Source organism: Poecilia mexicana, unplaced genomic scaffold (assembly GCF_051168715.1).
Source record: "Poecilia mexicana isolate PSO_F unplaced genomic scaffold, ASM5116871v1 scaffold_4, whole genome shotgun sequence".
NCBI lineage: Eukaryota > Metazoa > Chordata > Actinopteri > Cyprinodontiformes > Poeciliidae > Poecilia > Poecilia mexicana.
Window position 1 is genome coordinate 17,610,276 of NW_028263373.1, and position 432,165 is coordinate 18,042,440.

At 38.0% G+C, this 432,165-nt stretch overlaps 11 protein-coding genes across 18 annotated transcripts; 5 read left to right on the forward strand and 6 right to left on the reverse strand.

Annotated features, from left to right (window-relative positions):
* Window positions 1–96,330: 96,330 nt before the first annotated feature.
* nr5a2 (nuclear receptor subfamily 5, group A, member 2) lies at window positions 96,331–188,848 on the forward strand. 2 transcript variants are annotated; one of them, XR_015762683.1, is made up of 8 exons: window positions 96,331–97,173; window positions 100,030–100,148; window positions 103,551–103,692; window positions 111,003–111,715; window positions 139,935–140,054; window positions 144,110–144,257; window positions 186,879–187,805; window positions 187,887–188,848. XR_015762683.1 is itself a non-coding variant. In XM_014994662.2 (7 exons), exons 1-7 carry the CDS (start codon window positions 97,092–97,094, stop codon window positions 187,124–187,126), a joined length of 1,572 nt encoding a protein of 523 aa, XP_014850148.2. In that variant the 5' UTR covers window positions 96,331–97,091; the 3' UTR covers window positions 187,127–188,848. The 2 variants fall into 2 exon arrangements, 1 of the variants encoding a protein (XP_014850148.2); XM_014994662.2 differs by having other exon boundaries at window positions 186,879–188,848.
* A 3,341-nt stretch (window positions 188,849–192,189) lies between these two features.
* On the reverse strand, window positions 192,190–271,363 carry LOC106922345 (adhesion G protein-coupled receptor D2). The gene is made up of 25 exons (XM_014994660.2): window positions 271,255–271,363; window positions 271,135–271,171; window positions 270,854–270,878; window positions 268,612–268,836; window positions 267,857–268,471; window positions 266,182–266,379; window positions 265,610–265,674; window positions 264,992–265,282; window positions 264,762–264,873; window positions 264,495–264,641; window positions 264,097–264,199; window positions 263,703–263,814; window positions 263,168–263,223; window positions 262,612–262,738; window positions 262,108–262,211; window positions 260,182–260,284; window positions 258,994–259,147; window positions 258,585–258,718; window positions 258,138–258,253; window positions 256,712–256,832; window positions 232,883–232,924; window positions 227,057–227,110; window positions 224,147–224,291; window positions 207,050–207,123; window positions 192,190–192,871 (listed from the first exon to the last, which is right to left on the reverse strand). Exons 2-25 carry the CDS (start codon window positions 271,168–271,170, stop codon window positions 192,764–192,766), a joined length of 3,267 nt encoding a protein of 1,088 aa, XP_014850146.2. The 5' UTR covers window position 271,171; window positions 271,255–271,363; the 3' UTR covers window positions 192,190–192,763.
* Window positions 271,364–272,550: 1,187 nt separating this feature from the next.
* On the reverse strand, window positions 272,551–293,432 carry kif14 (kinesin family member 14). The gene is made up of 29 exons (XM_014967375.2): window positions 292,213–293,432; window positions 290,725–290,979; window positions 290,547–290,634; window positions 290,283–290,381; window positions 290,034–290,086; window positions 289,910–289,940; window positions 289,608–289,715; window positions 289,401–289,517; window positions 288,742–288,860; window positions 288,065–288,237; window positions 287,148–287,295; window positions 286,613–286,676; window positions 286,323–286,507; window positions 286,069–286,171; window positions 285,745–285,902; window positions 285,514–285,661; window positions 284,355–284,501; window positions 283,694–283,826; window positions 283,183–283,276; window positions 282,818–282,956; window positions 282,180–282,286; window positions 281,167–281,264; window positions 280,260–280,493; window positions 279,945–280,132; window positions 279,302–279,454; window positions 276,207–276,329; window positions 275,992–276,066; window positions 274,712–274,862; window positions 272,551–273,873 (listed from the first exon to the last, which is right to left on the reverse strand). The coding sequence occupies exons 1-29, from the start codon at window positions 293,208–293,210 to the stop codon at window positions 273,497–273,499; spliced, it is 4,866 nt and encodes a 1,621-aa protein (XP_014822861.2). The 5' UTR covers window positions 293,211–293,432; the 3' UTR covers window positions 272,551–273,496.
* A 659-nt stretch (window positions 293,433–294,091) lies between these two features.
* On the reverse strand, window positions 294,092–299,227 carry ddx59 (DEAD (Asp-Glu-Ala-Asp) box polypeptide 59). Its single transcript, XM_014967374.2, has 8 exons — window positions 299,152–299,227; window positions 298,071–298,894; window positions 297,817–297,999; window positions 297,628–297,717; window positions 296,899–297,150; window positions 295,309–295,461; window positions 294,942–295,070; window positions 294,092–294,762 (listed from the first exon to the last, which is right to left on the reverse strand). The coding sequence occupies exons 2-8, from the start codon at window positions 298,872–298,874 to the stop codon at window positions 294,502–294,504; spliced, it is 1,872 nt and encodes a 623-aa protein (XP_014822860.2). The 5' UTR covers window positions 298,875–298,894; window positions 299,152–299,227; the 3' UTR covers window positions 294,092–294,501.
* Window positions 299,228–301,082: 1,855 nt separating this feature from the next.
* camsap2a (calmodulin regulated spectrin-associated protein family, member 2a) lies at window positions 301,083–344,725 on the forward strand. The gene is made up of 18 exons (XM_014967363.2): window positions 301,083–301,747; window positions 304,914–305,173; window positions 319,461–319,622; window positions 321,323–321,403; window positions 326,556–326,588; window positions 327,711–327,852; window positions 328,251–328,390; window positions 333,826–333,922; window positions 334,087–334,183; window positions 334,273–334,304; window positions 334,402–334,471; window positions 334,600–336,757; window positions 337,515–337,651; window positions 338,064–338,278; window positions 338,665–338,761; window positions 341,220–341,335; window positions 341,581–341,699; window positions 342,482–344,725. The coding sequence occupies exons 1-18, from the start codon at window positions 301,609–301,611 to the stop codon at window positions 342,785–342,787; spliced, it is 4,401 nt and encodes a 1,466-aa protein (XP_014822849.2). The 5' UTR covers window positions 301,083–301,608; the 3' UTR covers window positions 342,788–344,725.
* Window positions 344,726–345,289: 564 nt separating this feature from the next.
* LOC106903496 (WD repeat-containing protein 47-like) lies at window positions 345,290–356,130 on the forward strand. The gene is made up of 17 exons (XM_014967368.2): window positions 345,290–345,611; window positions 346,928–346,985; window positions 347,152–347,340; window positions 347,589–347,672; window positions 347,826–347,910; window positions 348,157–348,465; window positions 348,647–349,086; window positions 349,673–349,769; window positions 351,241–351,413; window positions 351,501–351,752; window positions 352,198–352,273; window positions 352,390–352,547; window positions 353,145–353,314; window positions 353,458–353,628; window positions 353,762–353,893; window positions 354,428–354,646; window positions 354,727–356,130. Exons 3-17 carry the CDS (start codon window positions 347,183–347,185, stop codon window positions 354,867–354,869), a joined length of 2,667 nt encoding a protein of 888 aa, XP_014822854.2. The 5' UTR covers window positions 345,290–345,611; window positions 346,928–346,985; window positions 347,152–347,182; the 3' UTR covers window positions 354,870–356,130.
* Window positions 356,131–357,840: 1,710 nt separating this feature from the next.
* On the forward strand, window positions 357,841–359,314 carry lim2.2 (lens intrinsic membrane protein 2.2). Its single transcript, XM_014967372.2, has 4 exons — window positions 357,841–358,020; window positions 358,215–358,355; window positions 358,618–358,752; window positions 359,145–359,314. The coding sequence occupies exons 1-4, from the start codon at window positions 357,843–357,845 to the stop codon at window positions 359,213–359,215; spliced, it is 525 nt and encodes a 174-aa protein (XP_014822858.1). The 5' UTR covers window positions 357,841–357,842; the 3' UTR covers window positions 359,216–359,314.
* Window positions 359,315–360,635: 1,321 nt separating this feature from the next.
* On the reverse strand, window positions 360,636–375,271 carry LOC106903497 (GRAM domain-containing protein 2B). Of its 5 annotated transcripts, none has more exons than XM_088005034.1 (13): window positions 375,052–375,271; window positions 366,750–366,917; window positions 365,707–365,770; window positions 365,542–365,614; window positions 365,350–365,453; window positions 365,162–365,260; window positions 364,883–364,954; window positions 364,457–364,525; window positions 364,265–364,352; window positions 363,973–364,056; window positions 363,763–363,862; window positions 363,243–363,350; window positions 360,636–362,743 (listed from the first exon to the last, which is right to left on the reverse strand). In XM_088005034.1, the coding sequence occupies exons 1-13, from the start codon at window positions 375,141–375,143 to the stop codon at window positions 362,725–362,727; spliced, it is 1,140 nt and encodes a 379-aa protein (XP_087861160.1). In that variant the 5' UTR covers window positions 375,144–375,271; the 3' UTR covers window positions 360,636–362,724. The 5 variants fall into 5 exon arrangements, with proteins under 5 accessions (XP_087861160.1, XP_014822856.1, XP_014822855.1 ...); XM_014967370.2 differs by having other exon boundaries at window positions 363,973–364,053; window positions 366,750–366,920; XM_014967369.2 differs by having other exon boundaries at window positions 366,750–366,920.
* A 6,356-nt stretch (window positions 375,272–381,627) lies between these two features.
* Window positions 381,628–393,565, forward strand: gipc3 (GIPC PDZ domain containing family, member 3). 2 transcript variants are annotated; one of them, XM_088005283.1, is made up of 6 exons: window positions 381,628–381,922; window positions 385,934–386,119; window positions 386,344–386,524; window positions 390,631–390,740; window positions 391,281–391,362; window positions 392,435–393,565. In XM_088005283.1, exons 1-6 carry the CDS (start codon window positions 381,635–381,637, stop codon window positions 392,584–392,586), a joined length of 999 nt encoding a protein of 332 aa, XP_087861409.1. In that variant the 5' UTR covers window positions 381,628–381,634; the 3' UTR covers window positions 392,587–393,565. The 2 variants fall into 2 exon arrangements, with proteins under 2 accessions (XP_087861409.1, XP_087861411.1); XM_088005285.1 differs by having other exon boundaries at window positions 391,284–391,362.
* Window positions 393,566–394,982: 1,417 nt separating this feature from the next.
* On the reverse strand, window positions 394,983–406,441 carry tbxa2r (thromboxane A2 receptor). Of its 2 annotated transcripts, none has more exons than XM_088005036.1 (3): window positions 406,163–406,434; window positions 397,813–398,665; window positions 394,983–396,193 (listed from the first exon to the last, which is right to left on the reverse strand). In XM_088005036.1, the coding sequence occupies exons 2-3, from the start codon at window positions 398,602–398,604 to the stop codon at window positions 395,849–395,851; spliced, it is 1,137 nt and encodes a 378-aa protein (XP_087861162.1). In that variant the 5' UTR covers window positions 398,605–398,665; window positions 406,163–406,434; the 3' UTR covers window positions 394,983–395,848. The 2 variants fall into 2 exon arrangements, with proteins under 2 accessions (XP_087861162.1, XP_087861163.1); XM_088005037.1 differs by lacking the exon at window positions 394,983–396,193 and adding an exon at window positions 396,213–397,369 and having other exon boundaries at window positions 406,163–406,441.
* A 3,963-nt stretch (window positions 406,442–410,404) lies between these two features.
* LOC148159965 (thromboxane A2 receptor-like) lies at window positions 410,405–420,671 on the reverse strand. The gene is made up of 3 exons (XM_088005039.1): window positions 420,496–420,671; window positions 412,926–413,784; window positions 410,405–411,615 (listed from the first exon to the last, which is right to left on the reverse strand). The coding sequence occupies exons 2-3, from the start codon at window positions 413,715–413,717 to the stop codon at window positions 411,271–411,273; spliced, it is 1,137 nt and encodes a 378-aa protein (XP_087861165.1). The 5' UTR covers window positions 413,718–413,784; window positions 420,496–420,671; the 3' UTR covers window positions 410,405–411,270.
* Window positions 420,672–432,165: the final 11,494 nt, after the last annotated feature.

Here is a 432,165-nt window from a genome sequence, read left to right on the forward strand (position 1 = left end):
GGGAGAAGGATTTGGATAAAGAAGGTTGAGGGGATAGTGCACATGCAGGAAGCCCATCCTTTCCCTCCACCACGTGTCCTGCTGAAGCAGATGGTGCCGTGTGGCTCCGCCATGCCACTGTGGTCGCCTTGTGAGCGCTGCTGCCATAAGGAGGCGGGTTAGTGGGAGATTTGGGGTGACAGTGTTTGGCAGGGGCTACAAAGTGAAGATGTAGGGAGGGGAGAAAGCGCTTGGTGCCTTGGGCTGACACCAAGGTAAGCTGCTGTTATGTTTCTGTCTCTCTGATTTAGTGCCCAAGTGGTGGAAGAAAAGAGAAAGCCAAGGGTAGCTTTAGGTTTGGGGTTTAAGCATGTCAGGGCACATCATGGTACATTTTAGTTTGTTATGTAAATGCCTTCACTAGTCCTGCCATCCACAGAGCAAAGTCATTTTGTTACATTTTAAAGAAAGCAAAACAAACAGGGCATGGAAATAATACAGTTTGAATGACAGTACACATAAAGTGCAAAAACAAACACGTGAAAAAGTAAAGAAAACAAAACACTTTCTGCTTCTTAATCTGTATGTAAATTTTTTTTAAATCTTGTTTTATATTTTATAACCTTTATGCTACAACATTCTGCATATTTTTGCCATTCTTGATCACGATATGCAAAAAAACAAGTAAAATCAGTCCCCACACATTGAAAAAAATGCAGTAGTTATATCACTATATTTTGAGATTATAGTTTCCATACCATCCTCCTCAATGTGTGTGGTGGAAATGTGAACTTGTGCCTGCATCCAGCCATGTTTGTTAGTTCTTGTTCTTTTTTTTTTTTGTTTTGAATTAATTTTTTAAAATTATTATTATTAAATTATAGCTCAGAGTGTATAAATGTAGGACCTAAGGTGAGAAAAAATTATCTTGTATTCATATTTTGTTTCAATTAATGAAGATCAACACACTCAGCATATCTCACTTGACTATCATTTTGGATAAAAGGTCATATGTCATATTTGTGTATATTTACAATTAAAATGTAATAGATTTTTTTCACCAGAGCATGAATATACTTAAATTAAGTGTTTTTATAGAGGAACACTTAAATTAGGGTACTGCAAAAAACTATTTTAAAGATTTTTAAACATCTTTTAAAAAGTGCTGGAAAATTGCATATTTTCTTCTACTTCTCTTGTTGCTGTAGCAGAAGCATCCTGCTTTGGATTTTCCCTTTCTTTCCTTTTATTGTGAGGCATTGCTACATTTAGTGCACCTTAGCAAAAAAAACAAAACAAAAAAACAAAAAAAAAAACATGCATTTCTACTGAAGATCGTTATAGTCAAGGACAGTGGTTTTAAAAGCTTACTCTTTAAATGCTATGTAAAAAAGACAGCTATCTATCTGCCATACACATTCCAACAAATAATCTTTTGGAGATCTACGGGCAAATTAACAAGAATGGCTATACTTCTAAAAATAGATTTTAAAGATTATTTCAAGATTACTGGAACACCTTTTTACAGACAAAGAAACCCAAAGGGATCAATTATTTTCATACTGAATGATGTCAGTCTGGTTACATGTAGCAGAAATAATTGTTATTAAGAGTACAAAACTGTAAACAAAATGCAACAGAAGGCTATATTGTTAAATGGCTACTTGGTTGTTTCACTGCAGGCACCGCACAAAAGACAGAAGAATGAAAAAACAAAAAAAAAAAGCTTTTTAGGACACAATTGGTTACGCTGTGTCAGAAGAGCAGGTTTGTGTAAGTCTTGAAGTATGTCTTGAATCCTAATGCACCACTATGACCCCAAACACTCAGCTGGAAATAGCTCAAAGCATGGCTGAAAATAAATGAAATACCCTGTCATGAGCTTCAAAGTAGTGATCCTAACATCCAGGAATGGTGGGTGTTTTACTTTCAGGTTGACTACGAATACTGTGTAAAAGCCTGATCACAGTGAGATGGAGTGGAAGAGTTTGAGGAGGGGCACATCGAGGTGTTCTGGATTGGTCGGGAGATGAGAGGTGGTTGAAGAAGGTCATCTGCCTGAATACTCCTGCACACATCCCGACATGCTCTGTCTGCGTCTGTCACATGCAAATAGTTATGTGCACATTAGCCTTCTGCTTGGATGAAGTCCATCTGCAGCCTATGCCTTGACCACAAATGCTATAACAGCGTAATCACTAGAAAAACATGAAACACACAACTGCTTCCTTTAATCCACTGCACTCCACATGCGCACACACGCAAACAGACGTCCCACAATGCTCATTACACTGTATGCACCGATGCACTCTAACACACAGTAATACACAGACACATCAGCCTTCGCAGTCCATAGCATGGAAGAATGAAGCCAGTGTGTGTGAGGCTGCTATACCAGACAAGGGCAGGGCACAGCATTTTTCAGGGGCATCTGTGTGTGTGTGTGTATGCAAGAGTGTGTGAAAGAGTGTGTGTCGGGGGCGCAGCAGGCTTTGGAAATGTGGGTTGGTTTTGGGAGGGGCCTTAGCCAATACATTTGAAATGCATTTAAGTAAATAGATAGAGACACAAATAGAATCAGAGACGTTCTGGGAGTCGCAACGTGACAAACTGGGAGATTTGTGGGTGCATTTGAAGTACAAAGCCTTTGAAGGATGTGAAAGTTGATCTTTACAGGCTAGTTCGGGAACAAATGATTAAAATCACGGACGTTTCTGAGCTAAATTTAGAAGCTTCTCTAAAAACAGAACACAAAGGATCTGAAGAAAAAAAAAATAGAAATGCAGCATACAAAATCAGAAATCTGTCACTGTCTGCACTCCCCTCTATTTTTTACTAAACTAGTAAGTACAAGCAGTTATACTAGTTACATGAAAAAATGCAAAGAATATATTAAGATAGGAGATGTGGGCTCAAATAACTAATTAATTTTAGAAAACCAAACTACTGTCACATGGAAAGTATGAGTGATTCTATATTCTATGATGTGGTAAATAGTACCTGAGTGTATAATGAACTTTGGTACTTTCAGTCACATTTTGAAGCAGCTCTTTAATCGGTCAAAGATCTATTGCAACACTTTAAGTGACATAATGTGTGGTATATGTTAATATTTTGCTCAAGTACACTTCAGCACAACACTCTGCTGTACTTCTCTCAGAAGTGAGACAAGCTGTTTCAGAAACACCGTCTTCTCAACAAGCTTACCTTAATCCTACTGCCCACAGCCTCATTCGGCTATATTTTTCCCCTTATTACCAAGTATAGAGTCATGTTTTGCTCATTTTTGTTTTCATTGAACATATTGATAGTTTTATATAACATAAAAATGGATGAACATTTGCTACATTTTTTTTTTCTTTTTATAATAAAAGGTAACTTAAAGTTCTGAACAATCAGAGGAAAAGTGTACTACTGTTGGTGGATGAAACATCTGAGGTTATACCTTACAGTAAAAAAAAGAAAAGCAATCATTTCTGCAAAACTCCCGCCCCCGTATACCTACAAATAGTCTTACTGAACTTGCTTAGAGAAGGGTTATAATACCGTGGAAAACTTCAAAGTCCAAAACACCCATATAGTTGGTTCCAGTTCAAGAAATAAAACCACCAAAACTACAGGTGTTCTCCACTCAGCATGCAGAGTTGTGCAACACGTGTAAGACATTTGAGTATCTCTTTCACTTCGGCTGACATCGTCACATTTATGCCTACTTTTCTTAACTACTGTGATATTTTGAATGAAAGCAAGTGCATTAAGTTAGTCTTCGTGTCTTGTGAAATTAATCACAAGGGAATAAGAAAGGGATACCAGTTGAAGTCACATAACATTTCCATGCACCACAATGAGAATAAAAAAAACTTTATGTATTGGTTGTCATTTTCATAACATTTAGACACAGAGTGTTTTGAAAGTATTGATCCTAAAATGTGAACATTTGTTGTCAATTCATAAAAATATATAATTACATCATGCTGAGTTTTATATTGGGGTATAAAAACATGTTTTTTTTTATTATTATTATTATTTTACATAAGTGCTGTAGATGGATTCAATTTATAGCTTACATGAGTGTTTTGTGAATTACGTTTTTTTTTTTTTTTTGCAAGACGCAATGTCAGATGAATTGAAGCAGCGGCTTCCAGTCAACAACTTCTCTGTCATTAGGCCACATTGTTTCGCTCATTGCCCTTTTATTCCTTTCACTCATCATTTTCTTTTCAGAGCAGCAGATGTGAATGAGTCTGCGTATGTGCGAGCAAGTTTTGCGGTTCCATATGTGAATGCGTGTGCACAAGTGTGTGTTTCCGAAAGAGTGTGAGGGAAGTTAGCCAATGAGTCTTTTCTTTTGAAACCCAGAGGGCCTGTGACCGACTCCAGTCCCCAACATGGTCGCCGTAAATCAGAGGGAGAAAGAGCTAAGTTAATTGCACAGGCGTTTATGAAGGAGAGAGCCTTGATTTACTCCAAAAGCTTTACATCTCCCCTGCGGATGTGGAGTGATGAAAGGAGTGGAGTCAGAGAGAAGGGGAAGGGGGAGCATGGGAGAGGGGACAGGGATAGAAGATTTGGGGTGTGAACAAAGTTCACTCACAGCACATTAGATTAGATGATTGGTAAATCAGATTATGAGAAGATATGCATCTCTTGCCTTGGGAATTATTACTGAAAAGTTAGGATGAAGGGACTCTCTCTTTATAGAGGCAAAACTTAAAATTTCAGAAACTTTCCTTTCTCATGCTTTCAAGGACTCCTTAAAACTAGACTGAAAGTTTTACTTAGCTATAAGGAAATGTGGTGGAATACACTGGCATAGTTCTGTACTCTATTGTTTATCCATATACATATTTCCCTTCCTTGTATTTATTTTATGGATCACATACATTTAGCCACGTTTCATATTGAATGTATTTTCAATTGAATCTTTAACAATTGTGGTATTTTTAGTTTAGGTGATCAGGACTCTCTGAAGGAGGAGAAGGTACATTTGTTTGGGGCCCACTAAATAAATATGAAAATGTAGTGTGTGGCATTTAAAGGCTCTTCAATATGTGTACTTTCTTTGTCTAATGGAAATCACAAAGTTTAATGCATAACTGTGCATTGTATGAATATTCACCCTTTAATACCCCAGAATGTAACTAATTTGTAAATGAACACAAAACGTTGAACTGGGAGGTAGTTCATGCAGATGCGTTGATCTGCTGCCGCTAGTCTAGTGGAGCTGTGTAGGGAAGGAATGGGAGCTCTGTGAGGCGGAAGCTCAGCTGAAACTGCAGCTACAAGGAGGAACTTTGAGGATATATGCACCACTTTGTGGGAGCAAGCATTTAGGCAGCTCCGAATGGCTGCCACAGGAGATTCAAGCTTTCCTCAATAACAGAATCAGAGCAACACGCTAGGTATTTTCTTTTGATGAGAGAAAAACATAACATTATATAAAGCTATAAAAAAAAAGTTGTTCTGCATAATACACCCCCCGTAACATTCCTTGCAAGGAACTGTAAAAAGTGTTAAATGCAAAGATTGTGATGTAATTCATAGCTCCACAAAAAACCTGTATTTGTGGTGTATGCAGGTTAGTAAAGGGACCGTTTGGCTACTAAACGGTTCATAATATTTTGTCATCTACAGCCTCATATTTTAGCTTAACTTGGCAAATAAGAAGGTGATTTATGATAATAAATCCTTTTGCATTTAATGTTTTTTGACAGCCTTATACCTGCCTAATTCTGTGTATTTGTTCTGTTATGAAAGCAGGCATTCTTTAACTTTTGTGTAATAATTTTATCAAACTTTGGATTTTTATTGAGCTCAAAAACAAGAGAACAAAACACTGCAAACAAATCTACCTAAAACAACCATAATAACAAGAATAATTTATTATCATATATATTATCTTGTCCTAGTTCATGTGTACAGTGTCAAACAACAAATTCTAATTATACAATATCTTTAAACTGAAACGTAAAAGAGCGGGTTGCCGCATTGACATATATGAAAGTATAAATGCTCTCATTCGATTGGAGTCGGCTCTGCATTGGCTCTTGGAGACAGAAAACACCACTTGCTTCAGGGTGCATCATTTCTTGTGCAGTGTGGTCTTCCTGAATGTTATGTCATTTATAACTAAAATGTATACTGAAACAAAAAAAGAATGCTTGCTTCTTCTTTTTTACTGAAATACCAATAATCAAGAAACAAAAATATGCCATTGCCTCAGACACCTGCTTCGAATACAAATAAATCAGAAATCATGTAAAGGGGGTAGACGTATCATCAGATGTTATTTTTAGTGTCTAAACGTTGGGAGTGAATGCATGTCTACATAGCTGAGTCTTCCACCCGCCCTTTCATACGTTCATAAAGCCTTTGTGTGTATATTCAGTTACACACATTACACACCCGTCGTTGCTAATTAGTAGTGATAAACTTTGGATAAGGACATGTTGCGATCCTGCCCTCAACAAAAAAAGCCACAGTGAAGAGGTTTGATGGGTTCCCATGCTCACGGAACATCTGTCTTTTCCACAATAAGACAGATTTTATGCAGCACTCAACTCCACTTCTCCCCTTTCCTCCAAATTTAGCAACGCAAGCTAGTGTCTAGCTCTCTAGCTTCTTTCCTGTGTGATGATGCTATCAGGGTTTCAGATGCTTTTTCAGCAGCTGCATGCTGCATGCAGTTCTTGCGCGCGCGCACACACACACAGCAAAGGAGGAGGTGGAAGCGGTAAAAAACCGTTGAGGCCGTGGTTTTGAGGGTAGGTCTATGTGGTTGATGATGGGAAACATTCGTTACAGTAGTATAGAAGACCTGAAGCCATGACACAGGCTTCAGGTCTTCTATTTTATATCTCAAAATGCATTAGAGTTACAATGACAGATGAAGGAGGATGAGTAAAAATGTAAAAAAGGCAAAGCTGCAAGTTCACCACATATTTCATTTTGTGGTTTTGGATCAGAAACAAAGCACCATATTCTTTTCCTTCAAATTTAATCATCTAAGTAATTCAAATAATTGAAAACACAATGGTGTGATAAATGGAAGTTGTCTAAAATCATCATTTGACTTTGTTCAGGTTGACAAACGACCGTTATGAGCAAAGCAAAGTGCTGATAAATGGAATTGGAAAGTGCACAAAGGATAAAGAAAAAAAAGAGGAAGGTTAAATTGGTAAATAATTTTAATTTAAAGGAGCATTATTATTTACTGGAGTTTTAATACTTTTTTTTTTTTTTTCTCAGAGGTTTACTGTTGAGACCTCCGGCTTGCTGATCATCAGAGGGAATCGGGCAGGTGGGTGCTGACAAAAACAGAAAACAGGGAAGTAATGGCTGAAGCGTTACCTTCAGGAGGCCAATAGTTACTGTCAAGACAGCGTATTTCAGTTGTTGGCAGGTCACTAGAGGATTTATCTGTGAGATCATAAAGGAAATGTGTCAAAGAAGGGATCAACAGCCAACTTGAGGTAGACACAAAATTTCTATAGCACAGTGGGACAATAATAATTCTTTCAAAAAATACTAGGAGAACGGGGAAACTGAAAGGGTTAATACAGCAACAAAATATGTACAGTCTATTAACAGGTGTGGAGACAGCAGCAGTGGAGTTTGGCTGCATTCTGGACAAGAACCAGCAGGTTAAGCATGATGAAGTATCAATAGGAGTAAGAAATAAGGCAGACAGAAACAACAAAAATCTAAATAATAATTACTTATTTGACCAATAAATAATAGCCAATTAAACCACCCCTCTTACTTCTTTAATATAGCTGTGGATGTACGATGCCAGGGTACATAAAAGACAAAACAAAGAGAGGTACACAGTTTAACGTCTGCCAGTTTGAATGCAGATATTTGACCTATTTTGCTGTAACGTCTTTCTTTCGTTTCTTTGTCCTCCCATGTACAATAACTATTTTCATAGCCTAATCATCCCTGTAGTACAGCATTGCAATTCGTCTTTTAGACAATATTTGAATCTAGCATTTCACTCACAGAGTGCTTTCCATCTTATAACATTTGCATGTTTCCAGTTGTGTTTTGAATAAATTTGGCTTTCTACTTACCATAATCGGATGATTTCCTGAAGGGTACTACTACCTTTAATAAACTGAAATGCAGTATAAAGTTGTTTTCAAAGTTCTTGTCCTTGATTTATTTTGGACATATAAGTCACCCTAAGGGCTTGACATGCCTTTCTGTGTCCATATACATGAGCTTCTTGGTCCTTGAAATTAAAAAAAGTGATCCTTTTTTGTTTACACAATTTGTAGCTAAAATAACAACCTCTGAGATCTACACTTTCCACTACACTACTTTAGGGTCACTACACATTAACAGCCTCTAAGGGGTTTTCCTTCTTCCTTCTGCTGCTCATGGTCTGACCCTTCATTTTGGTGCCACCCTTTGACTGGGAGTCTCAGCATCACTCCTGCCAAGAACAAACACAGTCACAAAAATCTAGGCAGGACATGGATCTCTGCCCTAATGGGAGGTACGTTTCATCATTACACTACACATGACAAAACTTATATTGCTTCGGCTTTGTGGTCAGGCACTCTTGGAGATTCAAATTAGCCCTGACTGATTTGGGGCAAAATGCTTGGATAAGAACCACAGGAGGTGATCATACAAACTTTAGTACACAAAAAAGCAAACAGATCAACAATAGACATACCACTTTCTAAAACATTATTGCTTATGTATAAACAAGATGCAGAGGCAATGCCCTCCAATATCACACTCGTATGTGGTGATTGAACAGGTTCACAAATAAAAAAAATAAATATATTTGTTTTCATTTCATGTAATGGATGTGTCCTTTAAACTTATTAAAATGAAAAGAAAAAAAAATGTTTTTGACACCATGCATTTGGAAGACCAGAATTTGTGATTCTAAAGAAGACACATTGTTGCATATACTATTATCTTGATGTGGACAAGTGTGAACTAGTTTGAATCAAGTATGCTGCTTAGCTAAAAGAAAAGGCATGGTTTTACAATGTTTGGTTTGCACAATCTTTTTCCCCAAACAATGCTTCTTGGCAAGAATAAAAATCTAGAACATGTTTTATGCTGAGCTCTGACCTCAATAGAGGAATCTGCAGTCATTCCACTGCTACTAAGAGCTAAGTGTTTTCAGGTGCTACAATCCCTTTAGTTTTACTCCAGAGGGGATTTAAAAGACATGAATATGGATATGACGATGAACTCGATGATGACGGTAGTTTGGTCTCTCTTCAGATAAGCGCTAATCGCATTTGAAGACTGTAACTATGAAGCTAGGTATAAATTTGGCCAGCAGCATTATCTGCATGGGGGATGCGGTATGAGTGAAGGTGCTTTTTGCATATATGTGTGTAAGTGTGCATGTTGAGGTGAATGAATTATTTACCCTGAAAGAGAGCATATCTTCATGGCAGTGGGTGGGGTGGAGGACGTTATCGGGGAACAGATAATCCCAAACTAGGGATTGATCTTTTGACTTCTTCCTCATCATTTCTTTCCTGCTACCCCCTCCTCCTTCTTTTCATCCTCCTCCTTGCGCTCATCTTCCAATCATCTGTCTTTTTCTTCTTTTTCAGTCTTTTTTTTCAACTGCTACTGCTCTGTGCAAACGGAGTAGCTGAATGAGGGGTTATAATTAGCCCAGATAGTCTTATTCATATTCAAATTATATATCTAATCTCACCAAGGATTTCTAACAAGGAATAAGGATTGGATTGCTCATTTCCATCAGAAGATTTGATAGGTCACATTCCCAAGAACAGAGTAAACCAAATCTCTTTCAGTATGTTAAATTCAGCAATGTCTCCTGACAACCCGGACCATTTGCATAAACACCACGCTATGCACGGTACCCAAACTTTTCAGTTTCATGCAAGCAAAATAACAGACAGACTTGTAATCTGGACTATCATTATATTTTTAAAATAATATTTACTTGACTTTTTGAAATCATCTAAAGACCAAAGCAAAGAATGCAATGTTGGTCTTGGTAAACTTAGCATAGTGTGTGTGTGTGTGTGTGTGTGCGTGTGCGTGCGTGTATTCAAGTCTTTTTGGATATGTCTCAAAATAGCTTTGCACATCACAGATTGACATATTTGCAAATGTTTCTTGGAGCTGTTTAGCAAAACAGCTCAAGCTCAGTTAGACTGGACGGGGAGCATATGCAAAAAGCAATTCTACAGTGTCGCCAAAACTCCTCAATTGGATCTAAGTCTGTAAGGTCAAGGGGTGATTCTAACACATAGAGGCATGAATCTAAAACATCTCACTGGAAGCCTGGCTGTTATGTAGTGCATTGTTTTACTGGAAGGTGAATTTATGTCTCTGTCTCTTTAGATGGTTATAACAGTTTGCCTTCCAATGTTGTTCTTCATTCACCTCCATCCACCTTGCCATCGAGCTAGACACACTGACCCTGCCGAAGAAGAATCTCTCCAAAGCATGCCATCAGTCTGTCAGGATTGAACAATACCAATACTTTTGAAGGGAAAAGTATTGGTAATGGGACATTTGAAGGGAAATGTCCCATTTTAAAGAAGAAAAAAAATTAACCATTGTTTCTCTTAAATTAAAGGAATGTCCATCAGGTAGGAATAACATTTAAAGTATGATTAAGACTAGATAATGGGCTCTAGCCCGTTATCAAAACAGCTCAAATACAAATAAATTAATATTTGTTTCGAATGCTTTTAATCAAAACTGGTTAAACTTCTACTGATGCCATATACAAAAAACTACCGATGTTTATTTAAACAATTAATCAGTTATACTAATACACTTTTTTTTTTTTTTCAGAAAAGGCCTGACTCTTCTCTAAGGCAGGAGCTGTGTCACAAGAAAGCAGTGAAGCTTGCTTGACGTGTATATATAAAAAGAGAAAAAGAAGAAAAAAAAAGCCCTTCTACCCTCACCTCAGGGCGCGTGGTGCATCCGTGCCCTATATGCTCATCCAAGCAGAAGCTGATGTAGCCTCTCCCTCTCTGGCTCATAGTTTGTCGTTTATCTCACCTAAATGATGTGCTGCTGCAAAAAAAATCTGTTTTGAGACCGAGAAGAACAGATTATGCATGTAAGTATTTGTCTTTTTACATGTGAAATTGACATTCACTGCAAGAAAACGGCTTTAACTGTGTTTTGAGGTGCACACTTTCCCACACATTACATTTCACATTTCGTGTAATTTAGTACGATTTTATGAGACTAACTCAATTAAGGGCTGTGAATGAAATCTATATGTATTCAGTGATTTTAGCTCTTTCTTGGAGAGCTATGGTCTGCCAGTTGCTTTTGCCATTTTTAGATTTAAAACTATCTTTTGAAATTGTTTTGAATTTTTTTTAAATATATGTGGGGATTTCTGCTTCAAGTACACTATACAGTGCATACTGTAAATACACTACATACAAAATAAAGATTCTGACTTGAGGGGCGGGGTTTAGCTTTCAGAGGGGTGTTAGTTACCCTTCAATTAATGGCTGATCAGATCATTGTTTTCACACACAAAAAAAAGGAAATACCAACCAGTAACACAACTTGATTGTTAGACTTGAGTGACAAACACTAATCAGAAAGGTAGTAATAATTGACCTGTAAAATACAAACATTTTTGGGTCAGGACTATGTGTGCAAAGAAAAAGAAAACAGAACAAATGATTAACATCAACTCTCCCCTCCCCTTGCATTCAGACAGTGGTATGATCCACTTTAGTGGTTTTGGTATTTATAGAAATCTGATACAACTAGCATTTTGTCCTTGATGTGGTACTCCATCTGAAGCTCTGACGTAGCTGGTAACGTTTAGCCACTTGTCTGACGTATGGCAGCAGGAACAGCTGTCACACAGACCATTACATTTTTTTGTACAACAATACATCTAACAAGGTAACCTTTTCCACTGCGTACACTAGAAAGCTAGAGATGCTCTAGTTGATTGACCAGAAGCTGAAATTGGCCAGTTTCTTTTTTTCTTACATTAGATTCAGATCAAGCATCCACTGGTCAGAGACTCAAAACTCCTAAATGATAACCTATTTATTAAATCCATTAAAACCAAGAACCTCCAACATTTTCAGTCAACAAGTCAACATGGTGAACTATTTGCCTATGTGTTCTTTCAGAATTGTGTGTGTGTGTGTCACAAACAAGCTAAGGAGTATAACTTAATTTCAATTTATACCGCCATCTTCAGCTTAGAGCCTCCACTAGCCTAGTTTACAGGTGCTGGTCATAAAATTAGAATATTGTGATAAAGTTCATTATTTTCCATAATGTCATGATAAAAATTAAATTGTCATATATTTTAGATTCATTGCACACCAACTGAAATATTTCAGGTCTTTTATTGTTTTAATTTTGATGATTTTGGCAAACAGCTCATGAAAACCCAAAATCCCTGTCTCAAAAAATTAGAATATTATGAAAAGGTTCTCTGAACGAGCAATAAAAATAATCATCTGAATCAACAAAGTAACTCTAAACACCTGAAAAAGATTCCTGAGGCCTTTAAAAACTCCCAGCCTGGTTCGTTACTCAAAACCGCAATCATGGGTCAGACTGCTGACCTGACTGCTGTCCAGAAGGCCATCACTGACATCCTCAAGCAAGAGGGTGAGAAACGGAAAGAAATTTCTGAACGAATCGGCTGTTTGCAGAGTGTTATATCAAGGCACCTCAGTGGGAAGTCAGTAGGAAGGAAAAAGTGTGGCAGAAAACGCTACACAACGAGAAGAGGTGACCGGACCCTGAGGAAGATTGTGGAGAAGGGCCAATTCCAGACCTAATTAAATTTTCATCTCCATAAAACTTTTCAGCAGATGGAAGCATGAAGTGCTCCAAAATCTTCTGATAGCTGCTGCATTGATCCTGCCCTTGATAAAACACAGTGGACCAACACCAGCAGCTGACATGGCACCCAGACCATCACTGACTGTGGGTACTTGACACTGGACTTCTGGCATTTTGGCATTTCCTTCTCCCCAGTCTTCCTCCAGAGTCTGGCACTTTGATTTCCGAATGACATGCAAAGTTTGCTTTCATCCGAAAAAAGTACTTTGGACCACTGAACAACAGTGGTCCAAAGTGCTGCTTCTCTGTAGCCCAGGTCAGGCGCTTCTGCCGCTGTTTCTGGTTCAAAAGTGGCTTGACCTTTGACCTGGGGAATGCGGCACCTGTAGCCCATTTCCTGCACACGCCTGTGCACAGTGGCTCTGGATGTTTCTACTCCAGACTCAGTCCACTGCTTCCCCCAAGGTCTGGAATCGGCCCTTCTCCACAATCTTCCTCAGGGTCCGGTCACCTCTTCTCGTTGTGTAGCGTTTTCTGCCACACTTTTTCCTTCCTACTGACTTCCCACTGAGGTGCCTTGATATAACACTCTGCAAACAGCCGATTCGTTCAGAAATTTCTTTCTGTTTCTCACCCTCTTGCTTGAGGATGTCAGTGATGGCCTTCTGGACAGCAGTCAGGTCAGCAGTCTGACCCATGATTGCGGTTTTGAGTAATGAACCAGGCTGGGAGTTTTTAAAGGCCTCAGGAATTTTTTTCAGGTGTTTAGAGTTACTTTGTTGATTCAGATGATTATTTTTATTGCTCGTTCAGAGAACCTTTTCATAATATTCTAATTTTTTGAGACAGGGATTTTGGGTTTTCAAGAGCTGTTTGCCAAAATCATCAAAATTAAAACAACAAAAGACCTGAAATATTTCAGTTGGTGTGCAATGAATCTAAAATATATGACAATTTAATTTTTATCATGACATTATGGAAAATAATGAACTTTATCACAATATTCTAATTTTATGACCAGCACCTGTACAAGTATCACAAATGACCTACTAGTATTTCTTGGCTTTATAAGAAAGCCAAGAAATACTTGGCTTTCTTGGAATTGTCCATTTGATTCCCTGATTGGAATCAAATGGACAATGTGATCATGGGCTTGAATACATTGATCAAACTATAGACTTGCAGGCATAGTTTTGTATTTATTTGTTTGAATTAAGGTCCTTCTGTTTCAAAAGCAACAATAAAATGTCCTAACTGACAGAAGCCACTCTGTACCGTCTCTGATGCCAGTTTAAATCTGCCTAGTGATTGACAGCAATGACATTTCATGGTTGGAAGACATTTTCTTTTCAAATGCTCTGTCTCAAGCTTGACCTGTCATTGTGTCCTTACCCTATAAAGTGTTTGAGCATGGTTCTTGATCTTTCATGTGGGATCTTGATGTTAGACATTTGTTACTTATTCCAATTTTCTCAGTGTCCATCTCTGGAAATAGGTGGGTGTGACAGCTGTGCACATTGTTTACAGTGTCCTCAGAGCAAGACTCTGCACATTCCATTGGCCAATATGTTCATATTAGTCTACTGACTAGAATTGAAAAGCAGTACAAATATGCTGTCTATACTATACACTCGATAAAGAGTGTAGAGACAGTGAAACTAGGAAGCTAATAGCTGAAGAGAGGCAAATTACTAACTAAGTATAACTTTCTTTGTAGAACGTAGATGGGGTTTTTTTTTTCACCTGCCATAACTTAGTGTCCATCTGAACTATGTGGGCTCCAGACAGTTTGATTTGATACACATTATTTTTCTAAATAAAGTAGGATTTCTACACCATATGAAAACATTTGTGACAATAATTCATGTTAGGATACATAAATAATATGATTCATTATTAGGACGACCTACCTGAAACAGATATAGAATGTTCTTGATTCCGTTAGTTGATTTCTTTTACATTTGTTTGTGCTGTTTTTTTTTTTTTTGGTGCATGCAATATGAGTAATTGATGCTGACATTTTCATGTGCCCTCATTACTTTATGGATGATCAATCCAGACAATTCATGCTTTCGGAAACATAACTGCAAGACCCGGACGGAAGTCAAGGGTAGGATCCTTAATCAGTGAGAGTAGGCTACAAAAGACAAATTATATACACATCTATCTTAGTATAAAATTACCTTATGATGGAGCAAGATTCTCTATGGAGTTGATCATGATTAATTGCAATCAAAGTGTGCATCAATTTTGAATAGTTTTATTCCAACCAGTATGAAATACTTGTAGTTTAAAACAAAAACAAATTGTTTTCAAGTGGTGATTTAATATTTTCAGAGAAAAAAAAAAGAAATCCAACTCAATCTGGTCTGATGTGAAGAAGTAATCGCCTCCTGGTAACATGATAGTCTGGGGCTACTTTACTGTTTTTGAATTTCAATGACTTGCTAGACCAATAATTCTGCTCTCCATCAGAAAATTTTAAGTGACTCGTCTGGCTGTCAGTTTTTGACCTTAAAATCAAGAGCGTCTGTTTTTGCAGCAGGACAATGGTCCAACGTATGGGAGGATAGAAAATGGTTTATGTGTTCAAGTTAAAGTCTGGACTTAAATCTGATTAGGATGCCGTTTAATAGCCCTTCACGCTTGCTAACTAAAATAATTACACAAAGAAGAGTGGGCCAAAATTGCTTGACATAGGTGAAAAGCTTCAATGCCAATTGTCAAGGTCAAGGGTAGTCAGGTTTAAGGAACAATCAATTTCTTACATTTTTTTTTCTTTTTACATAGGGTCAGATTGTTTTGGTCTTCATAAATACTTTTTGTTGGTCTTAAAAATATCTTATTAAAACAGCATTTTTTTTTTTTTTGGCCAAGTTTTCTTTGTGCGATTTAACATGTTTATATGAAACATTTAGGCATATAAAAAGGCAAAAATAACTGAAATTTAGTGTCACTGTAGATAGATTGTTTTTGTACAATTTCTCAAATGCTGGGCTTTATTCAGTCAGCCATAATTCATATTTGAGGCTTCCTGATTAAATAAGTTTGGATTCACTTGGCTTGTCAGATCTCCTGAACATGAATCACAGGATAATTGGACACTGCCAATTATTTTGATGCACCGTATGTTATGAGGAAGAGGCTGATTGCTCTCCTGTCCCTCCTGTGAAAAAGCATAAATCAATACCCACACTCCTCTGGTCATTAATGTGTTCTTGAATGGCAACAAAAGTCCAAAACCTACAGAGAAAATTTTGTATATGAATCACCGGAAGGACATTTTAGAGTTCACTTTGATTTTTTATTAGAAAGGAATACTTTTTACAGAGCACAAAACTGCAGTTGTTGTCAACATCGAGTGCAACAGAAACAAGCAAAAAAAAAAAAAAATATATATATATATATATATATTGTATATGATATTTTACAAATGCATTGCAGATACTTCACCAGCAAGGGTGACAAATTACAGATTATTTACTTATGCATGATGGTGTCAAACCATCAGTCAGTATTAGAGGTTAAATCTCAAACACCAAAACTAAAGAAGCAGCTTTATCACCATAGACTCTGTTTGGTAAATATCTAACCAAAACATTTGAATTCAAATGTTCATAAATGTTGTGTGTCTTCAGTGATGTGTCTTTTGTTGAATATTGCCAGTTAAGAATATTAACTCAAATTGAATTATGGCTCTTTTTAAAATTTAGTTCACAAATAGATTGAAAGACATTCTTTGCCGCATACATGTTTAATTATGTGTGCTTGAACACAAACATATACAATATGTAAAAACATTTTTTTTTTACAAAAGTGCTGTTCAGTGAATTTTAGTTGAGCTGGATGTTTTATCTCTTTTTTTTTCTTTCCTTTTTATCGCACATCTGAGCTGTGTCTGGGTCCTGCAGTAGAATTAATGGAGTGTGTCTTTTTCAGGCTTTGGGAGGCGACTCCCCGCTGGTAATGCAGTGAGAGAGGAGTAGGGGAGAAACCAGACGAGCAAAGACAGCCGCCACCTCACACTGGGTGATGACTGAACTAACTCCATCTTGCACACTAATAATACGGCATCAGTGGCTCTTGGTGCTGAGCTTGCAGACCAGGGGCATCACTAACTCTATTTTGTGCTCAGAATCATACATTGCTTATCAAAAGTACAAAAGTGTCATATTTCTTCAATCTTTGCCGAGCTTTACTCAGTCTGCACTCCAGATATTTTCCATAAAAACTTTTCTTCTAGGAGCAGTTTGACAGAGACAGAGTTCTGTTTGAGGTATTGGTTTGTTGGTTTGATGTGTCTGCTATTCGTATGGACCACAAAGAAAGTGCATGTGATCTTTTCCTTCCAAACAGCCTTGTGAATACAATTCTAAAATAAACTATAAAAACTATCACACCATACCACATATACTGACTTGACAAATGTTATCCACTTTGCCTTGTATTACACTGCTATAGATTCTGTATGAGGTATTTTAAGTTATTAAAATCTCAGTGAGATGTCTGAAAAGCAAATCAAAGAAGCAAAACAAACAACAACAACAAAAAAAAAACATGTAAGAAACTAGAAACCATGTTTTCTAATGGTGCATGTCCAGCTTCAGTCAGGAGAGCAATAAAATTGCAGACAACAGAAAGACTGAAACCTATTACAGCAATGTTGCTAAGCTTTATTCTTTTGACATTTTAATCTCCGGTCTGTCACTAAATGTTCTACATTTGGAAAGTCTCAGTTCTTTAGGAACTATAAATGTAGACAGATGTTTAGAGTTAGCAATGCTAACCACGCTAATTGCCATCACAAGAAGTTGTGGCACAGCTTAAAATGTTAATTTCCTGGGCAACCCATCTTTGTTTAGAAACGAAACACACGCACACATGCAAAACGTTGCCTCTGCTCCCAAAATACACAATTAATTAGTGCCTAGGAAAAATGATTTGCTGTTGTTTTATGTTCCAGTGTTACAGTTATTCAAGAAAAATCATCTTTGGCTAAAATAACTTTTGGCAGGTCAAAGCTTTTCAGAAAATAAATCTTCCACAAAACTATGAGTGGTGCACATTAATTTTTCACAACACAATACAAATATCATAGGGTACTCTTTAATTTGTGATGCATAAGTTGTTTGCTTGGTTGAAACTATGTCAGATGACTAGATTAAGATAACTGTCATAATCATTTTTGTTTCATTTTTCTTGACTACAACTGGATCAGTATCGATTCTCTAAACACCATGACTGAGGATAGTCAATAGTGAGAACTAGAAAGATGTCTTAGCAGCAGGAGAGGCCGTGTTACAACTTTATTGAAACATCAAATGAAATTCTTAACATTCTGAGGTCGGCTTTGGCCACAGAAAATGTATGGAATATTTTTATAGGCCTGCTTTACATTTAAGCTGAGTGTGTGTGTGTGAGTGCCCAGTTTTTCCATACGTTTAATTAAGGTCACAGCAGTCCCTCTTCAAAGATTTCCCATAGAGTCAACAGTTTTAAGTGTTAGGAGTGAGTAGATGAAAAAAGTTGCCAACACATAAACTCTCAATCAAAGCAGCCAGATAAGTTTGAACTTGATCCCTCAGAGGGGCTCATTGAATGTATTAGAAAGAAGTGCATTCCATGAAAACTCTCAATCTCAATTCCTAACTAGTTTACTCAGCATCCACCTAAAAGGGACAAAAAAAAAAAAAAAAAAAAACTGAGAACAAGAGCCATTTACCAGGAAACCTAAAAGTTAATGAGGATTTTCCCCTTTTTCAAGCTTGTGTCTGAAGTGCAGCGGCTGGAAGTCACCATCTTCCAAAGGAAAGGAGTCAAGGGATCCTTTTGCCTGTGAGTCCTTACTAAAATTGCACATGGGAAAGAAAATGTTGCTTGAACGTGTAAAGGCTCTTTCTTGCTTCATGCTGTTGTTGCCTATTTGTGGGCAGGCGTGCATGGCATTGACTCGGGCAGACAGTGCTAATTAAGGCTGGCTTCTCAAGCTAGAAGGGCAGAAATATTTAATACAAATGTGTTCATACTTAAAACTACCCCTTCCCTATTTCCTCTTGCGCACACAGGGAGCCACACAAAACAACTTCTGTGACACACACGGTTTGAGGCCATACATGGGTGAGCACAGGATGAAAGCGTTAGACAGCCTCTGTAATGAATTGAACAACTGGGACACTACTCATTAAAGATACATTTGTGTACACAGAGATTGGGCAGTTCATTATTCCCGAACCCGCAAATTCCACTGCAAGTCACTGGAATCACAGAGCTGTTATAATGTGCCCAGAAAATCTGTTTAGTATTTAATCTGGATGTTTTAAATGGATCCCGCTGTTGTCGTGCTCTTTCGTGGCTGTGCCACATAGGGATAAAACAAATCTACAATGTGTTATTTAAGCTGTGAGGGTGAAGGCGTATCATAATTAATTTGTGTCGAAAGTGGAAAAAGAATACAACTCAGTGTCTTCAATATTATCACAACAGAGAGGACAGGAATAATTAGTACGTAACAGTACATTTTTGTTTGCTCTTTTCAGCATTGCATTACGAATGTAAGCTCCAGTTATCTTCTAATGAAGAAAAGAAATTCTGGCAGGAAGTTTCAATAAATATGTTAGTAGCAAATCAAGCAAATCAGTCGTACTTAACAAATCCTTTATAACCCAATCTGCCCATTGCTACGTTCCAGCTGCTAAAATCCAATCTACCTCCGGGCGAAAATTGCACAGTAGCTTGGCTGCCTCAGGATTCAGTTGATTAACACTTCCTGAAGTTTAGGGCCATGGTTAACCAGCTCCTTTGTGCTCCCAATTACTTGTCACTTTTGTCATCAGTGCGCCTCACTTCCCCTTCACTGGGAAAGGAATGGCAAAGACAACAGAAAGCTCCTGGTCCTTCTCAAAGCCACAATTACAATCATGTTAACCCACTATTGTTTCCTACTCTCTTCTATTGAGGTTCTCCAAGAGTAGTAAACTCAAGATCTCTTTGTAGTAAGCCTTTCAACGCGTTTAGAGCCCATTTGCTCTTTTCTGCTAGGGTGTTGCCTTTAACCATGACGGTCTTGGCATCCTTCTGTGATGAACCAGCCTCATTCCATGTGGTTTTGAATGTCATCGTTTTGCTTTGAACATGACTTCATTTTTAATTCAACTGTTCAAACTGGATGCTAACTTCACACAAGTCAAAAAGTTTACCCAAAACACTCATTTTGTTTCATTTTTTGGCAGTTCACAAAAAAGGTGATAACGAATCTGAAAGTTTTCTTCATATGTGCACATTGGCATACTGAAAATATTTAACTACAGAACTAATAGCTCCTAACCCTGGAAGTGAAAAAGCTTCCTCAGATAAATTCTTTGTTTAGATAAAATCCATATATTTTAAAATTATATATAAAAAAAATGAAAATCAAAAATAGAGCAAGAAAATGAGAGTTTAGAATAATAATTTTAAATTGTTACATATTTGAACAAAAGATTTTGTTTGAGGAATCCAACAGAGGAAATGATGTCACTGTAGGGGTAGTTTACACTGTGTACTTATTTATAGATATACAAGTAATAATCCATTGCTCTATTGCACAAAGATCTCAAATTCCAAAAACATTCTTTCAGAGCAACTACATGTCAATTACTGATTAGTTACAACCTATGGCTTTGGGCAGATCCTCACTAAATAATAGTAAAGTATGAAACACTACTGACCAGACCATTGTAATTCAGAGAACTCTCAAAAGACTGGCACTCTTCTAGTCCAGATTTATGTTTATCTTGCTTCACTGTGGACAGTCATAATGTTGCTTCACCATTTTCTAATTTATGATAGGCTGATGTATATCATACATTTTTATGTACCTGTGTAATATGTAAATATTTGATAAATACCTTAGTATGAATCAATGCACATAGTCTGTATGTCATTTTAAACTGTGTGTATTTGAGATCTTTCCAACGCTGAGACTTTTTAGTCTTAATTAATCGCAGTCTGACATTGGGCCAGGTACCAAAGGACTTGCAGCATGCGGCTGTTCATCGTCTGATGAAGAAACCTGAGCTCCACTCAGATATCTTATATATTTTATGTCAGTCTCAAAATGGCCTTTTCTTAGTAAAATACTGGAAATGAGTGTTAACTACAAACTAAATGACTCCTAGGAAAAACATGAATCCTGAAACTTTTTCATTTGTGTTTTAAAGCAACTCAACAACACAGAATCAGCTCTGTTAACCGTTTTTAACAAAAAAATAAAAATAAATAAATAAAAAATTGCAACCAATTGTGAAAATTATGTAGTTCTAGTAGTTTTAGATCCCTAGATTGAAACAATTGATAATGGCATGCTGATTTCATGCTTGGTGCAATTGGTGGGATTCAGAGGCTCAGGTCATCAGTGTATGAAATGCAACCGCTCCTAAAGAAGTTTAAGGATCGGCAGCAGTACCTAATCCTGTGCTGACCTACTGGAGCCACAAGGCTATGTTATTGAACCTTTTCTTTTTTTTCCCTGTACCATTATCCACTGAAAACTATTTTTCAGAGATATGAGACTTCTTTGCATTTGCATATTTTGAAATCTTAAATGGAAGATTTGGCTTTTAACATAATGTGACATTGACTGTACAGATTAGTTGTATTTTATTGTGCTGGGTCTGTGTTTTTAAGATTTTGAATTCCATCTCTGTCTTTTTTTTAAGTGCTATTTAAATAGACACGTTATGGTACTGGAGAAATTAATGCAGTTAAATTAATCCAACCGTTTGTTGAAGTTGTGTGATGCCTATGGAAGATGATTAGGGCCACTGAAAAAAAAAAAAAAAGAATTCTGATTTTTGACAGAAGATTAGCGTCAGAATTCTGAGATTAAAGTCAGAATTCTGTGAAAAAAGCAGGCAGAGATTTAAAAGCATTGAAGTTTGACGACGAGGTCTCTGCTTTGGTTGTAACCGGCATTGTTACTCTGATGCTCACAGGTGTCGGGAATCTCGTTTCTACCTGTATTAGAGGACAAGACTGAACGGCTCAGACATGTGCACTTAAACCGTACTTACTGTATCTTTTTGTAAAAAACAGTTGAGAAGTTGATTATGGTTTCTTTATGTTTCACACTTTCAAAGTTTTTAGTCTTTGTGGCTTTAAAACAGGATTTTTTTTCTGTAGCGTGTAAAACGTTTAACATATAAAACTAATACCAAGCATTTTTTTTTTTTATTAGAAATGCATGCGATGAATTGCAAGAAATTAGGAAGACTTCTTTGGTGGTGTTGAGTTTTAATGATATTATTTGTCTGCGTGGTTTTGGTTGGGCTGCAAAAGACATCCTCATGCTCCTTGCTCACACCTCTCTTTGTCTTGGACTAATTCCATCTTGTCCCCAAGAATAGGACTCCCACTCACCATGTTTACAAAGGACCCTCAAGCGTGACCCATCATTATGTACAGACCCTCCTCTTACAACTGAAAAGGCCCCTTAGGGCATCAAGCATCAAGTGCAGAAAAAAAATTTCACACAAACTGCATTTGCATTTGATTTGATTATCCTTCATGGTTGATTCATGGCCCCTAGGAGCTTCTGGTAGGGGACTTTTACACACCATCTCTCTGACATACTTATTTCTGTCTCATGAAAGAAAAAAAAAAGAAAACTAATTTCTTTAGTCTCTTAAATTAGATTTGCTTTTCATCAGTGAGTGCTTTTTGAAACTGTCTCTGCAGTTCTGTGTAAGACAAAGAAATCAGTAAACTATGAATTCTGAGTTAGCTACCTTATGAATATAACATACGTTACCATCTAGAATAATGAAACCCTTTAAGTATAGTTTAGTCACAAAAACACAAAAAATAAGGATTTACATGCTTAGTTTCAAGATTAAGAATCGCAGAGAAATTTAAATACACATTTTCATGTCTAAATACACAATAAGAAGCTAAACTTTTGTGAGTAAGCTGAAACTACAACTTAGTGGAAACATATTAATTCTCACGTAAGGCCTTTGATACTCATTATATAAAGAAAAACAAAGGAAGAACCTACTATAGTGACTCAAAGCTCAACAAAAGGCTTAGCAGGTCACCGTTTTTCTAAGCACAGAGCCAGAGTTTGATTAGCCATGGTAGTTTTATCTTAGACCTACATGCTTCATGCCATACGCAGATGCCATCTGTCAGGAATGAAACAATTTTCTCATTTCTTAGCGTGTAACGTTTTGGATGTGGCAATATCCATGGATCATATCATGGAAATGCATATTATTGCAAAAAAGTGTGGAGGAGGAAAATGTGAATATAACTGACATACAAATTAATTTTTCTTTCTTTCTTAATAAAAACACAAAACAAAAGTTATAAAATTGCATTTTTGTCCACAAATTCCAGTTAACATTAGCAAATAACCTTTTACAACACGTGATATATGAGTTTATGTTTTTTTTAACATTTTTAATGTTACAAACTTTATTCAAATTTTATACTAAAAATTAACCAATTGCCAGTTAACTGGCACAGTGGGTAGAGTAGTCATCTTACACCTCGGCAAAGCGCCTAGCCCCAAGTTGCCTACCAATGTGCAGCTTGAGAGGTCAGTATCACTGGAAAGGCACAATATAATTTCAGTCCATTTACAGGTGCTTAAAGTTGCAGCTTTATTAACCCCTTTCAGTTTTTTTTTTTTTTCATATTTAACTGAGGCCCCAGTCAGATGGTCATGTAGGGTAGTTTCTCACGAAAACTATCCTACATGCTTCTTTGTCCAAAAATAAATTCATATAATATTCAAATTTCCTAATATAATTCCTAATGTAATTGTCAAACCTAGTTTTATAGCACACAAAGTTTAATAACTTTTTTTTTCTTTAAATAAAATTTGTCTACACACAGTGATGTATAACAATAAGTATAACATTACGCTTCTTGCTGAATACTTGTTGCAGATACGCTTTATGCCAGACAGCAGAGATGTGGTTGTATGTTTCTCTACGCTGCTCTGCTTTCCCGCTCTCGCTTGCTGTGTGCATGGGAGTCTGCGTTCATGTGTGTGCGCACGCATTTGTGTGTGCATGCGTGTTTCTGTGCATGAGCACATGTCTGCAGGGCAGCTGTGTCCTCAATATGTGGGGACCTGACCCAGCTGTCACTAAGCATACAGTGCAAGGTCTCTCTGAAAGCAAGGAAATGAAATGTACGTTCTTCTCTCGGCAGGAACTGGCAAAGAAATGTCAGTAGTTTTATAAACAAATGAGTTGCATGTGAACGTATATCACTTTTAATATCTCACAAGAAAATTTTACATTTCATTTCATGCACAAGATTGGAAAAAAAGAACTCCGGGTTTAAAAAAAAAAAAAAAAAAAGCATTACTGAAACACCGTTTGCAACCAAACAGGAATGTTAAGAGGAACCATTTTGCATCGATACAAGGAGGTGGCTTGTATCCAGTGCATCAGCATAATAACGATAAAAGGATGCTGCGCAAGGGATTGAATCTAAATTATTTGTTTTATCTTGCATTAAGGAAAGTCCAACTTATTCAATATTGAGATACTTTAAGCTTTGAATTGAAAAAAAATTAATACACTCAATTATTTCATTGAGTGATTTTTGTCTTCTTGGAAATGTACACTCTTTAAAAAGAAAGAATACAAAAATCAAAAAAGCGGCAGGATATAGGTAAGGTTGGTTTCTCAAACAACACCACCAACACAGCAAGTAAAAGATGAAGGTAAAATGCAGAAAAATGAGCTCAACTAACTTGAAACTGTAATATACTATGTATATTGAGGTTTCCTGGGTAAAGTTCTGTGAATTTTCTACTGGTTATTTTTCCCTCACATGTTTTAGGAAGATCCTCATGAGCTAATTGTGTCATTTTAAAGGTGAATGCTAACATCTAGAGATGTACACTATTTCCGCATGCTGTTCTATTTTAGCTGACTTTAAAACAGTTTAAACTAACAATGTTCACATCAGTGTCACATAATGCTTTGTTAAATTTCACAACAGACCAGTTCTATGTACATTGCTGTTCTGTGTAGTTGAACTACATTTAGCTTTCTTTGCGGCTACGTTGGCTGCACCTGCCTATTGTATTAATCATATCAACTTAAGCTGGAAAAAAAAAAAAAAAAAAAAAAAAAAATCTGAGAAAAACTCTACAGTTTGGCTCACATGGAGTCGGGCTTGCTGTTCTTAATGTTTTTTTATATCTACTTCATATTCCAGAACTCTGAATACAAATGTGTCCTTTATAAAATTTCTGCTGTTGTCTACATTGCACATACAGCTTTAGGGTTAAAAATAATATGGACGAGCACTTTAAAGCAAATGCGATTTGAAAGGCTGGCAAAGGCGAGGGGACGCAGCTGTCGGCAAAGCATATCTTTTTTAAGGGCTGCCCCTAATGATTGGAGACAGTTGGCAATTATGTAAGTATTCAGTTTTAGGCCACTGGGCTGTACTCTGTGTCGTTGGCCTTCAGATCCTGGCACACATGCAAAATGGAAAGGTGAGGGCGATCAAAGGTGTGGGTGGGTGAGCAACACTGAGTAAAAAAAAATGGGGGAGCTTTTAGAAAAAAAAAAGGCTACGAGGGAATTGCTAAGTACGTGGTAATACAGCGGGATGAAGATAAAGAACTGGACAGAAAGACAGTGGGATTGAGAAATATAAAGAAGAATGGGGAGAAAGGTGATCATAAATAAAAACACACAGATGTAGACTAGTGCAAACAATGTCAGTGCTGCGAACACAAAGTTGCAACAATATTCTTTTTGTAATTCACATATGAATTACAGTTAAAAATAAATTTGATTCTCTTTTCCTACATCTTTTCTGCTGATTTTTCACATGAAATACTTAAACATTCGTGCACATGTATTCAGCCCTTTATTTATGTATTTATCATTTTATTAGTAGCAGTAGAACACTAAACCCTCCACATGCAGTGTGTCACCATCCCTATGGTGACAGCAAACTGCTGTCTATTGTTTCTTCTTCTTCAGTTAAGCTCTACGTTTTGTTGATCTACCACATAGAATCTTGTAAAATGCATCGACATTGTTGACATTGTTGCAACGTTACAAAATGTTTAAAAGCCAGTGTGATTCATTTTGCAAGGCACTCTTGGGGAAAAAAAAAAGAAAAAAGAAAAACACTAATTTGCTTTTAAAAATCCACACAGTAGGTGTGCTACAACCTTTATTCACACATGCTACAGCAGTAAACAAACTACTCAGCCACAAAACATTCTGAATCACCTCACTGGGTGATATTTAGTACGTTATTAGTAATGTGTCAGCGATTACACGGCCTTTGTTTTTTCCTCAGAGAGGGTGCGCTTGGCCCCAACACCTGTTTCTCATTCAAACCTGGAAGGTTAGCAGCTGTCTGGGAAGATGACTGAGGTATGCACACAAACACATGCTAGGACACACACACACACACACACACACTGACGAGCACACATATTGCATTGCTTATCTAGTCAATGAGAATTCTCTGACTGTTCACACACCGGCCATCCCAGTCTTATTTTATTTCCAATGATTCGTCTCGAGTGTCAGAGCAAATGCAAGGGGATGATTTGGAAGTGGAGCTTTTCTCACACAGTTGCACACAGTATCGTTGCAATCACTGCTGGTAACAAAGCATCCAATTGCTTTTTCATTTTCTCCATTATTGATTGTGATGACTGAGTTACAAACTCTTGCTGCTCCTCTTACTTGATAATGTGTGCCTTTTTGCATGGATGTGTGTCTGCATGTGTCGCTATGTGAGAAACAGAGCATAAACAAGAGACTGTGCTTCTATTTGCGTGCATCACTTGGAAGGTGTGCGTTTTCCCTGCTGTCTGCATACTCTGTGCAGTCCTCAGTACAGGATCTACTGATAGCCTTTGCTTTATTAGCAGACTTATCTGTGCTGCTCAGAGTGGAGCCCCACAGAGCCCCCTCATCTGTTGTCAAATATTTATAAATGTCATAGAGCCAAGGCCTCCAAATGGTTGTTGTTGGTTGGTTTATTGAAAGTTTTGAAGGTGAACATAGCAATACCCAAAAATCTAAGTAGTATATTTCATTTCCTTTTTGTTTTCATTAAGAAAACAATAACCACACATTCACTCCGACTCCAGAAAAAAAAAAAAAACTCAACCGTCAACAAATCTCACCATGTTCCTTATGCTGTTTGGTGCTTTAGTTTCTAACATTTTTCTCTTAAAGTTCTTCAGATTATAATTGGCCTGGTCTGTAGCAGATACTTTGCTGTTATTCTAATATATCAACTCAGCAGCTACAGAGAAGATCTAAAAGGGCAAAAAAAAAAGAAAAAAAAAATCAGTTATTTAATATATTCTCTCCCTTTTGAGGGCTGAAATAAAGAAAATGTGTAAAAAAAATAAAATGCTTCAGTTCTTCATGGTTTTATACAATCTTTTTTGTTCAGCCCACTAAATTAATTAAACTTGAAAGTCTGCACTTAAACTGGAACCGATTTGTTTAATTTAAAGTTAACTATATGCAGAACAAAATGAGAAAATCTCTATCCAACATTGTATGGACCTTGTACACAAAGAAATAAAAACAGTGAAGCTTAGGAGTAGCCAAGCATATCACTAATTAAAGCTAATATTTCATGCATATTCATTCATTCATTCAAGAGCAGTATGTTTAAGTTTGAAAAATGCACTGAAGATTGGTTTAAAATTGTCTTTTGAAGAACCCTGCAATAAACGCATCAATGAAAATCTCTTTTCATCATTATATTGTGCACTGGGTGCAGCGATGCTACTTCTCATGGTTTTTCTATTCCTATTAATGAAAGCAACTGAACTTTTTTGTTAATGACAGCATTAGCAGAGAGAGGCTGGTGACTGGCTTTCACTTGCACGCTTTGTTTATCTGTTTAAAACACTGTCCCAGTGAGGAAGCTGCAACAATGGAGATGTGTTGATTCCATCAGACACTACTTGTCACGTTCCATTTGTTTTAGCAGAAAGATTATCTTAATGGGTTAAGTCTTTGTCAAGAGAGAAAGAAATGACAGAAGAATGGGCATCAAGGCCATATTTGTATTTTTCTTTTGAAACGTGTTGGGAAATTAATTTTACACGGAGCTAAAGCTACTATGCATACACTGTACATTTAAAGATGAACATGTTCATACAAAGTCACAGTATGAGCATAAAACATGATGTTTGTAATAAATATAAAGCATAATGTTCGTAAATCTTACAGGCCCGTACAGTGGGAGCTTCTAACCATCGTGGACAAACAAAGCCAGAGAGCGCCAATCAGAATGACAGCTGCTTTAATGCCTCCAGACCTCATTTAAATACTTCACTTCCTCCGTCCTCAGTACTCGATGACATGTTGGTGAGTTTGTCTCATGTTTCATCGCCTGTAAATTCCAAACGGATTACCCGCCCCCCCCACCTCCCCATCCCCTTTTTTTTCTCCGACATCTTAGTAAGAAGCAGCATCGATTTCCAAAAAATTTAATAAATTATAACTTGCAGGGCGGCTTGTCAAGCTGCGATTGCTAATCTATGAGGGAGGATTTGAATAAGTCCTCGGTGGCTCTGCGCTTGCTCTCCTTTCCTCAATCTGTTCCTCATCCCTTGCTCGGCAGTCGACTCAGGAGGAGGGCCCCCTTTTTGGAGAGCCTGTAGCACTAAGTGAGATTAGTTTCGACATCATAAATAACTCAAAGCAGGTCGCTAAAGGGAGCGGGGTGTCTGCACTATGTTAGTGAAGGCAGACGTATCCGAGTGTGATTTACCATTTCAATCCTCGTTCTTAGTCACATCTTTGTTTGGCGCGAGCCAAGAGGGGGCCATTCACAATGACATGCTGCTTTGTCTCAAGTGTTATAATCTGTGTTATTAAAGGGAGACTGATGGAGTTTACTGAAAGGATACCATAACCTCCCAGCTCATCCAGCTGCCCAGACAGGAGTTTGTTTTACGTATCGCAGTAAAATACACCTGTCTTCAATTTTAAAATTACTGCCATGCATTTGAGTGCAGCTCTGCCTTTGAACTGACTAGTTCAAAGGATAGTCTGTCACTTTTGTAAAATCTAATCTTATGTTTTCCACGTTATTTTTTTTTTTTTTACACACCGATCTATATCCAATGACTCCACAGGAAACAAATTTTTAACAATGCACCTACTATATAAAAGATTTTTGCTATCCAACTGGTAGGCCCTCTAAACTGAAGTGCTCTTGAACACATCATGTGCTGCTCAAAGAGCCTTTGGCAAGTGACAGTAATGCTGACACTTTGAAAAGTTCTGAAAGGCCATAACACATATCACTGTCATGCCCTGTACCTCTGCTGCCCCTTCCGCTTAGCAGTGTGCTACGCTCCTTTTCTTCCATGGGTGCCTGCCAGTGTGCAGGTAGTGCAAGTTATCAGCACTTCTTCTAAAACTCTTCACCAAATGGCATTCTATGTGACGAAATTATTTCCCCAAATCCAAATAGTAAGTCTTTAAGAAGCAGGTTAAAAAAAAAAAAAAACACACATCTCAAGCCAGTAATGTAGTGATGGAACAAAGTGATTTTTGTAGAAAATAGATATGTAAAGGATTATAGTTCAGAAGCAATCCACAGTGAGGCGAGGGGAGCTGTGAAAACATGGAGTTCCAGAACAGAACAAACATAAAATGAAATGAAAACATGGATGTTGCTACAAAAGCAGCTCAATCTTTTCTGACGTAGTGGTACATCATGTCTTTTATATCCTTCGTACTTCATTATAGAAAATGCATGTGCTTCACAAGCATCCCACAAACTTCAATGTTTTGAAAAGACACCACACTGATTTAAATGTCCATTGTTTTTTTATGCTTAGATCCATGTAGAAGATGTTTTGAGATATTCCAGTAAGACGGCAACTGAAGCAGTTTTCTTTTCTTACTTTAACCAGAGTCCACTATCAAATCAAATCAACACAGATAAGATTGCAAAGTGGATGCAGTTGAAGTTAGTTTTGCTAATTCTACAGAGTTGGAAAACAACAACAACATATAAACAGACATATTGTTATCAGTCCTAAGTCCTGAGTAAGTTTCATAAACTTTAGTGGGTAAAGCTGTGGTTCTGCTCTATTTTCTCAGTAGAGCAACTAACCAAATATAGTAGCTGTTTAAAAGACATTTAGGTAAATTCAAGTATAGTTACTACAAAAAATAATACTGGTATAATTGATATATGGTGACATGTCAGCTTTTAGTCCCTTTAAATTTCTTATAGCAAAAACAAATGGACTGTAGTACAACTGACAAAAGCACATGACAAGATTAGTTTTCACATGCTGAACATATGCATGGATGTATAGTACAAAGTGTCCATGGTCCCATGGGTCTGTGCAAAGTGTACATTTATTTATACTGCATAAGAGTGCACCCTCTGTGCAGATTCTTTTGTAAACCCCCAGCCCTCTCCAAAACACACAAACAGAGCTCACCTCGAAAGTAAGTCTACAACCCTTGCAGACGCTGTCATATTCATTACAACGTCAGATTTCAGAATACATGAATACATGATCCTCCGCAGAGAAAGCTCAGCAAACAGAACTCAAAAAAATGGCTTATGACCAAAGTAATCTAAACAGGATTGACCTTAACTCAAACAAACCCCCACGGTTTCTCGGTGCGGCTGAATTTGTGTGCATTGGTCTCTATTTATTCAGGGTGTCAGGGCCTGTTCCGCCTTGTTTACTGTTAAGAGGATGAAAATGAACAGCGAAATAGTGCTCCATTTATAAGCCTGTTTATACATGCTAATACCAGAGGCTGTTCTGCAGCCACAGAAGCGCTTCTGGATGTGACTCAATCGACAAAAAGATGCTCCTTTGCACATTCAAAATCTTCATAACCAAAGTATTAGGGACTATTTAAAAATGGAAAATAAACATTATTTGTGGCTGTGACTGACAAAGTCTCTCCAGGAGACAGTAGAGTGAGATTTTAAATTATACATCTTGTCAAAACACGACCAAGTAATTGTGCTTCCCTTGCTGCTTAAAATGTGTGTTCATAACAATCAGCCAGTGTTAAAAGTAGAAATCACCATTTGCTGTTTCCCGTGATGAAAAATATTTTAAAACCTGATTAAAATTGTCCCCCGACTGTCACTGAAGAAATGAACAAATTGTATAAAAAGGTCTGGATGTCAGATTAGATTTGAATTTATTTTCATTAATCCAACTGTGTCCCGATGACACAAGCTCTTGGCACGAGAAATATGCAGTTAATCATTTGTTAACATCATTACTTGGCTCCTCTTGGTCAAATTTCCCTCACCTTTGTTATTTAGCTGATTCAAACTGTTCCAGTGAGAATTGGCATTAAAATAAGTAAAGACACATATGTCATTTGAACATTTTCTTCAAATATAGCCTGAGTAATTACAAAAAAAAAAAACTGTTTAAGAAATAGATTAATTTAAAATGGGAAAAACTATTAAATAAACCTGGCCTTATGCATAAAAAGCAATTGCTTTCTAAATCTGATAACTGCTTGTGCATTGTGGAGAATTATCCTTCTCCATGCTAAGTTCTTGATGTATGATGTTGACAAAGAGTCAGTGAGTTGAATTCATGAATCAATTTATTAATACCAAAATACAGCCGGTCCATAGTTCATGCTATCCTTAAGGGCTAGCAGAACAAAATGGCATCAAAGAAAAGTTTTCCATTCTCCTTGTTAGCCTCCATCTAATGAGGGCGTTCCGTAGTGTGTCATGTCTTTTAATCTTAGCTTCGAGGGTATTTCCTAACATGTCATTTCCTTTAGCTTTATCTTTGCAACTAGCTAAAAGAGATAGAAGCAAAACACAGAATTATTTATTCTCAACAGCATAAAAAAAAAATTAAATTAAATTGGTAATCGTAGAATGGTTTTTAAGACTCAGCCGGTCAGAGTACATGCTGACACTGAGCCTGGTTCTGAAGGGAGGATTTTCTTATTAAAATGGGCCGTGCGTTTTAACGGTGGAAGCATACATTTTCTCAGATCAAAAGTGAAGTACCTCTTACCCGTGTTATATAACAGATATTATATTTCAGGTAGTTGTGTGCACTCTCATTCACTTTGAATGCTCTCCTGGATCAGTGCTTCTGTGTTTCTTTTATGACTCCTTCCAATCCTCTTAACGTATGGCTACTTTTCGTGGACTGAAGTTCTGCTGGATGTCTCTCTCTGCTAAAATGGAATAATTACTCTCCAGCGTCACCACATGCTAGCTCAGAACGAGGGCTGTCTGCGACGTCATTGGCTTCATACTACTCGCTGAGTATTGTTAAACAGAAAATCACAGATAAATTGAATGTGACTGCATTGTGAATTGGAACTGCATAACTGACTCTTCATCTAGTTGTATTATACTGGATAAAATAAATTAGATTCAGTTGAATTGAGTTTGGTTCTTTGAATTAGACCAGCCTGTCCTGTAAAACTGTAGATAACAGTAGTTGTGTTTTAGGGCTATATGTTTGTTGATATTCTGTTTACTCAGAAAGAATAGGCAAACATCCCATCAGAGTACATGAGAAACTTTTGAAAGGACATGTAAAACGTGTGATCCGTTTAGTTTAAAAATAATTTCACTAAACACTTAAAACTAATACTAACATCTAAATTTAAAGTGGATTGAAAGAAATCCTCTAAAATGTACCTAAACAGAAAAAAATAGTAAAATTTAATGCCAGACAATGAGAATAGTATTGTTAATTTGAAAGCTTGACTTAACCTTTGACTAGAGCCCCTACAAACAAAATATGTTTTAAACAAAATAAACAAAATATGGTTTTATATTGTGTTCCCACTCAAATACATTTGAAGCAAATAAATAAGCTTATATGGCTCTCGCAGTTACATGCACTGAATAAAATGAGTCCACATGTGCATAAAAAACCTAAGACTGTGGTGACATTAAGATATCTTCTTGGCAACTCAACCAATGCCTCAGTCTGACTTTGTTGACATGGGCAGGGCTAATGTGTTAGGTGGGCGCTTTGGGCATGCAAAGTTTGAAAAAGAAAATTTCACGGTCTCCTTCACTACTTTCTCTTCAAGGTTATTCAACACCTCTTGACAGGAGAAACAAAAATGTCAGAGGAATGACAAAGCTGCTATTCCTGTATCTGGACCAAAATGCCTGTAAGAGATGTCCACAGTGAGGTGACAAAGCATGACAGAGATTGCTATAAAAATAAAAAAATAAAAAAAACTATTGAGACACGTTTGCTATACGTAAGGGAAATTCTCACAGTAATCATAACATGAATGATTTGCCAATATAGTTAATTTAACTGTTTTGCAAATAATGACAAGTTATTAGTTTGTGAGATATTGATTCATTAAGGTTTAGCAGTTGTACAAAAACTTTGTTTTCTTTACACAGCATTTATGTTGCTGAAAATAAAAGTCATATTCCAAATACTAAAGAATTTTTGTTGCTAAAGTTTTAAAGTCTATAATTTTCACTGGAGATGGTCTGTGGAGCTCGGATTAATCATTTTTCTTGGGAGGCTGTCTTCCTCTAAAACATGAAGAATGTTGGTCAGATTAGCAGAAATTACAATGCTGATAATTTACTCACATTGTTTGTATTTTATGTGATAAAACTGTTATCACATAAGGTACATAAACAGTTTTACTGTTGCCAGTTTTATTCTCTGGCAACAGTGTTTTACAGTCAGCTCATCTTTTTGACCTTTTCAGGTTCTTAAATGGAGCTACTCATACACAAAATTTACTTGTAGTAATATTTGCTTTATTTCTAAGCAGCATGCTGCTTCAAACAAAACAAACTCAGAGTAAATATGGAAGGACAGAAAAGGCCAAGGTGAGAGAATTTGCAGATCTTGTAGGTTTAATTCTTTTTTGTTGCCAATCTCGGTTTGCTGCCATCTTGCATTTGCCTACATAAGCTGTACGACTGTCGCTTTGTTAAAAATGGAGAGATAGAAAGCTGAGGGAGGCCTGAAGTAGCAGCAGTGCAGTCAAACAGATTTATTACTTGTGCAGTCACCCAGGGTATTTCACAGCTGTGTTTACCTTGGACCCTGCCGTGAGTATTAGGTGGCAGGGACAAGGTCTGTATGTGTGATAACCCATTCACAAATATGCTGCCTCTGTGTGCTCACTCCCCCTATCTGACATTTTAATACTTCCTTTAAGACCGTTAACAAATCCGTGCCAGAATTTTCTTTCAGATCATACTTCACTGATCTGAAGTCAAAACTATTTTTAAAAGTAGCTGTAATTCCTACATAGCTTCCCTGTCAGAACCTTGCATCAAAAATTTGATCCACTGCCTACTGTGATTTTCCCTGAATGGAAAGATGGACAAGATAAGAGTTTCCACAGTCCTGAAGTTATAGTACGAAGAAGCTTTGCCCTCTTTATTTTGGCTCATGACATTTAGGAAACAAGGAGCAACCATAATGTGCTAAAACAATGTTGGCTTGAGGCCTTAGGCTGGCTTTACAATTAGAAATGAAACTAAATATTACACAGCTTTATTTTCTTTAATCTAATTAGCTATTCTTGATAAAAAGTAAATAAAAGAAGAGTGTTTCTTCGCACATCCCGACCTGGAAGTCGCTTAACGCAACCACAATCAGTCACTGTCAAATGCCACGTAGGTAGCATTCATCAATGTTGTCATGGGGTCTGCTGAAAAATGTACTCCAAAAACTCTTCCTATTATCCATTTAGTTCTTTCTCTGTCTACTTCTTGACTCATTTGTCTAATTGTTCATTTGGTTTTGCGGCCTTCTCTTTGTTGAACGACAAGATACAAAATTAATTTTACAGCATTTTGATGCTGACCTACTTTCCTTATGCTATGGAACAAACCGGTACTCATTAGTTGACTACTGAAAAACAAACCAAAAAAACAAGGTCACTGTCTCACTTAATAAAAGCCACACCATTACAATTCAGTTTGACACTCAAGATCATCTGTAGTGTAAGCAAATAGAATGAAACAGGACACATTTGATGATAAATGTATAGAGAGGGCTGGAGAATAAGAAATGATCAATTTACACATTTTGTTTCTTACATCTATGTTATATCAAATCTCTTATAATATCATCACTTTATGAAATTATGAATCAGATCCCATCGCAGGCCAACATTAAATATAAAATGAGGCTTAATACACACCCAGTGCCAGACTGAGTGACACAAAATGTACACAGTGAAACCTGCTTCATGAATTTGGGATTTGACTCAATTCTGCTGCGTAAAACATATTCATCTGGTTCAGCTCTGGAGGCACCGGGCTGCTCGGCTCAAGGCCAGGATGGGGTGGGACGAACAGACATATGTGGCGGGATGTTGCTCATTACATTACGGTTCACATGTCTCATTCACGCGTGGCTGCTTGTTAACTATGTAACTTATGTGTCAGTTCACATGCTAAGCACTGAGAGCAAATATGGATCCACTCTTACATCCTAATGAGGTCATGTCAGATGAAAGCTGCGGCTGATAAAAAAAGAAAAAAAAAAAAGTGGTCACGGTGAATGTAATTTGTTAACCGCACTTGTTCATCTGAACGTCTCCGTGAAGAACATGCAAGCATGTCATGGTGGAGTTGTCGGATGTGGATGGTGACTATTTGCAGGGTTCATATCTAATAATGTCTCAGGAATTTGATTCAGATTGATGCATTGCTTTCTACATTAAGTCATTCTGCAGTAGGGAACAGTGCTTCATACATTTCCCCAGTAGGCCATTGGTGAAATGGGCATGCATGCATGCATTCTCACATATGGGATCCCCTCAAACAGAAACACATTCACTGTAACTTGGGTGTTCTGGCACTCAAACGCAAACATCCAAATAGAGCTGCTGCCAATCAGATGGGAGGTGATGCATTGTTGTCATGCTGCATTTGTTTCTTATAATGTCTTCCAGCAGCATATAAATTATTTGTACAATTTGTTTGGCCCAGATTTTGTTTTAAATAAACATACTGAACTACCCAGAGTGCTCCAGTGAAGTACTACATTAACTGAAAAACGAAACATCCAATAACATGATTGAAAATTTAAAAATGTCAAGAAAACAAATAAAAAAATATATGTAATGGGTAAAGTAATAGTGCTTTTTCAACATGTTATTTGTTGTTTTTATTGACGCTTATGATCTCTCTATTTTTGCCTCTTTCTTCTGCCTGGCCTGGAGAGACATGACTCAACAAAGGACAAATTAATGTACAATTATTGCTCCTCACCATCAAATACATACAACCTCAGGCATTTATACGTGCATCATCTCTACCCATCTATCATCCCAAAGAAAATTCCCCATCAGCATCATGCTCTCCGGATCAAATCAAAAACAGCAAAAGCAGGTCGGCACTCCAGCAGCCTGTCAGCTCAGCTCAAGTCTTTATCTTTCTCTTGCGTCTCTTCACATTGAAGACAAATGGAAGAGGGCCCTGCCCGTGGCATTGGGAAGAAGGAAATGTCCATTCTAATATCCTGTCTCAAGCACACCCTCTCTCCATCAGAATCACGTCTATCAGTCCATCTTGCTGGATGTGGTGCATGTGCGCGTGGGGAGGTGGGCACAGTGCTATCTGATGTTCTCCTCCCTCGTCTCTTTTTACATTTTGTGGCAAGGACATTCAGCAATTACTTAGGAGACACACATTCTCTGGTGCTGATCTACAAAGATTCCCAGTAAGGAGTGCTAAATTTTGTAAGCAGGAAAAAAAAAAAAAAAAAAAAAAAAAAATGTGCATGTGCATTTAAGTGGCCGGGTCGCATTTGATTGGAGGTGCAAAAGTCCTGCAGAACGCTGTCTTATGATGAAAATTTTCCATCTCAGTCTTCTTATCTCAGCAACTTAAAGCTTTTAAAACAGAACTTAAGGCCTCTAGTGATCTAAAAAGGAATTTTGTTCAGGCTCTATTACTTTGACAACTCTGACTCGAAGTTTATATCAGATGTTTTTGGTCATCTTAAGGTTTTAGTGCTCTGCCTGAATTTTAAACCAATATTTGCTTTTGCTGGAGCAAAAAAAAAGAAAAAAAACAACAAAAAAACATCCTGTTGGCATACAGTTATAACCGCTAAAGCAAAACTGACTCAGAGGGGCCTGTAAGAAAACACAACTCCTCCCATTTGTAGAGCCATTTTTACCAAAACCCAAACAAAATATGCACAGGCTGCACATCATTATATTTTAACATCATTCACTTAAACACAAAAGTATTTTATTTGAAGCACTGCTGCTCATCCCTCTTGGGAATACATTTAGCCATTAATTTAAAGATGCCCAGCTGTGCACTGCTTGGAAGACAAGAAGACGTGTTAGAAGAGGAATTCCAGAAACAAAGCTTAGGAAGTACGGACAGGAAGTGTAGGGAAAAGAGAGACATTTGCCGGCACCTCATTTATGGCACTTCTCTACTTTGTCCTGCATGACCTTCTCCCAAAGTACAGCCTCTGAGGTTGTGTTGAGTGTAAAAATACTTGCTGCTAAAATCCACACTTTGCTGAATTATTTTGACAGACTTTTTTATTTATTTGCTGTTCTTCTCACACTTCCACTTTTACTTCACCCTTCATTGCCTTCTGTACAGACACAGTGCCAGATCTGTGCCCAAAGGTGTGTACCAACCACCTAGAATGTTTACCTTTTTACACTTTGTGATTTGTAGCTCCCATCATGCAAAAAGTAAGCTTCAGGGAGCTTAAAGTTCTTTCTCTGGGATGTTTTGTTTCACAAAGATTTAAGCAGAGGGCACAGCCTGAATGTGTCCAGACAATGTGTAAATGACATCAGTTTAAGTTTTAACTACATGGAACACAAACCGGCAAAGCTAAGAAAATTGAGAAACACAAGGTTTTGAATCCAACTTTCATTACAGTGGAAAGCACTATTGAAAATGTATTTCTAATGACAATTAACATTTTTTCTTTTTAATCATGCATTGTGACAACTTCATAATAAAATTATTGTTTTCAGTGACAAAGCTGTTATGAACTCTTTAATGTAACTATTGTTTCCATTAACTGTTATTAGTTAGATGTAAGTTTCCCCTCTATAGAGGGCATCCCTAACTCAGTGATTCTGTGTTTAGTTTTGGGAAGAGCAGAGCTATTTTTGTAAAAGAAAAAAAAAAAAACATTCTATGGTCTTTGTTTTCCTTTCCTACAGAAATTATTCTTGCCTCAAGGCTCATGTGTTCAGATACGCTTCTTGCAGAAAAACCTTGACAAAGCTATTGCTGCTTTCTCAGATAAACTTTTTTTTATTTTTATTTTTTTGGGGGGGAAGGAGCGGGGGATTATCACCTGGTAAATACTTGTTTGAGATGCTGACGTCATTAACTTTGTGTCAATCTCTACCTCTAAATGTATGTTATATATGCTCAGTGCTTCTGTGCTTAGCTTTGTTTTTTTTTTATGAATAAAGTAAATGATGGAGTTACTGATGCCATTGAATTCCTTTGTTTATATTTTCAATAAATTATAGCGTCATTATGCAATAACTAGTTGTCTCTTTCATGAAAAAGTTATTAAAACAGCTACTGCTTCAATTAACTATATATAGTCTCTGTATATCTTTTAAACAAAGTACTCCATGTTCAGTGTTTCTGTGTCCAGGTTTATTTATCAAATGAAATGACTGATGTCACTATTGCTGCCACTACCTATGTATTAAAACTCAGCAAGGATTATTTCCCCATAAGGCACATGTGCTTCTTTTTTCGACTATTTTTCTTTCCTGGACTTAGACAGTTTTGTGCTATTGCAGCAATTAAGTACTCTTTATTTTTGATTACCGTAGAAAATGTCTACTTCTTATCTGTTTAAATCTTCAACTTCTGCTTCAGATCTTTTAAATTCCAATGGACTTTCCTGGCCCTTTGCAGAGTTTTGCTTCTAATGACATTGTGTTTATTTTGCTTTTGTTTGCCACACAATCTACTGAAGTAGCTCTTTTGTGTTTTTCCTCTTTCATTTCTATCTCATCAATCCCCAAATGGCCGACCGAACTGATCCTTCTTGTCCTGGAGATTATTTCTTTTTAAAGTTGAGGTGTCATTCTCCAATTTCACCTCATGCTTGCTCAAGAGATGGATTCCTGCAAAGTCAACAACTTGATGTGATCAGCTCAGTTTTATTTGATATATATATTTTTTATCATTGGCATTAAAAGGATAAACTATTTTTCTGTATTGTATTTTGATTGAACTGGTTTGATATAATTGCAGTTAAACCTAATTATATCTTTATATCACACTGGAATGAACTAGACTGATTAAAACTGATTATAGAATGGCCTGGATATGAACTGTGTGGTTGTCTTTGACCTGTGATCTGGTGACAAATAAATCAGAGGTTTTCTTTTAAATTAGTTGTGTAAACATAATTATATGTGTTTTGACTGTAATTGGTCTGTCTTTACTGTAAGTGTATTATATCTTACAGTACAGTGTGAGACGATCTGTCTGTGCGCTCAGTAAAGTAAATGTGCTGTATCCGACCTTCTGAACCTCCCGATGTTCGCCTCTGAGGGTGCCATTATTTCTTTTTGAGGCCTGAGAATTGGGAAGGTGGCGGGTGTGCAACGGTTCTGCATGGGACCCAAGTACAATAAAAACAAAACAAAAAGAGAGCCTCAATCACCAGCATGGGGTGCTAAGTGCAGCTGCCCTGCTAATGAGATTTTAAAATGGGCCTTGATGCCCCCTTAAATGGCCCCTACATGGAGAATTATATGCTTCATGTGTCAATTTATGCAAAGGGGGAGCGGCATGCTGCACATGTATCCATGCATCTGTGCGTTTGTGTGCATCTGTGTTTTTACACAATAGCCTGAAGTGAGGACAACTTTCAGAACATTGCGTTCCCCTCAGACGGCAGCTTTGGATCTCCATTATAAACAGAAAAACATGGAAAACTTAACAAAAAAATTGAAGAGAGAAGAATTGTGAAATTACTTAACACAATGCTGCATAAAGTCTTTTGAAAAATATTTTATAATGGGACTCAGAATCATTTATAAAGTACAATAAGTGCCTCTTCAGGATAATAAAGATGATCGATTGATGTATCATATATTTAGACTACAGTGCATTTTTTCATAAAAATCCAGGGTACATATATTTAAATATATATAGCATTTTATTCTGCTAATAGCCTACTAAAGAAAATCTGCTTGGACAGATTTAGTGCAGGTAATTACCTGCACTAATTACCTATTAGTGCAGGTAATATTTTAGTGCAGGAAAAATATTACCTGCACTAAAACTGTATGTAGCAAACAAAACATTATTGAAATTAGTAAAAAAAAAAACTAAAGCTTTTTATGAGATAGATATGGAGGACACATATTAGGATGCAAATTCTTAGAGTGAATTTGTAAATGAAGAAAAATAAATAAAAAAAAAGATCAATTTGCTCTCATTCTGAGGCCCTATGAAAGAGCACAATCATTTTTTATTTGGACACTAGAATGTTTTTTTTTTTTTTTTAGTTGGTTGGGTAAATGATTTGCGCTTGTTTACACATGTTTGTCCCTAAAGTTAGTGTATGAACCTCTTTATATCAGAGAGTGAATCAGACAAGAAATCACTGTCACTGGCCACTAAAATGGGACTCTGTCAAATGTGTGTGTGTGTGCGCAAGTCTGTATGTGTGTGTGTCTTTAACAAGTCTGTGAGAAGCCATCTTTTGTATGAGCAATGTATGCTCTTTGTGGAGGAATATTGAAAAACATTAGCATGATAAAGAATGGATCGCGCTGTCTTGGTGATCATGTGACACGTTACTGAAAAAGCGCACAGATAGAAAATGACAGCAAGCTCATTCACGCAACACAGAAACCAATGGGTGTGCCAGCGAGGGTTTTGGGAAGGAACCATTCATGGCATTTTAGTGCACAAGCAGCTTCAGTTCACAGCAAAAGAAAACAAAAGCAAAACAAAACAAACAAAAAAAAAAAAACACTTGTCATCTGTCGGAAAAAGGTGTTATAGATATACAATCTATTGTGTTGTGCTCTTCTGTTTGATCCCTTCTGTTTTTACAATATTTTAAATGTTTTGAAGTGCAATTTCAATGTGTACAGTGCGTACTCGTCCGTATAAGCGTGTCTGTGTGTGCGTAAAAAGGACGAGAACACAGGCATCTGTGGGCCTCCCTAATTAAAGAGTGTGGCTGGGCCAAGCTCTTGTTTTTAAGATCCCATTTCAAAGCTGGAGTCATAGAGGGCTTATTTTTGGGCTGGGGACGTGTTGGTTTATATCCGCAAACCTTACTTACCAGATGAGTGACAAAACCAAAGCCTTCGAAGACTCAACGAGAGTGAAACATAAGCAGGAGTATTGTTGTTAAAAGGTGGGACATAGACAAAGGACATAACTGTGTCTGCTGCAGTCTGACTTTTTAGCACTCGTGTACTTAAGTAATTATTAAATGCTGGGGAAAAAAAAGGATATAAATCAAAACACTTCACAGTTTGTCTAGCAGAAAAATATTACCTTATTGTCTGCATGGATTCTGGCATGAGGCATACTTTAGAATCAGGTCAACTCAGATGCAATTTAAAATGATTTAACGTGGCCTTGTAGGTTGCCGTTTTAGTAATGCACATTTCATTATGTCGATGCCTCTGCCATTCTGCAATCATCGGACTAGTGTGTGTGCAATGTCTATTTAAATTGTTTACCTTTTCTAAAGAACATGATCAATTCTACCATGTCTGTTTTGGTTTCAAAGTAAAAACATTGTTTTTACTTGACATTAGCAGCGCAAATGGTTGACAGCATCAACTCTATGTCTGGAATAGTTCCATCTTACTTTTTATTCTGACACATCTTTTGATAAAATAATTAACACTTTTTTTATGATGACACAGCTAAATTATCACAATTACAGAAAGCATGCTGATTATTGTCAGTTTCTCACAGAATACCCAAATCCCATTTCTAACATAACAAAGAGGGTACAAAGAGTAGATATGTTGCACGTTGGAACCAAGCTGACTGTAAAATTAATGTTTCAATTTTGAGGGGGAATTTTTTTTTTTTTTTTTTTTTTTTTTACAAATTTTGAATTTAACAAAGAAAAGAAAGATTTAAATTGAATGATTAATTGCATTTACAGGAGTAGAAACCCTTCAGAGACGAGGTTAAGCAAAAGAACGAAACGTGGCTTAAGCCCATGCTGTTTGGATGTTTTCTTTCTCCTGCTGAATGTCAATAAAAAGTAAGATACCGCCCTCTAGTGACAAGTAAAGCCATAGCAGTCCAATAAGAAATGATTCTAGTATTTGGTCACATTAATCAATCCCATCTTAAAACACTACATTATAATAACATTTGACAGTAACATTAAGGCATACCGGATGTAAAGACAAATCATACATTTAGGTTTTGTTGTAACTAAGTTTCATCAAATGAACATATAGACCAAGCCCTTCTTTGGAAGCAATAAAATGTACAGGGTGGACAGTCATGATGTGAGACCCTGTAGTAGATCTTTTACAGTCAGGTGTCACTATGGAAATGCTGATTTGTTAAATATGAAGTGTTATAAGCAAGTCTGTGATGCAACCCTGGATACTTTAGTTCTACTTTCAAAAAAAAAAAAATCCAATCAACAAACATCAAGAAAGTGTTCTCCTTTCATCATAGGGGAAATGTCATGGCAACTGAGGACATTCATGCACCATGGTACAGATCAGCAGGCAACTTGGGGTTTAGTACCTTGCCTAGGGTTACTTCAAGATGTGTCCAGGGAGAAAGTTGGACTTTTCCATGAAAACTGCTCATGTTGAGCCACAGGAGTCCCAGTAGTTGATGGACACCCCAGAAACTGGTACTCTTCAATATGAGCTTTTTAATTTCACCCAGACAAACTTGTTAAGATTACATGAACTAAATGCTGCTGCTTCTGCTAGATCAGACAGGGGTCTTTTTACTGTCCTTTTCTCTATCACCTAGAGAAATTATTATACATCAAAGTGTCATTATACTGTACCCAAAATCTCTCCATATGAGGCACACCATCAGTCCTACCCAATACATTGTCAAAGGTATTGGGTCAGCCCTCCAAATTATTCAACGTAGGCATTCCAAATCCTTGCATGCGTCTTGAAGTTCTTGTAATCTTCAGATTAGCTCAAGGACAGTACATAGAGAACTTCATGGAACAGAATTCTAACAGCTGGAGAAACAACTGTGGAATGGAAAGCAAAATGCAGCAGTGTAAGGCATGCTGGATCTGGGCTCTAGAGCAGCAACAAATCTAAAAACAAATCTAGGAAACAAATCATGCTACCTTATCTGGACTTGTCTTTGGCAATTATCAGGAGAACAACACCAGACTGATTCCATTGTGCTGAGGGCAGAGCTTGGTATCTAGGGGATTATGGATGCTGGGCAATATTTTTGTTTTTCAGGTATTACATTCAGCCCATTCTTTGATATAATTGCTCTTTTTTTTTAATGGAATATTACATATTAATTGCAAATAACCATAACTGATCATCACTTGTAGATACTTTACAAAAAATCTAATTACTAATTTACTTTGAACAACAAGCTGAACAAAAACACAACTTTTGGGTTAGAAAAAACAACTTTCAATATATTCAGCCTTTATTTGGTTTGCGCTGTGCATCAAATGTAAAATGTTACACAGCTACATTCTTTGAATAACCCCAACCAGATAGGCCTCACAGTAGCTGTTATATCATCTCCCGTACCTAACCTCCCATACAACAGCTACTGTCAGCCTGCTATTGTCTTTGATAGGTGGGGTGGGGGAGAGATTGATGAGAGCCAGGATGCTCCACACCACACCACTTCACCTTCCCTCTCCTTCAGCCTGACACAATCTGAATTACAGTAAATGATAGTCCTGCTTGGCCACAAAGTGATTTGACCCGCCTCCGACTCTTTTCTTTCACCCCACTCTACCACTCTGTCACCCCCGCCCTCCATCTCCGTTAATAGGTCCCCGTTGGGTGACCATGCTCCCGTGGGACCCTCTGGGACAGACTATTTGGAGAAAAGAGGGATGGTGGAGAGGGGACTCAGACGGAGACCAGTAAGAGGGGATGAGTTATCAGCCCTGACACCATTTTCAGCAAACATACGGCTGCTGGCCACTCTGTGGAACCACAAATTTTATGGTCAGCAGGCAATGATTCAGCATGTACAGTATCGGTCCTACTTTGTACATTTCAGAGGAAAAAAAAAAACTTAAATATTCAACGTGGCATAGCTGTACATGACAAAAAAAAGTTATGAAAAAGACAAAAATATAGGTAAAAAAGCAATAGCACAATCAAACACTTGACCATAATAAAGAAAAAAAAAATGAATATATGTTTCTCATATTCTGCAACTTACCCTATAACATTTTTTTAGTGCAGCAATAACGCATTTAATCATGCTGCAGATACATGTTTTAGGATTTGATTAAAGGGCTGAGGACATGAATGTGAAGTGGACGACACGCCAGTGAGTGGATGACCTCCCAGTGACCTGCAGCTCTGGGTTAGCTGCCTGTGTTGTGCGCTTCCTTGATTGAATAACACTTTTTATAACAGCTCAAGGTTCATTGTGCCCCAGGGTGATGCAGAACTATATTTCTCTGTTTCTTTGCCTGTGTATGCAGCTGTGTTCTCTGAATGTGCTCGTGGCAAAAAAGAAAAAAATATATGTACCGTTTTATTTAAATTAAGTTTAAATTGGCATTTATTTCAGATATATATATATATTTCAATTTTTATTTTTATTTTTTTCATTTTTACTATGCTTCACTATATATCATGACTCTGGAAATTAGTTTTCTGCAAACCATATGTGGGTAACATTGGCACCAAACAACACAAAATACATAAATTACAGGTCTTCCCTTATTTATAAAAAAAAAAAATTGAATTTGACACTTTCAAACCTAAAATGTTCATTCAGGTATTGATATTCCTCCCCTGCTTAATTTTGCAAATAAATTAATATTGTCACTGTTTTTATGATTCCCATTTCAAGTATGGAAGTATGAAAAAACAAAATAATATCACTGGTGGTCTTGGTATTATTCTGTTGTACAGGTTCAATTCAATTATTCTACTAAAACCTGTTCACCTGCCCTAATCCAAATAGAAAATCCCAAGAAAGAGAAATAAACTCTCTCAATCCTTAGCTAAACAACTAATGTTTATATATCTCATTATATGAACTCAGCCTGTGTGGTGTTTTAATTTTTAAAGAAGATGGACCCAAACTGGGGTGAAATGCATATAAAGAGAGAAACAATCTCTGAGAGCGAGTGTTTTTCTGGATTTAGTCATTTAGGAAGCAACAGATGTAAAATAACAGTTGTAACTGCAGTCTGAAATGAGGCTTCATAGATGTAGAAAGACTCAGCTGTCTGTACAAAAGAGGATATTTGAGATGGAATCTCTTTTGATGGCTGTGGGATTTGGGGAAATGTGAATGCTTTGAAATGTGAAGCAGAGATAAGTTCACTCCAGAAAAGGTCATAAAGCATGAGGAGGAACATTTTACTACTCTTTTTTTTGTGGGGTTGTTTCATTTTTTTTTTCCTTTTTTGCAGAGGATTAATTTCACATGAAATATCATCATGTCTTTTCAGTCTGCTGATATAAACCCATGTAAATGATCAAAGGTCGCTACAGTTTAATCTAGATGAAATAGTTTCTTTCCTTTTACATTCTAAATATGAATAATTTAGTCTTATAAAATACATTTAGCGGAAATGTCTTACATAGTTTGTATAATTATTTAGGTATCTTGTAATATTTTGAAGTATTATTAAAACAGGAAACAAGCATAAAATATTTTTGCCATAACATTTAAACATTTTTCCATCTAAATAACCTGGAGGATGGAGTGTTGGAGACTGGAGTATATCCGAAACAGATCCTCAGTCCACCATGGGGGCTTCAAATGAACATATTGCCATTTGTTTCCCAAGTTTTGGTCACCTTTTTCACCTTAAATTAAAAGTATACAGGCGAAAAAGAAAAAGCTACATTCACAAACAGGACGTGGCCCTATGTAGTCAGACTGTCATTAGATGGCAGTATTGTTTTAGTAAAGACCACACAGGTTTGGTGAGCGATCTGGAATAAACTTCAAGCTGCAAAAAGCTCATTAAAATGAGACAGTGATTTAAACTAAAATAACCAACATAGGTACGCCACCTATCTCCAGTCAGTATAGATATTTTGATGCAAACTGGCTTTTTTACAACATATTTTAATTTATTTGAATTTTGCAGCCATTAGCTGAAATTAAAAAAATATTCCTTTTTAACATCTCAGTTTTAATTATGTATTTAATACATGTTCACTCTAAATAAAAGTAGGATGCATAGGATGCAAAAAACGTCTGCGTCCTTTATTTAACACTGAAACTTAAAAACTCAAAAACTGTGATTTGTGCAACGTTGAACTATTTGCTCGGACATAGTTATGCACATATTTACAGAGCGACCAAACACGCTCAGATTCCCAGATAAATCTTGAACGTGGTAGCCGAGTTGTGCTGCCAGTTCCCAGATGTGTGGAACAGGTGTTTTAGTGGACTGCTTACCGATGACAGGGGTGACACAGGGCCTGGAACCGGTTCATAATGTCCCCACAGACTGGAAAACCAGGGAGTGGGCCTGGAGTCGTATATCTTGGGTTTCACACAGGATCCCCTGCTGTGTGGGTTTTTTTAGTGCTTCAATGAGCTATATACCTGCATTCATGTTGTCTGTGCCTGTCTCTGTCCCCCATGCATACCGCATGTGATGTTTAGACATTTAACTCTGTTCTTTTATTTTTATTCTTTTATTAAATTACGTCTTATAGTATCCGTTTTCTATTCACCATTTGTTGACTTAGAAGCCTTAGGAAAAAGCATGTGAAACGGCTTTAAAAAAAACAAAAAAACAACAACAAACAAAAAAAAAAACATATAAGTCATAAGAAATTAAGCAATAAGTACAGGAAGCAAATAGCTGATGGCTCTAACAAGCCACTTGTTAACTGAATGAGCTCCACTCAGCAGATCAAGTTATTCTTAATGGACAATTACACGTAATTAAATGTTCATTTTTCCGTCATGCTGCACGCTTTCTCAATCGATTTTTCACGCTTTGCTAAGGTTAGCTGCATCGTTGGACTCGTTTCTCTCTGGAATCAATCATATCAAACAGAAATTATCCTCAAGGCCAGAATGAATCTTACATGACTGAGCATCAACATTCAGAGGACCTGCCGTCACTCTGGGTCTTAGAATGTGCAGAAGCAGGCAGCATCAACAATAATGGTGAGTTTCATCAAGTGACAATTCAGTTGTCGGATTGAATGCATGCAGATTATTCTTATAGCTGCAGCGTATCAAATAATATATATTTTTATGCCACTGTTTTAATCATTTTAACTCTATTAGTGTTAAAATGCTTAGTGTTTTTTAAGTTCAGTTCAGCTGTTTCTGTGACACAAATGAAGTGCTCATGGTGAGAATACTGTGCAGTGTTTTAGGTTTCTGATGATGGCTAATACTTGACAAGAGTCCTGTGAAAGTATGCAGTCAAATATTCAGGGCATTTGGAGAGAAGATCATACTAATTTCATAAGAAGTAGGAAGTTTTGCCTAGGTTTAAAAGTGTGAAGCAAAGAAAACGTAAGGTCATGAGAGATTTTGAGAGAAACGTTACAAAATTGGTAATGCCAGTTTTTCTCCACGTGTGAATGCCAAATGCACATGGATCTGCTTTCACTGTATTTGTGTGCTTATGGATTTCCTCTTTAAACATGTTTTCCCACTAAATCTCAGCTTGTGTGGAGCTAGTGCTGTGGGTACTTCCAACATGCAGATGCTTGTGAATTTAGTGTTTGTTGCAAAATAGCTTAGAAATGGCGCTTTCATTTTTGAACTGTTTAAACTTTCTCCACAAAACATATAATGTTACCAGCAGCAAGGACATTCTGAGTAAAATGTCTAGATGCGAACATGAAGCAGCTTGAAAAACAATAAACATTGAAGAAGTAGATGTAATTTTTTACAGAGATTATCCCACCATATGCCAGATCAGATTACTATTGAAAACATGATCATGCAATAAATTAAACTGTGTCCGTCATGTTAAGTATTTAAATTTGGATGTTTGAGTGTTTTCATATAAAGACTCTCCAGACACACGCACACACTTTTTTTTTTGTTATTAAATTAACGTAATTTAAAGTAGCCTCCTGTGTGATCCGCTGAAGAGTTGCTTAATCTGACATGTTTTTCTGTACTGGAAACTCTTACATTAAAATAAAGAAATTCAATTTTTTACAATCAAATCTAAAGTTTCAGCATCTTTCTGATGAATATTAAAGTAAAAAATTAAAAATATATCATGATGTCAAAATATGTCGAAATTAAAAATGAAAATATCCTATTATGTATGCAGGTTTTCTCTTGTCTTTAAAACCTTAAGCTTATTTATTTGAACTTTGTAAATAGTCTTTCAGCAACATGAAAACAAACTGAAGCACACTGGCAAGAGTCCCATGGTGTGTGGGATAGGATTGTGTGTTATGAATTGCTTTATGTACTGTAATTAAAACATAAATGGTGCACAAGCAAAAAGCAAAAAACTATTTTGATTGTTGACTGTGAAAATTAACTCAGAAATTGAAAAAGTTGCAGACTCATCAGTTCCCTATGTTCTTTCTAACCTCTTTAGCCGCCACTGAACTCAGTTACATTCATCTTAAATGTATCTTGTTTTAAAAAAAAATCCTGTTTTGTTTTTTGTTGTTGTTGTTTTGCCATTTAAATATAAGTTCATCTCATACACTCATCTCAATAAACATTTGTGCATCTACTCAAATGTGCCTGATCTCTCTTTCCTACAGGCTGTTTAATGAGATATAGGATATGCATGTTACACATCCAAGTTGAAAGAATCAGTCACTGGTGGCAACAGTGCTGATCCATCAAGGATAGCACCTTTTACCCTGAAAATTCTGCCAACTCAGGAGGGCAATTAACACCTCGGCAGCCTGGGTCAGAAATGAGCTGAAGATTTCTCCCTGGTGAACGGTGCGGTTGGCCGCAGAGCCGCAGCGCTCTTTGCTGATGCATTGGCCTAAGTATTTTGTGTGTGTGTGTGTGTGTGTGTGTGTGTGTTTATATTTGTGCTAATGTCTAAGCGTGTTTTAGAGAGAGGGAGAAAAGAGATGGGTTTTTTTTGTGACGTGTGAGAAAAGTAAAGCCGGTATATGTCTCTTGTCCTGTGTGTATGTGTTAGCATGTGTGCACTGCTGACAGGAAGCAGGAGGTGTTCAGGTAAGGTGCTCTTTAGGGTAATTGCGCACAACCTCAAGAGATTTAACACTTGGGCATTCTGGGTATTTTTGTTTGTTTTAGCCATTTCCTTTTTTTCTGTAGTTGTTCACATTAATGAAATATCAAATGTACCTCAGAGGCCTGTGTTAGGTTTAAAAGAGCATTCATCTGCATATTAGGATTGATGCTAGAGGGAAATGTGATCACGTCTCTGGACTCCAGACACACGTTTCTGATATTAATATGCGCTCGATAGGCTCTGAGATGAGTTTTCATGAATATTCATCAAGCTTAATATGGACGTCTGCAACTGATATCACCGTCGATTAGAATAAAACTTTCCTAATGTTCTTAATTGGCTAAAGTCCCATGACTGCATCGGGTTTTCATTTTATAAACATTTGACGTGTCCAATTCAAATCTCACAGCCCAGCCTCAGAATACTAAATCTCCTGACCTTTGATCAAGGTAATTAACCTGATCCACAAATTAACAAATGAAGTGTAAGAGGGTAGGTTCATGTTCACATGCAGAGCCATGATACCAGCTTTATGGATCACACACAGTTTCATTCTCAGAGGCCAAGACACATTGGAAAGACCCCCAAACTGTATTATTACATTTTTATAAATACCTAAATGTATTTTTTTTAAAATACTGCTCAAAGTTAACCTAGGAAACCCATGCCTTTATAAAACAAATCTAAAAAGAGGGATTTATTTTATTTATTTTTTTACACACTCACTTAAAGGTTTAAAACGAACACCTGCTTTGATCGCTTCACTGCAGCTGCAGCACTCTCTTCTCTATTTTGGCCCTCAGAAAAACTAAAAGAGAGGTGGGGCCAGCAAGGGACTGCAGGGGAACGCCATCCGTCATGACTCCCTCCACAGACCAAAGCAAGCCGAGCCTCTCCGGACGAATGGGAAACCTGAGCCGCAGTAAGACAAACACATGCTGCTTCCAAAATAACAATGAGCTCCTGTGACAACGACCACAGCTCTCTGGACAGAGTTCAGGCATGCTGACTCTGAAGTGTGCCGTGATGAGACCGCTTTGCTGAAAATCTGCTGTCCAACAAGTCCAACAGCAGAGGGTTGGACGTAAACTTCAGACAATTACAAGCAAGTGTGTTGGCATGTTTGTGATGTGGGTAACAAATGACACATTTATCAGAGTCTTGTGGCCAATTTCTCTTCTCCAGTTTTTGTAAACCTCAACTCTGACCTGTTGATGATTGTAGCTACTAATGCCGATTTATCTTCGACTGCTGTAATTGTCACGCCAAATGCTTATTTCTGGTCTCCCTGACAGACGTCAATAATTGTTTATTTTAGAAGTAGAGAGAAAATCATACGAAGAGAAGGTTACAGTTTTACTGCCTTATGAAAAAGACAAGATGATATGTTTAAAACGGCTTTTTAAACTTTACAGTAGCGATTAGTGTGCATCACTATCTGTAAGCTATGTATCCATACTGCACCTTATCAATGACAATATCAGAATCCTGCTAAAATGTGCAAAGACCATCATGTTCCCTTAAGTACTGAGAATGAGAAACTGACAGAAGTAAAATAAAAGCAAAAACATATAAATGGCCCAATAAATGATTCAATACACTACAAATGTACCAATTAAAGGAAAACTTGTTTTCCCACTTAATTGTCTGTCAGGTTTACTTTTTTTATATGCAACAAGTTACATATTTAAACATATAATACATATTGCATTATTTTAAAATGATTTTTTCATGTTTTTAGTTTAAATATAGATGCATTATCGTGTTTTTATCCCACAAGTCTTTTTGATATCCATGTGTTTGACATCCTTGGAAAGATTTCAAAAACTGTAAATAACTCAAAATGCTCTAGAGTAGACTTGTTCATGGATTTGCTGCGGCCAGTCATATGTTTTTGATGAATGTGAATAAATTTGTTGCATTACATTTTTTTTTGTCTCTATATGTTCTTTTTACATTTCAGACATGAGGAACGCTCACAATAGTGTGGAACAAATTATTATTGAGAAGCTTACAACCGGGGTTGAACTGAATCTGGTTTAAGTTCTAACAGTAGTTGGGCAGCTCGCAGCGGACAACTCAACCAACACTTTCTCAGACAACAACCACTTCCTGCTAGCAAGGGTCCCAACATTCACTGTGGTACTAAAACACATCCTAACTTTTGATGACATCATCACTTTAAGGAGCAATAACAGTGCAACAGAAATAGTCAAACAACTAATAATTACAACATGTCTAATATAAAATAAGACTAACAGGCAGGCAGCAGGAGGTATTCAGGTAAGGCGCAAAGACACACATTTCAAATGGTGTGCGTCTTTAAATACATAAAAATTAACCAAACCAAAGATATGCTACAACTCAGCAGTTGAAAGTGTAGAAATCCTACTAACCTCAGCAAGCTGGGAAGTAACTGTGTTCTAATGAAATATATTTTTCATTTGCTGGGAATTTCTAGTGATAATCTCTGTGCAGTAATACTTTCTGACTTGGCCTGTAGAGCAGCCTCTCTGCGTCAGAAACGCCACAGGAGCAATGCAGCCGCCGTCTGTGCATTTGTGAAGTCACTGTGGATACAGTGTGTCAGCTAAATGTGTACATAATTTGGAAGAGGAAGTGTTCTGTCAGCTCAGAGCAGGTATCTGTCAGCAGGCTGTATCCTTTAGGGCTGCAGGAGGAGGAAGCAGCCTTGACCAGGCCCTTCTCTGCCCCGCGCCACTGTACAGCTGCCGTGAAGGAACGAGCAGTAAATCCATATATGCAGAACAATTCTACACAAACACAAGGATGGATTACACACAGATGTGTCTGCACCTGCACTTGGAAAAAAAAAACTATCTAGCTAAATATGGAGTCACTCATTGAGTTGTTAAATCATTTATTAAAATGTGTGAGACTTTTTTTTTGTTTATCGCTTGTGAAACAGTAGTAGCACAAACTACTCTGGTACTCTGTCCAACTATTAAAATGCTGCAGTATTCAACTTACACATGAACATATTCTGCTTTTTGCTAATTGCAGTATCAATGCTGTACGGTACAACTGCATTGAAGCTAATCAGTAGAATCCAGTAAAAATGGATATAAAAAGACTTAAAGCAACACCTTTATTTCTTTTGCAAAAAAATAAAAAAATAATAATTTTGAATGTGTTTGGAAGCTGAATATCTGAGTATTTTTGATGAAAAATGTGCTTAAGTTTCTAGATAATTACTACCAACCTCCATTTCCACTTTCCAAATTACAAGCGCCTTTGACTTAAGTGCTCACAACTGCCTGAGTCCCTCTCTGTCTGCTCACATTCATCTGTTTGTTGCTCCTCTAATTCTCTGTGTTTTCTTTATTAGATCCACCCAGTTTAAGCCCCTTCTACTCTTAGAACTGCTTGAAATTTTCCTGTCAAATATTCAACAAGGTGTTTGAAACTTTGCTGTGATATATTGCTTCTTATTGACATATTTGCATCACACAGTTGCTGCAGATTTGTCAGCTGCACATCTATGGTGTGACTGTCCTATTCCACTGCATCCGAAGTGTGCTCTATTTAATTGAGATGTGGTGACTGCGTAGACCGTATGAAGTACAGTAAACTCTTCGTCACGTTCAAGAAAATAAAGCTTGAAAGGATTTGAGCTTTGTGGCATGGTCATTATTCTGCTGGAAACAGCCATCAGTGGACATACTCTGCTCATAAAAAGAACATGAGTGAACTGCAGTGTTACTATTGGGCTGTGGTGTTTACAGCTGCTCAGTTAGTACTGAGGAGCTCAAATCATTCCAAGAAAATATTTCCCACACCACCACAGCTGTAGATGCAAGGCAAGGTGGAACCATGCTTTTGTGTTGCTTATGTCAAAGACTGACCCCAACTATTGGAAACAAGACGGCATCTTTCCAATCTGTTATTATCCAGTTTTGGTGAACCTGCGTGAACTGAAGCAGTTTCATGTTACTGGCTGCCAGAAGTGGCACTCTGTCTCTTCTTCTGCTGCTGTACCCCATCAGCTTCAGGGCTTCACATATTATGTGTTTAGTAATGGTATGTACTAACACTTATTCAACTCAGATCAGATTTCCCTTCATTTTTATAAGCACTCTGCAGAAATTTCAACATTGTGTTTCATTTAAAAAAAAGAAAATCAGAAAGTCAGATTATTTCTATTTGTTATTTAATTAACAATGAGAACTGCCAGATCTCGTTACCTTCAGTTGTTATACAAATGCTGTATGTATCAAACATAACTGGAAAGAAATTTGACTTTGCAATTTGACACCTTGAAATTGGCCGCTGTCTCTTTAAGAAGCTCCTACTCTGACACTCCGCCTTCAGCACGTCGTCACATGCTTCTCCACTAGGCCGTTTACAGCCTTTCTTAGGAGTGTTGGACTAAAAAGTAGTTTGTATGATAAGCTCAGCAAACATGCAGTTCCACTTGGTCTTTGCTCATTTCTGCTGCCGCTAGTCTGGTGCAGCTGTATGGAGAAGGAGTGGGAAACCTCTGAGGTGGATACTTGGCTGAAGGTTGCCGCTCTAAGGACACGCTTCGTGAAAATAAGTGGTGCTTTACAGGAATAATCCTTTAGACACCGCCAACAGGCTCCCATAGCTGATTCAAAGATTTCTCAAATATCCATGAAAGAATAAAAGCAACAACCCAGGCATGTTTTTGATGAGGGAATAACATAACATATATAAAAGATAAAAAAAGATGATTTTATATAATACATCCCTTAAATAGTTTAGATCTCTTCACTTTAACTTCATTTCAAATTTATTATGATTAAAATCATGCATAACAAACCTCTGCATAAATTCTGCTTTTAAATACAACCAAATATTGCTTGCTTCTTTTACTCTGTAAAACATAAATAAATAAATTATATGTTGAAGAAGGACATTAGAAATGCAGTTCTAGATTTCTAAAACACACAGAATAAATCAAACAAGTAGATCTCTTCTTTTTTTTTTACTATTCCAACTGAAAAAGGTTTAGGTGAGCAAAGCAGATTATTTAAAATCAACCTGCAACTTTCAGCCAACTGAGTAATATTAATTAATAACATGTCCAATACAATTATTGAGAGAAAAAATAATTGGGCAACAAGCAGAAGGCAAAGAGTTTGTTATATCAATCTTCTAGTGTGAGGAAAAGAAATACAAAATAAGTCATAGTTTGATGCTTGCTCATAATAATAGATTTATATTATAATAGAAATATATGTTACAGCAAGTCATTCAGGTCTTAAAGCAACCATAGTCCATAACAATAGAAAATTACTTTGGGCGTGCTATTTGTACTCCTATTTCGAGAACTGCCACCCTGCAGAAGTTGATTTGTTGTAATGTTATTCCATGCAAGTAAACTGAAACATTTCTGAATCATTTTGTTTCACGGAGCATAAACTCCGTAAGAGAGAAGTTTGATGAATTTAAAAGGAAAATCTGGTTAGTACGTTTCAATTATAGAAGCAGTGGTATAATTCTGAAAAATCCAAAAGATGTTATACTTTATTAGCAAAATTAATATGCAGACAATTAAGTATCAGATGGCTAAATGTTTTAAACTAGGGTTTGTAACAAATCAGACTTATGACATCCACCGGGGGTATTTTAGTTGTTTTCTTATTAATAAATGAGTGGTATTTTAAAATGATGTTTCTAGAATTAACTATTCATAATCAAACAGCAGAAGAGGCTTTTCTTTTATGCTAGTGATCATTGCCATCTTCAGAACAGGCATGTTTAGCGTAGACAGTCTCTCTCATGGCTGGAAGCCAGTTATGCCTCAATTGTTGTTATAATGAACTAATGAAATCAGCTTTATTGGAAAATACTGAGAGGTTGAGATCAATATTAGTGGAGTAGACAGAATGGGGTGGTGTGAGATCCCTGCAAAGCAGGAAAACCACAAACTTGAATTTATTTGGATGTCAATAAGTTCCCTGTAAAACCCATCTAGCTCACCATTCCCCATCCCCCACTCCTGATCTTCACCTGCATTGCTTTGTACCAGTAATTAAAGTACTTGAGTAAGACAAATCCAGTTGCCTGATATGGATATTGACTCCTTCCCGCTCTGAATGTAGTGGTAATGGCAAAATGGCAAATCTACGTTTTAGATTTTATCTTAAAATTGTCTATTGTTATTTTGGATGAATCCAAGGAGTTATGTATATTTTCCTTGGGGAAAAAGAGGGTGGCTGTTTGTCAAAAAAATGACACTGGAAAACATGATATGTTGCCTACAACTAATAAGTCAAAGTGTAAAAGTAAAACTTTCAGGATTTTGCCAAAATAACAGAGTCTGAAGATTCCTATGCTTTATGCAGCAGGAACAAAGTTTAAAAGACAGAGGTCAGTGTTAAGTAGGAATTCAAAAAGGTATTGATTTCAGAGCTCACCAAATCACAGGACATAAGAAAATGAGTGCTAACATGCTTACTTGACATTACTGTAAACAATGCTTTCAACTACAGCAGATGTAAGACACTAGTATTAGAGGTAACTGATAAGTCCAGTAGACAGAAAGCAAAACATTTATGAAGCAAGATTGCACACCTTTTCACTCTGGTTTTGATAAACTTGAAAATCATTTATTTTAATAGAAAACTGAAATATTAACTCAAAACATATTTTTAATTTACCATTTCCAAAAGTTATAACTGAATGTAAAAATTAAGGTGCATTGATAGAAAGGCAATTGTACAAAGAAGTCTTATCAGGGGCTTTTTCTTTTAAACTGAAACAGCTAAGCCTAAAATTATTCGTAACTTTCTTAATGTGAAGAAGGAAGTTGTTTTCATATCTTATTCAGAGGTTTGTATGTGGGAACCTCCAATGGTTCTTGGTGCAGCGCCACCACAGGCAAGGGGGACAGGTTTTATTTTTAAAAATTGGTCCATTTGATGCAGTGAAATGTCAAAGCAAATCATACCAGGTAAAATTTTTGCTGGTGTGGTTGCAAATTTTGCAGCTTTGGACGCCAATTAAATTAAGTCTACGAGACTTTCAGATGTGAACAACTCCCCTTAGATTTAAAATTATTTTCATCAAGGACATGAGACGCCACTTGCCAACGCTATATTCTGAACTTCCACCTCAGAATTTCTGTCAAAGTCAAGTTGGGACTTTGGCTAGTCAATTTCACAACAATAATATTATTTCCAGTTGGAAACAATATGGTAAAAATATTAAAAGATTAAAGTAAAGCTTTAAATCTAGCACAAGGTTTACACGAAAGCTCCTTGGCGGATAATTATATACGTTACCATGGGCGTAGGAAGCGGGGGGGACGCGGGGGACATGTCCCCCCCAATATTGGAGAGAGCCACATTCGTCCCCCCCAATAATTTCACTGCAGTTGCGAAGAATTTTAAAATCTTCCACTCGCGTGCTTTTATTTTGAAGGCGGATAACAGCGCATTCAGCAGAGCGCTTCCTGCCCCTCCCCCCTCTGAACGGCTCAGAGTAAAGGCAGCAGCAGACGGAGTCAGAAACTCCGTTTGAAGGAGGTAAACGATCTGTCAGGAATGTTGCCATGAATATCGCTCGTTTATTGTCAGTTTACTTTCATATATAGAACTAAATCTTTTTGGTTTAGCTGTTTAAATTCTGGAATAGTCACATGTCCAAAATTTTACCACTAACTTTAACAGTTAGCTAGTCTAGTCACAATGATTTAGACTGAAACAGCAGCAAACTGAGCAACACCTGATCATACTCGACCACTTAACATGTGTTTATATATTATATTATATTATATTATATTATATTATATATTTAGGAGAACAGCAGTGCTAGAATAATGTTGAAGAAAGGGGAAGAAGCTCTGGTGAGGTCTTCATTTAGTTTATTGAAATATGTATTAACTGTTTTTAATTTTTAAATAAACTATTTTATTATGAGAGGAGCAGGTCAGGGAAGACATAAGAGAGCCAGTTGGCGTTTCAGGGTGTGAAGATATAAAAATTATATTAATTATAATAGAACCAGAAAGGAGAACAGGAGGAGACTGATGTCAGGTTGATTTCTTTCAACGTTTCAATATTTTTTCATTATTTCCACACCATAAGGTTAATGGTTAGAAGACAATAAGAAAAGTGCTTGAGGAGAGGTTTAAAAATAAATTAGTGAAAATTTTTGCTACACAGTTAATAGAGTTGAGATGTATAATAATGTATACATCTGAAAATTAAGTTAAATTCTCATTCTGTATGATAAACACATACTTTTTATATTTAGTTCACATTCTGACACTGTACATCACTGTAGTGTCTGTTGTAAATCCATGAATCCATGCAGGAACATCAGGCTGCAGAGAGTCAAAGGGAGGCAGAGACAGAAACACATATCTGTAGATATTTTAGTTAAATGTTTGCGGCTGAAAATGACAGGAGAAAAAAAAAACATTTAGTCTTTTTGCCTCAGTGTTTTTCATGGATCTTTGGTAAGTTACTGAATGCAGTGCTGGAAAGTGAGACTGAGTTAACAGTGAGGAGCTCAGGTGTCTGTTAGACGTGAAAAGTATAAGTTTTGTTTATTTTGTAGATCAAACTGTTGCACTGATGTAGAGAGATGTTCAAGAACAAAACTTGTTTTTTTAGATTTTATTTTTGTTGGTCAAACTGCTGTATTGGGTTTAAAACTGTTGTGTCTTATTTTATGAGCTGTTTTCTACTTTGGTTTTAGAAATAAGTAGAACCTGTTCAATTGCCAGTCAATTTATATCAATGCATTTTGACCAATAAGATACATCAGAATCTGGTCAGCTCTGTGCTACCAGAGTATTTAGCTTGCTAGTTGTGAGGCAAATGCTAAAGTGAGTGTTCATCCTGGAATGACAGTCATTATACTGCATAACTTTAATCTGATTATTGGATTGTAAATAGCAACGTGTTAGAATACTTGTTACTGAAACAAGGGTCAGATTAGAGTAACGCGTTACTGATGTGTTGATGGCATAATTGTTTGACATTTCTGCTCAAGCTATTTACTGATCTGTCAGGTTTCCGATATGCGTCCCCCCCAATGACAGACTCGTTCCTACACCCTTGTACGTTACTAATCGTTTTATTAGAATTTCATACCCCCACACAAGTGCAGACTGCTTCCCTTTCCTTTCCCCATAAGAGAGTCCCTTTTTAATGAGAAGTGGAGTTGACTGCCAAGTTCTAAATGGTCCCACAAACAGAAAGAAAGAGTGTGTATGTTGCATTGTTTTTCTGATGTCACAGTTGTACTCATTTTGTGCCAAGAAACCGACTGACACCTCAGCCCCTGGAAGGAGGGAAAATGTGCTGATGCTAACAGAAGTCTTCTGTTCCACAAATTGGCATTGCTACTTGCAGCATTAAATGGCGAGAAGTTATTGGTTCATAAATACTACCCATTAACAAGATGGCCCATGGCTTCTCTGATGTGAACGTTTCTGTGCGACTTGTCCCTTTTCCTGGTAAACAGTGCTGTACCTGACGCCGTTTCCCTGACATGGGGATAGAGGCACGGGATGCTCAGGATGAGACGTAACCGCTTTCAGCACTTCCTCACATCACCCCCTCGCTCTGAAGCGCGGCTGTTGCGTGTTTTATTGCCAGGCCAGGGTGAGCATGAAAACAAACAGGGGCCCAACTCCGTCGCTTTGATCTCCCATTTCCTGGCCCATTATTTATGTCTGTTTCTCACGAAGCTTTTTTTGCTCTCTGCAGTTGATTACTATGCGTTTCCTCACACTTGGTCAGCCCAAGATGCTGACAATGTCATGCTTTTTTTTTTTTTTTTCTTTCATGAAACTTTAAAGGACTTGGATAGTTATTGTCCTTATTGACCCCCTTTATTTTGGTTAGATCAGAATAAAAAAAATAAAAAAAAGCCAGAGGAGGCCAATAGTATGGGCCAGAAAGGCTAAAGTATTATTTTTTATTTAGAATCAGTAAAAATTTAGCGATGGATTATTTTTATTTTACATGTTGAATGCGCACAGCTCAGAAAAGAAAATAAAGAGACATAGGTAATCAATGGGCATCTAGAGGGGAAAGGAGAAAAACAATGACAAAGGAGAAAGCTGTAATTAACCCCAAGTTCATCTGAGATCTGACCAATAGGCTGGCCAGCACATCACTCACCTTGACCTGTGAGATTTACCAGCTCAGCAGATAGATCACAATGCACAACTCTCAGAGAAAAACCATTCTCTATTTTGACCAAGATTTTATTAGAGACTTTTCCACCGAGGGTCACTGAAAGGCTACAGTTTTGTCCAAAACCAATTTTGATGTATGATCCAGGAGTTTTTCTATGTAGTGCTGAGTGATTTGAACTGTTGTCTATAAATGCACAACACAGCATATACATTGGTGACTTCAGCATGTCCACCCTAAACTGGAAGCTGTTTATGTTACTTATTTTTTACCTTTGAGTGGCCGACTTCATTATTCCGATTTAAGGGATCCCGCACTTCCGGTATCTGTGCCCTCTGTCCTCTGATTAAACATTACAATTCTTTAATCTGTTGTCATCATGTCAAAACATGCTTTTTAAGCACAACATGAGCGTTAAGGTGCTTAAGCGATATTTACACCTGTGTGGCAGTGCAGAGCTGAACACTGATGTATGGTAGAATGATAACAGCAAACGGCATAATTGTATTAATAAACATGGTTATTTTAGTTGAAAGGTTACATAGACATTCATGTATTTATAATAAATTAAAAACCTATTTACTGTGCAATTGGAAAAATAAGCTATTGTCCCCCCGCCCCTCATTCTTGTGGACACTGGCACTATGTATGAACTCCAATTTTCGGAGTTATCTGTCATGTTTGCAAATTAGAGGAGAATAGAAAGAGAATGCTGCTTCTCCAAGGTTTTGTGAGATAATACTCACAAAAACCTTGACATTAAAGAATCATATAAAAAAAATATCAACAAATAAACAAAACGTTAGACTCCTTTACCTATAAAATAGTAATGATGGTCCTAAAAATTTATTTAGGTTTCATATTCGTGATTTCTTTTTTTTTTCTTGTTTCCCCAACAGTGTGCCACAGAGCTTTTCTTACCAGTGTTGCAAGTCTGAAAAGTCAAATAGAATGCACGCTGAATTTTTGCAATGGTTTGTCCTTTAATGATCAGCACCATAAGAGTGACCAATCAGCCAGTAATCTGTCATCATGTCTTTCCTAGTATCCGCTAGACAGATTCCAATATCAGAAGCACTCCAATGCACGGACAGACAGACTTGAGTCTTCACACAGACTCCCCCTTAACTATTCACAAGTGAAATAATTGGAGCTTGTTTGAAGAGCATTTAAGGAAACAAAACTGGTAGGGAAGTTCACCAGGGAGGGGCAATACATTAAAGGAATTTGGAAGAGAGAGTGACTAAGAGCTGGGCAGTAGAAAGAGCAGGACTGGGAAGTGAGTCTGGCCATTGCATGTTTGAGAGAAGCAGTTGGGACCCTGATGACAGAGTGGTCTTTGGGAATTTAAGAGCAAGAGCCCAGAAGTGGGTGTTTCCCCCCGCAGAGTACCAGGCCAGGAAGGAAGGCTTTGGCTTTCAAAGCATCCACAGCTTTATTTATATTACATATTTTCATCGCCAGGACTTTTTCAAAGGAAGGAGAGAGCTGTTTTCCAATTTCCAATACTCGTTGGCCCCTGTCTATTATTTTCCTGCTCTGACCCCGACAATGTCTTTGTTTCCGGAGCAACATTCACAGTGGGCCTTCGTGTAGGGACTGTGTTTACCATTGAAAGATGCAAACAGATTGTTTTTCTTACATGCAGAGAGAGTAATGGGATATTACATGATTGTTTTTGCCTCACCTGTTTTCCAGTGGGGTCCACCACCAGAGAGGAACAGCAAAAAAACAATACTTAGGAGGCCTTGGAACAACTGGATGATGAAAGTTACACTCTGCAGACTACACAGACCCCAGGTCTGTATAAATACTTTGGGATTTACTGTTTTTTTGTTTTTTTTTTTCAAGGAAGAATTAAAAGTTAAATTAAAACCTGAATGGAAAGTTTTAACTTTGAGTTCAGTTCATGATTTTACTCCACTGGAAAAAAAAAAAAAAAAAAAAAAAAAAAAAGAAAAACTGTAGCTATGTGAAAAACATTTCAAACAATACACATCAACTCCCTTCTGATGGTTATCCCACACAAGCCCACTTGTGGCATCGTTTTCTATTCACTAAAGTCAGCCTCTGATAAATTAGTTATCCATCAAAGGACTCCCATATCTTTGGAGTTGAGCCGATCGTTACTGGGGGTAAACACTGTCACTGGTGTCACTGGGAACTGTCAACCTCCTTTTGCTTTGTCTCTTCCTGGAAATGAATTACCCCCTACCACCAAATAAGTCTTGGGGAAAAATGTTGGGTTTTTACCTCCACCTGCTGGGGAAGGATGCTGACAGAATTTTGATCAAGACTTACAAGCAGAATAATGTAGCTTTTATAGTATTCCTCTCAAAACAATTTTATAAATTGTCTTCAGAGAGATTTTGCATTCTGCTCGAGTGACAGAAAAGTACATCAAAAAGTGTACATATCCCTGATATACAAATAGAGAAAGATTTCTTCAACAGTGAAGGGGAAACTAGTCAAAGTTGATAGAAAGATGGATTAAGCTAAATATGTCAGCTTCTAGAAAACCTGGTAGAGGCTGAAAAGATTTGAGACTGGGGCAGATATTTGTTATATAGCAAGACAAAACTCCCAAACAAACACCAAGAGTTAGAATGGAATGGTATAGATCAAAGCACGTTCTTGTGATAGAAAATCCTACTCAGTCAAGGCCTTACTCCAATTAAGAATTTGTGCCAAGCTTTGAAAATTGCTTTATATAGGTACTCTCCTTCTAGTGTAGTTGAGATTGACCTATTTTTCTAGAAGAATATGTAAAATTGTAGTCTTTAGATTTATAATCGACAAACGTGTTACAGCTTTAATTGCAGAAAAGGGTGGTTCTGCATTAACTTAATTGGGGCCGACTACAAATGCATGGCACACTTCTCAGATTGCTTTGTGTAAATAATTTTTTAGAACAACGTATCATTTTCCTTCAGGTCTACAATTATGACCAACCTAATGTTGGTATGTCGCACAAAATCTTAACATAAAGCATTAAAGTGTGTCACCAATTATAAAACAAATGTACATTGAAATTTGCTCTTCAAAAATTAACACATATTTTTCATCACAGTTATTTATTTTTTTTTCTGGTCAAAGTAATCTTACGAGCTAAACAGCAGATGATAATACTACAGTAGAGTACTTACCAATATAATATTGTTCATGTACTTTTCCAGAGTGGATGGGGATGCTTCCCTCGCGGCACAGTGCTTAATTAATTAAGAAACGGGGGTGCCAGTTGCCTCTTGGACTCTGGGGTAATCATACAGGGAAAATTACAGCACACTGAACTGTGAGCTGGGACAGAGGAGCCATCAACATTTGTCATTGCTGATTAATTTCTCCGTGTAGATCTCGACACTGCTGTGCATGTGTAACCTGTCACACTGCACCCTGGTGTCTATTCATCACTCTTTGGAAGGTGTGGGCCTCTGGATGCAAGCCGATGTGGTGCACAAATTCATTTTACAATGTGTTGTGTTTCTATATTAGCATACAGCAGAAGTCACAGGTGATCACTTGCCAGGCTCGTTACACATGTGTGAGGATTTAGATAATGTAATTTGTCAACACCTGTAATTTATATTAGAACTATCACTGTGTCCTCCTTGCTTTTCCAATTTGTGGAGACTTTAATTTGCATGGGGGGGGGGGGAAGGAGGAGGGATGGAAACTTCACTTCTAAAAAAGATATCCTGATAAGGACAAGTGGTGTTCCAAATGACAAATGGCTGATAACGTCTTGGGACTGCATGGACAGGGAAGGCTGTAGGGAAGTGTATTGATTTGCCTTATTACCCAAAGCATCAGTCTTGGGAATGAGAGATGGAGGAGAGGAGGGTGGGAAATTAGCCAGGCTCCACCTGCGTTGACGGACTGATTGCTCAGGAGGCCCTGAGGAGAACAAATGGCCCCTGCCTGTCTACACAAGCGCATACATGAACAGAAACTCACACACTTATCCGTCAAGATTACTGTATATAATTTTGTCACTAGTATTTATTTTACAAATTGATTCATTAATAGTAAAGCCCGCTATATTGAATAAAGAACTGAAAACATGTTTTTATTTGTGTTATATTATTTTTAATTTTCTGTTGAGCCACATAAACAATAATCAAATTTCAACTTCAAGTTTGATAATACTGCAAAATGGAAAGGCTTTATCAACATTACTTAAGGTGTTTGCTTGTTCAGTAAAAGCCAAAACTCGTCAATCTGTGGTGTGAGACACTTTTTCTTTGTATATTTATTCACTAAAATCCATGTTGATAGACATTCCTTCCTCTACTCAAGGTAATGCTGAAATATGACCAAGTAAGATAAAATGATATGCGCTTTTTTTTTTCTTCTGTAATGTATGTTATATAATTTTATTGAAGAACCTGCAGCTTCATGTCTAGACGTGCTACAAAAATAGTAGCATTACCGTAATTACTTGCTATTTATCATGTTACTAAAGAGGCTGCACATTCTATGTTTTTTAGCACACTCTCTAAAGTTGGCATTAATGCATCACGCTCAATCATTATACACAATTCTCTTCAATTTTTAATCAACAATAAACTGCCCTATGTAAATTATTCAGTGTATATTGTTTAATTTATTTTCCCTCTATGCCCTATAATGCCTTTTTACCACACCACCCCTATCATTTCTCTGTTAATCACATTTCACTGTAATGATCTACTTTCCTAAACATATTGATGAAACTGCTGCAATTACTTAGCTCAATATTTTGCACATTAGTCGGCCTTAGAAGTGTTTCACACGCCCATTTATCTGAGTGGGGTTTTTAAACAGCATAAAATTGGCCTCAAAGTGCATTCATATTTTATTCTATTGAGATATTGCCTGGCTGCCGGTAATTCATAAGCCTAAGTAGGAGTAATAGCTCCAGCTTGAACTTTCCTGACAGGAAAACCATTTCCAATGGAACTGTTTCATCCTCCTCTGCTGAAACTAATTTGTCCAATTACCAATTTCCTTGTCAAGGAGCTATGAAATATGGAGGCTGGGTTCTTGTGGACAAGAAAAATGATGAGGACCTTCTAATTTTTTTGTTTCTTTCTGCAGTACTTTTTTACCTTTTTTCACAAATTCTGAATCATCACTTCTTGTTGTGGCCGGTCCGTTGAAATTACTCCTGTGAAATGCTGAGTTCTGTAATGGCCTCGGTCTTATTCGGGTCACTATAGTGTGACCACCTTGGTACAACAAGAATGAGGTCACCTTTTTTTGCTGTTTCACAAAATTTTCTCTAAGGTCAGGACAGGGGGATGTGGTGCTGTCTGGCCTCTCCCTCTTTCCATTACAGCCTTTTTCCATTTTGTTTTCTACTTGGCGGGTTTATTCTTTCAGCTGTTGACTGTAGAATAAAAACCTTAAGGGGGGAGAAATGTTAACGTTTTAATTTTATTGCTGAAACATGACCACTAATGGCCAGTGAATACTGATTGCCATACTCAAACACCTCCTTGAAACCCCCCACATGCATGGGTAAAAATCGTTATGTTTTTATCTGTTTTCTGACTAAACCATACGTGGTTAAGAAAAGCTTCTGCCTCATTAAAGCACTCTGCTTAGCTGGAGTTGGAAGACTATGATGTTAGTGGGATCAATCAATAGCCATCTTCCCCTTGCCTTACTGTAAATGTGCTGAAGTATTTATGAATTAATTGACTTCCTTCATCAAAATAAGAGGAATCTACCTCCATCTCCAGAGCTGTGGTATGGAGGTCACAGGCATTCTTGGTAATAAAAAGAGTCGTGTTTTCAGTGCAGTGGAGTTAGTGATTAATGCGGCTTGAATGATGACGAAGTGACAACTAAAATAGCTCTAACTCATTTTATGTTAGTTTACTCTCAGACCTTTATTATTTTTTTTATATTTAGATAGTATATCAATTGATTTGACTACACTGATATATCATCATCAACATGGAGACAAGTTCTATTTTTAATGTAACATTAATGAAACAAGATTAATTGGATTCTTGATGCCACAGTTTGGTTCATTTAAGTAGGTATTAAATTTAAAAAGCCTGCATCACCGAACTGCAGGTTAGAAAAAGGAAAATATAAACGCTCTAAGCAATAGGTTGCACTCTGTTGGGATCCCTGTAAGATCTGGTCAGTGGCTTCATCTTCATCCAGGGAAAATCAGAGGAACTTGCTGATGTTAACGTGTATGCATGGCTTTTTGAATCTAAACAAATGACCAACAAAGTGCTTAACTTTTGAAGTGACAGTAAAAATACCAAAACATCATCATGGCTTAATCTGTGATCATATGAAAATAATTAACGCTGGATTTCCATAGGGTCACTTCAACAATAAAGTGATTGTTTTTCCCTATGGCTGTTCTTATTGATTTTTATTTTAACTTGCTAATTTTCAAATATGTGATATTTGTTTTTTATAGTTGTGCTTACCCTCCTTAGTTTTCAGTCATACAGTGCAGGCAAAAAGGTTACCAGAGCATGAATAAAAAGTTTTACAAGGTACAACGGTCTGTTAATATAATTTATCATCTGACACTATAAAAAGGTATTAATTTTAGAATCACACGAACTCTGGCTAAGTTGAACAATCCCAGAATCAAACAAATTGGCCATTACCAGAACTTTGTAGAGCTGAATGGCATGCTGGTGAAGGAATTCAGTCCTTTAATTCAGAAGTGTTGGAGAAGAAATGCATCTAATTATTGCAGGATTATAGCTCTTGAGATCAGGATTTAGTCCTCCCTAGACAGTAATGTATCATACTTCTTTAATATTATTTATTCAAATTAACATCTACAGAAATGTTATTAGTAGCCAGTGTTGACTCAGACTGGTGATTCTTAGGAGTGCATAATAATTCTCACCAATCAAGCCATCTCTGTATTGCATTTGAAAATCAGTCAGTCAATGGAAACATAAGAACTGATTATTGTTCTTACAAAATCTGATGTCTGCACAGACTTTAAAAAGCTTAACCATAACTTTTTTTAAAAGAATTTACATCTAGAAACAACACAAACATTTGATTCAATATCAGTCAAACTAATCTAAATTCCATTATAGCAAAGAAAATAAGAGAATTAGCTATTCAGGAAGTCATCCTTCTAATGTGTCTTGCTCTGAAGAAACAAGGACCAAAGTTTTCTGGCTCCTGGCTGGATTTTACTAATGCTTCCCAGATTACAGACCACCACTGTTTGAGGAAGAATTACATTTTGGGGCATGGACCAAGGCAGCCTATACTTGAAGTAGTGTAAATCATGTGATGTCACAAGATTCACTCTAAACGATATTTGCCTCCCTCCACTTGGCGTCATACGCTACCCAACACTTGGGTGGTATTGAAGAGAGAGGGAGTGAACACACTTCGTTGGTGGAAGGGAAACATGTTGAACAAGCTACTTCCCCTGCCATGGTCTAGCAACCACGGGTGGAGAACAGTGTAACCAACCACCCCGAGAAAACATTGTGGTTTGACCACCACTTATGATGCTGGATGGGATATGAAAAGATGCTGGTGGGAATTATTCTCAAAGGTCTGACTGCAAGCGAATACTCTCGATAACTGCCCTTTTTGCATTTTCAGACCATGCATGAAAAGTTGTTCCTCTTTCAGAAAAACTGTATCCTTAGCACTGAACTTAAGGTTCTTTTTCACTTTGAAAAAAGGGTTTCCCCACTTTCCTACTGTGATGCAAGTGCCGTTTCTAGACATTAGACCACACGTGAAGCCCTCTCACCTCTGGCAAGAGAAGCAATTTATTTTTAGAGGAAAAAGCTCCACCAGTTGGACTTTTTTGGTAGAGATTTATGGTCCCCTCTCTCAACGCAAATAAAAAGAAACATCTGAATGAACTAAGAATATCAGCCACCTACGTAGAAAATGATTTCACCTAATAAAACACAATGTTAAACCGGTTGCCTTTTTCAGCTTATCTGTAAACTTTGATTTAGAAAAGTAGCAGATGTCCACTTCTTTAAACTGTGTTATCTCAGATGGACAAATTCAGAAACCCTTTACGAGTGTTATGGCTAAGAGGAAATTGCAAGGCAGATCCTGGCAGAGTGGCTCTCTTTGTGTGTGCTTTGTTAGTGTGGGGAAGCGTAAGGGTTTCCCTCATGTGTGAGTGGGTGGGTGAGTGTATTAGAATCTTTTTGTCGTTTGTGGAAAAATCCTACCAAACTACAATGTAGCTTTGCATTTTTTTTTCATGTTATAAAGCAATTGTTAAAGTGCATGAGTCTGTTTGTGTGCATGAGTTGACAACCCTATCTGCATCCTCTTTGGGTTCTGTCTCATTTCCGCCAGGACAGTTCTAAAATAACTACCCCCTCCTCCCTCTTTCCTCCACACACACACACACACACACACACCCGCACGCAAACACACGCACACACACACACACACACACACACACACACACTGCTTCCTTCAAACACTGGAGCATATATTCATCAAGATGAACTTGGGTTTTCTGTCTTCTCCTGAGATAAGGACCAGTACTGGACAAACTAAATGCACATATGCATTTACATATATTACACATGCACACCTCTGGCACATGCAAACCCATAACTGAACAGATATACAACCAGCCCATTATTCCAACTTATCCTTTAGTCCTGCTCTCAAAAGTTTCCTATTTACTGGCTGGTGGTATTGTTTAAGCAGGACAGGAGTATTTGCCAAGTACTGAGTCATCCATGTGCTTTGATTTCAAAAAAAGGAACTCGCATAAACAACACCCCGTCAACAAGTAAAACATGTTTTCTGTTCTAGGAACTCATAGAAACAAGGAAGAATGGGGAAATTAGTGTGAAAATTATGCTTTTATCATGGCCACCAGGTCACAAGTTTTCACAAAAATCAGTGCTTTTAATTTAAATTAATTGGATACGCTGTTAAAAGTTGTAAAATTTACCTTCTTGATGCAGATGTTTGCAGTGAGGAGATATAAAAGGTAATATTCAGCCTGAAAATAACTTGTAGTTTAAGCTCAAACAGCAAGCAGACAGCGTAATAAACTTGTAAAAAGTTTCATGTTTTCTCCCCTCTGGGTTCGGGTGGGTTGTGTTAATGACCGAGCAGACTGATATGGTACTAGTTCACCTAAAGCTTATCTTGTGTAGCATAATCCTTCATAAAATGTAACTCATATTATTTCTTAATAATTCCATTAAGAAATGTGATCTAACACACCTGTGAAACTAGTAATTGACACTAAATAAAAATCCATCCATTGTCTATTTCCATTTCTCCTTGTAGGGTCAAAGCTAGGATGATTCTGAAACAAACTTCCAGAAAACTGCAAAACAGTTCAAAAACCGAGTTCCTCTAAATCTATACCCAAAGCCCACATGTTTAGAGATGCTTTCAAATCATAATGAATTAAACATTGACCAACATTTTGATGTGCAACAATGGCACTTGACAAAATGTAACTCTTACTGTGTGGTGTCTTTTATGACTTTGTATTTTTGCATTTGTTTTGTTTTGGGGGGGTTTATGATGTAAAGCACTTTGACCTGCCTTGTTGCTGAAATGTGCTATACAAATAAACTTGACTGATTGATTTATGATTTTTGTCTCCACCAGTGATTGGGGAAAGGGACATCCTGGACAGGCCACAAGTGTATGAAAGGGCAACATAAAGACACAAAGCACAAACAACATAAGATGTATGCACGATGAGAGGAAATCAAAGTACCCAGAGAGAATAAAGGCATCCTCAGGTGGAACAACTCCAACTCCAGTCTCATGCCAGGACCTTCTTGGTTTAAGGAAACGGAGCTAATAACAAAACCACTGTGCAGCCCTGACACTAAGCATGTAACAGACTACATGTGATGCACAAAATGCATGTTAAATTTGTGAAAGCAGTCAAAATATGGTATATTCATTCATTCAAAAATACTTAAATATGGCATTCTGTGCTTAAATGCTGAACTTCTTTACTGGTGTACTTGTATAACAAATTGGTGGATACTGGTAGTCTGAAACACATCTGTTTCTTGTATGATGACAAAAAGGTTTATTTTCTAAAATTTAAAACACCATCAATGAATGTTGTGTGTGTGTGAGTCTATGTCTGCATGTGTGAGTCTATGTCTGCATGTGTATCATTTTTGACATTCATCCATGTTCATATGTTTGCCTTTTCGGGTTGATTATGTTTGAAAGGCTGCAATACAAACATAATCTCCCACTGTCCCTGGGTGATTAACAAATATGAATTCCAGAGTAATTTGCTGCAATTTGCACACAGTAAAATTACAGGATGCTGATTCTGCTGATTTATAATCTTTTTACACAATTTATAAGTCTGACATGCGTGTCCATATCCTCTCAACTCATGTGGAGTCACACCAAATAAAGCATATGTTTATCAGATGGTGTTTTAGAATGGATCTTTTAGCAGATTCAGTAGAGAACAGCATCCATTTTATTTCTCAGTCGACACTTTCTCCTGTGAATGTTTTAGATATTGCATGCCATCTATATGAAAAACCAATAAAATACAACTGATAATGTTAGGCATGTAAGATATTCGCTTATTCGCTAGGCACACTTTTTGTGTCAGGAAGCAAGCACTACAATTGATTTCAAACATCATCAAATTCCTGTCATTTACTTATCATTTAATATACAGGCTATTTTTCCCAAAGGATCTGATAGTTTCTGGTAGTACTATTTTAATATGTAAAACATCTGTTTGCAAGTTGTATGCTTTCTTTAATTGGACATCCTCACACCAACTATTTGTGGTTAATTTATTTAATTTATTTCTCAAAAAGAATCAACTAGAATTGTATTTGTTGGCAGAATCGGTCTGTACACGAAAATAGAGCATGCATGGGATATAAAACTGCATGTGACATAAAACTGTAAAATAAGTAAAATTTCAAGATATCCATTACCCATTAATCTGCTAATGTGTTTTTTTTTAACATTACACATTGTATAGCATAATCCTTTAAAGTCAGAAATTCAGTAAAAATTAATCAAGGTTTGTTAACTTTTGTTGCATAATGGAAAAAAGAAATTTGCCCATGTTCATCTGAATTTTTATTTTTTTTAAATGGCCCTTTGTCCAAAAAATATCAGAATAATCTGTGCAACAAATTTGCAATGGTTTGTGTCAGATTTCAACTAACCACTAAACACCCGCAGCACATACACCTTGAATGAGAATAGTTGAACCCACGTTATGTTGGACCTCTGAGATTGAACCTGGCTCACTTTACCCCAGGAAGGGAGTCTTTTCCTGGGGCAGCACTTAGCCCTTACCGCGGTTCTTCCCCAGCCTCCCCCACTCACACTATCCCTGGCTGAGCGCAACCGGCAGGGCTCCCAGTTCCAGATCTACAAACCTCCACAGATATTTCCTGAGGAAAACATATCACCTCAGGCTAGACCCGTCGGCTCACTATGCTGAGACAGCAGCAGCCCCAGCCCACAATCCACCGCAGGCCTCAACCTCACTTACACTCCCTTCACTTTTTCTCCTCGCTCCCCCACTTTTTCAGTTGCTCTATTTTTCGATTCCCTTTCAGTCTCTGTTTAGTCATCTTTATTTTCTATTCTGTACTCTTTCAGAAAACAGAAAAAAATGTATGTGAAATTTGACTGAATACAACTACAAATCAATAATGCTGATAAAATCCAAATGGAAAGTATTATTGCTGCTTCGATAATGTGGCAATTGTCAGTTAAAACAAAAGTGTGTTGCTGCAGGGTAAGACGCATACAAATAAGCAAAAGTCTTTGCAATAAAAAATATAAATATTTTAGCGTACAACATGTCATGTTGCCATCAAGACGTATTCATTGAATTTTATGTTTTATATTTTGTAGTTTTTATTGATTTATCTGTCAAATTTTGTAATCACTTAGAGTAGTGGTATCTGCTGCTAGATAAGCAAAAACAAAAGCCAAGCATACAGATTTTGGTACAAATTTGACAACTACACGACATAGTCTACAGATTTCAGATGATTACTACACCTAGATGACATGGTTTAATTTTTATGATATGCAAAAGGTATGGCAGCATTTAAAAATCCAACCTTGTTGACGCACAGACTAGTTTCAAATATTTCTGGGGAAAGGGGTGTTGAAGTAAAAAGAAAAAGAAAATATGGCCTTGTAATTCATTTTGTTTAAATCTTTGTTTCTCAAACATGCTTTAAAACAAAGTGTCTCTTTTTGTGAGGCATCTCATCCTCAAGCATAAATTAACATCCGTCAACATCGTTGCAGTCTGCAGGGAAAAGGAAGGAGTCGATGTGTTTTATGAGTAGCAGCATGGTGGGAACCCTATGTTGGGACAGTAAAACTGAGAGGACCTGTTAAACTTATTGATAGCATCACCTCAGGAAATCCCCTGAACCTCATGTGTTTTCATCTGTCCTGCCTCTCTGTGTCTGTTCCCACGTTTCGTCTTTACGCTGCTGCTTACAGTTTTCTCCGTTTGTTTTTTCTCGACCGCTCAAAGTCACAAGCAGTGACGAGTGTTACACTGTTGCTGCAGCGCCGTTGGTCTCAGAGTAACAAATCAAAGGCAAGCGCTTTTTTCCCTTCTCTGCTTGTACGTGAACATATTAGTTTTGTTACATACTGAGGAACATACAGTGTTAAAGATCTCTATCCCAAAAAAAAAAAAAAAAACACTCAAAAATTGAAATATCACCTTTGAGGGTGACTTCAACTGCTTGTCATCCAGAAGAGTAGCTAAAAGCTATCTAGCCAGTAAACTGGCCATTATTGTTCAGGTCAAGAGAAATGACATGCAAAAATGCTCCTCTTATAGGTAAAATTTAGGCTTGGCTATAAATTGCTAGAATGTCTATTAAGTCAAGGTCATAAGCTGGTCTGGGTCAATTTTCCCCTTAGCAACCCTATTTTTTCTCCACAAAATAATGATATTTAAGTATTTTTCATAATCTAGGAAATAAATAATCATAAACAACTATTAGAACTTATGTAGTTTTTTTTTTATTGTAATTACTTATACCGGCAGTCATTCTCTAACAGAGTTGCCTCCCAGTGATATGCAAACAGACGCACACATGCCAATACTCACACCAACAGAATCCCATAGACTGTTTTCAGACTTAGTCTACCTGTAAACTATTTCATTGATCTTGTTAATCTGCTTTTTACTGACGGCAACATGAAAAAAAATTATATATATATATATATATATATATATATATATATATATATATATATATATATATATATATATATATATATATATAAGTGTAGATCTTCACATCTACATTTTATTTTGTGCTTCAAAACTGAAGCACAATTTCACCTATTTTGCTTTTTATTCCTTCTGATCCAAATGAGTTTGCCTCTGTTTGACCCAAGTGTACTTTCTGCTTCACCTTCTCAATCAGGCCAGAGGAAGTCAAGGCAAAAATGTCTATAACACCTCTGAGTCTATCTCAGCCCTTGTCAGGACAATCCCACTTAGCATGAAGGATGGCTCTATCTGTCTGGTGTCTCATATTGTCCTGACCACATGCCCCCACTGGTCTATTGCTATCTGCCCATCGACCACTGTGATTTGTCGGCATCCAATCCCAGGAAAGATAATTGAGTTAATTGTAGGTGATGAATGAAAATGTTTTATAGAGCATCAATCATAAGTTGGTGACAGTTTGGAGAATTAGGTTGAAAGTTTGTGGGTCTCACGGTGGGATTTCGTGTTTTGGATTTAATAGATCATAGCTGAAAAAACCTTAAGCTATTCTATTGCACCTTTGTGGATATGGTAACATTTAGCTTGGAAGTGTGAAAAGAAATGTGCAGTTCAGGACAAAACTCACTCCACGAAGACCCAGTTTGGGACAATTTTGGTTCAGTTATATTTGTGGAAATCAAACAAAGTGTGCTTATTTCCTCATTTCACAGTAAAGTGTGAAACTAAGTTGTAGTAAAAGGTCTCTCTACAAGACAAGCTAAAATCAATAACTATAAAAAGCTGTTCCAACTTAAAGCAATTGAACAAAGCCAACATGTTTTAATTTGGTGCATCTTTCCTTCACAACTCGCACCTTTTTTTGGAGTGAGATACATTACCAAGACATGTCTTTACTGATCCATGGGAAGTTTGACCTTATTTGTGCCCGTTGGTTTTTGCAACATTCTAATGTGTTTTCTTGAAAGTTGAATGAGGGACATGCAGAGCTGCACACTCTTGCTCAATAACCTTCCATATTTGTTAGTGGAAAGAAAATGTTGCATTATTTCATTTTTTTCTATAGATGGTTTCTTTCATCCTCCCATCAACTTTGACCAATGTCCCTGCAGAAGAAAGTAATTGCCAAAGCATAATGATGCCCCTGAAGGGATGCAGATGTGTGTGTGTGTGTGTGGGGGGGGGGGGGGGGGTTAGAAGTTATAATAAACCTTTAAAAATCCCCACATAAACCAATCACTTACATTACTACTGTCATTACAACAATAGGGTCTATAACAAATATGTAATTAATTGTTTCTTTATGTTCAGCATCTTTGAATATCTGTCTCTGCTGGAATTTCTTTAGATATCTTTTATTTTATTTTCCATGGTTAAATTCTTTCATCACTATATTGTATTAGCTATAAAGTGTAGATCAGCAGTAAAATCTTTTAAAACAGACTTTAAACACTGAAAACACATACAATCACATACCACATGCACACAAATCCTGTAACAGGAAGGACCCAAAGAGATCTCATGTGATGGATAGGTTCCCATTGCTGCCTCACAGGTTACAGATGGCATGTTGAAGTATGTCTGAGAATTTGGAAAGATAGTGTGAAGACAATGAAAGACATTCATGTAGTGTCCAAATACACACAGCCAAACTCGTGTTGTGGGGGGAAAAAAAGACAATTTTGGCAAGGGATTTTTTTTTTTTTTTTTTGCTCCAGACAGACTTGGCAGCTTTACTTCAGGTTGTAAAAACTGAAACCTTGGAAGAAGAAATGAGTTTTTAAAAAACCCAGACTTTAATTTCAGTGAAATTTACTGTTACACTACGTCTGGAGTTCCAGCAAAAAGGAAATTTATTGATGCTGATTACCTGCATCGAGGGATAATGAAGCTAAACCAGACTGTGATCCACTTTAAATTCTGCACTTTTATGCTGGTTTTAATCTGTCCCATTGTTTGTCTTTTTCTCAGCCTTAAGAGAGCAGACTTTTAATTCCAACTCTCCTTTTCCTTGTCTACAATGTTTATCTTCCTACATTCCTATTTTTGACTGAGGGTAGGATTGGGGGAGAACAAATGAGTTCAGTCCACAGAGATGAATTGATGTGGAATCAAGACAGGAAGAGTTTATAGTTAATTTCAAAGGTAAATTTAGTGCATTTCATTGGGACCATTTGAATTAGCATAATTTAGTGATACATAATTTTAGCCCATTTGAGTGATACATGGTTTTTTATTCACAGTATTTGTTTACCACTAAATCCCATTATAAGTCATCCAATTGGTAAATTATTAATGAATAAAAGTCTAAATGTTGCATTTGATCCCTATGCAGGTGTGTTTGTGCGTGTGTGTGTGTGTGTGCGTGTGTGGCATTGCATTTAATACATTGTAAAGATTGTTTTCCTAATACAAACTACACTCTGGGGACTGACTGCTCTTTATACGGCCCAAAGCCCAAGTCCCATAAAAAGAAGTGCTGTTTAAGATTTTAGGGTTAGACATGTGCTGGTAATGGTTAGGATTAGGACAAAGGCCCCATCATACTTCATCCAAAGCCAAACAACTGACGTAAAAGTCACTAGATTGCGAACTGTTCGTATTCGCACACAACTTTCATACAACGACACAGACCACCTGTGAAAACCCTTCCAGCTTCAGCATACGTCATGCCATTACCTGCCGAGGTTCCCCAAGAAGGAGCCATGAAAGACTGGCACCCCAATCAACCCGCAACATGCCTTTTTTCCAGCCTATTCATAATTATGCACCACTCTCTGTTGCTCTTTCTTGTAAAAATTCTAGTAACATATGTCAAAGTTTGTGTTTGGAAGGATAAAGGTAAAAAGGTCCAAGACATACAAACACTTGCAATGTACCGTATAAGAATAAAGTCTAAAGAGGATGTAGAGAAGGAACTAAATAATCTAGAAGGATAAGAAAGTCATTTGTGAAAGAAGGAAAAAGCAGAGCACATTTAAGATAAAAAGTAAGAAGACATAAAGAAAAAGTTATAATTGAAGAATCAGGTAAAACAAAGTGTGGCAGGAAACGGGAAGACTAACATGTTGAATTTAGGAAATAATAAGGGTAAAACAGAAAAAGTTTATAGGGTGTACACGAAGAGGATCCAATTTCCACATTCTTCCTATTGCCACACCTAAATCCTTAATTGTGTGGCCACAGAGAAAGTATTGCAGAGACCACAGCATTGCTGCTAGCTGGTGTTTAGCTGCCGACAACCTTTCTGTTTAAATTGGTCAGGAACCCAGTCTGCATGCGACTGGGGTTTTGGAGTGTGTGAGAGAGGGAGAAAAGAAATGAAAAATAATATGAGGAAAGAAGGAGAAACAAATGAGAGAAAATCCTTTTCGGAATTCCAGCTTGGCAAGGGCAACTAAAAAAATAAATACAGCCATTTCTGCACATCAAACCACCACCACACTATCAGCATGTCAAATGTTTTATGGACAAGGAATGGCGCCTACCATTTTCCTGATCAAATCACAGAGAAAAGAAAGTTTAAACTTGAATCTACATTGTCAGTTGTATTTAAAAAGCCATAAAAAGCTAGATAATTCTGTGTTTGCAGAGGTAGTGAGTGTTCTCACATGGAGAATCTACCTCACCGTTATCCAAAATGCTAAAAGAAAAACAACCAAGAATAACCCCAGCGCCTTTCACACAACAAAGCTGCTCTAAGTAGGACTAATGTGTCTCCTAAGGGCTGCGGCCTGGCTTTTCTGTGTATTTGTGTTTCGGGAGTACACACAGCACCGGTGGAGGATGAGAAGCTTGAAACGTATGTAGAAGGTTAGGCTCTAGTTGTCTGTGAAATAGAAAACTCAGCGAGAACATCATTTTCCTACAGTATGACAGGCCTCAGCCCCACCACTGCCTCTCCACCCCTCTGCTCCCCACACCCCAACCACTCCATCTGACATGCTGTTTCTGATCAATAAACCTCTATTTTCTCCCCCACACAAGGTTTTCTATTCAATACAGCTGCCAGTGGCTTTAAAAACATAGAAGCATGATCCATTTATTATTGGCTGTTACTATGATCTATCTGCTCGCCCCGATCTCTCCCCACCACCCAACCTTTCTTTATGCTGGTGCCTACTGGGGAGAGCGGGGGTCTCTTTATTTCCTGCTCATGCTGCTTATTGACAAGCCATCACTAAGGCCCATCATTCACTGCACACTGTACATGAATGTGAAGACATATGGCATGTTGTTTGGAACTGTATGCGATATAGATGGTTCGGTTGAGGTTTATGCAGACACAGGCTTCTGCATGATGCTATACTACTTAGTGCTGAAGAAGGAAAGAGCAAATTACACGAGCAACAGAAAATAGCAACTTTGAAACAAGTTTAATCTTTTCTGTCATTTCAGGATGATGACCAACTGCAACACAAAAAAAGAGTTGGCCCAAGTTTCCATACTGGAAATGTGGAGCTGTCAAGTCTGACTATTCCTAAAGACGTTGTGCACCAAAACCTGCATAACACACATATCAAGTTATCGTTAACTTTTGGAATTACAACACAAACTCAAATTCTGTAATGGTGTTTCAACTTCATTTAAACAACTAAATACATTTACATCAAACACAATAAGTTGAAAAATGTAAATATACATCCATATGTATTTATTACTATTTTAATGTACATTTTCAAGAGAAACAATTTTGTGAACATGAGCATTGCTAAGCTTTTTTCTTTTTATTTTATTTTTTAAAAAAGGTTTACACAAAAATTAGTTACAGGATGTAGTAGTGAAGGTCAGACATGTATTATTTTTTTTCCTAAACCCCTTCTGGTTTTATGAGAGTTGTTAAATGAGAAAGTTAGCCTGTAGCCAACTTTTGAAAGCTATAGGCTGTAAGTGTAACTTAAAATATATATTGCATCACATTAGCAATATGGCAACTAGCTGAAACACTCTCTGTGCAGAAGCTCATCCATGAGGCTTTCACAATGGATAGTCTGCAAATGGATAGAGACTTTTGTTTTCAACTACAACAGTTTATTTGGTTCACACCAGAGTTCAGATGAACTTCCTGCACAAATTAAGCAAACAGTCATGCTTAGAGGGTAATGCAATCAGCAAAATAAAATGAAAAAGTGAAGCAAAGAGAGGAAGTAATGTCTCCTACACGTAAGATTTACGAACATATATGTGAACTGAAAACCTTTTAATTCAGCTCTGTCATGAAACTTCAGCTGTATAATCTTTCCCTCTGGAATATAGTTTTTCTACTCCTGTACTGGCCTGCAACCTCTTGTGACTACACCCGTGACTACACCCCTGAAGTGGAGCTATTGCATATACATAGCATTGTATATAGCATTGTCCAGGTGGTTTGGTCTGCCTTTAGAAGAGCAAAAGGTGAACAAAGATCTGGTTTGATTCCAAGGAATCCAGGTATGTCTTCATACTATCCTGGTATGAAGACACCCTTATAGAGACTGTTGAACAATGCAAAAAAACATTTACAGTATATTTACCATATATTTTAATACTTTTAGTTTGGCTTAGAATAAAACAGACCCATAATGACACTTGTACATACAGTCCAGCTAATCCTGAACTGACGCATGGTTTTCTCCTTCGGGAAAATGCTAACAGTTTCTATCTTCCTCAGGCCCAATTAAGCCCAACCGCTCTAACTGGAGGTCTTCCTTAATGTTGTCCTCCGCTTGCCAACTTTTATGAGTTCCACACAAATGTTCACCATCAAGAACATGGGGCCAGAGACACTGTCTAACCACAACCTATAAATAGTGCAAGCAGTTTCTCTTTCTCTGAGCTAGTGCCAGTCTGAAATGGACACATTTTTTTCCAAGCAATGAAGTACTATTAAAAACTGATACTGAGGGAGAAAAGGTAAAACATGGCTTTTTTTTTCTTTTTTCCAAGGTTAATTAAAACATAAAATGGAAAAACTGAGATATTTATAAAAAGAAGAAAAAAAAAATAAATGTTTGTAATTCTGGCAATTTGATGAAACCATTTGGAAAGGGAGTAAGAAACAGGGGGGAAAAAAGCCTATGACACAAGCACTTAAACATTACCTTTAAACTTGCTTACCACAGGATGTTTTAGCTGGTCAGCGGAAAAAGACTAAAGCAGCCATTTTTTTCCCAATATGATGAATGGACTGGGCTTGACGGGTCACTTCTTTCTCTTCTTTTATATTTTCCCTGTTTTCTTCCTTCCTTCCGTCCTTTCCTCTTCCACTTCCTTGTTCCTCCACACCCTTCCACTGCAAGCAAAAAACGGATTCTACCAGGTGACACATGTATCAGTGTCAGGATGACGTAAAACCTGTGCAAACCTACAGGAACATCTAAAGACCTATTGTCAGGAAGATAAGTAGTGTCATTTATGTCCACTAGGGTTTCATAAAAAGGGGGCTCTTAAATATCTTCACATCAGTGGACTTTTTCCCGGTTCTCTCAAAAGTTCTCTAACTTTCACATCCATCTGCAAAGCCAGAGTTTCCTAATTCTTTAAAACGTTGGCTGATTTCTTTTTTAGACTTTTGACTGAATGTGTATATGAACCACATGTGGTTGATTTCCCTGTTGAGCTTTTAGGGTTGTAAGCTGAGAGTCATTTTTGCTCTGGCTGACATTTCTTCTGCACAAAATTAAGGAGTTGGTTTGAGGTTTGCAGGGACAAGTTCGCAGGTGTAACAAACCAGGCCCCACTCCTTACCCAAGCAGCCACAAAACCGCCTCATAGGGGCACCATAATTCATTTAGTTCCAGGCCTCACCCAGTGATGCTTAAGGTCTGTGGGTGGTCCACAATACAGCATGACAAATATCAACAGTAGCAGTTTCTACTCTCCGGAAAAGACATTAAATATACCTCTATAACTTACTTATTCTTGTCTGTTCAACACAGAGTGATTTAGGCAAATACAATATACAATGTATCAAATAGTGGCATACCATATATTCCTGTGTGCTGGGAAAAAAAATCTCCTAATTGTCTTGCTATTATGACAAGTTGGTCAAGATATCTAACCAAACTATCTCCAACAGGGACAAGCTCTTTTCTCACTGCCCAAGCACATCAATGACTAAATGTTGTAATGGATAATTTTATCAACTGTCATAACATAAAACCCAGAATATCTCTGACAAGCTGACTGACAGGCTCTCCAGCAAAAAAAAACAAAAAACAAAAACAAGAAGGACAGAAACAACCCAAAAGAGAGGAAAAAATGTAGTTCTAGCCTAATCTTCTCCCTCTCCAAACTTGTTAGAAAATGCTCTTGCCAGTCTTAATTACTACATATTTCAGGTCAGTTATGGATGAAATTACAGCTCTAGTTTCTGTGAAGAATTTGACAATGTTTAGCTCACATTCTTACTGAGAAAATTGTGTTCATTAAAGGCTGTTTTTTTTTTTCTTTCCAGCATTTTCAGTCAAGAGCAATGAAGTGACCTTTTAAAGAGGTACTTGAATGCATCACAGCAACTGCTGTCATGTAAGTGAACATAAAATAGTGCATACTTAATACTCGTTCTGCTTTCTAAAGCATCATTAAATAAAATGAATCTTCAATATTCTTTACAAATAAATATATTATAAAGAGTGAGATGTTCATTTTGTAACAACTGTGCCATAAATCAGGTGATGGATGGAAAAGTGCTGCATTAGCAGTTCAAAGTTTGGAATGTTGTTTCAGAACCTAACCTTGCTGAAATACAGTCATAACAGAAGAAGAGTGTCTTTTAACAACTTTATCCCTGACGTGTCTGGTGTGACTTTGTGTCAGCACTTAGTTTGATTTTGATTATACGTAGGTATCTGATTAAAGTGTGCCAAATTCAAATGCAGGCCACATTGACCAGATTTCTCTTTTCTTGAGAAAGGAAAAAAAAATAATAAATTCTTGCCATGCCCACCTATAATATGGCACATTATTATGGCATCCAACTTGATACATAATTTGGAAAAACCTCATCTTAAAAATCTATAAGATATAACAGATGGATATACAATTTAAACTAGAAGTTTACATACAGCCAATAAGACGACACATACACAATTTTCACAATGTCTACAGTTAAATCAGACCAGACTTCTCTTGATTTATTCAAGTTAAAATAACCAGAATTATTTATATTTGCTAAATGCTACAATAATGAGAGAAATAATATGTTGGATCCCAAATTCTGAATTTTTACATACCTTTCCTAAGTATTGGGTAGCAATGCCATTGAACTATATGAACAAATGTTTTTGACATTCCTTCACAACCTGCTCTGGAATTTTGGTTTGTTTTCTCCAGACAGAACTGGTGAAATTGTGCTTAGCATTATTGTCCATTTGGAAAACCAACTGTGCCTGATTGCAGGCACAGATTTACCTCTCTGGTTGACGTCTTTAAATGCTGGTTCAGTATTTCCACATAATGTCCTTTCCTCATGATGCCATATTTTGCATCATGAGACTAACCATGACATTAATGAACCAATCTCTGACATATTATTTTATTATTGTTGGTAATTTTAACAGAGCAAGAGAACTTTGGTCCAATAGCTTCAGACACAGTGAGGAAAAATTATGTACACCGAGTTTCAACTGTACATCATAATGATAAAATAATAAGACAATAGACAATGGTATTATTATTGTATTATAAAAGAATAACGCTTTTTTTTTTTTTTTTCAAAAGAAAAATTCTGGCTCCAGTAGCCTTTTAATGTGGTCAGACAGGAATGTGGGTTCTGAAAGAGGGGCAAGACATGCTGCAAAGGTCAACAGGTCAGAACTCCAACCCAGAATGGCCGCATCAACAACTAAGGTCTCCGTATGTGGCTCACACTTTACCCATGTGACATATTACGTTTGATATTTCGTCTATTCTTCTTTAAAGAAAACATTCTTAACATATGTTATTTTGGTAATATCAGTAGATGTAAACCAAGGCTGAAAATATAGTACTTCAGTGTTTGTCTGTTGCCTACAAATCACTAAATCCTCCCCGCTCTAGGCACTCAAAAGGTGCATTTCTGATGAAATTCTGATGATTTAAGATGGAATTCATGGATGCATCCTGTTTGCAAGTTGGACAACTCTGTGCGTAAGCCCCAGGCTGAGAACAGGCATAGCTTAACCTTCGTTAGATAACTGCAGACGAGTTGTGATGCAGAAAGTTCTTGTCTGTCTGTGTAGTCATTGTAAAGCAGGCACACACTCTATGGTAATATATTCACTGTAAAATATGAATATAAGCTCAAATATTATTTTAAATTAACCATTACTGTACAACGCAAAGCTTCTTAGATGTCACTATGTGATTATTTAAGTACAACATAAGCGAAAGTGGAAAAAATCTGAATGTTTGAGTAAACCAAAAGATCACTACATCTTTGCAAAATATGTAACCCCCCTAGAACTCCTCTTTGAGTCACCGATGATTATAAACACCTCTGCATACGCAATCAAATGCGAAGTGATCTGTTTGACAACTAAATCATTGCCAACATTTTTTATTCAGAAAATCTACAGCAGAATGGCTAAATAAAGATGCTAAGGCCACACTTTAGAAAAGTTCTGAATTAAAAAGTACTCATTAATATCTATGCATTTTGGAAGAGGATGTGACCAAAGTTTGGGCTACCATGGCTCCCATTTGGAAGAGTAGCCAACAAGAATTTGTGGTCTTTACCAGGTTCAAAGGTTATTTAAATTGTATCTCAAATCCACACACCACAGATTCTACTAAATTGAGAGCAGAAACTAAAATCCCTAAATTCCCGTATAGGTACACAATACATTAAACCCGTTATATATTATGGAGTGAGAATTTACAAGGCGAGTAATTTCTTTTTACCACGACTAAAGAAAATCATGCAGCATTTAATATAATCTCTTATTACACCTGGTCACCTCTCACCTCTCAGTTCTCTCGTGTGTTCTCTTTGTAAAAGTTTGGAGACTAAAGGAAGAGAACAAAAGAACATAAATTTCCAGGAGCAAATTCCTTTAGTCAAAGACAGGAACTGGCTACAGATAATGTTTCCTCGTGTCTCCATGACCAACCATTATGCCACAGTTAATGGTTAGGATCTCAGTATTTACTCTCCATTAAGCCTCTACACACAGTAAGAGACGCACACATACATGCACACACATATATAGTGAAAGAGAGAGAGAGAGAGAGAGGATACCATAGTGAACAAGTGACCTGCGCATCACCACTTCTTTTGGTGTGTCACTTAAAGGTTAGCAAACACACACACAGCGAAGCACGCCACCAAAGATCATATACCAGAGAGGTAAGCAAACTTACTCGCACAGTAGACTGGAGAAAGACTTCATCATGGAGGTAGAATACCCACCCCCATCACCTGTTTTAAATCCATAAAACAGCTCTCACAGTCTATTCACCTGCCTTATTTTATAGATCTCTGAGCTGCAATTAGACTTTATTAGCCATTTGCAGAAACAAGCAGCACTATAGCAGCCCTAATTGAATAGTGAGCCATTGATTAGAGGTGTTAGCCTTTCAAACTGGAGTGCTTAGTGTAATTAGGTTTACATAGTCAAAACAAATACATTAAATAAATGAGCAGTCTTTATCTTTATATTGCCTTGCTTTGCTGAATAATAAAATCTATTTTAAGAATGTTTCTTTCAACACGTGTCATAAAGAGTCTCTCCAAGAATCTCTCATATTTATTTCCTAATATTCAGTCGGATAAATAGAATATAAATACCAGTTCTCACTGACTTATTAACTTCAGGCTGTCTGTAGAGTACAAATGTGAGAAATGTGAATGGGGTTATTCCATTTCAGTAGAAGCAGAGTTTATTTCATTGATAGCCAATTAGCTGTTCTGTGTCATTAACAGTGTTTAATGGTATGGCAGGTTTGCTAAAAGGGATACTGGCTGGAAAAAGGGAAAGGGGAATAGTCCATTGGGCACAGCTGTTGTGTGTGTATCGGTGTGTATATTTGGTAATGGCCAAGGGTCAGTCAGAGGGGATACAATGTGTTTGTCACAAGTGACCGCTTCACGACCAGACACCAGTCGACCAGACACTGGCATTTGTAACAGGTATTTCTGTGTTAAAGGTAGACAGAGTAAGAGCCCTCCGTCCTCCTTAGCACCCTTTTTCTTTTCACTGTCGAGACTGTTACAGCCAACCGCACACTGACCCTGCGGTCATTCTAGTGTGTTTGTCTGTCTGAGAAAAAGGAGCTGGGAACTCAGGATCCCACACAATAACCAGATTCAGTCAGATAAACAGCAGAATAAGCAGAGGGGAGATTTTATAGAGTCAGGTGTGAGTATTTGTATGTGTAACGGTATGTCTGTCATGAATGACCACACACTCACCTGGTGGCTACAACTGGCCTTGTGATAGGAATCGTTTTTCTTTGTCCAGATTGCAATGTCTATGCAGCAAAGCAGTTCAATTATATTGATTATGATAAACTTAGAAACACTTAGGTCTAAAACTCTTAAATTTAATCCTGCTACACAAGTTACTTGAGTTTTCCCAAAATGATCATCAAAATGTTAGGAATAGAAATTCCATATAAGGTATAAAGTTGCAGTTGTACCAGCCGTCCAGACCCCTCAGGTCTTCTGGTTCTGGTCTGCTCTGCATCCCCAGAACCAGAACCAAACGAGGAGAAGCAGCATTCAGCTTCTATGCACCACAAATTTGGAACAAACTTCCAGAAAACTGTAAAACAGCTGAAACACTGAGTGCCTTTAAATTCTCAACTTAAAACCCACCTGTTTGCTTATGGCAACTAAAGTTGAAAGGTTTTTTTTTGTTGTTTTCTTTTTTTATTAAGCTAGAAAGTCAGGTTTGCTTGAGGTGATGTGCACCATATGGCAACATTCAATGCCAGCAGTGATGTTGTATTAACTTATCAGAATATGTCTTTCCACAGAAAACGTATTGTGAAGCACTGAATGTAAATGTGTGCATTCTCTGTGTGCATACTACAGAAATGAGTGGATATGCTCTCTCTATCATTACATTTTATTCCAACTACGCATGACTGCCCTTAGGAAATCTTGTTCAATCTTTGACAATTGTGATTTTTCATGTTTTACCCTTGGTTTACTATAAGCAGCTCCAATGTGTAATATCTACATGCTGATGGTATTGTTGGTTCAAACATGGGTCACATTTGGTCATCTTTCATGGGAATAAACTTACAGGAAAGAACTTCGTTGACATTTGAATATGAGGATTTTTCAAAAAAAAAAAAAAAATTGGAAGAGTTCATTTGCTGTTCAATTTTATGTGAAGACAGCTGGCAGTTTTTAAAGTAATCTCTCTATAATTTGTAGCTCACATTATCTCAGCTGACATGTTTAAACCATCAGCAGGAAAGCTGTCACAGTACCAGCAAGCTGAATAGTGTGAACTTTCCGATTCCGGGTATTTGTTTTATCAATAAATAAATCAGTGACAGCTTTAATGCTCATCACCCTGAGCATCTACAGATGTGCTCCGATCTCCTCCATTGAGACTCTGCCAAGCATCCACTCAATAGCAAAGACAGAGACTTTGAGAAGCATAACTGGAACAGATCCTCTATTACAAGAACAATGGCAGGGGTAATATTCCCTCCACAGATGTTTCTGGCACTTTTACTCCCCTGTGGGACCCTCCACCTCAGAGCTTCACTAAATGACGCCGAAGCTATCTGTTGTAAACAAAACAATTGAGATAAAAAAAAAAGCATGCCTATTATTTATGACAAATATTCATATACTTGCATGAACATGAACATATAGACTATGTAACAAAGAGAAAAACAACACTGAAACCTTCCGATATTTTATTTAATCCGAAACCAATGTGGTTTGTTTATTATTTTACAAATTAAATGTCAGAGTACTATTTAGCACTATTGTTGCTCCTGCTGGCTCTTGAAAATAGAAACCTATAGGAAGCAATGAACAATGACTGTTACATGACCCGCTAATAGATCTAGCAGTTGTTCTGGGCTTTTTTTTTTTTTTTTTCTTGCATGAATGTGTGTTTGGGTGTGTGAGAGATGGTAAGGTGTTTGCACAGCATGGGAGGAAAACAATAAAGTGACAAAAATGGCAACAAAAAAAAAAAGATGGCTGTGTAGATACTGCTGCAGTATTTCGCAATCACATTGTTGGATAGTTGGAGCACAATCATGCAGATCAAGGAAAACATTTCGTCTTTGAAGTGTCCCACTTGGTCCCAGGATGCATTCCTTTTACAGATGGACATAACTGGAAATGGGCCTTAGTGTCTGGAGTTTGTTTTGTGAAAAAAAATAAAATAATCATGCCAGTTTTTGAATCCAATATCTCAGGTATTGACCTGTTCTTTAAAAAAAAACCCTTTCATCCAACAGTAGTTAAGGCCCACATTAAAGGCGAAAGCAGAAATAAGCCAGGGGTCAGAGAGGCAGCAGTCTGTGAAGAAGTGCTTGGAACAGACTCAAGATTCTGGCAGATTAATTATTATCTTGTGTGTGTGCGCGTGTGTGTTTCTGTCTGCGGATGGAGATTTGGTCAGGCTGTGTGACTCATAGCTACCGCAGCATATTCTTGGATATTCTCGGGGGGAATGATGTTTATACTAAAGTGAACTGTATGTGTAGGTGTGCACCCCTCGCCATTCTCCAAACTCACTCGCATTGTCCTTTTCTAAAGTCGTCCACCTGAATGTCTTCTTTTTCTTCTGTTCTTGTCTGCTGTTACGCTCCACTTCCTCAGATGTAACGAAGATGAAAGAGAAGAAATACATGTTCCCTGAAAAATGTAAACTTGTCAAACAAATCACATTTCTTGGACACCTGTGTTGCCTAATTCTACTTTGTTTTTAAAGGTATATAGCTTTTCTCGAAATAAGTGCCAAGTAAAATTAGGAACTAATTTAATTTCACATCTTACCTGTGAAGCCTTAGGTTTATATTGTGTGCATTCACGTGAAGACACAGTTTAAATTTTGCTATATAGAGGAAGTGGGTGTGGAAATTTTGCTGGGGCAAACTTCAAACTACGGACTGTACCTTTTTCTAGACAAAATACTCAAGTAATTTTTGCTTCAATATTAATATTTTTTCTGTCATTACAACCATCTTAATGTGCAGTTTATTTTATTTTGGTACATTCATTTAATTAACCAGAATAGAATAGGTAATCAGATCTGTTTTCTTCTGAATTAATGATCAGATGCCCCTCTAACTTCAATTGATAACAATTGTTGTTGGGTCCCAGTTTGTTGAGACATTTTTTACAACCATTTCTTATTGCTGATGTATTGCTCTGGTCTACAGAGGCAGTCAAGTGTGACCTAAGATTTGGTTTAAATTTGGACCATTATTCCTGATGTTCAAGCCCTCCTTACTCCGGTTTACATTAGCATCTCAGACACATGAAAATTGCTACAAGCAGATGAACAGTGATACAACCGTACATCTTTGACCCAAGCAGACCCAAAAGCACAATAATTAAGTACAAAAGCCATTTTCTACGGAAGCGCATTGCTATCACGCAGGAAAAAAAAAATTTCGAGCGCTATCACGTTATAACGTGATACGTATCTCGTTAAAACGTGATACGTATGTCGTTAAAACGTGATACGTATGTCGTTAAAACGTGATACGTATCTCGTTAAAACGTGATACGTATGTCGTTAAAACGTGATAGTTATCTCGTTAAAACGTGATACGTATGTCGTTAAAACGTGATACGTATCTCGTTAAAACGTGATACGTATGTCGTTAAAACGTGATACGTATGTCGTTAAAACGTGATAGTTATCTCGTTAAAACGTGATACGTATGTCGTTAAAACGTGATAGTTATCTCGTTAAAACGTGATACGTATGTCGTTAAAACGTGATACGTATCTCGTTAAAACGTGATACGTATGTCGTTAAAACGTGATACGTATGTCGTTAAAACGTGATAGTTATCTCGTTAAAACGTGATACGTATGTCGTTAAAACGTGATAGTTATCTCGTTAAAACGTGATACGTATGTCGTTAAAACGTGATAGTTATCTCGTTAAAACGTGATATTTATCTTGTTAAAACATGATAATTTTAGGTCCAGGAAGTGGCGGTATTATGCTAGGCTAGTACAGTGGCTAACATGAATTGGTCAGGTTTCCTTTCATGTTTGGTCTACAACATGTAGAGATACGGATGCTGCTTTGCACTGTGGTTAAAGCCATTAATAGCATGCGTACTCTGAGCAGGATCCTAAACAGAACGGGACTGCACCGAAGGAAACGTCAGTCCGGTCCTCTAGCTGTAGCGGCGTTCCTGACTGGATCGAAGCTCAAGTTGGCTTCCGATTGTAGCTTCTGATTTGGGAAATGGCTAAAGGGAGATTATAACGGAGGCTCAGACGTATTTGCTGAACAGTTTCTGTTCAGATTTGTTTTAACAGTACACCAGCTGAACAACGGCAACGGCTGTTCGTAACCAAGCAACCGAAATCAACAGAAGGCTCAATAGTGGCAAAAGACAAAACTAGATCCTGTTAAGCATTCTTCAAAATAAAAGACTTCCTCTCTCCAAAATAAATCATACAGAAAGCTTTGAATTTAATTATTTTTCACGTCACCTTTTGGAATTGTGTACAATCAAGTTAAATTCGGTGAATAATAATAATCATGTAAATTATACTTAACATATGACTTGACATATGACTGTAAATAAGTAACTAATCATGGAAATTATATTTAACATATAAATGTTAAGAAATAATTTGTTCTGCTTTAAAAACTAACATACATCGACACTTCAAATCTGGAGTAGATTATTCTAATCTACGCTAATGGCAGAATATTTCAAACCTAGTTTGTGATTTGTGAAATCTTTATCTGAATTGAAACCTCAGCAATGAGAGATTTAAAAATATGTTTGCATCTGGAATGCATTAGAAATAAACTCCTATCACATTTACAATATTTGTTATTATTTTAACCTTCTGTTTTCTTTCACTTTTTTGTCCTAGAGCACCTGCCTTTTTGTGTGGCTTACAAGGATCCATCAGCTGGGATAATAATGCCAACAACTTTTCAGATTCCGATTTATAGTGATGCAACGTAGCATCAGAGATGAATAATCTATTCCAGATCAGAAGTGTCTAAGTATGTTAGCTTTAAAAGTTTAATAGTTAAAGATGCTACTCATCTCCTTAATTGGTCACATCAATATTATAAAAATTACAATATTGCCAAAATTCTTATATGTTTTCCAATCAGTTTCAATTTCCTCACTCCCCTTCTTCTTTAAGGAGCTAAATATAACTTTTTCCAACTTCACTTAAATGGTAAACGCCCGAGAATGAAACTGTCTCTCTTATATCTGCCATATGACAGAGGGTGTTAACAATTATCAAACCTATTATGTTATTTCAACCCAGATCAGGGCAGCAATGTTTTACTTTACTTCCAGACAGCCCCCAGCATGGGTTACTATTGTGTCCCACTGGATCTCTATGGCTATAGACTTGTACATGTACTCATCAGGCAGGAAAAGGTCAATTAAGCAAACAAAATACCCATTTCTGAAAAATACAATGATGATCTGGCAAAAAACACTTGATTATTTGGGAGAAATGCAACAACTATCCGATGTAATGTTCATCCATGTAGAGCAGGATTTAAACTGCTAAGAATATAACTAAAGTGTCTGATCTTTTTTCAGGGAAGGTATTTATGTAACTTGAAGAAATTAAAAACAAACATGATAGTCCTACAAAATATTTCTATAACTATCTTCAAGTTCAGAGTTTTATTTTATCAAAGCAACACAATAATCTTTATCTACCCTCTTTGTCTCCATTAGAAAACATTATTTTAAGTCACCTATATGGTAAAGGAGAGATGTCTCTTCTTTGCTCCTTGTTTGTCGACAAATATTAAAAATTGTTGACCAATATTTGACAAATATTATTATTTTATTTTTTTTTATTTTATTTATTTTATTTTATCAGGTAAACCACGTTGAGATACACATCTTATCTTATTTTCAAGAGGGACCTGGGTAGAAGTCTGCAACACACAGCAACCTGGTTACAAAATAAAATTAATTAATGCATATGCAGAAGTGTAAAACAGTAGAAAAGAATTTAAAAACAGTGACACCTTTTAAGAGAATCTCGTCTGTTTTTAAGAATTGCTCGAAATAAGTCCAGTGAAACCAGCTTTGACATCTTTATTTCAGACTGAAGCTGATTCCAGGCTGTAGGAGCCATCACACTAAAAGCTTGCTTCCCTTTTTCAGTTCAGAAAAGTGAAACATGTAAAAGAAAAATATTGTTAAAACGTAAAGAATGGGAATTAACAGACCTATGTAAAAGAAAGTTTAAGGATGCTGGAGCCAAGCCGAGTAGAGATTTATGAATCACGATCATTAGGTGATTGTTTCTCAGGACGTTTAAAGGAGGCCATTCAGCTTTTGCTGATTTATGATTTATTTTGGAGAGAGGAAGTCTTTTATTTTGAAGAATGCTTAACAGGATCTAGTTTTGTCTTTTGCCACTATCGAGCCTTCTGTTGATTTCGGTTGCTTGGTTACGAACAGCCGTTGCCGTTGTTCAGCAAGTGTACTGTTAAAACAAATCTGAACAGAAACTGTTCAGCAAATACGTCTGAGCCTCCGTTATAATCTCCCTTTAGCCATTTCCCAAATCAGAAGCTACAATCGGAAGCCAACTTGAGCTTCGATCCAGTCAGGAACGCCGCTACAGCTAGAGGACCGGACTGACGTTTCCTTCGGTGCAGTCCCGTTCTGTTTAGGATCCTGCTCAGAGTACGCATGCTATTAATGGCTTTAACCACAGTGCAAAGCAGCATCCGTATCTCTACATGTTGTAGACCAAACATGAAAGGAAACCTGACCAATTCATGTTAGCCACTGTACTAGCCTAGCATAATACCGCCACTTCCTGGACCTAAAATTATCATGTTTTAACAAGATAAATATCACGTTTTAACGAGATAACTATCACGTTTTAACGACATACGTATCACGTTTTAACGAGATAACTATCACGTTTTAACGACATACGTATCACGTTTTAACGAGATAACTATCACGTTTTAACGACATACGTATCACGTTTTAACGAGATACGTATCACGTTTTAACGAGATACGTATCACGTTTTAACGAGATACGTATCACGTTTTAACGACATACGTATCACGTTTTAACGACATACTATCACGTTTTAACGACATACATATCACGTTTTAACGAGATAACTATCACGTTTTAACGACATACGTATCACGTTTTAACGAGATACGTATCACGTTTTAACGACATACGTATCACGTTTTAACGACATACGTATCACGTTTTAACGACATACTATCACGTTTTAACGAGATACGTATCACGTTATAACGTGATAGCGCTCGAAATTTTTTTTTTCCTGCGTGATAGCAATGCGCTTCCGTAATTTTCCCCCACAAATGCAACCTTTTTTAATATTTGTCAGATTAGAGGAGAAGCACCTATCTCAACATGTAAAAATGAAAAAAAAAAAGTGACAATATTGGTAATGTCCAGATGTTTCACAAACACTGCATCTTCTCAATGTAGACTTTCCAGTTTACAACAGTTCCAACCATTTAAAAAAAATGCTCAGATGTAACGTAACGTGAAGCACCATTTAGGCCTCATTTAGCATAGCATTAGCTTATGACAAATAATATTCATGCAGAACAACAATGCAAAACACACAACACATCATTAAATACTTACCTCGCCATCATCTCCATATGTGTGACAAACAGCAGGAAGAAAACCTTCCTTCAGTCCGAGTCTTTTTGGTAAATCCTGTCATGTACTGTTGGTAGTTTTCAAAGGACTCCTTCCTAAACCGATCTGTGCAAACTACAACTTTTCTTGGCAATATCACAGACACATCAAAAGCAAAAGTAAAATGAAGCCACGACATTCTGTACTCCGTGACTGTAAGAAAATGCATGAACCCTTTCTCTATACTGCAGCCGACACAAATAATTTTCCTTTTTCAGCAGCCATTGCAGCTACAGCTTGGCGTCTTCAATGAAGTGGGTGGAGCTCCACTTGGGTTGTCAGGTGAGGGGCAGGACCTGACTTTGGGTTGCTAGGTAGCAAATTGTGACACAATAATATAGAGATATTTGAAACAGACTGTTTTGATCATTTATTTATTTCCAATAAACAGCTTCTTTTTTTTTCTTGCTCTTTGACTGCCCAAATGGAAGTACGGAAGGACCTTTAAAAATGAAATGTAAATATAATGCAAGATAGCGTGAGATAATAGTAAATGTTTTTTTATTATTATTATTATTATTATTATTATTATTTAACTGAATGGAATCAAATGGACCCCTCCCGACCCCACTGAGGGACAAGGGTGACGGAAAATGGATGGATGGATGGATGGAATCAAATGGGATGAAATAATTTCTTGATTTCTTGATTCTTGTACTGTAGCTGTATGTCTGTTAAATCCAAACTCATGTTAATAAAATGAAAGACTATATTCTCCCCGCTCCACAATTATGCAGAACTTTAATTAGTTTATCAAAAAAAATACAATAATTTTTTTGTACTTTTAATGTGACAAAATGTGAAAGTTTAAAACGCATAATAATGTAACTAAAATAATCAATATAATATCCATCCCTCCAACATACTAATTTGATCGAGGTAGAAAACAGTGATATCAGATTGACATCTGATGAAAGAATTTGAAGGAGAGAGTAAATCTCTAGGATTGAGGGTATTCTAGGGCAACATCCTAATGTTTTTGACAGAAAGAGGGCAGAAATAAATAGTATGAAAGAACAAGATCTGCATGAAGCTGAATGTTCTGCTAACATCTCCTACTGAAGGAAATTATTCAGCTTGGCTGGAGTTATGTGCAAGGAATGAACATTGGGAAGAAAAGCCCACAGGAAGGAGGGAAGAGAAAGTCGGCAAGGCATTAAAGACCTCTGTCTCAAACACTATGAATGAAAGCTATCCATCCATTTTCTGTACACCGTTGTCCCTCAGTGGGGTCGGGAGGGTTGCTGGTGCCTATCCCCAGCTAACGTTCTGAGTGAGACACAGGTTACACCCTGGACAGGTCGCCAGTCTGTTGCAGGGCAACACAAAGACACAACCATGTACACACACACACACCTAGGGAGAATTTAGACAGACCAATTAACATGACAGTCATGTTTTTGGACTGTGGGAGGAAGCCAGAGAACCCACACATGCACAGGGAGAACATGCAAACTCCATGCAGAAAGACCCAGGCCAGGAATCAAACCCAGAACCTTCTTGCTGCAAGGCAACAGCTCTACTAACTGCACCACTGTGTAGCCAAATGAAAACTACAATAAGTATAATTTTATTTTAAATATATTTGTATTAACTTTTAGTTTTGGATCGTGAAGTTATATAAAAGTCACAATGTGTCTCTTCCCTGAAATGTCATAGCTTTCTTATAACATGATTTGTGTGTGGTAAAAAATGCAAATGTGCAATCAAACCCTAATCAATCCAACTCCACACAGTGCAATTCCAAGTTTCCATTTGAAACCATCCATGAAGAGGTTACCTACCAATAAGTGTATTAATGTGTGCCCTGCAAATCTGACTTCTCTATGGCTGTCTTTCAGTAATAACATTTTTTGTTTTGCCAATTTTAGACCCATTTTTTTAAAGCACATGACTGATAGTTGCCCTGTCCCAGATTGAGACAGTGAGAACTATGTCACATTTGTCAACAGTGTTCTCTTTGTGACCAACTTGGGCTTTTAGATTTCAGTCATGTGATATTGAGATAACCAAACCTCTCAGACAGTATCAGCAGCCCTCAGATCATCAGTGGTAAACATCCAACTCTGACACAAAAAGTTACGCATACACCCTTACAAACAGACGCTCAACTGCACACTCCTTTCGCTTGACAAAGGAGTCTGTCTTTGTTTGATCTCTGTGAGGTTTATCTGCTGAACCCAAATGTCAACACTGGTTGTTGACAGACTCCATTTCCTCCAATAATCCATTGACTGTCTACATCCAAGACCCGGAGAGCAGCAGGTAATAGCAGTTTGACCTGAGGGCACAGAAGAAAGTTAAAAGAACTGGAAATATCCTAACCTTTATCGAAGGTTGGATTGAAACATGGATTGTTCCTGTAGAGGAACAATCAGAAAAAAAATTAAGTAAAAAAAGCATTAGCCCCCATTCAGATTGATTTTGTTTCTTAAATGTTTCAAAATATCGAACTAATTTTATTATCAGGTAAAGACAGTCTGAGTAAATAAAAGTATTTTTTCAAGTGATGATCTCTTTTGTCGAGGGGGAAAAAACTATCTTACCCTGCCTGGCCACAAGGTAAAAATCAATTTATCTCTAAACCCAATAACTGGTTGTGCCACCCTTGGCAGCAGCAACAGCCATTAGGACAGTTCCATAACTGGCAATGAGTCTTTTAAAACTGCTGTTAAGACAATATGGCCCCTATCTCTGCAGAATTGTTTAATTGAGCCTAATTGTAGGATTCTCCATGATGAAAACTTCTATTGTTCTGCAATTAGATTTAAGTCCATATTAACCAGACCACTTCAAAGTAAAATTGTACCACCTTAATTTTTTATTCCCTATTACTATAAAACTGTTAAGGTACAAAATAAAATTGGTCCAAAGGACAACTGGTTACAGATTCTGTGTGCCAGTGCATTTCACCATGATTTTGCATTATCTATTACGGGTGCAGGAACCAGTTCTACAAGAGCACTGGTCCCAGCTGGGGCAATAGAGGACAACTTCAATTGACTATCCAAGGAATTTTAGCTATATTCAGCTTTAACATCTTTTTTTTATGAGGTGCAATTTGATTTGAATCTAAAAATCCTGATTATAATCTAAAATTTAGAACTAGTCATGGTGCCAAGTGTCGTAGACTTCTAGCACACACATAAAAGAATCTATTTCAATGAGATAAACATTCTTTTTTATCTCATTGCAGGTGAGCAGGTTACTTTTTATAGCTAGTAATGTTGTGATTGTCAGTAAGACTGTTTGTCTTTGAGCCAATCAGATAAATCTGGACTTCACAATCAAACATGACTCCTGATTAGTCCAAAGTTTCATTCTTGCTCCAGGCAAAACAGTTTGTCATTTTCTTTCTGACGTTTACAACCTCAATCTGCAAACTATAAAACGTCTTTATCTATACAAAGTCAAATGCACATTGATTGCCATATCTTAATGAATATTTTAAGTCTCGATATTCATGATTCTCATATGTCTCTATGTTGCTTACCTTTTGCCACATCTCTCTTTTTCTCCATACAAGTTAATCATTCTTCTAAAGCTAGCTTGCCATAGAAGTTCTTATCAGTCTCTGTGTCATTTTATAACTTGACCTGCACCCCTAGCTCAGCTACCCCCAGCCCACAAAACTGATGACAGCTCCCCCATTAGCAGTTATCAGAGATTCTCTGACTCTACCCACAAATGTTTACAAATAACCTACATTTGTCCAGAGATTTTGGTGTCATAAATAATTACAAATAATCATGAATAATGACCACAGTAAGGTTGACCTACTGAAGAAAAGTGAATTAAATTATTTCATCTTAAATGAGGACACAAATCTTTGGGGAGGACTATTTAAATCTCTTTTGGCTTTCGAAAGCCAAAAGAGATCCAGGATTCCAGGTAGTGAGGTGAGGCTATTTTAGGAAAAGAAAAACATGAAAAGCAAGTAACATCTGGAACATTTGGATTCTACAAAGAGACTGATTTGTGTTTCAGCCCGGCATAAAATTGAGAAAGAACTTCTTTTCTTTAGAAAAAGAAAGACATTGTAAGTTGTATGCATAAAGGAAACTCCAACAAGGGCCCACAGTCTTTTTATATTCAGCCCTGAGACTTTGCACAAATAACAGGTTAAAGTTATTCGTGCAACAGGTTGCTTTGTACTTAAAAATCCTGTGATTTTGCAGTTTTGTATACTCTATACCTATATGTCGCCTTTCATCAGATTTCCATTTATTTCTAAAATAAGCTGGCTATTATGGTGTAAAATCCTTTTGATGTTCCAGTCATTTTTTTTTTTTCTACTCTCAAGTGCAAATCTGGATGAGCGCACAAGTTCCACTCGTGTTTGCGGAGCTGGCCTTATTTTGCGGGCGGGCCTCTCATTTCTGCCAGGTGACTCTATTTGGACGTACCCCTTTAACAGGAAAGCTGAAATACCCAAAGTGGGATCTCTGACTGTTATCCACTTAAGCTGCTTGTAATAAATCAAATACAACGATATAACTTGGGGAGCGGAGGTTGCTTTGATATGTACACAAAGGCACCTCAAACTGCAGGCCAATTTTACACACATTTTGTTCTCCAAATCTGCGCAAACAAAATCAAGCACTTAAACTGATTTATTTATTTTTTTTATTTAACAGAACACTTGAACACTGTGAAAGGAAAACAGCTATACATTTGATACATTATTTACAGTAAATACTTAGGACATTCTAAAATAGATTTTCAGATTAATAAAACAGGACACAGACAACAGAATAGACATACATATAAAAAGAAATAAACGTACAGAAACAGATGAACGCCTGGGCTTTTCTCAGCTTGTTTCACACGCTCTACACCACATACCTTTGCGCTCTGACTGCACACCGTGGGCTAATGGGGAGTCTGCAGTTGCATCACCTTTTTTTTATTATCATTATTTTCCCTGTCCCCCATCACCCTCACCCCACCTCAATCCATCAATGCAGCTTTTTAAAGTCCATCATTAACGGGATTAAACAGCTGAGATTTCAGAGCCGTGGAACTACGGGGCTTTGAGGCAATACTTCCCGGTCTCCTTGCCTGATTGGACCGATGAGACGTGATGTCAGATGACCGCATGCGCCTCGGATTGGAGAGACGGGCGTAAACAAAGCCGCGAGGAGGGGGTGGGGGAGGAGGAGGAGGAAGAGGACAGGTCTCCACATCTCCAGACAGTCCGACCAAGACACCGAAGCCGACTTTACGCTTAGGGGAGGGCTGCCCCGCCGGCGCGTGCTTGTCTACTCAAGGCTTTAAGTTACTCTGACAGCCTCGTGTTAATTGGTGACGTGCTTTAAGGAATTCTGGAAGAGATAAAGGCAAACTTGCCGTCGTCCTTCTATCCGGACGTTGCGCAGTTTTTCATTTAGCAGAGAGAAATTTACCAACTTATCGCGCATCTGCCCCTCGTTAAATCCTTAAAAGGGGGAAGCAGCATTGTAGTTTCCCTTCTCTCAGACGCAGATAGTTAAAGTAAATAAGTGAAGTTGAGTAACAGCGATCGGGTATCTGAGTATATGCGCGTTTCGATCACGTTTAGAGAAAGTCTGAGTGGTCTGGATCAGCCTGAAAGCATGGTCCAATAATTTGGAAGACGGAGGGAGAAAGCGGGAGAGACAGAAAGTAAGAAACAGAACAGAACAGAAAAAAAAAAAAAAAAAACTTTCGGGACACTTCGAAGTGTGTTTGACTCACACATCCAGGTGTCCCGCCGAGCGGTGCGCGGTCTCCAGCTCGGGCCGGCAGCGCTGACATGCTGCCCAAAGTCGAGACTGAATCTTTGGGACTCACTCGATCGTATGGGGAACAGGGGCACATGCCAAGGAACTTGCAAGGTAAGAATAGTCACTCCGCCGATTGTCTATAGATGTAACTGCTCCATAATGAAGTGTCCACTTTTGAGCAGCGCATCTGGCTGAAGTTCTCAGCGCGCTAAAGTAAAAACTTTGGTGCAAAGTTATTTGCGTCACTTTTACGCGGATGGCTCCAGCCACTTCCATAAAACTAGTGCCATAAAAGTGTTTAATGGCTGGATGTATTTATTTGACGCATTGAAGAGTTACGGAAATTGGTTTCCATAAACTTTAATAATTTATTTATATTATTATTCTTTTTTTTTTTTTTACATTTCAAACCAGGATATATATTTAGATGCAAATTTAAATGCAATTCTTTACGTTTTTGCTGGTGAACAGTTATCACAATCAGATGTCAATTAACCAAACATCAAAAAACGCGCAAAAACCTGAAAGGCAGGGAACCCGTACGTAAGCGTTTATCTTGTTTCTATTTCCGAGGTTTTGTAATTAGACCACCGGCCTACGTCTTAATGCCATAAAATGACAATTTTCAGGATCATCTGTAATTTGTAAACAAAATATATTCAAGAGTCAGACAGACATTTATTACCCCCAGAAGATAAGTTAAAAGTCCAGAATCATCATCTGATTTGACGAGTTGATCCAAAGTTTTCCTGTCCTTGTAAAAGTGAGAAATAAAACGAAACTGTGTTCTCAAATATGCAGTCTCCTAATATATATATATATATATATATATATATATATATATATATATATATATATATATATATATATATATATATATATATATATAACTAAATTGTATAAATTCGAAAGTCGGTGGAGGTTTTTTATTTGCTACATAATAAAATGACATTTTACTTTTAAACACATGAATGAAAGACATACCATTATTTTCCTGTGTGAAAAGCAGAATTAATGATCTGATTTAAAAAAAAAAAAGCATCTTTGATGCTATAACGTTTCTTAGAATTGACATAATTATGCACATTTCCCTCGGGCTTACATTAATTTTATTTTCTTGATCTTCCCGCGAAACAGACTACACTCGCAGCAGCGGAGAAAAAAAAAGAAAAAAGAAAAAAAAAGACTGACTCATTGTCAAAGATAAACACGTGTAACCCTGCTTATTCCACACATGTCATTCCTCTGCAATATAAGCGGGAAATCAATTAGTCCTCTTTGGTTTTATGACACAGTGATAAGGCTCATAGAAGGAGTGGTTTGTTTGGGGGTTTATTATCTGATTTGACGAAGAAAAAAAAAACGAGGTAACGTGAGTGGAAATATATTTTTTGTCATTATTCTGGTTTGATTGGATGTTTGAACAGGTGGTCTTTCTGTACTTGTTAAAAAAAACACCGATTTGTTGAAATAAATCCTTAAAAAGCAAACGCTGTTTCCCTTTTATTTAAAGGTAATATATATGCTTTTTTTTTGCAGCGTGAAGTTTTAACTGCTATAATCATTTTGTCCTCGCAAAATTCTTTATCTTTAGTCAGCTGTGCAGCACCTACAGAGCGAACACGCAGCATGTAGTAATATTATTTCGTTTATGCGCTTTAGAGCGAAAAAATGTAAAAATAAATAAAAAAAAGAGAAAAAAAAGAAAAGAAAAGAAAAGAAAAAAGAGAGTTCAGAAGGTAAATTTGCTTTGAACGTCTCTGAAAAATAGAGTTAAGAAAAAAAAAATCAGCAGTCTGGTAGAACTTGTTGCTTCAACTCGAAAATTCAGCGCCGATCCCAGTAGGGAAACGCGTTAACAAACTACAAATCATGTCTAATTAACGGGTCTCGGAGAGCAGATGAAGCGGATTTTTTTTTTAAGTGAATGGTGCACTAATACGTGTGTGTGCATGTGTGTGTATGTGTATGTGTGTGAAGGCCACGGAAAAGGCGTCTGTGGCTGACAAAATATTTCCACTTTTACAGCCGCATCCACCGAGGTTTTCCTGTTTGATCTTGGCTGCTTTGCTTTTTTATGATAAGTACCATAAAATGCTTTAAACTGTTGTAAATGCATGCTTGGCTGTTTGCTCACACACAGATACTCATACACATGAAAGTATTTCCAAAACTGAAATCAGAGCAATGGTAAGCAAGAGCAACTTTTAAAAATCGTTTGACGTGTTGTATTTTTTTATTTTTTTTTTAATGAGGGATATTTGTGAAAATATAATTGGGACATTTTACGCGCATCTGTTTTTTGAATTCCGTCCTTTCCAGATTGACAATAATGACTTTTATTTTTCTGATTCCAAATTAAATTTATATTTAAGAACTTGTTCAGATAACATGAAATATCGCTGCTGCTTTTTCACAACTTTAAAGCAGATTTAAATCCTCCTGAACTGGCCTTTGGCGTTAGTGCTGATTCTTAGAGAAGAAAAAAAAAATGTTGGTTTTAGATGTTTTTTTCTAATCGCCCGCAAAGATAAGGGCTTCTCTGTGTGTTTTCATTTGTCTGTGGGCGGTAACATTTTCTCATCCAATCCTCAAGTCTAATATCTCCCCATTTCCCCCAGCGATTTCACGACTTAGACGCATGCATATTTATGAGGCTGACTTTCATGCACTTTTTTTTTTTTTTTTCTATTTTATTTTTTTGGCTGTAAGAAGAGTGAGGAGTAAGAGGGAGAAATGGTTGCGTCCCTCTCCACACACTCCTGAATCGACCCTTCATAGTGTCTGGGGGCACGATTTAAAGCTTCAGAAGAGAAACAGAAGTTTCACAAAATCCCATTCAGCTGCGACGCGGAGTCCCTCCGCGGTTCACCTTGATGGATGAGAGCGGGCTTTTTGGGGGAAAAGAGCGCTCAACACTGAAATAGACTTCACTCTGCGTGTGTGTCTCCGTGTGTCCTCTTGCAGCCCCCCAGTTAAAAATGATGGACTACTCCTATGACGAAGACCTGGACGAGATGTGTCCCGTGTGCGGGGACAAGGTTTCCGGGTATCACTATGGACTCCTGACCTGCGAAAGCTGCAAGGTGGGTGCCCCGTAAGACGAGAAAATGTTTAGATTTTTCTGGACTGCAACGTCAAATATGGTTTGTGCTTGTGCGGTGCCGTGTGCCATGCCTAAAACAGTTAAGTACCGTTTTGTTAGGAAGGTTAAAGCTGTTTAAAGCTGTGTAGCTGCTTTAACATCCAGTCTTGTCAGCATTAGGGTGTCAAGTTTATGCTTGTGTGACATGGGCAATTTAGCATCCAAGCAAAACTTTTAGTGTTTAGTCAAACTTTTATATATATATATATATATATATATATATATATATATATATATATATATATATATATATATATATATATATATATATGTATATAAATAACTGAACCTTTTCTGCTAAAGTGCTAAAGTGGCTTTTCACTCTTAAAGTTTTGTTGTATGCTATGCAGTTGCATTCTCCCCAAAAAATATATAACAGAAGAACACACTAACTTCCTTATCAAAATTGGGTGAAACAAATTCTTAAATATTCCTGTGCAATGATGCTGGAGACAATTACACGATCAATGTATCTGTCTTTGTTGCCAGTTTTGCAACCAGACAGACAGACAATAGCTCAAAATAGAGGTGATCAGTTACTGTCCCGATTCCTCAAGACGCAGTGGGATAGGCCTTAAACTTAGTCCAGAATAGACCAGCTCCAAGCACAATCACTTTGTTCTCTTACAGTGCTTATACGCTCCCCTTTGACAGCACATGAATTCACAATAGAAAACTCGTTTGGAGTGTAACAAACAGAGAAGTTTTTATTTTTTCCCCCCCAAGTTTCAAACCTTGTCCTAACAGAATGGTGCCCTGGGCAGTGAGCAACATAATCCATATCAAAATCTGAAATTCCATACATCGCAAAATATGTGGGAGGGTTGCAACACTTGAGGCAAAATGTACTCTAGAGATGGTGCTGTTTGAGAAAGCTCCTGTCTAAAATTCTCGTCACATCTTCATTAGAAGATCATCCGCTTTGCCCGAGCTACGTGTTTCCGTGCATGACAAGACATGAGTAAAATAAAAGGTACCATGCTGTTAAACTTGAACTCTGTCAACAACTTATTTGTCCTTCTCTTCCTTTTTTTCCCCCCCAGTTCAGTAAAGCTGTCAGTGCAAAATTAAGCCAAGACAAATGTCTCCACATTAACGCTCTTCAGCGTAAAATTGCAGCTCGCAGTATTGATGCTGCAGTGCACATTTCTTGCCTATGTGGTCATTATTCAAAGCAGATGTTATAGATTTGATCCCATAGTTTGACCTTGAGATGCTGAATATTTGCTTGTAGGGAGACGTCAGTGGCATCTCTGGTGCTCCTCAGCGTCTGCGCAGCCAATCTGCATGTTTCCCGGCTGACTTTAAACATGCTGATGTTTTGTGTGTGTGTGTGTGTGTGTGTGTGTGTGTGCGTGTGCACGCGTGCGCGCGTATGTGTGTGTTCTGGATGCAGCTGAAGAGGTGCTTTATGGAATGCTGCATATCCTTGGTGAAACATTAATGATATTGATAATTACCCAAAGCCTGTCATTGATTATCGCTAAAATGTAGCAGTTCGTATGATCATCAGGGCTGGGCTGATAAATCAGCCTGCTGACACATTACAGGTTCATTCTGCCATTAAATAGATGCGAGCAGCGATTCAGGCTCATCCAGGTTAGATCCGTCTTCATTTCACTGGAAGCGACTTCCAGGTTGATCAGTGTAAAAATCAGTGATGAGATTTAATCATGTCTAGTTCTGTCAAATCTTGGCCATGATCCACTTTTATTTTTAACTGAGCTCCCTATCATCCCACATAGGCTGTAAATCATGTATAGCATGATTGTTATTAGGACCTACTAATTAGATTCATACTTTGAGCGTTTGATGTTCTACAGAACAAATAGATCTGATGCACATCATGAACAATAGAACAGTTGCATCTGCAGATGTCAAAAGTGCTTATAGACACACACACACACACACACACACACACACACACACACACACACACACACACACACACACACACACACACACACACACACACACCACACACACTCATCAGCTGTCATTGAAGTGCAAAGATCATTTCTGTTCATGTGCTTCACCTCAGTAAGATAAACATGTTATTGCATCAAACTTTCTGGAATAATAACACGAGATCTTCTTTTGAGTTCCAACAGAACAACAACAGAATAACCTCTGAGCCCTAAAATATCGTCGCTCCATGCGGCTGGCTTATGGATCAGAAACTTAGAAGTTAGACTCAGTTGCTGCACACATACGGGAACAGTGCTTCCCAAATACTAGAGTAAAGTTATTATATACTTTTGCCTTTGATTAAGCCTGATTGCACTGCAGCGTAAATGGAATAAAAGCTGTTTCTATCAGTCATGCAAAAGCTAAAACAGCAATTTAAGTCTTGGCTCGCAGTGCATCTGAAAAGAGCAGTTTTCAGTAAGTAGTTGCACGCTTAAAAAGCGAGTTGGAATCAGGTTGAGCTCTTGTACATGAATGCTAAGAAGAAAGTATTGCTGAAGCACAAATACTAAAGTAGGGAGTCGATTTTCCAGAATCCAAAGCTCTGCCCTTTTTTTTTTCCCTGTGTTTGGTCAGATCAGGCAATGCAGATTGTCAATTAAATATGTGTTTGGTGAGATATTGACAGCAGCACCTTCTTTTTTATTTTATTTTAAAGAGCAGGTTTAAGGATTCTCCTCCTAGGTTATGGATCTAGAATACGTTAATACCACCTTCCTGTGTTTGATTTTCACTGCAGCTGCCAATAATAAATTCCATGTATGAATGTCTATAATCCCGGAACTTTAAATTATGTATATAATTTATTGGATTTTTTTGCTCTCGTGTGTCCTGGCCATATTATTCAATAATTAAATATAGGGTTGAAAAAATTACTTAATTCCTGGAGTTTTTGTGTGAAAAGGGAATATTGAAAATGAGTAGCCAAATATTTTATGAAGTAGTTTAAAATGCAGTGAAGCACTGGAGAACAAATCAAAACAGCTAAACAAAAGTTTATGTGCAGCTCATCAGTTAAAATCCAAGTCATTTCACTAAGGGTGTTATAAAGAAATGGATTTTATGACTAAATTTAGTGTGACACACTAACCATAAATTAACCTGAAATAGCTTGTGGAAACACAAAAACTGAAGCATCGCGCACATTGTAGAATATCTTTAAAAACTCCCCTCTGCGTGTGTCTGTGTGTGTGTGTGTGTGTGTGTGTGGGTGTGTGTGTGTGTGTGTGTGTGTGTGCGTGTGTGTGTGTGTGTGTGTGTGTGCATGTATCCATTAAGGCTGTCCCTCTCCATCTGTCTGGGAGTGTGAATGGGCCAATTACTATCGCATTGCAGGGGTCAAGCAGGTTGACGTCTTAATTGGTTCTCTCCACAGGGCTTCTTCAAGCGCACCGTCCAGAACAACAAGCGCTACACGTGTATAGAGAACCAGAGCTGCCAGATTGACAAGACCCAGAGAAAGCGCTGTCCGTACTGCCGCTTCCAAAAGTGCCTCACTGTCGGCATGAAGCTAGAAGGTATGAGGACTTTTTTGTTTTTTTTCAGTGCTCTGCTCTTTGGTTTATTGCAGAGTGACTGAAAGTGGCAACTTTTCTACTGAATTTTGGCTCCTGCATTTAGATTTGTCTTGCCCCTGTACACAAGGTTATGGGGAGTTGTAGTACAAGCTCTGCCAAGCAGTACCCGCAGGTGCTGAGGGTAAATTTTTGGTGATAGACGTGCAGCTGTTGCTTTAGAAGGAAAGGGTTCTTATATCTGGGGAGTTTTCAAATTTGCTTCAGAAAAAATGGCCATACAGAAAAATAAGAACACTGTTTTTGAGATACTAAGCAAGATGTTTTTTTTTTGTTTGTTTTTTTTTTCAGTGAAAGTGTGGACGTGAAAATATTTAATCCAAGCTTTCCACAAATCATCACGTAGCCTCTTAAGTTCATAGGAGTATTATGAATAACTCACATCAGATTCAGTTCATTCCAGATGTCTGTTGTAGACATTTCAATATTAATAAACAAAGATCTGACACAATGCATCTAGATGAGTAAGAAGGCAGCTTCCATGAATTCTCAGCTGAGCATAGAAGGCAGGCGTTTCCATTTCTTCATTTTTATTTACCTGAAACTCAAAGGGAATGTATGCTTGTATTATTATTTTGCATGAAGACGGCTTTCTAAACACTGAATTCTTAGTTGGTGCTCAGAGATAAAGCAAAATACTACATAAAGAAGCTATTTGGACAGCAGTATTTTCTCGAATGTACTTTTTTTCTTGCAAAGATAAAAAATTGCTTTTTTTATTAGACGATATCCATCATCGCTTTTTGGCATGGAGTAACAGGTCAGAGATAGTTGGGGGCAAAGTGTGGGTGGGGAGGGTTCTCTGGTTGTAAATGTAAAGAGAAATATAAAATATTATAGTTAGAATGTTGTTCTTTTGGTTAAATGTGCCGAGGCCTCATTTCATCTCAGAAATTAGGATTTACTCCACACATTAGTTTGGAAACTGTCTTTGGAAATTTGAAAAGTCTGTCTCCATTTTAGTTGAATGTAAAACTATTTAAAGCCTAAACGTCTGATTGTAATTTACTTTTATTCTGGAAATTACTGTAATTGCATTTATTTTCTCATAAATAATTTTAAATGTTGTGTGATGGTTTTGGGGAAAAAAAAAAAAAGATCACATACATGCTTACATTTACAGCAAAACTAAAGGATAAAACAACAAAAAGGAAACAGAAACAAAGCAAAAATCTCAAGGTGTCTCCATCGACCTGCCATTATGGTTTCATTAACAGCTATTAACTGTGAATGGCCTTTGGGCAGAAAGTCCCGGACGGTCATTTGAAAGCTAACAGGGGCGCGAGGAGGGATAGGAGGGGGTGGTTGGTTGTGTTTGATTTGTTTTGCCGGCGGTAACTTTCCGCTCGTAGGCAAGAAGAGGCCCTGCAGCGCTCTGTCAGGTGCCAGAAGCTCCAGTGGGCGACTCCTGCCACATCCAGTAAAGACCTCCCACACAGAAGAGCTGACACCCTTTACCACACACACACACACCTACACACACACACACACACGCACACCTACACACGCACACACACACCCAGGCACACGCATACAGCTCTGCCTTCTAAACACATACATATATTCATGACAGGAAAGTTGTTCAGATGGCCACAGGCAGCAGGAAGTAGTTGTCATTTATTCTAAAAAGGGAAAATGATCTCAGCCATGTGCTGCGTTACGGCGCATGATGGCCTTCAGAAACATGTAAATTTAGGAGATAAACCAGAGACCAAATTTAAAGAAAACTTGACAGTTGCCTCCAAGTGCCACTTTTTTAGTTTGCTTTCTTGTGTAAGACTTTTTGGTGGCTTTTATTTTTAATTGTTGAGCCTTTGTTACAACCAGTGAGGCAGCTTGTTCAGTTTTAGAACGAAGGTCTGGGGAAACATGTCGAAGTGTCTGATTCAGTGCAATAACTCTCCATCCAAATTTGTCATTGCACCTCGTGCAATAAAAAGAGCTCAGTTAGCAAATAACGTCAATTTGCTAATGTTAACATTAGCAAATTAATGTCAATAACCAGTAGTTCAGACTTGGAGTACAAGCTCACTCAGGACTTTTTGCAAATCTGAACAGATTGGTCAGTGAGAACTCTTTTAAGACTTAGGCAGGTCCCTTTTTCTTTTCAAGAGAGATTTGCTTGAACATTACAAAACTGATTACATCCTTTGAGACAAAAAAAAAAAGTCCCATTTATGTTCTTTTATTTAAAAAAAGTCAGTGAAAGAATTTTGCATGTTGTGGTGTGCCATTATTTTGGTGAAAGTGTTGTTTCAGTTTAAGTAGAGTGGCTGAGTGACAAGATATTATCAGATTATGGTTTACTGTTGTCTTTTAAAATCTGTTGCATATGTGAGTTGGTAAACTTGCATCTTTCCCAATAAAATAGACAGAACATTATTATATTATCTCAGTTGGAGTAAAAACAAAAGCAACAAAGTATGAACTTTGATCTAAATGTTTATTAGTTCAACATTAATAAGTAAATTAGGTGTGAACGATGCTGTCAGATCTTTTAAAACTTTACTTCAAAAATGTTTTCAGTAAATATGGCTAAAACAGTGAAGGATGGTAAGTCTTTATGTGAGTGATTTTGAGTGAAAGAATCCAATCCATCCACATGCTGCAAGCACACTCTCTTCTTGGTATGCTGTTAGCATCTCCCGCCTGCATTGTCCCCCTGAAAAAACAAGATTTGATTCATTAGAACATCACTCGCCGCAGCCAGTGAAGCGTGCTATATTTGAACAGCTCCCACTGGCATGATTGTCTTTTTGCTTGCTAATAGTTGTCTTGTATCATATGCTTCACTGAGCTGCCTAATATTTCCTTCACTTGTGTATCATTTTAAAGGCAGAGCATAACATTAATATCTTGATCCCTACATAAATTTGTTATTTCAGAAATAATGCTCTCACAGAGACTCCCTTTCTCCTTTTACGTCGTTTTTTTTTTTTTTTTGCATGCAGTTAATCGTTCATAAAATTTTAATTGATTGCTTACTACAAATTCAAAACCTCTGAAGAGCCACTTAGTTGAAATTAGCACCACTGGTTGAGTGTTTGTATATTCCCTGCTGCATCTCTCCCCCGCTCCCTCCACTTTTTATTTCCTCTCCGTCTCCATCTTTCCAGCTCTGATTTGTCTTCCATCAGCCTCTCAGTACCTGTGGTGGGAAAGCCGGGGAGCTGTCCCATTACTTATGCATAGGTATCATAGGTATTCATGTGTGTGCATGGGATAGGGCGCATCCAGAGCAGGGGCCGGGGCCCCGACATGACAAACAGGGTGTCAGCAAGGCTCCGCGGGACCCATTAATATGCCGGCAGCCGACAGGGATCCTCACCTACGCACGCTTAATATTCCTGTATATTAAACAACCATAAATCAGAGGATATAAGCACTGAGGGCTGTGTGTAAGAAAGGAGTTCAGTATTTGTTACTGTCTGTGTGTAGGTGTGTTCTTGGAAATGTTACATTGCTAAAAAATGAATTTTCTCTCTGCGTCTCTGCTTGTTTGTACAAGTTTGAGACTGTTAGCATCTCCTGGGTACAGCGGACATTTTTGGAGAATAGGAGGAGTTGCGTCAGATTGGAAATTTATGAATTTTATGTTCCCCAGTCTTTGCATTTGTGCTGTCAGACAACATCTCAGAGTATATGATGTCCTCAACCATACAAACTTAAAGCCCCACTATTAACCTCCTTTGTGTCAGTAGCTTTTAACTGGTATAACCATAGTAAAAGTTATATTTCCCCTATCTTGTAAGGGGAACAAGCATCACATTTTATAGAAGTAATTAATCATATTCACAAATTTAATTGGTTTTAAAAACAATTTCTTTTTTTGTTTGTTTTTCATAACAATATTTCAATTTCATCTCTGTGTCTCCAGCCTTTATGCTGTGGTTATTTACTGACAGAAACTAAATATTTTTGTTTACTTGGTTTGAAAGTCTGTTTGTGGCTGTTTTTGTCCAGCCAATCACTCAGTCCAGAGCAAGCTTCAGGCATAAGAGAAATAAGCTGCTGCTTAAGGTTTTAGTCTAGCAGGGAGATAAAGATACCAACACTGTTTACAGACATTATATATATATATATATATATATATATATATATATATATATATATATATATATATATATATATATATATATATATATATATATATATATATATATATATATAGTTTATTAGGAATAAGCCTCTTTATAATTTTCTTTCCAAGGTTTCAGAATATTGAATTCAAAAGAATTCAAATTTTTTAAACCCTCCCCCCCAAAAAAACAAACATATTTTCTAATAGTTTATTTGTAAGTCATAATTTAAAGACGGTTGTTCAGTTATATATGCTGCTTATAATAGTGTTTTTGACAAGGGTCCTAAAAATTTTGAGCCAGCCCTGACCATAAAACATAAGTTCACCCTTTTTTCTTGGCAAGCAGCAATCTAACCTTGAAAGGAAAGGCAACGCCACTGAAACGGTTAATGCATAAAGTTTTATATTGATAAACTAAAAATATTTATTGCTCTCATTTCTGCTGGGTATAGGGATCATATGAATTCATTCTCATCAGAAGCCAAATTGTTGCAGTGTCCAAACACTTGTCATATTGCCACCTTGCTCAGACATGCACAGTTCTCTCTGCCCCCTTCTGCATGTGTGCACTCTTCCCCTCCCACCTCCCCCTCCAAATTAATCCATATTACATGAATGCAAATCACCTTGTTTAATTAGAGACAAAAATGTGTGCATGTGTGTGTGCGCCAGTATGCATGTGTATGTAGTCGTAAGATGCCCCCCCCCACCACCGCTACCACTACCAACTCTGGTATTCATGATGCGCTGTGGGTCCCTTGGTCCGAGGCAGGCGAGAAAGGCAGTCAGGGCCTAATTTTGTTTTCCCAGTAGGGCCAACTATTAGTTTCTCAGCTCATTAATTACGCTGTTGTGGAGAATCATTAATAGTTAAAGTTACCCTACAATAATGTATAATGGATACATTTGACTGGAATTCCAATTTCTTCTTCTTCTTTTTTTTTCTTTTTTGTTTTTTGATGTGAGAGCAATTTCTCAGTGGTCATGATCATTTGTGAGTCTAGCTGAATGGACATTGTGGGGAAGTGGCTGTTGGAGTGCGAGTAAATCACTGCATTTAAACCACCAGAGTCTCTTCAAGGTGGTGGACCGTCTGGCACGCTCCCATCTCTCTGAAGGGGAACAGTGTGTGATGTTTTCCATGTTAGCCACTTTGTGTTCGGGTGTCAAATCTATACATAAGCGTGTGTCTGTGTGCGTGTGTGCGTGCGCACGTGTGTGTGTGGCTGCCCTCTCGGCGGTCCTTGCTCAGATCAGTGACAGGCACATTTTGTGAAAGAGGTCATTAAAATCCCTCCCAAGGCAGCTTGGTGTGTATGCGTGAATGTGTGTGTGGGTATGCGTATATGTCTTTGTACGGGTGTCTGCCCATCTTTCGCCCCTGAACTTAAGTCCCGCTCCACGCCTTCTCCACACCCCCACTTCACTTTCCCTCTTCTGTTCTTTCATTCATCTGTCAAAGCATCAGGCGTCTCAGTGGACCTAAGATTACTTGCTACGGCATCTGACTTGTCCTTGTGTATGAAAAGGTCAAACATATTTGGGCTTAATAGTGTATTTGCCTGCATTTTTGATGCATTTAAAAAGATGGAAGCCGTTTTCGAAATCAGGACGATATGGGTCTAATATTTGTGAATATTAGCACTGAAAAGTCTAGTGCATATTTTTCCCTTTTTATGCTGCATTAAGCCCCAGACGTCTGTTGGCTTTTTGCACGCTGGGCCCTGCAAAGCCTTGTCAGAATAAGATGTAATTAAGTATGAATAATTAACACCAGTGCCCCCCGACTGAGAGATAGTAGAGCAGCTTCCCTGTGGCAGCAGTCGGTCAGATCACACACGAACCTCATTGCAGTCCACTGTGTGCCCAGTTTGTTCATTAGAAATACCCACAGCTCACACTCGTTGTGATCCTCACCACAGGATCCCTGCGCTGAGGGGTGGAGGGGGGCAACGGGGGAGCATCGTGGGTGCGTTTGTTTCATCAGAAAATAAGAACCCCAATTGAATTATTGTCAGACAGATCATGTCTTTGGTCTTTATAAAGAAGTCCTTGCTAATTGACACAGACATTTTAAAAGCTTTTAGGGATTGCATAATCAGAAAAGTAGATTTTTGTCAGAGTTCATAATGCTAACTAACTTCTGAGAGGGAGGCCAGACACCCTTCGCCACCAAAAAAAAAAAAAAAAAAAAAAAAAAATAGAACCTGTTGTACTATGATCCTTCTGTCATTGGGTTCATACAAGTTTAAAATTATGGTCAATGAGTAACATCACTATCACTTTGGTCTGTGGGCTTTAGCAAGTCAACTGATAAACGTCAAGTATAGTTGTCATGCGTAAACCTTTGCCATACAGAAAACTGATGGTAAACACCGCCCCTAAAATGCGTATGTACCAATGTTTCAGCATTTGGGATGTAATGGGACATTGACATCACAAGACAAGTTTTGGTGGAAGAGAAAGAGACAAGAGGAAAAACTGTGGAATCCCCCATATTTTACTCTGACAGAGTAAATGGTTCATAAATCTATGACAGGCTTTAAATGATTACAAGTGATCATTTCGAACATTTTCAAACAGATGTTCAAATGATAAAACTGTTAAATAGTTCTGTTATATGGAGGCTAATTTTAATAGCTTCCACTTGTTTCACAAATCAAAGCCACAGGCTGACAGAAACTGAATCACTCTTCTCAAGATAGTCTGATTTTGAAGAGAAATATTGTGCTGTCCAGATCACATCATGTGAACGTACACGATTTGGCATAATGCCATGACCACCAGAGGCCCTCTGACAGGTTTATGGCTATGCAGCCCCTTAACTGATGTTGGATTAGAATAAATAAGCCAAACTTCACTCCTCATGTGCATCATTTAACCCTGACATCAGTTCACCACTGTTGCTAATCAGTGTTATTTCCTCAGAATTATAATCTAAACTCTTGCACTTTTTCTTCTCAATCTTTGCTCCTTCCTTTGATACAAGTTAATGTTACATGGTGATCGAATTTATTCAAGGTGCATCATTTGGTTTTTAATATAAATGTTTCACAAGTAAAAGTGTGAACATTTGCTTTGTCTTTCAGAAATGCCACCAAGAGTGAGCATATTGAACGTACTTTTGAACTAACTGTCTGCTTTTCTCCTCTTTATCATGTCTTCCTCTCAGCTGTGCGAGCGGACCGCATGCGTGGCGGTCGTAACAAGTTTGGCCCAATGTACAAACGTGACCGTGCCCTGAAGCAGCAAAAGAAGGCGCTGATCCGAGCAAACGGCCTTAAGATTGAGGCCATGAGCCAGGTGATGCAAGCTGTACCCACTGACCTCACTATCTCCTCAGCCATTCAGAGCATCCACTCTGCAGCGTCCAAAGGCCTTCCCCTGAGCCACCACGCCGGTCACCACACCAGTCACCACCACCACCACCATCATCACCATCACGCCACAGCATTGCCTCCTACAGACTACGATCGTAGCCCTTTTGTTACTTCTCCTGTCAGTATGGCGATGCCACCACACGCAGGCAGCCTGCAGGGCTACCAGGCGGCCTACGGACACTTCCAGGGCACACGCACCATCAAGTCTGAGTATCCAGACCCATACACCAGCTCTCCAGAGTCCATCATGGGCTACGCTTACGTCGATGCCTACCAGTCAGGCTCTCCAACCAGCTTCCCCCATCTGATAGTAGAGCTACTAAAATGTGAACCCGATGAACCACAGGTTCAGGCAAAGATCCTGGCCTATCTGCAGCAGGAGCAGGCCAGCCGAGGCAAGCACGAGAAGCTCAACACATTTGGGCTGATGTGCAAGATGGCTGACCAAACACTCTTCTCTATTGTGGAGTGGGCCCGCAGCAGCGTTTTCTTTCGTGAACTTAAGGTAAGTGTGATTGATCTGCTGTAGTGATGCTGTTACTTAGGTTAAAAGGACATGATCAAAATATAGGCATTTACTTTTTTAATGTTAAAATGTTTACACAAATTAGAGGCATGAGTTTACTGGGCAATGAGAAACTAAACTACATTTTGTTTCGGTGCTAAGCTTTTTACCACATTTCCAAGCGTGGGATTTAACTCTGCTCATATACATCATTTGTTCTGTTCCTTATGTTCAATATCCTTTTTGTCCTGGTTTTCAACACTAATGTTGAGTGTACAAGGCTGTGGGCTGTGAGCCAGAATTTGCTCATTGCTGGCACTGCTCTCCGTCCTACAATGCCTAATCAAAATTCACCAGCCAGTTGTTTTCATCAAACACGCAAAAGACTTTTTTTCCCCCTTTTGTTGTGGATTTTGAAAACTTTTAGTGTGAGCATTAGGCACATTGTAGTATTCTGCAAACAATTCATATTATTAAATTAGGTGCTTTGATTAGTTTTATAGAACAATGAAATTGGTACATTTTTGTAATGTAATTATTTGTATTCATTTTCAAAATCATTTAATTTTATGGTTAATTTAATTGTTTGAAGGCATTTTCTATAAGTCTATTTGATAAATGTGTCTTTTAGCAGTACATTTTTTTGTCTAAGGCATTCATCAAGTTTCAGATGAAAGCACAAACACTCAGATTACATGAATAGTTCAGATTTTTTTCAGTCTCATATGCAGTTGTATTGTTAAAGGATTTTATTGATTTTATGTTTCTCATGAAGAAGACTTTCATATACTTTTAAATTCATGCTTCACATCGTCCTGGAGTATAAAAATGAGTTCCTGAGCTTCTGGACAGGGACAGTCTAAATGTGACTCTGCAGCTCTGTAAATCCCGATGAATCACAATTTTTGACTTTAAACATGTTTTACATGAGGTTGCAAAATAATAATAATAATAATAATAATAATAATAATAATAATAATAATAATAATAATAATAAAACCTGTTAAATATTCTTGAAAAGAGACACTGAAATCACACTTTCTACAATACACGATGTCTAAAGCAACAATTATAAGTCTCCCAAATATTGTACCGTTTGTTATTGTTTACCTGCGTTAATCCCAAATGACCAGTGTTTGCTGTCTTCAGTACATCACTCTGGATTCTGCTTTCTTTTCATCAGAGACCTCCTGAGAGAGCTTGTGGCATGTATTTTACTTACAGCTTTATTTGTTCTGAATGAAGGTTAATATCCTCAAAGCGATTTGAAAGGCATTTGATTAGCCTGCACTCACCTGGTTTTCTTCCCCTTGCCTATTTCTTTTTATTTCTGTTTGTCTCACAGTACGTTGCTACAGGCTCAGCTGCATATTCATGGGCCTGTTGCCAAATCCCCACTAAATATTTAGTGTAATTTTGTTTTGAAAAGGGAAAATAGCAGCCAAAAAATGTTATATTAAAAAAAAACAAAAATGTGCCAATTACTAAACAGATAAGAGTCCTTGAATAACACATGTCGACATTTAGCATGCACTGTGTCCCCCCTCTCTTGACCTTTTTGAGATATGTATTTGCATTTGCCATAGATGCTCACTATACAGAGGCTCTCACACACATACAAAAAGACTCACTGAAGGGTGTGGCTACGTCTAATAATTGTGTGTGGTTTGCTCATTAATTTTGAATGATCAATTCTGCTCCATTGTTACAGCATCTCTATGTCTCACACCCTCCTCCTAATTCAATTATATCAGCCACTAGTGTTCGTCGCTCCCTGTTTGTCGCCGTGAATGAGTTGTCATTATGTTTGCCTAATGACTACCCATATTACTCTATCCTAACAGTAATTGACGAGTGCTTGTTACAAAGGTGCAAAATGACCCGAGCTCAAAGCTTTTCCCACTGCTACACAGGCCTCATTGCTTTCAGGGGAAAGTGGGGGAGATAATAGAATTTTGCTTATGTTGCCCCTTCTGTTGTTAAAGCATCATCCAAAGCACAAGGGGTTTTGATAAATAATATGCTAGCTGTGGCTCTGACAGTTGTTTTTTTCCCACATGTTTGACCGTCCTGTCTTTCCTTTTTGTTTCTTATTGCAAACTCTTGTAATAATCTGAGCTAAGGTGCTGTGAGAAAATTAATTGCAGTACCGAATGAGAAAGGCAATATCTAGGATTTGTCTAATGAGTACTATTTTGAAAACATTATGAAGACTATTTTTATATATGTTGTCTTTTGTAGCTTCTCAAATATATTTTCTTAGATACACTTAGGTCTTTTTTGTTAAAGTACTCAAATATTTCTTGAACCTTTCCACATTTTGTCATGTTACAATCACTAGCTTCAATAGATTTAAGGGGTGGAGGAGGATTTCATGTGATAGATTATGAGTCTTTGCACAAGACACTTCACCCTCCTTGCCTGCTGGTGGTGGTCAGAGGGCCTGGTGGTGGCAGGCATGGCGGGCAGGCCTCTGTCAGACTGCCCCTGCGCAGCTGTGGTCACTATCTAGTAGCTTGTAAATATGTGAATGACTGAATACAGTGTGATACACTTTGGGGTAATCTGGACTTGATAAAGCACTATACAAGCCATTTACCATTTTTACCATTTAGATCAAAACAAAGTTGTGAATAATTTTGAAAGGGAAGAAAATGCAACATATATTTCAACAATTTCACAAGACGTTTCTGAAAAGAGTGGTGTACTTTATTATAATTTTTTTTATACTGAGTTAATACTTTGTGCAGCCAATTTTCATGCTGCTTAAAGTTGCACAGCTAGAGTCTGCCTTTTTTATGCAAAACATTTTAAGTTTGGCCAGATTGAATAGAAAGCAACTGTGGACATCAAGTCTTCTAGTCTTTGTACTTCAATTTAGGTCTGTACTTTGACTGGGGCATTCTAACACATGACTATGCTTTGATCTAAACCCTTCCAATGTAAACTCTGTATGGTTCTTTTTATGGTAATGTGAAGCTTTAGTTTTCTGACACATTAGATTTTTTTGCAAAAGGCTAAAAGTTTTTGACGATTCTAGCCAGAGGCTCTGAATGGCATGTGGCAAACCTACTGCGCATACTACTAATGGGACCCTTCTAGCCACAACCTTATAAACACCAGATGGGCTGCACCATGGCTTCTACTTGTGCTTTCAACAGATTCTGCCACCTGTGCTGTGGATTTCTGCAGCTCCTTCAGAGCAGTCAACGGGTCTTTTAACTGCTTCCCTTATTAAACTTTATCTTAGCAGTTTATGCAGAAAATAATCTGTTAGTAGGTTAACAGATGTGTCATAGATTGGACATGTGCTCTACACCTAAAGCTCTGAGATTTAGACCTATTTAGAGCTTTAAAACTCTTATTATTATTTATTTAAAAAAATCCTCCTTAAAACTTCTCTACAACTGTATCCCTCCCTGTATGGTGTGATCCTCTGTCTATTTGTTCAGTAAACAGAACAAATAGACTGTTAGCTTCAATTGGTAACACAACATTGAAGCCTTCACAGAAAAGATCTGCTCATTCTGAGATTAAATAAACAAACAGAAAGACTTCAGCAAAAGTTCACTGCGCTCAAATTTATTTTTGGGTATTTATCATTGTAAAGGCACTGGGCACAATTTTAAGTCTTCATTTTTAAAATAGGATTAAATCAAAGTATACTTTTCCTTCTGTTATTGTGCTGCTTTGTGTTGCTGTATTACATGAAATCTGTATAACATACAATAAACTTTGTAGTTGAATCATGAGAAGATATGAAAAATTCAAGGCGTACGAATACTTTTACAAGACACTAGCTGCCCATAATTATGTATGCATCTTAAATAATGGTAAATGACTGAATAGATCATTCATGATGAAGATAAAATCACCCGCAATGAACCTTTATTGTCTCAGCGAGCTGAACATGAATTCAACTCAGTGAGGCTGTGTTTGTGAATCCATCTGAACTTTGACTTCTTCTGCTAATGTTTGAACTGCTAAATGTGAGGTCAAGCCTAAGAGCAGAAATACAGGAACCAGAATATAATTAAAAGTTTGTTACAAGAATGACTTGCTACTGTAGGAAGTTATAAATACAGCTTTAACCAGTACACATGCACATTCCTATGCACACATAGCCAGATTAGAGCCCTGCCCCTTTCACTATTATTAGCTCTGTATGAACAAAAGAATTTCTTTTGTAACAGGGCCAAGCTGGAAGGGTGTGTGCAAGGCATCTGCCAGAAATATGTTTAAAGATTTGGTTTCCATACATTAGCCATAATCACAGCTCTCATAACTATTTTGTCATTAGAAAAACCTACAACAGACCATTTCCCATTCTTTTCCAACATGGCAAGCTGCCTCCGCTTTCCCCCCCCTTAACCTCTGGGAGTGAGACATGACGTGAGGAACATTTATTTCTTACAGATCAGATCCAAGAAGTTGTGCTTTATGACTAACCTGCCTTTGTCTTGATTTTTTAAGCATAACGGCAGACTTGTGGCAGCACCGTTTCTCTGGTTTTGAAATCACTGGCATAATGAAATAACATTTTCAGCAGGGTAGAGGCCAGGGGCTTTTGTGGTTATTTTATGAAATTTTCTGTGAGCCGAGAACAGGTGCATCTTTGGTGAGCATATTTAAATTTAGGAGTGACTTTAATTTAACTTTTTTTTTTCCCCATTGAAATATTAGGTAGCTGCTATTGTGTGTGGAACCTTGACTCTTGCTTGAACCGTGCAATTTTCATTTCATTAATCCAAGCAGAAAGAGTGGTTTGGATTATTCTAATAGTTATACTTTATGGTATTTTTATGTATTTATGTTTTTGTTAGAGTTGTGTTTAATACAAGTTTATGTGGTTCGGGATATTTCTATATATTTTGCTATGAATTTAATATAAAAATGCTTATGTATTTATACTTTACCAAATAGATGACTTCAAATTAGTTGTTTGTGAGAAATTAATTTAATAATAATTCCAATATTATTATAACCCATCTACTATTCAAGTTAATTTTACAGTGGGGACATGGACAAAGAATAAATTTGGATGAAGTTCATTGTGTGGAATTACTGAAAAATAATTGTATATTTTTCAATGGAAGCCCTGTTAATTGGGCTTACATGCTACTCTGGATTAGGGAAGTTTGGGTGATTTTCTCAGGAGTTTTACTTTATTCCAAATTGATTTTTGAATCAAGTTTATTTGTATAGAACATTCCAGCAACAAGGCAGTTTAAAGTGTTTTTGCATGATGAAAACACTGAAACCCTAACCCAACAAACAACAAGAAATATTACATCACAGTAATGTTTCTTGTTACTGAAACATTACTGTGTCATCACTTCCATGTGGCAAAATACATGGAAGTGATGAAATGTTGCAATGCAGAGTACAATGAAAGATGCTCCAGTTTTTTATCAGTCAAAGGCAACTCTGCAGAAATGGGATTTTTTGCAATTTTTTTTAGAAGTTTGTTCCAGACAAAAAGTATGAAAAAACGAATTCCACATCCCCATGTTTGGTTCTGATTCTGGGGATGCAGAATATACTAGAACCTGAGTGGTCTGGAAGTTTGGTGTAGTGATAACAGGTCTTTCATTTATTGTGGCACTAAGCCACTTAGTGATTCATGAGCCAACAAAAGCGTTAAAAGTTTATTCTCTGAGCTACAGGGAGCCAGTGCTTTTTGTCCGTTTCAGTTTCTTTGTCATTTATTTTACATTGGCTGTTATACTTCTAACTGAACAAATTAAGGTTGTGTTATTTTTACCTGTTTGATCAAGCTTGTTAATCTATTGGGTATTTAAGTGTGCTGTACTTATCAAATATTTTTTTTTAAATTCAGTACATTCAGTATCGGATCGGTATTGACCGATACTAAACCTCGAATATATCTGTATCAGTATTGGAAGTGAAAAAAACTGGATCAGTGCATCAGTAGTCATAATGTTAATCAAACAAACATTTTTTGATTGCCTTTTAGAATTTTATTAACAAAAATAAAAAATATATAACATTTTATATAAAACTCATAAATGCAGCCAACTGCCTACTTACATTGTTCCAACTTGAATTTGCATTTGCACGTTGTGCTTCTGTGCGTGCATGTGTGTGTGTGATGGTGATTCATACTTATGTATGGTCCCATGCTCCTTTCTTCCCCATTGTTTCACGGTAAGGATGGCTCTCTAGATTCCCACCACAAACACAATGGGAAGGAGAATTTAGCGGAGCGTTTAGGAATATAAGTGATTCATTTATGTTTATATCTTACCTTCCTAATTCTATTCCCTTTTCACCCCACCCTCTGTTTCCTCTCTTCACCCTTTAATAAAAAGAGACGTGTGATTGCTTTTAGGACAACAAAAGCTTTTGTGTACCTTGTCAACACAGAATATGCAGTGGGTAATATGGAAAAAATGACAGCTGAAAAGACTTTGAAGTTTCACATGTACTGAAACTGCTGTATTCTTAGAAGAACATTTCTACGGATAATAGAAAATAATTTACACTTTAATAATCACCATTACCTTATTATTAATTTAAAAAAAAAAAATCTAATTTATGACATTTCTTGTCTTAACTTTGCTCTCTATAACAATAGATATTTTTACTTAGCCTCTCTTGGCAAAGTGTTTTTCTTCATCCACACAAACATTTTTTACCTATTTAGAAAATGGATCATAATTTGTGGAGCATCCAATCCTCAGCGATTTATAATCCCCTCAAAAAGGAAGTAAAGAAACTTTGATTTGCAGATGTATCGCAAAAAAGGAATCAATATACCTCCAGAAATGTTGGTGTAAGACTTAATCAAAGTTTGGAAAATATTTCAAAGCATTCTTTAACAAAAATCTTAAAAATATATATATTTCTGTGGTCTCAAAATTGCCTCTTCCCTCTGAGTTACCCCAGGTCCGAATTTATTGGACCTGGTGTTTTGTCTAAATCTTAAGCATAATTAACACAAAATACAATTAAACTTCTTAGTCTAATCATGCCTTAAAAGATGAAGCTGACGGTGTCAATGATATTTGAAAATAATAATAATAACAATAAAAAAAAACACACGGCTGAGATTTAGTTAAAGATTCAGACAGTTTTTCTTTTCTTTTTTTTTTTGCTTTTTGGTGATTTTTTTTTTCTTGTGTTCTACTCTGCATGTAGCAGTTATGGCAAAAGCAGAACTGAGGGCCATTATGTTGAAGAGGAACTGTATTAGAAGTCTTGTTCCCTGGGAAAGCTCCCAGCTGAGATGGGACAGCCATATTGGATAAACAGATGGTGGGGGAGAGGAAAGGACAAGCGCAGAGAACAAAGGTGAAATGAAGAAAGGAGATGAGTGGAGAGATGAGCAGAGGAGGAATGCGAATGGAGTGAGGAAGAGCAAAGAATAGGAAGTAGAAAGATTAGCAGTGAGGTAAGCAGAGGAACCTTGTTGTTGTAGGTCATGTCCTGGTAACTTATTCTTATAAAATCAAAAACACAAAACATTTGCTGGATCAACATGTCTTTATTAAGACTTGTTTGATGAAAGTATTACGGACACTCGGCATGACCTTGACTCAGTACTTGAAGTCAGATTGGGATCCAGATTAAAGCATTTTTAAATGACCAAGATAAAAATCTCAGAGTATTCTCATCTCTTGCTACCTTTTGTTGGTCTATCTGTGATTTTATTTCTGCAATACTATTACCTAGCAAGGCATGTTGCCATGGTTTTACGTAGAATATATTCCTACATGCATTGGTTGAAAACTGTCTCATGTGCCATGCACATGATTATGAGTATGTTGGGCTAACAGATCTGTTTGCAGCAGCCAACACAGTCTCTTTTTCAGTTTCCTGTTTGTACCTTAGCAAAAAACTATTAGGTGCTTTGTCAGAACACAATTTTATGTTTTATACTTTTTTTTTCCACACAGTTAGTACTGTAGTGAGGCAGCACTTAAAACTTCCTCACAGACATTTTAGTTACAGTTAAATATAAGTAAATATGTAACAACGATATTTTAAAATATTTGACCTGTAATTGGTAAATGTGTATACTTAAAGTAATCAGACCGGTACCAGGGACAAAGCCCTGTTTGGGAACAGCTCTAGTTAAAACTCTAAAAAATATAGAAATTTTTATTTTTATTGCTGAGTTCTAAATAATTGTATTTATATAATGCAAAAATATTTTAAATTATACATTTTTTTTGGCTGCTTTAAGTTTAAGGAAACATCCAAGTTCCTTGCATTTGATGAGTGTAAATTGTACAGTTACAGGCAGATGTTATTCAGTCATATTTCATTTTTTAGTTTAGCTTTGGAGTTGGTCTGCACAAAATATCATCACATTATTTCTATATGCAATATTCAATTCACAATGGAATGTTTGGCGTATTGTAAGTGTTAGCTTGTATATTCCAAGTGCTACAAAGGTTCATTTTTCATGCTACTGCAATGTTTAGCCAGTTAAGTACAGACTTACTTTTTCCATCTGTTTTTCCAATTCTGATTGCACTAATCAGTAGCACATAACTCACATGGGACACAAAAAGACATATCCCACAATGCTAAAGGTCACAGGGTGTATGAAATACAGGTGATAATGAGAAGAAGAAAAAAATAGGCATATAGCACAACTGATATCAACTGCAATATTTACTATTATTACTGTTATTGCAAGCTTTTCTAATCATATGCAGCCTTGTAATGTCACTGTTTTAAATACTTGAACTCAATTAGTTATCAACAAGGATATCCTACAAAGTAAATCAATATGCATTGTCTTTCAAAATATAGAAACTACAGTGTATTTCAAACATCTTTTAATAAAAAAAAGAAAAATTATTGGGCCCCTAAACCCACAGATTTAGCCCTTTCTGAAGTTAGCCCAGGATGTTATTTAGGATGGTGAAATTATTTAACAATTATTCTAACAATCTTCTACAGATATTCAATCATATTGTCCAAGTGTCCTCAACTCATTCATTTACACTAAATGAGAATTTTTTTTTTTTCTTCCATTTTGGAGTTTGAAGGGGGTGGAGGTGTCTGATGTTGGTATTTCAGGCTTGAATATTCTCTGCTTATAGATTTACCTGAGTGAATAATGTAAGGTTTTCTGATGTTTTCCACTCTACCCTGCTGCATAATTTCACCCCGTATTCACCTCCATCTATGCCCATGAATATTACATGAATTTACTTTGGTGAAATTATACTTACACCACCTATCCAACCAGTTCAGAGTGGACAGTCGCTTTCTGCACATACACACAAACCCCCACTCACTGATTTTTTTTTTTATCCCCATTTCAGAAGCAGTTTATTATTCAAGGTGCCTGATCATATTTGAGTGTGTGTTGGTGTGTGTTGTAAACTGCCTCTGCGCTGTGGTGACCAGTAATTGCACCTTTGCCCCCCGCACCCTTTCAAGCCTCGTAACTGAGAAGAAATTAATAAGGCATTTCAGACAGGTTCTGTGATCCTTGTGAAATGCCACATCTCTACAACTGACTACGCAGACCCATTCAGAACCTCATGCAGCAGTGACTGTTTTGTTGCAGAGGTCATTGGCCACTCCTGCAAAAACCTCTCACCGGACACTCTAATCCTGACAAACTGCAAGTGTGAAGGGGCTGGCGTCTGCTCGCGTGTGGCAAAGATTTGTAACGGTGTCCCTGGTCCATTGCATTTGAATTATTCTGCAGGTTGTGTTGCAACCCCCTGCACACACTCGGACCATAGCGTGCTTTACCTTGGTTGTGCAAAAAATGATGCATGAAGAGTGACAGGAGGGGAGAAGGGAGAGGAGAATGTAGGATTAAATTGGAATAAATAAAATGAAAGAAAGGTTATATGAAGTTCAGTACAGACTGAAGGGAACAGGAAAAGAAAGAAGACAAACTGAGCAAAAACAGGAAAAAGACAGAGTAAGGGGAAAAAATTGTTCACAGGAAAGAACAAGAGAAGATTCAGGAAGAGGAGAGCTGACAAATAAAGAGTCAAATGGATTCGGACTGATGAACAAAGAAATAAGTAAGGTGTGTTAAATGGAAAGATGAAGAAGGGACCCTAGGAGGCAGCGGCCAAGGGCAAAACGCAGGAGATGGTAGAAGACACAATATGGTGAAGGACAGGAGAGGTGGGTAACAAAAAAAAAGGACCGGTAGATTGGTGGGGTTAGGTGGGGGTGTTAGGGGGGAACAGGTGTAAGGTTAATGGGCCTGGAGAGGATCCACCAAACGATCTGGGGCTTGATATATGGCCTGTGAGCCTGGTGCGGGGCGTAAGCTTTCAAAGATATATTATTTCATTTGAGGAGCTGCGCCATTCTGGCTGACAATCCCCCTACAACACCCCAGCACCCTCCTCCCCCAAACTTCTCCCAGCACCCCCCACAGCCTGCATTTGTCCGGTGATAGATGACACCCTCCCCACACCACCTCACCCGAGCTCATGAACACAGATGCAGAAATCTACCTACTGTTCTTATAGACTTGTTTCATAAAGATCAATTGTTTAAACTTTCCGACTGTATTTTTTTTTTTATTCCTCTTTGGATATGTTTTTTGTCAGTCATTTCTTGCTGTCAATCTACCAGTCTGCAGCCAGGCCTTGCAGCTGGTTGTGTGTATATCTTTTTTTAAGTTGCTATTTTAGGAGTAACAATATCTGTTTGATCAGCAGCATTGGGTCAAAGCTGGAGTTGAGCAGATACTTAAGAGGAGGGAGAAGGTGGTGGGGGTTCACTAAGTCTTTTTTTCATTCATGAATAATTAAACATCATGTAAGATAGCAGTACCTCTCTTTTTCAGAAATACTATAAAACAACTCCCATGATTTTTTTTTTCCAACAATACCAAAAAATGGGAAGCTCAGATGTTTGGATAAATTTTAAGCGAAGACTTGAGGCTAAAAAATATAACGCATTCACAACTGAGGCAACTACCTTATGTTATATATATATATTTTTTTTTTCTTCGAGTGCTTTTAACAAATCCTATAGGAGACATGTGAACATATATTACAAAACATATATATATATATATATTTTTTTTTTTTTTTTTTCCAGAAAGAACTTCTGGCTCTTCTGTGGCCAATATGACAAGATTACAAATGTGTATCATATCAACCTCCTGTGGTTTAACTTTATTCTTCATACATTCATTGCCAAATTCTAGCCGTTTGACTGATATCACAGAAATCTAATGCTCCAATCCTCACATTTCTCTTGACAGTTTTAGACTTAGCCTCACAGATAAAACTAGTTCACATTGGAATGGTCTTGCAGGTTCAACCCCAGGGGATGGCGAGGGGCCGGACGGAAGAACAGGAAACTTGTTAAAAGAAAAGATTTAAGGTCGCCTGTCCCGGAGGAGCGGCAGCTTTAAGGAGACAACAGGGGTTGGGAGGTTTTAGGATGCGCAAAGTCTGCATATCCACTTGTTGCTTTGATGAGGGATGAAAGGCTGTCATGAAGTGCAGGTTTACAGAGCTCTGAGCAATGATAGACTTGACTGTACTCAAGAATATTTTATCTTCCATGACCTTTGTCTTAACTCTCTCAAGACATTTTTTGCCTGCTGTTTTTTCAACTAAAATCTCCACTCCATTCTGACTGACCACAGACTAGGCTTGCAGATCTTAATGGACACTTATTGCTGTATTACACTTTTGCTCTACCCTAAGAAAAGGGGAAAATATTTGCTCTTCATTTGCTGTGTGTTTGTGTTCTTTGTCATCTCCTCATTCAGCCCCCATCTGATAAATAGTTGTTTAGAAAAAAAAATAAAATAAAAATCAAAGATTGCCTCTACATCCTCTCTAGTTTTCCATTTTGATGCAAGTTAACGCAGCCTGATTCACATTTCGAGCACTTTGGGCATTCGGTGGGAGCAAGAGCGGGTTGTGTTTAAAGTCTTGTTTCAGCATGATCAGGGTAAAAGCCTTTTTTATTGGCAGGTCATGTCGCTTGTTAAGATGGTGACGCGGGTGAGTTAGGCATTGCCGTACGCCTCGGTGGTCCCAGAGTAACACAGTTGTTCCATCACAAGTTGGCAACAGTCAGTAAAATCAGCAGAGTAAGAAAGACGGTGAGACTGAAAGCAGAGGAAGTGGTAGTGGAAGATAAAGAAATTGGGCAAACAAAGTAAATATGGGGAGTTGATTCATTTTGCCGGGCCTGGTAACAAATCAACTGAAAAGCAAGCAAACAATTTAGACACTCCTCCAAAGCACAAAGTTGCTTCATACCTCTTTTCTTCCTCTCTACTGTAATTACAGATGTGTAAGTCAAATTTACATTTTATTCCAGAATATTGCTGTAATTGCTGAAGGAAAGTGGCTGTGTTCCACCATACATTACAGGTAAATAAAGAATGCAGAGATAAAAGTGAATAAAACCACTTTTAAATGCTAGCAGATGGCGCACAGGAACAAAATGTTGTTGGTAAATTGTTAAGAATACAGACAAAAGCATTGGTATTTTATGTTTACGTGATCCCTAGCTGCAGAAATTCCCGGGGGTTAAGGGGGCTGCTGCTGCTGCTTTACGCTGACCTTCAACCTCTAAACTAAATCTAACACACAAAAGTATGCAAACATCTTGGATGATTTATTGTCCTCTTACTTTAATGTCTGACGTAGATAAGAACTGGGGTTAAGAATGAAGACAAGCCAAAAAATGTTTCAATACATTTGTAGACCAACCATTCCACTTTAGAGCAACATATTGTTCACCAAATTAACAATCATAGTGCTTCGGTAAGCTTTTCAAAATCTAAAGTAAGACAAAGCAAAAAAAAATACAGTGTCCTCGGGTTCTCATGTTCCCAAATTGCGTGGCCTCAATTATCTGCATTTAATCCAGCCTGCCTAGAGGTTTGTGCCTGTCTGCCGCTTTCATCACAGGGCTGTCGACAGTTGTCCCTCGATGTCTATTTTTGATGCTTATTTACAGCTTTCTATTCTGGACTGGGAGTCGGGAAGCTTTGGTGGTGGGGGTTTTACGGGTCCGGAGACAATAGATAAGACATCAGTGGAACAGAGTCGACGTCTCCCCGGTTGGTTTTACCCTTTAAGAGTTGAAGTGTATTTATACTCATCTGGTAAGACGACTGATTGAATTTGCACACAGATGACCGATGGAGGCAGCTCATAAGCGTAACATTAGACATTGTGGTTGTGTTGTGACGACGGGTGAGAAATTTCAATGGAGTGACAAGCCACATCTAGCCAAGAAAATTGCTTCATCTCTGTTGTCAAAGTAGGGCAAAGACACCTGTTCTCTATTCCTACGTTCTCCTTTCTGAGGTTTTAATCTCCCCTTTCCCCTTTTTTACTGTGGCTTTTTACTTCTCTGACACCATTTATTTTTTTATCACCTTTCAGTCAGCCCGAATTTCTCTGTGTTTCACCAAGTACCATGACTGCAAATCTGGCATGGGCCATCGATAAACGATCCCATACTAGTGAAATAAAAGCATAGCAATAATAACATCCATTATGGGCATATGTTCCTTTAGGATAGCACCCTTTCAGAGGGGGATAAAAATGGCTTTATTTAAGCGAGCTGAAACAATTACAAGCAATAAACCAAATATGCTGAAAGGCGACTTGTTGAGAAAGGTGCTGACAGCACCATTAACTTGCATGAAACAAACCAGTCCTAGGCAAAAAAAAAAAAAAAAAAAGTCAGAGAAGGATTTCAGGTGGCAAACCACAGTCTCGCTTTCCCAAAGGCCAGAGCTTTATTCACCACATGTTGCACTGCACCTCCCATCAGCAGCAGCAGCTGCAGCACCAGGCCTGCAGCAATGGTGCTGTAGAGAGACGGCTATTTCCTAATCTACATGCACTCACGGCAGTTTCTCTCAGACAAGGCCTGGATATGCACTTGAGGGACAAGCAAAGACCCATCTGTTGTGCGGCATTGTGGTTTTGATGCCTCATCTCCTCTGTAGTGGGATGGCTTACATGTCACAAGAGTTCTAGAAATGCTCCATGAGGTTAATTTAGATATTTAACTTAACCATCAATGGATGAAATTCCAGGGATATTTGGAATTTTGCCATACTTTGATTCATAGCAGTTTGTCTAAAAGTCCAGCTCCCAAACCCTCTACTTCTATCCAACTTCACTTAGGCCTGAGCGCACAAACTTATGAACACACCTTGAGAAAAAAATACTTTTAAAAATGCCGGCGTGTCAAATGCTAATGGGAATGAGCGTCTTCTACCCTCTCAGACAGAAAGCATCCCAGCGTCAGTCTCTGCATTTTAAAAGAGCTTCAGTCTTCTGCACTGTGTTAAGGTTTATTGCATATGTCTGTGTCTTTGTTTATAGGGATGCATGTTACAAAGAGTTCTGCTCTGAATTATACAAAAGGGCAAACCCTTTAGTCTGATGGCTTGTTTGTCTCACTTTCTTGTCTTCACTTTTAAGTTAACACGTAGACAGCCAGACAAGAACTATGAGCTGAACTCTGTGTCTGCCAATGAAGCTAATTCACTTACATATGTGTGCAGAAAATAATAATTATAGTCTTTATTGTCCACAGACGTAGACATTTCCTTTTGCTCATCTATGCATACAGATAAGAATTCCCAACCTTACTCTGATATGATACTAAACATTTTGCAAATTCCACTTTTAGTAAGCATACAGATACATTCATTAATATGAGGAAAAAAAGTTGAATGTATCAAATCAAGCATTAGCTCCAGTTATTCTACAGTGCATAAATCCAACAGTCGCATGATTAAGCATTGAGATCACCTGTAGCATTAACCTCTGGACGTGTTTGTTTTGATTCAGAGAATCTGCAAGGGAAGTAAAGGATTCTGATGGATCAATAGGAGTTCAGTCATCAGGACATCTATCTAAGAGTCTCCTAGACTGGCACTGGTGCTCCCTTTGGATTTGGATGGCATGCTTTTTTTCTGTCTGTGTGTGATGGAGGAGGACAATCTGGAGAAATGAGAAAGGAACAGACAGGCATGTGTGGAAAGACGTGTGCAGGGATGGGATTTTTGCCATGCATTTGTACTTGGATCTCTGTGTAAGTTTGTAGGAATTGACGTGGTTGCATCTAAGTGTGTGTGAATGCGAAAGAGGAAGGGTTACTTTTGGGAGATGCCATTCCCTCGGCTGCATGTGTATTAGCGGCCTAATGTTCATGTGAATAATTGATTAGGGCCTCTGTGTTTTTGATAATTAGTTGATAGCTCTCTAGCTCTAAGCCCTAAGATTGTACGTGTGTGTGTGTGTGTGTGTGCGTATGTGTGTGTGCGTGTGTGTGTCTAAGGTATCATGGAAACAATACTGTTCAAAAAAATGTTGCCTCTAAGCCATGTACTCATGGATTAACTTTCTGAAGTAATAAAGCAGCAGTACATATACATACCTTTCTCATAACCTACTTAGCAAGAGACTACTTTCCACAGGTAAAAAATTAAGTGCTTTGACTATATTAACCAAGCAAAACTAGGTCAGAATGTCATGAAATACTGAGTGGATTGCATAGACAATGGTCTCGCACTGCTCTGCCCTTTAATTTATTGTAAAATAGGTTTTTAGTGTTACTTTTGTGACAGTGCATTGAGTCTTTTATTTTGAAGGTCATGTCAGGCATGGGACAGGAAATCAGCCACTTCATTTAGTTTTTCACTCAGTCGCACGTGAAGAGGTGCATCTGTTGTAGTCAGCTTTTCGTTTATGCCAACAACATCACTGTCTGTAAGTTTTCATTCTATATCCTTGAGTAAATTTTATTTCATATCTTATTTGCTAAGAATGGGTGAAATAAATGTGGAATTTGATAGCTGCAGAGTGCTTATGGTTTCATGTTGATTTATTTATAATTTTCTTAGTTTAGCGTTTTTCTAATGATAATAAATTAAACACAGCGGTAACACTTTATTTGAAGGGGGTTGAATAAGACTGACATGACACCGTCATAAACATGACATAACACCTGTCATGAACATCAATAAGTCTTCATGAATAGTTATGACTGTTGTCATAAAGCGTCATTCGGTAAATAATGACACTTTTAATACAAAGTTGACATGATTCAAAATGTCTTCATTATGACAACTTGTCATTAACCTCGCCAAAAATATCTTCGTTATGACAACTTGTCATTAACCAAGAAATCATGATCTAACATAAATTTGTCATAATAGTAGTCATAATGATTTAATTATTACACTAGCAAAAGCTTTAAATATTATGTCTATGTCCATACCAACCGACCCCACACACGTAAAACTTTTATCATTTGCCACAGTCCTCTACGTTTGCCTCAGTCCTCGCACGCACAAGGGTTAAAACAGCCTTAAATAATGTTTCAAATGCTAAGTTCATAAGTGCTTTGTAGACATCTTGCTGTAAAACTTTAGGATCGATTAAATTAAGAAAATTAAGACTAAACAACATGGCAGAGCTTTATAATATTACTACATGAAGCTAATTTTTAAAGTTTAATCGGTAATGCTTTTATAACAAATTTATGTCAGATCATGATTTCTTGGTTAATGACAAGTTGTCATAACGAAGACATTTTGAATCATGTCAACTTTGTATTAAAAGTGTCATTATTTACCGAATGACGCTTTATGACAACAGTCATAACTATTCATGAAGACTTATTCATGTTCATGACAGGTGTTATGTCATGTTTATGACAGCGTCATGACAGTCTTATTCAACCCCCTTCAAATAAAGTGTTACCAACACAGCTATTTGTTACAGTTTACTCCATGTTACACGTGTACTTGGGTCACCAAAATAAAGTGGAGGCAAAGAATCTACATTGCTCTGATGAGGGAACGGGAGTTAGGCTTACTGCTAAATTGTGTTAAGAAACACACAAGTAGAGCAGAAAACGCACTAACCAAGAAAAACATTTTTAAAAAAACTTTAACTTGTTTCAATGCAAAACAAGCTTAAATGCTGAGGGAATGAAGTCAGTGTATAAAATCTCAAAGATACCTCAAAGTCCTCAGATGAAGATCTGAATACTGTTGTCCTCTACCACCTCTACTGTCAGTATGTGTCTCATCAAAGAACAGAGCTGATCATTCAGATCCAATTTAAACTGATTTGTATTGATATTTTTAAAATAATTTTAAGGATTTATGGACCATATTAATAAAGATGCACAGGATGCCCTCACTATGTGTCGCCTTTCCTCTCTTATTTCTCAAGCACAGCATTTGTAACACACCACAATAAGCATTGCATCCTTTAAAAAATAACTCATTGAAATTCTAGTCTGGCTTCTCATCGGTCTATTCTCTTGCAGTATTGATTTTTCTATCTTTCATATGCTTATGTACCTGCAAAAAACAGAATATGAAAGTTTGGGTATGCTTGATTCATCGTCAAATCCCTGTTCTGATATCAGACTCAGACGAGGGCTTGTTGCTATCATCAGCGGCCTTGAGAAAACGAGACGTTCTTCCCCTCTGCAATACTCAAGCCCTCTGAGGTGTTTTGTTTTGTTTTTTCCACATGAATGTAATGCCACACTTCTCCTAGACTATCTTTTTGCTAGAAGTTTCCCATTTACATTTTTATGACGCACAAATATTTCTCCTGTTTGCTGCCATGTGCAGGAGCTCCACTTCCTGCCTTCAATGGCCTTTTTTGTTAGTGAGGGTTGAGAGAAGAGCTCCAGGAACAAGCCGGACTGATTAAGTCAAATGTCCTGTTATCCGTTCAACTCAACAAAGCTAATAGGGAAAAAAAAAACAAAGCAACAACATTTTTAGGCAGGTAGAGGAGGAAGGCAAATTACAATCCCTGGCTGGATTTTTGTTTTTCCACTCACCAAGTCTGGGAGAAAAACAAAGAATACCAGGATGGGTAGATAGATTATGTGATGCTGAAGAGAGGAAGAGAGCATGACGAATCGAATATGGCGTGTTCTCAGGGTCAAAGGTCAGCTTGTATAGTCTCTTAATGTGGTCACCGTGGGAACTGATCAATCCCAGTGCCTGGGCAGTATCGATCAGACCTGGGCGCGTGCACATACGTTGAAATGCACAGAAGTTTTTTGTGACGCGTGCTCTTACAATGAACCACTCATTCACTGCTATGAAACTGTTTGTGCTCCCACTGCAATATAATAGTGAGTTTATGCTTCATACTGCTGAACAAACACAATTTTTTCAAAATCTGATGCCGAATGCAATGGTGCTACCCCAATATAACCATCTATAAAAAAAGAAAGCTATTTTGACAAAATGATTTTAGTCTTCCCTTAGTCTTTTTAGTACTGATCTGTCTATTTCTGCGACAATATAGATCTACATGAAATTAAACAAAGTATTCACTGCCAGTTCTAACTGAAAGACCATTGGGAACATGGTTTCCACTCGCATATTCATATTTTCAGAGATGTTCACATTTTGATGTATTACGAAATTGATCATGGTTCAGTTAAGTTGAACTTAGCATAATTAAAACAGTAAATGCATGTGTTTCGATTTTGAGTAGTCACATGGTATCTGTGTTCTATAACATTTATAATATTCCAGACAAATTGAAGAGACTTGCATAATTTGTACATCTAGCCTTTACCAGAATCTACCATATAACAAAATATGTGAGAAAATAGTCTAAGAAAGTGATTCAAAAATTCAAACGTATTTTGTACTTTTGTTATTGATACAAAAATACATCTATTTTTTTTAAGTGATGTAACATTGTTGCAGTTTTGGTATTGTAATACTTTAATAGATATATAAATAAATCTCCATTTCATGTGAAAAAAGTAAAAGACCTGGTTTGATCCTTTTATACTGATATCATGTTGTGCATGATGAGGTTAAAATTAAATTATCACAAAGTAGTGCAAAAATGGTGTTAGATTGTTTTCAACTCTACTTTAAAAAATCTCAGTTGAACATGATTTTTATTCCTTCTAACACCCCCAAATCACTCTATTGTGTATTTGCCTGTTTCATTTAGTAGCATACTACTTTTGTTGCTCCCCCCATGCATATTATGCACAGTATGTAGGGCACCAAGTGGCTGGGGGAGATAGGGGGGCACCAAAAAAATCAGGCTTGTAAATATGTATTATAATTAATCATTGCCCTCCGCTTTGTTACATTTAATTCATTCTACTTTATTTGTTTCCTCCTTTTAGTCCCACTTGAAATTTGACAAAACATTTATGCTTAGAGTACGCAAATGGGCAGCAGTATCTCTGAGGATACTGTACAAAAATATGTGGATTTGAGTAAAAGATGGTTTAGCATTTCTTTTCTGCATAACTGATAGTGTTTGATTCCCAGCTAAGTTAAGTTGCCATAGGCTTTAGACGTGTAGAATTTAGAAATTTCTGACAAGATCCCAACATAGAAACATCACAGATGCCACATGTGCCACTGCAGCAGTGATCTGAGGTAAAGATTACATGACTTACACTCTTCCCATGCTACACAGACTCTGTTTGTCCTGTTGATTCACTCACCTTGCCATGTCAAATGCTTGAAGTAGCTCCTACAGGACCAAATAAAGGTGACTGAAAAAAAAAAAGGAAACATGGCAAACATAACATTCTGATGCAGCACATTGTACAGCTTACAGGTTTCCTTCAAACACATCAGAAGATACAAATTTACTTCATAAATGTGACAGGAAGTGTCTTAAAATAATTTATTTCAAGTTCAAACTTGCAAATATGTGGCTAGATAGGTTGCTAACAACTTTTCCACAATTTAACACAACCGATTTGCAACAATTTGCAACTGTTTAACTACATCTGTAGCTTTTATATGTTCTGTGGTCACACATGGCATCTCAATGGCTGCTAAGAGACCTAATGACATTCTAGGATTTCTGTGTGCCCAGTTGGAGATAAACCCACAGGCATTCTGCACTACCTGATCTGCTGGATTAGAGATACACGCAACCAACAAACAGCTGCTGATAAGAATTCAAGCAATGAAATGCGCACAGTCAGAGCCCTGCTCAAAGCTAAACCATAGAGAGGGGTATAGCTCTAAATAAACTAAAATGTAATTTGGACAAACATAATCCAAACAGCAGTCACGGTAGGCTTGGTTGAAATCTTTAAAACATGTAAAGTTCAAGTGAGCCTATAAAGGCAAGGTGTTGTTTCGCAGACTAGGTGTTCTGAAGAGTCCAGCTTAAATTTCTTCTAAAGGATCAGACAAAACAGAAGACAACTGGATCTATTAGTGATAAAGAACTCTTTGTCTTACTTTATTCCTCCTCTTTATCATTGACCTGACAAATTCAGCCTTACTGAACGCAGTCTGGGTATGATCAGCAGTATTATCATTCCTCTCTTCAGTGCACAGCCCCCACCTGCTCAACCAGCAGTACCACCTGTCACCTGCTGATTTTCCCAGCATTCTTATCTCTGCTGCCAGCTACAAAGTTGAGGCCCAAAGCGCACTTTGTGCCACGAGACGTGAGAGCTGCTTTCGCTGTCAGGGGAGAGAGTTTTGCGCTGTACTCTCATCAAACTTTGCACTGCAAATAAAAAAGCAACATGGACACCTCTCCTCCAGTCCTCAGCTACTGTCTCCCATGTACTCACTGGCCAGTTAATTAGGTATATTTCAATTGCTTTTTAGGTATATTTCAATTGCTAGTAACAATTACCAATTAAACCAATCGCCTGGCAGCAATGTAGTACTTTTTGCTCTTTGGTTTAGACCACAAAAGGTGCCACTCCTGTCAGTTAAGAACAGAAACTGAATGTACAATTAGTGTAAGTTTATGAAAATTACCATATCAAATTGCATGGTAAGATGAGTCTTGGTTCCAATTCCTTCATCAGCTTCAAAGCATGAATTTATCTTAAATTGTGTCAACATGGTGTTGATTGTGTAGTAGCTTGGTTTAATCCCCATAGAGGTTTGCTTAAATGCCACAGCCAGTGAGAGTATTGTTATTAACCATATCCATCCTCTTATGATCACAGTGTACCGATCTTATCATGGCCCCCATCTGTAGGAGAATGCACCATGTTGCAAAGCTCAAATTATCTCATACTCCTTTCTTAAACATGTCAGTGAGTTCACTGTACTCGGTTGACTTTCAGACGCACCGGGTCTCAACCCAAAATAGCACCTTTGGGGTGTGATACAACAGAAAACTTGCATTATAGATGTGCTACTGACAAATCCGCACCATTTGCATAGCGCTATTATGTCAAGATAGACCAAATTATTTGAGCAATGTTTCTGACATCTTGTTCATTCCATAGCATAAAGCATCAAAACAACTCAGAAGGCATAAAGTAGGATTGCCTGTTAATAGCAAGGTATACTGTTATACTTCCCTGGGGATTTGTCATTTTGTTGTTTTGATAGATACAGTTAATCCCAGGATTATTAAAACATTTGGCAGATCTACAACTACAGTAACCATTAAATTTTTACCAGCATGCTTCTTTCTCTCTGTAAGTAATATTAAAAAGGAATTATTATGCAAAATTCATTTTTGCACATTTTTATGCTTCACATCTCTGACTCTTGAAACATTTCAAGTGCTTTAAAAAAAAACGCATCCAGCCATTTTCTGACTAAACATTCATAAATCACTGCTGCATTCTTAAAGGTTGCTAAGGAGGATCCACTGCTTCTGCTTCTGGATCTGTTTCAGGGTCAAAGATGCATTGTTGTACAATTGTGCTTCTATTTGCAAGTCTTTTCACATGAATAAAATACAAGTGTAAACATTCAGTTGTGGGATGTGGCCAGCAGCGTATTTGGAATTAAAGTGACAAAAGGCCTTGAAACAGGTCATTGTGAAAGGAGCTCAAAATCTGAGCGGGAGACATCTCATTATCTGAGAATGGGTCTTTTTGCAAAATATGCAATGACCATGTTTTGTATAGCCCAGAGACCTATCCCAAGTTGTTCAAGGAAGTATAATCGGTCCCCATTAACATTTTGGAGTCCAGACATGAATCTGAAAGGGAAAACTAAGAGAGAATTAAAGATTAGGGTAATGGTAAAGAGGCCTTCCAAACTCAAAAACTTCGGGCTCATTACTAAAAAAATAAATAGTTAAAATACTTCTGGAAACATGCCAAAAACTGGCCCTCATTTCTTTTATTCTCCCTTTACTTTGTTTTATTTTTTTATCTGTATAGAAATTTCTATTTTAGTTCTTATTAGAAGCAAAATTTGTTATTGAGCTATTTACTATTGGAAAAATGACTGGAAAATTCTTTATTTTGGCCAGTTAAAATGACTATAAACCACCAAAATTGTTATTGTCGCACACACACACACACACACACACACACACACTGAAACTCCTTTATTAAATTAATGAACTTAACTAAAAACGAGCTACAGTACGCTGTCAGCCTCAGCATAATTAAGCGTTTGCAGCACTGAGAAGAACAGGCGCTGTTCTAGGTAAATTAATCCCTGTTCCCAGGTGAATACATTGCCTGTTTGGCTCAAGGCGAACAGATGCCAAGATAGGGACTGCACCAAAGGACGGCAGCTACAGACGAGCATGCATTGATGTGAGCTTCAAATCTCACCTGTAGTACTCAGAGACGGCATTGATTCCCGTCCAGCAGAGACAGGGAAGACAGAAGCACAGCTATTGTTTATGTTTGAGTCGTTTAAACTCACAGTCTGTGTTGATGTGTGCCCCCCCTTTCCTCCCCCATCCTCGCGTGTAAAAAAAAAAAAAAGAAAAAAAAAGAAGTGATTTTCTCCATTCATTAAGGCTCCGCAGAAGGAGATTCCATTAATCTGTTCATTAGGCTACATCAAAAATGGAACTACTTATTAAAATCAGATCCAGCTGTGTAGTCTCGTTAAAGACCAACATACTGTATGAAGCTTAACAATGCTTGTGGCACCAGACCAAGACCCCACCATAAGAAAGGGGGGATTCTGGTACATTGGCCTGCTTTGAGTCAACACACCATCATAATTGATGTACTCATAGCAGGGGGGTATGAATAAACATTACTTTTTCTTTTTGTAACTGAATCATCTGAATCCTTCATTTCCAATTAATTTCCATTTGCGTAGATATGAGGGAATATGTGCTCTTAATCACTATGTTTTATTTTCTCACTTTCCCCCCCCCAAGTCTTTTTCTCATTCTCTCATTCCCTGTCTGGCAGTTCCATTCCCCGTCTCAACTAGCCTCTCCTTCTTCTTTTCCCTCTCGCTCTCTCTCTCTCTGGTAAAATCCCATTAATCTCAGCAGGTGGTTTTGAACAAAAGCTATGGGCTAAGCGATTGATCCGGGCATTGATCCCACTCGCCTGAACAATAATAAAGGTGTTAAATTGGTTTCTTGGAGGATATGTATTTTTCATCGCTGGCTGCCGCAATAGAAGTTCCTGCTTGGAATTTTACTTTCCCTCTGCCTTTTTTTAAGTACAGCTAAAAATGGGTGTTTAAATAATAAATAGATCACACCTTGAAAAGCAACCTTAAATGTGGATTTTGAGACCAGTTTGAAGCAATTTCTGAAGTGAATGTTAAGTGCATAAACTTTAGTTGCTAAATCCGTGATGGGCTTTGCTACATCCAAGGACAAAAATATTCTTGCTTTTTTTTTTTTTACCCTTCGAGTGGAATCATTTCTGGAATTTATTTTATGGTTAGAATAGAAATTCAGATGTGCATTCATTTTAATACACAAAAACATTTTTTTTCCCATTGTATCATCTCTAAGCAAAACCTTATAATGCAATAGTATTAAAAGCTTTTGAGATTTATGTCCACTGATATTTGGCTCACTGCAAGTTTATTCTGAGTAAATATTTTCCTTAAAGGACAATTGCAGTGAGAGATGCACAATTAGAGATTTGTAACTGAAAGCTTTGGTATGCTCATTTAATTTCAGCCACTTGTGATTTTGCTTTAAGAAATTCAATTAATCTGTTTTTAAAATATTTTCTCAGCTTAGTGCTGTGAGCAGTCATTAACTATTTATTAATTAATTGTGTTTTACTCAGTTTAAAAAAAAACTAAATTATTTTGAACTCACATTTTAAAACTACTGAGCAACTAAATAGCAGTCTCTCTCTACACCACAATACTTCTCCACTGGTCAGGGTTTCGGACACACGATCATGCCTGGTTGGTGATCTGAGATCCAAGTAAAAAGTTAAAAAAAAAAAAAAAAAAAATTATTATTCTTTTTTCAAATTAGTCACAAGGATTAATTAGTATTAATTAGTATTCAAGTATTAATCATAAGGCCGAGATTTACTCAGAGCAATCGGTGACCAGCACTTTAAGAAACTGTGATGCTATTATTATGCAAAACACATGGAACAAAAGATTCGGGAGACGATATGGGGGAGGGTGTTGTCCAAAAAATCATCCAGCAACCCACTGAAAAATAGTCTGTGACGTTTCTCCAACTTCCAGAGAGAATCTAAAAGTTGAAGGCCTGTTGTCCTTCAACTTTTATGCATCTCTTCTTCAACACAACTAAGTCAGTTGATTAGGTCATTAGCAGGACTCCGCAGAACATGACTGTATATTGCAGAGGTGACTTGATCCAGGTCTGTTGGACCAGGGACACATCTGAAAGTAGCAGGACACAGGCTTTAGAGGCCTGGATTTGAGAACCCCATGAAAACCCCTGAATTAAGTCAGAGATTGAAGGCTTGGCTAACTTTGCAGACATCTTCTGAAATCCATTTGCTATTTCCTCAAAGCATGTCCAAGTGGATTTCTTGTTACAGACAGCTTCTTTTCATAAAAGAAATGTCAAGTACCTACCAAAACTATTATGCAAAATGGCAAAGCTGCAAATTGCCTGTGTCTGTTGCAATAGAACATAAGAACAGTCAGCATCATTCAGAGATCCTGAAAATCTGGTTGCTTTGAGGTCTCTCTTCTTATAACCAGGGTCCTTTGTTTTATCTAAAGTAGCACAAACATTAACGTAGCATCTGGCATCCTTTAATCAACAGTATTTAATTCCTACAAATATATTTTCAACAAAATAATTATATAGTTTTGAGCTTCACTGATTATCAAAATTAGGAGGATTTTCTCTTTTCCATCTGTCCTCATTGCTTTAAAGAGCTGGAACAGTAACAAGAGACGTTATCTAAAATGTCCATGACTGTGTGATAAGCGTCAAACAGTAATACATGAATTATCAGTTTTATTGCTTTTGTGTTGTTCGAGCAAACGTCTTGTTTGCACTTTCCAATGCCATAACAGTCTGTGGTTATAAGCTACTGGTAATCATCATCATCATCTGATAATTATCAACCGTTTTCTCTCTATGAGAACGAGGCCATGTCACTTCATTTATATTATCGAGTGAGCAGGCAGCCTATCTTGTAAGAACAAGCGGCGTATGACAGAGCAAAGGAAGAGCTTGTCAGGGAAACAGCTTGTGATGCTGGTACTTAAAAGGTCAGCGTGCTCAACTCCAACCACTGGTACGCCCTTACACTTGTCTGTCTGTCACCATATCCCCCCTTTCACCAAGCGGGTGTACGCTGCCCTCATCTAGGCTGCTGTCACCCATCGTCATCCCCTCTGAGTTGCCACCCTTTGATGACCCGGGCTTCTTGTCAGAGAGGAGCTTCTAGGCAGGCACAGAGAGGACAGTCCTTTGAAGAGGACCCCGGCACTTGCCAGGCCCAATGACACGTGGCTGATTTCTTTGAAGAACTCAGGCTTTATGTTTACCAGTCCATCCACAGATACACGTCATGCCTTGCTTCCAGCATCTTTACATGGAGAGACGATGAGGAGCGCTTGGTCTTACACTGCTTTCCATGCCTTCTGATGGTTTTAATGAAGGCATTTGAATTTTCCTTTGGTCTTGAGCTCATGACACAGATGGCGCAAAGCTACAGACAATAGACGTATAGGTGGGCAAGTGACAAGAGGAGTCCACTATACTGTCAGATATGTTGGAAAAGGTCAAAGCAGCATTGCTCTGATTTTTTTTATTTTTTTTATTTTGTTGAACTGATAAATGAGGAATGAAAGATGTAAGACATCTGAGACTGGTGGTTTTCTATTACTTTACTAGACTTTTTCTTTAAATTACATTACTGTGTTTAAATAACCTACCTGGGCTTTCAGCCTATTGAATACAATATCAAGGAAAATATATTAAAGAAAACCATAAAACTATTTTGGAGCACTAACTATAGTATGATCATATATTTTATTATGCATTATTATGCAGGGATTTTTTTTATTCCCCTTGAATACTTTTTCATATTTTGTCATGTTATATCCTCAAACTTCTGTGTATTTTACTGGGATTAACTCTGTCCATCAACCAATTTACTTTGGCCTGCTTCTGTGTCACTGCCAAAGAAAAGCATGCCCACATCATGATGCTGCCACCATTGTGTTTTAATATGGTGCTATGCAATTGTAATTTCCCTTCATGAGACTTTTTTACAGTTTCTTCCTTCTCAAGGACAGGTTTGTGAAGATCATGACAAGTTATTGTCTTCATCTCTTCCAAAGTTATGATGGGCCTCCTGTCTACTTCTTAGTCTCCATAAAATTTTGGGGCTCAACAATAGTTGTGGCACCAGACCAAAATGTGACAAAATGTGAAAATGCTGGAGGACCATGAGAACTTTTGTAAGGCACATTTCATTTTTTTTTTTTTCAGTGAAAAATTATATGGAACTTTGTGAATTATGGTGAAATTCATTCATGTAAAAAAAAAAAAAAAAAAAAAAAAAAAAACTGACAAATGCATATATCATACAAATTAAACTAAAGATTTACCTGAATCAGAGTCAGTACATAATTGTTGCTTTTAGAATATATCAGTTAAGGTTTTCTCATTCTGCAGCTGTATGTGTAGTCTGTAGTGCGTTGTCTTCCTAAAAGCTAAATAGGCATTCTTTGACACTTGCTCTAAATCAGTAGTCAAAACAGTTCCAGTTAACAAGAGACACGAGTTCAGACCTGTCCATGTCAAAATAAATATTGAAGTGTTTCACATTTTTAGCAGGCCTGCAACTGCAGACATCAAATGAATGATTAAGGTCATTCCATCGCACACTTTCTTAACTGCTTCAAAACACATTCCTCACAGGTGTCTCTACACTGTCACAAAGTTCCAACATTGATCCACATTCTTAACCCTGCAAGCGGCTGACATGGGCAATGACTGTCACATACTGTTCTCACACAGTCAAAGCAGCAGTTCACATCTTTCCACCACAGCCCACAATATTCCCAATAAACGCCACAAAGAGCAAAAATGTTTGCTGATAGGGTGGGGGAGGGGAGAAAGAATGAACCTCTCGTGTATTTTCCTCATTCCTGTCCTCTAAATGGGCCCCTTTTTTTCCCCCCCGTGTCCACTTTTTTGCAGTAATGATTAACACTGCTGAGCATGGGAAGAGACTCTCTGTTACAATGGAGGAGGTTGTTTTGGTTCCCAAATTACCGATTCACCTGTGTTAGCTTCCCAAGTTCATCTGGTAGATTACTGGGAGCCTGTGGCTGGTATTTGGGAAGAAACTCTCCTCTTAATCATTATCATTGTGAGAATCACTCAGAAACGTCTGGCAATGGGCAAACAGACAAAACCCGTAACATTGTCAATTGAAGCACGTAGCAAAGCACTTAACTCACTCACTCTGGAAAGGTTCACATGAGAAAAGCTTCTGAATGAGTACAGGGGACTTTTGCGCTCTGCGCAGGGTTGTGACAAAAACACACAGCTGATCAATACCAATTGACCTGTGTGTAAGCTCACCCTGCATACAGGGTCTTGTGATACTTTCAAGCTGGTTGCCAAACTGTATATACATACGCTATATATATATATATATATATATGTATGTATGTATGTATGTATGTATGTATATATATATATATATATATATATATATATATATATATATATATATATATATATATATATATATATATATATATAATGTAAAGCTTGCACAGTTCAACAGTGTGCCCAGGTCTTTCCGCTTTGGTTTATAGGCTATACATGCACACACAACTCCATCGTGTGCTCTGTTAAATGAAAAATCTGTCTGCATAAACATCTGCAAAGACAAAAACCCCTGCCACCCAGTAACAAGGGACAGTGACAGACATACATTCGGCTCGGATGACAGATTTCTTACAGTGGATATGAGGTTTAGTTGCACAAACACAGACTGTTGTTTCAGCTGTATGGGACAGGAAATACAAACAGCCGACTTGATGATTTTTTTTGTTTTGGGTGTCTTTAACCAGGTGGATGACCAGATGAAGCTGCTGCAGAACTGCTGGAGTGAACTCCTCATCCTCGACCATGTTTTCCGTCAGGTGGTACATGCAAAGGAGGGCTCAATCCTGTTGGTCACAGGCCAGCAGGTAAGTTAGTCAATTTCCTCATTTGGTGACTTCTAATGACCTACACTGTTCAATTTTCCCTGGAATCCCAGAAAAATGTCATGTAGGGCTTGGAGTGACCTCTGAGGATGTATTTCTGTAATGTTTGTTGATTCTGTCTCCCATGAAAAAAAAAAGCTAGAACTTCAATTTAATCTAATTAAACCCCAATTAATGTCTAATCTTCTTGGATCAATCAATTTTACTCAGTGTATTCCAGCTGTGGAAAATATAAGGAAAAAGTGATGACTTATTTTGTTTTCCTGCTATATATGAGGAATATGTTCTGATACCAAGTCTGCATTGGTTCCCTCTGCTAATTTGAATTTATACACACACTGAAAAAAGGAAATGCATGAATAAACAATATAAGTAAATAAACAAAAAACTCTACAAATACCTAAACCCAAAGGAATCCCGCCATAGTATTCTACTTTCCCCCTGATCTAGCTCAAAAAAGTCAAACTCCAAAAAAGGGGAAAAAAGGTACCCAAGCAAAACTATGAAAAGAAAAAAAAAACATTGTGAATATGCCTCTGAATAAGATGAGACATTATAAATTATAGATTTTCTTGTTCTCCAAAAACACCGCCTTCCATCACAATCTTTTACAACAACAGACTCTGGCATAAATTTTGGGAGAAAGTCAAGTGCATGTACTCTAAATGCACATGCTTGATTCCACTGTTCTGAACGAAGACAAGGTCATGTTGTTTTTCAGAACTGTTGTAGACCTGCTTGCCTCTGCTTACCTCTGCTAAATAAGTAGCACGAGATATTGTTTGTGGCACTAGTTTGAGATTAAACTACAGATCCAAGACAAGTCAGCTGTTTCCTACAGGATGGTGAGATGAAAACGAGAAGAAAAGTGACAAAATTAACGAAGGGCTGTGGGACAGGAAAATAAAGAAAATATCAAATGGAGGACATTTGGAGAAGGTATGAAGAAAACGATGGAAAATGTCAGTAAAAAGAGGCAGAAGAAGCGGAGTAGTGCAGCGATGGGACAGGGCATGATGAGGCGAAGCGGACAAGGCGGTTTGTGGAGGAGGAGAAGTGAAAGGAGGGGCTGATAGTCTGGGGAGGCGCAGGTCAGCGCTTTCGTTTGCATACTGTGGTTAATGAACAGCTGGTGTTGAGGAGTGTGTGTAAATGTATTCATGTGGCTGTGCATCAGTGTGTGTGTGTGTGTGTGTGTGTGTATGTGTATGAGGCTCTGAAACAGTTCATTATCTCCTATTATTCTCTGCCTGGCCAGGGGTGACAGCACAACGATAATACCAGGGATGTTTAGACCACAGTAGCGGCATCACCTCAAGCAAAGGCTACACAAACACGCCAGCACAAAGAAGGCTCATTTTAACCAAAGCAGAATGTTTGCCATATTTAGTTTGTGAAATGCTATAGGACTACAGGAGGTTTTTGAGACATGAATTAGTGGGAGGTGATATAAGTCACTGATTTTCTATAGATTTGCTTTTTGGCAGTTTGGAAGGTTAGGGATTAAGATCTGGAAGACAAAAGTAATGACAGAATTGTTGAGGGCAAAATAATAATAATTATCTTCCAGTCTGTTTAGCTGAGTTTTATCTTTTTACCTGGTGTCAAATATGTATAGTTACTAAAGCAGCCAATTGCATTCAGACATCACCTAATTTGTGAATATAGCGCACTGTAATCGTCCAAGTAATTTAGTCTGCAATTTAATTCAGTGGTTACATGAAGGCCTCAGAGGTTAGTTAGAGAATATAAGTGAACAAACAGAATCAATACGACAAAAAAACCACACAACGCAGACCGGGGATAAAGTTGTCGAGAAGTCTAAATCAAGGCTAGGTCATAAAGCGGTATTTTAAGGTTTGAATATCTCACAGAGCACCCTGTTCAACCCATTCTTCAAAACTACTATACCACCAAGCGCACACATCTCAATGAACGCTCCAGACCTAGAGTGAAAAATGGTGTCGATAACATCATGGTGTGAGAATGCTTTTCATCTGTGGAGATAGGGAAGCTATTCGGAGTTAATGGGAGGATGGATAGAACTAGATTCAAGGTCATCCTGACAGAAAACCATCCAGTGCTACACCAAATTGTTTCGATCAAAACATTTAATTGTGTTACAACAGTCAAGTGGAAGTCAAGAGATAAATTCAGCAAAATGAAGACTTTTGCTGAATTGCTATAAGTTCACGAATGGAGCACATTAAAGCTTTATAAGTAACTAACACAATACCACAATGCCACAAAGCTATCTTTAAGTTTAGATATCATAGTTTATATATGAGAAATAAAGTTCATAGAACTTTATATGCGATATGCGAGCACAATTTTTTTAAGTGGGTGAAAAAGGCATAAAATCACATAACATGTAATATTTTCATAAAGATTGCTCTGTTGTTGTAACAGGTGTCTCTCATTTTGCTTTGAATCGAGCTGCCTCTTTGCTTTGCTTCTCTACAAGTTCAACTCCCACAGTTGAAAAGAAACCCATTGAAGCAGCAAATTAACAGTTACAAGCTGTCATTTGGTGTCTGTCCTGCTCTTTTGCCGCATGTTCCCTGCTTGCTAATTCCTTTTTTTTTTTCTCACATTTTCTCTGATTCTATACTGCCGTGTGTTGCCTTGTCACCGACATCAGAAAGATATGGCCATGAGTGCTTGTTCTTCATCCTGTCAGGAGGATCAAACATGCAGTATAACTTGCATAAATGTGTACAAAGATCAGATGAGAAAGACTGCCATGATTAAGCGAGGCCTCGAAAGCTTGGCAGCTGGTTTCATTATAAGTCCTGACATTTTGATGGCACGCACTCTTATGTTGGGCTACAAGAAATTCAAATGACCAAAGAAAGACATACAAAGAAAAGAAGAATCATCAGTAAAATCCTTTGTTTCTTTACATTTTTACTCGAAACCAGTAGTCCCTAAAAATAGCATTTTGAGTTCAAATATTAAACACCGTACCTCGCCCCACCAGGCACAATAAACAAACATTGATTGATTGCCTGATTGATACACAGGTCACCAAAGTCAGAGTTAGTGCTAAGTCGGCTATAGTGACATTATAGCTTTTTCCTCACCCCTTTTACTAAGGCGAGGAGGTAATAACCCAAAGCACCACCATCAACAGTCCAATCTTTCAATGAACTTATTTCATGCACAGTTGATTTTATGTAAATTGATTGACACCTTGGATGGGGGCAGGCAGTGTCTGCTCCCCACAGTCATAACTCTTTATGTACTGCAGGTAGTAAGAAGGGGAGAGGGAGAGACAAAGCAGTGGGGACAAAGAGGATGGCCAAGTGAGAGCATGAAGAAGTCAAAGGGGATTAATTCCTCGTGTCAGTGTTTGCTTTGCTTTGACTCATCGGGTGAGACAAAAAAAAAAAAGATTTGTGGCGAGAAAGGATACGAATCATCTTATTTACACAATAAATAAAACTCCAGACCCTGAGGCTGGTTTTAATTGCAAATGCGTGCTCGCAGGGACTCTCTTCCTCTCTGAGCTTTAGGAACTGCGCACGCCAACATCCACCTTCCCCTGGAAAACCCTGCGCAGTCAATTATGGTAATGAATCGTCAATAAATATAAAAATTTAATACGGTCCTGCTTACTGTGAGTGGCAGCTAAGGACCTGCCCGCCCAGAAAAAAATGTGCTGCGCCTGCAGATCTGAAGCGCACCTGAAGAGAAGTGTTTGTTTATGCCCGTTTGAGTGAATGCCTTTGATGTAATATGTAGATTAAAATATATATTGTTCTTGTCATGTGCCACAATCAAAGCTAGAAGATTTATAAAGGTGGCTATTAATGCTTTTATAACAATACTTGTTTGAAAAAACTAGTGTTTTTATTTTTTTTAAAACTGACACTGCCTTCATTAAATGGTATTAAGTAAAGTCAATGGTCTTTAAATCTGCATGTTTGATCAATAAATGCTTGGAATCTATTGGCATTGTATTTTTTTCATGGGAATGTCGTTTCTGTGTTGCAGATGTCTTAGCATCTTTCTGTCTCCCTTCCTGCTTTGTCCAGGTTGACTATGCGGTGATTGCTTCACAGGCGGGTGCGACGCTCAACAATCTGCTGAGCCATGCTCAAGAGCTGGTAGCCAAACTACGCTCCCTGCAGCTGGACCAAAGGGAGTTTGTTTGCCTCAAGTTCTTGGTTCTGTTCAGTCTCGGTGAGTTTCTGAAAAGTGTGTTTTAGTTGTGATGATCGCTGAGTTAATCTTTTCAATGAGATGCCACAGAAAGAGTGACCAGAGTACTTTTTGGCTGTATGGGGTATAGAGTGACGACGTCCTGCCTCTCCCCCACCTGATGATGCAAACTGCTGGTCAGTTGCTCTGAAAGAAGTCTCCTACACTGTGAAATTCAGCTGTTTGGAAATATATCGAATCATTTAAAGACGGTCATGGCATGGAAATTAAAGGAGTGTCACCCCATCAGTGGTAATAAAATGTAAAAGTCACATTTAAAAACCAGAGGTACATTTCATCTCCTGTACAATTCAAGCAGTTCACCATGAGAAAAGCTGAGTTTGGTCAGCCAGAAACCATGATGGACAGTATCAAGGGAATAGAGGTTGAAACAAGCAATGTTGAGGAAATTACTACTCAACTAACTACAACGCAATATGCTCTTCATGATCGTGTTTGCTGTGCAGTGGTGCTACTGGGTTAAAGGCCCATTGTCAGTCTCTTTTCTTCGGGCAGAGGGAGGAGTGTAAACTTTGGAATTTTGGAAAGGAAAACGAGGAAGTTGGAGAGGGGAAAGGTTGAAGGGAGGTGTGAGAAGGAAAGAGACAGGAGAAAATGGAATAGGAAAAGAGAGGATACTGGGAATTGATATAAGGATCCGTGTGCAATGTATTCTGTATTCTGGGACAGGTGGGAGAGAGTTAAGGTTAGAAGGACGACCAGAACATGAGATTTGGAGGAGGTTAAGTACCTTATTGAGTTAAGGGACAAAGAGGAGGGTAAATATGTTGGGATGTTCATATGTGCACCTGTAGATATAAATCCTTATGCCAAAGCTGCTGACTCCTCTTACAGCTGAGGTCAGGCATAGCTATGAAAATGTTTTCATTGCAAACCATTGGAAAAAAAACAAAGCAAAAAACAATGTACTAATAAGCAGATACACATACGAATCAGCCAGAATTAATGCGTCTGTTAGCTGAATTTGTATAGAAAGGTGAAGCAGGGGATACCTGCAGAGGGATTTCAGTGTATGTATGTCTGTGTGCGAGCATGTTTGTTTTGTTACTTTTTTTTTTTTTTTTTTTTCGTAGGGCTGGGTGTTTGCTCGGGCACAGGGTCTAAATAATTTGGCAGAGGAATCATCAATAATGAAAGGCCCACCTGAGGGATGTGTATTGCCCCCGGCGGTGCCTGTTCTCAGGCCTCCCGCAAAAGAAGACTGATATAGGCAACGTAGAGCCAGCTGAGGGCATCAGTGTAAAAAGGGGAGGAGTCCTTAGTGGGATGGAGGAAAGGATACAGTGTGAGCAGAGTAAACCATGGGAGATTAAGATTTATGTAAATAGTATAATTTACAGCTGATGTAACATTTACATAAGTTCTTCTGTGAGAGGTCTGGTTTTCTGGAAGACTATAGTGAAAGATCAGATGTTTCGACTTGATTGCCACTCTACTATCAATCTAATAAACTAATAAATATATGATTGCAAATACAGATTTTTATTATTATTATTATTTTTGAAGAAAATTTAGATTTTGGATTTTAAACTTTTCCAAAACGTGTGAATAACTACCTCCTCACCTTTATAATTTTTTTTTTTTTAGCAAAGCTGCATTAATTTTTACCAGCCACACCAGGTCTGATTACTTCCAGACCCGTAGAATCAAATATCTTAAAAAATAACTCATGTCTTAACTCATGTTGCAAGGTATCAAAGACCTGCAACACAAGAAAATACAATAGCAAAAAACTTAGCAATAATTCTGAAAAAGGAGAAAAGTTTGAGCTTGAACTAATCTTTTCAACTAGAATCAAACTAAATTTTCAAGCTGAAAATCAGAAGATCTGATGTCTGAATTCAGCTGTAGTGGACTGTATTGTATAACATAGCATATATGCATAGATGTTGAGTACGTGACATCACAATGAAAGGTAGTGTACACAGATATTTAGTTAAAAACACAAAAGTTTACAAATGCATAACTTAAAGGCTGTCCACAAATGACATTGATATGTGGTTTTGTAAAATCATTTAATCGAGTTGTGGGCATATAATATTGAATGCTATAGTTGATCATTTCCCCTGTGAATCTTGGAAGTACAGTGATTTATTCTGCATTTTTTCTGCCTTCCCTCGTGCCTTTTTTACTTTCCATTTCATTTCTGCCGTTTGTCTTCCGCCTTGATTTTTCTCACTGGCTGTCTCCTCTATCGACCCCCCCAACCCCCCGCCCCCGTCCTTACTCCCTCTCACTTTCTGTGTGTGAACAATCAGTCACTTTCCCACTAGCAGAGGAGCTTTTAGTTAAGCAAGATGTCGATATAGACAGAGATATAGATGTCAGCCCACCTGAGGGGAGACACTTGTCATGATCTGTGCGTGTTTGTTTTCAGAGTTAGACTTATTCTATCTCCCGTTGTTCTCTTTCACTCCTTCAACGTCTTGAGTGAAGGTTCTTAACCTCTGTCAAGGAGGAAATGATCACTGTGATCATTGATCTCCTAAGTGTTTATAGTAGAGAGAGCGATGACTGTACTGTATGTCTTGGACAATGAGAAACAAACACTTTAGAGTTTGCGGTCTGCCCAGGTCAGAGTTCAGTGAAGGATCACCGCAACTCCTTCAGTGTCAGGACGCTGTTAATGGGTCTTTGATTTCCTTTAAAGTTCTCAAAGGCCTTACACAGAGACTGACAAGACGCCGGATGATGAAACATCCACGAGGTGAAGAAGAGGTCACAAGCTCGAATTCAGATTAAGGAGAGTGGATTAAAGATGATTGCTTTTCCGCTTTGAAGAAAACTTTTTTTGCTGCTTCAAATGTTGGAGGAAAAATAGCAGTTATTGATCATCCTTTACCAAGACGGAAAAAAAAAAAAAAAACTACACAAATGTGTGTCTGGTGATGTTGTGACAGAGGTCAGAGCATGTTCAGCCAGCGAACATTTAACCCAGCTTAGTGGGTCAGACCCCGTCACATATAATTGATTCAGTCAGGTGCTACCAGGCCTCGTCAGCCAAGAGCAGAGCCAGAGGACCTGCCAGAGCCGAACGGGGTGGTAAACTGTCCCAGTGAAGAGAGCACTACTGGGAATAAATAGACTTAAAATAGTTCTTTATCAGGAATAATAAATGTGAGAACAGAGTGAACATTTTCAGTGGTCTTTATATTTTTATTTTATTTATGTTGTAGGTTTTATGAAGTTGTGACTTTTAAAATTTCTAACAACTGAGCATTTCCTTGAGGTTATTTAAATAGAGAAATCGGGGGTCCAATCTAACGGTACAGACACATAGAACTGCCTAAATTACTATAATAATTTATAAATGAAGACTCAACAATTTATTTTGTTCTTTTCAAACCAAAATTAATTAGCCAATTTCAGTCAAATTAATTTTTCTTAATTTTATTAACATTTGAAGTCACAAACATACAAAAAAAAAGTCTATTTCTTTCTTAATGATAACCAAAAACTGAACAATTTTACACTTAAGATGAAGTTATGATTAAGATGCCATCGAACTTCATAACTTAATGAGCCCTATAGTCATGCCATTCAGTCAGAAAGGCTTTTTGGAGGAAATTGCTTAAATTTCAGACACATTTGACAAAATATAAGTTCTCAATTTCTAACCTTTTACATTAAAGCCAAAAGCAAAATATCAGTGTGTGATGGTTCTTTTTATCAGTATCATCAGGATTGAAACCCCATTCATAAAAACCCAACAATGATTTAAGAGTGAACCTCCATTAGCTTCCTGCCAAGTGATTAGTTGGTCTCTGAGGTTAGAGAAGCTCACCCATCAATCCCCTTCCTCCTGACCTCCATCCTTCTACATTCATCCAACCCTTTGCATTGTCTCTTGTCTCATTGTTCTGCCCTTTCTGTCCAAATCCATCTTTTTACACTATTATCGATCAAGGGTCTATCACAAGATCCACATCCACTGCTTCTCATTCATCTTAACCTTCAGTTCATCTTTTTTCTGCTTTTGAACCAACCCCTTCACCCATCTCAGCCTTTAAAAGCCTCCAATAGTAATCAGGAGTACTTTAATTAAAATTAGATTTCAGATGAAACAAACCTGTGTTTCAAACAGGTTTAGGGTTTTTTAATCTGTCCATCCTCAGTTTTTTGCATGAGTTTTATATTTAAATCAGCTCAAAACATATCCAACCTCACATTATGACACGTTTCTCATTTGCATAATTAGGGGGTCTTTTGGCATTGCAAGGTCAGACACAAATCTGCTGACAACAAAAACACAACAGATGAATTAACCTTGATGAAAACACACACTTTCCTCCTTCCTTTTTTATAATTGCTGATTCCCCACACAATGAGAAAGAGAGAAACACAAAGCATGTAATTCCCAGGCAGGTACAGCCTAATTAAAGCAAGAACTGAGGCTCTTCACAATCAATGTCCTGATCCTTGGCTGTAGAAGGCATGCACTTCCATACACACAAATAGAGATGAACACACGATTTTACACATACAGCACAAATTAGTCTTACAAATATTTATTTCCAGAAAACAACTGAATCATTTACGATGTAGCTGAGGATTGATCAGCATCATGAGGGAGTGGTTTATCAATACTTGTTCTTTTTTAAACTAAATTAGGAGCCAAATGATGTGAAATTCAAGCTGCATTTAAATACGTTTTAACCCTTTACAGCTTAATAAGATTGTGGGAGCATAAATATATATATATATATATTTTTTTTTTTTTTTTTTTTTTGTCCCCTCTGTGGCCAAACATTCTGCTGGAATGGCCAACTTGGTCCTTATCAATACGCTAATGAAATACTGTGAAGTGTAAGAGGCTTTATAATTTTTTTTTTCCTCTTCCCTCAGAGGTAAAAAATAGGAATCAGTAAGCCATATGTTTACTATACAAAAAACAACTGTAATGACATAAACAACAGAGTTTAACCTTCAGTGTAAGTAAAGGCACTGGCTGCAAAACAAATACACAAATTAATGGTAACAAAACACTACCAAAAAAGAGAAAATAAAAACACATCATTTTTCAAGGCTGCTTTAAAGATTTACATTTGATTGTTTATTGTATTTACAGTGAGTGCTTTATGTTGCAGGAATAAATAATGTGTCTTTCCACAACTGATATTCCATCTAGGATCCGTTATGGGGCTGCCTTTAAAAAAAAAAAGAACTTTGCTTTCAGTATGAGGGTACATGTGGAAATGTCATGTAAGAACTTGTGCATCCCTGGACAATCGGGATTTGTACAAACCCCAAAGTTCAGTAAAACAACCTTCATGCATCCTTTAATTCCTGAGGTAATTTGGTAAGATGTTGCATTTTAGGCTAAATAAATGTATTTGCCTAATTCTTTTCATTAGCTAAACAAAAACTTAAACAGTATTATGAATTTCATATCTTCTCTCTCCAAGTTGTGTTTAGGCTCTAAATTAATGGACCGGTAGGTTTCTTAACTGCCACAGAAATATGTAATATCATGCAAACGAAAGCAACAGCACAAGGAGCTAACAGAATGGCTTCCCAGTTCAAAAGCAATGAGAGCAAAGTCTCCAGCTTTGGGACCTCATAAGATGCAAAATTATCCAGCAAATTTAGAAGTTATTTGAAACTTCTCATCTCCTTTGAAAGAGAGTGGAAATTTAGATTTAGATTTATTTGTTTCATCCTTCTACTTGTAGTTTTTCTTGCTCTGCAATATGTAGAAATGTGCTCATTACCTTTCTGAATGACACTATATGCATTTTATTTTCATGCATTTTATGTTTCTTTTTAATGGCCAACCGTTTCTGCCAGAAATGGTGGAAGGTCAAATTGTTACCTTTATGTCGTATCAACATGTCTGTCTGCTTTGGCCCAGCAACTGTTCAGTGTTGAAATAAAATTAACGATGAGGGAAATCCATTCTAGCTGTTTATTAGATTATGTTCAGAGTCAGTCAACACATAAAAAGTCTTTCTCACTCCATCTGTTTACTCTAGACATAATTTCAGATGTAGAAAACTAACAATTAAAATTAAAGCTCCGCGGAGCCTCAAGCGGCCCTCGCAGCCAAGCGCCGCTCAAGCCTATAGCCACCGCGGATGTTCCAGCACCGCCTCCCGCCGGCCACCGCCGACGCTCGCGCGCCGTCCTCCACGCGATCCGCATTTATGCCTTCGGCAGCGTTCACTGGCCATGCACCCAAAATCTGGAGCAGATTGGGCCATGTGGCAAGGAGATACAGCTGTTTGATTAACCTAGGGGGCGCAGTGGAGTCAAATTGCAATTAAACTGTATTGGGCTCCTCAGAGGTTCACAAGTGTCACTCATAAAAAGTCTGGTGCAAATAGGATGATGCGTTTGTGAATAAGAGACGATCGTATGCATATGGCGAGGGACAGCCATTTTGCCACTCCCCCACGGGTCAGTAGGCATTGACAGAGTTCATCATCATCTCATGTTATGTCAGTCTGCACAGGGTTGGAATCCATGACACACCAACATGTTTTAGAGTGTAAAAGTAAGACATACAGTAGAAAAAACAGGTGACTTCCTGTCGGAAGTGGGCGGGGCTAATGTTATGTCATCAATCGACCACATAACTGTGATGAGGGCTTATCTATAATGAGACATAGAAAGTCTGATGCAGCTGTGACCTGGCATTTGGAAGTTATTTCACATTCATGTTTCATGGTGTATAGTCAAAGTTTGGGACTTAGCCACGCCCCCACGGGTCAGTAGAGTTCATCATGGGAGAGTTCATCATCATGTCATTTCATGTCAGCCTGCACAGGATGAAACCCATAAGAATTAGAGAGTAAAAGTAAGACATACAATTGAAGAAAGAGGTTACTTCCTGTCGGAAGTGGGCGGGGCTAGGGTGATGTCATCAATCGACCACCTAACTATGATGAAGGCTGGTCTATAATGAGACATAGAAAGTCTGATGCAGCTGTGACCTGGCATTTGGAAGTTATTTCACATTCATGTTTCATGCTGTATAGTCAAAGTTTGGGACTTAGCCACGCCCCCACGGGTCAGTCGAGTTCATCATGGGAGAGTTCATCATCATATCATGTCATGTCAGCCTACACCGGATGAAACCCATATGACTTAGAGAGTAAAAGTAAGACATACAATAGAAAAAACAGGTGACTTCCTGTCGGAAGTGGGCGGGGTTAAGGAGATGTCATCAACTGACCATCTCAATGTGATGAGGGGTGGTCTGTAGTCAGATATAGGAAGTCTGATGCAGCTTTGACCTTCTATGTGGAAGTTATTGCATCTTGATGTTTCATGGCGAATAGTCAAAGTTTGGGACTTAGCCACGCCCACATGCTTTGACATAGAAAAATTCCTACGATAACTTTTCATCTTTAATGTCTCAAGTCTCTGCTGACTGAGTTTGAAGTCTCTATCTCAAAAGCTGCAGGAGGAGATAGATCAGATGCGATGTCTATGAAAAAGAGGAAATGGCTGATTTTGATCCAAAATGGCCGACTTCCTGTTGGGTTTGCACCATGGCTCCAAGAGACTTTTTTGTAGGTCCTGACATGATACACATGTGTACCAAGTTTCATAATTCTAGGTTAAAGCATGGCTTGGGGCTTATCATTTAAAAATTTCTAGGGGGCGCTGTAGAGAAATTAGGCCACGCCCATCAACGACTGTTATGGATTCCTGTTCGGGGATGGATAAGGATGCATCCTAGTGAGTTTGGTGCAGCTGGGCTGAACGATGTGGAATCTAGAGCCAAACGTATGGCGGCGGCGTTACCTCTGCTTCGCCGCGGTCCCACGGCCACGCCCTCTACAGAAGACTCTTGGCGCTTTAAAGCAAGTGACACTAACATGTTATCTGTCATCCAACACAGAATCATGTTGATTAGGTGCAGTGAGCCAGAAAGGCAGCTTTCCATGGAAAAAAAAGCACTTCCTGTTCTGAGGGGGCGGGGCTTAGATGACGTCAGACTATGACAACATAGGATCGTAGGGGACCCTACCAGGATCACTCATGTCAAGTTTGGTGCAGCTGGCCTCAAAATTGTGGAATCCACAGCCAAACGTAAGGACACGGCGTTTAGGGTCACTTCGCCACGCCGCCACGCCCACCTGCTGGATTCAAATGAGCTTGGCTTGGAATCCTCAACACACCAACATGTTTTCTGTCTGTGGACACAGTTTCACCTCGATTAGGTCAAAGGGGTCAGATAGCGACCGTTCAGCGTAAAAAATGACACTTCCTGTTCTCAGGGGGCGTGGCCTAAGTGACGTCATCATTTGACCGTTGGGTATTGTATAGCATCCCATGATGATCAATCACTGAAAGTTTGGTGCTTCTATGAGTTTTTTTCAAAGAGTTATAACAGTTTGATGTTTCATGGTGAATCGGTGACCTTTGACCCCCGGAAAGACCCCTTCAGCAAGCCCGAAAACGCAAACCTACGATAACTTTGGATCGGCCATGCCTTTTGAACGATCTGACCGAGTTTCAAGCCGATCGATCGAAATCCCTGGGACAAGTTCGATCAAATGCGAACCCTGTAAACGCCCAAAATCGTGTCAAAATCGGAACTTCAATCCAAAATGGCCGAAAATCTGTGATACTTGCACTATGACATTAATTGTAAATTCAGAGTGCCTTGGGGAGCTCTACAAGTGTACCAAATTTCAAGTCTCTACGATAAAGTAAGGGAATAGGAAAGGGTCTTTTGAAAGTTGCTAGGTGGCGCCCTTGAGCCGTTTCTTTTGCGATTTTTCCGGGGACCTTAAAATACGTAAATTTTCACCGGACTCTATGCCCCCGCCAAGTTTGGTGAGTTTTTGAATATGATAAAGCCCCCAAAAAGCCACTTTATTTGGCACGGGAAAAATAATAATTAAAGCTCCGCGGAGCCTCAAGCGGCCCTCGCAGCCATCGCCGCTCGAGCCTATAGCCACCGCGGATGTTCCAGCACCGCCTCCCACCAGCCACCGCCGACCTTCGCGCTCCGTCCTCCACGCGATCCGCTTCGATGCCTTCGGCAGCGTTCCCTGGCGATGCACCAAAAATCTGGAGCAGATTGGGCCATGTGGCAAGGAGATACAGCTGTTTGATTAACCTAGGGGGCGTGGTGGAGTCAAATTGCAACTAAACTGTATTGGGCTCCTTAGAGGTTCACAAGTGTCACTCATAAAAGTCTGGTGCAAATTGGATGATGCGTTTGTGAATAAGAGACGATCGTATGCATATGGCGAGGGACAGCCATTTTGCCACGCTCCCACGGGTCAGTAGAGTTCATCATGACAGAGGTCATTATCTTCTCATTTTATGTCAGTCTGCACAGGATGAAACCCATAAGAATTATAGAGAAAAAGTAAGACATACAGTAGAAAAAACAGGTCACTTCCTGTCGGAAGTGGGCGGGGCAAGGGTGATGTCATCAATCGACCACCTAACTATGATGAAGGCTGGTCTATAATGAGACACAGAAAGTCTGATGCAGCTCTGACCTGGCATTTGGAAGTTATTTCACATTCATGTTTCATGCTGTATAGTCAAAGTTTGGGACTTAGCCACGCCCCCACGGGTCAGTAGAGTTCATCATGGGAGAGTTCATCATCATGTCATGTCATGTCAGCCTGCACAGGATGAAACCCATAAGAATTAGAGAGTAAAAGTAAGACATACAATTGAAGAAAGAGGTGACTTCCTGTCGGAAGTGTGCGGGGCTAATGTTATGTCATCAATCGACAACCTAACTGTGATGAGGACTGGTCTATAATGAGACATCGAAAGGCTGATGCAGCTCTGACCTGGCATTTGGAAGTTATTTCACATTCATGTTTCATGGTGTATAGTCAAAGTTTGGGACTTAGCCACGCCCCCACGGGTCAGTAGAGTTCATCATGGGAGAGTTCATCATCATGTCATTTCATGTCAGCCTGCACAGGATGAAACCCATAAGAATTAGAGAGTAAAAGTAAGACATACAATTGAAGAAAGAGGTTACTTCCTGTCGGAAGTGGGCGGGGCTAGGGTGATGTCATCAATCGACCACCTAACTATGATGAAGGCTGGTCTATAATGAGACATAGAAAGTCTGATGCAGCTCTGACCTGGCATTTGGAAGTTATTTCACATTCATGTTTCATGGTGTATAGTCAAAGTTTGGGACTTAGCCACGCCCCCACGGGTCAGTAGAGTTCATCATGGGAGAGTTCATCATCATGTCATTTCATGTCAGCCTGCACAGGATGAAACCCATAAGAATTAGAGAGTAAAAGTAAGACATACAATAGAAAAAACAGGTCACTTCCTGTCGGAAGTGGGCGGGGTTAAGGTGATGTCATCAACTGACCATCTCAATGTGATGAGGGGTGGTCTGTAGTCAGATATAGGAAGTCTGATGCAGCTGTGACCTTCTATGTGGAAGTTATTGCATCTTGATGTTTCATGGCGAATAGTCAAAGTTTGGGACTTAGCCACGCCCACATGCTTTGACATAGAAAAATTCCTACGATAACTTTTCATCTTTAATGTCTCAAGTCTCTGCTGACTGAGTTTGAAGTCTCTATCTCAAAAGCTGCAGGAGGAGATAGATCAGATGCGATGTCTATGAAATAGAGGAAATGGCTGATTTTGATCCAAAATGGCCGACTTCCTGTTGGGTTTGCACCATGGCTCCAAGAGACTTTTTTGTAGGTCCTGACATGATACACATGTGTACCAAGTTTCATAATTCTAGGTTAAAGCATGGCTTGGGGCTGATCATTTAAAAATTTCTAGGGGGCGCTGTAGAGAAATTAGGCCACGCCCATCAACGACTGTTATGGATTCCTGTTCGGGGATGGATAAGGATGCATCCTAGTGAGTTTGGTGCAGCTGGGCTGAACGATGTGGAATCTAGAGCCAAACGTATGGCGGCGGCGTTACCTCTGCTTCGCCGCGGTCCCACGGCCACGCCCTCTACAGAAGACTCTTGGCGCTTTAAAGCAAGTGAGACTAACATGTTATCTGTCATCCAACACAGAATCATGTTGATTAGGTGCAGTGAGCCAGAAAGGCAGCTTTCCATGGAAAAAAAAGCACTTCCTGTTCTGAGGGGGCGGGGCTTAGATGACGTCAGACTATGACAACATAGGATCGTAGGGGACCCTACCAGGATCACTCATGTCAAGTTTGGTGCAGCTGGCCTCAAAATTGTGGAATCCACAGCCAAACGTAAGGACACGGCGTTTAGGGTCACTTCGCCACGCCGCCACGCCCACCTGCTGGATTCAAATGAGCTTGGCTTGGAATCCTCAACACACCAACATGTTTTCTGTCTGTGGACACAGTTTCACCTCGATTAGGTCAAAGGGGTCAGATAGCGACCGTTCAGCGTAAAAAATGACACTTCCTGTTCTCAGGGGGCGTGGCCTAAGTGACGTCATCATTTGACCGTTGGGTATTGTAGAGCATCCCATGATGATCAATCACTGAAAGTTTGGTGCTTCTATGAGTTTTTTTCAAAGAGTTATAACAGTTTGATGTTTCATGGCGAATCGGTGACCTTTGACCCCCGGAAAGACCCCTTCAGCAAGCCCGAAAACGCAAACCTACGATAACTTTGGATCGGCCATGCCTTATGAACGATCTGACCGAGTTTGAAGCCGATCGATCGAAATCCCTAGGACAAGTTCGATCAAATGCGAACCTTGCGAACGCCCAAAATCGGGTTAAAATCGGAACTTTAATCCAAAATGGCCGACAATCTGTGATACTTGCACTATGACATTAATTGTAAATTCTGAGTGTTTTGGGGAGCTATACAAGTGTACCAAGTTTCAAGTCTCTACGATAAAGTAAGTGAATAGGAAAGGGTCCTTTGAAAGTTGCTAGGTGGCGCCCTTGAGCCGTTTCTTGTGCGATTTTTCTGGGGACCTTAAAATACGAAATTTTTCACCGGGCTCTATGCCCCCGCCACGTTTGGTGAGTTTTTGAATATGATAAAGCCCCCAAAAAGCCACTTTATTTGGCACGGGAAAAATAATAATAATTAAAGCTCCGCGGAGCCTCAAGCGGCCCTCGCAGCCAAGCGCCGCTCAAGCCTATAGCCACCGCGGATGTTCCAGCACCGCCTCCCGCCGGCCACCGCCGACGCTCGCGCGCCGTCCTCCACGCGATCCGCTTCGATGTCTTCGGCAGCGTTCACTGGCCATGCACCCAAAATCTGGAGCAGATTGGGCCATGTGGCAAGGAGATACAGCTGTTTGATTAACCTAGGGGGCGCAGTGGAGTCAAATTGCAATTAAACTGTATTGGGCTCCTCAGAGGTTCACAAGTTTCACTCATAAAAAGTCTGGTGCAAATAGGATGATGCGTTTGTGAATAAGAGACGATCGTATGCATATGGCGAGGGACAGCCATTTTGCCACTCCCCCACGGGTCAGTAGGCATTGACAGAGTTCATCATCATGTCATGTTATGTCAGTGTGCACAGGGTTGGAATCCATGACACACCAACATGTTTTAGAGTGTAAAAGTAAGACATACAGTATAAAAAACAGGTGACTTCCTGTCGGAAGTGGGCGGGGCTAAGGTGATGTCATCAATCGACCACCTAACTGTGATGAGGGCTGGTCTATAATGAGACATAGAAAGTCTGATGCATCTGTGACCTGGCATTAGGAAGTAATTTCACATTCATGTTTCATGATGTATATTCAAAGTTTGGGACTTAGCCACGCCCCCACGGGTCAGTAGAGTTCATCACGGCAGAGTTCATCATCATTTCATTTCATGTCAGTCTGCACAGGATGAAACCCATAAGAATTAGAGAGAAAAAGTAAGACATACAGTATAAAAAACAGGTGACTTCCTGTCGGAAGTGGGCGGGGCAAGGGTGATGTCATCAATCGACCACATAACTGTGATGAGGGCTTATCTATAATGAGACATAGAAAGTCTGATGCAGCTCTGACCTGGCATTTGGAAGTTATTTCACATTCATGTTTCATGGTGTATAGTCAAAGTTTGGGACTTAGCCACGCCCCCACGGGTCAGTAGAGTTCATCATGGGAGAGTTCATCATCATGTCATTTCATGTCAGCCTGCACAGGATGAAACCCATATGATTTAGAGAGTAAAAGTAAGACATACAATAGAAAAAACAGGTGACTTCCTGTCGGAAGTGGGCGGGGTTAAGGTGATGTCATCAACTGACCATCTCAATGTGATGAGGGGTGGTCTGTAGTCAGATATAGGAAGTCTGATGCAGCTGTGACCTTCTATGTGGAAGTTATTGCATCTTGATGTTTCATGGCGAATAGTCAAAGTTTGGGACTTAGCCACGCCCACATGCTTTGACATAGAAAAATTCCTACGATAACTTTTCATCTTTAATGTCTCAAGTCTCTGCTGACTGAGTTTGAAGTCTCTATCTCAAAAGCTGCAGGAGGAGATAGATCAGATGCGATGTCTATGAAAAACAGTAAATGGCGGATTTTGATCCAAAATGGCCGACTTCCTGTTGGGTTTGCACCATGGCTCCAAGAGACTTTTTTGTAGGTCCTGACATTATACACATGTGTACCAAGTTTCATAATTCTAGGTTAAAGAATGGCTTGGGGCTGCTTAGAGTACATCATCAATGAGTTCATCATCAATAAGTTCATCATCATTTCATTTCATGTCAGTCAGGACAGGATGAAACCCATAAGAATTAGAGAGAAAAAGTAAGACATACAGTAGAAAAAACAGGTGACTTCCTGTCGGAAGTGGGCGGGGCTAATGTTATGTCATCAATCGACCACCTAACTGTCATGAAGGCTGGTCTATAATGACACATAGAAAGTCTGATGCATCTGTGACCTGGCATTAGGAAGTAATTTCACATTCATGTTTCATGATGTATATTCAAAGTTTGGGACTTAGCCACGCCCCCACGGGTCAGTAGAGTTCATCACGGCAGAGTTCATCATCATTTCATTTCATGTCAGTCTGCACAGGATGAAACCCATAAGAATTAGAGAGAAAAAGTAAGACATACAGTAGAAAAAACAGGTGACTTCCTGTCGGAAGTGGGCGGGGCAAGGGTGATGTCATCAACTGACCATCTCAATGTGATGAGGGGTGGTCTGTAGTCAGATATAGGAAGTCTTATGCAGCTGTGACCTTCTATGTGGAAGTTATTGCATCTTGATGTTTCATGGCGAATAGTCAAAGTTTGGGACTTAGCCACGCCCACATGCTTTGACATAGAAAAATTCCTACGATAACTTTTCATCTTTAATCTCTCAAGTCTCTGCTGACTGACTTTGAAGTCTCTATCTCAAAAGCTGCAGGAGGAGATAGATCAGATGCGATGTCTATGAAAAAGAGGAAATAGCTGATTTTGATCCAAAATGGCCGACTTCCTGTTGGGTTTGCACCATGGCTCCAAGAGACTTTTTTGTAGGTCCTGACATGATACACATGTGTACCAAGTTTCATAATTCTAGGTTAAAGCATGGCTTGGGGCTGATCATTTAAAAATTTCTAGGGGGCGCTGTAGAGAAATTAGGCCACGCCCATCAACGACTGTTATGGATTCCTGTTCGGGGATGGATAAGGATGCATCCTAGTGAGTTTGGTGCAGCTGGGCTGAACGATGTGGAATCTAGAGCCAAACGTATGGCGGCGGCGTTACCTCTGCTTCGCCGCGGTCCCACGGCCACGCCCTCTACAGAAGACTCTTGGCGCTTTAAAGCAAGTGAGACTAACATGTTATATGTCATCCAACACAGAATCATGTTGATTAGGTGCAGTGAGCCAGAAAGGCAGCTTTCCATGGAACAAAAAGCACTTCCTGTTCTGAGGGGGCGGGGCTTAGATGACGTCAGACTATGACAACATAGGATCGTAGGGGACCCTACCAGGATCACTCATGTCAAGTTTGGTGCAGCTGGCCTCAAAATTGTGGAATCCACAGCCAAACGTAAGGACACGGCGTTTAGGGTCACTTCGCCACGCCGCCACGCCCACCTGCTGGATTCAAATGAGCTTGGCTTGGAATCCTCAACACACCAACATGTTTTCTGTCTGTGGACACAGTTTCACCTCGATTAGGTCAAAGGGGTCAGATAGCGACCGTTCAGCGTAAAAAATGACACTTCCTGTTCTCAGGGGGCGTGGCCTAAGTGACGTCATCATTTGACCGTTGGGTATTGTAGAGCATCCCATGATGATCAATCACTGAAAGTTTGGTGCTTCTATGAGTTTTTTTCAAAGAGTTATAACAGTTTGATGTTTCATGGCGAATCGGTGACCTTTGACCCCCGGAAAGACCCCTTCAGCAAGCCCGAAAACGCAAACCTACGATAACTTTGGATCGGCCATGCCTTTTGAACGATCTGACCGAGTTTGAAGCCGATCGATCGAAATCCCTAGGACAAGTTCGATCAAATGCGAACCCTGTAAACGGCCAAAATCGGGTCAAAATCGGAATTTCAATCCAAAATGGCCGACAATCTGTGATACTTGCACTATGACATTAATTGTAAATTCAGAGTGTCTTGGGGAGCTCTACAAGTGTACCAAGTTTCAAGTCTCTACGATAAAGTCAGTGAATAGGAAAGGGTCTTTTGAAAGTTGCTAGGTGGCGCCCTTGAGCCGTTTCTTGTGCGATTTTTCCAGGTACCTTAAAATACGTAAATTTTACACGTGCTCTATGCCCCCGCCAAGTATGGTGAGTTTTTGAATATGATAAAGCCCCCAAAAAGCCAATTCATTTGGGAAGATAAAAAAAATAATTAAAGCTCCGCGGAGCCTCAAGCGGCCCTCGCAGCCAAGCGCCGCTCAAGCCTATAGCCACCGCGGATGTTCCAGCACCGCCTCCCGCCGGCCACCGCCGACGCTCGCGCGCCGTCCTCCACGCGATCCGCTTTTATGCCTTCGGCAGCGTTCCCTGGCCATGCACCAAAAATCTGGAGCAGATTGGGCCATGTGGCAAGGAGATACAGCAGTTTGATTAACCTAGGGGGCGCAGTGGAGCCAAATTGCAATTAAACTCTATTGGGCTCCTCAGAGGTTCACAAGTCTCACTCATAAAAAGTCTGGTGCAAATAGGATGATGCGTTTGTGAATAAGAGACGATCGTATGCATATGGCGAGGGACAGCCATTTTGCCACTCCCCCACGGGTCAGTAGGCATTGACAGAGTTCATCATCATCTCATGTTATGTCAGTCTGCACAGGGTTGGAATCCATGACACACCAACATGTTTTAGAGTGTAAAAGTAAGACATACAGTAGAAAAAACAGGTGACTTCCTGTCGGAAGTGGGCGGGGCTAATGTTATGTCATCAATCGACTACCTAACTGTCATCAGGGCTGGTCTATAATGAGACATAGAAAGTCTGATGCAGCTGTGACCTGGCATTTGGAAGTTATTTCACATTCATGTTAAATGGTGAATAGTCAAAGTTTGGGACTAAGCCATGCTTAGTCACAAATTTAGCAGTAGGCATTTACAGAGTTCATCATCATCTCATTTTATGTCAGCCTGCACAGGGTTGGAATCCATGACACACCAACATAACTTAGAGAGTAAAAGTCAGACATACAGTAGAAAAAAGAGGTGACTTCCTGTCGGAAGTGGGCGGGGCTAAGGTGATGTCATCAATCGACCACCTAACTGTGATGAGGGCTGGTCTATAATGAGACATAGAAAGTCTGATGCATCTGTGACCTTCTATGTGGAAGTTATTGCATCTTGATGTTTCATGGCGAATAGTCAAAGTTTGGGACTTAGCCACGCCCACATGCTTTGACATAGAAAAATTCCTACGATAACTTTTCATCTTTAATGTCTCAAGTCTCTGCTGACTGAGTTTGAAGTCTCTATCTCAAAAGCTGCAGGAGGAGATAGATCAGATGCGATGTCTATGAAAAAGAGGAAATGGCTGATTTTGATCCAAAATGGCCGACTTCCTGTTGGGTTTGCACCATGGCTCCAAGAGACTTTTTTGTAGGTCCTGACATGATACACATGTGTACCAAGTTTCATAATTCTAGGTTAAAGCATGGCTTGGGGCTGATCATTTAAAAATTTCTAGGGGGCGCTGTAGAGAAATTAGGCCACGCCCATCAACGACTGTTATGGATTCCTGTTCGGGGATGGATAAAGATGCATCCTAGTGAGTTTGGTGCAGCTGGGCTGAACGATGTGGAATCTAGAGCCAAACGTATGGCGGCGGCGTTACCTCTGCTTCGCCGCGGTCCCACGGCCACGCCCTCTACAGAAGACTCTTGGCGCTTTAAAGCAAGTGAGACTAACATGTCATCTGTCATCCAACACAGAATCATGTTGATTAGGTGCAGTGAGCCAGAAAGGCAGCTTTCCATGGAAAAAAAAGCACTTCCTGTTCTGAGGGGGCGGGGCTTAGATGACGTCAGACTATGACAACATAGGATCGTAGGGGACCCTACCAGGATCACTCATGTCAAGTTTGGTGCAGCTGGCCTCAAAATTGTGGAATCCACAGCCAAACGTAAGGACACGGCGTTTAGGGTCACTTCGCCACGCCGCCACGCCCACCTGCTGGATTCAAATGAGCTTGGCTTGGAATCCTCAACACACCAACATGTTTTCTGTCTGTGGACACAGTTTCACCTCGATTAGGTCAAAGAGGTCAGATAGCGACCGTTCAGCGTAAAAAATGACACTTCCTGTTCTCAGGGGGCGTGGCCTAAGTGACGTCATCATTTGACCGTTGGGTATTGTAGAGCATCCCATGATGATCAATCACTGAAAGTTTGGTGCTTCTATGAGTTTTTTTCAAAGAGTTATAACAGTTTGATGTTTCATGGCGAATCGGTGACCTTTGACCCCCGGAAAGACCCCTTCAGCAAGCCCGAAAACGCAAACCTACGATAACTTTGGATCGGCCATGCCTTATGAACGATCTGACCTAGTTTCAAGCCGATCGATCGAAATCCCTAGGACAAGTTCGATCAAATGCGAACCCTGCAAACGCCCAAAATCGGGTCAAAATCGGAACTTTAATCCAAAATGGCCGACAATCTGTGATACTTGCACTATGACATTAATTGTAAATTCTGAGTGTTTTGGGGAGCTCTACAAGGGTACCAAGTTTCAAGTCTGTACGATAAAGTAAGTGAATAGGAAAGGGTCCTTTGAAATTTGCCAGGTGGCGCCCTTGAGCCGTTTCTGTTGTGATTTTTCCACGGACCTTAAAATACGTAAATTTTACACGGGCTCTATGCCCCCGCCAAGTTTGGTGAGTTTTTGAATATGAGAAAGCCCCCAAAAAGCCAATTCTTTTGGCACAATAAAAATAATAATAATAAACAGCACAGTTTCAATAGGCTCTCGCAGCGCTTAGCTGCTCGGGCCTAATAATAATAATAAGAAACAGTACAGTTTCAATAGGCTCTCGCAGCGCTTAGCTGCTCGGGCCTAATTAACAGCACGATTACAATAGGCCTTCGCAGCGCTTAGCTGCTCGGGCCTAATTAACAGCACGATTACAATAGGCCTTCGCAGCGCTTAGCTGCTCGGGCCTAATTAAAGCTCCGCGGAGCCTCAAGCGGCCCTCGCAGCCAAGCGCCGCTCAAGCCTAGCCACCGCGGATGTTCCAGCACCGCCTCCCCCCAGCCACCGCCTCCCCTCAGCACCACCTCCCCCCAGCCACTGCCTCCCCTCAGCACCATGTCACCCCAGCCACCGCCTACCCCCAGCCACTTCCTTGCTCTCACGGAGCTGCCAAACCCGCCCTGAAGATAGTCACCCTGTCATGTTCGACATTGCTCCCAGACAATGCACAAAAATCTGGTGTAGATCAGCTAATATCGCAAGGAGACACAGGTGTTTGATTAACCTTGGTGCGCAGTGGAGTCAAATCGCAATTAAACTCTATTGGGCTCCTTAGAGGTTCACAAGTGTCACTCATACAATGTCTGGTGCAAATCGGATGATGCGTTTGTGAATACGAGACGAACGTATGCATATTACGAGGGACAGCCATTTTGCCACGCCCCCACGGGTCAGTAGAGTACATCATCAATGAGTTCATCATCAATAAGTTCATCATCATTTCATTTTATGTCAGTCAGGACAGGATGAAACCCATAAGAATTAGAGAGAAAAAGTAAGACATACAGTAGAAAAAACAGGTGACTTCCTGTCGGAAGTGGGCGGGGCTAATGTTATGTCATCAATCGACCACCTAACTGTCATGATGGCTGGTCTATAATGACACATAGAAAGTCTGATGCAGCTGTGACCTGGCATTAGGAAGTAATTTCACATTCATGTTTCATGATGTATATTCAAAGTTTGGGACTTAGCCACGCCCCCACGGGTCAGTAGAGTTCATCACGGCAGAGTTCATCATCATTTCATTTCATGTCAGCCTGCACAGGATGAAACCCATAAGAATTAGAGAGTAAAAGTAAGACATACAATTGAAGAAAGAGGTTAGTTCCTGTCGGAAGTGGGCGGGGCTAGGGTGATGTCATCAATCGACCACCTAACTATGATGAAGGCTGGTCTATAATGAGACATAGGAAGTCTGATGCAGCTGTGACCTTCTATGTGGAAGTTATTGCATCTTGATGTTTCATGGCGAATAGTCAAAGTTTGGGACTTAGCCACGCCCACATGCTTTGACATAGAAAAATTCCTACGATAACTTTTCATCTTTAATGTCTCAAGTCTCTGCTGACTGAGTTTGAAGTCTCTATCTCAAAAGCTGCAGGAGGAGATAGATCAGATGCGATGTCTATGAAAAAGAGGAAATGGCTGATTTTGATCCAAAATGGCCGACTTCCTGTTGGGTTTGCACCATGGCTCCAAGAGACTTTTTTGTAGGTCCTGATATGATACACATGTGTACCAAGTTTCATAATTCTAGGTTAAAGCATGGCTTGGGGCTGATCATTTAAAAATTTCTAGGGGGCGCTGTAGAGAAATTAGGCCACGCCCATCAACGACTGTTATGGATTCCTGTTCGGGGATGGATAAGGATGCATCCTAGTGAGTTTGGTGCAGCTGGGCTGAACGATGTGGAATCTAGAGCCAAACGTATGGCGGCGGCGTTACCTCTGCTTCGCCGCGGTCCCACGGCCACGCCCTCTACAGAAGACTCTTGGCGCTTTAAAGCAAGTGAGACTAACATGTTATCTGTCATCCAACACAGAATCATGTTGATTAGGTGCAGTGAGCCAGAAAGGCAGCTTTCCATGGAAAAAAAAGCACTTCCTGTTCTGAGGGGGCGGGGCTTAGATGACGTCAGACTATGACAACATAGGATCGTAGGGGACCCTACCAGGATCACTCATGTCAAGTTTGGTGCAGCTGGCCTCAAAATTGTGGAATCCACAGCCAAACGTAAGGACACGGCGTTTAGGGTCACTTCGCCACGCCGCCACGCCCACCTGCTGGATTCAAATGAGCTTGGCTTGGAATCCTCAACACACCAACATGTTTTCTGTCTGTGGACACAGTTTCACCTCGATTAGGTCAAAGGGGTCAGATAGCGACCGTTCAGCGTAAAAAATGACACTTCCTGTTCTCAGGGGGCGTGGCCTAAGTGACGTCATCATTTGACCGTTGGGTATTGTAGAGCATCCCATGATGATCAATCACTGAAAGTTTGGTGCTTCTATGAGTTTTTTTCAAAGAGTTATAACAGTTTGATGTTTCATGGCGAATCGGTGACCTTTGACCCCCGGAAAGACCCCTTCAGCAAGCCCGAAAACGCAAACCTACGATAACTTTGGATCGGCCATGCCTTTTGAACGATCTGACCGAGTTTCAAGCCGATCGATCGAAATCCCTAGGTCAAGTTCGATCAAATGCGAACCCTGTAAACGCCCAAAATCGGGTCAAAATCGGAACTTTAATCCAAAATGGCCGACAATCTGTGATACTTGCACTATGACATTAATTGTAAATTCAGAGTGTTTTGGGGAGCTGTACAAGTGTACCAAGTTTCAAGTCTCTACGATAAAGTAAGTGAATAGGAAAGGGTCTTTTGAAAGTTGCTAGGTGGCGCCCTTGAGCCGTTTCTTTTGCGATTTTTTCAACGACCATAAAATACGAAATTTTTCACCGGGCTCTATGCCCCCGCCACGTTTGGTGAGTTTTTGAATATGATAAAGCCCCCAAAAAGCCCCCTAAAAAGGGTGGCAGAATCGTAATAATAATTAAAGCTCCGCGGAGCCTCAAGCGGCCCTCGCAGCTAGCGCTGCTCCGGCCTATAGCCACCGCGGGGGTACCAGCACCGCCCCCCGCCCGCCACCGCCGACGCTCGCGCGCCCTCATCCACGCTATCCGCTTTTACGGCTTCGGCAGAGCTCCCTGGCGATGAACCAAAAATCTGGAGCACATCGGGCCATGTAGAGAGGAGATACAGCTGTTTGATTAACCTAGGGGGCGCAGTGGAGTCAAATCACAATTAAACTCTATTGGGCTCCTTAGAGGTTCACAAGTGTCACTCATACAATGTCTGGTGCAAATCGGATGATGCGTTTGTGAATACGAGACGAACGTATGCATATTACGAGGGACAGCCATTTTGCCACGCCCCCACGGGTCAGTAGAGTTCATCATCAATGAGTTCATCATCAATAAGTTCATCATCATTTCATTTTATGTCAGTCTGCACAGGATGAAACCCATAAGAATTAGAGAGAAAAAGTAAGACATACAGTAGAAAAAACAGGTGACTTCCTGTCGGAAGTGTGCGGGGCTAATGTTATGTCATCAATCGACCACCTAACTGTCATGATGGCTGGTCTATAATGACACATAGAAAGTCTGATGCATCTGTGACCTGGCATTAGGAAGTAATTTCACATTCATGTTTCATGATGTATAATCAAAGTTTGGGACTTAGCCACGCCCCCACGGGTCAGTAGAGTTCATCACGGCAGAGTTCATCATCATTTCATTTCATGTCAGTCTGCACAGGATGAAACCCATAAGAATTAGAGAGAAAAAGTAAGACATACAGTAGAAAAAACAGGTCACTTCCTGTCGGAAGTGGGCGGGGCAAGGGTGATGTCATCAATCGACCACATAACTGTGATGAGGGCTTATCTATAATGAGACATAGAAAGTCTGATGCAGCTCTGACCTGGCATTTGGAAGTTATTTCACATTCATGTTTCATGGTGTATAGTCAAAGTTTGGGACTTAGCCACGCCCCCACGGGTCAGTAGAGTTCATCATGGGAGAGTTCATCATCATGTCATTTCATGTCAGCCTGCACAGGATGAAACCCATAAGAATTAGAGAGTAAAAGTAAGACATACAATTGAAGAAAGAGGTTACTTCCTGTCGGAAGTGGGCGGGGCTAGGGTGATGTCATCAATCGACCACCTAACTATGATGAAGGCTGGTCTATAATGAGACATAGAAAGTCTGATGCAGCTGTGACCTGGCATTTGGAAGTTATTTCACATTCATGTTTCATGCTGTATAGTCAAAGTTTGGGACTTAGCCACGCCCCCACGGGTCAGTCGAGTTCATCATGGGAGAGTTCATCATCATGTAATTTCATGTCAGCCTGCACAGGATGAATCCCATATGATTTAGAGAGTAAAAGTAAGACATACAATAGAAAAAACAGGTGATTTCCTGTCGGAAGTGGGCGGGGTTAAGGTGATGTCATCAACTGACCATCTCAATGTGATGAGGGGTGGTCTGTAGTCAGATATAGGAAGTCTGATGCAGCTGTGACCTTCTATGTGGAAGTTATTGTATCTTGATGTTTCATGGCGAATAGTCAAAGTTTGGGACTTAGCCACGCCCACATGCTTTGACATAGAAAAATTCCTACGATAACTTTTCATCTTTAATGTCTCAAGTCTCTGCTGACTGAGTTTGAAGTCTCTATCTCAAAAGCTGCAGGAGGAGATAGATCAGATGCGATGTCTATGAAAAAGAGGAAATGGCTGATTTTGATCCAAAATGGCCGACTTCCTGTTGGGTTTGCACCATGGCTCCAAGAGACTTTTTTGTAGGTCCTGACATGATACACATGTGTACCAAGTTTCATAATTCTAGGTTAAAGAATGGCTTGGGGCTGATCATTTAAAAAATTCTAGGGGGCGCTGTAGAGAAATTAGGCCACGCCCATCAACGACTGTTATGGATTCCTGTTCGGGGATGGATAAGGATGCATCCTAGTGAGTTTGGTGCAGCTGGGCTGAACGATGTGGAATCTAGAGCCAAACGTATGGCGGCGGCGTTACCTCTGCTTCGCCGCGGTCCCACGGCCACGCCCTCTACAGAAGACTGTTGGCGCTTTAAAGCAAGTGAGACTAACATGTTATCTGTCATCCAACACAGAATCATGTTGATTAGGTGCAGTGAGCCAGAAAGGCAGCTTTCCATGGAAAAAAAAGCACTTCCTGTTCTGAGGGGGCGGGGCTTAGATGACGTCAGACTATGACAACATAGGATCGTAGGGGACCCTACCAGGATCACTCATGTCAAGTTTGGTGCAGCTGGCCTCAAAATTGTGGAATCCACAGCCAAACGTAAGGACACGGCGTTTAGGGTCACTTCGCCACGCCGCCACGCCCACCTGCTGGATTCAAATGAGCTTGGCTTGGAATCCTCAACACACCAACATGTTTTCTGTCTGTGGACACAGTTTCACCTCGATTAGGTCAAAGGGGTCAGATAGCGACCGTTCAGCGTAAAAAATGACACTTCCTGTTCTCAGGGGGCGTGGCCTAAGTGACGTCATCATTTGACCGTTGGGTATTGTAGAGCATCCCATGATGATCAATCACTGAAAGTTTGGTGCTTCTATGAGTTTTTTTCAAAGAGTTATAACAGTTTGATGTTTCATGGCGAATCGGTGACCTTTGACCCCCGGAAAGACCCCTTCAGCAAGCCCGAAAACGCAAACCTACGATAACTTTGGATCGGCCATGCCTTTTGAACGATCTGACCGAGTTTCAAGCCGATCGATCGAAATCCCTAGGACAAGTTCGATCAAATGCGAACCCTGTAAACGCCCAAAATCGGGTCAAAATCGGAACTTTAATCCAAAATGGCCGACAATCTGTGATACTTGCACTATGACATTAATTGTAAATTCAGAGTGTTTTGGGGAGCTCTACAAGTGTACCAAGTTTCAAGTCTCTACGATAAAGTAAGTGAATAGGAAAGGGTCTTTTGAAAGTTGCTAGGTGGCGCCCTTGAGCCGTTTCTTTTGCGATTTTTGCAACCACCATAAAATACAAAATTTTTCACCGGGCTCTATGCCCCCGCCACGTTTGGTGAGTTTTTGAATATGATAAAGCCCCCAAAAAGCCCCCCAAAGAAGGTGGCAGAAAAATAATAATAATAAACAGCAAGGTTTCAATAGGCTCTCGCAGCGATAGCTGCTCGGGCCTAATAAGAAACAGTACAGGAACAATAGGCTCTCGCAGCGCTTAGCTGCTCGGGCCTAATTAAAGCTCCGCGGAGCCTCAAGCGGCCCTCGCAGCCAAGCGCCGCTCAAGCCTATAGCCACCGCGGATGTTCCAGCACCGCCTCCCGCCGGCCACCGCCGACGCTCGCGCGCCGTCCTCCATGCGATCCGCTTCGATGTCTTCGGCAGCGTTCACTGGCCATGCACCCAAAATCTGGAGCAGATTGGGCCATGTGGCAAGGAGATACAGCTGTTTGATTAACCTAGGGGGCGCAGTGGAGTCAAATTGCAATTAAACTGTATTGGGCTCCTCAGAGGTTCACAAGTTTCACTCATAAAAAGTCTGGTGCAAATAGGATGATGCGTTTGTGAATAAGAGACGATCGTATGCATATGGCGAGGGACAGCCATTTTGCCACTCCCCCACGGGTCTGTAGGCATTGACAGAGTTCATCATCATCTCATGTTATGTCAGTGTGCACAGGGTTGGAATCCATGACACACCAACATGTTTTAGAGTGTAAAAGTAAGACATACAGTAGAAAAAACAGGTGACTTCCTGTCGGAAGTGGGCGGGGCTAAGGTGATGTCATCAATCGACCACCTAACTATGATGAAGGCTGGTCTATAATGAGACATAGAAAGTCTGATGCAGCTGTGACCTGGCATTTGGAAGTTATTTCACATTCATGTTTCATGCTGTATAGTCAAAGTTTGGGACTTAGCCACGCCCCCACGGGTCAGTCGAGTTCATCATGGGAGAGTTCATCATCATATCATGTCATGTCAGCCTACACCGGATGAAACCCATATGACTTAGAGTAAAAGTAAGACATACAATAGAAAAAACAGGTGACTTCCTGTCGGAAGTGGGCGGGGTTAAGGTGATGTCATCAACTGACCATCTCAATGTGATGAGGGGTGGTCTGTAGTCAGATATAGGAAGTCTGATGCAGCTGTGACCTTCTATGTGGAAGTTATTGCATCTTGATGTTTCATGGCGAATAGTCAAAGTTTGGGACTTAGCCACGCCCACATGCTTTGACATAGAAAAATTCCTACGATAACTTTTCATCTTTAATGTCTCAAGTCTCTGCTGACTGAGTTTGAAGTCTCTATCTCAAAAGCTGCAGGAGGAGATAGATCAGATGCGATCTCTATGAAAAAGAGGAAATGGCTGATTTTGATCCAAAATGGCCGACTTCCTCTTGGGTTTGCACCATGGCTCCAAGAGACTTTTTTGTAGGTCCTGACATGATACACATGTGTACCAAGTTTCATAATTCTAGGTTAAAGCATGGCTTGGGGCTGATCATTTAAAAATTTCTAGGGGGCGCTGTAGAGAAATTAGGCCACGCCCATCAACGACTGTTATGGATTCCTGTTCGGGGATGGATAAGGATGCATCCTAGTGAGTTTGGTGCAGCTGGGCTGAACGATGTGGAATCTAGAGCCAAACGTATGGCGGCGGCGTTACCTCTGCTTCGCCGCGGTCCCACGGCCACGCCCTCTACAGAAGACTCTTGGCGCTTTAAAGCAAGTGAGACTAACATGTTATCTGTCATCCAACACAGAATCATGTTGATTAGGTGCAGTGAGCCAGAAAGGCAGCTTTCCATGGAAAAAAAAGCACTTCCTGTTCTGAGGGGGCGGGGCTTAGATGACGTCAGACTATGACAACATAGGATCGTAGGGGACCCTACCAGGATCACTCATGTCAAGTTTGGTGCAGCTGGCCTCAAAATTGTGGAATCCACAGCCAAACGTAAGGACACGGCGTTTAGGGTCACTTCGCCACGCCGCCACGCCCACCTGCTGGATTCAAATGAGCTTGGCTTGGAATCCTCAACACACCAACATGTTTTCTGTCTGTGGACACAGTTTCACCTTGATTAGGTCAAAGGGGTCAGATAGCGACCGTTCAGCGTAAAAAATGACACTTCCTGTTCTCAGGGGGCGTGGCCTAAGTGACGTCATCATTTGACCGTTGGGTATTGTAGAGCATCCCATGATGATCAATCACTGAAAGTTTGGTGCTTCTATGAGTTTTTTTCAAAGAGTTATAACAGTTTGATGTTTCATGGCGAATCGGTGACCTTTGACCCCCGGAAAGACCCCTTCAGCAAGCCCGAAAACGCAAACCTACGATAACTTTGGATCGGCCATGCCTTATGAACGATCTGACCGAGTTTGAAGCCGATCGATCGAAATCCCTAGGACAAGTTCGATCAAATGCGAACCCTGTAAACGGCCAAAATCGGAACTTCAATCCAAAATGGCCGACAATCTGTGATACTTGCACTATGACATTAATTGTAAATTCAGAGTGTCTTGGGGAGCTCTACAAGTGTACCAAGTTTCAAGTCTCTACGATAAAGTAAGTGAATAGGAAAGGGTCTTTTGAAAGTTGCTAGGTGGCGCTCTTGAGCCGTTTCTTGTGCGATTTTTCTGGGGACCTTAAAATACGTAAATTTTACACGGGCTCTATGCCCCCGCCAAGTTTGGTGAGTTTTTGAATATGAGAAAGCCCCCAAAAAGCCAATTCTTTTGGCACAAGAACTATAATAATAAACAGCACAGTTTCAATAGGCTCTCGCAGCGCTTAGCTGCTCGGGCCTAATAATAAACAGCAAGGTTTCAATAGGCTCTCGCAGCGCTTAGCTGCTCGGGCCTAATAAACAGCAAGGTTTCAATAGGCTCTCGCAGCGCTTAGCTGCTCGGGCCTAATAAACGAATAAGTACAAATCTATAAAAGCTGGTAAAACCACATCCTATTGCAGTCAAATCAAGTTAAATGGACGTGAGTGTGCTAACTTTTCTTTCATTTTTTATTATTTTTCATCTGATTTGAAGAGGGAAGTAGCCTGCCCTAAAGAAAGTAATCTAATTCATTGGTCTGTGTGCCAAATTTACCTTAAAAAAAAAAGCTAACATTCTGAGCAGTAATCTTTATGTGCATCCTGCCACTTTGTAGGGAATTCTATGTAATGGGGCTTTCTAAAAAGCTTTCAGACTTTATCAAGCTGTAAAAGCTTTGGGTCTCCAACTTGCCAATACTACGTGGCGATACTGCAGGCTGTCATTAAGCAGCAGTTGCTGTGAGTTATGGCGGTGGAAGGCATTTTGGGGATTACGGCTTCACACCTTTTACTGTCCCTCTTACTACCAGTTTTTCTAATGGATGTCAACATTTACCAGATTCTCAACATGCTTTGCTTCTTTTTCTCTCTTCTCAGATCTTATCACTCTGCCATTATGTTGATAATTCACCCTTTTGGTAAAATGTCCAAGGGGGTGAATACTTTTATAAGCACTCTAGGTGACACTGACCTCTGAACAATAACGTATTTATACCCCCAAGAAATGAGAAAGCTATGGATTACCAGTTAAATGTTCAAACTCGCTTTGTTAAATTTAATGTAGTAAAATATCAATTAAATTGTCTTAAGTTTAAAGGACTTAGCTGCAGCGGGGATTTTTTAAATGTACTTTAATGTGGTTTTTTTCACCTCTGAATAAAAGATTTATTTTTTTTCCAGAGTGAGTTTTTTTTTTTTACTTTAATTTTAAAACAAGAAGACTATTTATTAACTTTTTACACATTTAATCAGCGATCTCAGTATTTGGGGTAAGTATTGCATAATATTGGGCTTCAGATATCAGAAATGAATTTTACATTTTTGAATTGAAGCGTTCCAAATCCACAAATTTTTCGAAAAGGTCACCGCCCTCTTAAAGATTTTCTGTCATATTTTACCATTACACACCTATATTCACAAAGTTCTTCACACAAAGAGCAACATCTCCAAGAAAGTCCTTAGAACTGTCCTGTTTTCAAAGAATGTCCCTTTTAAGGTGAGTTTTTATCTTGAAAGAACAAGGCTAAAAAAAATTTCAGCTCATTAACAGATCTCCCAGGGTGAAAAGCATTTAGTACAGAGAAGAACTTTGACGATGTTTTGTAGTTTATTTAACCGACTACACAAAATCATACAAAAATTGTGTGGTTTACATTTCCTCCATGTGCAGTAACAGAAAAAGCAACCAGAATGCCACTTGGAATAAAAAACATGTGGTCATATATTTCTTCCTGACTTAAATGTTGATTGGTAGACTGTTTAAAGTGTTTAACTTAATTTAAAAAATAGATTACACCTCATGAAAATAATATGGCATAGCCTGCAATTGGGTCATCTCCACCTCTGTACTGAGGTTGGTGTTTCTGTCATCTTGCTTATGGCTTCCTGACAACTTTAGAGCTGTCTCAAAGTATTCAAATACTGTCCTTGAAATAAGCGTCTTCGTAATGCAGTGACATTCACAAATGGCTCATTTCAAGCCAAGTTACTTCTGAAGCTGATGGGTGCATTTATATCAAAGCAGCTAATAAGATGACTCAGAAGAATTTTTTTTTTCCTCAGAAAAGATTTATAACACAAAAAGAAATGTGCATTTCCGACATCTGATAACCCCTTTCACTTTGCAACATGGGCTCACATTTGTAACAGAAAGAAAGGGTGCTTTGCTACATCAGGGAACATATGCCTAAGTGTATGTTTCATAATGTACTAGGTCAGAAAGAATAAATTAAAAATAAAAGAGGAAAACACAAATAAATTCAGTATTTATTTGAATTACAGCAATCCTGGTAACCAGCGACTTAATGATGCCTTGACCACTGCATGACAGCAGGAGAATTTTATCCACTTTAACTAAACACTCTGATAAAGCAATACAAGACAAATCCCCTAAACTCCTGGCCCACTTTTATCAATGCTGCCATTAACTCTACCACTAGCGAGTACAAGTATACAAATGCTCTTGTAAAAGTTTTTTTTTTCTTTTTTTTTTATGCTGTTAACTCCTTCCTTTGCCTTCCTCCTCTGCTCCACTCCAATACTCCCAAGTCAAGTGATTTAAAGCACTAAGGCTGTGGAGAAACTGTTACCCTCCATCCCAGCCTCCTCCTCTCTACACATTCTCGCTCTCCCTTGGTCTTATTACAGGCTGTCAGTTTATTATAAAACATTAGGAAAGCAGAGGGACACTTGCAGTTACTGTCCTATCGATTGGTGAGGATAGATTCTGTGATTTAGAGTCAGCCTCTGCTCACGACCTACACATTCTCAGCCTCCTATTAAGGCACCTGCGCTTTGCTTGGGCTATTGATGTCTCAACATTAACAGTTACAAGCTGCTACAGAAAATCAATGTTCAACTTTTATTACCAGCTGCATAACATGGAGGACCTCCCACTGCTTGGTACTTAGCAGTCTGTCTGGTACATCAGGTGTTTTCTGTGGTAACATCCATCATATCCATAGCATATGAGGACCTTTCAGTGGCCAGTTGAGGGTCTCAGAGCTTAAGGGTATATTATAGGAAGGTATAGGATGGCAAACAAATTAGCGCATCCTTGAATCCCTGTCTCTGAACGGAGATGTGAAGTTGAGAACATGTTCGTTGTGGAGAATTTGAATTCTTTAAATAAAATCTAAAAAAAGGTTTTGACATTTTTAGCTTCCTGATGCAGAAACTGTTCAGTACAATACATAACAAAAAAAAAAACTATCAATCTTCTGAGCCACAACAACTAGCCAGACATTTGTCTATCACAGCCATCAACCTGGATTTGAGTGCTGTAACTGTTACCCAGGAAGGGTGGATCTAGAGGGGCTCAGGCCTGTAAAACATTTATGAGTGGCTACTGTGCAGCAGTATGGCAACCCTTCTGGGACAAACAGCTGCTGGTTCTGTGCTCTCCGTCCCAATCAATGGAACTCAAGTTCATCACACACACTTTTCAGCCGAACGGCGGCAACTGATTTCTCCACCTCTCCCTCCTCTGATCGTTGGACTGCCCACCTTTGGGGCCTCAATGCACTTGCTTTTTCACGTGACGCTGTGTGTAGGGGTGGATGGGGGCGAAAGGAGTAAGGACTGATGGGCGTTTGTGTTTTTTTTTTTTTTGTTTGTTTTTTTCTGGTTTTGTGTGCGCGCGCGAAGTGGGTATGTTCCCAGTGGGCAGAGCTTGAGGTTATCATTATGTACAGGTACATCCGCTGCAATGCTAATGCTGCTGCATTCTCAGTGGCCACAGTACGGGTCCCAGCACTGTGCTCGCAGCGCTGCAACTCCTCTCCAATTAATGACTGAGGGAGTCTGTTTGCAATAGGGAGGACAGGCTTGGGCGTTCTGGAGCCCCGTGGAAAACAGGCTCACATTAGTCAACAAAAACAGGATTGGAGAACAAATTGTGCATAAATCAGAGCCCTGTTAAAAAGTGTGTAGTTGGACGGGGTTTCTCATGAGTATCATTTTTGTAATAACAATCATGTTGTCCATTCCTAGTCAATTTAATCAACTGTCAGCAATGCAAACATATTTTTTTTATGAGACCTGTTGTTTTGTTAATTTTGTAAGCAGCTAAAAGACCCCAGACCAAAGTTGACTTTTTTTAAGCCTGCTGTTGTTATAAAGGAGGGTTTCTGTCAAGGTCAGAAAGCGAGGAAGTGGGGTCAGTGCACAAAGTAAAACATCCATGGGGTCAAAATGACCCCACATCTTAAGATCGCGTTAAAATCCCCAATCTCAAAAAGTTCATAGAGGTTAATGCCAGTGCTTTTTTACAAACATTTCAACTGTTGTCATATTTGTACTGGGTGGTTATTTAAACAGTTATTCAAATTTGTAAAACTACAATCACATTCATTGCCATACTATTTTTAAAATGAGAATGGTTGTAGAGGTATACTTAAGTCTATGCCTCTTGTAGACAAGCAATTAGCTTCATCGTCTGCAACTACCACGTGGATTCATACTAAAAGAAAACACCAAGAGATTGTGTACTGCAGATATTGACTCTTTATATAACCTCCAAACAGAAACTTTCTTCAAACATTCATAAAGCTCTCGTTAAAATATCACAGGGCTTTCATTTGCTTATGCAAACATTTCTGTAGTTGCAAGAGCTCCATCCTCCCAGTCAGTCTTCCTATAGAAGCTACGCTATAATTCTTGAAGCTGTCATTTTATCTTCATGAAAATACACTTATGACTGCTGTTACTCATGATGTATCATTGTTTTATGTAAATGCAAAATATAAAAGACTTGTAGAGTTATAATGACTGAGCAGAAGTAAATTGATGACTGTATGAAAAGACAACTGATTTTGACATTAGGTGTTTGAGATGTTTCTTAAGAAAAGCGCTGAGTGGGCTGTAGCAGTAAAAATAATCCTTCACATTCACCTACAGTTCTAATATTACAAATGGAGCTCTGTGGCATGACAGATCTGCCTGGCATGTGAATTGTCAGTCATTGTGTCCCTGTGTGATTATGTATAGAGCAAAGGCATGTGCTCAAACTATGGCAAGCTATCCGGTGGTCAGGTGGCTGCTATAAGATTAAACAACCTTTGCTCTTTGAGCTTCTGTGTGCATGAATGCGTGGGTGTGTGTGTGTGTGTGTGCGTGTGTGTGTGTATGCTTTTAGACAATGTGGTTACAAGATACTTCTGGCAGAGCAAAAAACAGCAGAGCTTTGAGGCAACGAGTGTGCGTATGTGTGTGTGTGTGTGTGCATGTGCGTGTGGGGGTGTGTGTGTGTGTGTGTGTGTGCGTAACCAGAGACAGTGATTAAATGTTTTGAAGCACAGATGATCCAACAGTTGCTGTCTCTTGTTCCTGCTCTCTTTCTTTCCACACCCACCTGTGAGTCTGCTTCCCCTCTGTGTTTCCACAGCTCTTTTTTTCTCGTCTCTTTCTTGTCTCGGATTATATTATGACCACACGAGTTACACAGAAAATCTTCAGCGTCTTCCCATGATAAATTCATTTATTTATAAGGGAAAAGCAAACAAAGGGGTTTAATAAAACATTCCAACATCATTCTTACACAAACTCGCCGAGCAAACACAGATATCTCAACGTTATGCTGTGGGACATAAAAGTATATTGCTGGCTAATCCCAGACATTCGTCATGTCAACTCGTGCTGTGTTAGAAACAGATTTAGAACATTGTGTTGTTCTCTGGTGCCACCTGGCACGGATGCTGAAATGCTGCTGCCGGCAACTCTCTCCGGAACTATAAATTCACGCAGCGCTGAGTGGTTTTGGTATAGCACATCAGCAGCAAACTCAGCAGACTTTTAATAGAGTCTTCAGTGTCATTACAGTCTTCCAAAATTATAAGATCATAGACTTATAAAATAATTAATTTGCTTACTTCATGTTTTGTCAATTTTCAGTTAAAAGCCACAAAGTTACGGACGCATTTAAAGATGTATGCAAGAAAATAGTCTCAGTTGTGTTTTAAAATTCTATTGATTAAACTATAATTTTGTCATCACAAAATTTTGGACACTACAATGTCTATGCAAAAATGTGCATCACCATTTTGTATTCTGTAGTTGAGCAAAATAAAATACATTACTGTGGAAAAAAAAAAATCCCCACAGAGTGATGTTGCCATCACCTTTCTTCATTAAGGATAGTTTGTTCCACACCTTTTTGGATGTAGGCCACAAATTTCATTTCTGGGCTTATCTGAACAGAGCACCTGTATCCAACATGTGTGCTTTGTCCCATGTAGCTTGTGAGAAGTTGCAATCAATCAATCACATTTTATTTGTATAGCACATTTCAGCAGCAAGGCACTTCTTCAAAGTGCTTCACATCATAACACACACAAAAACACAGTCACATGAATCAACAATCAAAACATTAGATTAAGTCAAATGCCATCGTTAAACTCGTAATTGATTACATTTCAAATACATGTCTAAACAGGTTTTTAGTCGAGATTACATTCAACTTCTTCTGACTTTCTTTCAACTGACAGGTTTCATTGTGGGGTTTGAACGGCTAATGAATTTCCTAAAACTCCTAAAGTCAAATTGGTAAAATTCCTAGACCAACACAACTTTATTAGTTTATCCTAATAAAGTTTATCCTTAATTCTTCTCTTTTTTTCCCACAGAGTTTCCTGACTTCCACTTTTTAAAATCCTGATGTTTGAAACCGTACTCAAGCTCTGAATATGTCCTTCTGAGAGACCAATTTTTTTTAAAAAAGAATGTGCAAACGTGTCTTTATATTCATTACATTGCCATGTAACATCTGAATAAAAAAAATGGCACAGTGTGGTTAACATGTAACACAATCTGTCTCTAGTCAGCAGATTGCCTGATGGCATCCTTCATCAATTCTGAAAGGAGAGAAAAGGTGTACAGATGTAAAATGAGAGAAAGTGAAGTACTGAGAGACAGAGCGGTGGAGGAGGAGGGGGAGCACCTATGCTATGGATTAACTGTCCTTCATGCTGAAAATATACATCCCCGGGCGCTTGGCGCTGAATTATTAATTCAAATTTGTCAAAGAAAGAATGAGAGAAATCTATTGACTGGGACACAGGCTCTTTAATGGTCTCATTAAAGGGGAGGCTTCCCACACCATGCACCTTCTGCACTGTTGAAGGAGTTTTCGGGGGCAGTGGAGGTTTTGAAGGTGGAGGGAGGCAGCTGGGGGGGCACTTGACCCCCCCAATGATTTTCTGTCACTTTATCATAAACAAGAAAGGCTGACATGCCCCAACCCCCTCGCAACGCGCTCCCCGGCACTCGTCTCCTCGCACACCCCAAGCGCCGCCATACAAACCCGGGGTGTAATTAGCCGACGGCTGCAAAAGTGCATCGAATGTAAACGAGGTTCACATGCAAGAACTGAATCTGACAGATGGAGTCAGCAATAACACTCACATTTTAAAATGCCTGCTTGAACTGTTACTGACAGGTACAAATGAATTACAAGGTAAAGTCACTGTGAGCCTGAAGACTCATCTCATAGGCAGCGCTATTGATTTCTATTAATTCAACAGTTTTTTTTTTTCTTGTTTTTTTTTCTGCAGTACAAAGATTATTTCCACAAATTCCAGCATAGATAGCAAGATCTAATCCTGACTGCAGATCATTAGATCTGGACCCGTCAGTCAAGTGATGGTGCCATCAGCTGCACTCGGAGCCGTGTCGGTGGGTGGAATTTGGGCGGAGGCGGCTCTGTCCGGACAGCATTACTGAGGTGGAAGGAGCAGAGACCTGTGGGTGCATCATTCCATCCGAGGCCAGCTCATTTGAGAGGATTTTGTTTTCACCTCCAAGGGGGGCTAAATCAGGGGGCAATAAGAAGCGGAGGTGGGGAGAACTGGAGGGGCCACAGAGGTCTAAGCAGTGAGTTCATTGCTGATTCAAGTCTCTTAGTAACCCTCTGGCAAATGGATTTTCATAACGCTGAGACAATGAGTTTTTTTTTTGTGTGTGTGTTGTTATTTTTTTTTTCTTCTTCCAAGCCTGTCTGAAGCATGTCAAAAATGCATGCACGGATTATTTGGATCATTTTTTTATTTATTTATTTTTTTTACACGGTGATTTTAACTTACTGATTCATGGCCATTTCAAATAAAATAACTTATTTATGGTTGCACCGCTAGCACAGAACAATTCCTACCATCTCATGAAAGAGTAATAATCAAAAGATAGTAGTACATGTAATTTCGTGTCAAAAAGACTTAACCATCCCTTTAATATTTATCCACGCTGATAGCAGCCTCCCTATCTGTGTCCATCTGTTGAAGCTCTCTAACTAATTCAGGGTGTAAATTTACTCCCCCGTTCACTTCAAAATAAATCCCTACCACCTCCCAGTCAGCATAGGCAATGAGAGAGGCTTGGATCCTTTCTGCTCCGAGCACCTTTCCTCTTGTTTATTTTATCAGACCTAAGGCACATTTCTCTGCTTCTTAATGTTTCTCGCCGGCTGCTGCTGCCCTGCGCCCCTCCAACCCCCCCCCACCTCTACCCACAACCACCACCACCGATACCAGTCTGTCAAGCCAGCGACCCATCCTTGGGTGACAGAACTCACCCAGCCGCTACCTGTTTAGCTTAACAACAATAGCTATGTTGTCAGTGAAAGGTTTTAAATCTGACTTAATATATCCCCAACTGGACAGTCCCTGCATAATTCTCTTTCATTGCCGGATGGCTTTTGGCCCCTTGAGAGGCTTAAAGAGAGGGTCTGATGGGTTGGTGGGCAAATTGAGCCCTAATGCTTTATTCTGACATGCCGACAACAACCAGTCCCCTTAAATGGCCTGTTTCCAAGAGCTGGGACCCGCTTGTAATTATGCATTGGTAGAATCTTGGATATTTGGCCTCTAGACATTAGGTACTATGTTAGCTTGAGGGCATGTTGCTACAATATGTAGCTGTGCAGCAGTGAAATAACATTCAATGTTTAAGATTAAAAAAAAAAAGGCACTCCTCGGGTATTAACATGGCCTTATTTAAACTATTAAAAAAGTTTAGGGGACTCAAGAATACATTCTATCATTCCACAAATATAGATGAACATAATCACTGTCAAGTTTCAACACAGTAGATGGGGAGTTTCATTGTTAACCCCTGACCTCCCCTCTAAGATATCGGTGGTCTCAAGGCAGCAGTACACAGTCAGTGGGTAGGTTTTATTTAACCTAACATACATTCTGTGGGAGGAACTGATTAGTACCCACACATGCAATGGGATAGCTCCATGTATTACGCCTTAATTTTCTGTATTTTTGATCTGTTTGATATTATATTTGACTACAACTAGATGCGATTTTTTTTCCCCTATAAGTAAACACTGTGTGGAAAAATAATATTGAAGTATTGTGTGCCACAACCAACCCCCAACCTGTGCACCAGCATGCTGCAGACAGCAGGCACATTCTTTTGAACTCATACATCTCTTTTTTGCATCACTTAACATGAAAACCATGCTCCGAGTTATCCTGTAAATCTTCAGTGTTTCAAAGAGATTTCCCCAATAATGCATAGATGCATTGAACCCAGTTTTTCCACCAATTATGTTTTTCACTTACCACTAATTTATAGGTGTTTTTTTTTAAGTGAATTCCCCTGATGGGACTCACAGAAAAGAAGTGGGACTGAGATCTCGAGGGAGCAGGCAAACCTGTTTTCTGTTTAGTACAGATAGATGGGAACAGTAGTACTCTAGTAGGAAGCAGAACAAAGAAAATTCAAACTTGCAGACGAGATGTGGACAGGTCAGCATTGATGCACGTCGAAGTGTGTGTTTCATGTGCTGCATAAATTTACTGAGAAGATGCAGAAGTTTAAAAATCACGGTTTGTTTTCTAACACAAAACAGAGCTTAAGACAGTAAAACACAACACTGATATAAGCCAGTTATGTTGTAGTGCTGAACATGTGGCCATTGCTCCTTGACCTACTGGCTTTTATTTGCTCTTAATGCACCTGTTGCCCTTTTCCTTTCTTTTTTAACACGCATAGACATTTTATTTCAACACACATGCTGCAATACATTTGACCTATGTGGTGTGAAGCAACTAGTTAGTCACCCCTGGATGTTTTTTTTTTTTTCAGTGTCAAAGGTCACTAAGTTCTCTGTCAACACCACCTTTGCTGATTGGAGCCTAGATGACATTAATAATAGTGAGCCAAGTTGTTGTGGGCTCTGTTGACTCGATAACAGCCCAGTAGGGTGCAATAAAGACATTCTAGCTGGGACACAAGTTCAACTGCTAACTCTTTGAAGCACTGCCGCTGCAGTAAAAGGTGATTCAGCTTTGATAGTTTCATATAAACGCTGTTTAGAGCTCTCCCATTGGGAGAACGGAGAACCTAATGCGGGAAGTAACCTGTTCGTTTTCCACTCACATTTAATTGGCCAGCTTTACTGACAGCACCTCATTTAACAAGGGTTTTATGACTCAGGACTTTTATGTGTTATTTCGTGAGCCGACAGAAAATGCATGCCATGAAGTTTGAAAAGTCAGAGCGTGCACTGGCAGCATGTGGCTGTGACGGCTTATTGATTTGGGCAATAAAAGAATAACGTGGGAAACTGCAGAGTTACTTTGCCACATATTGATTGTTAACCATGCAAGAGAAGATTTTGTATAAAAGGGCAAGACTGGTAATAGTGAGAGTTTATTGGGAACACAGCAGGACAGAAAAAAGTGGAGTAAAGAATTGTCAAAGTTTAAATGTCTTTTTATCATTTCAGTATCCCCAGAATTTGTAAATTCCCCTTTTATGATAAAAAAGTATACTAGAAATATGCACAATCAAGAAAATAATATAGTTTTATTTCTGTTATCTGCCCAAACTAGATTTTTTTTGCTCAGAAGTTGACCCAATAAACATGTTGTAAGTGACTGACATGTTTTGTAGCCATTTACAGCATATAAACATTGCCCCGTATCTTTTGGCTTGCAAAACAATGTGAACTTTGACACCAGTTTATGAGTTTTTACACACCAGATCACTGACTCTGTGAGGCAGGTTGGTGATCGGAGTGGAAAAGGCGTCTTGCACCGAGTGTCTGCACGATATGCTTTACTTTTGTTTGCGTGTTTTGCGTGTGTGTGTCCCTGGAGCAGATTGATTGTAAGGGTCTTGTAAGTGTGTGAGAGAACATGCAGAGCCATACATGTACAGCACAGAGCAGATTGAGTCTAATTAAAAAGCACAGCAGAGATTTAAGAGGTTCTGTGAAAGAGTGTGTGGTATGTAGGCACGCATGCGTGCGTGTATGCGTGTGTGTGTGTGTGCAGTGGCTTCGGCATGATCAGCCGTCAAATGAAAACAATGTATTCCATGGTACCTCGGGGTTTCCATTTGAGTATTCGGACACGGCACTCAGACGAACTGTGGCTGTTTTATGTAAAAAAAAAAAAGTTGATAATTAGTCCCTCAGTGACTGAATGATGAGATGGAGAGGAAAAGGAGGGGGAAACAAGGCACTGAAGGCAGAGAAGAGATTGCTTAATGCATTTAATAGTCCATCCTGGTACTGTCTGGGAAAGATTGATAAGGTTTTTTGTTTGTTTGTTTGTTTTCTTTTTTATATATTTGCTTTTGTTTATCATTTCTCACTTCATCAGCAAAAATGCCTGTGAGTTTTTAATTTATTTTGGAACTGAGAAAATTATTTGAAGTGTTCTTCTGCAATTGATAACATCATTTTAGTATTGTTTGTGTTCCCTTTTTTATGCAAGCACCGATTCATTAGTTTTTCAAAAGAGTCTCTGGTAACAATTAGCAATTAAAATATAAACTAAAACATTCAGTAATTTTATTTTGCAATGCTTCCACCTCAACAATCACAAGTGAGTGCAAATTTTTTTTTTCAAAATTTGCATATAATGTAAATGTATGTTTAATCAGTTTGCTTATTTAACTAATTTTATTTCTGCTGTGGCATGAGCCAATATGGTATTTTTTACTTATGATAACCTTGAAAAAAAACAACAAAAAAAACAACAACTGTTTTCTTGATATTTAGGCAAAAAAAAATTTTTTCAAGAGCAAAGCAACAAATATTATTGGTGCTAATAATAATAATAATAATAATAATAATACAAAACACTTCTAATAATTTCTAATTAATCTAACATTTCCTTCTATCTCATTAGGAACTGTAGGCACAATCTGACAGAAAATTGTTTTGGCTTAGAAATAATACGCTTTTAAGTCCTTGATTTTAGTGACCAACTCGTGCCTTTTCCCATTCTTGAAAATTTCTTTTGAAATTTGAAATCTCAATACACCAACAGATATTATAGTTTGTAGGGAAAAAAATGCACAACTCAATCAGCTTCAGGTCTGCTTCAGATGGTCTGAAGAAGTTGGAACAGAAAAAGCTCTCATGCAAACGTGATAAAAACTTCAAATATGATAGGATTAAAACAGACAGACATTAAAAAAATAACAATCATATCAAAGGACATAATTAAACGGAACACAATTCAGATTATTCACATTTTTCAAGTTAACTCAATTCTATAACATCTCAGAAACTTTTTCATCCGTGGTTTTCCCACATCATAACAGCAACCTTTCTCTCCACCCTCTCGCTTTGACCTGCGTAGGACGTTTGTGATTGAACGCTTAGAGCGCCCTGTGCTAGGTTCGCTTATGTAAGGCTATGTTACCACTTCTCTGAGGTGTTGGTGGTGTGAGAGCTGATTCAGGATCCTGATGGGAGGTCAGACAGCTGAGTGGCAGCAGGAAAAAGCACATGTCATGTTTGTTTGGAGGCTCCTTTGTCACAGACCCTCTAACCCCCCTCCATTCCTGCCCTCCTCTTAGCCTTATTTAACCCCCTGTCATGTCACCCAGAGGTCAGAGCAAGCTGGAGCTCACACATACACAAGTCAGACAACAGCATACAGACACACACATGCATACAGATTGTAATAGCATGGTAGACTGCATCATAGATGGAAGTGCCTTGAAGGACCTGCTTCTCATTCTCTAGACCTCATTAGTTGCTGATTTATCTCCCCCTCCTTCCTCCTAATGCTCTTGGTGGGTGGAGACGATGTGTGTGCGTGCGTGCGTGTGTGTATAAGGGTAGGATGTGTGTGTGAGAGACAGAGAGCGGATTTGTTTGTTGGAGGTGGGTACTGTGTGGAACAAAAAGTAATAATATATGTATCCCCACAAATTATTGTGTCAATTAAAAAAAAATAAAATAAAATGTTTTAAAGCTCGGCTCACTTGGTGTGTGATTTGACGCAGAAGTGCAAAGTGTCACTTCACAGTAGCCCACTGTGATCACACAAATTAATAAAAAATCAGACACACACTCTCAGAACCGTTTAAATATTCTGCAGTCCTGCGCTTCATAATCATGACAAGCACACAAAGTGCTCAGGTTTGCCATTATCCATTTAGCAAATTTTTGTCTTGTCTTGCAATAATCTCCTCAACCCCCCAGTGAGCTTATTATTGTTAGGAAAAAAAGTGCTTATGGCTGCGCAGAAAGGTGGGGATTAAGAAAAGACACACAATGTATTTTGCACAAGCAATTAAAGGTAAAAGTAGACTTTGTAACAAAGTGAATTCCAGCATGACGTTAACGTTCCCCATACTGATCTTCTAAAAACTTTAATCTACTTCTTCATAATAATCTGACAGCTTTCCGCCTCTTTAAGATGGCGAAAAGATTTTTATGTTTATGAAGCAAATGTGGCCTGACTACACCTCTCTGCCCTATATAATTTATTGTCCCCAGGGAAGTCATCTCTCAGAAGAAACATTCTTGCTTTCACCTGATTCCTTCTGCATTGTCTTCCCAAGAGGCTCATCAGAGGAAAACAGAAAAGAGAAGGAAGGGGGTTTCATCATGCAACATATGAGCCACAATAACGGAGTCAGATTTTCTAACCCTTATGTGTCAGTAATGGTGGCAGATTTATCTTTATGCCGCTCAACATTAAAGACAGTGTTACACGAACCACTTCACCCCTTCACCTTATGTTTTTGTGGGCTAGCGTGACCAAATTGATTCTGTGAAATACGGGGAGTGACTTTTTAGATTGTTTCTTTTTGGGAGGGGTGGGGGGATGGAGGAAGGGGGGGTAGGTGCACACTTGGACACAAAGAAGCTCACTTGCAAATTTACTTACAAATCTCAATATGTTTTCAATAAAAAATGCTTTAATCGCATAGTAACCTTTAGTATCACCTATAATTTTGTTAATAGGCATTAAAAAATGGCATTGTAGCTTGATGCATGCCATGATGATTTTTTCATTGATTCAGCCTTTTTTTTAAACCGTGTTTGTCTTGAAATAACCATTGCCTCCACATCAGATCAATCTCTCTGGACTCCTTTGATCGGCTCCTTCACTAGGTTGGGATGGGGGGTTTTTGGTTTCATCCTGCAGGCCACTGTTGATGGTGTGAGGGAGGGGTTTGAGTTTGAGGCCTCTGGGTCTTTCCAGGGGTTGGGGTCACTGGAGGCGGGTCCCCAGGCTTTGGCTTTTTTGGGAGGTGACTTTCAGGTGGCTACATGCAAAGCTTTTAGGGGGTCTGTTCTGCTTCTGGTTGGGTCTGGGGGAGGCTTGAATTTCTGGAGGCATATCACCATTAGGCTGGGGCCTGGCTGGGCCAAGAGGGCTGGGGTCCTGTCGGATACGTTGCCAGGGCTTTGGGACGGTTAATGTGTGATGGCTGTGCCCTGGCCCCATTGGGCTTCCATACATTGTTGGAGCCTTTCTCATCTCATTACAGGTCCACTCTTTCAGAGACAGCATTCTACAGACAGGGGACAGCAGGTCTCTAATGTCTTAAGTGCTCTGGGATTTGACTAAATGTTCGAGCTGTATAGTTTTTCGTCTATGGTGGGATTGGGTGGGTAGGTTTGGCTTGGTGGTACTGCTAGCTACTGTTGAGCTTGCGGTGGATGTGCCAGGGTCTCTCTCCCTTGGTGGATTTGGTGAACCAGGGTGCCTATTGAGGTCAGCAGGGGAGGTCCTCTCTCTGAGAGGACGTTACATCACACATGCAGGTGTTTGGGGTGCAGATGTGTCTCTGGGATGTGATGAAGTTTCATCATCTCAATTCCAAATTTTATTCTACAACTTAGACACTCATCTATAACATTCTCATGACACACATATACTTAGGGCCTTGGACGTGGGCGTGGTTACTGGCATCCAGAGGGTGATCTTTCAATCAGCCTCTCTTCTGGAACCACTTTCAAATGCTAAGTTGTATGTAGACATTGAAAGTTCTGAGTGGATGAAGGGGACCATCTCCTGGGTCTGGGGGCTGGTTGCCCCCTGGGTTATCAGTAACTGGCCGTGGGGAGTATAGAGTCTGCATGAGGAGTGTGTGTGTGTGTGTGTGTGTGTGTGTGTGTGTGAGTGTTTTTGTGTGCAGACTTGAGGGTGGGCTTGCTTGATTGTGTCAGTGTATCTGTCACGTCAGGTCTTAAAGTTCCCTGTCTCCTAGAACACCTCAGGAACTGGCCAAATTTGGGCCTTATTTCCTCCCGTCACACCCGCTGGTGCAGTGGTAGTTCTTAATGTCTGGGGCTGTGTGTGTGCAGATAAATAATAATGATTGTATTGCACTTGTCTAAGAGCCTTTTTTATTTGCTTTAAGATTCTTCATTGTATCTTCGTTCTGTCATTTGATTTTGACCTAAATGTTTGAATCACACGTATATATGTGAATACATGCAAACCTGAACTATATATGTGTGGTTTGTATATCTATTATAGCAAATTAATAAGTAGTTCTTATGAAAAATTCAGAGTAAAAACAATAATGGTTGTTTCAAAGATGTCAGAATACTTTTTGCACTGCGCTAATACCTTTCTTCCTTCTTCCTGCAGACGTGAAGAACTTAGAGAACTTCCACCTGGTGGAAAGCGTTCAGGAGCAGGTCAACGCAGCACTGCTGGACTATGTGATGTGCAACTATCCTCAGCAGACTGACAAGTTTGGCCAACTGCTCCTTCGACTGCCGGAGATCCGAGCCATCAGCCTGCAAGCCGAGGAGTATCTTTATTACAAACACCTGAATGGCGACGTGCCCTGCAACAACCTACTCATTGAAATGCTGCACGCAAAAAGAGCTTAACAACCGGACAGTCCTGATTCATTCGGCAACTTGCAAGGACGTTTGTAAAAACTCATCGACTCATGTTCCTTTTTTTTTTTTTTTTTTTTTTTCCAAACCCAAACCTCCAGCTTGTCTGCGAAGATAATAAATTCGGGAAGCTTAAAGTGTCAGAAACTCTTATTTATACTGAGCTTATTATGAACTTGAACACTCGGAGACTGACGGTGTGCGTAAAACAAACAGCATTTAGATTGCTTTATTGTAAAAATTCAAATAAAGATAAAAAAAAAAGACTGCAAGAAGACTGTTCTCTTCAACTGAACTGCAGAAAAAATAAACAATTTTGAAGGGCAACAAAGAAAAAAAAAAACACTTGAAACAAACTCCATGTTTGACACTATATGATGATTTCTGCTCGAGCAGGACCATAAGACTTTAGGGTTACAAGTTAAAGCCTTCTGAAAATAATAAAAGGTGGATTTGTGCTGAGAAAAGGAAGCCGAATAACACTGCCCTTCTTTCAGACAGCTCTGTAGCAACAGCTCGACGTTCCTCCTGCGTGTTCTCCCACTGAAACTGGGCTTCAGCTGTCGTCGGTACTGTAAAGTCAAACTGACACGCAGCCAGCCAGGCAAGTGACTCTATTTTCTGATCTCCCATATGACGCCTGCAGCAGCAGTTTGACCCAACAAACAAGGTAAAATAAATGGTTGGAAGACAGGATCGGTCATCGATGAACAAAAAAACTAAAGGGTGAAATGTTTCTGTCTTTTTCCAGACATTTGCCACTCATGGCCGCCTTGTTGACCCCTCATCTTGTTCATCGTTCTAAGAATAATCTTTTGCTATTTACCTCAAAAAGAACAGTGTTAGATAAGCCCTCTTGATAAAGTCACCATAAAGAATTACGTGCATACCCCCATTTTATTTCTGCAGTTAACACTCTCTCTTTTTAATATTTTACCAAACTTGGAACAAAACAAGTCATGATTCCACAGATGGAGACGGAACAATCCTGCCTTCCTCCAAAAAGACCAAAGCCCACCGTAGAAGAGGGAAGGAAATGACTAAACCCTTAATAATCAGTGTTACAATGCGGAAAAGAAAAAAAAATTGTGATGTCACAGTTATGTGAGTCTTGCCTTATTTCATTACCATGCTAGCTAACCGTGCAGATGTGAATGAAAATATGTACAAATATATAAATATATATATAAAGTATTAATGTTGTAAAAAATACAAATAAAAAAGACTAATTCAACAGGTGTTTACATTCATGTTGTCATATGGGAGAGCACTGTGATGAAGCTTAATTTGCAAAGTAATGATTTCCAAATGAAAAATGAAATCATCAAAATGAAGAAAAGGGTTTCTTTGGTGTGTTTTCTTCGGTTTGTGTACAGTGTTTACTATTTTTTTTATTTCTTTATAACAGTACTTAAATTATGTCGTGAGACACTAAAATCAAAGAGGAATCACACACTTCAATTTTTTTTTTTTATCAGCAATGCTGTCTAAGGATTGTGCTTCCCTCTCAGCATTTTATTTGTAAATCCCGCTTTTGCCTCTTTTTTTTTTTTTTTTTTTTGGTTGTTTCCCGTTCTTTAAATTTTTTGATGTACAGTATGTCACTGGTTACTCTTACTATTGAAGATAATTTATTGCGTCGCTGGGTCTCCATCTTTGTGTTACATGACGTGAGGTGTCCACGCCAAAATAAATTTGTTTATTGTAGCATGCTCTCTGTTTTGTTTCCATGACTGGTTTTCAAATACAGAAGAAAAAAAAAAAACCTTTAATTTTCCTTATCTTTTTAAATGTCTATGCAGGTGTGCGCATTGAAGAGTATTTTAGGGGTGTAATATATTTGTGTCACATAAGTTTTACTCACTAAATATGAACCTGAATCTTTGTTCTGTCTAGTTTGCTGTTATACCAAAGACTTCTCATTTACCCTTTTTATACACTTTAATGACACAATTGACATACACCTGTGAAAATAAGTACTGGACACATCAGTGTAATTTGGAGACTACTAGTATATAATTCAGATGATTGCAACACAACAAATATTCCACACAGTAAATAAACTAAGCCATTTAGTTCCAAAATTAATTTACTGACTGAACTGAAAATAAAATAAGCTTTTAGCTAACTTACCAAAAATTATCTAGTACGCAGCAGAAACATCTCTTTGTAATAACTTCAGACATCCTGTTTATGGAGAAACTAGTCACATGTTACTCAGGTGTGTTTTTGACCTGCTCTACAGAATCCGTCTTCAGGAAGGCAAATTTAGGGCACACTATTAGCTGAGCCTTCCTGGTAACTGTCTTTTCTGTGACTTCATACAGATTTTCCATGGTGGTGTCTTTGGGATGATTTTCTTGATGGAAAACCTGCTCTCACTTCATATTTAGTGTCTTAACAAGAATGTGCCACTGCTTTCTCCATTCAGGCTTCCTTCATTGCATGAAGTCTGCCAGTCACGTATGCTGAGAGACGGCAACACACCACGATGTTTCCTCCAAACCTCACAGTTGGCATTTTTGGGGGATATTGTGAACAACCGTTTTGCCTCCAAACGTAGTGTGTGGTATAACATGCAGAACATTGTATTTTGATCTCGTCTGAATTTTGATATATTTATCTTGTACATCGGCTTCATTCATTTAAACAGGTTTCCACATGCATTTTTTTCATCTGTGGAGTCTTGCGCAGTGAGTGGGCATGGAGGCCATTGGAGCAGAGCGCATGACTTTTTATTTTAATGGAGAATCTTATCTGCTAACTCCATGTCTTTTTGAAGCTCCCTGCATAATTATTGGATAATTCTGCTGAGAAAGTTTTTCCACTCCTCTGTCAGAAAGGGCCACTTGGCAGCAGCAATGATGTTCTTTCATTTCTGTATTTCGGCTCCAAACATTAATTAATTAAAAGCCTGTTTCACAGACATGGTCAAATATGCAATAGACAACATAATGTATGCATAATAAATCACAGAACATAAAAAATAAAATATATAAAGAACAAGTTAAAAAGGCATTAAAGAAAAATACAAGAACATGAAAAAGATGATAAAAAATAGAAAATATGGTATAAAATCATAGGTAAAGTCAAACTAAATAGGTGGGCATTTAACAGATTTTGTAGTCTTCACTGAAATTCATTTCAGAAGCTTAGAAAAACATCTTAAGCTCATATATCAATGTGATTAAATACAATAAGGTTGCAAAGGTACTTTAACTCATTATTATATTAACTGACTCATTAACTTGCACTGGTCTGGAGCATGATGGCTTCTTAAATACTGACAGATTTCAATAATCATTTTGGCTTTCTGTCTTCAGATGCTTTTTGCATGTATTCAGTGCATATCCCCAGCTTCCTTCCAAATTATTATCAATAAATAATACATTTATTATGGTGCCCCTGTTTTAACTGGATTGTATAAATGATATCAGTAAAGTGTCCAATGTATTAAAATTTATCTTATTCGCTGATGACACAAATATTCTAGCCTCTGGCGACAATTTAGAGCATCTTCTCTCAACAGTCACTTCAGAGATTAGTAAGTTAAAGATATGGTTTGACCATAACAAATTATCCCTAAATTTGGACAAGACGAAAATCATGGTCTTTGGGAACTGTTATAAAAATACTGAAATCCAAGTTCAAATAGAGGACGTAACTCTACAAAGGGTTTTTGCTAATAAGTTCCTCGGTCTAATAATAGATGACAAAATCAGTTGGAAACCTCATATTAAACATTTACAGAGTAAACTCAGTAGAAGTATATCCATATTGGCTAGAGCTAGACATGTATTGAATGCTAAATCACTTCATATTCTATATAACTCTCTGATTTTACCATATCTATCATATTGCTGTGAAGTGTGGGGAGTTAATTACAAGAGCTCTTTACATCCGGTAACCGTCCTACAGAAACGAGCCATTAGAATCATCCATAATGTCGGTTATTATGAGCATACAAACCCACTCTTCATAAAATCCAGAATTCTCAAATTTGACGAGCTTGTAGAATTTAAAATGGCTCAGTTTATGTTCAAAGTATCTAAAAAGTTGTTACCTGAGCACATACAGAGCACGTTTTCTGAAAGAGAAGGGGGGTATAACTTAAGGGGTCACTCAAACTTCAAGATCCGCAATTTTAGAACAACAAGAAAAAGCTTCTGTATTTCAATTAAAGGTGTAAAGTTATGGAACAAGTTACATGAAGATTTAAAACAAAGCAATAGTTTAACACAATTCAAAAGAAAGTACAAAGAGGTAATTTTCAATAGATACACATATGGGTGACAGAAAGCAATAAGGTGTGTATTGCAGATAACTTGGTGTAAGGGTTTAGAAAGACAAACCAGCATAAAATGGGAAAATGTATAGGTAAATATTAGTAACTGTTACTTCTGACTGCCACTTTGATTTTGATTTTTTTAATGACAGTAGGACTCTAAAGTTTCAAGTGTTTAGGGGGTAGGAGTTTATAAGTTCTCACTTCTTCCTACCCCATTTTGAGCATGATATGTTAACTGAAACAAAAAAATCTGTATTTTCTCTTCTTTCTTATGCACTTCTTGTTACTGTGCACTATTTTATTTTTATATTTGTATCATGTTCGAATAAAATTTCAAATTTCAATTTCAAATTTCAATTTCAAATTTTTGCATTACATTAAAAACCCTTCATTATTCTTATGCTGAAACCACTCCTTTTATCACCTAGTTGTGTTTTTGATCAAAATATCCCCTCGCCCGATTCCAAAAACTGCCTGGATGGCTAATCTTATTAAAAATTTGTTAATGAATTCATTATTTGAACAGAACCTTTCTAGTGATATGTCCAATTCTTCTGCCATCTCTGCTGTTGAAACTCTAAAATTTCTCTTCAGAACTTGATTGATCTCTGAGGCAGATGAGCATTTTGTTTTTGTGGTATAATTATAAAACTGTATTCTCATTCCCTGTGATGTATTAATTTAAGCTTAAATATTGATTGTTCAGTATTGACAAAGATAAACTGTTTAACATTTAAACCAACAAAGCATTCACAACATGTCGGAATAAGACATCAAATACATTTTTTATTAGAAAAAAAGAAAAGTATATATATATATATATATATATATATATATATATATATATATATATATATATATATATATATATAGTTACATCACATTTACACAGAGTACTATTTCACCTTCTGTCACATTCTGGGTAGTAGCTGATTGTTAAAATTAGAGTTACAAATCACTTCAAAAATTATTACAAAACAAATTTAAATCAAGAATGGGAAAGTTAAATACTGCATATAGTAACTGTACAGCAATATTTTTTAGAAAAAAATATAATTAGTTATGTTGGCTTTATAGCAGCACGACAATAGATTAAACATAAACTTAATGTATTATGTATATATCATCCAGTATATCATTAAAATGGATTAAAGTCAGTCAGTACCTCCTCATTTCTCACTCAAATGAGTTCTCTTTTTTTTTTTACAGAATCACTGATTAGAGAGAGCAGAATAAAAAAGAGGTACAATAGAAAAAAGGAAACATCTATCAGAAAATAAGTCCCGATTTTAAACAACACATATCATTAAGCCAGTTCGGTCGCTCTATGCAGAGTTTATCTAAGGTGGGGGAATGCGAGGGAAACAGGAAGCTGCAAACTCAACGTCCATGGGAACATGAAGGCTGCATCCAGCTGGCAAGGCATCCACTTCTACAGGAGGAGCCTCCTGGGCATAGGAGGAGAACAGGTAACTATTTAGTACAAACATCCAATACGGCAGTATTTAAAAATAATGATAAACACCTGGGAAAGTAACAAGAAAAACAAATTTAGATTCTACACTTCAACTCTAATTAAGACAAGTCTGGGAAAAAGTTATATTTTTATTTTTTTTTTTTTGTATTTTCAGGTGAATAGTTATAGAGATAAAAACTATATATATATATATATATATATATATATATATATATATATATATATATATATATATATATATATACATAAATAGCATGAATCCAATTTTCAAATCCATGTGATTTAGTGGGATGGTAAAAGAGCAGACAAAACTTCAATTCAGATTTTTTTTTTTGTTCAAATATACTCTCTATCTAATTTGCCAAGTAATATGGTAGAGCCAAATGCTAAAACACTCGCAGTTGCTATGAGAGTGGGTTTACAAAGTATTAACTCCTGGACTGAATACAATTAGAAACCACAATTTTAACTTTTTTACAAATAAAGAGATGTGAAAATTATGTTTCCCTTTCTTTCTACTTCACAATTATGTTCTATTTTTTGTTAGACTTTAGATAAAAAAAATAAAAAAAAATGTTTGTTTGATGGCAAATTTGTGTAAAAGTTCAATGGGTGCCTATACTGGGTGCCTATACTTTTGCAAGTCACTGGTATGACATTAAGCTTTATTATTGAAAGGCATATTACATGCAATTAATTTGTTACAACAAGACCTTACTTTATCTCATATTCCCAGTGAAATACAAACATTCCCTCTAAATCTTATAAAAAAAGGCAATGTTTCACAAGGCTGTACTTTTCTACATTTCCAGAAAATTACTTGATTTGTTTAAAATGATAAAAAAAACACACTAAAATTTAAATGATATGAGGACACATTTAATTGCTAAGCAAGTAACAGATAGCATTAGCAGTGCTGACACGCAGCAATAAGGATGCTTGTCACAGACAGGCAAACGGCCAGCTCGATTCCCCACGCACACTGTTGCAACCCACACTTGAAGCTTGGCTTGCAGTGCCTGCCCTCCTGTCTGTAAATGTGTTAAAACCTGCTTTCACTCGCTCTGAATTTGTATAAATAATGTATATACATTTATACACAGACTCTAACAAGTGCAGCCTCAGGTGAAAATACTCAGAAATGCATGCTCTGTGCATCCCCGAAGGTGGACATAAGCTCCAAACCAAGAAACTCAAAAGATAACCATGCAGAGAGTGAAAAAACACACACGCACACACACACACACGGATAACTCGCCAAAAGCAACATAAGCACAGAGACACTGTTTTTTTTTGTTTTTTTTAACTCTCTAACACACAGTGCTGTCAGTTTCTAAACAAGTTTTCCTCTCCATCACACAAACAGCCCCAAGTTCCGTCTGCCAGTGTTATATGAAGCTTTTAAACTCTGGAACCACATCACTCGTGTTTACCGAGATGTGCTTGTATGTTTCCCTACATTGTCAAGCACAGTCAAAGCGAAAGAGACTGCGGGGGTGAAAAAAATGCTAAAGCTTTTAGAAGTGTTCCAAGACTGTGGAAGAATGTGAAATAGTGTGCTGGAATAAGAATATTTGCTTCGCAGCACAGTTTGAGGGGGGGCCCCGAGGCTTTACTGGCCGTACAGTGGCAAAAAAATGCGTCACCAATCAGCTTTTCTATAACTGATCATGATTTGCTCTACACAATTTGCCACATTCCCACCATTCACCAGCCTTATACATTTAAATTAGCAGCTGCTTCCACAGTCTGCAGACATGTGTTGACATAAAACATTATTTGGAGAAAGAAAATCAGGCACTGTCAGCTTTTTGAAATCTGTTCTCATTGTTGCATATAGTAAAACAAAGGAATATGCAACATTAAGTGACTGTGGTGACTCTTTGTGTTTTAACAGTCAGCAACTACCAGCAAAAGCTTAAACTTAAAAACGGTACAGTCACAGAGGTCATCGGTTTAATGTCTGATCAACAAACAAACACATTTATTACATTTCCTCACATCATGGAACATTTATCGATGCGTGAATTTGTTTTGTGTTCATCCGACTCAAATGTAAAACACACAAGCAGAACATGAAAACAAAAAAGAAACAAGCTCAACCCTTCAGAGACGCAATTAGCCAACGTTCTAATCACTTACACCAAACAGCAACTGGGGGACACGATGCTCGGCGGCCTGATGGACAAACTTTAAAAATGTAAAGATCAAATTAATAAGCAAGCATTGTTAATGGGCAAACTCACTATTATTATGCAAAAGCATCACTATGGCATGCAAAACAAATAGTCTAAGGTTTGGAGATGGAATAGTTCGAAGGCCGCTGCCGTTTCATTTCAAAGCATGCATTATACATCATTGTGCATAAAGAGGAAGCCTACAGCATTACGCTGTCCCCCTACCCCACCTCCCCACCACAATGATTATCCTTTATTATTCATTAAAAAAAAAAGATTGAGCGAGAAAAAAAAAAAACAACTTTTAAGCACCTGAACCTCGCTGCCAGCATTCCATTAATTGCCTGCACAAAGGGGAGAGCCTTTGGAGATTTTTCAATTTCAAAAAATGAGGAGCATGCATTCAGTCGTGCTCATGTTATACCGGCACTTAAATCCTACAGAGCTCACATAAAAAAGGACTCAAGGTTGCATCCGATTGAAAGCCTCCAACTACAGCCACTTTAGAAATCCATTTAGCAAGCGGGAGGTTAGAACATCTAATTCAAACACAGCCGCTCTGTTAAAACGGTTGCGCCAATGTCTTTTAAAGAAAAGCACACACTTTCTCCTGTGTTTGCTTGGCTTCATTGTAGGAAATATGAACCTGGCTCATAGAAAGACAGCAAGACACAAAGAATTAATCTTGCCAGACCTCAGCCAAGTGGCGAAGGTGAATGCTGGTGAATGACTGCTTGTGGAAACTTGACCTTTCCTTCAATGAAATCAAAAGGAGAGCTCTATGGGAGCAACAAAAGAAGGAATGTTGTGACTGTAATGAAATGACAACCTGATAATCACAACACTATTCATCAACTGCAGCATCTGGGATAAAACACATAATTATATTTTTTTGCTGTGACCTCTGAGAATGTCTGAAGAGACGATAAAAAAAGTTCCATGGAACAAAACTACAATAAGGTAAGAAAACAATCAGTGGCCACTTAACCTAAAGTTTATTCTCCTAAAAACGCATAATTAATCAACACTTAAGCTGCTACTAATGTTTGCGATTTAATTGCTTATTTGAACGACTATAGCCACTTGTTCTTACAGTTAATAGATCAGCAGAATCATTCAGCAAAAACAAATAAGCAGAATAATCTCTGATTAATGAATACAAGTGGGTGAGTAGTTCTGAACTTATAGCTCACTTACTGCACGTAGTTCTTTAAATACTACAATGTCCATTTAGGTTTTACTGCCTCTTTTTATATGAACTAGCTATATATCTGATGGGAATACATGATTGTTACCTCTCTTTTCCAATTATGCTTAGCCTCAGACCTTGTGATAATCATATTCTGATAAGTGATTCTAAAATAAAAAAAATAAAAAATAAATAAGAAAAGCAAGAACTAAGCAAAACTTAGCAGAAATTAGATGATGTGATGATGTTGCATATCATTATCATGGTCCAAGTAATTTGTAGCCCTTTTTTTTTTGCCTAATTCATCTTTTGGCAAACAGAGAGGTGGAGATTTTAATTTTTACTTTTTTTTTTTTTTTTTTTGCACAATCAGTTTTGGCAAAAAATGACTTTGGCCGTTGGGTCATTTAGGAAAATGATACTAAACACTGAACTTGGGCAATAATGCATAAACAGTGGCAATCCAAGACAAGATTCAAGTCGAATCATCTTTTTGCCCTTGTTCAAAGGGTGTCCAGAGATGGTGTTGATTAGTGTACATGTTTGTCAATGATGAAATGTGTTAACACACCAGCCATCCATGTTTCTATAAATGAAATGAACTGTGAATCTTCACAAAAAGAAGAAAACAAAAAAAAACAAAAAAAAATCGTTTCCCCTCTGCTTCTGTACAAACCCTCTCATTTTCCGCTCAAGGGACATTTCTGGGAAGCCCGCACATGCAAACCGTTGTGTTCACATTGTCCCCATCAAAGAAAACTGATTATTTAGTCTGCTATCTCCCTCTTGAGACAATAACGGTTTCAGTTTGCTGGCCCGAAGTCTTAAGACAATCTGTCTTTTGCCAGAGGCAGCTGCAATGCCGTAACATCGCTCTTTTAAAATGAGCATCAGGGATTAAAATGTAACGGGCAAAAGGACAATATGAGGAAATAAGACACAATACCCTTTGAGAAAATCCTTTTGCTATCTGTTGGGTGAGAAGTTAATTTTAGAAACACTCGGGGGGGGGGAAAAGTGTTGTTTTAGGGAGTCTCGAGCTCTTGGTTTCCTAAATTGTGGATCTGAATCACAAATGTTTGCTCTAGCAACTGTTGAGTGCCTCCTAATATGATAAAAATATTTTCAGTATATAATAATGAGAAGTTCTGCTCTCTTAAATATAACAGGTTCTTATATGGTAATGCATCTCCAACAGTAAGTGCAGTGTTTCGCTTTAGTTGAAAATGTTGTTTTAATAATTTTCTTAATCTAAAAAGTTTCCATTGCCTCCAGTAGGGGAAGTTAAATGCCTAAAATGATGAAGAAAATGTTTATGTGGCTGAATCTCTTACTAGTCACTATTGGATAAACCGCAATGCTGGCTGACTTGTTGCCACTCTTTGTGTCTGGCTGAAAGCCACCAAAAAGTCACTTTAAATCTTTAAAATCACTTAAAGCTACAATAAGCCTTAGGGACGTCTGGGGAATAGTGTCAGGACACTGCATCTGTCATCCATGAGCACCATATTACTACCGGCTATAAAATAAGTGGGGAGGTTAAAGGGAGAGACAAACACAATTGGCTGGGTTAGACAATTACTGCAAAGGTGCCCTTGAGCAAAGCATTTAAAAGCCTTGCAGTGACGGTGCTTCTCAAAGATTGATCGTGTATGCATAAATGTAAAAAGGGTTGGCTGGAAAATGAAGTGCAAGCTAATAATGTTTACATTTCCTCTGAAAGGAAAATACCCCGTTTCTCTCAACTGGAACTATGAACACTGAGGAAAATACACAGAGAGGGATAAAGTACAGACTTTACTTATATATATATATATATATATATATATATATATATATATATAACAGCACCTGACCAATGCAAACTTGATGGCAAGTATGTATGCTAGACATCATCTTGGCTTGTCAAAAAAAAAAAAAAGATTTAAATCAACATAAACATTGACTTCAAGTTGACAAGTACTTTCTTTGGGAGTGTAGCGAGGGCCTAACAGTGGAGGGCAAGCTTTGAGTCTAATATGACCTGAGTGATGTAAGATGAGGTGAGAGAGTGTAAAGCCTGAGGCTTTACACACCAAAGCACCAGGCAGCAGTTTGATCAATACGGCATGGCCAGATCTGTACAAGATGGCAGTGGTAGACAGTGGAGGGTCTAGCCTTCATGATGGACTTGCACAGGGCAGTGGTATGCCGGAATTATTTAGGAATCATTTATTGATTATCATATCATTGCTGACATCAAGCTAATATAAAGTCTATTACTTATATATATGTGTTGTTTTCAGAAGAAACAGTTACAGTATAAGTTTGAGTGGACAGAGTTATCACAATCAAGTAAAAGAAAACAAAGAAAAAACAAATAATGTGGATAATACTATTTTGTACAATAAAATCAACATTGTCAAGGAACAGTTGCAGATTTAGGAGACATTCACACCAGCTCCGTTTAATTTGCTTTAGTCAAACTCTGATTTGTTTGCATGGAAAGTCTTGGTTGGTTGTTTGTTTCCAAACGCACATCAGGATGTGAATTGGTCCAGAACTCTACCGTTTGAAAATTTATGAACTTTGTTTGAATGTTGGATGTGTATGAAGAAACCTCCAATTTAATGATTAGTTGACACTTGGGATGAATTAAGCAAAGAACTTGTTGGAGACTCCAGATATTTGTATATGGTTTCTACATAGCTTGCTAGGGGGAATCTAAGTGGGAAAAATAAAACACAAGAAAGTCAAACTTGCAAGGCAAATGTAAGTTTTCTTTTTAAATAACCTAAGATGCTCATATTACACTGACCTATAAAAAATGATATTGATGATGGGTGAATGTAAATATCTAATCAACACTTTCTTACGTCTCTGAAACCAGTTATGCAGAAACAAAAGCAAACTCACACATGTTCAGACCTAAAAAAATCTGACATTCATAAGTGATAAAAATGTCAGTTGGAATTTTTAAATATGTATAAATAATGGATGCTCCTAGTAAGCAGGGGATCATCTTCAATGAGCTAAGTGTGTGGAGTGGGCTGTCTCATCTCCAAGCAGAAGAGCCATCTTAATGACTGCGCCCGGAGACCTCGGGGTCTACACGTACTCCCCCTGTTTTCATCAACCCTCCCATCAGAACCCCTGCTCTTCATCAGACCCATTCATGCTCCTGAGCACAATGTATCATGCAGAGCAGAATATGAGCTTTTAAATTAAACATTGACAGCAGCAGCTGCTGCCTGTTTTAGGCAAATCAGCAGAAAATCAACCAAACTGGGTGGTTTGGGAAGATCTGCGTGTGTGCAATTGAGACGTTTTAGGGGCCGACTGGTCGGGTCTCACAAACCTGCGGAGAGTAGCAAATGCAAATTGTGTCACAAGCCTGTGTGGGCATAGTAGTTAACAGCGGTGTCAGATGTGACTCGACTCTGAGCCCTATGTGATTTGGACTCATCAAAATCACTGGGCGCTACTATTTTTGGCATTTCATTTGGTAAAAAGATATATTGTGACTTTCCTCTTGTTTCTCAGGGAGTGGCGTCTCGTGTGTAATATCAACCTGCGACACAAAAGTGAACAATGGAGGGGGGAGAGAGGTGCTCGTTTACTACAGGAGCTATTCTGAGTTTGTGTCTGCTATAGATGACAATATGCATGTCCATTGTAACCTCTGTGATGGCGACAAAGTGCTATTGTTATACTCTTAAGTAACACTTTGGTTGTTCTGTCTCCGGAACAACGAGTGTGAATTTCTGTACTTCTCCAGTGGAGGGTGGAGCCACTACCAATCAATCCTAGAATAGGCTTTCTGGCTGATTTCTGATGCACAGATCAAATTTTCTTGAATAAACTGACAAACATTAATGCAGCATAAAAAATAAAATAAAAAAAAAACATTTACAATTTTCTCACTGTATTTACGTTGCTTTTAGGCTTATGTCAACTGATATCAATATTTATTGATTTTTTTTTTTTTTTCACTGTCAATTGTAAATCTTATTTTTTTCCAGTCAACTCTTGTAGTATGAAATCAACATATAACAACTGCATCTTATCTGCTTTTTATCTTGGGGTATAATAATAGTCTTACAACCTATCAATAGCTTCAACAATAACTTGAGGAAACATTTGAGCATAGCACAGTCTAATTGGTAGAGCAAGTCTCACCAGGTGGTGTCAAGCAGAGAGCTGCGACTAAACTTCGGCAGTTTCCCCATCACTCAAACAAAAGCAGGACTTCAGTGCAAAACCAGAAAGTGAGGCAGAGTTGAAGAAGTTGAGGAAATGCCGCCCTTAAACACAGTTGACTCATCCCGGTTGTCACTTTTATGGTAAGGCTGCGGGGGCTGTTGTCAGCAGCTGTTGAATGGAGCTAAAAGTAACTTGAAATCTAACTCAGTTACTTTTAAAATCAAGTTATCAGTAAAGGCACCAAGTTATTTTTTTCAAGGAGAAGTGCAAATGTGCAGCAAAAGCCAAAATGAGATGCAAACAGGTGTAACCGCACATCAAATCACTTTTTCAAACAGGGCCATGCAGGTTTGCAGTTTTTCCTCCCTAAATAATGAACACCATTTAAAAAGCTGCTTTTTGTGTTTACTTGTGCTGTCTTTGACTAAGATTTAAATTGGCTTGATGTTCTGAAAAACTAAAGGGTGACAAACACACAAAGAAATAGGAAATCAGAAAAGGGGCAAACACTTCTTCACACCGCTACAAAATGGCAATGTATGCTACAATTAAATACAAATACACTCACACATTTCCAGACCGCAGAAGTGTCAACTGAGAGTAACTCAGGTATTTGAGTCTTGTCTAATTAAATAAAGGCAAACATTCCTGGACAGATATTTTCTTCAAATAGAGGATAGTGGAATTTATAACATCCTGCATCAACTTTACTTTGTATGACGATGACGATAGATGAGGTAAGGACGACTACACTCCTCTCCTGACCTGCATTCCGACATAAACAGGAAATTGCCTGCGGGAAGGAAGTCATATTTTTTACAGCTGTGCCCTGCGATGAGAACAGCACAGGGAGACCTGCCTTTCCAATATGTCTAAGAGCTGTGCCGAACATACCTACAATATGCCAGTCAATATTAAAAAACATCAATAATCCAGATGGCGTAAAAGGTAATGATACTCTTTTTATTTTAAGCAAGACTGGGTCTTTATCTGGTATAGTCACAATTCAGAGTTTTTCCTCTACGAGCAACACAGACACCTTTGTCTCTTTGTTTCAGATTTTGGATGGTGATCAAGGCCCCAGGTTCAGACTCGGGGCTTGTGATGTGTCACAGAACAGGGATTTATGTGGCTCTTGTATCCGACGATAGTCATCACATCTGCAAGTCAAGGCAGTAAATCAGATTGATGGGCTGCACAGATTTCCATTTTCAAACTGGACCAAAGGACAGGAATTAAATGATGCAGATGTAGTCTGTGCCATCTCAAATTCCTTTCGGCTTGAGAGCATTTCACTTCTCAGCGCAAACGCCTTTTGTAGCGAGCTTTTGCAAGCACGTCCATCGGAAGATGTGATTAATTTGCCTTCCAAAAAGAGACGTTCCATTTGTTAAAATGTAGAGCCTCAGAAAGAAATAATTTCATGTCCTACAGGAAGTGATTTAATGTGCAAAAAGACATGCACTTGTTTTTACTCTGTCCTTTTCCTGTTGTGTTCTGATAGGGACTTCCTCTCCCCAGTGGGGGTGGATACAGTGTCATCCGTCCATCCATCCCACCCACCTCAACCCAAGCATAACTCACAGAAATGTCATCATGCTGTCAAGCTACCTCAATAAAAATATTTCGAAACTTTCAAGACATCAGTACAGACGGACACCAGGAAAGTGTAAAGGACTTCCAACTGAGATCGCGTGAGGTGAGCTATAGCAAAGCATAAAAAGGTCGATGTTTGTGATTTTAACGTTGTAAACTCTGCGTGAGCATTTGAGAAATTTTAGTGTTGGCCTGGGTGCGGGGGTGGTTGCAGGCTTCACCTCAGCACTGGTAACACCAGGATGATCTTTTCCTGCCTGCCCCAGTATCTCTACGACCAACTCCCTTCCTTCCCGCCAATACACAGCGATAGGGCACAGCCTTACACACGTAACTGTTATAGAAATGTAAGCATCTTCTTTAGACACCATTCTCCCTCTGACACTGACCTTTGTAACGAGGTAAAACCTGATTCAGTATAAATACTTGTCATTTACGCTTTATCACAGTGCAACCTGGACATTTGTTTTAAATAGATACTCTAAAGGCAATTTCAAGAAAAGGTGCCACTAATGAGTTGCTATAGCCTAGATGAAACTGAGGACGGATGGAATCTTTTATGCAAAAACTGAAAAAGATCAAGTTTTAAAATTCTGCAGTCAAATTTAGATAAAGCAAAAGGCAAATGTGTAGAATGTTTTGGTCTTACTAGTTGTTGTTTTTTTTGTTTTGTCTTTGGAGATTGAAAGTAGAAATACATATTTCTTGTTGCTGTTGTTGTGGTTTGGGTTGGTGAGGAAACTTTCATACATGATGTGTTGCACAGGTTTGCTAGGGTTAGTGTTCAGTGTTACTCTACATTTAATCAGCGAATAAAATATGATTTATCACTTATTAGCAAAATGTTGTAGAAAAAAAACATTTTCTTTTAATTTCAAAATTACTTTGTGTGACAATACTTTTGTGTTTACTTTGCTATAAAGTATCTTTTGCTAAAATGACAGAGCTACTGCATTTTTGATCCGATAACATTTTTCAGTTGGGTAAAGTTAGTCACATTTAAACAAAACTGGACATGTGCACAGTCACCTACAGATGGAGGAAACACTCTCAGTGCTGCCTGTGTCTGCTGAGGATGTGCGGTGCAGTGATGGCACATTAACGATCAGACCCATGACAGCAGTGTGCTCAGCCTCACTGAAAAAAAGCTTGCTGCCAGTGTTTAATTCAATGAGGATTGTTTGAGTGAAACAATGGCTTCTGGCCCCATTGAGATTAAGGGAAGGGTGAGAAAGGTGTGTTTGTCAATGGCAGCTGACTGTATTTTTGTGTTTTAGCCCACTGGTGATCCCGTGGGTTCGATGGGGTCGTGAATCAGACGTATCGCTGTGGTGCAAGGGACATCCGCTGTTTTTCCAGGTAACTCACAAAAACAGGTCAACAATGAGTGGCTAGAAGGGAAAATACAACCAGACATGCTCACTGTGGTACCATAAAGACTATTTAGAGACACTGGGAGTAAGTTGTGCTTATATTTAGGGTTACAGTTATTTTTAGTTAGAGTTTTCAAAACCATCTTACAATAAATAAATAAATAAATAAAATACACTATCTGATGAAGTATCTCATAAAGAACAGACAAAAAAAAAAAAGCCAGCCAACCCCATGGACAGTAGGGTTGGCTTTTTTTTATTTATTTTTTTATTAGCCACACCTGCTAATAAGGCTAATGATAAAACAAGCAATTGTTAAATGGTGGACCAACACTGACGCTGACAATACAAAAAGGACCTAGTCAGAACCCATGGTAACCTATTCCTAACATATAGTCTATTAAAATGCAAATACTTTTTCAAATGTTTCACTATACAGGAAAGTGACATTTTTGAACATTGTATAAATAGGGCCTGTCTAGCAGCCACTGGTTTTGTAATAATATTTAATTGGCTGTTTTTCATGTCTGATAAGACCTTTGACTTCAAAACAGGTTTCCTGGAAACCAGTATTATGTAATTTGTCATTTACACTCAGTTCAGTAGTAAGTCAGAGGCAACGGTCTCTGTTTTTATTTAATTTTATTTATTTGGGTAGTTTGCATTCCATGTAGTCCACTTCGACTATGCTAATGGAGTTTACTGATTTAGAGCTGCAGGTCTTAATGAAAATCCTCTGCCTGATGATCAGTGCTATTGATCACGTTGAGCTCCTGTTTTAAGCGGGGCTAATTGATCAATCACCACAGGTTGCTTTGGATTAATGGAACATGACTGGTACATGAACCTGCAGCTCTCTCCTCCCAAGGCATTTTTACCTTTCAGGAGTGTTTATGTGTGAGATACAATTGATCTATGGGTACAAATTTTTTTAAACCTTTGTGCACAACTTATAATGCATAATATGGTGCTGTGTTGTCCAGTTTAATTGAAGAATTTTTCTTGTCAGAGGTAATATTTAGGCTTCTACAAACTGAAAGTGCCTCTTCATAAAAAGGCAATAAAGCAATAAAAACAAATTTAAACGTGTACTGATGGTCATCTTTTTTAAGATAGCTTTTGACTATATTTGTGACAATGGAAATGCTCCAATCCATGATTTTTGGGTCATGATCTGATCCTTATATCCGAGTTTATTAATCCACAGATACCAATATTTTTCGATCCACGACCTATTAATTTAAACATTTACTGTTCAATTCTTATGATTTACAAGCTAATCGTATATAAACTGAGTCATGCTGTTGAAATTTGCGCATATACTTTAACAGTTTAACAGTTACATAATAGATATTGAAAATATTCTTTTGTATTCAAATTTACAATATGGTCAGTAGTTGAGATTCTAAATATGCAGATGACTGAGACAAAGGAGAGAGTGGATAGTTGGGCATAAACCACAGTAGGCATTAGAACATACTGATTCTGTAAAAAGCTTTCAGCTCTCTGGTTTTACAGTAAAATGCTGTAAAAGGTTCAAAACCCACCACCACAAGCAACAACATCGCACTGCGGTAAATAGTAATGATACCAGTATTTGACCAGGAACCGATGGTGGATTGGATTGGGCCCATCTCTGATCACAGATCACACCGCTAGGTTGTCAATATTGCACAAATTACCTTGCAGTCCATGGATTTGAAAATGTAAAATTTGGAAAAATTTGTGAAAGATCAAAACAACAACACACTCTTCAACAAACACAGAAAAGTGTGATGTCACTCTACCTAAGAGCAGGAATCAACATTTTCCGCTAAAAAGTTACAAGGTCGGTCTAACACAAAAAGTCAGTAATAAATACAAAATATCAGTAATAAATACATTAAATTACTTATTTATGTTTAAGGAGTTTTATAAAGAGAGCTTTTCAATCACATGTCTGTGCTTAGTGTTTGCTCTAGGTAACAGTTAATGTAGAAAAACTCTAAGTTGAATTTAGAACATAGTCATAAGCGTTAACTACCATCCAAATATTAGTACACACATCCAGGTTCAAAACACTCCCTGTGAATGACTGACATGCTGACCGACCACTAGTGACTCCACAGAGGCTTTGTTTTCTGTGCATATGAAAGAGTGGACTGGATATTCCAGCTGGCCTGTCATGGGACTCCCAATCGCGTGTGAACTGTACACAGAGGGAGCTGCGGCTAACAGGTCCAAAACTGAAACACTTAGCAGGATGAAAAGGTCAGCTGGGGTGAGCTCAGCAGGGTAAACCAGGAATAGTTTTCTTTGTGACTCTGAATTGTTTGAGCAACATTCCGGTCATGTGGAATTTTAATCTTAGTATTTTTCAACTTTAGAGAAACAAAATAAATCCTTGTTACAATACATGTAAAAAGAAATTCTATTCTATTTGCTTTTCACAAAATAACAATTAAAACAAATGCATTATTTGCATCTCATAACAAATTACATATTTCAATTTCCCACTGTTATTCATCTACAAACCTTTCCTTACAGAAACACACACACATCATGCCCACTTCTACGCATTTAGCTAACCTTGACCAACTAACCAGCCACACACTCTGCTCAAATCCTGCTGTCCTAACTTGCAGATGGTGCGGAATGAGATCACAATTCCACCCAACAACCTCTGGTGTGAACTTAATTGTGTACACTCAGGTATTGGGTTTCAGAGAGCGTCTGAAACTCCCAGCAAGTGAAGAGAAACAGACAGAGTGAACTTGACAATGAGCGAGAGTGCGACAGCGCAAGAAGAGAGGGAGAGAGGCACGGACCACCCAACAGCTGCAAAGGAAAACAAAGCCAGGGCAGCCGGAGAACAGAGTCGGCTTCGATCAGTTCGGAAGTAGGACAATTGAAAGATGTTGTGCAGGAGCTGCTTGCCAAGACAAGAAAAATGACAAAGTGAAGAAGAAAAACTGCATTTAATCAAAGAGTTGATCTTAAACTGTAAATGTATGCAGTGTGTAATGTTTAGCAGTATCAAAACAAAATTCATACACATTATGAAAGTGGTTTATGTGAGCAGAAAAAATATCCTTTAAAACAATTACATACAAAAACAAACATTAAGATCAGTTTTCAACACATACTGGGAGTTTCAGGAATGATAGCATAGTCAGCAATAAAAGATAATTTTAGAAAAAAAATAATGTAGTGTTATAAAGCAAACTAAAAAAAATTATAAATATTATGTTTTTTTTTTTGTTTGTTTTTGTTTTTTTTAACCAGATGAGCTTGCAAAACAATCTTATTACATTACATCATTTAATGATGAACATTTTTTTCTTTTTTTAAAAGGTAAATGCAATATTGTCTAAAGTGTATGAGAGGTTGTTTTAGTGGTGGCCACTAGGGGGACGAGTTTGTTAAATGTTGCTTCTGAAAGCTGGATGCTGGATGTGTTTCAGTGATGAGGCAGTCAGTTAAGCACTGAGCAGCCTGTGTGGGAGGTTTGGAGGAAGCCAGAAAGGGACTTATGCATCTAAATTTGTTGTCTACCTGTTCAGACCATTTTGCTGTTTTCCCAAACCACCATTTCCCTGAATTACCAATAATCTTATTATGTAAACTCTGTGCATATATAAAAAGAAAGTTACCTTTTTATCTGCTGGAGTCAATGTGGATGTTTGAAGCAGGGATTTTTCCTCAGCACATGGATTGGGTAACTGACCTGAAGACAGTCAAATGCAGGCATTGTTAGCTCTTTGAATTCCTGGGTGCACATTTTAAAACATTTTGTTTCTGCACATCATCACAAATTTTGTCTAATCATGATACAAAAAAAGGTCATTAGAACAGAATCACTGCAACAACATGATATAAAATTAATCAAAGCAGAAAGTAACAACTTACAAAATGCTTTGAAGTATAAAAATGAAATAATTGAATATAAGCAATTTAAATATATCAGTTTCATATACATGTGAAATTTCATATCTGAATATGAAATAAGAAGCTTTAAATTAAAATTTGAGACAGACATCAAATTTTGAGATACGTTTATTTACACATCTTCAGAAAATATTTAAATATCTCTTATCTTACACCAGCTGTGACATTTTATCTCTTTTTTGTTTTTTTATAAAAATCATGTAATAAGAAAAATGTTTATTGAAAAAAAGTAAAAGTAAGTCCTGAAGCTGTTGAGTCTTTTTTCTGTTTAGAAGAAACAGAAAAGTCAAAACATACTGGGTATGTTGGACCCTGTAAAGTTCTTAAATATACAATAGGTTAAGAATAGAATATGTAGACTTTGTGAGTTTTTCGTTTGTCGTGAACCTATCTACTTCCTCTGATTGTCAACTGTCTTGTCTCTGTCATGTTATTCATGACGAGTCACCGCTGCTCTCCACCCCGACACTGGTTTATGGATTGGTCTCCGAGGACGACTGCTTATTTGAGCAGGGTGGGCAGCATGCCTTTAACACATGTATCTACACACATTATGCAGTATCTTCATCTGTCTCCGTCTCATTTATATGTAAAAGGGCAGAAGGGCAGGTGGCTAGTCGAAAGGAGAGAGGTCAGTGTCCTGAAGGAGTTTATCTCTCTGAGATGTCAAAGTTATGGATGTGAAGAAGAGGGAGAGCAGGACAGAATGGTGCGACTCAAAACAATCTGGAAAGCATTGTTTTGTGACCAAGCTGATTTGTCACAGCCGTTACACTGTATAACTTATCTAAAAGTCCTCAAAGAGTCAAACACAATGATTAGGTGTGAATTACAAAGGTTAAACAAATTTGACACATTTCTGTGTTTATTTGCTTAGAAGAGAGTTGCAGTTAGAATCACATTCATGTTGTCTGTGGCTGTGACTTTTGCTGTAACAAGCCAGAATTAAAAACACTTCAAAGTAAGAGAAAGACTGAAGTAAACACAGAATTTTGAAACTATGTGCAATGAGTCACATTGGTGCATTGATGACAACACAGCCATAGACTGTAAACTGTTTCTCTAACCCAACTCCCAGAAAGTTCAATTCATTTGAATGCAAGCACTGTAAAATCCTTCAGTGTCCATCATTAGTGACTCAGATTAAATGCTGAGTTTGTGAAAAAAAAAAAAAGACACTTATTGGAAAATTTAAAGCTAGCAGAATGAAACTGCAGTATATTAGATGATGGAAACAAAATATTTGTATTATTGAAGAAACAGTAAATGTTCTTTAGTTCTACTACATAACTTCTCCCTGATGCTTCACAGTACATCCAGGAAGGCAAATCTCCCTGCCAGGGCAGCTTTATGAGGTAAAACCTTTTACTCTGATGGTCTGATTTGGCCTGCGACAGCAGTAAAATGATGATACCAGCAAAATATCCCAAAAAGGCTTTCTGCAGCATAAACAGACCTTTATGTAAACAAAAGTACAAGTTCAGAAATTGTTTCATTTTACGATGATCACATTAGATCATACAGTGGGATCTGACAGGAGGTAAAAAAAAAGAAAGAAATCTTTCAAAAGTTTCAAAACTTGGCAAATTTGTGGCGATTTTACAGATATAATTACATAATTTGTTATGGGCCTCTGAAAGTCCGTTATTTGACATTGGACGTACAGGCTTCTTAAAACATTCCCAGGCACACTACAGCATCAGGATCCAAACTCTTGTGTCTTTTCTTGTATTTGATAAAGCAAAGTGCATGTCCTTCTGATGATGCCATTTAAATGTGGCTTTGTTCATGAACTGTCTTGAAATTAAAAAATAAAATATGCATCACAATGTAGATCACAATGAAACCTACATGCGATGTAGTATTACAAATAATGACACCAACGACACTGGAAACTGTAACTGAACATAGCAGTCGTTATCAATTCAATCAGAACAGTTGTGCTGTGATAAAGCGTTAGTGTTGCACGGGAAAAAGAACATTTATGCCGTTTGCGTGGAAAGTAACTGCATTTTACCAAATCAGAGTTTGGTAATGTGTGGAGGACAAACAACTAAAAAGTTTTCTGAAAAGATGAGGGTAACACTGGCAGTGAGCGGTGCAGAGGGAAGGTTGGGTTCAGGAAGTTTTCACTCCTTTTTTTCCCAGTGTGCCCCTGGCCTTTCCAATTTCCAGTGAATTGCTGAAAGAAGCCAGATACAGGCAGGGTAATCTCCAGCTAATAAGAAGCTTTATTGAAAACAGACAGCCGGTGACATATTACAAGCTTGAAAGATGCGTGCTTACATTTGTACACACACAATCACACTGACAACTTAATGCACATGACCACACAAAGATGTATAATTGCAGTGCGGTGTATGACGACAAAGACTAGAAAGAAACAATCACTGAAAATGTGTAAAACTATAAAACAAGCACATGTGCAAACATCAACACACCAACAAATACACAAAAACCTCACCAGACCCAGATTCTTTATCCTACCACTGACTTCAGCCCTCTACTACCATTGCAGAAAAGTGCAAGCATATAGCAAAAATATCAAAAATTCCATTATAATGTATCAATTATCAATTAAGAAGCAAAGAACAGGATCGCTATGGGTTTTACTTATGTGAATGTGTCTGTTTTATGTGACTGCATGAGAGAATAGGAAATAACAATGAGAATTCTCAATAATTTGTGAAATACTGTAGAAGTAAAGTGAGAGAAAAAAAAACATGCAAATAAGTTGTTACCGAAATGTGCATCAGATATGTGCAGTATGTGGCTCACACAAATGTGTATAGTGGTTCTGATGAATAAATACAGTTTCTGACACTGAAGTTCCATTATAATAAGTGAATAGAAGACATTAAATAAACTGACAGAGGTGCCCCATTAAAATGTATTGGACTAGTCAATGGGGCTCATCTGTTTCTAGGGTGGTACTAGTGATAAAGGAGCATCAGAATTGCTACCTTTTGTATTTTCATAAATAAAGGTTTTATGAACCTCAATTTGTACTTCCATTGCCTACTTTTAGTGTTGAATTACTCTCAGTATTACTTTTATGAACGTAAGTGAATCACATGGTGTCCACATTCGTTAAAAAACTATGAACTAGTCCTTCAGTTTAAGGAAACTACCAATCACAAGCCAATTTTAGCATCCTCAAAAGATATGGTTAGTCAATCAAATTTTTCTCACAATACTTATGAAACATTTGTATTTTTTCTGTCATTCTATTACGTTTTCTTTCCCTCAGGGTATCTAAATTCTACTACACAATTTAAAAGTGATGTACCACTATCCCATCATTTTGTAAACAAGTGTTGCTGGTTAATCAAAAAGGTGATCCTTACTAAATGACTTTCAAAAGTTTCAAAAAGCAGCTTACACTTTATGAAGAAGAAGTCTAGTTCACAAAAAATATTGTGGCATTTTACTACACAATCTTGTTCTATAAGATCCTGTAGAACTCCACCTACAAAACTGCTCTACCTTGCAGCTCGGGATCATACTTGCTGTTTCTAAAAGGGGAGTTTCTTAAGTGTATAATAAGAATATTGTAATTGAAGTATTTATCGGTGTTTGCAACCATCTACTTTTGCACATGGATCTGTAAAAAACACTGCTGACAATATCTTCCCAGTTACAATCTCCTATAACTGGATACCAGTGAATTCACTGTTCAGGAAATCAGTTTAAAGTCATTTGGCCTTTTTGACATGATTCATTATTCCACTGTAAGTAGTCAAAGGAAGACGGATACGGGTTATCATTAACGTGCTTTTTTCATAGAAGTGACATATGGGTTTCATTCCTCGGTGTTTAGACCCATGTCAAATGCATGTTTAGACATGCCAACATACATTGCAAGATAATAAATACTGTGACAGCAGCTTTACCAGAAGTAGATTGAGAAGTATGACAAGGAACCCAACCCAAGTCTCTGAATTCCCTTTTTTAAAAGCAATCAAGGAGCGACATGAAGCCTCATACACAAACACCTCTCATCACAATCCACAGGACTCAGAGAAAGCTAGAGCGTGTTTAAAGGAGTTGGCATTCTCTACTTGACTGAGGCAGATCATAGAAGAGTTTGAGAAAAACACATGGCTGGAAAAAGAAGAAAGAGAGTTTGAGTCTGAGGTTTCAGAGAAACTTTTGTGATTTACAAACCACCAACTTGGCACTCAGACACCCTCTCTCATTATATTTGTAAGCATTTGTATTTGTTCTGCACAGTTCTGAGCTTTTAAATTGTTTTCATGTCAGCTAAAAACAAAACATAGTCGCTCAAATATACAAGGGCAAACTGTTGAAAATGCAAAAAAAAAAAAAAAGGGAAATATGCTAATAATCAAACTGCATAAGCATACATATCACTTTTCTATACAAAATAGCATCCATTCCAAATGCATTTCCTCTTTCTCGCACACACAACCATTCATCCTAAGAGTGCCTCACCCCCTTGTGTAAAGCACTCCCAGTGTTCTGCTTACACCATCAGCAGCATCAAAAAGGACAATCTATGTTCCCTCCTCTGTCTTCTTTTTTTCATTTGAGTGACTATGAGCAGTAGCTGCAGCAGCTGCAGCATCTCTCCCTGCCCGTGCTCAGTCGGGGTGAGGCAATAGGTTTAGCAGGCGAGGAGGCGAGGCAGATTTATGGTGGTGGATGTGACCTCTGGGGCCGTAACACGGTGATGGGTGAGTGGCTCTCAGCGGTAAGCTACTGGCACTTGACAAAGTGCCCGAAGCAGAATGAATTTACTTCTCTTTTCCTCAATCATCAAGCAGCCACTGCCCTGACCCCCATCCTGACTGCTATAACAAGATCTCCCATCTCACAAGGGCCTGAAAAATTTACTGTCACATCTACTTTTCAATGAGCTCAAGTGAGCACTTCTTTCACCTTCAGCGGAGCAGGTGCTGGTGTCGAGCAGGGCTAACCTGCCCCCAGTATGAGTTTGCGTGTGTATGTTTTATGTGTGCGCGCATCAGGGGGAACTTACACGGAGAGCACTCTGCACCCACAGGTAAGCTGGTGAACGCACCTCTGTGTTCATCCACAGCCCTTAATAGGGCATTTATAAGTAGACAAAACAAAGCAGGAAATACCCAAAGACACACAGGTATTCCACGGTTTCATGCAATGTTTATAAAACTTGTGCGTTTTCTGCAGCACTCTTAAGTGTAATAAGGTTACCAGGGACACAGAGGGCAGAACTATATGGATGTCAATAGACACCTCTCCCATTTATATTAAAAGTCAATCTACCTTAACACATCTCTTATACACACAAGCACACACAGCAGGCATTATGGAATTTGTGTGTATGAAGGCTTTCATCAGCCTGATGGCAGTAGAGTTGGACTTAATGATCCCGGTATTCTTTTTTTTTTTTTTTTTTTATAACCAGTCGATAAATCTTGATGCCAACACATTTAAATTTCACCTTTCATGCTCTCTACTCGCTAGAATGAAATATAGTGAAGGTAAAAGAAAATTAAGAACATCAAATGAAAGCTAAGAAGGATGCAACAGATTTTTTTTCTTCAGTCCAAATTGTTTTGGATCCTTCCATACACCTGATAATAAATGAAATACTGTTTCTGTTTAGTTTCCACACATTCGAGCAAAAAAAAAAAAAAAGAAAAAAAAAAGAGTTTTAATAAATTTGACAAAAATACCTTGAATCTCAAAATGAATAACTCAGTATGGACTGTAAAGGTTACTTTGTCCTCGGGTTCAACTAAAGCTAATGAGAGACTGAAATGGTTTGAAATCAAATAATCTCTACTTCTTTTTCCTTTTTCAATTCATTAAAAAAAGAATAGGATTTTCTTACTTTTTAAAGAAAACAGTAAATATATATTGAATATTGAACATTAAAATTTTGAAGAAATGTACAGATTTGATGCAGTTAAAGCTGTTAATTCAGCACGGTAAAACAAATAATTTAAGCTGTGTGGTCATGAACTTCAGTATTTTGTAAAATCAGGTAATATCAAAGTCTAAAAACAACAAGACAAATGTTTTCAAATCAAATTGATTATTTTTTCTTCTTTTAGGTACACTGAACAAATAACTTCTATAATGTTCAAATATTTTAGAAAGATGAAAATAATTAAGTGCAATTTTGATTCGAAATAGTAAAGCTACACGGAAAAAAGGTTAACTTTGCATCCTATAGAGTCCCTGAGAGACAAACAAATATGTTGCATTTCAATTCAGAATCAATTTGAAAATAAATATCTAGTTAGTAAATCTTGGGTCCACCATGCAGAATGATTCAATAAAACAGGAGATAAAATAGCTCATGACTGTTCTTCTTTATAACACAAGAGGGTTTTAAAAAGTACTGCACTATATTGTCCATTGATATTACAGTTACACTGCCAATCAATAACCTGTGCATTAGACAAAGAAACTAGCCTGTGCTCACATTTCTATTTGTCAAGTTCAGTCTTGAATATGTCATTACTAATTCAAGCTCTTTTCTTTTTATGATCCCAGCCTCACCAGCTCGAATAATGTTATCATGATGAGCCAATAAAAATCAATGATTAAACACGTGTAATTTCCCAGAGACAATGTATTAAAATTTATTGTCTCTTGCCTTGCAGCGGGCAGCACGAGAGCCCCGGAGCGACTTACTGTCTGTGGGTTACAACTGAAAATAAAATGGGGATTAAAAGCTACTCAATGAGCTGCTGTGAAATTGATCAGGCTATGAAAGCCGCTCCGCGGCTGCTCTCGCCTGTTAAGCTCCAGAGTGCAGGATTAAAACTGTGGTAGAAAGGGAACGGTGATGTTTCAGACAGAAGACTGGAGAGACTGAAACCCGGATAGGCTGAAGGGAATTCTCATGATGTAACGCAGAAAACAGCTTTGCTTGATGAGATACAAAGATTTGAAGGAATTCACTGTCACTCAAATGTTTGCTTACATGAGAAGGAACAAAACTGGTGATAGAGAATTTGAACGGATGAAAGAAAAACTCTAATACGTAGCAATAATTATATGCTTTAGCAGGTAATCTATACATCTAAATAAAATCATAGGATGTCAACATATATAGAAAAACAAATACAACTAAAATAAAAGCATGGAATAACATGCAGAGAGTACAGCAGCCAATCCATAATCTCTAACATAGTAATATCCAAAATAGTCTGTGATGTGCAAAGAGCTTCAGCACTTAAAATCAAGCTCCGGTTTGGTGGTCCTGCTCTGCATGCCACACAGACTTCTGTTCTAGTCTCTTCCAACCTCTCTGGTTAAAAACACAAATACCACATTCACTTGTATCTCTAGGAAACTCTGTGGGGCCATGTTCTCCAATAACCCATGGAGATTTACTGTTTGATCATCAACTTGGACAGTATTCCGTTTGGACTCCTTTTTTAAATTACATAAAACGAGAAAGAAAAAAAAAAAAAAATCCAGTGGCCACAAACAACACGTCTGGCTCAATCAGTGGCAGTGGCTCAGCAAACTGCATTTTTCTTTTAACTTTCAATTCTCCTAAGCATCCGTGCTTCACAGCCCCTAGGGCTATTGCCTTTCTCAATCTGTCCCTGGAGAGGCAGGAGTTATGGTCCCTGTCGATTGAGGAGAAAGGGATGTTATTCCCCTGTCACCTCCTGGTCGTGCCGCCATCCTCCCAGCCCTGATCTACAGCCTAACCACACTGCCTCCCCTTACCGCCTTCCTCTCTCCCTTTTCCCCACTTTTTTCTGTCGTAAGCTGCGGATATGTCGTTGCCATGGACTGTTGAGATGTGGATGATGGAAAAACGTTCTTGCAAAGGGAGTGGAGGTGCTGGTAGTGGCTGATGTTTTTCTGTCATGATTGTTAAATTACATGAAATTTGCTTATCCAGATGGACAACAGATTCTAACGGATATTGAAATAAATGTATTTCAGTAACCAAATGCTGCACATTCATCCATTTACAAAAAGAATTGTGCCATTGTGCCAGATGGGGGAAACAGAGTGGGCTGAGGAAGAGGGGATGTGAGACCCGGTGGCCCAGGGGAGGTGACCTATCCCAGGGCACATGCAGGTCCTTGAATGACACCCTTGATAGTGGAGCACTGACAGGGTTAAACATGAAAGGCAGTTATCTGAAGATTACATGTGCTGGCCGTTAACTCATGTCACAGGGGTCTAGGTAGATGTGATTTCCTATTCTTTTTCTTTTTTTGGCTGACTCTATATATATATATATATATATATATATATATATATATATATATATATATATATATATATATATATATATATATATATATATACTGAAGCCATTAAATAGACAATAAAAGACTAAAAACTATAGTAATGAAGGTAACAGAAAGTTAATGTAGAACAATATCTCAAACAGGCAAGAAAAAAAAATCAAAGCAACAGTCCAGATATGCGTTTCATGAGGGAATAACATTATAAAATGCTATAAAACTCAACCCCTCTTAACAACTCTTGTTCTTAGTTAACTTTGCAAATTGCATGCACGCAGAGTTAACGTGGTTTCACAGAAACCTCACAGAGGGAAACTTTCTTTTCTTTGTTCTCAAACTGAAATAGGATTTATCAAAACTTAAGATGCTGCAAATCACTTAAACAACCAGAACCAGCACAGACATTAGTACACCTGACACATGCACAGCAGACAACGTCCAGACCTCGAAGTGTTTGGACCTATTTCCATACTGCCCAGTGCTCATCTTTTTTTTCCCCTCTTACTATTATGCAACTTAGGCAAATCTTGAGTTTGTGAGGGTCTTTCTGGGTGAAAGAATAAATAAATAAGCAGATAAACAGATGAATAACCCAGAGGGATGGGAGCGCATGTGGCTTGGCCATCCATCATATATCCTATTACCCTCCACTCAGCAGCTCCTGCAGTATATATAATGTAGTCAACCTCCATAAGCAGATACAAATTCAACTGTTTTCCTCCTCAATTTGTTATTACTGACAACAGCATGGACTGTGCCTTGTTGTTTCTCTGAATTATGAATAGATTCCCCTCACCAGACTTTCACTTGTGCATGATAGTGTGGTGTTTTATGCAGAACAGCTGTGGAAAACAAATGTGTAAAGCCTAGCGCAACTTGTAGCAGTTGGACAAATATGCATAAACAGCTGCGTTTAAAGGTACCAAATGGACTCAATTTTTCAACTCTGGATGGGTTATATTGGGGTGATGAATATAAAATACCACGCCACAATGCAAGTGCAGGGAATGTAGCTGTTTAAGTGTTTCAAATGATCTAAGAACTGATTCAAGACATTTTACAGTAAACAACGATACAGTAGACATGTAAATCAAAATCTCAATTCTTGCCACAAGTTCCGTTTCCAAATTTAGTCTTGGAACAACAAATACTATGAGTACTATTCACCAGTTGTGTGACATAATTGGATTGGGTGGGTAAAACAAAGAATGGGAGGAAGAACTATCAAAGAAAAGTTATAAAGTAAATAAGAAACTAACAAATCAGATGTAATATTGAGATTGACAGAAACCAAGCTGTGAGTGGTAGGGGAATGTAAATATATGGCAAACATTTCACCCACCGCTTGTTTGTTTGGCTATTTACACTGTGAGGCTACAATCAGGTTCTTCAAAGCTTCAGCCCACATGACAAGAGCCTATTTCAGGGCCGCACTTCCCCCAGATAGCTGAGCCAAATCTCATTCCACACACACACACACACACACAAACCCAACGTCATATGTATTTAGTGGTCCATCATTTCAAAATGTAAAAAGGATGCTGGGGGGAATTAAGTTTAATTCGTGTACAGAGGAAAAAAGAGTGAGAGAGAATAGGAGGATAAATTGTAAGGAAGTGATTTTTTTGTGACTTGGCTGAACTCTCAAACCCTGTTTGGTTAGAGCAGATGTGGAATTAGTACACATCAGTTTGCATCAGTGAGACACTAAACACAAGCTGCTTCTTAGATGCCAAATACCTCTCTGTCATACAGACACAAACATGTGCATGCCTCACTTCTAGTGTCTATGGTTCTGCTAGAGTGATTATCAGGATGATGTCAGTTCCCAGAGGATCAAATTCTTCTACTTGCTTTTTTTTAACCGTGGTAGTGCTGAGATACCTGTGGAGTGTGAAAAAAATATTTTAACTAGGGAAAACAGTCAGGTTTTCGTTTCATTTAAAATAACAACAAGCCAACAGTAGTTGAGAGGCAGAAGAAGGCGACTGTCACACCTGTTTCAGATTGTCAAACACATAAACACATATTAAAATCCAACAAATAAATATAAAACACAGTTTTTCTAATGGCAATTTAATTTATTAAATAAGAGGAAAAGCAACCAGGCTCTTTACAAAATAAGTTGTTCCCCACAAAAGATAATAGCTGGTTGTGACACAATTTGGGATGTTTGCGATAACTGACAATCAGTTTATATTTATGGTGGAATTTTGTCCCAATGTTCTTAGCAGAACAGCTTTAATACAACTGTAAAGTAGAGTTTCTTCAAGCTGCCGCAAGGTTATCTGAAAATGATGTCAACTGATGCTTAGAAAGCATCAGATCTTATAAAAGAAAATTGTGATTTCAGGAAAGTGTGTTCTTACTGCTCAGTGTATTTATGGAATGATTTTGAAAGGAGCTGTCAGGGGTTAAGGTAAGATCCTGTTAGATAAAGACATTCTTCAGAAAATGAGGGAATTCACAGAATTTAGCTAATTTTTCCTGAGTCAAAAAGGCCATTAGAAAGCAGTGCAAACTTTATGAAGCCCAATGAATGATAAGAAAAAGGCCTAATTTGGACTTATGAAATTGAACTAATACCTGTAATAACTTTTAGGAAATGGTCTGAACGCCTACAAGAAAAGAAGGAAAGAAGAAAGGTTATATTTTAGGATATCAAGACATTTAATGCCAATGTGCATCATTTTAATGTCCTCCTGTTTTGAAAAACATGTGTACACTAAAAATAAATCTTATTGTTAAATAGTTGTAGTTATGTTCTGATTTTGCAGCAGTCCACCTACAGTCCCCAAAGTGCATGACCAACTATAGTACATTTGCAAAAGCAGTAGGTGATCTGATAGCAAGTACTAAGATGAAATCACTTTGAGCACGTCTTTCCACAAGAAAAGTCTTTCGACTGGGATCCTGTTTCATGTCAGTGAAATAAGCTAAATATGGATGACAACCTGTAGTGTGTGAGAGAGGAAAGTAAGTTGGAGTCAACCCCAGTGTGATGTCAGCAAAAGTCTGTGTATAATTTGCAGAAGATGCATTTGATAGACCACCAAACTGTTTTCTATCTGCAAGGCCCCAAATTGCAAGAAATGCTAAGGAACATGTGCGGAATGGAAGAAGGGAAAAGGTGTCAAATGTCAGACTCAAACTGGAATTCGCTTCCTACAAAGCGGGTTGGTTTAGCTTTAAACAAACGTTTCCTAACAAACACTTTGTGGACAACATGAAACTGTAAATTACGCTTCCTTAATTAGAAACACCCCAGAAATATGTGAGAAAGCAAAACAATTGTCAAAAATATCAGTGTATGCACAATAACTGCATACACTTTTGCACATTTGGTCATTTCATTTAAGAAAAAAAATTTCTGGTATGAGTGCAAGTAACAGGCCGTGTGTTATGTGCTTCGGGCACATTATGATTTTTGTCTACTTTTTTTTTGTTGTTTTTTAATAGACCTTGATTAAATGAGTTTCGTAAATATATTTTGGAGTTTGGATAATTTCTTTTTGGATATTTAATTACGTTAATTTGTGGGGCTGTTGGTCCGCCTATAAATAGGCTGGCTTTCAGCATGTAGGGAGCCTCCCCTCCATTCCTGCCTGGGCTCCGCCTTTCCGCACGCTAGACCAGCCGCTGTGGGCCGCAGCTGAGGCTTCCAGCCTGCCATGTGGTACCTTTTGTTTGTTTTTTCCGTTGTGTGTTTGGCCTGGTGGGACCGGTTGTCCTGTTTTCGATTTTTCTTTTGCATTAGGTTCTTTTGTTTCTAGTCCGGTACTAGTAGGGGCTTCGACGGCCCTGTATAGGGTTGGCCCCCTGCTGTACCGTTTTGTTCTGTTTGACCGGCTCACCAGGTCCAACTTTCTGTTACTACTTTTGGGGTTTTGTTTCTTTATTTTTTGGGACACGGGATTTGAGGGCTCGAACTTCATTTTCTCCTCAGGAAATCAGAAGATGCTGACCCGAGAAAATCAAAGTTAAGAGAATTTATAAATAAAAACATTTTGGTTGAACCCTCATCTGTTGTCTCGTGTCCTCAGATATGTTGTGCCCTTGGTGGACGTAACACCGTGGGATTTACAAAACTTGTGGTGGTACATGCTTTAACAATTGATGACTTAAAGTAATTTTCTAAAATCTTAATATATAAATAAAATTTCCATTTTTTATTGATTTAATTTATTCTTCCCACCAAAATTCACTAATTCATTTTCATTGGTTTTTCAATACAGAGATAAAAAAATTGTAATGCAATAGAAGAGTACAAAGGGATAAAATGGTTCATTTATGGGTCCAAAAACAAGTAAAAGCTTTGAGTTGACCAAGAGATGGCATGTGTTTTTATCAGAGTATGTCAAGATGACAGCTAAGACCAGACCACATCTTAAAGTTATGATAACTATAAGTGCAATATGTGCATATTTTTAAGTTAATTATGAATATAGATGAATGTAAGGAAGTGCTATATAAAAGGCATAGTCCAATCAAGCACATCTCAAAGCACAAGAGGCGAGAGAGGGAAACTCTTCGACCTATGGATTTAGAATAATGTGAACATGAAAGGAAACCAAGCAAAGTAAAAAATTACATGAGGCTACACAAATGGCCTACCATGTTATTGCAGCTCAAAAGGGCTCGCAACCTTCAACTCTGTCATTGTTTGAGATCCTTCTCATCAGAAATGCAACACTCATTTACACAGACAAACACCCACACATCGCTTTCAGTTCAAAATCCCCCATACTTCACCTCCCACTCCTTTTTATGCACTTGTCCTTCTGCTGCGCGCACAGCAAACATGTGCTACGCTTGGTTATAATTCCCCCCAACACATACCCTGAATATAACCCATCATCTGCTGTGAAGAACTTTGGCATCCAATTTGAGTACACAGGAAGATGAGAGAAGAATCTTCTGTGCAAGCCACATCCAGCTGAAACCAGATATTTATCTTTACTGCATTAAAGGACAAACTTTTTTTCCTTTCTTTAAATTCAGGAGTTTACAGTCTCTGCCGTAGTACCTGGTAGCATTGCCTTTAAAACTGTATGATGGGGGTCAAACATTGTGGTGCTCACAGACTTATGAAAAGCACATTTTGGGAAAAGCCTGATGTCCGCAGTCATATAAAATTCATCCGGTTGAGGAAATCATTTTATATTGTATCTTATGTGATGGTGTTATATTTTGTCCTGCACTCTATGTTATTGTCTACCTGGTTGTTTGATGACGGGAGTACAGGAGCTGGTCTGTGGATAAGAATGTACTCTTTGGGACAATAAAGTCTAAAGTCTATCCCTCATAATGTTTAGCTCTGCCCACAAATTTTCCGTGGGATTTAGGACAGGACTTTGTGAATGTCACTCCAAAACACTGACCTTGTTGTCCATTGTTAGCCCTTTTATCTTAATCTGGCAGAATGTTTAAATATTCACTGTGCGTTTGCCCAAGCTTTAACTTCCTGGATGATGCTTCCAGACATTACTTTAACACTTGCACATAATGTCCTTTCCTCATGTCTTTTTTGCTTTTAAGTGTGCAAGTCCCTAATGCAGAAAAACATCAATATAACTACATGCTGCCTACTTTGTACAGTTGGGATTGTAAGATGATGCTGGCAAACTTTCCTCTATTTTTGTCAACTGTATTGATTTTCCTTGTGGTCAAGAAAAAAAGGGTTTGTCTTATTTTATTTCTTTCACAGTATAGGGTTTGCACTGTAAATATTATCAAATAAATGTTTGGCAAAAGATGATATTTTGAAAAAAAAAAACAAAAAAAACAAAAAAACAAACACTTAGTCGGAACTTATTAGAACCTAAAAATTTTAATTAATTATTTTAATCAATCATTTCCTTACATGGGTCATTTGGTGAATATCATATTTAATTAATCTGAATTGGAAAAAAGTGTGAGAACATAATAAAACTCTTGCCTCTTCAAAACAAAACAGCAATTACGTAAAAGACATACCACAAAAGTCGACAGCTACACTAACTTGTGCAGTTAAAAATACACCAGAGTGCTTAGAAAGGATTTGACATGACATGATTAGTCGCAGGGTACTGACTGTGCAAATTTGTCTTCTGCATAATATAACTGCATGGCACTGAGTGAGCACTTCTACAATCCCAGCACTTAATCACATAAAGCCGATTACATTTGCATGTTGCAGTGGCGAGGTAGAGGCAAACCAGAGGAGCAGCAAATGGACTACATAATATCATCTGACAAGTGATTATTTCTCCATTTGTGTTCTATCAGAAACATTATGTTTGCTGCTCAGTTGGATGTGTCTGGTTGCGCTGATGATTCAGCATGTAAATGTGCCACAGGGACTGATTTAATAACTTTGCTGTGAGTGAGTGAAAGAGAGTAATAATGTGGTGGAGCATGCAAATCACTCGCAAAGGAAATGTTGTAAATCAGACTGAGAGGTATTCGGAGGAGCAATAAGGGCCGACAACACGCAGCCCATGCACTTTACAAATGTGAATTTTATTATACAAGCCATAAACTATTACCTACATAGTTTTCACAGATTTAAAGAGCCACTCTGTAAATTGATATTTAGTTGCAGTTTTCCACCATCAGACGGTGCAATAAAGTGTTGATAAAACATTTTGGAAAAAAAAACAAAAAAAAACTATATATATATATATATACATATATATATATATATATATATATATATATATATATATATATATATATATATATATATATATATATATATATATATATATATATATATGCAGTAACATACATTTGAATATTATTGAAAAAGTTTATTGAATTTAAAACATGATGTTCATAGCAACTCATTACACACAATGTGTTTTGAGCAGCATTGTTTCTGCTCATTTAGCTGAATGCAGTGGTAGTGACAGCTGGTTACAAAGTAAATCTTGGCAAGCCTGATTTGGAGATGTGTAAATACTTCCAAATGCATTTCAGCGCACACTGTTAGGAAACACTGACATTTATTATAATTTTTTTAATAAGTTAATATGTATATGATGATTATTTTGTAATTTCAGATGTTTTTCTCCCTCCATAACTGAGAGGGCAGCACCCCACACACCCTTTTTATGTGCCGCTACTGGAAAATGCAGACTAGAATCCTTTGTATTTCTGCTTTTAGTTTAAAGAGGAAACGAGAAAAAGAGAAATTATGTAATTCTGCATTTGCCTCATCAGCTCAAAAAAAAAACCCAAGTTACTAGTTTTAAGTTACAAAATGAAAACAGGACTCGACCTCTCCCTCTTTTTTGGTCCTCTTTGAAACTGGTACCCCCAATCTTTCCCACAGTGAAACAGGGTTCATCACTGGCAAGCGCAGCATGGGTCAGAGAGCTGAACCAGAGCCAGGAAGTCTGGTTAGTGTTAAAGTTGAATAGGGTACTTCTGATGTCTGATTTCACTCAACAGGCCAGCCACTATTTTCTATTTCAGAATGCCTTGCTATGAAGTCTGGATGAAATACCAGCAAAGGAACAGACATGGGGCACAATTTTATACTGTTGCCTTCCAAAATCAGCCAACACCCTTAACCTACAACGCATTCTGGAGGCAATTCTGCTAATTTGAAGAAAATGAAAAGGGATGTGGCTGTAAGTCTCCTACTACTTCTCATACTGACTAAAAAAAAACATAATTATTCTGTGAAGAGTCAATCTGAGGACACTGGTGCAACAGAAGAAGGTTGGTTGAAATGTAAGTCACCCATTGGGATGATAATCTCAAACAAACACAGATGTAAAACCATTTGAAATACTGTGACAAGTCTATGAAGAGATAAAGGGAATGTTAAACTTGTACCAACTTTTTTTTACTGTATTGTTGTGAGGGCTATAATTTCTGCTATTCAACTATTTGAAAATTGGATGAGGTCAAACAAAGACCTGTACACTACAGAGGGGTGTACATACTTAAATCATACAGCATTTGTTTTTATTCATGTACTGTTTTTGCATTTTGGGTTTAATCAAACAAAGCACTCAGTGTGGTGTTTTTCATCTGAAACGGTTTTTTGCCTAATTTAAAACTTAAGGACAAAAGTTTGGTTGTTCAATTTACAGACTTAAAATTCAGTTTCGAATGTAGTTTATCATAAAGCACCAATGAATTATAATCATCTCCAGGCACTTTACAAAAATTGTTCAGATATTTCAATTGGTAAAAGTCTTTTGTGTCTAAGTAGATACAGCAAATTGTATGGACACTGACCCGTAGCAATCAAGTTTCCTTGACAACTGAGTTTGGCATTCAGTCTAATCTTTTCTAGCAAAACTTCTTCAGCTAAGTTGAAAATTATTTACACAAATTTCAAAAGTCAAGGTACACAAAACATTTTTAAAACACTGACATTTATTCTAGAAACAACAGGATTCTGCGCAGAACAGGTTGTTCGCCAAATTGTGGTCTAATCTGTGCATCTAATGTTTCTAATCACACATGTTAATAATTGTAATATTTTAAACCGTACTTTCATAACGGTTTTTACTTATGCTTGTTAAAACGGTGGCAAAAGTCATAAAAACTGTTGAAATAAAATAAAACTCTCACCTCTGCTCTTCTCTTCCTCCATCCTATTGGAGGACGTGCTGTTGCACGGGTAGGTCTCTTCCTCCTGGCTAGGGGTTGATCCAAGAGGATAACTTACAGGACGGGAAGTGGTCAAAGAACTGGATGGTCGGGAGCTGGCACAGTTCTACAAAAAAAGACAAAATTAAGCAATCTCCTGATCAGATTCCTTAGATGATGATTAGTTACTCAAACAAGGATTATGAGCATTGTGATTTGTTCGACCACTATTTTTTTTTAAATGTCTGTTGTTTAATTTGTGTTTTTCTTACTGTAAAAAAAACAGGTCCAAGTTAACACACAAACGTCAATACAGTACCCTTGTTTGTGTTTAAGGTATTTTTTTCCTCAGTCACTGACATGTTTTTCTTTTATTTTAATTGTTACAACATGGAACAGGAGGGTTATTTTTATCTAAGTTAGAATTGGACAGTGTCTTGTTTTGCACAAGCTTTTCCTTGTCCTGGGTCACCCAAAAGATCATCATTCACTCACACACACACACACACACACACACACACACACACACACACACACACACACACACACACACACACACACACACACACACACACAAAACCTCCAACAAAGATTTGGGTGCTATACAGGTTCATTAAATGGAAAATTTTCGGGGTGTGCTACTCAGTTGTTTACTATTGTAAATTTACAGCTTTATTGCATATGTCAAAAATGCAATCAAAAGAATACAGATAAATGCACAGATACATGTTGCATGTCCAGTTTCAACTGTCTACCCGTAAAAAAACATTTACCTGACTGATTCCAACTGGTGTATCCAAACTTGAGAGAAGATTTAAAAAAAAAAAAAAAAAACTAATCCCTTTCTCATTTATATCTATATTTCAAGGATGTCATGGGCGTGAAGCAGTGGGAAGGGGGATGGAGGGTGTTTTTTATTTGGACTTGGTAACTGACAGTTTTATTTCACAAAGCAATCCGGCTGTGTGTGTGAGGAAGAAGGAGGTCAGGGTAGGTCAAGAGGTATGTGGTATCAAATGGGCCGGTGACACTGCTAAAAGTGGCCATGTATGTGTGAGTACATATATAACCATACACCACAGGGGTTAAAAAAAGAGAGCATGAGTTGTACGCCTGAATATAGAACAACAATAAGGAAGAGGTCAAAAGAGGTTGACGCTAGTGTGGGATTTAAGAGGGGAGATTTCCTGATTGTGTTTGATGGAATTTATTTAAGATATTGTCAAGGTTATGCATGTCTCATCGCAGTAAAATAACACATTTGTAAGTTAAGAAATTGATCCCTCATTCAAATGACTGCAACTTTGTGTATTGTCAAAATAGTGAAAAATGACTGACACACCTGTTTCACCTTTTCCAGGTAAATTCCAATTGAAACTGATCATCTTATTGTATCCTTTACGCAAAGGTAGCGTGACTTTATCTAGACTACACTCATTGTTAATGTTTAAATGAAAGGGAGACTAAGAGTTCCGTACAGTTTTTCTCAATTTAAGTCCTTAAAATGCTATTGACGTGAATTATCCCACTGGATTAAATCTTCACAGGCATATAATAAACCATATAAACCCTTTTATCTGTGACAAGAGCAATACGTCTCCAAATGACCCCATATGCTATAACAGCATCAAAAATCCTCTTTGCGCCTCACCTCAAAGGCACAATACCCAATCCTATGTTTTACAACAAGAGGATATATAGGGGCATGTGCGGTCATCTAGAGCCAAATGTCTCCTATCTAACCACAGGACAGGGGGATACAGTATTTCGAGCAGGATTTATAGCACAAAACAGCATTAGCTAAAAACTATCAGGCAGCAGCGATGGCTTAAAAAAATGCATTCTGGTAGCGGAACCTGGCAAGATTGGAAAATTGCCACCACGGGAGGGGAGAGGACGCAGTAAAAATGACTCTAGATGGGGGTCCCTCACTGATAACAGCAGAAGCACATATATCAGACTGCACCTGGTGGCAAAACCCCCTTCCCCACAAACCCTCCACACTGACATATATACACATGCACATTTGAGCTTATCTGTTTGTTTATTTCCTCCCATCTTTACATTGTCCATTTTTTAGGCAAAGAAGGGTCAAAGGGAAGGTGTAACAGCATGCTCAGTTTTCGATCTCCTGCTCATAAATGGCTTCAAGAGAAGGGTTAAAGCACATGTGTGTGGGTCAGAGTGCAGAGGGAGGAGCAGGACAAAGTATTTCTGGAGATTAAGTGTGACACAACACCATGACCAGAAGCACTGTGTCTGTGTGTGCGCACATGAGATGGAGGATACACACAACGCACCACTGGCAGAAGAGGTTAGAGTGATGAGTGGGTGTTTGTAAAGGGCTAAGGTTCATAATTGCACCTTTAAGTGCAGGAGTTGTGTCTTTGCATGTGTCAGACTTTTAAAAGGTGCTGTGTTGGCAACAATCTTTCTTCTTGCACAGGCCTACAGACACACAAACACACAGTGGCAATATCCCACAGTTTCAGCTAAACAGCAGAGTCCAAGCGGGTATAAATACTGCTCTGACACTTTAATGTCTGGGGACGGCTTGTCCAGGATTAGAAACTTGTAACCCACTGCAGAACCTGACATTGCTGGGATGAAGGTGATGCAATTGGGAGAGGGAGGAAGGGCTGAAGGGGTGTGGGGGCTATTATGGAGGGTCTATGTTTGATGTATAAGGGCATCTAACATAGACTGTCGACCAGTAAAAGGTTATTAGAAGCTGCTTTGAAGCTGGCTTTCATTGGCACTGAATGAGTTGCTTTTTTTTTTCTCTCCCACGAGAAGTAAAATACAGTTAGTTACACACATAATCAACAGAATTCATAAAAGCACATGGACCTGCGTGAACACCCCTTCAATTGAAAACTTAGAATGACTTACAGACAAATTAAGTGCTTTTCTTCTCTCCTTGATCCTGTTGACAGTACTCCACACCTGGAAGAAAGAGAATTAAACAAAAGTAGTAACTATTTATCTAAACTCAATTAACCATGTCTTAATAAATAAAACCTAAATTGAATTTCCCTGTGCGCACAGTCAAGTACACAAAAGGAGGAAGAATACTAATTAGTAAAGGAATAATCACATATTTTTTAGAAATAATCTCCAGACAATATCATGGAGGAACTGGAACGGTGTAGATGTGCATGTGAGGGTGTTCCGGTGTGTCCCAGTGCTAATGGGACTTGAAAGTGACACATAGAGCTGGCACACTAAGGAGACGACTTCAAGCTATCATCTGTCAACATGGAGCGGAGGGGCCAACAAATGGAGCTATTGGAGGAGAAGGGACCGCCCTAGCAGAACAGATTGCATTTTTACACTCGAGATGAAACTGTGTACTTGCACACCTTTATTTAACACACATATAACATCACAAAAGAGTGTCACTGATGTTGAAAATATACAGCACATATACACAGACACACATGTATGCAGAGAAAATTATCAATCCTCAAATAGTAAACTACACCATAATTTTATTGGGAAAACTTTTTGTGAAAATTTAGACCACGTGGAAAGGGTTCATTTTACCAAAACTGTTTCCACACATATTGAAAAGATAAATAGAAGCATGGTGCTACCTAACAATTGTAACCAATTAAGAGATTATCAGCAATGTGAAGAAATACATTTGTCAGTTTCCTTCTTCGATGCATTCAGGAGCGTGTTAAGTGAAAACGAACAAAGACATCAGACATGATGTCTTTGACTAAAAACAAAAAAGTTGCTGGTCATCAACTTGGACAAAACAGAAAAAAATAAATAAATCAAACAATCAAAACAATATAATTCCACAACTGGCATAGTTGTGGCTTGAAATTAATTTGTGACTACACTTAGAAAAAGATTAAATATTCCCAAATGAAGACCTAAACTTTAAGTACAATGACTGAAAATAAGTAATGAGTGTTGCTGTACCACTGTGTAAGTCCAAACTCGAAAATCTATTTAACATCTACAAAACAAAAAAAGGAATAACTTCCGCAGCAATTATGTTTATGTCTTATAAGGTAAAAAAAAAATAGAGTAACTGTGCTAAATACTTCTAAAACTTTTGAATCAGGTTTGGTTCTGAGTTTTCCACATTTTCTTATATCGTGTGTTGTTGTCCATCTGAGTTTGTCTTTGTCTCAATTTAGGAAGTTGGAAGAATTGTTGTTTTATTGTTGTTGTCTTTCTTACTATTGTTAGCAAGAGTTTTCTATAGCACAAAGTATTTGACATCTCTATACCCTATGCTCAACGTTATGGCAAAAGCATTGGAGCAGATCACATATAGTGCAACGACTAGGAGATCGCCTCTTCCAACCAGATATAGTGTAGCTACTACATGAGCAGAAGACTTCCATAAAATCCTTTAAGGTAATTATGAGGTCTGCATGCCTGTGTGTGTGTGTGTGCCTGTGCCATTTTCATGCACACCATCAGTACAAATTGGAAATTTGTAGTGGCTGGGCACTCATCTCTACAGCCTGTCCCAGCCCAGCCCACAACATTAGTGAATATGCATTATGGCTCATGGCTTCATTAAGTCACCAAGCATTATAAATTATGACACTGCACCAATCACACACATGTTCCAGAGACACTTTGAGTGTACAATGGACGTTTTGCATACAAACCACTGCTGGAGGCCCTATTAATAGAAGGAAGAGCAGAATCAGAAGTGAACAGTGTTATTATTTCTGACAACATCCTGACAAGGCCTTCAACACAGCATACATGCGAGTAAAACAACACTGTATAACATTATTTAAATGGGAAATTACAACTTTGGGATTTCATTGATATCAAAAACAGCCAGCATGCTGAGACAATTACGTGACACAACTTAATTAATCATTTGACAATGAGGGGAAGGGCATTGTTTTAGACTATTGTAATGTGTTTAAGGGGGTTTGAGTAGACTCAAGGTTTAGAACTGATGCAAAGCATGTAAATGGTTGCAACGCAATTTCCATATAAAAGCAGTGCACCCAACAACACCTGCTGAAATCCTTGGAGTTGATGGAAATAAAGGGTCATCAAAGCGTGGGATTACAAGGTGACCACCAAGGAAAAGCTAATTGCAATGAATAATGGGAAGCTATCGTCAGGTAATTAGCAATTAAGCATTGCATTTTGAGTATAATAGCAGCAGATGCAGTTTATGCTTCATACCACAGTTGATTGTTTAGCTGAAAAACCAGGCTTGTTAATCCACAATCTGACTTTTAAGGTCCAAGTTAATTCACCACCAACTTTTGCATATCAAAGTCATATTTCCTCATTAATTAGTTTTAAAAGGGAAACATTTAAAAGTAAAGTAAAAAAATTGAGTGATCTCAATCTTTTTTGGATACTTGTCAGCATACCTATAGTCATCTTTTTTTAATTTTCATTTTAGCACAGATAGCTGGAGACCAGCTTGGAATGAACAAGAGTGCCGATAGACAGTCTAATCCATTCACTGGAACTTTGTTGAACAAGGACACCTATCAACCAATCAAGAATTGTCTAATACTGATTTCTTATTTTACAATCAGACTGAAAAAAAATAGTTGTCAGTATGAGGGCAACTGCTTCTTAATTTCAGTGAAATGGGCATTTCCCTTGCTCCCTGTCACGTCATGTCTGTTAACTTTGACCTTTGAATCTGTGAACATTTCTAATACACATGTATGTGGAAGGACTCTATATACATGTTTACGTATATTTATTTTATATTTATATTTATTTTATGTACATATTTATATGATTTTTGATTTAGTAGTGTGGTCTCAATCCACTGTGAAGCGGCTTCAGCAAGAGATGTAATTGCATGACTTCACGTGTCCAAAATATTTAACTGAAAAAGGAGCTCCTGCCCACTTCTAAAAAAATATTAGCTTAAATAAAAGCAAACGACAACTACATCCTTGGCTCATCATTTTACTGGAAGTCAAGAAGCAAGAAATATTTTGAATACTGCTAGAAATTGTTTCTGAATATCTGCTATGGAATTTTGTAAACAAGATGGATGTTAGATTTAAAAAATCTGACTAACATCCAAAACATGAGACAAACGGGGTGAGTCCAAACAAAATATGTTTCTTCTAAAGGTGATGGAGGTTTGGAAGAAGTAATATGTACAGATCTGTAGTTCAAAGAGGTGTCTGTGAGTCTTCTTAACACAAAAGGAGGTTCCTTTTTTTAAAAAAAAAAATTGGAACATAAGCTGTTCAAATACCATGAAAACCTCAGGGTCAAAGACAACTTCAGAGACTGCAAATTATTTCTGCACATTAAAAAGGCCACTCAAGCAGGAATGCATTTTAATTTATTTTACAATGTAAAGGGTCAACCTTCCCAGCATCTGTTTTGCCAATAGATTGGCTATGACTCAGGGACACCTTTTCATGCTCTGAAGAAGACATGAATACAAGAAAGAAAGAGAAAATACAAACTAAAGACAGGAAATTGAAATGTTGTGTGAGACCAATGTAATCTTGGATGTTCAGATGGACGGAGGTGCTGATGAAGTTAGATAAAAACTGAAAAGTGGGAGGTCATGCAATTTTGCCCATTTACCTTGTAAATGCCTCATCTGAAACAACAAAAAGACATGACCTTTGGATTCATCAGAACTGAAGACTCGTCAGCAGAGCTTCATTTAGGCCACAGACAAGAAAAGTGCTTGTTAGACATACTTTCATTGTATTGCATAGAAATTTAAATGCACTCTGCTTCTTTACATGATGTGTTAGCACCTTTATGCTTCAAAAATTAAACTATACTTTGATTATATCATTTGAAATCCTGCATACAAGTGTTCAAACCCTTTCTATTCGAGTCCGTACAAACCATTTTCTCTTTTTATTATAGTAAAACATAAAGAGAATATCTTTTTTTTTTTTTTTTTTTTTGTTCAAACTGAGACTCATTGGCCTCGGGTCACTTTCTGTGAAAAACATAATTCGGAAAAAGAAAATTAACGGCCACCCACCCCATACACTGTGGCCTACATTTACATTACACTCTGGATGTTTGGGTTCACCAAAACCCAGAGTTGATAAAACTGTGCATCTTCTGGTTGTGCTTCTTTCTAGCCTTGTTGTTTGTGTATGGAGGGTTGGGGGTATTGGTACATATTCCCATTGTAACAATTTTTACCAACAAAAGTAGGTCATTTGTTGAAAGTGAGGACATTTTTCTGGTCTTCGCTTTTTTCAATTCTACCGAGCTCTACTTTAGGTTTATGTTATGGTGTGAATAAAGCCTTGGTAAAGGTTTGGGTTACAAATGTACTTGGAATGGTTAAAATTATGAAAAATGTCTGGGTTTGACATAAATGCAAAATACAGTGTATCTGTCCTCGGAGTGTACACTACAAAGATGTTTGTGCATATGAATCTTGTCTGCTCCTGGTCCAAAAAAAAAAAAGGATTTAAATAAAATATGTTATTATAATGATTTTCAGGTGAATCTAAAAATAAACATAAATGTTTACTTATATATGGAATATACATTTTGTCCTTTTTAAATGTACCTGCTTTTGTGATAGAGCAAAGATGAATGAGCTGTAATTTTTTTCTTAAAATGTTTTATTTTAAAATTAAAAGGTTACAATAAACCATATTTGCTGTTTATATTGATGTAATTCAAGTGAAGTGATCATCTTTTTTTGTATTTTAATGTAAAACATCTTTGGTTGTGTTGAATTTCAGCAATGAAATACAGTGGGTCCACCAGACACGGTGGTTGTGTAACCAAAATATGAACACCAGGTTTTCTTAATAATTGTGTTTATATATTCAAAATGAATCTCAATGATAAAAATGTGGTACATTTTAGGAAGGTGCATAAAATGAAGGGGAGAGAAAAAACACTCTGTTAGGGAGAGAGAACTATCTTGTGCTCAACCGTACTTTTTGGGTTGAACAAAAAGTTGGTGGCATCTTTGTTGAAAGTTGGTCAAAATTTCACTCTAAAGTTTTGTTGTGGCTTTCCCCATGAATCACATGTGTTTATGAGACAAATTTGATCCATTCTTTAATTGTGGTCATGGGCCAGTAGAATAACCTTATGAGAGCAGCACGTTTAACTTGTCATTAATTTGAATATCTGAGTGTTAAAGGGGATGCATAGCTAAACAGCAGGTCTTACTCTTTAATAATTTCCAGCAGGTAGCACATTTTTTGGTATTGTTTGCAAAGGTGGTCTTTGCTATAAAAAGTTTAAGCACTACTGCTAGAATCACTTAAATAATAATCACATCCCAATATTGTTATTGTTTTCAATTATTCATTGGAAGCTGTTTGTTGCACAGTTTTGTTTTTTTTATATATTTTTTTCCCATCCTGCAATGGTAGCTGCACTGGGCCATGCAAAGCCCTGGCCAGGAGCTTTGTCAGGATGCTAAATGGAGGACCGTGAGTTTAAAAACTTAAAGAGGCAGTGAAATATTAGCCAATGTGGGTGAGGAATGAGTGGCTGAGAAGCGCAGCGTGTCAGTGTTAAATGGTCGGACTCGGATGCATATAAGTTAGTCCAAGCATGAAGGGCAGTGGGACGCTCGCGTGGAAACGATGTCCCCTCCCCTCACTCCACTCACCCGCACAAAACGCGTTCGCACACGCACACACTCTGTCACCCCACCCACACAGCATTTAAGCAAGAAGCCCATCAGAAACTTGTCATTTCTCTCATTCACTCCGACAGCCTTGAGACACAATGCAGACTTACCTCTGTGTTGTACACCCCATATATCAGAAAGATGAACAGGCCCTGCAAACACAGACAAAGAAAGAAAGAGGGGAGAAAGAAGAGGACAAAGTTGTAACTGTTGTTTTCTCTTTTATCCTTTTTTTTTTGTTAAATACATTAAAGAAAAGTACAAAGTTGATTGATGAGTACAGGGAAGGTGAAATGCTGTGAAGATGATGAAGAATTTATGTAAACTGGACCATCTTTGTAAAGCTCAGCTTGCACTTGTTTCATACCCAGTATAGACAGCACACAGCAACTCGAGGGTGAAATACTAGGTTCTACCTAGATTCACTCAGGAAAACAATCTCAAGTGCTTGTTTTCATTTTATGTTTTTATTATAGGTGTGCCAATCGATCAGCCACCGATCATAATTGGCCGATTTCCGTGAAAAAGTGTATGATCGGTGATCGCCGATCACGGTCTTTTGTTGCCGATCATACAAACCGATCACCTGCATCTCATTCCGCAGCCTGCCTGTGCAGCTGGTCTCCTCTTTCCTCCACACTGCGCAAACCTGCAGCAACAAATCCTAAGCGATGTGGAACTATGACGCACTGAGTGAATGGGGAAGTTCGAGTGTTGCGTCGGAAAATTGAAGCAGGTGGAGTGAAGCAGGTCAAAATGCATCAACACGACGAATCTAATATGGGATAAAAACAATGCCATACTTGACGGAGTTTGGCTACATCGAGGCTCACTGCAGTAAAAAAGACAAACGGAGGATCAGACAGCAGGTAAAGCAGCGCACAGCTACAAACACTCACCCGGATTAGCATGACGGTCAGAAAGCTAAACAAATAACCCGCAAAATTATTTAAGTCTTTCAGCTGCGATGTAAGACACTGGTTCTGCTCTCGCTGTTGAACCGCTGCTACGCTGCAGGTAGTAATATTTCACAGACGGAGCGCCGCTTCTGCTCCACCTGGTAGTGACTCTCACACCGAACCTCTGCTTAAAGCTGCAGCATCTAACTTAAAAAAATAAATTTTACATACGTATTAAAACTTTCGCTGTCCTAACATGAGACAGATAATCTCTGAAAAAATAATCGATCTCCTCCCTGTTCTGCATAATTACTCCGCTCAGTCAGAAACAGCCAATCAGAACTAGCAGTAATCAGCTAGCCGCCATGCTAACAGGAAGTTTTCATTCAGTAAATCTGGATTGTTTGTTGTAGTGGATCCTATATTCCTTTGAATGTAAAGTTTTATACTTGAATTTTTTAGCAATGTTGAGAGGTTTTATTTTGACACTATGCATTATTTAGCCTCTTCAGAGCCTTCATATGTTTTCAGTCTGTTAAAGATAGTATTACCGATACAATTTGGACAATGTCTGTTTTGTTTTTGTTCTTGGAAAAAGTTATTAAAAACAAGTTTTTGTCTAAATTAAGGTGAATTCATGGTTCCTTTTTCCACCTAATGTAGTCGGTAGTGCTTTTGATAAAAAAAAAATAAAAATATGTGATCGATATCGGTGATCGGCCCTTATGGGTGATCGGAATCGGCAGGAAAAAACCTGATCGGCATATCTCTAGTTTTTATTAAATGTAACCAGAAAAAAAAAAAAAAAACATATTCTCCATAGCCTTAATCACTTGCATCAAAAACATGCTTTTAAAATTTTATGAAATGAAAACAAAATTATTGGAGAATTAGACAGAACTAACCTATTAAAAATCTAAAGGCACAAACAATTACACACAAAGAGAGCAACTAGGAGCCGACAAGACCAGGAGGAAAGCAGAGGGGGAAAAAAGGAACAGAATGAAAAGAATGACAGACAAAAGAAGATATTTCATGTTCATAAAACTCATGGCTAGTACCCAGGGTCCAAGAATGTCATGCCCTTGGAGACAAAAAAGCCTGCACTTTTGAGTGCAATGAAAAAAGGAGGGGTTTTTTTTATTTTCATTCAAATCCATTGTGGCATTCACTGAATGTACAAGCTGTGCATTCACCTTCAGGCAAAAATGTAATCCTTTAGCCTCAGTGAAAACAGTGAGAACAACAAACTGAGCACTGATTGAACTGTGCCACTAAACATGTACCGAGAAAATATAAAACGACAGTTAAAGTTCTAGAAAGTTCAAGGCTGATGGACTCACTAGATGCTTGGACAAGACGAACACAATGTCAACACGGACCAACTTACTACAGGCACAAAATAACTTTTTAAAGAACACCTCTCCCCTTTCACTGCCAAAGTGTTTGTGTTGCTGCGCCGTTAAAAGTGGGGGTAAGGACACATCACGAGGACCGGGCACGATGTGGTCAAAGCATCAATCAAAACAAGTTCAGAGCATCCAATTTTTGCCAGAGGGAGATCTCGATGCATCAACATTGACAACATGATTTGGGGGCCCATCCTCAGCGGCTGGATGACAATGGCTGGCGGCGACCTCTTGCTTGAGCAATAAGAAGTGGGCTGCGGCTCACCCCACCCAAGAATTGAACTGCCCTGTTTATCGTAATAACAGCTCAAGTCATACGTCTTTTTAAAACTGACAGTTCTGCTTGTCTCACACACGCGACAGACTATAGGCACTCTGATGCTGGGATCTCTTCAGTTTGAATTTTTATTCAATAATTGGAAATGCAAGAAAACTTTGTTTCATAAAGAATTAAAATAGCACAATGGAGAGATGAGTAAAGTCTGTTGGGACAGCTGGTTAATGAATATGAAAAAAAAGTTTTAAATCTCTGAACTTTTACATATTTTCTTTCTTTGAAACCACAAACTTCAATGTATTTTATTGCTGTTGATTCTGATAGACCTACACAAAATATCATGCATAACTGTGAAGTGGAAGGAAAATGATGCATGGTTTTCAAAACTTAAAAGTGTGACATGCATTAATGTGCATTTCCCTACGGCTAACTACAGGTTAATTACAGGGTTTCTGGGATAACATGTTAGAGAACATGAGTAAGCAAACAACTTCATACCAAAGAACACAGCAAAAAGGTCAAATATGAATTGTGAAAATGCTAGATGCAGATTTAAAAACAATGCTTTGACCACTGAACAGGAAGGATAACACTGATTCCAAGTCAACTGGTTACAACAGACTAGTAGCACTAGGTTATTCAATTTTGTCAACTGGTAAAATGCGTTCCCTGGCTTGTGTGGTGAGGCTATATGAAGATGTTCTATTTACTCTAAATCAGATACAGCTTTGTTGTATTTGCTGGTCTGATTCTTCTGTTCACTAAAAGTCAAGGATTACCGTTGTTGGAAATATAAATGCCAAAAAACGAAAATTTAGCATGTGTGGTATGGATCATAATCATCTGCTCAACAACAAGCACATGCATACAAATAGGCAAGTAAGTTTATGTGCAAACAAATACATAAAGCAACACTGCGGGGGTAATTTGCAACACATGTTCTATTGTATTGCATTAGAGTTGCAAGTTTAAGCTCTTTGTTGCAATTTGATTATCATGTTTTTGATCATTGCTCTAATTTGTAACCAATCTTTTGTTGTGCATCACACAATGTGAGGAGAGCATGCCGCGCATATCAGTTAAAATGGTCTTTTAACATCTAATTGAGTTAAAAATAAGATGGATTGTTTAAAATGTTAATTCATTAATATCTGCACTGAAAAACAAACATGCAAGAATATTGGGGCACATTATTTAAATTCCAGAATGTTTTTCTAAACTCAGCCCTGTTTCTTTTGAACTCGGCACAAGATACTGGCCAATTTATGCAAAGAGTGAACACAATTACTATCAAAGTATTGTTACACTGTACATCAAACAGCAAAGCATATGTTAATTTGCTCCCCTCTAATTAGCAAACAATTGTATGTTTAATAAGTTAAAGATAACACCGTGTTGTATCAAAAACATAATCACCCCAGAGAAATGTACTTTGCTGCAATACAACATAAAATAGTACTTGTTTAAATAAGTAAGCAGGACTCCGATTCTTGGCGTTTTGTCCGGGAAAGCAGAAAGAGTGAATTAAAGTTGAGCCACTGGTTTACTGCAGCGTATTCTAAGTCAAATCAGTTAAAGCAATGAATTCTAACCTTGATGCTGTTAAAATACAGACTGTTTATAAAGTTAACAACCTCCTTTTTGGAAGTTTTCCTTCCCCGTCCTTGCAGCTCACTCTACGTAAAATCGAGTGGAGTCCATTAAATGTTTACCGTGAGCCATTAAGTGCAGCTTAGCTTTGCACTAAAAGCTTCATGCTACTCTTAAATCCTAACCTTTGCAAGTGGTGTCGCTAAATTAAGCTCATCATATAAGCATATGCCAAGCTGGACATGAACAAATGAACAGGTTTTATTGCATATCTGTTCTTACGCTGACAACAGAGTTAAAAGATCAAATATGCAAAGGCTTATGTGAACTTACGGTAATACCAATTGGGTGTAAAATTGAAGTTTACAATAAGACAAAGTGTGAGAACAAATAATTCAGAGTTTGTCTGAACAAAGCAGCGGATGTTCTATCCGCCAGTTAATAAAAATTTATTTTGTTTCAAATTTGTAGGTTTTGAAGGCATCTTTGTCTTACCAAGATGTGTTTTGTTTTCAAAGGCTAACATCTAACAGTAAGTTAAAGCAGCTGCATTGTTGCAAAAATTAGAAAACTCTAGAAACAAAGTAATTCAAATTGCCAAGTGCAAATTTGCCTTTGTTTCTCCATGGCACAGAACTCCAAATTAATCAGAAGGTAAGTCAGACACCATTTGTTTCTTTCTTACAATTTATCCCAGTTACAAAACAACTTCAGCAGAAACTCCAAAATAAAAGCAGGCATGACTGATATACTCATATTTAAAAATATTCAATTCAGGGGTCTAGTTAAAGCACATTTTAGATTCAAAAGGACATTATCATTAGTACTTTCTGAGCTGGGTTACGACAAGTTCAGATCTGGCACAAAGCCCCACAGATGCCAATTAGCAGCAGAGCAGAAAAGTTTTAAAATTATCAGCAAATATGTTTATATGTTGGACCCCTGGTGTGCTACCTGAGCAGAACAGACTCTTCCCATAGGGTATTTATTTTGTATTTTTCTTCACTGCTGTTGTTGGTACATAAAACCTGATCTGGAAACAAAACATAAGTAGATCACTACATCTTTTATATTTCACACCTGCAGCCCCTGAAGATACACTTCACAGTTTTAGTGTCAACACCTTAGTGCACTATAAATGATTACATATTCAAAGTGAACGATAACTATACATTCCCCCAAATCTTTCACCTTTCAGCGTCGCCATTTCCAGTTTCCATCAAGCTCTCCAATGGAGAGGACTTATAGGAAGCAGCACTGGCAGGTAAAAATCTCAGAAAAGAGCAAGTTTATGACACTGTCCTTGGGAATCAAATTTTCAATGTACAGATATGAAAACTAGATTAAGGGGGGAGGGCAGTGTCTTGGCAAAAAGATGGGGACTGACAGGGCAGGTTTTTCTTCTCTGCCACAATATATTGCTTCTGTCACCTAACTGCTCCTTTTTGTAAGAGAAGCGGGCAAAGCGTTTCATTAAACTAGAGTGACATCAGGGAAAGGAGCGTTTTAAAACTGGATTAAAAGTTACTGTATGTTTCTTTCCAGAAAGAAATGGCATCTGCTTAAATTCCATTTAGGATTAGGATCTGGACAATTTTAAGATGATCATACAGTAGAAAAAAAATAAAAAATACTGCAAAAGTATTCCGATCATGTATTCTGAAACTTATCACATTGGTGAACTATTACTACGAAAAGCATCAATGTATTTTTTGTTGGGGTTTTGGTTGATATACCAACATCTCCCCCTTCAATACATCATCTTACTTGATTGTGGTAAGAAAATCCTTGAAATCACACAGTGCTCCCCTTTAAAGGCTCTTCCATTGCTGCTGTATCACAAAGCAAAGATGAATGACTCTTCAGTCATGTTTAATGTATTTTTTTTTTACATTTCATAAAAGAAAGGCTTATTAGTAATTAAAACAGTCCAATATTATCAACTTTTATAGACCACATGCTTTATGTTGTTTATAACAGTAACATCTGGCACTCCCATGGCTCAGTGTCAAAGTTATGCTTGTTCAAACTGACATTATACACTGAAAAGGAAATTTTTACAATGTCATCTTTGTGTTGGACCAACAGCTTTATCAAAAGAAATTCAGGACCAAAACCACAACATCTTTTTCAAAGAACTGCAGGGAGCCAAAAAAAGAGAGAGATTTGAGTAACACAGACCTTCCGTCAAATACGCTAGCCCAAATTCAAACACACAGAGACACTTTTCACAAATAGAGCTATCTGCGTCTCTACTTGGCAAAAACGGTGGGGGGCAGGGGGAAACCTGCCTTTCCACCTGGTAATCATTAAGAAAATGAGAGACAGAAGAGGTTAAAATGCTGTGATTGAGGGGAAAAGAGAAGAAATTCACACTTCTGCACTGGGGCTTGCTAATGTTTCTGACCCCTCCATGCATAAACAGTTTAATTAACATGTATACATAACTCGCACTTTAACTGCTCATGGCACGTCAAATCAAAGTGTCTGTCAAAGCTGTGAAAAAAGGGAGTTGATGGTTTGCAGGTCTTCGGTTCAAATCCAACCCGACGTAACTGCTCCAGCTGGCCAGAACAACTGGCAGGAGACACGGAGGCAGAGAGACGTGCAGGTACACGAGTAACCTGGCACTCTGCAGGGTTAAAAAGGCAAATAGGCTTGCATAAGATGACCAGAAGGTAAGATGGAAAGATGCTTACAGCGGGGAAAATAAATCTCAGTGCATTTTTCTCAGGATTCTAACATTTCTGTGGATTTAAGGTTAGCAGAAGGAATTGAGTTTGGCAGATATTATTAGTGCATTATAAGACACCATGCTCCTCTTACACACAAACATTTGTTTAAATCAATATTTCATCACTCTGTCAGAAAATCACAAACTGATTATTTTTTACAAGCAATGGAAATAAATATGTAAGCTTTGTTTTTAAGGTTGTGCTCATAGAAACAAGAGTAGAAATTGGTACTAAAAGAGGAGAATTAAAGTTATGTAGATTCAGTGTCAGTGACCTGTTGGAAAAAAGAAATATTCCCAAGAAAAACACAGAGGGTGTCAGTATCTTTTTTCTCTGTCTACTAAAGCTGCTAAAACTATCAATAAATCAAGTCTATCGGTACGGCACATTTCAGCAACAAGTCAGTTCAACATGCCTTGTAAAAAAACACAAAAATAAAAAGTCACAAAAACATTACACAGTCACCAATTGAGAAACCAGTAACAAACATTTCCATTTTATCGAGTGCCATCATCAGAATTATCAATACACATCAAATATGTTGATCAATGTTCCAGTGATCATAGGTCAAAAGCAACTCAAGTGGGCTTGCAGCCTTGATTTGAAGGAACTCTGCTGTTTTAAAGTTTTCTGGACGTTTGTTCTACTGGAAGCCATCAGAGGATAACAGGAAGGGAAAACACAATAAACTGAAGCTGCTCTGTTGGATCAGTTCCGGCTTTCAACCTCTGACTGCCATGTAGCCTCCTGGGATTGAAAGTAGCCGCAGCTTTTTAAAAATTTTCAAGCTAAGATAAGGGGTTTGCTTTCACTTTGGAGATACATGCAGGGGCTGGTGTTTTCACTTATTAATGCTACACTCTGCAGAAGATTAAGTTAGTTTTAATGAAAAGTGAGCAAATTCACTTGGTCAAGGTAAACTTAATCCTGTGTAAATAGCAGATTTTGACAGTAAATTGGTATTTGACTGGTCCTACATTTTGCTTTATAATAAATATCGTATTGGTTGAAAAATGCAGTTTAATCCTAATAAGGCACTCTTGTGCCTGAATAAATAACAGCTGCACTCATCACTGATATGATGAGTGCACATTCTCATCACATTGTAAGAAAATGTGAAGAGAATATGAAATGCTACAGACAAATGAACATTTCTGCTCTGAATCATTTACAGTACTTATCTTAAATGCATGGTTAATTTTTATTCTTATCCTTAGATCTGCTCCGACGCTACTTCTGTTTGAGGGTGAAGTTGAGGCAAAAGTTTTCTTTCTGCTCTTATTCTGTTACACATTATGAAGGAAAGTGGATAAGTTCCTCTTTTGAAATGGTCTTGTAAGATTCCCACTTTCTCTTGATAAGAAACACGGTCAGCTGCGTGTCAAGTGGAAGAGCAGACCCCCAAGCGAACCTGCCTCAATGGGGTACAGCAACAGAAGAAAAGTGAGAGTATCTACACACACACACAGGCAGGCAGGCAGGCAGGCAGGCAGGCAGGCAGACTCAGAGGCCAGGAAGAACACCAGTACCGGTGTGTGATGGCTCAGGAGAGGAGGGAGAGTTATTAGCTTAGCCCTGAACCACCTACTTAATATAGGGGCCGGCGGTGATCGCTAACAGAGCCTGGCAGAGGTGACAGCTTTTGGCCCTGCTTGAGGAAATCCAATTGAAAAGCAGCCAAGAGGAACAACAAGCTCGAAACAGATGTTGCTCGCTACCACCGGTGCAACTTGGGTACACACAACCCGGCGGCGGCAACCCTTGGTGGCATGGCTGACACACAAACCTAAACACTGAGAAGTGGAGGGTCACAATGACTGGAAAAGTAGCAGAACCTGTTTAACTTTGACACTTACAATTGAAAGTGATGTTGTTTTATTTTCAAATGTACATTAGTGTTCAGATCAGTCCCACAAGCCTATCTGGCTTCCCAAAACATCTCACTGCACATTTGGAAAAAAAAAATTGTGTAACTTAGTCCAGAAGGCGCAGATGACAGCAGCACTTTAGCCAATCAGGACATTCAAACACAGAAGTGATGAGTGGGACCAATTAGATACAACAGAGCCTGAGAGAGACTGTAAGAGAATGTACCACCAGACATCATATTAAAATGAGTGTCACTGCTTCTTCGACCCTGTTTGTAATCAAATTCCTGCACTGGTATGTGTAGTAAATAATTGCACAAGCAGAAAGTATAAGGTAAGAGTTAAAATAAGTAGCCTGTAGGTAACAATATTAGCAGCACTAACCGCCTCTATCATGAAGTTAGATTTCTGTGCAAAGGTCAGTAAAAAAAAAAAGAAAACAGGAATTGACTGCACATATAGAATTGTTAAACATTATATCTAAAGTCACAGAAAATTAAAAATACATAATCCCACTATGTTTCCACCTGTAATATAGCCACCCTCTAGTAAAACAAGATGCTTTAATGAATATATTGCCTGTGGTGTTAATCAAAAATGCATTCTTGTTTTCAAACTTTAAACTACTTAGTTATTTTTGTTGTGTTATATTGTTTTAGCACCTCTTGCTTTTTGCCATTCTTTCCCATATACGCATTCATGACCAGAAATCACAATGAAATGTTCTCACTTAAAACAGGCCAAAAAGTGAAATCCCCACTAAAAATAGACATGCAGATGTGACACATACGATTTACACTTTTGTTCTACTTTACATAGTTCTACAACTATTTTAATTATGAGCTCAAATATGCAGTTAAGCCCAAATGTTTAATCTCTGTGTATTTTTTTTTTACTTTCTCAAGGTAATAAACATATTTGAATTTTTTTTTTTTTTTTTTTTTTTTTTTTTTTTTTTTTACGTGCACCTAAATTGGATAACACAATGCTTCTTTGTGGCGCACCTCAAGAAACATGAGATAAACAAAATGTTCACAAATCTCTTTAAAAATGTCTGTGGAAGTAACAGATCCACCCGAACACTGATCCATCAAATGCTCTTCCTCTTTTTGTGCTCCGATCTAGCGCATCACTGGAATCAGAGCACAAAGACTTTCAAATCATCACAGCCTCATTCTCCAATAATAATTGAGTTAAGCAAGGCCAAACATACCCTAGTCATAATAACATTCATTTATTTCTTTCTATTTACTGCTCCTGCAAAAGAGCAAGAACGAAAAGGAGTGGAGAGAGAGAGAAAGAGAGAGAAACAGAGAGAGAGAGGCGTAGAACGAAAAGCAGGGGGAGAAATGGGCTAAAATCAATTGTGACATATCTTTATTACTAGTCAATGATAAATGACTACACATTTGCCATCGCTCTGGCATTATGTCAGTGTGTGTCTTATCGATTTTACATCAGACGGACAAATGTTATTGACAAAGTGCCCAAGAAACAGATGAGCACTTTATTTTATTTGTTTTAACGTGTAAATAAACCTGAATGACAAAGAATAAATCTGATCCGACTGAGTAGCAGATCTTAAAATTGTTATTATTTTTTTTAGGTATCTACACAAATCAGGCCTATTTAAAGAGCCAAAAAACAAAAGAGAGAACTGGTAGTTTATGCTCTGAACATGATCACACTGCACACATGTGGTATTATAATGGGGAGGGTGGTTTAAAAAAAAAGAGAGAGAAAGAGAAAGAGATTGAACTGTAAACAAGCTAGCTTTTAAACAAGACAATTTAGGGTTCCTTGTCTTGGATGCCAAGAAAAACACAGCCACAGAAAGCTGATACAAACTTTTAACACATGGGTCAAAGCGGGAGTCTTTGAACTGGTGCAGCTAGTGCAGAGAGCTGTTTAATTAAAAATACTTTGGTATTCGGCTGGCTTTCCTGGCGCACCTTCTTGTCAAACTGAATGTTATCCCGCCGTCAATCTTCCGATGTTTTTTTTCTAATCGTGTAGTTTTCCTCTGACAGGGAGGATAAACAAAAGAACACACGTCCTGGAGAACAGCAGCTGGGCGCTGGATGGGTTTGAAGAAAATGCACACATGTGCCCCGAGTCGGATACTGACAGGAGATGCTAATTTTTTTTTTTGAAGTTGTCACATAGCGATACATATAAGCATCAGCAGTACCAGATAAGTTTTTCTCCACTAATTATAATTGTTGAATATTTAAAATATAAAATCCAAACAGAAAAAAACTGTACATTTAACAACAATTAATTAAATTATATAAAAAATTATTCAATTTTCTAAGTAGTTAACTTCTGAAGGCAATTGAATATATTATAACTTGTAGGGGTATTAGATAGAGAGCTGAATGCAAACATACAGTGTATTTTTTTGTTAAATAATTGAAAATCATGTATAATTTTTCAGATTTTATGCCACTGTGCATAATATATATATATATATATATATATATAAAACTGAACATTTTATAGAGCAATATGAAATTACTGTATTGAAACCTGCATTCATTATATGAACTTTTAAGAACACGCCTCTACCACGGATGCCAGTAAATGTGGGTCATGCATCACATTTCCATAAAAACTGTAGTCTATGTATTAGTCTGACACAAAAAAAAAATCACAATTGTTCACTGTTTTAGTCATTTTCCACCACAGTGCAAATTATAAAGAAGCAAGACTTAACTAGTAGTGCTGAAGAAACATTTACATAGCAATAAATCTTTATGAAAGAGACGGTCCACATAAAGCTCTTACACCTTCACAGAAAGCAGCTTCCTGTTGAAGCTGCTCCTACAAAACTGCTGCTTCTGGCATTCTCACCTGCAAACATTACTTGAGCTCAGAGGCAAGCAGAATTAGGTCCAAACTAAAGTTCAGAAAGTTATTTCTCATCTCTCTGTGGAGGTGGAAAAGGAATTTCCAGACTAAAATATAGCAATTTATTGGAAACGAAACAAGTTAAACATAATCAGACAGCCATGAAAAAAATAAATAAATCTATGACAGCTTGTAGCTCCCTCAATTGAAAATCATGGATGGCTTTAAAAGGGTCAAGTTCTGCAAAAAACAGGAAAACATGGTTCTGGTGTTTTTACTGTATTTCACAAACACAGGGCTGAGAGCTATAAGTGTCTCTATAATGTATAAAGGAAAGAAAGGAAGAGAGAAGGAAATAATGAAAGTAAAAGAATCAAACAAGGAAATAAAGAAACAAAGAAAAAAGGAGGAAGAAAGAAAATATCTAATTAATTAACATAACATGCAGGTCATCTATTAATGTCTACATCACTAATATGTGGATTTCTTTACATTTTGTAACATTTTGTGACACTTTCAATCTTTGAAAAAGTGCAGGTCATGTACACATTTTCTTAACTGCACATACATGACAAAACAAAACAAACAAACAACCAAAAAACCGTTTAATTTACAGGACCAATATGAGCAATATATTACCTTTAAAAGTTTTAAAAACTGAAATAAATTGACAGAGAATTTCCAATCTTGTTATTTAGAAAACTGCACAATTAGAAAAAAAAAGAGAGGTAACCTTGTCCCTTTGTGTGAGTATGAATGAGCTGAATAAATGGATCTTATAAGTGGGTCTGTGTCTGCAAACGCAGACCCGCATTAACCCTGCTCTGAAACTCTCCGTATTCATGCATTTGTCTGGGAGTGCACGTGCAAATACATGTGTGCAGCGCCACCATGACGGCAAGGTGCATCCATCATGATAAGCCGGCAGACTCTGTGACTGTCACTTGCAATCACACTTCAGTACGGTTCAAAGGACTTCAAAGTGAAAATGAATGGTAGTTCATTGACGTGAAGACTTCATAGATCTTCGTTTCTGTCTTCTTTCTCACTCTTTTATTTTTTGGAAGAGAGCTGCACTCCCCCAGTAAGTCAGTGAGGACGGCTGTATGATTCATAGATTCAGCCCACTATGAATTGTGGGACAAACAACAATTGTAACAGTTTGAGAAATAAAACTGATACGTAAAGGTTTCTACTTTTTTTTTGCCAAATAAGTTGTATTTCCCACATTTTTGACTAAAAATAAATAAAACACATAAATCAATTGCACACAGTATTTGCAAAATAATAATAATTGTTTAACAAAAAACTGAGTGTCTGGTATTGAGGTAATTTATCCAATATATTGTATTTGTTTAGCACACCATAAAATAAAAACAAAATTAACATAACTGTGGCAGAAATTTAAGCTTAATTTAGTGAGACAGGGCTGCTACTCTATGAGAATTTGTGTTTTGACGAGATGTTTGTCAAAGAAAAGACTCAACATGTAATTAACATCTATTTATTACACCATTATCTCTGGAATAAAAGTTTAGAATAAAAAAAAAATACAGTGCGACTGAAATAATTGAAAGAAAAAATCTAAAACATTTGTTCTTAATTGTGCAAGTAATTTCTGCAAGAGCTGAAATGTCAAACACGGCATAATAATGCCAGTGATGCAGAAGCTGCAGCGCTGGCAGGGCCTGCCTTTGATCTAGTAATGACTCTGTGTTTGTAAAAACTGTGAAGATCGGGCTACAGGTCTCCCTGCCTCTCCCCCGTCTCTCCCTGCTCTGGCCCAGGCTCTGTTCTCACTCTCCAAGTTGTTTGATTGGCACATGCTTTCACCTAATGAGGGATAATTACTAAGTAAAACAAGTGGGAGACCACATCTGCTCAGTGTAAAAAGAAGTCCAGGCCTGGCGCAATCTGTCAGCCGAGGCTCTCGGATTGTGTGAGCGAAATGGCTTTACCCACCTTCGCTGGCTTCTCGCTCCAAGACAAACCCGCCTCCGGGACCCCCCACCCCTTCCTTCTCCTCCCCTCCTCCTCCGGACCCAGACGAGAAGCAGATTAATAGGAATCAGCATGTGGCTGTAAACACTCAGCGGGAAGAGTGCATATCTGTGTGTGTTGACATGGATAGGAAACGACCCGGGGTATCTGTGGAGGGCAGGCCGGGGGCCACAGCAGGAAGGGCAAAAGGCCAGCGAGGGACGATCAACATCCCAATCAGTGTCCCGCTGCCAGAGCCGTTGTTCTCCGTCTCTAATCGCTGCCGTTTTGTTTTCCTTCACACAATGCTCTACTGTAATGGTAGTAAAATATACAGGTAGCCACCCTGCTTTCCAGATACTTCACTGCCCATTAATCATCCCCGCATGGGATTTACTCTGGATAAGTGGTTTCTAGATCACTTGTCCATAATTAGAGATAACGGTTTTAATTAATGGGAATAACATAAATCAGAAAGGAAACCATGTGGTGTGTGAATAGGGGAATTTCATGGCTTGTACTTGACAAAAGTCCTCTGATTAAAAAGAAATTTAAATTAAAAATAATAATTAAGGATAATTTGTAGAAAAATCCTATTTTGAAATGTGAGATGTTTGCTAAAAAAAAAAAAAAAAAAAAAAAAAAACTCAACAACTATTTAGCCATTCTTTAAATATCACATTTTTTCATTAAAGAGCAAATGAAAAAGAATTTGAAGAATAATTTATGATGAGAGTATTGAAAAACACAAATACATCATCACTGATGTATTCAAAGCTGCAAGTTAACCGAGAAGAAAACCACACTAACACTACAAATAAGGTTAATAAAATGCATCCACTGGTGAGAATGGTTTAGAAAAAAAGATAATGAAGATATATACACCGAAAAAAATTACATTTTAGAAACTTTTTGAGCAATGTTTATTTGCGTCAAGGCAGATGCAACAAAAAAGAGGGCCGCTCGCGTCACGTAAAGTGGTTCAAACTGGACAGGCATTTAACCTCCAACACCTACAGGCTTTTCTCAAGCAGATCTAAGCATCTCCTTACCACCCAGTCGCTGAAACAACCACACTGTTTTGCTTTCTCGGCCTACTCTGACCCAGTTCTCACTAATTACCCTCAAAGTATACATCAAAGACGGGTAAATCCAGGGATCTGCGGCGACGCGGCGGGGTAAGGAAAACCAGGACTATCCCTAACCTATTCACCCCATGCCATCACTGATATGGCTGTTTTAAGGTTGTGTGAGTGCGCACACATGCCGAGCAGTGTCAGCCAGTACAAAAGGCAAGGCGGTGAACTTATAAATAGATCGGTCATTGTTTCGACGTGGGTAATTTCTGGTGTCTGAGCTGTTCCTGACACTGTCTGCAGCACAGATTGGAAGACGGGAAGGAGGGGACGTGGGAGAGTGAGGTCATGAAGGTGAGAGTCAGCTGATTGAACGCTTGCTTGCTAACATGCATTTGCAGACAAGGATAAAAACAGAGACATATATATCTGCTTATGACAAATGGCAAAGCAGGGAGGATTTTACAAATTAGATGGGCGGTAAGCTAGCAGAACACACACTTTCAAGCACACAAAAAAAGCACACAAAGGTATGGTTTGGCAGGGGCAAGGGGGCTCGTTTGCTTTCTTATGACACAGTCAATTACTAAATTGAGCTGGCAGGTAATTCTAAGGCAAATAAATGCAGGCAGGTTTAACAGAAGAAGAGGTCTTAGAGGTGGTGGTGCAATGACAGGAATTCTCTCGCCTTTTTTTTTTTTTTTTGACAGGAAACCTATTATATGCACCGCTTTATTTTTGCAGGCCAGTTTTCAATAACTGATGTTTCCAAAAGTATTTCACTCCCACCAAAAGGGAAAGAAAAAGTCAGGCATAGTTCATCACATATTCGTTTTGCTGCCCTCTCTTTTTTACGCCTAGACTTAATATTTACATTATATAAGAAAATGACTGCTGATATTATACTTTCATAAGAATTTCCTGTATGAAATTTAGCATTTGGAGTTAAGCCTCCCTCTTCTGTTAGAAGTTCTACACTCAAACAACATTACAGAGTGCTCTACATAGATTTTTTTTCTTTAAACAAACAAACTAAAGAAAAAAATAGAAGAGAAGGAGAAATAAAACACACTATAAATATACTACTTAAAAAAAACTCCAACATCCTCATTATAAGTGCCATCTAAAAGAAGCGTACTGGGAGTCAGGGCCGACCTTGGTATCCCGTTTGAATATTGTTTTTAATGCCGTGCCTGGTAATTGAGAATGCAATGCTAACAGTGGACTTTTCTTTCTTCTCTTATTTTCTTGGGCAATGGGGATGCAAACAATCTTGTCATGAAATTATTTATTTGTTGTTTTTTTTAAACCATGCTTCAGAATTAACCAGTAACACAAAGGAGTTTTTTTTAATGTAAAAAACTAAATAAATAAAAAATAAACGCATCAGTTGTATCCCACTGCATTAAAAAAAAAAAAAACTGAGCAAAAAAATAAAAATAAAAGATAAAATAAAATAAAGTGAAGCAGTGAAGCAGGCAGAGCATGCCACATGGACAAAATTACCAATTGAGTGAAACAGGAAAGGAAAACGTTCCTTCTGAATGGGGCTGCTGTTCAAGTCTGGATGAGTCGAAAGAGAGAAACGTGACCCGGAATCTGATGTTTTTGTTTCCTCAGCTAAATGAAACGCACTGACTTGGAGTGGATCTTGTTCAAGCCAGATTGTGATAGTTAATGCCCATTAACTTGTATAGGTTTCTTAAGAAAGACACTGTATGCTCAATTCTTCTCCAAATCTATAAGCAGAAATAAAATTCTACATCATCTTATCTAGACTTAGGCCCCTATTAGTTTTTGTTTAGAATTAGCTTCCATTTACATTGTGTGAAGTCACAAAAAAACTCACATTTGAAGGCAATAAAAAGCCAAATGATTCTATCCATGCGTTATAAAATTAATCCAGTTAGACTTAAATTAAATTAGGCCTAAGTATTTATCATCTTGTTTATAAAAAATGTGTAAAATTTGTTATCAACAATAAACACCAGCTATGGTGTTTAACAATCCCAAAAATTAACAATATTGTCAAGGTTGTTAATTTCCTACTCCATATTGTTATCTCATTGACAAAATGAATTAATATCAACAGATTTCAAATTATGATTAGAGTTGTTATCTTGTGCTGTTTAGCAATAAAAAATAACATCTCAATGTAACGAGTGTCCCAAAATAACTTATTTAATAACAATCGGTATTTAAAGAGCAGGACTCGACTTTGTGAGGCTTCCACTGCTGTGACATGCAGTAGCAGCCATACAGACAAGAAGAAATTGAACAGTTTGAATGAAGTTATGGTAAAATGAGAAGAAAACAAGTGAGCAACTTGTACCAATTTGTAACTGAGCTTCAAATTTAACAACAGACTCAAGATACTGGGTTACTGTTTGACTCCAAGACCAAAGACAAGAGCACTCATGTGTTTATTAATAATTAAATATGAGCAGAGGTAAAAGAGTAATAACATAAAGTAAAGTATGGATGGGTTTACTGGTGAGCTAAAACTAAAATATCACTGATATCCGAGTAAAAAGTTATTCATATAAGGCCTAATTAATTACAAGTGACTATATGTGTTTGTGTACACAAACCTGTTAAAACCACCAACTGTCTCTTAGAGTTTTGCTCTAAGCAACTTCTGAGTGAAAAAAAATAGAAAACCTCTTCTTGCACAATCATTTTAGAGGCCATAAAAGCATTGCTTACTCACACAACAAATCTTCCATATGGCAAAAATCAATAGGCAGAGCAACACTTTATTGATCATATCTATATCTTAGATATACTCTGATGTCAACTAGCCAAGTCTGGTCTGTGCCCGTGTGTGTGTGTGTGTGTGTGTGTGTGTGTGTGTGTGTGTGCGTGTGTGTGTGTGTGTGTGTGTGTGTGTGTTTGTCTAAGTGTCGATATCTGTTTGGTGGTAGTGAGCGTATTTTAATGCAAATATTAAATTCTAAAATATCTTGCAAGAATGTGAATCAATCTTACGATTAAATTATGGTGTGGAGTAGTCTTTTAGAAAAACAAAAAGTACAATTCAGCTAAAAAAAAAAAAAGTTGTAATGTCTTTCAACTCATACAAATAAATGCACTTTAACTTTTAAGTTTAAAATAATTACACACCTTCTTTCTAAAACAATACAACAATGCTTTCTCAAAGTTGTTTTTAGACCTTGATAAAATGATGAATTTCATATCTAAAGGTTTATTCCGCCTGTGAAAATCTCCTAAGTCATGAGATTTACGATAAAACTGAAAATGTTTGTTAATGTGAGGAAATAGATCTAAATACAACGTGATGAAACAGACAAAATAACTTTTCTTATCAATTTCTGTGACTACTCAACTTTTATAAAGGCACAGGGCTGCCCTCCTCAGGAAACAAAGCACTATAACAGAAATAAACCAACACATTTCTGAGTAGCACTTTCCCAGTCAAAGTCAACAACTATCAACAACTCGCAGAGAACAAACATCACCTTAATATTTGCTTTACCAACTGCTCAACTTCCTTCACCTCTCCTATGCTTCCTTTTTTTTCTCACCAACATCTAACTATCTCTGAACCTCAAAGTTATTGATAGTTTAAAGTTATGGGATAATAATAGGATGGACACTGCATGACCAGGAACCTATTATACCCGGATAATAGATGGTACGGGGATTTTGAACGACATTACCCCGAGATTGGATGACAAAGAGTGGAAGAATTTATGGCCTACCCAAAGAGCACCCATTCTTCTCTTCTATCTCTTGCTGATAAGGGAGTAGATGAGGCATGACTGTATTTATGGTGAGGATGTTCATAAAAAAATAAATAAAATAATAAAACAAGTAGTAGCAGGTAAGAATAAAAAGTTTCAAGCGTTCAAAATTCATGCTGATGTTTATTTTTGATAAAAAAAATATAAAATATGACAAGGGACCGTGATTTCTCACATTTAAAAGAAGTCAAGAAAATGTAGATGCGCCACAAAATCAGGTTTTCACTGGATTCCATTATTCAGCCAGAATGGCCTGACCTATGACAAGCTGTTCTGAAAAAAAAGATTTTCTGATCTGCGAACGCACTAAATGTAAGTGCTACCGGTTAGTGTTAGCAAAAACGCTCGATGATGTCGATGATTACTGTTCGAAGATGACAAAAAGTTAGCATCAGGGAAGTGTTCTTGATTAGGTGACAGAAAGCAAAGAGATATAAAAGCTATTCAAAAGGAAGGACATATTTCCCAGGGCATGTTGGGATACGTCTGCGGTTCATTTAGGCTGCGAGAGAGCAAGACATAAAGTAAATTAAGGAGTACTGAATAGTTGTCAGTTGTCATGTCTGACCTCCTCCATGAACTGAATTTCAAAGTTCTAGGAGCCTTTTGGAAATCTAAATGAATGCAGACCTCCAGAAAATACAGACGTTACAGAGATTGTTTTGTAACACACACAATGCGACTTTGTCTCGACTCCTACTATGAATATTTCTGGACAACACAGCAGAAAGGCTATTTTGTATCTCGTATTGAAACAGCTCAAGAGCCACTGGAATTTGACAAAAATCGACATCTGCAGGTGATTCGTACATCTCTACTAGGTTGTCTGATTTGAGAATGTTACTCCACGGGTCAATAAAGGTACAAGTCCTGCACCTTAAATGACAAAAGTAGATTCTGGTTGCAAAGTAACACATGGCAAACATTTGATTTGTTGTAATTAAATACAAACAAAGAAATAGAAAAAAATAAAACATCATGATGATCACAGGAGTGGAGTGAGAGCGTGACACAAAACCTCGATTCGGGACATAAAATATAATAGTGCTTCCTACAAGTTCAGAAAGACAAAAGTGCATTAATGCCAGTGATTTTTTTTTCACTATAATGTGTTCAGGCAATAACAGCAGTGGAGATAGTTTGTAGTTGTAAGGATTGTAGTGGGGGAGATGAGCGAGCTGCATCAGGGAGAGCTATAAGAAAAGGCTGGTCAACATTATCTGTTTTATTGATTTCATAGTAAAAGCTTGCTGCTTAAGCTTTATGTTATTTGGGCTGGGCCCATTGAAAATATAACAGCTACAAATAAAGGAAAAAAACACACACTGTTAAAATTTCTTACCTATTTATGGGTTTGTTTGTTTTATCACTTGTCTGCCAGAAATTTGCCTGTCCCAGTCTTATGGTTATACCAATTTAATAATGTGTGTGAATGGTATTTAGTCTACTCTCTAACAAACAGATTTGTTGACACTGAAGATGGCAAGACTGTCTTCAGCTCAAGTGTACCGTTACACAGTAAAACAAAAAATATCAAGGAGACAAGAGAAAATGGCCAGTGCCAATGCCGTGACACCACAGCTTCTTTGCTCATAACTAAATTCTCAGATAAACATGAGGACGGATGATGAAATTTGCCAAGTTGAGGTAAGAACATTAAATGCTGAACCAGCTTCCTGAGAGCTGAGAAAGAAAAAAAAGAGAGAAATCATAACTCAGGCACATTCTGCAGCCGTAGATTTTCTGACATGAAGTAGCAACTGTCCATACTTGTAACAACACAATCACTAATAAGAGATACCATCAATAAATTGCAACTTAAACATATTCTGCAATCTATGTCTTCTTTTTTTTTTTTTTCATCCAACCACCTTCATCAGAACAAATTAAGCCTTTTCTAGCCTATAATGGCATTGAGTTTTCTTTAAGGTCTCATCTGCTTGTGCCAATTTTGACCGATTTAGTTCTATAAAAAATACATGAAAGACATAAGATGTTCCACAAGAAAAAAAATTATATTTTTCAACAGGGAGGAGGACAAGTCTGAATCGAACATAATCATTGTGACGGCCATGAAACCATCCATCGTTTTCCTTTCAGTTTGTAATCATGCATATTTTTTATTTAACACATAAAATCCCTATAGGATATGTTGGAATTTTTGGCTATAATGTGATAAAAGTGAACTTTTGCAAGGAACTGTACAGAGGCAGGTGCTGCCCTGCACATGGAGAGTGGCTGCAGAGCCTCAACTCCTGCTGAACTTGGATTTGAGTTCTCTGACTCCAATCCATTCAAGGCTAGTTAGTTTGAAGTGAAACCTAAAGTTGTAAACCTCCCATGTATATTTTGTATAAATGTAGTGAGACGTTTCAGAAGCCAGATTATAATGGGGTCTTAGTTTCACCTTGGATATTATTTAAGCCGCATGTGAGAAAACTGTTTGAATCTGCTCTCACTCATTGATACAGTTCTGGCATAAAAGCCACTTGAATGACGACGTTGACCAAATCACCTGCACAACATTAAATATGGTTGAGTTTGGAGTCCGAACATGCCCGCACGGTTGTTAAAAATAGGTTTATTTGTCAGCGGTTTACCAAAATGTAAAAGCCCAAGAAGTTTTCCTTATGATCACTTGGATATTTATCCTTCAGAATGGGGCGTTTTCTGTAAAATTGAATGTTTTCAGCAAGAAATGTTTTAGCTTTTTACATTTGTATTTGCTTTTATCAAAGAAAAATTCATTGATTCATTAAAAGAGTCCCTGAACTAATATAACAAACCGCCATAGAAAATAGAATTGTTGTCTTTATACAAGAAAAAACAAAAAAAACGTATTCACTTTTGTTCAAGTCACTGATTAAAAGTGTAATCAATAAGTGACTAAATTTTTTGGTGTCTTTTAGTTAATGACCAGGGCCATACTGCATCGTCAAAAAGAGAAAACTTAAGAGATCCACGAAATGTAGAAAAGGAAGCAGACAAAGAAAATCGGACTGTAGGATTCAGAGATGAAAAGCTGAATAGACAGAGCCGGTTAGAATTAAGCACATAACAGTAATCCATATCAGATATTAAAATGTTAAACAGCGCAGTCCTACAACAAGAGCAAAGTAAAAAAAAACCTGTGTTAATTACTGTCGACATGGAAAAAATATAATTAGATATGAGAGGGAAACAGAAACTATTTATGGTAAGCAAAGGATCTGACTTAATGATTAGAGTGGAGCTAAGTCCTCTATTGATTTTCCGGTTAAATATACAGCTCAATTACAGATACAGCTGATTAAAAGATAACTACAACCTGCAAAAGCAGATGCAGAGAAGCGGGGGAGGAGGGGAGAAGGGCAGAAATACAAAGTGGTCTGCTACAGAGAAAGTATTACAAAATATGTTTCAAGTTTTCTGTTTGGACAGCAAAGTAGAAAATAACACTGAAATGCAGAAAATCATGATCCAAACAGGTGCCTTTCTTATTAAAGAATAGATGCATATTTGAATATTAATGTGTGTGCCTAAAATGTCAAACAAAAAATATAAAACAGCAAGAACAGCCCAGTGTCCACTAAATTTTTAGAAAGGGGTTTTGACAATGTGAACTAAAGAACAATAATACTGGGCTTTGAATACAAAAAAGCAGAAAATAAAATAAAAAGAACAATTAGAGTACAATTTTCATGTTAAAGTAATTCCCTTTTTAACACATAGACAGCAACCTTTTCCCCTTTTTACTTTATATTTGTCAATGACAAGTAAAAACACCTTGATATATGCCGTACCCTCTTCATATGAGAAATGCAGAATTGCTAAGTTTAATAGAAAACCTTTTTGTTCCTGATTTATGAACAAAATATTGTTTACATTGCTTAAACTGTGATGTTATTTACAACCTTTGCCTTTTTCCAGCTGACAGTAACAAACAGATGGTCGTTTTAAAGGCCTTGCATAAGAAAAAAACGTAGAACAACAATTTCTTCTAACATATTACATTATTACAAATCACTACATGCAATTAAAATCAGCCTAATGTTCCCAGAATGCAGTTTTAAGTGAGGGAAAAAGATAAAACTGGAATTAGTACAGATGGGTATTCTTGGTCAAACTCAGGGCGAGGCTGACTGAGGCCCTAAGCACAAATTCATCCAGGGGCCTAATTCCAATTAAGACCAAGAAGCAACATAGTGCTGCTAACTTCTGTTATATTGTCTATGCTTTAAAAAGTACTGACCTAATTGTGAATTAAAATGTATGACAAACTGTGTGTAGTTCAGTTGCTTCAAATTATTTATTACTGATGAGAGTTACAGATAAAGTGCTAGTTTTAAAAATAGTATATATATTTTTTTCAATATTTAATGTCCATTGTGATTCTATAAAGGCAACGCAAGGTAAAAGGATCAGCTTAATATTTTTGATTTTTAGGTAAATTGTGAATTCAAAACATTTAGGGGTCTGAAAATATGTTTTTAGCTCGCGACACATTTTTGAGCAGGTTTTCCCAACTACTGCAGTGAACCAGAAGAGAAGTACAGAATTGTAAATGCACATATTTAATCTATTTAAACAATTTAAAGCCTGATTAACAACATGTTGGAAGAAATGCACCATCTCAAATTTTTATAATCCTTTTGTTAAGTGAAATAAAATATGACAACTTCATGTGCTATGGCAACCATGGAAAAAGATCAAAATATTGCAATAATATTTACAGTTTTGATGTGTGTAAAAGCTTCTTTTTTTTTTTTTTTAAGGTTAGACATTTGAAGAAATAGCTACATAAGCTTTAATTATTACTCAAGCTACAGAGGCATTCCTCTGTATATGAATAACCTCCATATTTGAGAACATTTCCTGTGAGAGCCGTCAAAGTCTCTTGGTAAGTTTGTGTAGCGTCACCGTACTTGGAAAGTGCAGTGTTTACGCGGTTAAAGTTATATTCATACGAATGCCTGCCAGGATAAAAAGTTCCTCAGCAGAGAACTGCACTGACAGCAAATGAGAAACTAAACTGACACTTTAATGTTCCAGCTGATGAGTAAATGAAAGGAATTTTCAGAGAATCTTGTTCTTCGGTTTTCTTTTCATTAGAAATTAACCTTAAAATCCATCCAATATATTGTTTTCTTCTTTTTATATTTCACCAATGGTACCACATCAATTTTCTAAATAGATTGTGCAATTATCTGTCTATTGCTTCTTTTGCATCGATTTGTGCTTTTTATATCTGGTCCAGAGACCTTGTACAGTCACAACAGGAATCTATCCCATGTAAAAAGAAGGGGAAAAAAGAAGAAAAAAAAACATGCATGAATGTGCATGAATGTGGGACCATTAAACTTGTTTATGCATTCATGGAGACTTTAACCTTTTTTTTGTTAGTACAAATTAAGTGCAAAACCTTGGGATGTGAAGTGTTTCTTTTCTGTAATATCAAATTTTTTAGTCTTCAATGTCTGTTCTAATAACATACATGAGTGTGTATGTGTACCTGTAGGGAATTGAGAAGAATGAAGAGGTAGGCCATGACGATGGAAAATGGTACCAACACGCCGAAGAGCCATGTCAGTCCAAGGATTGGCAGCAACACCAACACCGCTTTCACTGCGGCCCTGCACTCACATGAACACAAGAATAAATCAAGTACGGAAATCAAACCACACACACACGTGAATCTGAGCTAAGAAACATAAGCAAGATCTGATGAAGTTCTGACAGTCAATTTTATTTAATTTCCAATTCAGATCAATATTATTTAACCTTTTTTTTTTTTTAAGTCGAGGAATATTTCATTTGGACAGCAACTCTTCCCTGGACAAAACCAAAGACTTGCATTACCATGCAACGCTAATGTGAGGAAAAAAACTTCAAATATGCACAGGAAGAAACATGCTTGGGAAAAAAAATAAATAAATCTCTGAATTTTATTAACGGATATTGGAACATGTAAAATATGTTTGATCTGAAATGGATGAACAATTTTTAGACCCAAACAAAAAGTACAAAAAATAATTCAACTATTCAGATTACTTTCTGATTATATTAAGCTTTATTTCCACTTCTTCCAGCTTGCATAGTATCCACCCTTGCATTTTCAACTCCTTTTAGAAGAAAACCCAGCAGCTCCAGCAGGCTGCTTCTTCCATACACAAAGCCATGTGGGCAGGAAAGCTGATGTGGTGACAACTTCCCACCCTCAATGTGACTTAATTCTGTTTAGAGTCAAATTAGCTTCCCACTCAGGTGACTGCCAAAACCGCAACAGCTGTCTGTGCATTTGTGTGTTTGTGAAATGACATGCACCTAGAACTGGTTTATTCTGTGAGCCAATGTGTTTGACTTTCCGGCTGCCGCCCAGAGGTGCGACACAGTTCAAGGCCTGCATTGAAAACTCTCACAGTGCATCTACTATGCTCCTCAGTGGACCCACAAATTAAAACATCCACATAAATACACAGTTTTATTTGTATTACCATCAGATTTTAACACTAATCGTGTATGGAGGAAGGGTATGTTGCATGCAAAAAATGAACTCTTATTAGAGCAACGATACACTTCATACCATCCCTGAATCGAATTTTTTAAAAAAAGTGATACAGTACAGTGTTATAAACCAAAAACTCTTACAAACCTTACAGGACATCAACACCCAATAAAAGCAGGACAAACACTAAGGAACTGTAGGAATTTTAATTATAAAAGCTACATGGAATTACAACATATTATTAACACTTGAACTAATTTAAATATTTTAAAAATATACAGAATTAATGCAAAGCTACTTAAAATATATATTTTGGCAGGTTGATAAAAAAGAAAATACATTTGGATTCAATTTGTGACTACAGCTTTCGCCCAGCATCCCCGACACATTCATTTTTAAAAGAGGACAAATGGTGCCTCCTAGTGGCCACTACCTGATCTGCTCATAGGCTTGCTCGGCAGGACTCATGCCCAAGGCCAGCATGATGGACCTTCTCTTTGCTGTCGAGATGGTGATGATTACCACCCTGGTCAGAACCAAGATATTGACCTGGAAATATATTTTAAACAAATGAAAATAGAACAGAAAAAAGTCAGATAATTACTCTTATTTTGCTGTATGTCTTTTCCTTTTTGACTGTTAGAATCTTCTGTGCAAACAAATTATTACCGATTTCCTTGTCTAATAATGTGATTCACCTTTAAAAAAATATATAATAATGCAAGCTCACATATGTTAACTTGAAGAAAAAAACATAACAGTACATAACAGTAACAGTTGGATTTCCAGATACACAAAAGCTGAATGTTCTTTTTATTTAGCACTTTAACAGCGAAAGTAGCACAATCATCAACTTAAAGTAAATAAATAAATTCCTGACCATTATGATGAAGATGACCGGACCAACAAATCCCCAGATGATACCATTTTGGACACTGAGCCAGCAGTAGTCATCAGCTGAGTATTTGCCTGAGGCCGATGCAAGAGTGATGGTGACGATCAGCACAGGAAGACCTGGTAATATTAAGATAAAAATGTATTTACTTGAGATTAAGTAGTTTGAATTTAAAAGAAAAAAAAAAGGAAATACATGGAGATTACAAACATTTGTGGTACTCAATTATTTTTATTTATGAAAGATTTATTTTAAAAGGTTTATTTAAATTTTAAAGAATATCTGAGTAATGTCTAAGATACGTATGACTTTACAGGTGTTTTCATAAAGGCACCAGACCTGATTTGCTTTTTCAGTGACAAGACAACGATTCATATGCACAAAACCACCATACCCCAACCGATGAGATAGTAATACTTCATATGATGATCCTCGCTGAGGTTGACTGCAACCACTTTGCTCCAGAGCAGCAGCCCTTCAACCAGCATCCAACTGAAAGCTGCCATGAAGAAAAGATGGAGCAGCGCAGCAACAAGTGTGCAAGCCACCTGCGATTACACGAAAATCACAAACAGAGAAATTGCAAGATTTTGGCTTACATTTCAAAGTGAGGTTATGCGGTGACCTTCACTTCACTTTGCAATTAATAATTGCAAAGAAGTCTCATAAAAGGTTCATTAATAAAATAATTAAATATGGTTGATATGATATGTAATATCATAACTGATCAAAATACTGCGTCATGATTGTTATATAGAGTTTGAAAAGGACATTTTCAGACACCCATTAGTAAGACACATACACATTTTTTCTCACTGTCTGAAACTCCAATCAGCAGTTTCCAAAGGCATGACATCACCATCCGGGCATTCCCCTCAATGTTTAAAGCGGGCAATCGTTCTGATCTGATTTAACTTCAGACAGTGAGAACAAACGTGTATGTATCTTTGCAATTAGTGCCTGACAATTTCTGGTTTCACCTCTAAATACAGCTTCCATAAATTAAAGATGTTGGAAAACAAATAAATTGCAATAGAATTACAAAAGACACTGAACATCCAAACAAGTTAATTATGTTGTATTATTTCAGGCCTTGTTATGGAAGACCTTATTAATACTAAAATAACCAACAAGCATCTTCTCACCCTCAGGGGGGAAAAACTAGTCTTGACTAACGGGTCAAGGCATCTTAGTAACCACCAGAGGCCGATTGGTACAGCTTTTATGGTCACTTATGTTACATCATCTGCCAAAATTATTTGTTTTCCATTTGTTTTTACATATTCAACCTCAATTAAAAGCAAAACAATTTATTGTATTTGGTTAATTAGACCTTCTAATAGTTATGAGTTTGATATTTTTGTCGTTATGACTATAATTTGTATGTCATGCAGGAGTAAAATTAAAAACATGTATGTAACCAGTACAAAGTTGCTGTTTAACGGTGGCATATTTTCCCACCAGCAAGCTTACAATATCTCATTTGATTCACATTTGTCCATAATATATGTCCCTAAGAGTGACAACATTACTCACACAGACTGATAAATAAAAGAAGATTTGTTTCCTGCCTGTACGCTACCTTGCTGTGTATGGCGGAGCCACTGCAGAGCAGAATCACCTGGGCACAGATCAGAGCTATAAACAGGTTTTTATGGATGGAGGTCCGGTCTGATTTAGGGATGCTATAAACACAGAAAGGGACATTTTAAAAGGAAAAATGTTTAGTGAGACTGAATCACATCATATGAGTGCTGATGAAATGTTTGAACTCAAATGAAAGTTTAGGTTTTTCTTCATTTGGTCTCTCTATAGATCCTTATGGCATGTGTTAAAGGGCAGCAGAGATCATTGTTGCAAACTTAAATCAATTACCCATAAAAGTACAAAATAAACGTAATGACAATACAAAACGTAGATTTATGTTAACGGCTTGAAGTTAAAGGAAGAAATGACAAACTATAAAGAGAAACTATAAAACGAAAATCTATGACTTTGACTGTAAAAGACAAGCTCCCAAATCTAAATTTAGTGTCCATTTTTCATTAATTCTGCCTGATAATCCTCATGAGGACAGGTGTTGGTGAACCCAAATGGAAGGTAACTTTGGCTGAAGTTTTCAACAAAAACCATCTTGAAGTAGCTAAGTAAATTAAACGATAAATGCCAAATGATTGTTACTATTTCCTTGGATACACTGAAAAAGCTCAGTGTGACTAATATGTAAAAAAAAAAGAAAATCAATGGCAATCTCACTTAGTGAGATCAAGAATACATTTTTCCACGTGTAAGATTACTTTTACTTTTATTGTTAAGTTAAAGAAAGAGGATGTGACATCCATGTTAATTCAGATAAATTAATCCAACTATTTTATGCATGTGTCTATAATATAGCACCTCTAGTCACATCTGATCTAATTCTATAAATTTGCCACACGATTCCTTCAACTTGCTGAGATTTAATTGGAAATAAGGGAAAAGAAAAAGAAAAAAACCTTAGTTTCCTATTTTATTTTCCAGAAAAATACAATCGTTTAATGGCAATAAACATTTTTTTTATTGATAACAGAATCCATTGTCAGATTAAATAAAACTCATTTAAATGGGTAACAATAATAATTTCCTTTGTTCCCGCTTAATTTACTGAAGAAATTTAGGATGTGTCATTTTATACACAACAGAATAATATAATTACTCTTTTCACCAAAATATTAAACCACAACAAGCTGACACAGCTTTATGCTCCTCTTTATGAATGTGCTGCAGCAGTGCAGCAGTACTAAAACTTCCATTAAAGCTCAATTATTTAAACCAATTAGGCTAATGTCAGCACATGGTGCTTCACACCAAATACATTTTACAGTCTCTAAGCAAATCTCCACCTTTCCAGTCCGTGTTTTATCTGTGGAGTGGGATGAGTTAAATGAAGATCATACAGCAGAATGTGTGAAATGAACTGCTGCCCTCTTTGCTTTAAGGACATTTATAAATTGTCAGGGCAGCACCTCTTCTGCTGATTGAGATCCCTATGTGACTATAATGTTAATTGCCAGCTGTGGGTTTCCACCATAAAACTTCGGAGAGGACTCACATGTAGACAACAGCAATTACAGCATTAGCACGAGTCAATACTGATAAAAGCCTGGAGGACAGAAGGGAAGCGGCCAGATTCCCAATATGTCATCCCGTGCCAGATGAATGTGTGTATTTTTAGTCATTTCTGTTCATTTAAGAACCCATTCTGGAGTGTGAATCAGCACATTTTTCTAATAGGAGTAAGATTAACTAATAATACAAGCATCCATTATACTATCAGAAATAATCTGAATTGAAATGCATAACCAACACTTGGCAACAAATACCCATAGAATGAATGTTGTGGGAAAAGAAGTTTATTCTTAAGTTAAAGGCGAATCAAACCAGCTCAAAGTTTGTTGGCTGTGACAACACAGAGGCTATTTATTTGATTCATTGGCGAATGGAACGGGAATGTTAAACAGCTACTCACTCCAGGACAGTGAAGAGCATCAAGGTCACCACCAGTGCGCAGAGAGATGCCCCACAGCCGATGAACGTAAGCTTGGTCAAAATAAGCTCTTCTTCAGGACTCCACTGAAACAGAGGACACGCATGGTAATGGAAAAGAGAAAATGAACGTGGGAAACCTCTTCCAATATGAAGATTTGGTTGGTAAATCGTACGGTAAATCCTAAAATTTTATGTCGCTGTATTTTACCTTTCACTAGCTTAATTTATTTACATTTGTTTAATACACCATATATATTTGCTTGAATAAACTTAATTTGATTACGTGTAACAAATTACCGTTACTAACCTTTTTGTTTTTGGGTCACCTGTTTTCTTTTCTCAGTGTTCTCTTCAAATAATATAGGGTTTCTATGAGTGTATCTCTAGAGTTTAAACCTTGTCCCATGCTTCAATAGAAACTACCACGTATTAATTCATGTATGGAATTCACTTAATTACCTCATGTCAATAAATGTGTAGTTACCTTAGATTCCAAGTAATTCATCAGGACTGCAAAGTTGGTTGTGTGGTTGCACAGACATGAAGTATCACTAGAGCCAACAGAGATCAGGGAGCAGCCATCACTGGACCAGCCACTCCCGTGACTATGCCTAAATAATGGAGCACAAAAGCATTGACACAAACATAAATGTTCATTAGTTCTCCCCATGCATGAATGGGTTATCACAAGGTACTTTGGCCTTTGTCCTCAGGGGTGAGTGTGTGCATCTACAGTATATTTGTCATTTCTGCCTGTGTGTTGCCCTGTGTGGTGTACTCGGTCTCTCGTCCAGTGGTTACTGGAGACATTGGTTCGCATACATCTGTGTGTCGTAAAGGTATATAATACTAAGATGACAATACACTTTGATTTGCTATGCTTTTTTGGAATAAACTATTTAAGTCTGATCATATAAAATATGAGTTTTAAAAAACAATCTTTAGACCCCAATCTTGCCATTTATTAATTTCATTGAGATCTTATTGATAGAAAAATGTGCCATGTCTATTAAAGTGGATCTGCTGTTTGTCAAACTTACATCAGGCTGAAATTCCAAAATGCGCAAACAGCAGGAACTGTCTGGGAATACTTCGTCTAGAAACAAAAAGATAGATTTGTGTTTATTTGCCATCTTCTCCAATAGCAAAGTGTCAAAATACGAACATATCTCTTAGCATCCTACCATGAGGATCCCAGCATGTTCCCTTACATGCACCACGGCAAAAGCTATAATCATTGAGTTCTCCAGAATCTTACATGCATCTTCTCAAACCTTTCTATGCTGCTATTTCAAGAAAATCAATGCCTTTCCTGTTTGTCATCGGACAATGTTTTCATTCAAATCTATTATTCGTCTTTCATTTTGGACTCTTTCCCTCAGGAAAATTAATCTTTGTAAATAAATTTTACAATTTTTGTTAAAATTATCTCATTAGTAAAAATGCCACTTTTGGTGGGAACAAAAATATATATTTAAATAAAAAAAAAAAAAACATAAATCTTTGAATAGTAACTTCAATAATAGAATGAGTACATGTAATGGTTTAGATTACACCATGAACCACATCCCGTACCACTTGTGAAGATGAAAGGGTGTACTGGACGGCCACGGGGACGGTTTGGCCCTTCAAGACGTCTCGGACAGTCGCTGATATGACAGCAGAGGTTAGTTTGCCTGGAAGAGTACTAGAAAGGCAAAGGACAGTTATCACTAACATAAATCTTACTTTAAAATAATCTCCTGGCTTCATTTGTTTGAAGGACAGATGACTAATATAGAAGCATCAGTTTTGATGCAAAGGAAATTGATCATATTTATACAGTTCTGGAAGTTTTGCTTGACGAATGAAATATAACAAAATTAAGAAGTTCATTAGAAATATGAGATAAGAATAAATGGTTGAAGCAAGTTCAGATGTACTGTTTTTATTTCGGAATAACATCAGTGGTGGAGCAATAGTAGCTAACCTCTCTGTTTTGTTTAGCTGAGTCTCTGTAGATTTCTCCGCTGCAGACACAACCTCACTAAGGTGGCTGTAGTGGGTATGAATAAGCATCACTTCTTTACATCCTGTTTTCACAGAGAAAGAACAGCTTAATGTGTAATCCATCATAGACTGGTGACAACCAAAAGAACAGAAAGTGGCTATGAGTCAGCAACAACAACAACAAAATAAAGATAACTGAAAGTATCTTTAAACAAGTTGGGCCTCTGGCATGTTAAAAATATCTACCTATAACAGTAGCTTGTGTTACCATTTAAATTTAGAATTTTTGTCTATGGCTGACTTTCAAATATTAAAATCTAGGCATTAATTTTCATGGTACAAAAACAGAAGTCGTGGATGACGATATTTCATTCCTACCTAATTTATGCAACCGCTGTAGTTCAGAGTCTGGGATAATCAGTTCGTCGTGACGACCTCCTCTGGGCCTGTGAGAGGAGACTGCAGATGGCTTGAAGACCTGACTGCTGCTCTCAGGAGAAAGTTTTTGCCACTTCAGGTACACATCTGATGGCACAGGAAGCACAATATATGCACAGCATCTGTTATTTTATACTACTAATTCATGCTACGTGTATGAAGATGCAAATTCTGAGATGCAAAGAATAATTCAAAACAGTACACCACCTATGTTTTTAGTAGAGAGCGTGAAGCCCCTTTGCTGAACAGACAGTGTGTCTGCAAGAGCTTCGGTGAGACTATCAATGCTCTTGATGATTGTAAATGGTCCAGAGTTGACCTGCAAACAGTAAAAAAAAAAAAAAAAAAAAAAAATCACAATTAATATAGGAAGGGGTTTTATAGGTAGAAAATTTGATGAACAACTACTGTTACACAAATAAAATATCCTATCTCACCCCATCCTCGGTCTGACCAACCCACTGCGTAGCCGTTTCTGGCTCAAGCATCACATTTGCTAGGTTTAAATAGTTTGTAGCAATGGACATCATGACCTCTGCTGAATTGGTTCCTGCAGAGTAGGTGCTGGTTGCAATGCCATCAATCAGCTGAGCGAAGTAGAGGATGTCACTTGAGGTTAAGGGGTGATGGCCATCAGCCTCTACTGTATGCACAGCAGCCTGAGTCAGCTGCTGCAGGGAGGTCAAATCTGTGTTTTGGGAGGTGTTGATGCTTAGCTCCTCCATTACCTAGAGACACAGACAGACAGGCAAACAGCTCTGGATCACATTAAATTGACTAAATGATTTGCACTAATTAGATAAGTCCAAAACAGCATCTTTGTGGTAATAAAATAAAATTAGAAAGTGCTTCACAAATAAATAAATAAAAAAAACCCTCCTATGTCAAAATTATGTCTGATATAAAAATATCATACCTGATATACACAGACAAGGTTTTTAATGTAGTACCTCTGCTTTTATGGTTTCTTTCAGTATACTTACACATTTCTAAGTTTATGAGGATTAAATTACATCATATACTTTTGCCAAAGACAACTAGATGTCACAACTTACCTGCGTGATGTTTGGATATTTGCTCAGTTTACTGAAAAAAGGAGAGTTTGGCAAACTGGGCTTTGCTGCAAAAGTATAGAGAATAAAGTGTAGTCAGATCAACTGATACAACAAATTTGACAGATGAAACCTTGTGTGGCAAGTTATTTAAACTAAAGTTTGGATTATAGATAGTTTTAATTTTCATTTTTAATTATTATCATTCTTTGAGCATTTATGATTTTATCCCTGCCAAACTCCTGTGAGGTGTACCATAAAAAACTATTTTTATCACTTTTATTTCAGTCTACTTGCTACAGATGCTTGGAACTGAACTTTCTAAATGGCATCACAAACTGAAATGTTTGATTTGCAACTCCATGCTAGTCCGATACAGTCACAGTCTCTGGCCATTGCCCTGATATGAGATGCTGATTATGATCAGCCTTGGTGCCTTTTTTACGCCTTACAATTACATGTGTACAGTCAGATATAGCATGGTTAAATATCACATAAAATATCCAACATAAGACACTCATAACAGGTTTTCATTAGAATACAAAAGAGTGAACAACAGACCAAAAGAAACTTACCCTTCTTTAATTGACAGACGACTCTCTTATATGAGCTGCACCTCTCTAAGAGACAGCTCTCTGTAACAGGGTTAAACACTCCACAATCTTCATCAATAATCTTTTTCTGGAAAACTTTGACAGTGAAAGTTTGGTTTTGCCAAGAAGTCCCATCCAGCAACGACTTAAATAAATCCACAGCGAAATCAGCAAATTTCCCTAGCAAAGGAAATTGGTAGGATTAATGCTTTTGTTAAATTAAAACCATTTAAAATGTGTTGACGTAAAAATGTTGTTTTTTAAAAGAAAAAAAAAAGGTAATCTGAAATGCAGTTTCTAAATATCCCTGGATTTTATTTTACAGTGCAAACCTTATAGTTTTCATTTGATCAAATGTACTATTCATATTGATGCAAATCGCTCTTTGTAAAAAAAAAAAGAAATAGATAAATAAAATAAAAAATAAATAAATAAATAAGTGTAAAAAGTCCAGTAAGTTACAAAATGTGTTTTAGAAGTAATAATAAGTAAAATAACTTTCAGAAGTAAAATAACTTTGTATTTTGCTTGACCACCTGCTTTAGAGAGCAGGAGGTCCTGGCTGATGAGTATTTTAGGGTTTAGATATTGAGCAGAAATAACAAATATGGAACGTAAGTCAGAAAGAAAGTGAGTATACTATCACATCTGCAAGTTCAGTTGTAGGAGAGGGAGTGAGGCTTTTGGACACTGAATGCTCACTGGGGACCATGATGTCAGAGAGGGAGAAGTCTGTTTTCAAGGGTGGGACTCAGAATGATCTAAGTTAAAAAACATTTACAAGAACCATTTAGAGTTAATTTGCCAGCTACAACTTAGTCATCATTGCTCATTTTTATCCGTTAGTCCTCAGTTGGGTGGTTTAAAATAAATAAATAAATAAATAAATACAAATATTTCTCAGTATTGACAGCTACTGTAGACAGAGCTTTGGAAAAGTATTTATACTCTGAGAATTAACCATGCCAAGACAATTTCTAAGATATCATGACACTACACGAACAGACTTCAATGGCCGTTAAACTTTATATGTGATGTAAACTTTATATGTGATGTAAAAAGACAAAGTAGCACATCATTTTTAAATGAAAGGAAACAGTTTTATGGTCTACAATTTCCTTTAAATACTAATTTGCAAGGAGTGGTGTGAACTTGTATTCAACTTTTACTCCAATGTTAGCTGTGAGTCCATTGAAGAATGTTTGCAGGAGCTTTTCACATCTTGAAGCTGGCATATTTGACAATTATATCTCAGTTAGATTAGATTGAAAAGTGTCTGTCAACGTCTAATTTCGAGTCTTTCCACTTGAAAGTGCCAGATGGGAGGAGGTTACTACATGAGCCTCGCTCAGACCTTGGAATCTTGTGTGCGCACAAAAGCTGTTTTTGCCTGGTGTCCATTAGATTTTGTTTTTGTCTGCATAGCAACCACACCCAACCCAATTGTGAAATCAACTAATGTGAAGTAAAAAAATAAAAAAAAAAATAAAAAATGCTGTATAGTTTTCTGAAGCTCTGGACTTTAAGGGATGATTTTGTTTTCCTTTAGGTTAAAACACACAAACTATTTTCCCTTTAATTTAATCAAAAACTAAATCCTTGATATTAGATTTTTGCAAAAACGTTTTTCTTCTTCTTCTTGTCATTTAAACTGTACCTTGACACGGGCTTTCCCCCCACATCTGGTCCTCTATTTCCAGCAATGGCTCACTCCACTTAAACACCAGCCCAGAGGAGATGGTTGAACAATCATTTTCCATGGTGAGTATTTCACAGCTGCTCAAAACTCGATCCCAAATGTGCAGATTGGTAATTCTCCCTGAGAATGCATCATTTGACTCAAAAGACCCGTTCTGGCCCTGACCAATAATGAAGAAGCTATCTGGGCTAATGCTGTCATTATTACAATTCATGCCATTCCCCCTTGAAACCACGTGACCGTGAGCGTACAGGGCCCAGCTTCCGTCATCCTGGCTCCAAGAAACACACACAGAGTGCCAGGAGTCGTCATGTTCGAAAGCGTTGGCGTAAGGCCCTTGTTTGCTGTGGATCCGTAGAGCCAACTGCACAGGGTTTCCCTGGGTCAGATTTGCTCGGAGTTGGAAGTCATTAATGGAATAAGAAAAGACTGTGGAAATTCCAAAGGTGTTTGCACTGAAGTGTAGTTGGGTGCAAACAGTCAATGAGCTCATGGAGGGAAACTTGTGCAGAAGGTGAGCATGCATCTGGTCCGAACGCCTGGAGAAATCCAGAATCAGTGTCTTGGAAGAATCTTTGATTTCATCCCAAACAGAGAGAGAAGGAAGTAGTTATAAGGTTAATCGTAAAATCAACGATGGATTCATTTTACTCCTAAAAATGTGGAACATTTGTGCATCTTATTTGTTGACAAAATAAGCAAAATAAACCTACGTTTTTGACGCGTTAGGGTTTTCCTGGCAATCCACACACCATCAGAGATATTCTGGTTTTTTAAGAAGCTGTTTAGCTGTTGGTAGTCTGCCGGGTTGGAGACAATAGCTAAGTTCCCAGATAGCCGCTTGCATAGTTCTTCTGCATCCTTCCATTGCATGGAATCGGGAACATACTTGTAATAAAACTTGTCATATGGCTGGCCTCTCCTTTTCACTCTTAATGCTATTTGAAAAGCAGAGACAACAAGTTGACAGAAAAGCTTCCACCAAAGTGGAAGTCAATATACAGGCGACATTCCAAAAGTTCAAGAGTGTCACTGCATTAAGACAGATGAGAACTGGCAAATAAAAGTTATTCTCCATATGAACCAGATTACTGTGTAAATGATGCGATGACGATCTAAACAATTTGATGTCATTTCAGGATTTCAGCCATCTACAAAAGCCTTACGAGAGTTTTCCAAGTCTTTACGGTAAATGGACTCTTCGGCCCCTGCCAGACCGCTAATTATTTTTTTGTATGTGCACATCTAAAACATGCATTACAAGGGTGGATAAGTTGCACTCGCTGTGAGTCACTCTCCAAGTGATGATGTAAGTGCTGAAAAACATCTGGGTGTCTCACTGAGAGGAATACCTCTCTGACTTGCCTAAAGCATGTGAGACTTCACTGCTCCAGCACAAAGTAATGCATTTTCCATGTAGCTCTCGGGCTAGATTAATCTTTTAAGATTTTTAGTCGCAAGCTGACCTGTTACATCAAAAGTCTTGAGTTTCCTGTTTGAGGACGTTTCCACAAACATGAGTTTCCAATTAATAAGTAGGACTAAATTCCTGTTCAGTTATATCCTGATGAGTCTTGCTGTGCGTGCTAGACTGCTGCACGTTTTCTCTACATATCAGCTGATAGGCTGATAGAAAGATCTCCAGATCATCCACAGAAACGAATGCTTTACCCACTGCAGATTTGCCTGAAGGTTTTTTTTTATTTAGGAGAGTGTTGATCATGAAAGAATTTGGATTTTGTATCTGAGGAACAATTTCTGTGAATTAGGTCACCAGATCTGTATTAGTTCAGCAGATCTAAATTTTAAATCTCCTGGATCTAACAAGATTCCCTCTGGATGAGCAGCTGCATCACAAATTGTACATAAAAATGGATTTAAGTTTCTTTACCACATGCAGCTATGGGGAAAATTAAGAGACCACTGCACTGAACCCCACTGAAAACCTCAAAGTTATTCCACCAAATGTTGATTTCTGAACTCTTCCTGAATTAAAACATTAGTATTGTTGTTTCTAAATGAATGAACATAAACTTGTTTTCTTTGCACTATTTGAGGTCTGAAAGCACTGCATATTTTTTGTGAATTTGACCATTTGTCATTTTCTGGAAATAAATGCTAAATTTTTGTTTGGAATTTCGGAGACATGTTGTCACTAGTTCATAGAATGAAACAACAATGTTCATCTTACTCAAACATTAACCTATAAAGAGTAAAATCAAAGAGCTGATCATTTTGCAGTAGTCCCTTCATTTTTTTCCCGAGCTGTATTTGTCATTAAATTTAGTATGAAAAATACAGTATGAACCAAGAGGCGCCATATTAACAGAAAAAAATATATTGACTAGCCTTTAAATAAGCTTTGTTTAGATATGTAGAGTTTGAGTTTCCCATGTCAGGCATCCTGTTATGCGGGAATGGGATGCCAAGGTTTCCCTCCTGGAACAGCAACCCCCAAATTGATCAACAAATGTGCCACTGATGACTTACCAGTTTTGTTTTCCTTTTTTGTAACATGAGAGTTTATCATCACTGAATAAAAGCTCTAAAATTAAAGGCTGAATTTTTCTGAAAAATTCCGGGTGAAATTATGTTACTGCAATAACAGATGAGATTCACTGATGTCTACTCCTAAATGTGGTCGACACTGAAGAATACTCAATAAAATATTCAACAGGAAGTGACATAAATAAATATCCAATAAATAGATGCAACAAAAAAAAAAGCAAGGAAGCACACCCACAAAATGAAATCACTCAAAAAACTAAAAGCACTCAGTATAAGAACAACAAGAAATGAAAATAAAACCAATAAAAAAAGCTTAGCTGAAAAGAGAGGAAATATGCAGTGTTAACAAAGTGATAATAAATACATAATGTAACTAGACAAATGTGAAGAACATCACTGCAGCTATTTTTTTTTTTTTTTTTTTTTTGTAAGAGAAAAGTAGCTTACCTAATATCCAGCTTTGAACGCAAACCTGTAACACAAATATAGGTTTAGTTCAGCTGTGAAAACAATTTAAGTTAAATTAGTAGGCAAGCGCTCAAACTTGGAAACGGATTAGTGGCCCAATGAAAAACTGCGTTCTCCAATTCCAGGTCTGTTTTTAAAGTGTTCAATTTAACAAGACGGGTATTAATAGATTGCACACGTGGTTTTCAAACTAACAGGAACGCACATTCCAAATAGTTTTAAAAGAAATACTACTGGTTAAAAAAATAAAGACTACTTACAAGCAGAGATAAAATGGGGAAATACAACCAGTGCATCCTGAAACAAATACTTTGTTAGCTGGAAATAAAGCGACAAATCCAACAGTGATTTCCAAAAACAACACAACGCGTTGTTTTTACCTGATTTGTTCGTCTCTTTTGGTCGTCTTCTCATTTCAAGTCGAGCTGTGTCTGTGAACGCACCATCAATCCGTTCTGAAGTATGTTTACTACTTAACCATGCAAAAGTAGAGCCGAAGTGCTGCTGACTCCAGGGAGCATGAAGGGAGGATGCAGATGAGGCTACGCAGACGATGAGTGGGTGTAGCCTGGAGCCAGCAGCAGAGGGTGGTAAAAGTAGGGTTCAAGGACATTTGGGGGCTCGAGGATGGACTTTTTGGGGTCCAGTAATTTTAGAAACAATGGATAAAATTGTAAAGTGTTGACTAGTTTTCAAACCTTTGGCAAATAATTGTGGCAAGCTAAATATTAGTTTCTGGACCAAATCTTGACAAACAGTGTTTTTCTTAAAAGTGCTTAAAACTAATCGCAGTTTGTTCGGTTCCGTTAATCCACCTCGTATTTTACAGTGATACACCGTAGCTCAATGGAGTTGAGGTGTTTCCTGTATGGTCAAATTTCACAAATTACTGCTACAATCTCTGAGCCCTATTGTTAATACCATTGCATGCTCATATTGGAAAATTTATACATCTTTCCTTTTTGATCCTTGAAGATTGAAAGAATGTTTTTTTCTTTTCAAGATTTCTACAGTGTTTCAGTTTTTCTTTGATTTTTTTTTTTGGTCAAAAGTGGCTTGCTTTTTGTTTCTTTTCATAGAGTCTCTGCTTGTGGGTCCACAACTTATCGCTCTCTTCCCTGCTGCCAGTGTTGATTGAGCTTTGCATTGGTGCCAACCACAGAAAGAGCTGACCCTGCTTGACCTTAACCTTTCACCATGAAGGTACCAATGACCAAGAAAACTGTACTTCCAAGTGCAGATTGCATTTTAAAAATAAAGTCTTGGCCTTACATACGAGATAGTTTTTAATGTAAAGTTGTTTGTACATTTTTCTTTGGAGTTCATCATAGCTGAAATTCAATTTTCTCTCCCAAATATTGAGTTTCAGGATTTGCAATTTTATAAAATAAGTGCAAAACCCAGATTTAATTTGTGGTCAATTCTACACAGCAAAAATGGCACAAGACACATCACAAATAGCTAAATAAAAATAAAATGTGCAATTTGAGAAGACAACAGTTTAAAGACAGCAACTTGTTTCAAATATCATCATCTTCCATACTAGTCACTGAGAACCAGATGAACAAAGTGATTTCATCCATATTCACCTGTGTTGATGATGTGACATATTTTGTGTCAGTACAGTAATGGATGCTTTGGGCTTCTTTTTCCCTTGTAAATGATGCAATCGTCAGTTTTTTTGTGGGGAAGCATTAGTTTAATGTGTTTTTGTTTTAAATAAAAAGTACAAATATCACACAAATTTCAAAGGTTAAAATAAAATGTGGGCTTCCATACTTTTTCAGTTAATGAAAAGTTTAGTTGAGAGCCATGCATATGAGAGCCAGCATAAATGTAAACACGTTGAATGTAGAAAAAATATGATTTTATTGCTACTTAACAGTAAAAGTCTTTGAATGGGTGCGCTCTACCAGCAATGTATTGTGAGCTGAAGGTAAAGAACTAGGAATCCATGTGAAATCAAGCCATGCGATTCTTAGCAGCTGTGCAAGTGGCTGGATTATTTTTAAAGCAATAAAAAAATGGTTACAACAGCATTCGTTTAGATACAAATATTAGCATGGAACCCAAAATTTACAATTGTCTGAGTGCGAATAGTGTGATATGTTATGCTGCAATACAATACACAGGAGCAAACGATGTACAGAATAGTGTAAAAACCAGGTCCTCTTATTCTTACAAATTAGCCTACCTGGAGTGCCCATAATTGAGACTTTACATGTCCCAAAAATATATAGTCCTGAAATAATGGTTTGGCAAAGACTGCCCTTTTCTTTAGAGCTTCTATTGACCCAACATCAGTTAACGTACAATTTACACTCATGAGTAACGTTCTAGCTTCACTTGGCGCATCATAAATATATTCAAACTGGAGGGCGTGATTTTACCATACCAACAAGAGAAATCAAAGAAACTTCAACAGTATTTTCCTTTACACCATGTTGAAAACAACACAATTGTTACTTTTGAATGTTTCAAAGAAAGATTGTGTCCATTTTCTGCAATTTGTTAATGCCACAGGCAAGTATTTATTTGCTTAAAGATTGTTTCCTGTACTTTTACAGTTACTTGAATCCTAGCAGGTTGCCTCTCTATTTTTCTTCAAGGTAAGAAGAGATATTACACCCAGTGAGGGCTGCCACTGAGCGGCACACCTGAAGCAAAGGGGTACACCACTTTGTACACACCTTTATTTCTAACTGCATTGTGAGTGGTGGGTCTGTCTTTAATGGAGGAGTCATTTTCTAAACTGTTGTCCGAACCGGCTGAACTTCTGCTGTCGTTCACCCCCTGCTGGCTCCAGAAAGACAACGACAAGGACTGCAGGGCGGAGTGGAGATCATCTCGTGCAGATATGACTGTCTGAAGACAGGGAAGCTGCAAGGACTTAGCCTCTACTCCCTCCTTGGACAGGCCAATGACCAGTTCATCCACCGCCTTGGTAGAGGAGGAGATCAGCTCTCTGCAGCTGCTGAGATCAGGATTTCTATCCATACCTGGAAGAACAGAAGCCAATCAAACATGCACTTTTTTATCCAATGATCACATCTCTGTAGTGGAAGAAAGATAATCAAATTTTAACTTTGCCAAATTTGTTTTTAAAGTGTTGGCATAGAATAATAATAATAATAATATTGACAATTTGAATAATTTCTAATAATTACTGGAGAAAAGTAAAAAAAAAAAAAAAAAGGTACGAGTAGAGCTTCAGGTAATTTAAAAAATTGAAATGTATGTAAATACCACAAATAATTTAAAAGTGCAAAAACAAATACATAAATAGACAGAACTGACATACGTTTAGTTTCTGAAACCTGTTAGGATAAACTGAAGTGTCATGTTAGTTCAGGATGGGATCAACTTTTATGTTGAAATGAGAGGCGATCGCAAGTCAAGGAAATTTATACTAATTGATCCACTCAGAATTACAGGCAGGACTCAGAATATTTTTTGACTATTCTAAAACTGCACTGCAAAATTAGGCTCAACTACTTGACAAAAGAAACTAATCAATTGAAAGAGGGTATGATGAATATAATTTCTGACAACGTCTGCAATCACCAAATCTCAAGCAAATAGTGCACCACTGTTGGACGAACAGTACTCCATCCCTCCATTTCCAGGCATGAAGAACCGATGCCAAGGCATACGGATGCAGTTCTAGCCACATGTGTTGACCTAACATCTCACTAAGATACTGTTTGTCAGATTTCCTCTATAATTTGACAGTAGTTTGTGCTTGCACCTGATGAGCTTTATTTACAAGAGTAAGTCAACCAGTTCGAAGATTAAAAAAGAAAAATTCCTAAGAAATGTGCAATTTCAAAGAGTCACCTCGCAGGGCAGTAGACAGACAAGACTGCATCTGTTGGATGGCCTGGGTTAGCTGGAACAGTTTGGTCGACGTAGTCCTCAGTCTCTGTAAATGAGCGAGTAAGACTGCATCTTCCTCCTCCTCATGCGCCTCTTCATCATTTTCTTGCTCCTGTGTGAAAACAGAAATATACCCAGAACAGCAAATAATGAGTAAGATACAACAAAAAAGTCGGATTTTAGAATGAAAGTCTTTGACATCAACTAAGTTCAATACCGCTTCTTTAAACATGAAGAAAAAAATGCTGCTGTAATTGGACCTTAACAGGGTTTACTTTTCACCACTTTATATAAAAATAATTACCTTCAATAACTTAAGCAATTCACAAAATTTGTATTTTCCACTCAATTTTTACATGAATAAAAGCCAAAATGTCTCTTTGTGAACACAACAGTAACATTTTGCGTAACAATCGTAAACAGAATGGTCTCAATTCGAACTGCAGCCGTAGCAAAAATTGTAAGTGACATTTTGTGAGACCAAATCTGATTCCATAATTTCCTTAACATGTCCCATCTTGACGACTAATACAAACGGCTTGGTGGGTCTGGTTACCTTACAGTGTTGGGGCAAATGTACTCTACCAAAAACGGGCCAATGCTACCTTTGTTGCTTTAAGAAAATTAAAGTTCTGGCAGCAAAGGAAAATGCCTGCAAACATTATAAAAACACATTAATGTCAGAGAATAAGAAAAAGACTCGCTTCATACAAGAAGAGGGATCTCCATCCACACTCTCTCTAAGCAGAACACTGTGCTGCATACATGTCCACGAGATCCCATGACAGAGGTTATAAATCAGCTTTATTTAACTGTGGGGGGGTTAAATAATGGCCTGCAAGTGTCCATTACTGGTTCAACAAAACCACTGGCTAGTTTGTGTGGCTAAGATAACTTCAAATAAGCCTGTTAGCTGTGACTTATGCCACTTCATTCACCATATTTATTACGCTAACTACTGCCGAGGGGTGAGTGCGCAGAGATAAGCTTGGAGAGCATTGAGCTTTACAGTAGCAATAAAGGCGGAGTGGCATCTTTAACAGGGCTGTTGTGGGACTGGGTGTTAATCTATTTCATTTAATCTCATGTCAAGGCAGAGGAATTGTTTCAGCTGACTGTGCAGAGCGCCATCTGATTCTGGTTTCAAAAGCAGCCACCAGTGGTTTTTGGGATAGTACACACACACACGCACGCACACACACACACGCACACACACCTATACGTGTGTTGCAGAAACTCACCGAAATATGAGACTGAATGTAGATCTGCAGGGCACGAGACATATCAAGAGTTTTGGATTTTAGACTCTGTAAGACCTGGAAGCAGAGATGAAAGGCATCAAAGGCAGAAACTCACTCACTCAGATTTCCTTCGGTCAGTCTACAGGTCAGTCATGTCAAATTACATAACATCAATCAGACAATTTCCCGCTACAAATGAATGTCTGATGTCTTACTGGGTTTCTGGGATAGGCCAGCTGAGCATCTCTGAGCGTTTCCCTGGTGATGGCAAGGATTTCCTCCAGGAGAGAGCGCACGCCCTTTCTGGTTCCCCTCAGCAGACAGCTCAAAAGTGATTGCTGAAAGCATAGAGCATTAAAGGCAGTGAACATGTGTAATGTGCATGGACAGTGGAGAGCTCCAAAAACTATAAAGACATAACCAACAAAAGGGCAGAGAAAACAAGGGTACAGCAAACATCCCTGATAGTCTGGAGCAGAGCCTGAAGAGCTGGACTGGCTGAATTAAAAGTGTTGCAAAACTATTCAGTTTGACCTCAATCCCAAAGTGATACTGCTTAGAATAAAATAAAAATTCACTCTTCCGTCATCATTGATTATGGAGATTGTGGATTTTTTTTTTAGTACTATTATTTGTATATCAAGAGGTTATATAAATTTGTTTATATTATGTGCATTTTGGATACCTTCTCCAAATTCTTTAAACATGTAAAACCCCATACAAACATAACAGAAAGAAATAATTGGGGGGGGCGAAACAAGAAAAAAGATGTCCTATCTATCTTTTTAACTTAGTGACCTGGTGGGTTAATTACATTCTTCTACACATTGAGAAGGTACTCCACAAAGGGGCTGTACTTGCAAGTAAATTTTGCTTGACCCTTGACTGTTTGACGTTTTTTCTGTTTTCAAAATGTTCCTACAATGTGGATGGAGGTAGAGATTTTCAGAAGAGTAAAATACAGCGTCAGGCGAGAAGAGAACAGAAAGCCAAAATCTCATGGTTCAACGTGATCACCGGCACTCCATAAACAGCTATGAATGGATCACTTTGGATCTGGGTTCTAAAAATCCCCCTGAGAGTGCAGAAAAGAAGTTACTCCAGAATTTGTACAAACTTGGGAAGAAGAAAAACATATTACTTCAGTTGCAGGCTGAGGTCTGACATCTGTCACACTGGTCTAAAATTGAAGGGAAGAGTTTAGATAAACGAGATTTTAAAAAAAGAAGAAAAAAAACTCTTTTTTTATTGCTTTAAACTTTACAAACCTAGCACATGGTGTACTTAGAAATATGCTGAGAATCACCTTATCCCACCATGACTCAGACAGTTCTACACCCAATTCACGTTCCCAAGCAGTTCTGATTTTAATCAGACGAATGGGACTCAATTGCCATAAGTTTTCCATACAAATGTTAGAGAGGTTTGATTTCTAATTAGGCCTAAATCAGGCTCAGCAAGGAAAGTTGGAAACAGTGATGAGATACAGTATCTAATTTGGAAGCAGAGGAACAAATATGAGGAGACAGGGTAAATTTTGAGGGCAACTCTGAAAAACAAAGACAAAAAAAAACGTCTCTAAAGGTCTCTATCGTGCCAAGCGGCTTTAGTAGCAGCGGGGAAGTGGATGATTTCTTAAAGGCATTTAATTAGAGGGAGACAAAATTCAAAATGGGACCTAAACTGACAAAATCTTAAGGGTAGAGAGCACAATGAGATGTGAAGTTACAGAAGGTAATTTAATAGGTATCAAATCATCATTAGATAATTGAGGCTGGCGAAAAAGGCGGAGAAATTGATTGAATAAATTGGTGGTTTCCTGACATTAAGGAGGTCCTGAATATCAATGAAATCTGAAATCTCTGTTCACCACAACTGCAGAGTTCAGAAGATGATTTTTTTTCTGAAAATGGCGAAATTTCAAATACAAATACTCAAATACTGCTATGAAATACATAATTTCATAGCAGTCCTTATATTAAAGCCACATACTGCAAATCCATATTATGTGGGAATTTCTAGGTAGAATTGATTTTAAATAAACTGTAAGCATCCCAACTTCCAAACGCAGGAAAGATGAAAAAGTAGACCTTCAATCAGGATTACAGTCAGCAATCACAGGTATTATTTATGATAGTTTTAGAGAATTAAGACCAGTTTTAACTCAGAAGAAGTTAGCAAAAATCCATACATTTAAAGCCTGGGGGATGTATATTGTAGAAAGAATAACCACACACATTTGCAGCACCAGCTGCTAGAGTGAGTTTGCTCTATCCCAACTTGAAATCAGTGAATAGTCAGCTGTGACTGTTTTTATATCTGAACATAAAGTGAGATATCCTAACTTTATCAGGTAAAATCTCTTAAAAAGTGAAGATGCTGAAGGTGAAAATTAATGCTTCCTTTTTTTTAAACATTTGCATTAATGGCAGATTTTAGCATTTAAATGCAAACTTAAAAAAAAAAAAAAAAAAAAAAAAACATGGTGATATTCAGCACAGGTAGTTGAGCTGAAAGCCTGATTACAGTTTCTGAATGAACACCGAGACCTTAACGTTTGGAGACAAGTGGTCTGATGACTAACATTGAAGTATTTGGCCATAATGACTGTAAAAACACTGGCAGGAAAATGCGGCAGTTTACGAGCACAAGAACACGCTCACCATTGAAGCCTCTGGGTAGCAACAGGATGCTAAGTACAACAGAGTCAACATTATGGAAAGGGAATCACAAAGCTCTCATTTCAGTCCCATAGAAGATTTACGTCCAAGAAACACTCCTTCAAATTTGGCGCAGTTACACCTGTTCTGTCAGGAGGAATGGTCCAAAACGCCAGCAAACTACTCTGAGCAGCTTACAAAGCAAGACCTAAAACATTTGCTACAAGTCATACAGACTAAATGTTGTTCTACCAACTACTGGGGAAATGTAAGAAGAAAAAAAAATCTTTGTTTAAAAACATTCTCTCTATTGTCATTTGGGAACTTAGAACATCTGGCTTCCTAGATACAGAAGTAAACATCTGGTTTGAACTGCAGTGAAAAATGAAACTAAGTAGGTTTGTGGGTCACCGCTTTCTCCTGCTTCATCAAGGCAGCAACAACAATGCCCCTCTTATTATTTCTTCATGCAGATCGAAACATTTTGTAGATTTAAAAAAAAAAAAAAAAAAAAAAAAAAAAAAAAGACATAAGTATTCAGATCCTTAACAACTAGGTTGTAATGTCTTAACTGCTCTGGCTATCCACAAAGCTTTTATTACTTTTCATTTTCTGCGGATCAGAAGACAATGGAGTATTACAAGAGTTACCTTGCCTGTGGCCCGATTGCCAGGCGCCGTAACACTGAGCGGCATGCCCGTCACCACCGCCAGCTGGGCGAGCGCGAGCATCGCCGCATCCAAGCACTGACTGCTTTTCCTCCTTGCTTCCTTCACCATCGATGTGATCTCGGATTCACAGCCCTGAATTGGGAAAAACAGTTATTTATTTATTTTTTTACATCCAACATCAGGCTAGCATAAACAAACAGATGGAATTAAATTTAATTTACCAGCGAATCAATCAAAGTCAACACAACGGTTGATGAAGTCTGAAGGGTCAGTAAATAAATTAAAATGGTGGAAAAAAAAAAAAAAAACATATTAGGTTTTAGGGGTAAAAATTGTCTGTTTAGGTGCCAAGAGTTGTCAGGAATTTAGATTTCCTTTCCATATATTCATGACCTGTGTGGAGCTCAAGGCTGAGAATTCCCTCTGCTTTGCCATTTCCATAGACAGAGCTCAAACAGCTCAGAGCTAAGACCTGTCAGTCAGATCGGCATTTTGATAAGCCGCCGCATATCCAAACTACGCCTAATTGAAGACCATTTTGTCGGCTTAAATTTTGCCTTTTATATGAAATGAAAATACCCAGAAACCTCCATCCCAGCTTTATGTCACTATGTGGGTTCACCTGAATAAGCATTTGGAAGAATCCTCCCATTTTCTTGACTTGGCTTTTAAGTTCTTCGGCAGTCGAGTACAGCAAGCCAGAGGAGCGTTTAACAGTGGCCAGCCACTGCATGGCAACAAACACAGCGGTCTCCACCGCCGTAGTGGCCTTGATCAGTTCAGTCTGGGCTGCCACGCTGCACACAAACACTGCAGATGGATGAGCAATCAGAAAAGTTTGAGTAAAATAAAACCCCAACACTTAACAGTTGAACAAAGGACTTTCATAATATTCCATAAATGATTGTTTGGGGGGAAAAAATCAGTTGACGCTCACCACTGTCTTGGCTGTCATCATCTAGACCCTCATACAAGTCAGATATAGTTTGGACAGCCGTGTATACCAGATTCAGATCAGACATCAGTCTGTCTGCCAAGGTCTCCTCTGTCTCGCTATAGCTTCGCAGACGAGCCACGGACAGGCCAATCAGCTCCTTGCAGAGGCTGGGAACAGCGGGTTCCGTGGCGCTCGTTTGGTTGGAAGGAGGTTTGAATGATCCACACATCAGCCCTGCAGTGCAAACAGGAGGAGTGACAAAAATAACTAGGGTCACTGAAAGTTTCTCTTAGTTATTTTAAGACAATATAAAACCTTTTGAGGATCATGATTTAACAGCAAGACCTATATTAATTGTGAAAAATAGCTTCTATCAGTTAAATAACACTTTGTTCATCTACGATTGTTTTTTTTTTAACTCCAGCATATAAGCTATGTGCTTTTATATTCAATTCAACTACAATTCACTATGCAATACAGTGCCTGTTGTAAATACAGGTTTCAGCCAGCTAATGAAATTCCTGATTTTCAAGCCAAACCCAAGCAAAATACCTTCTTTTCATGACAGCTGATAGTGGAAACGCTAACAAGAACGACTTGGTGTCAGTTCCCTTAAACCACAAAAAAACTGTTTAAGGAACAAGTATTGTTTTATAGAAGTTTGCAGAGAAGGGTTGAAGTGCTCTTCAACGCTGTGCTCAAAATTAAATTAATATATGTACAAATTTTAAATTTTATGCATTTGAAAAATGTTTAAGATCTTTAGCAGAAATCATGCTTTTTTTTTTTAAGATGACTTAAATTTTTATTTTATTGGTACAAATCAAGTTTAAAGTACTTAAAGTACCAGTCAGCTCCTAGAGTTCAAGGAATTTTTAAACAACTGATTTGTTATCAAGCATCTTACCAGCAGACTGTGAGGAGTTGGTGAGGCTCTGAATGGGATGAACTCGGATTTCATACAAACGTCCAGAGATTCGCTTTGTCTTCAGAAGGCTTCGGCTCCTGAAGTCCAACCAAATATAAGCCGTTTAAGTTCACAGCCAACTTCAAATTAATCTTTTTTTTTTTTTTTATAGACATTTTGGGAATAATATAACTGAGAACTGCAATCATGAGGATAGTCAAAATGTAGGATTTCGGTTAAAGAGAGAGAGAGAGGGAAAAAAGAGAGAGCAGGAATCTTAGTAAAGTTATGCTGCATACACATATGTCCATTAAAGTCAGAGCGAAAAGCAGGATGGAGTCACAAACTGTGTGTGAATTGTTTCATTTGGCTGGATCTGGTGGAGAGCAGGGCACCACCAGAACTTCTTGCCATGAAAAACAACACTGTGACAGGAAAATGTTAGATGTTTGTAGTTTCCCTGTGTTGTGTGTGTGTGTGTGTGTGTGTGTGTGTGTGTGTGTGTGTGTGTGTGTGTGTGTGTGCGCGCGTGGGCGTGCGCATGTGCGTCCATCTACATGTTTTGTTTATAAGGTGTGAAGTCTGACAGAAGGAAACTTCAATCCCCCTCAATTTAAACACCCTGTTCTGACCTGGTAGACAAGAGACTGAATAAAATAAAAACCAAATGAACCAAAACAGGAAGGAAAAAAAATGACCAGCAGTTTGCTGATTACACTGTGTAAGAATGAGAGGATCTTGTGTAAAACATGTGTATACAAACTTCATTACCTCCATGTATACACAATTAGATTGTCAAAGAACATTTCTTTTGCTTTGAACAATGTTGAAATAAGAGCTTAATTGGCCAGCAAAAACCCAGACGAGATTAAACCGTGAGTTGGAAACATGCAGAGGGAAGTTTGGAAATTTTTTCTGCTAACATAATTCGTACAACTAAAGCTAACTACTTACTGCAAAGACAAGATGCAAACGGAGGGTCTGCAGGATAAGAAGGGGAGATGGATAATTACCTTCGGCGAGAAAAGGAGGAAGTGGAAGCAGAGGAGGCTGATATATCTTGCTCCCACTCATCATCAGGGTCATAAAACACATCGTCATCTTTAGAGGTGGAATCCCCCTGCGGAGAGTAAAGCAGTGCTGACAAGCCCGGTCTCACTTATTCAACTTAATGAGAAAAGCACGGCAAAGTGAGGCTGCATCCCTCCATCAGACATAAAACAAGCCAATCTGGACTGTAAATAAGGTCAAATGGGAGGGAAATAGGCAATTAAGTGAGAGGTGATGTCAGTCTCTGATTATGCAGAATGAGGAATGGGAAAGCTGGGAGTCTGCACATGTTTTTCTCAATACACAGCATATGATGTCTCATTAAAACACCTTTCAATGGAGGTAGGAAATCTTCTGTGAACTTAGCAGCGTATTATGGAACACAGGAAGAGCTATAAATTCAAACCAGAGACAAACAAAGGAGAATCCCTAATTGAATAATCCTGAAAAAGCAGAGGCAACTTGAGACGGTCAAGAAAACAGATTACAAAACAAGTACACACTTTGATGCAGACAGTCAGCTAATCAGATAAAACAAACACACACACAAAAAAAAAGACTTCAAATTACATCAGAAAAATCTATTTCAATGAAGACCAACCTGCTCCAGTTCTCTCATCACAGCCATGTTGTTCTGGAATTTTTCTAAGCTCCAGAAAGTGGAGATTCCCAGCTTTGTGTTTTGAACGCGCACCTGAAGCCCGCCTTGCTGGGTGTTCTCAGACTCAGCGCTTTCATGTCTAAAACGGAAGAAAAATGACAACAATGATAGCTAATCTACACATTTTGTATAATATTTGTATAATTTAAAAATTTTGTATAATATTTTGAATTGCAGCTTTCAGTTTTAAAACCCTATGTAGAGTTACATAGGGTTTAAGCTGCAATTCAAAATATTATACAAAATGTTTAAATACATTTTGACGGCAACCCCCTGTAAAACTTTCCAGACTGCGTCTTTCCCACCTGCTGAAGAGAGTGTGTTTCTTCAGCTTAACGCTGATTTTATTGGCCTCCTCAATCATCAAGGACAGCTTCATGGCATCCCACTGTGGAGAAGCTGCAACACAGAGATACAACACCAAGACATGACGGTAGGCTTCTGAAAGCATTTAAAAAGCACAGTGAGGTTTAGATGCCCAAAATTCCACTTCTTATTACGCCAGCTATATTACAGAAGTTTATAAAACATGAATGCACCAAATAACCTTGCGCTGTGGATTTGATCTGATCTCTGCCAGCAAAACTCAATGCTTCCGGTTTAGATAATGAAATAAAAAGAAAAAAAATATATATTCACTATATTGCATGACAGACTTTGGATGATCAATTTGATGAAATACACCCCTTTCTTTCTCCTGAACCAAGGGACAAAAATATGAAAAAAGGGGGCATTACGTTTTTAAGTATAAGAATCTTAAAAAGTTTTCCTGCTAACTTATTGAGACACATAATTGTAGCAGCTGTTCCAACTCACCATTCCTGGTAGTTTGCTTCTCCCTAAGAGCCATTTTCTTCTGCATCTCCTCCAGCTCCTTGCTGATCTTCCTCTTTTCTGCCTCCAGGGCATCTACAATCTTTGCTTGGCAAACTCTGCGTTCTTCCATAGCCTGCAGTGAGTCACAGCAAAGTAAACAATGTTACACCCATCAGGCCATAACATTTAGCCTTAAACCAGGCTATCGCATAGCTCAAAAACAAACCCCAAATGGCCAATTCATTAAGAAGATTAAGAGTAAGGATATTTATTTAAACTTATGCTTGTTTTCTATAGTCAAAAATTAAGGGGCTGGGAGATTAATAACAGTAATAAAGTTGCTGTACAGAGCTATCTTATGATAAAGCAAAAGCATGTAAAAAATCTTAGGTAAAATACACAAACAAAAGTCATACTGAGATTTACGACTTGCAAGTTTATAAATATTGGATTTTTGGCTATTTCTTCAATGTCTTATTCTAAGATTATAATACACAAACCAAAATATAATTTTGTAAAAACAATATAGCGCTTCATTTCCTCTCCGCCTCCAAGAAAGAAGATGCGTTTAAATTTCAACCAAAGGCCAGGTGAGTGCACAGGGACAAAATGATCAAGTCTTTACATATAAAAACAAATAGCTTTTTTTTGTTTTCCTGACCTGAGCTTCCATGTGGAGTCGGAGGCGTCTCTTCTGGGAGTCCACCTCCTTTTCCAGCTCCAGGTTGGCCATCTTGAGCTCTGCCATCTGGCTAGCCACCCTCTGCCGATCTCTGTCTTGCTGACGCTTTCGCTCATTTTCCTCATTCTGAAACAAAATGACAAATTTATTAAACGTGCCTGGTGCATGGTAGGCACAGTTCAAATTAAAAGCACTGTTTAGTACATCATGTTTTTATTTAGTTACTACATTTTTTTTTCAGTTTTTATTTGCTTGAAAAATGTTTCACCCTAAAAGCTGAAAGTATTTTTAGGAATTAAATTTGAGTAAAATTAAATTTTCAAAGAGATTAGTAATAAAAAAAAAAAGTAGTTTAGCCATTTAGTATCATTTCATGTATTTCTGAGAATTTTTGTATATTAATGTAACTCATGAAACTCTTTACCCGTCCCATCCCCCTGGTGGACAGTCAAAGTACTACAGTTAAGCGCCAGTTTTAGAAGTTAATCATGGCCGCACTTGCCTTCTGAAGCAGAGCTTTCACATGTGGTACAAAATATATTTTTTCAAGATTACAGAAGGTTAAAAAAAAACTATTTTAATTAACCTTTCAACTGTGATAAAAAAGTGTATTGTTTCTGTATCCTGGAGGTGCATCTGAATGAATACATTTGAATATGACTGAAAAGTTCATTTATTTCAGTAGCTCAGTTCAATAAATTAAACATATTATAAAGATGAATTCCACACTTTATGATGTTATCAAGCCTTTTCTGTGTTATGACAATTTTCCACTTAAAGCTAATGAAAGGACAACATTTATAAACAGACCAAAAAAAAAAAATTAATGTTTGGGCTTAGTGAAAAGCATGTTTAATGCCGGTTAAATGTTTTCATTTTCAAAATGTGCTCTTAATCTGACAAACTATGCATATTTCAGATACACCTGTGTGTTGAATTTAGTAGATTTCTTGATTTAATGTGGACTTTAATTAATTTGAAAATTCTAATTAATTTATGATTTTAATTAGGTTTGCATATAGAAGAATGGCGTTTTGTTAAGATTTGTCAAAAAGCATCTAATAAATCGTCACATCTTAAACTGTACCATTTTCTGACGATACAAGGGCTTTCTGAGAATTTCAAGGATAAAACATACCAGTTCTCTCTCCAAGGCTTGGATCCTATTTTCATAAAGGGTCTTCTGGTCAGAAAGCTCTTTTTGAGCCACCTCTTTTGCCATCTGAATTCCCTGCATCATCTCTTGTTTTGCCTTCAAATGAGCTTCTTCGATTTCTGCCTCCAGCCTGAGTTAAAAGCGAGTGATTTAAAGGAATTCTGGCTTTACTTGTTAGTTTACCAAATTAATAAAGAGTTCCTTGACACTCACTTTGCTCGCTGAGCTGCAAGAAGCTCATTCTTGGCAAATTCAAAGTCTTTTTGTCCATCCCCGGCTCCTGTCCAGCACGATACCCGCTTTCCAGACTGCACCTCTGCTGGGTGATTAAAGCGGAAGTAGTGGTCCCCACCGAGGATAACTCTGTCACCCTGGACACCAGATTTTAAAATAAATAAATAAAACATGAGATGAGCACAGAACCTTGTGCATAAAATTATTTCGTTGTCATCAGGATGTTGGCTTTGTTTTACTAATTAATCCTTCAGATCAAGTTTTACAATAAGGGAAGCCAACAAATACTTTTCTGGTACTTACATGGTGTAGCACAGTGGATTCATAGACGAGGTTCCCATTGACAAAGGTCTTTGCGTTATCCATAGGGATGATGCTGACCATGTTGTGGATGTTACTTATGACACTTTTGGTGGGGGAGGAAAAATTATTTAACTCTAATTTAAACTCAAATGCAACATATTGATCGTAATGAAACATATTGACAGATTTTTGCTGAGCATAGTTTAACGTTTATTCAACTGTACGCTGTATTACCAAACTACCAAGACTCTCACCAGTGCCGATCAGCAATAAGAGTTCCCGTGAGCTGAATGTCGTGACTGGAGTCCGGTTTGAGTTTGCCCACCGTGGTTCGGCCCTCTTTGATCATATAGAGAAGCATCTCTGACAGCTGGGGGTCCTCGTTCAGATTCACCAGGTTCGGAAGACGGTTGTCCACTTTGAAGGTCACGCCTGCTTTCTGATTATACGAGATGTGAGAAATACTTGAGATTTTTCTTGCTCTGTCTTCGCTAAAAGAGAAGTGTTACGTTTTTGTTTTGGCTTGGGAGAAAATAAAACACACCTGTAGCTCTTTGGTCTCTTCACGTTTGCGTATCTCTGCCTGCTCAAGTTTCTCTCTCCATGCTCTGACATAAAAATAAAATAAAATCACTTCAGAAATTCTAATGAAACTGTTGCTTGATTCCTTTCATATCTAAACTTTGATATTACTCTTGACTTTCAAAAATAATGAAGGTAAACCACAAAAAATGTGATGTAATTACATTAAAGCTGCAGGGTTTGAAAGTACGAGTTTTGTAAAAAGCTGAAGATATATTATTGTAAAACTGCTCTAAAGTTAAAAAAAATTATAATCTTAAATTGTAAGTCAATGCTAATAAAACTGTAAAGAAATGTATAGCTCCAATACTCTAAATATTTTCACTGTCAGTGTACCGTAAATGTGTCTCACAATTGACTGCCGACATCCAGCTGGTAGGAAGTTACAGTGGAATTTACAATAACATTTCAACAGTAGATCTAAAATTATACTTCAGAAACACGAGAAACAAACAAAGTTTAAGAAATGACGTTAGAATGAGTGTAGTGATTCTGACCGGTTGGCTTCAAGCATCTCTCTCTCTTGTTGACAAAGTTTACTCTTCAGGGTGCTGATCTCCTGCTGGAACATCCGGACTCTCTCCGGCTCAGCGCCCTGGGAGTTCATCTGGGCCGCACGCAGTTTCTCCACCTCTGCCTTCAGCTCTAAAAACGCACCACAGATTGGGCCAGACTGATTAAATGAAAACCTAACTAGCACTGAGCAAATATCAGCAACAACATAATAGAAAAAAGCAAATGAATAGACTGGAAAGAGTTTACTTTTTCTTTTTTCTCCATTAAGAGGTATTCAGAATTTGTCAGTGACAACTGATTTACTGCATACCGGTGTTCTAATCTGAACAGTAAGTCTCACACTGACCAGTGAGACGAGCTGCATCTGCAGCAAGAGCTCCCCTTAGTGCTGAAAACGTTGAACAGCAGCACAATGGTCTCATGAAAAATAATACTTGCATGACAGTTAGCCGCCATGTGCAACTGACAGTGCATAAATAAGGGCAGGAAGCAAGGTTAGGGCCACGCTTTCATTTCAGCTGGAGAGCAAAAGAGGCGGTGAGAGATAAATGTGAGGGCAGGTTATAATGTGGGGAGGAGAGTAGGAGATGAAGATCAAACTTTCTGGAGTAAAAGTTCACAAGACTGAAGAAAAAAAAAAAAAAAGAAAAATCGAGAACAACCAATACAATGTTTTCAGGTCTGTCAGCTACTAAAGACATATTTTTCTTTGTCTTTAGTAGAATCAAACAATGAATATGCATGGTGCCAGTTTATAGCATAAAATGTGCTTCCAGAGATAAGAACCACACAAACACTTTGTTTCTACCTCTAAAATCTGAACAAACAGTTGCTCAGATTGTGTAGATTAATCAGATAACATGAACTCGTTTGATTTTGTAAGTGCAGAAAGTCTGACCTCTGATCAGCTTGGCACTGGTGTCTTCATTAACTTTGGCCACATTGATGATTGTGCGGGCCTGCTGAGCATATCTCAGCGTGCTCAGGCTCTCCTCCACGTTAGTGCCAGCTGGGCTCACGGTGGCGACCATCGCCGTCTTGGAGTTACCTCCGAGGCTTTCCTTCAACAGCCTGCAAGCCGAGAAAAAAAAAAAGAAGAAAAAAACGACTTTACAAAACAAAAACAATGCTCCAGATAAGCTTGAATTTGAAAGTGATTCCACTTTCTACTTCATGTTTTCAGAGTATGTCTCCCAGCACCCTTCAAAATTACTGATCCTCCTAGGACACATAAGGATCCATAATGGTTGGAACTTAGCTATAGCTATATCGTGAGCAATCTTTTTAAAAACAGTTATGACTGTGATAAGTTTATTGTGAAAAAAAAAAAGCACAATGAGGGGCAAGGGGGAAACAATTCTAAAGCGGCAACTACAGCTACAGCATAGTGTGGCATCTTTGGATCACAAAGTGTAAACAGCAACCATTTATTGTAAAGCTTTTGTAAACATTAGGGGTGCCAACAAACGTGGATGGCTGAATATTGTATAAAACTGCGCTGCTAGTTCGACACCAGATTCTTATGTGGAAAGAAGCTAACAATGTTGTGTTTAATGAAGCTTTCTGCATCCTTACCATGTGAGAACAGACTCTCTGTATGGTATAAAAACCTTCTTCCTGGTGAGCACCTGTTCTGACAGAGCAGAGATGACCTTTCCGAGAGTTAGCAGGGACTTGTTGATGCTAGCGCCCTCCTGTAATGTCACAAAATAAATCATGTTTACCTTTTAGTAGCTAATACAGAGCACACAGATTTCTAAAAAAAATTATATATAATCAATGAAGTAAAAGCTGAGTCAAGTCAAACATTTGGTGATAATAAAAAAAAAACAGTGTCATACTTTTTCTTTACACTAAAAATCTCACTGAGTGCCACTCCTACTGAAGCTTCTTAATATCAATGAATTATAGTCATGTGAAAAAAACTGAGGCCAACTCATCAGATATTTAAGAAATTAGTTAAAATCTAAATTAACCTTGTTTTACTCATTAAAGATAGGTAATCGAGAAAAAGAAAGGACATGACCATGCATCCAGTAATATGACATCAGCAAATATGTTGCTGTTATTTGATTAATTTAGACCAATATTGTGCTGTTTTATTAGTTTTGAACTGCAATAAAAGACAATGAAGATAAGTCCCCAGACTGACGGCCTGAGTAGAAGCACTGCAAGACACAGAAGCTAATATTACAGCAGTGCTAAACAGGGAACATCCCAACGTCTGTACCAACCCTGAGTCTCTCTCCAGATGTTTGGGCTGTGCGGCTGCGCTCGCTGCCCGCAAGGTCGACCAGGTTGATCCTGCTGCTGATGCTGTGGTCATGTTCCTCTCCCTCCACAAACTCAGTCTGAACGGACAAATAAATGAGTCACCAAATGATAAATTAATGCACACATCAGAAAGAGTGTGAGCACATAGTGACGACAGAATTGTGTACCTTAGTCTGGGTCATAACCAGAGTGAAGACAGAGTGAGACCTGGAGCTTTTGTCATTCATTCCTGTGGCTGCTGTGGCTCTCTGCTTGTTACCGAGCTCCAACCAACCCTTAAAAAAAAAAAAAAAAAAGAGGCAAAGTGAATAATGAAAGATTCATCCTAAATATTAACTTTGGAGACTTTTTTCAAATAATAAGCTATATTCTTTTTCAAACACAAGATTAACTCCAGCTTTCATTTTATTTCCCACTTCAAAACAACCTCTAAGAGAAGAAAAACTCTACAATAGTAGTTCTAGCTTACCTGAATGTCACTGTAAGAGCTCACCACATTCCTTGAAAAAGAAACAAGATAAGCAGTTCATATGCATCATTTTTGATTTTTTTTTGGAATGAAACGAACATAAAAAGAGAAACGGTTCTCTTACGCAGAGAGCTCGGCAACATAAGGACCATGGACCGGATGCTCCCTCACCCTCAGCTGAAAAGCAAGTGCGTTACATTTTCACCAATTACCTCGCAATAACAGAAAGACATGTCCTAGTAGCATTTTGATTTGGCATTTATTTCTTCTTTTAGCAAAATCTGAAAGCAAACACGTCAAGGGTCAGATTGGAAAGCAGGATTTCTAAAATGTTAATAGAAAAATACATTTACAGCTGTTGCAAACTACTAACCGGCATCTTCCTCTGGTTTGGCTCCTCCCTGGTAACCAGCAGATCATGAATTTTTTCATTATACACCTCAAAGTAGCTCATCTCCACATGACATTTCACCTGAAAGGCCACATAGAATAGATTTTATGTTGTGATACCTAACAGGAAGAAAAACGTCCATATCTGTGGTGTTTTCCTGGTAAAATAATTTAGAAATAAGATTTCTTATGGCAAATTCACTCTAGAAAACAGGTCAATGAGCAATCCATTTCAGTGTGAATCTACCTCTTCATCTTCCATTGAGGCCAATCTCATAAATAGCTCTTGGCAGAAACGTGGGATGACCCCAGCCTCCTCCTCAAAACCCATCATTCTGAAAAAACCCAAACACAATCAAACCAAGCAAAGTGAAAGATTTACAAATTTCATAAAGGCAAACAGATGAACTGACAGAAACACTCACGTGTATGATTTACCAGAACCCGTCTGGCCGTAGGCAAACAAGCAGGTGTTAAATCCTTCGAAGGCTCTCTGTAACAAAGGCCTGGCCAGGGTTTCATACACAGTTTTTTGGCTGGCGAAGGTGGGGTCGTCTCCATCCACAGAGCAGAAAGAGAAGTCATATGTGAAGGAGTAGCTTTGCCTGGACTCTGGATGCTGGACATTTGTCTCCTGGCCGTTCATAAAGATGACCTGTGCGGCCTTTTCAGCCTTCTCTCTACAACACAGTAGAATATGTACACAATGTGGAAAATGCACTTTGTCCTCATTTCCATTTCAGTGTGATAGTGTTTAAATAAAGAACAGCCGTGTTTGCAGGGCACTTTAAAAAGCATCGATGGTTTTAATTAGAACAGAAATCCTAATTGTAGAAAATAGTGTCCTTCAAAACTATCCATATGTCTTTAACTTTTTCAGATTTTTCCACATCATAAGATCAGATACTTGTGTTTTGTTGAAATTTGTATGATAGACCAAAACAAACTATCACAAAACTGTGAAGTGGGAGGAAAATTATAGTTGGATGTCAATCTTTTTTCCCCAAAATATTTTTGAAAAATGTGGTGTGAAAATGTATTATATCCAGTCTTTTCCAGTTTACTTCTAGGATTGCTCTGAATTTAGCTCCATCTTTCTTGCAAACAGATCTGAACAGTTTTTCTCTCCCTGTTAAAGAAAAGCAGCCCCACACATGATGCTGCCACCACCTCGTTTCACTGTGGGAATGGTGTTGTCAGGATGATTAAGGTGTTAATTTTTCCAAAACACATAGCATTTTGCATGCAAGCCAGAGCACCTTCTTTCCTATAAGGCTTGTGACAAATTTCAAAGACATATTCTTGCAGCTTTCTGCTTGTGGCTCTTCTAGAAATGCCAGATCTGTAGAGTTCAATTCTGCAGGTCCTCCAGAATTGCCATGGTGTTCTTGGCTGCTTTTTGGATGTTTTCCTTGCCTAGCCAAGAAGTAGGTACCATACCTTGCTAGGGTTACAACTGTTCCATTTCCATTTTTTTAGGATTATAGACTGAATAGTGTTCTGTGAGATGATTAAAGCTTGGGATATTGCTTGATAACCTGTTTTAAACTTCTCCACACTGGTCTCTCTTCTGTATCCCTTTGTTTTCATAATATGTTTTGCCCACTAATGTTCTCTAACAAAACTGAGTCATTCACAGAACAGATGCACATATTCTCAGATTAAATTACACCTATGCAAACATTTCAAAGGCATTTAGGATTAGATATTATTAATAAGTATACTTTTGCAGAAATTTTTTTATGTTTTTGTTGATAAAAAAAATGAGAACCTTTTTTCCATCACTCCACAAGTAACAACGTTTTGTTGGATTAAGTAAAAATCAAAATACAGAACATCACAGAACATGTGGCTGTAATGTTAAAAAGTTGAAACTTTTTGCAAGGTTCTGAAGACAATAATGACCCACAAACCTGGAACTGAAGGGTCGGACCCGGACAGCCACAGTCACTGCGCTGTTCTCCATCTTAAATGACTCCTGATGCCCCGCAGCCTGGCTCAGGGTTTGATCACCAGGGGCTGGAGTGGACATCCTTGCAAAGATGGCGTCCCCTTGTTGATTTGCGGTGGTGGGCTTTCTCTCCGGCACAGCAGCGCGGCTTTTATGCACACTTGAAGATGCCTTGCTAACTCTTGGAGTTGTAACTGGTTTGGCGTTTTCTGCTTGCTCAGCTTTGGGCCTTTCCAAACTTGCAGATTTACCTACAACCTGCTTCGGTGCTTCTTTGCAAGCCAGTCTCTCGAAAACGTCCCTTTTAGCGGCGATTTTCTCAAACGGCGTCCTCTTGGTGGGAGTTTTAAATGTCTTAGTCGAATCATCTAGATGCCGTGAAGCAAATGATGGCGTTTTGGTTTGCGCCCCGGGAGTTGCAGCTTCTGATCCCTTTATTTTGGATGCAGTTTCTCTTAAACTTGACGACCTAAATAAACTCGCCCTGCCATTTGGTTCACTGAGTACTTTTGAAATTGGCTGTGGGTCAGCAGTAACGCTGACCCCACGCACGGCTTTATGCATGGAGGGCGTCCTGGTCCTTCGCTGTAGAGTCAATCTCTTCTCTGGAGCAGGAGTGCTGTTCTGGCTGCTTTCGGTCAACGATTTCTCGGCACCACTCTTCCTCCTTGACCTCCTTTGTAGAGTGAGTCTGCTTCGGTAAGGCGTTTGCAGCCCGCTGCCGCTTTTTGACAGCGCAGAGACGACATAGGTTCTGTTTACTTGACGGCTTTTATCTGACAACCTGCTCTCTTCAGCCCCCGATTCTGCACCCGATATCCCACTTTTTCCTAAAGATGTGTCTGGTACCTTTACATCTCCCTGTCGGTTTCTGCCGCCGGGTGTCTTGGACGTTGATGCTGACATTAGATGGTCGTAATAAGTTGTATGCTTCCTTGCCTGTACGCTAAATATAGACATTGCGATGTTCCTCAAAACGCTCAGGATTAGCTAAGTAACGGTAACTGTACACTTTCCTAACGCTCCTCAGCATCTACAAAAGACTAAAACTATTTGAAGTACATCGTAATTTACTTTTTAAAAGTAGATCGAGTCCCGTCCGATGTAAATGGTCCCACTAAAAACAGAACTACTTTGTTTATTTATACTTTCATGTTCGCTTCCGCCTTCGCCCGCTTCAATTTCAAATCGCGACCGTCAGTGACTGCTGATTGGCTGAAGTAATAGCGTCACGTTTTTGGCGCAGTCATGCAACCACGTTAAACGGACACTAGGTGGCAGTATATGTAAGATCGGTTTTATCTTTTAGTTGAGTGCTCCTTAATCTACAAGTCAGAACTCACTTTAGATGTCTACTATAACATAAGTATGATCAGTTTTCTATTTTTTTGTTGTCTTTAATTAGTTAAGATAAAATCTGCCTTCTCTTGTGACATCTATTAAGGATTAAGGCAGCAGGTTAGGATTCTTTTGAGTACATGTACTCAGAAAAACATTTTTTTATCAAATTCTAACTTGAATGGAAATTAAAACGAGTAGTTTATAAGAAGGACTCAGACTTGAATGAAATTATGCTTCAAAATCTCAATATTTTAGAACCCACTCATCCCTTGTCATACTTTTGCCAAGTATCCCAAATGACCGACTCTATTCTTGTTGCCCTTGTGATGTCATTGACAAAATACGCACAAAGAAGTTATTTTATTTGTAGTGCACTTTTTAGAAATGCATCTTGTGAAATTCTGTGGAGAAAGCCAATCTAATTACTTAGCAGTGCTTTTATTGTCAGTGTACATTTTTAAAAACGCACTACTGAAAAGTATCTTTAAAAAAATACACTATTTGTCTCAAAAAGAAACAAATTAGTCAACTTTATTTGTTGAAAAGATTTGACAAAAAGATAATAATTTGCTCAACACCGTTTCACTTCTAGCAGAGGCACAGTGCCACCTGAGTATTTTGGGGGTCAAACAGTCCCTAATCTTATGAAAGAAGAATTTCAAACATAAACACACTAGTATAAAAATAAAAATTTTTACCAAGTGGAAACTAATTGCATGAAATGCACAGAAAATGAGAACATTCTCAATTTATAACTTTAGTAGCTGTAGCTGCATTCTTACAATGTTTACAAAAAGGGATAGTCAAACTATAGGAAATACATGTTTATTTGTAATTAAACAAAACACAAACTTAACATTTAATATGTCTATAATTAACAGAAAGCCCCAGTACAGGTTTGACCAATCAGTTACTTCTTGCGACGGTCATGTTTCTTTATGATGTCCAAGAGGTTGTTTTTAGTAACCAGTATGTCGTCATGTTGCATCTTGTTCTTCTGACTTTCCCTCTTCTGCTGTTCAAAGAGGTATGGTGAGTTTAGGAGCTGAGGGGGCAGGATGGACCCAGTGGGTTTGACCCTGTTCACCACCTCCAGGAACAGCCGTTTGTTGTTGTTGTTCAGGAAGGTGATCGCTGTTCCCCTGTGGCCCAGCCTTCCCGCCCTCCCCACCTGGTGAGAAAACATAAAAGATAAACTAGGAGACATATTCTGTTTTCCATTTATACTCAAAATGCTACAATAATAATAATAATTAATAACATAATTAGATGGGGGTTTTTTTTAACTGTAATGTTCTAGTTATAACCTAGACAGTAATTTTGAGTGAAGTATGAGATAAGTTTACTAACCTGATGCACATACTCATCCATTGTGTTTGGCATGTCAAAGTTAACCACTAATCTCACATTGACAAGGTCTAGTCCTCTGCCCAGCACACCTGTACTGATTACTACTTCAAAGTCTCCATCCAGAAGACCCTAAAAAACCAGAACACATTTTACACAACGGAAACTTGACAGACTGTATGAGCTTTTACTAGGTCTAAAAACATTACATTGCATTTTACTAGATTAAAATGTAGAATAATGGAACATTGGTAGATTTGTGGGTTGAGTAACTACAATTATTAATTCAAGAACATCGATCTGTTTCATTAAACACTTGGCGCTCTTTTATTCTTCCATGTATCAATATTCTGCATGCCGTTAATCTCACCTTAAGGATGCGGTTGCGCTCCCTCTGGTTTTTGTCAGAGTGAATTGCTACAGTAGTTAGGCCCGTCACCTTGGCAACTGCCTCACACAGGAGATCGGCACCCAGTTTACAGTCGACAAACACCACGACTGGAGGCTGGAACAGTTTGTTATCCTAGGAGGATGGAAACTGTATTTATTACAACCATAAAGTTGTTGCACTAACAGAATGTATGGCTACAGTGACTATGGCCATATCCAGTAAATTAGAATATATGTTCCAATGGGGCTCATTTATCAAATTAAAAGTACCTTTTGAAAAGAATATCTATTAAGCAGGTATTAAGCATACTTTTCAATAAGCCCACTGTATTACAAATGTTTTTCTTAATGGGCTGATATAATGCTTTCATTTTAAATATTATGTTTTCATTACAAGTAAGCAAAAAAAAAAAAAAAAAAAAAAAAAAAGCAGAAATAAAAGACTAAAGATGTCTGTCATTAATCTATGTTCCATTTAGTGAATTTAGTTATCGTACTAAAATAAATTAACTTTTCAATAATATTTTAATTTATTTATTATGACTGGGTTTTTTTTTAGCCATTTTATAGGCTGATATTAAAAAATCAAACTGCAGAGTCCAAATATAAATCCTCAATCACATGTTTGAGCTGGATTTGCTGCCATTTGAAAATACTTAGCAGCAGATATAACACACCAGGAGAAACTTTAAAAAGCATTTTTAAGTGCTTTAATTTTTTTGCAATCATAATAAGTAATAATAATAATAATAATAATAATAATAATAATAATAAGTTGAAAACCACATTCATTGAAACACAAAAAAATAAACACTGCATAATGAATGTATATAATATCAATTTCCTTCATTAATAGAATTTTTGAAACAAATGAACTTTTCAGCCACATTTCAATTTATGTTTGGAGTAACTGATTTTCCCTTTTTAAAATCATATTGGCACCATAGTTTTGTATTTCTCATACACTTACCCCTGTCCTTACAGAGTTATTTTCCACTAAGAACTGAAAGAGTTCTGTAATCCTTCTAAAAATGAGGTTATTCTCAGGTAAACTATGGCTTAACAGTTTTTCCCTGGATCAAATAGAGCAGACCTGCTTCTCCTTTCTTTGGATAAATGTTGTGGGCCATTACTTGGATTCCTGGACTGAGGCCATGGCTCCAAGGCTGTGGTAATTGCAGTATAAACATGGTGTTAAGGGAGACTGGTTGTTGGAGTTTAAGGAATTCCTACATACAGTTGCCAACAAAAAAAATAAATAAATAAGCTGGTACCCGTACATGGCAGGACTGGGAGATAAGAACAAAGACAAAAATATGGGTTTGATTAGCAAAACAAATGTCAAATCTCCAACTACAATACTTCTTGTGCTACTCTCTAAACAAGTTGGATTTGTTCTTTGTAGTGCACCAAGATCTTACACAAAAACAAAGACCAATTTTAAAACCTACGCAGGAAATGGAGATAAGATTACAGTGACACTCCATCCAAAATCCCTCCTTTAACCCTAAAACTTAAGCAATTTTTGCCTTTAACTTTTACAAATAAAGCTAAAAAAATATAAACTTACATTAAGTATTTCAAACAGCTTCTTCTTCTTAGAGGGCTCCTCCACCCAAAGTAGGATCTGCCTGACGTTAGCACACGGTTGGTTCTTCTCACCGATAGCAATGCGCACAGGGTCATGGACCAAGCGAGCAGCCAAGTCCTCCGTCCCTGCTGGGATAGTGGCCGAAGCCAGTAGAGTCTGGTGTTCCTCTGTAACATGCTCCAGAACCTCCAGAACTTGTTGCTGGAAGCCCATCTTCAACATGGTGTCAACCTAAAGGATAGACCACAGGAGTCATGTTGTGAAAGGATTTTCAGGGTATAATTATAAAAGATTAGCTAGTCTTTGTTACCATGGAGCTACATATCTTCAAATACTTTTTCACCACTGTTATTGACTTGTCTCTGAAACTGCAAACATTAATCACGAGGATTTTTTTTTAGAAGTGCCAAGCTAAGAAGACTCTCCTTTTTAAAGGACCTACGATAACTTATATTTTTTAAACTGTTGTACATTGCTACAACGTGAATTTTATTGGTATTTTATCCGGATCTTAAATGATATAACAATACAAAGTAGAGAAGCAGCCCCTGTACACTATGTAGGTTTACTCCAGAAAACCTGCTTAGCCTGGTTGCCGGGGCACTAGGGCAGTCCACCATGGTTTTGTGTTGTAAAAATGACAAAATGGGAAAAAGTTTGGTGGGTATGAATAGATATTTGCAAAGCATTACATTAAAGTTGTCTTACCTCATCAACCACCAAAATCTTTACTTTGTCAAGTTTAAGTGCTTTTTGTTTCAGGATTTCAATGAGCCTCCCAGGCGTAGCGATAACAATCTAAAGGAGATTAAGAGAAACCAACATGATGATGGGGAAGAAATGCTACAAAATTTCACAAAACAATGCTTTGACTGGAGTGAAAAACAGGGACTTTACTTTGATGCTGCTCTTGAGGCGGTGCAGCTGTGGGGGAAGAGGCATGCCTCCCACAAGCAGGGCTGTTCTCATGTTAGGGATGCCCATCACCAGCTCCTTGGCCTGTCTCTCTATCTGTATGGCCAGCTCTCTGGTGGGGGTCAGAATCAGACCCAATGGACTGCATATGCCGTGAGCTGCTTCCTGAAAGTAACATTGAAAAAGAATGACTCAGTTTTTGACATCTTCCTGTAAAGGAGGCTAGATTACCTTACCTCTAGTGCTCTCACAACCACAGGCAGCAGGAAAGCTATGGTCTTCCCTGATCCTGTGTCAGCGCTGGCTATCACATCCCTCCCTGTGAGGCCAACAGGCACCATCTGCATCTGGACTGGCGTTGGAGCCTCATAACCAGCTTTTTTCAGGTTGCCACTTAACAAGGATGGAAAACCACAGTGTTCAAACTCAACAATAGGTCTTCGGACATCTTTTCCCTCGGTTTTAATGCCAAGCTCCAATCTAATTCGCTCCACTTGTTCATCTGTGAGGCCTGAGATGAACGGATCTTCCCTGTAGGAATAGCCTGCTTCACTTGTACCCAGATTTACAGCTGGATGGTGAGGTTGAGAAGTCCTTCCATCTGTGTTTTTATCCTTAACATTAAAGGCATCATGTCCAGGCTTAATTCCCATTTGCAGTAAATGATTGGCTTTGCATTCAAGGCTGCAAACATCATTATCAGTAGCATCACATATGTACTCCCCATAACGTCCGCACATCACACAGACAGGCTCTCCTGGCTCGGGCCATCTCTGGCTCTTTTTGAAAGATTTCACTGGTTCCTCTTCTTCTGCGTCATCTGAGGAGGACTGAGCTGCAGATTCACATTTTGCGGTCTCCGTCAAATGTTCACCTTTGTCAGTCTGTGTTTTTAAGTCTTCCCATGCTTCATCTTTCTGCGTGGATGCCTGCAAGTTTATTTGGTCACAATCCTCTTGATCAGTCTTGATTTTCTTACTTAAGCCGTGCCCTGGTGCCTGGACAGGTCTCTTTACTTTCAGTGCTCTTGGCATAAACATTGGAGCGGTGGAAACAGGGCCTACGATGTAGAAATGTGAAGAAAAAATTACAATAAATACAAATAATAAAGGATGAATAAATTATAAAAGATAGCGCCCCGAATGGCTGCTATGACTTTAAAGTCTTGTAAAGCCACATTAACGTTATGAGCAAGGCACAAGCGTTTTGTACGTTTTGTGTTATATATCTAGTATTATTTTTTTCACCAATTACAATTCACAAATGTAAGAAAAATATAATAGATTTCTCTTTAGTACACGGTGATAGCATGAATACCTTCACGAGTCTCGTCAAATCTTCCAAAACAACCACAAAGCGCGCAGTGATGACGTAATTACGCACTGCAATGTGGGTAAGGTAGTTCTTCGTTTGTTTAAAAAAATAACTGATAGTACAACGTAAAAAGGAATGAGTTAAAGTGGATAAACGATTGCATATTTCATTTTGTGGTCAACACATGAAATATAACAATAATGAAGCTGAATTTATCTTAACTTTTTAATTATAATTTATTTATAAATGTTGTTTTCATACACAGTGTAACCAAACCAATTTTTCACAGATAAATAGCGGTAAATATGTCCAGACAATAAAACAAACACAACAAAGCTGATTTGTGTCCAAGTACTGGTAAGATAAATGTAGTTTCTCAAAAAAATGCAGCTCAGCTTATTATCATGATTTAATCTCTAAAGATCATAGGATAAAATGTTGGATCAATAAAACTCAAGATTAAGGTGAATATGTGTTCTCTTGAAGATGGGTCCCTTGTCTGAAACAATCTAGCTGTCGGTGTTTGAGATCTAAACATATGAAATCTGATTTTCTTTGCAAATACACCTCTGAGAACTGAAAATATGCTGAGGAGACGGCAAAAGTTGAAGAATGATATATGTTATAATGATATAAAAAGTCACGCAGAAAAAAACTGTTGAAAAAACTTGCTGTTGCACGCTATAGTTTAGATGTAGATGTCACACGTGCTGCATTGTTTTTGTTGTGCCAACTGACAGGAATGGGACTTTATCATGCACTGATAAAGGCAAATAAACATACCATATAAAAATCTAATCTAATCAAGCACAATTTTTTTCAGTAAATCAATTACATTTATATAGCGGTTAAAAAATTACGCTAAAGGTTAAATTAAAAAATATATATTAAAATAAAAAAAAGAAATAAAGCATTCATTACACAACATACGGTTGAAACAGAAGTTTACATCCATCAAATAAAAAGAACATACACACTTTTTTTTCACTGTCTGATGTTAAATTAGACAAAGCTTCTCAGTTTATTCCTGATACTGACCAAATGTATGTAAAGTTCTGAATTCAAAGAAAGTAAAAAAATAAATAAATAAATAATAATAAATCTCATAAAAAATATTTTTGCTAACTTTTCTGGCATTTAACATATATGAACTATTTTTAACCTAAAGCAAGTGAAGAACTGGTCTGATTTAACTTCAGACAGTGAGGAAAAAAATGAGTAGCATATGTGTCTTTTTATTAGCAGATATCTTGTTTTAACTGTAACTGTTCTTCACTTTAAAGAGGAACAGAGGATCCTTGTCAACATTTTGTTTTTTGTTTTTTTTTATGATAGCTTGCATATCAAAAAAATAAATATGAGGAAGGATGTGGATAACATCCGAAGCGGGAGGATAACCTTCAGACATATTTGATGTGAATAATGTGTAAAAACTGTGCTGTGCTGTGGTGTTTTTGTAACATTTTTAAATGTTACAAATTTAATTATTTAAACATATAACAGAAAAAAGGCATCTAAAACTAAGAAAAGCTAAAAATGGTTGAGACAGTTATGAAGAAAGTAAAAACACTTGAAAAGATTGTTATGGGACGTTCACTGTTCTGTATTAATAGTGGGATAAAGTATCTAGATATTTTATATATGAATATAGCATGCATAATACAAAACTAACATGTTGACTGTTACAAATAATCTTAAAATGTCCGATTTAATGAACGCGTTCAGTATATGCTGCTAAGGTGCGTTCAGGATGTAAAAATAGAGAAGAAAACTAATTTAATCAAACCATGATTGTTAACCTTCAGAAGAAAGTTGTAATAATAATATTAATTAATAATTAAATAATTAATTATTAATAATATGCTGAAACCATGTCCGCAAATTGACGCAATAGCTCGTAAAGCTGCGAGGAACTCTAAGAAGTTGTGTTATCCGACTGAAATAGAAGGCACCACGTGCGCATGCGAACTACCCAACAAAGGTGCGGGACTGGAGAACCTCGGAGCGGTGCGGCAGGACAACGGCAGAGGATAGGCTGAATGAAAACGAAAAGACAGAATAGCCAGGTTATAATTACAATGTTTGGTAGATATGTAAGAAAGAAGCTGTCTGCTTCGCCACCAAAATAACGGAAACGTTGCTGTTCTCACTTGACTCAAAGAACAGCTTTTTCCCCCTCCTGAAAACCTCGAAAACCTGTCCGACGGAGTCCATTTCAGCTGGTCCCACCGAGAGAATGGATGGGAAACCCCAGGACTAGCAACCCGTTCTGTCAGCAAGAGCGAGAAGGACAAAAGCACGACCATCTGTGCGTTTTATGACTGAAAGAGGCTGCCAATAAGCAGTGAGGAGTCATTTCACCTCTCCAGGTTACAGCCGCCTATTGTTTTTTTTCTCCATACATTCCGGTGGTGGGATGCTCCCTTAGGGTTGACTGCATACAGCATCAGCGGAGGAAATATGGGTGAAGTTCAGGACGTCAGGGATGCGAAGAAGAGCTTCGTCGCTCCAGCCATAAAGTCCTTCGAGCATTATGACTTTTCCCGAGCCAAAATCTGTTGCAGCCTCAGATGGCTGGTGTCCAAGGCTTATGGAACAGGTAGGGCAATATTGTCCATTTTCTTTATTTTCTCTTAATTATAATTTTAAATAAGAAATGTAATTTCATATTTCACATAGTTTATTCAATTCTTTGTTTGTCTGTTTTATTATTCAATCATTTCATGAACACTGCACACAAAGATATCTGGCAGTATCAATAGGCCTATTGTTAGAACCCCCGAAAATTCCTTTTAAAAAGTAGCTTCTTCCCTTTTATTTACAGTTATGTTTTCGTTAACCCTCTTTCATAAGCAGTATTCTACAGTTTTGTCACCTGTGGCCATCTTACATTCTGAAATGAACATTAAAAAAATCATTTGTTTTATAGGTGTTGCACTGTCTTAAAATAAGCAACTCTTAGCGTTCTGGATCCAAGTTAAAAACAATCTAAAGACAAACATCACATTTTGAATAAAACATAATTTTCCAGCGGTATCTGCATGGAACATTGTGGAGCTGATTTATGTTAGGAAACCTTGTCATTATTGTTCCGTATTGTGATGGTAAATTTCAGTTAAGCCATCGCTCATCTTTTATACCATGATCAGGATGTTCCCAACAATCACCTGGAGCTCTGCTATCTGGGTCACCAAGATCTTGATCCAGTGTGGGAATAAATATCAGGGAAAGTCCATCTAGTTGGGTGAATGTAATGTTGTCATGCAGAGACTGAATGCATAACACATGCTGTGTAAAAAAAAAGTCCACCCAATCCTGATGTCAAGCAGTTTGTTACAATCTCAATGTTGGACTTGTTGTTATTGGAATGATGATTGCAATACAATATATTCTACAGCTCCAGATAACAGACAAAGTCGGCTTGACAGTGGGATTGCAGAGAACTTCATATTGTCCAGAAGTGTTTTCTTTTTAATGAGGGAGCTTGGTTTTGAGTGATGGAAGTTTAAGCATTCAGGTTTGTTCCATAATGATGGTTTGCAAACTTATCTCTGACAACATAGATGAAAGTAAATGGTGAGTCAGTGTCTGCGTTTAACACTATGCTTTAAATGGATCTAATGGTTAACAACTAAAAGCATAATTTGATCCAGTATAATATGTATTTTTCAGGCCTGGATAAAAAGAAAAAACAAAAAGCCAGTAAAAAAAACAACTTTTGTTTGTACACTTTACTCCCTGTCCCATTGTCTAAAAGTTCTATCCATTCAGCCATTCATTTATTGTTCTCTCTGTTGTCTACATGACATTTTGACATAAAAGTGAGAAGAAACCTTGTATTGAGCACTATTTTAATGTTTAGCCCATCTGCTCTGGTGCATTCAGCGAAGCTTGGTGTGTTAGGGCTCATCCTCTCCCGCTGCTGTTTTGCAACAAGCCTGCAAACATGACATCCCTTGCAGACCTTCTGTGTATTTTCAATCAGGACTGAATGAAATGGGTTGATTCCAAAAATATAGCCTTCCTCAGGGAGCGGGAGGGAGGCAGGGAAATAAAAGACAGTGAGCGGGCTCATATCCAGATCCCTGCCTACGCTGTACCGAATGTTCACATTCATCTCATTGCAGTAATGCAGGAGCACATCAGGAATATGCAAGTGTGCACAAGATACAAACCACACAGTGGATCGTCTCACAGAAAGCTGCAACACATCATACAGTGATCTCATTTTTAATGCACCAATTCATCTGATGTTATTTATTAGAATTATGCAGACACACAGATCTATTGTGGCATGAATACCTTATTTCCAGTGGTAAGTGACAGGGCTTCTATGAAGATTTATTGAATATGATTAAATAAAACTGCTTAGAAAAATATTCATATCTTATGCTTTATTCCATTTTATCCATTAATCTTTCTAAGGATAGATTTACATTGCTTCCTTTCTTCCTTCTTTTTTTCTTCCTTTCCTTCCTTGTTTTGACTAATCACTGAAGAAATATCTCCATAAATTTATATGGTCTGCAAACTGGAAAAGTCTGTAACCTGACACAAAAACATGTTGAAAGCTGGAAACAGTGTTTTATATAAATAAAGATATAGATTATCTTATGTATGTAAATACTAAAATATAAAGGCACTTAAAATACAGAGATGAATAACAACCATAGGAAAGTTCCTTCAGGAACAAATGTAAATATCAAATGTAAATATCAAACAGGAACAATGAAGAATTAAAGATTAGAATCTGAAGTTACATTTCTTTCTTCGTTTTTCTTTTTTTTAACAGATTGTGGTCATATTTTTAAGGGGGATAAAAGCAGTATCTGAATAAGCTCTGGTGTCTGCATCCCTGATTCATAATCACACAGAGTTAATCTCTAAATGTCCTTGTATTTGACCGTCAGGCAGGTGACTGACAGATTTTTGTCTGTGTTTGTCGGAGCTATGTAGTAGAGAACATAACATCAGTGTTAAATGCTAAATGCGTGCTGTATTTCTGTTTAGCTAATGCTACTTTCTCAGTGATAACTTGAGTTTATTATTACAGCAATAAAATGCTTCAGTCCAAAAGGCAAATTTGATGAAGTCAGTCGGGGTGGGTTGAATAAATTTGTTGTTTTTTTTTTTGCACAATTAGTGAAATCCTAGTTAATTTTTGGCAAATACTTTGTCATTGACTTCTCTGAGGTGATGAACATGCAGCCTAACACTCACATGCAGCCAGTCCCTTTGAAGACGCAGGCAGTGTGGAGGGTTTTCCCAGAGAACTGAAAGCATCACAGATAAAGACGAGTTGAATCGATCGGATTCCACTCCTGCAGTTTCTATAGCAACACTAAAGTCTATCCGTACGCATCCATGTCAAGAGATAATACAAACATGCAGAGCAAAGAAGTAGTATCAGAAAGGAGGAGATTGATTCAATGACTAATGTTTTAAATTAGTCAGAATTTGTGCATTATGTTTTATTTATTTATCTTTCTTTCCTGAGTTTTGCTTTTGCGTTTCTTCTTTAATTTGTGAAACTAAGGCTAAAAGTGAATAGATTTTTCTTGTCTGATGTTTGTTCCATTTTTGCTTCAGATTTTGATTTCACTTAAAACTGGATTTTGAAAAGGATGATGTTAACATTCTAACAACCAGTCATGGAGAAGTCATAGCTCTGTGGTTATCCCATAAGTGCCGTGCTAAACCTGCTGAGCGATTTATGAAACCTTTTAGTTATAAATCCATCCGTTTTCTATCCCACTATTGAACAGACAGCATCCCTGCAGAACTACAGGACCCCTTCTACACTGACCAGTATGAGCAGGAGCACCTGAAGCCCCCTGTGACCAGTCTGCTGCTGTCTGCTGACCTGTACTGCAGGGCCGGCAGCCTCATCCTGAAGAGCGATGCTGCCAAGCCGCTGCTGGGCCACGATGCCGTCATCCAGGCGCTGGCTCAGCGCGGTCTCTACGTCACTGACCAGGACAGACTGGTCACCGAGAGGGACCTGCGAAAGAGGCCTCTACAAATGGTGAGATACTTTGCTTATTGGTTCTTTTTTGTAGGCATCAGGTTTTAGACTCAAAATCTGATGCCTTGTGTGGAGGGATACTGACCAGTTTTCTCTCAGCTACAGAGGCCTGTTTTGTGAAAAGTCGTTTTTCTCATTCCATATGTCTTACAAGCATTATACTAAGACAGAAGCTGGACAAGCAGGTATTTTAGCTAAAACAAGACAAAACAATTACTATTTTATTTTTTTAGTGTTTTTTTTGTTTTGTTTGTTTTATCAGAATGTAAAATGGATGAAGCGCTTTCGAAACAACATGTCTTAAATGTTTGGATAACTTAAGTCCTCAAGGGCCGGTATCCTGCATGTTTTTGTTTTTTCCCTGGTTCAACACAATTGAATCAGATGAAGGATCATTAGCAGGCCTCTGCAGAACCTAAACATGCGAAGCAGGTAGGTGGCCCATGTGAATCAGCCATGTTGATGCAGAGACACATCTAAAGCTGGCAGGACACCGACCCTCGAGGACTGGAGCTGGACTCCCACGTTCTATAATAACTAACATTATGAGGAACAACCTGAGGAAAATGCAAAACAACACTCAACATGTGGGCATTTCAACAAAGATTGGAACCAAAGGCTCAACAGAACACTCTGACTTCAACCTCTGCACTTTGTTGTGTTGAGTGTTTATTTCCAATACATTTAGGATGTATTCTCCCATAATTTTTAACTAATTTGTCAGCGTTTGAAATGAGATGGCTTTAAAGGCTTCCCGCTGAGTTCGGATGAGGTTTCCTCATTATTTTGGAGCAAAATCTCAGTAGGATGCAGTGCCGGTTCAGTGAATAGCAATTGAGATGCGATTAACGCACACTGTGCCTGCAGTCTGTTTGTAGACCCTCGCTGCTTTTATTTCTCCTCTATGCTAGTTCAGAAGTTATTTAAGTTTTACGTCAGGATTTACATGTCAGATTTCCAGAGAAGAAGACAAGCAGTTAGTATTTGTATAATTTCACAATAAAATGGAAAAGCTTATTATACCTCCATCTGTTAATCTTTGGGGGGTCGGGGGGGAGTTTCTGGGTACTGGCTTACCCATCCCTTATTACTTCAAAGAGTCTTTCAGTTGACCTTGAGCTGTAAGTGGGGTTCACACCAGAAACAAGCCCAGCATGGATCCTGACTGACTGGTTAGCAGGGAATAATGTAAAGCGTTTATGTGTGACAGGGTTTCTAGTGAATGTGAAAATGAGCTGATAGATTAGTGGGAAATGCCAAACAAGTTCTGTCTTTTATTCTTTTTCAACTTTCTCCCTTCCCCCCCGTCACCTGCCATATCCCTTCACACCACTTCATGATGGTTGTTTACCTTTTTCAGATTGGAGCATCAATTATTTACAGCCTGTCAAAATCTGACAGGGCTGCACTTCCTGTGCTCCGTCGAGGTTAGGCTTATCGAAGACCAGAAACAGGAGAAAGATTTCTCTTTTATAAGATGTGGAGAAAACATCCTTAACATGTGACTTCTTTTGAGAGAACAGAACAGTCAGCACCTACCTGCAGTTAAAACTGCTAGAGTAGATTCATTACATTTTGCTTCGTGGCACTTTTTATTAAGCATCCTTCCTAACTCAGCAATTTGTGTCCAGGGAAAGAATTTTAGGAATAAGCAAGTCTACGTGATGTCTAAATCAGCCTCACTCAGTCGGTCAGAAGATGGTGATGCTGATAATGTCTGACTTGTGTCATAACACTGCATATTTTCTGACATTTTCACTGGGTTTCTAATTTGACTTTGCTTTGCAGTGGTATTTTCTCTGTCGCTCTCTTTTTTTGTCACTGCTCTGCCCACTCATCCTTCTGTCTTCTGCCATGTGATGAATTTGCACACGTGAAGATGCAGAAATCGAATCGCAGATCCCACCTACTCAGTCGCCCACACTGATTCTGTATCCCAGGCTCTATCTTCTCTACCTGATTGGCTTGTAGAGTGTAAAGGAAGGAAAAGCAGGGTTAGACTGACAGTCTGAAGGAATGTTTCTATCCTCATACATTGAAGCTTACAGAAAGCATCACTGGAAGAGAAACGTTCACTGTTTAGTTTGGACGATTCCTTTGGCTTCAAAGGCTTTCTGTGCAACTTTGATGAACATCAAAACATTAAGCAGCCTACATAGTTACCTCCAAATAATCTGAGTACAATTATAGGTACATTTCTTTGCATGATAATAATGCTGCATCAGAGTGTTTTTAATATAGAATGTATGCACTACTTCAGACTATTTATGAGTGACTTTAGAACCTAAAATACAGGAAATCTAAATAAATAAAATTTTGATTTTTGTCTTTTCATGCATGTCCATTTATCTAATGTTTGTGGCACTTTTTAACAAGATTCAGTTATATAAACTAGCTCTAGATTGCTCCTCAGATCAATGAAGCAGGTCAGAAACAGTGGCTACCATTTAATATACCAACAATCTGATCTGCAGTGCAGTTCTGGTGGTTAATTGTCTTGCTCAAAGGCAGCTCTGCTCCTCAATTATCACTGCTCATATCCACCAATAGCCTTAGGAAATTAGCATCACAAAGGAGCAGGTTGTTAATTCACGCTATCTCATACATACTGATGAAAATTATTCTAGTTATATGATAAATTTGTGCATCACTTTGAGTCAGTGAGTCACTTTAAATGCTTGTTTATCCATCACTTCTCAATTTAATGCATACAGCTCAGAATTTCTTGCAAGGAAGTAAATCCAACATCGTTAGCAATACACTGCGCGTCAGGGGGTGAGATCGCATTGAGATGGCATTTCTTCAAAAAAGCTGAACAGTTTAAATCAAAACTTTCAAAATATATCAAGATGATGATTATATTGAGAGGAAGAGAGTGTAAAAATGATTTTTTTTTAAAGAAAGGCATGTTATGTTAGTGGCTACTGCTAGAAGTGTAAATTAGTTGGTGATGTTTTGCATTGGAGAGGATTGTCCATTGTAGTGGGACACAATTTATTCTAGCTAAATGACATGAGTTCTTACTGATAAATATAGTCTGTAACTATGGAAAATAATTTTTTTAAAACTTTATTATTTACCAAAGTGGTTGAAAATGGTGCATGTCCAGGCTATGATTCTTTCATGTACGTAAATGAGACTGGCAGGCTGTGACTGGAGAACATTAATCAGAGACAAGAGGGTCACTGTAAATAAAGACATGCAGAGATGGGAGAATCTGTTGACAGGATTGTTACTGTATTCAACAAATCTGGTTTATGCAAAAAAAAAAAAAAAAGTCACGGACTCAGAGAAAGCATGAAGACAGAGTCCCAACAATGATACAATAGTGTTTGGATTGCTTGTCCTCAACCCCACAGGTGAGCAGTATTTACCTTTTTCCTGGAGGCAGTATTAGTTTTTCAGTAACAAGAAGCTGCTCCAGAGAAGGACAGAAGGTTAATACAGGGTAGGAAAGACATACAGCCAGAGCTACACTAGTACTGCTCAGTACACTAGTACTGCTCAGTACACTAGTACTATTTAGATGAAAACACAGTATGTTGGTATGGCCCAGTTGTCAATTTTAAATCACATCTGTGGAAAAACTTGACAATTCCATTCATCCAGTCTGAGCTATTTCGGAAAAAAAAAAAGGACAAAAATTTCACTCTAGATGTGAATACCAGCAGTTATACTTGAAAGACTGACATTTTTTGAAAAATGTGGTTCTGCAAAGTATGATTTAACCTGACATAATGTAAAACTTTCAAGGATTTACTTGTTCAAGGCCGTTTATGTACTTCAGCCATAATTACACTTTATTACAAGAAATTTGATCAAATAATCCAGAAACTTGCAATCAGAACATGAAATGAAGGATTGATTTCTAACATATTATGCTTTATATAATAAAAAAAAGTAGGTTTTGCCCAGCTTGATTTTAGTCTATTGATAAAAAGGGTCGTGTTCAATTAGCACATGTTGCTGTTAAGGATACCAACAGCAGCAACAGTAGTTTTCAGAAAGACTTGTTGGTTACATTTTTTTTCGACTATGTGATGTAACAGATCTGAATCTTACACAAAGGTGCTTTATTCATTTGTGTTTCTAAGCATGGCACATTTAAAACAGAGTCATCTGAGTAAGTAATTAACTCACCATATATGGACTCAATATTAGTTTTTCAGCTATGCAGTGATGTGCTGTCTCCTGTTTAGCTTGGATGAATTTGGAGAGTTAATTTCCTCCTATTATTTTACCTCCTTTTTCTCTGCCTCCAACACATCCCCTATTGGGCTGGCGCTTTCGTTTCCATGGTTACACTCCCGTAGGTTGAGGGTTTCTTTCATGTGTGTGTGGTGGTGGATGCAAGAGTGGGGGTGCTAGTGCCTGCATATGTTGTATTCAGCACGATGAGCTTGTATGTTCTGCGTGCATTTGAACATGTCTGCTGTGTGTGTTTGTGTGTGTACGTGCGTGTGTGTGTGTGTGTAGTAAGGACTGTAGTGGTGTTGAAAGGCTGTGAAAGGGAGAATGCTAAAATGTTGGCTTCATCCAAGCAGGCAGATGGCATTTCTAAGACTCTGTATCTCACACTATGATACCCCTCCTTACACACACATTCATATGCAGAACTAAGGAAAGCTCTTGTGGGGACCAAGCCGAGCATCGACTTTACACAACTATGTTACATTAGCGGTGCCTGTAGTGACTTATGCATAGCACTCTGAAACTTCCCTCTTATGTGATTGAAAAATAAATACAAGTGAATTTAATATACCTTGATTTTAATAATCTATTAGCAAACAGTGAGAAGCTAAACAGAAAGATCTAACTGATGACCAGTCAAGTTATTTCTGTCTGATTCTGGCTTAATCATAGTAAATATATTTGGAAAATGTCATAAATGACTCCCAGGCTGTGAGTAAAATATGGCTGGATCATCAACACTGAGGATATCTTTTGGCAAGAGAGCTGAATCTCTGTGTTCATGAGAGCATAAAAAAACACTCCCAAGATCTTACGTCCAGATTGTTTCGATCTTCTCTTTAATTGCTTGCATTGTTTTGTTCGGATAAAAAATTGAAAATGCTTAAACAGTGTGTTCCTTTATATTTTTTAAAGGCAATGCTTTCTCTTCTGCTCTGTTTTTCTTGTGCATCTTTTTTGTTTGTTTGTTTGTTTGTTTTTTGGCATTTCCGACATACCATATGAGAAAGCTGGTTGCCTAGATTTGCCAGGGCAGCTTTGCTCTACAGAAAGGATATCTGGAGATGGTGTTATGAATGTGTGACTGATCTATTACGTCAGGGTTGCACCTTGTATCAAAGTAGACAAGTCACACTGATGAAACAATGTACTCTTGTATATTATTGTATCCAAAGCTTTATAAAGATCACAAATACGTTGCTATTTCTCCCCTAATAAAGCAGGAACAATTCGCTTCATTTATTTAATAGAGTCATACCAGTGAAATACCCATCTGTATTTTAAAATCTCTTGATTTTCAGTAGTAGTAGTACAAGCATTTCTTGCACACAGTTAATTATTGGTTGTAAAAAAAATCTGTTTAAACTTCTGATTTTGAACTGCTTCACTAAAATGTTTCACCTTTTGATTACTGTGGCCATACTTTAAGCCTATTAAGCGTTCTTAAATCTCCTTAGAGTTTAAAGAAGGGATTTTATGACTAATATCTCACCCTCTGCAGTTATTGCAAGCTGTGGATTACAGGGTTGTAATGCAGCAGTAATGAATATTTATTTAAAATATTACCTGTGTCTGATTTGGTAGCTTTCTTTGTTCTATGCAAACAAACACTAAATGAGCATTTGAGATAGAAAATGTGTAGCTAGATGTTATATGATTTATCATGGCAACATTTAGGAAATATTTGCAGATGATCTGTTGATATGTTCTTGGTCAGACCCACTTCACTTCAATTCACAGTATCAAGCAAACAACATATAATTGTGCTTGTCTTTATTTAACTTTTGCTTTACTGATGCTTTTCTGGCCATCATGCCTCTGTGCTATTGCCACATTTTTCACCTCACCACCTTGAAAATCTGTATGTCAGATTTCTGTGCCTCCATCATCAGTCGTAATGTTACTGTCAAAGACTCTGAAGAGACCATAAAGATGGTTTCTGATCTGTATTGTTGTGAGGTTGTCTTAGACCTGAGATAGATGCATTTTAAAAAAGCTAATGAAATCAAGACCGCATTTTCCCTTTTCCTGACAGAACAGCGGTGATTATGCTGCAGAAAATACTGTTGCCCTCCTTTACTGATTCATGCCGAACAAAAGAAAGGCAGCAGAGAAAGCTCCTAGAGAGGGATTTTTAATAGCATGCAATACAGCACTTTGAAGTTTAATTTGAACTACTCCATTAGGTTCCACAGCCACTTTGATTAAAATGAGGTTTATTACACAAGCACTATGTTACTTCTATCTGCATACAATATTTTTTCAAACCAGAGGCCTCTTTCAGCACATACTTGAGGGTCAACACTGGCTAGGAACCCTGATCTAAGGTTAGCTTTGAGGTTTTCACCTAATTGCTAGGCTCTTTTTGTATTCAGGGGGAAGGTATGCTGCTCCAAACATTCGATGCCACACCTCACAGTTGGCATTTTGGAGATGTTAAAATCTGCATGTGTGAAACTGTGTGTGAGAGCACTTTTAATCGGGTTCTTTGGTGGACTACTGAAGACAACCTACCATCTATCCATCTGAAAGTTAAAACCAATTTGAGATGATCTGTGTAAGGAAGACTATACATGTATGAAAATACATTTATGCTTGAGTATTTTACTCCTTCAGCAAGAGAAACATGCAGTTAAACCTACCTACTTGTTGACTGAGCTTGTTCATGGTTCTAGACTTTTTACTTTTTTTGCATATTTTAAGACTTCATCCATATGCTCCTTACCTGCCAGTGCATACATAAAAAGGCAAAGTGCATGTAAAAGGTTAAAACCTTTTTTTCCACAGTATAGCATTTTCTATTTTCAGAACATTTTCTGACCTCTGAAGAGACCGAAGAGAGATACAGCTAAGTGGTTTTCCATGTCCAGCAGAGTACTTACCTGAAATTAGACAACTTCAGTTTCTCTGCTTTAGCCTAGAACTTTCACAGGAGAACCGTACGACTAAAAACAGCATATTTCAGTGTTATTTTGTGCTCAAACTAATTTTAAACGGATATTTTGCTTTGTATTGTGTGAGTTCAAAACACTTTGTTTAGTGGAATTTCTTTTCTATAAATAGTCACTAAAGCCTTGACATGTGGGATTTTCACAAGTGTAGAAAGTGTCTTGTTGCACAAGTGTAGAAAAATACATTGCAGACACTTTTTAGCAGGTCTCTGTGGTTCACATTTGCAATTCTTTTATGCGATGTTAAGTCAACCTTCTACAAAGGATTAGCCATCTTTTTTTTTTCAATGCAGTATTAAAGATGAGTGGTATTTACCTTTTTCCTCAGAGAGCATGCTGTGTGGCAATACAATGGAAACAGGATATCGACCATGAAGCTGCATCTCTTTACCTCCTGGGGAATCGGCTTAAGATTTATGGATTCAATTGGCTGAAAAAGCAACAATATGGGTTTTATTCTTTAAAGTATGTTGGCGTATTAGTGACTGCATGGTTTAAAAGGGATTTTATTATGATTATAGTGATCAAATACCTCACTACATATTTTTATAGTTATCAGGCAGAATTTTTGATCTTGTCAAAACTAAGTCAAACAGCAGCAATCTTTTTGGAATCTTAATAGTGCCCCAGTCAAGGCGTCTGATCTTCGTGAGCTAGAGCGATCTATTGAAATTTAGCAAAGCAGCTGCAAGAATGTGTAGTTGGAGGAGTTTGATGCTAATTGTTGCTGATAGAAAGCATATGTGCACTGCAAACCTAAAGGTTATAAACCATCATGATATAACAGGGGAAAAAAATCTCTACTACAAATGTCAGGGTGGATTTGTTACAACAGCAATAAAGCTTTGGTCTTCATTCTTTTTCCCCTTTATCCTCCCTACATCCATTCAGTTGCTACGGTTTTTACATATCCTACTATATTTAATCAGAAGTGGATTCATACTCCCAGGATCCTTTGTCATTTGGTATACAGTTCTGTATCTGGCACTGTAAATAACCTGAAATATGTTTTTTGGTGCATATGCATGCCAAAGCTTTTGTGTACTGTTGCACAGACCAATTAGAGAGGCCTTTTCTAAATTTAGATAGACATTTGTATTTGTTTTGTTACAACAGATGCTTTGTTACAGGGTTAGGTCGTAATTTGGCTAGTTGGCAGCTCTGCTGCAGACTAAAAGCAGAAATTGTTGCCATTCTGTAAACAATAAAGTTAACAAATAAGCTTCTCAAAGAGAAAAGTATTAATCCACTTACATGAATATCAATCAATCTCAAAACAGCCTTAAAATCCATGAACCAGTATATTTTCAAAGTATAATATTGACTTTTACTGTTACTCTGCTATAGTTGTACTTTTATGAACAAGAGATTGCACCTATTTTTCAGTGCCGTCTGACTAACCAGAGTCTCAGGATTTCAAATTTTGAGATTTTTTTTTTTTACCCTTTCTTACCATTTTGCTTGTTTAAATTGTGAACAATGTAGCTATATATGCAAAACAGAACAAGTAATTTTTTAATTACTGAGGCATTAGACAATATTTACTATCACTATATCAACATCAATAGTGTGAGTAGTGTGAGGAGCTCCTAAATCTGAAGTAGTGTTTTCACTGTAACACATCTTCCCTCACATTACCCTGACAACATTCAAAATAATTAGAGACTGTGGGTCTGTGGTTTACTTAACAAGATTAACTCCCCCTGTTGTCATTTTATGTTATCAGACCAGATTACATCCAAATCAATGTTGTGATGTTACTTAGCAGATGTGCTCCTAAAGAGTCCTTTGAGGGTTCTCAATGATCTCTTGGCTTTTTTAAAATTACTGTTGCTTTACATCAAGTGTCTTGTTGCACAAGTGTAGAAAAAAATTTAGTTTTAAAAACTAGTGATAGTATCTTTGTGCCTGTCTGAGTATGCGTGTCTCTGGGATTATGTTTAACACTGTTTGGACAGGCTTAATGAGGGCCAGTAGGAACTAGTTTGGCAGTGTGTTATTAGATGTGGTTGTTTTGGTGCTCTGATGCCAAATTACAGTTAGAGGAAATGAAACATCACACTAATGAGATTTCACACAGTTAATTTAGTCTGAGCTGCAAATTCTCCATCATTATTAGATTGATAGATTATTTTCATTCTTTAATTTAGGGAGAATCTTATGAATATATCTGTCCAGAATATTTTATCACGTTTCAAAGATAATGCATTAATTGTTTCAGGTTTCTAAGACTTTGTTCATAGAAATTAGTGGCAGAGCAAGTTGTTCATCTAAATGGTAAGTTTACAGCTAAATACAAGGAATGCTGAGTGTGCTGAACAACTAAGACTACATGACCAGGACTGTGACTATTGCTATGATTCTGGATGCTTCGATTTACAAAGCATATGTATTTAGACCATTGTTTTTTTGCCATTTACTGGATTGAAAATGTGACTTGAGTTCAATAAACATTGTGTATTCATGATTTTATGGAAACAGAGAGACTGTAAAATCTCAGATATTTTTAGGGGTTTGTAAAATCATCGAGCAAGTCTAGTTTTCTTTAAAAGTAAGGTAGGTAGTAATTAGGTGTTGAAAACATTATGCAACAAAAACCTGATAGATGCAGCAATATACTTTTCAAATAAAAACCTGGGATTTTGCGATAACAAGTGGAGCAACCACATATAATAGATGACACTTATGTTACATGAACTCTGCTGCCCGAAATATGCTTTAATTGGATTCTCAAAGGCTAACAGTCACTGCGAGAAAACTGGGTCTCGTAACAGGGGATGAAAGGGATGGAGACACTTGTTTCCAGGGCAACGGAAACAATGGGTTTAAGCTAAGGTTCATCAGATGTTCATTAGAGAAAAGAGATTTTATTTTCATTTTAATGGTGTTCAATTTTGTCAAATGGCCGGTGCTTTTTAATTCTCTGTGAATCTGACGAGTCTCATCGCCAGACTATGTTGTGGTCATTATCTTACTGAGGTAAAAATCTGGTCACGGTTAAAATAGGACACTGATCAGTGTGTCGGGTGTACAAACTCAGTTAAGTTTTTTTAATTGCTCATTCTCTGTTTCATTTCTCACAGCTTGCAGTTACTTATCTTAAGATCCTATTTCTTGTAAAGTGAAGAGAATATTATGTTGATTGTTCGAGACTCACCTGTGTGCGATTTACCCCAGATGTCAGAGTTGCGAATGACATCACACCCAATTACACTGTTCAAAAAATGGGATTTTCTCATTCTTTGGGCGGGTAATTCTCACGAACATGGTACAACTTACAACAAAAATAAAAATGCATTGTATGCACACAAAAACACACCTTCTTTATAAAATAGAATCTAATTTTATCTTTCAATGTAAAATTATAACCTCTATGCATATTTTTAAAGGTATTTTTAGACATTTTAGTCTGACTTTGAAGAAATAAATTCATTACCGTAACACAATTTTGATGAAGAAATATGAAACCACAAAAACATTTTTCCACTTTTTTTGGACACCATGGACTTCAGTGTCCACAAAGGAGAAGGTACCAACAAAGAATAGTCATTAATAACAAAATTTATTATTTTAATGTAAACAATTATTTCATTACCGTAACATGAATACATTTTTAAAATCTATTTTTGTTCTAATTTTGTGTTAAATCATTAAATTGAAAAAACAACACAACCATAATATAAAAGAGTCTGACCATTTCATTGAGGAATTAAAAAGTTCATGTAATTCTTTTATCTAATCTAAATAAATTATCATAAAATGAGCATAGCGGTAATGAAAAAACGTATGTCGGTAATGAATAAGAATGTTTCGGTAATGAACACTTTATAATTACACTAACATTTAACTACACATAAATAATAAAATGGCATGTAACAAAACATACATCTGCAAATTAAACATTTTACCAACGTTGAGCCATGGAAACAAACCCACAACTGACTTTTTTTCATCTCTGCTTATTGCTTGGAATGTAAGGTTGGGCAATTGGACGAATTCATCAATCCTCAGGAATAGTAGGGCTGTAGTGATTCAATAATCTCACGATACAATACAATACACGATATTCTGCTCATGATACCATATATATTTTATTCAGCAAACAATACAATTCAATACACTTTTGCAATTTTCTGAAAGATTTTAGAGGGACAGAGTGATTTTGGTGACATTTTGTGACTTAGAGTTGGATTGAATTAATTTAACTGAAAACTGATTAAAAGCACCAACTACACAACACCTGGCTCTAGTTGGACATGGACACAGACTTAAAGTCGACAGCTGGACAAAATGAATCAAAGAAGTGGTGAGAAAACATGTTTCTTTTAATTGAAACAGTACAAACTATAGCTTACATGCATTTGTGAAGTAAATAAAGTGCACCAAGTACCTGCTCTGAATAGTTTGATACCTTTTTAACCTTGACACTTAACATCTGAAGGAATCACTCTAAGCCTGATGACCTAATCACTCTCCCGGCAAAGCAAGCAATGAGTGAACAAGATGACAGTTGGATGTTACAATACTTGCATTACTATATCGATTTTTTTCTAGGAAAGAAAATATTGATATATATCGCAAAAATCGATATTACACAGACCTGGATAATAGGCTATGTCCTTCACTGGGTGTTTTTTTTATTTATTTTTATTCATTTATTCTTATGTAAGGGTGATTTATTTATTGAGGTGGCTCGGGCATCCTCACCAGATGCCCAAGCCACCTCAACTGGCTCCTCTAAATGTGGAGGAGCAGTGGCTCTACTCTGAGTCCCTCCCAGATGACCAAGCTCCTCACCTTGTCTCTACAGGAGAGCTCAGAGAAAAAACATTTTAGCCTCTTGTAGCTGTGATCTTGTTCTTTTGGTGATGACCCAAATCTCATGCCCATAAATGAGGGAAGGGTTGTAGATTGGCCAGTAAATTGAGAGCTTTGTCTTTTGACTCAGCTCTCTCTTCACCAGGGCAGACCAGTGCAACTGAGAAAATGTTGCATATTGCTGAACCATAATGGAAAGCCATTACTGCTTACAATGAAAAGCAGTATATGCTTCACTGTGGACGCTGCACCAATCCACCTGTCAATTTCTCACTCCATTTTCCCATCCATGACTACAGATATACTGGGAACTAAACCTGTAGATCATGACCTGATGAAGCCAACAGGACCACATCATCTGCAAAAAGCAGAGATGCGAAGGCCACCAAAACGGACCCTGTCCACATCTTGGCTGCGTTTAGAAATTCTGTCCATGAAAGTAATGAACAGAATCGATGACAAAGGGCAGCCTTGGCGGAGTCCAACTCTCACCGGAAACCAGCCCGACTTACTGTCAGCCCTTACAGGGCTCCCTGAAGGACACGGTCGAACACCTTTTCCAAGTTCACAATACGCATGTAGATTGATTGGGCGAACTTCCACGGACCCTCCAGGACCTGCTGAGGGTGTAGAGCTGGTCTAGTGTTCCACGACCAAGACAAAACCCACACTGCTCTTCCTGAAGCTTAGATTCGACTAATCCAGAACCACAGAATAGACATTACCAGGGAGGCCTAAGAACCCTCTGTAGTTGGAGCATACTCTGTAGGTGGACCACCCCCCCGGGCTGCCAGTCCAGGAGAACTGCCCCCAGTATACATCTTCTTTCACTCATTCACCTTCCAAGTAAAATTTTGATAGCGGAATATCCTTAACTGAATCGAAAAACCATCAAATTGGATCATGAGTTGAAATGGGTCCCTCTGAATCTAAGCATTTTTGGAAATTTTAATTGATATCCAGCACTACTTCCTTTTGCCCTTCACATTAGGTAATTAATATTTGTTGCCATAAAATAGTATAACCATTTTTCATAAGTAGGAAGTAAATAAAAAACTGCTGTAATTGTGTAAAAAAAAACAATAAGAAGGAGCATTAAAGTTTAAATGCACTATGTATTTATCTATGTTTTCATTTCAAAAAGACACTGTTCATCACCGTAATCTTGTTTTTCATTACCGCAACAGGTCTAAAATTACGCGGTAATGAAAGTTGTGCATTACGGTAATGAGTGACAATCGCATGAGATAGCTTAAAATGGTAGCATGCCATGGTGAGTCAGCTAAAATTTTTTCACCTACAATACAAATTCCCTGATATCTTCTCTACAGAAAAATATCTAATCATTTACTTTTTAAGCACATGAGGTAATGCACATTACGGTAATGATCGGCTGTGGTGTGCGAATAGGCGTATGCAAGGAGAAACATAACAATTATCATAATCAAAATATGTCAAACAATCTTATTTTTTAGCCATATTTTGTCTTCTCTTCTTTGTGGTACATTATGGGTCAAAATAACTCAATTTTAAAAAATTCTATAAATTTAACAGGACTTCGAACAAGGTGCTACGGTAATGAGTTTTGCACCTCTGGACACTCACTTTTATTAAAATATATTTTATTATTTAATAGGAAATCATTAGATATTACAATATTGAGCTAGTTTACATTATTTTACACAAGTTGGTAGTATTTTTTTATAAACCAGCTTGAATAATTACAATGATAAATTGAGGTGAAAGCATTTTTTTTTACTGTGGACGCATTACGGTAATGAATTTCTGACTCTAAAATTAGTTAAAAAACATTTAAAAAAATATTTTGGTAACTAACAATTAACTGTGCCAAATATTAGAAATGATGATTGTTCAAATAAAAGTGAATTATTTTTAATTTTCATGAGTATGACTTTAAAATCTTCTTAGACATTCAAATGACTGGGTTCGTGAGAATCACCCGGGCGCTAACTACTGGAAATAAATGCTGCTAAAAATATACTAATCATTTTCAATTACATATACATTAAAATAGCACAGAAAAAATGTTGTCAAATAACAATTTCATAGCACTATGTGTTTTAATGTATCTGATTTATTAGGATACAAATAATCAAATGCACTAATAAAGAATAATGCCTTTATTTACTAAATTATGTTTGCCCTTCTGCCATATTTTACACAAGTCTAATATGACACAAGACAAAAAGTCAGACTTTGGAAAAGTTAAGACACTCCACCATTAATGTGGATAAACTGGACCAGCCCTTAACTGCACATGAACTGTTAGTTTTCACCTGCTAACTATTGTGCTGTTGTTCTCCCAGGGTGCCCACTTGGCCATGATCGACACTCTGATGATGGCGTACACAGTAGAGACGGTAAATGTGGAGAAGGTAATGGCTTGCACTCATCAGTATTCATCCGGCGACTCTGAGGAGGAAAGACCATATGATACGGAGGACGCTGTGACCACCTGGATTAACAAGGTTTGGTATTGTTTTTCTGTTGCAGTTAAAGGCTTTAATCCCTTAAATTATATTAACTCCAATGTCTAGAATTGTATCTGCTTATGCATACAAAATGTAGGATACTGTTTGTTTAACAGAAAATAAAACATTTCTCACTACATATTTTTATAATTAAAAACTAAAACTTGTATTAGACTGACTGACGGAACTTAACATAAATACCTTACCTTGGGAAAATATTCACACCCTTTAAAATCTTTCACATTTTGTCACATCAGTGTGTAACAACAACCTGCAGTATATTGAAATTTTATGTGGCAGTTCAACACAAGATACATGATTGTGGATTTTTTTTCTCTCTCTTTTTCCTTCCAGTTTGCTGCAAGTCTTTCTGTAAACTAGGACTTGCATTGTTTATTATCCCCTGTAGTCTGGTACTGCTAAATAAATTTCAGTTCAAACAATTGTTTTCAGAAGACATCAGTTCAATAAACAGAGTCCGTCTGTGTATGATTAAATCTCAGTATAGACACAGCTATTTTTTAAGGGCCTTTCTCAAAAAATAATGTCCTTCAGCTGAAGGACATTATGAATAGTGTTGGTGGCTGAACATCTGCACTGACAAGCAAGTACAACATTAATCACAGAAGTAGTTTGCAGTATCATCGTAACTCTGGGGGAGTAAGTTTGTCACTCTATTTGTAAAAACTTTGACGCCATGTTTTATTTGCATTACTATTGGCAATTATGCACTACTTTATATTAGCCTATCATGAATTTCAAATAAACAACTTTGAAGGTCGTGTTTGTAAAAGATTTAAGAGGTATGAATACATTTGCAAGGCACTGTTGTTACAGCATAAACCTCTCTGTAAAAGAACACAGCTTATTATCTATCTAGACTTGTAAGACAGGCCTGAGGAACACGCAGGGACTCATTTTAGATGATAAAACAAAAGGGCAACATAAATTTGGAACTTCTAACTGAACCAAACAGGATATGGGCTTATGTCAATCTAAACCAGTTATCTCTACAAATGACATTCACACTGTTGCTTGTGGAAATGGATAACTCAGCAAACACTCTGCTCATCTGGCATTTATGATATAAAATGGGTAAACAAAATCAGTTTCTCACAAAAAGCCCTCTCAGTGTCCTCTATGAATTTGCAAAAAGCCACTTAATAGCTTGAAAACAAAACATTCTTCTAGTATTTCACACTATGCTATTACAACAAATATAACATGACGAGATTTGAACCTGCACTACTTCTAAAACAAATCAGCTGTTAATATATTTCTCCCATCCACATAAATTGCAACATGGTTGCTTTTGCAGGGCTGCATGCACAGATGGCTCGCAGACGCACTGGAGCAGAATCCAGTCAGACTCTGTTTACATTCTTCTAGCTGCAGCTCTGGAGGGCTTCCAGATCTGGGCTTCAAACACACTCAGAGCAGACAAAGGGTTACAGGAGGTGTGGTCATGGTCTCCCGCTAGAAAGGCATATGGCTCCCCGTTGGAATACTCACTACTTCCACAGCGTGCAGTTTATAGCACACTGGATTAAAACAAGTAAAATCAAATCCTCTGTGTTTTCCAATGTAAAACCATCATTGTTTAATTTATTTAATTACTTGGAGCTGCTTTTTACATTCTCAAAGATGTTGTTTCTTTCTTTGATAATAGAGTATTATTTTTTTTCCTCCCCCTTTAGGTAAATGAGTATCTGAAAGACGTTGCTCAGGAACAGAAGAAGAAGGAGACACAGAGTGCTGAGCAGACTGGGAGTCCTAGGGTGGGTGTTTTCTTTTGACTTTTGTCATCTAGCTGTAACACTTCACACACTGTATATACTGTACACAGTGTGATGGACACATTCAATTGAGCTGAGTGAAATCCTTGGCTCTGAGTAATGGATTTACCACAGCATTTCTCTTTGACTGGCACTTATTTTTCCCAGACCTCTGTGTTACTACAGTATCTCAGACAAGTTTCTTGGCTGTGGGAAGCTGTTTAAACTCAGCCAGCATCAGAAAAAATCTCAGTCAGATATTTTTGTTTCACTGTTGATTTAATGAATATCAAACTGAGAGATTAGATATTAAAGGCATTGATGTTTACCCAGTCATCTTTTGAATGTTTGTCAGAGGGTCAGGACTATCCAGTCTAATTAGATAAGCAGTTATTTAGTCTTGGTTGAACCTTGTTCAGGATTCGCCCGCAGTCACAGATCGCTTATGTAACTTTCTCCAGAATCAGTGCTTATTTTTCATACTCTAAGACACGGAGGTGATGCCTATGTTTTTTATTTTTATTTTTTATGTATAACTGAAATAGTCTCTGTATTCTGCCTGTTTGAGTCTGTTTACCAAAACAGTTTCTTACCCACTGAGTATTGCAAGAACTCATTAATGCTCGACATATATCACAATGAGCATTTCATTCTTTAGATAAAAACATGCATTGACAGAAATGTGCACAAAAAGTTGTATTGCATTTGATGTTCATACAGATTACAACTGTATGCTGTTTTAAAAGCACTATTCTCTAATTTGCAAAACAATTATATTAAATATATATTCAGGTGACTGGTCAATTGAAACAGCTATAATTATAGTATTTTTTAAGGTCCGCATCATTTGGATAACTGAAACTATGTGATGGAAATAGACAATTTAGGTATAGTAACAGCTTCTTTCATATTCATTTACATCCTTATTGCAGTAAATACCACAACATATGATAAAATTTAAGTTCAGATTATATTGCATGCAAGAACTCTGACAGTTTTATTATTATTATTATTATTATTATTATTATTTTCATGACCGATGAGTGATGCAAACGTACTCCTCTGTAAAATAGGACTCAAGTTTCTCCATAGTGCAGCTGTTTGTAAGATTTTGACTCTTCCAGTAATACACACAGCCGGTGTCTGATTTTATGGCATCTTTATCACAGCAATTTATTATCCAGTAGCAATAAAAATGGATCATAGTTTGCTACTGAAGCGGGAGTGGATGTACCTAGTATTTTTATGGCTCCACTTTGTTTTAGCATCTGTGATGCATTTATTATTATGCAGCAGTGAGGAGGAGAGTTCCAAACAACATGTCAGAGGGAGGAAGAGGAGGTGAATGATGTCACTCATGGACTCACCTTCATGTTTATCCTTCATGCCTTGTCTGTCCGTCTCCCTTCCATGTCCTTGAATAGTCACTGCCAGCAGTTTTAAAGAAAGGATTGACTTTTGAAATGCTGCTGTGACTTCCTCTCTGTCACCTGGACCTTAAACATGTTCAGGGACTGAGACAAAATTATATTATTTATTACTGTTGTCATGTGTCCTACCACCATTTCTTTTGCCCCCAAGGAAAAAAAAAAAAGTTTCTTTTTATTTTTTCCATCTCTCTCTCCCAAGTTATGCCATACAACACACTCTGACATAACACCATTGGTGTTGCTTCATTTTAAAGATGTTAAAAGCCCATCTCATGCTAAACTGGCAGCTCAACTGCCTTGTTTTGACCTCCAGAGATGGAGAACTGCACTTCCTTTTCTCAGGGCTGCACAGTGTTTGACGATGATCTGACCAGTCAGTGTGCAGACACAGCAGTGCATGCCTCAGCTATCCTTCACAAACACACAGCAAGGCACACATGCTTTAACTGGTGAAGTGGAACCAGAAAGTGAAATCATATCCTCATTGAATCTTCTGAGCGTTTTTTGTACTACAAAAACTGAATGGTAAACATGGTCACTTATTGTTACCTATTTAGCCTGGTCTGATGCTGACTTTTGGGTGAAAACAAATCCCCTTGTTTGGCCCATGAGCTGTGGAGTTGACCTTCCACTGTCCTCATGAACCTCGAAGCTACTAGCCCTAAATGCTGTGTGTGTGTTGGTGTTGCGTCCTTGTTGTGACTTCTATGTCTTTTGCTTATGGCAGACTTTGCTCTAGTTTAATAGACAAACTCGCTAAATGCTTCATTTGAACATATTCAGATGAACTAATGTATGTAACAGACAGATTTAAGGCTGTCTGGACAACTCTAATTGTTGTTAAGTCTAATGTTATTTGTACCATCCAACCAAAACTTTAGCAAAACATCAAATCACTCTCATTGCAGCAATTACATAATAACTTATATGTTAGGTAGGTAATTTATTATTGTAATGGGGATGTGGTAAAGTGCAAACTTTTTAGCATATCTATTTAGATTAAAGATGTTATAATGCTGTGTATGATATCATTTTGTCATGCACCAATCAATCAGGCAGTGATCAAAAGGTGGCAGTTTCCAACTGATTAACTCTAAACAGTGATCAGCAGGTAATGTACTGGAAAATATGTCCTTTAAGTGCCCCAAAACTGAAATCTCGCACTTTTTTCTGTCTGTAAACACATCAAAAGACAGCATGTTTTTTTTTGTTGTTTTTTTTTAAATTTATTTAGTCAAGCTTAGATAACGGTAAGGCTCACGGGTTTTGATGCATAATTGGGAACAATTTTGAAATCTCTTCATTATGTTGATCACAGTATATATCAAGGATCGTCCAGCAGACAAAACAACCCTTGATACCCAAAGAGAACTATAGTTAAAAGTTTTACTTTAAATAATCAGTGGTTTGCTATTCATTTTCTTAGAAGAAAAGTTCATTGTCATTATGAGAGGGAAAATAGAGTTACTAAAAACCGGTTGCCTTCAAAGAAGTGCAATGTTACATTTGCTACCTCCAGCAGCTTTGTGTCCCTCACCCTCACCCTCCTACTGTCTGCTGTAGGTCTGCAGTTAGTATGAGTCACGCAAACAGACAGTGAGAGACACACACACCCTTCTAGCGCAGTCGAGGCGACACTGACTTTATTTTATCCCATCAATTATTTGTAGGGGTGATGGTGGCAACATGACTAGTGTTTGGAAGGTTGATTTATTTTTTCCTCTAAGGACTTCATGTGCCCTCATGGGTTTGACTGGTGGATACACGGTGTAGCTCTATTCAGTGAAAAGTCTAACATCAGGTTAGAAGCTGACAGTCTTCCTCTTGTTGTCAAGCTGTGGCAGCAGGCTGTGGTATTTGGAGCCTGAATGATCTGAAAAGTGCACGCTGACCTTTGAATAAAATTTGTTAGCATTGCTAAGAAATCCATTCACATAACTCCACTGTATCTGGTAATAAAGACACCTGAATAAATATTTTCAAATTTGCCTTTGCTGGTTTTCAGGTCGGCCTCTGAGAGTTTCCTTACTTTGGACTGTTGAAGAGCACAGCTTAATTGACTCCTGGCCCTGGAGGGAGTTGGTAGTTTGTCTCAGTCTACAGATGCACGTTTCCACAACAATGACTTTATGGCACGGACACAGAAAACTTTCAGGCTTTGGGTTGAAGGGAAAAACCAGAATTAGATTTACTTCAAGTTGTTTGACACAGAAACCATCTGTTAGAAATATCATTGGATGTTATTAGTGAATGTAATTGTGATAGCAAAAACTGTACAACACTGGGATAGAAAATATTTAAATAAACTTAAGGGAGTAAATACTTTCATGCCTGTAGGAACACTAAATTGTCATAATTTTTTTATACTGATGACAATAAAATGAACATAATCCTAATTCTTGTGGCTGAATTGTGAATAAACAAAGTATTTACAACTAGTGTTATTTATCAATTGACTGCCACTCATTTGCACAGATTGGGATTAAACCTTTTCTTTTCCTCATGTTTATAAGCTGATAAATTCTATTTCTTGCCTATTTACATATATCGTATGATAAACTATTCTGACATCCTGACCAACAGATAAAAGAGATTAACTACTAATATGTTGAGTGGATTAGATCAGGTGTGGGAGAGCGCTGTGACACTAATCAAATCGGGAAAATCCAGGACAGCTTCTCTCTCTCTCTTTTTTTTTTTTTTTTACTTTTCGTGCCTTTTCGATTTATATTGATGATTTCATTAGAGTGTCTGTATTTTCCCCACAAATCACAGCTTTCCTTCTTTGAAGTTATGGAAATGCTCGTCATTTTGATCGACATGTGAATTTTGGCTCTTTGGTTCCTCAAGGTAGTGTGGGAATTAGCTTTTAGGTGCAACAAGCCTCTTCTGGAAGCAGCTTACATCGTCAGAGGATAGCTGACAGATTTTGACAGGAATGCGGTGGAAATGTTATTTGGATTCTCTTTCCTGAGACGGGTTTTTATTAACTTGACAGTGAACATTTGAACAGTCAAGATACACTCTGGTATTTTAGTGAGAATCTATTTCAACTGGCATGGAAAAGTGACTGTCAAATTTAAAATACCGATTTCAAGGCATTTTAATCATAGCCCTTAAAGGGAAGTTGTACTTTGATATTTGATATTTGCTCCTCTGAATTATAATGCATTAACTCAGGTCAAAAAGGCTTATGTAATTGCATGTGATTGCCAAAGATGAGTGTAAATAACAACATCATGGCTAACAGGTTCTAAAATAGTCTCTAATTATTACAAATGTGATCAAAATGGTTTTAGGAGAAGGAAACCTTCTGTTCTTTTCTTAGTTTTCTTGAATACATCCCCATGAATTTTAATTTCCAAAAAGTACACTTTGGCATGTTTATGTCATTTACTACAAAGTCAGGACCCAATCACAGTAAATGTTCTTACCACACATTTCTTACATCAGAACTTTAAGATGTGACAGTTGTGTTGGTGTGTCCACATGAAAGAAAAGATAAAAAGCCAAACAGCGAAAGCAATTTAAACATTTTACAACTAAGCTATACAGTTTTTTAAGATGAGTGGGATGTCTTTCATACACACAAAAACAATAACCAACACTTTTTACTTTGGTGTCAATGCTTTTATGTTACTGCTTAAGTTACTAATTGCATTACTAACTAATCTGATTGAGAACATTTCTTTATGGTTCCCTTTCCCTCTGCTTCGCTGCTGCAGTCTCCAACCAAGTGGTACATGAAGCTTGTGCCTGTAAGTCCACGTATCACTGCTGCCCCTTTTGCATCTGTGTGTTCATAGTGATTTATTTCATCCTTGCCACAGGGCCACACAATATTAGAAAAACATGCTATTGCAATGTTAATGTTGAACATTGTCACAATATTAGTAGCTACTAATACCAGATTTACCTAATTAATCCTTTTTTCAAAGCTCAATACATGGTAAGAGCTTTTGGATCTCGCTTTTTATACCACTAAATTCTATGACTGCTCTGAAAGGGATCAAAAATAATGAAGGTTAGAGAAACTGGTCAAATTTAATATTGCCAAGCAAGCCATTACAAATGAATATGAATACATTAATATTGCAATAACAATTTGGATTGCATATATTGTGCAGCTCTACCTCATTTGTTTGTTGTGGATGTAGAATTTCTATTTGTCTTGTCAACAGGTCATTTATTTGTCATTTTATACACATCAGATAGATGATAAAAATCTTCTGATTCTTATTAAAATGGCTTCAGTATCTGCTGCATGTAGGGACAAGTTTAGTGAAACCCATGAAAACTTAATTTTTTTCGATTGTGGCCATACCTATTTATTACATCCTTCCTTATATTCTGTAGGTTATACAACATTGAGGAATTGCTTAAGTTCTCCCATGATTAAATATTAGACAAGAAAAAATACTTTATAGGTTTTAGACATCTAGGAAGAATTACTGTTGTAGTTTGAAATCCATATTTTAGTTATTGTCATTTGAGTAACAAACCCCATGAGTTTTTTTTATTTCACCTAGAAAAAAATAAATTTAACCACTTTACAACATTTGAATATAGATCATTTAAAAAGCTACTGTTTCTTGTATTTGGCATATATCAGTTACTTTCCAAAGTCATTTAATTACCTTCATTCTTGAGTAAATCCTCTAAATTCACACTGTTCTCTCAACTATCTGCCATTTCTTTGAAAGCTCTAATGAAAGCCCAGCTGTTGTGAGGGTCGCTCCATTAATTGTGCCTAATTTTGCCTCCCATTGAATGAATGAAAAACAGAAACAATAGGATAAGTCTGAGTTGCAAACTACTGAAGATCTAAGCAAGACGCTGTTCTGCAAAGCACTTGGGTTTATAGCTGTTTATATCAATAGGCTCGCTATCGGAAAGAGCAGGCCTCTACCCAGCTGGCTCCCTGGATCCCCCCAGTGGACAACCTGCTTAAGGACAGCACAGACGGCTCGGCTCTGGGTGCACTGCTGCATTTCTACTGCCCTCAGCTGCTTCCCCTGGATGGTAAGGAGACGAAATGGAAACAGTTGCTGTTTTTAGATTATGATGTCAGAAAAGAGACGGTATAGTGTAGGTTCACTGAGTCGATCAGTTGTCTTTCACAAACAGAAGATGCATTCCAAGTAAACAAACCTATTTACTTTGTAAACACGTGGTAATTCATTCATTTTAGAGAGAATCGGGGGAAAAAACATAAAGTGGCAGCTAAACCCACTATTAAATAACAGTAAGCCACTATCTTAACATTTAAGACTTTTACAAAAGTTTGAGGAAAAGTTAAAAAAAGCTACCTCAGCTGTGTCTGGAAAAAAAAAAAAAGATTGTTCATCTACCAGTGCAGTGGAAAGCTCTCTTGTCATCAAATTTTGTCTGACAGCTGATGGATCTGTCTGCTCTCATAGATGTCTGTCTGAAGGAGAATATGAGTCTGGCCAACCGTCTCTACAACCTGCAGCTCATTCAGGACTTCTGCAAAGACAACCTGAACAGCTGCTGCCACTTCAGCCTGGAGGACATGCTCTACGCCTCCTCAACCATCAAGGTACAGCCTAAATCAGCATGCATAATCTTTCTTCAACAAAAGACAAAAAGTTCAAGATTATCATGTTGAAATTATCATTAAAGATTTCATAATGTTTAGGTCTGCAGTTCTAAACTTCTTGTTGTTTTTTTTCCGATGGGGATCATTTCTGGCTTATTGTCCTAGCTGATTCTACTCACTGATACATTATTAGGAAATTTTTTGTTTTGCCTGTTTTTGTGGATTTGTTGTGTGACACGGAGAAGAAACCCATATGGCATAGCTGTGTTTAGGGAGAAAGGCTGAATAAAAGAAAAAAATAAGTTGGGTTGCACGCCAGTGGAGTGAGTCATGCTGTGGAAAAACCTCTTGTAAAAAAACGCTCTGTTCAAACCACAAAATTGGAGAACTCCATACCGGCTGCACTGCTGCTGTGTGCATTTATTTAGCTTTTTTCTTCAATACTATTTGCTTTTACGTTGTTTTTCTTACCCTATTTTAGGTCCCACTTCTTTGTGAGACATTCCCTTGTGTTTTTCATTTTGTGTTGTTTTCAGGCTTTGAGTTTTCTTTACTTCTGCCACTTGTAATTTTTGGTTTGCATGTGTCTCACTAAAACCCACTTATTTTTTTCTTTTCCCTTGTTAATGCTTCAGCTTACAGACTTGCTGTCTGTAATGTATTCATAAAGTTAGCATCTTTATGTAGATTTGTGTAAACTTCTTGCTACGTGCGATGATGCTGGAGTGCATCTGTCCTAGAAACAACTCCTGTTTTTCATTTTTTGCTAAACTCACTTGCTGCCCTACTTTTCTTCCTGCAGCAATAATAACGCACACGTAGCCAATAAAACAGGCTAAAATAGTTGGCAAATATGTCAACCATGTCAGACTGATGTACTTTTTGAAATAGAAAAGTGTTGTTTTTTTGTTGTTCTCTGTTTTACATTTTATTTAAAATATTTTTTCCAAATCTTTGCCAGATTTAAAAGTGCATGAACAGCAAATAAGCTATCCTGATCTTTATCCACTGCTTCCTTTGAGGTCCTAATGTCTATGTCAGTTGCATTTTGGAGGATTTACGTTCTTGTTCCTACATTTTATCCTTTTCATCAAATAGCCATTGTGGCTTCTGAAGCACATGAATATCCCAACGTCAGAAAACAAATCACAGTGCAGACAACCTAATTGTTCCTTTAATAACACCCTTCTGTTGGTTGGAGGGTTTATTGCAACTTTCCTTGTGTGCTTCATGTTTTTGTTCTTGTGGTGACTATCAGTCTCTTCCCCTTTGTGCTGCATAAACAGTAAGCTGGTGTGTGATTTGATGGATGAGTCTGGCTTTGGCTTGCTGCCGTCTAAACGTGTCTTTGGATTCAGGCGTGTTGCTCTGAGCAGAGACAGAATACAGGTCACTGAAAGGACAAACTTCTGTCTAACCAAAAAACATGTCAGGTTCCAAACAATCAACTGATTTAATGTGAACATAATTATACACAAACTTTATTATAAGGTAATACTATCAATATAAATATACGGGTTGGAATAGTTGTATTTCTCATTACTTTGATTTAAAAAAAGCAAAACATTTAGTATTTTATTACAATACGTTTATGCTTCCTCCAAAAAATTCATGCCCTCTTGACCATGGTGAAATAAAAATAAACCTTTTGACCAACATGCAAAATTGTTTGTGACTGGAAATAATCATTGCACTGTGAAAACATCGTGCCTATGAAAATTAACCTTATACATACAACCAGGCCTACAATGGAAGTGTTTAGATTGAAGCTTATTCATGTTCTAGAATGTTAAAGTCAACGTGTAAAACTAAATCAGATTGCGAATGATGTTCTTCCTCAAAAAGCTCAAGGATTTTGAGCACTGTACTTAGAATTTGTGTTGCAAAACAGGGGCTTTGAGTGTTTGAACTGAGACAACACAAGTGAAGGATTGCTGTGGCGGTTCAAAGGTTAAAACTAATGTTATAACATAAGTGTATAACTATAATGTATCAGATTAAAAGCGTTGCTCCAAAAAACCTGCATGTCACTGTCAACAGAGCTTAAATGAAGAAAAAAGAAGAGTGATTGTGTTCTGAGTCCAGCCAGCAGCATCATTTCGCTGACACTGATTTTTGCAGACATAAAGCTGTCCCAGCAGAGCACAGTTACTGTCTGAAAGAAGCAATAAAAGGCAGAACTGCAAAGCGAACGAGTCAAATTCGGTAACCTTGACCTGGATTTCCAGGCACACACAACATCAGTGGCTGTGTGCCGCAGCCCGTCACACTAATGGAGACCTTATTATAAAGACTGAGCCGAGACATTAAGGCGAGGCGAGGTGAGGGGGCTGTTGACGCAGAAGAAATTGGAAACAGGACAGGGGTAGCATGAGTGTGAAGCAATTAAGAAGGTGAGGGAAGGATATGATCAGTAATATTGAAGAGAATCACGGGGGTTCAGCTAACTGCCAGCGCACATACTCACGCCAGCTTGTTTATTTACTCTTAAGATGGTGTTGCTCTTAAGTTAATCTCAATCTATCAGCACATGTGGGTTGTATAGTTTTGCAAACATCTTTAATCATTCAGCATAATCAAAATTAAAATTGAAGGCAGACAGTTTAACTTTCATCGGTATCCTCATGTCTGCTCATGTAAAATCACATGTCTATTGCAAATTTCTATAAATGTAAAATACTTAAAAGACGGTGGACGTGGGATGAGTGCTTAAACAATATGTTTCTTTAGACATGACAATTCCACTTGAGTTCCACCATGCTTTTATAAAACACAATGTGTTAGCCTTTAAAACCTAACCTCCTAAAACCATTCATTACATACACAACTTAGCCATTACCCTTACGTAATGGGCTAGGCTTAGTAAATCATGTCAGCCTTAATGACTCCCCTTTAGACACTCTGCATTTAATTAATTCACAACACATCTAAATTACCATCTGTGGTTGAAAGAATGGAAATTTTGTTCACCATGTCTGGTTTTTGACTATCTTTTAACCACTGGACATCAAGCTTTGCATGAATCTCAGTTAGTTGGTCCTCCATTTTCTGGTGGTTTCACTGTGAGGGTCTATTTGACAGAAAGTAGGATATTTCACAAGGGAAAATGGCTTGACACCTCGATTTTCTGTAAAATGTAAAACTACTGCATCTGACTGATACTAAGTTCAGATCCCCAAGTAGGTTAATATGGTGCGGTAAAGGGTATAAAGATAATTAGAATAAATCTAGTAATTTTATTTATGTAGGTAAATAAAAAAAAAAAAAAAACAGTTTCCTTTAAGTGTTTCACTGTAAATAGTGAGTGAGCTCAATAATATACACAGGCGCCCCCCATTTAATGTCTTAAAAACAACAATAATATTTTAAATTTCTTTCTAAGCTTTACAGGTAGCCAGTTTAATGATACTAACAAACGACATGCTGTTTTATCTGTTTAAGTCACTGCTGCCACACCAGCTTTTCTTTCTACTCGGTCTGAAATTGTAAGATCTGTTTTCCCCTCTGAACTGACAGTAGCTCAATAAACTTGGCAGGAAATGAAAGAGTGGGATTTTCCACATTTGTGTGATTGTCTCTGTCTGCCTGCTAGACCCATATCCTTTAATCAACCTTCTGTCCCACCTCTTGTTGGGATTAAATCCCCAGGAATTGTTGGTGCATGTCCTTGTCTCCTGCAGAACTCAATGATATCACTCACAGGGTGTGTCTGAGTGACCTGCCATTGACTTTTTTATTGGCTTTAAGCAATACACACCACAAGTGCCTTTTTGTGTCTCATTATTATATTGTGTGTAGGACATCTCAATCCCTGCAGAGTGGATTAGCCACCACCCCCACCCAACTAGAAATCTCATTAATCATCAGTCAGGTTAAAAGCTGCACACTTAAATCTCCAAACAGCAAAATCTGGCAGTTCTGCAAACCAGGCAACGTCAGAAGTAGTAGAGCCAAACAATGGGAAGATAGGTGGGGCAGTGGGTGATCTGTGTGAGTGCATGCTTGCTTAGGGGTGGTATTATACTACAGCACTCACACCTGGGGTGTCAGTAGTAGACAGGGGAACAGATGGAAAGGAAAAACAAGGCCTGGGTGGTTCAGATATAAGGAGATCTCATCATCATTCTTGCACCTTTTTCTGCGTTTCTATTCATCAAAACCTTAAAGGATAAAACCCTAAAGGTAAATAGCATGGTTTGACTAGCAGTTTAAAAAAAATTATGTTGAGTAAGAAAAAACTTAGCTGAAAGAAGTTTTATTTCTGCATGTTGATAACATTACTTTTTATTACTGAAAGCACCTAGAAAAGACTGGTTTTGGAGTTCTGCACACTAGCATGTGGGCTCCAACATGAAGAAAAACTGTAAAATGCTGCAGTAACAGCCACAATAGACAAGTGTCAGTAGTGTTAATTGCCTCTGCACCTCCTGGCGGGCTCTTGGGCTGTAGTTTAGAGGCTTGTGGAGTGAATGTTTGATTTGTGTGTGTGTGTGTGTGTGGTAGTTTTTTTGCTTAGCAGAGCAAAATATTGCTGATGAAGTGAAAAGGATGTCGTTGGCGCTGATCCATGCACCACTGCCTTTGTCTGGGGACCGCAGATTGAGGGGTGGTTAGAGGGTGTGTTCCCTCAAGGTCACTCTCGCTTCAGAGCTCCCATACTGCATATTTATGGGAGCTGCATGAACACATGATTTAGAATACTTCAGCATTTGAGCCTTAAAATGCATTTAAGCAAAACAAGATGCTAATGTACTTTCTTTAAGAAATGTTACAGTTTTGCTATGTGTTAGAATTATTACAAAATTAATATCAGTTTTCTAGAATTTCTCCTTTGGTATATCCAGATTTGCAGCATGTATTATGTGTTGAAATGGTGGCTCTTTTTTTCAGAGCAGGGCAATCTAGCGGTTTGACCTCCTACTGTATGTTGACCTGATTTAGAAATGGACATGCCATGGCACAGCAGTGTCACAAAATATCAACATTTACCTAGTGTGAATTAGGTTAACTGGTTGGTTGCACAACTGTGACTGAAATCATAAAATATGCTTATGAAAAAATTTATTTAGCCATTTTGGCTTCTTGTAGTTTCTGACATTTCTCAAATCCTGGCTCCAGCACATTTTTTTTTTCAGAGCAGCAGGTAATAATTATTTTATCAGTCCTCAGAAAATGTGTTAACCTGCTGAAAGGAATGCTTAAAAATAGCTGGAAATTAAGCTGGAAATCGTTTGCAGACATTGTGTGGAAAGGGACAAACTTGATGAAAATTTAATCACTGCATATCTTCTTGAAGTCCACAGTGACACATGGTGGGGAAATATATTCAGTGCAGTTGTAATTTAGTAGAAGTTGACCAATAGAAAGTACTTATATTTATCTTTGAAGAATCTTCAGATCAAATGGGTTTAACATTTGTTTTTTTCCCCCCTCAGAACAACTATTTGGTGTTCATGGCCGAGCTGTTCTGGTGGTTTGAGGTGGTTAAGCCGTCTTTTGTAAAGCCAAGAATGCTTGACAATGAAGGGACAGGCAAGTAATAAATTCAAGCATTATAATTCAAGTTACAGTGGTGTTTAGTTTGTTTGAAAATGTAGTATAAAAAGTTAAATACAACATACTTGTAGGTTTCCTAAACTGGAAATAGAATGATCTGCATTGTGAAAACAAATTTTCTCTCCATCTCACCCTTCCAGAACCATCATCCATATTGAAAAGTATGTCTTTCATTCCAATCTCCAAAGCTACCAAGAGAAGCTTCATGGAAAGACCTCCAAGTCCTGAAAGACCCAGGTAGAGTGTTGTAAGAATTTTGTGTAAAGTTATGTTGATTCACGAGATTTAAAAATTAAAAATTGTCATCTTTTTCTGTAAATTTATAGTTTACCCCTTCGACCCCAGCCTCGTAACACAGGTAATTATAATTTTCACAGCAAGAACATTAGCTGTTTTATTGGGTAATTGAAATTCTATTGTTTTTACCTGTTTTCTATCTGATTTTTGTTATCCAGGAGATATCAAGAGGTCTAGCTCCATGTCTTTTGTTGATGGGAATCTAGGCACATGGCCCAAAGAGAAAAGGTTGGTAATTACATCTACTTATCACGAGATGTGGTCATTTCGAGTTAAATCTAAAGAGCTCACTGAGTTAAATTAACCACTAATCACATACCTGCAGATTTATTTACAGTTTTGTTCTTTCGTTATAGGTCTGGGCCTTACGGGGTGTCATTTGACATCCCCTTTGATAAAGGGGATTCTGTTCCTGCTGTACCTTCCTCTACACGTGGAATGGTTAGATCTATCAGCACTGATGATGGTTCTGGTTTCAAGGTCCAGCACATGCCTCGGGGAATGAAGAGGAACCTGTCGTTCCAGCCAGTGAATGGTCAGAGCATTGGCATCCAGGAAGAAGGCTGCCCAGAACGCCTTGCAGGGGTGGAGTCCTGCAGGCAAGCATACCCCAACGGACATGGAAGTGTCCTGGCATCAGCTCCCTCTATGGAAGAAACCCTCCAGATCATCCACAACCCAACCAGACCACCTGTAGAGGGCATCAACAATGGTTTCTTTCTGCACAGCCAAGACCCTGGGAACGGTGCTGGTGTCTTGGACCCTCTGCCAGAATCTGATTCCAAAGAACTTTTGAGCACCGCAGACACCACCGAGGTGGACACCGGCATTCACATCCGGACAGAGGACATGCTGGATGAAGACTCCTCTTTGAAAGACCTCTCCGTAAACATGGACCTCGATGTGGACACACCAAGCCCCTCTCCAAGCAATCAGAGCAAATCTCCCTCGGGAGTGAAGTTGACCAGCTTTGCCGAGCAGAAGATGAGGAAGCTTAGTCCATCAGCACCAGATTCAGGCAGAGGAAGCAGCAGCTCCATGAAGACCACTCCAGAGAGCTCAGAGTTTGCTCTCCCACTATCAGTCTCCTGGGCACCAACACCTGAACACAGCCCCATTCGTCAACAAAACACACCACCCATTACTGCTCAGGCAACACCCACATCTGTCCAGCTTCCACCCAATGACCCTGCACAGGTCATGGCTACAGAGATGGTGCAGCTGAGGATAAGGCTCGAAGAGAAACGAAAAGCTATTGAAGCTCAAAAGAAGAAAGTGGAAGCTGCTTTTACGAGGCATCGGCAGAAGATGGGCCACTCAGCATTCCTCAATGTGGTAAAGAGGAAAGCTGATGGGGCTGCTAGTGGGGACGAAGGGGGTCAAACTGATGGAGAGGGAAAGTTGGCGAGCACAAGTCCCACATTTAAATTTGGCCGGAGCAAGACGGACACACCTGACGGAGCAGAACAAAGCACCACACCCTCTTGCTGGCAGAAGACACCAGGTTCAGGAGATGAGGGAGGACAAAGCCATGCTCAGATCACTGAAGCAGATCTCTCAGAGTATACACGTTCAATCGAAAAGCTCAACCACTCTTTGGCATTTCTCCAGGCTGAGATGCAACGTTTAGCACAGCAGCAGGAAGTGATCATGGCCATGAGGGAACAACAGCATCAGCAAACCTGGGTCATTCCCCCTCCTCATACAAACCCCTCACCACAGAAACATCCTCGCCCTGGAGCTGTTACCCGCTCTTCTGGGCCTTCTTCCCCTGCCGACTCACCCCGTTCAACCCATCGCTCTCCAACCAGCATCAAACGCAAATCGGCCTCCTTCCACTCACGCAATCCTCGCACGGCTCGACCCAGTGAGCTTAAGCTGGCACCGTACAGTCGTGTCCTAACTGCACCGCAGTCAGTCGATAGCATCCCGAGGCTGCGCAGGTTTTCTCCTTGCCAGCCTTTGACGAGCTCCTTTATTTATATGGGGGAGAAACCAGCAGCTGCTGGTCCAGAAACAATCGGCCAAGATGGGGATAATACTAAGGAGACAGATTCCATCCTGTCCCCTGAGAGGGAGCTGGCGAGTATCTATGCTGCCTGCTCCTCTCACAGCTCCCCCAAGCTGCACACCAAAACAGAGCAAAGTGAAGTAGATGCAAACTTCTCCAACCAGGAAACAGAATCTCACACCCATGATGAGATTTTAAACACTGTAGAAGATGACCAGAGCAGCACAGTTCAGAAATCATTTATTGAACTTAAACCCACCATTGAGTCTTCATTCCCTGAGGTTCTTGCCCACCCTGTAGTAGAAACCTTCACAGTGACGCCATCAGAGTTACCTCCAAAGCCAGAACCCTCCGGTCAGGCCAAAAGTAGTCTGATTGAGGTTCCTCTGATGGCCACGAAGTCTACGGAGGATCTGACAATTGATGACGGGTTGGAGATGGAACAAGACAGTACTGAGAGTGCAGATGAAGAGCAAATGTTATGCCGTGGATTCTTCTTTAAGGTAATTTCAGTTCTATCAATTTTGTCAAGAAATACACAGGAGTATCAAGACACAACTTTTGATAATGGAATCTCAATGTGCACCTTTAACACTGCTGTGGGGGAAATGAGCAATTATATACTCATAACAGCATAGCCCTGTTTGTTTTGGTGGGGAAAGCTTCTTGCCCCAAACATGATGAGATTAATAGTTGAGGAAACATGCCGGCTAAGGACAGCATCGTCTTTTCTTGCACAGCATCTTAGATTGCTTTTAGCTGCTGTCTGGGCTCCGATGTAGGTCAGAAAAGTGGGGCTGCTGTGAATAATTCAGGGACATCTGTGAAAATGTGGGGTGGGATACAGGTTAACTTGAATGTAAAGCTTAGGGAATGTTTGGTCTCTTAAAAGAAAACCAGTTTGTCTTTAAACTGAAAAATGAATTGACTTTTATTTAACTAATGAATTTATTCTTTAGATATACCTTCTAGTTATTTACTAAGTCTAAATATGTTTTTTTTTCTTGAGTTATTTGCAGTGCTTTTATAAAAGATTAACTCATACAAACCTCCAAGTTAAAAGAATACTTTTGCATCACCCATAAGTAGGTATGATGCATTTTATGTATCATGATAGTTAGTGTATGCATACTAGTAATAAAATCACCACAGGAGCTCTAAGTCTTTTTTGGCAAACACTTTTGTTAACCATCAGAATAGTAATTTACTACAAAATTACTTAATGACTTCCTTCTCCTTGCTGTTTTTGGTTTTCATCAGGAGGATGGCAAGGCAGAGGAGAACATGGCACAGAGGAGAGCTGCACTGCTGGAGAAAAGGATGAGGAGAGAAAAAGAGAGCCAGATGAGGAAGATGGAGCTGGAGGCCGAGTTGGAGCAGAAGAAAGAGGGAGCTCGGTATGCAAATTTACAACTTTCCTTTGTTAAAATAAAAAGTCAGCTTAGTCTTTGCCGTTATCTGAATTTGTCAGATTTTTGTTTGTTTGTTTGCGACTATATGTTGCATTGAGTTTCTCTCCTTCAGTTTTAATTTTTAAAGTTTATAATTTTGTTTTGTTTAACATTGATTTTCTTTGTCATTAAATGTTTTTAAAAAAAATTACAAGAATAAAAAGTTCCCTGAATATACCAATTAGGTCCTTGGAGTCGACCTAAATGCACTGACTAAGCTTAACTTTTTACAATCTATATATTTGTATAGATTTTAAAATTATACATGAAGGATTTCAACTGGAAAACCTTCCTATTTTTGATAGCATTTTTAAACCTCAATCTCCATACTTCTTCTTCTGTTCCTCAATATGCTCAGACTGAAAGCAGAGGAGGAGCGAGTCAGGAAGGAGGAGGAAAAGGCCAGGAAGGAGTTCATCAAGCAGGAGTACCTCAGGAGGAAGCAGTTGAAATTGATGGAGGACATGGACACCATCATCAAACCCCGACCTGCCAAGCAGAAGCGGGGTCGACCCAAGTCCATCCACCGGGACAGCATGGACTCCCCAAAGACCCCTGTGAGAGCTCCCACAGGTATCCAGAAGGACTTGGTTCAGAAACAGCTGTCCTGTCTTTCAACTCATTGTCCCGTACCTGAGAAATTGTGTTTCACTATTTATGTATTGTCAAAAATAGTAAAGCCATTTTGGGTCATTAACAAAAATATGTAAAACCATTGCACTCTAACAAAAACAGCATATCTTTTGGATGTGCATATCTATTGAATCACTTTGTCCTAATTATTTGACTCATAATATGTTGTCTTCATGCATTTTATGGCTGTGATGACTGACTGTTGTCGTTTCACTGACCTCCACATTGCTCTGTGACATGGCTGCCACAGCAAGTCGTTTTGTTTCCATTTGTGGTGTCTGTGTAATCGTGTCACACTGTGCCACACTTTGCTGTCTCACATCCAGGTTCACGCCAACGTTTCTTTTCAGTCTCCAGCTTGTCTCTGGCTTCGCTGACCTTGGGTGACAGTGACAGTGTTCACTCAGACAAAAGAGCGCCAAGGTAAGATCTGCTTACAAGTGTATTATTGCAAGCAGAAAGTATGCAATTGAAGTATATATATATATATATATATATATATATATATATATATATATATATATATATATATATATATATATATATATATATATATATATATATATTAGGGCTGTTGTAAACGAATATTTTAGTAATCGAGTAATCTATCGATTATTCTTACGATTAATCGAGTAATCGGATAAAAAAAATTATAAAATGAAATATTGGTAAATCTGGCATAATACCGGTGTTACTATCAGATATCAATATCAGTCCAATTTTTCATATATGAGCTTCCCTAACAGTTGCTTTTTTGTAGTTTAGAAAACTAACCTGTAACAATAATAGCTCACTTTCTAAGTTAACCAGAAGAAAAGTTATAGAAAAATCTGAAATTATATTGAATTTAATAACAAAGAGGCAGGCTCACAAATATGCTTATAAAAAATGTCTACAATCCAGCTTTTAGTTTATGTATTCATCTTCAGTGAGTTTAATAGATTAATTAAACTCACCTTGCCACCTAACCTGTCACGCTTTGGGTTTGAAAATACGGGAAATGCCGCCTGGAGTGGGAGGAGAGGGCGAATGAACGAACGTAAGATGGGGTGGAGGGGAGGAAATAGACCAGCGGACTGACGAACCGTTAGACCGGGGGACGAACACGGGGGGGAAGCAATACGGGATATTTACGACACCTTCACTGGTCACACTCAGAAACTCATCTACCAGCCATGTACGATGCGCTCCGCCACCCGTTTCTTCAGACCGGGATATGAAATTTATTGTGCGGTTCGTCGGTAAAGCTACATTTACACGGTAAGCATCAGCTACTCAGCCGCCCGCCCTGTTCAGGCTATCCGCTCACCTCAGCGCTCTTCCCGCCGTTCGCTTTCAACCAGCAGCCCCGGAGGAGAAATGCTGCCGTACTCCAGGCATTCCCCAGTCATTTTAAGGATGCTTATTGGTTCCCCCAAAACGATAAAAAGTCGGGCATTATCATCAATCAATAAAATCCCCACGGGCCAATCTTGAAGATTGGACTTTATGCCGCTGAGACTTAGCTTTTGTCAACAACTCAGAGGCGGAAGTGAGAGCTCCGCGCAACGCAAATGAAGTCCCGGCCGGAACACGGTGCGCTAACTAATAAAACATAAATTAACGAAGCTTCGAGGCAGGTAAATTTTCCTCGAGGAATTTTAGTAATCGAGGTACTCGAATCATTCGAGGAATCGTTTCAGCCCTAATATATATATATATATATGAATATGTATATTATAGTCACATATACAGTAGGGTCTACTGATGAAAATTTTATGATAAAAATCAACAGCTGGTGTGACTTTGGTTGGAAATCTTGATGAAATGTATTGTTCTACTCTAACATGCTCTCTTTAAATTTTTCTTCTTTGCTACTTTTTTCCTGCTGTTTCACACGTCAGAAGTTCTAGTTTAGCTTCTAGCAGTCTCTTCTACTTTCTGAACTCTCCCAAACAGAGAAGGAGAAGGTTAGTTTCTTCTTGGGACTTGAAGCTAAGGCCACTAATCTTTTCAGCCATGTGCGAAGATGCTCATTACTGATTACAAAGCACTGGTCTGATTCTAGACTTCCTGTGCTTGTAAGTTTGATAACCAGAGTCTTCACAGTTCTGACTCCCACATGATGTATCTCATTATAAAGCATTTCACAGCCTTTATGTTATACACAAACAGGTTACATGCGGCCTCCACCCACAAAGACATGGTTTACAAATAAATGCTCCACGCATCCGGATGTTTGTGAGGAAATGCGATATGCACGTGGGCTGTAAAGTGCTTAATAGTGAGATACAGAGTAAGCTTTGAAAAAGAACACCCACTATGCTTCTCACTCACCCATCTACAGTTCTAATGCACAGTCCTGTTAGATTCACAGCTGACTAAACATGAAGGGGAACCTTTTTGTTTAAAAGCACAGTGTCACAGAGCCCACTCCGCATAAAATAACATTATCAAGTCATTGCTTTGTCATATAATAAACACATGTAAGGTAAAAAAAAAAAAAGGAAGGCTTAAATGACTTGTTAATGTGTAATCACAAAACACTCTACTGAAAGATTTAATGCAAGTTTGGCTTTAATTGCTCTTATTGCAAAATAGGAGCAAGTAAAAGCTGCACTATATCTGATGGACCTGGTCCACATTATGCTCCTCCCCCAGCCTGCGCTTGCAAACTCTGTTGTTTTCCTGCCCTCTGCAACATCAAACCAAGCCCTTGCTTTTGATGACCAAACTGAAAATCACCCTGCCTTGCTTACACTGTACTCTGCTGATCATTGAGGTTTAGCTCACATGCAGGACAGGTGAGCTAAAACTCAGTGTGTGTATCTGTGTGCGTGCGTGCGTGCGTGCGTGCGTGCGTGCGTGCGTGCGTGTGTGTGTGTGTGTGTGTGTGTTTTAGGCCAGACTCTGCCAATGGCTTTCTCTCACCGACCCGCTCCAGCAGCAGAAACGGAGAAAAAGACTGGGAAAATGCTTCAACCACCTCTTCTGTTACATCCAACACAGAGTATACTGGTAGGTATACATAGCATGATGCTTAAACATATCTGGTCTGTTTTTATCATTCGTGCATATCGCAGTTCTAAATACACAGATTGATACTGAAAACTCTGGCTTTTATAATGCATATGTATTTCCTTCTCAGACCACAACATGACACAGAGATCTTCATGCATGATTTATTAAAGTGTTAAAATGGGGACCAGGTTTGTTGTATCTGAAATAGTGTCGTCCTGATTTTCTTTTTTGTTTACTCTCAGGACCAAGGCTGTACAAAGAGCCCAGTGCCAAATCTAACAAGCACATTATCCAAAATGCTCTGGCCCACTGCTGCCTCGCAGGCAAGGTCAATGAGGGGCAAAAGAACAAGATCCTGGAGGTAACAGCTTGGACTATCGCTGCTCTAAACACAGATGCCTTGTTGACAGCAGTGATGATGCATGTGACTTTAACGTCCAGTTTCCAAGGGTTTTAATTCGTTTTATTTGGAGATTCACTGATCTGAAATTACTTGACTGATTTTCAATGGCTGAATGCATAGCTGTTTTCAGCCATTTAGCCATTTCTGATTTATTTTTCAGATCTATAAATAAAAGTCGTATTATTTATATGTATATATTTGCATGAACTGAAATGTTTAAATTTTTAAAGAATTAATAAACAACAGAACTTTCTTTCTTTCTTTTCCACACTAAAAATCTGAAAAACAAAAAGGGATAATTTATTTTTGTGTGCATCTTAAAATTTACAATATATACACTATCATATTCACTAAATTAGAATATATGTTCAGGTGATGCTCGGTCACCAGGTATTAAACATCCTTTTCATTAAGCCCATATTTCTGAATTATGGATATTTTACAACAAACATCATGTTGGTGTCAATATGTACACCAAACATGTGTGTAATTAATCAGTGTATTTAATGTACTGAGCTGAATAACTGAAATATATAAAATTTTTCAATATGTTTGAGATTGTAAATGATCTTATTTAACATTGGTGTTGAGCACAATTAGCATGGTTTGCTTTGCTAAATGTAAACATCAGTCTCTGTGTGTTTTCCCTGTAGAATCCACTGAAATAAAGTGGAGGCCAGTAAAGATCTCTTAAGCATCTGTTACTCTGACATTAGGCTTCTTATTTGTTACTTTAACAGGAAATGGAAAAATCAGAAGCCAATAACTTCCTGGTTTTGTTCCGGGATTCTGGCTGCCAGTTCCGATCCCTCTACACCTACTGCCCCGAAACACAGGAGATCAACAAACTCACAGGGATCGGTCCAAAGAGCATCACTCGCAAGATGATCGATGGACTCTACAAGTACAACTCGGACAAGAAGCAGTTTAGTCAGATACCGGCAAAGACCATGTCAGCCAGTGTGGACGCCGTGACCATCCACAACCACCTCTGGCAAACCAAGAAGCCAGCCACCCCTAAAAAAGTAGTGCCTGCACAGTCCTAATAGAACTCTGTACCCCCAATCAGTACCCATCTCAGTTTGCACTTCACTGTACATATCCATAAGGATTCCAACACCTGCAATGCCAGTTTGATGAATGCTTATTTATCTTTTTTATGTTAATTTATCCTCTCACTGCATTCCTGTCGCTGTATGTCTATCTTGCATACTGTTGAGTCAGTCTGACAGGATGCATCAGATTATGGAAAACTGGAATGTTACCATTGAACAAGTTATTGACAACGTTTGAGTCAGTCTTCATAGGTACGTATGAGTATTGTTATGTTTTATTACGTGCTAAAAGTGGGAAAAGAGACAGTATGAATGCAAGGACATTTTACGTGATAACCTGAATCACTGAATGTTTTCATGTACAGATGGTTTTCTGTTTGTATGACTTTGTTGATGCCGGGCCTTATGCACATTTTTTTTTCTCTGTGTGAATGCATTGAAGGAATTGTTAGGTTGAAACTTTTTAGGTGTTTTGAAGGGGACCTCTTTTCTTTAACGTCTAAGGATTTTACAGTTTGTATGAAAAGGTTTGTGTGACTGTCAAAGGGCCAAAAACTAATTTCATACAGCTAGTGTTAGCCACACAATTCACGTGTGCTCAGCTCAACAAAGCCAAGCGGTTTCAGCTTTTACAGAATAATTTTGGGAGTAGAAGAATGTCGCTGTAAGTCACTGGTTCTTCACCTGTAGGATACGACACCTAGTGACGATTCATGGAATAATGTATAATGGATGCATAATATTGGGAGAGATTTGCATTTGTAGTGATATAGGTGCAAAAATGACATTAAGGATGAATTATTCTGTCACACTGGTTGTTTTATAGCTGGTTTGTGAGCAAAACAAAACAGCTCAGTATTATTTTATTTATTTAATCCTGCAAACAGCACCATGTAGGAACCTTACAATCAATGACATTTCTGCCTGCTGGTTAGAGGAATATGACTGAAACTCAAGGAATAAACATTGCTCCTTTTATTCTAATTTAACTAAATTTTTCTAGTATTTTAACTGTGTTACTAAGCTCAAGATTTAAACTCTTCAAATAATAATACTAATAATATCTACACTTATGAAAACTGCGAGGCAATTCCACTAAGCACCAGAATACAGTCGGTTAATAGAGCTTTTTTTTTTTTTTTCACTCAGATAATTTCTCCTGTTGTGAAGTAAGTCAGCCATACATCCAAGTAGTAGGAAATTCTATAGAACATAGCCAATAAAAAATAAGTTGCTAAGTGTCTTGTATATGTTGACCTTTTGAACATAAATAGGTTTTAAATTAAGTAAATTATCAGATAGTTTGTGTAACAGCAGCCTATTTGTATGTTGTCCTCAAACACAACATGTATTATTTAAGCTCTGGAATGTGGTAAATAAATTTATATTCTTTGCTATTTTTAAAAAATTGGAAGCAAAATGATGCAAGGAAGAGAAAAGCAGGTGGATCCAAGCTGCTGAATACGGGTAGAGACTCACGATCAGGTTTTATTGGTATCAATATTGTGTTATTTTTGCCTCCGAATGTCAGATTAACACCATGTGTGATTTCCTTTTTTCTTTTTCTTTCTTTTTTTTTACTAAATAAATCCTTAAACATGGTGCTATTATTTTCAGAAGAGTGTTTTGTGGGAAATGGGGGGGGTATTTATTGCCACAAGAAAGCATGTACATGCTTCTGAAAAAATGTCATTGAACATGACGGAGAGAAAGATCTGTCCACAGGAAACTGTCTGTTGGCTTTTGGCTGTTGAAGGCCAAGGGGAAAAGATCATTTGAAGTGTAATGATACTGTACAGCGTGTTCATGTGAGCTTTCTGTTTGCTACGATGCCTTTGTTTGTGCTGTCATTTAACATTGCACAGTAGTTCCATTTTTAGATTGTTCTTATTTTTGTTTTTGAAATGAATAAACTTCAGCATGGCCTCAGTTTGTATGTGATGTCTGTGTTCAATGTGTGTATGAAAAATACTTGAATGCAAATTATGCAAATGGTCAAATTTTAAGAATGAAAATATGCAACCATAATAATAAAACTCATTACAGCAAACCTTGAGCTACTGCCTAGGAAAGAAAATTAAACTAGAGTAACAAAGAATAAACATAATAAAGTGGAATCACTAAGGCAGGACTGTAAAACAGAAACAAGACTCTAATAAAATAAACTAAAGAATACAGAATAAACACAATTCTAACCAACTCAGAGGTCTATAGAGCACTGTTTCAGAATTTGATGCAATATGTTAAATTATAAAAATAAATAATAAAAAACTTAGAGCTTTCTAACGCGTTGGCTTGTTTGAAAAAGTGCCTTTCTCTGTCTAGTTCTGTGCATTGGGGCCAGTGGGTTCACCTAGGGCACTATTACAACAACCGCCTCTGTCTCAATTAACGAAAGCAGTAACAAGTCGGCAACTGAATCCAAGGGGTAATGTAAATTTATACAAAAACACAAGTATTTAGGTTTCTTGTTAACACAGTCTACGGCTGACTGCTTAAAGAATAATATCAAGAATAGTAATAGCTACAACAGGTCAGTAAAGTCTTATTTTTGCACATTTCCTTTAAAAGTTGTCGCGCTGTGGCGCTGTACTGTCCGCTGGGCGTCATCGCTTCAGCTGATTGGTGGCTAACGTTTGCGTCCGCATGGCAACCGTAACCTGTGTACAAGAAGCGAAGAAGAGGGGAGCCCCATGACAATAAAGCTTTTCGGTTAACATCCAAGAGCCCCCCCCCCACCGGGTGTGCTGCAAACCCTGCACAAAGAGGAAAAGAGGTGCTGACTGCGACGTGTGTCGGTGTGGCTGCCTGACAGGTGAGGAGCTGGCACGGCTGCGCTGTGATCTGGCGCGGTGTCGAAAATGAATGGCAGTGCTTGTGTTCTGTGTTCCCGCTTGCGTGTCCTGTGGAGTGGCTTTGCGTGTAAATGCAGTCGCCAAACGCTGACAGACTCTAGTAGACAAGGCGTGTCTAGCAACGGGGTAAGGTGCTGTGGAAGCTGTCAGATTTGGGCCGCAGACCCTGTTCCAGAACCGGGAGCGGGATGCTGTGTTTTTGTGCAGGGGGGGGGGGGGGTAGGAGGGGGGGGGGGTACGGGGCGGTGTCAGCGGCTGACTGTACTCTGCCGCCCGGAGTCATCACCGCCCTCTTCTTCCTACTACAACGCGCATGGAGGTACAGCCATAAGCTGTTGTTTCATGTTCGTGTCCGGTGTTGCAGTATTTAACCAGTCACTGGCCGATTGCATAGAATTACATCCCTGTTTCCTTTATTAGACAGATGCATTACATGCAACCTTAATTCAAGTCTCTGTGTTAAAGAAAGCACAATAAACCTCATTGAAGTCATCTTCAAAATAGAGCAATTTTCCATTTTAATTGTATAATAAAGTGTCAACTAGTAAATACAGTCTTATATGGAGCCTTACTCCATTCATCAGAGTACTAATTACAGTAAGGCTTGCTTATATTGAGTAGAGGATGTATCTTACGGAGAAAATTGTTCTTCAAAATGCAACAAAAATACTTCATGCAAACATTTATTTAGTTTACAAAATTCTTCATGATGTTGCTGCTCCATCCCTAAGAAGGTTTGTCACTCTGAGCTCAGATAAAATGACCAGAGTCACAAGGGCGACCTCCAGAGGTGAGTCCCAAAATATAGAACTTATTTTGAATAAAACTGCCTTCTCTGTTGTTGCCATGAGTCATTGCAATAGTTTGCCAACTTACATTATAACGTGTGCTAGTTTCAAAATGTTTGCACAACGGACAAAAAAATATGAGTGTGTGTGGGATTGTAATTTGAACAGCTTGATTGGTTTTAGTGAGATGTAAATCAAAATGTATAGGATATGTATAGAATGTGAAGACATGTAATTAGCTTTCATGCTGGTTTGTCATTAATTCACGTTCTATGTTAAATTATTCCTGATAACCATCAGCCTGTCTAGAGACTGGAGGGGAAAATTAGCTTTTTTTTTTTTTTTTACAACCTACTACCATGAATCTTTCCTTTGAAAAGTTCATTGAAATGTTTCGCATTTTTTATGTGTGAAATAAAAAAAAAAAAAGTTGTAAAGAAAAATTTTAAATAAGCAGCATTCTTTGGTAATTTTGTTATTTCCTGCAGATCATGTGACTGGTTTTGGAGCAACAGAACGTTTCACCAGGCAGCAAACACCATCCAAGTAAATAACAATTTGAGACTCCTTCTTGATATCTTTAAGGCTAAGCAGACAAAATCTTAAAAGGGATGACTAAATGTAAAACCAGCAGCTAAGCGATCACTTCAGGATCACTTCAAAGCATTAAGTATACTCTCAAATTCGTTAAGGTCTTTCTTTTTCCCCCCAGCTAACTGCTATCTGTCAACACATCTACAAACATGACAGCAGAGGAGGTCATCAGCATCAAGGAGGCCGAGGTGATCAAGCTGATCCTGGACTTCCTGAACTCCAGGAAGCTGCACATCAGCATGCTGGCTTTGGAAAAGGAGAGCGGTGTCATTAATGGACTCTACTCTGATGATATGCTCTTCCTCCGGTATAACTACGCTCATCCTACAATACATGTGAAAACTGGAAAGGGTTGTACGTAAGCAGATAGTCAGTGGTAGTTTTATGTAAGACAAACAGAAAGTAGTGCATATTTGGGAAGTGGATGGGGGGGGGAAATGTAAATAAAAATCTGAATCTCCCCTCTTTACTAAATGAAATGGAACCAATTGCCTGCAGAAGTTTCCTGAGTAGTAAATCCACCTGTCTGAGGTTTGTTTTTATGACTTTAAACAGGCAACTCATTCTGGATGGCCAGTGGGAGGAGGTGATGCAGTTCATTCAACCTTTAGAAGGAATGGAAAAGTTTGATAAGAAAAGGTAAAATAAAATATCTGTCAGATTATTTAGCTACATATTTTGCATCTTTTGTTCCATATCTCTCAACTCTGTGCATTAGAAGGACATTTTAAGCTTTAAGCTAGCAGTCGATGCTGTCATCAGTCCTTTTTCTTAATACTTCTGTATTTCTAGGTTTCGATACATCGTCCTAAAGCAGAGGTTCTTGGAAGCTCTGTGTGTCAATAACGCCATATCAGCTACTGAGGATCCGCATAACGTATGTATAAGTTGAATTAGGTTATAGTTTATAGTATAGTAGTAATTCTAAAGATGTCTTTGTAAAACTTTCTCAACAATCTTCAGGTTACCATTCTAAAAGTCTGAAGAGCAACTGTTATATACATTAAGGAATGGTTCCTAAGGACGATTCGATTTGTAAAATGTATCTAACCTTATTGAGCCACACAGATATTAATTACATCTACAGTCTTACTGTTTTTCTTCATTGCCTTCCCCTCCACAGCTGGAGCTCACAATGCAGGAGGCTGTGAAGTGCCTCCACTATCTGGAGGAGTTCTGCCCGACCAAAGAAGACTACAGCAAGCTGTGCCTTCTCCTCACCCTGCCTCGCCTCACCCACCACGCCGAGTTCAAAGACTGGAACCCCAGCTCGGCCCGCGTCCATTGTTTCGAGGAGGCCTGCGCCATGGTGGCCGAGTTCATCCCTGCGGACAGGAAGCTGAGCGAGGCGGGCTTCAGGGCGAGCGGGAACCGACTCTTCCAGCTGCTCATCAAAGGAATCCTCTACGAGTGCTGTGTAGAGTTCTGCCAGGTATCATGATGTGCTAAAGATAAAAATGGACTGCAATTATATTTAACTACATGAGAAAGTACACAATTGAAAATGCATTGCCAGGCTTTTAAGGAAACCATTTGTTGTTTTTTTTTTGTAGTTTTTTTTTTTCTCGTGCAAAGCTGAGGCACATTTTTGTTGATATTTCTGTGTCGTCTAGAGTAAAGCGACAGGTGAGGAGATCAGAGAGGGCGAGGTGTTGCTCGGCGTGGATTTGCTCTGCGGGAATGGATGCGATGAGCTGGATTTGTCACTGCTCTCCTGGCTGCAGAACCTCTCCTCCGGTGCTTTCACCTGCGCCTTCGAACAGAAGACCCTGAACATTCACGTGGACCGCCTGGTGAAACCCAGCAAGGCTGGACACGCCGACCTCCTAACTCCCTTAATCAACCGTCTCTCTCCCTGTCCGACCTCGCCCTTTCGCCAGAGACCTCATTCGGCCGACACGTACATGTCCAGATCCCTCAACCCAGCTCTGGACGGCCTGTCCTACGGACTGGCAGCGCAGGACAAAAGAGGCATGGAGAGCAACGTGAAATCTGCGCTCAGTAGGAGTCTAGTGGAGAATAACGTGCATCAGCAGGATGACTCACCTGAGAGGTAAAAGCCAACAAAGGATTAAAACCGGTTTGCTGTGCTGGGTTTAGGGGATTAAAAACTCCAAATACAATCATATTAATATACATAATTATGTTCAAATTTAATTATGTAACCGTATATCTTTGTTTAGAATGTTTTATCCGGAGCTACATCTACCAGTTTGATTCTACATCCACAAATAAGCTTTAAACCCAAGAAAAGATCCATCGTGTTTTAAAGCTTGTAAACCCTTTGGAATTAAGTAGCTATGCAGCTCACAAACGTTTTTTCTGACTGATACACATTTCAAGTTTTCTTTCAGGTGTGACCTTCCAGCTCTCTTGTAATTCTTAACAAAATCGGTGACACCCATATTACAGTTTTACATAGTTGTAGGTAAGAGTTCAGGTTCTCCTGTGCTGCTTTTGATTGCAGATATTGTGCACATTTGGCACAAAAAAATAAATCTCAGAATGCGACTTCTGATAAAAACCCGATTAAATTCAAAGCAAGTAGGTAAAACAACTTTCTCTCTGTGCTGTTGTTGTTTTATCTGAGATATGTTAAAATTTACTGATTTTTTTTATATTTCTTTTTCTGTGTTAAGGAAGCACTCGCAGGGGTTGGATGGGCCCCAGACCGCACGCACTCCTCTGACTCCAGGAAAAGACGGCGGACCACCATGCAGCGCAGACGTACTGGAGGTGTGTGTGGTCATAGCTGGTGCAGTTTATACATTAAGTACATCTTATATTTATATGGTGAAATTTTGGTACAATCTGGTATTATTAAATACACTCCGTTTACCTAAATCGTGCTGAATGTTATATTTATAATCATGATGTCTTTATGCTTGAAAGATTCAAGTGTTGATAAACATTACATCATGATACGACATCATGAAATTCTTTACTGGGAAAGAAATCCAAAAGTGCTCAGTGTCGGATCAAATATTATGAGGGGATTTTTGTTAGTTTGATTTATTTTATTTTTTTTTCACATGTATTTTCTGCTTTAGGGAGCATTATGTTTTATAAATGTGAAAAGTCTCTTTCGAAACCTGAACTTTCACCAAGGGGAGGATGTGTTCAGGGTCATGCGCAGTGCTTAGGACCCCAGCTGCCTTCATTTATTTAGTTATTTATTTGTGATCGTACAGTCACAGCTGATTTTCCACATATTTCTGTCCTCTAAAATTAAGTTTTTGTTCTCATCAAACTGGAGTGATCGTTGCAATATCATTTCAAGGTGAGAAAAAAAAAACTCCACTTCTCAGTTATGTACTGATTTGTGTTGATCTATCACAATGAATCTCTATGAACTTGACGTTTGTGGTTGTAACCTAATTCAAAGTGAACTAGTGTAGGGAATTTGAATACTTTTGCAAGGCATGGTGTATTTGGGATCCAATATGAACCCAGGCGTGGCATGTTGAGTAAAATCGTAAAGGTGAATGAAAATGTGGTTAATTTTCACCATTTTTGTAATCTTAGGTGTGCATGTGACAGTTTAAAATCTTATTATTTACAAGACAAGAGGTGATGTAGACCAACCTTAGCTGCTTCAGCTGAGTTGGCTTTGTGAACTTCATTGGGTCACTCAATTCAAAGTCAAAGAAGGATCGTCGGTGTGCCTGAAAGCACCGTTGCAGCTTTAAGATATATATAATTAGATCCGTCTACTCTGTGAATGCTCTCAGCTTTTCTACATCACAACTCCACACAAAATTCTTCTTTACTCTTGTTTATTAGATACTTCCCTCTTCACTATGTCTTCTTTAAGAGGTGTAAGTCAGGAGCATCTGAAGCATATAATTGGATTTGATGCATGCTCATACAAACATTGACCCATTGCTCATCTTTATGCATCTCAGTTCCTTGTGGAGAGCAAAGTGAAATTAGATTTTTTTTTTTATGTATGTATGCGTGCGTGTGTGTGTGTGTGTGTGTGTGTGTGTGCGTGCATGTGTGCGTGTGTGTGCAGATTGTTGTCATAGGATTAGGGTCTTAAACATCTATTTATGGATTAAGTGATGGAGGGTAAGACCTTGGAAGTTGAAGGGTTAACTAAAAAAAAAAAAAGGTTTGTCAAAGGATAATCAATGTTCTACTAGGTTAAGCACAGCACCCGCTGGTCAGTGGTTTTATTTATCACCCAGTGGTTGTGTTTTTACAGCGCCGTGACTCCACAGAGCACATCCAGGAGTACTACAGGCAGCGGCTTCGGGTGCAGCAGCATCTGGAACAGAAGCAGCAGCAAAGACAGCTCTATCAGCAGATGCTGCTGGAGGGAGGTGTGAAGCAGCAGGACGGAGCCCAACACAACCTCACCGAGACGTTCCTTAGCAGGTGGGGGCATCGCACTGAAGCATTCGGTTTGACCGATGAGAGAAAACGTGACATTAGTTCTACCCCAGGACCTGTTGCTTTGTCTAGATCCATTCAGCGGTTGGAGGAGATGAATGTGGGCATCGATCCCAAAGGAGACGAAGTGATGGCGCACTTGGGCCAGCAGTGGAATGGGTTGTCAACAAACAGCTGCACCTCCAGCCCCGGGATGGCCGACGTTCACAGCACAGAGAGGGGCCCTGTGAGGAGCAGGTCAGGAGGGGTGAGCAGCACCCCGTTAAACTCTGGGAGCCTCGGCCAGCCGTCACTCAGCCAGTCCCCAGTTACTAAAAGCCGCAGGTAAGAGCCTCTCAAGTGTCTGGTGTAACGTTTACCGTTATTTTTTTTACATTTACAAAAAATGTTCATGTTTAAGGTCAAGATGTGGAATTACATGTCTCATTTAGCATTTTTATACACTATAAAACAGTGGATATTATTAACAGCCTAGAGGAGGCTGGGAAAGTATGCAGTTTAATTTAAAGATTTTACAGACTTTCTTCCGTCTTCCCTTTTTGTGTCTCTCCTTTTCTTTTTTCAGGCGGTTTCTTTTTTTTTTTCTTTCTTACTTGCTGCTTTCTCACAGTCTCTACCAGTTGTCAAAAATGTTCATTTTGTTTAACATTTCAGTTGAAAGTGTACAAGAAATTTGTACATAAATCAGATTTTATTTTATTTTATTTTATTTTTGTATGCAACAGTAGATGTGCAGGCTTAAAATGCAATGCTATATTGTCATTTTCAGTTTGGAAAGAATCAGAGGTTCTGCCGCTGCAGTCCAAGATGGCCCTGGCTGCTCCACCATCAGAAACACACACGAGGTAAACCAAATGTCCAAAAACTATGGAGAAACTTCCACTCACAAGCAAGGCTCAAACGCTGAAAGACATTTAGATTCTTGTTGGAACCCGTCGTTATGTTTCTGGTCTTGTTGCAGCATGTGAAGTCCAAAGCCCAGTTTGTGCGGGTGAGTCAGCTTGAGGACACCCAGGCTCTGCGTGCCGTAGCTTTTCATCCATCTGGAGCGCTCTATGCAGTCGGCTCAAACTCCAAAACCCTGAGAGTCTGTGCCTACCCAGAAACAGTGACCAGCAGGTGGGCTTTGTTTGCCAAGGCGTGAGACAGTAAAAGAGGACGTAGATTATTATTTGCATTTATAGTTTAACACTTGGTACCTTCACAGTCTGAAGGCCTCGTATGTAAGGAATTTGCTTTTGTTCTTTTCCAGGTCTGGGTAAAATGGATAAAAAGAAAATAGAATCTTAGAAACATATGAATTTCTAAACAATAAAGTACTTTTCACGTTATTTATATTTCATTTACAACCATTTTCTTTAACCTGCCAGACCTCAGTTGGTGAACTTGATGTGTTTGATTTCACAGGGCCCAACAAAGTTATACGAAATAGAAATTCTGAAATAGATTTTCTATTAAACTTAGTTTCAACAGATACTAGATACTAAAACCCAGCTATGCCAATTTTCTTCTAAAATATCTTTAAGAAATGAATCTTCAAAACCATGGCATCTTTAACTGAACAATGCTGTTTGTGACTTGGTTAAAATATTGCATAAAGTTCACTATTACACTTTAATATGCAATAAGCCATATTAAAGTATAAAGCTTAAAATATGTAATTTCTCTTTTTCTCCTAAATATTCAGCACTGTCTTTTACTGTTTTGCCACTTTAGCGGTTCCGGTGCAGCCAAACAGCCGTCGGTGCGTTTCAGACGAAACAAACATCACAAAGGCTCAATTTACTGTGTGGCTTGGAGTCACTGTGGACAGCTGCTGGCCACCGGCTCCAACGACAAATATGTTAAGGTTTTGCCCTTCAATGCAGACAGCTGCAATGCCACAGGTACAGTTCAACAGGTTTAGTATTGCTTTTTCTTTTTTTCTATCTATATGAGTACAGGTGAAAAAGCCAGTGAAGACAGGAAATTAGATTTCCACTCGCATACGCTGTCTCGCTGCTTAAAAGCAAATGTTTCCATGATTCAGGCCCAGACCTGGAGTTCAGCATGCACGATGGTACCATAAGAGACCTGGCGTTTATGGAGGGTCCCGAGAGCGGGGGATCCATCCTGATCAGTGCCGGGGCTGGAGACTGCAACATTTACACAACAGACTGTCAGAGAGGACAAGGCCTCCATGCCCTGAGCGGACACACAGGTAACCCAGTGGTTAAAAACACCACTTTTTATTTTACAACTCTGATATTTTTCAAACCAATTCAAAATTGAAAGTACGGCACCACAAGAGAGTCACAATTAAAAAACAGCTTAGTGCTATTATACCTGAACAGGTCACATTCTGACCGTGTGCACATGGGGCGGCTGGATGATCGCCTCCGGCTCCCAGGATAAAACGGTCCGGTTCTGGGACCTCCGTGTGCCCAGCTGTGTTCGGGTGATTGGCACATCTCTGCATGGATCAGGTGAGTCAAAACACGGACGATCCAGATTTTAACTCAACATTTGATCAGCTGCAGTTCACTAGTCCACACTGCCCAAGCAGTCATATCATTTAAGCCAACCATGTCAAGTTAAATTGTACAGGAAGGTATAACCCCCACACCCCCCTCCTTTAACTATTGTTCTGTTTTAAACAATTTTTTATATAATATTGAAAAGTCCTTGTGTAGTTAAATAAGAATTCAAGTTTTGTCATTCACATGCTTGGAGTTTATTATTTATCGTTCATTTATTTTTCTCTAAGCTTGGCACATAAAAAAATGAAAAACTCCAGCAACCTCCAGTTTATCTCAATAAAAGAAAAAAACAATCCAACTCGGCCTCAATTATTATTATTATTTATTTTTTTTTTTCCAAAATGATATATTAGGTATATGATAGAAACAGGAAGGTTATAATAAACAGCCTGGATGTTTTTAAAAACATACAGACCTTAAAATATATGCTTTAAATCAGGCTGAGCCAGTTCTAGGATGTGCTTCCTCCTTGTCGCTCAGGAAGTGCCGTTGCTTCAGTGGCGGTGGACCCCAGCGGCCGCCTGCTGGCCACCGGTCAGGAGGACAGCACCTGCATGTTGTACGACATCCGAGGGGGACGCATAGTTCAGACCTTCCGCCCCCACGGCAGCGACATTCGCTCCGTGCGCTTCTCGCCGGGAGCCCATCATCTCCTCACCGGTTCCTACGACAACAAAATCATCATCAGCGACCTTCAAGGTGCCCATGTCGTTTGTGAGCATAGAAAGAAAACGACGACTTAACAGCACGTGCAGCTAACCCTGACCTTCTGACTCCAGGTGACTTGACGAAGCCGCTCCCTCAGACGCTGGCCGGCGAGCACTTGGACAAGGTGATCCAGTGCAGGTGGCACCCACATGACCAGACGTTCCTCTCCTCGTCTGCCGATCGAACTGTCGTCCTCTGGGCTCCGGGGCCCTGAGAATTTCAAGAAATTAGCTGTGCACAAGAGCGCAGTTTACTCTGTTTAGATCAGCCTCTTTGTGTGTACTGCAGTGATGGTGTTTTGAAGACTTGCTGCACTGAAAGCCACCTGTGTGCATTGGAATGCTACCGCGGTACATCGGTGTGATTCTGTCACCGTGGGACACTCTAAAATCTGTGTGTGTGTGTGTGTGTGTGTGTGTGTGTGCGTGTGTGGGGGTGTGTGTGCGTGTGTGTGTGTGTGTGTGTGTGTGTGTGATGTCAAAGGTCAACTGTAGCTAAAGGTGGATCTAAAAAAATTTGTTCAAATTATCAAAGGAAACAAAAATGTATGTGCAGTTGTAATTTGGTCTTAGTGTAAATCCCAAAGCCTCAAAAGTACTATTCATTCTTCTGTTAGCTTGTTATATTGTGATTGAAAGGATGGATGACATGAAAAAAAAAGAGAAAACTAAGTTCACTTCAAGCACACTTTAAAACCTGCTTTAGTTCTTTAACAGTGCACTGAAATATTTTATCAATATTTTGTCAAATTGATGAAAAAAAAAAGAATAGTAATATAAAGAATTTACCTTTCGTTGCAACATTGCACAGCGTTTCACAGCTCATCAAAGCACAGCGATGTCAGTGGTTTCCATGGAAATCAGTGTCTGTACTCAACATTGCGAAAGGAAGCAACATTTAGTTTTATGCATTTCATAACGTGCCTTTATTAAACATGTGCAGAGAGTTAGCTTTCTTTTCTGATTGCATTTCTATGCCAGGTCAAAGTAAATATTTTAAACATGTCATCAATGCAGAAAATTAGAAGCAGCATTTTGACTGTGCACATATATATGTAAAATAAATGATTGCCATGTTATCGTTAAAGTTTTTTTTTTTTTTATTAATTAGGACATGAAGACTGAAAATGTGACTTATCCGGTTTTATTTTGGTTATCAATAAAATGGAAAGTTAATGTGTTTCGGAACAAATTTTGTCATCGAGGCAGCAACATCACTGAACTGAAGGTTTTTCTTCATCCCACAGGGTGTTTATAAGCTGATGCTGTAAGCCTTGAAGATCACTTTTGAAAACTGGTGATAAGAAAACTAACAATGGGATGCAGAGATAAAGCACAGCCCAACCCGAGTTCTGGCCTCATGACCCCCACTGCAGGTCTTTCTCCTCTCACAACCCACTTTCCTGTCTGGCAACTGTTAAATAAAACCCACTAGACCAGTCAAACCTATCTTAAAAAAAAAAAAAAAAAACTAAACTGCTTTCAACAATGAAGAAAAATACAACTGTTGCTGGGGTTGTTTGTGACTTGGTCTCTGTCACCAGTAAGGTGTTTGTTTATTCTCTGTACACTGATCAATGAAGACTGGGGTCAAAACACTTCACCAGTGGGTCAGAACTTCTAATCAAATGCTGCGTTCTTCATGTTTTTATTTTTAGGAAGCAGCATTTAAATCACCCACTGCACACATTTCAGAATAAAATACAATGCAGCCAGAAAAGCAAACTGAAAAGTTTGATTTAGACAGATAATTCACAACTTTAAGTCGTTTTGCCAACGTAAACATGTTGGCAAAAATGTTTTCATTTTTGCAGCATGAAGTTCAGTAAAACTAGTTTCTAGCAAATCAAGAACAGAATAGCCTTCATTGATGTGAGTACCTTTTTTTTTGTTTTGTTTTTTAGGCTGGGTATGGGTTTTAGTTGGTTTTATCTTCTGATGATACAAGTAAAGGAACAACAAAGGTGAAATAGGATTAAACTGTCGCTGTCTCGTACATGTTGCATGTGGATAAATTAAAACTTTCACAAAAGAGTTGGGTGAACTAATTATATAAAAGCAGCATTTTGTATTGTGTCTTTTCCCGCACCATGTACGACCCATGCATTCGTTTTCCAGCGCATCATTTTCTTCCCTTTTTTTTTAAATTTAATTATTACATAGTGAATCCTGCAATAGAAGGATCAAGCATGGCACAGTATGGACAGTGGGCTGATGGAGTGATGAAGGTTAAAGGGTAGAGAGGAGGGCCAGAGAGGGATTTACTCTCACACACACACTGCACTCGATGATTCACTCTTTTGTGAGATGGACAATGAGGGCCTGAGGTCCAGGGCTTAAAAAGGATAGGCACACCGTTTAACAGCCAGCGACTCTGGACACAGGCTGGCCAAACTAAAGGTAAAACCTGGAATCATACACAATTATATGCATTTCTGATACAACCAGGAAGGATTAGAAACTTAAAGAGCAAAATCAGAGAAGCTGAGAACTACACAGACACAGAGGAGATGGTGTCTGAAGAAGTTCATTTTCTATAATTGAAAAAATATATATGTCATTACAAGCTTTACTGCATGTTTCCATTTGCGTTAATATTAGGAATGCTGCACACATTTTTAAATTAAGGTATGCTTGCCCGTTTTGGACACAATCAGAGCATTTTGGCCACTTTAAAGAGATGCATTGGGGGAGTGTATAAAAATAACTTGTTTTCGGGTTTTGTTGCAGTGCTGACAGTTCAGTTGCTGTGTACTAGAAAATTATTTTGTGGTGTGCGGAGGGGAATTAGAGAGGAACAATAGCTTGGAACTGCCTGATAGGCAAGCCTATTGTCTGACAGCCATTTGAGTCAAGTGCTTTTTCTGGCTCCAACCAATTTCACCACGCTCTGGAGGATCACTCTGCTGTGTGTGTCATGTGGATTTGCTTTCTCTTTTTTTTTTTGGAAAGTTCTAAGCTTTAATTTAGCTCATAAAAAATTTGATCTTTCTAACATCACTGCAATGCATGTAAGTGTCTATATGCATGCCTAATAGAGCAAGCTTAATCAATATAAACGACAGACTTGAAGAGATGCCCTTAATAAAAACATTTGTTTTTTTTACTAGTAAAAAGCTAATAAAACTTCATAAATAATCTCCCATCTTCCCTCTCCTCTCCTCTCTGCTGGACATTTAGGCTTCACAATGCTGTACACCTTAGCAGGAGGAGGCACCCTGTGCGGTGTGGCCGCCCTGGTGCTCCTCATCGTTTCTACGGCAACAGATTTCTGGATGCACTATCGCTACTCGGGCAGCTCAGCCAATCAGGGACTTTGGAGGTTCTGCATTAACCACAAATGCCACGCCCACACCATAACCGTAGGTATGTGCTTCAAAAGATGTTTGCAAATCAGCTTCCCGGAGGTTGCATTTACACACTTCAAGTTGTTATTGCTCATTCTTTTTACAGAAGCTAAAATTAATGGAGACAACTTAGTTGAGAGACTGAAAAAGTGTAATTATTTGCATTTTTTGTGCCCTTTTCTCGAAGGCTGATTGTTGTCTTTGCATTTCCAGCCTTCTGGGACGCCACCCGGGCCTTCATGCTTCTGGCCGTGCTGAGTTGTTTTGCTGGTACTGTGCTCGGCCTTAGCGCCTTCACTAATGGCACCAAGAACAGGAGGGTCCGGACCGGAGGCATCGCTCTGGTCCTGTCAGGTACCATAAGGACTTTTACAGCTGGAAAACAATTGCTTTCTACTGCTTGATTGTTGTTTCGATAGGTTAGAACAAAAAGTCTGACGTAGACAGAGGACTTTGCTCTTTCAGCCAATCACAAAGTGAAAAGGCAAATATTTTTAAGAGGCTTGAAAGAGCTACTCTCCTAGCTGATCACTGATAAGCGAAACAAAGAGGCATCTCTGAAACTCCAACAAACGCTATAGTTTACATTTTCTCTCTCTTTTCTTCTCTGTTGAAGGTTTTCTTGCTCTTCTGGCTTTAGCTGTTTACACAGGAGTGACCGTCACCTTCTTTGGCAAACGCTTCCTGGACTGGCGCTTTTCCTGGTCCTACATTATTGGCTGGGTGGCTGTGATTTTGGCTTTCGCAGCAGGTTTTAACTTCCTATAGTTTTTGACTCGAGAAGAGTATATGTGTTCTCAAATCTCTATGCATTTACTAATTTCAAGTTCGAACTTCATAGTGCAGAGATGCTTTAGAGCATTTATAGCAGGAGAAAACAGTTTCCATTTTTAATAAATCAAAAATGGCTCACCATCTAGTAGGTTTTCTCGGAAATAAGATATGCATTTTAAAAGTAAAACCATTGAACATCATTTACATGACGTGTTCATGCATTAACAGTGACTAACCAAAATTCTTTGGAAACGCTTCCTGCAATCCTAAAATACACAAAGTTGTATAGGACTTTTGCATGCCAAACTTTAATGATATACTTTATGATAAATGTGATTACTAATAGAGGATGCCTCTCATTCGTTCTAGGTGTGTTTCAGCTCTGTGCGTACCGCCAGACCTCTGAAGAGCCTGCCCCGTCCAATAACCCGGACAGCTGAACAGGATAAACGCACAGATGGTCCTTCAGACTGTTGGACCGAACATCATTGCGGAATTTGCTTCTGAAATATGAAATAAAATAAATATATCATAGAATAGTGCATTCTCTGCAGCTAGATGTAGTTGAGCCACAAACTGTTGACCAAACATGCCAGAAGTCAGACAGCTATAAATGCAGTATTAGTCTGACATTTTTTCCTGTGTTCCACAAGAATGTGGTTTTGAAACTAAATTGTTGAAAATCAGATGCAACATTCCAACATTCTTACAAGGATAATTTAGGCTTTAACATTTTTTGGTTTCAGTAAATACTAGAATTTACAATGCAAACCCTTTTCACATGTCATCACTGTAAAAGCACACAGTTCATCGTATTTAATTAGGCTTTTACCCGACAGAAGATACCTAGCTAATACCTAGAAACATATGTGAAAAGTTTGATGTGATATATCCGTCTTTCCAACACCTTTTGTTGGAAAAAAGAAAAATGCTTAAGAAGCCCTGTAGTTTGCCAGGTTGTGCATCATGTGTGGAAATGCTTTTCTACCCGAGGACAAGGAATCTGGTCCATGTTGATGGATAGACTGATGAATTTAAATACAGGACAAAGCTGGGGAAAGAAGTGGGACAACGGTCCAGCAAGAGGGTTACAAGGGATCGTGTTAGGTCAGTGGTGTCCAAAGCATGGGAATTATTGTGTGTGCCCAAAATGGCACAACTTTGAGGCACTGCTACAGGAAGGTGATGCAAATAAACTCTTTAAAAAGAAAAAAAAGGGCATTTTAGAAAACATGCTGGCAAACTAGAAGCTTCCTATAGTATAGTAGACCGTAAAATTTTTTGTACAATTAGTAAGCCCGGTTTAATGCTTTCACTTTATCATACGATTAAAAAGTACATTAATTTACCAAACAGTAGGTAAAAACAAAAAATGAAAAATAACTCATTTTGTGGCAGAGTGGTGTGACAGTTTTGGTTCTTGTGGCAAAAGGTTCGGAGACTGATGTATATAAAATCATGTTTAAATGTTACAGTGGCCCAGTTACCGTCCGTCGAATCTGTGAGGAGACTTAAAAAAAAAAATGTCTGCTTAAAACACACACAGAGATGATGCTATTTTGCAATATTTTCAGTCTCTCTACATGTTCAAAGCAGGTAGAAACAGCACAAAAGCCTTGCACCTATATTTGGAACAAAAGCTTGTTCTACCAAATATCAACTAAAATGTGTACCATGCTTTTTTTTTTTTTAAGTGTCTAATTGACAAAATGGGATAAAGTAATGAGTATATTTAAAATATCAAGTACTATGGTTGAATGAGATGTTTACTTTTCGTTTCACAAATGTACCTGTATCCCCTTAACGTTCAGGGACAGTGTTCACACACTTTCAAAAAATTAAAACGCAAATACACCAAACTTTACTTTCAAATATTCGTTTTATTTTCAACAGTACAAAGCAATCTCACAGAGACTACTTTAAATTACACATAATGCAAATAAATATATATAGAGAGCCAAACTAGAATTAAGGACATTAACATTTGGTACAAAATTATTTACAACACTCTGAATAGTGCAAAAATCACAAAAACCGCCCCAGAGTCTTGAAATGGATCATTTGAGGACAGTGGTTGTGCATGCTTCCCCCTGGTGGGGGAATACAATAACTGACAGTAATGCATATGGCATGGCAACAACAAAAACAAAAAACATCTGTTGAACATTTAGAGGACTCTCCATGAGGATGCAGCACAGGTTGAAGCGCTCACTGCTCCTACAAAAAAAGAGGCTCCAAAAGAACGGCGGTGTTAAAATGTGGTACTGATATGATTCGAGTTAAAAATAAGAAATTTGAGAAAGGAAAGACGAACATTACGAGTTGAACGCCACGATTTCTCAGTTAAAATCAAATGAGATCAATTTATTGTTAAAGGGGTTACTGAAGAGCTAAAGATGTGCAAACCGTGAAAACCCATCATTAGCACTACATAATGAAATGTCAAGCTGTAGCGACTAAAACCACATGGCAGGAAGAGCCCCACCAACCCTGAGTGAAATCAATTTAAAATAATTCTTAGCACCATCAAACACCGCAGAACGCCAGCTTTGCCATTTCAGTCCAACCAAGGTGTCTGGGGTTGCGACAGGCACAATGTATATTTTTTTAAAGTGCGCTTGCTTATTTGAGGAGTTCCTCTCACTTCTTACTTTTCTATTATTGGACTGCTTCTCCCTCCCACAAACAATTCTTCACTTAAAAACTTCACACAAACATAAGTTACATTTTTTTCCCCCATGCATATTAATTTGTTGCAAATTGAAATTTCTTTTCCGGACCACATTTCTTTTGCATTTGAAAACTCGGACCTTACAGTGTAAAGTGGTTATTACGCGTCCCTCTGGTGACCAGAGCAAGAATGCATATACAGTAATCAGTCAAGTGTCAATAACTGCAGACACATGCATTAGAAATACATTACTGGTTATTTGGTCTTCAAGAAGCACGTCGCTTTAGAACAAAAAGCTAGTTTTGCATGAAGACGCTACAACAACTAAACGCCTGAACCAGAGATTTGAATCCGCTCTCAAAGACCAAAGTCTACGCCTTTTGGACAACTTCTTAGTGTCCCGTTGTGCTGAGTATTTGTGCATTGAAGATGCATTCATCCAGAGCTCTGAGCATTGATCGTTTAACATGTTTAAATCATGCCAAAAAAACGAAGAAAGTATAACTGCAATCATGACGAATTGAGAGAAAGGATAAGATCATCAGGAAATGATTATGCCTCTGTGGGCTGATCTGCGTTAAATATTTTTCTTTAAAAAAAATTAAAAAAAAAAAATCATCATTTCAACCCACAGCCAATGAGAAAGAACAATTTAAAGTACCCAAAACTTGCTCAATGTAGAGACAGACAGGACTGAGTTTACAGCTGATGAAAGATATTGAAAAGTTCTCTGTGCACTCATGCAAAAGATGTGCACTTTGTGCATCTTTGGCTATGCATAGCGCTACGTCTCCAGTGTTGAAGTGCAGCAAAAAGCACTACAGCAGGCTAATGCTGATCAGTATAGCCCTATTCAGATTGCATGCTCAGGGTGAACAGGACAATGGGTGACAGATTCACAGATGTCGAAAAGTTTCTGAAAGCAAAGTGCCATCTGACTTGGCTAGTGTGGCACTTTGCTGAGTTTGAGCCATTGTGGCTTTGGTTTTTAAACAACTGGCACACTGCAACCAGGCAGCGTGAGTATTTATTTGGCTTGGCTCTGTGTGATGAGGCTGCAACACGCCCGTTTATTTACTGCACTTGGAGGAAGAAGAGCTGTTTCAAGTTGGCGACTCTGAAATTGCACAAGGTTGCTGCTCTTCCTCTACATAACAGCGCCGGCCATGTTGGGGAGCAGAGTCTGAGTACGTTAAAGTTGGCCCTTCAGGTTCAGCTGCAGAGAGGCTGAAATCATCTTCCAATCACAAGTCCGCCCGTCCCTCCCGTCGCTGAGGATTATGTGTTTTTGTTATACCTGTCGAGACAAAAAGAAACGGTTAAAGACAGAAAACAAACGACAAACTTCTCAAAGAATCTGCTGAGTTATGAACTATATAGTAGACAGAATTACATTTTTTACTATTGCTATACGATGCATTTCCTACTTCCTCGTTTATAGGGCGTGTTCATTTAGTTGTGAATTTGGCACTTAATTTTGTGGACCAAGGATTTAAAATATCTGAAAACTGATTATAAGATTTTGCATTGTTGAGACAACAGGGTAAAAACCACAAACTTGTGTAAAAGGAAAAAAAGAAACAAAAACGGTAACTCCCCACTAGGTGGCAGTATTACACCCAATATAGAAAAGCACCTAGAAGGAGTGTGATGACTTGTGATAACTTGAGGATTTTTTGTTGTTGTGAATTTCGCATTAGTATCCAAGTGTTTGAGTGGCATTATTGTTTAAACTGGATATCAATTACTTGCTTCTCACACTGAAATAAAGACCGAGATGAAAAGAGACATCCTACCCGCTCTGTAAGGTGAACTCTGGCAGAGCACCGAGGGACGTAAGCTGTTCCTCCAGAGCCACGATACGGAGACCGATGTAACCTGAAGACAGCAGCAGCAGTACCACCCTGCAACACACACACACACACACACACAGATTTAGACTAGTTCTTCAATGCTTAGACCAGGGGTCCCCAAACTACGGCCCGCGGGCCGGATCCGGCCCGCCACGTCATTTGGTCCGGCCCCCTGAACAATGCCGCCTGCTCATACCAGAGAGCATTCAGTGTTTTTTTTCATATATTGTATTTTCCGGTTTATATGTGGATTTTTCTTCAACCACCAGGGGGCTTTTGAGCAAATGTGAAACTTACTTTCCCTCAATGGAATTATTTGAGATAATCAGGTCTATCCGCACAAGACAATGGAAAGTCTCATGCTTTCCTTTGTGGAATGCAACTTCAGCACCAGCAGATAAGAGATTAGCAAACAGGAGAGGGTGGTGGGGGGGACGTACTAAAGAAGAAAGGTGTCACTTACAGAATCAAGTAAATAAAGAGAAGAGTGTTGAGGGTGCTGAACTCTCTCTGAACCAGCAGAGACTTGGCTTTTTCAGTCACATTCCACATCCACGATCCACCTAAAAATACAAGTCAACAGCGTAAATATTACAGCTCACTTTCACTTTCTAATTATGGTTCCTATGCTCATTACTGAATTTGCCTACTCGTTACACTTTGTGTCCATTACCTGACTCAGAGAGCTCCTCTGTGGATGAGCTGTCAGTCTGCTGACTGCTGAAACCTGAACCGTTTCCATGAGGCACTGCTTCTACTGGAAGGACAGATAAGAGGAGGAGGAATTGCTGTTAAAACCACTAGCAGACCTTGAACTTTGCACGTCTAGAATAAAATTAGAACATTGTAAATGTAGCACAGCAAGTGTCGTTTATAATAAACTCTAATTTAGGGAACAAAAGATTGTAACTACTTTAATATGGTCGTAATGTGTCAAACATCAGTCAAACAGTCAAACATCCTACCTCGGTGAGCTCTCTGCAGAGGCTGGTTCTGTAAGGACTGAGTTTCAGAACCATCCAAGCTGTCGTCCAAGCTGGACTGGCTGGAGTTCTGCACACAAAGAACCAGGACATCAGAAACAAGTAGCATTGCACATTAAAGAGCACTTATTTTAAAGTTTCTAACGTCAGACGAACTGATTAGAGTTTTCTTACCACGTGTTTGCTTTTGTCAAAGCTGTTTTCGCCTGAGGAAAAGCGAGGGCTACTGTTGGTGCTGCCGTCCTGTAAAAGAAGATGCAGAGACGACTTGAAAACGATTCCCACAAACCTTGAGCCTCCAACATTTTATGAAAAGAAACACAAAGAGAGCTCAAACAGTAAAGCCGACACCTGCTTTAATTTGTAACGCTGTACTTTTATAAAACCTGGTTCCCGACATTCAGACTTCGTAACAAGAGAAAGTCCAATACATTGCAACACTTTCACCGTAACAGTGAAGCACTTCAAAAGTTTTTCTCAACAACCTGACACAATTTGACTGTAACGCCATCAGTCTTTCTATAGTGACCCTAACTGTGGTTCCACATTTTACTCAGCTGCTGCAATTCTGGGTTTCTTTTGTAGTTTGACCCGACTCACCTCTATCTGAGGGCAGACGGAGCGAAGCAGCTGGTAACACGATTCCCTGTTCCTCAGCGACACAAAGACGTACTAAACAATAAGAAAAACACAAAGGAGGGAGGATTATTAGCCACTGGCTTAATGGTAAAAATCCAATAGTGAAACACACCCTGTTGACTTAACTTGTGAAGCAATATTAATGTTGCTAGACAACATCTCATTTCATTCCAAACATGATAAAACTCAATTTGCTTCATGAATGTTACAATTGCAGAGAGTCAAAGATGTTAGACGGACCTTCTCTCCGTCTGAGGTACGAAGAGACAAGGCGTTGGGTACCAGCAGAGCTGTTTTCTGTTTCTTCACTGTGTGGATGGAGGAAACCGGAATGACAACCTGCAAGAAAAACAATAAAACCCAAGACGTCAGTCAAGTCAAACATTGCTTTTAACACAGCGACATGCCAAGTCGGCAGAGAGGCCTACCTTAGTGTCCTTCAGCAGAACCGAGGAAAAGAAACAGGCGTGGGTGTCGGTGACGTAGAGGCGACCGTGATACGGCACTTCTCTCTGCAGAGCACAGATGTATGCTGGGAGGAAAAGTGGAGAACAGTTTTTCAGTTTCACACATGCATTTGATTTTATTTGATGTTTTCCTGTCATTTTCCCTGTACCTACCATGTATCAAGTCTTCTTCCTCAGGAATGTCTGGAAACAACTTGTGGAATGTTTTGTTGTGCTTTGTGAAACTCTGAAAATGAGAAAAGGTTTGTCTTTGAAATTTTAAGCATAGAATGCATTTTCTTCCCAACAGGAAGATGAAGTACATCAGCATGGGCTTACACTTTGCGTGCCGGTGCCTTCTGTTCTCTCGAAGCCTTTGTTGTCACCATCAAATGTCTCCGATCTGAAGAGAAGGAAAAAAAAATAAATAAATCGGTTTGAGGTATGATGTTAAGATAATAAATGCAAAACATCCTTTTCATCCCAATGAACCGGGGATTAGTTGTCGCTGCGTACAGATGGTCAACTGACTGAAGGAAAGGTTCCTATGCTTTCTCTTTGCATACAAGGTAAATTGAGCAGTTGAGAATGTTCTGGTTGCAAAAATAAATAATTGTGTGGAAACTAACACACAATGTGTGGAGGATTAGTTATCAATCTAATCAAAGGTACTCCTGTTAGGTCAACTCTCTAGCAGCATGCCAGCTGCAGTCTTCCAACTAAAATAGATACTCAGTGATACTTTAGCACAGATGAAAATCAAAGCAGATATATTTTGTAAAAAAAAATAAATAAATAAATATATATATATATATAAAAAAGTTACTTTTTTAAATTTAGTGTGCAAAGATGTAAATAAGTGTTATAAATAGCATTATTTTTACTGCAATAATTACCTAAATTTTACATAAAATTGTTTGGATCATATTTCACATTTTGTTTGTAAATATTGTATTTTTACTCAAGGTCAGTTTAGCATGAGAATCCGAGCCGCGTCTGCTTGAGACGGCTGTGCAGTCACACGTGTTGCACGACTGGACAGCAGCTGAGAGTCAGCTCATGTCTTGTGATTCATGGTGCGAGTAGTGGAAAATATCCACATCTCCTCTTATAATGTGAATGGAAAAGTTATTTATTGGTTGTCAAATTAAGAAGAATTTAACAGCTTTAGAATGTTAAAAATCTGATTTATGCCTCCAAGAGTCAACTTAAAGCACTTTTATATGTAAAATTAAGGTGATTTGTTCATGAATAGACACTTTCATAAAATGGTCATTAAAAGGATTTTTTTAAAAGAGTTTCTCTTTAAAAAAAATTACCTACACGTATTGACTTAAGTGTAGGTAAAAAATGGAGAATCAGGATTTCTCGATGAATCCTACCTGATGGCAATTTGTCTGCTGAGGGTTTTGTGCTGCTGCTGCAGCTCGAGCTGAGCAGTCTCTAAACTCAAGGCTTTCTTCGCCTCGGTCTTCTTGATGGCGCCATTGCTCTGGCTGTTCCTGCTTTTCTTGGCTTTGGCTGGCAGCCCGCCACTCTCCACTGGGTAGCTGCTGGATATGGGAAAAAAAAAAAAAAAAAAAAAGCACAGATTAGTATATCTTTACACCACACATATCTTCATAGAAATAAAAAGAGCACAGAAGTGTCTATGGGAGAGTAACTGAGGACAGGCATGCCACAGCATGATAACTTGCATGTTCACAACCCTGCGACACACAAGTTGGAACACGAGTCTAACATCATTACGCCCTTTTGCAGAGAAGAAAATATTCTCATTTAAACTTTAGCCTTTTTTTTTAATTTAAAATGAAAACCACCACCCAGACATTTAAGCCACAAACATCAACATTTTATTTTTTTTTTTCTTTTTCAACCACCACGTCAGTCTCTTAACCAACTCTGGTCTGATTTTGCTTTACAGTCGTACAACAAGCTCATTAAACCCATCCACCTCATTCTGAGCACAGAGGACACATAACTTCTGTTTGACAGATGACAGAATTATCTTTACAATAAGCTGGAAATGGTCATCCTCTCTCTTAATGAAAAATTTTATAGACACACATTGCGTCAGCACTCAAACGGGCGTACTGGCTGCTTTCCAAGCTGTCAAGTTGGAAAAACTTGAAGTGGAAAAAAAAAAGTGCTATAAAAGCGAGGCTGCTGGATATACAAAAGTCAATAAATTTTTTAAGGCCATGGCCTGTCCTTGACCAGAGGAACACACAAAGTAGAAATACAGCACGACTAGGTGGTCAGCTGAATGACAATGTATTGAATTCATAAACCGCATTTAAGCTACGATGAAAGAAAAACCATGACACCATCAAAATAAAAATATATACAAGGAAGAATTCGTCACAAAGATGAAAACAAAAGAGAAAATTTAATTTCAATACTACAAAATCTGACTTACCTGCTAACTTTCAATCGCTTTGATGAACGAAAACTCATATACCTACTAACAGTAGGCATTTCCTGTTCTTCCAGATGGTTAGAAAAGAAACCTCTCCTACCCACTGCTGTTAACTCCAACAAATGTAAGCTAAACTTATAAGATGAAAAGATAGATTTTAAGCCCTCTGTGTAACAAAGTTACGAAACCAATTATCTCCTACGCCACGTCCTGCCAGACACCCCTACAGCTGTGTTGTGCTAGTTCAAAGGCAGCCACTTTGTGTTGAGGGTGGTGTGACACTCCGTAGCTGGCTGACGTCAAACCCAGACACTCCCCCAAAGCCAAAGGAAGCATGAAAAACACCAGCCAATAAACAGAGCCCAAAGTGCCGTCTCTCCTCCCTCTCTTATATGCAATGAATGCAGAGAAGCCATTGACATACAAGAGGATTAGAGAATCCCACCCACAGGCACATTTCCTACCTCAAGTCATGTCTTGATCTAAGCAGGATGAGAACAATCTCTGTTATCGAGCAAGTGAATTATTCAAACACTTTAAAGCCAAAAGAGATGAATTACCCTCATCTTGTGAGTGAATCCAAATTCAAATGCGTTCCTTCAACTGACTGTAGCTAAGATCTTGTTAAATAAGCCTGATCAAAACTACTAAAAGTTGTGTTTATTTATTTTTAACATTAAAAATGTAACAGTAAAAACATTTTCCACCAGCCTCAATAGCCGCAGTCCTGCTCAACAACTCTTGTGCCTCTGTCACTTAAAAAAAAAAAGAACCGGAAACAAATTCAGTGCTCAACATATTGTAAGACAGTCAGTGAAACTTGTTTCACAGCTCTTAAATGGAAAATATGTGACAAAGGACGAGGAAGGAGGCTCTTGTCATGCAACTTTTGCTAAACTCTACCAAGTGAAACTAGTTGTGGGAAACAATTAAATGAGCTTTAAAGAATATTTCAAATGCTTCTGGCTACATCGCATTTCTAAGCAGCCACTTTGAGCAATCCTCCCCTTTCCCCTACAGTCTCAGTGTGAGTAAGCTGCTGTTAGTCAAGTTCCAACAAAAACGCCACACTAAACAATTAAGTAATCAGTGTTTAACTGTTAGCTAGTTGTATGCGATTGGATATTACCGCCTGAGCCATTTCTGCTAAACAGAGGAGCTTGAAGCACAGAGGCTCATGGACTGTACTCCAATCAGCTGTGTAGTAATTTTCTCTATCAGTCAGAACTAACAGTTGTTTCTTGATGCAAGTAAATAATGTGCCTGATTCCAAGATGCTCTACAATTGTGGGTTAAAGTGTCACAAAGTCATGTTACAGTTTCTAATGGCATTTTTCATCTCTTTAGAGTTCAATGTTAAAACTCCTTGAATGAAAAACTAGTAAAAAAAAAAACAATATAGGTTGAGCTTGTGGCATTAAACATTTCATAATAATGAAGCCACCTTCCTCGAAGAAATAGATTCAAGCAATCAAATTTTACATAAAGGCCGTTTCTAATTTCAGTTTTTCTTAAAGGGATTTTAATTTTGACACATTCACTTCCAGGTAAAAAAAAAAAAAAAAAAAAAAAAAAAAAAAAGTACTTAAGTTCATTCTGCTGGTTTATGAGACCAAAGAGTTGAAATGAGGAGAGGTATTAATTTATACATTTCATAAGAAAGGAAACATAATAATTTTAAAATGTTTAACCTGTTGATCAGAGACGATCAAGGTGAAAATCTGATTCCAATTTCTTGCTGGTTGACTGAAGCGTCACTAAATGTGTGTGTTTATCAACTGTATGAATGTGACAGTAAAGAGCTGGTACACCAAACCATATATTTATGGCGAACATTAAAATCTACAAACGCTGAGTAATGCGAGATTGCTTTTGAAGCTAGCTGTTGCAATGAGAATGCAAAAACCACATCCTGCAACATTCAGCTACTTCACAATGTGTTACATGATTATGTGCTCTACATTTATAAATATAAAGTTTGATTTAAAGATGATCAATCTAAGACGAATAATGAGGTTTTAATAAATGCTGCTTGATGAACACACACACACCAAAAAAAGGTGTGGGGGCAATTCATGTTATCCAATCAGAAAATGTTTGTACATTTTGTAACAAGGAAGAAATTACAGAAGCTATTCATAACTTGGTTGCGTGTCAGCAATCCAAAAAAAAAAAAAAAACACCTATGTGGAAGTCAGAAGCATGAAACAACCCATGCTATACATAAGACTGGTGTCATTTAATTACCACTTTACATTTACAAAGCAGGAGGAGACCCATAAGGGGTGGATCTGCTTCATGCTGGGAAATTACCCTTTGACCTACTTCCCTAAAGTACCAACCCACACCGCCTAGTTTAAAAAACAAAACCCCATTAACAATCCAGACTTGTTTTATTTCCACTTCAAACTAAAAAAAATGTACTCATAAAAAAGGATATCCAGAAAAAAAGTTGAAGATTACAATTAAGATAGAACTGCTTGTATACAAAAAGTACAATTTATCTTGTGTTGAACACAAAATCCTGACATCATGTTGAGTTCTCATATTATCACTAAAAGAACACATTAGTTGGGATCATTTATTTGCATTTGTTCTGGTAACATCTTAGGAAACAAAACATAGCCAACAACAGATAGTTAATATTATTACTCAGAGATTATCTACTGGGTTATGTAAACAAAAGATTACAAAAGTAAAAAACTGAAAAAGAATGAAAAAAAACCCCCCAAAAAAACAAAACAGTCTTCCGTTTCCTTCAATGTCCTCAAATATCAAAAAGCCCTCAAGACATGTCACCTGTCCATTCTGATAGTTTCTAACGTTAGTCAGAGACCAATAATAAGGATTTGACTTACCCATTTAAATCTTGAGGACAATTAGAATCATCCAAAGTGGTTTGTTCACTTGGCAAATCTTTTTTCTCCATACCCAACTTTCCACCCTTTCTTCCACGATCGTAAAAGTCTGCTGCCTCGTTCGGCCTCAAGCAACTCAATGACAGTATCCCAGCACCTTTATACGTGTACGCTCAATATCTATCTAAGGAGAGTAAAGGTCTGGTTTATTGCGACCTTTGAAAGGAAGTGGACACCAAGCATGAAGATAAAGCCAAAGTCAGGAAAAGACGTCAGGACAACACCTTAGTAAAAAGAGAATTATTCTGTTTCAAACCCCAAAAATACACTCTCAGCCATGGTCTTTGTCGAATTAAGCCGTGTTGTCGTGGAAACGCTCAGTGTGAGAGTTGGTGGAAATGTGGGGGTTGCAAGCAACATTGTAGAGTTGTCTTCAGGTTGGAATACTAAGCTACACAATTCAATACCCTGTGCTCATTAGCAACATGATGGGGGGCCCTGGCTACAGCGAGGGCGATATGCACAACAATAGCTAACTTAGTCCCAGTTCTATTAGTGAATAGGGCCATGGAGAACTATTAGAGGCCATAGAGCACAAGCGCCACAGTCTTAAGTTTAACAAAAAAAGGAAAAACTCCAAAGAGTAACACCCATGTCCAGGAAACGCAGTACATTGCATCATCTCAATATATGAAAATTACTTCCTCTTATACGGCTTTTTTTCTGTGAATGTGACATAATCAAAGGTCTGAAGGCACTCGTCACATCAGTACGTTAGTCAGCATATCACTTACTTCACTCACCCTGTCAACATTACTTGCCACATTTCTAGTGCAAACATGTGACAATCATCTACAGGATTAGCACTGTCGAAGTCAGAAATAGATTTGAACACAATAAAAACATTAGAAATGTTCCCGAGGCCTTTAAAAGCATGCAGCCATCTGTTCAACATACAAAGACTGCAAAACCAGTCTAAGGCTGCATGCCATCTATTTAAACAAATGAGAAAAGGATAATGTTTTATCTTTCAACCACCCTATACAAAGGCCTCAATGGATAAAACATCATGCATTTGTGCAATCTGAAAGACAGTCAAAAGTAAACAACTGTTTAACGAGGGAACAGTTGTCCTGCGAGGGTGAATATGTGCGTCAATGTTGGACAAAGGGTCATGCTTAAATTTTCCTGAAGAGCCCAAAAGTGAGCTATGACGAGACACTGCATAACTTCTTCTCTTGGTAAATTTAGACTGCATAGAACAGTTCGTACCAATAAAACATCTGTTTGCAATGTGGGCTCATACTGCTTATTCAAACACTTTTAAAGTATTTGCCAGTTATTAAAAGACAATCCAGCCCTTAAAAGTTTTTACAACACGACTAGATATTCAGGTCGCCGACTAATTTATACAGCAGAGAAAATTCAAGTGACCAGGAGGATTCCCTGAGGTTTGGAGATCTGTTGCTTTAATTCTCTATCCCGAGTTGAGACAGATGATCCCAGAGGCCCTCCCACAGACACCAGCCTCGTCAGCTGGTTTGCCACGCTAGCACCCTGAAGACATTTTTTTTTTCTTTTCCCAAGTAGAGAGCTCTCCCATGACCAATACAGCTGCTGTAACAACACAGGTCTCAGGTTCACCTCTGAGCATAAACAGCAGACTTGACACCCATGAAATGTTTAAAAATAAACAGAAACCACAAAGTGTGACAGCTCCATCTTGTGGGCAGCTGAGGACAATCCTTTATAAAATGATTAATTTCCCTTCATGCAGCAAGAATATGCGTGATCACAGCATGCGTATTATAACTTTGACCTAATTATAAGGCCTCTGTCACTTTTTTTTGTGGGGGGCACAAAAACATAGAAAGGAAAGGATCCAGTTTTCATTGCAACGTTCAGCAGCAGCCTTCCAGCACTCGGCAAGGAAAAAAAAAAAAAAAAAACACTTTGCATGTCTCCCAAGTGTAACAGGGAATGTTTATGTGTGTGTTGCTGAATAAGTGTAGCTGTGTGTTTTAGAGTAGGAAGTCACGTGGACTAGAGCCCGAAAAGAGTCCCTGTACTTCCTCCATGAAAACTGGGTCCAGAAACAGAGAGTGTCTTTCTTTATGGTGACTGTACTGTCAGCAGGCAGCCGTATGAACAGGGAAAATGCACAGTAAGGAGGATTGAAAAAAAACTCACAAGGCTATTGATTGTTTCTAATCTGTGAATCCAGAGGGTTTATTTTCGGTTTCGTAGTCAAAAATAAAAGCTTCAAAATGAGGCGCCATTAAATTAAGTCAAATACTGATTAAAACACGCTAAATTCATTATACTGCATGCAGAATGACAGCAAAACGGTTAATCTGTAAATGCTAGAGGGTGTACATAAAGCAGTGGCAATATCAGCTGAATAAGTATGAAACAGCTCCTTTCTGTTGATTAAATAACTTTACTTTAATGATATAATCATACCTTTTAAAAATAAAAGCCATTAGACTCAGTTACTTCTGTTAGTATTGAAAAAAAAAATAGACAATGTTCTAATGGTTTTACAGGAAGAAAAGATGAACTACTCTCTGGCTCTTTGAAACATAACCACAACAATGAGATACGAGATATTTCAGGAACCCTATGAGGATTAAAAAAAACCTCAAACTGAAACTGATGCCAAGGTACTGAAATGTTTTTCAACAAAACACCCAAATCTCCTTCTTCAAATTTCACCTACTTGACTTCATTCGGACACCCCTCTCCTTTTGCCTTTTCCTGGCTGTGCGACACGAGCGTCGGAGCAGCCAGTCATTAACGGCAGTCAGAAAGACTACCCAGAACTTCAGCCATGAACAGTTCGGTACTCTGCAACTGGTTATTAAGTGATAAACAGTTCTACAGTTGTGGTTTTCATTTTCGACATAGGTTTACCCTCTCTGCCTGGCACATATATGATTAAGACCCAGAGACTCCGCAGCCCACAGCTGCGCCGTGTGTCCTGGGAGCATCTTCCTGGAGCCTGCAAAGCTGCCACACCCAGTCTATTCCAGAATCCTGCAATTGCATGCAATGCAGCTGTGCCCGCTCCCTTTGCCATTACCAGGCCAATTCATAATTTTCTGACAGTGGGCTGTGCAGGTCTGCATACAAAGCATCTTACAAAAGAGCCAGCTAGCCGACATGCAGAATTAAAGCTTCCTTATCCTTTGTATTCACTTCCATCTGTGCATTTTACAAAACAACCCTGCTGCGCGTGTGTGTGAAGAAATGGATAACATGGAATGTTTTATGGCATCCTTGTGCCATAAAAAACCTTTTATGGCACAGGAATGCATGTTTTGTTCAAACGGACCATCACCCACCATGCCACACTACACGCAGCACATTACTGATAACTAGCAGGCCACTTCTGATTGGAAGGGGCTGTCAGACACCTCCAAATGGCTATGTATGGGGCAGAACGTCAGCGGAATAACTCATATGACATTGGGGGGGGGGGGGGGGGCATTTATATAACATAGTGCACCACCTGTGCTTTACTCATGTGGCCTAAAAATAGATTTTCTACAAAAATACAAACTGTCTCATTTGATATGCGACAACTGTTGCTTGAGGGCAGGGAGAAGACACACAATCGCCCTCCTATAGGGAGATGTTTAGAAGGAGGTTGTTTAGTAAATGTGAGGTTGTGTAAATCCACCTTTGCAGGGCTAGACACCTGCTAAACCATAATCAGCAATGATGGGAAAACAAATGATGATAATCTGGCCCACACAAGCAGGCTTCTGATGTCATGGTTTCTGAGCAGCAGGTAAAGGCGAGATTAGTAACCTACAAAATCTTGGCCAGCTTTTGTTTATGCACATTTTCCACCAGCAATGACGCTTATTTAAACTGACCGGATTACACAGGTACTCCTGTGGATAAAAATAACACAACAAGGCCAACCTGGGTCAGCCACTGATGTGTTTGTGAACTATCGTGAAAAAGGGAAGTCGAATGGTGATCAACCATGACAGCTACTTCTAGAATATTATCGTGTATATTTTCAAATAAATACTAGGTGGAGATATGGCAATCTGACAACAGTAACCAAAACTAAAAAACAAATAAATATAATCATCCTTTATTTTACTTTACCCGACAATGACAAAGCAGGTTATCTCAAGTTTATTTAAATACCATCACATCCTCAGCCAGGCAGATGGCTAGCATGCTAGCAGTTTGCCACTTAGTAAGACGTCCTTTTCTACCGTAAAATAGCTTTAATGGGCCTCAATACAAGTGTATATTACATTAGACACCAGAATCAAACTATTAAGACTCACTGTTGTCAGCAAATAACCGTTAAACAACGGCATCCAACATCCGGGTGATGCTCACCCGGCAGATAGCGGATCAGCTAGCAACATTCATTCCGCTTACCTCTCTTTCATGAAGTGCTTTAGTCTGACAATGGCCTTCTCGTCGATCTTCCTAAGGAAGGTTTTCAATCTGTCTCTCTTGTTTTCAAGCATTCTTCCCTCAGCCAGTGGTGGTGGTCCGTCGGTTCGCGAAGAAACGACTCTCCACGCCAAACTCCACCGTTCTTGTTTGGTTTCTGCTTTTTTTTTAACCCCCACCACCTCCTCACTTCATCCACGGCTGATTAGGATAATGACCTTAAATCGGACCAAGTCAGAAGACCAATCAGAAGCGGTGAAGCCAGAGAAAAAAAAGGTCATGTCAGACAAGTCATCCAATCAGAATGAAGAGGCTGGGTTCTCCCAGACCGCCCATTGCCTTATATGGTAATGCTGGGCTGTCCACGTCTAACTGTCTAGAGATGTAGAAAAAACAGAGCAGCCGGGCTTGATATTATTACAGGTGAGGTAACTTCATTCAGTATATTTTAAGAAAAAAAATTATCTCTTCCTCTCCAGGAAGAGATTGTGTTAATCCTGTTTAAAATACAATGTTATCATATCACAATAAACCCTGGCAAAGAATTGTAGTCTCGGGCAGGGCACTGCAATCTGGTACTTACTATTCATTAAGTCTCAATACATGTTAAACTTTAATATCATTTTTCAAATTTTGTCTATGAATATACATAATATAACAACAACTATAATAATAATAATAATAATAATAATAATAATAATAATAATAATAATAATATATTATTATTATTATTATTAATAATATAATATTATTAATAATATAATAATAATATTATATTATTAATATAACACTATAATAATTATTAATATAATAATAATTATTAATATTATTATTATTATTATTATTATTATTATTATTATTGTTGTTGTTGTTGTTATTGTTATTGTTATTGTTATTGTTATTATATTATTATTATTATTATTATTATTATTATTATTATTAGTAGTAGTAGTAGTAGTCCAATTTATTTATTTATTTATTTATTTTTTTCATGTTTTTACTAGTCAATTGATATTTGACATTTAGCTGTCAGTTGAATTAAACTGTAATCATAATGTGAGTGTGCTTGACGTGTGTTCACTGTCCAAATATACTTTGCAGGTGCACTTTGTCAACTGACTTTGCACCTATATTGCAGTTGAAGCTTGCTGACAGTAACTAATAAAAATAACCTTGAGGGAGTTGTCTAAGAGTTTTCAGGAGTTGACCTTGAACCTTAACCTCTGCCTTGAAGGTGTGACAAGCGGATCCAATAAAAGCAAAACTCACAGAGTGTGAGGCTTGAAAATGTAGTAACTTGCAAACGCTATCACACCTTTCATCCTTTGTCACTTCACAAACTTGAACACAGAAGTGATGTGGATGAGTCTGCTTTGGTCAGATAATGCCAATGTTGAAATTTTTTAGGCTTACATGCAATATGCAATGTGTTGCAAAATTTGACAGTTCACAATGCTGGTGAAGTTAGCATTCTCATAGTGAGTCATGGCTGTGGCAGTATTATTTACTACAGGAGGAACAGGGAAGATGGTCACAGTTAATGTGAAGATAGGAGAAACTGAATACAGGCAGTACAACCGGTACTGATACTTTACAAGATCAGAGGCAGGGAAGCTGCATTTGTTTGGTGAAAACCCATACAAAACTGAAGTGGAACGATTTAGATCAAAGCATGTCCATATAATAGAATGGCTAGAATGGCTATCAAGACCTAACTCCAAATAAAAATCTTGAAAACTGATGTTCACCTATGCTTGCCATCCAAACTGGCTAATCTTAAATATTTTGCGAAGAGTGGGTAAGAAATTTCAAGAATTATTCTGAAGGACACTCATCTGTAATTATTGATTTCATGGACCCAGTGGACTGAACAAATTTTCAGAAGTTTCAGATTTTTATTAATTTCTAAAAATTGTTGTTCTCTTTCACAGTTATGCACTACATTTCACTGGTCCATCACAATAAATCCATACACCGAATTTAGGAATTATAACATGAGAAAATGTGAAACATTTTATGTGATCAGAATACAGTTTGGAAAATTATCTTTAAAAATCTGCTAAAATTTTTCTTCATATCCCCATCTAATTTTAAAGTTCCGATGATGTTCTGAACTTTATATTCGTACTGATTAAAACACAACTTTGTGTAGTGCATTTCAGCCCACCGGGACAAGACCTTGAACACATAAAAGATATTTAACAAATAGAGGTTCAACAAAAGTTGAGCAAATATTAGCAATGAAAGCTTCTTTTAGTTTCCTCTCAGACATCTCAGGCACTACCAGGAACAGAAGAGGCAGTGTCTAGCCTCATGACAAAGCATACACACCACCCTCACACAATCTGGCTCACATAGGCAGATGACGGTTTTCCCTGCCGTCCCCACTGCCACGAGACAAGGCACATACAGAAAAGGAAATCACAGTTCTCGAGGAAGTGTGTAATACGGTTGCGTGGATTCAGCGTAGGAGTCTTTTCCGTGCTAAGTCATCAGTGTGATGGATAGATTATCAATTGGGCAAAACAGACAACCTCCCTTGGATCCATGACACAAAATCCCATGTTTTGAGTATTCATATTTTTGAAGATCTTCTGTCAGTCATCAAGAGGGTGTGCTTTACAAAACATCTTGATAAAGATAATCTTTACCTACATTTCCACAGAGGCTAGCACCCTAATGATATCACTGTTGTAGACATGACACATTGATAACTGGAAAAATCCAGGAAAGGTCAAACTAATATTGTACTTTTTAAAGTTTTATTAGATAATTGTATGATGATCACATTTAAAGGAAAGACCATATAGTTTTACTGTTTATTAACAGTTGCCATGCAACAGTTTCCTAACTGTTTCCCCTCACCTTATCAGCTGCGAGGAAACGAGTAGATGAGCTCGTCAGGACGGCCAGCTCTTTGGTTGCACAGCTGTTTCCAGTGTAGGTGGTGGGAGACAGAAGAACTCTGGCTAAAATAACATTACTGATAAACAATGTGGGGTGGGAGACATTGGGAAAGCCAACAGTGGTCTTCAATACAGGCACACCACAGGGCTGTGTGCTTAGTCTGGTTCTTTTTACTCTGTTCACCCACGACTGTATTCCCATCCACTCATCTAAGAGTTCTAAAGTTTGCAGATGATACTACTGAAGTGGGTCTGATAACAAACAATGATGAGATTCTGTAGAGAGAAGAGAGCCAGCACCTGTCCAAGTGGTGTTCACTGAGCAACCTGGTGCTCAACACCAGCAAGACCAAGGAGGTCATATTGGACTACAGGAAGTGCAGGAGGACAGTGCACACACCTGTTCCAATTTAAGGGGAGGTAGTGGAGCCTGTGCACAAGATCAAATTGCTGGGCATCCACATCACCTCGGATCTGATCTGAAGGCCAAACAAAGACTCTTCTTCCTCGGGAAACTGAAAAGGGCTGGACTCCCTGCTCTGTTGCTCAATAACTTCTAGAGCCATGATTGAAAGAATCCCCTCAGTATTAGTGTGCAGAATGGCAACTGCACAGTCCAGGACAAAAAGGACATGGCCAGAGAGGTGAAAACTGACCAGTGGATGGTGAGGAGTCACTTACTGGACCTGGACCTAATTTATACTGGCAGACTGCAAATAAAGGCCATTTGTATTGCCACTGAGCCCACACACACTCAAACCCATTTGCTGCACCCTAAGGACTGATTAAGACTTTATTTATTTATCTATTTATCATTGAGGATATCTGTCCAATTTCGCTATGTTCTAGAAACATAATGACGAATAAAAATCTCATGTCTTATGTGTAATGACGCTGTCTCTGAACTGGAGAGCTCCTTCAGTGACAGAATGTAGCATCCAAAATGCACCACCTTATATCCTTCCTCCCAGAAGATGTTAGACTTTATAATCATCACTGCTCCCAATAATCTCAATACGTGTTTAAATCCTGGATGTTATTTGCACAGTTTTGCTCATCTTAAAAGACATTTCTACTGTTACATGCACATCTCTGGTGTTTGCACAGGTTTTAGTTTTCATATTGTCAATAATATGCTTGCACATTATATATAAAATATCTTAGTCAGTTGCACTTTCCTTGGAAAGGAGTCTTATTGACTACTGCACAGTATGCTTAAGTTATAATCTTGTCAAAGAGTATGTTAAATGTATACTGTGTGAATAACCGTATGTTATTCTTACGTTTGTTGATTTATTGCTTGTTTTTATTTATTTATTATTTTTTACAAAAGCTGCTGTTATACCAGAATTTCCTCACTGCGTTACATAACTGTGAGACATTTCCATTCTGTTCTTTTACTCAACTTTCAGGAGTGAATCTTATTGCAGCACATACTTATCTTAACCAGCTGTGATCTGAAAATGAAGAATACTAATAATTTCTTAAACTAAATACCGGCAGTAAGTTGTCAGACTTCAAAACACCTTCTGCTTTCTGCAGGACTTGCAAAGTCATTGCAGTTATGTCCTGTAAGACTACACTTTTCGCTAATATTTGCAGACTAAGTTGTTAGACCTGACTTTATCTTGTTAATATTTGCAAAAAGACTAAAACAAAACAAAGCAGCCTCTCTAGAGCCAACGAGCAGACCGTTTAAAAAAGAGGAAATGTTTAATGTGTACCTTTTCAAACATAAGATACTTTTACTTTGTATATGGAAGCATTGCTGATTCATTTCTGTTTAAAACAGATAGCACTGAGCAGCTTTTGTTTTCTTTTGCTGCTTACATTTTTAAAATGACAATATATACTTCAAGTTTTTAATAAAATAAGATCTGTGGATATTTTTCACTGACTATAAAAAAAAGGAAACCCTTTGAAAGCAGTGACACCTTGATGCAACTTACAGGTTTCAAGGTATACTTAAAAAGCTGTTTTAAAAACAACAAAATTGTCTGTCATAATTTTTTGTCTCTAATAAGAGGCCACTGTAAGAGCCAGAGTAAACAAAGAAGTATAAAGATGTGTTGGTCCCCCACCTGTTGCTCTTGGGCAGCAAGCTGAATGAAACGACAACTACTATTTTTTTTCAGTACTTTAAAAACAGACAATTCTGCATTTGAACATAAACAGGATGAACAAAAAAAGATGGATAGTCATGGTGTGGAAACTTAAGAAGCTCCGCCCACCACTTTTATTAAGGCAATGTGTTTTCTAAGTTTACAAATTGCAAGTTTACCAGTCCTGGATGTCTTTAGTGACATTCAAACTAATCATCTGTTTTTGCATGTTCCAGTAATGGTCAGACATAAACATTGGGCAGACAGCAGCTTGTTTCAGTCTGGTGTTCCTTCTGATTACAACTCTAAGCAAATAAAATAAAGGCTGCTTTGCTACCAGCTTCGCATCTTACAAACAAACATCCTTTGATGACCTTTGTAATAGTTGTAGGGCCTTGGTGGATGTGATGTTTCTGCAATATCACTGTTGTTTCAGTTCAGTACACAGACTCATTTCATGATATTGCACTTTACTCACTAATTTATAATGAATGAAATGAAATAATTTAACAAAAAACTACTAAACAACAATGTACACAAGGTATTATAACTTAGTAAATACACTTTTCAAACAGAAAATGTGTCATTTTGCTGTGTGTGTACACGAGGGGATCTGAGTTTGAAATAATGCAAATGACACATTGTCAGCTGACAAGGAAATCTGGAATTTTTGTGGAATTTCCAGATTCGAGAGGCAGGAAATTGTTGTCCTCACAGGGAAATTTCCTAATTCAAAGTGGTTCTGCATCATATGAGAGGGTAAAATATGACATTAAGGGCAGAAGATCAGCATGAAAGAGTGAAACAAGAAGCAAAACATGACTGTTGTGACTTTTCACAACAACTATAGATAGAAAACTAGGATCAGTTGTTTTCCCACTGAAAGTGGAAATTCCCTTGACAAGGGAATTGTAAACTATCAAACCCTGATGGCTTAAAATGGTAATAGATGAGAAACATTTGTCTTGCTCACTTGTTTTGTTTCTGTGGGCCGGGTCATAAAGGTCAGCACATCACCAAGAATTCGCCCTGGCAACAACCTCTTTCATTCAGTTAGGCCAGTGGGCAGGAACACCTCACTGCCTACCCAGATATCATCTTACCAGGAACACTGGGGCATTGTCTTTGCTGGCCTGTGTGGGAGTCATTTTACTCATACCTAGACATTTTCATACTTCAGATCATATGTGAAGGATCATGTCTGTGGCATGTTATGCAGCTTTTAATATATGGAAGGTCAAAGGTTATTCCTTGAAGAATATTTTATTTGGTGTCTTATATGGTTGTTTTCTGTGTGTGAGCTCAAATGGGCTCAAGTGTACCAGACAATCCTAAATTCAGAGGGTGTTGGGTTTCTCCCAGGCAGGGTCTGGCTGTCCTCTTTCATATAATGTTACCAGGTTACTCTCATCACTTATTTATCTGCTTTCCTCACCACCATTGCCTTGGGTGGTTGGTTGATTGTGGTGTTTGGGCAACTAAGAGTAGGTAAGCACAGTTTTTCTTTTTTATCATAGCTGCTAACCAGCAGGGTGGATCAAACCCAAGCTGGGACCGATGCAGAACGGGGAGGTTATGAGCCCGCAGGACTCCAAGGCATTGGGGGATGAGGCCATGAAGGACCACAAGGCCCCTTGCCAGAATCAGGGATGCACTGAGCCCACAGCTCCTCCGCTTCCTCCCCCATCACCGCCATCAGCAGGGCCACCAGAGTACCCGAGACCCAGGCTCATCTTCCACACCCAGCTGGCTCATGGGAGCTCAACAGGGCGCATTCATGGATTCACCAATGTCAAGGAACTGTATGCCAAGATCGCAGAGGTATTCAACATCTCTCCGTCAGAGGTAAAATTATTAAACTGGAAGAAATTTCATACAGTTATCTGATTGCTGTCTTGCATTTCTGCTCTGTCTGGCTAGTTGTAAAACGGTGTTAGGTTTCCATTCTAGGGCTTTTTTTTCCCATGATCAAGTTTTATTGATCATTTCCACTCTCCAGTACCAGACTTTGTACTAATATGAGCTGCCAAGGTTCAAACAAACTAGATAAAGTGTATTTAATCAGTGAACACTCAGACATTTATGTATGTCAGGAATATACATGTCGGACGTCAAACTAAAACATAACCAGTTTATGATTCATATGAATTATACCATGGAAACTGATGTTAACTGATTAAAAACAGGTGAGGTGAAGACTCTAGCAAGAAGTGTAGTAAGAAACAACTTTATTTCCAGACCAACATGATTTAGCTTATGGCCTTCATCAGGAGCTCAAACACATCTCTGAATCTGCACAAAATGCCTTCATTCCTTAAACTTTTTCACTATTTGCAATTTAACCTTAGCATAAATAAAACTTTTCTGTGGTGGCCTCAGAGGCTGTTTATTCAATAAAAGGCCTGTGGTGACTCTAAAAGAGCTACAGAGATCCCTATTTCAGGCACTGTCCACTCCAAAACCCTAACCTTTATGGGACAGTTGTAAGCAGACATGTAAGAAAATACTGGTCTATGTGTGGCACAAAATCAACACTGCACAACATCTTGAACACTCTCTCTTAGCTGTGGAAGATGTCCTAAACATTGACCTAAGCACATTGAATTTCTGAAAGAAAACCTGGTAGATAATGCAAACACACTTAAGACTGGGCCAGAGGTTCAGCTTTCAGCAAGACAACAACCCTAAAGATACAATCGGAGATACATTTTAATAGTTTAGATAAATCATGGGTTGGGAATTGCCCAGTAAAACTTCATAGTTAAATAGAACTGATCATTTGTAGCAAGGCTTGAATTAATGTTCTTGTTCCATACGATCTGACTAGCTTTACCCATTTTACAAAGACAATGAAAGATCAAAGGTACATGTCCAAAGCTGGTCAAATGCAGTCAAAGACAATCAAAAAGTCATGTAACATTATGTTATGTTATGTATCCCAATCCTTTTCATTTAATTGTGTTGTTATAGCATGACAACATGTGAAAAAGTTTATAGCAACAGATGTATTTGCAAGCCACTGCACGTGTGGTGTCGGGTGACGAGGGTCCTTGAGACAGGATCGCTCTTTACCTTCAATATTAAGGTCAGCCTGGTTCAAAATTAAAAACATCTGCATTAATATAATACCTTTTTATATACTGCAATAAAGTAGTAGTGATACAGCAGCAGCAGGAGCACCAAAGAATCAGTCTGAGACAATTTAATTAGCAATGTTCTAAGTAAAATTTTGGCCGCTGAAAATGCTTTGCTAAAAAAAAATAAACATGACCAGCAATGCAAGGCAACATTGACTCTACATAAAACCAATAGTTAGCATTGTTTCTGAATTCCTGCATAAGTCACATTCACACAGTCAGTAATAAAATTCTTTCTGAGCAAGACTGTCCTTATATTGAATACTTATCAGATTTGAAGGCCATCATGAAAGCTCTGCTATCTTATATTGTAATGGGTATAAAAGATAACAGTTCTTCTTGTGAGACAGTCAACAACAGTCCCTGCTTTTATATTGGTGATGTTTACTTTGCTTTTCTGTGGAAAGTGCAACCAATACAGAGCAAAATGGAAATGAAACTAAAATAAAAATGTCAAACCTAGAAACCGTGTTGTTATATGAGACAAATTTGAGTAAACTCTTAAACCTAATAATTTGACATTATGTATCAGCCAATAATAACCCACAGTTGTTATCATTTTGCTTGATTAATTTTTGAAACATGTATATTAACTTAATTTTGTTCTTATATCAACTCATTGTTGTAATAGGGATGGTAATGAACAATATTTCTGCAGGACCTATAGAACCACATGCGGACTTCTAGATTCAAGACTCCACTGTAGATTTATGGCAATGTGCATTTGACTCTATAAAATGCATCCATTTCCTTGACCCCCCCAATGGACTTAAGAGCAACATCAATTACTGTAGAGCTCGATTGGACTGACAACCTTGAACTCCAACCCCATAGTCTTACACGCAGAGACAAATCTTTTGATCAGCAACTGCAAGATAACACTTTGTTCAATTATCTCGAATTTTTTTTATGGACTTTCGAACAAAACTTGACCTTGAAGTTGAAATCTGATATAATTCTTGTTTGTTCTAAAACATGAAAATATGAGTAAGGAGACACACGTCTTTAAAAGACTTAAATCCTGGTATGAAAATACAAGTTATGAGATCAACTGTGCAAAGTTTACTGATTCAGATTCTATTCACATCATTGCCAGATTTACACATAACTGAACAATAAATTACAATATAATCAAAAGTTTATTTAGGTAATTTGCTGAAAAAAATCTAAAACTTACATATTTTGGGAATGACGTGATTTATTTAAAATAGAATGTAAAATAAGATAAAATGTTAATATTTTTAATTTTAATATGCGTATCTTATCTAGGTATAGTCTTCACTTCATTCCTGTTTAATATTATGAAGCACTGTTATGAACTGTGATCTTTTTAATATGTTACTAAAGAAACTGACATTAGCAATAAAATGATTTTTAAGTCAGAAATTTGCAAATAATACCTGATTTGAGGTTCCTTTTGCATGAATTGTTGATTTTTTTTTTCCTTCCTTTTAATTCTTCGTGAATTCAAATTCAACACTCTCTAAGCGGCCAACATATTAAATAATGAGCAAATAAGACGGGCCCTGAAGATTTCAGTGTCTGCTGGTCAATCATGCTGCAATCTGCCACGTGACTGTTTAAAACCATGACATGGCGGCAAAAGTATACTATTTCTGAACTACCATTGTATTTGAATGGCCTAAAAATCCGTTTCTTTCTGCGTAAACAAATTTTGGGTTTTCATCAGATTAATTCTTGAAATAAGTTAATAGAATAATATTCTATTTTATTAAATATACATACACAGCGATAGCTAGTGTGATTATGCCTTGATTAGAATTAGGTGTAATTAAGCTGCGTTTTCATTTATTTATTTTTAATTAATGACGGATATTTGCTTTAATTTCCAGACATGTTTTATTTATTGTACTAACGTTGTGATAGTAAAAATCCGGTAACACTTTATGTGAAGGGGGTTGAATAAGACTGACATGACACTGTCATAAACACCTGTCATGAACATGAATAAGCCTTCATGAATATTTATGACTGTCTCATAAAGCGTCATTCGGTAAATTATGACACTTTTAATACAAAGTTGACATTATTCAAAATGTCTTTGTTATGACAACTTGACATTAACCAGGAAATCATTACTGTTTAAATGTTACCTTTAATAACATAAAGTTACCTAATTTTTAAAGTGCAATCAGTAATACTTTTATAACAAATTTATATCAGTAATGATTTCTTGGTTAATGTCAAGTTGTCATAACAAAGACATTTTGAATAATGTCAACTTTGTATTAAAAGTGTCATAATTTACCGAATGACGCTTTATGACAACAGTCATAAATATTCATGAAGGCTTATTCATGTTCATGACAGGTGTTTATGACAGTGTCATGTCAGTCTTATTCAACCCCCTTCAAATAAAGTGTTACCAAAAATCCTTTTAGTTCAAATCACGTCTCGCTGCTGCTCTCTACTGTTTAATATCTATACTGCACTTCAAAAAAATCCAAAGAGCTGCATCTGCTTTGGTGGTAAAATTGGAACACTTTCCAGTCTCATGCAAAGTAGATGCCGTCAGAGATGAGCCCATCTGTGTCGATCAAGGTATTTTGTATTTTACAATATGAAAGTAAACATGCTTGGTAATGCAAGTACCGTATGCAGTGATGTGGAATATGTAAGAAAATACAGTTTTATGAAAGTTTATGCTGAATTCAGAGAACCTCCAAAAGCATTTGTTTTCTTCATATTCTGCCCTCAGATCCTTTTCTGTACCTTAAACTCTCATAAAGTGGACATGCAGAAACTTCTGGGAGGACAAATTGGACTGGAGGACTTCATCTTTGCTCATGTCAGAGGGGAGACAAAAGAAGTGGAGGTGACAAAGACCGAGGATGCTTTAGGTCTCACTATCACAGACAATGGAGCTGGATATGCTTTTATCAAGGTGAATGAGAGGAAAAATAAATAAAAAACCTGCGTTTCCTAATGGCTGTTTGCTAGAGTCATTAGGAAACACACTGTACTAAAAGGTTGTACTAAAAGTCCAATCTTTTAGTATAGTTAAAGTAATTACAAACAAAGAAACTTATTTTGTTCCCATTTTCTGGATCATGCATATGAAAGCTTTCACTTGGACCTACGTGTGTAACCATTTCTTTTTTTCTCTAGAGAATAAAAGAAGGCAGCACCATTGACCGACTGAAGGCTGTTTGTGTCGGTGACCACATTGAAGCCATTAATGACCAGAGCATCGTAGGATGTCGACACTATGAGGTCGCCAAGATGCTAAAGGAGCAACCAAGAGGCCTCCCTTTCACTCTTCGCCTCGTGGAGCCCAAGAAAGCCTTTGGTGAGTAAAAAAACTCAAATTATTGAGACAAACATACCAGCCTAAAATAACTCATAATTGTATTGACAGTGGTGTATTGTGTGCGCCGCTATTAAGCCCCATCAAACACCCCAAAATGTTTGTCTTACATACAAAATTCTTTCTGAGGTTAAATTTAGCTTGGACTGAATGAGAAAATGAATGTCAACATGGGTCTGGGAGCTGGGAACCTGGCTGATGAACATACTTCCTGATGTTCATCAGCCAAGTAGGAAGAGAACTGGTTACTGGCATTCTGCCAAATATTCATCTGTAAAACTCATTGCCATAAACTATAAATTATCTGAAATTATGTGTTTTAAAAAAACAAACAAGTACCACATTCCATGCTCCTCTGTCTCATTTCATAAATTGAAATAATAATTAATTGCGATTTAATGAAAGACTCTCACAACATAAAAGCTAAAACAGATGACAATAACATTGTAGGTTTAAAGAGATTTTACTCAAACCTAATCTGAAATAAATGTGCTATTCTTGGAGGTATGTTAAGGTGAAATGACAGAGATTTGGACTTCATTTTTGTAATAATGTAATAATAATGTAATAAACACTCTAAAAAGCAAATTCTGCTCTGTTAAATACTATTTATTTCTTGCAGGTAGTCTCCAAAACAATGCACACTGAAAGTCATAAGTAAGCAAAAAAACAAAAACAAACACTTGGGGCATATTCTACTGAACAATGAAACTTGCATTAAGAACACTTAAGATATAGCAAGCAACTTGCAACTTGTTTTAGCTGCTTTTTCTTACAATAAAATAACTAGATCCAAATTAAGGATACTGAGGGGCACTGGCGCTTCCAGCCTTCTGTTGACGCTGTTAAAAAAATGATAAAAATTTAATTTCAAATTAAACCTTTAAGTTCTTTATTACACATACTTGTAGTTTGCCTCCCAAACTACAAGTCTAAGCTAGATAGCTTAACAGGTACTGTCATTAAATGTGATTTGTTTTTGGACAAGAAGTCTTCCAATGTTTCTTTTTGCTTCATGTCTCTCACTGTTTAGATTAATGTTTGGCCACTGAGACAAACACACATAGTGAAACAGAGAAATATAGTCCAAAGTACTTCATTTTTAGAACTTGTTTACTAAGTCAGCGCTCAGGAACTAATAAATATTTGATCCAAATCATGTTGCTTGCAGTGGAATACAGCTTGGAAACAAGTCTTATTTCTTCAGTCTTTTATCTACTAGTTTATGAAAGCATGAACAACTTTCATAAACTGGTTGTATAAGGTGTGTACTAAACCACAACTTTATTAACATTTTGATTCCAAAATTAAAACTAAGCAGATGTAAAAAAAAAAAAAATTCTACAAAAAAGCAACACTTCTTTTGACTGAATGGAGGAGCTGGTTTGAGACCAAGAAAACTGATTAACTTTTCTAGCATTGTATGTTGAAAAAGATTTCAAATAAGTTATGGTAATTATATTTTTTGGTTTCCAAAAATATTGATATTTTAAAATGTTTATGTACATTTTATAGTCCTCAGTTTTAGAATGTTATGTAGATGTTTCCAGAAAATATGACAACCACTATGATGTTAATCCCTTCTGCCTCCGCCTTCTCCTCCCCACAAAAACACCAGCTTACTAATGCGAAGCAGGAAATGTTCTACTTGTCAGAAGATTAATGCTTAATTTGTTTTTGTCATGTTCAAAACATTCAAAGTATTGAGAAGTTTCCTTTTCTGATTGAATCAGTTGCTTATCAAACAGGAAAGTAAATCCACAGTGTACTGTCTGACTTCCTGAAACTGATCTGAACCTTAAGTCACCTCTTGGTTAAGTGAAACTCCAGTTTGCAACCAAGTTCATTGTTCATGAAAGTACCTGTGGACGGTAAACAGGAATGACTGTGTCCCTGCTGAATAAAAACAAAACAAAACAACAACAACAAAAAAAAAACAGTAGCAGACTAAAAGTCCAGGCGTCATAATGTCCTCATCTCAACAGAAAATAAAAACAAATAATTATATGACACAATTTGTTTTTTAAGCAATTTACTTTCAGTTTTCTTTCAGAAAATATAGATCAGGAGTTTACATTATGTACAAATGGGACTAAGCTGGGATTTAAAAAAAAAAACAAAAAAAACATGATCTGTGGAAACTGATCATGTTTAGTTGTCCAGGGATTCCAAGAACAGCAAATGACCACAAGTAACATGGAGATGAAGGACTGAGTGACAGCTATGTGCAGAACTGCCTTATCCTCTCTTGTCCTTGCTCGTAAGCTAACATACAGATTTTAGCCTTTACCTTCTGTTAGTTTGTATGTGAGCTGTCACAAGCCATTGGTCACTTTACAACCTCCAGTAATTTCTGTTTTCCAAAAAGCAGCACAAAAAGCATACTAACACCTGTACGTTACATGAAGACACTTTTTGGTATGGTGCTTGAGTATGAGTATTTAGAGTTGTTTAGAGAGCAGAAAATTGCAACGGTTGGAATGCTAAGTCTCTTGGGAGAACCCCCAACATGCAAATCCTCCACTCTCCCACATACAGAGAAGTAAACAAGCCCACATTCCTGTTTTGAATAACGTCATTTGTTTGTAGCCTCATTGATTAGTTAAACTCAGCTGACCTAATGAGTTTATTTGTGCTTCTGTGTCACAGATATGTCGTACTGATTTTCTGACCTCAACAGAAAAAAATGTAAAGACTATAAATTAGAATAAGTGCTTCAATGAGTACATTTTCAAAAAGTACATTTTGAAAATAACAACCTTTAAGCTGATATTGAATGTACTTTTGATACCAAAAGTCCACATTTTGGTATGAAAAAGTTTTTTTTTTTTTACTGGTCTAATGCAATACTCTCATCTTAAATGTTGTCTCTTCTTTAGCTATAAGTGGATAATTACAATTAGCAAAAAGAAATCATTGAACATATCAGTATGTGTGAAATTAAATCTATTTAAAAAGTTTAACTTATTGTGTAACATTTGCTAAAATTGTAAAAAAAATAAAAAAAACTGTAAAATTATTGCTACATGGTTTTGAAACATTTTTAGGATAAGTAATTGGAAAAATGTAGCACGCATGTTAATTTTGTCCCCAGATTAAAGGTCTACAGCTACAACAGAAATTGTTTGGGGTATGTCTCCACCTATTTGCTCAACTGTTTCGCATAAACTGTTTTTCATAGAAGTAAAAAATTAAACGTTAGAACAATCTGACTGAGATACATGCTCTGTTTTGAGAGAACATAATTTTAAATGAGTGCAAAAATAAAAACAACAAACAAGATACCAATATTCAACATATCTGCGCTGCTAAAAAGAAAGGGTATAGAATACTATTTGTTGCTATGTCATAATCAACAAATATATATAAATACCTCAAATCCATACAAACATTAAACAATATAATCACAATTCAAGACAACGCCTGCACTCAGCACAAATTATATCCAGCACACTTTGGGTTTAACATCTCAGTAGTGAAAAAGCTGTGCCTTGTATTTATTTAAAATTGACATTAAACTTTTTCTGTTTCACATTTCAGCAACAAGACAATACAAAGTGTTGCTTTATATGATTAAAAACATGAAAGATTACATTGCAGTGACATAAGGAAAGAAAATGAAGCAATTCATAATGTACAACACAAATAAATACAGGCATCATGTCATCTGAATGCTGCTCAACCCTCCTTTGCATGGTCGTTCTTTTCCGTGTGTGAAAACTTTTCGATGTCTGTAAAAAACCTCCTTACCATTCCAAAGTGAAATGTCTCACTGCTTCTTGAGAACATCTCAAAAACTGTGGACATCCAAATATGGAAGTAGGTTTGTGATGATGTCCAGCTTTGCTCTCACAAGAATGTATTCTTCATAAATAATAAGAACAGAGCCCAATGTAGATGGCAAAACAACCATTACACCAGTTCTGTGGTAAAATAACAGCAAATTTCTTTAATGATGCTTTTAAATGAAAGATGATGACTAAGTTAGAGAGTTTAGTGGATGATTGTGCTGAAAATTTTTTTTGTAAACATAAACAGCGGAAATAATCAGAATTTATTGATGGCAGTCTCTCTGTTTATGTGACTAGACATGATTGGAATGAGAACTAAAGCGCCAAAATCTAATGAGGGAAAGCTGGTGAACGGGAGAGAGACTCTTCGGCTTCGGTCTAAGGGGGCTGCTACAGTTCAGGAAGTGGTGAGTTTCACATGAACTGTCAGACAATGACTGCTGAGACCTCCTGAAATGGTCAGAAAGCACCAAATATATTTCTGTAAATAGACATATAAATCACAGATTTTTTTTATTTTAATCTGTTACTTTACTTTTTCTGTCTTAATGTACTTGTTTTTGCTGAAAATTAGAGCAACAGTGCAATGACCTGAAGGAGCATAAACTGGAAACAATTTTTCATCACAGAAGTACAGAGGTTCGGCATAATCTTAAGGAGTATTGTAGACCAAATTGTTTTTATGAAGGTTAAATAGCTTTATCAGTCTTTTTCAACAATGTGCTTATTCAACCATTCACTGTGCACTCTTAACACTGCCTCTGCATGTCTACACATAAAGTACAGTCCTCTACAAACATGGACATATTTATATTACTTAAAGTTAAACATAACTGCAAAACCTTTCTGGGCCTCAACTGTTTTGGCAAGAGAATTTATAGCAGTTTCTTAAGACCTTTGTCACCATATTTCAGCAGATGCCTCTATTTTTCCATATATTTCCCTAGCAGAGTGAATTCGAAGAACAGGCCACAAGTAAAGTGGACGATCTCTTGGAGAGCTATATGGGGATCAGAGACCTGGAGTTGGGTAAGACTAAACAGAAAAACAACTGATATCTATTTGTGTAAACTTTATCCTCATGTTGATATAGGGCACTTGCTCAGAATAGATATTAAAACATAAACCAAGAAATCGTGGTTTGTGTGCTTAGTGTAAGGTGCTTTGCAAAGTTTTTAAGATGCTGTAACTCATTGTTGAGTTTTGTCAAACAATTTTATACATTGTAATGTATTTGCAAATGAACTCTGTGATCGGAGTTCATTTGCAAATACATCAGAGTTCTGAAGTTCAAACTGTGTTCACTTTCACTGTCAATCAGGTCATTGTTTAAGACAGAGGTTCCCAAACTGTGGCCATGCCATTACAGGGGGGGGGGGGGAGCCGTCTGGATGAAAACAAAACAAAACAAAACAAACACAAAAAAAAAACATGAACGCTGTATGCGCTGGGTTTTTACCTTAGAATGGCCAACTCTCTGTTATTCCTCTGTCAATTTGATACAGTAGGGTCTTCCGTACTTCCCATATCTGTGTCCTCTGTCACTTTGATCAGCAGTTAAAACTGTTTAATCCGTTGTTAACATGTTGTAACCTGTTTTTCCGAGCCACCTTTAAACGCAACATGAGCGCTATGACATTCGCGCTGGGTTTACACCTGTGCGGCAGTGAAGGAGACCTGATGCTGCTGTAAAGAGCTAAGCAGGTTTGTGTTAGAATCATGGCAGCAAACCAGCAAAACGCAAAGAACTTTTCACAGTTTTCCCCCCAAACTAACCAACTGAGTTGAATAAAACTGTTGGATGCAGGTAATGCTAGCTAAAAGATGACTAGCTAGCTAATATCAATACAGCACTGTGGAAAACAAATGTTTACTGACCTGTTTAATTCTTGTGTCTCTTGTGATGTCCTGATCCAAAGGGCACAAAGCAAAATTAGACGTTTTCATTGCACCTATTAAATACATTTCATTTTACAAAATCCTGCAGTGCAAATGCATGGTTCATTATTCAGCTGTATGTTTTATTGCCGATTTGCATTTGTTGGTGAACCATATATACACTACTTGATATTAGCTTTAACCTCTCAACTTTTCTCTGCAGCCACCACCATAGTGGAAGCAGGCAAGGACAAGAAGAACCCTGATGACTTTGCTGAGGCTCTGGATTCTGTTCTGGGAGATTTTGCTTTTCCTGATGTGTTTTTGTTTGATGTTTGGGGAGCCATTGGAGATGTTAAAAATGGCAGAATTTAGATATTAACGCCGTTGAGAATATTATCTCTGTTTATTGGTAAATCCAGTTGCACAAAAAGAAGATAGTTGTTTTATTAATGCTTCACTAGTCCTTGGTTGATTTTTTTTGTCACTTTCCAACGTAATCACAAGGATCATCATAAATTCAACAATCTTCCTTTGGGCTTTTAAATGTGCCCCCAGAGGATCATCACTGTAACTAAAATAAATGCAACACAGAAAACTCAGAAGTACTTTGAAATTCCTCTCTACTTCATGTGCATTCACATTTTTATGTAAGGCCCCTCCCTCTAACACAAATGGACCATCATAAAAAAACACTTAAAAATGAGATAGTAGACATCTACAAACAACCTGGGAATCTAAGAAGTTGAAAAAACAGCAGTATGCCAAAATTCCCCAGTTGAAACCTGCAGGGCACAACAAAACACAAATGTTTTTGAGTAACTTCAAAGGTAGGCAGTGATGTGTTGAAGGTCAATGAGGAAAGGTTACACATTTTCCGTTTCCCAAATTGTAATTGAACTATTCTGAGAGGAAAGTGTTAGGTCCTTGGTTTCTTGTTGCGTGGGCTAGACGGCTGTTTCCAGTCTGAGGAGTGGTTCTGCTTCTGCTGATGCTGGATTGTTTTCAGCACATGTGCCTATGTGCTTGGCAAAATACAAAAAAAGAGCAGCACAAAGAATGGTTTGTTCACAAATTATTTTCTTCCTACAAATGTTATACATCTTTGGACGTATAGCATCCCTGTAGCACGTGACTAAAAAGGTCTTGAAAATAAAGTACCTCCTCAGACATTAATCCAACTTATGGGAAACATATAATACCAATGGGAATATTCCCAGCTAAATGACCCAGCTCTGTGAAACAGATTATCCGTCACGATCAACCAAACAGAAACTCAACCCTTTACTTCCCGTAACAAAATGAGGAGATCAAAGGAGTTTGTGTATCCATTTGATCTTCTACGCATGTAAAAGGTTTTTGCACTGCTTGTATATTGACAGTAAAATGAAAACATTCACATCTACTCCTATTAAAAGAACATGTATTAACATGGTCTCTTGAATTTGCCTATTTATGTAGGTTTTAAACACAGAATACAAATATACCGCAATTGTTTGTTGCAGAGACTAATTATACTGTATCATGGTTCACATCACTGGTCAGATTTCACTGAGTAAATAGAACCATCAGAGCAAGTACTGTAATCCAGGGAGAGAAAAGCTCCATTTAACTAAAATGCCTTGATGACTCACAATCACACATCTATTAACTTGACAAGTATCGGGGCAATTTGTTAACTTTTAAATAATATTAAAAACAACATCACAAACATTGAGATGTTAAAGTCTTAAAGTTAACCTGAATTTAGTATATTTTTATTTTTATAAAACAGATTAGTGCATATTGTAGGTTTAGTTTCTGTTATCCGACATAGCCTTGCCCTCTTTTGAGGCAAACAAAAGAATTATTAAAGTCATAAATGGGTGCGAAAGCATTTGATAGACAGCAAAAAAAACTAATTTGCACAAATTAAATTGTAAATTCACAACAATAAACATTACATTTTGTTTTATTTATTTATTTAGCTTGGCAACGGTGAAAGTGCTTTTCAAAGTTTAATTATATGGCAAAATACTAAAAATGACCAATCGTTCATCAGCCCAGGCTGCTCTGTACTTTTGTCACTTTTTAGGAGTCTACAGTTTATTTAGGAATTGTATTTGTTACTTATACTTAGTTACTTATATTACTTATATTGGCCTTGAACTATGCTATGTTAGTTATGCTAGTTACATGTAATGTATTTTCCGGTAATAAAGGTTGACTTTTGGAGATTTCATTACATAGTAACATTAATAAATAATTACATTTTTAAGATCTGGAAATGAAAATTGTTGCCATTTTTAAATGTTTTCCCTGTATCCAATCCTTGATTAAAAAGAAAAAAGAAAAGAAGAAAGAACTAAATCCACCAACCTTTTTTTAACCAGTTTGTTCTATGAGTTTGTAAGTCTAATTACTATATTTTAAGCTACTATTTCAGCCATGGCATTAAGCTGAATCAAATTTCTTTTTCATATTTTTAATGCAACTGATGAATGAAAATTCTGATACAATTATTGATTCAACAAGATCCAAATATTTTGCCAAAATCTAGAATTTGAGGCCTTTAGTCAAAGTCATTGGTGCAAACTTAATTATTTGTAAAAAGCTAATACTCATGTAGCGATGTAATTGTTAGAATTACAAATGTGTCCCTAATAGTACTTTTATCTCTAAGATAGTTCTTTACACTTTGATCAGAACTGCACACCAACACTGAGAAGCAGAAGTTAAGGCAAAATATTGTCTTTTTAAGGCAGAATAACACTGAAGAACAAAAGACAAACCACATTTTTAAATACGTTTAATGTTTCGTGTAATGAATAAAAAGCACATTACTATCACATTGTTAAATTACACATTATCACTGAAGAAGACAAGAAATTGAAATGTTTCTTTTTTCACTTTCACTAAAGTCACAAAAACATGTCACAAAGCAGAAGGTAATACTGTCGATCACATTAGCTCATTTTTATAAACATATTCAGCGTATGGTGGTCTCTGCTTTGGGTCCTACATCTGTTATTTTTTTCTTCATAATAAAATGCATGTACAGGACCTCACCTCTCGCCAAATGACTACTGGAGATTGGCAGCAGTCCAACCACCACCATCATCTCCTCTGTGACCCTGCAATCAGCAGATGTGGATGGATGGATGGGCGGATAGATAAGAAACAGGAGAAAATATTAAGGAAGTTGCTTTTGTTGATCTGTAAAGATCAGAAAAGCTTCCTTAATGACCACTCTTATGTTTTGATATTGAAACATGTAATTCTCAAACTGCATACAATTCTTTTTATGCATAATATCACAACATATTTATGTCATAATAAGCAACGTATTAGCTGCTTATAAAATATACCAAATCCACAAGGAAAAACTGAAAAATGCCAGCTTACACATCTCATTCTTAGCTTTACATATGATGTCAGTTGAAGTATATTTTTTGTATATAAGTTATATATTTGTACACAAGTAAATGCTTCTTAGTCTTTGTAGTAAGCTCATATAGTAAAAGAATAACGATATCAGACATCTGAAATACACACAGAGCCGTAAGGAGATAGTTGCTTCACATTGTTTGTGCAACCATGCAAGTTAATTTCATCACATTCATCATGAAAAACAACAGCAGAGCAGACTCTGCTGTAATTATGACTCTGATCCAATCAAACATGGAGAAGGTGAGGATGATGTTGTTGGAGAGGGGGGCATCACATTTGATTTTTCAGGATCCTCTGGGACATCCACGCGCAGGTTGCTTCCCAGTGAAGTCCGTGCGAATCGATGGACGTTGTCACGTATAGATGAAGACAAAGAAATGATGGAGGTCCGGGACCAATCAGCATTAGGGTTCACTCTCCTCAAAACTGACCGGCGAAACAAGATGTATACCCACGGATCTAGGATTTGGTTCCAGGTTGCAAAGCGTATCCAGAGAAGCAGATATTTCACATTAAAATGGGTCCTGGCAACAGCTGTCTGGGCAATGAAGACCTAACATTGAAAAGAAAGGTCAGCAGATGGAAAATAAGATTAATTAGAAGATAAAAAATAAAGGATAAAAATAGAAAATTAGTAAGAGTTGGAAAAGTTGAAAAAAAAGAGGAAAAAGGATGTAATTGGTTAATAATACAAATACACTCAAATCCTGAAAAATAATTATATGTGAGTTATATGCTAACTGTGTCATGTTCCCTGTGGGGTAGGGACAACAGTAAAACAGCTAACCTCACTTACTTTAAGTAAATTGCTGCATTTTATGAAGCATTGCTTTATTAATGTTATGCTCAAATTCTCCAGTGGCAACAAGCCATGCTACAAAAAGCTTCTTTTCACATGACAAATAGACTACAGGTGTCTTATATTTTCTGTTTAACATTCAGCCGGCGTTAGAATGCTGCTCTTGTCTAAGCAATGCAAACAGTTGATAAGTGCAGATCCACATCTTTGCATTATAAATGGTTGCATGCAAATCGTTAGATAAGTGTAGAGAAGGTGTTTGTTGAGAACAGCTTTTACAGCAGCAGAGAATAATTACAGTTCAAAACATTAAGGAAAAATCCTTATAAACCAAACCAAATAATAATAATAATAATAGCACTTTTTCAAACACTCAAAGAAGCTTACAAGAGAAATAAACAAATAATAACACACACACACGCACGCATATATAATCACAGATTGTTTCATATTATATTGTCAGGACATAGTGACAGTTCTAACAAATATGTAAAAATATTAATAGAAACACCACATTGTTTATAAAAGTTACATACTGCACCTTTATCTGAGTGGGACAGAATGGAGAGTCAATTGCAATAAAATTATGATGGGACATGAGATGATGAGACTATAACATGTTGTGAGTTACATGATAATGACGTGGATGGTGGTTTGGCATCACAGGGTTTTATTTACAGATGGCACTGACATGCTGGTGTAGCAGGCATGCTGTAGCTCACAGTTAGGACATGAGGGGGTGAACAGTGAGTGTTTCAGCTGTGCCATCACATTTCGATACATGTAATTTGTTACTCGCCTTAATTTGCACACTTTTATCATGATGTAAATCCAGGGATCAAGTATCTGATTCCAGGTGGCAATTCGAATGAAGAACAAAAGCATGTCATCACTTGCAGGGAGATTCAGTGAACTCATCAGAATATAAATCTGCGTGGGATGTTACATAATTAGGGTTAGACATGACTGCATAACAGTACATGTTCCAACATAAAGGGAATTTGGACATTTTCACATCATGTCTTGGAAAATTACTAAAAGCCGACAAAATGAGGAGCCTTTGAAAGCAAATTGACAAATACTTTATAAGTACATATATTCATCCATTGTCTACACAGGTCCCCAGTCTATCAACCACCTGTCCAGGTCGCCGCAGTATTGTATATGTTCATTATTAATATTCTCTATCTGATCTAGATAGTTAGTAGTGTGTTGATTTTGTAAATAAAAAAATTGAAATTAAAATAAATTGAACCAGAATCTCTTATGCTAAGACTTTGTAAATATTGAATTAATCCCAAAAAAACAGCAGTCATGAAAATACACAGAGAGGGTCATTCTAAAAGAAAGGAGGAAAGAAGAAAACATCTTACCAGCAAGGGGCACCAGCAAACCGTGGAAATGGTCATGATCAGTATAAGCTGCAGCATCATTTCCGCTTCGTGGTCTCTGCTACGCTGTCTCCTCTCTGCTCCACAGTAAACCTTGAGCAGGGTCACCACACTCACAGTGTTCAGCAAAATTGACGTTGCAATGCTGATCAGTCCAACCAGGGAGAAAAGCAGAGCAAAACTCCAGTCACTTGTTTTGGGGGTCATGCTGAGGAAACACCAGGAGCCAGGAGTCTGAATGTGGTAACTACCAAAGCCTGCTTGTGGCAGCAACGATATGCTTCCAGCGATGAACCACACCATCAGCATCATGGAAATAGTCCCTCTCTTGGTCATTCTGGAGGAACTTGCAAATGGATGGTTGATGCCAATAAAGCGCTGGGTGGCCATGGTGGCACCAAGTAGCAGAGGCGACAATCCATAGAAGACCATAGACATACCCATGAAGTTGCAAAAGTGGCATGTAGGGTCAAACTCTCGCCAGTCAACATGTGTAGCGTAAAAAGAAATCACGAAGGAGCCAGTGACCAGCAGACCCATGAAGTCAGTGACTACAAGACCACCCAGGAAGATGAGGAAGAAAGAGCGAGAATGATTTTTTGTCTGTCTAAAGGATTTGATGAGGACAATAAAGGCAATTAGATTAGAGATGAGGCCCAAAGCACTGAAGGTGGCTGAGTAGCTAACGTTGTTAATGCCAGGAATATATCTATATGGAGCGCTGGTGTTGTCGTAGCAGGATGGGGCGTGGCTTGAGTTATTCATGATGCACATCAGATGGAAATTCCGATCACTCAGCGATGTAGGAATCACTTCCAGGAATCACTTCATTCACCTAAACAAATGAAAATGAAAGTATTAATTCAATGCTTTACTTAAACTGTAGTTGATAGATAATTAGCACAAAAGTCACAACCACTCTACAAGCATACTTTTCGGTAGGATATTTATTGTTCTTTCTGTAAAATAGAACCCCTTGTTCTACCAAGAGAGTCTGGACTCTGTTGAAGTTTTACATTTTACCCAATTGCTAAGATTTGGATGGGATGTGTAACGTAGCGTTCGATGACATTTACCCAGAATTGTATGTGCAGTAAACAAACCCATGGGGTGTAGGGCCATGACATGTCAGATTTTCGAGTAATAAAATGCTTATACATTCCTCTTGTTCTGATTTGAACCGCACAATATTTGGAAGGATGTCCAACATGGATTGAATGACTTTTTTCATGTCCTCAGGTGCCATTGCAAAACTACAACCCTATAGACAGACTGCAATTCCACAACAGTGTAGAAAAGAACAATTTTATCTAATAACAGAAAACAAACAACAATAAATAACATCCAAAGCAGCTGGTCCATGTGAAAAAGTCCTTAGTCACAACAATAGTCATCAAGAAAATAATAACTGGCAATGAGTCTTGACATGAGGGTGAAGTTTTCTTTTTCACTCTTCTCTGCAGAATGCAAACACATCTGAGGGTTCCTGGGTGGTGTGCTTAATGTTGTATCTCATCATGCCTTAGACAAGACCACTCCTCACCTGTGTTTTTATTTTTTTGGAGGGGAAGGAGTCATTCACAATTGAACTTGCTCATGGTGCATGGTAAAGAGCTAGAGCAGGCGCATCACATATGGAGGCAATTAGTCTTCAATGGAGCCATCCTGGGTTTGATTCTCAACCTTAGAACTTTTGCTGCATGTCTTCTCCCCTTCTCTCTCTGCCCATTTTCTGTCTGAAAGCTGCAAATAAAGGCCATCGCTGCCATAAAAGCTTTTAAAAAGATTAATTTGCTGGTGTGCTTCAGATCTTTCTCCTGCTATATATGCCAAATTCACTTTGACATTAAAGCAGCAAACTAATGTCCAGACAATCTCTGTCCAGGATTTTCTGGTAGAGAGCAGAATTCAACAACAAGTCGTACATTCATGATGCAAATCAACAAAGAAGAAAAAAATGAAGCATAATTTTACCAGCAACTTGTTTGAATGTTGGTCGTCAATGTGCTCTTGACGGGACTACTTGACCAATCATTCCTGTGAAGGTTCACCACTGTTTCATGTTCTCTATTTGTGAATAATGACTCACTGTAGTTTTCTAGAGTATCAAAGCTATAGAAATGACTTTGTAAAAATTACTATGCACATTTTTTAGCCTATTTTCATGATGTCAGACATGTTCTATTTAATTTATTTTGTGTTTAAAAGCTTTGGTGTTGGATGTGTAATTAAAATTAGCCGTCCAAAATGTAATGTACTCCAGTTAATGAATGATTTAAGGAGGTGGATTGCTTTTTCACACAGGGCCAGCTTGATTTGGACTGCTTTTTCCCTCTGCAATAAGTTAAATTCTCACGTGAAAGGTAGGCAACTCAGACAATCTTTGTCTAATAATATTTGTTGGATTATCTGAAACATTCAAGTGTTGAGAAAACGCAAAAACAAAAATAAAAACAAAAACAGAAACAGAAACAGGAGTATGTAGAACAGAATAGATTAGAATGGAATAGCATAGAGATATCCTATATTGTCCCATAATGGGAACATTTCTGTACAACGACAGCTAAATGACAGGCACTAACAGCAAATGGACTCACAAAAAGACAGAAACTAAAATAATGTACAGCAAAGGGAAAAATTTCAACATAAAGACTGTGTAGCTATGTAAAAAAAATCTCCACTCCAGAGGAATGTGCAACATGTGCAGGTTTGAGCAATAGACAGACTATTTACAATTAGTGACAACAAAAAAGTGTGCAACAGTAAAGTTGTACACTTATTGATTTACAGAAGCTGGAGCAGCAGCTGCTGTAACTTTTGCAAAGTTTCAAGAAAATCTAATAAATGAAGCTCTGCCAAATTGTTTACTTCTTTCAACCATCCATTTGGAAAATATGCTTATTTCACCATTGCTTAAATTTAGAGCGTGATCTATGCTAGCGTTTCCAAAAAATGATTTGAAAAACATTGTCCATCACAGTTCATAAATTGTAAGGCTGCTCCCGGGTAAATCATTTATACATTCCCACATAAGGCTGATTCTGGGTAAATAATTTATGCACTTCCACATTCCCCCCCAACATCTATACATAACAGCTCTCTTGTATTGCAAAGATAAAATCATCTGGTGCAGGAGGAAGGAATTAATCAGATGATGAAACAGGCTTTGAACGAGTTTACACCGTAGGCACACTAAACAAATTTATCCCAAATGCAAATATTACGAATCAGTAATATTCGAAACAGTGTTTCTTTTTATGCCAGACCTGGGTGCAATCTGAAAACATGAATAGCTATTTTATTACTTAGAACTGGCAGTGGGGTAAACATTGTTTCAGGAATTTTAGAGTTAGCAAACTGGGACAGCATCTTACACATAGCTTGTACATCATAGAACAGTAACGTGTAACAGTAGCAGAAGGGGTCAAAAATGAGGAAAATAACAGTTTAACTAAAATACAGTGGGAAAGATACCATATCCTGACAAGAAATAAATTTCTGATGGTTGGGAAACAGAGAAACATGACATTTATACAGAGTCACATAATTTGCCTAAAATGTTGTCCCAAGTGACCCAGCATGAACTTTCTCATTGTTCCCTTGAAGAGACTGTCCTCAAGGAAATTTTAGCTTTAAGCAAATATTGTTCTTCAGGGTAAATGCATATAAATAAAGAAGTAAGGTTATTTGCTCTGTGCAAAGTATTTGTTTTTCATGAATTTTGAGGACATTGATAGCTAAAGTAGAAAGGGAAAGATACCACATCCTGACAGGAAATACAGTTCTGATGGTGGGGAGACAGAGAAACAGGAAATTTATACAGAGACACAGAATTTGCCTAAAATGTTGCCCCAAGTGACTCAGCATGAGCTTTCTCATTGTGTAATTGAAGAGACTGTCTTCAAGGAAAGTTTAGCTTTAAGCAAATATTATTCTTCAGGGTAAATGCACACAAATACAGTAGTAAGGTTATATGCTTTGAATTTGTTTTTCATGCATTTTGAAGATATTGATAACACAAAAATAAACATGGGAAGGAAATCTTTTAAAACAATCTCACAATTTAATAATAGCATTTGGCATTGCACCAACATAAAATGCGGCAGAAGGACAATGAAGCTCATCTAGTGACCGATGCAAGTTCCATAGAGAAAGAAGTGAATAAATAGTGCTGTCATAAATCAGAGCACTTTATATATCACTAAACATTACACGATTTAATGAAACTGATCAGACCTATTGCAGTATTGTAAAAAATAAAACAAACAAACAAACAAACAAACAAAAAAACAGTCTCTAAGTCTGATAGTGCATGACTTTAGCCCAGTGAGTCTGATCCGGGACGACAGCTCAAACACTCATGTTCCCGTGTGTGTACAGTCTGTCAGAATGCTGAAAACCCACTAAATACACTTCGTCAGGTTACTAATGCCCAAACCAAAAGTGGACAAGTCCATCTATATGTGGGATTTAGACACACATTTAAAGTAAATATATTATCATTATTTCTTTACACAATGTTTTTTAAAGCAAGATAAACTGTTAAAGATCCAGGACCGTGCATCACTAAATGTGACACACACATGAAAGGCAAAATGTGATAAAACCATTTTATCACATTGGTTTTATCACATAAAAAACTTGTAAAGTCAGACAATGAAGTCAAAAGTCTGACTTCATTGCTTATCTTGTCTTGTACCTACCCTGTTCAAACAGGAATGATGAAAGGATGATCCAAAATATATCAACTAAAATCTACATGACCAACCCCTCAGGCTCATGCAACCGAAAGCAATAAATCTTGAACTGTGAGGAATTAAGGCATAACTATTGATGAAAATGTTTGACAAATGTTTGACAATCCGCAAGTGTTCAGAAACTGTCCATGAAAATACTGCTCTAAAAACACAAAGACAAAAAACATTTACAAATGTATAACTAAAACAGATGCGTATAGGAGTATGACAGACTTTTCCCAGGATTTAAAAAACTTTTTTTTTTGCAAAATTCGCAGCATTTCATATGAACATCTTTGTGAAAAGACTACCTTGCAAACAAATTCCACTAATGCAACACTATCTTAAACAGGAAGTCGCTTTAAGTGTCTAACAAATTAAAAAGGCTGTAATCAATGGATGGTCAAACACTTTGAAAAACATGCTATTTATGAGCATTTCTAATCACTGGAATGCATTTGTGTGGAAACAAATTGTTTTTATTTGTATTTGTCTTTTTCTTCCAAGTCTGTCAATTTTGTCTGTTAGTTTCCAATAACATGCCGCACAAACCTTTGTCTTAACCCCATTCACTTTCCCGAAAGCTATTGTTCAGCTTGCATACTTGAAAGTGGGACAAGGTCAACCACAGAGGAAACTTATCTTGTATTGTTGACAGAAAAACAAACAAAAATCAGCACTTAGGGTCAGTTGTATCTTAATCAAGGAGGATGTAACTGTTATATGTAGAGAGTTTGTGTTGGTATGAATACTACTTGGTTTGCAGTGTTTTGCAGACATATTCACCCCGACCACCATGAATGCAAACCTGTATTTCAAGTATAAATTTTGATTTTATGTGTCAGGCCAAACCAAATAAGCACATGGTTGTAAAACTGACAGATAGCTGAACTAGAGATCTGCATCATAGTCCACATATGTGCAATTTGACCTTAGAATAAATACAGTTGCTCTATGAACACCTCAGAGGTTTGTGAAAGATCAGTCATGAACTAACAGCATCATGAAAACCAAGGAACACAACAGACAGTTCAGGGACTTCTTTGCTCCTGAAAACTTGAAAGATTATGATGGCTACAAAGTTAAAGTGTAATCATTTTTGTGATTTGTAAAATAGCCTCAAAACCACATGAAATATGATGCACATTTTGATCTTTGTATGTTCTACAGTATCAAGTATCAAACAGGGACTTAAAGTGTGCGTCTGACAAAAGGCTGCATGCCAAACTGTTAGAAAGCAAAATTCTGTTGGTTTCCAACAGTTTGACTCCAGTGATGAACAACATTCATAGCATTTGAAAGTAACAATATGGTTATTTGCATTGTATAAAAGTTTTATCCATCTAGAAAAATTAAAACTCCTCAAGTTGAGCTTAGGATCTTTTCACGAAGTCAAGCCTTGCCCTCTTTTGCTCATACATTTTGGTACAACACAAAAAGAAAAGCAATGCTTTCGAAACTGCCGTTAATAGGAAGTGGTCATGGGCTCTTTGCACCTCAGCTTCCGCGTTCGGGGTAAAGCGGCTCGATTGTTTCCGATCCAATACAAATATCATTTACAATAGGTGCTTTCAGGGCTTGGCCAAGGTTTGTACATCGATCCGAAGCCCCAACAAGTCAGCTGGAGAAAGGTTTTAAGATGTTCGCCTCGTTATGCATTCACTGACACGAAGGTGAGTTTTACTTAAACTTTGTGGCTAACATTAACGTTAGCTTATGCTAGTAGGCAATATTCTCGGACATTGTTCTTGTAAAATGTGCTATTTAAGTATCTAAACATTCTAACAGACAATGTATTTATCTAATTTTCAAGTATATTATGTGTGTTTATTGTCGTTAGTGTCACAGACTAACGGGGAAGTTACGGTTCGGTCTTTTTACTTCCGAAGCCTGACGAAGCTCAACAAGCCTCATAGCTTAACAGTAGCGCAGCTCTGGTGTCAGAGATCTGGTTCAGCTGTTCAGGTTCAAAGTTGCTGCTTTTAGAAAAATATGACCGTGTTGCTTCATGTCTCTGTGTTATTTCGTTTTATTACCTTTGCATGTTTCTTGTGAAGAGCTCAGGACGGTGTTTACAGCAGTATGTACAAGCGGATCAATTGCTCGGCTGTCTGGCTCTGGTCTGCTCTCTCGTTCCCATAAACTCTTTCAGGCTGAATATAGAAGTGATTCCATGGAAATAACTCAGGGAGGCTCCTTTATTTACCATCCGTATCTCCGGTAGTTTTAGGCTGGTCCGGACTGAAGTGAAGGCTGCAAACTTTGCTGTGCGGCCTTAGCTGGTAGCGACAGATATTTACAAGCCAACTTCTTAATTCAGGATCGCTTGGAAATTAACGAAAACTTAAAAGCCCATTATATTAGGAAGACAACAATGTTAATAGTATTGTTTTTTTGCATCTGAAATACGACTTAGTCTTTTCTACCAGTCATGGTAACTCAAAGCGGAAAAAAGTGAGCCGCATTAGCTCCTGGAGATGTGACGTCAACGCCTTAGGTGCAAAGAGCCCATTGCCAATGTCCAGACCAACATTGCGTTTGAGAATCAGTATGGGAAAACTAATCATCAAACATATTGTGCTTCAGGTCAAATGGTCTGCAACCACAGGCAATACATATTTTCTCACAATGTCTTTATTTATTTAATTGATTTTTCACACTTTGCAAAATAACAAGAAACAAAACATAGTCAGTAAAATGAGAATGTAAACAAATTCTCAAGACATCCCTTCTGCCCATTATGCATTAGTTCCTTATCCAAAAGGGACAAGGGTACAGGTGAACCCTTGTCCCTTTTGGGACCCATATATTATAATATATAATATATTATAATATATAAATTGTATTAATATATAATACAATTTATATAATAAATGTTAAAAATATAATATAATACAATTTTTCATATTCACTCTGTAAGACAAGAGTTAGATGTCTATAAAGGCTGTAAACGGCAGTTAGACATTTTTTGTTTGTTTTTCAAACTTCAGCGTGAAAATCTGTTTGCGTCTGCACAATCATCATTTGCTTTAAATTACAGGATTGATTTACCATGGTAGCCACTTTTACATTGTGTTGTTAAGCATAATCAGCGATATCAACCCAAAAGTCTGACTTCATTGCTTATCTTGTCTTGTACCTACCCTGTTCAAACAGGAATGATGAAAGGATGATCCAAAATATATCAACTAAAATCTACATGACCAACCCCTCAGAAGATTTCAGACATTTCACTTGTGACGGCATGCATGAAATGTCTAAGAATGTACAGGTTATGTAATCAGGCGGTATTCTTGCTTGTTCTGCTGCTTGCTTTAATACTAAAACATCATATGAATCTAACTAAAAACAAACTATACAAAGAGGAAGAGCGTGGGTTTGTTATTCTGACATACAGTCAAATGTGTTCAGTGTTTTTCTCACATTTCCTCTACCTGTGGCTACTGACAACAACAAAATGAAAGTAAAGGATAAAATAGGACTGAACACATCTTGGTATAAGCACACATGCTCAAAGGAAAATTCAAACAATTTAGGGTTCTGTTCTTTTGAAAAGCACATAAACAAACATATTAAATACTAGAAAAGAGACTTACCATAACAAACGTGGTCTCCAGAATGCTCAGGGAAGTTTTTACTCCGCTATCCGAATCATTCCTATGCTCTTCTATGACTGTTTACAGTAATTCAAACAGTGCCCACAGAAAAGAGTCAAATGGCCTGTAGCTTGTGAAAAGTCTCAAGTGATGACTGATCTGAAAATGCAGCAACACTGCAGGGCATCAACAGTTATTCAGAATCATCTTCACTTCCTTTTGCGGGCTGTGTTCACTCCTGCCGCAGCTAAGATACTCATCTGTCTCATTCTGGCTACATTTCCTTTAACTTGCACCACTCCTCCCCGGAAAACAAAGGGGAAGGGCTCTGGCATTATAGACAGGAAAGTTCATGTAGGGGAGGAAACATTTCTCACTTGCCATTGTTAAAATTCCTAGTTCTCTACATGTGTCAGTGTTTGTAAAAGGGAACATTTTATCACCTCGGCAAAGAAAACCTACAGAATATTTAGCAGTAAATGAGAAATGGGAGGCAGTAACTGTCAAATGGGGTCAAAAAGAGAAAACAAATGTTCCTTTTGTCTCTATTTGAAAAGCTACTAAAGGAATGCCAAGAATCACAAAATTCACAGCAAAAAAATAAATAAGTCACCATGTCTTTCCCGACAATGTGTAAAGTGCACCTATAAACAGAGGACTGAAACCAGATTGGCTGGCATGACACCAAGTGTCTGCAATCCTTCCTGATAAGGGCATAGAAATAATGCAGGCAGTGGAACAACACAGACCATGTCAAAGTCTACTCTGGGTCTTATCCAGTGGAGTTAACATGAGAGGTTTGAAAGAACAAAGTGCAAACAAGAATTACTTTAACGTTATTCCAGAATTCTTGTTAATAGTTCCTGATTTGCTTTCTTGATGTAGTCCAACAGAATAGCATAATAGGATTGTGAAATTGAATGAAAGGATACAGTGTTTGCAAAGCTTTCCATTCAAAGAAGAAAAGAAAAAAACATGAATTTGTGTTCAGCCTCTTTTACCCTTGCACTAAATACATCCCAGTGAAACCAATTATCTCCAGAGTAATCGAAATAGTAAACAAAGTTCACAAATTTAAAATAGAAATCCAGCTGTTCAGTAAAGACCAATAATGTTTATTACACCTCAATGGTTTAAAATATAAACCAAGAAATCATGGTTTGTGTGCTTAGTGTAATGTGCATTGCCAGGTTTTTAAGATGCCTGGAAATCTTAAAGAACCACCACACTTTGTATTTGTATGCAAGTGTGTCCACTGGGAGCAAGTTATTTTTGTCTTTTTTTTTTTGGCAAATTATATTAGCACTTTCTTGTCCATTTACATTGCTTTCACGTTTTTAACCTTGAATTTGACATGTTGTAAAAGCTGTTCACACAATAAAAAGGACATGACGTATTAGCATTGCAAGTTCAAGTACAAACAGTGAAGCAGCTTCATAGTTGGGGTCACCAGTTAACAGTCATCAAAGTGGACAAACAAGAACGATATACAAGAAAAAAATACACATCACTTTTTTTCCTCTTTAAAGTTAAAGTTAAAGTTAAATCAGACTGAACATCTCTTGTTTGAAGTCAATTAGAATTAGGAACATTTTTCCAATTGCTAAATGTTGCAATCACACAAGAAAAAATATGTCAGAGATTTATTCATTAATGTCTTCAAAATCAGAAGGTTATATACATTTTATGAGGTAGCATTGTATTTGCTACATGAGTTTGGTCAAACAATTTCGTATATTATAATGTATTTGCAAATGAACTCTGTAATCAGAGTTCATCTGCAAATACGTCAGAGTTCTGAAGTTCGAACTGTGTTCACATTCACTGTCAATCAGGTCATTGTTTAAGATGATACAAGCAGAATACAGGTCAGCCATATTAAGGCTGGTGATTATCCATGAAAACCAATCAATCAATAGGACAACAAAAATATTTGCAACAGTTAAAGTTCTTAAGATGATCACTGTCCCTGTTGCCACTTGCATTCAAGTCCAATCCTGGCTCAAACACATAAAGCTGAACCTCATGAGACTCAAATGAAAGTCAGATGCTTGGAAATCTGTCGAAATCTGTCCTCATACTGTGGAAAACAAATGTTTACTGACCTGTTTAATTCTTGTGTCTCTTGTGATGTCCTGATCCAAAGGGCACAAAGCAAAATTAGATGTTTTCATTGCACCTATTAAATACATTTCATTTTACAAAATCCTGCAGTGCAAATGCATGGTTCATTATTCAGCTGTATGTTTTATTGCCGATTTGCATTTGTTGGTGAACCATATATACACTACTTGATATTAGCTTTAACCTCACAACTTTTCTCTGCAGCCACCACCATAGTGGAAGCAGGCAAGGACAAGAAGAACCCTGATGACTTTGCTGAGGCTCTGGATTCTGTTCTGGGAGATTTTGCTTTTCCTGATGTGTTTTTGTTTGATGTTTGGGGAGCCATTGGAGATGTTAAAAATGGCAGAATTTAGATATTAATGCCGTTGAGAATATTATCTCTGTTTATTGATAAATCCAGTTGCACAAAAAGAAGATAGTTGTTTTATTAATGCTTGGTTGATTTTTTTGGCATTTTCCAACGTAATCACAAGGATCATCATAAATTCAACAATCTTCCTTTGGGCTTTTAAATGTGCCCCCAGAGGATCATCACTGTAACTAAAATAAATGCAACACAGAAAACTCAGAAGTACTTTGAAATTCCTCTCTACTTCATGTGCATTCACATTTTTATGTTTATATCAAGATCAGAGCTTACAAAAGGTTAAGGCCCCTCCCTCTAACACAAATGGACCATCATAAAAAATACTTAAAAATGAGATAGTAGACATCTACAAACAACCTGGGAATCTAAGAAGTTAAAAAAACAGCAGCATGCCAAAATTCCCCAGTTGAAACCTGCAGGGCACAACAAAACACAAATGTTTTTGAGTAACTTCAAAGGTAGGCAGTGATGTGTTGAAGGTCAATGAGGAAAGGTTACACATTTTCCGTTTCCCAAATTGTAATTGAACTATTCTGAGAGGAAAGTGTTAGGTCCTTGGTTTCTTGTTGCGTGGGCTAGACGGCTGTTTCCAGTCTGAGGAGTGGTTCTGCTTCTGCTGATGCTGGATTGTTTTCAGCACATGTGCCTATGTGCTTGGCAAAATAAAAAAAGAGCAGCACAATGAATGATCTGTTTACAAATTATTTTCTTCCTACAAGAAAACAGGGGTGGACGTATACCATTCCTGTAGCACGTGACTAAAAAGGTATTGAAAATAAAGTATCTCCTCAGATATTACTCCAACTTATGGGAAACATATAATACCAATGGGAATATTTCCAGCTAAATGAATGAGGCAACTAAAAGAATTATTGAAGTCATAAATGGGTGTGAAAGCGTTTGATAGTCAAGAACAAAAAAAAAAACAAAAAAAACATTACAATTTGTTTTATTTATTTATTTAGCTTGGCAACGGTGAAAGTGCTTTTCAAAGTTTAATTATATGGCAAAACACTAAAAATGACCAATCGTTCATCAGCCCAGGCTGCTCTGTACTTTTGTCACTTTTTAGGAATACAGTTTATATTGGAACTGTATTTGTTGATAAAAAAATTGCTTATTTTGACCTTGAACTATTCTATGTTAAATATATATGTAATTTATTTTCCGGTAATAAAGGTTGACATTTAGAGATTTCATTACATAGTAACATTAATAAATAATAAAATTTTTAAGATCTGGAAATGAAAATTGGTGCCATTTTTAAATGTTTTCCCTGTATCCAATCCTTGATTAAAAAAAAAAGAAAAGAAAAAAGAACTAAATCCACCAACCTTTTTTCTAACCAGTTTGTTCTATGAGTTTGTAAGTCTAATTACTATATTTTAAGCTACTATTTCAGCCATGGCATTAAGCTGAATCAAATTTCTTTTTCATATTTTTAATGCAACTGATGAATGAAAATTCTGATACAATTATTGATTCAACAAGATCCAAATATTTTGCCAAAATCTAGAATTTGAGGCCTTTAGTCAAAGTCATTGGTGCAAACTTAATTATTTGTAAAAAGCTAATACTCATGTAGCGATGTAATTGTTAGCATTACAAATGTGTCCCTAATAGTACTTTTATCTCTAAGATAGTTCTTTACACTTTGATCAGAACTGCACACCAACACTGAGAAGCAGAAGTTAAGGCAGAATAATGTCTTTTTAAGGCAGAATAACACTGAAGAACAAAAGACAAACCACATTTTTAAATACGTTTAATGTTTCGTGTAATGAATAAAAAGCACATTACTATCACATTGTTAAATTACACATCATCACTGAATAAGACAAGAAATTGAAATGTTTCTTTTTTCACTTTCACTAAAGTCACAAAAACATGTCACAAAGCAGAAGGTAATACTGTCGATCACATTAGCTCATTTTTATAAACATATTCAGCGTATGGTGGACTCTGCTTTGGGTCCTACATCTGTTATTTTTTTCTTCATAATAAAATGCATGTACAGGACCTCACCTCTCGCCAAATGACTACTGGAGATTGGCAGCAGTCCAACCACCACCATCATCTCCTCTGTGACCCTGCAATCAGCAGATGTGGATGGATGGATGGGCGGATAGATAAGAAACAGGAGAAAATATTAAGGAAGTTGCTTTTGTTGATCTGTAAAGATCAGAAAAGCTTCCTTAATGACCACTCTTATGTTTTGATATTGAAACATGTAATTCTCAAACTGCATACAATTCTTTTTACGCATAATATTACAACATATTTATGTCATAATAAGCAACGTATTAGCTGCTTATAAAATATACCAAATCCACAAGGAAAAACTGAAAAATGCCAGCTTACACATCTCATTCTTAGCTTTACATATGATGTCAGTTGAAGTATATTTTTTGAATATAAGTTATATATTTGTACACAAGTAAATGCTTCTTAGTCTTTGTATTAAGCTCATACAGTAAAAGAATAATGATATCAGACATCTGAAATACACACAGAGCCGTAAGGAGATAGTTGCGTCACATTGTTTGTGCAACCATGCAAGTTAATTTCATCACATTCATCATGAAAAACAACAGCAGAGCAGACTCTGCTGTAATTATGACTCTGATCCAATCAAACATGGAGAAGGTGAGGATGATGTTGTTGGAGAGGGGGGCATCACATTTGATTTTTCAGGATCCTCTGGGACATCCACGCGCAGGTTGCTTCCCAGTGAAGTCCGTGCGGATCGATGGACGTTGTCACGTATAGATGAAGACAAAGAAATGATGGAGGTCCGGGACCAATCAGCATTAGGGTTCACTCTCCTCAAAACTGACCGGCGAAACAAGATGTATACCCACGGATCTAGGATTTGGTTCCAGGCTGCAAGTTTTATCAAGCAATGCAGCTTGTCGCCCTCAAAACCAGTACTGGCAATGGCTTTATCGGCAATGAAGACCTAAAGATTGTAGAATAGTTGGTTTGGGTATAACATTGAAAAGAAAGGTCAGCTGATGGAAAATAAGATTAATTAGAAGATAAAAAATAAAGGATAAAAATAGAAAATTATTAAGAGTTGGAAAAGTTGAAAAAAAGAGGAAAAAGGATGTAATTGGTTAATATTACAAATACACTCAAATCCTGAAAAATAATTATATGTGAGTTATATGCTAACTGTGTCATGTTCCCTGTGGGGTAGGGACAACAGTAAAACAGTTAACCTCACCTACTTTAAGTAAATTGTTGCATTTTATGAAGCATTGCTTTATTAATGTTATGCTCAAATTCTCCAGTAGCAACAAGCCATGCTACAAAAAGCTTCTTTTCACATGACAAATAGACTACAGGTGTTTTATATTTTCTGTTTAACATTCAGCCGGGATGTTACATAATTAGGGTTAGACATGACTGCATAACAGTACATGCTCCAACACACATGGGATTTAAATAAAGGGAATTTGGACATTTTCACATAATGTCTTGGAAAATTACTAAAAGCCAATGAAATGAGGAGTCTTTGCAAGCAGATTGACAAATACTTTATAAGTACATATATTCATCTATTGTCTACACAAGTCCCCAGTCCATCAGCCACCTGTCCAGGCCACTGCAGTATTGTATATGTTCATTATTAATATTCTCTATCTGATCTAGACAATTAGTAGTGAGTTGATTTTGGTCAAAACTTGGTGCTGTTTCACAATGTGGTTGTTATTTCATAGTTTTAGTGACATTTTTCTCACAGTAGAGTCTAAAAGATTGTGAAGTGGGATGAGTTGCCGCACTGAACATACAGTATGTTGTAATGGTTCACATAATGTGCATTTCCTTTAAAGGCATGGTTTCATTCCTTCTGACAACCTGGAAAGTGCTAAGTCAAATTAGGGATTAAAGGAACCTGTGATGCAAGATAAAACCAAATTGCTCTCAGATTCACTTGTCAAGGGGCTACATTGCGACAAGCAAATGAAGCATAGAAAAGAATACAGAGAAAAAGAGCTTGACTTGATGCCTTATTAGGGTTTAAACATCTGTAGTAGTGAGATGGAAAAAGAGGACAGAAGACTTACAGTTTAAGTCAAATCCTCCTCTTTGTAGAAGCAACCTTATACTAAAATAAATTTGCAGCCATTTTGTTTCACATTTAATACGTGAATCTCTTATGCTAAGACTTTGTAAATATTGAATTAATCCCAAAAAAACAGCAGTCATGAAAATACACAGAGAGGGTCATTCTAAAAGAAAGGAGGAAAGAAGAAAACATCTTACCAGCAAGGGGCACCAGCAAACCGTGGAAATGGTCATGATCAGTATAAGCTGCAGCATCATTTCCGCTTCGTGGTCTCTGCTACGCTGTCTCCTCTCTGCTCCACAGTAAACCTTGAGCAGGGTCACCACACTCACAGTATTCAGCAAAATTGACGTTGCAATGCTGATCAGTCCAACCAGGGAGAAAAGCAGAGCAAAAGTCCAGTCACTTGTTTTGGGGGTCATGCTGAGGAAACACCAGGAGCCAGGAGTCTGAATGTGGTAACTACCAAAGCCTGCTTGTGGCAGCAACGATATGCTTCCAGCGATGAACCACACCATCAGCACCATGGAAATAGTCCCTCTCTTGGTCATTCTGGAGGAACTTGCAAATGGATGGTTGATGCCAATAAAGCGCTGGGTGGCCATGGTGGCACCAAGTAGCAGAGGCGACAATCCATAGAAGACCAGGGACATACCCATGAAGTTGCAAAAGTGGCATGTAGGGTCTAACTCTGTCCAGTCAATACGTGTAGCATGAAATGAAATCACGAAGGAGCCAGAGACCAGCAGACCCATGAAGTCAGTGACTACAAGACCACCCAGGAAGATGAGGAAGAAAGAAGGAGAATGATTTTCTGTCTGTCTAAAGGATTTGATGAGGACAATAAAGGCAATTAGATTAGAGATGAGGCCGAAAGTGGTGGCGGTGGCTGAGTAGCTAACGTTTTTGCTGTCAGGATTATATTTATATGAAGTGGTGGTGTTGTTATAGCAGGATGGGGCGTGGCTTGAGTCAATCATGATGCTCATCAGATGGAAATTCTGATCACTCAGCGATGTAGAGATAGTACAAGCTTCCAGGAATCACTTCATTTACCTAAACAAATGAAAATGAAAGTATTAATTCAAGACTTTACTTAAATTGTAGTTGATAAATTGATAAATAATTAACACAAAAGTCACAACCACTCTACAAGCATACTTTTTGGTAGGATATTTGTTGCTCTTTTTGTAAAAACGAACCCCTTGTTCTAACCTTTGCTCTGTACAGAGAGTCTGGACTCTGTTGAAGTTTTACATTTTACCTAGTCGCTAAGATTTGAGTGGGACGTGTACCGTAGCGTTCGATGATGTGCAGTAAACAAACCCATGGGGTGTAGGGCCATGACATGTCAGATTTTCGAGTAATAAAATGCTTATACATTCCTCTTGTTCTGATTTGAACTGAACAATATTTGGAAGGATGTCCAACATGGACTGAATGACTTTTTTCATGTCCTCAGGTGCCATTGCAAAACTACAACCCTATAGACAGACTGCAATTCCAGAACAGTGCAGAAAAGAACAATTTTATCTAATAACAGAAAACAAACAACAACAAATAACATCCAAAGCAGCTGGTCCATGTGAAAAAGTCCTTAGTCACAACAATAGTCATCAAGAAAATAATAACTGGCAATGAGTCTTGACATGAGGGTGAAGTTTTCTTTTTCACTCTTCTCTGCAGAATGCAAACACATCTGAGGGTTCCTGGGTGGTGTGCTTAATGTTGTATCGCATCATGTCTTAGACAAGACCACTCCTCACCTGTGTTTTTATTTTTTTGGAGGGGAAGGAGTCATTCACAATTGAACTTGCTCATGGTGCATGGTAAAGAGCTAGAGCAGGCGCATCACATATGGAGGCAATTAGTCTTCAATGGAGCCATCCTGGGTTTGATTCTCAACCTTGGAACTTTTGCTGCATGTCTTCTCCCCTTCTCTCTCTGCCCATTTTCTGTCTGAAAGCTGCAAATAAAGGCCATCGCTGCCATAAAAGCTTTTAAAAAGATTAATTTGCTGGTGTGCTTCAGATCTTTCTCCTGCTATATATGCCAAATTCACTTTGACATTAAAGCAGCAAACTAATGTCCAGACAATCTCTGTCGAGGATTTTCTGGTAGAGAGCAGAATTCAACAACAAGTCGTACATTCATGATGCAAATCGCCGAAAAAAAATAAAAATAAATGAAGCATAATTTTACCAGCAACTTGTTTGAATGTTGGTTGTTAATGTGCTCTGGAAGTGACTACTTGACCAATCATTCCTGTGAAGGTTCACCACTGTTTTATATTCTCTCTATTTGTGGATAATGATAATAGCATAATAGGATGTGAAATTGAATGAAAGGATACAGTGTTTTCAAAGCTTTTCATTGAAAGAAGAAAAAAAAAACTATGAATTTACCCTTGCACTAAATACATCCCGGTGAAACCAATTACCTCCAGCGTAATCAAATTAGTAAACAAAGTTCACTAATTTAAAGGAGCTGCTAAAATAGAAATCCGGCTGTTCAGTAAAGACCATAGAGGTTTATTAGACCTTTTGCAAACGTGGAACCTTTTGAAGATCAAGGAACACAGCAGACAAGTTTGAGCTAAAATTGTTGAGAAGTTCAAAGCAGGGTTAGATTATAAAATAATATACTTACTGTAGATCATATAACACAGCACTTTTCAGTTTGTCATCCGAATGTTGATGTGTTACAGCTCAACTGTAAACCTACCAAAGAATGACTTCACACCAAAGCTAACAGACTAGAAGAAGAGAACTAATCTAGTCTAAACTGGGAGGAAAAGCAGCAGGATCAAAGTAATTGTTGAAAGAAGAAGTTTGCCTCTAGCCGTGTAGAGGGCACTGCAAACTTGTGGAAGAGGGTGGTCCAACCAGATGATGCAAAAAAAAAAAAAAACTTTTTCGCCTACATACAAAACAGTATGTGTGATGATAAAAGGTGTTTTAGCATCACATTAGCTTGGAGGGCTGACTACAAATCCAAGCCACGGTTTCATCACAGGAAATTCCAATAAAATTCATGAAAGTCTGTAAATACATGTTTTTTTTTATATCATTATTTCCTTTATTTTTCTCATTTATGTCTGTGCTTCTTCTAATATCATCAATAGTGATCTATTTATTTGCTTCATTCAAGAGAAGTAGGGCAGTAAAAAAAGTTAAGATTACGAGCTCAGAAAAAAAAAAAAAAAAAAAACTGTCCCCAAGCAGGTTTTTACTATCAGTACGTATAAATCAGAAAAAATGTTCATAAGGACAAAGCAAAAGCAGGGTACAGATCTGTAAATACAGCATGGGAGTACAACAGTGGATGCGTTAACTTTATTGAGTGACTTTAAGCCCGCATCCCCTTTTCTCCTGCCTGAGTGACTGATAAAAGCTTGTTGGATGTTGAATGAAATGTGGGTGTCCGGATCGCTGCACTTTATCACACTTAAGTAAACCTTAAGACTTCATCCGCTTGGTATGTGAGTGATGCTTTTTAGGTGGGGGGAGGGAGACAAAACAGATGGCCTGCAGAGTGAAGCTTAGATTAAAAACAGCACGCTGAAGCATCTAGAAGGCCAGACACAAGTGGGTTTTCTGCTGCTGTCGCATACCATGGTACAGCTGGATGTCATTATCAGCTTACAATGGTTGTTAGAGTTCATTTAGTTTCAACTGCAATCTTCACTTGAAATGTTGTACCTACTATGTGTTTTGACCTTCCCTCCATAGTGCTAACTATTAAGTATCCGTTTTAAATTGTATAGTTTTGCTATAATTTGTGACCATTTTTATTTTGTAAATCCAGAGCACAATCGATTTAGTACAATACAGCCTGGTTCGTTAATTATCGAATACAGAGAATTTGAGAAAAAATGAATTCAGATATTTTGATATTTTACTGTCATGTTGGTGAAATAACAGCTAAAACAAACAACAAAAAATAAAATTACAGCTATTGTGACACACAGACGTGTTCCATAGTTGCTCAACTTTTTAACACAGACACGTTTTATTTTGTATTTTGATATCACATTTCAACATTTTTATGTGATATTCCCACAAACAAAAATGGATGGAAGAGCTGGTGCTATGCAAATAGAAAGCTGTTCTGATATGTCTATGTTGTAAAAATGTGTGCGTGAAACCTGGGACTGTTTTTCTGAACCTATGCAAATTACGGTTATAATAACTATGTAAATTAAAATCATACAATCGCACCCCTGTGTAGAGTTAGAATTCATCTCTGAAAAAGTCCCTCCTTGGTTTCTTTAGAAAGTATCTACAACAAAATGTGGGTTTGTGGGTAATTAACAACCTAGTTGAAACATCCATAGCATTTTGATCGTATAACTAATTGTAATTGTTGTGTAACCTTATTTTAAAGGGACTTTTCTGGTTGAATAAGGGTAAAATAAAATAAAACAATTCAAATTGAGCATAATCACTAGTCTACTGGTTTTTAGCAACCAGTAGAACATGTTTGCAATCTTTGCTGAAGTCAACACAAAAATGACCTCTTACTGAACTTGTGAACTTTGAGGATCATTGTTTTGGTTTTTTTGGCTGGAGTCCCACAATGTGCATCCCACTGTTTCTGTCTGAACATACAGCACTTTCTTCTGTGGGCTTATGATGATAATAAGGAAGGTGTTTTTGAATATTCAAAGCATTAAGCTGAACTCACCAGAATGCTGTGAATTAACTCGTCCTCTGCCATGTAACCCTCCCTGTGATCTCGTCTGCCAATTTCTGTCCTTGTCACTGTAAGCTGGAAATTGGATCCATTGTTCAACCACAGACTAGTCTGAAACGTCTACTAATTTCACAACAAAGTTCGTAAACATCAGTTCAAGTTCTTTTGTATAGTTTACATATTAATTATGCAAACTATTTAATATGGACTTACTCCTGTGACCTCATGGTAATTCTAAAAAAAATAAATTATAGTATTAGTGCACTCAGACTAACCCTTTGAAAACATTTAGGGAGATTTTCTCAGCTTTTCACGTAGGACTTTTAGCCTGAAATCCTTCCTGTATTAAATTTTACATTTTTAGCTTACCTCTCTTAAGGCTGTATACAAAGGGAACGGTGAGGTGAAAAAAAAGAACAAAAAAACAAAAAACATTGTAAATGAGTGATGATGTACAGGAGATCAGACAGGAAGGGGAGAAGCTGTGGATGGCTTGGAAGGTGTACAGCAACATTTTAAATTGGATTCTGTATATGACCGGAAGCCAGTGAAGTTGTTGTTGAACAGGGGTGATGTTTGAAAATAAGAGGATTTTAGTAATGCTATGGGCAGCTGAATTCTGGGCTCTTTGAGGTTCTGGAGGGATTAGTGAGAGAGACCAAAGGGAGTTACAATTATCAATTCAAGAAGTTGCAAGACTGTGGACCAGGATGGAGGCGAAACATGGGCAAAGGGAATAACGCAATTGGTTGATGTTACAAAGAAAGAAGGATGCAGCTCTGATCATTTTTATGACACCCGCTTTTCACCTAAAGGCAGGGAGAAACCAATGAGCTGTCATTATACAAATTGAAATTGTTGACTTTAGATAGGGTGGATTTTGTGCCCATGACACTCATGACACTTTATCACTTAAGTAAGTTTGAGGCAAACCAGGGGAAGAGTGGGATCAGAAGGATTTTGGTTGGATGAACTGAGAATGGCCTGAAAGATATGATTGAAACCAGTCAAAGGGTGTGTGGTTAATGCCAATGGATAAAAGCCTATGAGGGAGAATACTGTGGGAGACGATGTAAAAGGCCGCACTCAAATCGAGTAGAATGAGAAACCAGACCTAAAACTATGACATTAGTGAATCCCAGGCGAGCAGATTGTATAACCAGGGCAGAAACCAGAAAAGAATAGTTCATGAAGACTCTTATTAGTGAAATGAAGCTAAAAGAGAGGAGGGGATAATGGCAGAAATAACCAAAAGAAGAGCTAAAATGTAGGACTTTACAAGAGGTCTTGGAATAAGATGTAGTGAACATGTGGAGGGCTTGAATTTCTGGATGATGTTTTATATTAATTCACCAAACAGCATTTCTCCATAGCATTTATTATGAGCATACAACATGGTCGTCTTTTTGTCACTGCAACGGAGTCTCATAAGAATGCATTTAAATATTTATTCCCTTTCAGCTGCAATGTGACTCATAGTAAATCATTTTCTGGCAAAGCAACAGCCATATCAGCAAATCTCACAAATTCACTGCTTTGTCAACACAGACACATGGTATTCACCATGCCATTTCATTAATGTGGCCATGTTTGATACTTATTGCAATTCAGTCAGCAAAATGAATGCAGATTTTATATTGTCATCCACATTTAAACCATAGGACAAAAAATTAAATTGAAATGTGTTGTAATTGTATTCCATTGTATTGAGGGCTGCTGTAATTCATGCAATTTTATAAAATAAAAAATATTATTTGTGGGAAGTTATTGTCAGTGCAAGACAATAATTAGAAGAACCTTAAAGGTTCTTTTGTTGGACAGCTATTTTCTATACCTCTTCAGACATGCCTGACATGTTTCGATGGAATACTTCCAACTTCTTTTCAGATGTCACAGTTGATGTTACGCTGCCTAAGCTGTTTCAGAGAGTAAGAAGCAGTCACTGTGTCATTTCAGCTGGCAACACCGGATTTTTTATGCAGCTTAAAGCATCACCACCTATAATTATGTTCCTACCACAAGTTTTGATCTGAACCCACAGAACATGTTTCAACAAACATTCACAGCATGTTTGAAGCAGAAAAGCAGATGTTATTTGTTGCAATTTTAGATAAAGCACTTTAAACCTATTAAAAAAAAATAAAATTTGCAACGTTGTACCCAAACCTCTCGGCTCACCATTGCCTTCCTGCACTAATCCACTCCGTCCAAACCTCGCTTACAGCTTAGCCTGGGCGTCGCCCCCTTCACTTGGATTCCCCCGTAGATTTTCTACCGGGCAAATCAGTGAACAGAAGAATATGTGAACAATGACATCTAAGTTCTGCGCTGTTTGAGAATTGTAGTCTGTTTGTGGCTTTAGCAATGGCAGTGGAGGAAGTGAACTAAGCCGTTCAGTCTGTGATGGCCAAATATTGAGTTATTATTAGCAATCGTTTCTCAACATCAGGCTACCAATCCTCTCAATTCGCCAAGACAACAAAGAAAAGGGGGCAGCTCAATTTATTCAGTAGCATAGCTTATGTTAAGATGCTACTTATTTCTCTGGATGCTTCTGATAAATAACATTCAACATGTCTTCAGTTTTGCTTTTGTAATCCTTACCTTCACATTAGAATGTTGCGTAATGTGACGACTTTAATTCAATCAAAGCTGAGGAAATGACTCAAACTCCCTGCTGCCATTCACCGTCAGAGCTCATTATTTGACTCAGGAGTGTTGAAGCAGAGACACATCTAAAAGTTACGGGACACCAGCTCTGAAGAGATGGATGTCAGGACTCATCTCCAAAAATGAAAATTACTTTGAGAATATATATGTAAATATATATAAACTCATATCAATATTGTTTAAGTTACAGGGTTAAGCTTCAAAGAGATGTTGTTGCATGTAGAACACAACTTGATTCTAGTGTAAATCAACAAGTTAGATTTATACATTGCCACTAAAAATGAGCAAATACATGAACAGACCTGTCAAGTAGCATGATCATTATGTCTGCTGTCTTGTGTGTCTGCTGTCTTGTGTGCCAGTGATTTGAGAAGGAAAGCTTGTGGTTGAAATGAAACTTACCTAACTGCTGACACTGAATATATCTTCCTGGACGGACAACTAAAAATTTGTCCGTTATGCACAGATAAGAGACAAAAATATGATGGCACAAAAAAATGACCAGAGGAGTTCTCACTGACTTCTTTTCCAGCACACCGAGAAACACAACTGAAATAAAAAGTGTGCTCTTACGTCATTCTCAGACATCTGTGAAGATATGTTGAAGCAGGAATTGTAAGTTACATTTCTATGAGGGGCCGTTTAGGACAAAATTTACGTTTTGTCTCTCACACACTACCAAAAAGTCTCGCATACTCCAAAAAAGTAGCCTCGCATACTCAAAAAAATTACGTTTCGTCTCTCACACACTACCAGAAACTCTCGCACACTCCAAAAATTACGTTTTGTCTCTCACACACTACCAGAAACTCTCGCACACTCAAAAAAAGTAGCCTCGCATACTCAAAAAAATTACGTTTTGTCTCTCACACACTACCAGAAACTCTCGCACACTCCAAAAAAGTAGCCTCGCATACTCCAAAAAATTACGTTTTGTCTCTCACACACTACCAGAAACTCTCGCACACTCCAAAAAAGTAGCCTCGCATACTCCAAAAAATTACGTTTTGTCTCTCACACACTACCAGAAACTCTCGCACACTCCAAAAAAGTAGCCTCGCATACTCCAAAAAATTACGTTTTGTCTCTCACACACTACCAGAAACTCTCGCACACTCCAAAAAAGTAGCCTCGCATACTCCAAAAAATTACGTTTCGTCTCTCACACACTACCAGAAACTCTCGCACACTCCAAAAATTACGTTTCGTCTCTCACACACTACCAGAAACTCTCGCACACTCCAAAAAAGTAGCCTCGCATACTCCAAAAAATTACGTTTCGTCTCTCACACACTACCAGAAACTCTCGCACACTCCAAAAAATTACGTTTCGTCTCTCACACACTACCAGAAACTCTCGCACACTCCAAAAAAATAGCCACGCACACTAAAAAAAATACTAAAATGTCACACACACACAAACGTTAACTTTCTCGCACACATACACTGCTACCAAGCTCGCACATTCACAAACGTTAACTGTCTCGCACACATACACTAACAGCTCGCACATTCACAAACGTTAACTGTCTCGCACACATACACTAACAGCTCGCACATTCACAAACGTTAACTGTCTCGCACACATACACTGCTACCAGCTCGCACATTCACAAACGTTAACTGTCTCGCACACATACACTAACAGCTCGCACATTCACAAACGTTAACTGTCTCGCACACATACACTGCTACCAGCTCGCACACACACACACACAGACGTTTATCTCTCACATACACAAGACTAAAGTTGAACACACAGTACTAAGACTCGTTTTTTGAATGTGTGAGAGCGAGACTTTTTTTGAATGTGTGAGAGCGAAACTCTTTTTGAATGTGTGAGAGCGAGACTTTTTTTGAATGTGTGAGAGTTGTCACGGAAGAGGCGGGGCATAATTTTTGGATCAAACTGCGCATGCGTAGATCCTAAACTATAATTTTCCATTTTTGACTCACTGTATGTTGTATTACTTAGTATATTTGTGTTTTTAAATATATATAAATATATTGAAACTATCTTTCAATAGCTACCTTATATTAAACTATGTTAAGGACAAATGTCAAACATAGTGCAAATATTTTGAAAACAAAGTAAAAGATCTTGCAGGTATATTAATCTCCTTCCTCCTTCATCAGAAATGAAAAATTATAAATGCACACTATGTGTTGGGAACCTGTGTTTGTTGACTGACTTTTATTTGTCAGGCTTACGAGACAAAAGCTGAAAAAAGATCGATTTTCTTCGCTTTCAAAATAACACAAAACAGCGAAAAAAGACCTCCACACCGGACCTCGTTTATTTATGTATGTATTTTTATTTTGATAGCTGCCGATTAAACTGAAAGTTACACATTGACATGATCATATGAGTAGTTTTTACCGAGAAATCGATCAGAAGCGCCGTGAAAATGGTCAGATTCACCGGATCCACGTCTCTGGCTGCAATGCGCGCTCCCGTCACAGGGGGAACAGATTTTCACGGGGGAACAGAATTTCTCACAAGACCTCTTAATAATTCCTGTAATGCTGGCACCCAGTGGACAGATTGTACTACAGCAATTTTGCTATTTTTAATCAATCAATCAAATTCATTTATTTCTATAGCACATTTAATCTACAAGAAAGTTAAACGTTCTATATATATTTAAAATATATATAGCACAAATATACTAAGTAATAGAACATACAGTGAGTCAACAATCGAAACTTAAGGTTTAGGATCTACGCATGCGCAGTTTGATCCAAAAATTATGCCCCGCCTCTTCCGTGACAACTCTCACACATTCAAAAAAAGTCTCGCTCTCACACATTCAAAAAGAGTTTCGCTCTCACACATTCAAAAAAAGTCTCGCTCTCACACATTCAAAAAACGAGTCTTAGTACTGTGTGTTCAACTTTAGTCTTGTGTATGTGAGAGATAAACGTCTGTGTGTGTGTGTGTGCGAGCTGGTAGCAGTGTATGTGAGCGAGACAGTTAACGTTTGTGAATGTGCGAGCTGTTAGTAGTGTATGTGTGCGAGACAGTTAACGTTTGTGAATGTGCGAGCTGTTAGTAGTGTATGTGTGCGAGAAAGTTAACGTTTGTGAATGTGCGAGCTGTTAGTGTATGTGTGCGAGACAGTTAACGTTTGTGAATGTGCGAGCTGTTAGTGTATGTGTGCGAGACAGTTAACGTTTGTGAATGTGCGAGCTGGTAGCAGTGTATGTGTGCGAGAAAGTTAACGTTTGTGTGTGTGTGACATTTTAGTATTTTTTTTAGTGTGCGTGGCTATTTTTTTGGAGTGTGCGAGAGTTTCTGGTAGTGTGTGAGAGACGAAACGTAATTTTTTGGAGTGTGCGAGAGTTTCTGGTAGTGTGTGAGAGACGAAACGTAATTTTTTGGAGTATGCGAGGCTACTTTTTTGGAGTGTGCGAGAGTTTCTGGTAGTGTGTGAGAGACGAAACGTAATTTTTTGGAGTATGCGAGGCTACTTTTTTGGAGTGTGCGAGAGTTTCTGGTAGTGTGTGAGAGACAAAACGTAATTTTTTGGAGTATGCGAGGCTACTTTTTTGGAGTGTGCGAGAGTTTCTGGTAGTGTGTGAGAGACGAAACGTAATTTTTTGGAGTGTGCGAGAGTTTCTGGTAGTGTGTGAGAGACGAAACGTAATTTTTTGGAGTATGCGAGGCTACTTTTTTGGAGTGTGCGAGAGTTTCTGGTAGTGTGTGAGAGACGAAACGTAATTTTTGGAGTATGCGAGGCTACTTTTTTGGAGTGTGCGAGAGTTTCTGGTAGTGTGTGAGAGACGAAACGTAATTTTTTGGAGTATGCGAGGCTACTTTTTGGAGTGTGCGAGAGTTTCTGGTAGTGTGTGAGAGACAAAACGTAATTTTTTTGAGTATGCGAGGCAACTTTTTTGGAGTATCCGAGACTTTTTGGTAGTGTGTGAGAGACAAAACGTAATTTTTTTGAGTATGCAAGGCAACTTTTTTGGAGTATGCGAGAGTTTCTGGTAGTGTGTGAGAGACGAAACGTAATTTTTTTGAGTATGCGAGGCAACTTTTTTGGAGTATGCGAGACTTTTTGGTAGTGTGTGAGAGACAAAACGTAAATTTTGTCCTAAACGGCCCCTCATACATTTCCTGTCTAACTGACAGACAGGCAGCTTCTTCTGATGTCTTCTCTCGGTGAGTCACACACCAAGAGCATAGTAATGGTAGCAACTATTGTTGAAGACTGTGTATTTTAGATTTGCTTTTATTTGCTGCTTCAGTCAATAAACATGACATGTAAAATAAATGTGTCAGAATCAATTGTCATTAATTGTCAATCAATAATTGTTCTTGATGTCTCCAGGATTTTTGACTGAAGAACAAGCAGAATAATGTCAAATATATAAAGCTTTATTACCGTTCAGTATACTATATACAAACATATATATATATTTCTTTTTTTTTTACATAAATATGCTAAGTAGAAAAGGTGAGTGAAGAAATTTTACCTGAAACCAGAGCAACCTGTTTGAAAGAATGTTTTCTTAAAGCTGCAGTGTGTAACTTCTATACAGAAAGCTTTCTACACATTTGCTCAAGCTGTCACCATGTTGTGACAGTTTGTCATGAGACATGATCTAGGAAAATATCTCAGATGATCTCGCCCACCGCCTCCCCGAACAATTATTGCCTTCTGAAGAAATGCACCACTCTCAAACAAAAGCAAACAGTCAGAGCCAGGTGAAAGGTATTAATGCCATTGCTCAATCTCATGTGCTCGCTGCTAAATAAGCTAATGGGGGAAGAACAACTTACAGTTACAGGAAAACCACGTATCTGCTGTCAACGGTTGTGCTAACTAGTGTGAACTTTCACAACAAGATCTGATATCACAGAAAAGTTCATCAAGAAAAGAAGTCTTCATGAACCTTTTTTTTTTTACTATGTTATGATATGTTTTTAAAACTAAAAGGAAGCAATTAGTGTGTCGTTTTCAATGTGCCCTCTTTCTCAATATATTGTTTACAGGGATTAGTGGTGCGGAATTCAGTATTCTGCTTCATCATCCCTGGCTGTGTTACCTTTACATCAATCTTGTTAAATTTTGTTTTTCATATTAAAGCATCAACCTACCACCGGAGAATGAAATTTAAATGTTCTTCGAGCACTCCAACTTAATTAGACAGTAAGTGACAATATCTGTTTCAATTTAATATCCAGGCACTAGTATTCATAGCTACCAAAGTATAAAATACAGTACAAAACATACTCAAAGTCCAAAAAAGGAGATTTAAAAGTGTAACGCTCACTGATTTTGAAATAGAAACACTGTCTGAGGCATAACTAGAACCATTTTTTATGTCACTCCTGTTTACATAACCTGGCTTCTCCTAACAAGGCTAGAAGACTCCTAGACATCCAGTCAGCTTTTTGATTAAGGCCAAAATATTTATTTTTGGCTGATGGGGACTGGTACTGACGTCACATAAGCTTAGCTTAGGACTCCTAAATTTTGTCCATAACATTGAACACAAATTGTGTGGAGCTCTAATAGAGACAAGAATAATGATACAACTTTTATGATGATCAAAAAAGGCGTATCATCAGCTTGTTTAATGTGCTTAGTCGTTGGTTATAAAAGGTTGAGCACACAATGTTTTTCTTAAACTAAACTCTGTAGAACTGTATATTACTACACAATGTAATGTAGCATAAGTCAGTGTCTTCAGCAGAAGCACAAGAAGACGCCACTAAAGCTGTAATGACAGTCTGGGACGTGCAGACTGAAATCCCTCATTGGTGAATTTAAATTATTGCTGCTGGTCAGCTAAAACATCCATTTTTTTGGACCTCTTATTACCATATTGAGGCAGGCTAATGAGAAATTGTGTAACGCTCACATTTTCAGAGTGTTGATTCTCTCGGAAGTAATGCTGAATACATGCAGCTCCCTGTAGAGGGGTTGGCCTGAACTGGTTGAACTAGAATTATAACCCATTATCACCATTTTTCAGCCCAAACTCAATTTCTCAGCTTCTAACTCTGCTGGAATGTGATATCATTGTGTTCAAATGTACACTAGTACAAGAGGGCTTTAGTGGCTCCCGTGCAGATGGTTTCATGTATCCTTAATCATTACTGTAAAATTCGCTTGAGAGCACACAAAGAACAGATAGGATTGTGGGGGTTGATTCACTGCCATAATTCTCACATGTTTCCCATTACGGAAACATTATCTGGATAGTACTGGGCATGTTACACTAATGAACACCGTGGTTCCAAAAGATATCTGAGACCAAAGTCCGAATGAGTTTTCAGAGGCAGCTATAAAGTTGTTTTTCTCCCTACATGAAAAACACTTTTCTGTTGGACTTTCACGGTTGGTAAGCGAGAACCATCTCTAATCAGAGCCAAGGCATTACATAACAGTCGTTTATACCAGTGACATTCCTTGTCCTTTTATGGGAACTGGTAGTGACAAAAACCTAGGTTGGGATTTGTGCTTTCTTCACAGCCACTGTGTCAAACCCCACTTTCATCTGTATACACATGCTGTGCCAGAGTAATCTGTGAGGGAACCTTGTGTGCCACATTCCCATGTTTTAATTCTCTAAAATAACCGAGAAATCAAACTTCAAGGTTTTGATGGGTGAACAGAAGCAAAGTCTAAAACAAAAGAAAAAAATAATTATTAACAGAACCAGGTGACAAAGCAATAAACTAAACCAGCTATGCATGTTAAAGTACCTTGTAAAAGTATTCATCCCTCTTGAAATTTTTCACATTCTTTCTCCCCACAACCTCAAATTTAAATGTATTGTAATGGTATATTATTTTAGGCTAACACAAAATAATGAATATTTGTGAGTGAAAAAGTAAAAGATGCAGGTTATTTCTTTATTCATTTCGGTGAGCATACTGTATGTACTTACCCACCTTGTGCCAGTGTAATCAACTGGCTCAACAAATTGAGTCCAAAGATGAAATGAATCTCTGTATGTATGCATCTGTTTGTGAAGGTGTTAGAGGTTTGGTAGAGAACATTAGTGTACAAACAATATCGATGAATATAATAAACACATCACAGATAAAGTTGTGGAGAAGTTTACAATCAGGAATATCAGAAACAAGATCCCAAGCTTTGGACATGTACCACTTAGGTAGGAAAATACATCAACAAGACAACTATTAGCTGTGAACTCTACAAAACTGTCCCCTAGTGGTATTAATGGGTTTAGTGCACGACTATATGCTTTGCAAAAAACTAACACTACACACCTTGCCCTAAATATATATTTCCACAGTAAACCACAGTGACCTTTAAAGTTACGCTGGCTTTAAAAGCTCGTGCTTATTTTGTGTTTTGCCTCAAAAAGATCAGCTGAATTACAAGCAGGGGGATACAAGAAGAGATAAAACAGAAATAGTGTTTAAAATTTGGAAGTGATAAATTGAAAGAAAAGTGCAGAAAGTGGGTTGTCCTCACATTTGAAAAAAAGGAGCTTGTTTTTTTTTAAAACATCAATCCTTCAGTGTTAGAGCTGTGACTGCGCACAGAGATGGCAGAGAAGAAACAGAACATAAGACAGATTACAAGATGTAGCAAACCACAAATACTGAAACTACGTCTTGTGTTAGTTTCCAGGTTCCCCGTGTACTGCTTACACGCGACAGCAGATAACTGGCTTCTCTTCAATGCTCATGAATCTTTTGTAAAATTATATTTCCTTTAGTCAAAATTAAGTTTATTTTTAGGACCTAGAATGCACACATTGGTACTGATGTAGCATATTGCTACAGACTTTCTTGAAAATGTATAATTAACATAGTGAGTGCAAAAGCCTCTGGAGAAGACAAAGCTTTTTAATAATTTCAATCTTAATCTTCGAACTGCTTGAAAGCAAACAACTGCTTAGGCACAGTGATGAAATGTGACACCTTTTCCTGCAGATGGCAGCAAAGTCCTTCGGCATTTTTGTTTTTCTTAGGAACAAAAACAAAACATGCCGAATCTTTGCGTTGCAATTTTACCAGCTGTGCTGCTGTACGTTTGAACAGTTTATAAACCATCTATCCTCCCTTCTTTGTCCATCAGAATGTCATCCTGCTCCTCGGTTATGAATAGTGGCGTGCAGTGACAGCGATTTGACGGATTAATGGAGCAGATCCATCGCTCATGCTTTGAACACAAGAGACACAAGGAGTTAGGAGATCTTCTGCTCTCTCTGCATTTTATTTATTGGGGCTCCATGGCTGCTCATGTACATCATCCATACTGAGCTGCGCTCTGCGCGGCAAATCAGTAAACATGTAGCACTGCGGCCCGCCCGACACCTTTATGATTCTGGCTGCAGTTCAAATGTCGGTAAATCTTCCCATATAAATGGCAGTCATAAACACCTAATGGGCTGCCATGAATATTTTAGAGCCCTGAATATCATACCGAAATGACCTCTAGATAGCTACACCCTTAACAAGACGCATTCCTCAGATGGACAACCTCCCCAGTCGGTGCAACACAAGGCGCCTTTTCTGGTTCTCTGGCTTTTTTTTTTCTTTCTTTTTTCATAGCGTGATTGGATTGATTTGTCATTTGCAAAAGGAAAGAGCTTGGCCACGGGGCTGTGGATAATCCAATTTATCGCTTTGCCATTTATTACAAATTTCTGTGGCTTTTGGGTCCACTGTCACATCGATTCGTTGATTGCTTGCTTAGCTGGGTCCTAATGAGCTGCTGTCTGAATCACTGCATAATCGCTGCCCTAATTCACTTCCTCGCCTACCCTCACACTCGGTCTGTTGGCTTGCCACTGTTACAGCAGGAAGGACTCGAATATCTCTCAGAACGGACAATTAGGAGCATCTTTCCTGAAATAAGAGGTGCCATTGTGTGTATATTGCCCTTTGAGAAATGACAACACTTTCCTACTTTGCCGAATGTTTTCACAGAGGTCATAATCTGGGTTTAACATGTGCATTTTCATCTAATCTACATGCAAGCAACAACATAATTACTATGCATAAAATACCAATTTTGAGGATGCACATTCAGTGAAGGTTATATAATTTAAACAGATTTTTTTTTTATGTACAGTTTTCACATTTTGTCACTGAAAGGATTGATGGCACAAGAGTATATAAAGTGGGTCACACATTTTCTCTCAGCAGAGACCTAAGAATTTGTTAAACGTAGTCTATAAATATCTTTCTAATTTTATTTCTCAAGGTCAATATTTACTAACCTAAAAATGTCAAAAGCATTCAGTTTGCTCAAGTTTATATGTTTTAATGTACACTGCAAAGAAGGTGAGACAAGAAGAAGCGATTTTAAGTTACTTCGGGATGAAAGAATTACACCAGAGAGGCATTACTGCATGACCTAACAGGTGAGGTAATACTTTTCATCATTGCATCGACTAGTGGGTGGGACACATTTGGCAGAAAGTGAACATTTTGTCCCCTGAGTTGATGTGATAGTAGAAGAAGAAAAAAAAAATGGGCAAGAATAAGGATATGAGTGAACTTGACAAGGGCCACACAGGTATGGCTGCACAACTGGGTCAGAGAATATCTGATCTACAAGGGTCACGGGTATTTATCAGTCATGGAAAGAAGGAACAGAGGGGAATCCACAGGATATGAGACCAAGCTTCAAGGACAGCCAATGTGGTCCAAGCGGAAAAGCAACAGAAGCTGTACTTTTAGAGTACCTTGTGCATGTTTGTATGTAAGCTGTGGATAGCTTATTGCCTTTGGTTTCCCATAACAACCTCCTCTGGTCTACCAAACAGGCTGGGACATGTCATTGAGATAAATCTACATTCTGAAAGTGTGCTGACCCGATGGCTCAACAATTTTTCAGGGACATACTTAAAAATGAAGAGGTAGTAGTTCTTATTCACAAAGGATACATATTTTTCTCAATAATAATAATAATAATAATTATATATATATATATATATATATATATATATATATATATATATATATATATATATATATATATATATATATATATATATATACATATATATTTTAAAGGTGCAATAACCACTTAAATTTTTAGTCTGAAGGAAAATATTTTATATTTGCCATTACTTTTGATTAGTGTCATAATAATACATTAAGATATTTTCACTATAAGATATTTTACCATTACAACCATTTTAATCTATATTTTTAAAATTAAATCTAAATTTCACTGCCAGACTTTTAATTTATTTTTCTGTGGTGGTTATTAAAAAAAAAACAAAAAAAAAACACTCCTTTCTTATATACAAATCATACAATATTAGAAATCTAGTAGTCTAGAACAATAGTGAAATGCAAAACTTTTGGTCTCAACTCAATCAAACCTAATATTTTTTACTTTAAGGTTAGCAGTTGTTCGAAGACCTTTTCCTGAGGACAGACTAGAGAGCAAATACCACCAGGTGAGGGGTTTACCTCTGCACCAATATCAGATTGGCTGGGTGGCATTTATCAAGCTTCAAGAGGGGCTTAAGGACACACCAGGATGTTTGTGAAGAGGCTGGTGAATAAATATAGGCGGAAGCTAATCAAGTCATCTATCAACAAAAGGATGCACCATCTGTTTGCTTCATCACTTGTCCTCACATATATTTATTTATTTTAGGATGCAGGTTCCAGTCTGCTGAGCTACAAAGCAAGTGTTGAAGCAATTAGACTAGTATGGCTTAAGAACAGTAAGACAAAGCATGTAAAGTGTTGTGACTTTAAAAAAAAAATGTAATCATATTTACTAACTCAATAATTCTATTCAAATATTTATTTGAACATTTTGAACATTTTTGATTAGGTTAAAACATCTTTTTTCTTTTAAAAAAAAATTCCTAATTCATAAATTAAACCCAGATAAAAATACTATTAGCACGGTTGTCACGCAGAATCCAAAGACTTGCGTGAGAATAAATATTGAATTGCCAATATTGATTGCCGAGGCATCGGGCTGCGTAGTGTGATTGTTAGACATAAAAGCAAAGCTCAATTGTAGCTTCACGCAGAAGTACTGGCTTATTTTTCAAAAGCAGAGATGAAAACAAAACAGCTCTGTTGGCAGTAACAAAGTTATAGAGTAAAAGAGATATATGAAAATATAAGACAGCTGAAAGCTATTCATATTCAAGCTAGAATTAGCCATCTAGAATGCAGCTATTGTAGGAAGTTGAACATTAGCAGATTAGAATTACCATTGGCTACTGTTTTAAAAGTAAAGTAATTAAGAAGAAAGTCCTAATTGGTTTTGAATGACTATCAGTAGACTCTTTGATAAGTGTACATATTGATCTTGCTGTATTATATTATTTTAACAATGTTGAATAAAAGTCACCGTGATGAAAGCTCCTTTGACTTTGAATGTTGCAGGTAATTGTGGGCCAGGTTATCAACTATATTTCCGTATAGCAACTGTGACTGTAGCCCAACAGTGAATATCTTAAACGCTTTCATATGTTTTTACATGACACTAACTGTTGCCACTGTTGAAATCATATTTGCAAAGGAACTATAAAAGAGACATTAACTTTTCTGTGTGTCTGACACTGAATGAAAATAAACATTTACTGTTCCAGGTCAGTTTCCGTTGCGAAAATTACTTCTATTTACTGAATACCATAATAATAAGAATTTTCTTTTTTTGTGACACACCATGTCTTCTACATTTAGAGGGAAAATGGGGAAGCTCGACAGCAATAAAACTCAAGCCCAACAACTTTATGGGTTAATATAAATTATTGTTTTGGACTGGCTAGCACAAAGTACCAATGCCGGTCCTGCAAAGTATTTTTAGGTCATAGTTAATTAGTTACACCACTTAGCAGGAATGAGCTGAAACTCCAGCAAAGAGTGAAAGAAATGTCTGAAAAGTGTCCCAAATTTCTGACTTGACTCACACAAACATTAAAAGTTTTATCTGAAAGTATTTTTCACTATTCTGCCAATTAGCAAAAAGAAATGTTTGGTAATATAAACTGATATAAAGCACTACAAGTTTAGTCAGATGTAATGCAAGACAATGAGTAAATATGTAAATATTGGGTTTCAACTGTACTTGTTGCCACTGTACACCCCCCCCCCCCATG

Excerpts from the sequence above, each read along its gene's own strand:
- nr5a2 (XM_014994662.2), top strand. The coding sequence starts at position 97,092 with ATGCTGCCCAAAGTCGAGACTGAATCTTTGGGACTCACTCGATCGTAT. Across the intron at positions 97,174-100,029 it reads CATGCCAAGGAACTTGCAAG|CCCCCCAGTTAAAAATGATG; the intron begins GTAAGAATAGTC and ends GTCCTCTTGCAG. Across the intron at positions 140,055-144,109 it reads TGTTGGTCACAGGCCAGCAG|GTTGACTATGCGGTGATTGC; the intron begins GTAAGTTAGTCA and ends TGCTTTGTCCAG.
- LOC106922345 (XM_014994660.2), bottom strand. The coding sequence starts at position 271,170 with ATGCACTGGTTGTATTTCCCCATTTTATCTCTGCTT. Across the intron at positions 266,380-267,856 it reads GGGGGAAAGCCCGTGTCAAG|GGAAATTTGCTGATTTCGCT; the intron begins GTACAGTTTAAA and ends TTCCTTTGCTAG. Across the intron at positions 263,224-263,702 it reads CCCTTTCATCTTCACAAGTG|ACGAAGTATTCCCAGACAGT; the intron begins GTACGGGATGTG and ends TTTTGTTTCTAG.
- kif14 (XM_014967375.2), bottom strand. The coding sequence starts at position 293,210 with ATGTCTATATTTAGCGTACAGGCAAGGAAGCATACAACTTATTACGAC. Across the intron at positions 290,980-292,212 it reads GTCCGACCCTTCAGTTCCAG|AGAGAAGGCTGAAAAGGCCG; the intron begins GTTTGTGGGTCA and ends ACTGTGTTGTAG. Across the intron at positions 286,508-286,612 it reads AAGAGACCAAAGAGCTACAG|AAAGCAGGCGTGACCTTCAA; the intron begins GTGTGTTTTATT and ends TCGTATAATCAG.
- ddx59 (XM_014967374.2), bottom strand. The coding sequence starts at position 298,874 with ATGTTTATGCCAAGAGCACTGAAAGTAAAGAGACCTGTCCAGGCACCA. Across the intron at positions 298,000-298,070 it reads TGGTTGTGAGAGCACTAGAG|GAAGCAGCTCACGGCATATG; the intron begins GTAAGGTAATCT and ends TGTTACTTTCAG. Across the intron at positions 297,151-297,627 it reads AGATTTTGGTGGTTGATGAG|GTTGACACCATGTTGAAGAT; the intron begins GTAAGACAACTT and ends TCTATCCTTTAG.
- camsap2a (XM_014967363.2), top strand. The coding sequence starts at position 301,609 with ATGGGTGAAGTTCAGGACGTCAGGGATGCGAAGAAGAGCTTCGTCGCT. Across the intron at positions 333,923-334,086 it reads GCTTGACAATGAAGGGACAG|AACCATCATCCATATTGAAA; the intron begins GCAAGTAATAAA and ends TCACCCTTCCAG. Across the intron at positions 341,336-341,580 it reads ATCCAACACAGAGTATACTG|GACCAAGGCTGTACAAAGAG; the intron begins GTAGGTATACAT and ends GTTTACTCTCAG.
- LOC106903496 (XM_014967368.2), top strand. The coding sequence starts at position 347,183 with ATGACAGCAGAGGAGGTCATCAGCATCAAGGAGGCCGAGGTGATCAAG. Across the intron at positions 349,087-349,672 it reads CAGGATGACTCACCTGAGAG|GAAGCACTCGCAGGGGTTGG; the intron begins GTAAAAGCCAAC and ends TTCTGTGTTAAG. Across the intron at positions 353,894-354,427 it reads CACATCTCTGCATGGATCAG|GAAGTGCCGTTGCTTCAGTG; the intron begins GTGAGTCAAAAC and ends CTTGTCGCTCAG.
- lim2.2 (XM_014967372.2), top strand. The coding sequence starts at position 357,843 with ATGCTGTACACCTTAGCAGGAGGAGGCACCCTGTGCGGTGTGGCCGCC. Across the intron at positions 358,021-358,214 it reads CGCCCACACCATAACCGTAG|CCTTCTGGGACGCCACCCGG; the intron begins GTATGTGCTTCA and ends TTGCATTTCCAG. Across the intron at positions 358,753-359,144 it reads GATTTTGGCTTTCGCAGCAG|GTGTGTTTCAGCTCTGTGCG; the intron begins GTTTTAACTTCC and ends CATTCGTTCTAG.
- LOC106903497 (XM_014967369.2), bottom strand. The coding sequence starts at position 375,143 with ATGCTTGAAAACAAGAGAGACAGATTGAAAACCTTCCTTAGGAAGATC. Across the intron at positions 365,261-365,349 it reads TTCTGCTGAAGGACACTAAG|GTTGTCATTCCGGTTTCCTC; the intron begins GTAGGCCTCTCT and ends TTTTTCTTGCAG. Across the intron at positions 364,057-364,264 it reads TCTGCAGAGAGCTCACCGAG|TAGAAGCAGTGCCTCATGGA; the intron begins GTAGGATGTTTG and ends CTGTCCTTCCAG.
- gipc3 (XM_088005283.1), top strand. The coding sequence starts at position 381,635 with ATGCAGAACGGGGAGGTTATGAGCCCGCAGGACTCCAAGGCATTGGGG. Across the intron at positions 386,120-386,343 it reads CTGGATATGCTTTTATCAAG|AGAATAAAAGAAGGCAGCAC; the intron begins GTGAATGAGAGG and ends TTTTTTCTCTAG. Across the intron at positions 386,525-390,630 it reads GGAGCCCAAGAAAGCCTTTG|ACATGATTGGAATGAGAACT; the intron begins GTGAGTAAAAAA and ends TTATGTGACTAG.
- tbxa2r (XM_088005036.1), bottom strand. The coding sequence starts at position 398,604 with ATGTGCATCATGAATAACTCAAGCCACGCCCCATCCTGCTACGACAAC. Across the intron at positions 396,194-397,812 it reads TTTGCTGGTGCCCCTTGCTG|GTCTTCATTGCCCAGACAGC; the intron begins GTAAGATGTTTT and ends TTTCAATGTTAG.
- LOC148159965 (XM_088005039.1), bottom strand. The coding sequence starts at position 413,717 with ATGAGCATCATGATTGACTCAAGCCACGCCCCATCCTGCTATAACAAC. Across the intron at positions 411,616-412,925 it reads TTTGCTGGTGCCCCTTGCTG|GTCTTCATTGCCGATAAAGC; the intron begins GTAAGATGTTTT and ends TACAATCTTTAG.